The 561,027-nt window shown below is 36.2% G+C and overlaps 4 protein-coding genes and 9 non-coding genes across 14 annotated transcripts in view; 6 read left to right on the top strand and 7 right to left on the bottom strand.

Moving 5' to 3' along the window:
• Positions 1 to 141,207: 141,207 nt before the first annotated feature.
• Positions 141,208 to 172,009, bottom strand: LOC150077102 (32 kDa beta-galactoside-binding lectin-like). Its single transcript, XM_090385670.1, has 9 exons — positions 171,867 to 172,009; positions 166,270 to 166,358; positions 155,317 to 155,524; positions 153,976 to 154,104; positions 152,376 to 152,464; positions 150,100 to 150,421; positions 148,562 to 148,636; positions 145,541 to 145,629; positions 141,208 to 141,656 (listed from the first exon to the last, which is right to left on the bottom strand). The coding sequence occupies exons 1-9, from the start codon at positions 171,930 to 171,932 to the stop codon at positions 141,338 to 141,340; spliced, it is 1,386 nt and encodes a 461-aa protein (XP_090241796.1). The 5' UTR covers positions 171,933 to 172,009; the 3' UTR covers positions 141,208 to 141,337.
• A 24,625-nt stretch (positions 172,010 to 196,634) lies between these two features.
• LOC150077103 (tRNA (guanosine(18)-2'-O)-methyltransferase TARBP1) lies at positions 196,635 to 306,985 on the top strand. The gene is made up of 24 exons (XM_090385785.1): positions 196,635 to 197,843; positions 211,129 to 211,192; positions 212,397 to 212,560; positions 215,889 to 215,941; positions 217,203 to 217,303; positions 224,350 to 224,485; positions 229,686 to 229,699; positions 240,947 to 241,195; positions 247,485 to 247,591; positions 250,089 to 250,223; positions 253,183 to 253,367; positions 254,669 to 254,870; positions 258,000 to 258,167; positions 263,655 to 263,827; positions 265,537 to 265,605; positions 269,342 to 269,573; positions 277,039 to 277,191; positions 278,546 to 278,817; positions 284,691 to 284,772; positions 288,607 to 288,781; positions 294,799 to 294,981; positions 300,619 to 300,743; positions 305,695 to 305,831; positions 306,823 to 306,985. The coding sequence occupies exons 1-24, from the start codon at positions 196,635 to 196,637 to the stop codon at positions 306,983 to 306,985; spliced, it is 4,551 nt and encodes a 1,516-aa protein (XP_090241911.1).
• An 18,510-nt stretch (positions 306,986 to 325,495) lies between these two features.
• On the top strand, positions 325,496 to 436,401 carry CCT4 (chaperonin containing TCP1 subunit 4). Its single transcript, XM_090386891.1, has 14 exons — positions 325,496 to 325,721; positions 338,754 to 338,806; positions 357,117 to 357,206; positions 365,679 to 365,787; positions 369,752 to 369,894; positions 383,636 to 383,757; positions 386,320 to 386,455; positions 394,702 to 394,841; positions 400,323 to 400,419; positions 406,685 to 406,792; positions 416,597 to 416,727; positions 430,056 to 430,290; positions 432,191 to 432,304; positions 436,054 to 436,401. Exons 1-14 carry the CDS (start codon positions 325,607 to 325,609, stop codon positions 436,069 to 436,071), a joined length of 1,611 nt encoding a protein of 536 aa, XP_090243017.1. The 5' UTR covers positions 325,496 to 325,606; the 3' UTR covers positions 436,072 to 436,401.
• Positions 436,402 to 457,437: 21,036 nt separating this feature from the next.
• The window catches only part of LOC150077105 (regulator of G protein signaling 7-like), a 154,381-nt gene continuing 50,791 nt past the window's right edge, over positions 457,438 to 561,027 (bottom strand). The window contains exons 2-16 of one of the 2 annotated variants that reach the window (XM_090386691.1): positions 492,099 to 492,195; positions 488,681 to 488,731; positions 481,657 to 481,763; positions 475,537 to 475,588; positions 475,148 to 475,289; positions 474,941 to 475,022; positions 473,821 to 473,895; positions 471,227 to 471,316; positions 470,780 to 470,841; positions 468,353 to 468,466; positions 467,458 to 467,583; positions 466,522 to 466,596; positions 465,585 to 465,696; positions 461,993 to 462,085; positions 457,438 to 458,025 (exon numbers count right to left, since the gene is read on the bottom strand). In XM_090386691.1, coding sequence (XP_090242817.1) covers positions 457,978 to 458,025; positions 461,993 to 462,085; positions 465,585 to 465,696; positions 466,522 to 466,596; positions 467,458 to 467,583; positions 468,353 to 468,466; positions 470,780 to 470,841; positions 471,227 to 471,316; positions 473,821 to 473,895; positions 474,941 to 475,022; positions 475,148 to 475,289; positions 475,537 to 475,588; positions 481,657 to 481,763; positions 488,681 to 488,731; positions 492,099 to 492,195 — 1,326 coding nt within the window. In that variant the 3' untranslated portion in view covers positions 457,438 to 457,977. The remainder of the gene's footprint in view (positions 458,026 to 461,992; positions 462,086 to 465,584; positions 465,697 to 466,521; positions 466,597 to 467,457; positions 467,584 to 468,352; positions 468,467 to 470,779; positions 470,842 to 471,226; positions 471,317 to 473,820; positions 473,896 to 474,940; positions 475,023 to 475,147; positions 475,290 to 475,536; positions 475,589 to 481,656; positions 481,764 to 488,680; positions 488,732 to 492,098; positions 492,196 to 561,027) is intronic. The other variant, XM_090386692.1, reaches the window with a different exon arrangement.
• TRNAG-GCC (transfer RNA glycine (anticodon GCC)) lies at positions 482,576 to 482,646 on the bottom strand. The gene has a single exon. It is a non-coding gene; the product is annotated as a tRNA-Gly (tRNA).
• Positions 483,012 to 483,082, top strand: TRNAG-GCC (transfer RNA glycine (anticodon GCC)). The gene has a single exon. It is a non-coding gene; the product is annotated as a tRNA-Gly (tRNA).
• On the bottom strand, positions 514,024 to 514,094 carry TRNAG-GCC (transfer RNA glycine (anticodon GCC)). Its single transcript has one exon. It is a non-coding gene; the product is annotated as a tRNA-Gly (tRNA).
• Positions 518,426 to 518,496, bottom strand: TRNAG-GCC (transfer RNA glycine (anticodon GCC)). Its single transcript has one exon. It is a non-coding gene; the product is annotated as a tRNA-Gly (tRNA).
• Positions 522,809 to 522,879, bottom strand: TRNAG-GCC (transfer RNA glycine (anticodon GCC)). Its single transcript has one exon. It is a non-coding gene; the product is annotated as a tRNA-Gly (tRNA).
• Positions 527,300 to 527,370, top strand: TRNAG-GCC (transfer RNA glycine (anticodon GCC)). The gene has a single exon. It is a non-coding gene; the product is annotated as a tRNA-Gly (tRNA).
• TRNAG-GCC (transfer RNA glycine (anticodon GCC)) lies at positions 535,274 to 535,344 on the top strand. Its single transcript has one exon. It is a non-coding gene; the product is annotated as a tRNA-Gly (tRNA).
• TRNAG-GCC (transfer RNA glycine (anticodon GCC)) lies at positions 536,527 to 536,597 on the top strand. Its single transcript has one exon. It is a non-coding gene; the product is annotated as a tRNA-Gly (tRNA).
• Positions 538,869 to 538,950, bottom strand: TRNAS-UGA (transfer RNA serine (anticodon UGA)). Its single transcript has one exon. It is a non-coding gene; the product is annotated as a tRNA-Ser (tRNA).

Below are 561,027 nucleotides of genomic sequence, written 5' to 3' on the forward strand. Positions count from 1 at the left end.
TTAATTTTTTTGGTTGGTGCAGCAAAAGCCTGTAGTTTCCTTACACTACATTATTAATACTTAATTGTAATAATTATTTTAAACAAATTTTACATTTAAATAACATGGCTGCAAATAGATATTTTTAAGTTAATGGAAAAATTTTTCCTATTAAATACATATAGAGAAGGATTTTGCAATTGTGTTAGTTTGCACATCTTTATTTAAAGATGTGCAAACTAACAATGTTAGTTTCAAAATTTGTGTTAACTATGTTTATGGTAGTCTTAAAGTTAGTACTTTTCTTCCATTGTTTACAATGGCAGTGAAATATGCTCGCAAGCTCTGCAAAAACTCTTGTAAATTGTTGACTGATTTCCAGTCAACTATTCATTAATAATTCCCAGATATAGACTGGAACTTGTGATTTGGCCAGTTGCACACTAGCAAGGCTTTTGTGGATGATTGTTTTCTACAGCAGTATGTTGGAGAGGCAACAAGAGTGAGTAACACTCTTGATCTGATTATCAGCAGTATTATTCATGCATTAAGAATTTACAGATAAAGGAACCACTAGGTAGCAATGATCACAGTGATGTGGGATTTACTTAAAGATGTAACTACCATCAGGGGTAAAGGAAAGGGTTTTTGCTTTCGTAAAGGATGACTACAGTGGTCTCAGAGATTTTTTAAGTTCTATACAGTGGGACCAACTGATGATGTTACCAACCGCAAATTCTAAATCACAAACATTCATGGAACCAACCTTGGAAGCTACTAGGCTTTTTGTTCCAACTAAGAAATACTGCTCTAGGTTCAGGCCCAAATGGATGTCAGATGAACTAATGAGACTCATGGCAGAGAAGAAAAATGCATAGGATGCACATAAATTGTCAGGCAACACAGAAGTCTATGGTAGATTTAAGCTATAAATATATCTATGCAGTATTAAAGACAGACTTATGGTAGATATACAAGTCTGTAATCAAATCACAAAGAAGGTTATGCAAGCGAAGGCAGATTATGAAAAATCTTTGGTAAAGGATACAAAAAAAACAGCAAAGACTTCTTTACTTATATAAATTCTAAAAGGAAGGAGATGAATCAGATTGGTCCATTTGGTATTGGTGGTTTGACTGTAGATGATTCTCAGATAGCTGCCAAACTAAATGAATATTTTGCATCTACATTCACACACGAGGAGTTATTCAAGGAGGAGAGGGCCAGATGACTCTAACAGGGAGTTAAATGATTTTGTAATAATTGAGAACAAAGTGGAGGAGAAATTGTTGAAGTTAAACATAAGAAAGGCACCTGGGGTGGATGGGATCTATCAAATTATATTAAAGGAGGGAGGCAGCAAAAGAAGTAAGCAAACCTTTAGCCATAATTATGAGAGCAACCTTGGACTCGGGAGAAGTCCCCACAGACTGGAGATGTGCAAATATATCTCCAATTCACAAAGGGGGATCAAAGGGTGACACAAGAAATTACAGACCTGTTAGTTTGACTTCTGTTCCAGGGAAAATAATGGAGTCACTGGTTAAAGAAGCATTGCAGATCATTTAGACAAGACTGCAGCAATACTTCAGATATAGCATGGGTTTGTCAAGGGGAAGTCTTGTGTGACCAATTTGATTGGATACTATGATGTGGTCACAAAGGGACTGGATGCAAAAAATAATTTTGATATCATATACTTGGAGTTTAGGAAAACTTTTGATACTATTGCACATGGAAGACTACTGTACAAATTGGAGCAGTATGGCATTAAGGATAAGTTGCTACAATGAATAAAATGATGGTTGAGTGGAAGAAGATAGAGTGGTGGTCAATGGGTACTGCTCTATGTGGACTAACGTTATTAGTCGTGTCCCTCAGGGTTTGGTGTTGGGCTCATTATTGTTTTGTATATTTATCAATGATACTCATGAATGTATATCAAGCTTAATGTCAAAATTTGCAGATGATACAAAGGTTTACAGGATTGTAACAACAATAATGACAGTATACTGCTGCAACAGGATCTGGAAAAGTTGGGTAGCTGGGCTGAGAAGTGGCAACTGAAGTTTAATATTGACAAATGCAAAGTACTGCATATGAGTAGCAGTAAGCTAGATAATCTTGTAATAACTGAGAGTAAAGTGAAGGAGAAATTGTTGAAGATAAACATAAGAAAGGCACCTGGGGTGGATGGAATCTATCCAGGTAAATATTAAAGGAGGCAGCAAAGGAAGTAAGCAAACCCTTAGCCATAATTATAACAGATTCCTTGGACTCAGAGGAGGTACCCATGGACTGGAGATGTGCAAATATGACCCCAGTCACAAAGGATGATCAAAGGACAACACAGATAATTACAGATTTGTTAGTTTAACTTCTGTTCCAGGGAAATTAATGGAGGCACTGGTTAAAGAAGCATTGCAAGATCATCTAGACAAGACTTCAGTTATAGCTCGGACACAACATGGTTTTGTTAAGGGGAAGTCTTGTCTAACCAATTTGATTGGATACTATAATGTGGTCACAAAGGAACTGGAGGCAAAGAATAATTTTGAAATCATATATTTAGACCTTAGGAAGGCTTTTGATACTGTTGCACATGGAAGACTGCGGCAAAAATTGGAGCAATCTGCCATTGGAGGCAAATTGTTGCTATGGATTAAGGAGTGATTTAGTGGGAGAAGACAGAGTGGTAATCAATGGACAGTGCTCTTCGTGGACTAATGTTATTAGTGCAGTCGCCCAGGTTTCGGTGTTTTTTTCTATTTATTAATGATATCAATGATGGTATATCAGGCTTAATGTCCAAGTTTGCAGACGATGCAAAGTTTGGCAGGGTTATTAATGACACTAATGACAGTACGCTGCTGCAACAGGATCTAGAAAAGTTGAGCAGGTGGGCTGAGAGGTGGCAACTGAAGTTTAACATTGAAAAATGTAAAGTACTGCATATAGGAAGCAGTAACCTCAGAGCAACGTATCAACTGTGTGGTACTACACTGACAGTGGTATAGAGTGAAAAGGACCTGGGGTATTTGTGCAGGCAGATATGAAGTTTTCTGAGTAGTGCAAACAGTTTGCAAGAGTAGCTCATGGTGTCTTGTCAATGATATACAGGAATTTTTCTAGCAGGGATAAGGAGGTGATTATCCCCTTGCCACACCTTATACAAGGGGATGTATACAGGTCTGTAGGCCTCATTTTAAGAAGGATGTAGAGCTGTTGGAACAAGTACAGAGAAGGGCAACAAAATTAGTGAATGGAACAAAGGGTTGCTCTTATGAAGAAATGCTTAAGTTTTGCAAATTATCGTGTTTGGAGAATAGGCACCTGAGGTGATCTAATTGAGTTGTATAAAGCCTTGAATGGTTTGGGCATGCTCAATGCTGATGGGATTCTTCCTCTTGCTCAGAATAAATGCCTGAGAGGACATAATTTTAAATTGAGGAAAGACAGTTGTAAGTTAGATGTGTGGAAGTTTGCCTTTAGCCATTGGGTGGTTGATTGCTGGAACAAACTTCTATCTGTTGTTGTAGAAGTTGATAACTTAAATAGATTCAAGGCAGAACTAGACAAACATTTGGAGTGAGTGGATGGTGCAATCAGAAGGTTGTGTTTTTTTTTTTTTTTTTTTTGGCTGATGCTATATGAGCTTTCTTTCTTGCATCATGTGCCTTTACTAATGCTAAAGTGTGTGAAAGTGTGAAATGTACCAACTATGTGGTATTACACTCAGAGTAGTGGAGAATGAAAGAGACCTTGGGGTAATTGTGCAGTCAGACATGACGTTTTCTAAGCAGTGCAGACCGGCTGCTAGAGTAGGTCATGGGGTCTTGTCAGTGATATACAGGAATTTTGCAAGCAGGGATAAGGAGGTGATTATCCCCTTGTATATGGCAATGGTCAAGCCACACCTTGAGTACTGCGTACAAGTCTGGAAGCCTCATTTTAGAAAGGATGTAGAGTTACTAGAATGAGTACAGAGAAGGGCAGCAAGACTGGTGAAGGGAACAAAGGGGGGATCTTATGAAGAAAGGCTTAAGTTCTGCAAATTGCAGCTTCTGGAGACTAGGCACCTGCGAGGTGATCTGATTGAGGTGTATAAGGCCTTGAATGGATTGAGCAGGCTTAATGCTGAGGGTATTCTTCCTTTTGCTCAGATTACAAACCTGAGCGGGCATAGATTCAAATTGAGGAAAGACAGTTGTAGAATAGATGTGCTGAAATTTGCCTTTAGCCTGTGGGTAGTTGATTGCTGGAATAAACTTCCATCTGTCGTTGTGGAAGTTGATAGCTTAAATAAATTCAGGGCAGAACTAGACAAACATTTGGAATGAATGGATCAGTGAAATGGGAAGGTTTTTTTTTTTTTTGTCTAATGCTGTATAAGCTTTCTCTCTTGTATCATATGCCTCTACTAATGCCAATTCAGTAATAAGCTATTCCTACAAAAATATATAATTAGATATTATCAAGAATAAGAAGTTACAATTTTCCCAAAATTTTCTAGGAAAATATCTAACTGCTTAAAGACTACTAAGTATACTTAGATTTTTTTTCTGTATAAGTACCTTTGTATTTCTTCAGTTCATTTTCTTTTGAAATTTAATCTGAACATAACTGATGATTGAACTCCTTAAGTGTTGTCTAAAGCAGGGGTTTTCAAACTTTTTCTGACCACAGACTCCTCTTCCAAATCTAAATCTTCTGTGGAATCCTATTATCTTAAAAGCAGTTATTATTAATAGAAAATTAAAAAAAATTAACACATATACAAATTTAATGAAAAAAAATCAATGGTAAAAATTTAATGGAACATTCTTAGAACCACTGGGATTTCCTGTATTTCACTGAGTTTCTGTATCTTGGTCTTTAGGCTTCAGATATCTGATTCCTTCAGTGAGAAACTTCAGGATTGTCTCTGGGTGCCTTATCATTTGAGTGAACTGTTCTGCTGCTAGGTGCTTGTGTGTATGTGCAAGTGAGCTTCTTGTACCAGTAGTTGTGGATGTTATCTGTTCCCGGGTTCACCAGTTGTGGGAGTTCCTGATTGACTCTTTTACTTCTTCCTCCTGAATCTCCGATTCTCTTATAACTTGTACATCCTTGGTTTTCTTCTGTTCTAGTTCTATCCAGGTGGCTTGGATGTTATGTCTGTCTTCACAGCATGTTGCTCCAGAACTCCTCAACTTTCTTCTGCTTGGGAGGTAAATTTTTGTCTTTCCCATCTTGTCCGAGACCCCTTTAGAAGACTCTTTGGTCCTCGGCGAAGATTTGGTTGTTTATTTTCCTCTGGGAGCTCTCTTTGTATCGGCATAGTCTCTTGGGATTTTTCTTCTTCTTCAATTTCAGAATCATCCGAAATTGTCATCACTCTTTGCACAATTTCATCGTTGTCTAAAATTTTGCATCCAACGTCCATTTTGTCCATATCCAGCCAATCATTTACTTCCTCCATTGAAATATTTTTTAAAACAGAAATTCGAACATAACTAAAAAATTTCAGTTTCTTTTGGAATGGTTTCTGTATCAGTTGAATATATTTCTGGCCCCAACTTATTCCAGCTTCTTTGTATTGTTTGAACTGGAACATCATTCCAGGCATCAACAACATTGAAAATTGCATCTTTTATTATCTAGCTTTTCTAAAACTCTATTAAATCAATTTATTTTCTGCCAAACAAGTTTTTGAATGAAAATTTTGCAATAATGACTTTTCATACTCTCAATCATGTCTTGGTCCATTGGTTGATGGACCAATGAGAGATGTTGTGTTTGCTGGCAGAAAGTAGCATGATATTTTGCCATCATCACTTTTTAAATGATATACATGTATGGAATGAGTAGATGTATATTAGCATTAGCATTAGTAGAGGCATATGATGCAAGAAAGCAAGCTTATGCAGCATCAGCCAAAAAAAAAAAAAAACCCTTCCACTTCACCCCTCTGTTCGTTCGAAGTACCTGTCAGCTGAGCCTTAAATTTATTTAGGCTATCAACTTCCACAACAAGGGAAGGAAGTCTGTTCCACCAACCAACTACCCACTGGCTAAAGGCAAATTTCCGCACATCTATCCTACATCTGTCTTTCCTCAATTTGGATATTGTGGTAAACCTTTTGATGCAAAATGTGATCTTAAACATGGTACAAATATTTTATGAAACCAATCATGAAATATATCTTGGCTCATCCATACATTGTTTTGCAAGAAATATTTAACTGGCAAAGCATTTAAATCAATATTTTTAAATGATCTAGGCTGTTTTAGTTTTCCTATAACAACCAAAGGCAATTTATGACTACTGCTGGCATTAGCACATACTGTTATAGTGATGCAATCTTTTATCCCGGTGCCATACATTCAGTCATTGAGGCCAGGATCTTTTGAGGTAGTGCCTTCCAGTTAAAGCCAGTCTCATCGCAGTTCTTTATTTGATCTTTAACCAAATTTGATCAGCTATTTCCTTCTGTAGTTTTTCATGATAAACAGAAATTGCTGCACTATCTGCACTTAGCTTTTCACCCTGGATTGACAACTGTTGAATACCATGGCGAAACTTAAATTTGTCCAACCATCCAATGCTAGCCTTGAATGAAGGATCTCTGCCTAGTTTTTGATTGATTTCAATGTCTTTTTCGATTATTATAGGTCCTGATCATTATAGGTTCGATTATTATAATTATAATTCTATAATTATATATTTTTTAGCCTTATCCTTATTTCTACCTTGTCCATATTGTAAAAGAATGTGCTATTTTTTTTTTTTTTTTTTCTTTTTTGGCTTTATTTAACTTTTCTTCTACTGTTATGGACAAGTATAGAAATGCAGTTCCTGATACATGGTTAGGTATAGTACCCTGATGAAATACCTAACTATGTATCAATATTTACTTCTTCTGACATCAGACATTGCATTTTTGCCTTCCCTGTATTTGACCTATAACTAAATTTGCCCACACATATCTGATGATGGCTTTACCACCTTTATTTTATTTTACTTTAATTTTTTTAATCATTTGGTATTAATAATTTTACTTTACAGTTCCTTCACCTCCAAATTGGCTTTGCAATTCAGCCCATAATTTTCTTAATTCATCATAACTTTTAGGATATTAACATTCTTTCGCCTTTTCAAATCTACATTACTTCTTTTTTCTACTATCCTTACCCTTCTAGTCCTTGGCACTTTGTGTAATTTTAATCTCCATCTATGCACACTTTATCAGACTTATTTATTCTTACATGTTTATATACTTTTTCATCCTTTACTTCTACTTTACATGTTTTGGTACATTTGTCATACCTTGCTTATTCATTTTTTGTTTTTTATTTTAATTTTCCATCAACTATAACTTTGACCTTAAATTACATTTTATATATATATATAGGAACAGTATAAGTTTAAAAATAAATTATCAAATTTAGATACATGTGTATATATTAATGGCTTGTAAAAACTTTAAAACTGCTGACACATGGTTGTTGCCTGATAAAATCTGATTGAGTGTATAAGGCTCAGTCGCATGAATAAAAAGGGTAAAATATATATTGCGAATATGGGTAAAATTAATGCAATCGATTAAAATATGCTTTATATATAAAATGGTGTCACAAGACTTGCACATAGGAGGGTCATCTGCCCTCAGCAAGGAATGCTCTTCAACCATGTTCTAGTCATCACAGCTCTGTGCAGAGGTGCATTGTCCTGCTGGAAGAGTCCATTGGTCTGTGGGTGCATGATGACCATGAAGGGATGCCGATGGTCTGCAAGGATGGACACATAATCTGAATCATTCTGAGATACATCTAGATGTACCAGAGGTCCCAATGTGCGCCAGTTGAACATGCCCCAGACCATTACTGACTGTCCACCTGCCCAAACAGTTCCTTATTGACATGACGGGTGCATAGCTTTGTGCAGTTTCCGCCAGATACATACCTTCCCATCTGCTCGAAATAACTTGAAACAGGACTCATCAGACCAGGAGAACCATTTACAATCATCCAAGGTCCAGTGCCGATGTTCTTTCACCAAGTTGAGGTGTAGAGTCCTGTGTCATGGTGTTAGCAATGGGACTCTGGTTGGTTGGTGGATCTCATAAATTATTGCTGCTCACGATCGCCTTATGGTCTTCTTGGTGGAGAAGTTTCTGGCACCTCCCTTTTGAAGTCAGCCATGATTTGTGCCACTGTCGCTCTCCAGTTGGCTGAAACAATTGATGCTGCCAAACGGGGATAGTGCAATTTCTGTACCAACTCCGCGATAGAGTGACCCATGCATCGGGCACCCACTGTCATCCCTCTTTCAAAGTCAGTTAACTCACAATGTTTATCCATACTGACATCGAATTACCATCTACGTGAATGCAGTGATGCAGTGTACCTATATACCTGCCAAGTGTTGTGTTTGTCCACTAGTGAGAGGGGTGACAGCATCACATTGCTCAGATATCCCATGAATTCTCTCTTTTCAGTGTAGATCTAGAATTTCACCTTAACATTAGAATTCATCATTGTAGTTTGCATTTAAACATAAAATGCATATTGTTTTAAATGCAAGCTTATTTTAACATGAAATACATACCATAACATTTTATGCCAAGTTTTGAGTCCCCTAGTATTTTGAGACCATTCCATACTAATTAATTTCAACTTTTTTAAAATTAAGGATTTATATTATTATTATTATTAAATTACAGGTTCAAGTGGATAATTGTGAGTTTCTGGAATTCGAACGCAGAGATAAGACCCTTCCAGATGAAGTTGATTATATGGCAATTACAGGTGACGTGATTGTAAACAGTATCCATGTTTTCAAACGAAAAATAGTAAGATTTTTTAATTTCATTCCTTTTTTTTTTTTTTTTTTTGCTTGTAACTTACTCATAACAATAATGGGTTTACCAAATTGTACTTGGGCATTAGTAGAGGAATACGATGCAAGAAAGCAAGCTTATACAGCATCAGCCAAAAAAAATAAAAAACTTCCTATTTCATCCATCCATTTGCTCTAAAAGGTTTTGTCCGGCTCTTCTTTGAATTTATTTAAGCTGCCAACTACCAGAATGACAGATGGAAGTTTGTTCCAGAAATCAACAACTGCTAGCTAAATGCCTTTCTTGATGAGAGCATCCCTTTGTTCTTCCTCACCAATCTTGTTGTCCTTCTCTGTACTAGTTCTAACAACTCTACATCCTTCCTAAAATGAGGCCTCCAGACCTGTATGCAGTACCTAAAGTGTCGCCTGACCATTGCCTTATACAAGGAAATAATCACCTCTTTTTCCCTACTAGCAAAATTTTCTGTTTATCGTTGAAAAAAACCCCATTACTTGCTCTGGCAGTCTGTCTGCACTGCTCAGAAAACTTCATATCTGACTGCACGATTGCCCCAAGGTCTTTTTCATTCTCTACCAACATTAGTGTAGTACCACACATTTGGTAAGTTTCACTGGTGTTACTGCTACCCATATGCAGTACTTTACATTTGTCAATGTTAAACTTCAGTTGTCACCTCTCAGCCCATCTACTCAACTTTTCTAGATCCTGTTTCAGCAGTGCACTGTCATTAACAACCCTGCTGACCTTCGTATTGTCTGCAAACTTGGACATTAAGCCTGATATACCATCATCAATATCATTTTCTAGATACTGTTGCAGTAGCATACTGTCATTACTACCATTAACAACCCTGCCAACCTTTGTATCATCTGCAAACTTCAACATTAAGCCTGATATACTTTCATCGATATCATTAATAAATAAAGAAAACAACAATGGGCCCAACGCTGAACCCAGGAGGACAACACCAATGGCATTAGTCCATGAAGAGCAGTGTCTATTGATAACCACTCTGTCTTCTTCAACTAAACCATCTTTTTATCCATTGTAGCAACTTGCCCCTAATGCCATACTGCTTCAATTTGTACAATAATCTTCCATGTGCAACAGTATTAAAAGCTTTACTGAAATCCAATTATATGATATCAAAATTATTTTTTGTATCCAGTTCCTTTGTGACCACATCATAGTATCCAATCAAATTGGTCAGACAAGACTTCTCCTTAACAAACCCATGCCATGTCTGAAATATTACTGCAGTCTTGTCTAGATAATCCTGCAATGTTTCTTTAATCAGGACTCCATTATTTTTCCTGGAACAGAAGTTAAACTAACAGGTCTGTAATTACACCTGTAGCCCTTTGATCCCGCTTTGTGAATTGGGGATACATTTGCACATCTTCAGTCTGTGGGGACCTCCCCTGAGTCTAAGGATGCTCTCATAATTATGGCTAAGGGTGTGCTTACTTCCTTTGCCGCCTCCTTTATTATAACTGGATAGATCCCACAACCCCAGGTGCCTTTCTTATGTTTAACTTCAGTAATTTCTCCTCCACTCTGCTCTCAGTTATTACAAAATCATTTAGCTCCCTGTTAAAGTTTAATAAGCTTTTGTCCTCCATTTCCCCACAGAATTCCTCATGTGTGAATGTAGATATAAATACACGTTCAGTTTGTTAACTATCTGAGCAGGATCATCAACAATGGAACCATCGATATCAAGTGGACCAACCTGATTGATCCCCTTCGTTCTGGAGTTTATATAAGCAAAGAAGTCTTTGCCATTTTTCTTTGCATTCTTTGCCAAAGATTTCTTGTAAGCTGCCTTTGCTTGCCTAACCTCCTTTGTGACTTGATTACACTGTAGCTTGTATCTACCATAGCATCTGTGTTGCCTGATAATTTATATGCGTCCCATGCATTTTTCTTCTCTGTCATGAGTCTCATTAGTTCATCTGACATCCATTTAGGCCTTAAGCATGAACAGTATTTCTTAGTTGGTGCAAAAAGCCTAGTGGCTTCCGAAATTAATTCCTTGAATGTGAGGAATTAATCTTGGAAGGAATTATACTTTTCAAGTTTAAAATTGTTTAGCTGTTTATATCCTACTATCTTAATTTTGAATATATATCTCTTGAGTCTTTCTATAAATTTGTTTTAAGTTGAAATTATTATTTTATAACAGTCTGTATTAATGCCGAATAATGCTATAGCATTTCTTTATATATTTTTATTATCTGAATTTACTTTTAATTTAAAAAGATATAGGTATATATATATATATGTGCAAGTATTTTAATTTAAAAAGATTCAAGTATAGGTAATTTAATTTAAAAGATTCAGGTTTCACACCTTAGTTAATGCAATTCATTATGTATTCTGTACACTTAATCTCTGTTAGGTGCTTATATACAAGAGAAATTATTATTTTAATCAACAGTTCTATTTTTAAGCAAGGAAATTTAAGAAGACCCATGCTTTCCAAAGTAACTAAAACAAAACTTGAATTTGAGGAGAGTATAATCTAAATCTATTTCATTACTGAATGGATTGGGATTGTTAATTTTTTTTATTTTTTTTTAGGAGCATTGGCAACTAAGGCCATATTGCTCCGGGAATATGCGGTGGTCATTCCCTGACCTTTCCGCATCCTCCATATTTGGTGGTGATGGCCTCGAACCCCAGTCTAATCAAGAAGCGTGTGCTACGCACTGCTGCTCCTTCCCACCTGGCTATGGAGGCGCCTGTTAATTTATGCAGTCATGCCTGAGGGGTGGGGGAGTCTTATAACAAACTACCCCAACCAAGTGGAACTTTTAACTTTTCAACTTTCTAGTTGAAAGTAAAAGTTTCAAATGAAACTGCACCAATTTCAAAATTTCAAATGAAACTGCACCAACAACTTTGAGTATTGCTATCATTAGGTATCAATAAAAGAAATTCTCCAAATCTACTTTTAGTCATGGTTTCACAATTCTTTGGCTGTAGGTGGCATAGAATTTGCATGTGAAATTGTCTAAAAAACTAGAAGTGTCAATAAATGAAAGAAACTGTTACTTTTAAATAGCTTCAAATAAATTTGTCAGATTTTGAATGGAAAAATGAAAACATCAACAGAATTTGGCTCATATCAAATTTCAAAGTGTGGAAGCCAGGCTTTCTATCTTCCACATAAGGCATGAGTCTACAGTGAGGGGCAATTGTCACATTTGTCAAGAGCATATTTCACCAGAGCACTAAAGTTCATAAAAAAATGAAGGGAATAAATGTACAATTAACTGGCAAAAGAGAGTGGGCAGTGTTAAGAATTGAATATGGCCACAGTGATAGCTCAGTGACAAAGTTCAGCAGAAGTAAATAATGTATGACTCTCAAGCTGTTTTCCATCAAACTGTTTTTAGAGGGGCAGAGTGTTTTTTTTTTTTTTTATATTGTTGTTGGAAGTAATAATCTAACAGAGCATTTTAATGTTGCTTTAACTTTTGCAGAATTTTAATATAGCTATTTCCTTTTACAAATACTTCTACAATTTTTTTTTGTTTGCTGATGATTGAATCAAAACTTCTTCAGTGGCAATGAGCCTGCACATTTTTGTTATTTTGATTGCATTTTAATTTCTGTCAGAAAGAAATTAAATCAACTGTCATCTGTAACAGTAGTATATTTCTCATCTTTTCAAGGAAAATGTCATAATGTGCCTTACTGAGACTATGAAAGCATTTTTTCATTCAGGGTTTAGTTCTATACTTCATCATTCTTTGGAACTCTTTTTGCTAATTAATTTTCAGATAATCTGAAAAGATATCACTCATGACAGTTTGTTTGTTATTTGGTTTTTAGGAGCATTAGCAACTAAGGCCATATTGCTCCGGGATATGCGGTGGTCATTCCCTGACCTTTCCGCATCCTCCGTATTTGGTGGTGACGGGCTCGAACCCCGGTCTAATCAAGAAGCGTGTGCTATGCACTGCTGCTCCTTCCCACCTGGCTACGGAGGCGCCTACTAATGACAGTGCTTTCCTGCATTCTACTAGGCCATCATTTTGCATGATCATCCAGAACATGGTTCATCTTCAACAGTGAATCTATCAGAAAGATATTCTTGGTACCATCTACAAACTGCTTTCCAATGAGGCTCTTTTCCTGTTTCCATTTGTGCCAATACATATTAGCACAAATACATTGCCAAAATTCAGCTGCATTTTTTTCTTGTGGGAAAACAGTTTGAGAGTTGTACATTATTTACTTCTGCTCAACTTTGTCACTGAGCTATCACTGTGGCCCTATTCAATTCTTAACTGAGAGAGAAAGCATCATTGTCACCACCTTTGATAGCATTTACATACAGGAACTGTACAATGGTATCCTTGGAGCTTGAGTGCATAGTTGCTTTTTGGAGGGGGGGGGGGTTAATACCTTTCGTTATAACTTCAGTGACCATATTTTCTTGGAGAAAATAAAGAAAATGAAGGACAAACCTGAGAAAATAAAGGACAAACCTGAAAAAATAAAGGGCAAATCTGAAATAGGTTCATAAGGATAAAAAAATAAATAGTTTATTTTTATTACTTTGTTTTGCAAAGGAAAGTTCAAGAGCAAAAGTAAGAAAAACTTTACAAAAATATTTAACAAAATGCATATTTTTCACATGAATGTACTTTTTTTTAAAATATCACGCTCATCTTTTAAAATGTCATAAAACTGTATACAACTCATATCAAAATTGCATTTAGTATAAATGCGGGCTTCCACTGTTTCAACTTTTAGTTGTGTTTTTTCACTGGTCCACTTATTGTTTATTACTGAAAATCTTCTCTCAGTAGGAGCATTTGATCCTGGGAGACATAGGCAAAATTCTATGATTTTTAAGAGATATTTGTTTATCAATAAAATATCTAAATATTTCAACCCATTTATGATGGCAGGTAATTTTCTCATTTTGTTGCACTCTTCAAGTTTTTCCTTAGTAACATAATTTTTAACACAACAAACGTCATTGAATAAATCGCCATCGTAAATATTCAGTTTTATTTGAAATAAAAGAAACACTGTCCTCAACCTTCGTCCACAATGGAATTTCTCACAAAACGATTCATTCAAATACAGGCAATCCCCGTATAACATGGTACTTCTACAATGCGGTTTCTCTCTAACACAATTGATAAATTGCAGCAATCCTTGCACAACATGATACTTATATAACATGGTTTTGCTTTAACACAGTTAGAGAATTTTGGTAAACCTCACATAACAGGGTATTTTTGAGTTTTTGTACAGAGAAAACCCCTGCTATTGGACGTAATTTTTCAACATTTCCACTCCTTTTGAATCCCTGCTGTTGACTGTTGACTGTTGACAAAAAAAAATTATTGAGAAATTCCTGTATTTATTTTGTTGGAAAATCCTTATGTTACATTCTATGCTATTGAACTTGTGCTTGTTGAACTTGTGGAAAAATCTAGATTTCAAAGTATTATTACTATTGGGTAGCACACCAGGCCATCCAAAAGATTTAAGTCATCCAAATATTGAAGTTATGTTCCTACCACCACAGTTGTACTAAGTTAATACAACTTCTTTCATTCAGTCATTAGATCAAGGCATTATATCCACCTTTAAAACTCATTACATCCAGAAAATCATTACAATGGATTTTGGAAAAAATTTATTCCGAATCTATTGAAGTAAATGGAGGCATGGAAACATTTCTCAGTTGTGGACTGTATCAGAATCATAGCTTTATCGCTGAAAGAATAAAACTGTCAACATTAAATGCATGTGGAAAAATGTATGGTCTGAGTCAGTTCATTCAGGAAATATGGTCAAACCAGCAGAAAAAGGAATGGATGCATAGTAGAACTTGCCATGTCGGTAGGAGGGAAAGGTTTTGATGATATGGCTACTGAAGCCCTCATGGGTAGCACAGTTCATAGAATTGCCCTCCTCTCCACACCAAGTGGAAAAGACCTGAGTTTGAATCCCATCGATGACGGCAGGAATTTTTATGGTCTTTTTCACAATGTGGCTGAGTTAGTTAGTTGGTCTCAGGCGAGGGTAACATGATTTTTTTCTCCTGGAAACACAGGTTTTTTGTCCAGCAAAACAGAAAACCTCAGGAGACACGCAATTTATAGACAGTACACACACATAGTAACATGGCCTTAGTCCCCTATGCTCCTAAAAAATAAAAAAAGATATGATTACTGAAGATGTTCAAGAATTACTGGTAGAAAAAGAGGCTGGCGAAGCGGCTTTGGTGGAAATAGCATCGGGTAAAACCAAATCAATTCAGAGGATGATAGCATAGATGAAAATTCTGAACTTTCAAATTTTACACTAAAAAGCATACGAGAAGGCATAAAGTTAGCCGAGCAATTAGAATCTTATTTTTTGAATGCAGATTCTTGAATTAAAGGAGCCCAAAGTTTAAAAGGGAGTTTCAAAAATGCTTAGTTCCATACGATGAAATTCACAAAGATTTATCAAGCAAAAGCAAACAAACCCAGATTACTGAGTTTTTTAAAGAGAGTAGAAGACACACGAAATCTAGAATGGCATATTTTTGTTAGTTTTTGGAACATAACCCCCCTTTTATGTACTTTTTCTTAGTCCCGTATAACGTGGTTTTGCACAATGCAACATTTTATAGGAATCTAACTACTGTGTTATACGACGGTTACCTGTACTTCCATTTTTAGGAAGGCACTGCCTTTCTAAAAATGGAAGTATTTGAATGGATCGTTTTGGATACTTTTAACAGTGATTAGAATAGTCAGTGCAGGTTTGGTAAAATGATTGAACTGATACCTTAAATAATTTTACATCACTGTTGTTTTGTTTTGCTTCTAATTCTGAAATGATTTCCTTCATATTCATTGGTAAAAATTATTGATGTTTTCGTTCACTTGACTTTAATTTCAATTTATTTAAATTGACAAAAGTTTCACACATAGAAATACCTTGAGATTCAATGTTTATAGTGTTTATAAAAAGTTGAAACTTGACTGTGAATGAAAAATAACCATGACTCAGCTAACAGACCATTATAAAAGTTTTTGAGAACTGTGAGACATCTTTCTTGTTCCAAAAAAAAAAATTTAGTGGCTTAAAAAGTTTCAAAATCCTTTCTAAAGCCGGTAGAAGTGTCAACAATCTAGTTTTGCTGTAACCTAGTAGTTTTTTATATTGAACATGTACATCATCACATATTTCTTTAAAATTTTCAATTCTAATTGTGTAGATGTAAAAGTATAAATAAATTATGTTAAAATTTTAGAACAGGGTTCTCTTCCAAAATGGTGGCGAGAAGGCAGTGAATGACATGCCTAACCCATGGTGCCTCCATAGCCAGGTGGGCAGGAGCAGCAGTGTGTAGCACACGCTTCTCGATTAGACCGGGGTTCGAGCCCATGACCACCAAATACGGAGGATGCAGGAAGGTCAGGGAATGACCACCGCATATCCCCAGAGCAATATGGCCTTAGTTGCTAATGCTCCTAAAAACCAAATAACAATAACAATAACAAAGCCTAACCCACTGTGGTTAGTGTTAGTCAGAGTGTTTTTCTCTTCCCTTGCTGCTGTTTTGAAATCTGGAACTTGTTTTCCTATTTTAAAACAGCACCTCCATGGGCAGGAGCAGCAGTGAGTAGCACACACTTCTTGATTAGACTGGGGTTCAAGCCCATGACCACCAAATACGGAGGATGCGTAAAGGTCAGGGAATGACCACCGCATATCCCCGGAGCAATATGGCCTTAGTTGCTAATGCTCCTAAAAAAAAAATAAAAAAAAAAATAACCTATTTTAAAACCGCGAGAAGGGGGGGGAACACCCTAAGACTGAGGCAGTCTGGAGGGGGGGACACTAATCAAACAATCAGCCACTAATACAAATACAACTACAAATTCACTAATACAACTTCATTATCAATATCAACTTCATCAGCCTTTTTTGTGCGAAGCATACTCGCTACATCGGGCCTTCCCCAAAACACTTGCTTAATAGCAAAAAACATTACACATTTGAAGTGAGCCATGCTGTTATAAGAAGCAAGTATTAGAAAAGGATTTTGTGCAATCAGACCATGTATTAAGTGGTTCCATTTGTACAATAAAAGTTAAATGACTAAACAAAAATAAAGGACAAAAGTGGATTTTTGAAAAATAATAAATCTAAAGGACAGCTTCCTGAAATAAAGGACTGTCCTTTATAATAAAGGATGTATGGTCATTGTAGTTATAACTGTTAAACAAAAATTTTGAGCCCCCTTCTCCCATCTTTATCAGATTCTGGATGCTTTGCATCTAATATCATGCAAAAGAGATGCAAAGCATCTGGATACTTTGGCCCTCTTTACATATACTTAAAATATAAATTTTACATATACTTAAAATAAAAAATTTAAACTTAAAATTGCCCAACCATAATAAAAAATAAATATATTTTCCAAATTCACTTTATAAGTATAATGATTACATTTTAAGATGATTTCTATAAATTCAAGAAAGGTATGCATAAAGTATTCAATAAAAGCTTTCAAAAATTTAAAAATCAGTAAATTAATTCTCTTTTCTGGTGATATATTCTCAGGCTACCCTCAATATGCAAATGACTGGAAACTGTGTTCCAGCTGGATGTTATATCTAATGGTACCAGATATATTTTGATTCTATTGGGCACTTAATTGCTTATTTGTATCTTTATGGACTGCATGTTGACTAGTTTTTATTTGTTAACATAATAAGAGCAGCAGGAATGACATTTGAATCTGGAAAGTATGAAGAGACCAGACATATCTCAACACTTCGCTGTAGTTTTCTCACTTAGCTGAGTTATTCAATTGCCACACACTTACCACTGTTTTCTAATAGCAACTTGAATATATAAATGAAAATTAATGGAACATATTCATTAAATATTCTTTTATTATGTATTTAGTTAAATGCAATTCACTTTTGCAGCAAGTTCCATCAGAAAGTTATCTCGTCTTTCCAGGAAGCTTGAGAATTGGGGACATGGTCAATGCTAATCTCACCGTACCACCAGATTGTTGTAGGTGAGTCTCTTGACCTTAATTTTTTTTTATCATATGTCATATAACAAAAGATAATGTCATTGTACTGTAAGTGATACCTTAACTAATTAATTAATAATCACAGAGCCATGCTCCATGATTATTGATTGATTAATGAATGCTGCTATGAATATTAATGATATGTATGTATGCACATGTGCACACCACAAACTTGTAGGCTGTTCATAATGTTTTAGGCTGTTTTTTATATGTCCTTTATATTTTATTGATACCCTGCATCAATAAAAACTTGTGTGGCTGCTGGAAACTTAATGGCATTCTTACTCCAAATTAAAATGATTATATAAAGCCAGTTTCTCATTAATTATTTTTTAACCGATCAACATAATTAGCACTCTATAAATGAAATATCATAGCAGTGTTAATTGTTTTTATATTAAACTTAAATTTAATAACCCAGCTGAAATTCAGAGAAGCTTATAATGTGATTACATATGGATATTCTCATTAAAGTTCTATTTCCAATCAATAATACTAAACGGATTGTAAAATTAAAATACTGTCTTTATAAATGCAATGGTTGGTTTTTAAAAATAACTGAATAACAGATTCCTTTCTATCTTTAAAAATATGTAATGTGCTTGTGATTAGCTATTTATATTATATAAATAGCTGATCACAAACAGCTACTTATAAGACAGTTTATTTTCCATGAAATACAAAGGTTATCTTAAAAGTGATGCACAAGAGTGGTTAATTTAAAGTTAATTTATTTTATAATGTGATTTACTTAAAAATCTTCAATGTAGTCTCCTTCACACCTTCTGACTGCTTCCCAAAGTTCAGGTAATTTTTGAATGCAATTTAACTGTCTTCTGAAGTTAAGCTGTCTGATGCACAATGGGTCATGGCTGTATTCAGTGCTTCTAAAGACAGAAACCTTTGTCTGTGGAATGGTTCCTTGAATTTGGGGAATAGATCATAATCACAAGGACTCATATTAGGACTATAGGGGGTGAGGAAGTGCTTCACACATGTAATTGGAAAAAAAAAAAACAAGCTGTACAGACTATGTGATATGAAAGCTTTCATTGTCATAGAGTATGTACACTAGATTCCATTGTCTGCTTCTGACAAATTTTAAGGTGTAATTTCTGATGAATTGTTGCATAGTAGCATCCAGTTATTGATCTTCCAAGTAACACATGATCAGCATCATTAATGCCCTTATAATTGTAGACCACAGTGGCCATATTTTTTCACCTTTGATAGTTGCTGATGACATTTAGAGTGGTATGGCAAAGATGGATACTTCCAATGAGCTGATTGTGACTTCAATTCAGGTTTGAAGTTGAGTGTCCATGTTTTGTCAATGGCAAAGTATATTTTAGAAACACTTCATCCTCTTGTTATTAACATGCACATAACTGCATTTGAAATCTGTTTATGCTTTGTTCATTGTTTATCTGACAGCAAATGTGGGACTCAATTAGGTGGTAACTTTTTGTTTTTGTAACACTTCAGCTAAAATTTGGTGATCAGATGATTTCGGTATTGCAGATTCTTTGGCTATTTCTTCAGTTGTCATACATCTATCTTTCTCCAAAATTGTGTAATAATGACTGCCAACACATTGTCCATAGATATCCTTGGTTTACCTGAGTGTTGCTTGTCTTCAACACTGGTCTGACCTTGAGGAAACCTGACACATGAAATTGCACTACACTCTCTGCAATCTACTTTTAACTCACCACACACTTCCCACAACAATTCATAAATTTGTGTCAGTGTTTAGCTATGTAAAGGTTCAATTTTGATAAAAGATCTTTGATCTGAAACTGTAATCTGACCTGAAGCAATGCCACAATCCATTTTTGAAAGCCTTTACACAAACATTCAATGCAGGAAGTCTGTTTCAGGCACACAAATGTTGAGATTAAACTTCAAATTATTATCCTGATGAATGTCAGTCATGCAGATGTATTGAGTATGGAGCATGTGCACAGTACTTTTGGGATAACCCTCATATATGTGAATGCAAAATTCTGTAACAGTCTTATTTTTAAAAAATTGTATTTAGCTAAATAAGTTATGGTCTTAGAAATACCATATTTTCCAGATGATAAGACACACCCATGTTTTGAAGGCAAATTTTGCAAAAAAATATTTTATTGCAGGTATTTTGAGCAGATTCACATTTATCTACTAAACAAAATGTTGATGTAAAAAAAGATCTTTTGCTTTTATCATCATACTGTCACAGTCATTATTAATGATGGAAAGTCCACGTGGGTGTACTGATCATGCTGTCTCTAGTCTTTAGACCATAGAGTGCAGGGAAGTTTTGGCAACATTTTCCGTAGCAGAAAAGTGCATTTATGGTCCAGAAAATATGATATTTTTTTATATTATTTTGCAATAGAAGTAAAATATGTTAATAAGTCGCAATGCTAATGTAAAACTTTGTTAAACTTGCCTTAGTAACAACAGTAGCAGTCATTATATCAATGACTGCTGCTGCTGTTGTAGAAAAGGGAAAGGAATTTTTGTACAATGCGTAAAAATAAAAAAAGTATCTATTAAATAAATTACAGCATGGCAATGAATCAGTAGCATATCTAGAAATCTCAAATGGTAGGAAAGAAGAGTTCCAAAATATAATTTGATTACAAATTTAAAAAACTAATAAGAAAATTAATATGAAAATTAAATATAAATTAATATATGATTAAATGGAAAGATTAGTTTACAAATTAAAAAGCTAATAAAAACAATCTGCACCACTGAGAGAATAAGTGCCCCATGATTATAATGTCCAGAATGCTAATTAAAACAATATTATAAAAAAAAAAAAAAAATATGCTTGCACACGCACACACACACAATTAAATGTGCCTGATTTAGCCCACATAACAAGATATTGCCTCTTTAAAGGTTATTTTGGTTCTGTTCAATAGAGATTAATCAAATTTTTAACAGAGACATTGTGGTAAAAAGTTACCTTTGGAAAGTACTGCAAGTTATTCTTCTATGAACAGAATAGTTTTCAATATTAATGAATGAAAATTGACTTTTCAAGATGACCAAATTTATGATGAACTCTTAGTAAATTAACATAAGCTCTCTAGACCCTTTGGTTAAAAGTGAATTGTCCTTGTCCTTTATAACTAATCTACACCTATCCTTCTTAAGTTTAATTACATGTTTTCTAGTTTGTGCACCTGTGAAAGATAAAATATATCTTCCCCCCCTCTCTCTCTCTCTGCAACTGTTTTTAGTAATAGAATACTTTGGAATGGAAACAAATTTATACAGATTTGGCAGAACACCAAATCTGTATAAATTTGTTTATTTATTTACATCCAGAACATAACAGGTTGTTGCCCTATAACAATATGCAGTATTATATTATATATAATATAATATTTATTGTCTATGATAAATAATTCAAATAAAGCTATATAATTATAAAATGATAAAAAGGAACTCATAAGTGAACACAAAACTACACATTAGTAGTAGTAGTAGTGGCATGTGATGCAAGAAAGCAAGTGTATGAGCTTATGCAGCATCAGCCAAAAAAAAAAAAAAAAAAAAAATCACACCATTCCCTCCAAATGCCTGTCCAGTTCCTCCTTAAATTTATTCAACCTATCAACTTCCACAAAGACAGATGGAAGTTTGTTCCAGCTGTTAACCACCCGCTGGCTAAAGGTAAATTTCCGCACATCTATTCTACATCTGTCCTTTCTTAATTGGAATTTATGCCCCCTTAGGTTCGTAATCTGAACAAGTGGAAGGATCCCATCAGAATTCAGCGTGCTCAACCCATTCAAGTCCTCTTAAGCAACTTCTGTTTAACTGACTTGCCAGATTAACTGATGCTCTCTTGCACTAAACTAACCCCAGGGGCTCACATCTGGTGAGTATGGGCTTGGCACACTCAGGGTCCTGAGCTGAATATCATCATTCTTCTCTTTCTTGGTGATTCCCTTCTCTCTCTCTCTCTCTCTCTCTCTCTCTCTCTCTCTCTCTCTCTCTCTCTCTCTCTCTCTCTCTCTCCCTCAGGGTAACTCAGAAATTTTTTTTTTTGCCTGGTGCAGCAAAAGCCTCAGGCTTCTTTGCACCATGCACCATATGGCTGATAATGATAATAACATTGCAAGGTTTCTCTCGAAAATTGAGCTTACAATAACAGCTGGTTGAAGATAAAAATCTGTAATTTTCTCTACCTTCCCGAATATAGACAAATTTTTACTTGGCATGGTTTTTGAAATTATTTTTAAATATTCTTTTAGTGGCATGGTGTGCAGGTGTATCAAGAACTGTAAATTGGTGAAATAATGAGCACTTAAACCTACATGGAGTGTAATTTCCCTTTAATTCCTTAAAGCACTACTTGTTCAGTGAACTATTGTAATACTGTCCTTATGATGTCATCAGCCTCACATACTATGCGAGGTTGATGGTATTGTCAGTTTATGAAATTATTTTTCCAGAGCTATTGCATGTGAGGTAGTGTAATACCAATGCAAATTGTTGTAAAGGCAAATTTTTATTCTGTTCTGATCATAAAGATCATTATATTAAAGCTATTAAGCTTGGAATTATGTACAGTGGTACCTCGCTATACGTCCTTAATCCATTCCAGATCCTTGGACTTATACCAAACAGGACGTATACCAAACGAATTTTTCCCATAAGAAATAAAGGGAAAATGATTAATCCGTTCCCATGAAAAAAAAAAAATCCTATTGCTATTGGCATATTATACAATGTCCCTGATCTTTGTTTGGTAATCGATTTCACCCCCTTCGCAACGCTAGCAGATTTAATAACGTCTTTGTTTTTCACAATCGTAGATACCGTCGTTCTCGGCATATGGTATGCAGCAGCCAAGTCCCGGATACGCGTGCCACCTTCATACTTATCAACAATCTCTTTTTTCACCTCTGTGGTGATCCTGCCCCATTTTCTTCGTTGCTTGGCTCTTCTCATTAACTTTCTTAGAACTCATGGTTAATGAATTTACAAAACATTTACGCGAAAAAACACAAAATCACATGAAAATTCACGGAGAGTTATAGCGCGGGCTGTTCACTGAATGGTAGAAACTGTCGTACTGACGCTCGTGGGCAGTTGTGGCAGAGATTCCAGATCTTACCCCTCTCCAAAAACCGAATTCAGTCGATCCAGGATGTAAGCGCACACCGTGCGCACATACGTCCTCGGTCGGTTTTATTCGGAAAGCCGAGTGAGGACGGGTGCGGGTACTTTGCTAGTGTCTGTCCTCGGTCGGCTTTTATTCGGTTTTTGGAGAGGGGGGTAAGATCTGGCATCTGAGTCATGGCTTTGTCTTGAGAGAGGTAAACATGGGTAGCGCGCAGTGTAGTGACTCATTTTGAAGCACACGAGTCGTATTCCAAACAAATGTTGTATACCAAACAAAAATTTTCGCGTCAAAACAGGACGTATATCAAGTTGGACTTATTCCAAAACGGACGTATACCGAGGTACCACTGTATTTGTTCATAAATTAAGTTTTAATTGCATTTAGACTGTCTGTAGTTATTTAATTAAAAAAAAAAAAAAAAAAAAGGTTACTTGAAAAGACTATTCTCTTTCTGGATAATGGCCACCGCAGCCAGGTGGTCAAAGCATTTCAGTTGATCATGGTTAAAGCCTACATGACTACTAAATACAGTGATGTTCTAGTTTTCTCTCTCTCTCTCACACTCATGAACTCATCTAACCCTACATGTAATATGCCAACCGGGCTAGCCAGGTGGGTAAAGTGCCTGCCTGGCAATCCAAAGGTCGTGGGTTCGAATCCCACCTCGGGCTTGGATCAGAGTAAAATGCAGAAACTTTGGGAGGTGCATTATGGCCACAGAAGCCAATGCGCCAACAACTAATAATATATATATATATATATATATGTGTGTAATACTGGAGTATAAACAAAAAATTTATTTATGATTCTCCTCCACAACCCATTTGTGAGGAACTTAAAGAAGGGGACACAAAGGCCATGTTTTTATCAATGGATCCAACCTGTAGATCAAGAAGTTCTAGAATGTTTAAGGAAACAATATAGGCTAAAGTTTTTGAGTTTTTTTGGAAAAAAAACAGAAAACACAAATATAGGCCTTAAAGAGTTGTTAAAAGTCATCAACATCAAAGGTGCATTTACAACATAGCATGAAATATTGTACAATATTTCCAAGTTCAACATTTACTAAATCTTGACAAAATTTTGGCTCAAGGCTGACAAAGTTAATGAAAGTTTCAAACTACAAGGAGATAATTTTATAGTTTATTAACAAATTGAAGGGTCAGAAGATTTACAAGAAGAAGAAATACAACAATGGATTTTCTGTGACGATTTGTTGGCAAATGAAGGTATGGATGATGCAAAAATATACAAGCCACACAGAAACAGATTGGCCTAAATAAAGTATGAAGAATAAGAGAGTAGATCAAATCCAGAGCTAAAAATTGCTTATGTAACAGCCAAATATACCCTAGATGCAGCTTTACATTATGTTGAACAACAGTCAACAGTGTGATATTTATAAAAAAGTGTAGAGACTATGGAGTGAAATTTTGTTTCATCATTCTAAATCAGGGCTTTTCAATTCCTTCATGGTGATGGGCTACTTTTGGTATTAATGAAATGGTTGTGGCCACCAAAGAATATTACATTTGTTAGGGAATTGACATTAAAAGATTTAAGCCATAAAATCAATGCCTTTATTAGATAGTCTGTCATACATAATTACAATTCAACTTATTTAAATAAAATAAGTTGAATTGTATAACTTAATAAAATAAAATTTATTTAAAATTAATGTGACACTTGTGATTCCACTTCTTCGGTTATAGAATGAAAATCTGGATTATATGATGAACATCCAGCTTAAGGGCACAAAAGGTGATATAGTTGTACACGTTGGCACTAATGATATTAAGAGTAGGAGACCAGCGGAATTACTTAACAAGTATGGGTCACTGTTGAAAAAAATCCGTGAAGTAGGGTTGAATTTGAAAGTGTCTGCAATTCTGCCCAGACACGATAGGAGGGAGTATATGATGAGAGCATTGTCGATCAATTCGGCCCTGGAAAGATTGTGCAAGGCTCAAGGGGTAGAATTTTTTTCAGCCTGGACTGTACTTCTTAAAAGGAAAGATTGCTTCTACAGGGATGGGATACACTTAAATAGAAAGGGTGCAAGAATATTTGCTGATGCTATCGAGGCAGTGTTAGGTGGGTCGGAAAACTGCTAGCTTGGGGGGAGACAAAGACTAATAGATTAACAGTAGCCACTGGCAGAGGAGAAAGAGATTCTTGCACTGCTTCTATTGGAATGAGCAGAAGCCTGAAAAACAAGATGCAGGATATTTCAGAGACTGCTGGGAATCATTGGGGTACAAGTAAACACATGGGTTGTGTTAGGGTGGCTAAGAGGAAGAGCAGGTGCATGTATACTTGCGTGTACACCAATGCTAGGAGTCTAGTAAATAAATTTGATGAATTTGAGGTATTGCTCAAAACATCAAAGGCAGATATTGTTGGGATATCAGAGACGTGGTATCACACAGATATAAGGAATGCAGAACTCGAATCTGGGGAGTACAACGTCTACAGAAAGGATAGGAAGGGAGGAGGGGTTATGCTATTAGTTAAAAAACACATAAAATCCAAGGAAGTGAAGCCAGTCGACATCGATGGACAGGGCAGTGTCGAGTCAGTTTGGTGTGACATAAGCATTGGGAGATCAAAATTGAGAGTAGGAGTGTGCTATAGGCCTAATGACTCTGATGAGTATAATAAGATACTGTACAGGGAAATAGAGTGGGCCAGTAAATCAGAGAGTCTTATAATGGGGGATTTTAATTTCCCAGATATTGACTGGAATTTGTGGGTTGGTCACTCACACACTAGCAAGGCTTTTGTGGATTTATTGGATGATTGTTTTCTACACCAGCATGTTCGGGAGGCAACTAGAGGGAGTAATACTCTTGTTCTGATTATCAGTAGTGATTCTTCATGCATTAAGAATCTGCAGATAAAGGAACCACTAGGTGGCAGTGATCACAGTGTGCTGAAGTGGGATTTACTCAAGGAGGTAACGGGAAGGGTTTTTGCTTTCGTAAAGGTGACTATGATGGTCTGAGACAGTATTTAAATTCTATACAGTGGGACCAACTAATGATGTTACCGACAGCAAATTCAAAATGGGAAGCATTCAAGGAACTAATCTTGGAAGCTACCAGGCTTTTCATACCAACCAAGAAATATTGTTCAAGGTTCAGGCCTAAATGGTTGTCAGATGAACTAATGAGACATATGGCGAAGAAGAAAAATGCATGGGATACATACAAATTAATGGGTGACATGGAAGCCTATGATAGATATAAGTTGGTCTGTAACCAAGTCACAAAGGAGATTAGGCAGGCAAAGGCAGATTATGAGAAATCCTTGGCAAAGGATGCAAAGTAAAACAGAAAAGAGTTCTTTACCTATTTAAACTCAAGTAGGAAAGGGATGAATCAGATTGGTCCACTGGATTTTGATGGTTCAACACTTGAGGATCCTGCTCAGGTGCTTAACAATCTAAACAAGTATTTTGCATCTACATTCACACATGAGGAGTTATTCAGGAAGGGGAATGTCGTAGGTGAAGTAAACATTGGCAGTGAGCTAGATGATTTTCTAATAACTGAGAGGAAAGTGGAGGAGAAATTGTTGAGGATAAACATAAAAAAGGCACCCGGGGTGGACGGGTTCTATCCAGTTATATTAAAGGAGGCAGCAAAGGAAGTAAGCAAACCCCTAGCCATAATTATGAGAGCTTCTTTGGACTCAGGGGAGGTACCCATAGACTGGAGATGTGCAAATGTAACCCCAATTCACAAAGGAGGATCAAAGGCTGACACAAGTAATTATAGACCTGTTAGTTTAACTTCGGTTCCAGGAAAATTAATGGAGGCCCTGGTTAAAGAAGCACTGCAGGATCATCTGGACAAGACTTCAGTTATAGCTCAGACACAGCATGGTTTTGTTAAGGGCAGGTCTTGTCTGACCAATTTGATTGGATACTATGATGTAGTCACAAAAGAACTGAATGCAAGGAATAACTTTGATATTATATATTTGGATCTTAGAAAGGCTTTTGATACTGTTGCGCATGGAAGACTGCTGCACAAATTGGAGAAGTGTAGCATTGGAGGCAAATTGCTGCTATGGATAAAGGGATGGTTGAGTGGCAGAAGACAGAGAGTGGTAATCAATGGACACTGCTCAACGTGGACTAATGTTATTAGTGGAGTTCCTCAGGGTTCAGTGTTGGGTCCATTGTTGTTTTCTGTATTTATAAATGATATTGATGATGGTATATCAAGCTTAATGTCCAAGTTTGCAGACGATACAAAGGTTGGCAGGGTTGTTAAGGACACTACTGATGCTGTGCTGCTGCAACAGGATCTGGAAAGGTTGAGCAGATGGGCTGAGAGGTGGCAAATGAAGTTTAACATTGACAAATGTAAAGTACTACATATGGGAAACAGTAACCCCAGATCAACGTATCAATTCTGTGGTACTACGCTGACAGTGGTAGAGAATGAAAAGGACCTGGGGGTAATTGTGCAGGCAGATATGAAGTTCTCTCAGCAGTGCAGACGAGCTGCAAGAGTAGCTCATGGTGTCTTGTCAATGATATACAGGAATTTTTCTAACAGGGATAGGGATGTGATTATTCCCTTGTATAAGGCATTGGTCAGGCCACACCTTGAGTACTGTACACAGGTCGGGAGGCCTCATTTCAAGAAGGATGTAGAGCTGCTGGAACGAGTACAGAGAAGGGCAACAAGATTAGTGAATGGAACAAAGGGGTGCTCTTATGAAGAAAGGCTTAAGTTTTGCAAATTACAGAGTCTGGAGACTAGACATTGGCGAGGTGATCTGATAGAGGTGTATAAGGCTTTGAATGGCTTGAGCATGCTCAATGCTGATGGGATTCTTCCTCTTGCTCAGAATAATCACCTGAGAGGGCATAAATTCAAATTGAGGAAGGACGGATGTCGGATAGATGTGCGGAAATTTGCCTTTAGCCAGCGGGCAGTTGGTTTGTGGAATAGACTTCCATCACTTGTTGTTGAAGTTGATAGCCTAAACAAATTTAAGGCTCAGCTGGACAGGTATTTTGAACGAACGGAGGGGTGAAATGGGAGTAGTGGTTGTGTTTTTTTTTTTTTTTTTTGGCTGATGCTGAATAAGCTTGCTTTCTTGCATCATATGCCTCTACTAATGCTAATGCTAATTAGAGATGCATCTGTAAGTATGCTTCTATTTTTACTTTATGAACTTCATGCTAGAAAATAATGATTCACAGAGGTATATTGACTCAAAGCAAGGATTTACCCTTAGCACTACACTTATTAACAAAGGAAACCTATTCTTGCCAAGCAGATTCCAGAGGTCATTATCTTTTTTTATATGATTGTAAAGTAGTATCATTTTGAAGGTTAACAATTTCTAGTTGAGTTGAGTTGATTTCAGTTATAATTGGAAATAAGTTTTCAATTATTACTGAAATCTCAGAAATATCTACTGCATTAAAGGAATTTACTGCATATTTCACAACTGGTTTCAGTTTTCTTGAAATCCCCAAAACACCATCTGAATTCTTGCTTTAGCCTTTCAAGATGTTCCACAAAGATCGAATATCAAAACTCTTTTCAGTGACAGTTTCAATAATAAACTTTTTCAAATAAGGAAAGTATAAAAGACTTTTTTTCTCATGTCAGTTTCCTACAAGTTTAGTTTACCTTTGAAGGCACTGATTAAGCTAATCAGTTCGGCCATATTCTTGTATTTTCACCGAAATTCACCATTTAATACATTATGTTTCAGTTTCATATCTATTAAAAATGATAAATCTAGTAACCAAGTGTAGTCATTAAATTGTTGGTATTCATCATTTCTGGATTCGAGAAATACTTGAATTTCGGGAAGTAACTTGCGAAATCTTTTCAGAATCTTTCCTCTACTTAATCATCAGACTTCAGTGTGTAATATCAAGTCCAGATACTCAAATTCAACTCCTCTCAAGAAAGATTTAAAAAGCCTATGTTGCAAGCTTAATGAATGGATGGAATTTATCATTTTTGTTACCACATTCTTCACACAAGATGGCAAATCTTTCACATGCTTAAAATGAATCACTTTTGCACAGAGTATTTCTTGGTGGATAGTACAGTGGTATGTAATTAATACTGGAAATAATGTTTCTTTCTTACACAGACTAATGAAGCCATTCTTGGTACCTACCATTGCAGGTGCACCATCAGTAATCATTGACACTAGTTTATGGAGAAGAATTTGGTTTTTGGAAACATAATCTTTAAATGCTTGATAAATATCTTCTCCTCTAGTTTTTCCTTTCGATAAAAGATTTGTTAGAAGGGGTCTTAGATATTTTCGCTGTAAACCTTTTTTTCTGCAAACATTTTTGCCGTAAGGCAATCCTACTGTAAAAGATAAAATAGCAAAAAATAAAAGAGGGACATTAAAAAGGACATAAGGAAACATGAAAAATTAATAACAAAATTAAAAAGCCTATTGCAAAAAATGAAAATACAAAATATTTGAATACATTTAAAATGTGTGTAGATTCCTGTCAATACTGTGCAAATAACTGATTTTATTTTGTGGATCGTACCTAAGCATTTGTCTTCGAAGTCTTTCATTCATAGTATTATATATTTTTTTGCTTGTTGATTCGCCTCCTCATTCAGCATCGCACTTTTTCTTTTTCACTAAAATTTCTTCCTTTGTTAAGAGAGGTATCAGTTTCCAAATACCAGGATGCATATTTGTAACTGAGCTTTGTATTGCATTGTGAAAGCCTCCTACACTGTTGTTTATTCTTGCCATATTGTCATATGTTTGTTGATAGATGTTCCAAAGTTCTATGGGAAATGTGGGTTCAACTCTGCACCTTCGAGGCCCTAGGCCTCTTTCTCCTCCAATGTAGTGTGTTTAAAAATAAGAAACCAACCTGTGGGGCAAATCATCATCATCTGTCAGCTCGATAAAGCCATCAATAATGTCGCTAACTGGAAGAAATGCTAACACTGTAATGCTTTTAATTTTCATGTTAAATTCGGCATCTGTTTGATAGCGCAACTTTTGTCCGATATCAATGATTTTTCAGTAAATGTTTTTTGCCATATGAAACAAACAGCCAGTTATAGTTGTATTCGGGTATATGTTAGAGAAAGTGACAATACTTCCTTTCTCAAAGTCAATCATTAAGGATTCAGGATCTAATGTCGAACTAAGTTATTTACAGTATAAAAAAATCTGCTGTAAGTCTCTTCAGATTTCCCTGGATGTAAAACGAGCAGACGAGGGATGCTGCTATTTCTTATCATTATATGTAATGCATATAACTGGTAGTTTTTTTTTTTTTTGTTAGTTGTTGGCACATTGGCTTCTGTGGCCATAATGCACCTCCCAAGGTTTTTGTATTTTCTACTCTGATCCAAGCCCGAGACAGGATTCGAACCCACGACCTTCGGGTTGCCAGGCAGGCACTTTACCCACCCGACTAGCCCAGTCGGCTAACTGGTAGTTAATATCTGGACTACATTTAAATGTTCCATCACATGCCCAGTCCTTATATTTCACCAAATCATCTAAGCCAGATTCTGTGCCAAATACCAAAATTCTGTCTAAATCATGTTCTCCACTATCAAACAACAAAAAATTTTCACCATTTTCAAGAAACTTATACTCATCAGGAATCACGTAACCATTTCTTTTTTTGGGGATAGGAGGAGCTGGATTCTTCTTTTGCCTCCAACTTCTAATATTGCGTGATAAATTTGGTAAAGACGGCATTAGAGAACAAGCTGTTGTATCTAAATTAGCTAAAGAATCGATAATTAATGCTCTCGAAGACTGTCGTGAATTTGTAGCCACCTCTTTTATATTTGCCATAGCTTGGTAAACTTTTGGTTTTGATGGGTGGGAAGGATGACTGTGCTCACCAAAGGATTTGCAAGCTGATATGTTATCATTTTCTAGTATAGTATGCAATCTGGCTTTATACTCTCTTATTTCACACTTCCAGTAAGCTTTATCACCGTATTTTCTATCAAGTTGATATACGTAGTTGTTATCATCCACTATTTTAAGACCACCACATCTACTCGTCACTGTATAGACCATTATGAGGGCTAAGATTTATATAATATAAAAATGGGGGTACTGCGAGAACTTCATCAATGGAGAAATTAAACCAAACTGTCAACTAGCTTGAATTCATTAAGTCTGCCGAAGGCGGTTGATTCATCAATGGAGAAATGAAACCAAACTGACGCCCAGTTATTTTATCTTCTATGGAAAGATTGCCTTACAGTGAAAATGTTGGCGGCAAAGATGTTTATGGTGAAAATGTTGGCGGCAAAGATGTTTACTGCAAAAATACTGAACACTGTTAGAAGGTCCTCTTCACTGAATTATATGAAACCAATCAGACTATGACTTCTATTTGCACTGTATCTGATATGTATATGGACTCATCAAATTGTAATGAATATCAGGTACAGTTGCAAAGGTCACCCATTAACTATGACTTTTTTGGAAATTCTCTCTGTCCTCCTTTTTATAGTGTTAGCAGATAGTTTCAAATCTTTAATTGATGAAACAATAGCCATCGTATTGCTGGAACCTTCGAATAGAATAGCCATCGTATTGCTGGAACCTTCGAATAGAATAGCCATCGTATTGCTGGAACCTTTGAAAAGGGAATCTGCAGCAGAGAACATCGCTTCCTTATCTAGTTCTCCATTCTCAAATGGCTCTTTTCTTTTCACAAGAACTTGAACAATTTTAAAAGATCATTACATTTGAAGACTTTTTAATAGACTTATTTAAAAATGACTGCTGAATTGAAATTTCAGACTTTAGCACAAGAACATTGATTTTCCTTATAGGAGAGTTGTGTGGATAGTCTGTGTCAAAGTTTTTGTGATTTGTTTTAAAACAAATACTGCTACACAATTATGACATAATAAACAAATACACTTTCCATTACCTATGATAAAGCAAAATTGTTCTTCCCATTCACTTTTGAAATTATATGATTTTTCCCTTTTTCTTTTTTGTTAAGTTGTTGTTGGGTCCACCTAAAAATAAGATATAAAAAATTATATCTTATTTTTAGGACTAGGGACTAATACTTTTTTCATTTTATTTTAACATATAAAACTGTTAAATTTTCACAAAAATGTTCAATTATATTGAACAAAAATAAAATAAAATCTAGAAAGAAATTCAGAGATAAGATATGGGAAATCAGAAGGTGGGAGGTTGCATTATAGTTTAACAAATGATAATAGAATGCAGACTGATGCTAATAAAAAAAGAATATACCAAATTTCTTCTTATAAAATCAGTGGGATTTTGAATTCATACTTAAAAGAAACAGATTATGAAGAATGTTACAAAACAGTTCGGAGTAGAATTAAGACAATAAATAGAAGACTATAAAGAAGTAACAGAGAGTGATCTAAATTAAATCTTTGAGGGAGGGCATAGTAATAGCAACAGATGCTCACTACAAGTAATTTCTCAATTTACATTCTGAAAGCATGTAGTTCATTGCAGTAGATAGTGGAAATAGAGTTCTTGCTGCAAACTTCATTAGTCACTCTTGCATGAGATACTATTTGAAGATTACATAGTAGTGTTTTTTTTTTTTTTTTTTTTTTCATAGAAGCATAATTATTTGCTCTCATCACCTTTTAGTGTGACACAGATTAAAGTGTTTCAGTTTTATATAATATGGCTGACATCTGATGGAAATCAGCGGGGATCAGCAGTAATCAGCTGTTTTGAGCTAATTAAGATATTAGATTCATTTTACAATTCCAAGAGCAATTTTATCTTCAATACAAGTAGGATATAAATGAGTTTAGTAAACTGTTTCTTTCTTTCTTTGTGTACTCTTATTTTGAAATATGAGTATTTTTCATGCAGGCACCAAGATGCCTGCAGGCATACAGTTGGAAATCCCTGATATAAACAGATGAAATTACTGGTTTTATATAAATGAATGTACATGTTTTAAGTGAAAATATAATTCAAAGTAAAATAATATAATTCAAAATAAAATAAACTATTTTATGATTCCCAAGCCTTAACCTATTTTTTTAATTAACTTACTAAGTGCCAGTCCTGATCATATCAGATAAGAGGGCATCTATTGTACATGAAGTGTTTTATAAAATCACAAAACAAAATAGAATTATAGTTTAAAAATTTAATAAAAAATATAAAAGTCAATGACAAGATGTTAGCTTAAACATTTTAAAATTCTATATTAAGATATATTGAACATAAATAATAACAAGGACTCTTTAAAAACTATAGTATAAAGAGAAAGAAGAGGGAGGAAAAAACATAATAGAAATTTCAGTACAGTTAAATACATTTGAGATTATTTTATAAAATTAGGATAGTTCATGAAAAGTTCAGTTTGTATTTGTCTAAGAGATTCAACAGTTGTGTAGTGGGCAATGTTTACCAAAATCAGTTCTAAAATTTAATTCAAACAGGTGAGTGTTATCAGTTATTTTGTTAGATGTTCTGAAATAAATCTCTGTTAAGAGGATAAAGTTGTTACACTGACAACTGGAATAAACATTGCCTGATAACTGACAATCCAGATGAAGTTTCAGGAGTTCTAATTGTCTTCAGATTATATATTACTATTTTTGGTGATTTAAATTAATTATAGACATTTTTTTTTAAATTCCTGACATCAAATCATTATTTAGTTTAGCTAAGTTAATCAAATGCATTATCACATCAAGGTTTTGTGATTTACTGATTATAAGTTTTGCAGTTACCTTTGTTTCATTAAAGCAATCATAAGTACATTGTAATTTGGCCGAAGTTGAAGACTGACTTATTTAACAAGTCTTTACAAAAATCCCTGAATTCTTTTAGGAAGGTAGTGATTTGAACTGTTTGTATTATTCAATACTGTTCATTCAAGTCTAACTGATCTTTGGGGAGAATAGGGTGAAAGCACTGTTATTGGGACTTGTTTCATCTTCCTTTTCTAATTGTGATGATCCCTTCTCATTTTTCTGATCTTGAATTATAAGTTTATTTTGGTTCTTGTTACTACAACCTGGGCACTTGTATTATGATTTAGATAACTGCTATAAATTTTAAAATATTTCATGCCTGAACATAAGTAAAATGAAAAATGACACAAATACTGTCTTTTTTCTTGTTATTGGTTGGTGAACTGTTAACAGTTGATAACCAAGTTTTAAAATCTTGTGTAGACAGTCAGAAAGTCATGAGAAATTATTAATAAAGTGGCAGGTTTGTTTATTTGGATTTTAGTAATGCATTTGACTCAGTCAAATGCATTGCTGAAATCCAAATAAACAATATTGAAATTATTTCCTATGTCCAGTTCATGAGTGACTTTCAAAGTTGTTAAATCAGGTTTGATTAACTTGATTTCCCTTTTAAAAAATATGCTGCATTTCCTTCAGAATTATGTTTATATCTGAATGATCCTTATTGCACTTTTGATCATTGCTTCGATGATTTTCCCTACCACCGAAGTCACACTGACTGGACAGTAGTTACCCATTTCATTCTTAGACCTACCTTTATGTGTTGGTGATACACTGGCATTTCTCTAATTCAGGAGGATTCCTCTTGAGTTCAGTCATGCCCTCATAATTAACCTTGATGACTCAATGCACTCTCTTGCTGCTTACCTCAAAATTACTGTGTATATACCATCAACTCCAGGAGCCTTAGTCACATTCAGGCTCAAAAATGTTTACATTAATTAATCATTTGAAATTTCAAGTTCTCTAATTTCATGTTTCTCATTCCCAACATCACTCACAGTGTTTCTCCTCACCATGAAGGGCCTCTCATCTGTAAATACTGATGCAATATATTTGGCTCAGTTCTTTTACAATATCAGATGGGTTGTCTATGATGTTCTGCACCCAACACACACAAACACACACACACACACACACACACACACACACACTTTTTCTTTGTATTCACATACATGAGAAACTCCTTGTTCACTTTCTTTGCTCTCTTAGCCTTTTCTGATTTCTGCAACTTTAAAGGACTTATTTAGCATTATTAATCATAACTTTAATGTATTTGTACTCTGTGTGGTATCTCCCCAGTTGAGAGAAGCCATGCAGTACTTTAAGGTGTCATAATCTCCTTTCCTGAAATTAAATTCCATTTCTTGCCTTTAACTCAGCAGTAGTATTGCATTGCCTGATAGGCCCTATGGGAAAATATTTAATCCTGATGAGTCACTGGTTCCAGATTAATACCTGTCTTTTTGTACCTTCTTAATAGTATCTTTATTCTTGTATGTGCTATTTTTTTTGTTTGTTTATATAGGGGCTCACATCTGGTGAGTATGGACTTGGCACACCCAGAGTCTTGAGCTGGATATCATTATTCTTCTCTTTCTTGGTGATTCCTTTCTACTTTTCTCTCTCTCTCTCTCTCTCTCTCTCTCTCTCTCTCTCTCTCTCAGGGTAATAGGGAAATTTTTTTTTGGCCGGTGCGGCATAAGCCTCAGGCTTCCTTGCACCATATGGCTATTAATAATAATAATAATAATAATAATAATAATAATAATATTGTTGCTAATTTTTTGTAAGCTGAGTGGGCCTCTGAGGCTACACAATATCATTTACATTACTTCATTGTGTCTGGCCTAGTAGAGTTCAACTGTGTTCGCTACTTTTCACCACCTTTTATGGTTTTAATATTCTAGCATGTTTTCCAATAACCAAAACATGGATATTAATTCATGGAAAATAAGAGAAATTCCATTAGAGTTTGTGGCTGTGAACAGTAAATCAGTTAATCCCAGTGTATTTGCATTCCATGAAGGTGTCACTCTAGTGTCCTACATTACCAGAAAAGGCCAGAATGTTATCCTGGAATATAGTAGTTGCAATAAAATTGATTCTTCAAATAGGATGGGGGGTGAAGCACAGGTTGTCACATTTTACAGTTCTATGAAAGGTGGGAGGGAAGACTCACATAGTTGGACAAGTTGTGTGTTATGTATGACATCAACTGGAATACTATACATTGATCCGTGGTAATTTTTTCTTCCCTAATGAATTTAGCAAATATCAATTTTCAAGTGACTTCTTGGCAACAATACACATATAGATGGTAGTATGCAAAGAAGGCTATCATAAGAAAAATAAAAACATTCACAATAAAAAAAATGGGCATACAAATAATGTATTGCTATATTAGTTTTGCATTTCAGTCATGTAGAATTTCCATGTAGTGAATGTAACAGGGGCCTTGGGTAAAAAAGGATATTAATGATTCCATGTTTATAATATTTATTACATTTACACAGAACAGAAATTATAATATAAATTATAAATTTATATTAATTTCTTTTCATTATTTTTTTCACTGAAATATGTTAATTTAAAAGTTTTTTTGTAAATTTTGTTTTGATTTGTTGTCTTGGGAGTAATGCTGAAGTTTTGCAATTAATGCCTCTGCAAACTTAAATTTGAAATTGATTAATTGTTTCATGTTTCTGTTTTATGTTACCAGCATTTTTCTGAAAATTTAAATAAAATAAATAAAATTTCTATTCATTAAAATTAATGAGTATTTTTAGCAGAAGAAAACACAATATTTAAAAAATTTTCAATTATTATTAAAAAAACAATGAAATAAAACTAATATGCACTGAAATCCTACTAGTAAATGGTCAAGCACAATTCAAAAAACTGAATACTTTTTTTTTAAATATTAAAGTTAAATTCTGGGGCCTGTCAGGCTATGTGATACTTCTTGTGTTATAAAGCAAGGTGACAGTACTACCAGGTTAGCAACTGCTACCTCTCTCCTCATCAACAAACTTAGAACTCTGTGATCACTTGCTGCTAATGGCTCTTGTACTGTCAGCTTTATTATGTAAACTGTTTTGTGGGTGATGATAAGGTTTAGAATATTCTTATCCCTAGTACTTTCTCCACCATGCTGATAAAAATAACAGTCATCTAGTTTTAATGAATTTTGTTCCACAAGATTCAATTTCCCTTCCACTTGCAACAATCAATTTAGGACAGTATCTGACCAGTCAGGATATCCACTCAGACTTGTCAGACAGGATTGCCCTTTTTTTTTCAACATCTCATTGAGACCATGTGAGAGGGAGGGATTTACTTGCTATTAGGTAGGTGTACCTAATGAAATAGCCACTTGGTTTGTATAACCTTGCTTACATTTGGAAAATGCAGTTTTTCAAATTTGGAATTGCATAGTTTTTTGAATTTTGAATTTTTCACATTTTTCCATACCATTCATTTTGTGATAAAAAAAATTCATTGCCATTAATAGTTGTGGAGGGAATTAAATTATTTCTTTTAAGAGATAATCTCTTTAAAGAGATAATTTAATCATCTCTTTTCATGTTTAATTTAGGATCATTGATCCATTAATATTATTGAGATATTCAATAATATGTATTAAGTAATATTATTCATGTAGCCCAACTCATTATAAGCTATTAGTGATATTATGAATAGATGACAGAAATGGTCACATATTTCATTTTGATGCACCAGTGGAGAAACAAGCCTATGAATAAAGTAACATTTCTTCCTGTTGGAAATGTTCTTTCTTTGATTAATAATCATTTTAATGTTAAAAACTTTTAGTCTTGCAGATATTAGCCATAATATTTCTTTTAAGTATGAATTAAAGGCTTTGGCAGTTATTCAGTTTTTTAGATGTTCAGGCAACCTCTTATTAGTATTATATTCCATCATACAGTTTATTATGCTGTTTGTAGTTCAATGGTTATCCTACATCATGGTGATAACATGCTCATAAGTTCTTCAATAATTTGTGGAAGATTATATACACATATTAATGATATTGATATCAAAAACAATATTTTTACTTATGATCACATCATATGTAAAATAATGTGCTGTGTCATTGACAGAGTAATGTCAACTGGAATGATTTTTATTTTGGATTATAATTTGTATATGTATGTATCTGTGTAAGTCTTCCTCCATATATTTAATTTCAATTTTTTCATTGCAGATTCTCTGTAAATTTGATAGATAAATTGGGAAAAAGTGCTGATTATGGCTATCACTTTAACCCTCGCTTCAGTGAAAATGTTCTTGTACAAAACTCAAAACAATTTGGTGTATGGTCTGAGGAAATTCGAACAGAACTTGCTCCTTTTTCTTTAGAAGAAGCATATGCTTTACAAATTGCAGTAACAAATAATGCTTACAAAGTTTGGGTTAATAAAAAAGAACTTACTACTTTTAATTATGAAATTCCTGAACTTTTAGGAAATGTGCTGATGGTTGATGGTATGATTACTGTTTCCCATGTTTCATTAGACAATCCTAATGTAAGTATAATTTTGTATTATTAAAGAAAATCTAAAACATCAGATATTACAGCTTTTAAGAAAACCTGTTAACTAATTATCCCTTCCTTTAGCCTAATGTAGATGGAAGGAGAATAACAACTGTGGACTAGAAGTTTGGTTTGTACAAACTTTAATATTCAGCTCAGGAGGAAGGCAAACGACTTTTAACCAGCATACCCATTTTCTCCAATCTTGAAGCCAGTAAGGTTATAAATATCTTTACACACACACACATACTGATTTTGGCACATTATTAGTATTAATAGTGGCAAATGATGTAAGAAAACAAGGTTACACGGCATTAGCCAAAAAAAATTCCCAATTCATCTATTCACTCCTCCAATAGTTTGTCTTGTTCTTCCTTGAATTTATTCAAACTATCCACTTCCACAACAATGGATGAAGCATGTTCCAGAAATCAATCACCTGTTGACTGAAGGCAAACTTCCACACATATGTTCTACACCCATCCTTCTTCAATTTGAATTTATGCCCCCTCATGTGCATAGTCTGAGCAGGAGGGGGGAATCCTATCAGCACTAAGTTTGCTCAAGCCATTCAAAGCCTCAATAAGAATCACTTTGCAGGTGTCTAGTCTCCAGATGCTGCAATTTGCAGAACTGAAGCCTTTCATGGTAAGAATACCCCTTTGTTCCTCTCACCAGTCTCATTACTATTCTCTGTACTCATTCCAGCATCCTTCCTAAAATGAGGCCGCCAGACCTGTATGCAGTACTCAAGATGTGGCCTGACCATTGCCTTATGCAATGGGATGATCACCTCCTTATCCCAGCTAGCAGAATTCTTGTATAATAGCCTTGTATTTTGTTAGTTCATTGCAATGCACTAACAAAGCTCAAACCAACTAATCACACACACACACACACACACACACACACACACACACACACACACACACACACACACACACACACACACACACACACACACACACACACACACACAGTAACTCTACTCCACTATTTCATGGAAAATCTTGCATTAGCTGAATTTATGCTAGTTGCAAAATGTTATAACTGGAGGTAGATTTTTATTCAGAAACCTCAAAAATTTACATTATTATCATAGAAAATAGGCTTGAGCAGCAGATTATAATAGAAGTACTATAATAAACATATATAAATAGAAGTTCAAGTCTAAATTAAATTTACCATCTAAATAATAAAAAGATTGGTTAAAATTTAGAATACGGGGCTCAGTCTCATGGATCTTTGCAAAAAGAACTGATTGGCAGGTCTAGTTCCACCCAGTGATTGCTCTCATAGACTGCTAATCACCGCAGTTTTCTGTTAGACTGAATGCTGTTTTTGTAATGACTACAGATGACAGAAATACAATGTACAAGCTGGTGAATTATAGTTTTTTTTAATAGACTAATATTCATCTAATGAAAAAAGGTTATGTTAATTTGCATCACTAATTCGGGATCGATTCAAGCAAAAAATGGTGTCCATAATCTTTAGTTTGTGGTATTATATTGGCCACAGTAAGATTGAACCTATCTTAAATTAGTGGCGCATACTACATGACTTTTTTCACTAGCTGAATATGAAAGTACATGTTACAGACACCCCTTTTCATTTGAATCTGTCCAAATTAGTGGCATAAACTAATGTAACCTTTTTTCATTGACCAAATATTAATCTATTAAAAAACCACAGTTCACCGGCCTGTACACTGTGTTTTAACCACAGTGATTAGCATCCTATGAGAGCAATTGGTGGGTGGAGCTAGACCTACCAATCAGTTCTTGTCATAAAGATCCATGGGACTGCACCCCGTATACTAAAGTTTAACCAAAAGATTTAACAATGTAGTAGTAATGGCATGTGATGCAAGAAAGCAAGTGTATGAGCTTATGCATAATCAGCCAAAAAAACATTAACATCCAAAACATTACATCCAAAGATTCTGTTTAAAGCCTACACTGTGAACATGTTTGGAAACAAGTTAGTTATTGCATACATTTTGGGCACATTAGATTTTTATTTATTTAATTAATTGAATTTTTTCTTCTCCTGTGATTAAAAGAAGTGAAAAGTATATAACTAATTATCACATTAATTACTAATTAATGACTGATCAACAGTATACAAAAGTTTTCACTCCACTATACATACCTCCCAACATAATATTCACTTCACATTTTGTAATACTTTATAATCAACAGTACTGAAATGCAACATGTATTTCAGAATTTTTGATTTAAAAAAATTAAACACACTATACTGTCAGTACCTTCATAATACTCTTTATTTATTTTTCCTGGATTTTAATAATAATTGAAATATACCATGTATTTAACATTTCTGCTGTGATTAATATAATATGTAATTATTAATAATTTATGATTTATATATTTAATAAACTGAAAGCAATAAAACAAACAAAAAAGCAGGAAAATGCATGGAATTCATATAAATTAATGGGTAACATGGAAGCCTATGATAGATATAAGCTGGTCTGTAACCAAGTCACAAAGGAGATTAGGCAGGCAAAGGCAGATTATGAGAAATCCTTGGCAAAGGATGCAAATAAAAACAACAAAGAGTTCTTTACCTATGTAAACTCTAGAAAGAAAGGGATGAATCAGATTGGTCCACTGGACATTGATGGTTCAACTGTTGATGATCCTGCTAAGGTGGCTAAAAAACTAAATAAGTATTTTGCATCTACATTCACCCATGAGGAGTTATTCAGGGAGGGGAATGCCAGAGGTGAGTTAAACTCTGGCAGCGAGCTGGATGATTTTGTAATAACTGAGAGGAAAGTGGAGGAGAAATTGTTGAAAATAAACATTAAAAAGGCACCCGGGGTGGACAGGATCTATCCAGTTATATTAAAGGGGGCAGCAAAGGAAGTAAGCAAATCCTCAGCCATATTTGCGAGAGCTTCTTTGGACTCAGGGAGGTACCCATGGACTGGAGATGTGCAAATGTGACCCCAATTCACAAAGGAGGATCAGAGGGCAACACAAGTAATTATAGACCTATTAGTTTAACTTCTGTTCCAGGAAAATTAATGGAGGCACTGGTTAAAGAAGCACTGCAGGATCACCTAGACAAGACTTCAGTTATAGCTTGGACAGAGCATGGTTTTGTTAAGGGAAAGTCTTGCCTGACCAATTTGATTGGATACTATGATGTGGTCACAAAGGAATTGGATGCAGGGAATAACTTTGATATCATATATTTGGATCTTAGAAGGCTTTTGATACTGTTGCACATGGAAGACTGCTGCACAAATTGGAGCAGTGTGGCATTGGAGGCAAATTGCTGCTATGGATAAAGGGATGGTTGAGTGGGAGAAGACAGAGAGTGGTAATCAATGGACACTGCTCATCGTGGACTAATGTTATTAGTGGAGTCCCTCAGGGTTCAGTATTGGGTCCATTGTTGTTTTCTATATTTATAAATGATATTGATGATGGTATATCAAGCTTAATGTCCAAGTTTGCAGACGATACGAAGGTTGGCAGGGTTGTTAAGGACACTAGTGACAGTACGCTGCTGCAACAGGATCTAGAAAAGTTGAGCAGATGGGCTGAGAGGTGGCAAATGAAGTTTAACATTGACAAATGTAAAGTACTACATATGGGAAGCAGCAACCCCAGAGTGATGTATCAACTCTGTGGTACTACACTGACAGTAGTAGAGTGTGAAAAGGACCTGGGGGTAATTGTGCAAGCAGATATGAAATTTTCTGAGCAGTGCAGACGGTCTGCAAGAGTAGCTCATAGTGTCTTGTCAATGATATACAGGAATTTTTCTAGCAGGGATAAAGAGGTGATTATCCCCTTATATAAGGCAATGGTCAGGCCACACCTTGAGTTCTGTATACAGGTCTGGAGGCCTAATTTTAAGAAGGATGTAGAGCTGTTGGAACGAGTACAGAGAAGGGCAACAAGATTAGTGAATGGAACAAGGGTTGCTCTTATGAAGAAAGGCTTAAATTTTACAAATTACAGTGTCTGGAGACTAGGCACCTGCGAGGTGATCTGATTGAGGTGTATAAAGCCTTGAATGGTTTGAGCATGCTCAATGCTGATGGAATTCTTTCTCTTGCTTAGAATAATCATTTGAGAGATCATAAATTCAAATTGAGGAAAGATAGATGTAGGATAGACATGCAGAAGTTTGCCTTTAGCCAGCAGGTGGTTGGTTGGTGGAACAGACTTCCATCCTTTGTTGTGGAAGTTGATAGCCAAAATAAATTAAGGCTGAGCTGGACAGGTACTTGGAACAAATGGAGGGGTGAAATGGGAGCGTATTATGTATTTTATATTTTTTTTGGCTGATGCTGCATAAGCTTACTTTCTTGCATCATATGCCTCTACTAATGCTAATGAACATGTTATCATATTCCTTATTGCAATTTCTCTCTCTCTCTCTTTTTTTTTTTTTTTTTTTACTGTTTATGTTTATAGCTGCTTAATAGCCCTGAATAAGCCATGGTTTTATTAAGCATTTTAAGTATTAATTAAGCATTGTGATTGGCAAATGCTATAATAGATGAGTCACAAAGTCAAGCTGTGCATATGGCTTAAATCTCCACCAGTGTACAATGAGCCAATGGAATTAATAAAAAATAATTTTTATTTTAAAATAAATATTTGATATTTTATTTTTATTTCTTTTTAACTTCCAGAATGCTGTTTCCAGAATGGCACATTCTGGCAGGAAAAAAGCCCTGGTTGTAATTAAACTGAACAGCTAAGTTTAGAGAATATAAAACCCTAGAATTTTATTAAATGTTCTGTAAGTTAAAATCTTAGTAATTAATTTATAAGGAAATAACTGTTTACTTTTCATTTCTATTAATCACAGAAAATGAAAAAAAATTAATTACTTTAAGGGAAAAAGAAATCAAACACACCTGAAATTTAATGCACTATACGCATTAACTAACTTGCTTAAATATTTAATTTTCTTATTGAAAAAAGAAAAACTTAAATAAATTAAGTTTGGAAATCAGTAAAGAAATTATGATATATTGGTATACTGCACACAGAATTCAAAAAATCCAAAAACCTTTTTCCATAAATAAAAAACAAAGTTGGTCATGGATAATGCAACTCCTATTGCCCCCAAATTGAGGTGCAGCCACCGTTGCTCCCAAATTGAGGTGCAACCACCATTGGTTTAATTTAGGATGGAAAACCTTTCATCCTTTTTATTTAATAAGTTAAATTAGATTATTCAGATAAATTTAGGGCAATTCAGAAGTTTTACAATACTAGTATCTGTATATACTAATATTTTAAAATTTTTAAAATTTTATGATACTGGTATAATATACATTCCAAATTCATAAAGAAATATTTAATAACTTAAATGTAACTTTGTTATTCATTGTCAGATTAATTAGTTAGAATTTATAAAAAAATATTTATATTTTAAATGTCTTTTTTCTGCATGTGACAATTTTTTTTTTTATCACAGTGTTGTTTTGCTCCAATTTGGGATGATCTAAAGTTAACTGTGAATGGAGTTAAACGGGAATGGTACAATGAAGTAAGTAACCCTTACTCTTCTTTCCTTCTCTTACTTTTTGAAGTTTAAGCTTTTGTATTCAAACAATGTATAAATTAATACAGTACTAGCTAGCTAAATGCTGATTAACTTCAGAAAACTGTACAACCTTTAACTATACATTAACGTAAATAAATTTTAAAATGTCACCAGTAACATATTTAAAAAAAAATGTAACTATGTAACAACCATGTGGTAAAAGAAATGGAATCATCAAGAAATGGAAAAAATGTCATCTGCTAATTTTATAGAGAAATTACTGAAGATATAATAAAAATGTTAATATTAATAAATGTATTAACTAATAAATTTAATGCATATTCACATAATTTTCTCAAGAAAAAAAAATGTGAATATGGACTTAATAATATATTACTTGTTTGTTTTGTTTGTTTGTTATTTGGTTTTTAGGAGCATTAGCAACTAAGGCCATATTGCTCCGGGATATGCGGTGGTCATTCCCTGACCTTTCCGCAACCTCCGTATTTGGTGGTAATATATTAGTATTAGTAATGGCCGCAAGGTGCAAGAAAGCCTATGGCTTATGCTGCACCAGCCAAAAAACAAAAAAAAAAAAAAAAAAAAAAATCCGAACAAAACAATGATAAAAAAATAATAATAATTAATAAAAAAAAGGAAATTAAACCTATCATCCTATGCGCTTCCCTTACCCGAAAGTACCATCCAGATGACCCTTGAATTTCCCCAAACTGTCGGCCTCTACCACCCATGAAGGCAACTTATTCCAGTAATTTATAACTCGCTGGCTAAAATAAAACTTCCTGCAGTCCAATCTAAACATTTCCCCCCGTAACTTGAATTTATGTCCCCTAGTTCTAGCATCACCTGTAATCTTGAAAATTTCGTCCTCATTCATTTTACTGATGCCTCTCAGGGCCTTAAACACCTCAATCAAATCTCCTCTAAGGTGTCTAGTTTCCAAACTCTGCAACCCATATATTCGAAGTCTTTCTTCATAAGGACGCCCTTTTGCCGATCTCACTAGGCGAGTTACGTGTCTTTGCACCCTTTCAAGAAGCTCGATGTCTTTCTTTAGGTGCGGTCTCCATACTTGAACACAGTATTCCAAGTGTGGCCTAACATAAGCCTTATATAATGGGATTATCACATCCCTATCTCTACTTGCAAAAGTTCGATAAATCATCGATAGGACACCATGGGCCTTCCTTGCAACCTGTTTACAATGCTCAGAGTTACTTAGCCATCAAACTGAAAGTGGGCAATAAAAAATACAGAATGGAAGACAAGATTAGTCTTCCATCACTCATGCCCTCAATTTAACAAAGACACTTGCATAGCATCTGTGAGGCACCCCTCTTTGTTTTAATTATAAAAAAAAATTAAAAATGGTGATCTTTTAATTATGGTTTGACCATCTCAAATAAAAAAAAATCAAATGAAAATAAATGAAATAAACCAGTAATAATAAGAAAGATTTTATCATATTATTTTAGAATTTTCAAGGTAACTCATCCCCCAAACTGAAATACAGATGCTTGTGTGACGTCTGATAAATGTGTCATGGACTCTGTATTTTTTGTCAGCTGTTCACAATTAGCCAGAAGAAGTAAAGTGCTGTAGCAAGATTAAACATCCATCACTGGTGTTTCACAGATGTCATGTGGATGTTGGTGGGCAAAGATACATGAGATTCTTTTACAAATTTAAAAAAAAACTTTAAAAATTTAAAAGAGTAATATCTGTCAGATGCCATACCAAAGTAATATCTGTCAGATGCCATACCAAAGTAATATCTGTCAGATGCCATGACAGAGTAATATCTGTCAGATGCCATAGCAGACAGGCTGCCCTGGCAGCCTGTCTGCATTGCTGAGAAAACTTCATATCTGACTGCACAATTACTCCCAGGTCTTTTTCATTTTCTACCACCTTAAGTGTAGTACTACATAGTTGGTACATTTCTCTGGGGTTACTTCTACCCATATGCAGTACTTTGCATTTGTCAAGGTTAAACTTCAGTTGCCACTTCTTAGCCATTCTGCCCAAATTTTCTAGATCCTGTTGCAGTAGCACCCTGCCATTACTGTCATTAACAACCCTGCCAACCTTTGTATCATCTGCAAACTTCGACATTAAGCCTGATATCCTTCATCAATATCATTGATAAATTTACAAAACAACAGTGGACCCAACACCGAACCCTGTGGGACTCCACTAATAACATTAGTCCATGAAGAGCAACACCCATTGATTACCACCCTCTGTCTTCTCCCACTGAAAAACCTTTTATCCATTATAGCAACTTACCCTTAATACCATTCTGCTCCAATTTGTACAATAGAGTTCCATGCCCAACAGTGTCAAAAGCTTTCCTGAAATCCAAATATATGATATCAAAATTATTTTTTGCATCCAGTTCCTTTGTAACCACATCATAATATACTATCAAATTTGTCAGACAAGACTTTCCCTTAACAAACCCATGCTGTGTCTGAATTATTGCTGCAGTCTTGTCTAGATGATCCTGCAATGCATCTTTAACCAGCGACTCCATTATTTTATCCGGAACAGAAGTTAAACTAATTGGTCTGTGATTACTTGTGTCACCCTTCGATCCCCCTTTGTGAATTGGGGATACATTTGCACATCTCCAGTACGTGGGGACCTCCCCAGAGTCCAAGGGTGCTCTATAATTATGGCTAAGGGTTTACTTAGTTGCTTTGCTGCCTCCTTTAATATAACTGGATAGATCCCATCCACCCCAGGTGCCTTTCTTATGTATAACTTCAAAAATTTCTCCTCCACTTTGCTCTCAGTTATTACAAAATCATTAAGCACCCTGCTACAATTTGATAACCTTCTGCCATTTTCAAACCTTAATAACTCCTCATGTGTGAATGTAGATGCAAAATACTCATTCAGTTTATCAGCTATCTCAGTAGGATTATCAACAGTCGAACCATCGATATCAAGTGGACCAATCAGATTCATCCCCTTCCTTTTAGAATTTATATAAGTAAAGAAATCCTTGCTGTTTTTCTTAGCATCCTTTGCCAAAGATTTCTCGTAATCTGCTTCGCCTGCCTAACCTCCTTTGTGACCTGATTACAAACTAGCTTGTATCTGCCATAGGCTTCTGAGTCGCTTGATAATTTATATGCATCCCATGCATTTTTCTTTTCTGTCACGAGTCTCATTAGTTCATATGATAACCATTTAGGCCTAAACTTTGAATGATATTTCTTAATAGTTATGAAACTTTTAGTAGCTTCCACGATTAATTCCTTGAATTCTTCCCACTTAGAATTTACTGTTGGTAACATCGTAAGTTGATCCCACTGTACAGAATTTAAAAACTGTGTGAGACCACTGTACTCACCTTTACGGAAGCAAAAACCCTTTCCTTTACCCCTGATGGTAATTGTATCTTTATGTAAATCTCACATCAGTACACTGTGATCACTGCCACTTAGTGGTTCCTTTATCTGCAAATTCTTAATACATGAATGATCACTGCTGATAACCAGATCAAGAGTATTACCCTTTCTGGTTGCCTCTCGAACATGCTGCTGCTGAAAACAATCATCCAATAAATCCACAAAAGTCTTACTAGTGTGAGAGTGACCAACCCACAAGTTCCAGTCAATATCTGGGAAGTTAAAATCTCCCATTATAAGACATTCTGATTTACTAGCCCACTCTATTTCTCTGTACAATTGTTCATTGTACTCATTCGAGTGATTAGGCTTATAACACACTCCTACTCTTATTTTTGCTTTCGCAGTGTTTATGTCACACCAAACTGACTCAATAGTGCACTGTTCATCTATATAAACTGGATGCACTTCTTTTGATTTTATGTTTTTCTTAATTAACAGCATGACACCTCCTCCCTTCCTATCCTGTCTATCCTTTCTGTACACATTGTTCTCCCCAAATTCCAATTTTGCATTCCTAATATCAGTGTGACACTACGTCTCTGATATCCCAACAATATCCGCCTTTGATGCCTTGACCAACACTTCAAATTCATCAAATTTATTTACTATACTTCTAGCATTGTATTGTGATTTTAAATGTTTCTCACCAACCACATATTAAATTAAAATAAGACACGGAAACTAGAATTCTAAAAAACTATGTGTTTACTACTATATTAACAATTAAAATAACTTTACAACTAAAAAGGATAAAATATTTAAAATATATATACAGTAAACCCCCGCTATTCGCGGGGGTTATGTTCCTGAGAAATGTCGCGAATACCGAAAACGTGAATACTGAGTTATGGCTCCCATAGTAATAAAGGGGTTCCGCTCCAAAGTATGAAATATATAAGAAAAACTAGTCTAAAATTTTGTCTATGTATTATATGTACCTTCATAATATGACTATGTACATAGACAGTACATAGTGAAATGCAAGCATATGGCATCGAAATGAAAATAAGAAACAATTTAATATTAAATGTAATATTTATTAGAAATTTCAAACCAGTGCCTTTGCTAGCTAAAAAACTTATCCCGCCAGTGCTATCACCAGTTTCGCTAAAGTGTTGATAAAGGAGTTTTGCATTTTCACGAATGATGAGTGAACTTAATGGAATTTTATTTTGAGTTCGGTCTTCTATCCACAGATTTAAAGCGTTTTCCATTTTTTCTAATTTAACATCACGAGTTACAGAGCAAATTTTTGAAGCAATTAGTGCGTTTTCACGGACACTACAGCGGATTTTTTCTTCCGATTTTTTGATTGATCGTACCGTTGACTCATTGATTTTATAATGTTTTGTCACTGAGGAGACACTTTCACCATTAGAAATTTTGTCTTAATAACTCAATTTTATTCGCTAATGTCATCACCTTCTTTGATATTTTCACATTTCTCTTGTTATTCGTAGCCATATTTTTGTACGGGTTAGAAAGAACTCGTCCACAATAAAGTCACTTTCGTCCGTTAACACAGTCGAAAAAGTCTGTTTTACACTGCAAAATGGTAGATTTATCACTTTTGTAAGCATATCAATTTATAAATTGATAAATTTATTCAATTTATAAGCATATAAATTAAAAGTAAACGACAAAAACTTCCATTACAAGCGCATAACGCATACTGAACAAGGATTAGTGAAAAACATCCACGCTCGCGATTTTGTCACCCCTCTCCCCCACCCACTGAGCGCTGTTTTGACCGGGAAAGATAATTTTAGCCACGCCCATGTTTTTTTATGGCAGATAATATTCACGACGCTTTAAAATTCACATTTTTTTTAGGTTTCATTTTATATTAAATCAGCGATTGCGAATACGCGAAACCGCGAATACAGATACCGGGAATAGCGGGGGTTTACTGTATACATCAATAAAATACATCAAAATATACCGGGTTAAGAGTGATAAAACCGACCGTTGCTTTCGAAGGCTCCTGCCTTCTTCTTCAGTGGTAGCTTCCTTGTATCTTTTGTAGTTGTAAAGTTATTTTAATTGTTAATATAGTAGTAAACACATAGGCACCTCCATAGCCAGGTGGGAAGGAGCAGCAGTTCGTTGATTAGACTGGGGTTCGAGCCCATTACCACTAAATATGGAGGATGCGGAAAGGTCAGGGAATGTCCACCGCATATCCCGGAGCTGTTGTTGTTGTTGTTGTTGTTATTTGGTTTTTAGGAGCATTAGCAACTAAGGCCATATTGCTCCGGGATATGCGGTGGTCATTCCCTGAATGACCTTTCCGCATCCTCCGTATTTGGTGGTGACGGGCTCGAACCCCGGTCTAATCAAGAAGCGTGTGCTACGCACTGCTGCTCCTTCCCACCTGGCTACGGAGGCGCCCTTATCCCGGAGCAATATGGCCTTAGTTGCTAATGCTCCTTAAAAAAATAAAAATAAAATAAAAATAACAAAAAAAAGTAAACAGAGTTTTTTTAGAATTCTAGTTTCCGTGTCTTATTTTAATACGTGGTTGGTGAGAAACATTTAAAATCACAATATGAATTTACCCACCCCAGAGGCCTGTTTGAAGACTTCTAGCAATGGTATACATACAAGCTTACATGCACCTATTCCTAGTTACCCTGACACATCCCATATACCCACCTGTTTCATGATGACTGCCACCAGTCCCTGAAACCCCCAGCACCCCTCGCTCCAGGTTGCTATGTATTCTAATAGAAGTGGTGCAAGAATCACCTTCATCTCTGCCTGCGGATACTTTTAACCTTTTAGTCTGTGAATCCCCCCAAGCTAGCAGTTTTCCAACCCACCTAACACTGCCTCAATAGCATCAGCAAATATTCTTGCACCCTTTCTATTTAAGTGTATCCCATCCCTGTAGAAGCAGTCTCTCCTGTTAACGAGCACAGACCACGCTGAAAAAAATTCTACCCTTTGAGCCTTGCACATTCCCTCCAGGGCCGTATTGATTGACAAGACTCTCATCATGTACTCCCTCCTATCGTGTCTGGGCAGAATTGCAGACACGTTCAAATTTAACCCTAACTCACGACTTTTTTGTGACATTGACCTGTACTTGTTAAGTAAATCTGCAGATCTCCTACTCTTAATGTCATTGGTGCCAACATGTAGAATAATATCACCTTTTGTGCCCTTAAAAGATGATATATGCTTTACAACGTCATCAACTTTTGCCCCTGGCAGACATACCCTGGTCCTGTTCCATTGGCACCTCCGTAGCCAGGTGGGCAGGAGCAGCAGTGTATAGCACACACTTCTTGATTAGACCGGGGTTCGAGCCCACGATCACCAAATACGGAGGATGCGGAAAGGTCAGGGAATGACCACCGCATATCCTCGGAGCAATATGGCTTTAGTTGCTAATGCTCCTAAAAAACAAATAACAACAAATAACATCCTGTTCCATCTATCCTTTTTACACAATATATTCCCCATCTCCCTGACAATAGAGTCGCCAACAATAACTAGTTCCTTTGGGACCAGCGCATTCTGCCTTGGAGATTGCCGCTGTGTTGCCTGATGCCCAGGAGTGAGCTCTGGTGTTGAGTTGGGCCCTCATATTAATTTCTTTGAGGGCATCTGCCCTACACCTCAAGCTCTCATAGATGCCCAGTAGAACGCTGAGTTGATGCTTAATTTCTAGACACTCTCTGCACGTGGCACACACACAAAGATATCCTCCTTGGCTAGATCATGTTCTGTTCCAGAGAGTTCAGCAAACATTTCACAAGTTGCACATTTTTTTAGGCTGTGATGCGTTGGAGAATCGCCCCCCTTAGTTCTCCCCCGAGTCACAGCACTCCTGCCACTTTGTGCCCGTTGCTTTGCTGCTCTACTCTTGGGCATGATATTTTAAATTAATAAAATCAATAAATTTAATTAATTAATTGTCAATACTACACTATCTAATAGAATCCTAAATGCAGTGATGTGTATTACACTATATAATTATATGTTAGAGCTACCTAGTTACCACAATTAAAAATTTGAATTCCCTACTACTCTATACAAAAACAATGGCTGCAAGATTCGAACGAAATAACGGTTTTACGTATATTAAGTAGTAACCTACAAAAACTCTTTATCTAAATTAAAAATAAAAATACCCACCATAACTATAACTATAAGACTACGTATAAAGTACAATATAAAATAACAATTAGGTAAATGAAAAGGCAAACACATCGCGTTTTCGGAGCCTGTAATTCACAGCTGTAATTTTTAAAGAGTCAGCGTCTTCTCAATATCTAGATAATTTGTACAAAAATGGATACAGTTGAAATGTCCTTCAAAATGTGTATATACATTCTTTTTGCAGGCAATTCATACACAAAAATTGTATATATTCTTGCATGCTCCATAAAGCCTGCACATGAAAATTGTATATACTTGTATATGTGAATACTACATAGAGCCTGCACATTAAAAATGTGTATACATATGTGTGTATTACTGTTAGTATTGTAATAGTTAAATGATACAAGGAAGCAAGCTTTTTCTGCATCTGCCAACAAAAAAAATTATTTATACTTTTCCCTTTGCCAAGAAGTGCCTGTCTAATTCTGCTTTGAATGTTATTGGACTGTCCACCTTGAGCACTGTTGCAGGCAATTCATTCCAACAATCTGCAACATACTGTCCAAAGGTAAACTTCATGAGATTCAGCTTTCTGTTATTCCCCAAAATTTTGTTTGTGCCCTCTCGTACCTCTCTCTTCTACGAGTGAAAATGTACTTCCCTCATTCATTTTGTAGCTTTGTAGGCTGCACTTTCTAAGCTGTCTTTTGTATGGACATTGATTAGGACCCCTCAGCAATATAGCTGCCCTTCTCTGAACCTTTTTCTAGAAGTTTTATGTCTTTCTTGAAGTGTGGCACCCAGACCTGAACACAATATTTTAAATGCAATCTTGCCATCATCTTATACAAAAGAACAATGACAGTATTTTTACTACTTGTCAAGTAGCAAAAAAACTTGTATATCATAGACAAACTGCCATGTGCCTTCCTAGATGCCTGTCTACACTGCATGGAAAATTTCATGTCTGACTGAATCAAAACTACTAAATCTTGTTTATTCTGAACCACTTTTAACTCCCCCCAGCATGTAACTCCTAGATAGTGACCAGGCAAAGAGCAAGATTTAAGATCTCATTGATCATAAAGGTATTCAAATTTTGGGGGGGAGAGAAAGAGAGGACAGACAGAGAGAGAGAGAGAGAGAGAGAGAGAGAGAGAAAAAGAGAGAGAGAGAGAGAGAGAGAGAGAATACCAAAATGTCAAGAAAGTTTAAACTATACAGTCATCTGGAGTCTATACACTACTTTAAGCTATACAGTCATCTAGAAAAAAATGGCAAAAAGGAAGATAGCAAAGTACATCAATAAGATAACTACAATTAAAAAAATATTGTTACTCTGCAACATTTACCTGTATGAAGAGCATCATGCTCTGGGACCTATACTTGATCCTTTGATCACATGCAAACTCCTCTCAGTGGTTGGGACGCTATTATTATTTTTTATCATTATTAATCAGATGGTGCAAGGAAGCTTGAGGCTTTTGCTGCACCCACCAGCCAAAAAAAAAAAAAATTTCTGAATTACCCTGAGAGAGAGAGAGTCAGAAGTAAAAGGGGAATCATCAAGAAAGAGAAGAATGATGATATCCAGCTCAGGACCCTGGGTGTGCCAGGCCCATACTCACCAGATGTGAGCCCCTGAGGTTAAGGCAAGTAAGAAAAGGGAGAAGACATCATTAAAAGAATAAGTGACCCCTGATCGAGCAATGCAAGAGACTGAGAAAACCTGTCCTATCCTTTAAAGATCAATTCCTATATATTAATGTACATGGGTTTTATAGCATGAGTTTAAAAAATAATAAAAAACACAATTTCACATTTTTTACATAATAAATTTATATTCTGTCACTGAAAAATTGCATCCATAATGTATCTATATCGCCATATTTCTATTTATTGTCTTGTTCCGCAACAGAATATAAATTTATAATGTAAAACAAAGTTTTCTTTTTTTTTTTATAACTCAGGCTATAAAACCACTATACATTAATACAAGAGAACATATCTTTAAAAGATAGAATAGGTTTTCTCAGTCTCTCTTATTGACCAATAAGGGGTCAATTACTCTCTGTGATATCTTCTCCCCTTTTTTTTACTTGCTTGGACATCCTGACCATCAATAGGAGTCTGCATGTGATCAAGGGATTGGTATAGGTCTAGGAACATTCTTTCTGAAGGTAAATATCATGGAGTAACTGTTTTTTAATTGTAGTTATATCTTAATGGAATTAACCTGCAAAGGTAACAACTCATATAAAGTCATGATTAGGGAAAGATACACCAAGATTTTATATAAAATGAATAATAACTTATAATAATTATATATATAACATCAGTCATATATATTTTAAGAAAAGTTCTTTGGTATTTTACTGCTGATAAGAAATCTGAACTACTTTTTTTTTAATGGAAAGTTTGAAAATTACTTGAAATTTGTTCTATATCAGAATTTTTTTACAAATTAAAAAAAATTAAAATGTTGGTGGAGGCATTTCTGGTTATTTTGTGTTTTTACAAATTTTACAAATAGGGTATTTTATATAAAAATATCAAAAGAAATAAGAAAGGCTATGTCCTCCTATCAAATGCAGATGGCTGAAAACTGGATTTCTCATAAAAATCAAAAGAAGTTAATCACTAGACTGGATTAAACTTGCACCATTTGAATTCCTTGGGCAGTTAGTTTTGGTGGCTATTCTTCTTTTTAGCAACCAGCAGAAGTCAGCCCTCATACTGACATTCCATTCCCTCCCATACCTTTTTTCCATTTCTTTTATAGCCTAATGAAATCATTCCTCCACCACCCTCGTTAATCTAAACTAAATTTTCTCGGAAGTAGTTGAGTTGAAAATGAAAGAAGTGAAACTTAACCCTCATATTGCAGCCTAAATTTCTTCAGTGTGTCAATCACAAATCTTCTAATAATGAGGGTGTTTTATTGTTTCCCAAAAATTTGTAAACTATACTTTTAAAGACAATTGGTGGACATTATAATTACTTGTCTCTTTCAGTTGAGTTCATGGATTCTTCAAATACAGAGTCTAGCAGCAGCTCGTGGATTTGAAGTCCAATAAACATTTCTGCTTTGATTTTTTTTTCCTATGTAAGCAATGGGATTTTGTAAAAACATACTATTGAAACAATTTCCTTCTTTATTAGGGCTTGGACAAACTGTTTCATTAAACCTTGCTTTATATACAGAGGAGTATTTTGTTTTAATCTACTAGTGGCTCGTCTTTAATGTTCTTTGAACCTGGTGTGAGAGAATGTCTTGGTGGTCACATTTTCCTTTCCCAATGTTCATTTCTTGCTGAACTATCCCACTCATACAGAAAGCAAGGCATTTTTGCATAACCAAGTTGTTGGCCAAGTAGCAGATTAGCATTAGCATTAGTAGAGGCATATGATGCAAGAAAGCAAGCTTATGCAGCATCAGCCAAAAAAAAAAAAAAAAAACCCGCTCCCATTTCACCCCTCTGTTCATTTCAAATACCTATCCAGCTCAGCCTTAAATTTATATAGGCTATCAACTTCCACAACAAAGGATGAAGTCTGTTCCACCAACCAACTACCAGCTGGCTAAAGGCAAACTTCCGCACATTTATCCTATAACTGTCTTTCCTCAATTTGAATTTATGCCCTCTCAGGTGATTATTCTGAGCAAGAGGAAGAATCCCATCAGCATTGAGCATGCTCAAACCAATCAAGTCTTTATACACCTCAATCAGATGACCTCCCAGGTGCCTAGTCTCCAGACACTGTAATTTTCCAAACTTAAGCCTTTCTATGTAAGAGCAACCCTTTGTTCCATTCACTAATCTTGTTGCCCTCTTCTGTACTCATTCCAACAGCTCTATATCCTTCTTAAAATGAGGCCTCCAGACTTGTATACAGTACTCAAGGTGTGGCCTGACCATCGCCTTATACAAGGGGATAATCACTTCCTTATTCCTGTATATCATTGACAAGACGCCATGAGCTATGCTTGCAAACCGTTTGCACTGCTCAGAAAACTTTATATCTGCCTGCACAATTACCCCCAGGTCCTTTTCATTCTCTACTACTGTCAGTGTAGTACCAAGAGTTGATATGTTACTCTGGGGTTACTGTTTCCCATATGTAGTACTTTACATTTGTGAATGTTAAACTTCATTTGCCACCTCTCAGCCCATCTGCTCAACTTTTCTATATCCTGTTGCAGCAGCAGCAGCATACTGTCATTAGTGTCCTTAACAATCCTGCCGACTTCATATCATCTGCAAAGTTGGACATTAAGCTTGATATACCATCATCAATATCATTTATAAATACAGAAAACAACAATGAACCCAACACTGAACCCTGAGGGACTCCACTAATAACATTAGTCCACGATGAGCAGTGTCCATTGATTAACACTCTGTTTTCTCCCACTCAACCATCCCTTTATCCATAGCAGCAATTTGCCTCCAATGTCACACTGCTCCAATTTGTGCAGCAGTCTTCCATGTGCAACAGTATCAAAAGCCTTTCTAAGATCCAAATATATAATATTAAAGTTATTCCCTGCATCCTGTTCCTCTGTGACCCATCATAGTATCCAATCAAATTGGTCAGGCAAGACTTTCCCTTAACAAAATCATGCTGTGTCTGAGCTACAGCTGAAGTCGTGTCTAGATGATCCTGTAGTGCTTCTTTAACCAGTGCCTCCATTAATTTTCCTGGAACAGAAGTTAAACTAACAGGTCTATAATTACTTGTGTCGCCCTTTGATCCTCCTTTGTGAATTGGAGTCACATTTGCACATCTCCAGTCCATGGGTACCTCCCCTGAGCCCCTGATTAATAACTTTAAGATCTCCATACACTAGCCAACTATGATTCTTGTACTGAATTTTTTCAAAAGAAGCTTAATATTTTTGGAGTTTTCTTTTTGTTTGCTGAATGGGCTGCAGGAATGGATGCATACTTGTTTCCATTGTGAAGACTTTGCTTCAATGAGTTACTAAATAACCTCCACTCTGTTGACTGGCAGAAAATTCCACAAAAAGTTCAGATTGCAGGAATATTGTTGTAATATATCATTGAGCCTTCTTTGGAAATATAGGAAACTAGTCCTTTTTATGAAAAGTCTATATCATGAAAAAATTTCCTGATGCCAGCAGATTCTTGGATTTCACTACAGAGCTTTAGGGTCGGTGACTCTAAAGCACTGCAGCTCCTTTGGGCAGATATTTAAATTTCTTACAAGATCATCAGGTTCACTCTGTATAAGCAGCTGTGGTCCAGAGTTGTGAATTTCTTCATCACAATAAATTTATATCTTCCTCTGAACCCTGAGGAAGGGTTCTCAACCACAAATTTCAGATTTGGAATCTTAATGCATATGTTCAAGAAGAACTGGCAGCAGTAGTACCAGTGGTTCAGGTCCATGGAGTACACTACTCTTACAGCTGAAATAATATTGTTGAGGTGCACTTGTTTTTCATTTTATAACCTGTAACATTTATGGAATAAAAGTAGCAGTTTTTAATATGATTCCGAGGTTTCCTCCTCTATGAAAATAGCTAATGTAATGGTTTTCTTGTAACCACATTTCTATAATTGCAAGCCCAGCGCACACTTTAGTGGGGGTGGAGAAACTTTTATCTTGGTCACCTAATTTGATATCAAAACACGTTGATATGCATTTTTCACAAATGTTATATCCTATCTTTGTTTGACCACAACATAGTTACCACAAATGTAACAAAATATATTTGGATTGTTCACATAGCCATTAGTTGTCAGTATCAAAGGCACAGAATATGAAAAATATAACTAATATCTGCTTCACATTGGAAACAGATATTAGTTAGCATAACTGCACCAGAATAACAACTGAATGCAGAAGAAGAAACAGTTCACTGATATATATATATAACTAACTGACTTAAAGGTCTGGACATGTCTGGGCATATCTGCATATGTCATTCACAAAGGGAGTAATACACATATCCAGGATCGTACTTCCCAGGGCCCAAGGTGCTAAGCTCTTTCATGGCCCCCTTTAAAGATATCAGAGTCCAAAAAAAACTTGTATATATAAATATAATCTGAAAAAAAAACAATTATTTTTACTGATCTGTTTAAACACAAATATTGCAATACTGTGAAATATAAAGAACAGTACTGAACTAAATTCTGTGTCACAACAGCCCGTGAGGGTATGATGACCAGCCATATGGCTCTTTGGCAGGTCATCACATGGTTGGTGAATCGACTTCCATCGTCGTGTTTCTCGCTTTCGTGATCAGTGTCCACTGCCCTTTCATAAGTAGCTCCTCATTTCACATCACAATGCTAGATGAATACCATAAATTTGACCCTCCACCAGAATTGAACCTGGGCCACCTGCACCAAAGATGTGAGTACTGAGCTATGGGGGGAACCCAACAACAATAAAGTATAATACACAAATAAGTATGACGAATTAGTGTAATTACTAATTTTGCTTTAAAAATTTGAGATTACAGAGGTCATGCGAGGGCCCCCTCTATGGTGAGGCCCAAGGCTGGCACCTCATGTGCCAGTTCATAAGTACGGCCCTGCACATATCACATATATGTGAAATATGCATAATATGTGTATAGAATGTGTATCCAAGAAAACAATTCATGCTGCTTATAAAATAGTTATACATGACAGGTAAAAATGGTCTGGATTTTTACAATTAGCCTTAAAAGTACACTCAGAAACACCATTAATTTTGGAATCATCAAGATCTTTGGAATCATCAAGATCTAATTAATAATTTATCAGCTCCCATTCAATGAGTAAGAGTGATAATAAATTTAGGAACCTAAAAGTAAGACTAAGAATATATAAAAAAATACATAGAAAACCGAAGAAAATTAACTTGATTTGGTACACAAATAATCTTTTTTCTCATTCACAGGCTTTCTCTCCACATCATCACAGAGGATGTGGTCACACCTTCATTCTTTTTAAAACTACTTGACATTTGATTCCCTCCTGGATAAATTCTTTTATAAAGGTATATTTTTTCAGGAGTGTTGTTGGCTGATCTAAGGTAGAGGTGTAGGTGCCTTCTCCTGCCATGCACATGAAAAGTGGCCTAAAATACATATTTACAGATATGATATTCACTTGGCTCATGGCTTTTATTGCTTTAGTGCTTACTTTAAGTACTTCAGCCCACCACTTAATTTTTGAAATTGTTTAATTTAATAAAAAAATTAATAGCACCAGTTATTTAATGATGACTATTGTATTTTTATTTTTCTCTTTATAGAAAGTTCCATTTAGCTGTTCATTTGATCTCTTTCAAGCTGGTGAAATTTTCTTTTTAACTGGGATTGTTGGTCAAAATCCATCTCAGTAAGTATGTTATTATCATTTAGTAACGTTTACAATTGTGAATGTGTTAAATTGTACAATTCTTCAATTAGGAAAGCAAAATAATGCCACACTTCTTACTTATATCTCAGAATTACGGATATTATACAATGCTATTGAATAATATTAGTAAACAAATTGATACAAGGAAGGCCAAGCTTATTGCAGATCAGCTTAAAAACAGTCATCTGTTTATTCCTTTGGAAAGAGAATTTTTTTTTATATTCTCTACAACTATCTTTTCTTAATTTCAGTGCATGCCCTCAGTTTTTTCAGATGCAATATTTATCAGGAACACATTCCTTGCAGTTGGTGTTGAGATTACTGTACCAAGTTAAATTTAGAGAGAAACTTCTTTTTTTTTTATGAAATACAAAAGGTATTAGAACTTATAATACTTAGTACTCTGCATGGGTTAAAGGCTGAGAAAACAGAAGATACTTCCTGATATGAATTTCTGTAGATTCTAATTTTCAAGAAATATCAATGAAAGAAGATTGTTCTAGAGAACAGGTGTTGAAGATATAAATGAGAAAAAGTTGGTTCTGTGAATTTGGAGCTGGGCACTGAATGGATGCTGAATGGGGCGTAGGAGTCAAGGAATTTTGGGAGTACCATCCCAGATGTGGGAACAAATATTCCATAGTAGGATGGATTTGAGATTTGTAGTGAGTAGTTCTTTAAAAGAAAAGCAATGCTAGAGTAGCTGTTTAGAAGAAAGGTAACGATGCAAACACAAAAGAAAAGCCAATTTTTTTGATGCAGAGGAAGCAGCATTTGTGATGTGCTTATGCCAAGAGAGATTAGAAGTTAGGCTAATCTCTGATAGAGATATGTGATCTTGTTTAGAAATCTGAGTGTCACCAATGATAAGATTAGAAGCAGTAGACTCTTTTTTTGTGGGAAATAAGACAGGACTCAATTTTAGAAGAATTGAAGTTAACTAAGTTTTCATTGTTATTTCACTGGAAAATTATGTGTAGATCAGCACTTAAGAAAATTCTTGAAATTGGTGGTGAATCTTCAAGAAGTTAAGTTATTTATAATGGGGGATTTTAATTTCCCAGATATTGACTGGAATTTGGGGGCTGGTCACTCACACAGTAGCAAGGCTTTTGTGGATTTATTGGATGATTGTTTTCTACATCAGCATGTTCGGGAGGCAACTAGAGGGAGTAATACTCTTGATTTGATTATCAGTAGTGATTCTTCATGCATTAAGAATCTGCAGATAAATGAACCACTTGGTGGCAGTGATCACAGTGTGCTGAAGTGGGAGTTACTCAAAGAGGTAACTACCATTAGGGGTAAAGGGAAGGGGTATTGCTTTCGTAAAGGCGACTACAATGGACTGAGACAGTATTTAAATTCTATACAGTGGGATCAACTGATGATATTGCCAACAGCAAATTCAAAATGGGAAGCATTCAAAGAACTTATCGTGGAAGCTACTAGGCTTTACATACCAACTAAGAAATATTGTTCAAGGTTTAGGCCTAAATGGTTGTCAGATGAACTAATGAGGCATATGGCAGAGAAGAAAAATGCATGGGATACATACAAATTAACACGTGACACGGACGCCTATGATAGATACAAGTTGATCTGTAACCAAGTTACAAAGGAGGTTAGGCAGGCGAAGGCAGATTACGAGAGATCCTTGGCAAGGGATGCGAAGAAAAACAGCAAAGAGTTCTTTACTTATGTAAACTCTAGAAGGAAGGGGATGAATCAGATTGGTCCACTTGAGATCGATGGGTCAACTGTTGATGACCCTGCTCGGGTAGCTAACAAACTAAATGAATATTTTGCATCGACATTCACACATGAGGAGTTATTCAGCGAGGGGAATGCCAGAGGTGTATTCAACTCTAGCAGTAAGCTAGAGAATCTTGTAATAACTGAGAGCAAAGTGGAGGAGAAATTGTTGAAGATAAACACAAGAAAGGCACCTGGGGTGGATGGGATCTATCCAGTTATATTAAAGGAGGCAGCAAAGGAGGTAAGCAAACCCTTAGCCATAATTATGAGAGCTTCCTTGGACTCAGGGGAGGTACCCATTGACTGGAGATGTGCAAATGTGACCCCAATTCACAAAGGGGGATCAAAGGCTGACACAAGTAATTATAGACCTGTGAGTTTAACTTCTGTTCCCGGAAAATTAATGGAGGCACTGGTGAAAGAAGCACTGCAGGATCATCTAGACAAGACTTCAGTTATAGCTAGGACACAGCATGGTTTTGTTAAGGGGAAGTCTTGCCTGACCAATTTGATTGGATACTATGATGCAGTCACAAAAGAACTGGATGCAGGGAATAACTTTGATATTATATACTTGGATCTTAGAAAGGCTTTTGATACTGTTGCACATGGAAGACTGCTGCACAAATTGGAGCAGTGTGGCATTGGAGGCAAGTTGCTGCTATGGATAAAGGGGTGGTTGAGGGGGAGAAGACAGAGAGTGGTAATCAATGGACACTGCTCATCGTGGACTAATGTTATTAGTGGAGTCCCTCAGGGTTCAGTATTGGGGCCTTTATTGTTTTCTGTATTTATAAATGATATTGATGATGGTATATCAGGCTTAATGTCCAAGTTTGCAGACGATACGAAGGTTGGCAGGGTTGTCAAGGACACTACTGACACTATGCTGCTGCAACAGGATTTGGAAAGGTTGAGCAGATGGGCTTCGAGGTGGCAAATGAAGTTTAACATTGACAAATGTAAAGTACTACATATGGGAAACAGCAACCCCAGAGCAACGTATCAACTCTGTGGTACTACACTGACAGTGGTAGAGAATGAAAGGGACCTGGGGGTGGTGGTGCAGGCAGATATGAAGTTCTCTGAGCAGTGCAGACGAGCTGCAAGAGTAGCTCATGGTGTATTGTCAATGATATATAGGAATTTTTCTAGCAGGGATAAGGAGGTGATTATTCCCTTGTATAAGGCAATGGTCAGGCCACACCTAGAGTACTGTATACAGGCCTGGAGGCCTCATTTCAGGAAGGATGTAGAGCTGCTGGAACGAGTACAGAGAAGGGCAACTAGATTGGTGAATGGGACAAAGGGGTTCTCTTACGAAGAAAGGCTTAAGTTTTGCAAATTACAGTGTCTGGAAACTAGGCACCAGCGGGGTGATCTGATAGAGGTGTACAAAGCCTTGAATGGTTTGAGCATGCTCAATGCTGATGGGATTCTTCCTCTAGCTCAGAAAAATCACCTGAGAGGGCATAAATTCAAATTGAGGAAAGACAGATGTAGGATAGATGTGCGGAAATTTGCCTTTAGCCAGCGGGTGGTTGGTGGGTGGAACAGACTTCCATCCCTTGTCGTGGAAGTTGATAGCCTAAATAAGTTTAAGGCTCAGCTGGACAGGTATTTCGAACGAACAGAGGGGTGAAGTGGAAGTGGTTATTTTTATTTATTTATGTTACTTTTTTTTTTTTTTTTTTTTTGGCTGATGCTGCATAAGCTTGCTTTCTTGCATCAAATGCCTCTACTAATGCTAATGCTAATGCTAATTTGTGCACGATAAGGTTTCTCAAAGTGAAAGGTGAAATGTAGTATGCTATCATCGGCAAAACTATGGATAGGATTTCCAGTTAACTGAAGAAAGTCATTAATATACAAGAGGAAAAGGGTGGGGGAAATAGTCGTTCATCAGCATTCCATACATTAGGAGTTTATTAAGAAGACCAGTATGCCAAACAAAGTCAAAAGCCTTAGAAATATCATGAGCAATTGCTTGAGTTTCACCAGACTCACCCATTGAATTTGTCCAAATATGAGTAACAGATGCAAACGTATCACTGATGGTTCAACACTCATGGAATCCACATTGGCGATCATTGATAAGATGGAAGGCTTCAAGGTACAAGGGGAAGAGGGTTCAAAAAAATATTTGTAACCAGAAGTTGTGATAGAAAGTTGAAAACTACCTTGAAATCTCTATAGTAACCACACTAATTTTGGTTTCAGTCTGACAGTTTTTTTTTTTTTTGATTTGATAATTAATTTTTTTCTACAGCACTGAATGAACTGTCACAATGGATAAAGTGACTGTCGGAACAAACTTCTAGAAGATTTTGCAGAAATGGGTAGTTCAATAAATTTAAGATGGAATGAGAAATTATTGGAGTGGTACGGCAGTGTGTGTGTGTGTGTGTGGGGCTGATGCTGAATAAGGTTGCTTTATAGCATCATTTGCCACTACTAATACTAGTTCTGTGATCTAATAAACTAAAAAATAGCAACACACACTTCAGATCATAGTATGTACTGTACTTTATTTATTTCTTCCTGGATAACATTTGAAAAGTAACACATTCACGTTTTTACTGTGATTAGTATAATAAGAAAATAGTAATAACTGATGATATATTTAGTAAACTGATATCAAAAAAGAGCTCCTCAAGTTTTATATGCACAAGCTGAGAATTGAGAACATTCCTTTTCTGTGCATCTACCATATCGCCTGTTCATTCATTCCTCTAACAAGTACATAGCAACAAACATAGTATCCAGTGCTTCAGCTACAATATACAGTATATGGATAGCCTGTTGATATATAAATGAAAAAAAGAAATAATAACTGCTGAAATTTTATTGGTCCAATTTTGATGAAATTTAGACAATCTTTCAATCTTGACAATCTTTTCAAAAGGGCCAAATATAAAATTTAATGAAAATCTGTCTCCTGGGAAATGATTTGTTATGTGTAGTTGGATAGCCATATGGACAGAAATGGTGAAGACAACAGTCACTTTGCATATATGCTAATGTGCATAAAAAGGTAATGAAACAGATTGTAATAACTCTAGAGGAATATTATTAATGAACACAACAAAAAAAAAGGTTTTATGAAATATTAATGCTACACAAACTGATTCCATGTGCAAAAGAAATAATTAGGAATTATCAGCATGGTTTCAGAAGAAACCAGTTAATAACTGACCAAATATTTTCAGTACATCAACCTGGGGAAAATGAGTTTGAATTTTTGAAAGATGTGCATCTTATGTTTACAGCTAAGTATATGACAGCACGAAAAAGGAAGAACTGTGGATAACAAAGGAAGAATTTTGTATATTAAAGAAGCTGATTAATAAGCCACTAAAACAAGGTGACGAACTTTCATCACTTTGGTTTAATATTCATTAGAAAAATAAAACAAACTGGCAAAGGGGATGACATCTGTGTTACTAGTGAAAAGTCAAGATCTTAAACTAAATACACAAATATGGAAAAAAAGATGCTCACATCATAGGACTCAAAATCACCACTCAGAAAACAAAATATATGACCATGTCCTGACAATAACCTAATGATTATCAAAATATTAAAATAAATAATATATAATATGAAAGGTAATAAATTTTAAATATCTAAGGCACATACTGAACAGTAAAAACTCCTACTTCTCCTTTTCTTAAAAAATTATTAACAGTGAAAGGATAATTATAAAGAAATCTAAAATTAAAAATACATAAAATATATATTAAAATATAAAAATATATTATGCTCACAGTGCTGAAGCTTGGACATGATGCTGAAGCTATGGTGCTGAAATTTGTACACTTCCTGAACAAAATTAAAATAAACTTAAAACATTCAAAAAAAAGATCTTAAGTAAAATTTTTGTCACAGAAGGATGAAGAAACTGGTTAATGGAATAAATTGCATAACAAAGACTTGATAGAAAAATATGAACAGGAAAACACTGCAGAGATAATTAGAAGGAAATGGGCTGAACCAGTAGCGTAGCTACCCTTTTTTGGGCCCGGAGGCAAAGAACATGTTCGGGCTCCTACTTAATTAATGAAAATTGCAAAAACAGGAGACAGCCAGCCAAAGACGCCAGGCCCCTAAAGGCCCCGGAGGCAATTTTCTTGCCTGCCTACATGGTAGCTACACCACTGGGCTGAACATGTTGCAAATAGAAAGAGGAAGACTCATGCCTTCCTCCCTCTATATATTTAGAGTAGCTCCCATTTGTCCCCACTTGCCATGATGACAAGATGGTGGAAAAGCTGACATGTGGAGAGAGAGAGTGAGAGGATGGACATAACTGGATGGATCTGGATTATGGGGCACAATGGAGATCAACTATTGAGCTGATCAAAGGTCCCTAGACCATAGTAATGTGAAGTAAGTAAGTAAGTAAATAAATTGTTCTTTTGACAATAACTTACATTCAAATTTTCAAGAAAATCTATTTTATTTGGTACACCATTTTTAGCATGCATACTTCATGACATTAAAAAACATTTACAATATGTAGGATTGCAGAGTTATATTTCAGTCTAGTAATTGAAAAATAAAATAAAATTATACGACTAATATAATATTTGAACAGCATGTTGCACAGGTTATCTTTATCTGAATACTTAAAATAAAAGAACTTCATCTATGTAAAGTTTAGAATTTATATATACTAATAGTCTAAATCATACCTTTTATAGATGTTTTCTTTTTCACTTTTTTAAAAGACCAAAACACTGAAACACCAAAGAACCAAACTGAAAAAATTAGTTTGTCCGTTTGATCTTTTGGTGTGTTTTGTGATGGTATAACAGCCAGATTAGAATCACCAAAGAACCAAAAGGAAAATCATCCATGAAACAGAAACATATGATATTTAGATTCTATTAGTAATAAATAGATTCTAAATTTCATAAGTGAAGTGCTTTTATTTTACTTATTAGGAAAATTAGGAAAATTTGCATGCTTTATTATGTTCAGTCTCAATTGTGGAGAGATCATCTCATACTGAAGACTGAGGGCCAAGTGTTTAACTCGAAGGCTTGTATTTATGTTTAAATTAAAGTCAAGTACTGTTGTCCACAGTTCTGCTGAAGTTGCTAATATTTTTTTGAAGGCTCACTGAATTTAAGGCAAAGGCCTCATGCCATAAAACATTGTACAGTTAGGATATAGCCTCACATTCACTGTTTTTAAATTGTATAGTATCATTATTATCATGGAAGGCAAATCTACATTCATTTAAAAATCTGAGACTGCCAGGACAACTGTTTTGAACTTCTCATCAGCTGGCAGGTAGTCTTCTCTTTTATGAAACATATGCCAACTGTGCCTAAGTGATCTAAAAAAAAACCAAATTACATTTACCCTACATGTATAGTACTATAGGATTGGGACAAAAGGGTTAAACAGTAGAAAATTAACTCTCGTGATATTCACCTTTACTACTGTTGTTCAGAGTAATAAGCTGCCTCCCAAAGTAGTTGAGGTGGAGAGTTTGACAAAGTTAAAAGCAGAATTAGATATTTACTTTTTAGTAACAGGACAATTGTGTTTGATTGAGGATGTTTATTTCTTTCTCTTTTTTTTTTTTTTTTTTTCTTTTTGCTGATGAAGAATAAGTTTACTTCCTTGCATCATTTGGCCTGATTAATACTAATACTAATTGCAGGGTTATATGTAACCCTGCAATTTCAATGTAACAATTAAATGCAGTTTCAATGTAACAATTAAAATCAAATAAAATTCATATGCTTTACTGTATTGAGTTTTGATAACAGAGAGATCTTTGATCTCAGTAGGAGTAAAGATCTCCACATGACTGAAACTGATTGTAGTAAAGAGTATGATTTTATTTAAAAACTTTTAACTGTCTGTAAACACAAGATCACTTCTACAGCTAAACACTATTTTCTGTGACTTGTAGTAATTCATATTCACTATCATCAGTGAAATATTTGTTTTTTTTCCCCAGAACTTTGGGGAGCAGTTTCAGCATTTCAATGTAATGGAGTTTATGACAAATTTCATCTGCAGTAGAAAAGTCCTTCAAAGTAGAATTGCCAGTGTTGTGGTGGATAACTTTATCTATTAGCGCTTCTATACTTGCATCAAAGGTTACCTCTTCATTTCCAATTACCTGTCGAACCTTTTCTGTGGCTCTATTACAGATCATCTTGTAGCTGTTATAGGCTTCAGTACTTTTTATTGCTCTGTAGCCTTTCCATGCCACCTTTTTCTGCTCAAGTAATGTGGCAACTTCACTATTCATCCAACTTGAAACTCTCCTCGTGGAGTGTTTTTTTAATGGTAAATACGCATTCAAGGCATCTGTGATTAATGTTTTAAAAGCATACCACAGTTCAATTGTATTCATTCTCTGCGCAATATCTACCCAGTTAATAGAGGCCATTTAACCCTTTAAAGCCTTATATACAGTTTTTCTCCAAAAGTATATGTTTCACAGGGTGAACATATACTTTTGGAGCAAAATCAGGACAAAATGTGTTCCAGAGAAGAAAATCATGGACAAAACTGGGACACTGCTACTGTTTAAAAGAAGGAAATCTGTGACAATGTTAGTGTTTGTGTATTTTTAATTATATGCATGTAAACTGCACATAGCTGTTCATTAAAAGTGCATTTTTGTGTTTTCATTGACATGGCTGAAAATAAAAATTATTTTATTATTATAGTTAAGTTAATCCTTTTCCAGTGGATTTTTAAATAATAAATACTTTTTAATGAAAAATATTTGCTCTGAGGGTAGCTAGAGAAAAGTTTGCAGACTGCCAGGTGCCCACAAGCTGCTGTATGGTTTAGCTGGTTTACTGTCTGGTTGTATAATAGATAGCACTGCTATTTGAGTTTTAATATAGCATAATAATTTATTTATTCCATATTTATTGTTTGCATAATATTCTACATTTTTGTATAATTCTATTAAATAAGTAGCTCAGAAACCATAAATCCCTTATGAAGTTAGTGTTAATTAATCTCTATGAAACAGAAAAATAGACCAATAAAAATTTACAGTTGAAATAAAAATATTTTTAACCAGGGCATATACTAAACTTGCCAGGACAACATTCTAAAATCCAGGACCCTGGCTAAATCTGGATGTATGGTCACCCTTCTTGTACACTTCAATTAGTCACCATGCAGATAGATGCCAAGTTTCTAGAGACTGCAATTTACCAAACCCTAGCCATATGACTTGATCTAATGGCTGGATCGTTGAGGTGTTTGGTGTGAAAACTCGGTTAACATAAAGAGGTAAAAGTGTCTGTACGGTTAAAAAACATTAGCAGAACATTTCATGTTCAGCCACTTCACAATCAAATTCCATTATCCATTCATTAAATATGTGTTACATCATTCATGCTTATGTATAACTGCAATATGTAACATGACATCCAGTCAGATTTGCTCCTTTGAAACAAACGAAATTTTGCAGATTTTGCTTATGATGAGTGATTTCCTTTTACTGCTGTCTTCCATATTATTGCAGTGTTTGCTTACCCTACCTTCACCCCCCCGCGCACTCATCATCTTGGAAATATCAAGACTTGGAAGGTAACATATCATGGAATAGTCCTGTTTTTATTCAGAATTTATTCAGAATTATAAATATCCAATAAATAATAATCATTTGTGATATATAGTATTAGTATATCTGAACTGTTTTAAAACCATTCATTAACAGTGGCTACATTTGGCTTTGCATGATCTCTCTTACCCCTCTCCATCTGTGATTGGCTAACTATAGGCTTGAAGTCAATAACTACCTCCAAAACAATTAAAAACTGTATTATTCAAGTTACATCTGTTTTGAGCAGAGAAGTGCTATCTTTTGACAGTTTTTCCTTTGGATTTTGATGGATTAATGGATTAACTGAAATGGTCTAAGTAGGTGTCATTGTTGTTGTTGTTTTGGTTTTTAGGAGCATTAGCAACTAAGGCTATATTGCTCTGGGAATATGCGGTGGTCATTCCATGACATTTCCGCATCCTCCGTATTTGGTGGTGACGGGCTCGAACCCCGGTCTAATCAAGAAGCGTGTGCTACGCACTGCTGCTCCTTCCCACCTGGCTACGGAGGCGCCTCAAGTAGGTGTCAAATTCATGAACAGTCTGTGCAGTTTTTTTGTTTTCGAAGTGCAGAAACCTAATGCAAATATCCAATCTAAGGCATATGAATAAAATTAAAGATGTCTACCAGAAAATTGCCGTTTTAAATGTCATTATGACAAAAATAATTTTAGGATAATTACAGTATACTGTATTTATTGACTGACAATCTTATTTGCTTGTTTATCTCCACATTGTAGCTTGATGAACAATGAGTTTTATCAGCTTTTCCTTCTGAGAAATATCAAAAATGGTAACACCACTCACTGACTGCTTCTGCAGGTGGGGCTATATATTGTAGAACCAATAAAAGTCACAGGTTCTAGAAAAATCAATTCTATCTAAAACTTTTTTCAAATTTACAGGTAAGTTAAAAAGTGACTCATCAAATCCTTATGTTGGGTTTAGTTTGTTGTCACTTGTAATGAATACATCTGCAAATAAGATCCACAAAAAGTACAAGAAAATTGGAAACCACAAACAAGGAACTTGTAATCAGGGAGAGTTTTCTATATTTTGGGTGATTCAGATCCATTTCTTGTAAACAATAGAAAGCTCATGGAAGGGGAGGCAAGTATTTCCCATCACTGATGTAGAGGCCAATTTAATCACCAGTCAAGTTACAGTTCAAAAGCCTAGCATTAACATTTTAATAAATACAATATTTTATCATTCATACCAGGTAGTTCATACTATACTAGTCTTATAGTGCTTAGTCAACTGTACGGAGGCCACATCAGTTACTGCTAGCAATGCAATTGTTCTCAAGGAGAGCCCCAATGTTCTGATGTAGAGGTTAATTTAGTTTTAACAACAGCACTGAAAGAATACTCGGGAAATGTATCACTGGACCCTCAGAACAATGTCACCTATAGTCCTAGAACAGCCATGTTTACTAGCATGCATCCCCTAAACAGGAGAAGCATGATGCAATACTATATATCATACATCCCATAAACAGGAGAAGCATGATATAATACCATATGAATTGCATTGAAGGTATTTGTTTTTTATACACAATCTGTAAATGAAATCATCACTATTAAAACACAGTGGTTCTTGTGGATGCCATACTGGAACAAAGAAGGCCATTTTAGTAGTGCAGTGTGTGCCTCATAAGTGATAATAAAAACCATTACCTGAGATTGTCATGGTTTGCTATAGAAGAGAAGTTCAGAATATCAGCAGAAATTTTATATAATCAAGTTGTAGACTCAAAAACTTTAAGAAGTTTCCAACATGATGGACAGCAGAAAAACAGTATGAGTCAATGCCACTGATGACATTTTCTTATTATTAAGAAGTGATAAATTTTCTAATAGCTAAAAGAAACAAACATAGTGCTTATCCACAAAGGCAGAAGAACTTACTCTGTTAAATTCTTCCCATTTTCATAACAACCATTATATCTGTTGCTAGAATCAGTATATCTAGTATATCTGAATTGTGAAGAAAACAGTAGAATGAATTTGGTATGCTAGTTCAGCTGCTATTTATTGTTTACTTATGATTTCTTCACAGTGCAAAAGCAGTGAATCAATGCTTTTTTCACGGGTCCTCAAGAGAAGTCATCCTGGGAAATATTCAGGTTCCAGTGAGCAACCATGGCCTGGAAAAAACTGGTGGAGAATAACCATATCCCAGGGAGCAGACAGATCAGTACATTATAAAAAGAATGGAATCCACTTATCTACAAGAACCCTTGGACCTAATTTTTTTTTTTTTTTTTTGACAGGGAAACATGTAATATGTGGGCAGTGTGTTTGTATTATTATTTAAATATTTTGATTAAAATATTTAAATAATTTAATAATAATTTATTAATATTTAATTAAAATACAGTCGGACCTCTATATAACGAAATTGATCGTTCGCTTGAAAAAATTTGTTAAGCAGAAATTATGTTATAAAGAAATATGACTTTTTCAGCAATGAAAAATACTGTAGCATTTTTCATTGTTGAAAAGGTCATATTGTTCAACATTCAGAAATATAGTAAAAGATGGAAAATAAATTAGAAATAAGTGAGAATGAATAAATTTTCTAACATTTTAAAACAATTAATTTATTAATACATACATATTAAGAAATGACTACTTATACGATGCACAAATATATTAGTACACTTTTAAGAATTATTTTGTAAAATATTTGGTTATTTTTTGTTGTACACTGGATTTTACTGTACCTTGTTCATAATAAATTTTGCATTTGTTTAAAATTCAAATATATTTTCTGGCACATTTTCTTCACACTAAAGGCCTTGATGCAAAGTTTCAAATGTGCCAACATTTCATGTTTGGAAGGTTTAATATTACCCTCATTTTCATCTAATTCATCGTTAATATTGTCACTAGTTCTTTGAATACTCTCCAAAATGTTGGAGTCACTCGAATATTCAGCTATGACATCATTATCAACTCCTAAAAATTCACAAGAACAACTTCTCCACTGATCAAACCACTCACTTGGAGTTCTTCCCAAGATTGCTCAATATCTTGTAGTAGTTCATTTCTTTCATTGCTGTTAATTGGCATTTTAGCAAAACTTGCTTTTGCAAAACAATTCTTAATCGTTGTTTCTGTCACATCTTGACTCTACATTTTATACCACTCTGATATGCACATCCACAAATCTATAACAGAATCTATAGATTAGTTGGTTTATATTCTTAGTATAATTATTTTCAGTATATACTTTTGGTAGTGCATTTTCAAATTCTTGATAATGCCTTGGTCCGTTGGCTGCAGTTTATACAAGATATTCAGAGGGAAGAAAACAAACTTCACACTTGTAAGTTTCAAAATTACCGAGTGAAGGTGGGCAGGGCAGTTGTCGACAATCTTTGCAATTTTTCTGTTTTCGTTTGTCATCTTTCTATCGAAATTTAAAATCCTCTGTTCAAAAATTTCACTTGTCATCCAAGCTTTTTTGTTGTAGTTGTAGTCCAACTCTAACAACTTTACTCCTTTGAAACATCAGGGTTGTTTACTTTTGCCTATTACCAACAGCTTCAGGTTTTCATTACCAGCCATATTTACAACCAAGAGTGTAATTCTCTCCTTACTATTTTTACCACCTAAACATTTATCACCTTTAAAAGTCAGTGTCTTGTTTGGCAAACATTTAAAAAATAGACGTTTCATCAACGTTGAAGTGAATATGTCTTTGGGCTCGTAATTCTCCATAATTTTTTTCAAAACTGTTTATTTCCAATGGGTACAGTTTTCTTCCATTACAACTCCATTTTCACCAGAAATAACTTTTTTGAGCATGCCATGGCACTTCTTAAATTTATCCGGTCAACCAGAACTGGCTTGGAATGTTTTATGCACTAGAAAAGATACATAATCTATAGACTTTTCTTTTATTAATGGCCCTGATATCAGCAAGTTTTGGTCTTGAATCAATTTCACCCACTTAAAGATAGCTTCATCTACATCTTCATACAGGCATAATTTTGCATACTTCCACTGGGTCCCGTTTCCTCAAGCAGTTTGAGAATCGAAACACAGTTTTTCAGAATGATTGACACACCACTGGCAGGGATACCAAATTTTATAACAGTTTTTTTTTTTTTAACTCCCCAATCTACACTACTAAGCACTTCCACTCTTTCCGCTACACTTAAGGATTTCCTCCTAGACATTGTAAGGTTACTTGCACAGCAGCTAAAACAAAACCGATTTAGGGACCACTTGTAACTACCATTTAAACAAAGATGTGAAATTTAGTGAAAGTGTGGATTACTCATTCTGACAAAGAACAGATGAATTTCAGGGAAAGGAAAATCACTTTCTCCTAATTCTCTAATAGGGTGCTTACAGTAGAAAATAGGTTGACCTAGCCAATGTCCATGTCAGGAATATGCCTTAATTTTTGCCAGTGTCTGTGGACACATATATTGCAGTTGATCAGTGTGAAAGTTCATTAAAGAGAGGTCTGACTGTACTTTATATTGATAAGGTTTACTTATTCAGATCACTTTGTAACATGTATTGCCTCTCAAACTTTTATTTTCAGATTTACAGTTGACTTAACAAGTGATGACTCATCAGATCCTTCTCATGTTGGGCTTCAGTTTGTCGCCTCTTGGAATGGTCCTGCTATTGAACTGCATACATCTGCAAATAGGATCCACAAAAGGCATAAGAAAATTTCCTCTTTTCCATTTACTGCTGGAAGACGTTTTGATATGGAAATTGTGTCTATGCCTAATCACTATATAATCAGTATTAATAACATTCAACATCACACTCTACCACATCGTTTCAGTAATGGCATACTACATCATTTGAATATCAGAGGTGATATATTTATCCAACGTCTTTTGCTTATGAATTGTACAGGACAAATGAATTATGGGGAGCAAACAAGTTCTGAAGAGGACAGTTCTGGGGAACAACCTGAACAGCAAACAGGCCCTTGGGAGCAACCTGGACAGCAAACAGGCTCTTGGAAACAACCAGGTTCAGGACATGAACCATATCCTGGAAAGCACCCAGGTTCAGGACGTGAACCATATCCCGGAAAACACCCAGGTCCAGGGCAACAGCCAGGTGCAGGGCAGCAGCCGGGTCCAGGGCAACAGTGGAGTCCAGGGCAAGAGCCAGGTTCAGGGCAACAGTGGAGTCCAGGGCAAGAGCCAGGTTCTGGGCAACAGTGGGGTGCAGGGCAACAGCCAAGTCCAGGGCAACAGCCATGTGCAGGACAGCAGCCGGATCCAGGGCAGCAGCCGGGTCCAGGGCAACAGCCAGGTGCAGGGAAGCAGCCGGGTCCGGGGCAACAGCCGGGTCCGGGGCAACAGCCAGATGCAGGGAAGCAGCCGGGTCCGGGGCAACAGCCGGGTCCGGGGCAACAGCCGGGTCCAGGGCAACAACCGGGTGCAGGGCAGCAGCAGCCGGGTCCAGGGCAACAGCCAGGTGCAGGGCAACAACCGGGTGCAGGGCAGCAACCGGGTGCAGGGCAGCAGCCAAGTGCAGGGCAACAACCGGGTGCAGGGCAGCAGCAGCCGGGTCCAGGGCAACAGCCAGGTGCAGGGCAACAACCGGGTGCAGGGCAGCAACCGGGTGCAGGGCAGCAGCCAAGTGCAGGGCAACAGCCAGGTCCAGGACAACAGCCAGGTCCGGGACAACAGCCAGGTCCAGGACAACAGCCAGGTCCAGGGCAACAACCGGGTGCAGGGCAGCAACCGGGTGCAGGGCAGCAGCCAAGTGCAGGGCAACAGCCAGGTCCAGGACAACAGCCAGGTCCAGGGCAACAACCGGGTGCAGGGCAGCAGCAGCCGAGTCCAGGGCAACAGTGGAGTCCAGGGCAAGAGCCAGGTTCAGGGCAGCAACTGGGTGGAGGGCAACAGCCAGGTGCAGAGAAGCAGCCGGGTCCGGGGCAACAGCCAAGTGCAGGGCAGCAGCCAGGTGCAGGGCAACAGCCGAGTCCAGGGCAGCAACCGGGTCCAGAGCAGCAGCCAGGTCCAGGACAACGGCCAGGTGCAGGGCAGCAGCCAGGTCCAGGGCAACAGCCAGGTCCATGGCAGCAGCCGGGTGCAGGGCAACAGCCAAGTCCAAGGGATCAGCCATGCCCAGGACAACAGCCAAGTCCTGGGCAACAGCCAGATACAGGGCAGCAGCCAGGTCCAGGGCAACAGCCGGGTCCAGGTCCAGGGCAACAGCCGAGTCCAGGTCCCTGCCAACGGCCCGATACAGGCCAGCAGCCAAGTCCTCGGCAACGGCGGGATTCAGGCCAGCCGCCAGGTCCAGGGGAGCAGCCAGGCCCAGGACAACAGCCAAGTCCTGGGCAACAGCCGGATACAGGCCAGCAGCCAGGTCTCTGCCAACGGCCGGATACAGGTCAGCAGCCAGGGCCAGGGCGACAGCCGGGTCCGGAGGAACAGCCGGGTCCAGGGCAACAGCCGGATACAGGACAACAGCCGGGTACAGGAGGATTACCATCTTCTGGTGGACAACCAGGTCCTGGGGGGACATGTCCAGGGTGGCAGAAATGCCCTGGGTGGATACCATGTCCTGGGGGTTCTACATGTCCCATATGTCACACATAAATATAAATAAATAAAAATGGCTTATATTTTATGATATGACAGCTTAAATTTGAGTCAATAAAAAATAAAGGAATTAGATGCAATAAAGATTAAGACTTAAAATCTAACAAACAAGGTTTTTGCTCTTGTAATTTCTTACTATCCTTTATTATGAGTATGTTTTAAGATACATGCAGATTTCTAGAGAACTGTATCATGACTATGGAAATGCTGTTTTTTTATTTCAATTTTGTTTATTTCAATAAATCTGAGTATATTTTCCATATAAAATTTATACAACAAAATACGAGATATGCTGCATGTCTTCTATTGTCCAGTTATGAACTGGAAGAATGTATAAAATACTTTAATAAAATAAAGCATTTCAAAAATATAAAATTATAAATTATATTTACAATTAATTAACCACAACTTCCAGTTTCACATATTCACATTACTTAGTTACTCCAAAGTAGATGTTTTCAAATACAAAGCACTACCAGTTTCAGCTACTAGTGTTTACATTTTAAAGTGAGTTGGAGTGCTTTGCACCAAGACAACTTATTTCTTAAATGTATGTATGTTTGTATAAATGTATGTATGTTTAAATTCTAAATATTATGAAAATAGCACTCATGTAAATGCTTAATCTAACATTTTAGAACTAATCGTCAGTCTTGTTCGTGCAACTGAGACTACTGATTATTGCTTTGTGTTTCATATGCCATTGCATTATGTTTAATATGGTTTAATTGTGTTTAAAGGTGCCTCCGTAGCCAGGTGGGCAGGAGCAGCAGTGCGTAGCACACGCTTCTTGATTAGACCGGAGTTCAAGCCCATGACCACCAAATATGGTAGATGCGGAAAGGTCAGGGAATGACCACTGCATATCACCGGAGCGATATGGCCTTAGTTGCTAATGCTCCTAAAAACCAAATAACAACAACAACAATTGTGTTTGATGTTTGCGGAGCAATCAGGAATGGAACATGATATTGCCAAGGGGATTGTCTTTGTGTGTGTGCAATGTAAGGAGTGCAAGAAAATCAGGTGCCAACTCGGCATTGTCATGGGCTTATATGAGAGCTTGAAGGACAGAGTGGATGCCCTCGAAGGATTTAAATTGAGGGGCTGGTCATTCTCTCAGCTGCCCACATCAATGCCAAAGCTTGCACTTGAACATCACGCAACACAGCGGCAACTCCAAAGGCAGAATGCACTGGTCCCAAAGGAACTAGTTGTTGTTGTAGGTGACCCCATTGTCAGGGAAACGGGGAACATATTGTTCAAAAAGGATAGATGGAACAGGACCAGGGTATGTCTGCCAGGGGCAAAGGTTGATGATGTTATAGGGCAGATATCATCCTTTAAGGGCACAAAGGGTGATATTGTTGTACACGTTGCCACTAATGATATTAAGAGTAGGAGACCAGCAGAATTACTTAACAAGTACAAGACAATGCTGAAAAAAAACCATGAGTTAGGGTTGACAAGCAAAGAGTTCTTTACTTATGTAAATCTAGAAGGAAGGGAATGAATCAGATTGGTCCACTTGATATCGATGGTTCAACAGTTGAGGATCCTGCTCAGGTGGCTAACAAACTAAACGAGTATTTTGCATCTACATTCACATATGAGGAGTTATTCAGGAAGGGGAATGCCAGAGGTGAAGTAAACTCTGGCAGTGAGCTAGATGATTGTGTAATAACTGAGAGGAAAGTGGAGGAGAAATTGTTGAGGATAAACATAAAAAAGTCACCCGGGGTGGATGGAATCTATCCAGTTATATTAAAGGAGGCAGCAAAGCAAGTAAGCAAACCCCTAGCCATAATTATGAGAGCTTCTTTGGACTCAGGGGAGGTATCCATAGACTGGAGATGAGCAAATGTAACCCCAATTCACAAAGGAAGATCAAAGGCTGACACAAGTAATTATAGACCTGTTAGTTTAACTTCTGTTCCAGGAAAATTAATGGAGGCACTGGTTAAAGAAGCACTGCAGGATCATCTGGACAAGAATTCAGTATAGCTCAGACACAGCATGGTTTTGTTAAGGGAAGGTCTTGCCTGACCAATTTGATTGGATACTGGGATGTAGTCACAAAGGAACTGGATGCAGGGAATAACTTTAATATTATATATTTGGATCTTAGAAAGGCTTTTGATACTGTTGCACATGGAAGACTGCTGCACAAATTAGAGCAGTGTGGCATTGGAGGCAAATTGCTGCTAGGGATAAAGGGATGGTTGAGTGGCAGAAGACAGAGAGTGATAATTAATGGACACTGCTCAACGTGGACTAATGTTATTAGTGGAGTTCCTCAGGGTTCAGTGTTGGGTCCTTGTTGTTTTCTGTATTTATAAATGGTATTGATGATGGTATATCAAGCTTAATGTCCAAGTTTGCAGACGATACAAAGGTTGGCAGGGTTGTTAAGGACACTACTGATGTTATGCTGCTGCAACAGGATCTGGAAAGGTTGAGCAGATGGGCTGAGAGGTGGCAAATGAAGTTTAACATTGACAAATGTAAAGTACTACATATGGGAAACAGTAACCCCAGAGCAACGTATCAAGTCTGCGGTACTACACCAACAGTAGTAGAGAATGAAAAGGACCTGGGGGTAATTGTGCAGGCAGATATGAAGTTCTCTGAGCAGTGCACATGAGCTGCAAGAGCAGCTCTTGGTGTCTTGTCAATGGTATACAGGTATTTTTCTAGCAGGGATAGGGAGGTGATTATTCCCTTGTATAAGGCAATGGTCAGGCCACACCTTGAATACTGTATACAGGTCTGGAGGCCTCATTTTAAGATGGATGTTGAGCTGTTGGAATGAATACATAGAAGGACAACAAGATTAGTGAATGGAACAAAGGGTTGCTTTTACGAAGAAAGGCTTAAGTTTTGCAAATTACAGTGTATGGAGACTAGGCACCTGCAAGGTGATCTGATAGAGGTGTATAAAGCGTTGAATGGTTTGAGCATGCTCAATGCGGATGGGATTCATCCCCTTGCTCAGAATAATCGCCTGAGAGGGCATAAATTCAAACTGAGGAAAGACGATTGTAGTATAGATGTGCAGAAGTTTGCCTTTAACCAGCGGGTTTGTTGATTTCTGGAACACACTTCCATCTGTCATTGTAGAAGTTGATAGCTTAAATAGATTCAAGGCAGAACATGACAAACATTTGGAGCAAGTGGATGGGTGAAATAAGGGGTTGTTTTTTTTTTTTTTTTTTTTTTTTTTGGCTGATGCTATATAAGCTTGCTTTCTTGCATCATGTGCCTTTGCTAATGTGGCATTGTGTTTTCTACTGATAACAAATGTTATCAATGGAAAATTCACCACCAGCAATGGGATTTGAAGAAACACAGCCTGCCTGAATTTTTGTTGTAAGGGCCTTATCCGAAGGGATCCAATGAGAGAAAGTTAATTTAATCACTAGACAAAATAATAAAAAAAAAATTATAGGCTCATTATCATCATCTATGTTAACAATTTATTCCATTCCTCGAAAGCAGGAGCCAGTAAATGATAAATTGAAGTGCATAAAAATATAATTACACGTTATATATTTAAAAACCCAACATTCCACCAAAAATTAACATCAAAGTTTTTGTAGGTATTATAAAATTTGTTTGTATATTAATATTAAATATTGTGCACAATGTTGATGACTAAACACCATCAAAGTCTAATCCTGGGAATAATGCTTGTATTCTGTGATTGGCTTTGTTTTGGGTACACTTTTAATATACATTATTGGTGGTCTTAGAGTACTACTGCTTATCAGATAACAAGACTGTTGCAGTTTAAAAAATATATACACAGGGTGTCTCAAAAATATTGGTACAAATGTTTAGGGGAGGTAGGTAACATCTAAAGTATTATGAATCGCATAGGAACCCATAACCGGAAACGTACCGTAAGTTGATAGACTGTGCTGTTCATCAGTTCGCGAGAGGGAAAATTTCTGGTTTACTCATTCAAGCAGTAGTAACCGCACAGTGAGCATGCATTGATATATGAACTGGGAGCTGGCAGACATGCACCTAGTATATGGATTAGCAGAGGGCAATGGACAAGCCACTCAACGAATTTATGGAGAACACTTCCCAGACGGACATGTACCAGACCACCATTTGTTTGCGCATGTGCATCAAAATTTGTGTGATTATGAGTCATTTAGAGGTAACGGGAGTAGTGTGGGCAGACCACATTCGATGCGAACTCCTGCCATGGATGAAAGTGTGTTGAATGCCATCCAGAATAATCCTACTACCAGCACATGTGGCATTGCCTCTGCCTTAGGAGTATCTCGTTGCAATGTACAGCGTGTCTGGCACGATGATTCCTTATACCCCTTTCATCTGCAAAGGGTTCAGTTACTGCTCCTCCAAGATCTTCGTGCACGTGTGGCTTTTGCACAGTGGTTTCTCCAAGAAAGTGTTCAAGACTTGAATTTTCCAGCCTATGTTTTGTTCACAGATGAGGCTTATTACACTTGGGAATGCCTATTCAATCGGCACAATGCTCATGTGTGGGTTCACGACAACTCACACGATTTGCGCCCCCACGTGGCACAACATCGCTTCGCAATAAATGTGTAGGCAGGTATGGTCCCGATAAATATCGGATCTTTCTTGAACAAGTTCTACCAGGGTTACTTGATGATGTTCCAGCAAATGTGAGACGCAACGTTTGGTTCAACATGACGGGGCACCTGCCTATTATGGAAGATGTGTTTGTGACCATTTGAACAGGCGTTTTGGGCGTTGATGGATTGGCCGTGGTGGACCCGTTGTCTGGACCCCACGCTCACCTGATTTATCGAGCCTTGATTTCTTTCTGTGGGGGGGCCTCAAATCTATTGTGTATGAATCACCTGGGAGACGGAAATGGATCTCATGGCAAGACTCGTCTGCACTGCTGCTACTGTCAAAGAAACTCCAAGTGTGTTCGACAGTGTCCGCCAATCCATTCTGCGTCAGTATCACGCATGCATCGTGTCTCATGGTGGAACCTTCGAGCATCTGTTGTAACATCATGAAATGCATCCATCTCGTACTCCATTGTTAATATTATGTCAAATAAATGTTTGCCACTAATTACTGTCTTGTGTCATTTCTGCTTCTTGTGCCTCTGCTACTACTTTCCCGTGACGTTTCTGGTTATGGGTTCCTATGCGATTCACATGCCTTTAGATGTTACCTACCTCCCCTAAACATTTGTACCAATATTTTTGAGACATCCTGTATATAATTTTTTATTGTACTTGATATTCATTATAAATACAAAATAACTGATGAATTTAAAAATTGCACATTTTTTACGTGTTTCTTAGTTTATCCCAGAAAATTAATGGTGCATAAAGTGTATGCCCCCCCCTCCCCAATTCACCAGTGAAAGTTTCTTTTTTGTCTCAACTGCATGGGTGGAGAAAGCCATTCCATATAATTATGACCAACACTGATTAACTTGACTAGAATTTTGATTAATATTGTATATATTAACTAGATATCCAACTAAAGAATGCATCAGGGTTTAACAATGCATGCTAAAAGCTGAAAGAGAGATACAACAACAGGAGGGGAGGAGAGTTATTCTTCTTGGTTAAAAAACATATGTTCTACAACAATACAACCAATTAACATGTGTTTCCAGTGTAATGATAAGTCTGATGTGACATAAACACTGGAAAAATAAAATTGTGAGTGGGAATATGTTATAGGCATAATGAATGATGTACAGACAAATAATGAACTAGTAAATCAGAATGTTTCCTCTTGGGGGATTTTAGCTATCTGGATATTGTCTCTCCACACTCCATAGCAGAACATTTCTGAATTTATCGCATGACTGTTTTCTATTTTTTTCTACCTTCCTAAATAGATTACTGCAATAGTTTTTGAAATGATTTTCTTATAGAAATTGGGGGTTCAGAATCTGTCAGGTGTCCAGCCACCATTTTTGCAACTATTTTGAATTTGCTTTAAGAATGCCATGGTACTGGACAAGTGCCAATGCTGTGTTTGTTTAAAGTTTCAGGTTACCTGTTTTTCCTCTAGCCTAGTTGTTTTTGAAAGATTTATTATTGTTTTCACAACATGAAACCCAGTATTCTCTCAAAACGGCTCATACAATGTGGGAAGTAATATACATAATTTAAAATATTGCATAAGCCTGAAAATGGAAGTATCTAATAGTATAGAATATACAAAGTTTTTTTAATAATATTTATAAATAGATAATAAGCAGAAATATATGTCATGCAATTTGAAATAGCACACAAATTAACAGTCTTTTAAATTGGAAAATGGTCAGACTAAGAGACCCATGCTTCTATTTTATGTCTAATATGTTTTTTTTTTTTGTAATTTTTTAGCAAAATTATTATTTTTTAAATAAAAAAGGTGTAAAACACATGGCTTGTAAAAATTAATTTTTTTTTTAAATTTAAAAAGTTATATGCAATAAGCACTGCGATCCATTAATAAAAAAATGAAATATTGGTACTGTTCAAGCAGAATTCAAAAGTCCCAAAATGTTTTTTAAAGAAAGTATTTACCTGCATGGTACCTCACCACCACTTTTTGCTACAAAGGGAAGTGTAACCACTGCCAGGTTAACCCTGCGGTGGGGGTGGTACCCTCTAATTGTTACTAAACAGTGGCTTGATACCTGACAGGCATAAAATTTACTTTTAATTTCCTGAAAAAATTATGGGTTTTTTAAATTCTGCTTGAAATTAAATTCTGTTTTTTAAATTCTGCTAAAAAATTATGGGTTTTTTAAATTCATCTTTTCTTAATGGATTGCAATATTTATTGTGTTTTTTAGTTTTATTAAAAAGATTAAGTATTAAAACAGGTGTGTTCTTACGCCTTTTATTTTCAAAACAAAAGAATATTAATTCTGCTGAAAATTAAAGAAAAACATTATACACAATAGAATATAAAGATGAAATTGTTTCTTCCATTTTTCATTCCAACTTTAAAAACCATTACTTGTGCAAAACTTTAAACGTGCACATATGCATATATTTCCACTTCTTATTTATAAAATGGATAATTTTAAAAACATTTTTAAAATAGTTTTAAAATTTTAAAAATCATATAACATTTTAGAAAGTATTATTTACATCCATTTTCCAATATTTTTAAAATTTATTTAAAATTTGTCACACTGTAATCAAATTCTCCTGAGTGATATTGCCTTTTGTGTTTTCTTCTTTATTATTCAAAATAATAATGAAAAACATTATACACATAAAATATAATATTAATGAATCATTTGAACATGCCTCTTGTAAGACCATTGATATCTACAGAATACCTGGGATAGTTCTTTACCATACAGTTTATTTTACTATCCTTTATACTCACAGCAGTAAAAACTTTGCCTACACAATGAGTTACACTGTTATTGCACTACTACCAAAAAAAATAGTAATGAATCTTTAAAAACATCTCTTGTAAGACTTTTAATGTCTATAGAACTGTTGATGTTTATATGTTAATTTCCTGGGACAGTTCTTTACCACAGACAGCCAATTCTACAAATCTTTATGCTCACAGCAGGAAAAACTTTGCCTGCACAATGAGATGCACTGGTATTGAACTACTTCCAAACAAATGACTTTGCTAAAAGGTTAACTCTGCTATTTATTAATTTCTGGAAAACAATCATAAGTTACATAGAATCTGCTGTACCTTGAGTTTCTATCTAATTTGATTATTATTTGTATAATTAGTATGCTATAATGCTTTAAGTATACTCATACTGTGATTAAGTGATCATCCAAAAGTAATATCTATTTTTTTCAAATATATAAATAATAATAATCATAAAGGATAAAATAAAACACAGGCTCTTAACTTACATTAGAAAAACATCTAGCCATCTGAATAAAATGACTGAAGCAAACATGAAATCATAACAAATAAGATACAAAATCCTCTCTCTCTCACACACACACACACACACACACACACACACACACACACACACACACACATAGGGCAACTCGGGAATTTTTTTTGGCTGGTGCAGCATAAGCCTTAGGCTTCGTTGCACCATATGACTAATAATAATAATAACCTCCAACGCAGAAAGTTGTTATTGCACAAAAAATGCCTCAGAATAAATCACATGTTCCTAAATGATTATTTCACATAAAACATCATTATATCACTTCAAGACAGTTCTAAAGCTATACCGAAAATAATGCAAATAGCCAGCAACAAACACAAGAAGTATTTTGTAGCATAACTAGTGACTTATGCTATCATCAGCAAAAAACACTAACAAGTATGGTGGAGCTGCACCTGTTGGGTGAAAAAAAATATACATGACAGAAAGCAATTCAAAAGATATACCTAGTAGAAATTTGTCTATATTTTGGTATAGAAAATCATAGATTTTTATGGCCAACCAACAATTAACATAGATTCATTTTTTTGACATGGACCTCACAGGTGTACTGCTGTAGGATTAAGAGGCAACAAGCAATACTCTTTATCAGCACTGACTCGTCATGTATTAATAATCTTCAATTAAAGAAACTAGTAGATGGTAGTGATCATAGTCTATTGATGTGGGACTTATTAGTAGCAGTGGCAAATGATGCAAGCTTACTCATCATCAGCAAAAAAAAAAAAATCACATCACTTGTCCATCCCCTCTAATAATAGCTGTAGAAGAGGTTTCTGAGGTCAGCCATGGTACATAGTATTGTGGCCCAGCTCCTTGTGGTGTAGATAGACAATGGGTAGGCTTTCCAGGTGATCATCGTCCTGGTGAGAAATTGGCCAGACAACTAAACAATACACACGCTGCACAAACATAACATTACACACATGTCTGGCCTTTTACAGAGTTCTGTATACAATATACCAAGGTGGAGTTGAATTGATATTAGCATTAGTAGAGGCATATGATGCAGGAAAGCAAGCTTATGCAGCATCAGCCAAAAAAAGAAAAGAAAAAAACCCCTCCATTCATTCCAAATGCCTGTCCAGCTCAGCCTTAAATTTATTTAGGCTATCAATTTCCACAGCAAAAGATAGCAGTCTGTTCCACCAATCAACTACCTGCTGGCTAAAGGCAAATTTCCACACAATCTGTTCTAAAACTGTCATTCCTCAATTTGAATCTGTGCTCCCTCAGGTGCTTAATCTGAGCAAGAGGAAGAATCCCATCAGCATTCAGCTTGCTCAACCCATTCAAGGCCTTATACACCTCAATCAGATCACTTCGCAGGTGCCCAGTTTCCAGGCACTGCAATTTGCAGAACTTAAACCTTTCTTGGTAAGTGCACCCATTTGTTCCTCTCGCCAATCTTGTTGCCCTTCTTTGTACTTGTTCTAGCAACTCTACATTCTTCCTAAAATGAGGTCTCCAGACCTGTACACAGTACTCTTGGTGTGGCCTGACCATTACCTTGTATTACAGATAATCACCTCCCTGTCCCTGCTAGCAAAATTCCTATATATCATTGACAAGACTCCAAGACCTGTTCTGGCAGCCTGTCTGTACTGCTCAGTGAACTTCATATTTGACTGTGCAATTACCCCCAGGTCTTTTTCTTTGAGTGTAGTACCACACAGTTGGTATGTTTCTCTTCGGTTATTGCTACCCATATGCAGTACTTTGCATTTGTCAATGTTAAACTTCAGTTGCCACTTTTCAGCCCATTTGCCCAACTTCTCTAGATCCAGTTGGAGTAACATACTGTCTTTACTGTCGTTAACAACCCTGCCAACCTTTGTATCATCTGCAAACTTGGACATTAAACCTGACATACCTTCATCAATATCATTGATGTTCTTGGTACTCCCCTACATAAGACACTATATGTCCCCTCAAATAACTGAGCTAATCCTTCCGTAAACTTATTCAAATTAGCCACTCCCAGAACACAGGTAAGACATAAATTTGGTCCAACAGTCACTTATTCTCTGGCTGAAAGCAAATTTTCATGCATCTATCCTGTAATGATCCTTCTCAGTTTATATTTAATCCCCTTTATGTGTGCTGTCTGAGCAAGAGTAAGGATGCCAACAACATTTGGTTTACTCAATCTTTTCAGAGCCATATAGAATTCAATCAGATCACCTCATAGATGCCTAGTTTCCAGATGCTGCAATTTGAAGAGCTGAAGACTTTCTTGATAAAGCAGGACTGTGCAAATAGGGGTGCATTGGATGTTCCACATCAGTTCCCCCAATTAGGAGGCCTAATTGAGGGGGCCATCAAAGTCTCAACATAAATAAATGAGGCCCCTTAACATTGTTTGCATCTGGACCCCAAATATCTTTGCATGGCCCTGGATAAGAGTACCCTTTTGTATCCTTGACTAATCCAGTTGCCCTTCTCTGTATCTATTCCAACTGATCTACATCTTTCCTAAAATGAAGCTTTCAGACCTGTTTGAAAACTCAAGATGTTGCTTAACCTCTACCTTATACAAATGGATAATCACCTCCTTGTCCCTGACAAAATTCCTGTATATCATTGACAAATCCCCACATGCTATTGCCACTGCTCAGATCATTGTTAGATTGTACAATTACAGCCAGGTCTTTTTAATATTCCACTGGCTTGAGTATGGTACCACCCAGCTGGTATTCTGGGATTACCACAACACATATTTCAGTACTTTGCATTTTTCAATTTTAAACCTAATTGATCTAATTAGGTTTAATCTAATTAGATTAAGGCATTAATTCCTTTGCCTGATAGCCCGATTCCTTCAATAATATTGCTAATAAATATCGAAAACAATAAGGGGCCCAGCACTGGACCCTGAGGAATTTCACTAATAACATTAGTCCAGTTAGAGCACTGCCATTTATAATCACCCTCCATCTTCTACCACTCAACCATCCCTTTATCCATAGCAGTAACTTGCCCCCACTGCTCCAATTTGTACTGCAGTCTTTCATGGGTAACAGTATCAAATGCTTTTCTGATATCTCAGTATGCAGGAGCGGATTAAGGTCGGTTGAGGCCCCGGGCGCAGAAGAAAATATTGGGCCCCTTAAAAAACAGAGAGAGACAAGGAAAATAAAAATACATGTTAACCATTTTTTTAAATAAATAAAAAATATTATGTACTATTAATGTTTTAGTTCCAATAAAATTTGAATATAATATATGTATAATATAATTAATAATAGCATAATAATAATCACAAAGTTTTGAACTAATATGTTCAACTAATTTGTTGGGGTTTTGTGTGGGCCCTTCAGAAGTCGGGGCCCAGGGCGCGCGCCCGCCGTTAAATCTGCCTCTGTCAGTATGCGATTTCTGAATTATTTTTCATTTTCTTGGCAGGGGTTTATATCTTGCCTCTTCCTTACCCTCTATTAAGTTTTGTTATGATTCTTAAAGGAGTAAAATTATTCAAGGGTATTTTCTTCTGAGCAAAACTGTCCTTTAAATCCTTTTCCTTTATAATCTTACATACAGTTTAATTTCTGCTGTGCTGGGACCTTCCTTTTACATCCTTTACTCCCCTCCTTTCCTAGTCATTTCTCATTTTGTTTTCTTCTTTTTCTCCTTCTTCCTTCCATTTTTCCATCCCTCCCTTATTTAATTTTCCCTTTCTTTCTTAATATTTCTTTATGTATAAATTTATTATTATTATTACTAAACATATAGTGCAAGGAAGCCTGAGGCTTATGCTGCACCAGCCAAAAAAAAATTCTGAATTACCCTGAGAGAAAGAGAATCAGAAGTAGAAGGGAATCACCAAGAAAGAGAAGAATAGTGATATCCAGCTCAGGATGCTGGGTGTGCCAAGTAACTAGGGGGCTTTGCGCCCTGCTCGCTGCACTCGCTTCTTTTGATAAAATAAAACACAGAAGCTTTCGACACTGTGTGTGTGTCTCTTGCTCAGCTATGAATACCTAAATACATTACTATATCTATATAATATCATATAGTAATTTTTATTTAAGAGTTGTCTATGGTGTATCTACACCGATATTATATAGATATAATAAAATATTATGCTTTATTGCGTTTAGTTTATTTAAATAAATACGTTACATGTGGAAATCAAGAATGGTACCTTGTGGTCATGTTAGATAAACACAGTGCATGATCACGCTTAAACAGAAGTTTGTTTTACCACAGTAAAATAAGCGTCTATTACATATTTTTGTATTTGTTACATATCACCACATAACCTGCATCCCTCTTCTCCCATTGGCTGAATAAATATCATTAGGAGGAAAATTATTTTAATGTATTTTAATAAGTAATATATATATTTCTTTATTTTTATATTTTTCATGTTTCCAGGATATTCTGCACCTGCTCATTCCCTGTTTCTATTATGTCTATTTCCCTTGACGTTTAACTTCTCCTTTCTTACCAAATTCCATATCCTCATTGTCAGACTATCTACTCTTTTACAGGTTCACTAGTAACACCTTATTCATAAGCCATTCCTATCTTTTCCTTGTACCTTATTTCTCAGCTTTAGTTACACAGAACTAGGCATCCTAGTTATACCTTTACTTACCCAGACCCCAGTGTTGATAAGTTCCTAACTTTGTACATACACTGGTGTTCAAAGAAAGTGCATCACCTCTTAAAATTGTAATAGTCGTCCGAATAACATAAATATATGGCAATATTTCTTACAGATTGCATCAGATAAGATTGACACGCTTAGGTGATGATGTAATATTGCATCGGCTGTTACTTTCGGTTATATAATGCTTTACATGAGGAAGGATGTTCTTCCCATTATATTGCTTGTAGAGTGTCTTGTAATCAGTCAACAGCAAGTAGATTTCTTTCCAAACTCAAGAATACTGGTTCTGCTGATAGGAAAAAAGGAACCAGATGCAAATGAGTTATTGTTATTTGGTTTTTAGGAGCATTATGTATGGTGTCTACAGCAACTAAGGCCATATTGCTCCGGGAATATGCGGGGTTCATTCCCTGACCTTTCAGCATCCTCCGTATTTGGTGCAAATGAGTCTCTATGCCAAAACAGGACTGCGTTTTGAAGTGCTTATGCCTTAAAAATTGTAAAGCTTCTTCATCTGAGCTGAAAAGAGAATGGGAAGAACACACAGGAGTGGTAGTAAGTGCAGTAACAGTCAGAAGATGCCTCTTCAAAAATGAACTTGTAGCCTGTCGTCCTAAGAAGAAGTCCCTCCTCACACAAAAAATGAAAAATGCCCGATTAATTTGATGTAAGGAGCATGTGAAATGGACCCCCGAGCAGTGTAAGTCAGTTATTTTCTCAGATGAAAAGAAATTCAACCTGCATGGTTCTGATGGGAGATAAACAATTCGCTGTAGACATAGTGAAAAATACCATCCAGACTGTATGGTGTCTACAGTGAAATTCCCTACCATCCAAATGATATGGGGGTGCATTTCGTATCGTGGAGTAGGTCACCTGCAGTTTATAAAAGGTTCCATAAATGCCAATGGATATCTGGCTATATTGGAAAGCAAATTGCTGCCAACCATTAGAGGCCATTTCAACCTGCCAAGTAACTGCATTTTTTAGGAGAACTCTGCTCCTTGTCATTGAGCAAAAAGTGTAGCACTTCTGTAGTTACTTTAGCTTCATTTCTGCATTAGAGGTTCAACAGTATGTGTTTACATTTGTTACAGGTGAAAAAAATGGTTGGAAGAATTGTCCATTACAACTCTTAGCTGGCCAGGAAACAGCCTGAACCTGAATCCTGTAGAGAACTGTTGGCATCGTGTGGAATCTGCAGTTGCCAGAAAGAAACCAAAGACACTCTGTGAACTTCAGGAAGCCATAATTTGTGTTTGGAACCACTAACTATCAGTTGATTATCTTCAGATATTGATCTTGTCAATGCCTCGATGGTGTGCTGCTGCTGTCATTAGGGCCAAAAACGGTTCAACTAAATATTAGTTTGCACCTAGTGAACTTTTCATTTTGTTTTCCATTTAACTGAAGCAAATTGAGGGCTTCTGATAACATTTCAGCTCTAATTGTTGTGTTTACAAAAACTGTTGCATAAAGGTTGCAAATGCTCATTTTGGAACATTTTGATAGCACCTGTCAAATATTACTTAGCTTTGCCTTAACTATTAATAAATATCTTTTGTTTATATTTCTATTTGTGATGATAATCATTAATGTAACATACCATTACAAAAAAGGATTATAAATGTGAAATTCCTAGGTGATGCACTTTCTTTGAACACCAATGTAGTTTATAAGTTTTTATACTAGTTTTCATCTATCCTAATCCTTTGTAACTAGCTAATTTTTGAATTATTTTATTTTATTGGATTCTTAAAGTTTTAATGTGTTAGCCTTTAATTTATACTAATAGAATTTCAATAAAATTTCTTTCTTTTCTCCGTCTAGTTATGTCTTGAAATGGAGCCCAAAGAAGTTCTGAAATACTGACTATTGTGTCCTTGAATTAATTTAGCCTGATGAATTTGTCTTGGTGTAACTTGTAAATTTCATTCAATTTTATTAATATTCATTAAATACATATTTTTCATCTACATTCACACCTGAAGAAGTTTTTAGGAATGGAGATACCAGTAGTATATGTAATTCTAATTGGGAATTAAACAATTTTATGATAACTGAAAGGAAGTAGAAAGAGAAATGTGTTGAAACTAAAAGTAAACAAGGCACCTGTGGCTGAAAGAATCTATCCAGTAATATTAAAAGAAGCAGCAGTAGAGGTAAGCTAACAATTAGCCATAATTATGAGAATATCCTTGGATTTCGGTGGAGGGGGGGGAGTGTTCCTATAGACTGGAGATGCCCAAATCTCTCTCTCTCTCTCTCTCTCTCTCTCTCTCTCTCTCTCTCTCTCTCTCCCCTCCCCCTCCCATACACAAAAAGGGATCAATAGGCAAATTGAATAATCACAGACCTGTAAGCTTGGCTTCTGTGCCAAGGAAAGTAATGTAGGAAACTTGATAGTAAAGCAGTTATCAGTGATCACAGCATGGATTTCTTATGGGAGAAATCTGTCTGTCCAATCTGATTAGCTATTATGAGGTAATCACAAAAGGCTGGATTAAAAAATATAATTTTTTTGCATGAAATATATTTAGATTTCATTAGGACTTTTGATAATAAGGTTCTACATAAATGCCTGTGATAAAACTTGGAGCAGTGTGGTATTGGGTCAAGTTACTGCTATGGGTAAAGGGATGGCTGAGTTTCAGGAGACAAGAGAGGGATTATTAATGACCACTGCTCTTCACAGAATAATGGTACCTCAGGGTTCTGTGTTTGCCCCTTACTGTTTTTAATATTTATTAATGGTACTGATGTACAAAATATCAACATTGGTGGCATAGGAAGTCCAGAGGACTTAGACAAGAAGGAGCAAGGGAGTAGTGGGAGTTGCCAGATAACACTACTCCCATGTAGTGTTATCTGGTAACCTACTCGGAAAAACTGAACAGCTATCAGTTTCATTTATCTGCAACTTTTGATTTTACATCAGTTACTTCAAAGTGAATGGTTTCCTTAGAAATTCCAAACACACAAGGAAAGTCTGGCATAAAAAAAGTTATCACTGGAAGGATAATAAAAAACACTAATCTCAAATATAAGAGAATTATATGTTAGATTAGTGTTTACTTGAAAGTTTATTCAAAATAATAATCTACAGCCAGGGTATACTGCCAATTTGTTAACAATGGGCTCACTTGAGAATTTCAACACATCATCCACAGTTAATCAGCTAAAATAGTCTAATAAATTTTATCAAACTAATTTTTTAATAAGAAGCTCAGAGAATCATCAAAAATTTAAACCAAAGGATTTTTGCAAGCCCTCCCAGCACCCACCTGTCTACAACTTATAATTGAAATTTAATTGCACAGCTTTTATCATTTTTTTTGTCTTTTTCATTAAAATCTTTTGTCTTTAAAAGTCATTAATGTATTTTCCATTAAAAGACAAAAAATAACATTTGAAACAGCCAAAAGTTGTTTTATTGTTAATTTTGTATCTATACTTTACAGTTATGTATTTTCATTATTTTATTAGTTGGTGTGTGTTATGTAAAGGCAACTAAGGATGAAATGTCACTATTTTGCCTGTAACATTGTGTATGCATGCTGGGCAAAACAAAAAACCTGAGTTTTGGGAAATAAAACATGTGACTCTCGTCTGAGACCAATTAACTTAGCTATATTTAAAAAAAAAAAAAAAAGCTCATAAAATTCCTTCCTTCAAGATAGGATTTGAACCAAGGCCTTTTCCAGTTATGCTGATTTATACTGTCTAGCTATTATTTTATATAATAAAATAACTGCTAGAAAAAATATAAAAATAAATGGCATAAAAAAAAGTTTAGCTCACTTGAAGATTTCAAGTAAGCCAAATGTAATACTTTAAGTAAATGTTCAATAACCCAAAATATCTGATAATTGAGCACTGCACACAACCCTATAGATGCCAGATTATTGAATTTCTATAGCATAAACAAGTTGGAATAAATTTTTCCATCACCCTAAAAATCACCTTCTCTGCTTTTCCTGGAACTGAATTCACTGCAGATTGCAGAATAGTCCAGCACTGAAGCAACATTATTCTCAGTGGAATGAACAGTCAATGCTCCTGTGCCATATTTGTTGGAAGACAGGTCTTTATTAGTTTCATTCTTGAAAAGCTCCTTTCAGCACATTCAGTAGTGAAAAGAATAATCATAGTTATTCTTAATAGAATAAAAATATTTGGATACACTTCACTGAGGTTTCATTAAACAATAAATCAAAACGCCTTTTGTGTCAAAAAATATTTGGAGCAATTACTGTACTAAATACCTGTAATTATTCAAACAGTCCGTATCAATCAATATTACAGTCATCACCAAAAGATAAGAAATCTCTTTAAATCTTGGCAACATTTTAAGAAGTCTTCTGTCAGACATTTTAAAGCATTTTTTTTCCTGTTTGTAATTCAAAAATAAAACCAGATTTATCAACAAATCTATTTAGTGAGTTAAACTGCATTTCTAAATTTTTGAAAATCTTTATATTACAAAAAATTTTCAACAGCCTTGCATATGGTTGATTATTTCATTCACACTAGTTCCAAGCATCAGTAACAACTCCTTGTATATGACATACCCATCATATAAATGATGTCATGTGTTGCACATTGCTTCTTATTACTGCCAAGGTTGCAATGGCTTCATAGTCCATACAGAGGTTAGATTTTCCTTGTTCTGATGCACCCATACACTTAGCTCAATATCAAACTGTACCATCCCCACAGACATATCTCAGATGCTTGTGAATTTTCTCCATTCTTTTCTTTCCTTTCTGCCATTAAAAACTCTTTTGCAGCTCTTTGTTTATGTTGAGTTTATTCACTTCATTTTTAAAATAGACTACTTATTACTATTATTATTAGCCATATAGTACAAGAAAGCCTGAGGCTTATGCTGCACCAGCCAAAAAAAAAAAAAAAAAATTCCTGAGTTACCCCCCTGTGTGTGTGTGAGAGAGAGAGAGAGAAGTAGAAAGGCATCACCAAGAAAGAGAAGAATGATGATATCCAGCCCAGGACCCTGGGTTTGCCAAGCCCATACTCACCAGATGTGAGCCCCCGGGGTTAAATTTTAGCACTATCTGTTAAAATTTTTAAAATTCTATAATCCAAAGTGTAAGGGGACAAATGAGTACTATTACAAAGAAGTTTTTAACTTTTTAAAATAAAATTTCACTGGGAAAATAATAATAAGAAAAATTTTTGAGTGACTCTTATATAATCAAACATTTTCAGAGCAAGCCGTATCTCCCACACAAATTGAAACCAACATCTCTTTCTTTGCAAATCTGTTTACAAAACAAAAAAACCTCAGGCATGCATCACATTCGATTCAGATGCTAACGGTTTTTTGAGTCTCTGTTGAAAATATAGGCAAGAAAATTTGCACCTTAACCTTCTTTTGCTCATACCCTCAACCTAGCAAAGATGCTTGCATAGCATTTGTGAGATATTCCTTTTTGTTTAATTGTAAAAAATTAATTTTCACCTTTTTTACTGAATTGGAAACAGATCTATTAATTATGATTTGCTAAACTCAATTAAAAAAATTGACAAGCATAAATGAGAGAAACCAATAACAATAATAATAATAGTTTTTATCGTATTTTTTTGGAATTTTCAAAGTCACTGATCCCCAGACTGAAACACAAATACTCATGATGTTTGGCAGACACAATGTGATTTTTATCAGCTCTGCATTTAGCCAGTGAAACCAAAGCTCTATGGAAAGATTAGATACATATTGCTGATGTCTCACAGAGCCATTTGGGAATGGGAATTGCCTAGAAGAAAGACCTGCTTTTGTTTGCCTGGGAACTGTTAAATGCCAAACAAAAAATTGTCTCATAATTCATAGAATATTAAAATGAAAACAGAAAAATACTGTATACCAATAATATTAATGTTACTAATTTTTAAAAAAAAATGGACAGAGGTACATGGGAGAATTTAATTTCATTTACAAATTTAAAAAAAAAAAAAAAGAAAAATAAAAAAAAAGTAGCATCTGTCAGGCACCATACTAGCAGCAGAAAGTTGTGCACACCAAAACAATTGATTTCTGAACAGAACTGCTAAAATTGTGCATCTATTTCATGTTTTCTAAGGCTGCACTGCTTATTGCTGTACAAGCACAAGACCATTATTTCTTGATATGCGCTTGAGAAACATACATACGTGCCTCAGAAGTTGGACTAAACAAGTCATGGATTGGAAACCATTGCTCTAAAGGAACAGATTGAACTTCTTGGCTAAAAATTCCAAAGATATGTCTCTCAGATATTCTACTAGATGTTTAAAATAATGAAATTGCAAAAGACACTTCGAGAAATTGATAGACATATCAAAAGAATTGTGATAATAACTAGATTTAAACAATATTTTATTTCTATAAAGGCAATGACATTTTCCCTCAACATGTACTGCATTGAGCAATTTCATACACTGTCTTTCTGCCCAAGACTAAATTAACTAATTACATATTTTGACGTTACTGGGTAGAACGAGAATTCGCACCAAGTACACACATGTACCATTGAAACCAAGATATTTTATTCTGTTATAGTGCATACGATGGGGAAATCTGGCATGTAATGCTCCATTCATGGTGATAATATATCCTTCATGTTGACAAATTATTTGCATGTCAAATCTCACATTAGGAGAAAAAGGAAAATCACAAATGCGGATTTCATCATCCCATCTGCCATCATCACGGGTATTGAACACTATCGCTCCTTCATCTTTCCACCGAGGACTGTAGTGAAATGGTATATCTGAAGATGGACTGTTATCCACTTGCAAATGAATTGAAAACCTGAAAACAAAGTATTTTTTTTTATAAATATTGAACTATGTTGTAGCAATGAATTCTGCTTATTTACAAAAAATCCTATTTAATCATTATTGTTCTCATTAAATTAAACAACAGATCATTTGTAGTTGCTGCTTTTATATGCCAATTAATGGATTTTGCCAATTAATCAATTAAAGGCCTCTGTAGCCCAGTGGGCAGGAGCGGGAGTGCAGTAGCACACGTTCTTTGAGTAGACCGGGGTTCAAGCCCCTGACTACTGAATACGGTCGATCTGCCAACCCGCACTGGACCAGCGGGGCAGATTATGGTCCATTTTCCCTCAACATGAATTGTTGAGGAGGCTTTTTTTTTTTTTTTTTTTTTTAATGGATTTCAGTACATTTACACTATTCTATACAATAAGAAAGTGCAAAAATAATATTTTTTCAAGCCTTCTTCCCATTGTTTCTCAACTTATTTAAATTACTGTCATAACAAAAGGAACTTCTCATTTATATTTATAAGTTAACACTCATGGAATAATTTGACAATTCATATTGTGGTTAAATACTTGCCAAGGGCACGGGGGGGCTCACATCTGGTGAGTATGGGCTTGGCATACCAGGGTCCTTAGCTGGATATCATCATTCTTCTCTTTCTTGGTGATTCCCTTCTCTCTCTCTCTCTCTCTCTCTCTCTCTCTCTCTCTCTCAGGGTACAGCATAAGCCTCAGGCTTCCTTGTACTATATGGTGTAATAATAATAATGGAGGATTCACATACAGCAGTCCCCTCCCTCACCTAGAACAGCAGCAAAATTTGGGAATGCCAATTTTCTAGAAAAAGAAACTGAATGCCTGCTTCAGGATAGCCTTGTGTCTATTATTATTATTTTTTTTTTTTGTGTGTATATTTTTATTAGCCAGATATAAAAACATACATATATGAATATCCTCAGATTGGCATAACAAAGAGGAATTGAAAGTAGAATGCTCCCCAAAAACATTTTAATGACAAATACAAGACAAGACACATAACTCACAATTTGAGCTAATACAAAGAAATTAAGCCTTTGATCTGATTACAATATGAGTTATTGACTGACAAAAATAATATAAATACCATATCAAAAAACAAACTTTAATATTAATTTCAGACTAATCATACTTTTTTAATTGTACTTGATACAATATATGGGCATATTACTGTTGTTTGTTTGTTATTTGGTTTTTAGGAGTATTAGCAACTAAGGCCATATTGCTCCGGGATATGCGGTGGTCATTCCCTGACCTTGAACATCCTCCGTATTTGGTGGTGACGGGCTCGAACCCCGGTCTAATCAAGAAGCGTGTGCTACACACTGCTGCTCCTTCTCACCTGGCTATGGAGGCGCCTAGGGCATATTGCAACATGCACTTTCTAGGTGGTAGATTACTTTCATCATCTGGTGAAATACTATCGCTTTGCTTATTGGAGGCTTGAAGTGGTAAAACCCATGTTTAGTCTCCAGAGCAAACCTCCAACAACTCCAGTCTCTTCCATTATGCACTATGAGTGATGTCTTTTAATATAATGATGGGCATCATGGTAAGATCCAATATTCCTTACATTTCAAGGATACTGCTCTAAAACAGTTTTCAGCCAGCTGTTAAATAGTCCAAGAGAATATTTAACAACCAATTGGTAAGTCTAAGGGGCATCCAGATCAGCTAGTGTATATTCTCATTGCCTCTGCCCTGCCATCTAGTCACCGGAAGGAGTCTGGGTAGTATGTCTGTGGGAAGCATTGTCAAGGACACATTATGTCAAGCAGTTGGGCATCTTCTTGCTGGGTGTTTGCTAGATCCAAAAATTTCATCAATACATACATATGTCCCTCTCCATTTTAACTTAATCTATCATGAATGCATCATGAATAGTCACACTAACAGAACAAAGATATCTGCAAAAAAGCTCTTAAACCTCCTCATTCATCAATACATACATATGTCACCCTCCATTTTAACTTTAATCTATCATGCATGCATCATGAATAGTCACACTAACAGAACAAACGTATCTGCAAAAAGCTCTTAAAAGCTTCCTCATTCATTTCACAAATATATATGTGGTCTCATTTCCAATCTCACTGATATCCATTTCTACCTACATTCTGCCAAGCCCAACTTTTCCTGATAAAATCACAATCATGCCTCAACTGTTACTCATCTTAAGTTTCCCTAATAATTTGCTCCATGATTCCTTTCATTTGAAAGGTGGCTTTCTAACTTGGAATCTCCTCTGGTTTAAAATCTCTCCACTCCATTGTCTGAAATTTATCTGCTTCTATTCTTTTTCATCTTCTCCCAGTTCTACTAACTACCTGGAACTCTTTGACTTTCTTTATTTGAAACCTGACTTTCTCCAGTCTAATTTTCCTTTGTGATTTTAATGTTCACAAAGGAAAATTAGACTGGAGAAAGTCGGGTTATTTATTGCACATTTATTGGAAAACCAAGGTTTAGATAAAAGATGAGATTTTAAGATGGAATGTGGAATCTTTTATTTTACATTCCATCTTAAAAACCAAGGTTTAGATAAAATCTCATATTTTATCTAAACATTGGTTTTCCGATAAATGTGCTAAAGTTTCAATATAAGAATGTTGCATATCACAATTGGTTTGTATCCAAAACTCTAGCTTCATTTTTTGCCTATATTAAATGCTGGCAACAATTATAAAACAGTTATTAATCAATCCAATCTTGATTTTGAACAGTCTAAGAGTAGAAAACTTGCTTTTTGTCCAAATGAATGAGTTGAAGCACTCTAGTCTCTTGCCAAAGCTATTGGCCACAACTTCTGTCCATCTATACACCCGCTTCTGTTAAAATCTGATGGTTCTATTGCATCCTTAGCTAAAGATAAAACCAACAATCATAATAAATCATCTCCTACCATATCCAGTACACTCTACTCAGTGCCTCTTGTGGTCTACAGATTGAAGGATGTTACAAGAATTTTGAAAAATTTTGATGCCAAGATAGCTTCACATCCTGATGACATTTTTCCACTCATTCTCAAAACCTAGCTTGCCCCTGTTCTGCATTGCTATTTTAGAATTTCTAATTCCCCCAGTGTTTTTTTTTTTTTCTGCTGGAAAATTTGCTCATATCAAACCAGTTCCTAAAAAAGACAACAAATCCCTCCCATCCAATTATTACCCTTACCTCTACTCTAGAGGCCTCCATAGCCAAGTGGTCAGGGGCAGAAGTGCAGTAGCACACACTCTTTGAGTAGACAGGGGTTCAAGGCCCTGACTGCTAAATATGGCCGATCTGCCAACCTGCACTGGACCAGCTTGGCATAATATGGTCCATTTCCCTCAACATGAATTGTTGAGGAGGCTTCCATCCTGCAGTAGATTGATAATGGCTGATGCTTCCTTTTTTTGCTTTATCTCTACTCTTTCCAAAGTAATGGAGAAATCCATTAACCACCAACTCTTAAAATATCTTGAAACCTTCCATCTGATCAATGATTGCCAATATGGATTCTGTCAGTGTCAATCACTGTTGATATATTGACTTACATTACCCACCTATGAACAAATTCAATGGAAAAGTTTGGTGAAACTCAAGCAGTTGCCCCTGAAATTGCTAAGGCTTTTGATCACTTTTAGCATGAGGTTCTAAACAGGCTCCTACCTTAAGGATTTACAACTGTTTTTTGCAACTGTGTATCCAGTTTTCTCTCTGACTGCTCAGTGCAGGTTATGGTAGATGGTTTTCTGTCTTCTAAATTCTCCACTAATGATGGTGTTCCTCAAGGTTCTGTTCTTTCTCCCACTCTTTTGCTCTTGTACGTTAATGACTTTCTTCCACTGACTGGAAATCCTACCCATAGTTTTGCTGACAATAGTACACTGCATGCCACCTTCCAATTTGAGAAACCTTAGGTAAAGGTAAACTGCAACCATTTTTAATCCAGTGCAGGATGGAAGACTCCTCAACAATTCATGTTGAGGGAAACGGATCAATCTGCCACACTGGTCCAGTGTGGGTTGGCAGATTGATCATATTTAGCAGTCAGAGGCTTGAACCTCGGTCTACTCAAAGAGTGTGTGCTGCTGTACTTCCGCTCCTGACCACTTGACTACAGAGGCCCTTGAGAAACTTTACCTATCACCAATTCCTTAAATACCTTAACTGCTAAATATGGTTGATCTGTCAACCTCCAGGTAATTCTCCAAAGCAGCAAAGGTTTTATAGTATTTTATGGGCTTATTTCTCACAAAAACGAGTCTACTGTTTCTATGCTCATCTTCAATGACACTCAGATTTTTAGATAACATTATATCTCTCTTAGGGATTACCCTGACTTTTAATTTCTCTTGCATAAGCATATCACAAATATTCCTTCCTCTGCATCAAAAAAAATTGGGTTTTCTGTTTTTCTCTTGTCATTACTAAACAACTACTCACTCTGTGCAAATCTCAGATCTGCCTACCTTGAAATATTGTTCTCACATCTCGGGTGGTACCCCCAAACCTCTCTTAAGCTTCTAGACTCCATTCAAAAAAGGGCAGCCAGGTTAATTTATGACCCATCTCTCACAAATTCTCTCCACTCTCTATCTCATAGACTCTTTCTACTGCATGCCTTTCCTATATATACTTCCATGGGCACTGTTCTTCTGAACTGGCATCTGTAATTCCCTCACTCTCTTCCAAACCAGTCCAAACATATGCTGCAACCAGTCAACATCCATTCACCAAACTCCAAACTCACAGAACTGACTTTTCCTTGTTTATCCTGTCTACTTCTGTTTTCTGTAACAATCTTCCTTCACATGTATTTCCCAATACAATGCACAGAAATTCAAATCTAATGTCATCAAGTATTTTCTGTCTTCTCAGCCTTCAATCCATGCATAGTACAAAGTACTACAGATTTTAATAACTTTTGTGTTTAAGGTGTCCATTAAAAAAAGTATCTTACCAAAGGTCATGGGATACTTCTGATTTCAAGAAATTGAAACTACATAATGCGCAAATATTTTGGACTATAAGGATGTTCAGTGCTTAGAGAGTAAATTCATTTTAAATATGCTGAACAATGAGTAAACTGAAAAACCTAACAGAATTTCAGAAGGGAATGATAGTTTGATGTTGTGAAGAAAATGTCTGTGTATATTATTTTGGATTTAAATATTCCCCAGTAGCTATTCTCTTGACAACATACTAAAGAAATGGAAGTCACTGATAGGAGCTCACACACCTTGAGACAGCTAGTTGCCTTGTCCTGCCATCAGAATCCTAGAGAATTTGAATTTAGAGCTGCATGTTCCCAAAGGAGGATTGTGTTCCCATGACATGTAGAATGCTGCATATCATGAATTTTCACAGAAGAGTTGCTGCCTATAAGCCTTTGATAGCAAAAACAAATGCACACCTCATTTATTATGGTGCAAAGCACAGCAAACTTGGATTACATGTCAATGGAAATTGATACAGAATCCAACAATGTTTTCTATCTAAGTGTGTTTTCTCAGCTGTGAAGTTGGGAGGTCATGATCTGGAGATTCTTTTTGTGTTGTGGACTAAATCCACTGGTGACAATGCAATGAGCCATGAATAAGAGGAGAGATGAGCCAATAGTAAGCCAACATGCTGTTATTTCTCTAAATAAACGTTTTGTTCATAACTACAAAGTGTCCTATGACTTTTATCCCACTGACTACAAAGTGCCCCATTCAACACTCCTGGGCATAGCTGTCAACTTCCAAGTATCAGCTGGAATTCACTTCCGTTCCTCCAGAAAGCAGTCACCTGAGCTGATCTGCTAAAAGGCCACATTGACTGTAGTTGTAATATGGTGCTTCAGTTCATTCCACAGCCATTCAGTGGGGTTGAGTTTTGGTTTGTTTGTAATTTGGTTTTTAGGAGCATTAGCAACTAAGGCCATATTTCTCCGGGATATGCGGTGGTCATTCCCTGACCTTTCTGCATCCTCCGTATTTGGTGGTGACGGGCTCAAACCCCGGTCTAATCAAGAAGCGTGTGCTACGCACTGCTGCTCCTTCCCACCTGGCTACAGAGGTGCTGTTGAGTTCTGGACTCTGAGGTAGCCAGCCTAGCTTTTCAATGTCATTGTCCACAAATCAGTCCTGTATGTCATGAACATTCTCATAATGATACTGACAGGGCCCATTTCTGTACTTCTGTCAGTGTAGGTTGTGCAGAGGTTCCCAAATTGTGGGGCATGCCCCCTAGGGGCATACATTTTTTTTTGGAGCAAATGCTGTTTGTATGAAACAATTTTTTAACAAAATATGGACAAACATTTTATTTTTAAATCCTGTGCTTGGTTGACACAGTTTAGTTAAATGTATTAAAGTATATAATATATTAATTCAAAGCTACGTTTTATGTCATATCTATTTATTTTCACTTGTTCTGGAAGTGGGGGCATGCCCCAAGTATCCAAGTCAGTTGTGGGCTTCATAGTTTCAGGCACTACCATCTATGTAACAAATCTGAACCTGCTAAAATAGGCTCATGTCATCAGACTGTCTCCACCAAGCTGCATGGTCAAGATGATACACTCTGAAAATATGCACCTCCAGACTATATTCACAGCCAAACATTTCATTGGAACAAAACACTGTATAGCAAGATTCATCAATCTTCTACTACTATTCAAGTCTATGAATATCAGGTTCAGGAAAAACACTACTCCAAACTTTGTTTCATACATTAGTAACCATAATACTGGGTGTATATACAGCTGTCATACCAATGACTCCAAGGCTATATACAGTTCTTTATCAATGACTGTTATGTTGATGAATATTCTTTTGGTCTCTTGCATGTGCTCCATGACGTTTTCCATAGATGACATGTGCAAAGCATAAATTATCCTCTTTTATGGCTCACAACTGGCGAGTATGGACTTGGCAGACCCAGGGTCCTGAGCTGGGTATCATCATTCTTCTCTTTCTTGGTGATTCCTTTCTACTTCTGACTCTCTCTCTCTCTCTCTCTCTCTCTGGGCAATTCAGAAATTTTTTTTGGTTGGTTCAGTATAAGATTCAGGCTTCCTTGCACCATATGGCTAATAATAATAATAATAATAATACATTCCATGAGTTTGTGAGGACATCCAGACCCTTCTTTTTTTCTTTAAGTATCACCTACATTTGTCTTTTCCATCTCTGAATTACATCTGCCACAGTAGCTTTTGGGAACCTCCCAAAAGCTACTGTAGCAGATGTAATTCAGAGATGTTGCATTTTTCATTTACAGAAAGGATTCTGTGCTGCATTTTGCATATATAGAAAGGATTCCGTGTTGCATTTTGCATGTATAGAAAGATTTTTGATGCACCAACTAACCTCCATCCCATGTTGAAATTCTGAAAGTTCTGATTCACAACCAATACTAGCTTCTAACATATTGCTGCTTCACAGGGAAATGTGAAGATTTATATCAGCATGTCTGAGCCGATACACATGTATGAGACACATTTGGCATGATACATACTATTCATGAAAGGGTGTCTAAATACCTTTGGTAATAATGTCAAGTCCCCTTCTGTCTGATATGCACCACAATGGAATCTCTTGTTAAAAGAAAATTAATTCAACATAGAGATCTGGTTTAATGTCCAACTCTCACTGTTCAATTATAAATTTTCATTTTTAAATTATCTCTTCTTGTTATCTCTTCATTTGATTTTAAAAAAAATCTAAACTACATATCAAGGTAAATTTACGCACATTTTACTGTTTGCAAGAACGACTTTCCAATTTACAGATAACTATTACAATGTCTGCAGTGAAAAATCTTGATATTTGTATTCTTAAATCTCATTGCTACCACAGTGGATATTATAGCTATCCTGACACACCATGTGGATGTGGGTTCAAACTGTGTCTCAACAGTATTGAAATGGGCTTTCTTTTATGCTATAGCAGAGTTTTGTATGACTCATACTAACTGCAGTCGAATACACCAACCATGTAATGACCAAAACTTTATTAAAATAAAATAAAATAGGATAAAATTTGATGTAAAAATAAAGTACACTGACAACTGTTGTTAACAGCAATAAAAATATTGATAGAATTAAAATACGCACAAAATATTACAAATTAAAATCGATAAAAAACACCATAGCTTTCATAGGCAACCGCCTCTGTTATCAAGAGTGGAACTTTACTGCCATGACACATCCTTAAATAACATCAGCAGGATCATGTCTCATGGCAAATTTTACTGTAGAAGAATGGGAATTATCCTCTACATGTGCATGGAGACTGAAAATGGCTACCTCAGGAGTGTGCCAGGTGGAACCATTCCTCCCTGACAAGAATAGGTTTCATAGAGGGGTGAATACAAACTCCCCTATCTCTGTTGATGGTGTTATGTTCCGAAGAACAAATCCGCAAGCTCTCAAGCCATTTCTGGTTCCAATACCTATGCAAATGATCAATGACAGTATTGCCTGAAGAAATTTGGTGGTCCTCCTCCCATAAGTGTTCAGCCACAGCAGATTTCTCATAGGTCTGCAGTCTCTATTGCTTTAATATGTTTCTCTATACAATCTTTAAACCTGCATTCTGTCTCTCAAACATAACACTTCCAGCAATCTGGACATTTGATATCATATATAATTACATTTGTGCCCTCAATAGGTATAGGATCTTTTACATTTGACACAACTGTGGGCATTCTCCATCCTGGCTGCTGCACACAGCATGTCTGACAAGTCCATAATACTCTTGACATCTGCTCTATTAAGCCCAGATAGTAGGGAATGTATGAGGTAGCAGAGGGTGAGAATGCCTCTCTTCACCTATGTTCAACTTCTCAAATATGTTTGTCCAAAACCTTCTGGGGTAGCCACATTTTCAGCGATCCACTGTAATACGTTTAATCTCCTCCAATCTATCCTTGGAAGTGCTGCAGTGTGACCCAGCCCTTTCCAATAGGGCCCAAATTACACTATTTTTATGATTGTTGGCTTATACCATGCTGTAATGTGTATATTGTCCCCAGTACCTAGATTTTCCATTACACTCTCATTTTTACTCTGGGGTCATCCCTACAAACCAACACATCAAGGAAAGGAAAAGTACCATCTATTTCCACCTCCGTGGTAAACTGAATGACAGGGAGTATCATCTTAAGGTAAAGGACTTCCTTCAGTATGCAAAATATATCAAGGTACTATGTATCAGCAGGTTCAGGGCATGGCTACAGGCTCTCCAATTAGTGCTACTATTGCCAACATAGCCATGGAAGAGCTGGAGTCTATACTTTTCAATGAGTCTGGCTCTGCCTCCCCCATGTGTGCATGGAAACACCATGTCAACGATACATTTGTCATTATATGGAAAAGAGGAGAGTATGATGTTTCTCAACTTCCTCAATGGTGTCTCCCTTTTCATTAAGTTTATTTTGGAGGTGGAAATAGATGGTACTCTCCCTTTCCTCAATGTGTTGGTTTGTAGAGATGTCCCCAGAGTAAAAACGCGCAGGAAACCTATGTGCCTGGGACAATATACCCATTACAGCACATCACAAGCCAACAATCATAAAAATTGTGTAACTGGGGCCCTATTGCATAGGTTGGGTCCCACTTCCAAGGATAAATTGGAGGAGATTAAAAGTGCCACAGCAGAACTCCAAAAATGCAGCAGAAGATGTTGGACAAACATATTTGAGAAGTCGAACACAGGTGAAGAGAGCCGTTCTCACTTACTGCTACTGCATATATTCCCTACTATCCGGACTTAACACAACAGATCCCAAGAATATTACAGACTTGTCAGACATGCTGTGTGCAGCTATCGGGGTAGAGAATGCACAGTCGTGTCAAAGATAAAAAAAAAAAAAAAAAAAAAAAAAAAAAAATCGATCAAATGTCCAGATTGTGGGGAATGTTATATTTTAATTTTATGTATTTTAATTCTGTCTATATTTTTATTGCTTTTAACTCTACAGTTGCCAGTGTATTTTATTTTTACGTCACATTTTATCCTGTTTTATTTTGTTTTATTTTAATAAAATTTTGAAAACATTATATGGTTGGTGTATTCCATTGAAGTTAGTATGAGTCATAACTTTCCCAACATCTGAGGTCTATTTAAAGAAAGAGTTCTGTATGCTATTTTCATACTGGAAACTCAAGTTTTTCATGCCATAAAGCATGAAAAACTTGAGTTTCCAGACCAATCATAAAACACACCCAATTAATACAATACAACATACTGACACTTAATGGCTCTAGTTTCTGCAGCAAAAATTAAAAAAAAAAAAAAAAAAAAGGAAAGGGAAAGAAAGGAAAGAAAAAAAACCAAACAGTTAACTTTGAACTAGCAAAATTTAATTTAATTTATTAAAATTTAATTTTAATACTAGCAAAATTTATATTTAAGCAAATAATGAGTAACTTACGGTGTTCGATTTCCACAAGCAAATCCAGTAATCAAAATAACACTTCCAATTCCAAAATCTCCGATAAAGCAAGATTCAATTGGGGTGCGCTATAGAGAGAGAGAGAGAGAGAGAGAGAGAGAGAGAGAGAGAAATTAAGAAGGGCATTATTTGAAACTGATTTTCATTTTAATGTTAAATCTAATATTTCTCTAATACACATACATATATATGCACACACATATGTACACACACTTACACATACATATATATATACACATACACTGATGTATATGTAATGCACATACACAGGACAATTCAAAAATGAAGGTTGAATATTTTCTTTATGAAAATACCAATAAAAGGGCTAGAGGCATTTTTGTATTTAAAGCACCATTATCAGCGTGATGCTGTGCACTTATCATTCTGACAATATTTTGTGAGTCCAGTGTTATTTGGTTAATTGTATCTTCATGGGTAGCAGAGTATTTATGATCACTGTCCTACCATACCATATGGAAAAGCTTGTGTTCTAGTTCTATGAAGATATTAGGAATTTTTATTGAATTTTTTTTCATTCTTTGGCCAAGTCAGTATGTCTTGGGCGAAGTGTACGTAGTTTTTCTGTCTGAAAAATCATGTAAACTGACTATTAGATATGTGAAATTTACAGATTACATTGGTGTCTTGGTTTGTATTGGCTAAAAAAAAAAAACAAGCAAGTAAATACACACACCAAAAATAAAGCAAAAATTAACTGTGTGTTTTTGCTCTTAGTGGCATTGAGTGAGATGAAGTATATTTCTATATTTTATCCTTTGCTTATGCTTTCTGATCCAATCAGGGACATAAAGACTTTTTAAGTTCCTGGGTGTAAAAAAGAAATACCACCCCTCTGAATTTAATAAAAAGGTTCTTGTAATACTGTATTAATTTTTCTATCAACCCACTCTACATGGAAAGTTCTATTCAGTGGTCAACTAGAAAATTTTACAGACTGCTCATTAATGAACTGATTTATTTTTAATAATCAAGTATGTGTATAATACTACCAATGTGTGACAAACCGGAATGGTGTTCCAGTATGCTCCGGTCCATCTGAGCTCTACCTCTATTGATACTATACATTCTTCTACCACTGACAGCTGGCACATTGAGGCAGTCACTTCCAAGCTTCCATCTCTATCATGGCCATTTAAATCAACAAGGATTGTGTGGCCTACACACATGTTAGCTTTATGGATAGCAAAATTTACTTTCATAATAAACTTTTGGCAATAAAAGGGTGCATTTTTAACCATAAACAGCTGAGCAAAGAATTGGTACCCCTTTAGGTGCAGATGTCTAAGTGACTCTAGGGTGTGCAATTTTAAAAATCAGCAAACAATAATTCAAAATTGCTCATTTTTGAATCCGTCTTCATTTTAAATTTATTATCAACACAATTGATAAAATACATTGTTTATATTAATAAATCAGTCAACTATTGAGTGCCAGGCACTCAGGATGAAGGGTCCATAGTCACGAATGGTCTCTAGTGTAGTATCTCAAATAGAGAGCTTTATGGTAACTGAAAAAAGTTTCTGGTATCCTGGCTTGGCCTAAAACTGAGGAACTAAAGAAAACGTTGTCTATTTAAGTCTTTCCAGTTGTTGTGAATGACAAGGGTGGGAGAAGGGACTCTGACTTCTTCCTGGAGAAGTGATTAAAGTCTTGGGGAAGAAGCAACTTGCAGGTGAGGGCCGTGGAAGACTCTGCACAGGCACCTCCCCACCTCCAGCTCTCTGAGTACCTCCTTGCTCGGACAACTCCAGCTTTGAAAATTGTTAAAAAATACTTCTCGTCACAAAATTTATAAATGACCTTAATAGAATTATTAACTAACTATTTAGCAACCTTTTAGTCACCAAAAGGAGAGTTACTTAGTACAAAGAAGCATGCTATCAAAGTGCAATAAAAAATTGGTTTTTTTTTTAGTTTTAACACAAAAAGTAAATAATAGATTTCTATCAAATAGTTTTCCCTTGATAAGCATTGAATAATGCATAGCTAATGTGATTTTTAAATTTTTAGCTCTATTAGCGATGGAAATAGAGGGAGAGGACATGAAAATTACTCACCTTTTCTGTCTGGCACCACCATTTTTAATTTTAAAAATATTTTAAAATTATATTTTAATCCTACTTGTTGAGCTCTTCCAGCAGTATATAATAAGCAATAGGTTGTCAACAACATTTTTCTCCCTCCATATTTTATCCCCCCCATTTCTCAGACAAGTTTTTGTCAACAACAATCAATATGGCATTACGTTGGCCCAAATGATGTAGAAACCCATGCAAAATTTCAAGTCAATAGGTTGTGTGGTTCCAGAGATACAATGCTGTGACAGATGGACAGACAGATAGACAACTGAGTGACATTATAAGGGTCCTTCATTAAACCATGGACCCTAAAAATGTACATTTTTAATATTTTAAAAATATTAAAGGAAGCCCAGAGAATGTAAAGTTGAAGCCACTGTGCATGCTTCAACCACTCGATGCCAGCTAGAGCTTAGTAACATTGAAGTGTAATTATTGGTGGCACTGCCATCCATCATAAAGCTAGCATGCTTCGGTAATTGGTTACAACAATTGGGCTTAACTTGAAGCTGCATACTTTCCTGTTTCCATGGTAACCAGAGATTTCTGAAATTTTCAACTGAGAAATCAAAAAAAACACCTTTGTTGACAACTATTGGGAGTTTTTTTGTGTGGACTGAGTAGATTAAAAAGCAACCAAGCCAACACAGCATGGGGACCTGCAAAATATTTTATTAAGTGGATTTTTAACATAAAAAAATGGAGAAATCCTAAAAAAAACCACACATATGCACACACTCCATTATATCATTGCATGGTCATGTTTCTCTGGACACACTTCCTGTTTTTATTCTCCTGTAACTGGATGAGTCAACCTATATTGTGTTTTTCAATAGACATCTTTTGCCATTGTAAAAGCAATATATGAAGAGAAAATCTATTTGTGAGTTCCAGTTATGTGAAACAGTTATTAGCAAATTTCATGGACTTGAATAAATGCAACATATTTACTTATTTGGGAATTAGCATTTAAATTCAAGGCAGATTAATTAATATGTTTTTCTTATAAGTTATATCAAAGGCTACTAGTAAAACTGATAGCCTGAGACTTTCATATTTTTAACCAGTGGCGGGTCATGACTCTGATGTTTGGGGGTGCTACGTCTTAAAGTTACATTAAACTGCCTTGGTTATAAGACATGTAGACATACACATTAATAATAATACGCAAGTTAAAAATACTACATACAAAATATTAACGAGACATTTACCATTAACAGACTTGAACTTTTTTTTAAAAACAAAATCCATTCTTCAGTTTTTATTTGTTGAAAACAGATTAATAATTTTTTCATTCAAGTTTGGTGCACTGTTGACCAAGCTTTTCTCTATTGAAAGCATTGAATGAGCATTTAGCCTTTCCTGATTCATAGCGCTCCTTAAAAATGTTTTTATTCTTTTTAATGTCAAATGGCAGCGTTCCGGCTCTGAAGTAGTCATCGGAACGGTCAAAAGAACTTTTATGAGTTTTGTAAGTTCACCAAGAACTTCAGCTAGATTATTTTCTTAGATAAATTTCAGCAAGTCAGTTAATTTGCACTAATTGTGTACATTATGTCTGCTATAGAAAACTTGTAATTCTGTAAGAAGTTTTCTCTTTCAATCATGGGATATGCCTCAGTAGTCTCCCATACCTCTTCCATGGGCATTTTTGTATGAAAAATAACAAAGTTCTCCTTGTTAAACAATTTAGCAACAGTTAATTGCTTTGTAAAAGAATATCTCTCACCCATGTCAACACTTATATAGTCACGTACTTCCTTCGCTCCAATCAGGAGTGTTTTTGAAGGATTTTCACAGTACTTGAATTCCTGATTTTTAGAATGCCATTCTTAAAGTTTCCTATATATTCATTTTATTTTAACTGCCTCAATTTCTTGAGATTGCATTTGATTATAAACAATTCCACGTGAGGCATTATCTGGTGGAAAAGTTCTAACCAGAACTCGAATTTTTCATTACTCAAGATGTGCAAAATTTCCAGTTGCTTCTGAAATTGTCTTATCTGGGTTTGCTGTCGCTTGTAGTTCCTCCATGTACTTTTTTAAGGATTCAAAATTTTCATAAATGCTGTTCGTGGTGCATATATTGAAGTTCCAACTTGTAGGGGAAGGTCGAGCAACACGGCTGTCCATATGCTTTCTGAGAACAGAGAGACGCTATGGTGATCTCGAGAAAAATGTTGGTATCGACATGAGGTTTGAAAAGAATATTTTTGAATCTCAAGTACTACTTGCTGCATTTCTCATCATCAGATTCAGTTGGTGTGCATAGCAGTGAATAAAATGTGCATTTTTGTACACATCTTTTATTTTAGCCTGAAAGGCCCTTTCTTGCCTTTCATCACACTTGCACCATCAAATGTCTGAGCAACAAGTTTTTGAGTATTTCCTTCGAGGATCAGGTCTAACTGATCTAGAAAGCACTTCGATATTCCGTCTGCCATTTGGTTTTCCGGAGTGAAAAAACCCCAAAAACGCTCAAAAATGTCTCCATTCAGTTCATATCTCAGAACAATTACCATTTGTATATGTTCTGTATATTGTATCATCAGCCAAGACAGCTATGAATGAAGCTGCTTTAATTTCTCTTTTTATTTCATTCTGACATATTTGCAGCAAACAGTCAAGAATATTATTCAGAATAGTTTTTGAAATGCCTTTAAATGCTGCATTACTTTCTAAATAGTTCTTTAAATTGGAATCTACTGTACAAGTGAAATTTATTAATTGTCTGAATACTCCTGGATTTTTAGAATTGTCTTTTTCATTATTTCCACATAAAGTAATTTCAAACTGTTCACAAAATTTAATGCGGTCGATTATTTTAGATAATACCTCACGATTCTTGGTAACTTTTCTGTTATGTTTGCAGATCAAAAGTCATTAGGCCTCACTAAGCTGTTCTTTAATATTTATGCTTCTTAAAGCAATAGTGAAATCACATTATCAATATGTTTCTTTGAACTCTCATGTTTTAGAATTTTTTCTTTCATTCTGTTTATGTTTGTAGAGCCACTTTTTGTCCACATTAAGTCATCTCCGAACAGTAGAACAAACAGTAAAACATCTCCGAGCAGTAAAACATGTTCGGAGATGACATTAAGTCATCTCCGAACATGGAAAACAAAGCAATGCATTTTTAACTTCGCAACCACAAAGCCAACTTTTCTTTTGGCACCATTAAGTTTTAAAACCGCAAATATATTTCTTATTATTACTTATTCCACGCTGAGAAAATTTGAATCTTTGGTGTGGGGCAGCCTTCATTTTTAATCGCATTTTTTTTTTTTTTTTTTTTTTTGGAGAGATAATTGTGAAAAACTAAGTTGCTGAAGTTTATTCACTGTCACATGATTTACTTCATGGGGGAAGCATGGAGGCCATGATCAAATCAAATTTCACAAAATCGTGTGTCGTAGAAATAATGTGTTACTTACACATCACCTCATAATATAACTTCAACTTACCAAGTTCAAGCTCAATTTGCAATTAAGCTGTAATCACATAATTACACTGTTGAATGTTGACTTAACACTGATATTATTTAGTTACTTAATGGGAATTTGGGCAAATAACAAAAAGACACCGACATTGTGGCTACACACCCATCATGGTCAACAATGAAATCTGCACTGCGTGCTTTACAGTGACTTTGATTCATTTCACCTAATAAAAAATATATATTGGCAAGTTGCCGATATATATTTTTTATTAGGTCCTGTTAATAAAAATATTCATTGCATTGCATTGTTCTTCACAAAATTTCAAATAACTCCGTTCACTGTATATCTAGATTTAAATGGCTGGAGATGCTGCAGTACCGCAGTACCTATGGACGAGCTGCCCCTGTTTTTAACCTCTTCATTCTATATTTAAATACTCTAACTCTGGCTTGTATCCTATTAAAGTTAATGGACTATTAGCCTTACTCCCTTTTGAAATCAAATATATTTCTTAGTGATCGGCTATTATGTTATCTCTAAAGATGATACTCTTAGCATTCATGAGAGATGTCAGCATGGACCCTTGGGAAAACATTGGACCCATCTTTCCTCTTCAGTTCTCAAGAGACAGGGTGACTAACTACCCTCCACTCTCTTAATGCTGCTATAAGTTCTCATTTTTTGTGGAATAAAGTTTTGCTTTTAAATCTCACAGTTATGCCACAATTGTACTGATAGCCTTAGACCCTTATATTTTTATCTCCTTCATTTCATATTTAAGTACTCTAACCCTGATATTATTTGTGTTCTTGTATGAAAAGTTAATGATCCATTAACCTTAGTTGCATTTGAAATCAAATGCATTCCTTAGTGGTCAGCTATTATTTTATTGCCTTATGTGTAAGTGAGGTTTTATTTGTTTTCATACTACTTTTACTACTTTTGCTAATATTGAGGAAAAATTTAATTTTTCCCAAATATTTGCTCAGTGTCAGTAGCAGCAGTAGAAGTAGTAGCAGGTATAGCAATAAAAGATTTATTATAGCCAATACAAACACATAACACTGGTCAATATGGAAAATAAGACTCGGGAATTCAATAAATTCCTGATTCTTATTCCAAATACTTTGATGTACTATTAAAAAAATTCTCTACACTAAAAAATATTTATTAATTTTTAAGTGCTATTAATCAGACTTCTGGACATTTTATTTCCCCTTAGGGTGTGGGTTTCAGCTCACATATTTATATACAAATTTGCTTTAGTAGTAGCCCTCAGTTTCTTTATGTTTCAGACAATTCAGGTACCCTGTATACTTTCCTATTGTAGGTTTGCACATGTTGATTTCTCAAGTCTTCAGGAAGGAACACAATTTGGCCACAGTTGCCATTATGCCACAGTTAAGTACTCTGTGTAACCAAACACACAAGCTTAAAAAATATTCTAAAATTTGATTAACAACCTGAGAAAGAAATTACAATTCTGAGATGATACTTACTTGATGATATACTTCAGCAATAGTTTCACTTAAGTCAAGTGGAGTGCTGTTTTCTAGTTGTGGAGCCAACATATTCTGCATGGGGAAAATAAAATTAAGTTGGACTTTTGCTTTTAAAATAATTATTTTCAAAACCTCACACATAATGCAATTTAAACAGTGATGTATTACCTCAAGTTTAGGCACTGGTGTAAAGTTTTTTTTTTTTTTAAATATAACTTTCTCATTTTGTACTCCACCCCAATCTTGAGGCTCTGTGCAGCTGCACTGCAGAATGATAAGCCACTGAATCCACGTGATTTAATTCCATGGAACAGTTCATTATGCTTTGTTATAGTCTGCCTCTTCTCTCATCTGCAAATTGTGAGTAGCACTGTTGCAAGGGCAATGTAGGATCTCATACAGCAGTGACAAATATTTCTGAACACACCTTGGTTTTTTGCATTTTTGGTGATTCAGGCAATTAGGTACTCTGTGTAACCAAATACATTTGTACACTGAGTGGACAAAAATCATGGGATACCTACCTAGCAATGGGTAGGCCCACCTTTTGCCCGGATAAGGGCAGTCACATGGTGAGGCATTGAGTACATTAGTTCATGAAAGTGTTCCATGGGTATTTCCCTCGATGCTTGCTCCACCGCTATTCATAATTCCGTTGCATCCCTGGATGGAGGATCCAAAGCTCGAACGGACCTTTCTACAGCATCCCAAAGATGCTCCACAGGGTTCATGTCTGGTGAATGTGAAGGCCATTCCATGGTGGTAAAATCTGCAGAATTCTTGTCAAACCATGTTCTAGTCACCACGACTCTGTGGGGAGATGCATTGTCCTGATGGAAGAGTCTTGTCCTATGGGTGCATGTGAGCATGAAGGGATGCAGATGGTCTGCAAGGATGGACATGTAACCTGGACAATTCAGAGATGCATCTAGATGTACCAGAGATTCCAACGTGTGCCAGTTGAACACACCCCCGACCATTACTAACTGTCCACCTACCTAAATACACCTCCACCAAGACCATCAGCCGATCATTAGCTCTCATAACCTATTGCAGCTAATGATCGGCTGATGGTCTTGGTGGAGGTGTTTCTGTCACTTCCTTCATTGAAGTTGGAGGTGATTTGTGAAACTGTTGCTCTCTGGTTGGCCGAAACAATGTGAGATAGACGTCAACGGCCACATTCATCCACCACCTTTCTCTGCCCACAGCACTGTCCACTATGAGATGTTATTCTGGAACTGGCATAGTCCCAATACACTCTTGATACTGTCGAACAGGGATAGTGCAATTTCTGTATCACCTCTGCAATAGAGTGACCCATGCGTCGGGCACCCACTATCATCCCTCTTTCAAAGTTGGTTAATTCATGACGTTTATCCATACTGACATCGAATTACCATCTATGTGAATGCGGTGTACCTGCCAAGTGGTGAGTTCATCCACTGGTGAGAGGAGTGACAGCATCACGTTGCCCAGGACCCAGGTATCCCATGAATTCTGTCCTTTCAGTACACTGTAACTCTGCATGCTGATTTATGTCTTCAATTTGTTTGTTTTTTAATACTGCACACATCAAACAGTATGAAAAAAAGTATAAACAAAAAGTTCCCAGATTGAATTTTAAAAATTCATTTAAAAATTTCATTCTTCATTTCATTAAAACTCATTTTAAAAACTTCATTTTTCCTGAACAGTTCATGATACTATCCTCTGAAGTAGCCCCTCAAGACTTGGTATACCGAAAGTTTGCCAATTCTTCTTGTGGCCACATCAAGACTTAAGTTCTAGATGCAAACAAGAAAACATTGACCCTACCCACTTCATAAAAAATTCCAGCATCACTGTATTACTGTAACTGATTCACTATACAAAAAGATCCCATTGATACTAATCATTTTTCAGCCCATTGAGTTGGTGGACACAGCTGCTTCCAGGCTTCAACCTTAACATGAATCAGGCTCCACTATTATTATTATTATTAATATTAATATTAGCCATAGAGTGCAAGGAAGTCTGAGGCTTATGCTGCATCAGCCAAAAAAAAAAAAAAAAAATTCTGAATTACTCCGAGAGAGAGAGAGAGAGAGAGAGAGAGAGAGAGAGAGAGAGAGAGAGAGAGAGAGAGAGAGAGAGAGAGAGAGAGAGAGAGAGAGAGAGAGAGAGAGAGAGAGAGAGAAGGGAATCACCAAGAAAAAGAAGAATAATGATATCCAGCTCAGGACCCTGGGTGTGCCAAGCCCATACTTGCCAGATGTCAGCCCCTGGGTTTGAACTAGTATTGGAAACATTTCTTAATATATTTGCTGCAACTTATATTTATGAGGGTTCTTTATGTGTGCCTCGGGGCACTTGAACAAATAGGTAGTGCTTTTTAGTAAATAGATTTCACCTGTGAAGGATCATCACTCCAAGTAATGCTAACATCTGTTGTTTGTAGTGTTCTAACATCAACAGATTCATTTGAATGAGAGGCAGAATTCTCCAAGAGATCATCACCTGAACAGAATTCTATTTCAGTATCAGATGACATATTATAAAGAGATGATTCAATGTCATGCCTTAATATATTGTCCATCTCTATTCCTTTTCAGTCCTAATGTCACAGGCTGTGGATCTATAATAACAACCCTTTAGGGTACTTTACACAAAATTTTATCAGTAGACACACATACACTAAGGATGATGTTTTGTTTTCACAAAGTAAAGAATTAAAATTCAGCAAGCATAATCTTCAAAAACTCTTACCTTTCTTCTTGTGGAAAATAATAAAATAGATACAATAACTTCAATATAGGCAAAGAAAAAATACTACATTAGATAAATAAGTTCAACATAAGCAAAGAATATATGAAACTGTGAACCAAGTATATAGTTTTTATAGCATGTACTAGACCAGAGGTTCCCAAAGTTTCTCGGTTCATTGTGCCCTTAGTGTCCCAGTAATTTTTTCACGGCACCCCTAGGCCAAAAGAAATACTTAACACAGCGGTTTTTGACCATTTAATAATCTGATTCTGTGTGTGTGTGTGTGTGTGTGTGTGTGTGTGTGTGTGTGTGTGTGTGTGTGTGTGTGTGTGTGTGTGTGTGTGTGTGTGTGTGTGTGTGTATAAAATATTAAAAAAATATATGTTATATGATAGTTATAATAATACAAGGTGTCTCAAAAATATTGGTACAAACGTTTAGGGGAGGTAGGTAACATCTAAAGGAATGTGAATCGCATAGGAACCCATAACCGGAAACATCACCGTAAGTCGGCACACGGCGCTGTTTATCAGTTTGCGAGAGGGAAAATTTCTCGTTTACTCATTCAAGCAGTAGTTGCCACACGAAGAGCATGCATCGATATACGAACTGTGAAGCTGGCAGACATGCACCTAGAGTATGGATTAGCAGAGGGCCCACACGGTGTGTACCCCCATGTGGCACAACATCGCTTCGCAATAAATGTGTGGGCAAGTATGGTCGGTGACTGCTTAGTCGGCCCATACCTATTACCATCCCGCATAAACTCCGCTAAATATCGGATCTTTCTTGAACAAGTTCTACCAGGGTTACTTGATGATGTTCCAGCAAATGTGAGATGCAATATTTGGTTTCAACATGACTGCTTAGTCGGCCCATACCCGTTACCATCCCACATAAACTCCGCTAAATATCGGATCTTTCTTGAACAAGTTCTACCAGGGTTACTTGATGATGTTCCAGCAAATGTGAGATGCAACATTTGTTTCAACATGACAGGGCGCCTGCCCATTATGGAAGATGTGTTCGTGACCATTTGAACAGGCATTTTGGGCATTGATGGATTGGCTGTGGTGGACCCGTTGCCTGGTCCCCATCTGATTTATCGAGCCTTGATTTCTTTCTGTGGGGGGGGCCCTCAAATCTATTGTGTATGAATCGCCTGTGGAGACAGAAATGGATCTTGTGGCGAGACTCGTCTGTGCTGCTGCTACTGTCAAAGAAACTCCAGGTGTGTTCGACCATGTCCGCCAATCCATGCTGCATCAGTGTCATGCATGCATCACGTCTCATGGTGGAATCTTCAAGCATCTGTTGTAACATCATGAAATGCATCCATCTCGTACTCCATTGTTAATATTATATAATGCTAAATAAATGTTTGCCACTAATGTTTGTCTTGTGTCATTTCTGCTTCTTGTGCCTCTGCTACTACTTTCCCGTGACGTTTCCAGTTATGGGTTCCTATACGATTCACATTCCTTTAGATGTTACCTACCTCCCCTAAACATTTGTACCAATATTTTTGAGACACCCTGTATAATTATAAACAAAATTTAAATTCATAATGCAAATTATATATACTTATATAATAATTTTATTCTTTATATAGGGGTACTAAATAAACATCAATTATAGATCACCACAAAATTAAAAAGATGTATTACAGTGTACGCCTTTTTATAATGAAACGAATATATAAATTTCGAAAAAAAAAAAAAATAATAATACTAAGTTTTAGTAACTGAATCCAAAATTACATGGCACCCCTGGAATGTTGTTGCGGCACCCTGGTTGAAAACCTCTGTACTAGACAGTGCAATTGATGCTAAGGTAGATCCCAGCCATAATGCAAAAGCCCCGTGGTTCAATCTGTGTGTATTATGCCTATAAATTGCATATCCTCTGGTCAGTTTGCCTATTTTGCTGGATGAAAAACTTGAGTTTCAGGGGGGACATTGCTATCTATGCTTGATTGACTCACTCAGCCACAGTGTGTAAAAGTCCATAAAGTTTCCTTGAATCATTGAAAGGATTCAAATTCAGGCCCATACAGGGTGGAAAGGGTCTGGGCTCAAATCCCATGAACAACACAAGGTACTTTTATGGGCTTTTTTTCACTCTATGGCTGAGTTAGTTGGTCTCAGGTGAAGACAGCAAGGCTCCCCCCCCCCTCAGAAACTTGAGTTTGTTGTTCAGCAAAACAGGCAAACTGACCAGAGAACACATTCAGTTTACAGACATAATCATAATATGCACACAGGTGGATGAAGTAATTCTTTAGTGGCCATAATATCACATTTTCTTTTTTTTATACATGAGGCTTGTGAAAGCTACCAATGTGGAATGTACAAGCCCCACTAACATAAAATTTCTGGGTTCGTCACTGCTGCCCTCTTCTTTAACGAAGTTTTGAGCCTAGGGACTACCCTAGAGACATTTTAGTGGATGTCAGTTTCCCATAGAGAAATGGAAAAGGTATCTTGATGATACCTTTACCGTGGTCCAGAAGGGGAGAGAGGATGATGCACTCCATTGGCTTAATAGCTTCTCCCAATTTATACAATTTACCTCAGAGGTGGAAACAGATTTGATTTGATTTGATTTTTAATGGCGCATTGGCAGCTAAGGCCAAGGTGGAAACAGAAGGTACCCTTCCTTTCTTGGATGTACTGGTCTCTGGGGTAGGCCCTAGGCTCAAAACTTCTGTGTTTAATAAACCTATGTGCAGAGGCCAGTACACCCATTATAGTTCAGCACAAGCTGGGCAGCATAAGAATAGTGTAGTGAAAGCTCTACTAGATAGAGCAGGGTCACACTGCACCACCTCTGAGGACAAAGAATGTGAAATTAGACGAGTCACAGCAGACCTTAGAAAATGTGGTACCCCCAGAGGATCATAGATAGATTTAGTAGAGGAATTGAGTCTAACCGTCAGGAACCGTTTGTTCCTGTGGCTACCGCATACATTCCTTAGTATCCGGGCATTACTGAGCATCTCGCTAGAGTTTTGCGGGGTTATAAAACACGCTGTGTGCAGCTTCCCAGGTGGAGGTTGCACACAATGTTGTCTCAGGTAAAAGACCCAATAGCAAAGGACCTGAGTAGTGGAGTAGTATACAGGATAAAATGCCCGGATTGTGGGGAATGTTATGTGGGCGAGACAAAACGACGGCTCAAGGATCGTCTGGGGGAGCATGCAAATGCTATAAAAACCGCTGATTACAATAAGTCTGCTGTGGCCGAACATTTTTGGGAGAAGCAGCATCAAATTTCCCCAGAGGATGCGGTTATCGTGGATTGAGCGCATGGGTTCTGGAACCGTAAATGGCTCGAGAGCCTACGAATCTGTTCATCCGACCACAATATTATGAATAGGGACAGAGGTATGCGTATGCATCCTCTGTTTGAAACTATCATCCTAAGTACGGATGTACAGTTTTGCTTAACACGTTCCCCAGCTATTTCCGCTTCCAGTTCAGACCATGCGCCGACTGCACCACGTGTATAGGTACCGTGAGCCTGTTATATATGGACGTGCTGCAGGAAGTTTTGTTACTGCTGAGGAAGGAAGCCGATGCTTCCGAAAGCTCCAGAGACTTTTATTGTTTTTATCGCTTTTAATCCGGTTTATTTTAGTGTATTTTATCTGAAGGATTTTATCACAGTTTTAATGTTTTTACATGTATTTAATTTAATTTAATATAATAGCAGTTTTTGTAAATATTTATTTTATTTTATTTTGATATGCAAATATTTTAGTTACAGTAAATACTTATTCTTATGGTTGGTGTGTGAGCTGATTTAATGCTAAAATTGTCTTCACACATCGTCTTAACATATTTCAATTGTTTTGCAAATGTCCAAGTCTGATTCATACAATTTATGATCTAGTGTGAGCTCTTCATTGTCAACGTAGAGCTTAACATATTTCATCTCTGTTTCCTTATTGCAAAATGGAACGTGCAATATTACCAACTCGCACTTGTAATCATTAAGATCCTGAGCCAAGTCATAGTTTCGATAGCGATTATGCATGGATTCTGTCATTTCTTGCAGCGCTGTATGTGTAATTTGTGACAAAGCATGACAGAGTAACATGCTATTCGATCAGCTATAATCTAATACTATTCAATTCTGCTATAATCAAATGGGCTGCTATAATCAAATGGGCTCTTCCAAACGTTGATTCGGTAGAGTAAGCAGCGGGCGTGAGAATAAATTACATCGTTCATGATTTCCGTTCTAGCTGTATGAAATTTAGTAGGTGTCAAAGATGTTTACACATAAAGAATCTTTCGTGCGTAAGGGGTACACATGCGATTTCTTTTTCTTTTTTTTTTTTTTTTTTGAGCGGTAACCCATCGGATCGTCGCCTAGGCCAATTAATGTTAGGGATTCTCGGGGAGGATGGGGCAAGGATTGAGAACAAAATATTTTTATAATTCTTAATTTTGCATGTACTATATTTGTGACTGAAAGTTCAAACTGCGTACAGTATATGTAATAGTGAAGAGGACAACCAATGACACGTTCGACTTCATTTTCATTACGCGAAAACTAAGAAGTACGTTAATACATATGTGGGATTACTTACGTCACCACTGTCCAATGTGACATCCAAAACGGTGAGTTTTCCTTCCAAGCGCAGCAAGCAGATTTCATCCATGGAATTTTTGTGAGGAAACGGGAAATAATCATAACCATTTATCCTGAAATTAAAACCTTCCAGACTTACGATAATACGTATATTTAATGCAGAGTCCCCGAGGATGGGTATGTAGATAGTACACTCATCCATTCCAAAGTTGTCCTCTTGACTTACAAGGCATCCAATTATCTTATTCATAACTTCAAACTCACAACGAAGACAGAATTCTGCGTTTTCATCCACTGAACTTTTTAATTTGACAGAGAACCTGAAAAAAAAAACAAAAAAACAATAATATTAATTAATAATTCAAAACTCATTTTTCGCAATGTTTTTTCATATATTGCATATCTATTTGGGGTGGGGAGAGCAGTATTTTTCTTTATACAGAATGAGAGACTGGATTAATTGCTGACATTTATATACTACAGTTCTTAGACCAAACAAAAAAAAAAGCAATGATATGCTATATTTAGCTTGAAAATTACACGTGGCATTTATTTGTCAGCTTAATCTCCAAAAACATTTATACACATGTCCCATCGCTTTGTCAAATTGTGGAGAGTCACTGCTTATAAAATGTCAGATGTTGTCATCACCAGTGATGTACATACTTTGAAACCTCTGCATCATCAGAAATACATCAGGACTACTGGCAGTAAAACATGGGTTCATTACTTTCAAATACAATCAAGATGCGCTTTGATGCAACAGAAGCATCTTTGTTCAATCGCAACATAGACATTTAAGACTGCAGTGTTAGCATAGGTTTGGGCGACTTTTGTGGCACTCTCATTAAAAAAATAATAAATAAATTATGTTAACGGCTCCCAAGCGTACCTGACACTCACCAGCCATAAAATTAGAACCTTTTGCAAGTGGAGTCAACAGATAATTAAGTGTACAGTATGCAAATGTAAACTGTCAAATACTATGATCACAGCTTCTTAGTCGATCCAGTCATGGGAAAGATAGATGAGCTTTCTGGTTTTGAGAGCGGTGTTATTGTTGGAGAACGTTTAGCCAGGGCTGTAGTGGAAGGTATAGGCCGTATATCCTCTGGATTTTTTTATGTGAATAGCGTATACCTTTTGGTTTTTGAAAGACTTGAAAAAAAATTATTAAAACCTTCAACATTATAACATTCGTAGAGTATACCTTCTGCTAATTTTAAGACTACAGCACTGTGTTTAGCACGAACTAAATGTGCTCCAACACTATCTCTGGCTTTTCAAACGGCAGAGATAGCTGGAGAGGGGGGGGGGGGCTCAGCCATTCTCCGTGACTCCTTTTGCTTTGAAGAACAATAGCCAATTTGGCAGTTGTATACTTTGCAAATATGCTTACAACTCTTATACCATAATTTCGAAAACAAAAGAAATCAAGAAATCATTGGCGTGTCAAAACGTAACCATCTCAAAAGTATACAACGTGTCGAAGACGAAATGAAAATGCTGTTCTAAAAGGGAGAAATGCAGCAGAAAGTTGGCCCTCAAATAACGAGACAGCAGGGATTTAAAGCGAATTGTGCACCAGAATAGACGGTCCAATATGCAGGAAATCACTGAAAAATTTAGTTTAGACAAAGAAAGACCCATTTCCAACCGAACACGAGAAGTTTAGTTAGGAATTCAACGGAATACAGCAGAATTTGAAGAATCTAGAATTTAATAATCTTATGCCTATACAAAAGTCACTTTGTGCTATAAAAAATCAAAAGGTTCGACTGTAAATCGAACAGTGGAAAAGATTGTCTGACGAACCTTGATTTGCACCAATGGTAGGGTGAAAGTGTGGCATGAACTTCGTGAATCCATACAGCCGGACTGTCTCATATTCATCATTCAAACGGCTAGAGTTGGTATCATGGTGCACATTGTATTCTCTTGTATGGACTGGGTTTGACATAGCCCTATGGCAGCTTTGGCCAGTGCTTCTTGTAATGGTTCCTGTCTCCTGAAACTGCTTCTATAGTGTATAGTGTTTATTGTTCAACAGCACTAGAGGTTCCCCCCCCTACAAACTGCAAGATATTCTCTTTGTCGCAATACGAACTCTGTAAATGCCAGAAATAGTATGAATTTCAGTGTATGTTTGTGTAGTGTAGTGTTGGGTTATTGTTGTTCCTCCGGCATTTAGCCGCAAGAGCCCCTAGTACGACTTCGCGTTTCCGTCCACCGCCTCATGGAGGCAGCCAGGTTCAGTAGGAAACACTCTGGTGGAGTTGAACCCTGTTCTGCACCTGAGCATACCAGGGAGGGGCCCCAGAAAAACACTGGAAAGGAAAGATGTGAAATGGGGTGACGGTGAAGTGGGAGAGAACAGCGCAAGAAGGTGAGGGTGATCGATAGGAAGGCAATCCACCTAGAATTAGGCAGTCAATAGGCACCTCTGTTTGGCAGCCCATCCTTCATACTATCAAGAGGAGTAGAAAGACTATCAAGAGCAGTAGAAAGTTTTGTGGTGGTAGAGCCCACTAGGTGAATTGAGAGGATGGAGGTGGGGATAGGAGGAGTGTTCAGGGGAGTAAAGTACAGGGCCAGGGCACCCTATTTTGGAGGAGAATGCACTGCGAGTTGTAGCTTGTGTATATTCCAACACCGACCAGGCCAGCTGTAGCGGGTGTCAGCTTATTCTATGCTGCACCCTAGAGGAGTAGAAAGACTATCAAGAGCAGTAGAAAGTTTTGTGGTGGTAGAGCCCACTAGGTGAATTGAGAGGATGGAGGTGGGGATAGGAGGAGTGTTCAGGGGAGTAAAGTACAGGGCCAGGGCACCCTATTTTGGAGGAGAATGCACTGCGAGTTGTAGCTTGTGTATATTCCAACACCGACCAGGCCAGCTGTAGCGGGTGTCAGCTTATTCTATGCTGCACCCTAAATGGGCATAGCATAAGCAGGCAGGGGTTTTTTTCAGATGGTTACTCCCTGTGTAGTCCAGTTGGGTGGGGGGTCTGCCAGAACAGCACACACAACCAGTCATCCATCTCAAATGTACATCTGTCGTGGTAATAATTACACAGGTCAAACACATTTTTTTTTTTTTTTTTACAAGGCTACTAACTGCACAAACACCCACCTACACATTTACCATGTTCCTTTCATCTTCATATATTCAAACAAGGACCCTAAAGGGGGACTACTCGTTTTTTTTTTTTTTTTTTTAGAAGCAATTAATGGCACATTCACTCAGTCATCGCACAGTTTACACATATGCCCATACCTTCGACGTCCAGAACAAGCATTCTTGACATCGTTCAACTGGTAGAAACGATTCATGAAAATTCATCCACTAAGAGTTGAATTATTACATACGAGCAAAACGCAATAATTCTCTAATTTATATTAGCCTAATTTTAATGAAATTTGGGGTAGCTCAAAAGATCTTTCTAACTGATAGCTGAAGTGCCTAATTTAGTGCACACTGACAAAGGTTTGATTATTCGGGAAATGGCTAAAGACCCAGGCATTTTTTATGTCAACAAGAGTTGATGTCTCCTTCACTTTTTCTTTAAACAATATGATAAGTTTTTTTATAAATTTTGTTATAACGGAAATTACATGAGCTAATTCAGAGAACAGTATAACACCTACCTCCCTTCTTGGGGCATTTTGGCTCGAATAGTAAGGATGTCGCCGAACACCAGATTTCCAGGAATCGAAAAGGTCAATGGGCAAGCCTGCAGAATAAAATTTGTTTAATAATGACTTCTGCATTTATTATTATTATTAGCCACATGGTGCAATGAAGCCTGAGGCCTATGCTGCACCAGCCAAAAAAAAAAAAAAAAATTCCCAAGTTACCCTGAGAGAGAGAGAGAGAGAGAGAGAGAGAGAGAGAGAGAGAGAGAGAGAGAGAGAGAGAGAGGAATCACCAAGAAAGAGAAGAATGATGATATCCAGCTCAGGACCCTGGGTTTGCTAAGCCATTACTCATTTTGCACACTAATGTAGATTAAAAAAAAAAAAAAAAATTGGCTAAAGTACACAGTGCGTTACATTTCAGGCACGTTAGCAAATAGTAATAATTCAATAATTTATTTAAAACAAAAAAAACATAATAATAAATGCGAATGAGCGACGACTTTTTTTGAGCGAACCAAAAATAGTTTCTTTTCTGCGCGTCCATCATTCATTCCTCCAACCAGCGCATAGCTACAATTTAGCATTAGCAAGGGTACATGACGCAAGAAAGCAAGCTTATATAGCATCAGCCAAAAAAAAAAAAAACAAAAAAAAAAAAGAACATACCCCCTTCTCATTTCACTCATCCACCCACTCCAAATGTTTGTCTAGTTCTGCCTTAAATCTGTTTAACCTATCAACTTCTACAACGACAGATGGAAGTTTGTTCCAGCAATCAGCCACATGCTGGCTAAAGGAAAACTTCCGCACATCTATCCTACGACTGTCGTTCCTCAATTTGAATTTCTGAGCAAGAGGAAGAATCCTATCAGCATTGAGCATGCTCAAACCATTCAAGGCTTTATACACCTCAATTAGATCACGTCTCAGGTGCCTAGTCTCCAGACACTGTAATTTGCAAAATTTAAGCCTTTCTTCTGAAGTGCAACCCTTTGTTCCATTCACTAATCTTGTTGTCCTTCTATGTATTCATTCCAACAGCTCAACATCCATCTTAAAATGAGGCCTCCAGACCTGTACACAGTACTGTAGGTGTGGCCTGACCATTGCCTTATACAAGGGGATAATCACCTCCTTATCCCTGCTAGAAAAGTTCCTATATATCATTGACAAGACACCATGGGCTACTCTTGCAGACCATCTGCACTGCTCAGAAAACTTCATACCTACCTGCACAATCACCCCAGGTCCTTTTCACTCTCTACCACTGTCAGTGTAGTACTACAAAGTTGATACTTTACTCTGAGGTTACTGCTTCCCGTATGCAGTACTTTACATTTGTCAATATTAAACTTCAGTTGCCACCTCTCAGCCCATCTGCTCAACTTTTCTAGATCCTGTTGCAGCAGCGTACTGTCATTAGTATCATTAAAAACCCTGCCAACCTTCGCATCGTCTGCAAACTTGGACATTAAACCTGATATACCATCATCAACGAATACAGAAAACAACAATGGACCCAACACTGAACCCTGGGGGTCTTCACACAAAAGTAATCTTCAGTGTTTCAGCTACATTATACGGTATATGAATAGCCTATGCATATAAAAAAAAAGAAAGAAAATAGTTGCGGAATTTCTATTGGTAGGCTCGATAAATCATTCCAAAAGGGCCAAATATGAAAATGTTTGAAATCTATCGACTGAGAGTTCAGTTATTACATGCAGTCGAACAAACAAGGAAATAATAATTGCTAGATTTCTACTGACCCCATTTTAATTAAAATTGAGCTAGCCCTACATAGCATTCTAAAAGATCTAGGTATTAAATTTCAAGAAAATTCGTCCACTCAGAGTCATCGAGTTATTACATAAGATAGACGGACTAAAAAGTAATAATTCTCTGCTTTATATTGGCCTGATTTTAATTAAATTTGGGGATCGTTCTAAACGAGCCAAATATAAAATGTCATAAATCTTCATCCATTCAGTGAGAATCTAGTCGTTATATGTAGACGGGCATGTTGAACAGAAGAAGCGCTTTGTGGATAATGCTAACGCGCCTAAAAATGTAGTAATGGCAACAGTTACTGATACCTAAAAGTCGGGAAGCCTGAATCTCTTGTGGCAATTCGCTAAGGGTCTTGATATGCTCACCCATGGATACAAACGAAAAATATTTTTGTTCTTTCTTCGGGAAGCATTCTTTCGATCCTGACTGCGACGAAGGATCTAAGATTTATTACCACTTTTTATTATATTGGATATTATCAATATTTTTGAGCTTTGATACAGAATGGAACTTACGTATTTCATTAGCAAGTTGGGAATGTGTACAGCATGGATTGTAACGCTTCCCCATAGCATTAGATTGTGAACTCGATCAAGAGGAACCTCATCGGTAACACCATATTTCATGGAGCAGTCACTATTCACGTCGGCCTGCCAAGAGAACGAAATGGGTTGGAATGATTACAGCAGTTAAGCAAGGCACTGTTCATTTATTATTATTATTATTTATTATAAAGAGAAGAATCCATTACAATTATGCAGTTCTTAAAGAATAATATAACCATCCAGACAATTAGGATTTTAAGTGGCACATTGCTGCTGTTATTTGGTTTTTAGGAGCATTAGCAACTAAGGCCATATTGCTCCGAGGATATGCGGTGGTCATTCCCTGACCTTTCCGCATCTTCTGTCTTTGGTGGTCATGGGCTCGAACCCCGTTCTAATCAAGAATCGTGTGCTACGCACTGCTGCTCCTGCCCACCTGGCTACGGAGGCGTTGGCACATTGCTAGTGCAGTTTCCATGAAAAGAAGAGTACAGTTCAATAGGCATGGTACTTAATTGTAGGGCTCAGCAGAAACAGTTGTAATAATTCATCCTAGTTTATTAATGTACACTGCCTGGCTACTTTATTATGACAGCAAAGTGTCCCGAAACAACCTATGCAAAAAATGTACAAATTGAAAAGGACACGTGGTGTGTGAAACGTGTAGGAAGGCCATGTGACCCAATTAGTGCACAAATCAATTCAGCACCATCTCACAGACTTCCAAAGAGTCGCTGGTTGTCGCTGCGCATTTAGCAGGTGCTAATTTGTCGAGTTTTCAAAGCCAGTGTCATTCAAATCTTCAACAATTGTAAAAACGCTAAATAAGCGTTAATTAGCAGATGCATCTGCTGCCTAAAATGCCCTACATCTACACGGAGCCATGATTTTGGACAGAAATGAGATGCGTTGGTAGCAGAAAAGCAAAATGAAGGTAGGACTGGAGATAAGTCACGTCATTGACCAGCCCTGATTTATACTTTATAGCACCTATGGAAGGGTGCACGAGGTACTGAAGCCATTGTATTGGGTGCACACTTGTGGGTACTGTGAACACGAGAATCGGGTACTCTTGGCAATATTGCGTGATAACCTATAGACAGGAGCACCTTTCAAGATTACACGACCATCCAGGCATCCAAATATGTGAAGGCAGCGTGCAGAAGACTTTAATCATCTGCAGTGTCCAGCCCAAATCTTGGGTCTCATCGTCATTAAGCATATGTGGAATTGAGGATGGTGTTGTTGCATGAAATAATATTCCTCGGGCCAATTTTCAACACTTGTTGACTCCATGTCACGAAGTATTAAGCACTGTGGGCGACGTTGTTACTCATGGCGATAGTAAAATGGACAGGCAGTATTTAACACACTATAATGAAAGGTGGTCCACCCAGTACCGGACTAAGGTACTTTCGCGCCATGGGCAGAAAGCTTTTTCGGCACTTCCTTTACTAAGGATACGTATATATTTTTCATGATTTGTAAAATTAAAGAATGGCCCCGGGCAAGGGCACTGGTTCTACCTTTAGAGACGATACAACGACATGTTGAAGGACGACTTGGATCTGACTGGATGTTTCACGTGATGTTAATTCGATTCGGGTTTGAAAAAGACCTTTAAGCTTCATCAGTTGATAAAACAGTCATTGATGCTAATAAAAAAGTCATCAATTGATACTTATTCGATGTATAAAGATATAACTTTCGACACATCCGAAATAAGCGTCAATCAGTTGAAACAAATGCACCCTGATAAAGGAATTTGTTGGAGATCTTTAAAGGACTAAAATTCGTATGAAATTGTCGGAACTATGTTAAATAAAGTAGATATGTAAGAATAATAGGGGAAAATTCACCTGATATCCTTCTTCTGTAATAGTAACCTCTACGAGAAATGGCTCACAAGGTAGAAAAGGAGAAGGACCGATTCTTTCTTTTATGCCCCATTTTCCATTGATCCTACTGTTCATAGATATATTTGGAGGCTTAAATTGAACTCCAAACTGGAATGCAATGTCCGCAATTCTCGAATCTGTGCTCTGCAAACTGAGAATAAACCTGTAGGGAAAAAAGTATAAAAATACAGGACGCGAATTGACAGTTATTATTAATATTGGATTGGTAAAAATATAAACCGAGTTGGTAGAATCAAATCAGATGCCAGGTTTTGTAGGGAATATCTTTCAGGTTCTCCAGGGTTTGCCATCAATCCATAAATTTTCTTGTTCTGATAATCACTCCCTTTTCGAACTCTATGCGCTGTTTACGGTGACAAACAGATCGCTTGAAGAGGGCAATTAGGTTAATTTCTTCCTCACTAACTTATTTTTAAAACATGTTCCTGCATGTTATGCTTCTGCGACATATATGGGCTGAATTCTATTATGATTCCTACAGATATTTATACCTGTTCTTATCTGCACAAACCCAGTCTGATCAATTACTATCTTTGGAAGGGTGCCCAAATAATTTTGAAAAGAACAGTGCACTCCATCTTCGTTGTAGTTCTCGTTCCATCTTCATCACCTCCTTCAGCATTGAATCAACGAACATATTCCTCAAACGAAGAATTTTGTTGTCTTGAAGCCGATCATATATCAGCCATTCATATCACTCAACTGTTCATATATCAGTTATATATGACTATATCAGCCATTTATATATATTTTTTTTTTTTTTTTTTGTGGTCACTAAAAGTGACCACAAAAAAAAAAACAATTCAGCATCCTTTTTTGCTGTTATATATTGAATATGTCTTGCAAGAATTCGATACCATTCGTTTGCCCAAAAGGACAAATCCATATAGACTGGCACTGCTCGAGAAACAATGATATTTATGACAGGTGACAATCATCAATCCCAATGTTTCCAAGGACTATGGAAGACCAATAGTTTCTTCCTCTTGATCTTAAAACTTCTGATGGTTAATAGGAGACCAATATGTTGTAATGTAGTCAACCTGGAAGATACTTGTCTGGACAGAACTGCTGCAGAATGGGATGTAGATGATCACTCAAGATGGTAACATAGCTGCACTAGTGAGCTGGCTGTCTAAATAAAACTTAGTGAGTTACCAACACTGTTTGCTCCTACAATCACAGCAATCGATTAATTTTTCCGAAGATAATTAAAAGGGAAATCACGGACACCTTTTTCGATGACCCTGTATTTTAATTATGATAACTTTCTGTCTTTCATCCACTTCACCTCTGATTCAGCTCCTTGTGACAACTTAATGAATTTGGCCGGCTTTGTCACTGATACTCCTACCAATCGGGCACCAAGGATTACACCACGTTCGAAGTCACTGCGGTCTGTTCGTGTAGTCTACTACTGGAATTAGCAGGGCCTCTCAGGTGCTTCTTTTTATTGATGAAGATTGCTGCGAAGCGACTTGCAGTGGCACCAGTTAGTCACATGTCTTTTTTTTTTTTTAATGCGCTTCAGCGACTTATGTCATATTCCTCCATATATATTATGTTATAAATTGCGTCTATTCTGTGGTCGATTTTCTGAGAGAAAAAGCCATACTACCCTTCCAGAGACCGATTAACTCAGCTTGTGGGCCTTTTTCAAGGCCCATAAAAATTCCGGTCGTCGTTGACCTGATTACAACTCTGGTCTTTTCCACCGAGTGTGGGGAAGACAGTGATTACACCAACTGTGGTACCCATGAGGGATGTGTGTGTTTTTTATTTTTCTTAAGTGGAAAGCAAAGAGAAATAACATGCTACTGCTTATTCAGCAAGTGGGAATCTCCTACATGTTTGCTACAATTTTAACCTGGATCCGTTTATTTTTTAATCTTTCCTGGTGCTTATGTCTTTTTCTTCATTCGTGCCTAACACAAGATACATTAGTCCTCGTAGATGATCCTGTTGGTAGAATCGCCCTCCTCCTCACACCAGGTGAAAAAGATGAGTTCAAATCCATTCAATGAAGCAAAGAATTTTCGTGGGTCTTTTTCAAAACGTGGCTCAATTAGACGGTGTCAGGCGAGTGTAACATGGTTTTTCGACTAGCAAACAGCAAATCAACCACAGAACACACGCAATTTACAGATATATGTCCTCGTGGTTAGCACAGTTGGTAGAATCGTCGTCCTCTCCACTCCTTGTGGAAAAGACCTGAGTTCGAGCCCCTTCGATGAGGTGAAGAATTTTTATGGGCCTTTTTCACAACGTGGCTGAGTTAGTCGACTCAGGAAAGGGCAGCATGGTTTTTTCTCCCGGAAACTTTGCTTTTTCGTCCACCAAATGGAAAATCGACCATAGAATACACGCAATACACGGAGCAACAATAAAATAAAAAAAACTAAAAGAAATTAAAATGGCACATCCTTGTTACTTAACGACTAAGATAAGAACTGTGGTTTATTTTTGATTACTTGAGCTTCTTCTGAGTGGTACGTGTGTACATTTCTAATAAGATATGAAATACTTACGAAGTAGGCTTGGAGTGTACAGTTCCATGGATAAAAATCTTCAATCCATTTCTCACTCCATTGGGTAAATATATTGAAATAGGTACCCTCTAAGGAAATACAGATAAATTATAAATATTTTACAAAAGGAATTAAGATATGGGTATCTTAAATAATGCTACCTAACAAAAACATAAATGATACTCAGTCATCCCAATGTTTATAGTCGTCCCCATTAAATACCATGTTTGGATGGTTATTTAGAATTTGCACTTAGGAAACCAAGTCTATGAGATGTCACAATAGTATATTCTATGACCTGGTTGCAGGTTTTTCAATTGCAACCAAATCTGGTTGCAATTCATTGCTCCCAAAAGTCGCGTTATCAAAGAGGCATTATCGGGGACACCGTAATTGGTCTTCTCATGAGGTTGATGAGTTACATGATACTTATTTGGCATTAAAAATGCATATAACAGAGCTATAATTGTCCAGAAGAGAGAAACTTGGAAATAGTTTGTTAGAGAATCTGGTAATTACAACCCTCGTGGGAGTTATTTGGTACTGTTAATATGGATATTACTGGAGCTATAGGATGGTAGGATTCTATTGAAACTATATTAAAGTTATTTCCAATAGATGATCCAACGCAGAATATACAACATCAGTCGGAAGTGAGAAAGGAAATTCAGGAATATGGAACTCAAAGGTCTATGCAATTTTTTACGATGGAAGAACTGACAAGTGTAGAATAGTTAATGACCAGTATTAAATTAATAGAAAATGCGTTTATAATTAGATTCCATAAGCTATTATCACAGATGCTTTTGTATATGAAAGGTCTTTTTGAAGGATTCTTCCATGAAGATTGATTGCACTTCTTAAGCTTAATAGAAAACTTGGGAAACCTTTAACAGAACAAACGTAGTACCGCCCTTCTTGCCAATTTGGGAAAAGTGCTTGAAAGGCTGATAGCGTTACGGGTAACAGAACTTTTGGAAGGTCATGATATGCTGTCCTCAAAGCAGTATAATTTCCTTCTGGAAGATCTTGTGAAGATGTTTTAGCTGACTTTCGTACATATATTGAAAATTCAACATCAAGGTATGAGCTTGCAGTTTTTATGGATTTTGAAGGGGCATTTGACTATGATGGGAGTCCGCCCTTGAATAATTACAGCTTGCAGAGTGCCCTATGGAATCGTACAAACGTTTTGTAAGTTACTTTTCTGGAAGATATGTTACAGTAAAATCAAAATACTTATACGTAATGAAGCAAGTAGTGTGTGTGTTTAGTATCAAACGGCACCAGGGGTTCCCTCCATCTCCACTTAAAGAAGCAGGTATCGAGAGGCTGTCCTCAGGAGTAGGTGTTGAATCCCCTGATTTGGAATCTTGTCCTGGAAAGCTGGTTAGTTAAGTCTTTTTAGTCCACCATAGCTGAGTGGTCAGGTGCGAGGGTGTGCAAGTATTGTGCCTGGAGCTAAAGTCAGTGACTATTAAATACGGTGCTGTTTCCTCTATCCTATCTTGTGAACTCCTCTGGTCGTCCCCGAGTATAAACAGAAAATGTATTATTCATTATTGTTTATTTTACGTGAAACATCCTTGATAACCTCAACCGCGTACATCTGATCGGTCCTATTTTTTTATGCGTCACGGAAGTGACGTCTCCGCGGCTTCCGCTAGAGGTGCTTCACACTCTCCCACCACTAGTCTGTGCTGAGCACTCACTAGTGGTGTGATTAGAGTGTGTGACGCATTTTTCGCAACCGGTATGATATCCTTAGGTGATTAGCGAAATCAAAGCCAACTCAAATTACCCATTTGAGTGTAGCCATTTGTTGAATAGTATTATTGCAACAATACAAGAATTTGTCATATGACAAATACTTGCATTGTTGCAATCAAAATACAGATCAAAATACCGAAAAGAAACGGGAATGATGTTTCCCATAAAATTATTACTGCGCGTGCTCGGCCCAAGCGCCATTTTTTTATTTTAATTTAATTAATTTTTTTTTTTTTTTTTTTGCAAATTGTAGGGTTGTCTTTTGCAGACGACCTCTGTCATTGTAGCCGGAGGTCTCGTGCTCATTTGGAACAGAATCCAAACAGTGTTTTGGACAACTTATGTTCTTTGGATACAGAAAAACAAAGTAAAAAGTTACACTCAGACAGCCACAAATAAAATAGCGCGGTATTCAATTACCTTTAGTTGCACAGGCTAAATATCTGGGGGTCATGACAGATTACAAATTATCGTTTTCTCTACACTTAACATACAGCAGCAAAGTTTGAAATTTTTCCAGATCTTTAATTAGGATTTCAATCGGACTGGTCTCTTTCATATAAGACATTATCTTTATACTACGTGGCTGCGTTTCTTCCAATGATATTGTTTGCAGCTGGGGCATGGAATCATATTAATCATACCAAGCAAAGATTGGGCAGTTTCAGACAAAATTAAATTCCGTGCAACATTACTCAGTACTATGACAATAAAGTGTTCTATGTCTAACTGCCCGAGGGGGTTCCCCCATCTCCGCATTCTGTGTATCACAGATCTCTGTGAAGGTAGCCAACAACCCCTAACTGTGACAGTCCTATTAGACTCAATTAAACTGGACCTGACCTCTCGAGACAATGGCCGTTGATAAGGTAAGCAAGACCCAAGAAACACCGGGAGGAGGCAAAATAACACTAAATTCCAGCATCCTGAATGTACTTCTTGTCTAGAATAATGGATCCATTACCTGGCAGTGGCTGTTGGCATTGACGACCTGAACGGGGCGCTCTAGCCCAGTTCACTTTTAACCCCCCCATCCCTTGGGCAGGGGCTGTTTCTCTCCCCTCCTCCTCCCCTCTTTGGTGGGGCTTGTGCCCACTGACCAGTTTGAGGTTGTCTTCCCTATCATCCCTATATTTCTACAGAGCCTGCCAGAGTACTTCAGCGATCCGTCTACTGTCTGACCTGCCTCCAAGGGGAGGGGGATCCCACAAGGAGCCGAACAGATACATGGTCAGAAGAACAACAAAACACACATTACACTATGAGTGCGGAGGGACCGTTAGACAAGGAACACTACTATGAGATTGCGCAGTTGTAGAAGACCACCACAGGTGGTGCCTTACCTTAAACACGATGCCCCTAGTACTATGAGAGTGTGCAAAACTGTTTTCACCGGCCCTGCAGGTATTATCAGGAGCTGTCTGTTCCATTGGATCTGATGCTTGTATATCGAGGATTATGTTATTGTACAAAGAGGAAAATTAATATTACAATGTTAGATGCGGACGTTCACCTAAATTCTGGTATAGATCGAGAAAGAAAAGATGGAATGGAATTATAAACTAGTCACAAACACGATGAGATGCTATATCATCAGCAAGGGTAACTTATAAGTTTATTCCGGATATGACATTTAGATTTATAAATTAAAAGAAAATTAGATTGCACATTCTGGATCATCTTTAAGACTGCGGGTGCTAGTAAATAAGTGAAGCCTCCTTTTTTCATTAAAAGAGGGGACTCCTTAAGAGGGTAACGAAGAAACGTAGCAGGCATACGTTTCGATCCCACCAAGTGGTGCACCTTGCACAAACGCAGTTTCCACAGCTTGTCTCAGTAAGTTCGTATAGTAAAGAAAACTATTGCAAGTCTATAAAGTTTAAAGAAAATACAGGAAGTAGATTAAGTCTACTTTCTTTTTCTGTATATGATAAGTGTTGACATATTGGGTCTCCAATTATCTTCTTTTCCATTAAGCATCCTGCGTGTCATTTAAACAAACTAACTGCACTTTAACATCTTGCATACGAATTAAAATAAACTTAATAAAAAGAATTTAATGGCTTGCAGACTTACCGGATTGCGGTAATGGTAACCGTTCACATATTCAAAATCGGCCAAAACGTTTCGGAACCCTGCCATATTTGGCGTAAACAGGCGAATGCTTCGAGGAAAAATAATCTCGAAGTGTTCGAGAACATGCGAAGTTTGTTGTTACAGTGCTAGTTTATTTTGACTCGTGCACAGAATATTGTGAGCATTGTTTAACAGCTTGATTGCTATGGCGTGGCCAAGGATGTGTGTTTATACGTAGAAAAGACAGAATATTTTAAGGAATAAAGTTAGTTAAACTTAGGGTTGAAATTTGTTGTTTGTTGCTAACCCATGGATCATTGTGAAGAACTGGCTTAGCTGCAACCACTGGTTCGTAGTAATTGTACGATCTGTTCCCCAACCACTGAATGGAGATAGGCCAGCTCTTTACTTCTTGTAGAAAAGGTCCATTGGGGAAGCACCATAAACATAAGGAAGGCACCTGGGGTGGATGGAATCTATCCAATTATATTAAGACAGGCAGCTTTTTATTATTATAAAAGATTTCTTTATATAAATTTGAGAGAAATAAATTCAGACATAGCATGGGTTTGTTAAGGGGAAATCTCGTCTGAGAAATTTGATTGGATACTGATGTAGTCACAAAGGAACAGGATGCAAAAAAATAATTTTGATATCATATACTTGGATTTCAGGAAAGCTTTTGAAACTGTTGCACATGGAAGACTACTGTAAAAAATTGGAGTAGTATGGCATGAAGGGCAAGTTGCAGCTATGGATAAAGGGATGGTTGAGTTGGAGAAGACAGTTCTCTTCTCCAACTCAATGGACACTGCTCTTCGTGGCGTTATTAGTAGAGTCACCCAGCGATCGGTGTTCGGACCATTGTTGTTTTGTATATTTCTGATACTGGAAGATATACGAGAGTGGTTCAATAAAGAATCGCCCTGACCTAGCTGCAGAGGTCCTAGCCTCTTGATTCTTGGCACAGACTTTAGTTCTTCTCTACATAGCCACCATGCAGATTTACAGATTTTTCCCATCGATGGATGAGGCTACGGCTATCGTTTTTGTAGAAGTGGTGAGGTTGGTCTTTGAACCATAACTTTTGCAGAAATGAGTGTTTCGTCGTCAGGGAAGTGGGTCCCCAGAAGAAATGATTTGAGGGAAGGAAACAAGAAGTCCGATGGTACAAGATCGGGTGAGTAGGCTGGATGGGGCAGTATTTCATACCCACAAGCAGCCGCTTATGTTCTTGCAATTTCAGAAGTGTGAACTGGAGCATTGTTTTGAAGCATTCTTTGGACAGCATGCCATGGCTACATATTCTGATTTTCTCCCGTAATTTTGTGAGTAAGTTGGCATAATAGGCACCTGTAACTGTTCTACCTTTTGGCAGGTAAAATCAGTCAAGATTACGCCTTTATCGTCCCAAAACATTGTCAGCAAGACTTTTCCTGTAAACGCTTGGACCCTTGCATTTGGGGGGGGGGGGGAATGAAGTCGCCATTTCATGGATTGCTTTTTACTTTCAGGGTCGAAATGGCGTATCCAACTTTCATCCTGAGGGATTAGACAAGAGAAAAAAAAAAGTCTTTCTCATTTTGTTGGCACAGGGCTAACAACTTGTGATTTCTGTTGTCGATCAGCCTTCTGGAAACCAGTCAATAATCGGGGAATCTATCTTGCACTCAATTTCCGTAAAGGGAGTTGGTCATGAGGGACTGTTTCAACAGAGCTCACACTAATCTTCACCTCCTGGGACAATTCACGTACAGATATCCGGTGATCTTCCATAATTAACGACTGTTTTTCTGATCGTGCTCATCAATGGCTGAATGGATACAACCTGGAATGGGCTCAAATTCTACCGATGTCCGACCACACCTAAACTGTCTATGCCAGTGCTTCACAATGTCATAGGATAGAGCTTCATCCTTATACACAGCAGTCATCTCCTCGTGGATTTCTTTAGGGGATTTCCCCTTCAAGAACAGATACCGGATTACAACTCTGGCTTCAACTTTGTCCATGATGCTACTTCGTCACATGTTCAGCTCTGTAAAAGAAAAACAAATTAAGACACATGGCTGAAATTTTATATCTTTAGTACAGAGATGTGTATGTTACTACCCACAAAATATCATGACTCTGCGATATGTGGAAGTAGGTGAGGGCGATTCTTTATTGAACCACCCTCGTGTATCAGGCTTAATGTCCAAGTTTGCAGATGATATAAAGGTTGGCAGATGTTAACGACAGTAAGCTACCGCAACAAGGTCTAGAAAAGTTGGGCAGATGGGCTGTGGAGTGGCAACTGAAGTTTAACATTGACAAATACAAAGTAGCGCAAATGGGTAACAGTAACCCCGGAGTAATGTAACAACTGTGCAGTACTACACTCAGGGTAGTGGAGAATGAAAAAGACCTTGGAGTAATTGTGCAGTCAGATGTGAAGTTTCCTGAACAGTGCAGACAGGCTGCCAGAGCAGCTCATTGGGTCTTCTCGATATACAGAAATTTTGCTAGCAGGGATTGGGAGATGATTGTCCCTTTGTATAAAGCAATGGTCAGACCACATCTTGAATACTGCATACATATCTGCAGGCCTCATTTTAGATTATAATGATTTAGAGCTGATGGAACGAGTAGGGCAACAAGATTGGTGAGGGGAACAAAGGTGTGTTCTTACAAGAAAGGTTTAAGTTCTGCAAATTGCTGTGTCTGGATACTAAACCTGCACGATAATCTGATTGGAGGCGTTTAAGGCTTTGAACGGTTTGAGCAAGCGCAATGATAATGGGATTATTCGTCTTGCTCAGATTACACACTTGAGGGGGTATAAATTCAAATTGAGAAAACAGTTGTAAAATAGGTGTGGAAATTTGCCTTTTAGCCAGAAGGTGGTCGATTGCTGGAACAAGCTTCCCTGTCGATGGGAAAGTTGATAGCTTAAATAATTTCAAGGAAGAACCGGGCAAACGTTTGGTGAAAAGAGAATTTTTTTTTTTTTTTTTTTTTTTTGGATGCTGCATAAGCTTGCTTTCTTACATCATGCCACAGCTAATGCAAAGTAAGTTTCAACCTAGTTTAGTTTAAATATGCATATACGTGGGGAATTAGTCTTAAGAACAAAGCCAGTGGCATAGCTACCATGTAGGCAGGCAAGGCAATTGCCTCCGGGGCCTTTAAGGGCCCAGAGTTTTTGGCTGTCTCCTGTTTTTGAAATTTTAATTAAGTAGGGGCCCGAACATGTTCTTTGCCTCCGGGCCCGAAGAAGGGTAGCTATGTTACTGAACAAAAGTTCTTCCCTATGGATCTTTGCGACAAGGGGTAATCACAACTTTATGTTAGAGCGAATGCTGTTTTGCTATCTAGTTCTGTGCCTAATTTAGTTTTCCAATTTAAAACAGGCGGCAAAGGTGCTAGTTTAAAATTGGAAAGTGATTTTCCTCCCAGGACTACATCCTCAATCAGTGCAAAGCAGTGGGCAGAGCTAGACCTGCCCATCACTTGCTGTCACAAAGATCCATGGGTAATAAGCCTTGTTATTATTATTAGCCATATATGGTGCAAGGAAGCCTGAGGCTTATGCTACACCAGCCAAAAAAAAAAAAAATTTCTGAATTACCCCAAGAGAGAGAGAGTAGAAGGGAATCACCAAGAAAAAGAAGAATGATGAACGATGATATCCAGCTCAGGACCCTGGGTGTGCCAAGCCCATACTCACCAGATGTGAGCCCCTGGGGGAAAGACTAACCAAATTTATCAAGTAGTAGTAGTGGCATGTGATGCAAGAAAGCATGTGTATGAGCTTATGCAGCATCAGCCAAAAAAATTCAACCTATCAACTTCCACAACGACAGATGGAAGTTTCTTCCAGCAATTAACCACCCGCTGGCTAAAGGCAAATTTCCGCACATCTATTCTACATCTGTCTTTTCTTAATTTGAATTTATGCTCTCTTAGGTTCGTAATCTGAACAAGTGGAAGGATCCCATCAGAATTCAGCGTGCTCAATCCATCGAAGGCCTTATACATCTCAATCAGATCACCGCGCAGGTGCCTAGACTCCAGCCACTGCAATTTGCAGAACTTAAGCCTCTCTTGGTAAGAGGATCCCTTCATTCCCCTCACCAATCTTGTTGCCCTTCTCTGCACACGCTCAAGTAAATCTACATCCTTCCTAAAATGAGGCCTCCAGACCTGTACGCAGTACTCAAGGCGTGGCCTGACCATTGCCTTATACAGAGGGACAATCACCTTTTTTCTGCTAGCAAAATTCCTATATATATCATTGACAAAACCCCATGACTTGCCCTGGCAGCCTGTCAGCATTGCTCAGAAAACTTCATATCTGCCTGCACAATTACTCCCAGGTCTTTTTCATTTTCTACCACCTTAAATGGTAGAAGTACTCTGGGGTTACTTCTAGCCATATGCATTACTTTGCATTTGTCAAGGTTAAACCTCAGTTGCCACTTCTTAGCCCATCTGCCCAAATTATCTAGATCCTGTTGCAGTAGCACACTGCCATTACTGTCATTAACAACCCTGCCGACCTTTGTATCATCTGCAAACTTCGACATTAAGCCTGATATACCTTCATCAATATCATTGATAAAGATACTAAACAACAGTGGACCTAACACCGAACCCTGTGGGACTCCACTAATAACATTAGTCCAAGAAGAGCAGCACCCATTGATTACCACCCTCTGTCTTCTCCCACTCAACCATCCTTTTATCCATTGTAGCAACTTACCCTTTATACCATTCTGCTCTAATTTGTACAATAGTCTTTCAGGCGCAACAGTGACAAAAGCTTTCCTGAAATCCAAATATATGATATCAAAATTATTTTTTGCATCCAGTTCCTTTGTAACCACATCATAATATCCTATCAAATTTGTCGGACAAGACTTCCACTTAACAAACCCATGCTGTGTCTGAATTATTGCTGCAGTCTTGTCTAGATGATCCTGCAATGCATCTTTAACCAGTGACTCCATTATTTTACCCGGAACAGAAGTTAAACTAACTGGTCTGTAATTACTCGTGTCACCCTTCGATCCCCCTTTGTGAATTGGGAATACATTTGCACATCTCCAGCTGGTGGGGACCTCCCCTGAGTCCAAGGATGCTCTCATAATTATGGCTAAGAGTTTGCTTAGTTGCTTTGCCGCATCCTTTAATATAACTGGATAGATCCCGTCTACCCCAGGTGCTTTTCTTATGTTTAACTTCAACATTTCTCCTCCACTTTGCTCTTGGTTATTACAAAATCATTAAGTATCCTGCTACAATTCGATAACCTTGTGGCATTTTCAAACCTTAATAACTCCTCATGTGTGAATGAGGATGCAAAATACTCATTCAGTTTGTTTGCTATCTGAGCAGAATCATCAACAGTCGAACCATCGATGTCAAGTGGACCAATCAGATTTATCCCCTTCATTTTAGAGTTTATATAAGTAAAGAAATCCTTGCTGTTTTTCTTAGCATCTTTTGCCAAGGATTTCTCGTAATCTGCCTTCGCCTGCCTAACCTCCTTTGTGACCTGATTACAGACTAGCTTATATCTCAGACGCCATAGGCTTCTGAGTCGCTTGATAATTTATATGCATCCCATGTATTTTCCTTCTCTGTCACGAGTCTCATCAGTTCATTTGATAACCATTTAGGCCTAAACCTTGAACAATATTTCTTAATAGGTATGAAACTTTTAGTAGCATCCACGATTAATTCCTTGAATGCTTCCCACTTAGAATTTACTGTTGGTAACATGGTCAGTTTATCCCACTGTACAGAATTAAAAAAAAAAAAAAAAACACAAAACTGAGACCACTGTACTCACCTTTACGGAAGCAAAAACCCTTTCCTTTACCCCTGATGGTAATTAAATCTTTAAGTAAATCCCACATCAGTACACTGATCACTGCCACCTAGTGGTTCCTTTAGCTGCAAATTCTTAATACACGAATGATCACTGCTGATAACCAGATCAAGAGTATTACTCTCTCTCTGGTTGCCTCTCGAACATGCTGCTGCAGAAAACAATCATCCAATAAATCCACAAAAGTCTGACTAGTGTGTGAGTGACCAACCACAAGTTCCAGTCAATATCTGGGAAGTTAAAATCCCCCATTATATGAAGTATATCAAGTTCTTTTAGAACGGAAGCACGTTTGTTGGATTGGCCAATTCTTAGGTTTAATCTTACAAACACTGGCTATCCTGCTGGGTTGAAGTTTACATTATGGTGCTAACCCATGGATCTTTGTGACAAGGAGTGAAGGAAGATTATTCCCAATTTTAAACCAGCGCCAAGGGAGGGGGGGGGTCAGGAAATGAAGTTACGCACAGGAATAAATCGTCCAATCACTACGAGCCAGTGGGCTGAGCTAAGAGCTCTTCACTTGTCTCAAAGACCCATGGGTATGCACCATAAAGTAATTTTCAACAGCCTGTCGAACTGACTAATCGAATTCCTGCAACAGCTTAGAGGTATCAATACCTCTAAGTGCATAAGCATCATTTCATGTTAAAGAGAAAACCAAGTTTGCTAAGAATGTGTCACATCGTTTATTTGCAGTGCGTAATAAAAAACCAAGTTTGCTAAGAATGTGTCACATCGTTTATTTGCAGTGCGTAACAACTTTTTATGCATTTGTAACCAAATTTAGGTACAACACATTAAATGCTTTAGAACACATTTCGATTTTAAAATGCCAATATTAATTAGTAGCGACAAAAGTTTTTTTGCAATATATAAATAGGTATAAAACATTACAATACTGTCTTTACGCGTCCTCCAGGTCATTTATTTTCCACAATACTTAAATCAGGAAGAATACCTATTCGTTTAATTTAAGGTTTATTAAAAAAAACCCTATTGCATTCATCATTCGAAAGAAGGTCGAAGTGATACAGTCACTATGCACATGCGCCGGTTGGTTTAATTGTACCTCACGTTTAGTTGTTGACTTAGAATACGTTCTGTAACATTTAATCATCGGTTTATAAATAAAAATAAACAAATCAATAATAAACAATATAAATTGGGGATAAATACCTAAAGGTTATTTACTTTTATTTTTTTTGCAGTGTTATTGTGGCATGGTTCAATGCCACTTCATAGCCAGACGCCACTTATTAACGTTTCGAGATTTGAAATGCGTTCCCATGAAGTTGGAAGAATTTAATTACATTTTTTAAATACTGATTAATGAAATACCGGTTAGATGAAACCAACTGGAACGACAAATCACGTATAGAGAATTTAAAGACAATCATTAGAATTTCTTTGGCCAAATAGCAAAGTTTAAATTTCTAAATCTAATTTCAAAGTCTAAATATTTCCGCACCTCAGGCAGAAAGGATTTTAGGCGCCCTCATTTCTTGTCTCATTTTTCTTCCGTTTTTGGCGCCCCAGGAAAGGGCCTTACCAGCCCCTGCCTTAAATCCAGCACTGTCTAACACATGCAAACTATGCGTGGTGTTCGCATTGTTATACACGATCAAATGGTTTCGAACTAATTGGCAGTAACTTAACATTTTGGAAAAAATATTTGAGGTTTAACCATCGAAATACTTGAGCAATTGGAAACTAGAAAGGCTTCCGGTAGGTTGTATTCCAATTCAAGCACCACTAGGGACGTAGCATGAGGAAGGGGGATGGTTCTAAAGATTCATTCCCCCTTAACTCAAGACGACAGTGGGGTAGACTAATTAATAGGCCACCCCCTTAACCATTTAATAGTTAAACACCCTCTGCCTTTTTCAAAGGCCTGGTCATTTAGCTCAATAAAAATATACACACTATTATCTGGATCTTTGAATTCTGTATTTATACTTTATCATAAAAAGGAGACTTGCTACAGTTTTGTTGGGATAATTAAATGAAAAATTACCTCGTGCTGCTTGAGTCGCTCTGTAGAGGGACTTATAGTAATTTAAGAAAATTCAGTGGTTAATTATAAAGGCTTTATTAGAATACTCAAAAGCATGTAACACAATAGGAAATTAAAACAAGTCATTAGGGCAGTGGTAAAGTTGGTAAAACAATGTAAAATCTAACGGGAGGTTAGATTAACATGAACTGACAATGCATTGTATGCTTTAAGTTCTTAGGCAACAAGAATACGCTTAACGGTAACGCTACCATCAACTTTTACATGGTCAACTCTTCCAGGATCCATGCGGTGAGGAAATTCCGAGTTCAATACTCCATTGACTCCAATCTTGTAGGCATCAGGCTTAGACTGAATCTGCAAATCAAAACGCTCACCAGGAACGAAAGGCGATTCAGAGAGTCTGGTTTCTTCGCCCCAGTTGCCATTTTCGCGGGAGTTATGCACTATTACTCTTCCTTCATCGAAACGGGGATTGTAGTGGAGTGCTATGTCAGCATCATCAACCTTGTCGGTCTGCAGATTCACTTTCATTCTGAAAAATAATTAAGCAAAGATTAACGGTTTTTAACCGAACTGTTTGTTAGTAAGGATATACAGTAGTTAATTCTTTATAGCACAATTCTTCACATATCAAGGACAAGTGTTGTATTTGAATTGTGCACAGTCTTGCTGCCCAACTGCAGTGTTAAAATACTGCAAGTAACATTTACATATTTTTAATGGATACTGTTTTAGGAAAGGCATTAAAGTAAGGGCTTTACACATCTAAAAGTTTCTTTACTACTGCTGAATTACTTGAATAGTAGTCTTGTTTTGCTTTAGATTAAACACAGAAGCAACTAAAATGCTTGTATCATCATATATTACATAATGTTTAAATCTATTACATATAAATATAAACTGCGTTTATTCTATGGTTGGTTTGCCTGTTTTAGTGGATAAAACCAAGAGCTCAAGAAAAACATCGTCCTAATCTCGCCTCAAACCAAAATTCCATCACTTGATAAAATACATCTTTTCGCTTTCATTTAATTCGAACCCAGGCCTTTTCCATAAGATACGAAAATTACCATCCTTAGCCACGAGGGTTCATAAAAGAAAGCTCTCTAGACATCATCCAAGGGCTCTTAGATAGAGCCTCTATTTGTTAAAGACCAAAATGCGTCATTTTGGTCTTTTGAAGTCATTCAGAAAAGTGTTAAAAGGGCTTTAACAGAACTTCCAGAAAGGTTTCTGTGCTTGGAAGCAACGTATGGAACTATTATTATTAGCCATATGATGCAAGGAAGCCTGAGGCTTATGCTGCACCAGCCAAAAGAAATTCGAGAGAGAGAGAGAGAAGGATGATGATATCCAGCTCAGGACCCTGGGTTTGCCAAGCCCATACCCACCAGATGTGAGCCACTGAGGTGTGTGTACAAACCAGAAGCAATTATTTGAAGCGAGTAACATGTAAGATACGAATTATTTCAACAGTCTCGTTATTTAATGGCCACACCTTGTATTGCTATGCGAGCCAAAGTTTCCAGAGTGGGGCAATAAAATTAAATTTAGACTTACGTTAGTTGCATATTGGTATTGTCTCCTACAAAGTTCATATATCGATCCTAGCGCTTCTACTGTTAAGAGAAGCTCTGGAACACCTGTTTCGTGATGCTGTCCAATACGTCCTGCGATTCAAAGTTTAACTGCTTTGGAAACGCGAATACAATTCTGTTCTTCTATAATCATTAAACGCTTGTTTGATGATTATAGAAGAACCATTTCATCATTTGCATCATTTTCTCAACTTGAGCTGATTTCTCAAGTTGAGAAAATGATGCAAATTTGAAGTTCCTTAACGTCTGCCATCTTACTCGGCTACAGAAATTGTAAGACACTCGCTGACGCGAAAACTCGTCATTACTAACTTACAATGAATTAGTTCAATAACGGCGCACTGATGTACATTTGGTTAGCGCTGCACGCAGCCAGTCCGGAAACTGGCTTTTTACCAAGTATTTCTGTCTCTATGAAGAAAAAAAAAAAAAAAGCGGCTAGTGAAATTCAACTTACTCCACCTTGAGCGTGTAAAGTGTTCAGTAAACATGTCAAACTCCAAAGTTTGAGTAAAGCTTCTTTAAATTAAATAATATTGCATAATCGCTCAGATGATCTTCTGCCAATGCAGATCTGAGAAATTTCTTAATCCGTTTCAAAGAAAAGCACTGTTAATTCTATACTAGTGCTTATGGGCAAGTCCAGCAAAGCTCTGCACAGAAACTTCATTTTCGGAATGAAGTATAATTTATTAGGTAATTAACCTTTCTGTTGAATATCCTGGTCTTTGGTAAAACAGCAGTTTAATTCTCTGAGCAGTGCAGACATGCTACCAGAACATCTAATGGAGTTTTGTCAATGATAACAAACTTTGCTAGCAAGGATAGGGAGGTGATTATCCATTTGTATCTAAGGCCATTGTTAGCCTGCATCTTGAAGTAAAATAAAAGAAGTTCTGTTTATACTCCGGGACGACCAAACGGTCAGAGGAGTTCACAAGATAGACAGAATACAAGAAACAGCACCGTACTCAGCAGTCACGGGCTTGAACCCCGGTCATTCAAGGCACGTATACTTATGCACCCACGAGCCTGACCACTAGGCTACGGCGGAGTACTGTATACAGCTCTGGAGGCCTCACTTTAAGGATTTAGATCAGCTGGAACGGGTGAAGAGCAGGGCCACCAGACTGATGAAGGGAACAAGAGTGCTCGTACCTAGAAAGGGCTTCAGTTCTGCAAATTGCATCTCGAGACTAGGCACCTGTGAAGAGATCTAACTGGGGTGTTTAAAGTCTAACGGATTGAGTAAGCTGAATGTTATTGGTATTCTTCCATTTGATGAGACTACAAACATGAGGGAGCATAAATTTAAGTTGAAGGATGGTTTCAGGATAAGTTTGTGGAAGTTTGCCTTCGGCCAGTGATGTTTGATCATTGGAACAGGCTTCTATATGTCGTTATGGGAGTGGATGGGTTGAATAAATTCAAGGGAGAACTAGACATCTTAGAAGATTACTGATGAGTGAACTTCGTAGGTTTTTTTCTTTTTGACTGGTGCTATATAAAAAAACTTGCTTTCTTGCGTCATATGCCATTACTACTATGAAAATTAGTAGTACCCGTTTCAAGTCAGGAGAAAGATTCTTCCATTAAAGAAATAACTGAATACCATTGGGTGATATATTAAGTTTATGATGAGTCGAAAAATATTTACTTCCATAAATGAACTGGTTTATAACACCGGCCGAGTTAGTAACTACCAACTAATGATCAACTTTGTCTGGAGTCTTCGGCCGTTGGAATCTGCCTAACGCTCATTAGGAACAGATATTCGACTTCCACAAAGTGGTTGCAACGCCATTTATGCCACAAATACCCATTTCTTTAATTTATTTCAGGAAAAAGTTGCATATACTGAAGAAATAGTATTCGATTAGACTATCCAGATTGTATTATTACTATATTACACCATTGCAATATTACTATAGCATAATATTATAGTTTCAAAATTGAAAAAAGGTTTTTTAATGAATGACAGTAGAAAAAAAAATACATTTATTATAGAGTGAAGTTTGGAATATTTAAAGATATTTTTTGTATATTTAGTTTTCTTTCGTAAATTTGTTGACAACATTCCTTATGTCTGGCACTATGACAACACTTAAATCAAGTGTCCATCAATCAACACTTAAATCAAGTTGACCATGAAATTCCAACAAAAATAAAGATTCATTTATCTACACGAAAAACTGTCTTGGTGTGGAATAATTGGGAATTTTGATAGAAAACTGTTAAGTGGCTACATCTTTTGACCTAGTTTGAACTTATAACGGGAAAGAGGAGAGATATAATGAAAGTTAAAATGAGTTGTCAACTATTGAAAGTTGTAATTTATGGATCGTTCAACGCAGTGTTAATATATCAGCTATGCCCAATTCTTTCGGAATTTGATCAAGAAGATATTTGGCATGTAGATAATGAATTTTTTTAGCACTTTACGTGTTTCTCATACAGTAAAAAACAAGTCTACGAAGATTTCTCTTATCGATACCTAGAATTTAAGATTAGAACAAAGGTTCAAACTGAAGATTGGTCAGAGATTAACGTTCATAATTTAATCCTAGAAAAAAAAAAAAAAAAACTTATTGCATATCCATTATGTGAAATTTTCCCCCAACAGTAATTTGATCGAGTGTGCTGAAAAGACTAGGTTTAGATTGTTCAGTGGCAAATTAGGAGAAAAATCCCATTTTTCAAACGTATCCAATGTTCAAGTTTGGTTTGCGTTAACCAGAGTATTAGACAATGACTTTGCAGTTTCCTTATGAAATTAAATAATATCAAAATAAACTTCTCTAATGATATTAAAACTCACCGATTTGGATTCCCATGCACGATTCCTGTAATTGTCACAACCCCGCCATCTTTTAGGCCATCAAATATACGATTTACAATTGGATTTGGCTGAGGAAAGGAAAAAAAAAAAAAAGTTATATTGTAAGTATTACAACTTAAAGTCTTAAATTTATTCGATTTAGTAGGAACGGAATAAAGAATCGTTTTAAGAAAAAAAAACTAAAAAAGAAAAGAACTTTTAATGTCTTAACTGAGTGGGCAATACCTTTAGCAACTAAACTTTATCAAAGCACAAATCAAAATTCGTTTCGATTTCAATCATGGAGACTTTCTGCTCTCACTGGCATTTGTCAATGAACATAAGCCCAAGCCTTAGTACCTCCAAGAATAGTACAAAACTCATGATCCAAACCGATGGCAGTTAAAGCATACTACTTTAACCACAATCCTATTCTATTTTAAAAGTCGGTAAACTTTAATGATTTAAGTTTTTCAAAGAAAAACAATTCTAATGAAGAAATATATTGGGTTTATATATATAGTTTAAGGCTTTATTACAAAAATCTAGTTGATTCCATCAGTCACCGAGTAGTTTCTTCCATATGAAACAGACTTCATAACCCTAGAATCAAGATTCTATATGCGTATGAAACCATCTAATACGATATTTATTATGACAAAATCACTAGGGCAGAGTGGACCAACAATAATTGCTTTATTTTGAGAGCCTCCTCGACCATGAGTCCCGGAACAACAAGGCCACAACACCTCAGTAAATTTAGTCTTGTCCAAAACAAGTTGGAAAGTTCATTTGAATAGACGACGTTATTTCCCAGGGTAAAACTATATGAATCCATTTGTACTACCTGGATCAGCGACTCCAGTGAACTTTTTTTCCTGAATTAAAAAAAATATATATTGTGAACGTAGAAGTAAATCCTAGAACAAAAGGCAACGTTGATTGGAATTGAAGGGAATCCATTTCGTGCCCTGCACTTTGGATTTTTGGGGACCACTCAGGGTTTCTTTGGGGGGGGGGGTGGATTCTGACCTAGAAAAGTCTTACGCACACGCGAGAGAGAAGAATATGGTAAAGAATGGAGTGTGACAAGGGGTCTGGTATATCAAGTAGCGAGTCAGGCTAGTCTCCTCACATTAAGAGCTCTTTTTGTAGAGCTAAGAAAAATAGTTGGAGATAAATACCTCAAGAAAGTTGGAAAGTGGAAAAACAATGAGAAGAGGATGAGGAATTACCGGATAAAGATAAAAATGCCTAGTTTCGAGGACAAGAGATAAAGACAATTGTAACGCTTCATATTTTGTGACTCCAATAATATCACGCGGGATGCCATTATTTCCATTATTGGAACTGTAGGATATTTTTAAAGCAAGGACCATACAAATCTTCATTAAAAATCAAGTACTGAAGGAGGAAGGTCCGAGATTGTCAAGTCATACATGAGTGGGACAATCTTATGCTGTAGTTGTAGAAAAACTAGAATACTAAGGAAGAAAGAACCCGAGGATTAGATTCATTCGCTGTTGATTAAATCGAAATAAGATAAGATCACATCCAGAGAGGCAGCGCAGTAAGAAATTAGCCCACGTTTAAAATTAAGACGATGAGAAAAATAAGCGACAGAAGGACAATAATTGAAACTTGACTCGGGTGATTTCAGAGATAGGACACAACTAAAAGGTGGTGGATGAAAGTTGTAATCTATGATTCTGATCAGGATATAGATTTCCTGATGGAGCAATTATGAGGAGAATTTTCAGGACGTTGGATATACTTTCAAAGATGGTAAGAGAGCAGATGAAAGTATGTTCAGTTAAAAAAAATATATATATACAGAAAACCGAGGGCAGCGTAACAAAAAATTAGTTTTCAGAAGTATCCTCTGGGATTAGAATTACTGATACAGTATTGTGTCTGTAATACTGTATGTATGGTATTGTAAATGTACGGCGAGGTTGCCCAAATTTGTCAGGGACCGCCTGGTCAAAAAAAAAAAAAAAAAAAACTCCAATTAGAGAAGCACATTGGCTTGTAATCTGTGCGTATCTCGCGAGCTGTTTAGACATCAAAACTGATTAATAACTATTAGCAGAGTAGACGCAGGATGTGGGTACTGTTCTGATTACTGGTGGGATTCTGCTCTACCTTCAACTCCCAATTATTGCTATTCACCTAGATGCATATCCTTTGTTGAGTTGTGCTGCCAAGAGCTTCGACTATATTCTGATTTAGTGATCATATATATTTGGACTGCTGATGATGGGTGGACTTAAATTTGGTTTATCTGGACCTGCTAACAGTTTGCAGTCTGCCAAGATGTACCTCATGTGGAGAGCACATCTTTGGTGAACCCATCACTTCTTTTGGACTTCATTGAATTAAAACGTAGATTCTTCTTTCTGGTAGCATCTTCATTAAACACTGAACTTCATCGATGTGCACTTTATATAATTGAGGGATTGATGGCGTTAGTGAGCTTCTTATCTAATGGGGTTGGTTGTAATTCCCAAGTGTCTTTTACTGGGCTGTACCTACTGGATCTGTGTTTTAAATATATGTATAAGTGGATTCATATATCCATGCCTCTAACTACTGTATTGTAAATATGGCGGGGATGCTCGATTTTTGTAGGGAACCGCCTAGTATCATAAAAAAACATGTACTCTAGAACTTTTTAAACCAATTTGAATCTAGCTCTAATAATATAATTTGCAGGATTTTAACGCTCCAATTTAAATGAATGGTATCTGAAAATCAAGGCGAGTATTCCAATACATTAAAATTGTTTAAGGAACATTAATTCTCAGATTTTAAAAGGTCTTGAAGTTAAAGAGGAATCAGTATTATCTACTATCTCTTGAGATAGACATATTATAATAAAGTTTAGAAGAAACTTTGCAGGATCTCCCGAGTCAAATCTAAACTTAACTAAATGAGTTAAAGTTCTTTACATTTCTTTATAATAAAGTACGCAGAGAAACGGATAAAAATCAGAAACTGGTATCAAATATGAATACCAACCTCATTATACGATTCCAAGAAAGCTTCAGTGAAGTCAATTGGAGCATCTTGCTTCATTTGAGGAGGAAGGCGAGTCTGCAATGAGAAGTGCTATATTCATATCTTTATGAAAGAAGTATCAAGCATATAAAATACAATACAAGAATATTCTCTTATTGAAAAAGGTGAATATATTATTGTTAGAATATTCAGATAAGATAATTTCCTTACGGAGTCGATATTAAGATGTGCCCATTAATTATTTGAATATATACATTGGAGAAGGGGATAAACAAAATGGTAATTTCCTACACGTTTAATCTTCTGTGTTAACTTTCATATTTAACGAATTCACTCCACTCTTTGAATAAGTATTCATATACAATGCCAACAGAACCATAAGTTTATTTCTATTGTACAATGCTAGACAGCAACCTTTACTCAACGAGCATCTTAATTATCAGTAAACTTACCAAAAGAACATAATCTCAACAGCATGGAATCCGATTTTGATTAAAATTAACCTTTTTTATTTATGCACTGGATAAGGACGCGTACATCAAAAAAAGACTGCTCAAACAATGGAAGAAAATGTCCCCCCCCCTTGAAATTTTTAAATATTTTCAAAAAAAAAGAGAGTACCTTTCCGATTCTGATATTCCAAAGATTCTTCTGTCTCTATCGTCAAAAATCTGCTCAGATCTCCTTTATCAAAAAAAAATCTCCACTAAGACTACCATGTACAGATGTCCCGTCCCCATTTGCAACAACAGCATCTGGTGGGAAAAGCAGAACTAAGATTTTGAAGAAACAAAAACAGAGTCAACTGTGGCTTAAAACAGTAACGTCACGAACTAACGCCTCAAGCTTTGTAATAATATATGCAGGTAAATGCCTTAGGATTTCATGGAGTCTGGTTCACCGCCTTCGCTCTCAACAAGTTCTGAGTAGTGTACTGGACAAGATACAGTACTGGGAAACATATCTTGAGGTATACTGTTAGTATCAACCTTGGACTTGCCGCACTGGCAACAAACCAGTGTTTTTTTTCTGGAAAGCTTCGACTTCATTATCAGATTACAAAACCAAAAACACTGCACATCTGCTATAGTCCTCAAATCCCAACTTCATTAACCGCTAAGGTGTATGGAAAGGCATTGTCACTTGTGCTTCTCGCGACGTTGCTTAAACAACCAAACAATTAGAAATATTGACTTCTCAGATAAGATAAGAACTTCGTTTTCTCATATCGTCATCTCTTCAGTTACTGTGAAATGGCTAACCGGGCTGCCAGCTTTACTCCAGAAAAAGTATTCTGGTTTAGTTAATTCTGGATCAAATATTCAGCTATATACAGATAGCTGAATATCTGAACCAGACCAATACAGGAAGCGAAACCTGGATCGTATGGTAGATTTCTTGTAGTGACTGGACACGTTCACAACAGATTTAGAGATATACACAAGGACAAAAAAAAAATAAAAGCGTACAATAAGGATGTCCAGATTCTTTGAGAAATACTAATATCTTTATTAAGACAAAATTAAAAACATACTTACTGGAGGACAATCAACAACAACGTTTTCAACATTGACATCACCTTCTACTTGGAGAATACATGCTATCCTCATGTTCATTCGATGAGCAAACAAGGTGTATTTGTTACCATTAACCCAAGTTTGGAACCCGTCTTTAGTCGCTGCTATCTCTAGCACAAAGCTATCTCCAGGACTGATTGGCATACCTCCATCTCTCTCTTCTGAAGCCCATTCTTCCGCACTGCGTGCATTACGAATAATAACTCCATCTGCAAAGCGAGGGTTGAAGTGGAAGACTATATCTGCTGTTGGTTCTTCGGCACACTGCAGATTTACAGAAAATCTAAACAATTAAACAACAGTTTATAAAAAATATATCAAAGAGAAGGTAAGAGCTGAAGAAATTTGTTTGAATACATGAACAATGAATTATTTTATTCTCATTATCCCTATATTTTTAAATTTTATTTTTGCATGTATTTTAAAATCTTTTTTGCATATCAAAAGCTTAAAATTATTTTTTATTGACAAAATCGACCGATTTATAAGGCAATAGCTTTCTTTCCCTTTTTTCACTTAGAAGTAGTATGATACTGATGAAAATTTTGAAGCGTACAGACCCTCCGCCTCACCACGTAAGGAGGGAGGATCTACGCGCTCTAATGGAAAAATTTCCATTGTGGAAAGTTGGATAGGAAAGGAAATCCCACATCGTTTCAAGACCTAAATGTAGAAGAACCGTGGCCTTTAGGCTGATATAGAGCTTCTAGCCAAACTCATTTCATAACAATAATTGGGACTATTGTCCCAAGTTCAGATGGTAAAGTCGGTAAGAATTTCATTTTTAAAGAGAGATATTCAAAGTTTCAAGAGTGCATATAAGAGAAAAAAAAAATTCTATTATACATGTAGGTATACGCACACTATGGGTTTAAAAAAAAGAAATTTATCCAGATGTAATTGTGAAATAAAGATTTTCTTTACTACCTTAATCTCTCTAGCAACCACACAAATTTCTGTTTCGATCTGACAATTTTTTTCTTTGCAGCACTGAACGAAGTCTACTGTCAGTCCCAATGAATAAAGCGGAATGCAGATCAGTGATTAGGTTCCACCGTCTGCAAAATTAAACACCCAAAACAATTCACGAAGAAATGGTCGCTGTTTCTGGAGAAGGCTATCCAACTTAGTGTTGTCGCACATTGGTATAACAATTCAAACGTGGAAGAACCTCAATGCACGATGAAGAAATCCCAGAACACCCAGCAACTACTGTAACAGAAGTGTTGCAAAATTGAGGCATTAATCCTGGGAGATTTCTGTATTAGCAATCTGCCAAGACAAGTATTAAAGAACTAGCTGCAGAGCTATAAATTAAATTAGTGTAAGGTCTGTGGAGAACATCATACATCAACAGTTACAAAAGTGTGTGCTAAATGGAGTTCCCAGACTTTTGACCCCTTAACAGAAGGAAAGGGCCACAATGTGCGAAACGTTGTCGATGTGGCAGGAAAAGCAAGGAGTTCCTGCCCCCACGGATAGTCACTATGGACGAAACTAAACGAAATATCAAAATCAACGGAAGCATGCAGATCACCACTCCCAAAAAGGAAACTGTAACCAAGTGTTGGGAAAGGTGATGCCATCAGAATGGTGTAATGCTAACAGATTAGCTGAAAAACAGCTGTATTGTGAAGGCAAAGTATTATTACAACCTTATCATAAAGGTACGTACTGCTATAAAAAGGGGGGGGGAAAGACGGAGACAACTGTCAAGAGGTATGCGCCTTCTCCACATGTCCCTGCACATTTCTCGTGTGCTGTGAGGTGGGCCCACTAATGCGGGTTTGAAATATTGCCGCATTCTGCTTATTTCATGAATCCTCTGATTTCCTCTTTTCTGCCCCGAATTTTTCTTCGTGGAATGCATTGCTTCTGATGAAGTAGTTTTTGTTGCAGAGTCGTGGTTTGAAGGACAGTCTGAGAACCCCTACAAAAAACTTATCTATGGAAGAGCATTGAAAGATGGCAAAAATGTACTTAATTTTGTATGGCAACATACATACATAGGAGAAACATGTGTGTGTGTAATTTCTCCCGTGCGTGTAATAAGAGGTTTACATTAAAATCAACTAAACTAATGATCCATTCCTGAGAACCTCATTGCAACTACCACTTTTAAAATCTTTCAAATCAAAACTGCAGACAGGAACGTTGAAACTCAAATCCAACTGAGTGCAACCTAACTTAACTTTAATCAAGTTTTATTAACAATCGTATGCAGTAATATTACCTACCTTTTAGCTCCTCCTGGAACACTGCCTTGAACTGTGAACATATCGCCAATTTTTGTTTTTCCAGGGATGCGAAGTTGAAGTGGATTTGGCTATAAAATAAGACGTTGAGAATAAGCTAGAAAGATAAGTTTAACTATATACATTATAATTACAACTTTCAGTTTTACAAAGTAAGGATGCTGTAAAGCCAAAAAGGTTTATTCTACTGTCTTCGTGAAACGTGATGGTTGGCATCACGTTTCACCAATGTCTGGGATTCCGTAAGCCTGAAAATTCCATAAACCATCGCCGGAGCTAGCTGGATCTGGAATGTCTTCCTGTAATTATAGGCTTACATAGGAAAATTCAAAAGACTCAACCCATAGTATACTTCAATTTTACTTTTAAGTATTATAATTAAAATAGATTGCAATAATCGTTGCAAATGTGTCCCTTCCGAAATGTAGACTTTCACTCTTTTCTTTGGTGACACTTTTGAAAGTGCAACCATCGTTGATATTCGATTCCATTATAAAAATATGCTGTGCTTATGAAAATAAAGCGCTACCACCCTCGATGTGAACGAAAGACAACATACAAACGACTGTTGCGCATCTGCGGACGATTAGTTGCTACTACTGTAGTAATCAGAAACAAATTTCTTCAAATTGTCAATGATAGGTTAACTCTTACAATTTGGATTGCATGAGCTTTGAATCACCCTGTATTAGAGTTGATAATCAAGTTTGTGACACCAGGAAAATTACAATTAGTCTCAATTATACAATTTTAATCTCAATGATATTACAGTTATTCAACCCTCACTAGATGAGAAGCGATTAGTTGAGAAACCAGTCTTTGAAAGCCAAGAAAGATCTACATCTAAAGAATCTACCCAACAGTTTTATACGATGCAAAAATCTTCGCCTAACTAAAATAAAGTTTGTTAATCAACGCAAATCCTGAGATAACCTGAACAAAAATTCGAGACACCTCACGATCACACTCCAAGATACTTTCCAGTGTAATAATATCGGAGGTCTACTGGATACTTGTGTGAGAAGGAAGGAATGTGTTTTTCTATTTGTTTGGTGTTTTTTTATTTATTTATTTTTTTTTTTGTTCGTGCAGCAAAGCCTATGGCTTCCTTGAACTATACGGCGAATAGTGTTACTATATTCCCCAATGTTTAGGAACAGTTCCAAGAGGTACTACTTCTCCCTCCCCCAACCAGCTCTCAAGTACATTCGTTCTTATAAATGATTCTTGCTGTTATGTGATAGACTTCGTTCAACTAAGTCCCTCCATGCAATTAGTCCCCTTTAATGCCTAGATGTTGATGTTTGCGACAGAGGCTGGCTCCAGAAGCTAAATGGATTACTGCCCGATGAGATATATAAAATATCGCAACTACGAGTTAATGTATTCATAACGATTTCTCAACGTTTCTTGGCATTACAAAAATGCCAAGTGATTCATGTTACGCTCTGCTCTGTTTATCAAATATCACTGCTATCACAACGAAACTGCCTTCTGCCACCTATCTAAGAACATATTCCAGTAGTTGCAAAGAATTGGGAACCAAAAAAAAATAATAAAATAATAAACAAGTATTACATACCACTCCAGAACTCGGAATGTGAATTGCGTGAATGACAACATCGTCATGGATGGCAAGGTTACGAACTTCGGACAATGGCGCACCATCTCTGTGGCCATAATTAATGAAATGGTCGCCATTTACTTCCACCTGAAATCAAAACACGTATATTGTGTAAAAATGGTAACCGGATTTCAGTGCAAAATCAGCATGTCAATATTCTTGATATACTCTAGGATAAATTAGATTTTACAGATTTATGAAAATGATTTGGAATCAACCTAAATGAATCTGTTCTTTCGTATGCGAAAATTAATTTTGTAAAAATTAAAAAATGAAAGCAATTAACTTCTCAGATCAGTGCATATATCCGTAACTATTCAATGTTCTTCGAGCAAGATTCTGTGATATACTTCACAAATTTGGCAGAGCCAAACTTACGCCTAGACCAAGGTCGGGTTAGTGAGGGGGTGGGTAATAATTAGCTTTAATAATTATTCGAAAAGCTGTTTCTGTGTTAAGTACAGAAACAGAACAAACATGCGGTTTTCCTATGCTTATCTCCTGCCCCCAAAACATGAAGGCTTATTTACCCGTGGCCTAGATAGTCTAAGACTAATGGAAACCCTTGACCCAGGTTATGTTACATTCATTTGATTAATTTTGTAATTGGGTTGGTGAGAACAGTTACTCTAGACCACAGTAGAAACTATTATGGTGATTACAGTGCTCGAATTGGGTCGGAATGCTGTTCTTTTTGTCTACTTTAAAAATTAAGTTCAAGGTTGTTAAATTTCCAAAAACGTTTTATAAAAGATTCAGCAATCATTGTCGATTACGCGTTCAAGGATATCTCTAATCGTATCAACGAATGAATCAAAATGTCCCTGAAATACCAATTCGCACATATACTATCCGCAAATATGGGATGAAAATCCTTATCTAATGATTGTTAGCTTTGAATGTATACATTCGATACTGAAGATTGTCAAAACTTCTCTCGAACACCTACTTAAAGAACTTAAGCAAAATGAAAAAAAAAACTGTTTACAATTTATATAAGAGATTTTTTCCCTGAAAGAACTTGTCTTACCTCACTTGGTTAGAGTCATTTATCAGGCATTAGAAAAGTTTAGTTAATGTGGTATTAGTACCGATGATGTCAGCATTACAGGAGTACGAAATTCTTGACCGTAATTTACTTAAATTTATTGAAACTTTCCACGTTAAAAAATGTTCAAGAAACAGCCAAATCATTAAAGCAACTTTCTGATATTGCAGTTAAACATGGAAACAAAATTTACAATCCGCAGGCGAAAAAGTTGGAAAATCGACATCCATATTTCTACAATAGTCACTTACCGAATAGCCATCATCTGTAACTATTATGGTGATTACGAATGGTTTGGCTGCAAGGAAAGGTGAATCACCTTCTCTTTCTTCTAGTCCCCATTCGTCGGCTATTCTGCTGTTCCGGACTACAACTGGTGGATCATAAAACCTTGGGTTGAAATGAAGTGCTACATCGGCTGTGCTACTGTCCAAACCAGTCTGGAGATTAACAGCAAACCTTTGAAGAGAGAAAGACAAAAAAGGTACTTGACAGCGAATCAGACAATTTATTGGAAACGTTCATACAGACATTAAAGTTTGCCAAGTAATACTGCTCAGATAATTTCAGCAATTAAAACAAACACTCACAGTAACTGCAATTTTAGTACAATAGTGAATTAGGGAAAGTGTTAAATTTTTCCTCTCAGTACGGGAGTTGCAATGTTATATAAGAGATTTTTTCCCTGAAAGAACTTGTCTTACCTCACTTGGTTAGAGTCATTTATCAGACATTAGAAAAGCATAGTTAATGTTTAAAAAATCAAATTGGAATGATTCAATGTTTAAGGATGCAAGATTTCAGTCCTAGTTTCGAAATGGTGTCTAGTTTACGATTGCTCGATTTTGTAATGGGAATGCGACCTTTATAAACTGACTAGTAATGCCACTTGCGGTAATTTTGAACTTCACACATTTGATAACTATATTTTGTTATTATATATTGATATTAAATAGACCGACCTCTCAAATGTTTTTTTGTAATGACCATAAGTATAAATTTCAATCACTTTTTGATTCATTGTTGCATTGAAGTAAACAGTAATGCTTTTTCTTTACTTTGTCGAAGGAAAAAAAAGTCTACATGAGTGCAAAACACTAAACGTGGCATATTTTTGACAAATTAAATATTGTAATCCTTCTAAAGAATTGAGGTTATTCAATAACCTTGACTTATTCTTTCCTTTTCAGATTCTTAATGTATGAAGATACTAATGATAATCAAATCAAGACCATAGCTTTCTCTCCAACTGTAACATGGTGTAGAAAACAGCCACCCAGTAAATCCACACAAGGCTTGCTATGGTGCGGTAACCAACCCACAGAAATCCAGTCAATATCTGGAAAGTTAAAATTCGTCATAAGTCATTCTGATTTACTGGCTCACTGTCGTTACGCTTGTTTGTTATATTCATCACAGTCATTTGGCTCATAACACATTCCTACTCATTTTTGTTTTCGCGGTGCTTATGTCACAGCCCATGTATTTGCTAGACATGACTCCATTTGCACTGCCTTAGATTTTATGCTGCTTAAAAAGCCATATTCCTACCTACTTCCTGTCCCTCCTTTCTGTACACATTGTATTCTCCATATTCAAATTCTGCATCTCGTATGTCTGAATGACACCATGTCTCTGATATCCCCACAATGTTCTCATTTGATGACTTCAACAGTACTTCAAAATTTACTATGGCCTAACATTAGTGTACACGCAGATATGCACCTGTGTTTAATCTAAGTAACCTTGACACAGCCCATGTATTTGCTTCTTCCACGTGTACCCCCAAGCACGCCTTGAAATCCTCGACACCTTGCTTTCCAAGCTGCCGCATGTTCCAATAGAAGCAATGTAAGACTTTCACCTCTCCCTGCAGCTGCTGTTATAATCTTTACTCTGTAAATCCCCCTCACAACGAGCTAGCAGTTTTCCGATCCGCCTAACATTGCCTCGATATCATTAGAATATTCTTGCATCCCCTTCTATTTAAGGGTGTCCCATCCCTGTAAAAATCAGCCTCTTCTCTTAACGTATACTAACACTTTCTAACATCAGAGAAAAGTATAGGCAGTAATTTAAGCTCCTCTTGTTGAGACTAAGTTTCAATGTAATACTCGTAAAACAGGCCAGACGCTATGAAAATATTCGTTAAGAAATATTTAATTGCTTCGCGCATCATGTTTCAGGTAAGAAGTTATGATACTTCTGTGGTTTAACGTTAAAACACGTACTACTAACATCGAAAACTATTTTTCATGCACCCATCCATCCGAAACCACCTTTCTTCCTTATCTCGCGAAATAGTAAAACAAGTTGCAAAACCCGTTTGGATTGGCTGATGCAGTTAATAACTTAGATGATATAATACTCAGTCAATATCAAATTTACAGAGTAATACTTTAAATCACATTTTAAAAGCAGTTTTCAGTTTGAAAAAATTCTGTAAAACGAGAGTTCAATTTATACGAACACTTATCTTAAATAGCTTTTTTTCTTTTTGAAAACTCCAAACACGAGAAGTATTAGAATTTATAGTACAGTGCATGAGGTGAAGGTTGACGAGATGAAAGAAGATACCTGTTGACTTGAACTTCTGTAAATTGCGATTTTCAAGAAATATGTATGAAGGAAGCTTGTTTCAGAAAACTGAAGTCTGAATGAATAAACGAGGAAGAAAAATTGGTTCTGTGAGTTAAGTTGGATAGTAAAAGGATGTTGACTGATTGCGATACGTCTTCGGATTGCTTTGTAAGAGATCGAGAATTATAGACACCAATTTAAAAGAATAGTGACCGTGAAAGTATCTATAGAAAAAGGCATGCAGCACAAACGGAACGTCTATGAGACAGAGAGGAGAGACTGTTAGAGATGAACCATTAGTTAACCTAACTGTCCTCTTTTAAGGAAAAGAGGGCAGTTAGGTTAACAAGAGGAAAAGAGTGGGAGAAAGAACAGAACTTCGGGAAAAAAAAAACGCTGGAAACCATAAGATAGAAGCTTATTAGGAAGACCTTTATGCCAAATGCGATCAAAAGCGTTTGAAATGTCAAGAGCAACTGCTTGCGTTTCATTCAATTTGTTCATGGATGGGCAATATAAGCCAAAATATCACCAGTGGATAGACATTGACTGAATCCATACTGGCGATCGTTGATCAGACGGAAGGTTTCTAGGTAGTTTAAGAGTTGGTGGTTAATTGATTTCTCCATTACTTTAGAAAGAATAGAAGTAATTGCAATGGGACGATAATTGGATGGGAGGGATTTGTCACCCTTTTTAGGAACTGGCTGGATATGAGCAAATTTCCAAGCAGAAGGAAAACACCTTTGGAATAAGAAAGTGAAAAAAGGCGGCAAAGAACAGGAGTAAGTTCAGGAGCACAAGTTTTGAGAACAAGTGGAGAAATACCATTGGGACCTGGAGCTTTCTTAGCATCAAGATTCGTAAAAATCCTTCTGACATCCTTTTCACGGAAGACCCCAGGAGGCATTGAATGGAGCGTGTTGGGAATGATGGGAGGTGTTTTACCAATATCATTAATACACGAGTTGGAAGAAAAATGGGGTGTAGCAGGTCAGCTTTATCCTTGGCTGAAGTGACAACAGAACCATCTGGTTTGGACAGAGGTGGGAGCAGAGATGGGCAAAAGTTGCGGCCAATAGCTTTGGCAAGAGACCAAAATGCTCGACTACCATTAGGGCAAGAAGCAAGTTTTCTACTCTTAGCCTGTTCAAAATCTCGTTTAGACTGATTAATAATCGCTTTACAATTGTTGCGAGCTTTGGTGTAGGCAGAAAATGAAACTGAACATTTGAAAACAAGCCAATTACGATATGCAACGTTCCTCTCTTGAACAGCCTTAACACATTTATTAGAAAACCAATGTTTAGATAAAGGACGAGATTTTAGGGTGGAGTGAAATAAAGCAGTGCTTCTCAAACTCTGTTGTGAAGGACCATTTTTTTTATTATTATTATTTCCAAGCCGTCGCGGACCGGTACTTTTGTAAAATACAAATCTTGCGGACCGGTAACGGACGAATCATCCCTTACCGGTCTGAGAGATTTGTATTTTCCGCAGCCAATTTCCAATTCGTCGCGGACCACGCTTCGAGTAGCACTGAAATAAAGGATTCCATCCCTATAACAATCTCACTGACACGATCTGAGAAAACGTTAACACCGAAAGTTCTGAAACAGTAATCCGACCAAGGAAAAGAAAATCTCGCAGATCATCCCATTTTGCATTCTTGTAATGCCAAAAAAAGTGGTTGGGAATAGCCATGACAAAAAGAGACCATCGCCAAGTTGTGACTTGGAGGTGCCTAGAGGGTCACTCATCTCGACCATGCACTTAGAAGAGTTGTTTGATCAAGCGTGTTGGCTTCGTAGTTAGGATTGTCTGGTATTCTGGTAGGTAAATGAACAATCTGTGCGAGATCATTAGCAATTGCAAAATGGCCTCAGAATCTCGACCAGTTGGGTCTGTGTGACCAGAAGACAGCTGGAGTTGTGAATATTAAAATCACGAGGGAAAACTACCTCACTAGAAAAAAGTCAAATTTCAAAGAGAGGAAGCAAGTCTGAGTTCCAAGAGATTAGTGGAGTTGGGAGATCGATAGAGGCAACAAATGAATTTGACAGAATGTGGTAGAGAGATTAAGCCAGAAAAGATCTAAAAGATTAAATTACTAATTCTCTGACAAGGAATATCAGAATGGATATACTGTATGCACAAATACCACCTTTGAAGCAAAAGGAATCGCACAGCAAATAGTTCGGACAACTGAGATGAGCAGTGGTTGATTCAACCGATAACTGGAATTCTGCCCGAAAAAGCACATAGGATTTGGCAGTTTAAGTAGAAATGGAAATCATTGAGATTAGAACTGAGACCACGTATCGAGGATTCAGTGTCAAACAATGTTAACAACAAATAATTTTCTTTAGTTTTACTTCATACAAATAACAGTGTATATCATGTCATAGAACTGACCTCTAGTACTTCAGAAGTTAGCTTAGGTTGTAAGTACATTTTCGATAAACCAAGAAAAATGTCAAAGATTTTTTTGTTAATTACAAAAAAACCAACTACAAAATAATTTTGTAGTTAACGTTGTTTGACACTAAACCCTGGATATATCTGTGAAATGACCGAGGAAGTGTTTGAGAGGTTTAAATCTTTTCGCAGCTAAATTTGTTCCATTGGTTTGACAATTCATGATGTATTTAGTAGTAAGAATATGGCAAGAATGTAACCAGCTCTTTCACATAAAGTGGCCTCGACAATCCGGTCACTATCTGGCAGAATACAGGCAGCGAGATTATAGACTAGCTGATCCGGAAGCAACCTCCTAGAGAGTTACCAATAGGTTTGGTCCGGTGGACTATCTAGCGGCCGACCTGCAAATACTGTTTTAGAGCTGTACCCTCGAAATGTAAGGAAGATTGTATCTCTCCATGTCCGTCGTAACCTCAAAAGACATCAATCATACTGCATGATTGACGAGATGGGGGCAGGTTTGCTAGAGCTTTGCTCTGGAGGCTACCATGGGTTCTATCAATTCAAGCATAGTGGTGGTATTGCACCGGTTGATGAGTCATCTACCATCTAGAATATAAAATAATAAATAAAATAATGTAATCTACCATCCAGCTGCAAAATAGAAATGATTTAATAAAAGGGTTTGCTTATGTAAATTGCCTTTAACTACTAAAAATAAATGGTTAGTTTTTATTTTATTGTGCACTATCCATCATTATTTCATGATGAAATAATGATGAATAGTGCTCTTGAGACTAACATGAAGAGAATGTTTATAAGCACTAATACTGTAAAGTGTTGGACCACTGGCAGCAATTTATATAAGCAATATTATTGAAAATAAGTTGAAGTTTTTACTGTATGTAATTTAGACACTTATTATCTATTCAGATAGAGCCTGGACCGCTCAATATGAACTCGACATGACGAAGGGAATTTGTCTTCACGATTCTATGCTGCTGAAGTACATCCCTTAAGCCTAGTCTTCTGGGCAGCAGTAGATCAACCTCAAAAATAACCCGTTCATTCCAAAAATGATATCTGGTTAGGATAACAGTTGGCATGGCTGGTCGAAGAGAAAGTGACGATTCGTCCTATTTGTAATGTTCGAGTCAATGGCAGATTAATATCTCCGAGGCATCAATACTCAATCGTTGCTTAGGTAACATGCCAAAAGGTGCATGGACCAAATGAATTGAGCTAATGAACTCTTACATCGATATTACACGCAAAGATGATTACTATTTCAAATTTCTCAGAATAAGAAAAAAAATGATTTAAGTTTTGTTTTCAATAATAGTGTATACAGCACAACTTAAAGTTATGGATTGGGTGGAGTTTTCACAAGTGTCAATTGGGTGATCCAGCACTGGCTCAAGTAGTCCCTATCATGGCATTACGTTAAGTATAAGCAGTCGCAGACATTCCCAGCAAACCATTTCGGCTCAACAATGGAAGAGGAGCAACCTATAGCATACTACGATGTGGTACACGAGTTTGTTACGTTAGCTCTAATGCATTGCCATAGTAGTCAAAACATATCCGTTTGTTACAGCTTAGCATTTTACTTTCCTTCTAAGTCGTGTATCAATGATCTTGGTCAATCAACTCCTACCATACCAAACAGTACAATGAAAATTTCAAGTGGTATCCATACAGAAGGATGTTAGAATTCTGAACAATCATGATACGAAGAGGGCCATAGGTTGTGGTAGCATTTCTCCACTTGTTTTTATCTGTGCTCTTGAGCTTGCTTTATTTTGAAATTTTCCACGTGATCAATGATCGTTAGTATGGGTTCCGTCAATGTCGATCTATTAGTGATGAATTAGCTTACATTACTGATAATTGGCCAAATTCAATGGAAAAGTTCGTTGAAACTCAATTAGTTGTCCTCGACATTAAGGCTTCGATCGTGTTTGGCATAAAGGTCTAAATAAGACTCCATCTTATGGATTAGTTTATTTTTTGCAATTGGGTAGCCAGTTTTCTAACCACTCACTACTAGTAATGGTTTTAACTTTAACCAATGGTGTTCTGTTAAGTTCAGCTCTTGCTTTCACTCTTTCCTCTTGTGTATTATTACTATTTCTCACTTGAGACGGCCTTTGCCGTACAAGAAGTACCACATTTTAATTTTAGGAAAGTGTACACATTTCGTACAGAATCCAAAGCGCAAAAAAAAAAATCCTCAACCTGCTTATTAGTAAATATACCTACTTGGACGGTTCGTTTTTCAGCCACGCCTCCACAATGCTTTTCTAAGCAGTGAAGATATATCAAAGAAAATTCCAAATGTATGGGATTCATTGAATAAGACATGTATTTGAAGGCTGCCGTTGTGATTTAAATCTATTCAGAGCCAGCGGCTGTCTGGGCGCTTCTCCAGGGATAATATTCAAGACAGCGTTGGTCCTGCTGTCATTCCAACCTTTTAGCATCCAGAAACCCACGGGGGTGGTTGGATCGGTTGTAGAAACAGACGCTGCAGTCATTAGGAGAAATGACCACAGTTTGTTCGCTTTCCAACTCAGTGGTGGGAAAGACATTTGGAATGCATCACCACAAGAACTTCATGGAGGACTTGAGTTCGTATCAGATTGGCTACCACTTATATAGTTTAGAAGTTATTTTACATGAGAATCTGAGTTGTGGTCTATTATTTGACGATAAATTCATCAAGGCGCTTTTGCTAATGTCTAATTAAATAAAAAGCATCCAAAACCAGAGCAAATGTTATATTAAATCGAGATAAAAACATTGTGCCTGAAAAGTCAGGGGAATGAACATTGCCTGGTGAGTATCATCAACCACGATGCCATGACAAGAACTACAAGTGAATACTTTCGACACGTGCACAACTTAAACCTATCTGTTCAGAGCCCGAAGGTATGCCAGTAAAACTGTCCACTACTGACGAGTATCACGGGTCCATTACTGAAGCTTAATACAGAACCAGAGTTCCGATATAGCGCGTAGACATCTGCAATGCATCGTCAGAAGACAGCACTTGTCTTTATCATATTACCTCAGTCATCCGGCCACACTTTGCGATTAAGTTGAATATTAAAATTGAACAATATTTAAGAGGATGAATTTCAGGAATGGCAACGAAGAGGTGCCATTTTCAACTTGTGCGCGCACAATAAGCAAACTTATTCTCTCTTAAGAGGTATAAAGAAACATACAAAAATATCTCAACCCTTACGGGAGAGGGAACTCTTGTAGATTATGTCAATGAATTCACGCACTGCCAATTACTGTAGCATGCTAAACGAATGCTTTAAATTATTTAACTTTCGAAATTGTGTGGAATGTTAGAAATCCACTGCAGTAGCATCGAATAAAATGAAGTCGGTCGTTACCCCACTCAGTAAAGCCACGTTTTCCAGATGGCAACGAATACTGGGAACGCTGTCTGGCAGTTTTCAACTGCTGATGTGGCATCTGTGGCTAACAGCCAAATTTAGCCTTGACTCACCGCCAGTTAGCCGGACGCACGGGAAGTAGGGAGTAATCACGTGCGTGGGATGTAGCATTCGAACGTATGGACAGCCGACAAGGCTTTTGTTCGTATACGAGTCGCTTTTGCTGGCTTTACTGCAACAAAAGATGACTGGTTATAGGAAAGCGTACAGCTGTATTATCTAATATAGACTCCTCCGTCAAGGACACCACGTGATATTACATTCCTGAACGTGTTTCGAGTAACGCCTACAAGTTAACTTCGCATTAATAAGTTATGACAACGCGAAAATAGGCGAAAGATCTTCAGAAAGAGACATTCTTCGAATTTCGACACGTCTTTGCTTTCACTTAAATATGAAGTCTGTTTTCGTAATTCTAACTCTTCATCGTAATTGGGTGTTATACTTGTCATTAAAGAAGCCACTCTCCTGACTTTACTGAAAATGTGGAAAATCGGCCCATCGCAGCATGAAATCCCTTCCATTCTCCTATATAGAGGAAGTTGGAAGAGATTGAAAAAAGTGAAATGGAAAAATAAATAAATTTAAGAGACGCACTGTACTGGGAATTTAAAGAGTATTGAGCAGGCTGAAGATAACTAAAACCGTCATGCTTTTTAAAGTTCGATCAAGAAGTTCTTTAGTTATAGTTTATTCTAAGAGTTGGTTGGAAAAATGCTCCCTGGACAGTTTTTTACCATTAAAGATGTTTTTAGAGCAATGGTTATAATGAGAATCTTTTCTCTTGTTCTTACAAGAAGTTCAGCTCGAAATATGTATATATATAAGTCACTATTGATTCGATCCCTAGAATAAATACCTGCACTCCTTGCAGGTATTTCCTGCACTAACTACTTTCAGAAGGACTCAGCAGATAATGGCCAAATGGGATGCAAGGAACCAGGCTTTCTGCACTTACAAAAAACCTCCTGTCACTCATCCTTCCCCGTTATCAAATGTAAATTTGATAACGGGGAAGGATACTTTTACCAATTCCCTCCAGGGAATTGGTAAAAGTATTCTTATAGACTATTTCAATTTCGTGCAAAATTTGCACGAAATTGAAATTTATTAAATATTACAACCTTTGTATTTAAAGGAAGTGTTCTGTTGAGGCACGTCCATGTTTGTCAAGGATTCCTCAGGGACAAGCGCGAGTTAATTTTCCTTCTCCCGGCATTCCTTGATGTTTTCAAAAAACTGGATACCTTTAATCTCTGTAATCATTTCATCTTTTCCCGTGGATCACAAGTTCTTAAACAAGTATTATAAACAACGTCTCGCTAATGTTGAGTGCAAGGGATAAACTAACCCTCCCTCCTCAGTTAAACGCTTTTGCACCCTGGTTATAGTACATTCACTACGAACTTAATTATCCTCAACTATAGAAGATAGAGTGAACTTAAATCATTCGATCATGAGGCTATTAAAAATTTAAACAACGAGCACAAGTGACCAAGAACTTCGCACTGCAAAAAAAAAAAAGCATATCAAGTATTAAAAATATACATAATTACGTCATACTGTATATTTTTAAATACTTTATCATGCTTCATGAAAACACGGTCTTCATTTGCAATTAGTTAGTTCAGTACAGAGTGAAGAAAATCGTCAAAGTTCCTTGGACCATCGTTTAGCGCTCGATTACTAAATGCTGTTCGTAATTCAGTAATTCGTAGCAAATATTGAAATGAGTCTAGATATACAGAGAGAGAGAGACACACACACACACAGTTACTATGGCCTACTTACTATTTCAGCTTTAATAAAACCTTAAAATATACTTAGTACAAAGGTAAAGGCTATTGACAGCATTAATTTCTTTTTTTTTTTGCGAATATTTGGAGATTATTTTGGATAAGCAGTCAGACCATAAAATGACATATTTGTAGATTACGTATTAACTACAAATGAGCTTGAGAATTAAAAGAAATTAAATTCCCAGTCATTGACGTATTTTATAGTTGGTTTCGTGATGTCAAAGAAATGGAGATTTTTCACTGCACAGAAAAGTTGAATGCTCAGGATTCGCATAGGAGATTAATCAGCAAATTTAATACTTTCAGAACCAAGAAAAGAATAATTTTCGCCTGGTTTGGTATGAGAACGCTCCCTGTACACAAAAGAAGCTTGTACTAGGTAAGTATCAAATATATTTCATATCTTCTTGTAGAAGACAGCTAGATTAGAAACTTGATAATACACTACAATCGCATCTGTGTCAAAGGATAACCCGTCGACATTGCACCATAGAATTTCGGGACTGCAAGTGAATACTCTACTTAATCACTCGGTGAAATTTCAGTGAATTGTATCCGTAAATCGTGTAATGCATATGAGTTTGTTTGTCGATCCGAAAAGAAAAAGTTGGGGAAATTCCAAAAAATCTCCAAGGTTGGGTTAAGAGTTTGTGTTAAAGAAACACATTTGCTTTAATATTCTGCCAGAACTATAGGTAGGTTAGATTTGAAGTTGACTTATAGAAAACTCGTTTACCATTAAATTAATTTCCAAGGAGACTATAAAATGCAGACTACTTTATGAAATGTAAGCATATGATTAATATTAAAAAAACTGGCCACTAACTGAGGTTGGAGCAATTTCCAAGAGCAATTAGGGCGAATTTACTTTCAGTGCACGTTAAGTTCAGAAAGTATAAGTGGGCAGGAATATTTATATAAACTAGAATCTCACCTGTCTGGATCTTCGGTTACTGTACCATGAATGTAAATCTTCTGCCCACTCTTTAATCCACCAGGGACAGGAACGTTAATTGGCACTCTCTGGGAAAATAAATAAAATCTCTTATCAGACAGATTAATTTGAGAGTATTTCACATGCGACTTCAGAAATCTTAACTACAAGCATTATACAACGTAAGATGATGGATGAATTCATAGAAATATACTTATAACAATGACCACTCATATCACATGAATATTAAGATAGTTCATTAAATTTAATAACTAAACTCCTATACATTAAGGTGACGTTTCGGGAACATTGCTAGTACCCATCATCAGATCATATATTGGCTGTTTCAGCCCTATGTTTGCCGGTGTCTCGATGCCTACGGTGCATTCTGAATGCAATAGACAGCGAAACAGGAATATTAGATTTATCACCCTAATTATGTTCTTAATATGGGAATGAAGAGACTCGCGTAAATTATGCTTAATTAACGAAACTTGAGGTTTATTGAAGGAAAACTCAAACTAAATCGATAACTAAGTAAATACTGCACTTAGTTCACTTATAAAGAGATGATTATGCGATTTATTGTTAGTTGTACATAAAGAATTGGTAATAAATTAGTCCTTTGAAGTCTTGCGATTCACTTACCTAGGACATCCAATAGGTTTTATGTAAAGTACCGACCTAAATCAGATCGTACTGGCCACTCGTTCTTGGCCAGATATTACAAACCATAACTATTACGGCTCGGAGGTTTATCTGGGTGCTGCTCCACGACAATGCAAACTTCCAACAGTCGTCGACACCCAGACTCAAATGGGGCCGTGTAGGTGGGAAGTGCTGCAACACCCATTCTACAGACTTCACCGTAGCCCTAATACTACAAATTTGACTCTGAAGAAAGCACTCAAGTCTCACTTGAAGGATAACGGAAGGAGAGACAATCGCACTATAAGAAACAGCACTTTCTGGTCCTGTATTTGAGGCCATAAATCTACTGCTTTCTAAATGCAGTAGCCTTGGATTATCAGCGATTTTTCTTATTTCACAGCCTTTAAACAAAATGGTATTGCCAAAAAAAAATTACTCTGCCATTATTTAAAAGATGACTCTCACGACAGCCTGCTTCAAAACAATGATTTCTAGTGATAATTCCATTTAGAGAAGGGCTCTCCGATGAGGAACCGGCAAATCCCGGAGAGGCTACGATAAATCTCTACCTTCCAGCGAGATTCGTCTCTTAAAGAAAGGTAAAAACCGCACTGCCAAAAAGTTACAAAGGTGGGTTACTTGTAATAATTCAAAGTTTGGAATTATTATGAATAACCTAATTGATGAAATGAAGGCAATTAAGAACTTGTGGGATTACTTTCAGAAAAGTACACCAATCTACTAAGACAGAAACGGAATCAACACTCAACGTCAACAAGGAGACCACACTCACACAGAAGAAAGATGGGTGAAGAAGACTCCATGGCATATACTACAATAACCTCCATCAAGACTGCATAGATAAGATCACTTCCAAAGCTTGGCTCACGAACGGATGCCTGGTGAATGCTGTTAAGTCAGGATAAACATTCTTAGAACCCTTGATAAGAAATATTTTCAATGGATTTTACTAAGAATTTCGTACTACGTATGAAAGAGTCATTTCCAATTGGAAATTAACTTAATTTGCAGAAATTTCTATTAATTATTTAATTAACCGAATTCAAGTACAGGAATGGCACTCCTATTTTTACACCAAGTATCATAAAAGTTCGTTTAAGAACGTATGGTTGAAGATTGTATCTAGAATTCAAACGTTAATTTATTTATTTACTGCCCGTTAGAATCAGTGGTTTAGTAAACTTATAGTAATATTTTAGTACAACCAATTTCGATTTGCCATTACAATTTGCACTAGACTCGAAAGAATATCGTTTAACTTCTATGCAAAACTAAATTTTAATAGTGACTCTTGGGTATGGTGAACACTCATTTCTTCTTAATGAAAAAGGAACACAGAGCTGGATGGGAGTGTACTGTCCGGCTATTTAAATTTACATAAGAATTATAATAGGTGTCTGGCGACCTAAAGTTACGGGCTACTCTTTACCTTTATTATGTTTAAAAATGGCTGCGTTTGTAAATAAGTGCCCTTTCACCAACTCAATGATCTTCTGCAAATTTTGGTGGGGGGAAGCACGTTCGGTTTCTGGAAATCACAAATCCTAGGTGCATTACTTTTAATAATGAATCCTTCAAAATAATTCTTAGATGTTTGCAGAAAACGTTTTCATTTATTTATAGGGCTGAAATTTAGTATCCAGTACCCCTCGTGACGAACAGGTTGTGTGAAAGACGTAAACTGAGAAAAATAGTTTTAATTAGATAGGAAAAAAAACTTATAAGAGGGGCCATGTTTTTAATCGACTTTCATTTTTGTTTAGTGACAAAAAAGGTTAGGGGTACCGGTTACTAAAGTTTTACTACTTATATTATCATACCACTGCCGTGTTCGTAAAAAGGAATTCGATTACGTGTTGAGCTCCAGAACAATCTGATCTCTTCAGTTGTGTGGTAGCATCAGTATTTGTAAAGATGCTATGTTTGTTTTTTTTAATTAGTTGCACAAAGTTCTTTTTTAAATCATCTTCACCATAAAGGCGAGAAATCGAGAAAATCTAAGCCGAGTTTTAATAGGTCATCAAAATTCTTTGAAGCTAAAGTAATTACCAATCGGTTAGGTTCAAACTTATCTCGACTATTTGGGATCCTGAATATATGGAACTGTGCTCTACAGGAATAGGTGGTTGAAAGTGTCTAGGACTATAGATTCCATTGTCAAACATAATACCTCAACTAGGCATACTTCCCCCATACCCTTGTCGAATCAATATCATTTCCCCTATAGTTGCTTCTCCCCAAAAACTATTTAAAAAAAAATATTAATGGCACTGGAACTTCTCTCATATCAGTTCAATGTTTGAGCCATGCGTTCATGATTCGATTTGGATGTTATGCGGATTAACCTCACAGAATAACACAAGGGATGGGGAGGACCCTATTCGTTCTGCCTGAGATTGGCAGACTATAGCCTCTATTGAAGAGGACTTTCAAAGTTCCTCCAGTCAGACAGGAATCGGTTCCAGACATCTCCAATCGAGAGGCAGACTGTGTGGATACATACGCTAACGTTAATAAAAACTTGCAAGATGGAAACGACCAACCAGCAGATAGAGCCACATGTCGCCACCCATAAGTGGCCATGTTTGTTATGCTGTAACCCAAGCTGTTAGAAGTTTTGCCAATGGATCCTTTGGGTAGCACGAGAAGGAAGACAAGTTGAGACTAGTAACGTCCGTTTACAGTTTAACTGATATGAACATTGCTTCATTAACTTTAATTTCATTGAGCGTATAAACCGAAAACAGTATACTACCAAGCAAACATGGTTAAAAACCAAGATTTATATAATCAGAAAAATTATAATAGCGGGATCCCGACAGGAATAAATTTAAACGCCAAGCGTCAAGAAACTGATTGATACTAGGTTTAGCAGTAGTCCTCATTACCATGAAGTAATCCTTATTAGCATTATCTTGCATTTTTATTAGCAGGGATAATTTTTCAGCTTCAATAAATACTAAATGTAATCTAATGCAAGATTTAGGGAAACATCGTTGGGATTTCGATAGTCCCTTAAATATGAATTTGTTCATAAAGTTCAACTGAAAATGAAAGTCTGGTTATTTCGGATTACCTAAATTAGCCAGTAAAGGAAAGAAATACCAGATAAACACTAGATGTCACGTGATTTAAGCAGTACCTTCTATGACTAAGAAAAGTGACGAAGGTCATAATGAAACGAGTCACTATTTGATGCATGGTGACGTAGACAATTGAAATGCGCAAGTCTCGAACCCCATTTTTTTTTTTTTTTCCATTAAAGCCAGTTTGTGGGACTTCGACATCGTTTTCTATGATGGATCAGAAATTTATTCGCCAGCATTTGGGTAGCTTTCGGCCGCATACTTCTCTTTTTCAGTTCAAATGTTGTAGTTTCACAAGGTATTTTCATCTAACCCAGCTTTATTTATTTTAATACGATAACATTTAAGCGACGCCCCGTTTGGCACAAAGTATAACTCTCATATGGGTTAATCTAAACACACAGGATCATCTGAGCATATATCCGGTAGCAAGTGACCGAAATCTATTACTTCGTATTCATTTCACTCTAATTTCCGTAAAGTTCAAACTACAACTGGGGTTTGAAGTTAGCACACCCATCACATCTTGATAAACCGGTTTGTTTCTACAACACTTCTAAGTATATGTCAAGAACACTCACGGGAGGACAAATCTGGGATTACAAACATGAGTAATACAGGAGCCTCGTCACTGTATGCAGAAAAAAAGAAAATGGGTGTTACTGTACACAAGGGAAGAAACTTCAAGTTTTGGAGGGAGGAAATATCTACGAAGGATGAGCAGGAAACCGAATAATCAGACTTGTCTTAAGAAATCGCATTTTCCATTGCGGAAACTGGGCTAACATTTCTTGGAATATTTTACACAGTTAACATATCGGTAACTGCCAGGCACTGACCAGGTGCTAGCCAGGAAGAACATAAGGGTGGAAAAGGAAGTGAAGTTACGTCAAAACACGGAAAATATTGAAAATGGCTGTACGAAGATTCCATTTGAACTCGAGATTGCAGTAATAAGCTTCTTTCAGAATTCCAATAAATTCCATTAAGATACCGCAAGACTAATGTTGCATTCGTTGAACAGAATAAAAGCTTCTTTAGTCCGTTATACGTAAAATCATTCTGGGAAATGATTACTAGTATAATAATATAGTCCAATATCCATTCCATGCGAACGAATAAAAAAAAAGAAAAGAAACAGCGGTTATCTTAATCCAAAATACGCAAAACAACTTGTTATTGTGGCGAAATGAGCTTCATGATACAGACGTAATTTAACATAAATTTTAAAGACGTGCTGTTATTTGTTTGTCTTCCCCTTACCACTCCTATAATTAGTCAGATTGGAAGCTTAGCAGAAGATTTGAATTTCCTATAGCGTACACCGAATATGCCTGCTGCACCTGCAAAATTTTTGGGATTATATCATCTAGTATTTCCTGCGAATGTCAGTTTTGAGTTACTCAAATAGGAGGAAACAAACCGCACCTACTACCATTGAAACGCTGGGTTTACAGCAATTAAAACCACATGAGTGGGGAGAGGTGATTCAAACATAATACAAACAACGATAACATAGAATTTAGTCTACTTACTTAAATAAAATAAAAACGAATAAACTTTAATGATTAATTCGCGCATTTCCATGATTTCCCCCTTTTTTAAAATCAATTCCATGATTACCCATTCACTTAAGCAACGAAATTTCGCATGTAAAGATGCAGAGTTCTTTCAAAGAGAACTAAGAATGCAAAATTAAAGCTAACCTAAATGAACTAAAAAAGGGATTAAACACTACGATTAGAAATCCAAAGCAGGGAAAAGTTGACCCACAAGAAACCAAACTTTCATTTTTTTGTCATCTAAAACCTTATTATTATTATCGACAATTCCACTTACAGGATGGTAGTAATGGTAACCACTCTGGTGCTCCACATCCCTTAAAATTTGTCGAAGGTTCTCCATCTGATTAATACCACACTAAGCACACGCGCCGATAGCAAACTTATTTCTGTCACTCACGTCAGACTAACTCCTCTGACTCCCTGAGAGGGAATTTTTAACCTTTCATCCTGCGCCATCTAGCGGAAAGTTGATATGTGCACTTGTGACAGACTATGCGAACGTTGCTTGGCAGGCTTTTAATGATATATATCCTTAAATAAATAATTATCATAAAGTACGATTATTCTCGTTTTGGTACGGTGAGTGGGCCCTTTGTTTTCACAATGTCCTTTTTTGTTAGTAATTCAACTGTCAGCCACATCATGCACGATATTATCATCGTCTAGTCGTTTAAAGAGCAACAGATAAGAATACAGAAACGACATTATATCTTCTTGCTAAGCTTCAGTACTAATTCATTATGAAAGAGAAAAATTATTTATATTGTATCTGTGAATTCAAATAAGCGCATATAGGGAACTGCAAGCATATCATTTATAGATAAAAATATTATTTCACTCACTTCAGATTTATCTTTTAAAAAAAATAAAAAAAAAAATGTTATCTGCTTTCTTCGTCTGCTTTGTATGTCACAAATATCAATTACGAATATGAATCATCCATCAAATCTATTATAAAATGTATTATTCTCAAACGAGGATTAAAATAATCATCCTTTTAATATAATATGTTTAATTTGTATTATATGTATTAGAGAAGAAGAATGACATAATGAATAAACTGCCTGTGCAAAAAAAAAAAAAAAAAAAAAATTAATCAAAACTTCCAAAAAATAACAGATCTGTGACTATGACTATATTTTCTATGATTACAAAAATGTGTAGTGGGGTTATAAATATATTACTGCGTGCCCTGGTATTGTGCTGTATTCTAGTTAATGTTTAAATAAAGAATTAAAAATATTGTGTTCGTCACTACAAGTTATATTTATTCAAGAATTGTTTATTAGAAACTTATTAAATAAAAAGCTAATCGCTCTGCAACCAGAGGTGTTAGTTTTTGTACGTGCATAATATTTTGGAATATTACTGCAGATTCAAATTACTACTAAGTAACGTAATAAAACTGAAGAGACTAGTCAGGAGTAAAGAATGACTTCTGCCGTTCTTCTAAAGATCACCATATATCATATTCAGCAATTTAATATTTAAAATAAAAAGAAAAACATAGACTAATTTTAAAAATAGAAAGTTAAACTTATAAAATAAAAATAGTGATTTTACATGCACACAAATTGTATTGTGTAATTAATCTGTTAGTTGTTATTAATATTTTAATGAATTTTACTCTTTATTATTTTTATTAATTGCATAGAAATTTTTTAAAAAATGCGCATGTAATTAATTATTAAAGGAATTACGATTTAGATCTGATTTTTTTTTTTTTTTTTTTTGTGTTTCACGCAATGGTCGAATTGAGTACGCTGAATTCTGATGGGATCCTTCCACTTGTTCAGATTACGAACCTAAGGGGGCATAAATTCAAATTAAGAAAAGACAGATGTAGAATAGATGTGCGGAAATTTGCCTTTAGCCAGCGGTTGGTTAATTGCTGGAACAAACTTCCATCTGTCGTTGTGGAAGTTGATAGGTTGAATAAATTTAAGGAGGAACTGGACAGGCATTTGGAGGGAATGGTGTGATTTTTTTTTTTTTTTTGGCTGATGCTGCATAAGCTCATACATTTGCTTTCTTGCATCACATGCCACTACTACTAGTTGGGTGGTCTCAGGACAAAAAGTGGTGTGGATTTTTCCAAATTTCCGATAAACTGTTCAGAGAATACGCGTTATTGGTGGGGGGGGGAACCAGAACCACGACATTCAGATCACGGCAACTGTGTAAATTTTGTGCCTAGAATTCGAGCAGCCATCTTTTTGTCACGTTTTTCTGTTTTATCGAACCGCACTTCACTCTCCTTAGGCAACAACTGAGAGTGTCGCTTGTACTTGAAAAGTGTATCGATGGATAATCTCCATCTAGTGGAGATTAACCATCGATATGGATAGCAGAGTTGGTAGGCTCGCCGTCCTCTCCACACCGAGTGGAAAAGACCTGAGTTCGAATCCCGTTGATGATGGGAAGAATTTTTAAAGGTCTTTTTCACAACTTGGTTGAGTTAGTTGGTTCTCAGGCGTGGGCAGATGTTTTTTTCTCCCGGAAACTCGGGTTTTTCGTCCAACAAACAGAAAATCGACCTCAGAATACATGTAATTTACAAATAACATCGGCAACTAAGATATCGTCTTAGTTGCCAATGCCCCTGAAACCCAACAACGTTGTGCTTCCACGTAATTTTTGCGAAAATATTAATCTTGAAAAAAAAAAAAAAAAACGCGAACATATTTTGACATCTCATATTATTCTATTGTTCAAATCAATCTTATTTTGTAAGTCATACCTACTAGCCAAAGGAATTTTTATGAATAAAGCGTTTTTGTGATTTACACTCCACGATTTTTATGTTCAGTTTAGTCGAACCACCTAAAAAAGTGTGTGAACTATTACGAAATGTGTAATAGTTCCTTTTGAGCTCGTTTCATCTAGAGAATATCGCAACAGCTGAATATTTGAACCAAACACATTAGATGTGACTTGAACGGGAAGCTTGTGCTAGTCTGAAAAAAAAAAAACAGATTTATTTTACTTAAGCCCGAGCTACTATTTATTTTTTTATTTATTTTGTAAACCGTATACAGAGCATGACAGCCACTCCTCTTAACAGCAAACGAGATTTTTTTTTTAAATGCTCAATGTGATTCGCTGTTAGACAACGTTACATTTTCGTGTGGTGAATAGCCAAGCGTATGCTACTATACCAATAGGTATGGGAATATTCATGGCAGATAGTATGCATCCAGTTTTCTCGAAATAGAAAACGAATTTGTGGGATCTTGCCCACAACAATAAGTTTGTGGGCAAGATCCCACAAATTGTTTTGAGCTCCTTATCAAAAAGGAAAGAAAGACAGAAAAGAAAAAAAAAAAAAAAACATTCTAATAATTTCGTTTTCAATTTGTTTTATTTTTCCTCGATACTTATAGGCTGATGTTAATTAGTCTTATCCGAATTTTCAGTTTACTGGAGGAAAAACAGCAGAAAAAAAAATTTAAGTTTATGCGAAACCAAAGAACTTTAATAACGAATACATGAAAGTGAAGAGAAAACCCATTTCCCTAAACAACAGTAATTCATATTGAAATCGTGATGGCCAATTTATAGGATGATGTATGACCTCTTACCATTGCTGCATAGGTTCCCGGTCATGTTATTCCGAGAATCTAAAGGGTTCTTGACCATCCCTAGTCAAGGCTGTAACGAATGCTCCACTTTGATTAGTCTTCAACAATAAATCTTCCCGTGTACATTCATTGAAGTTAAGGTCGGGAGAGCAAAATGGCCAGTCAACGTGCATAGAAACCACCACGTTCATCGTTTTATCAACTAGTCGTGCCCTAATATGACAGGAATTAATATGGTAGTAGATTGTCATCCATGTCCTTGAATTTCTGTGGCTAATGGAAGGATCATTTGTCTCAGGATTTTATCTCTTTCACTTTTGAATTGTTAGCAGTTGGTTCTTGACGTGAGTGAAAAAGGAAGCAATTTCGTTGATGTCTCCTCCAAACTATCAGTCCAATCCAATCCACTAAACAGATGCTATTCTTGCACAAGGAAAATGTTGTTTCTGCTTCTAAGTTCGCTCCAGATAAGTAGGAGTTAAGGATCAGGTTTCAAAGTAAACTTAGACTCGTCCACAAAGACAGCTACAATGGGGCAAAAGGGCACAATCGCTTCTGGACCTCGTTCTCCGGACGATCTCTAAGAATTATATGTCGCCACTTTTGCATTTAGAGTCCCCTCTCTGAAATTGTGAACCTTTCTATGCCACCGCTCGACCATTATGAGAACCTTTGCTCCGTTTATCAGTGACTCAACTACGATGTTATTGAATTCACTTCCCGTAGGTCTTTTCCTTATATGCACTCAGTAAAATGCACACATTGGTTAGCAGGTTTAAAGTTCTCTTTGGCAAAGAAATTCCGTTTAGTCTGAGTTCATTGGACCCTTCCGTAAGCCACAAAAGAACTGCTTCCCCGGGGAGATGTACACATTGCAAACGCATATCGCTCAGTCGTCTTTTTCGCTCTATGAATAATACAGTCGATATAATAATCGACTGTATTATTCATAGAGCGTGAAAAAGGTGAAAAAGGCCTGGGTTCGAATCCTGTCAGTGATGTGAAGAATTTCATGGGCTTTTTTCACAACATAGCTGAGTTGGTTTTTCGACCAGAAAACAGGAAAATCGACCATAGAATACACATAATTACAGGCACAATATACTAATGCCTCATAGCTTTAGTTACTTTGGCGATTAACATGCATATTAGTCGTTGTTTCAAGGAACAATCCAGCCAAATAGTGGCCATCCTTTGGTGAAGCTGATGGTGAACAGCCTTGACCTTGTATTTTGTATATTGTTGGGGCTTCTTGTAATTGAGTTCGGGGAATGTTTCAATCCATGGATTCAGGCGAATCATGTCTAGTTAACAGTGCTTCTCAAACTATCTGTAGTGAAGGACCAGTTTCTTTTATTGCAGAGCTATTTCGCATTATACTTACGCTAAACAATATTAGGCCATGTATTCCCTAGTATTGTTTAGAGCAGTGTATATCCTTTATCTTGCACTGTTGGGCTCATGTTTTTTTTTTTTTTTTTTTTTTGTAAGCGATCATCCTGAGAGTCCTCGTTCATGAGTTTACCTTCCTCCTTCACCAAAGCGAAGAAACTTAAATTTATCATGCTTTCATTATGCTAAGTTTTAAATTAAGGTTTCATTTTATTTTGTGGCAATCACAGCAAATGCCAAGAACAGGTTCGCATTCTCCCCCTACACACATATGTTGTAGGGTGTGAAGGGGGGGGGGGATGGAAAGGAAACAAGCTTATTCCTTCCTCTCCCAACCCCGAATCTGCCCACTTCCATTTTTATAATTAACTTTGAGCTAAAAGACAAGTAAAAGAAAATCGTAACTCTTAAGGCGTTACATCAGTTCATTACCAAAAAAGCATTTGTAAAAATCTAACCAAGCACGAGAGTGGTTATTAATCAGAACCAACATTCGGTCACCACACCTATAATTCAAAAGTGGTTTCATCGCAGAAGAAAGCAACTTTTTGTCATTTATCGAAAAGTTAATAAAGAAAACTGAGATAAATGTTGCGATAACCTGTAACAGAGTCTTACGTGAGTTTGCAATAAAGTGCTTTCCTTTACTGTTTACTTCTACTACTTGACGTATTGTGAAACCAGGAAGGCCATGATTTAATACAAAAAGCATGTGCTTACCACGAGTTGGGACGTAAGACTAATGAGTCAGTACTTCCTGATATACTTTTTTTTAATTTGATTCATTGTTAATTGTGTTTACAAAGCGTCACTCCTCAATACTATATCACATGAAGCTGTAGTGAATGGTCCAATAATTTTAAATTAAAATGAGCAGAGGTGTCATACAAAAATTTCCTCCGGAAATGTATCATCCGGAGGAAATTTTTGAGAGAACTGTGTCAACGTATCTAGTATTTATGAAGAATGGACTAATAAAAGTGTCTAGTTTCAGTCTTGTATGTGTGTGTGTTTTTTTCCTTCCTAGAATTTCTGGTTTTTCATCCCTCAGAACAACCTACTACATACACTCAATTTACAGACTTTAGTTACTTCGGAAAACTTCTGAAAAAAAAAAAAAAAAAAAAAGCCAACAGACTTCTCGGTACTGTTCTACCAGTGCCGGACCAAGGTATTTTGGCACCCCGGGCAGTAGGATTTTTCGGCGCCCCCTTTACTAGGGATATGTATATGTATATATATATTTTTTTTTCATGATTTGCCCTGAAAAAATGGCGCCCCGGGCAAGGGCCTGCTAGCCCGTACCTTAATCCGGCACTAAGTTTAACTTTATCTGAACACTTCTACTATATTTCTCTTAAATTTCCAATGCCTCTTTTGAAGAAGATCTGATTATTGTCGAAAGCAAGAGTTAACGAAGTTTCAGTGACTCTGATTATTTTGAATTAGTGTATCCGTGACGAATATTTCTCTAAAACTGTTTCAAAAAAAAAAAAAAAAAAAGGAAAGATTAATGTCGAAATAATTACAGAAACCTCTTCCTTCGCTGCTAGCTAAGGTATCAGTGGGACGAACTGGGGTAATAAAATATATTTAAAAAATTGATTGAAAATGCAGTTTGATAATTTTTTTACATAATGACTATATCATTCTTTAAAAAACGGAACAGTTAAAAAATAAGAAATTTGAAAATTGGTCGGAAAATTTTACTGTAATTTTTTTTTTTTTTCATCTCAGTTTTACTGTTAAATAAAACCTGGACTCAGGTCAAAATTTTGTTCAATCTTTGAGTTATTCAAAGTTCAAAGAGCGTTCCGAACAGATGGACATAAGCAAATTATTATATAGATACGCAGATGTTAATACAATTAAAAAATTTATTTTTTATATGCTACTAGACAGATCTTCATTATTAGCTCTTGAATAATGAAGGCGAAAGAAATTATTTCTAAATTAATCCGGATGTTTTTAATATAGATGCTGTACATGAAAATAAAAAGTTAAAAAAAAAAAAAAAAGTTGCAGTAACTGGGACTTGAGTACTAGTTGAGAACGCTCAGTTTGTTTTCTTCTCCTTTAAAAAAATAATATAAAATATTATTTTATATTATTTTTTAAATTTTATTCAATATCATTTATTTAATTTTATTCAAGAAAGAAATGATTTTGTACCTCTAAATATGAGGTAAACAGTTTATATTTTATTATATTTAGTTTTATATTAATATTTTATTTTTATTATATATATTTTATTATATTTATATAAATTTATTAGATAAACATTTGGTTTTCGATTTCAGAAGCTGGAATCTCATTATCCAGTGGAAAAACTATAAATTCTGCTAGATAGTCTAACAGCCAATGTGATCTCTAACAACCATAGCAAATCAACCGTTTGGACTTCAGAAGAATCTACAGATCAAAAGTGATTTGGTACCAAAATCTACCAAATGATGTTTATGAAATTTCAGTCATTCACGGAAAACTTTAATTTTCTGTGCCCAAAAGTTACAGAATAGTTAACTGCATTAATAGAGGGCAAAACGTAGAACAAATATACCTCGCTTAACGACGTCATTATTATAATGACACTTGAAAATTACCACCAATATTTAGTTTGCGACATTCCTTACTTCATTAAAGCGAAACCTTCAAAATATTTTCTAGAAATATTAAGAAGCTCGCCACCAAATACAGTCCTCCAAGTTAATTAAAAATAAATCATCAGCCAACATTTCGGCCAGTAGGAATTGCACAGGTAAGGTACGTCTATTAGCGTTCGGTACCAAAGAAATGCACTACCTCAGATAACTCTGGGGATGGGGTCCTCCAAAAACGTATCCCATATGAAGGTTCAGAGTTGTGCCAATTAGCATTTTAACCGTGAAGACTGCTCTTTTTCTCCATGATTAGTTGCGGAAAGCGTGTGACATCCACAGCATGAGCCATCTAGGCTGCGGTCACTTGTTGGACGTGCGAGGCGAAATTTCCCTATCGCCCACTTCAAGAGGTGAAGACTTTTTTTCGTTGTGGTAAGGGCAACAGAAGTTCAAATTTCTGAGCCATATAGAATTCATAGGAATATATTGGTATCCACTGACAAGAGAAGGGCATCTTACATGGAGGAATCAATTTTTTGCTCTCCAGCGGAGACGAGCAAATCTTGTGAGAAGTTGTTCGACAAGTTGATGGAACAAGAACTTGGAATGGAAAATGACTCTAAGGGCAGAATGAGATGAAACAAACTTTATGTGTGTTTCGCCGATTGAAGAGATGACATGGGGTTTGTTTTCAAGGGAATGTTATTTTTGCAGCTTTTTTGGATTTATGGATAGGTTGAAGAGATGCAGATGTTCTACAGGATCAACAAACTTTTTGTCTATAAGCCCCTGAGTGTTGAGAGGAACATCATCAGGATGTTCCCTTGTTCAGGAGACCAATGTGCTCAATGACTTGAATCCTATGGTGATTCAAGTAAATAGAGCACATCTGTCTACCGAAGAACTCCTTGAACTTGAAAACTATAGAATGTAAGACGAAGTTGAAATATTCTAACGCTGCAGTCCCAAAAACTGATAACGACCAAGGACATGTCTGAAGCTTTGTCCCATTTAGAAGCAGCAAGGGCTGTCTTTGCTGAGAAAGGTGTAAACTTTCTCGGGGATACAAAAAAGCATACGAATGTTACCAGCTATTGTACAAATGGAAGAAGAACAAAACAGAAAAAGCTTTATTATTTGTGCCTGACTTAAGACAAAAAAGTTTTTTTTTTTTTTTTTGTTTATTCTACAGTTTTACCTTTCTTCTGTGATGTAGGCCTAATGGGGATGGTTCCACGTTAATTAAATACTGATCCACGAAGTTTCGTCCTTCAATTATTATGCTGTTGACTTTAAACTTTTTTACTTTTTTTTTTCTTCAAGAAACTCATCTGTCATTGTGACATGGGGTATATGGAAAATTGTCCTTAACGATTCGTTTTTGAAGAACCTAACCATGTTGTTAAGTTGGGTGTACCTGGACTGTATAAAGGAACTGATGTGTTTAGCTCCTTTTCTGTGTCATTCCTGAAGTTTTATTAGTACTGTATATTTTTTGTGCTTTATCCTTTTTGTTTTATTATAGAAAAATATCGTTTAAAAATACTCATGTGTTGTGTTTATAAAATTCTTCTCTGCACTTGCTTTGGTCTATGAAAACAAAGTTCCAGGACTGATGTTTTCTCACAAGGTGGCAGAATTGGCTCGGGTTTCATTGCTGGACGTGTTTTCTAACCAACCTGTCAGCAGTGTTTTGAGAAAGTACTGTGTTTCAATAGTGGCATCGGCTTACTGCTCGTTACCCTTCGGATGTCATTTGCGCCCAGCGTTGGCAGTCAAATCTGCGAGTCTTTTCCTCGTATTCTTCTGTTTATTTTGCTTCTGATCTGAATCTTGATATGACTTCTGTCCCTAAAACAACGCAAAATATAACATTATACAGTATACATGTCTGCATGTCCCTCAATGTTTACAACTCTCCCCCCCCCCTCATATTTTGTAATCTATGACTGTTATTCCTGAGCCTGACACTTGCGAAACATTTCTACAATATTTTAAGTTTTTATTATTCTCTTATTATTTTTTTATTCTTTTTTATTGTTTTATTATTTACTGTAGCGAAATCTATGGTTCTATGGTTTATAAATTTAATACTAATTCGGATCCTCAGCCCTCAATAAAAGCAGTTAAGATTTTATTTTAAAAATGACGTCTTAGGGATAAAAAATGTGCCTAAATAAATTTGCTATTAATAACTAAAAGCTTTAGTGAAAATGTTAGTAAATTTAAGAAATTTAATTTAAATTTCATTATTGAAATCTTTTTATAAAAATAAAATTATAGTGAACATTAGTTTTGTTATCAAAATTGCTTTTGTAAAGTTTTTTTTTTTTTTTTTTGTTTTTTGCACATTTCAATAAAAAAAAATAACCAGAATTATTTTAAAAAGTCCATTTTTCACTCATATATTCACAACCGCCAGCTTAATGCATTTCATGATACGCTGTATTATGGAATGTAGTGTAATAAATATATTACACTGCATGTGTTTTTATAAATATCGAGTTGCCTTAATCTAAGTGCTGTTTGTTTAAAGTGCAAGCCCGAGGTAATTCGTTGAGACTTGCTTCAAAATTTGAGACGATTGTTTGCTTTCAGCTACCTACACAAGTATAGTTTTTAATCAAAAAATGGCATGTGGACATTCAGTGAATGTCCACATGCCATTTTTTGATTAAAAATTTTAGATAGGAGATAACAATGACCATTGGTTGATGAAACGAAAAGAAATGAAACTGGAAACTTTCGAAATTGAATGAGGAAATATCTAAAGCAGGGCAAAGAAAATAAAGTAAAATTGTTTAGTACTGTAGGAGAGCAATGGGATGAAAGGTTATATTCAGGAGGTACAATTCATTAAAAATGTTGACTTGAATATACATCTGCTAACTCGTGATGGAAAAGCCAGAGGAAATCCATCTGTCTCTCATCATTAACAGTCATAAAGCCACACGCTACTGACTGCATTCCTGACCTGAAACCACTCATTTGACCTACTTATGAGCCTTTCCACCCTGCTCTCTCTCTCTCTCTCTCTCTCTCTCTCTCTCTCTCTCTCTCTCTCTCTCTCTCCTCACTGTCCCTCTCCCCAAGGCGTGAATGTATACATATTTCTACAATGACATCATGTGTTTTTCTGCCTTTGTTTTTGTTGAATTATTTCTAAATGTTATCACAATTAAAAATAATGAAGCTCTAGCCACTATTCAATTCGAGAACTCTTTCTAAATGATTAATGCGTTAAAAATGTATTAAAGATGTACATATTACTCAGCATTCACTTTTAATACTTGATTTGGGTAATTGCCGACGGTTACCCAAACATAATGTACTTGAGTTGGCAATAATTTCATTTAAATGCGTAGCTTAAAGCAAACTAAAGTTGCTAAAAAAAAATGTTAGCTTGATATTGTAAAGCAATTCATCATGAGTTGACTCAGTCTTGCACTTCATATAAACAGCATTGCTCCCTAAGGAGAATGAGACTTTGCCTTTTCATGTTTATTGATGTTTTATAGTTCTTGCTTGTCCGAAACCTTTCCTATAAATTTATTTGAATCCAAACACAGCGTTCTACAAGGGTACCAAACATCTACAGAATATGGTATGGCGTCATTATCTCTTTTTCAAAGAGATCTCATTGAGAAAACAAGGCACCAGAAGGCTATCCTTACGTATCCAAAGACAGGAATGTCAAATTCAGAATTATTTGTGGGTCTCATCTAAAAAAAAAAAAAAATGGAGGCTTGAACCTGTTGATGCGGATCCTGAGGCCGGCTCAGGATCCGCAGTAGCGGGTCTCAAGGACTCTAGACTGCACTAGGTGCACATGGTTTGCCTACAGCTCATACATACTACTGTAGCACTACTAAAATACGTTTTTGCTTATTTATTAGCTTACAGAAAAAGGAAAAACAAGTTCTTGACTTGCAAGACTTTTGAAGATTCCTATAATTTATGAATTTTTATTCATATTTTATAAAATTAGTATATTCTCTTTAAGTACCAATATATATCTTTATTTTCATATTGGTATAGCATTGTGAATTCATAAAAGCTGACAAATCTTATAATGAACAACAAATTTTCAAGAATTATATACTATGTGTGACGTCCCTATTTCGAAGGAACCTATATTATCAAAAATTATCGGGACACCAATAGGGCAACCACATGATATTATCTATTATGTTAGTGATGCCGAGGGTGTGATAGCAGCGCATGAATATAAAATGAACTGTGGAATGCATATTGCTAAGTTTCAAGCGAAATGCCACGCCAAGGATTAAACGCAGTGGCGTATCATCCTAAGATGCAGGTGGTGTAGCTGCGCTGGGGCTATGAGCTCATGGGACCCAAAAGGAAAACAGATAAGATTGCGTGGGGCAATAAAGACTTGTTGCTACACGTCCCTAGCTCGATATGATACAGTACTGATTTGAGTTCGAATCGGACAGGTGGTTGAACACGGCAATATAGAACTTAATACTAGACGAATTTCGGAGGCTTTGAAGTTATCACGGATGGCTGTAGGGAAAATTACATTGAAATAGAATTCAGGCGGAACGAGGTTGGCTTCTACTTCAAAGTACTGTACTTTCTTTCAGCAAACACACTCACACACTTGCTCATCAGTCTTCCCAAACTTTGAAACATTGTTTAAAATCGTGTTTCTTTATCACACGTAGGGCTGCTTTGACGTTTTCTTTGATGCCACCCATTGCAGCGAAACGACGACCCCGAAGCCTCATTTTCAGTTTAGAGAAGTGCAGAAGTCAGACAGTGCAAGGTAAGGGAAGTAGGGGGGCTGCTGCATGGCTGTCGTCGTTTTCACAGCCATGGTGCAGGATCCAGCCGTCCTTCCGTTTTTAAGGTCGTCTTCGCCACACATTCTCACACAAACGTGTCAAAACCTCAGCGTAGTAAGGTTTCTCCCCCTTGTCCCAAATTTGTGGTGCACTATGCCCTCATTGTCGAAAATACCGATCAGCATGACGTTGACGTTGGATCTTGTTGCATGCCAACTTTTTGTTGCCCACTTGTTGGGCCGGAATATTTTTGTTTGTCATTCCGATTATTCCACCTTGGTCTCGGGGTCGTAGGCGAATACCCAGCTCTCATCCCCAGTGACCACTTTTCTTAGGAAGCTCGGATCCTGCGTAAATGTTTTGAACAAATCACCTGCGACGGATTTCCTGTAGTCCATTTGATTTTCTGACAGCAAGCGTGGAACAAACTTTGCATACACGCTACGCATCCCTAAATATTGCGTCAGGATTGTGTGTATTGAGCCTATAGACAGTTCAACTTCATGAGCAATCTCAACAACAGTTATTCGTCATTTCGCACGAGTTCCTTCACTTCGTGATATTTTCGCCATTTTGTGATATCGAAGGACGTCTACTGCGAGTTTCATCTTCCAGTGTTCCCTCTCCGTTTTTAAACCGAATAAGCCACTCATAAATTCTTGTTTTCTTCAAAGCATCAGCTCCATAAACTTGGAGATGACATGTCTTAGACTCAGAGATGCTTGCAGCGTCTCTGTAGCATTTCTCCCAAGTTTTAAAGAACTTGATATCAGTCCTTTGTTCAAAACTGCAACATTCCGTAATTAATCAGCTTTGGCACACGAGTGAAGTGTCGAGCCAGTTCCCACTTGGCATGTGTGCACACCAAGTTCAACGTAAACACCCCACGAAACCTTACGGCTGTAGCTCAAGCCATTTAAATACCAGCGTGCGATCCGGGAATTTTTTGAATGTACAGTGGAGCTTCGACTTACGTTGACATCGACATCCGATATTCTCAAGAACCGATATACCTTCCATACGATCTCCTATTTTAAGGACCGATGATATTTGCAGGTACCGATGACTTTCCGATATAGCGGAACGATACATGGGTGGAAATTTTCATCTTTCATCATCGCTTTCATCACTCGTACGGTCGTTCTCAACAAATTAGCGTCTTTGTTATCGTTCAAACGTTATTGTTCAACTTGTGGCGAGCGGAACATCACTCGTACGATTGTTTCAGATCTATGATGATCTGAAACTTAAGGCTCCATCAACCAGTGACAGTGTTGTGCGCTTTGAAGACCTTAAAACCAACAGAGGCTGGTTCGAGCGCTTCAGTAAAAGGGCGAATATCAAAAGTGTTGAAAGGCATGGGGGCGCATCCAGTGCTGATAAAAAAAAAGCAGATGAAATTGAATTCCAAGAGTTTGTTGATCAGGAGGGTTATCTTCCCCAGCAGGTTTTTAACATTGGCGAAACTGACCTCTTCTGGAAGCGAATGCTCAGAACGTACATCACTAAGGATGAGGCTAGTTTACCTGGGCATAAGTCTATGAAATATAGGCTCACTCTCCTGTTGGGTGCCAATGCCTCTTGAGATTTTAAGCTGAAGCCTTTGCTTGTGTGTCACTCTAACACCCCCAGAGTACTTAAATAAAAAAAGGTCGATAAAGGTATGCTGGGAGTGTTTCGGCGCAGGAACAAGAGGGCCTGGGTTACAGGATACCATATGTCTTCAGTGAAAGGGGGCTTGGAATTTTCTGCCCTTGGAGTTTTCTGGCCTTTCTGTCTTTTGTCTTTTGCTTGACTTTGGACAATTTCTTTGCAAAGAAACTGTCCAAAGTCAAGCAAAAGACAAAAGACACATGACGCTTGATGTAGTCCTACCGCCACTACTCCACCACTGATTTCATCAACTCTGCACTTCAAGTCTAAGGTAAATGCTAATTTATTGTTTTTTTTTTTTTTATTTTAAGATGTTTTAACTATTTATTAAATAATCTTTATAAAACTAATTTTTTATGTAAAAATGAAGTATAACATGTAAGAAATACCTATTTTATGTGTTGTTGAGGAACGAATTACAGGAAATCAATGTATTATTGGTTTCAACTTACAATATTTTCAACCTACAATGGGTTTTGTGGAACGAATTACCATCGGATGTTGGGACCCTACTGTACTACATATTTCTCTGTTCCGATCTTTAATAAAATACAACAGTTCTCAAGCTATTTTGTTTTCTTTTCACTAGCCAAAAATATAAGTTCGTATATATGGCCTTTTAGTTCGATATGATACTTGTAGATATACGATAATTTTCTTCGTTGGTACTTTATACATTATTGCAATCATCGTGCTTATTTTCTTCAAACTTAAGGACCATAAGAACGATGACTTGAGCACGGCATAAATTTCTTGTACCATTATATAAAATATACATTTTTCTATGCTTTTTTTTTTAATAGAGTAAATGGCACTTAAATCACCACACTTCACTGTACTTAAGTATGAGAGAGCGAGATTGCTTTCTTTTTCAGCTACATTTAATTTATAGCATTATCAATTAAATTTATATAAATTTATAATTATAATGAAATTATTTAAATTGAATTAATTAATTTAATTTAATTTATAGCATTATTGTAATATTTTTCCCGAACCACCTGCAACCATTGAATGAGTCATGATCCACAGGTTATTCTGATCTAGAAAATGGCAGCTATATTGATGAACTTTTCGGCATTTGTCATTTTTAAACGCAGAAACTATGTACACAGGTTGATCATTTAATCAGCAAATGGACATTCCTAAATTTTAAACTTCGTTGCTGCGTTCTGCCGGCGCTCTCCTTTACAAACTGTATTCATTTTTGCGATTGATGAACCAACTTGCAGGAGTACTCCCGGAAGCCACATCTTTCATAAATGCTTGACAAATTTTTTGAGAGTGGTCGTTATGGCTACAGATTCTTAATCTTTAATACTCCTGTGCCATTTAAAAGCTGTAATTTTCTCCAAACATTTGTCTCCTCAAACTTCTGACATTTCTTTCAGTCTCTGACTCCTCATTCCATGTCGAACTCAATAGCAAACAACAAAACGTTGCTCAGTATTCAAATCTCTCATTATAAACTCCTGCCATCTATTGACAGTTGCCGAAACTTGAGTTGTTGTACTGTTACACTGACATACCGCAAATTACACGATCAGCCTGTGTAAATACAAAAATTCGCTAACTTGTTCGCACTAATGAAAGAATGGCTAACACAATGGTAGAAGAGCAATGGAGATAGATAAAAGATCATGCCCCTCAAATATTTTCCAATGAAACCAAACATCAAATACAAAACTGTGCAGAATACTGGCAACAGAATTAGTTCATTAATCTGTGATAATAATATAACGGAAAAAAATGACTGTTTGATTTTCAGTATCGTTAAACAATCGATTTCTTGACAGCAGTGGAATCAAGTCATATCACAAAATGTCGTTCACCAATCGTGAACGACATTTTGTGATATGACTTGATTCCATTTGTGTCTTCCAAAAATCCAGCTTGCATAAAGCTCATACAGTGAATAGACTACTATCAACTAAAACGCTTCCTGGGACTTCAAGTACAAGTGGATCTCTCATGTAACTCCATTAACTGTACTGATTTTGGAACTTCAGAGAAACACTTGTGGCATAACTTGATGGCCGTTACCCAACCCTCAGATGATGACTTAAACCCAAGATCTGAGACAGTATTATCTGAATTACAAGATTTCGGATCAAGATTTTTGGGTGCAGAAGAAACTCCCTTGTGCACTCCACGTAGACCTCTTTGGAAATGTGATATGCGATATCTTATATTATATTTAATATTTTCTTAGTACTTGTGTGACGAAGTTGTGTCCGTTTCACCATAAACATAACATTTAGGTATACTGTATTCATAAAATTTAACCGTCTATCATCTTCAGACATTTTAGTACACATGTATATTATCTGTTGCAGTATCATGATAACACCTCAGCATGCATTAACAAATGGCCCTCGTTGGCAGCACAGTGACTATAATCATCGTACTCTCACACTGTGCGAAAAAAAGCTTAGATTTGTGTCCTGTCAATGACGCAAGCAATTTTTGTGAGCATGTTTCACAACGTAGTTGAGTTAGTCGCTTTAAGATGAGGCTTTCTTGGTTTTTATCCCGGCTATTCGGGGTTTAAATCAAGAAAACAACAAACCTATCGAAGAATACGTGCATTGGATAGATAACATATTGACGCCTCACCGCCATACTTTCTTTGGTGCTTAAGACATACACCTAAAGTAACCTATTCACAAACAAATATAAAGTCAAACATTTATTTCAAGATATTTTAGTTTTTTTTGGTGACACAGTAATAATACCGTAATTTAGGGCAGCCATACCTGCATATGTTAGTTTTATTAGTTCTATTACCTCTCGTGTTTGGGGTTTACATAAAAAAAAAAAAAAATTAAAGAAATCTTTGCTGTTTTTCTTGGCATTCTTTGCGAGAAACTTCTCGTAATCTGTCTTGGCTTGCATAAACTCCTTTGTGATTTGATTGCAGGCTAGTTTATATCTATCATAGATGTCTGTGTTACCTGATAATTTATATGCATCCCATGATGTTTCTTCTCTGCCACGTGTCTCAATAGTTCATCTGACGTCGATATACACTGAGTGATCACTGAATTATCACCACCCCTATGAAAACTGAATGCGACCCGTTGACCACGTGAGGTACGAGAGTGCGCAGTTAGTCGACCTACGTAGCATAGATAAGGTGTCAGTGGTTCAATAGGTAGTAAAATTCCGAGCGTGATGGATAAAAGGAAGGATTTATTGGAATTTGAAAAATGACAGATTGTGGGTGCACGACAAGCTGGTGCCTCGATTTCCCAAACGGCTGAACGGGTGGGGTGTTCGAGAGCCGCCATATTTAAAGTGTACCAGGACTGGCGTCAAAATGGTCAAACAACGATCCGACGGTAAAACTGCAAAGGTCAGCAGCGAAAGGTTGATGTTAGAAGTGAGTGCCGGGTCTGACAACTCGTATAAGCGAACAGGTGCAGCACTGTTGAAGAGTTGCCTACCCAATACAACATGGGCCAACCTGGAACAATATCTGGCATTACCATGCGTCGCACTCTCGCACGTTTGGGTTATACCAACGGACGACCCCTACGGCATCCTCTCCTAATCAAGGTTCATCGGCGTAAAAGACTCGCCTGGTGGAAAGAGCATGGAACTCTTTTTCCAGTCTTCTAACGTCCAACTCTTTTGCAAAGAGTTGGACGTTAGAAGACTGAAAGAAGGTGTGCTCGTCAGAGGAGTCACGTTATTTACTCCACACAAAAAGCGCAGGCCGGGGAGGCAGTTGTATGGTGTGGGGCATGTTTCACTGGCAGGAACTTGGACCCCTGGTGCATGTGGAACAACATATCACTGGTCTCCACTATCGTCAACTGCTTGCTGACTGTGAAAAAAAAAACAGTGTAACATAGCGGTGTGCACCCCGCTATGTTACACTGTTTCCCGAATGGCAATGGTGTCTTCCAAGATGACAATGCGCCGAGCCATCGGGCACTTGTTGTGTAGGAATAGTTTGAGGAACACAATTCTGACTTCCAGCATATTGATTGGCATCCGAACTCCCCCCCCCCCTTCCCGATATCAATCCCATAGAGCACTTGTGGGACACTATGAAAAGGCATATCAAGCGTCTGGATACACCAATCACCTCAATACCTGCGTTATTGACCCCATTACACACAGCTTGGTTGGCCATACCTCCAGAACGCTTCCGACATCTTGCTGAATCAATGCCACGTCGGATAGCTGCTGTACTAAGGACCTACGAAGTATTAGGTAGGTTGTCATAATTCGGTGATCACTCAGTGTAGGTGTAAGTCTTCAACGGTAGTTCTTAGTTCATATGAAAGTCTAGTATCTTCTATGATTACCTCACTGAATTCTTCCCATTTAGAATTGCTTGTTGGTAATTACATTAATTGGTCCTATTGAATAGAATTTACAAGCTGTCTGAGGCCAGTGTAGTCTCCTTTATGAAAGCAAACCCCCCCCCCCCCTTACCCGTTATGGTAGTTACATTTTTAAGCAAATTCCACATTAGTATACTGTGATCACTGCAACCTAGTGGTTCTTTTGTCAGCATATTCTTATGCACGAAGAATCGCTGCTGATAATCAGATTAAGAATATTGCTCCGTTTTGTTATCTCTATAAAACGTTGTTGTAGAAAACGTCATCCCATAAATTCATAAAAGTCTTGTAGTGTGTGAGCCATCAACCCATAAATTCCAATCAATAACTGGAAAGTTAAAAGCCCCCATTATAAGACGTTCTGATTTTCTGGCCCACTATTTGTCTGTACAGTTGTTCGTTGTACTCATCACAGTTATTCGGCCTATAACACACTCCTACTCTCATTTTTGTTTTCCCAGTGTTTTTGTCACACCAAACTGACTCAACTTGAACTAGCCACCCATGTTAACTGGATGCACTGGATTTTATGTGCTTCTTAACTAAGAGCATGATCCCTCCCCCCCCTTCGGTTCCGTCTGTTTTTTGTGTATGCATTGTACTCCCCATATTCAAATTCTGCGTTCCTTAAATCCGTGTGACACACTTCTCTGAAATTCCAACAATGTCTCCATCTGATGTCTTGACCATTACTTAAAATTCACCATTTTTATTTACTATACTCCTATCATTGGTGTACATGCAAGTATACATGCACCTGTTCTTACTCCTAGTTACCCTAATACAGTCCATGCGTTTCCTTTTTCCATACCGACCCGCAGCAGGCCTTGAAATCCCTAGTACCTTGCTTTCTGGGCTGTTGCATGTTCCAACAGAATCAGTGGAAGAATCATTTTCACTTATGTGATGCTGTACAATATAAAAAGATATTAGAAACTTAGGCGTAAAAGTTGCTAATGGTATTTATTTTTAAGTTGGACATAAGGCCGAATTCTTGGAGTCTATCTTTTGAGGGAGCAGAAAGACCGCAGTGATCGAGCAATCAATGCAGATATGCTTCTCTATTCTGGAATATAAAAATAAGATACTTTTTCCTTTTGGCAACTTAACAACTGAATATAAAACAGAAGATTAAATGAATAGCAAAGTAATATACATTTAATGTAAGATTATGAAGCATCTCAGCGAACATTTTTCTATCTTATTATATTGGATTATAGGATAGAGGCCGCCCACCGCTGATGAGAAACTAGTATGCTTTGAAGCAACTGTCCTGTCGGTGTGGCGGAGTTGAACTAGCGTTCCATGTTCTACATAACTTTAGTCACATGCATGTCTTGGCAGTATCTCAGATTTTTAAATGCATAATAGGTTGGCCTATTGTTTGATGCTATGAAATTTACACCAGTGAGCCAAAACATTATGACCAGCGAGTCGTTAAGCAAATCGAAGCAACTGCAGGTGAACTACAGCACGTGGGCGTGTCGTGACACGGTATAAAAACCATCTGATACTGAGCTCTGTTAATCAGTGTTACTCTTGTTCTTCAGATGGGAAGGCAGCGGACTTAAGCGAGTTTGACAATGGAAAAATTGTAATGGCCAGACAACTGGATCAGAGCATATCCGAAACGGTATGGCTGGTAAGATGCTCACGGTCAGCCCTACGGCTGATCGATCGAAAGTGCTCCGAGGACGGAGAACCCACGAACCGCCGACGTGGTGTTGGACGACCCCGGCTCATCGATACTCGAGGTGAGCGAAGGCTCTCCCGGATGGTACGTGGCAATAGATGGGCGACAGTGGCGCAACTCGCCAATAATTGGAATGCTGGTGACGGGAGTAATTTGTCACAACACAGAGTACACCGAACCCTGCTGAAAATGGGGCTGCGTAACCGCAAGCTGCTCCGAGTGCCCATGCTGACCACGGTTCACCGGCGACAGCGACTACAATGGGCAAACGAGCATCGAAACTGGACCTTATTGATTGGAAGAAAATCGTCCGGTTCAATGAATGACGTTTCCTGTTGTACCATGTGGACGGCCGCGTACGTGTGCGTCGTTTACCTGGGTAAGTGATTTGCTTTGGGCGATGTTCTGCTGGGATACCTTAGTTCAGTCATCCATATGCCGGGCACTCTGACATCTACCACCTATCTAAACATCATTGCTGACCAAGTACACCCTTTCATAGCAACGGTCTTCCCCTTTGGCGGTGCCATCTTTCAGCAGGATAATGTGCCATGCCACACCTCCCGGATTGTTCGAGACTGGTTCGCGGAACATAAGGAAGACTTCCAGGTATTGCTCTGCCCCCCAAATTCCCCAGACATCAATCCCATCGAGCATCTGTGGTTTGTGTTAGAACAGCAACTCCTATTTGCGGCGTCTCAACCACAGACCTTACAGGAGTCAAAGGATTTGCTGTTTATGTGTTGGAACCAGATACCACAAGACAGATTTAGAAATTTTTTTAGCGTCCATGCTCACCGGGTACGAGCTGTTTTGGCTGCACGTGGAGGACCAACAAACATATTAGGTAGGTGGTCATAATGTTTTAGCTCATCAGTGTATATTAAATAAATACAGCCACTTCTCTATACATAAGGGTTGCGTTCCGCGGAACTCTACGTGAGTCGGAATTTCCCTAAATGCTTATGAAGCACTGGCAAAATTGATTGAATTAAAAATGAAATGTTCGACGAACATGTAAATAGAATTACACTGGTCTGCAAAATTTAAGGGCCAGTCAGGTTTTCACCTGTAGCTTCTCATAGGAGTGGCATAGATATGGGAAAAACATACCAAAGGAACCTCGTGAGGTACAGGAATGATGAAGGAAACAATACCGACACAACAAGGGAAACAAAACGGTACTTTATTCAAAAACGGCACGATAGCACTGGCTGCCATGATACAGATGCATCACTGCCAAAGATGGAACAAAGGGAAGAGGTGGTCCACAGTAGGAGATATGGCCACCCCTAATGTTGATACAGGCGTTGCACCGCCTGGCATACTTAGAACAATGTTGTTGATAAGTTCTTGCGGTAACATCATCCTTTTCTCTGTTTGTGCCATCTTCAGCTGGTGAACATTTTCTGGTGGGTGTAGACTTGCCGCTAGGCGTCTACTCAGAGCGTCCCATATCTGTTCGATAGGATTTAGATCGGTGGAACGGCCAGTCCATACGAACAATGTCCTCACGTTCCAAAAGCATATCAACAGCTGCAGTGCGATGGGATGTGGGGTTATCATCCATAAACACGAACTCGGGGCCAATGACACTTCAGAACAGACGCACATTGGGAAAGGTTACCTCAGCACAGTAGCGTGCATCGGTTAGAGTACCGCCTTCCAGTTTCTGGAGTTGTGTAGGTCCATCCAAGATAACGCCTCCCCAGACTAGAACACTTCGACCGCCATATCGATCCCTTTCAGTGATGTTTGCGGGGTGATAGCGTGTGCCCACCTCTCACTAGCTGACGTCCAGAATCGCTGCTGAGACTTAATCAACTCTCATCAATAAAAAGTGCTTAAGTAAAGATTTTGTGGTTGTAACCTTTAGAAATAATGCTGTTCCTTAAGTTTTGCGTGCCAGTGGTGTATTTATTCAATTGTTTTATCTCATAGCAGGAAAAATTACAAAATTACAGAAAAAGAGAGGAGACAGGCATAACGTCAGCAAGTTTTACCTTTATTATTATTATTATTATTACTAGCCATATAGTACAAGGAAGCCTGAGGCTTATGCTGCACTAGCTAGAAAAAAATGTCCAAGTTACCGAGAGAGAGAGAGAGAGAGAGAGAAGTAGAAGGGAATCACCAAGAAGAGAAGAATGATGGTATCCAGCTCAGGACCCTGGGTGTGCCAAGCCCATACTCACCAGATGTGAGCCCCTGGGGTTCGAGCATCGTTGCCAGAATTAACTCTCCAGTTGTTGAAGGCTGTGGAAATTTACTCTCCGAAGTTGAAGGCTGTGGAAATTTACTCTCCGAAGTTGAAGGCTGTGGAAATTTAGAAGGAGTTTTATCCAACACATCACAAAATTTCTCTGTAGCTGCAGAATCGGCACTGGGGACTTCACCGCATACTTTAATGTTTTGGAAACCACCGCGATGCTTGAACCTATTAAACTACCCGTTGCTTGAACCTATTAAACTACCCGTTGCTTACCACGATCGTGACTTGGGGTTCGCTGTACTTATCCTTAATATCTTCATAAATACTTCTTGCTTTTGCTTGAAAGGCCATTGGACTCAGGGGCACTTTGTTCTGAAGCTGATTTTCCATCCAGATTATTATAGCTTTCCCATCTTCAATATGCACCTGAATGCTGTTTTGTGATCATTGTTGATCTTAAATGCTTTGATCCTTTGACATGTTTTTTTATACGCGCACTGTCCCTTAAAATAGTATTCACTTTTGAAGCAGCGAGACCTAATTCCATGCAATAGATGACAAACTTTGTTCTGCATTGTACTTCTTAATTAATCATCTTCATTTCTAAATCACTTTTGTTTTGCTTCCTAGCACTGCCAACACTTGCACTTTCCGTTGGTCCCTTTCAGAGAATATTCTGAAATTTTTTTTTTTTTTTATAATTGAAGATTTCAGTGAATAGGAACTCATTTCATCATAATATTGTAACAGAAAAATCCAGAGAATTTCAGTTATCGGTAAGTGCAAAATAAGATCGAGTCTATTACCGGTTTATAATATATTGCGCTGACAGAAAAGCCCAATAAACTGAAAAATGCAAATTATTTTTATTGTTTTATGGTAGTGACCTCCAGAAATGTGTTTTAGAAAAATATCACAAAGGCGTTCAAAATTGATTCTTATAATGAAACTTATAATAATGATGAAAGGTAGTGCAATTTTCATTATAAAAATGACCTTTTAGAGAGATAAATAGCTCAGTTATATAGCGAAAATTTCGATTTCCGAGGTATTGGAAGGAATTACCAAAAAAAAAAAAAAAAAAAAACCCAATGTGTTATTCGGTTCACATTGCGATATTTTCACGATACCTCCATTTATTCCTACGGAATGCAAAATATGCTTCCATTTTTTAAAGTTTTAAAGTTTTTTTAAAGTTTTAGTTAAGTAAGTCGAATTTCTGTAATTCAGGGAATGGGTGTAAATGTCACACTGGGGCCACTTGGAATATGCATTCATCTGCCTCAAGTGAATTATTCGTGAATTCCGTTTGTTCTCTGGTCGATTTATCTGTCTACTGGATAAAAAACTCGAGAGACCGGGGGATGGGGAGGGAACCTTACTATCTATGCCTGAGACTGACTAACCCCGCCACGGTATGAAAACAAAGCCCATAAAAGTTTCTCGCGTCACTGACTGGATTCGAATCCCGATGTTTTCTTCCCAGTTTGGGTGGGTCGGTGACAATACCATTGTACGCTAACGATGCTAAGAGATTTTAAAAGATATTAGCGACTAAGACTGAACTGTGGATACCGGTATTTGTTTCTAAGTTTGGAGGAAATAAAACACTCTCTGTGATCAGCCTAATGCAGTAATGCACTTTAAACCTACCTGTATTTTTTGTCTCTTATTATAACTTCCACAAATTTTTCACAATCTCAATACAATTTAAATGATTTGCATAATAATTTTGAGTAAACTGGCAATTTTTGTTTAATTATAATGCTGTGCTATGTGAGGGCAGGATCCCTCTGAGGTATTTAGTTTCAAGCCCTGCAGCCTGCACATTGGAATTACTTCCTCATACATGTACATAATTTTGCTAATTTCATCAAGCGCATTGTTTCAAAGAGCTTGGTGTCTTTTTTTTTTTTTTTGGGAGGGGGTGGGCTCCTTTTTGGGACACGATACTCAAAGTGTGGTGTCGCCATTTCGCCCTCGTGGGTAGTACAGTTGGTATAATGGCTCACATCTGGTGAGTATGGGCTTGGCAAACCCACGGTCCTGAGCTGGGTATCATCATTCTTCTCTTTCTTGGTGATCCCTTTTTACTTCTCTCTCGCTCTCAGGGTAACTTGGGCATTTTTTTTTTTTTTTGGCTGGTGCAGCATAAGCCTCAGGCTTCCGTGTACCCTGTAGCTAATAATAATAATAATAATCACCGTCCTCCCTACACCTGGTGGAAAAGACATGAGTTTGAGCCCTGTCAGTGACGCGAGGAATTTTTATGGTCTTTTTCACACGCTGTTGAGTTATTCGATCCCAGGGGGGGTAGCATTTTTTTTTTCTCTCTCGAGTGTTTTGTCCAGCAAACAGCAATTCGATCACAGAACACACGCAATTTACAGACACGTTAATTATGATGCAATATGGTCTAAATTGCTGATACACCACGACAACCAACCAATCCACTTGTGGGTACATCCATACTTATTTATCTATTAATAATTCCCCCCCCCCCCACATATTCTTACATCGTGTCAAAATTTTGGGATCAGTTTTTTATTATTAAGATTTACAGAATATCTTTTTTTTTTCCTTTTTTTTTAAACTTCAAAAGGACAGGGAATTTTACTAGCTGATTGTGACAGGTCATAGGTGGAACTTGTGATGGAGACTGTGTGATTACTTCAACCACGTGTTTTGTGTTATTCTATAGCATTTTATATATAATTTTATTTATTTATTTTCTATGAGTTGAATACAATGGAGAGTAAAGCGTTATGCCAGTCTGTGTTTGTAGAACTTTTATTCAAAGACGAAAGTTTGGCGAAACTGATAAATATGATTACCATAACTTTAGATAATATTGGTGTAATAGATCGTGATCTACCTAAAGAAAATGATTTAATGATAGTCAGGACTTGTGTACTTGTGTGTAAAGATTTATTAAGGACAAGAGCAGGAAACTGCAGTGTTTTCGATCACAAAAGTACATCTGATAAATCTGAAGAATGTGGTGAATCTCAAAAACCTGTGTTAGTCCCAGGAGATTTTTTATCATTATATTCCGTTTTAATGGAAGTTGTGGAAAGGCTCTGTTTGCCCACTTTGGAGTGTTTAAACCATCTTGCTTTTATCGGAGATGATACGGAGAGTGAGAATACCCTCCGAATTTTATGGGATATCTTTAAATATTCGTTTGAAATATTGGAACAAATAGATAAAAAGGGCTGTGTGAAGCTTATTTCCCAGTTGAAAAATGCATGCTGCATTCAGTTGGATCAAATAAGTAGCAAGCGCGAAATATCGTGTAAAAATTATTATCAGTTTATTCTGCACTCACTGAATAGATTTTTGGAAATACTAATGCCTTTCCATTTTGATGCTGAGTTTTTAACATGGGTTGATACAATCTGTGATAAAGTCCAAAACATTTTATATTTATGTGACATGGATGTAACTGCATATATACTAGTTCATATAATTCCAAAATTAATGCTTGTTTCAGAATCCCAAGTAACAATTGTTGAACGTTTATGGAACAGTGTGGCTAATTTTTGTAAAGAAAACTCATTTGATAATCAGGGCATGCCATCAACAGTTTATTTAATATTATGCTCTATATGTGACTACAGCCTTTGTTCAGATGGCATTGAGGTGTATTCATTTTATAGTGATGACAGTTTTTGGAAGGCAATTCTTTGTGGTTTGACTCATACAGTTCCACTAACTCGTAAAAGGGCAATGTTCATTTTAAAGAGGATTATAAGTTGGTGTGACCAACAAAATGTTGAATTAAATACCATTCATTGTCATAACGAAAATATGCCCTTATTTATGTGGCAGTCTGTTCTTGCATCAGAACTTAAGAAAATGTGGGAAAATGTCATCGGACTTCTAGAGACATTGGAAGAGAAACAGGTAGATGCAGCATCACAGATTTCACTTCCTGATACTAATGTTTTAATTACAGTATAATGCATAATACTTAATTGCATGATGAAATATGACTGTGTATCTCACATGCTTATTTTAATAGTTTTTTTTTGTTTGTTTAGTTATTATTGTGTTATGAATTGTTTGTTGGGATTGTAGAATTATTACAAATGATCAAATCCTGCCATATATGTATTCACTGGGATAAATATTAGTCACAGTGAATGTATTAATTGGAGGCAGAGATGGATTTATATAAATTTCTAATCTTTGACCCTAATAAGACATTTATATATTTTATGAAGCGCCCCAGACACGAAAGGCATTAGAACCTTTTGCATTTGGGGTATTATAATACTTAGTACTGTGCATGGATTGAACGTTGAGAAGACAGAAGATACTTGTTGATATTAGACTTGAATTTCTGTATATTGTAATTTTTAGGAAGTACATGTGGAGGTAGTTTGTTCCAAAGTAGAAGCAGTAGAAGGAAGAAATGAGAGAAAGGAAAAATTAGTTCTGTGGGTATTGAGTTGGGCAGTGAATGAATGTTGACTGGTTGAAGCATGTATTTGGACTGATTTGGAAGAGTGGTGGAATTAGATTCTGGTTGAGAAGAATAATGCCCATGGAAGTATCTATAGAAAAGGCATGCAGCAGAAACAATGTCTATGAGATGGAGACTTTGTAAGAGACAGGTCACTAATTAATCTGACTGCCCCTCTTTTGAATAAAGCCTAGGAGCTTGAGAGAGGTTTTAGGGGCATCACTCTAGTTGTGGGAACAATATTAAATGGTGAGGCAGATTTGGGATTTGTACAGTCTTTGTTGCAGAGAAAGCAATAATTATGATGTACTTGTGCCACAAGATTAGAAGTCAGTAACTTTCAATAGAGTTATTATTAGGCATATGGTGCAGGGAAGCCTGAGGCTTATGCTGCACCAGCCAAAAAAAAAAATTTTTCAATTACCCAGAGAGAGAGAGAGAGAGAGAGAGAGAGAGAGAGAGAGAGAGAGTAGAAGGGAGTCACCAAGAAAGAGAAGAATGATGATATCCAGCTCAGGGCCCTGAGTGTGCCAAGCCCATACTCTCACCAGATGTGAACCCCTGGGATAAATATGTGGTCTTATCTAAAAATCTGTGTATTTGAAAATAAGCATGTTTGCATTTATGCCCATCATTTGGCAATAAATATCATTTTGGTGCTTAGTTTATTTAGAAAATCTTTCTATTGGAAACTTCTAAGAACAATTTATGCTTATAAAAGTTCCAACATGGATTATAAGAGACAAACAAAATAACACCAAGTGAAGCATATTGTTTTGCAGTCTTCTTATTTCTGACTGCTCACTCTGGGTGATAATAGATGTAGATGATTCTGTCTTCTAACTTTTCAACTAATCCTGGTGTTACCCAAGGTTCTTTTCTTTCTCACATTCTTTTCCTTATGTGGCTTAATGACTTACTGACTGCAAATCCTATTCTTAATTTTTCTGATGGTAGAACACATTTCACCTTCCAGTTTGAGAAATCTTATCCTGCACAAACAACTTCTTGAATATCTGCCACCAGTCCCTAAATTGTTGATCTCCAGTGAATTCCTGAGTGGGGAAAAGAAAATTTTAGTTAGCATTAGTAGAGGCATATGATGCAAGAAAGCAAACTTATACAGCATCATCCAGAAAAAATACAAAAAAACTGCCCATTTCACCCACCTATTCATTCCAAAAATTTATCTAGTTCTGCCTTGAATTTATTTAAGCTGTAAACTTCCACAATGCCAGATGGAAGCTTGTTCCAGTCATCAACCACCTGCTAGCTAAAGGCAAATTTATGCAAATCTATTCTAGAACTGTCTTTTCTCAGTTTGAATTTGTGCCTCCTCAGTTGCATAATCTGAGCAAGAGGAAGAATCCCATCAGCATTGAGCTTTCTGAAACCATTCAAGGGCTCATATACCTCAAAAGATTAACTTTAATCATGCTAAAACTCAGTCCTGTCTTATTTCTTGTGAAAAAAAAGTCTACTGCTTCATTCTCATCTTCAATGAAGCTCGGTTTCTAGACAAGATCACAGTATCTCTACTGGGGATTACCCTGATTTCTAATCTGTCTTGGCATAAGCACATCACAAATATTGCTTCTTCTGCTTCTAAAAACAAACTGGTTTTTCTTTTTTGCTCTCAATATTACTTTTCTTTTAAATAGGTATTGACTGTGCAAATCTGAAATCTGCCCTCCCATGCAATATTGTTCCCACATTGGAATGGTAAAAAGAGGGTACTCAGGTTAATTAATAACCTAATTCTTACAAAATCTCTGTCTAGGCATTCAGTTTCCACTACATGCATTTTCTGTTGACTTCCACAGGCTGTTTTTCTGAACTGGTTTCTAATTCCAGTGCTGTCTTCTAGGCCAATCCAAACATATGGCTCCACATCCATTCACTGCCCAACCCCTAACTAATAGGAATAACTTTTCCTCATTTATACTTTCTACTTCTGTTATTTTAACAGAACAGGCTTCCTTGCACCATATGGCTAATAATAATAATAATAATGTTATTGAAAGTTACCCTGACTTCTAATCTTGTGTTGCGGCAAAAGCTTCTTTCACAGGTATTTCTCAAAAATTACAATCTGCACAAATTCATGTAATGTCAACATGCATTTTCTGTCTGTCTTCTCATCCTTCAATTCATGCAAACTACTATGCACTACTATACGTTCTAATACATTTTGTGTTTGAAGTTGCAATAAAAAATGTTTTGGCTGATATGTGTGTGTGCATGCGCTCAGTGATGACTGAATTGTGACCACCCCATTCGTAATGAACTATGCTGTACAACTAGTAATATAAAAAGTCAAACAGCTTTATATGCTAGAGCAGTGGTAATATGCATCTGGTCATGCAAGTCAGACTGATAATGTAGCAGTTATGGGATGTAGTAAAGATATCACTGAGTCTCAAAAGTGCATGATTATGGGAGGTTGCATGTCGGGTGCTTCCATATCGAAAATGGCACATCTTGTTGGTTGCTCACAGCCCACTGTGGTTAAGATGTACGAAGAATGGTGTTGAATGGGGTAAACCACTGCTTGCTGACACAACTGTAAAGGATTACACAAGGTGATGTTTGTGGTGAGCAAAGGATGCAGTAGCACACTGTATGGGCTGTGTGACAGTTTACATCACAATACAATATGGGAATGCAAGGACAGTATCCCAAATGATGATGTGCTGCACACTCAGATGTATGGAGTTCTGCGGCAGACGACCTGAGAGACACCGTTTTCCTCACTGTTGATCATTGTTGACAGCGAATGCTGTGGTTTCAGCAATGTGCTAGTTGGACACTGGAAGACTGGAAATGAGTGTGCTGGTTGGATGAGTCCAAATACCTGTTGAAACATGCCAACAGACACCTTTGTGGGTGGTGCAAGAAGTAAGAGTCTGTGGACCCATTATGCATGGTGCCCCAAACACTATCACTGCATTCTCCCCTGGACTGCAAAAAATTGCAGCTAGGCCTGCACCACAACTGAAGAATAACAGTAAGTTGAGGTGCCCAGAGAGTGCAGTGCAGAAAGTAAATCGAACAAATGAAATGAAAACCAGAAAAATGAATGAGAGAGTGTGTGTGTGTGTGTGTGTGTGTGTGTGTGTGTGTGTGTGTGTGTGTGTGAAAAAAAAGAACACAAACGTAAATGTTACAGTTAAGTACACACTAATGCTAGTTTTAATCTCTTATATTATTACTTATTTAACATAATTATTGTGCATTAGTATTTAATTTACATTGCATCCTCCCTGGTATGTGAGAAAAAAGATGAGTGAAAAAAAAATATCCCATCCCCAGAGTGGGAAAGGCAGTTTTACCTTCCTACCGGATTCGACACTTACATGGACCTGACAACGATCTCCATCACGGAGACATACTGCAGCTCTGCTGCTGACATGCCATTTGGCGATCTGAATCAGGCAATCTGAATCAGGCAAAGGGAAAGAGATGGGTCTCTGGCTCTTCCCCTCCCTGCTGCCCCCATATTTCGCCTAGTGGAGCTCATCCCCGCTGACCTTTTTGGGGATGCCTACTCTATTGTCCCCATCCTTCCTGTTTCCCTCCCACTTTAACTAAACTGACCAAGTATGCCCCTAACAATGCTGCTAAATTCTAATTGACGTCTAAATTCAGCTGCTTTGTCTTATACCTCTTTCGGCCTTTCCAAATTCTAGCTACATAGTACCTGACCTGCCTCCTTGTGGCAAAGTATGGGCAACGGTGGATCCCAATGGTTAAATGGTCAGAGAAACAACAGAACATAACACTACACAACAAACCACTCCCCCACACACTTTTTAAATCTCTGGTCTCCACAGAGTTCTGTGTCACCCAAACAGAGTATACAGTGTTGAGATGGGGGGAACCCCTGGTACCATCAGATAACTAACACATTTTACACGTGTATGATGCCCACTCTCCAAGCATGTGGCAGTGGTTGCTTAATATGGGGCATGTTTTGCTGGCAAGAACTAGGACCCCTACTGCATGTGGACCAACATTTCACTGGTGAGTTCTACTGGCAGTTCTTAGGAGACTGTGCAACCTGTCATGTTGCATTTTTTTCTGGACAGAAACAGGATCTGCCACGTCATTGGGCCTGCACTGTGCACGAGTGGCTTGAGGAACACAGTGAATATATCACCCACCTTGATTGGCCTCCAAATTTGCTTGACCTTAATCCAATTGTGTGGGATGTTTTGGAATGGGAAATGAGGTGTATGGACATGTAACCGTCATCTATTCTGTTACTGTGGAAAGCATTGCAGGTGGCATGGCTGCAGATTCCTATGGACGTCTTCATACATCTAGTGGAGTCAGTGCCTAGGTGAATAGTGGCTGTTATCTGTGCAAACAGTGACCCAACACAATATTAGGTAGGTGGTCATAATTCAGTGATCACTGTGTGTAAACCACAAAAGTAGAAATATGTGGACAAACAACTGTTTTGATATATCAACCATTCTTATTCCAGTTACAAAATATAATTGACTATCATAAAATAATTTTTGTGACACATCACATGATATCACTAAAATTAACAATTATCATAGACATGCATCAGAATATTAACTGCCATGAGACATGGGAAACTATCTGATTATCTATCCACAAGAAACTAGCAGATAATTAGGCTGCTTTATTAAACTCCCCTTTTTTTATGTTTCTTTTATTGTATTCTAGAGGAACAACTATTGTATATGATAGTTTTGAAAAATATAGCAGTGCAGGTATAATAAAGCATACTATTTTGAATTTATAAAAAAAAAAACTTCATATAACTAAGAGAAAGTTTTTTAAAATTTATAAAAATGTATATACTTCTTGAACACTGAGGTAAATCCTATAAATACTCATATTATAGTTGCATTCATACAGATTTTTACATTGGACAATTTAAAAAATAATAATAGTGTTACCCAAGTATTAACTTTTGTCCGCATCAGAGAAGACCATCAAACAGTTTAATTGATGTTTGATGGCTTGCTCTCTGAGACAGAAATTATGCCTCTTATTGACCATCAGTTATTGTCTCACACTGCAATTACATTGGTTTTCTTTGTAAGTTAACAGTTATATTTATATTACCTTGCAACATCACAAACTGATATCAAATGGAGATATAAATGACATAAATTTAAACATACACTATGAAATGCATGATATGTCTTGTGGCCAGAATCCCCATGTATCAATTTGTTATTATTAGTGTTCTTTAATTAAATAAAAGTACAATAATTTAATTTAATATTAATTAAATTATTGTACTTTTCAGAAAAAATTATTATTCTCTTCAGTAATTTAGTCTTCATCTTTGGTACTCAGGTGGTCAGATAAGGTTTTTAGGAACCATTTCACAATCTCGAAATCAGTTTTATATACCAACCTGAATACAACACAGTAATATGAGTTCATTATAGCAAGGAATGTTCATATCTATTACCAGCTTATCACTGAATAGACTAACTCTTAACTATATCCAGTTGTTAACTAGTACAGGAAATCAAACAGAAAGCAGAAATTGAGTAATGTGTCACTCCACACCTTTTGAAGGTTACTTGATTTAGAAAACTCCTTTCTAAACTTCTTTTTAGAAAGAACCTTAATTAGTATTATTAGTGGTAGATGATTCAAGAAAGCAATCTTATATAGCATCAACCAAAATAAAAATAAAAAAAACCCTAAAAACTTCTGATTTCACCTGTCTGTTCCCTCCAATAGTTTGTCTAGTTCTTCCTTGAATTTATTTAAGCTATCCACTTCCACAACAACAGATGGAAATTTGTTCAAGCAATCAACTACCTGCTGGCTGAAGGCAAACTTCCACGCATCTATTCTGCGACCATCCTTCCTCAACTTAAATTTGTGTCATTAAGATATACCTGATATACCTTCATCTATATCATTGATAAAAATAGAAAACAATGGGCCCAACATTAAACCCTGGGGAACTCCACTAATAATATTACTCCACCAAGTGCAGTGTCCATTGATTACCACTCTCTGTCTTCTCCCATTCAACCATCTCTTTACCCATAGTGGCAACTTGCCCTGAATGCCATACTGCTCCAATTTGTACAGTAGTCTTGCATGTGCAACAGGTTCAAAAGCTTTCCTCAAATCCAAGTACAGTCGAACTTGGTTATAACGAGCACGGAAATAACGAGATCACGGCTGTAATGAGCAAAAGGCCATAATGATTTTAATTTATGCGTATTCCCATACAATCGTTCACTGTTATAACGAGTGTACTACATGGATATACTGAACAAATTTTGGTAACTATGCAGACATTCTTAATTGTTCGGGGTTGAAAAAACCCAATTGTTGGAATAGACAAAAATGAAAAGGGCGACTTAGCTTCCATAACCACCCTCGTCGCATCGGATTAGCAATCGGTTTATGTACGACCTTGTCCTTTCGGGGGCCAGGGACTATACCATAGTGCAGTGGCATTCCACTTGTCGCATTACCCTATTTACAGATTGTCTTGTATTCACTGAACCATAAATTTGTTTTGGGACTTCTAAGAATTTTGGAAATGGGACTTCTAAGAACGTTGTATGCATTTCTGGACTTCTAAGAACGTTGTATGCGTTTCGGGACTTCTAAGAACGTTGTAGGCATTTCGGGACTTCTGATAACTTTATCATTTTAAAGTAAAATCAGTTAGAAACGACGCCTTCCTTCAGAATCATGTCTACTAACAAAAGAAAGTGTTTTTCGATTCGCAGAAATTCAAAATTATTCATGAGTTAGAACGTGGTGCAAAAAATGTTGAACTGTGTAAAAGGTTTTCTTTGTCCTCTTCAAGTGTATCAACATTGTGGAAGAATAAAGATATTTACATACTGGCACTGGAAAAGAACATAACCGAAAAAAAAAAAAAAAAATTAGAAAGTGCGAGGTTACAAACGATGAAGCATTGCTTCAATGGTTCACCACACAAAGAAGTGCTGAATTTTCAATAGGCGGTCCGATCTTGAAGGCTCAAGCGGAAAAATTTGATAAACAATTAGGACGCGACGATTTTGTGTGTAACAATAGTTGGCTGAATCGATTTAAAAACCTACATAACACTGTTTATGCAAAAATTAGTGAAGAATCTCGATCTGCAGATCCAGTAATGGCAAATGAATGGATTGACCGTATTTATGCAGAAATCAGGAAAGATTTCAATGGCGAAGACATCTACAACAGTTGTACTACTGCAACAAGATCCAGAAAATTTGGGTAGATGGGCTGAGAAGTGGCAACTGAAGTTTAACATTGACAAATGCAAAGTACTACATATGGGTAGAAGTAACCCTATAGGAACATACCAACAGTGTGATACTACACTTAGGGTGGTAGAAAATGAAAAAGACCAGGACGTGATTGTGCAGTCAGATATGAAGTTTACTGAACAATGCAGACAGGCTGCCAGAGCAGGTCATGGGGTATTGTCAATGACATTCAGGAATTTTGCTAGCAGGAAAAAGGAGGTGATTATCCCTTTGTATAAGGCAATTGTCATTGCCATGCCTTTAGTACTGCGTAAAGGTCTGGAGGCCTCATTTTAGGAAGGGTATAGAGTTGCTTGAGTATGTGCAGAGAAGGGCCACAAGGTTGGTGAGGGGAACGAAGGGGTTCTCTTACCAAGAAAGGCTTAACATTGTTCTGCAAATTTCAGCGGCTGGATACTAGGCACCTGCAATGTGATCTGATTGAGGTGTATAAGGCCTTGAATGGGTTGAGCATGCTGAATTCTGATGAGATTCTTCCACTTGCTCAGATTATGAACCTATGGGGGCATAAATTCGAATTGAGGAAAGACAGTTGTAGAATAGATGTGCAGAAATTTGCCTTTAGCCAGCGGGTGGTTAATTGCTGGAACAAACTTCCATCTGTCGTTGTGGAAGTTGATAGCTTAAATAAATTCAAGGAGGAACTGGACAAACTTATAGAGGGAATGGTTGTGTGGATTTGTTTTTTTTTATGGGGGGGGGCTGCTGATGCTACATAAGCTCATACGCTTGCTTCCATCACGTGCCTCTATTAGTACTTTAGCATTAGCATTAGTAGAGGCATTTGATGCAAGAAAGCAAGCTTATGCAGCATCAGCCAAAAAAAAAAAAAAAAAAAAAAAAAGTAACATAAATAAATAAAAATAACCACTTCCACTTCACCCCTCTGTTCGTTCGAAATACCTGTCCAGCTGAGCCTTAAACTTATTTAGGCTATCAACTTCCACGACAAGGGATGGAAGTCTGTTCCACCCACCAACCACCCGCTGGCTAAAGGCAAATTTCCGCACATCTATCCTACATCTGTCTTTCCTCAATTTGAATTTATGCCCTCTCAGGTGATTTTTCTGAGCTAGAGGAAGAATCCCATCAGCATTGAGCATGCTCAAACCATTCAAGGCTTTGTACACCTCTATCAGATCACCCCGCTGGTGCCTAGTTTCCAGACACTGTAATTTGCAAAACTTAAGCCTTTCTTCGTAAGAGAACCCCTTTGTCCCATTCACCAATCTAGTTGCCCTTCTCTGTACTCGTTCCAGCAACTTTACATCCTTCCTGAAATGAGGCCTCCAGGCCTGTATACAGTACTCTAGGTGTGGCCTGACCATTGCCTTATACAAGGGAATAATCACCTCCTTATCCCTGCTAGAAAAATTCCTATATATCATTGACAATACACCATGAGCTACTCTTGCAGCTCGTCTGCACTGCTCAGAGAACTTCATATCTGCCTGCACCACCACCCCCAGGTCCCTTTACTTACTACAACAACACCGATGAAATTACTTTTTTATAATTTGACATCTGACAATACATTTAAATTAAAAGGGGGAAAATGTGTTGTTGGAAAAAAAATCAAAGGCTCGCTTGACAGTGCTCATATGCACAAATATGACAGGAACTGATAAAAAAAAAAAAACTGTTTGTTATCGGAAAATCGTTAAAATCTCAGTGTTTCAAAAACGTAAGGAAACTTCCTGTGGGTTACACTGAAAACAAGAAAGCTTGGATGACTTCGGATATTTTTCGAAATATGTAAATGATTGGAATAAGGAGCTATTCAATAATAAGAAAAATATTTTGTTAGTTGATATCTGCCCTGCACATCCCCAGATTCAAAATTTGTCCAACATTAAGCTAGTGTTTCTGCTTCCCAATGCAGCATCAATTTTACAACCAGTGGACATAGGTGTTAATCAACAGTTTTAAAGGATTTTATAAAAGATTTCTAGTTCTACATCTGATCAGTCAAAGAGAACAGAAACTTACCAAGTCTGTATCGGTATTGGATGCTATAAATTTATTGAATGATGCTGGAACAATGTTACTTCGACAACCATATCGAATTGCTTCAAGAAATCGAAATTAAATTCAAATGAAAATTTCAGTTGTAGATGAAGATGATGGAAATTAAGAAAACAACTTACCATTATCCGAATGGTTGCTGTGTAACAACATTGTAGGTTGTTTATTACAGATAACATCTATGAATTTGTACGAGTCAATGACAACTTATTAACTTTTTTTTTTTTTTTTTTTTTTTTATGAGAACCCCAAACACGAGAGGTATTATAACCTATAGTACTTAGTACCGTGCTTGGGTTGGAGGTTGAGAAGACGAAAGAAGATATTTGTTGATATTGGACTTGAACTTCTGTAGATTGTAATTTTCAGGAAATACGTATGAAGGAAGGTTGTTCCAGAAAACGGCAGTTGAATGAATAAATGAGGAAGATGAAAAGTTGGTTCTGTGGGTTTGAAGTTGGACAGTAAATGGATGTTGGCTGGTGGCGGCACGTGTTCGGACTGTTTTGAAAGAGAGAGCGGGAATTATAGAAGCCAATTCAGAAGAACAGTGCCCATGGAAGTATCTGTAGAAGAGGCATGCAGCAGAAACAGTGCGTCTATGAGAAAGCGAGTGGAGAGACTCTGTTAGAGATGAATCATTAATTAACCTAACTGCCCTCTTCTGAATGGAATCAAGAAGCCTGAGAGAGGTTTTGGGGGCACCACCCCAGATGTGGGAACAATATTCCATGGCAGGGCGGATTTGCGATTTATACAGAGTGAGCAGCTGTTTGGAAGAAAAGTAACGCCGAGAGCGAAAGAGAAAACCAAGTTTTTTAGATGCAGAGGAAGCAATATTTGTAATATGCTTGTGCCAAGAGAGATTAGAAGTCAGGGTAATCCCCAAAAGAGATATATCATTTTGCCTAGAAATCGGAGTGTCACTAAAGATAAGCATAGGAGCAGAAGAATCCTTTTTGCGAGATATAAGACAAGATTGAGTTTTAGAAGGGTTGAAATCAACTAAGTTGTCTTTGCCCCACTGGAGAATTACCTGAAGATCGGCATTTAAGGAATTGGCAGCAGATTTTCGAGAACTTGAAGCTGATTGAGCTGGACAAGGTTTCTCAAAATGGAAAGTTGAATGCAATGTGCTATCATCGGCAAAACTATGGATAGGATTTCCAGTCAATGGAAGAAGGTCATTGATATACAAGAGGAAAAGAGTGGGGGAAAGAACTGAACCTTGGGGGACACCGGCATTAGTGGAGAAGTTAGAAGACAGAGAGCCATCTACCATCACCCTCAGTGAGCGATCAGAGAGAAAACTGGATAACCAGTGGAAGTGGTTTTTTTTTTTTTTTGGCTGATGCTGCATAAGCTTGCTTTCTTGCATCAAATGCCTCTACTAAAAAGCTATACATAAAATAACCAATTACTAAAAACAGTTGGCAAACCATAAGATGGAAGCTTGTTTAGAAGACCTTTATGCCAAACACGATCAAAAGCCTTTGAGATGTCAAGAGCAACTACTTGTGTTTCACCGAACCTTTCCATTGAATTAGTCCATAAATGGGTAACATAAGCCAGAATATCACCAGTGGATCGACACTGACGGAATCCATACTGGCGATCGTTGATCAGACGGAAGGTTTCTAGGTAGTTTAACTAGTGGTCTTCTTACAGAGAGTGACATTGTAAATGCTGTGCTCAACAACAAAGATGATAACAACGATGGTAAAGATGATGATATAATGACAATTGAAAGTGAATCAAAATCAGTGCTGACGATCTCATAACCTCAAGGTGCAATAGACAATTTTTTTGAAGGAACTGAGGCAAGTAATGAGACTTTTAACATGTTGTGTTTTAAGGGGAAACTTATCAAAGTGAAATCTTTAAAACAAACATCAATTTTAAGATTCATAAATAAAGACTAATTGAAATTGTGTTTATTATTAAATAGTATTGTATTGTTTTTAATTACAGAGAAATAAATTGCGTTTAGTATTAAGTGTATGGTTTTAAAATTACAGACAAATAAATTGTGTTTATTATTAAGTGTATTGTAATTATACAAGCATATTAATATCTATCTTTTGAATCTATCTGTTTTATCAAGTTATTGAGAATTTAAAAAAAAATAGGCAGTAGATTTAACTCATCACTGATATGAAGTGTTCATTGTTTAAAGGTCCCAAGGGTTCCCCCATTTCTGCTATCATGGATATAGCGAGTAACGGTTATAACAAGGAAATTTTGTTGGCCCCTTGATGCTCGTTATAACCAAGTTTGACTGTATATGATATTAAAATTATTTTTTGCATCCAGTTCCTTTGTGAACACATCATAGTATCCTATCAAATTGGTCAGAAAAGACTTCCCCTTAACAAACCCATGCTGTGTCTGAACTATAACTGCAGTCTTGTCAAGATATTCTGCAGTGCTTCATTAACCGATGACTCCATTATTTTCCCTGGAACAGAAGTTAAACTAACAGGTCTTTAATTACTCATGTCATCCTTTGATTCCCCCTTTGTGAATTGGGGATACATTTGCACATCTCCAGTCCATGGGGACCTCCCCTGAGTCCATTAATTAACTAACTTTTAATGAGTTCTTTAGTTTGTTAAAAAGAAATCAAATGGTGGAATGTTAGGTGAATAAAGTGTTTAGAAAGATATTCAGGATAAAATACCGGCCATCAAACATTGTTTTTCTTTATAAGTTATATGTGTGTGTTTTTAACTTATAGAGCATTATAAGGATGAACCATATTTCATCACCTTGCTTTTAGAAATACTGGATCATGATCACCAATTTCAACCAGTTCTGTAGAAAGTTCAGCTCTTGTTTCTAATTTGCTGTCTAAATCTTGGTAACGTGTAAAATATCAGATATGATGGCTTGGAAACTACCATATGATAATTCCAACTTGAGAGATTTTCTTTAGTTTAATGATTGGTTTGAATAATGCTTCTAATGCAGGAGAAAGGACACATGCAGTAAATTTTTAAATTTTTGACAAGGAAGGTGTCCCTTGCATCACCTTTGTTGATATTTTACCTATATTTGAAGCCCTTGTACCATTCAGATATCTTATTTGCTAAAGCTTTTTCACTGTATAAAATAAAAAGGATTTCTTATTTTATACAGTTTTAGTTTTGTCTTCACATATTTTTAAAAAATTCTGCACTGTATTTTTTTTTGTCTGCATTGTATATTCAGAGTATATTCACTACATTATTCCATAATATTCTGAGTTTTGATATTTGTGTATACTCAAAACTAAAAGTTGAAATACACTAACACAAGCAAACTCATATAAAGGATATTGAAAGTTGATGGAAGTTAAATTTTTTTATTAACACTCTTGATTTTTAATATTTTGCTTGCCTGTGTGTTTTATTTATTTATTTTTTTTTTTTTTATATTTATTATTTATAAATGTATCATTATTTTTTAGGTTCATGTAATAAAACCTATGCTAATGAAGTTTGATTCCTTATTGAAGGACACATACAACAATGGTAAGTTCTTTCAATATACACAATAATACCAAGATTATTAAGATAATAATGGGAATAGGGCATTCCATGCCATATTTATTTGTACATAATATGCCAAGTGGCACCTGCTTTAATCAGTTGTGTTACTGGGAAATAAGGAAAATGATTCAGGTGCCACAAGTTCACAGCCCTATTTACCTAAAATACTACAGGGGGGGTTAGAAACTACTACTCTCATATTCTTCTGTAATTTTAGTGCTAAGATCATTGAATGATTCATGATTAGCAAGAAAAGTTTTCTGTTTTGATGCTGCCTTTGGCTTTACAAGACAGTAAGATACTATATGTGTGTGTGATGGAAACAATATCACTGTATCCTCCATGCATGATTGAGACATCATGACAAATACGAACACTTATCTTGGAATCTCCACCTCTATCCTCAAGTCAGTTGATTCACCACCATTCACAGTTTGGTAATGAAAAGTTCTTTCAGGAGAGTACAATATAGCCAAACCTCAGGCAAATGTTATCCTGTGGAGTTCATGGCCAGGAACAGGATAAAATACATTACCAGATAGGCATTTGTATTTTTTTGAAGTATATCTCATTGCTTGGGTTGTTTTATTGCTAGATCAGAGCAACATGAATCTCAATGATTTTTAAACCATATAAAGTGTACAAGTTATTATAATTATTTTGTTTGTGGGGTGCTTCAAAAGTCCTTACTCATAAGGATATGAATGTTTGTTTTTCTTATTACAGGTAACTGAGTTATTTATATTTGTTTGAGTTTGAGCCTTCTAGCCTTGGCTGTCTAGAAAATAAAGAGAAATTTATTTATGATCATGTGTTTACACAGCTTCATTAGATGAAAGATCATGTACAGAACAATTCCAGAGTTATGGTTTATTGTACAGCCCATGGGGAAAGAATTTTAGGACTTTGAAAACAGTGAATAGCAACACCTGCTTGACAATAATGCATAATGTTTAGAACATTGCTACTTGGTGTGTAGCTTAAAGCAAGGTGCCGTAATACATTTCCCCCACGAGTAAGGACTTTTGAGGTACCCAGTGCAGATGTGAATCAGTTCTCAAAACAAAATTCCAATTAATGATATCCGTATTTCTAATATACCTTGGAAATTGAAGAAAATCAGAACCATTATGGCATTCAGCAATCTATTATGCACTCTTAATATGTTAATCTCTATATTTTATAGAAACATCACAGGATAGAAAAGTTTATCTTCATACATCCTGGTTATTGATGCTTTTTCGAAGAATGTTCATGCATGAAAGCAAGTTTGTTGTGAAATGGGCTGTGTCTGAGGTTTTAAAATTGGATTTAAACACTGTTCCCATTTTTATTCAAAATACAGATAAGGTAAGAGAGCTGCTGCTTTACAAAGATAAGGATTATATAGTATTTTACATTTTTTTTTTTTTTTTTAATTTTGCATAGTTTAAGGCTTTCTGCACTAATATTTTATTAGTCTAAATAGTATTTTATATTGAAGAATTTATAATAAATGAAACATTTTCTTACTATGATTTCAAAATACATTTTCCACATAGCAGTTTTATAGAAATTGAATGAAGTATTTATATCATTCTATTGTTTGGTTCTCTCATTTAAAATTAATTTTTTTATCATGAGTAAAATTTAAAATTCTTCTTTGAATGTAGCTAAAGGTTAAATAAGTGTACCTCCAGATCATTATATTAATTACATTTTGCAGTTCATGTAGAGAAAAAATACGTAAACACTTTATAAAGTGCTTTAGACATCTAATTTTCCTGCCAGATGCAATTAAAGTTTGTAGTATTAATAAATATTAATAGTATTAAGCAGTCCACCATTATTTTTACTGTCTTCCCCATAGAGGAAGACAATAAAAAGCTCTAACAATAAAAAGTCCACCATTATTTTTACTGTCTTCCCCATAGAGGAAGACAATAAAAAGCTCTAACAATAAAAATAATATGACTAGTTAAAATGTAGTGTTCAAAAATTATTTATTTTTGGGTTTACATTAGCTAATATATAAAACAGCATGACAAAACAGTTTAAGAACTCCAATGCAGTATTTTTCCTCCAGGAAGAAAGTATTCATAAAACTATCCATCCAGATTTTTTTACTTTAGTGTACCTACTTTGAATTCCTTTGTTTATCCCTTTGTGGATGGCAGAGATGCAATATCTGCAGAAATCTCTTCCTGCTAAACACATTCTTGAAAAATCGAATTCTGTTTATCTACTTCAGACCAGTATTTCTTTATATCAGTTTATTTTAGTCCTATGTTGATAATAACTCCAAAAAAAAAAAAAAAAAACTCCTTTAATTTATATTTAGTGAACTTGAAACCCAATTACGCCATGTGGAACAGTTGGAAACTATCTTATATGTAAGAGTTTCTTTTTTTTTTTTTCCCACTCAATTTCTTCAGAAAGGTCAAACAATTTCTAAATTTCACCATTAGAAAGGTCTTCACAAGATCTTGACTGCATGTTTAAATAGATAGTTTATAGATAGTTCAGCTAGTTTATATGAAATGTAAATAGATAGTAGTACAGTAATTGGGCCGGCACAACAGGACAACAAATTTTCATAATCAGAAACACTGATGGGTGCACTGAGTGGGATATCAGACCACAAAAGGTTAATGGGATAATGAAAATCTGGTTGCTTTGTAACTTGTATATATATTCTTACTGGTATTGGCAATAAAGTCTCTCTCTCTCTCTCTCTCTCTCTCTCTCTCTCTCTCTCTCTCTCTCTCTCTCTCTCTCTCTCTCTCTCTCTCTCTCTCTCACACACACACTGGGTGAAATATGTTGATGCAATACACACTTTACAGGGTCAGGCTTATTTGCTGTCACAAATGTAAAATCCATTGTTAAACTGTTGCACTTATATATTGACTGCAGTAAAACAATTACGATAAAGTTATGAACTCCTCTAGTTTGCTAGGGTCATATCAGAGTATAAACAGAAATTTATTTTATTATTACGGAAAGCCAACAGTTGAAAATGAAGGAGGTGCTAGTCAGACTCAAAAGAATAAAATTACAAATTATATTTTTAATGGTACAAAACACAGCTCTCTTAAGTAATTTGACCTTGTTTCTCTATTTGCATAGGCTATTACTTGAATCTCAAATATTGGATTTCGACTTGGGCTAATTCCTATATATTTAAGTATAATTCCATGAAGAAAATTTTAAAGTAATTTTTAGAAACATTAAATGCAAATAAAACATGTGCACATTATTTTTATTGGTAAAAAATAAGATCAGTTACATTTTTAAATTTTAAAATTAATTTAGAAACCATGGTGCAGTACTTTTATATAATATATGTCTTCTGTAGAAGATGGCTGTTATGTGTAGGTATGTGAAATAGGTCTTTAATATCATGGTATTGGTTCTGAAGATAACAAGGAATGTGTTGAACAAATATTTTTAATGTTCTTTATAAACTGAAAATATCTTTGAACACATATAATAAAGTAATCAAGTAGTTTAAAGGGTGTCACAAAAGTCTTGGAGGGATTTTATATGGTGATAACTTGTTTTTATGGATCAAATGTGAAAGGTTTTCAGAACTTGAAAATATATTTATTGTTACAAATTATGTATGAAAACTTTTGTCACTTAGATGTCCTCCACTTTGCTGCAGATATTTTTCTGCTCTGATGCTGATATTTTTCTGCTCTGATGCTGATATTTTTATAACTGGCACCGCTATGATAACACACGTTTTGCCCACAGATAGTGGTTTTCAATGTTTTTTGATGTGAAAACATCTTTGGCGGTATTAACTAAAATTTTTGGACTGAAGCAAGACCAGTTGGTACGAAAAATGCAAGACGGAAATGAAGCTAATGACACTTAACTCGGTCACTAATGTTGATTCCGTAGAGTAAGTAGTGGGCATGAACATAAAATGTTATATCGTTCATAACTTTGGTTCTAGCTGTTTGATTTTAAAAATTTAAATGGTTTTGATTTAAACATTTCCTAAGGATGTTTTCATATAAAATAAAACATCTTTTGTGTGTACAGGATACACATGCTTGTTTTTTTTGTTTTTTTTTGTTAGTGCAAACCACTGACAATGACTTGGTAAGAAGAATCATTTTTCAACAAGATGGAGCCACTCCGTTACCTAATACAAGTGAGAGATTGTCTAAATTAACAATTCCCAGGTGGTTGGTTTGGTTGTAGCCTCCTCATTCTTGTCATCCAGACTGTCTCCACTCAGTTTTTGTGTGGGAGGTTTCATTATAGAGATGTCATTGCCACAATCCACCAATGAACTAATGGAAAGAATTGTTATCGGTTATCCAGTTAACTCCAGGTACCCTCCATAAAGTCTGGAAGGGAAGTGAATTTTGTTAAGATGTTTGCCACATCACCTATGCCTATAATTCAGAATTTATAACTGATGTATTACTCTTCATTGTGTAAAAATAATATATTTCTCCTTTTATATAAAACATAATATATTTTTCACAAAGCTTCATTTTTAATTTTGTTTTAATATTAAGAATAATTTCATTTTAATTTCAGCATTCTTCTGGTATTCTGAGATTGTTTCAAGCTTGTATAATTTCCCCATTCCTCACAATTTTCACTTTTAGAATATTGTTTCTGCACATTCTCATTCCCTTATCTTTTAAATGTAAAATGTTTTCCCCCTTTTTTTTAGGAGATGCTCTCTTTACTATTTGAAGTTCTGAATAATCCTTCACTTTTTGCAAGGTAAATTTCAATTTCCAATTCCTTTTCTGTGCTTGTAATTAACATATTTTAAGTTATGCTAAACCATTGAAAGCCAAGTTTTACTAGCTTTAAACAAGCTAGTATAACTTTGTACATATAATTAATTCTATATGTATAAAGAAATAATTAAATCTTTTTTATTATTATAAAGTCACATTTTAAAAAAAAATTTTAAACTGTTCGTAATTTTTTCATTACAAGATTTTTAATATTATTCTCATATATTCTAAACTATACCTATCTCACACTAATTGTCTTTTTTACTTCTTACTAATAAAAATTCAACTCTTCCATTAAATATATACATTATTTCAAAAACTGCATACATGATTTCAGTGTAATCGAAGCTTACTTAATTTTGAATAAGCTTACATTTTAGGCACCTCCGTAGCCAGGTGGACAGGAGCAGCAGTGCGTAGCACATGCTTCTTGATTAGACCGGGGTTCGAGCCCATGCCCACCAAATACGGAGGATGCGGAAAGGTCAGAGAATGACCACCGCATATCCCCAGAGCAATATGGCCTTAGTTGCTAATGCTCCTAAAAACCAAATAACAAAATAACAAGCTTACATTTTAATTCATATAGTTTAAAAAGTAAGCTTGAAAAAAGCTTAAAATTTACGATTGGATATAAAATACAGTGTAATAGATCTGTCTACATATTTTGTTTCATAATTTTGTCATATTAATATATTAGGTAATAAAAGTTAAAGGTTAAAAATATACTAAAGGATAATTATAATTGTTTAAAAATTTCAAAATTATTAAATTTTAATAGTAAATTTTACTATTAAATTAAATAGTAAACTAGTAAATTTTAATAGTAGCATATTATCCATTTTGTATTATGAGAAGTTCTAATCCTTTTAAGTATGTTTAAACATATAAATTAACCTAGCAGTGGTTGCACCTGGTTTGATTATCCGCTCAGTGAAATTGTTGCACATTAATTGCTGGTTCAAGATTATCATATATATATATATGTATATATATATATATATATATATCTCTCTCTCTCTCTCTCTCTCTCTCTCTCTCTCTCTCTCTCTCTCTCTGCCTTTCTAACTACACATAGACTCTTACTTGAGTAGTTTTGCAAGTCATAAGTTGTTTATTAGAATAATTTGGGTCTTTCAGTTTTATGAGTTTTTGATGTGCTATCTTCACCCCTTCTGGGTGAAGATAGCATATAATATGAATCATTTTTAGATATGAATTTAGCATATTTAAAATTTCAGGACAACTTCTGAATCACCAGACAACTGTGTGGCTCTTGGTACAAACCTTGTAAAGTTTATGAAATCTTGTTGTTCTTTTTTATCCAGTAGGAATGGTCAGGGTAAGAGTATAATATACAGTATATTAATTAATATATAAAAAACTCATTTTTTAAATGTTTTTCTATAATAATATTTGTATATTACACTTAAGACCATAATGCCAGTTGTAACCATAAAGTAACGAGAAATATACCCTTTCATGTATATAGCAACTTAAAGAATGAAAAAAAGTTTGGGGGGATTAGAATGTGAATAAGTGGAATGAATAAACTGCACTAACATATTTGGTGGGGGATAAAGTCCCTTTATCCTCCCACGAAATATATTAGTTGTTTGTAGTGAAAGTAATGACTGACAAGTGTGACTGGAGAAATGTTACTAAAGAAAACTACTCTAAGGTATCTGTATTAGCACCATCATTTTCATAGCAGAGGATTAAACTCTGCATGTGCTTTGCGATTCAATGCAGCATTGTTAGCATTATAGCACGAAAAGCATTCTGCAGGGCAATATACCAAGTTTTTTTTTTTTATGATCTTTCATATGCATGGGAACTCCAAGTTCCTGTGATGTTGACTCTTTCTTGAAGCAATTTCTTGGTGAACATTCCACGGATGCAATTATGCTTGCATAATCGGACTGCTCTAGCAGTGATGGTCTTCCTGCTCTTGGTCTGTTCCTTTATGGAACCAGCTTCAATTAGATTCTTTTCCTAGTGTAATATTGTCATCTGTGGTGGTGCATCATATTCATCAAATTTGCATGACATTAGTCAGGATATCTTTCAACATTGTATGCCTATATGCTCATTACCATCCTTTTTCACTGCAGTATACAAATTAGTCAGTCATTGTTTATGTGATTATAACTACCTTTAATAAAAGATAAAACTGTATCAGTGAACCTGAAAGTGAAACTACTGTAATACAGAAACTGCAATTGTTAAACATCAGTGTATTACAATTTTTTGGGGCAGGGGTAAAGGGATTTTTTTCACTCATCCTGTACTTTACTAATGATGCTGCCCAATGTTTCAAATATTTGTTTCTTTTGAGCATTCTTTGGAACATCCACTACCTTCTTTGTAATGTCATTATTGTTCAAGAATCTTTTTCATATTGATTTTTTAACTTAAGAATGAAAAAGTTTTTGGGAGATTAGAATCTAGTAAATAAGTGGAATGAACAAACTGCATGATTTCCTGTTTTACTAAAAGAATTCCAAAAAAAAAAAAAACCTGAGGGTGGGAAGACAGTCTTTTAGAAAATTCATTTTAAGTTAGTGTATTGCCATGATAAAGAATCCATACAGAATTCTTTTCGTTTTTGGAATTTCCATTAAATACACCTGATTAATGAGTCAGCCATCATGGAAGAATTCAGAATAAATGTTATTGTTAATATCCAAGAAACAAATCAGCTATGACGTAGCCGAGTTTGTTTGTTTGTTATTTGGTTTTTAGGAGCATTAGCAACTAAGGCCATATTGCTCCAGAGATATGCGGTGGTCATTCCCTGACCTTTCCGCATCCTCTGTATTTGGTGGTCACGGGCTCAAACCCCGGTCTAATTAAGAAGCATGGGCTATGCACTGTTGCTCCTGCCCACCTGGCTACGGAGGTGCCTCGTAGCTGAGTGATCAGGAACGAAAGTGCAGTGGCATGTGCTCTTTGAGTGGACCGGGGTTCAAGCCCATGACTATTAAATGCAATAGACATTTGCATTGATGTTGGGTGGAAGGAAACACCAAAATAAAACCAAGAGCATCAGACCTGGCCATCCAGCTTGTAAAAATTCAGCTGGGTATATCAACATGGAGGAACAACAAGTGTTGCATCCATGCTGCTGACACTTAACTGGGACAAACAGCGTAGATATATATATATATATTTTTTTTTTTTATTATCCAATAAACAAATCAATATTAATACAAACTGAAAATCATCATGTGTTGGAAAAATTTATGAACTAGGCAAGCATACTCCATTGCATGGAAATGAATCAGTTTATTATTGCTGAAGTTGGTACGGCATTAACAGGATAGCAGTTGCACAGATCAGTTAATTAATGACTATTACATGTTTTACTGAGCACTGTTCCTTTCTGTCAAGCCCTTTCTTTCTTGTATCCCCCTCCCCACCTTGTGGTATCTACTGTGGATAATGCTTTTATGCTACTAAAATCCCATTTGTGGATTGCCACATATAGATTACCAGATCTGATGTATCAATTCTTTTGTGCCTTAACTCATATAATTTGACTTTCTGAACAGGAATCTCTCGCTGGTTGATGTATATTTTATTGCAGTTATTTAATTGTACTGGTACGTGCAATAAGAAGGAGGGAGGTAATTCAGAAGTTGTTTCACAGATCTGGCTGAAATATATGTGCTTATTGCTCATGGTATTTGACAATTGTGACTATTTTTACACTATGAAACTTGTGTTATTGCTTTGGTAATGGTTCTGGTTAGCAGTCTATATGAATATTGCTTATAAATGAAAGTATTTCTGATGTAAGACAGGTCTGTCTGAACGGCAGGTTCCTTACAAATCTTGAAAGTGCTGGGATTTTAAAACTTCAATTTTCATGCAATTCTGTCAGTTTTCTCTATACAGTTTGGTATGGACACATTTTTCTTTAATAACAAAAAAACTTTAAATGGTATGGATTGATTGGATTGCATGTTAGTTTTGAAGATACTTCTGTACCTTCTGTTCAGCTGATTGTAGACTTTTATAGTGCTTTCTATGCCTTTATCTCAGAACAAAATAATAGTTTGCCACATATTGTGCTTAGAAATTTTAGTTTGTAGGCTTCTGCTGAATCTGTTTCTTGATCTGTAGAGTGGATCATGAATATCTCTTCTGGTATTCAGTATTAACTCCATTGAAGTAAAGGGTGAATAATGCGGTTCCCTTGCTGATGTCAATTCTATATATATATATCCAGAGAAGTTACAAACATAATTTGTTTTTACCAAACCTGGAATGAGTTGTTTTCTTTTTGAGAGTTATCCATCAAGATTAATTCCAATTACTTCGACTATTTTGCACCATAGTAAAATCTTTTATTGTTCAGTTATCAAGGCCCCAGTAAAGATGCTGTAACACGTTGCTGAAAAGATTTTATCATGGTGTGAATAATTAGAATTAATCTTGTTGGATAACTCCTACAAAGAAGACTTATTCAAAGTCATTATTGATGTAAATTATGTTTGCACCTTTCTAAAAAATCTGCCATGCTCTTCCTGCTTAAAGTATTAATAAAATAAAATGCCGGAAATAAAAGCATACTAACAGGTTGTGCAAGGAATTAATTTCTTTTATGCCATTATACCATAACAATTTTTGGTGGATATAGATATTGTTTGAATCCTTAATTGCTGGACAGGCTGTGTCGGTGTAGGCATAATAAATGTGTTCATTCCTCATATTATCAGAGGATCTACAAGCCATGATAAAAATTTTAAAAATTTTTTAAAATTTTTATGCTCCTGAATGACTATATAAGGTCAGAGGAGCTCACACGATAGAAGGAATACAAGAAATTACTGTATTTAGTAATCATGTAGCCTTGAACCAGTTGCTCCAGTTTATGTACTTCTGTACCCTTGTGCTGTCCCACTGAGCTACAGCAGCACTGACTAAATAACTTGTTTAGAATATAATGTTCCAAACAAGTTATCATGTTTGTGGGTTCAAGTGGGACGGAGGACAAATGAAAACTGATAGGAAACTTGGAAGACCTTTTGTGAGTGGCAAAGATGATCCAGGAAAATATTGCCAAGTAACTAACAGGTTTTCTTTCAAGGTTCGTACATGCTAACCCCGAATCACTTAAAAATATAGAAATTTCAATTGCATACTAACAATTTAAGTACTGACCAGGTTGTGGGGAGGGGGGGGCAAGTTTAGAAATATTCATAAATGGACATGCCATTAATGAACATTTCCAAACTTTCTCTTATTTATTTATTTATTTTTAAAATCACAAACTGTTAAGTAACTTAACTATTTTGGGAAAATGAAATAATAATGTTTTATTTACTCTAACGGTAATGTAACTAGTGACAGTGATTACGAACACTCTCTCTTTCCATGCCATATGGAAAGGGCCTAATTTTTCATGCTGTAGCCAACTTAGTCAGTCTTTGGTGAGGGTTGCATAGTTTTTGTTCCACAGAAACTCTGGTTTCTCAACCATCAAAACAGACAAACTGAGTATTGAACACACACACAAGTACTATTGTAGAATACTGTGGTTAAGATCACTCTCCTTTATACCATGTGAAAAAATCAGAGTCAAATCCCATCAAGATCAGAGGAATTTTTTTTCACACTATGGTCAACTTATTCAGTCTTGAATTTTTTTTCTGAAAACTCAGCTCATCCAGAACTGGTAAACCACATGTAGAATACATGCCATTTACAGACAAAATACAGTGGTACCTCGACATACGAGTTTAATTCGTTCCGTAACCTTGCTCTTATGTCAAATTGCTCGTATCTCAAAGCAATTTTCCCCATTGAAATTAATTGAAATGCCATTAATCCGTTCCAGCTCCCAAAAAACCACCTCAGTTGTTTTTGTTAAGTGTTTTTGAATAAGAAAAATGTACTGTATTTACAAGAAGAAACATTTATTTATAAATAACAAATACATATTCTATAGAAACATAATAAAAGAAAAGGTGAAGTGCTTACGGAAGCGTATAATTTTCGTCATCGGTCTTCACTTTTTTGTCACGCTTTGCTCATTTTCACCTGCAGATTGTTTAAAAAACTGTCCAAGGAGGTTTGTTTCTTCCTCCCTTTCAGGATATTGCGGAAATGTGTTAGGCAAGTTTCGCTGAACAACTCCGATGCACGACCAGTTGCAACTTTTTCGGGGTGATTTTTATCCACGAACTCTACAACATTCTCCCACATTCCCAAGATATCCTTTATATTTCTTGTAGAGATAACCTTCTCCATCTCTGGCTCCTCTTCAAAACTAATTTTTCGTTGAACCACCATATGCTGCTGCGAATGTAGATCGTGTAACTCCTCGGTTGTCAACTCCTGAGTCTGTTCCTCGACAGGTTCGTTCACATCTCTCTCATCCACCTCCAGACCCATGGATTTTCCCAGAGAAACAATCTCCTCTACCACTGACACTTCGGGTTCCAATCCTTCAAAAGCCCTTTCAGCTACAGCCTCAGGCCACAGCTTCTTCCATGCAGATATTAAGGTCCTCGTTGTAACACCCAGCCAGGCCTGATCAATAATTCTTAGGCATATCATGATGTTAAAGTGGTCCTTCCAGAACTCTCGAAGGGTAAGGTTTGTGTTCTCCGTCACTTCAAAGCAGCGCCGAAAAATGTGCTTGGTGTACAACTTCTTAAAATTAGAAATCACCTGCTGATCCATGGGCTGCAGGATAGGAGTGGTGTTGGGTGGTAGGTAGAGAACCTTTATGAACTTGAACTCTTCGAGTAAATCATCTTCGAGATTTGTTGGGTGAGCAGGGACATTGTCGAGGACGAGAAGGACTTGCATGGGTAGGTTGTTTTCCTGTAGATATTTTTTAACAGAAGGGCCAAACACCAGGTTTATCCACTCCACAAAGAATTTCCTGGTGACCCACGCCTTTGGATTTGCCCTCCACATAACTTGTAGTTTTTCTTTTAAAATCTTATGTGACTTAAAGGCTCTGGGATTTTCCGAATGGTATACTAGCAGAGGCTTGATTTTGCAGTCGCCACTCGCATTGGCGCAAAGTGCTAGAGTTAATCTATCCTTCATGGGTTTGTGACCTGGCATCGTCTTCTCCTCTGCCGTTATGTAAGTCCTATTCGGCATCCTTTTCCAGAAAAGCCCTGTCTCGTCACAGTTGAAGACTTGCTGAGGGATGTATCCTCTGGCTTCTATCAGTTCGGAAAACGTTTTGATGTAAACCTCAGCTGCCTTCACATCCGAACTTGCTGCCTCACCATGCCTGACGACGGAGTGAATGCTGGTCCTTTTCCTAAAGTTGTCAAACCAGCCCCGACTGGCTTTAAACGAGTCTTCCGATTCCTCGTTTGTGGAAGTGTGTGGGATCTGCTTCAGCAAATCACCGTAAATCGCTCGTGCCTTCTCACATATGATACTTTGTGTTAAGAATCCTCCTTGAAGCTGCTTCTCTGTCACCCACACCATCAGTAGTTTCTCCATTTTCTCATGGAGAGAGGTCTGGAGCTTAGAAATTATTGTAACGCCCTTGGCTGGCATTATACCCTTTATCAACTTCTTCTGTTTAAGCACAGTACATATCATTGATGTGCTACGCCCATACCTCCTCGCCAAGTCAATTACTCGCACACCTTGCTCATGTTTTTCTATGGTTTCACACTTTAATTCAATAGACATCATCTTCTTCTTCGGACCCATGGTTATAAAAATAAATTTGATAATGTTTTGTAAATGTACAAAAAGCAAAAAACGCGAACCCAACTTATCAAAAATGCTACGAAAACGAGGGAAACAAGCACACAGACTGAGGTCTAGTCTGAGGTGGGAGAAACTGTTAGACGCTGCACACGACCCCAACATGCGCCCCGCATGTTGGAGTCATGTGCAGCGGTGTAGTGTGCGATTCCTCGTATCTCAAATCTTGCTCTCATCTCAAAGCAAAATATCGCTCGCTCGGCCGCTCGTATCTCAAAACACTCGTATATTAGGGCACTCGTATATCGAGGTACCACTGTACAGTGATTCCTTACAACCTTAGTTGCTTTTGTGCAAAAAACAAGGTTAATGTTTACAAGCAGGTACCCCCTCTGAGCAGGTCCTAGTAAATGCTTGATTGTTAATGTTCCATCAATATAAAAGATAGCTTGTGTCATGATTATTTTTAGGTTTTCTGCTTTTTATTTTTTTATTTTTGGTTCAAATCATTAAATTATATTTTTGAGAGAGAGAGAGAGAGATCCTTCTCTGAACTTTATTTTTCTGACGTGCAATCCATTTTAATATAAGACTAAGTACTATATAAATTTTGGCAACTGATTATTGTCAATGCATCCATATTTTGTTAAATTAAACTTTATATGTAATTTATTTTGCCTCTTCCATTTTATATAGCCCAGTTTTTCAGGAATATTTTGCATTTTGTTCATGGTCAGTCATGGAATGGAGTTTCCCTTTTGTACATCAGTTATGGACTTGCACAGATGCCAGTTACTCCATCATGGGATATTTCTACATTAGAAGAAATAAGGTTAGGAAGTTTTCCCAGCAAATAATTTGTTTTGTGCATGAAGAGCATAATGTTTTTATATACTTGCATATCTGTATATAGTAAAATTTTTGTTTAATGTTTGTTTTCAGGAGACATGCTGAATCTGTTATTCATATATAATGTTATATTACGCCTTTGAATTTTAATGTATATTGTATATTCACCTTCTTGGTGATGTTATGCAATTAAAAATAATACTAGTAATTTTTGGTCAACTTATGGATAACATAAATGTTAAAGACAGAAAAACATAATGCAGAGTATTGTTATTTTCTCAAACTATATTCATCTCATTTCGTTATTGATTATCATTTTCCTATTCAACTGTTATTTTACTCTGAAACCTGGCTATTTTTGTATGCCCATCATTCAGCATACACACTTGAAGCAAATTCTAGTCTAATTGCTGAGCACATCTATAGGTCAAAATATTTGCATATTTCATGGTCACACACAGTTTACTGCAATTAGAGGGTTGTTCCATAACTTTTGATAGGATTGTGTAAATGAAAGTATTTTAGATGTCTGGGCATTATTGAGATAAAGTCTAATCAACACCAAATTTTCAGCATATGTATTTTGGTTCTTGGGAAAGTTTTAAATCCAGTTCCAATTTCTCTTCGAGAAATTCTTGGATAGTAAGCAGGATGTATAGGAACATTGTCATAATGCAATTGCCGGTTCCCTGAAGCCCACTTTTCCAGCCATTTTTCTGAACAGCTTCGTGTAATCATTGTAGAACTGTTTTGTAGTATTCCTGGTTCACTGTTTGACTATGCAGGACAAATTCAAAATGAATAATGTCCCATGAGTCAAATACAATAAGCGTGAATTTACATTTGATCAAGATTTTCTTGCTTTTATGGGTCTTCCATTGAAGAAACTGGGTCCTTTTTTCTCTGTCATAACCATACATCAATGACTTGTCACCAACAATAATGGAAGAAATAAAGTGAGGGTCATCAGCACAGTTTAAACTTGGCTAAAATGCATCATATTCCCAAATCTTGTGTTAAAATTGATTATATATCCTATAATAAATACCATTTTTAACAACAACAACATCAATCATTCTTGGTCAGATCACAAGCACAAGTGATCAAATCATTTGTTTTTGAAGAGCAGTTGTGGTGGGGGGGGGAGCCTCTTCAATGGACAAGCAGCCCTCTTTAAATTTTGTATACCACTGAAAAGTCTTCAAATGGCATCTTTTCTGAAAGCTGTTCTTAACATTACATGGGTTTCTGTTGCACTTTCCCTAATTTTAAGCAGAAGTTGATGCAAAGTTTCTGCTGAGTAAAATCACTCATTTTAAAATGCAACAAAGCACAAACATCTTCTATTCAGTGTATGCTAATTCAGATTGACTGCAGTTGGATTAGCTGTTTTAACAAAAAATTTGAAATTTACCATGATGCTGCGATTTCAAGATATGAAGTCAGTCCCTGAACTTTTCGATCATACCACATAGATAAAATTTATATTAGAGATCCTATACTAATTTTTAAATAGTTAAGTTAACCCATTTATAATCTACACTTTTTTCCTTCTTAAGAAGAATAGATACATAAATCCCATTTCATGGCCGTTGTTGAGTATGATATGGACAATTTTTTTAATAATAAAATGCACATGAAATGTAATGTAGCATATACATTATCTAACTTGTTTGTAATTATTAGGGTGCTATGATATTATCCAATTATTTTATTATAATAAGTTAATATTGGCTAAGGTATTTTTTTCTTATTATATTAACTTATATTGCTGTTCTTTTCCTTCATGATTGAATTCTATATAAATAAATGTCTAATTAAAAAATTATCAGTATGATAAAATCAAAAATGTTTCTAACTATAGTATTTCAGATTAGAACAAGGTAAAATTGGAAATGTAAAAGCATGTTAACTGTTACTATTTTTTCTTTTCTTTCAGAATTATTACTACACTTTCCAAAATTAAAGGAACAAATCGTTTATACAGTTAGCTTGACAAAACTAACCAGTAAGTTTTTATTCCTTTAATTTTGGAAACCACTGTATTTTACTGTTACATATAACTGTTATATATTCCATTATTTTGTTATTAAAAAAACTAATATTTGATTTGCACCATAAAAGCAAAGATATTAATTATGCATTAGTATTGAAGTTTTAAATATATGAATACTGATAAATGTTTTTTGTGTTGAAAGTGCATCTTGCTTTTTTTTTATTATACTTGTCAAGATAGGTATATGGTAACATAATCCTCAGAGCACTTAAGTCTACATACCTGATAATCTAAAACAAGAGCTGAACCACATTAGATCATATTGAGCTATAACAAATACCCTACAAAGATGATTAGCAAAACTATTAATAGAACAGTTTTTATACAATTCCTCCTCCCCAAGTGAGACAAACTTCTCAGATTGAACCCAGTTCATATTTCCCTTTGATCTTTGAGATAAGGGAACCATTATTATATTGACAAAATAAAATAATAGTGTTCAGTTTAAAGGTGACAAAAACTTAAAACAGATGAGAGATTTGATCTACAACCTTTACTACAACTGAGGGAAATATTAAATGGACAAATGCTCAGATGCTCTGAACTCAGATTGGCAAACACATCCAATACACAAAATATGGTAACATCCTCCAGAGTGGTGTTGCACATAATATCTTCTCTGAGAGCCATGCTTTCTTTATTCGTGACCCCGGAATTCTGAATGTAACACAGCAGCAAAAGGGACGGGCAGTTTTAAGGCATTCCACATCCAAAAGAATTGTGAAAAATTGGCAAATAGAAACATCAGCAGAGTTACCATCCCTCCCTTCTTTGATAGCTCTCTACTATAATGGTTAAGATAGATCATGCAATAGCTGTTTAGCCACCCAACAAGAACCTTAGGTTAACATTATCCATTACAGTGGCTTTTCTCAACCGGTGGTACTTGGAAAAAGATTTGGTAGTATGTGAATAACGGACGGGTGAATTTTTTAAATTAAGAAATTATGAAAAATCATGAAAATGTGAAAATAGATTTCAAGAAACTAATTACTATCAAACAAACTCAAGTGTCAGATTAAGTCAATTATATAGGGTGGCCACTGAAAGACTGAAGGGTTTGAAAAAGTCATAACTTGTTCATTTTTAATCTTTTTTATTTTCTTTTTTTACAGGTTATAGAGCATCCCTTGGAGATTAAAATGTGGCCACTGAAAGACTGACCACCCTTTCAGAATCTTCTGAAGCGATGTTCTGGCAATGCCTAGTTGAGCAGAGCGACGACGGGTAGAGGCAGATGGATCCTCAAGGACACTCTGTCGTACAGTTTCCATCGCTGCATCAGTGCGCACAGTGCACCTAGAACCTCTTCCAGGAAGATCGCCGACTGATCCAGTTCTTTCAAAACGGGTGATTAGGTTCTGAATCACGTTATTGCTAGGAGGACTTTAAAATGTTGCTGGTATTTTCTCTGAATTTCAATAATTGATCTTTCACTGGAATAGAAAAACCCAACGAGTTTTACTCGTTGGTGGACATCATACATAGCCATTTTAATCTCCAAGGGATGCTCTATAACCTGTAAAAAAATAAAATAAAAAATATTAAAAATGAACAAGTTATGACTTTTTCAAACCCTTCAGTCTTTCAGTGGCCACCCTGAACGAGTTTATTCGTTGACATGAAAAAAAAAAAACTGAAACTATGTACAAGGAATTAATGGATCCTTTAAAATTAGAGAAAATTGGCAGAAAGAGAGAAAATAAACGGCTTTTTCCCATGTACCCAAGGGTGTATTTGTTCAGATTCTTCTGATTTATTGCATTTAATTGTTATTGATGATAATTAAGTCACCATGTTAATCAAGTATTTTACATTTTTATTTTGTATTGTTTTATTTAATATTTGTTATTTAGTTTATTCAATTTTTGTATTAAAAATAAAATAAAAATATGTATAATTTATAACTTAGCCTTATTATGCGAATATCCTTGACTTTTCTTCCTATAAATTTGTATAATACAAATACATATTTTAATGAGTGGTACTGAAATTTTTCCAATTTTTGTTTTGGTAATACAAGTAGTAAAAAAGATTGAGAACCACTGCGTTACAGTATTCAAGAATGTCATCAGCCTTTTAAGATAGAAGGGGAAGTGTACATAACATTATAGACAGAGAGGAGAATAATTCACATGACCTTCCTCTATGCCCTCTCTGATACTCAGAATGGTTTGTAGCAAAGAACTGGTTGACTTTTAGACAGTTCCCAGTATCCAGTCAAGAGTAAACCCCCTTCTGACCTCTTTTTGTGGCATGTTGTGATTAAAGGATATTGTATTATATAAATTTCTAAATAAGTTTTAATTATTTATCCACAGATGAAAAGAACCATAGTCTACTCATTCCCTGTCTTGAAACAAAAGATTGAGTATGTTTGTTTTCTTTTGGCATGATTCAACACTCAAAAAAGATTAAATATTTTACCAAACACTTCAAAGAATGATTTTTTTTTTTTTTTTGTAAGGAATCAGTATTTGTACGATTGCATCAATATTTTATTGTAACCTTACTCTGATGGGTGCAGTTTTTTGAGATTATTTGTCCTGTTCTAGGCAGAGTTTGAAAAATATGCTGAATTAAGTGTTTTTGTTCAAATTGTGCTTTTAAAAATGAATGTGCATTGCATGTGTTCTAATCCACGTGTGCATTGCACACATGGATTAGGCAGCAAACTCAAGTAAAGGACATTCTTATCAAAACTAATATGGTCTTGGGCAGGACACATAGCTCGATGGACTAAGAAATGACAGAAAGACAGATGGACTAAGAAAATAACAGAATGGTACCCAAGAGGAGCTAGAAGAAAACCTGGAAGACAAAAGCAGAGATGGATAGATGAAATTCATGAGTTTGTGGGTAGTAAATGGATGGCCAGTGCTCAAAACAGAAGGAACTGGAAAGTTGCTGGAGAGGCCTTCATCCTGCAGTGGATTGAAAATGGATGATGATGATGATGATGATGATGATGTGCATTGCATAAAATATGCATTTCCAAAAATCCTCTAGTAATGAATGTTTTAGTTATTTTCTGAAATCTTTCAGATAAGTATGAAACGGAAAAATTATTCTGCATATAACTATTGAAAACTATAGTTTGTATTGTATTTTCTTATGATTTTCTTAGAAAAGATGTTTCAGGTAATTATATTAATAATGTCTTCCAGTTTTTTATTTTTTGCACATCAGTTACCTTTGGTCATAGTACATCAGTTCGTATGTCTCTTACAAGCATTTCTGTCCACAGGCTAATTTATATGTTGTTTGGACTGGAAAACCCAGAAAAATTCATTGGAATAATCCCTCTCACTCTATCTGAGCTTGACTAATTATAGCATCAATTCAACAGGCCTTTAGAATCTCCCCCACTCTTCACTGAGAGGCTTTGAACCAAGACTACTCTAAACAAGGGACAGTTGGTGAATCTAGTATATTTATTTTAAAAATAATTAGTGGGTACAACAATTCTTAAATGAAATCTGTAGTTTAACATGTCTTAAAATTGTTATTCCTGATTTATTGTTTTCTGTATTTATGCTAATACACTTTTTCACCCTCCCCATCAGAGAACTCTTGCTGCATTCTTCTAGAACTCAAGAGCCACTTTTGAGAGGAGCAATTCAGTGCTATATTTTAAAGGCAGTGCTATGCTTAATAGATGTGGTTTGTGTTATTTTTATTGTTGCTATTTTGCTATTATTTATCATTGTTACCTTATTATTTATCATTGTTATCATTACCTTAAAAATTTTTTCGTGCAAAATTTAATATACTAAACTGTAGTTAATATATAGTTTGAATTAATGGTTTATTATTACATGCAGGTTACTTTATTTTTGTATTTAGTTAAGTATTATAAAGTTACAGCTTAATATTCAGAAGGCCTTCATTATCAATAATTTGGTGGGAACTTCATAACTTTATTTCGGTAGCTTAAATTTAACTTCTCTAGTGGTTAAAGTTTTATCAGCAGTTTCATTTATGTAATATTTTATTAATTTAAATTCTGTAAATTTAAATTTTGTAATCTTTCTAAACTTCAAATTTTACCTTATTAATGGTTGCTACAAGATCCACTTACAATACAAAGTCCAAGGATATCAAAGCCCAGATGGAAATACTTGCTGCCATTTCCAGTGTGAGTCATGAGTTTGACCTTTGTATAGCAGTGGCATGTATTGTAAGGTTGGACCAGTGGACAAACTTAGCTCAACTGACGATAATTTTCTTTGCAACTGCTATAAGTAGTGTACCAATCTCAAATTAGAACTTGATGCATTTTGAGAAGAATTTGAGTCACTGAGGAAACGAGTACTTACCCTAGAAACAAATGTAACTGGGAACTCATCAGGGACTCGTGTATCTCGTGACCTCTCAAGTGATGCACCCCCAGTTTGGGTCCCAGATAAGAATAGTCATTCAAGTGCATACTGCTCGTCGCCTCCGTAGCCAGGTGGGCAGGAGCAGCAGTGCATAGCACACGCTTCTTGATTAGACCAGGGTTTGAGCCCGTGACCACCAAATATGGAGGATGCGGAAAGGTCAGGTAATGACCACTGCATATCCCCGGAGCAATATGGCCTTAGTTGCTAATGCTCCTAAAAACCAAATAACAACAACAACATACTGCTCTGATTGAAGGTAATGTAGTTTTATTGGGAGATTCTATTGTAAGGGAAATGGGTAATATTTTTTGTAATAAAGATAGGTGGACCAGAACCATAGTGTGTTTGCTGGGATCGGCAGTTGATGATGTTATCAACAGATTGTCAGATTTTAAGGGAGGTAAAGAGAGCATTATTATTCACATGGGGACTAACGATATTAAATGAACATGACCTGATCAAATGTTAGATAAATATAGGACCATGCTGAAAAAATTCCGTGAGGTAGGTCAGAATATATGTGTCTGCAATTCTGCCCACACACAATAGTTGAAATTATTTGCTGAAAGCCTTGTGGATTAACTCAATACTTGAGGGAATCTGCAGTACTCTGGGGAGGGGGATTTTTATCAACATGACCCACACTTGTAGATAGAAGGAATCTGTTTTGTAGAGATGGTATTCATTTGAACAAAGGTGGTGCAAGGATTTTTGCTAGTGTCATTGAGGATACCTTAAGGGTTCAGGGAATCTGTTAGGTAGGGGGAGGAGGGTACTATAGATCTTTTATCTGATGATGTAAGTCAAGTAATGCTTGCACTCACCTTGTTTGATTCTTGTTTGTTGCCACAACAGCCAACATTGACAAGATGTTCTGAGGATAGCAACATTTTAAATGAGTTGAGAAAGATAGAGAAACAAGCCTTAAATAACTTCAAGGGGTGTGTCAGGATGTGTCTTAACTGTGTCTACAGTAATGTCAGGTGTGTTGTTAATATAATAGCTGAATTTGAACTCCTGGTTAGGACAACTAATACTGACATAATAGGGCTAACAGAAACATGGTGATACTTGGAAATTGGAGATAACGAGTTCCACTTATGTATAATGTATTTAGGAAAGATAGAAGGGGCAGCATAGAATCTGTGTAGTGAGTTAGTTGGAAGCAAGGGTATAAAGAGAGTGAGAGTAATCTATAGACTGGGAAATTACGAAGAGTATGACCAGAGTCTTTACATGCAGATTGAATGGGCAAGCAAATGCAAATGTCTTATTATGGGCTTCAATCTGCCCAGATTGATTGGAATAAGTGGGAGGGAAACTTACCTTGAGGAACATTTTTTTAAAAATAAACTAGATTATTATTTGTACCAGCAATGTCAGAGATAATACTAGGGGTGAAAATATGCTTGACCTCATCATTACTCACAAATTTGCTGACATCACAGGGCTTAAAATATAGGAATCATTGGCAGGTAGCGATCACATAGTCGTCAGTAAGAAAGATGTTGCAGTAGTTGAAGTAAAGGCACAAGTTTTAATTTCAGAAGAGGGAACGGGACTTTGACAGTTTAAGGTGCTATATGGCATCTATTATTCGAGAAGATTGTAGAGTGAGGGTAGTTGATTGCTGGAACAGACTTCTATCTGTTGTTGTGGAAGTTGATAGCTTAAATAAATTTAAGGCTGAACTAGACAAACATTTGGAGTGACCGGATGAGTGAAACGGGAAGGTTTTTTTTTTGCTAATGCTGTAAAAGCTTGCTTTCTTGCATCATATGCCTTAACTAATGCTGATACTAAAAGTATAAAGATCTCATCTGAAAAAAAGACATTAAGCTTCTTGAAAGGGTCCAAAGACAGGAACTCGAATGGTGAGATCAGTAAAGGTATGACTGTATGAGGAGAGAGAGTCTGATTATGTGGGCTACAGAGCTTGGCAACCAGGCACCTCATAAGTTACTGGATTGCGATAAAATTAATGAAGATGGAATTTCCACTGTTACAGAGAATTCCAGAAATTGGGGACATAAATTCAAATTACAGGGGAAGAAATTTAGACTTGATTGTTGGAACAGGTTGCCCTCGCAGGTGGTTGAGGCTGACAGTTTGAATAAATTCAAAGGTCAACTGGATATTTACCTATGTGAGGAGGGAAACAAATAATTTGTAATTTCTTATATACTCTTTTTACTTGGCCAGTGTAGCAAAAGCCTGTGGCTTCCTTGCACTATATGGCTGTCACTATTACATAGAAAAGTTTTATGATGTTGAATGTCTAGTGTCATTCAACATTGCATGCATATAGAAAGTATCCTGTCCATAGCCCAGCATTTTTTTTTTTGCCAGATATTGGTTCTATAAAACTATCATAGGACTTCTGAAGGTATGAAGGTCTGCTATTAAAAATGTACAAAAAAAAAAGTACAATAATAAAAAGCTCTGGAGAAAATTTACTGACTTCAAAAGTTGTCAAAAAATTGCATGCAGTAGTTGTATTGTGTGTTGGAAAATGATTTGAAACAAATGCAGTATCTTGAAAATAAAGAAATTTCTTCAAATAAAGTTTACTCTAGTTCTAAAATGTTGGCTTTCTTGCATGAACAGAAATCAACATTGTTCATCATTGTGATAAAGCAAACCACACTATACTTTTGACCAGAGAACTCTAGATTTGGTGTGATTTCCATTATGCAACAGCCAAACATGTAGCAATTGATTCACATTAAAACTGATCAGTATGGCAGGAATGTCAACACCATTACATCAATAGTTGCCATGTCTCAAGGGGGAAAATGCAATATGCGAATGGATGTGATAAACTATCTACAAACATTCTATGCCTCCAAAACATAGTCTAGATTATTAATAAGCCAGATTATGGTGAATTACAAACTGGAAGTGGATAAAATATTACAATAAAGAATCTGTGCCAGAAATGCATATGAAATAGAACTTTTTTAAAGTGGCATACCTGCAGATTTTACTATACATCAAGTACTAGTTTGTGAGCACATACACTGCAAATGCTAGTAAACATGAGCTATTTATGCACTGATCTAAGGAGCATTTTGAATACAAATTGACACCAAACAAGTGAGAGAAGCTAAGTATGGAAACTCTTAATTGAGAATATTCCTAATTCTTGGAGAAATTTTTTCCCATCCCTCTATTGCACTTAAGAGGATGGGTCTGATGACACACAAATCAGATAGCTTGCAAAATGGGGTTACCATAGAGGAGAAGCAATGCTTATTACAGTTGATACTTAATTTTAAATAATAGCAAGAACCTTTTAACTTTTATAGACATCTGTAGCTGTTGGTGTATTTTAAGGACAAGAGTTAAGTAAACTTAACTACATTATAACTCTTATACATTTTCTATAACCTAGGTGTCTCAATAATAAAACAATTTCATCAAGGTAAAGGTACTAAAGCATTCATATATTGTAAGAATGAGGTAAATACAGTATGATTGAAAAGTCTCTCTGCAGTAGCTGTTGGCAAACATTTTACTTAATATTTATTGCTGTTTTTAATTTATTGATACTTTTGGAATTTCTGAGTTGAGAAAATGGTGGATATATTTTTCAGCATGTAGTCTGAATGCAGTATTTGTAAATATTATGTAAAATGTTTGCCAATAAAGTGAATGTTATATGTCTAGTACTACTGCGGAGAGCCTTTCTTATCATCCTGTACAATGTGCAGCTTGTGAAATATTTGCTTGCGGACTTTCTGGAACAGGACATTATCTAGCCAAGGAGGAGAAGGATGTCTTTATGTGTGCTAGGTGCAGGGAGTGTCAAAAAATTAGGCACCAACCGAATGTTCTGATGGGCATCTATGAGAGTTTGAAGAGTAGGGTAGATGCCCTCAAAGGAATTAAAATGGGGTCCATCAAGCCCTCAGCTGCCCAACTCAATGCCAGAGCTCACTCTTGTGCAGAGCTGCAATGTTCAGGGCAGAATGCACTGGTCCCACAGGAGCTAGTTATTGTTGGTGACTCTATTGTCAGGGAGACAGGAAACATATTGTGAAAAAAGAATAGATGGAATAGGACCAGGGTATGTCTGCCAGGGGGAAAAGGTTTATGACATAGAGCAGATATCATCTTTTAAGGGCTGGAAATATTGTTGTACATGTTGGCACTAATGACATTAAGAGTAGCAGATCTGCAGACTTAACAATTACAATGCAATGTTGAAAAAAAGTAGCGAATTAGGGTTAAATTTGACAGTGCCTGCAATTCTGCCCAGACACAATGGGAGGGACTATATCATGAGAGCCTTGTCAATCAATTTGGCCCTGGAGAGATTGGATTGTGTAAGGTTATTTATTAGTTTTTTTTTAAACATATTTAACACAACTGACGCCTGCACTATTCTACTAGTAGCATTTCCTATACTTTTTTTTTCCTATACTCCTTATACATATCCTAAGGGTCATTACTAACAGATTCTATTCATTACTAACAGACAAGGGTCATTACTAACAGATTAGAAAGAATACTTGATGAGAATCAACCGAAAGAGCAAGCTGGTTTTAGGACAGGATTCTCAACTATGGATCACCTTCACATAATGTCACAGGTAATGGAGAAAGCAAATGAATATAAAACAACATTATGCCTGGCATTTGTGGATTATGAAAAGGCATTTGACTCCATACAGCATAAGGCAATGTTTTGGGCACTGAAAAGACAATAATGCATAGATACTCCATATATTATGATTTTGAAGAAAATATGTGAGAATGCTACCTCCTTTATTAGACTAGACAAAGACAGTAGGAAATTTAAAATCGAGAAAGGAGTTCGACAAGGAGACACAATATCTCCGAAGCTGTTTACTGCTGCCCTTGAGGAAGCTGTCTGAAGATTAGACTGGTCGCAGAAAGGAGTCAATGTGAACGGAGAGTACCTAAACCATTTACGATTTTCAGATGACATTGTTTTCATAAGCCACAATCCCAAAGAATTAGAGGAAAATCTTAATCAGTTATGCACAGTTAGTAAGGATTTTGGGCTAAAGGTGAATATGGCTCAAACAAAAGTAATGATGAACAAGTATGCCACAGAAAGGGAAATAATGATTGAAGGAGCAGTAATTGAAAAGGTGGAGTCATATACTTATCTGGGACAAGTTATTAGCTGTAATAATGATAAATGGCTGGAAGTCAAGAGAAGAATAAATTTTGGATGGATAGCATTCAGGAAATATAGTCACATACTGAAGAGCAATTATCCCAGTTTGTCTGAAACGTAAAATAATTAACCAATGTGTACTCCCCACCATGACTTATGGAAGTGAAACTTGGGCACTCACCAAAAGAATGGAAGAGAAGCTGAGAACTACACAGCGAAGAATGGAACGAATTATATTGGGAATCAGACTGTTAGATAAGAAGAGAAACACATGGATTAGGCAGCAAACTCAAGTAAAAGGACATTCTTATCAAAACTAAAGAACTAAAATGGTCTTGGGCAGGACACATATCTTGAAGACATGATGACAGATGGACTAAAAAAATAACAGAATGGTACCCAAGAGGAGCTAGAAGAAAACCTGGAAGACAAAGGCGGAGATGGATAGATGAAATTCATGAGTTTGTGGGTAGTAAATGGATGGCCAATGCTCAAAACAGAAGGAACTGGAAAGTTGCTCAAGAGACCTTCATCCTGCAGTGGATTTAAAATGGTTGATGATGATTACATATATATATATATATATATGTATATATATATTTTTTTTGTTAGTTGTTGGTGCATTGGCTTCTATGGCCATAATGCACCTCCCAAAGTTTCTGCATTTTACTCTGATCCAAGCCAGAGGCAGGATTCAAACCCACGACCTTTGGATTGCCAGGCAGGCACTTTACCCACCTGGCTAGCCCGGTCGGCATATTACATGTAGGGTTAGATGAGTTCATGAGAGAGAGAGAGAGAACTAGAACATCACTGAATTTAGTAGTCATGTAGGCTTTAACCATGATCAACTGAAATGCTTTGACCACCTAGCTACGGTGGCCATTATCCAGAAAGAGAATAGCCTTTTCAAGTAAGCTTTTTTTTTTTTTTTTTCCTGCAGTGGATTGAAAATGGCTGATGATGATGATGACATATCGTAAAAATATGAACTACAGAAGAGAAAATAAAACATGATTAAGTTTTTTCTCTTTTTCTTACCTTTAACCCATCCATGGGACTTTATTATAGGATCACCATTAAAAAAAAGTTGATTGCACATTAAAAAAAGAAGATGGATAATAATGTGCTTTCAAAAACATCAAGAACCATACTTGATCACTGAATTAACCATTTATACTATGGCATATTGAAGTTCACATTTTTGTCAGTGTTTTTTTTTTTTTTTTTTTTTTTTTTTTTTTTTTCATGCATTGAACTGTCGTATGAAAAATTGTTATGCTGAATTGACATGGACCTGAGATATTTTCCCGAAATCACTTGCAGTGTGACTACCAAGTATATGAGGTCAAAATAATTTTGACATGTACTTGGATTTCAGGAAAGCTTTTGATACTGTTGCACATAAGACTGCTGTGCAAACTGGAGCAGTGTGATGTTAAGGGCAAATTACTGCTATGGATAAAGGGATGATTAAGGGGAAGAAGACAGAGAGTGGTTATCAATGGTTACTGCACTTCATGGATTAATGTTATTAGTGGAGTTCCCCAGGGTTCATTGCTGGGCCTATTGTTGTTTTCAATATTTATCAGCAATATTGGTGAAGGTAAAGGTATATGAGGCTTAATGTCTAAGTTTGAAGATGATACAAAGGTTGGCAGGGTAGTTAATGACAGTCATCTGAGTGAGTTACTGCAACGAGATCTAGGAATATTGGATCGATAGGCTGAGAAATGGCAGTTGAAGTTTAACATTGACAAATGCATGCTACTTCATATAGGTAGCATTAATCCCAGAGTAACTTGTCAACTGTGTAGTACTACACTCAGGGCAGTGGAAAATGAAAAAGATCTGGGGGTAATTGTGCAGTCTAACCTAAAATTCTCTGAGCAGTGCAGACATACTGCAGGGACAGCTCACAGGGTTTTGTCAATGATATACAGAAACTTGCTGGCAGGGATCAGGAGGTGATTATCCCTTTGTATAAGGCCATGGTTAGGCCTCACCTTGAGTGTCTGGAGGCCTCACTTTAGGAAGGATGTAGATCTGCTGGAATGGGTGCAAAGAAGCGTAACTAGACTGGTGAAGGAAACAGAAGGATGCTCTTACGTAGAAAGGCTTCAGTTCTGCAAATTGCAGCATCTCGAGATTAAGCACCCGTGGGGAGGTCTGATTGAGGTGTTTAATGCCTTGAATGGATTGGGTAAGCTGAATGTTAATGGCATTCTTCCACTTGCTGAGACTACACACAAGAGAGGGTATAAATTCAAGTTAAGTAAGGATGGTTGCAGGGTCGATGTGTGGAGGTTTGCCTTTAACCAGCAGGTAGTTGATATTGTTTGAACAGGCTTCAGTCTGTTGTTGTGGAAGTGGATAGGTTGAATAAATTCAAGGAAGAGTTAGACAAATTCTTAGAGGGTATGGTTGGATGAACTGTGTAGGTTTTTTTTTTTGCTGATGCTGTATAAGCTTGCTTTCTTGCATCATTTGCGATTACTACTACAACTACAGCCTAAGTGTTTAAAACAGCAGTACTTCTGAAGTGCTGCCAAGGCATTACTGTTTTGGTAAAAGAGCTGTACCAACAAGGCATTTTCTTATTTGAATGTTGACCTTTGCTTGCTGGCTACTTTGCTACTGTGGTTGCACTTTTTTTTTTTTTTAAACGAGTAACATTAGTCATGTCATGAGTCATGATACTAGGATGCACTCTGCAGTGCCAAGCACATCGCAGTGTCCCTCTTATTTATTTATTTTTTTTTTGTCTTTCATTTCTACTTCCAAATTTTATCGTGGGTAATTCATGGTATGCCACCCACAGGTAATGTACTTGTAGTTATAACCTTGTTGGTTATAGCTGAAAGTGCAACTGTTACCAAAATTGTTGTACACATATGAACAGATACACATATATATATATTTATTATTTTTTTTAAATTTTATTTCCACAGAGGCTGTTTACATATGAAGACTTGTCCAAGTTGTTCATATTGTTTAAAAGCACTGAAAGCATCTCCAGAAACAGTATACAGTGGAATGATGTAGTCACGTGGCTGTCTTCAGAAATGCTGCATAAGCAGCAATATTTAAATATTAAATCTGCAGGGATGTTTTGCATGCAGTCTCTGAATAATCTTTTAGAAGTTTCAAGAACAAATGAATTTCAGCAAGGTAAAGTTACTAAAGCTTTCACTTATCCTAAAATGAGAAAATAATTTGATTTGAATTATAATTGTGTGACTATAATTAAAATAAATAAAATATCAGCAAATTTAGCTCCAGCATGTATCTTTTGTGCTCACAACCTTCAACCCACTCATGGTGCTAGAGTAATATAGACTCAAATACCTTTTGTGTTTTGGGTAAAAAAAAAACAAAAAAACTTACCAATTCATGATGGCTGTCAGTATCATTTTCATCTTTTGCAGTAGGATGGTACTTTGTTCTTCAATAGTGAAGCTTAGAGTTTGGCAGTCCCTAGCTCACTGTTAAATGGCAAATAATTAATTTATGAGTAGTGCAACCTGAACAGTATATTATTTTGACACAAAAAATGGAAAAACAACTGTTGATTACTTACCCTTCTCTCATTAGCTGTAATGAATAGACAGCTTATTTTTGAGTCATGCCTTATATGTGTATGGTATCCTGTTCAGTATAAATAAAAATATAAAAAGAACAATATAGGTGATACTCTTTTCTTAGTCTACATATGATATAGGCCATTTTTGGCTGAACTTTGCAAGTATTTGCAGGGTGATCATTTTAAAAGAGTGCTAGAGACAGGAAACGTACAAGTAACATTCTTTATTCTGTGATTGGTGTTGATATCTGTTGACAACCTGTAAAACTGTGAATTCACATGCATCATGCAAGGGCACCTCCATAGCCAGGTGGGCAGGAGCAGCAGTGCGTAGCACATGCTCCTTGATTAGATTGGGGTTCGAGCCCATGACCACCAAATACAGAGGATGTGGAAAGGTCAGGGAATGACCACCGCATATCCCTGGAGCAATATGGCCTTAGTTGCTAATGCTCCTAAAAAAAAAAAAAAATTTCTTTTTATCTGAAATAAATCTGAATGTTCTGAAAATGCCATCTGTACATTTCTGGTCTAGTTTATATGATCTGCAACAATGTTCAGGTAGTCCACAGCCATCAGGCCCTGTGTCTGTAACAGATCAATTAGATATAATAATAATATGTCATTACTTTAGTTGCTTTGGTGCTTACTCAGAATAGCACAACCCATCCTCTTTTGTGTTAAGCACAAATATGAAATCTTGTTGAATTTATAGTATCCTAATGCTGTGACTGATTTCAATATTGGTGAGAAAGAAGAAACATTGTTTTTCCTTTCTCCTTTTCTTGTATTGTGTTAACCTTGCAGTGATGGTTTTTGCCACCATCACAAGGTTAACACATAAGTAATTAATCACGTAAGAAAAGCAATAGAAACTAAGAATTATTTAATATGATTTCTGAGAAATAACTTTGTGTATGCATTTTTATAGATTAATTCAGTTATTATAATTTTGTTAGTCATTAATATATAGTTATTAATAATGTAATTATTATAATATAATTTAGGTATTATATTAGTTATTAATAAAAATCACTAATGAATTTGTTTAATGTTCTACAGTTCATGCAATTTCTCACATTACAGGGTGAAAAGTTTAAATATATATGAGTATATTCTTTAATATATTGGCAAATTTTCTTGATTAAAGCAACTTCAGTTATACTGTAAGATATATGTCATGCACTTTCCTTATTTATTTTTTTTTAATGTTTTCCTTGCACTTATAATACTTTACTTTAAAGATAATTATTTCTTTTCTCTTTTATTCAGATGAAAATACCTTTATAGAAAAACATGAGATCTTAAGACTAGCCAGAATGATATGGCTGTTAGCAGATGCCAGACTTGTGTGCCAATCTCATAACTGTCATCATAGCAATTCATCATGCCTCAAATGGAATCAGTTACTCTCACCTGTTGTTAACATCTTAGCTACCTATTTTTCTCGTCCATATATGCCAAAACAAAAGTTTCATCATGCACTGCAGGTTTTTATATCAATACTGGTTGAAGGGAAAGGTAATGATAAGAGTTAGTATCATAATTATTCCTACATAAATTTCTTTTATTATTTGTATTTTGACACTGCAGATATCTAATTTTGCTTCTACAGTTTTACAGAATTTGAAATATGAAAATAAGTGTTTTTTTTCCCTTTTAATTACTGATAAGAATTAATTTCAAGTTCCACTCTAGAAGAAACAGTTATTTTCCCATATTTTACCAGATGAGTTTATTTTTTGTTGAAAACAGAGAATCTATTACTGATTTGATTTCTAACTAATATACTAAAAATAGCTGAATCAAAAAAATTATCATTCATGCTATTCAAAAACAAGTGGACATTGGCATTAGCAGTGGCAAAAGATGCAAGAAAGCAAGCTTATGCAGCATCAGCAAAAAAAAAAAAAAAAAAACACGATACCTCAAATACTACACAATTCCTTTGAGGGCATCCACCCTCAAAGGAATTGAATCAGGAGCCTATCAATCTCTCAGCTGCCCACATCAACACCAGAGCTTGCACTTGATCACAGCAGCATCCCCCAAGGCAGGAGTTAGTTGTTGTTCATGATTCTATTTTCAGGGAAACAAGAAATATATGGTGCAAAAATGACAAGCGGAATTGGATCGGGGTATGTCTGCCAGGGTCAAAACTGATGATGTTATAGAGCAGATCTAATCTTTTAAGGACACAGAAGATAATATTGTTGTACCTGTTGGCATTAATGACATTAACAGTAGGAGATCTGCAGACTTACTTAAAAGTACAGGGCAATGTTAAAAAAAAGTTGCAAGTTAGGGTTAAATTCAAAAGTGTCTACATTTCTGCTAAGATATGACAAGAGGGAGTATAGGATGAGAGCCTTGTCAATCAGTTTGCTCCTGGCGAGATTGTGCAAAGATCATTAGGTAGAATATTTCTCAGCATGGTCTGTGCTTGTAAACAGGAGAGACTGCTTCTACAGGGATGGGAAACACTTAAATAGAAAGAGTGCAAGAATATTTGCTGATGCTATTGAGGCAGGGTTAGGGGGGGTCAGAACACTGCTTGCTAGCTTGGAGGAAATATACAGACTAATAATTTAACTAGAGCCAAAGGCAGAGGTGAAAGTGATTCTTGCACTGCTTCTATTGGAATGAGCAGCAGCCTTGAAAGCAAGCTGTTGGGGATTTCAAGAATTGTTGGTAGTCATCATGAAACAAGTAAACACCTGTTCTTACTTTAAGTTATCCTAACACAGCACATGGATTAGCTTGTTTATACTTGCATAAACACCAGTGCTAGGATTATAGCAAATAAATTTAATGAATTTGAGGTGCCGGTCAAGACATTAAATGCAGACACTGTTGGGATTTCAGAGATGTGATGTTACTCAAATATAAGGGATGCAGGATTTGAATATGAGGAGTACAATGTATACAGAAAGGACAGAGATGATAGGGACGCATAGAGCTCCTAGTTAAGAAGTGCATTAAATCTAAGGCAGTGCATCCAGTTGACACATAGATGGACAGTGCAGTGTTGAGTCAGTTTGGTGTAATATATCCACTGGGAAAGTAAAAATGAGAGTAGGAGTGTTTTACGGGCCTAGTGACTCAGAAGAGTACAACAAACAGATGTACAGAGAAATAGTGGGCCAGTAAATTAGAATGGCTTACAATGGAGATTTTAACTTCCCAGATATTGACTGGAAATTGTGGATTGATCACTCGCACACTAGCAAGACTTTTGTTGATTTATTGGATGATTATTTTCTACAGCAGCATGTTCGAGGAGCAACCAGAAGAAGTAATACTCTTGATCTGATTATCAGCAATGATTATTTATTCATTAAGAATATGCAGATAAAGGAACCACTAAGTGACAGTGATCACGGTTTACTGATGTGGGATTTAGTTAAAGATGTAACTACCATCAGGATGAAGGGAAGGGTTTTTGCTTTTGTAAATAAAGATGACTACAGTGATCTCAGACAGTTTTTAAATTATATACAGTGGAATCAACTGATGATGTTAACAACAGCAAATTCTGAATGGGAAGTATTCAAGGAATTAATATTGGAAGTCACTAGGCTTTTCATACCAACTAAAATACTGTTCAAGATTTAGGCCTAAATGTCAGATGAATTAATGAGGCTCATGGTAGAGAAGAAAAATGCATGGGATGCATATAAATTATCAAGTGACACAGAAGCCTATGTTAGATATAAGCTAGTCTGTAATCAAGTCACAAAGGAGATTAGGCAAGCGAAGTGTGATTACAAGAAATTTTTGGCAAAGGATGCAAAGAAAAACAGCAGAGACTTCTTTACTTATGTAAACTCTAGAAGGAAGGAGATGAATCAGATTGTCCCACTTGATATCAATTGTTCAACCATTGATCCTACTCAGGTTGCTGACAAACTCAGAGTATTTTGCATCTACATTCACACATGAGGAATAGGGAAGGATGATGACAGAAGTTTTATGTTAGGGATCATAGGAAGTAAGCAAACCCTTATCCATAATTATGAGAGCATGCTTGGATTCAGGGGAGGTCCCTGAGTACTGGAGATGTGCAAATGTGTCCAACAAGTAATTATAGATCTGCTAGTTTAACTTCTGTTTCAGGGAAAATAGTGGAGTTACTGGTTAAATAAGTAATGCAGGAATATCTAGACAAAGACACAATTTTACTTCAAACACAGCATGGGTTTGTTAAGGGGAAATCTCGTTTAACCAATTTGATTGGCTACTACGATGCGGTCACATAGGAACTGGATTCAAAAAATCATTCTGATATTATATACTTGCTTTTCCGGAAAGCTTTTGATACGGTTGCACATAAAAGACCTGTACAAATTGGAGCAGTGTGGCATTAAGGGCAAGTTGCTGCTAAAGGGATGGTTGAGTGGGAGAAGACAGAGAATAATAATCAGTGGACATTGCTCTTCATGGACTAATGTGGAATACCCCAGGGTTCAGTGTTTGGACCATTGTTGTTTTTTATATATATCAATGATATTGATGAAGGTATAATAGGCTTAATGTAATGCCCAATTTGCAGATGATAGGGAGGTTGGCAGGGTTGTTAATGTCAGTATGCTGCTACAACAGGATCTAGAAAAGTTAGGCTGAGAAATGGCAATTAAATAGCATTGATAAATGCAAAGTACTTCATATGGGTAGCATTAACCCCATCAACTGTGTGGTAGAGTAATGTATACCAACCGTATGGTACTGCACTTGGCATAATGGAAATGAAAAAGACCTGGTGGTAGTTGTACAGTCAGATATGAAGTTGTCTGAACAATGCAGAGAGAATTCTAGGACAGCTCATATTGTCGATGATATACAGGAATTTTGCTAGCAGGGATAAAGAGGTGATTATCCTATTGTATAAGACAATGGTCAGGCCACATCTTGCATACAGGTTTGGAAGCTTCATTTTAGGAAATATTTGGTGCTGCTGAAACAAGTACAGAGAAGGGCAACAAGACTGGTGAGTGGAACAGAGGGGTGCTCTTACCAAGAAAGGCTTCAGTTCTGCAAAATGCAGCGTCTGGAGACTAGGCACCTGCAAAGTGATCTGAATAAGGTGTTTCGGGCTTTAAATGGATTGAGCAAGCTCAATGCTGATGGAATTTTTCCTCTTGCTCAGATCATACATATGATGAGGCACAAATTCAGTGTGAGGAAGGATGGTTGTAGAATTGATGTGTGGAAGTTTACCTTTAGCCAATGGGTGGTTGATTGTTGGAACAAACTTTCATCTGTTATTTTGGAAATTGATAGCTTACATAAATCAAGGAAGAACTAGACAGACTATTGAAGAGAATGAATAGATGAAATTACCCTCATAGTATGTCCAAATTGGACATACTATGAGGGTAATTTAATTGATTGACAATGAAAATTAATAAGATTAACAAAATTTACTTGATCAATTGACAACACTACGCCAAGCTAACAGACTCCTAAATGTAGTGATACTTATTATGCTATCAAGTTTTACATTTATCTTACACTATCAAGTTTTATATTTAAATTACGCTATCAAGTTCGAGATATATTCTGTGCTGTGCCGTACGATATACTGTTCTATAACAATGGTGGCAAATTTCGAACAGAAAGGTTCTACATATACAGCCACTTATGGAGACTTACGTAGGATTGCATTCCACAGAACTCTACGTAAGTCGAATTTTACATAAGTTAGAATTTCCCTAAATGCTTATTAATTGAAATGCTTCAAACTATGCACGCTGAATTTGATTGAAGCAAAAAATAAATGTTCGACGAACATGTAAATAGAATTATTTATTCAATTTTTTTATCTTATGTGCAGGAAAAATTACAAAAGTTTGCAAAAATTTCAAAATTATAAAATTACAAAAGAGAGGAGACAAGCATAAGTTCAGCAAGTTTTACCTTTCAAGCATCGTGGTCAGAATTCACTCTCCAGCTGATAAACATGCCGCTGCAGAAATTGAGGACTGTGGAGATTTAGAAAGGGTTTTTTCCAACACATCACAAAATTTCTCTGCTGCTGCAGAATTGGCACTGGTGACTTCACTGCATACTTTAATGTTTTGGAAACCAGCGTGATGCTTGAACCTATTAAACCACCCATTGCTTGCCACAAACTTTGCTTGGGGTTCGTCGTACCTATCGTTAATATCTTCACAAATACTTCTTGCTTTTGCTTGAATGGCCATTGGACTCAGGGGCACTTGCTTGTGAATCTGATTTTCCATCCATATTATTAATAACTTTTCCATCTTCAATATAGCACCTGAACGTTGTTTTGTGATCACTGTTGATCTAAATGCGTTGATCCTTTAACATGTTCTTTTATATGTGCACTGGTCCCTTTCCCTTCACCATTGTAATAGTTAAATAGGAATAGAGAGAAAATTCTGAAAATTTATTTATGTTTTTTATATGATTTGAAGATTTCAGTGAAGGGGAACTCATTTCACCACCGTAATGTAAAAACCCACAGAATTACAGTTATCAGTATTATTGCAAATTCAGTAAGATTGAGTTTACTACCCATTTATTATAGATTATGCTAACAGAAAAGCCCAATAAACCCAAAAATGCAAATTGTATTTATTGTTTTATGGTAGTGACCTCCAGAAATGTGTTTCAGAAAAATATCACAAAGGCGTTCAAAATTGAATCTTATAACAGAACATATGATAACAAGGAAAGTGTAGTGCAATTTCCATTATAAAAATGATCCTTAGAGAGATAAACAGTTTAGTTATATAGTGAAATTTTCAACTTCCAAGGCCTTGGAACGAATTGCCAAAAAAAAAAAAAAAAAAATGTGTTATTGGGTTCACATTACGATATTTTCACGATACCTCAATTTATTCCTACAGATGCAAAATGCGTTTCCACGATTTTTTAAAATTTTCACTGGCAGGCAGAAATTTACCTAAAGTCGAATTTCTGTATGTCGAGTATTATGTAAGCCAGGGAGGCCTGTATTAAGTAGTAACCTGCAAAATTTCTAGCTAAATTCAAAATAAACTAAGGTGTGTGACTAGGACTATAAAGCTACTTATAGAAAATAAATTAATATGACAATTAAATCAATAAAACGGCAAAAGTTTATCAAAAACATCCTTTTGCTGGAGCTAAAAATTCTTTTCCCACATATAGTTAACCTCACTCTACGTTTGATGAAGGTATATCAGGCTTAATGTCGAAGTTTTCAGATGATACAAAGGTTGGCAGGGTTTTTAATGATGGTAATGACAGTATGCTACTATAACAGGATCTAGAAATGTTGGATAGATGGGCTGAGAAGTGGCAACATAAGTTTAACATTGACAAATGCAAAGTACTGCAAATGGGTAGCAGTAACCCCAAAGAAATGTACCAACTGTGTTGTACTACACCCGGAGTAGTACAACACAGTTGGTAATACTCCGGATCTTTTTCAGTGGAGACTGAAAAAGATCTGTGGGTAATTGTGCAGTCATTGACTCTCCTTTGTTGTGCATGTTTTTTTCTAATATCATGATAATTTAGTACATAATTTTTCTGTTAATTCCTGTTTATCTAGATTTTTTTAATGCTAGCTAATGATTATATAAGAAAATTTATCCTTTAAGACCATAACATGTTTAATTGAAAGTCTTAATTTTTAGTGTTTCTTCAGATAACAAAATGACCAAAATAGTTTATTTAATTTGTAAAATAGAGTGAAGTGATTAGTTATTGTATTAATATAGTGTTAAGCCTATTTTATAATACCCGACTGTTCATACACAGTATAACTTTCATACCATTTTACCTTTGTTCATTTTAGGAAAAAATGCACCTATCCAGACTGAAGATGTCGTTTATGTGTTTTTGCCATTTTTGCAAGATATATTTTCATATATAACTCATCACAGAGTAGAAGAAATCACCAAGGTGAGCATTTCTTTTTTGTAGGGTTAGTATTACTATTAATATTGGTCACATTATGCAAGAAAACCTGGCTCTTCCTACTCTAGCCTGGGGGGGGGGTGTCTATATATTTTCTCTCATAAGTCCCAGTTGAGCTGGCCTTTGAATTTCCCCTGTCTATCAGTTTTTATTTCTCAAGGTAACTTATCCCAATGTTAACAACCAATTTGTTTACTTCCTACTATCCAGATTATATGGGTTTTTTTTACCCAAAAAATTTGAATTTATGCCTCCTGATCTAGTATTATTTTATACTATGAAAATTTTACTTTTATTCATTTTACAATTACCTCTCAAAGTCCTAGAACTTGAATCAGATCCCCTCTGAGGGAAGACAAACAGTGCATCTATCTTTCATATTCAAAGTCTCTCCTCCGTATGAAGAGAGACTTTGAATATGGGAGGGAGGAAAGTACCTATAGTTTAGAGAGCTTGATTTTTAACCTTTTTAAGAAAGTGTTTTTTTTTTTTTTTTTTTTTTTTCACATATGGCCTCCATACCTGGACACAGTATTCCAAATACATTCTCACTATTGTCTTACATAGTTGAATTATAACTTCTCTTCTATCTACAAGGGAAGGGAAATTATAATCTTTCCTCTTTCGATAAATCATCAGTCGGTCACCATGTGCCTCCACTGCTATCTGTCTGCCTTGATCATAAATCCTTGTCTTTCTGTGCTGTTTTTAATTTAACCTCTCCAAGTGTATATGTTATTTTGGAATTATTATCCAAATGTAAACAACTTGCATTTTTCAGCAAAAATTACTTCCACTTATCTGACCTTCTCTGAAGCCTAATCAAATAACCTTGAAAGAGCAGTGCCTGGTGCTTGTTACCACTCTACTGCTCTTCACATCATCACACTCTCTATCCATTAAGTAAAGTTATTTAAGAAAATCAGAAACAGGAATGGCCCTAGCAATTATCCAAGTTATTGTTACATTTTAACCTAATAATTAACAATCAGATAAATTGTAGAATTCTTAAAGTACCGATTTAAATTGACTCAAATTAATAGCATAGCTTAACCTCTCACCGGCTTGGAATCTCATGCACCTGAGATTACCACATGTATCAAAGAGCATCACGGGAACATTGAGTCTTTTAAATGTACGCGTTCACTCCCTCCCACTATCGCCAACTGAAGACATTAACAACGAAAGCCAATTCGTTACGGCTCTTGGGCCTCCTCAGTTTAACTTTCCTAGCTTTATCATTTCAACTTTTAATTCATGACAACCAAAGATGAAGATATGCACTTCTATTTCCTTGAGCATATTTTAAACTCCGTTTCCAAAATTTAAACGTATCCATATTAATTCCAATTTTTAAACTCAACTACCATTTTATCCTAACTCAACACGTCAATTGCAGATTATATAAAAAGGTGAGTACCGCAAATTAAGCTATGCTATTAATTTGAGCCTAATAATTAACTTAAATCAGAAGAATCATAAAGATCAGGAAAGGGTTTTTTTTTGAAAGGGTATGAGGTGTGAAAGATATTTAATTTAAAGAACTAAATTTTAACTTACTGCTTTAAAAGCGTAAATGATACTCTATACTTTTTATAGTGGTTGATTTTTATACTAATTTTTGTACTAGCTATCCAAAGTGTATTTTGGAAAGAAATAAATTTCTTTCCAAAATATGCTTTTTTTTATTTCTTTCCAAAGTGTATTTCTTTCCAAAGTACATTATTTATGAAATAAATCTATGATTTGAACAATTTACTCTTGAGCTTGTGAGGTTGTTGTAAATTACATAATATGAAAAACAGCTACCTGGAGATGGGAGGAGGAACCTCATAGTTGTGAACTGAGATTAGTTGACTACTGAACACAAAAAAAAAAAAAAAAAAAAATCAACTTGAAAAGTTTCTGAGGCCATCAGACAGATTTTTGTTCTCAGCTTCCTATAATATTTAGAGCTCTATGGAAATATAAATTGTGAAAAGTACATTGTTCTTTACATTGTACATTATTTATTAGTATTTTACTCTGCAAATATGTGTACATGTGTGCACACAACTATACCCACTCTCATTCTGTAGTATCACTGTATTATCTTGGTATATTCCCAGCATTTTTTTCTTAGCAGAATTTCACTGGCTGACAGTTTTTGCAGTAATGTAAATTAATAAGGAATTTATTCATAAATTGTTAAGAAATAAAAGTAAAATACCAGGTTTTAGTTGTTCTTTATGTCTTTAGAAGAATATTTCCTTGAATGATGCGTTTCTGAAATTGTCTGAGCTGTTTGTTTAATTTTCTTTTCTAAAATTTTTTATATATTACAGCTTAATACTGTTGTTATATATTACAACTTAATACTGTTATTTCAGTATTAAACTTTCGTTGGTAAATTTTATTTTCTAATACTATAGTAAATATATTTTTTTAAAAATTTGAAATACAAATTGAAACTTGTGAATTTATGAAAAAAAATATTTCTTAGTTCCAGGAAATTGAAGTTTTAAAATTATACCTGCAAGTCTTCTATGTGCTATCAGAAGAGGAACAAATGATGCAAAGTTTGATTACCATTCTTCCTTCATTAATTGATTACTGTGATGGAATATTAACTGCAAAGGTATGGTTATAATTATAACCATGTAGTTTTATCTGTATAAAGAAACAGAGGGTGGTGTTGTACATATGTTTCTAAACAAATGTACCTTAATGGGATTGTGGAAACAGAAGCACATTGTTAGTGCTCAGTTTTACTTTTATTTATTTTTTTTATTTTTTAAAAGAATAAAGTGTATTCACAACATAAAGTCATTGTCAGCAATTTTTTTTTTTTTTTTTTTAAACTTGCTGTAATTTCACCAACAGCATTCTTCGGGTTTATAAGTGTGCCAGCAGTACAAAGATTTTAATCATTGTTCTATTGATAAAAATCTTAAAATGGTGATTTTTGTCACTAATACTGACATTACTGTATCATCAGTTTTATTCTTTTTAGGTGCATTTCCAAACGCATGAAGTGCCTATTGCCTTCACTGTCTGTCTGCATGTAATAGCTCGACTCCCATTGTATTTGCATGAAGTTTTGTATCTGATCTTTTAGAATGATTTTTCAAGCTTTCCCAAATTTTGTTAAAATTAGACAAGTAGAAAACTGCCATTTTCTCTGAAAAGGACACCAAATTTTCAACAAATGTTCAATTAGTCTCTGTTAAGGGTTTAGGTCCAATTCTGATTCAGTAGCCCTACTTCCTGACAGAAATCTATATAGTTTTATTGGTTCCTGGAAAGAATTTAGGTCTAATATCCATTCCAAAGATGCCTGCCTCAACAGAACTGTATATAAACGAAATTACATTTCAGATAATGTTTCAACATTAATCAGGAAATTGGATCAACCTTCCCAGGAAACAACCTTCATCTTATGTTTTGTTGATTCCTGGGAAGGTTTTATGCCTAATTCTCATTCATGGAGGCCCTACCTTTCCCACCAGAAATGTTCTTATAAATTAAAAACAGTAGCTATGATCCTTTTCAAAATATTAGAACTTCTTCTGGACCTTAACTTGTCAACATGAAATTTATATAAAAATTTATATAAAATTTCATGTTGATAGGTTAACCAATTTCTCTTGTGCACTTTATGAAGTACTGCTATGCAAATCCTACCATACTGAATTTTTGGTAAACAGCTCATGTAAAGGACCAAACAAAAAAGCCTTTATAGTTGTTTACTCCTCATTTCAGATTGGTCATTTATTATAACAATAATAACCACCACACTAACAATAATCTTGGACATTGATAAAATTACTTGAGACAACTGACTGAACTTTATTAAAATAAATATACAAAATAAGTAAAGAGTGAATACAAACAAATATCCTAAAAGTGTGAAAAATATATACAGGATGAACATATGCAAGAATAAAATAAGTTAATTATAGAACATAAGTGAGTAAATATCTTTCAAAGTAGACACCTTTTTGTTAACTAATTAGTGCATGGCACAGTACAATATAAATAGCAGATCCTTAGTTGATTTTTTTTAGCAACGTTATGTCCTGGTTTCACTGTCACTTGACAAATTTGCTATTTATATTACATTGTGTGCTATGAAATATTTAGATGAAAAAAGATGCCCTGACTTAAAAGCTACTCACTTATGTTCTGTGATTTTAACTTATTTTATCCTATATAGAAGGCCTTTTTTTAATATTAATGAAATACTTAGATTTCTCTGTATTTATATCTTATATGAATAATGTGTTACCTATAAGAAATAAATGATATTAGATTAATGACAAAAAATCTGTAAGGTTTAAACATAATGATTATTCTTAAATTGAATTTATGGTGTTAATCAAGAGGATTAACTAAGCTTAACCCTTTTTATTAGCACCGTGGTTCTAACTTTATACTAATATTACCATTTTAATAATTAATTTCAAAAATGTGTTATTTAACTAGAATGACTAATGAATACCTAATTTATTTAACATAACTCATCTGTAAACTTGTAACTGTTTAGAACGAAATTGATATTAAAAATGTGGGAATAAAAAAATTTGCGAAATGTTTAAAAAAATTCTTAAATATTCATTCTGGTTTTCATTGTTAAAAAATGTGAAAAACAGCATTATGTTGGAAATTCAACTGAAATTTTTTGATTAGTGATTGCATCATTAATGGATTACTTTGTGGACTATGTAAAACACCTTATTGTTAAAGGAGATTACTGAATATAAAAAGAATCTCATTGTAATGTGAAGTTATGAGACTTCACTTTACTCAATGTCTAAACCTACAATAATTCAGCATTCAGCTGATTTATGCATTTTAATGTCATATAAATAATTAACTTTTAATGATTCATATGACAGTGGCTTTACTAACTATGTGGATGTCTATCAACACATGATAGACATCCACATAGTTAGTATTCAGAATATATTAAAATATGTATTCAGAGGGGAAATGATATGAATTTTGTATGTTGTAGAATTTGGAGATCCAGAAATCCTTGAGTGATTGAGATATACTCCTTGATATAAATTCATTTTCAGTCATGGCTTTTAACTTTCTGAATGTTCAATTTTCTGATCAGTGGATAGCTAGAGGTGGGCCAGTTTTTTAGCTACTGAGAATTACCATAGTTAACTTTATGGACTATGTAAATGTAGAATTGCAGTGACTCCTGAAATAGTAATCTAAGGATGGGAAACTTGGCTGCTAGCTTATCATTTGTAGGATTATGAAAGGAGTCCATTTTGAACTGCAATAATTCACAAAAAAAAAAAAAAAAAAAAAAAAAGGTGTATAAACTTCAAAGTTCCTGTTGTTTTTATCAGTAAAAGTTAACTACCAAAAATCCATAGAGCTGTTTCTTAGGTACCCTGTATAGCAGCATATTTTTATATGTGTAATATAAATAAATAAACTCATACACAATAAATATATGTTTTTTTTACAATATGCATACATAATTTTGTAGTATTGGAGCATTTTATGAATACATGTCAAGTAACATGTTATACATTTTATTTTAATATATCATTTTTGCCTCTGTTTCATTGATTTAGAAGGAGATCAGTTCATTTCACCTAGTGTGGGCATGGAGGCTGATGGCAGTTGTTTGTCATCTACTTAAAAGGATTTCTGCTGATTATATAAATTCTGAAATTAAAAGAAAAATACAGGCAACTCTGGCTAGTTTAATTAAGAATAAAAGAGTGACAGGACCACTTAATAAACCAGATGCTCTAGTGTAAGTAAGGAAACGTTTTTAGCTTAAATACTTTTAATTTATGCTACTTTTAATTTGTTAATTAAAAAGAGTATACATTCATACCATACATATATCATTTTTATCAAAAATATATAAAAAAAACTGATTATAAAAAAAAAAAAAAAAAACACAAAAAATTTATTATTATTATTTTTTTAATACTACAGCTATTTCACATTGTAATTCTTCCTCCTCTAATTGAAATTTTCCATTTCTTTTGTTTTCTCACTTCTCTTAGTTTTATATAGATAGCAGTGTCTGTAATTGAGAGTAAAAATTTCACTTCTTTGAACAATTCAGTCCCCATTTTGTTGGATTGTGGTCCTTTAGATTCTAAAATTATGTAATAGCACAGCTGTTATTAGTACTACAATTTGTACTTAAACTTTTACTGCTAAAAATTTTATCCTGAACTCAAAACAATTAATATATTACTTATATCAATGTGAAAAAAATAACTTTAAGTTGGATTCCAAAATTGTTACTATGTTAACTTGTCACAAAACTAGACCAGACCTTTTAAAACCAAAAAATATGTATTCAGAGGTGAACTCAAATAATGAGTTCACTTCTGTGCACATATTGTTTGGAATTTACTCTTTTAAACATAAAAGAGAGTAAACTCCAAACAATGCACGTATGCATAATCTATTAATAAAAAAATAATAATAAATAAATAAATAAAAATAAATGCATGGAAACATAAAAATAATGAGTCATGTTATAAATCATACATGCATAAATTATTAGATTAATACAAATTTAAACAGTACCAGACTCATTACTAAAAATATATTAATGTAAGTATTATTTACTTAATTAATATATATATATATATATATATATATAATTAATACAATTAGCAAAAAAGGTATGCCTAAATATTTCATAAATTACTTTTATCTGGCTTGGAATCTATTACTGTATTAAAGATTACTTGTGAACTGGTAAGGACCAAATCTCTGCAAACTAAAAAATATCTAACTGAAAAGGTGAACTTTAAATAATCTTACAAATGAGGATAAATCCTGGATGATGCACATGTGAATAATATTTCAATAATAAAATGATAAAATTTATGGCAAATATAAAAAATAAAAGAAATTAAAGGTCATACCCCCTATTAGCCTCTTTTTTTATATTAATGCGCACTATAAAATCACTAAGATTTTTAAACAGCTTAACAGAAGATGAATAGAAAAACTTGTTTTTGAACTGTCATTTTGTTTATTGTATTAACATAAAATCTAATTTTATGCATTTGCTGCTCTTGCTTTTAGCGATCAGATCAGCAAAGTGGAATGGGGACACTTCACTTCTGAAGCAGTTGCAGATATTTGGAAGTGTATAGAGTATTACTTGGTAACTGCAAAGAATGCAGAATTAGAAGCTGTAAGTATGGAAGCTGTTCAGGCACTGGAAACTGGTTCTCTTCAAGCTGTACAACCAATTATTTGCTGTCTGAAACACTTACTACCAAAGGTTTGTATACTTCACATCATCAGGTAATTCTGCTATGGATACATTTTAGCCGTTTGTAGTTTTTGACATTTTTTTCTGAAATTTTTTATTTTTGTTTATGTAATGAATTTGCTATTTTAAAAATCATATTACAGTAATAGTCATGTCACATTTTTTTCTAAAAAATTTGATATATTGTGCTTTTATTTATTTATGTATTTTTTTGAAGATAATGTTATTGTTCAACAGGTCCAACTTTGAAAAAAAACTAAAAAAGGAATAGTTTGGACCTAAACTCATAAATATTAATTTTCTATCTTACCCAATTAATGACTATCAGAGGGAAAACAAGGATTTTTTTTTTATAGCTTATAAGTTAATACAATAAACTCTTAGTAATTCAGACTGTTAGTAGTAGGGATAGTCCAAATTAGCAAAAATGTCCAAATTATAGAATATAATTATATGTAAATATTTTCAAGCACAGTTCATAAAAATAAGCAAATGTAGTAGTAGTAGCAGAAGCATGTTATGCAAGAAAGCAAGCTTACAAGCTTATGTAGCATCAGCCAAAAAAAAAAAAAAAAAAGTCCATTTCACACATCCATTCCCTTTAAATGTTTGCTCAGTTTTCCTTGAATTTATTTAAGCTATCAACTTCCACAACAGCAGATGGAAGATTGTTCCAGCAATCAACTACCTGCTGGCTAAAGGCAAATTTCCAAACATCTGTTCTATAACTGTCCTTCTTCAATTTGAAGTTATTGTCCCCTCAGATTCTTAATCTGAGCAAGAGGAAGAATCCCATCAGAATTGAGCCTATTCACCTTATACACCTCAATCAGATCACCTTGCAGGTGTGTGTGGTCTCCAGATGCTGCAATTTGCAGAACTTAAGCCATTCTTGGTAAGAGCAGCATATATTCACAGTCCAGCACAATATGTTAATTTAGATTTTATAAGGACATAGATATGATAAAAGAAAAAGAAAGTTTTATGGAAATATTTTTATTCAAAACAATATCAAAAAAACAGATAGAACACAAATAATACATTTTTTAAACAAGAAACTGTAACTTTAATTGATGAAGATGGGCTCTCCTCAATCTTATTGTCTTTTTTTTTCCTTTTTTTTTTTTTTTTTTAATTAGAAAGTTTCTGTGTAAATATTGTATTGCTATTTCATATATCATTCTGAATTTCTTATAGAATAAAAATATTTTTTTAATTCCTTGTCAGAATTAGAAAATTTAATAAGTGTGTCAAAGTAGTCTTCATATAATTTAACCTTTTATTTTTTTTTTTTACTTTATTTTTCTTTTTATTTACTTCCTGCTTCATCTACAGCATTTCTCCCCCTTTGAAATGTTATTGATATCCACTTCATTTTCCCATTCTTCTATCCACATTCTCCCATCTCACCAATTAATATCCTTTTTTTACTACTATTGTGTAGCACATTTTTATATTTGTCATCTTTAATTATATATAAATCAATAGCAGTATCATCATTTAACTTTTTCTGTGCACTTTGTATTGCACTCAGCTTTATATCATTCCAACTTGCAGCCCAGTTTTAAATAGCCCTTTTTATGCTTTTCATTTTTAATATTGACAGTTGTCTGTTCTTCTCTTGTGTCATGTTCACTATCAGGGTTATTAAAAAAAAAAAAAAAACTCCTCCATTATTTTCTTTGTTATACTTGTTGATAGATGGATGCAACAAAAAAATTGGAACCATATCAATAAATTCTCATTAAAAAATAAATCCCCATTTGGCATGAATAAAATGCATGCATAAACAAAAAAAAAAAAAAAAAATAAGGCAATCTGAATTATAGAGGGTCCAAATTAGTGAGACTTTACAGTATTCATATTCATGGTGCATATATTAGTATCTCTTGCATTTCATGAATTTGCCACTTGCATTGTATCTACTTCCACTGTATGTATTCCTTTCATCAACTTATCTGTCATCTCATGTCAAACTGCATATGTGATGTCTTCTTTGGATTATTGGCAAGTTAAACACACATTTTTATACATATACTATAGAACTTCATAAATCAGGTATCTTTGGGGACATCACACGTTTCAGATTTTCAAAAATTCTGGTGTTTTGAAGGTTATGCATATAGTCAAAATATTAAGGGTAATTTGTTATTTTTATTAGATAATACAGTATATATAGTAGGTTTATTAGATAATACTCTGATCCCTATAATCTCCATAGAAGAATGTTTGCCAGCATTAAGCCAAAATGTTAACATGTGCTGCCAGATTTGTCCAATGGGTAATATACTTCCTAAGAAATAAAAAGTTGCAGGTTTGAATGCCACTTCCATTATGGGTGTTACGATTGTCCAGTATTTTTTAATATGAAGGATAAATAGTGTAGTATGACTGCAGCAATCAAATAACCTTAAAAATTAAACGTATTACTGTATTATTAGGTACTATTCTGTGAACTACTGTTATATGTCTCACAAAATGAATGATTTTATGCATTGGATACATACAACAGCAGCAACCTACAACCTAGGAAGTGTGTAAAACAGAAAGAAATTGGTGTTTGGAAATTATTAACAGAACATAATGCATAAATCCTAATATCATTTAAATTTATTCTTTAAGTTCAGCCAGTCTATTTTCACTCTGCTTTATACAAAACTACCATTGAAGAAATATTCAGAAGGATTTTTGAATTCTGGAGTTTCTACTATAATTTACATTACTAATTTTAACTATCTTTAGACAGTAAAGACAGGCAACTCATCTAGAATTTAACCTCCCTTTTCCATTACATTTAGTATTTTCACCTAATTGACAACCTAATGAAGTTACTTCATGGAACACCTTATGTGCATGCTCTGCACTTGAATGTTAACTATTAAAATGAAAATTATTGTATAGGCATGTATAAACCTCTGTTTATACATAGCATTGAGCAAATTAAATGTGCTACTAAATACATTGATCTCATACTGTGGAGGCACTTCAGTATTGCACTACATACATACTTTTAGTAAAAAGCATTGCTTCAGTAAAAAAGTTTATTTAATTGTTGATTGCATGAAATTAACTATTAAACAAGATTTTCTATTAAATTATTGAAGTAAACTCCCCCCCCCCTTTTTTTTTCTGAATCAGATGCTTAATTCAAATGAGGATCTGTGTGTGGAATTTTTGAACAAAAGTTGGAAAAGTTGTTTGGAGCTTCGCAAAAGTGACCTGTTTAAACCTACCTTGAAAACTTTCATTCACATGGCTTTTCAACCATCAGTTATGGAATCACAATTTTGTAAGCATGTTATAAAGGTTAGTATTCTAACTTATCATTTTCAATATAATAGTAATTGTATATAAAATGGCTGTTATTACTTGTACATATACAGAACTATCTGACTGCATCCTCTGATAAAATAGTTTATGATTAGGATCCTTTCTGGGTCAGTTATCTTCTGATCAGCAGGGACTGATCATGAAGGTACAAGAGAAATTTTGAAAAATGGCAGTGTCAATAATATGATAATAGACAGTTAACAGGTTGTTATTCTGTCTGTGTTCCTTTTTATTTTGTGGTTTTTACATAATCTTCACTCTGCATCATCCTGCAAACAGAATTTACTATTAATATTAGCCATACGTGCAAGAAAGCCCCAGACTTTTGTTGCACCAGCCAAAAAATAAATAGATGATGATGATAATAATAATAATAAATAAAACAATTGAATATATAAAATAGAAAAAGAAAAGAAATAACCTATGTGTGTCCCTCCTTATGAACTTTGAATTTTACCAATCATCAGCCTCAACTACTCAGAGAGGTAACTTATTCCAGTAATTAACAACTTGCTTGCTTAAAAAAAAATCCTTCAAACCAATCTAAATTTCTTTGCCCTGTAATTTGAATTAATCTGAGAAGGGAAAGTAAAATACCTTTGATCATTTTACTTTCCCTTCTCAGAGCATTGGACCTTAGTCAAGTCTCCTCTAAGGTGCCTAGTTACCAAGCTCTGTAGCCCACATATTTGAAGTTTTTCCTCATGTGGGTGCCCTTTTGGATATACAGATATACCCAAAATACTAATACAGAAATATACAAAATACTAATACACAAAACACAGGTATACAGACTATATACAAATATACACAAAATACTAATACAGACTATATAGGCGCCTCCGTAGCCAGGTGGGAAGGAGCAGCAGTGCGTAGCACACGCTTCTTGATTAGACCGGGGTTCGAGCCCGTCACCACCAAATACGGAGTATGCGGAAAGGTCAGGGAATGACCACCGCACCGGAGCAATATGGCCTTAGTTGCTAATGCTCCTAAAAACCAAATAACAACAACAACAGACTATATACAGATATACACAAAATACTGATACAGAAATATGCAAAATACAGGTATACACAAAATATATTACCGATTATAAATAGAAAAATTGAATGGTATATTGTCAGGGGTTAGCACTATTCAATACATCTAAAGAAAAATATCCATTTTTTTTTTTTTTTTATTTTTTTTTTAATGTTTGTTTTACCAGTTGTAGCTAGATTAGGATAGGCTTCTAGTTAGCCATAGATAATATTAAATTTAACAGCTTAGCCTTAAAAGACAGACAGTCAAATAAATGAAATAAGATATATACAATTATATACAGTTATACAATATATATACAATTATTAGATATATACAGTCATCTGTTTGATTAGGTTGTTCAGGTGAATGTCCAGCTGCAGGGCCCTGATTTTGAGAAGTACTGTGAGAAAATGGAACAAATCTTTGACCATGTAAGGCTTCATACACTTTAAATAGTGCATCTGGGCTTACATAGTCAAACATATCCTGTATACATGACGGCTATATCTTCATACACCTAAGACAGAGTAGGAGTCGACCAGGCTAGTCGGGTAGGTAAAGTGCCTGCCTGGCAACCCAAAGGTCGTGGGTTCGAATCCCGCCTCGGGCTTGGATCGGAGTAGAAAATGCAAAAACTTTGGGAGGTTCATTATGGCCACAGAAGCCGATGTGCCAACAACTAACAAAAAAAAAAAAAAAAAACAGAGTAGGAAAAAGATTGAAGTGAATACATCTAAAGCAAACTTCATAGAATTGTGACCTTTGAAAAACCCATCATACTTCTTTAATCTGTGTCATTCTCTAAAGGTAAATAAAATCACAAACATATCTTACTTCATACTTTTGGATCATTCCAGTGCTTCTGTGGTTCTCAGAAAACGATTAAAAATATTTTCTCCACCTGAATTTTTACATAGGAAATAAGTTGAATAGATAAAAAGTTACTCCTGTTTTCTTGATTTTCCTAATAATGTTAAGAGTTCGAAAAAAAATATATGGCTAGAAAAAGAATCAAGTTTCCATTTGGGTACCTCTGGATGATATTTCTGTGCCCTTGAGAATTTATCTCACATGCAGGGACTGCATTTGAGAACATTTAAATAGAAAATACTAATTTTTGTCTTGGTGCTGCCTGCTATTTTAGTGGCTGTATAACAAGGTTATCGCATTTTTATAGTTTCTGACAAATATCTGGGTTTTTTTTGTTGATGCTTGCATTTTCTGCATAAGTCCCACATACAGCAACTTCAGCACCTGATCCTTGATGGATCTTGAAATTTTAGAGTTATTATAGATTAATATATATTTAAAATATATAAATAACTCTACATTTACACACTGTATATTATTATACATAATACCGTGCAATTGTATCCTGCATTAAGATAAAAATAACACACAGTATATTGATAAGTATTTTATTGTGTAGAGCAGCAAATATAAAAAAGTTCACATGAATGAGTGAAATTTCACAGATAAGCTTCTTAACGGTACAATCTTTTTGTAGATAAATGTGTTTTAACTACCACAATCCCCCGAGCTACTTGTTTTTCTTTTAGGCAGCATATGGGTGAATAAATGAAAATTGTTATTTTGATGTTGTTTACAAACATGACAGTCCAAAAGCTGAACATGTTACATCAGCCTCTAAGTAATTCATTACCAATCATCAACAAGTTTCTAATGTTTTTCATGAATAGCAGTAAATGATCCCATTACTTTCTGACAAATTTCCCCATGTGATTGGAATATAGAAACAAACTTTTATAGCTCTGAGGTGATATCTGTACTTGCATTATCAAATCTGACCTTCACCTTGGGCAGATGGCCAAACCTAGAACATAATCTAAGGTTTTTTGCCAGATTTCACTATTTTTCTAAACACAGTTAAAAAAGGTGATACCAGATAATAGGTTGCAGTATTCAGGAGGTTCAACTGTAATTAGAAGTGTAGTGACAGTTATTTACTCAAACTCGTATCATTAATGGCATTTTTTTAGAGCCATTATGTGATGATTATGTAAACTTGTTTATATTGGTCATGGATTTCTGCAGTTTGCAGTTTTAAAGAAATGCATATGAAGGAGGACTGTTGAAGAGGATAGAACAACCAAAACTGTGATTGCATGTTGGCCGGTTGTAGCATATGTTCTGATTTATAAGAAAGGGACAGAATTACAATGCCAAATCAGTAGATGAGTGTCTATTGATATATCTGTAGAAAAAAAGCATCCTGCAGAAACTGTACTTTTGTTTGATATGGAGTGTAAGTCTGTCAGAAAAGCAATCATATATTAACCTGACCACTCTTTGTTAGATGAGGTTGAGAATTTGGGGAGAGGGAGGGAGGGAGGGAGGGAGAGAGAGGGGGAGAGAGAGAGAGAGAGAGAGAGAGAGAGAGAGAGAGAGAGAGAGAGAGAGAGAGAGATGTCAACACTAATCCGTGGGGGATATTTCAATTGATATAAAGTGGCTATTTAGAAGAAAATTCATGCTGGAAACAAAAAAAAAAAAAAAAAAAAAAATCTAGTTTTTTGGATATAGAAAGGTGATATTAATGCCAAAAGTCCATTATGCTGAGATTCTAGCTAATCCAGAAATTGCACAGATTGAATTCCCTCTCCCCCGCTCATTGAATAGCAATTTGCTGTTCCATGGTTGGTTAGTTGTTTGGAGGCTTAATGGTGCATTGTGGCTCTGCCAAACCGTTGTATGCAATTTTCTGAGTAACATTACTAGTATCAGCTGGACTGTTTTTTGTAATAACTATGTAAAATTTGTACATCATATTCTTGCATGGCCTCTCATTGTATACTCTCTAGAACAAAATCCTTTCCCCCCATCACTTCCAGTTGGTGATAATTTTACTAATTATTTCAGCTGGTCACTGTCTTCATCTTTGTAATAGTTCAGTTATAAATAATTGATCAGCTGTCATTAAGTATTATAAGTAGATGGATCTATCTCTTCACATCATCATATCATGTATAAAGAACTCAGAATTTTCCATAACTGTTACTCAAGTTTGCATTACATTTGGCCTGACATCTTATTAAAATGCCTTAGAATGAAAGAGACATGAATGATCTCGTTTTCCTGAATTATCTTGTTTGACATGAATGATCTTGTTTCTTGTTTCCTGTCTCTATGAACTTGGCAAACTTGCAGTCTACTCTAATCTCCCATTTTTGTTTCTGGCCTATTTAGAATGCCTGCATATAAGTGCCTCTAAGCACATGTACATTATTCCATATGACAATGGTTTTATTTTCTGAATCCTTGCAGTACATATCAAATGATCTGTCTTTTTTTAATCTTTCCTCTGGAAATTCACTTTTAACTCCTTTGATATTATTGCAGATGTTACTTGTGTATATCATTCACACATCACTGTACCTGTTTAACTCTTCTCCTAAGGTTACCTTATTTAAAAACTTGTAATTTTGTTAAATGAAAGGAAGCTGATATGATCTATGTAATAGTAAGAGATAATAATTAAAATCACAGTAGTACTACATGAGATAGATTTTATTATAAACATTGAAGTGTTACCTCCTCAGTATACATTTAAAATGTTTTGACAGTTTGAGCTTATGCTGAAATTTCTTCAGGCCTAAAGGGGGTTACAAAACAAAGAAATTAACCATAAAAATAATACAAGTTGTATTATTTTTATGTTTATTAGCTTTCTGTTTAGCCCATTGTTCTCATTATCTATTCTTCCCCCACTTTCTAGGGAAATATTTCCTAGCATCCAGGGTTTTCCAAAATCCCCTATCACCAATGTTTTTATGCATAGTGCATCCCTCTCTTGCCTATAGTTTGGTATGCAGAGTATATTGGCAACTTTTCACCCATTGGATTTCTGAGCATATAGGATTAAGTTTGCACATTTTTAAAAAGGAACATCCACCTTCTCACCGTCAACCAAGTGTGACATAGTTCCAGTTAGCAGCAGTTCCATTTCTGATAGGTAAGTTTTAAAGTTTATAAATTTTGCTAGCTTCAAACTTCAATTATTCACCATTAATGCATTTTAAACTGTTTTATAGTTGATTTCTTTGCTCTGTAACCTTTTATAGATCTGAAGATTAGTTAGCACAACCTTGAAATGTCACCAAAAAGTTTTAGGTATATGTTGAGGTGGTAATATTTCCATAAATATCATAAAATAAATCTCATATGATATACAATGGTGTGCTTTTCATTATTATCTGTGATTGTAGTTTTATGTTATCTTGCTTGCATGGGGATTTTGTTGATGATGATTTGATTCTTCTATTTTATAAATACATTTTATTTTCAAATAACTATAATCTATATATTTTAAGGAAATTGTATATATTTTTTTAAATGTTTAGTTGCTGAATTGCTTGTTTTATATTCATGATTAATTGCATTAAATATAGATGATTGCTTTATGTATATATCTCTTAGTATTCTAAAGAGCTTCATGAATTAGGAGAAACCAGCACAGGTATTTTTAATATGCTGGTAGAACATTGTTTGTCAATATGGAGAAGGGAACTTCACTTCAAGTCCATCCTGAATCATATCAGTCTTTTATGTGATGCCCTGATATTTGGACCAGTATACAGAAAAGACCAAAGGTAATAATATGCTTATATTTTTATTCACTGTTGAAGTAAAAGTGTTTTGTATTTTCACATATAGAAGAGCCATACTGCAATTATTTCGAAATTATCATTGCATTCCTGATTTTTCATGCTGCTAGTTTGAGGTAATCTGCATCAGCATGATCTGAAGATCTTGGATTTTGTTTTAATGCATTTCATCATTCCCATAACTACATGCACTCTGTGTAAAATAAAAATATACAGTAATGTTGTAAATAGAGATCACAGGTTAAAACAGAAACATTTTTAATTTATCTTATCAGTAAATGCATGGCAATTGGCATTTAATGTGCAAATAAGATGAGATAGGAGATGGTCTATGAATCAGTCCTTATAATGGCACTGTGAATCTCCAAGTCTGGATCATTCTCTGAAATAGCCTCTGTTAACTTGGTGATCTTAACAATGGTCTTAGACAGCAACCTTAGCAGGACATTCTTGGGTAGATCTTCATATTGTCAGCTTGATCTTCTACAACACATGCTCAGTGAACTTTTACAAATGATATGCATTTCCCTGTGAATGGCCTGTGAATCAGTCCTATTGATGGCACTTTGAAGCTCAGGCTGGATCATTCTCTGAAACAGCCTCTGTTAACTTGGTGATCTTAAGAATGATTTCAGACAAAAACCTTATCAAGACTTTCTTGGGTAGATTTTCATGTTGTCAGCTCATTCTCCTACATGCATGCCCAGTGAACTCCTTCAAATCTTTGATATGCATTTCCTGTGGGATTTGATATTATTAAACAAAAAATGATTAAGAAATACGATGGTCATATGTTATAGTCTGCATCTTCTGTATCTTCTTCCCATAGGGTAGAAAATACAGAAGGATTACTTGGCTTGAGAAGAAGAATTACTTATTTTCTTATCATTCTTCATCTGTGTTGCACTAGGATTTGATCCCACCTAGTCAGCCAGGAGTGACAGAAAGCTATGTAAACTTTTGTTCTTAAATTTAATTTTTCTTAGCAAGAGGAAGAAGGTAGGGAAGATGTAGACTGTAACATAAGACTGTTATATCATTTAATTATTTTTCTTGTTTCATCCATAGTTATTCCTAAATTCCAAATTTTTTTAATTAAATGTAAGCTCAATAGAGCAATTATTATTTTGTTTTGCATTAAACTTTTTTGTTGTTGTTTTTGTCTTTTATGCAGAGAAGTGTTATTCAAAATACATAAATATATTCAAAGTTAAAAAAAAATCATGTGTGGATACCCATGATATTTTGTAGTCAAAGTGTAAACTTTTTGGATGTTCATTGTGGAATCACTTTCACAAAATGGTGCACCACAAAAAATTAAAACAAATGAAAGAATTGTTTTGGAAACAGTGAAAGCAATATTATTTGTAACAGTGTTTACAAAAACATTGTGAAAGGTAAAATTGTAATATGCTTGAGTACTCTACATTTCCAAGTGATTATTAGTACAAGCAGTGAGCAGAGGCTGTTGTTCTTTCCTATAACAAAGGTCAAGCCAGCACAAGTTCAACCCATGCTATTATCATAGCTTAATGTAGTCAAAGTGTCATAGCTAATAAAAAAAAAAAAATTCTCATGCTGCTTTTGGTTTTCAGTAAATTTACATATAAATGCCTTTAAATTTTGAAAAATATGTTATTTTTTGTATTATTAATTAATTTATTTATTAGTGTTGGTTTTTTTTTTTTTTGCAGGGTAATACGTGATACAGAAGCTTTTGTTATTTCTCAAGGAAACACCCTGTCAATTAATGAACAGTATAGGTAATCAGTCTTAATATCAATCTTAATTTTTATATTGATTATACTGATGAAAAAGCATGCTGGCATCATATTTAAAAATGGAAAATCTTGATTTTGTGTAAAAAGACTATAGCACTGTGTGTCAGAAAATGTGCCTCTTCCATTATTAGATGCGACCACAGTGAACTAAAATGCAGTATTAACATTAATATGGCTGTTGATAACTTTTCCCAAGTTGGTTTATAAATCTGGTTCATATGATTCACTAATGTTATCTGAGTCACCACAAATATAAAATGGAATAGTTGGAGGCATAGTCAGTACAAAACGTTCGTGTTGGGTAGAGAGGTTATTTTTGATTGAACATACGCATAAAATCTTTGGAACCAAACATATCCTCTTGACTTCTTTGTTTCCGAATTTTTTTAGTGAGATGATCTACTCAAAAATTATTCACAAGAATGAATTAGCTTTTAACAGTTGTCTTTTGAAAAATTCTATAGAAAATTTTGGAAAAACATGTTTGGTTGTTATTTGGTTTTTAGGAGCATTAACAACTAAGGCCATATTGCTCCGGGGATATGCAGCGGTCATTCCCTGACCTTTCCGCATCCTCCGTATTTGGTGGTCACAGGCTCGAACCCTGGTCTAATCAAGAAGCGTGTGCTATGCACTGCTGCTCCTGCCCACCTAGTTACAGAGGTGCCAGATAAACATAAGTAGTTGCTCTAGGCATTGGATCAGGTTTGCCATGAAAGTCTAAAAACATTTCCTCTTGATTGTCTTCTGGCCTTTCGCACTTGAGGAAACCAGTTTCCTCCCAGATGCTTATCAGATGTGTTGATAAATGCTATATTCAGGCTTCTTAAGTTAGAGATGATAATTTTCTGTTTTTGAAATCAAGGAATTTTGTTAATGAATAAGTCTTAGAAAAATTATACTGCTAATTTAAAAAATTACCATTAAGCTTTAAGCCAGTGGTGCTTGTCCAAGGCTGGTCCCTTTTTAAAATAACAGTTCTGCATTAATTGTTGGTTCATGGTTAGTGGCTGAAACTTTTGATGCAGCCAAAATTTTATTTGAGCAGTCTAAGAAATAAACAATTATTGATTACTCAGAATTATATGCAACCATTTTTGTTACTATTTTTGTCTTCCACTTCATCTTGCTATTTTCGGTTTCAGCATAATGTAAACAAATGTTTCTTGCCTGGTGATGTGTCTGCTACAGAAATGGAATATTTTATTTGTTTTTTGTTTAATTATTGTATAAAATGTGCCTCAATTGCTGTTATTGTCGAAATAAAATGGTTCCTTGTCTCAATTATTATTATTTTTATTTATTTATTTATTTATTTGACAAAACATTAATATATATACATATGCCTCAATTGCTTTTTTTTTTTTTTTTGTGCACAACAGTTTTCTGTACTGGAAAATGCAAGTGACTAATACTTCTATGTTTATATTTTATAGTCTTAACTTTTTTATCAGAAAAAATAAAAGTTTTACAATAAATATTCTTGTTGACACTGACGAAAAAATAGGAAATATTTTTAAAACAGTAAAATAAAGTCTACCCATATAGAAAAAGAGAATAACAGAAAAAGAAGAGAAATGCCAAAAAACAGTTAAACTGGTTTTTGGCATTTCTCATAAAAAACATTTTTAAAATTTCAAATTTTTCATTAAAAATAAAATTCTTGCAGTCCATCAAGAAAAGTTCAAATATTGATGTACTTTAAACAGAATTCATAAAACCAAAATCTTTTTCCGGAAATAAAAACCACAGTTGAGCACTTGTCAGATGCCCAACTTTGGTGCTGTTCAACTGCTTTTGTCATGCTCAAGAGCACAACTTCTATCAGATTAATACTAGTAAATGCAAGTAAGGTTCTACATTTGGAGTACAATGAGTTGTAAGTATTAACTTGGGTGGAAGTGCACTGAACATTGTTAAGCGCTCAGAAAATTGGTTGGAAGATTGACTCAGATATTTTTATTATTATCCTTTAATGTGTTTTTTTTTTTTTTTTCTCTATGTGTCAGGCAAAATTGTTATTTCTACTGCAAGGTTTGCCAACAAGTAAATATGCAGTTTATATGTTAATAATGATAACATATTACACTGAAGCTCTTTGTTGCTTTTATGGCATTAAATTATTGAAGGCATTATTTATATTCCATTATAGAAAGTGAAAAATAGCAATCCATTGATAATAAGGCAGCGGGACTCATGTAGTTAAGTTCAACTTGTGGTTGCATTACATTTTAGGTAGTGTTTTGAAGATGCTGAATAGCTAAAGATTGTCATTACTCTAATTATATATAAGGAGTATGGTTTCCACTCAGACTTTTATTAATTAGCACTGTACAACACCAGTTTTAAACTTGGTAAAAATTAAATTTATGTCAGCATAGGTGTGTGGAAATGATATGATTTTTTTCCTTTTCTTTCTTCTTGCATTTAAATCTTGAAATATGAGAAAATCAGTACAAATCTTTAAATTTGTTATATAAATTTTAATCACAATTACAGTTCTTACAATTTATGAAAAGCTGCTTGGTATTCTATGAAGCTTAATCCCATGTAAATTTGAGAATCAGTTATTAGTTTATTACGTGCTGGAATTCTGATTGCCCTAAAGAGTAAAAAGAGTTGATCCTGGACTCAACTACTTTGCAGCCCAATCTTTGAGGTTTGTTTTCAAGTCTGAGAGAAAAAGAGTGCATGGTTAACTTCCTTTTACTCTTTTGTGTAACCAAGATTCCACTATGGAGTTAAATGCTTTCACTTCATAGAATACATATTAACTTTTCATAAATTTTAATAACAGCCCTTTCACTGAAAATTTTAGATACAGCTCTTAAATATACTTTAATGTTTATTAGTTTAGTTTTCAGTTGTGTGAAGTGTAGTCACTGAAATTTATTTTAATATTTGTAATTAATGAATGTACAATAATATTGTACACATTAATTGCATTGTGCTGCAAAACCAAAACACAATTATCATAAAAAATTACTATTTGTCTTTTACAAAGTATTGTGATACTTTCTAAAATATATGCTTTATTAAATGAATCTGTAATTCGTACACAGCTTATTATGAGCATGGATAATGTTATCACTTTTATGAAATCGCGATCAGATGTATACTAATACATAGAAAAAAAACATTTATCGTAATCAGCACTTCAGTTTGTTATCACTTTTTTGCCTTATTGCAGTTTAAGTGATTACATAATATTCTGATTTGGTCTTAAATTCTGACACATTGCACGTGTAGTTACTGCCATTGCTTAGAAAGAAATTACTGTATCTGTACTCCTAACAAGCTGTTTACTGCAAATCATTAACCCTTTTCTAATTCTTGATTTTAATATTTTATTTATTTGCTTTTAATAGTTTGTACGGATTTCTAGAAACAATATGACAGTTTAATTTTTATTGAAAACTTTCTCAAAGAAATAGTGGACAATCAAATTAAAGTATTTTATGTTGCTTGATTTTAATTTCTTTCTGTCCCCTTTCACAATTTTTTATATACACATTTCTGCTCTATATCAATAAAAAATGCAAAAAAAGCTGCATTCTTGTTTCTTAATTATTGTTATCAGTTAGGCTGAGTCCAGAAATGAATGCAGCAATAAGCAGTGTCCACTGTATTACATTTTTTTACTTTCTTCTTGTATTGAAAATTTTATTGAATGTTATACTGATTGCCTATTTGTCTATATGATTGTTTTTTTTTCTAGTGAATATATGAGTGATCAGATGGTGCGAATTCAAACTATCTGTTTTCTGATAACATTAAAAGCAGATAGTGACTCAGTTCAAGAACTTGTTTCCCAACTTGTATTACTCTTAATACAGAAGGATAAAGATTTCACTTCGACAAGGACTCGGCATTTTGGTAACTCACTTATCCACAGAGTTAAAAATAGAATTTGGCAGTCACTGATGATTTTAGAACCTTTCCTGGACGAAGTATTATTTTTTATTATTCTGTGATATTATAATTTTTCTATTGTACATTAAATATACGGTATATAAAATAAAAATAAGTTTATCTGAAAAAATTATAATAAATGGTTGTCATTTTTTTTCACTAAAGATTAAGAAAATAATTGGTAATTTTTTATAATGTTTTATACACTGTTGCAAAAGTGAATATTTAAATCTGTATATGATAAAAAGAAATTTAAAACAAATTTTTTTTTTATTCTGAAAATTTCTCCCTAATATATTAAATATTAATGCCTTCATATTCATAATGGACTTTTGGTCTCAGTTACATATAAGAATTGCATGTGCTGAGTGTGATCTAAATATTGTAGCACAAGACTGATGTGACTTTTTTTTGCATGCTGTTCTATCACTAAGACATGTGAAAAAAAGTCTCAGATAACTGATTTGTATTTTCAGTTTAAGTAGAAGTTTATTAGTCATTAGTAAATTCATCCCTCCTTCCTTCATCATTGAACTTTTCGGTTTGTTCTTAAATGTGACATTGTGATTAAATATAAAATTAATACAAAATAAAATGATAGGGCGTTAGAATGGAAAGTGTTAAACATAAATGCAAATTCACACATATCAATTAGCCACATAATGCAGATTCAGTTTTAAGCATTACCATCATCCAGTCTGTTATAGCCAGTGAGTGTACAAATTAGTCCTTCTGTTTGGTATTTTCTTCTATGCTATTTGCTGTTATATCTTTAGTCCTATCTATAATTTATTTTTTTTTTTTGTTATTTTGGTTTTTTTTTAGGAGCATTAGCAACTAAGGCCATATTGCTCCGGGGGTATGCGGTGGTCATTCCCTGACCTTTCCGCATTCTCCGTATTTGGTGGTCACGGGCTCGAACCCCAGTCTAATCAAGAAGCATGTACTAAGCACTGCTGCTCCTGCCCACCTGGCTATGGAGGCGCCCCTAGCTATAATAAGCTCTGTTTCCTCTAATGCTTACTTGATGCCACCATTAACCCTCCTTCCTCCTAGTCTGCCTCTGGGCCCAGCACCTTTCATTTTTGTTTCAAATGCTTGTTGAGCTAATCTTTCTTTTCCATACTTTTATATTCCAATGCCAATATGGCTTCTTTAAGTTTCTTATCTGCCTTACTCACCTTTAAATGGATATTTTTATCCCAAGATGTCTTCTTAGTTCATTTTTAAATGACAATTTACTAATTCTTGCCATAGCAGTTTGCCATCAAGTGTTCCCTCATAATAAATATTCATGCAGTGTTATTCATTGCTATATTGAGCTCATCCAAGGTGGAAAATCTCACTCCCCGTCCATTTTGATTTGTTTCCAAGGCTGATTTATTCCTTGGAAACAAATCAAAATCTGGGGAAGTGAGATCGGGACTGTAGACTCAGTGGACCTTGTTTTAATGGGTCTGCCTAGCTGCTTCTTTCAGTGTGGGTCTCAAAAATTTCCTTAGAAATGAGACAATATTGACTGTCTGAATACTTGAAGAATACTTGAAGAATACTTGAAGAAGTGTATGCGATAAAGGCTGTTTGTTTGGTTCCTGTCAAAATTTTTGGGTTTCAATGAGAGTAAGGATGCCAGTATTTCAGGTTCAGAACACCATAACCCTACTCATGAATTGCATTGATTTTTTTTATAAAAGAAGGAAACAACTCTTTTCCATCTGAATGACAGGAAAGATGTAATTCAGCAGTGACTGTCTTTTTTCATCTTCAGATGCAGTGTTGGTGGTCAGCAAGATGCAATGTTTTTAGTTTCACAAATATTCTGTTATATTGTATAAACTGTACTCTGGCTGATGTCAACAACACATGCAATCTCATCACATCGCAAGTCTGTCTTTGTTCTTGCGAAAGTTTTTGGATTTTTCCTCTAACTCTACCAGTTATGGCATGAGTTCAAGGTTTTGCTTCCCTTAGTGGATTCACCCATGAGAAAATTATATCGCTAGTGAGAGATAATAGTTCTGTAGAGGAGTGGTAAGCAAACCTCTTATAAGATTTGCAGATCTTATGTGCAGGTTTAGCACATTGTTTAATTTTCCTCAATTGTTAATGTTCTACTTCTCTTTGCTACTCTTTTGCACACTTGTTGCTCATACCCTGCAATGAAGAAAGTGATATTATTGAGATTGTAATGTTTATTCCCTAATGTCCAACAAATAAAATAAAAAGATGATTCATACTATTTATATTTTAGAATATGTTGGGGGTGTGAAGAACTTATGTTTCACATATTGATGCATTTGATTTTTAGTTATAAATACATGTTCAGGTTTATTCAAAGGAAAATAAAGTTTATAAAAATTGCAGTTGTTTATAAAAATGCAGAAATGTGTACAACTTTGAAATTATTCCAACACAGGCATTGGAATAATTTGAAAATTGCACACATTTCTTCATTCCTGTCATGGGGGACACACTAAATTTTTCTTCCATATATTACTGGACTGTTTACATAGCCTCAGTGTTCGCTGTTCATCATAAATTTGTTAATAGAGATTACCTGCCATATGATGAGAGACCAGGGACTTTCATCAAATGACAAGTCACACATCAAGAGCTGCATGACTGTGCCTTGAATTTTAAATAAATAGTAGATTCACTTTTTTGGTGATGCTACTGATATTAAAAACAGTATTAATAATTTAGATTAGGGTACCTCTTTCTGCCTTGTCCAGTATTCAAAAATGTCATGCAAGCTGATCAGGCTGATAGAAAAGCTCACGTAAAATAAAGAAAACATAGGTGAAATGCTACTGCAATCACAAGCATGTCAGGCCTTCTAAGTACCTGGATGCAAACAGTAAAATGCTGCCTCACTACATGAAAAGCCCCCAGTAATATTACTATTTTGCTACCCATAAGGGTGGAGTGTGGATGTAGTGGTTTCCAGGCTTTCATATTCACATAGCTGATGCTGCATTTTTTTTATTGAATCTATTTGCAATAAAGAGTTAAAATAAAAGTGCTGTCAAGTTAAATCTATCTTGTCATATAGGAAAAAAAAATATTGTCATGGTTTTAGATTTGCATTTTCACTAGTAATTTAGCAATTATTTTGTATATGCTGGTTCAATATTCCTACTAAATTTTCACCAGCACTGACAAAAACAACCACTTTAATTAAGAATGTCCAATAATGTAGCATACTGTTGATGAAGTTGTAAAGGAAATTTTTTTAAGTCTATGGGAGGAGGGATAATAGATACAAGCAGGCACAGCCGAACAAAACATATTTCCACTTGTTCAATATTTAAACATAAACTGGGGACAGAATCTGAACAGAGTAAGTATTTTACCAAATAAGATGGCAGACATGATTTCAAGTGAATAGAAACAATAAATAATGCATTTAAAAATTGAATTATGCAGTTTCATATGGTGCCAACACTGACAACCCTTTCACATAGTGAATTTCCATTCATTTCACTACCTGAGTTTTATAGGAAACAGTGGACCCTTTCAGACAGTCCATTGTGAGTGGAGCCTATCAGCCATTGTTTCCTATTACAGCTCACTTGGAGTGGTGTGGAATGAATGGAAGTTGATCTGGCTGAAAGAGCTATAAATGGAGAAATATTTAAATATTTCTCTATACTATCAGAATATAAAGAGTGAAAAATTTTTATGACTTATAGGATTTCAATATCAAACTGTAGTGCACAACAATACATTGTCTTTCACTGTTTCCTACAGTAGAAAGTTTTTTAACCAGTGGCAAGTTTAACATTTTTGGAGCCATAAGTGGGAATTCTTTTAAGCAAGTTAATTATAAATTTCATGTCTCTAGCACTCTTTTACCCAAAGTTATTTATGTATTCATGGGTTCTCACAAGGGGCCCAAAACCAAAAGGGTTTGGAGGGGAGCCCATTGTTGTTAGCATTAGCACTAGTTGAGGCATATGATGCAAGAAAGCAAGCTTATACAGCATCAGCCAAAAAAAAAAAAAAAAAACCTTCCCATTTCACCCATCTGGGTACTCCAAGTGTTTGTCTAATTCAGCCTTAAATTTATTTAAGCTATCAACTTCCACAATAGATTGAAGTCTCTTCAAGCAGTCAACTACCACTGGCTAAAGGCAAACTTCTACTCATCTACTCTACAACTGTCTTTCCTCAATTTGAATCTATGCCCCCTCAGGTCCTTAGTCAGAGCAAACAGGAGTATCCCATCAGCATTGAGCCTGCTCAAACCATCCAAGGCCTTATACACTTTAATCAGATCATTTCGCAGGTGCCTAGTCTCCAGATGCTGCAACTTGCAGAACTTAAGCCTTTCTTGGTAAGATTACCCCTTTATTCCTCTCACCAATCTTGTTGCCCTTCTCTGTACTCATTCTGGCAATTCCAATTCTACATCCTTCCTAAAATGAGGCCCCCAGACCTGTACGCGGTACTCAAGGTGTGGTCTGACTGTTGCCTTATACAAAGGGATAATCACCTCCTTGTCTCTGCTAGCAAAATTCTTATATATCATTGACAAGACTCCATGACCTGCTCTGGCAGCCTGTCTGCACTACTCGGAGAACTTCATATCTGACTGCACAATTACTTCCAGGTATTTTTTATTTTCTATACCATAAGTGTAGTACCACACAGTTGGTCCATTTCTCTGGGCCTACTGCTACCCATATGCAGTTGATAGCTTAAGTACTTTGCATTTTAGGCACCTCCGTAGCCAGGTGGGTAGGAGCAGCAGTGCGTAGCACACGCTTCTTGATTAGACCGGGGTTCGAGCCCGTGACCACCAAATACAGAGGATGCGGAAAGGTCAGGAAATGACCACCGCATATCCCCGGAGCAATATAGCCTTAGTTGCTAATGCTCCTAAAAACTAAATAACAAACAAACAACTTTGCATTTGTCAATGTTAACTACATTTGCCACTTCTCCACCCATCTGCCTAACTTTTCTAGATTCTGTTGCAGTAGCATACTGTCTTTACTGTCATTAACAACCCTGCCAACCTTTGTATCATCTGCAAACTTGGACATTAAGCCTGATCTACCTTCATTGATATCATTGGTAAATACACAAAACAACAATGGGTCCAGCACTGAACCCTAGAGGTGCTCCATTGATAACATTAGTCCACTTGAAGCAGTGTCCATTTATTACCACTCTCTGCCATCTCCCACTCATCCATCCCTTTATCCATTGTAGGAACTTGCCGTTAATGCCATACCACTCCAATTTGTACAGCAGTCTTCCAATAAAGTTATTTTTTTGCATCCAGTTCCTTTATGACCACATCGTAGTATCCAATCAAATTGGTCATACAAGACCTTCCCTTAACAAACCCATGCTATGTCTGAACTATTACTGCAGTCTTGTCTAGATGATCCTGCAACACTTCTTTAACCAGTGACTCCGTTATTTTCCCCAGAACAGAAGTCACACTGTTAGGTCTATAAATTATTTGTCACCCTTTGAACCCCCTTTGTGAATTGGGGATACAATCCCTGTTAGAGTTTAGTAAATGTAGTGTGAATGTAGATGCAAAATACTCATTCAGTTTGTCAGCTATCTGAGCATTATCACCAACAGTCGAACTACTAATATCAAGTGTACAAATCTGATTCATCCCCTTCTTTCTAGAATTTACATAAGTAAAGAAATCTTTGTTGTTTTTCTTTGCACATCTCCAGTCCATGGGGACCTCCCCTAAATCTAAGGATGCTCTCATAATTATGGCTAAGGGTTTGCTTACTTCCCTCAACTGCCTCCTTTAAATATAACTGGAGAGATTCCATCCTCCTCAGGTGCCTTTTTTTTTTGTTTAACTTCAACAATTTCTCCTCCACTTTGCTCTCCGTTATTACAAAATCATTTAGTTCCCTGTTAGAGTTTAGTAAACTTATGTCCTCCCCCTACAGAATTTCTCATGTGTGAATGTAGATGCAAAATACTCGTTCAGTTTGTCAGCTATCTGAGCAGTATCACCAACAGTCGAACTACTAATATCAAGTGTACTAATCTGATTCATCCCCTTCCTTCTAGAATTTACATACGAAAAGAAGTCTTTGTTGTTTTTCTGTGCATCCTTTGCCAAGGATTTCTATATTTGTTTTCTATATTTATCAGTGATATTGATGAAGGTATGTCAGGCTTAATGTCCAAGTTTGCAGACAATATGAAGGTTGGCAGGGTTATTAATGACAATAATAACAGTATGCTACTGCAACAGGATCTAGAAACATTGGGCAGGCGGAGGAGTGGCAACTGAAATTTAACATTGACAAATGCAAAATACTGCATATGGGTAGCAGTAACTCCAGGGTAACATACCAACTGTGCAGTACTACACTCAGAGTAGTGGAGAACGAAAAAAACCTAGGAATAATTGTACAGTCAAATTTGAAGTTTTCTGAGCGGTGCAGATAGGGTGCCAAAGCAGCTCATGGAGTGTTGTCAATGGTATACAAGAATTTTGTTAGCAGAGATAAGGAGATGATTATCCCTTTGTATAAAGCAATGGTCAGGCCTCATTTTAGGAAGGATGTAGAATTGCTAGAACGAGTGCAGAGAAGGGCAACAAGATTGGTGAGAGGAACAAAGGGGTACTCTTACCAAGAAAGGCTTAAGTTCTGCAAATTGCATCATTTGGAGACTAGGCACCCACGAGGTGATCTGATTGTGGTGTATAAGGCCTTGAATGGTTTGAGCTAGCTCAGTGTTGATGGGATTCTTCCTTTTGCTTAGATTATATACCTGAGGGGGCAAAAATTCAAATTGCGGAAAGACAGTTGTAGAATAGATGTGTGGAAATTTGCCTTTTGCTAATGGGTTGTTGATTGCTGGAACAAACATTCATCTGTCGTTGTGGAAGTTGATAGCTTAAATAAATTCAAAGAACTGAATTTAAAGTTTGGAGTGAATGGATGGGTGAAATGTCAGGGTTTTTTTTTTTTGGCTAAGCTTACTTTCTTGCATATATGCCTATACTAATGCTAAAAATGATCACCTTGTATAATGGAATAGTGATATTAGCTTGGAAAGTAATGAGTTATTCCTGAATGAACTTCAAGTGCAAAATAGCAATTTTTTTATACTTACTAATTGGGAGGGGGGAACGAAAGTGATCCTTACTTAGTCAAATAGATTAAGGAATCTGTTATGTATGCAAATTTTTAAACAGATGATAGATAAATCATGAATGGTGAAAAAAGAAAAAGAAAGATGACTGTAAAACTGAATAAAAGCAGTAGTAGCTTGCTATAGAATGAGTTAATTAAAAATATAACAGAAAAATAAAGGGACTTAAAAATTTTATTTCATGCACAGTTCATGAAATCAATTTTATGTTTATTTAACCATCAGAAACGTCAAATATTTACATGTTTATAAAGAATAACTTGAGCTAAATGGAGAGGTTCTATTGCATATTTTTATGGATAAATTGCTATAAGCTATAACTGACAGAATACAAGCTGCTGTTTTTCTTATTAGAAGTCTTGCAAAGAGCTACTTTTGAATATATATTTACAACTCATGGAAGAAAACCAGCAACCATCTGTAAGATATCTTCAAGAGTGGTTGGCCATTAAGATACTCTTCGAGCATCCAAGTCTCATGGAGAATTTGTTTGATGTTGTTACTAAGGTAAATATAACTACTTGTATCATGTTCAATATCAATAAATATTATCACTCTTTCTCCTCCACTTAAAATAATCACTTTCAAAAGTTTGGACTTTTCAGAAAGTATACAGATGTTCAGAAGGTTAAGCAGTAAAACAAATTTATATCAGTTTATATCAGTTTACATAATTTTTAAATGTATAAAACAGGTGGCCATATCAAATTACCTTGAAATTTACCTTTTTATTTTACTCTTGGAGACTGTCAACTTGTATAAATGTTTTTGAGAATTTCAGTCAAATGTTTGATGTTAAAGGTGATAAAGTTTAGATGATTTTTGTGGTAGTAGGGAAAGTGGAAGTTGGCCAAACCCAAGTAGACATAACATAGTTAAAATGTTGGCTCCAGTATTGTAAGCAGGTTATAGATATGATTCTAAGAAACAGATAACAGATCACTGGCCTTAGGGAGGCAGTCCATTCTGGCACAGGATGGCCAATATATTACCATAACTGTGAGATGCCACAGAAACTGCTATATTTTTACTTGGTTTGGAACTTTTACAAACCAGTTATCAATGAAGCATCATCATCTGGGGTTGACTGAGTTATCATAATATCCATATAATGTAATGAAAAGGGAGATGACAGAGATAGAGAAAAGCAGCGATTTTTTGTTGTGAGCAAGCATGTAAATTGCCACTTTAGAGTGAAATTTTCTTAATGAATTGTTGGTGTTGGGATGTGTAGGTGCTTTTGTACTGGACTTATTTTAATAGACACTAATGCCATTTCACATATCCCTTGACTAGTGAACCTAAAGTATCTGAAGAGTGAAAATATGGCATGTTTATATTGGCTACCCAACCTGCCAATTTTAGCCAAAGAGATCATGCTTGTACAGTACAGTACAGCTCATATTGCTCTTCCTGTCATTCATCTCAATGAATTGAAGGCTACTCTTATCTGTAGATGAGAATTTGAGTGTCATTAATTTGATACCTCATGTTCTTAGCTGAAGAAGAGTTTATCCTTAAAGGAGATAGTACATCATTAACATAATTTTTCTGATCGACTTTAACACCATCTAAATTTGTACACTGCTGACAGTTTGCAACACGTTTTAAGTTCTGTACATATAATATTTTCATAAAATTTAGATATATCATTTTTATCTCTACTGCATGAACACTAAAGTGAGTTTAAATGCATAACTGAAAAGAAAATAATTATAGATTGAAGTAGAAACTTCATTACTGAGATAGACCAATGCAAGAGATATAAAAAAAATAACAAAGAATTGCATACTGGTCATGTCTTCTTTATAAATGAAATTTGTACTCTTGTAGAGTCAAAATATGTTTCTTTCATTTATAGGGTGCAGAAAAACGCCTTGGTAGCATTGTATCCTTTCTTTCTATAATTGCGCATCTGAGTTCTTTGGTTCATGGAAATAAAGTAGAATCACAGATTGAGGAATGGATCTATCTAGTTTTGCCATGGTGTATGGTTCAGCATTTTAATACCAGAGTTTATGCTCAAATGACATTATCTAAATTACTAAAGGTCTGTGAAGAGAAAGGTTATCAGGAAGTCTTATATAAATTTCAACCAATTTCCATATGTTTAACATCTACTACTGAGAGTGGGTAAGCATTTCCAGTAATTAAATATCTCTTTTAAACATAATTGTATTTTGATCTTGAAATATTGCTATCATGTCGATAAATAATGATTTAGATTTTCAGACATATGATATTTTTGGGAGGGGAAACTTAAATATTTCTTTTTGAAAATATAAAATGTTCTGTCCAATAATATTAAAGCCTATTAACCCATTTTTGGTTGGATGTCAGTTTTTTATCTTCATTTTTTTTTTTTCCCCACTATTGTTTGCTGACTTTTGCTCAAAGCTCTGTTGAATAAAGTGCATTGAAATTCTGAGGGGGAGAGTGGGTGGCATTGTGTCAAACACCAAAATAAAAATTTTTTAAACAGCTGTATTTTTCACAATAATTCTACAAACTTTTGTAACCACGCTCATATGTGATTATTAACAAAATCACCCTATTAACATACAGTCAAATAATTCCTGTCACATAGATGTTCAGATTTGCTGCTGCCTTTTCTACAGATATTTCTGTCAGTATGGTCTTCTTAAGTGGATATCTTTAATTTAACCTCTCTCTTTCAAATAAGCCCAAACACAAGCATTGGTGTTCAAATAGATGTTATTTGTGATTCAACTCCAGACTAACTAAAGTGAACGTTCTTCTTCATTTATTTCTTCTACTTGTGCTCTTTAAATGGCATTCCTAATATATTTCCTGAATTTCAACTTACAGAAATGCAAATCCAGTAATTTGCAAACATGTTTCTTCTGTCATCTCAACTCCAGAGCATTATAATCTACAAGTTCCATTCTAGTACACACAGAAAATATCTGTTTTGTTTATATTAAACTTATTGTCATTTTGAAATGTAAAGTTATATAATTTTTCTTTTACAAGGGACATTTGAAAAGTACATAGCCTGAATATAAAGGCCATGTACTTTTCAAAGGGTTTATTTGAGGAGTCTGATAATATGTTACTTTTTAACATCTTCCCTTTTGGAGTTAATACTCTTTGACTATTGTGTTGATTCCAGCTGTGAAGGAAGTTTTGCCTTGAGCTCCTAGGAATGCATCTATTGCAGCAATGACATCGATGTTGATGGGAAAATGTCAGTCAGGTATCTTTTAAAATTAGGAAATAGGCAATTAAAGCACATCTGAGGAATTGATCTATCTAGGCCTGAATATAAAGGGCTTATTTGAGGAGTCTGATAATAACACAGAAGAAAAATGCATGGGATGCATATAAATTATCAAGCGACTCAGAAGCCTATGGCAGATATAAGCTAGTCTGTAATCAGGTCACAAAGGAGGTTAGCAGGCGAAGGCAGATTACGAGAAATCCTTGGCAAAAGATGCTAAGAAAAACAGCAAGGATTTATTTACTTATAGAAACTCTAAAAGGAAGGGGATGAATATGATTGGTCCACTTGACATCGATGGTTCGACTGTTGATGATCCTGCTCAGATAGCAAACAAACTGAATGAGTATTTTGCATCTACATTCACACATGAGGAATTATTAAGATTTGAAAATGGCAGAAGGTTATCAAATTGTAGCAGGATACTTAATGATTTTGTAATAACTGAGAGCAAAGTGGAGGAGAAATTGTTGAAGTTAAACATAAGAAAAGCACCTGGGATGGATGGGATCTATCCAGTTATATAAAAGGCGGCAGCAAAGCAACTAAGCAAACCCTTAGCCATAATTATGAGAGCATCCTTGCACTCAGGGGAGATTCCCACGGACTGGAGATGTACAGATGTATCCCCAATTCACAAAGGGGGATCGAAGGGTGACACGAGTAATTGCAGACCAGTTAGTTTAACTTCTGTTCCAGGTAAAATAATGGAGTCACTGGTTAAAGAGGCATTGCAGGATCATCTAGACTGCAGCAATAATTCAGATACAGCATGGGTTTGTTAAGAGAAAGTCTTGTCTGACAAATTTGATAGGATATTATGATGTGGTTACTAAGGAACTGGATGCAAAAAATAATTTTGATATCATATATTTGGATTTCAGGAAAGCTTTTGACACTGTTGCGCATGGAAGACTATTGTACAAATTGGAGCAGAATGGTATTAAGGGTAAGTTGCTACAATGGATAAAAGGATGGTTAAGTGGGAGAAGACAGAGGGTGGTAATCAGTGGGTGCTGCTCTTCGTGGACTAATGTTATTAGTGGAGTCCCACAGGGTTCGGTGTTGGGTCCACTGTTGTTTTGTATATTTATCAATGATATTGATGAAGGTATATCAGGCTTAATGTCGAAATTTGCAGATGATACAAAGGTTGGCAGTATGCTATTGCAACAGGATCTAGATAATTTGGGCAGATGGCTAAGAAGTGGCAACTGAAGTTTAACCTTGACAAATGCAAAGTACTGCATATGGGTAGAAGTAACCCCAGAGAAACGTACCAACTGTGTGGTACTACACTTAAGGTGGTAGAAAATGAAAAATACCTGGGAGTAATTGTGCAGTCAGATATGAAGTTTTCTGAGCAATGCAGACAGGCTGCCAGGGCAGATCATGGGGTTTTGTCAATGATATATAGGAATTTTGCTAGCAGGGAAAAGGAGGTGATTGTCCCTCTGTATAAGACAATGGTCAGGCCACACCTTGAGTACTGTATACAGGTCTGGAGGCCTCATTTTAGGAAGGATGTAGATTTGCTTGAGCGTGTACAGAGAAGGGCAACAAGATTGGTGAGGGAACAAAGAGATCCTCTTACCAAGAGAGGCTTAAGTTCTGCAAATTGTAGTGGCTGGAGACTAGGCACCTGCGCGGTGATCTGATTGAGGTGTATAAGGCCTTGAATGGGTTGAGCACGCTGAATTCTGATGGGATCCTTCCACTTGTTCAGATTACGAACCTAAGGGGCCATAAATTCAAATTAAGAAAGGACAGATGTAGAATAGATGTGCAGAAATTTGCCTTCAGCCAGCGGGTGGTTAATTGCTGGAACAAACTTCCATCTTTCGTTGTGGAAGTTGATAGGTTGAATAAATTTAAGGAGGAACTGGACAGGCATTTGGAGGGAATGGTGTAATTTTTTTTTTTTTTTTTTTGGCTTATGCTGCATAAGCTCATACACTTGCTTTCTTGCATCACATGCCACTACTACTACTATGTTACTTTTTAACATCTTCCCTTTTGGAGTCAATTCTCTTTTACCACCGATGTTACAATGTGTTGATTACAGTTGTGAAGGAAGTTTTCCCTTGGGCTCCTAGGAATGCATCTATTTGCAGCAATGATATCGATGTTGGTGGGAAAATGTCAGTCGGGTATTTTTTCAAATTAGGAAATAGGCAGTTAAAGTCCAATGGTGCTAGATTTGATGAATATGGGGGATGGTTCAAGATTTAAAAGCTGCATTCATGCAGTACAGCTCTAGCACTGACAGACACATGAGCAGATGCATTGTCCTAGTGCCATCTGCCTTTGATGCATACACACAAGTGTCTCAAATGGTGTGTACAACATGTCCCTGTGACTGTCTGCCTGTTCTGAAGATAATCTACTAACAACACTCCATCAGCATCCCAAAAAAACCAATGCCATCACTTCACCAATAGAAGGAATCAACATGAATTTCTTTGAGGCGGGGAGAGAAGATCTGTATTTCCAATGTTTGGATATTTCTTTGTTTTTGGCTGAAAGTGATGGGCCCACATCTCATCCATGGCCACAAACTGAAATTTGCTGAATCTGCTTGAAAAGAATGCAAACGTTTGCTTGACTTGGCAACTCTTGTGCACTTTTAATTTGTCATCAACGAATTTGGGATCCATTTTGCAGACACCTTTTCATAGCAAGAACCCGTTATTATGGAGTACACATGTTCAGATGAGATGCCTTATATGCTGGCAATGTACCAAACTGTTCCTCATTGATCACTTGTCACCAGATCATGCACACTGTTGACAACGTCTGGATTGATGGATGTTACAGTTCTTCCAGAGCATGGGTCATCTTCCAGGATCCTCCCCCCCCTTTTAAAATTCTGCTGCCCACCTCTTAACCATGGAATTGGAAGGGTAATCCTCCCGGTGTTGTAACCATATCCTCATGAATTCTCTTTAGTGTTTTAACCCCTTTTTTTCTCAAATATTGGATGACTATGTGGTGACTGATTCTGTCAAATCTTTCCCCATTCGTGCAACTTTGTTGACTTTAGGAACTGTAATTAAAATATAACGTTATTAAAATTGCACAAAACTTGGCAGGTTACTATTTGAAGTGATATACATTAAATAAGAAAATTTTAACACTGTACCACTACCCATTCATACTTAGACCACAAACTTTTCAAACACCCCTCATAGGTGCTTCATAATTTATAGAATATATAGTAACTTTGTATACATTGTACCTTTAAAATCATGCTGTTTTTAAATTTGAATATCCTAAGATATGCAAAAGAGGAATAACTTTTTTTTTTTTTTCCAAAATTTATTCCTCGGCTTTAGTAAATATTTTTTGTTGTCATTTTTTTAAGATTATAGTATATAATACAGGAAATTGCTATCAAGTGAGAGACAGATTGCGAAACACTCTGAGGTGAAGGGCTATTATTTAAGTACAAATATAATAGAATGATAAGGGAAAAACTGAAAATATAAGGAACTGTTGCAGTAAGTAAACATAGTGGATTCTTTAAAGATAAAAATAATCATCCCTCCAGAAAAGTAACATAGGTTAAGGAGATATGTGAACAATCTTCAAAATGCTGTGGAAAGTTACCTTGAAGAGCAGTTTAATGCTGCGTGGTGAAGGTTAGCCTAAAGAAATAATTGAATTGGAATGTTTGGAAACCATACCACATACAATTTTTATATCTAGAAGACTAGAATCAGAAACAGGAATTCTGTGAATGCTTTCTCTACTATCTGAATGACTATTCAGAATTTCTTTAAAATGTTATTTGGTCAAAGGAAGCTTTTCAAATAGGTAGTCTCATCAGCAGAATCACATTTGGGATCCAAATGATTCAAAGTGACCTTTTTGAGAAATATCTGGTACAAGCTAACATTTGTATTAGTGTTATTAATATTAGTATACTATTAATAACAAATTAGGCAAGAAAATGATGCAAAAAAGCAAGCAAACATCAGCAAAAAATAATAATAATAATAAATCCCCATCCCCACATCACCTGTTCATCCCTTCCTATAGATTATCTAGCCGGGTGGGTAAAGTGCCTGCCTGGCAACCCAAAGGTCGTGAGTTCGATTCCCGCCTCGTCTTGGATCAAAGTACTACAAAAACCTTGGGAGGTGCATTATGGCCACAGAAGCCTATGCGCCAACAACTACCAAAAAAAAAAAATAGATTATCTAGTGCTTACTTGAATTTATTCAGACTACCCACTTCCATAACAACAGATCTAAGCTTTTTCCAGCAATCAACTTTTTGTTCACTGAAGGCAAATATCTGCTCATCTATCCTGCAACAATCCTTTCTCTCTTTGAATTTATGTGCCCCTCATGTTTGGCCCGAGCAAGAGGAAGAATGCCATCAGCATTGAAGTTATTCAATCTATTCAAAGTCTTAAATACCTCAATCAGACCTTGCAGTCTCCAAATGCTGCAACCTTGTAGAACTGTTAACTTCTATCTCATTTTCTTTTGTTCTCAGCAGAATGCTACAATACATATAAATAATAGTATAGTAATAATAGTAATTGTGTTTGTTCAACTGTAAAAAGATGTGTAATAAATGATGGAGAATAAACTTTAAAATGAAAAATGAAGATACTCTTCTTACCTCTCATAAAATTTAAGATCAAAGAAAATATTAACTCTACTTTCTGTATATTTCAGGTACCTATAATGTTTTGTTACTTAGCATAATATGATATGTTGTAATTAATTTCTTTTTCAATTGTCATTTTTTCCAGAAATATTTCTAGAAATAGGCAGAAGCTGCTGGAAGATTTCTATTTCTTTTCTTTTAATCCTTGTGCTCATTACAGCTTAGAGGTAATGGTAAACCTTAACAGATCTTATTATCTATTATTTTATATTACTGATATTATATCTTCTCTTTGTGCTATTTTGTTCTTTTTTACCTTCAGCAAAAAGTGTATCAGTAAATTTTTATGTACTCTCAATCAGCTTAATATCATTTAAAATCTCATTGGAAGTGACTGCAAGATATTTTCATCTTTCAGTATGCATCTTGAATAATATTAAAACCACTAACACCTTTACAAAGATACTAGTTCAAAGTTCGCAAGTGGAATTATTTTATTTAATTTTTATTATAAATGATTGCTATATTAGGAGCTGTAATTTCTTCTTCTAATCATCATTATGCATAACAATACATGAGGAATACTGTACTGTATATAGATATATATATTGTGTTCTTACTGAAGACTATAAAAATGATATTTGGTAAAGTTTACCGTATTAGGTACCTGTCAGTTGTGCAACGTTAATGCTATTGCACATAGGGCAATTAGGCATTATACGTGCATGAAATTATATTTGTCAATTTTATTTAATGGTATCTATCTGTAGGGAATTAGGTGTATTAGGACCAAACTAACAAGTTAGTAAAAGTAAACTAACTTTTGCCTGGAAGGTCTATGTAAAATTATATTAATGAAAATAACAATAAAAATGATAATAAACAATGAAAATTGTAAATAACATTCTCTCACTTGGTCATTGGTCTGCTACTTCGTCAAGGGCTTTGAGCAGACCGATAGCTAATGTCTGTCTATTGGTCTGATCCAATCGTTCGGATGTAGATAATTTTTTAATTTATCGCGAAGCTTCCTAACATGGGAAAGATATTTTTGTTTATTCGAATATCAAGATTTTAAGGCAAGCTTAACGATATTATGCGATGCGTCCAGTATTAGTTGTTTTATGCCCGAAATTTTTTGATTTAAATTAACCCTGGCAAATTTCGGAACAATGTTGTTTTGAAGGCAATATTTTAGAAAAGAAATATGGTAACTTTTGGCTGAGTATCTTAGTGTTGATTTAATGTAATTTTGCACCAAGCAGTTCAAAAAATCCCCCATAATTGTGTGTATCGATAGGATACAAAATACTACACCAACCAACAATAGTAATATCAAAAAATACTTTATTTCTGTCCCGTTATGTTGAACAGTGGCACAAACAACTTAATAGATTCTTTAAAGATACCGAATTTAAAATTGTGGCCATGCCAATATGGAAATTACACACTATACTGAACAATTGCTCAGTTCTTTCCACATTCGCAACACAAATTAATGACCTGGTATACAACATTTCTTGTGGTGATTGTGACTCGTCTTACCAAGGTTCGACGTGTTTTTCTCTGAATATTCGTGTAAATCAACATGAAGCCTCAGTTCATGCTTCTTGGTCAGCAGCGTCAGAATTAGCCTTTCATGCCCTTATCGAAAAACATACTTTTTTATTTAACGAGGCCAAAATACTTAATGTCTAGTGTAATTATACGCGACTATTAATTGCAGAAACCGTAGAAATTAAATTACACGAGAATTCTGTTAATGTTCGTCGGCCATATTTGATCTCCAATGCGTGGACCTGCATGCGCGAAGACAAATAATCACTATTTAAGTTTCATGTTCAACTCTATTTGGTAATTTTCATTCCTGTGATCACGACATATGGTCGAAAAACGTTATCAGCTTCAGGAAGGAAAATCATTTTGAATATTTTTGTTAGATTCTTTTTAATATTTTTAATTGTGTTAAATTGGTTTTTAATTAATTTTTACTCTAATGTAAGTTTTTAAATTTTTTCGTTTTAATTTCTGGAGAGTATCATACGGAATTGTTCTATGTACTATATTGAGGTAAACTCCTCTTATTATTTTACAAAAACATAAATACATTTTCAGAATCTTCTCTTCATTCCTATTGTGTTGTGTTTAGTTTGGGTGATTCCCACGTTCGACTGCCATTTCTTGTAAACACAAAGGCGAATCGTGCATAAGCGAATTCAGTTCATGTTATATATGACATCGTTCTCCTATTTATAAATCACATATAATCGAATTTGTGCAGTGTAAACATGTGTTACATGAGGACTGTGTTACATTGTATAATTCTAAAATGAAAACGCATGCTTAAAAAAAATTGCAATTTTTAATTCCCTTCATACAATGAAATAATTACCACTTTGTCTCTACTAGCAAAATTCCTGTATGGCATATATAAAACAACATGGGTTGTGTTAGCAACCTGTGTACACTGTTGAAAGAACCTCATGTCAGATTGTGTAATTACTTCCTCCTGATTCTTTTTTTGTTGTCAATGCCTTAAGCTTGTTATTTCCTAAGTACATTACAAGCCTCCAGTACCTTCAGAGTCAGTGCAAGCAACAAGACCTTGACCTATAGGAAAACTGCCTGCGGCAATTTACCCCAGAGTTACACTACCAAATGTCATACATTTGGGAGTCAAACTTTGCTGTAAATGTTTTAGTTGTTTAAACATTTTAGTTGTAAATACAGTTGCAACTAAAACATTTAAATTACATTTATAAATATACTATACTATACTACAATGTATTATACTCATTAAGTACTATTTATAATACAATGAAATACTTTTTTTTAAAAAATATTCAACACTAGTTTTAAATATAGAAATAACACCAATTGGACTGTACCATGAACCATCAATTCCCAGTGCTGATTATTTTAACTTTTGAATTACTGCTCCAATTAACTCCTCCAAGCTACACTACAAAACAATCTATAAAATATACTATAATGGTATTTACCACACTCAAGTTATATAGTTTTTATAATTCCACAAAAACTAATAAGAAAATGCTTATTCTGTGATGGCAAGCAGACCAAGCTGATACAAGAATTTTAATTTAACTTTTGAATTGGTTGTCCATTTAAAATAATAAACACATGTACATGATCAGAATGATAAAAACTGCAACAACACCACAAATTTAAAACAAGTAATCAGAATCATTAATCAACCCAGCAATCAACACATACCCACACAAAAACTCGAGTGTGGTACCAGACAATATTTTTTATTATTTAAACCATCTCATTGATGAAAATCAGTTTTTTCCTTAATTCAGTTCATTCCCCTTTTCTGTACAAACCTTGATTTGTTTCTGTATGAGGATAAAATGGCATATTAATAAATGAATGCTTTTAACAAATAAATATTTTTTTTATTCTCAGGATTAAAGAAATTAGCATGAATTCATTGTTATGTTATTAATTAATTAATAATGTTCTGTACAACTTAATATAAAAGCTATTTCTAGACTTAAACAACTACAAAGTTTTATCAAGCTAATGTTGAAATGAAGTAATACAATTTTTTTTAATGAAGTAATACAATTTACTTGGTAGTAATTTCATGCAATGAAAAGATATTACTGGCTGTACACATAGTGCTGTGGAAACGATTCATTCATGACTGCTCTAGCTTATTTAAAAAACAGAATATCACATTATATAAGTCCTCTGTGACAGTATAGTAGTTTGGCTTTGTTAGTCATTTAGAGAATTCTGTGTCTGAGTACAGTTATATTCTAGAGGGATTTCTAAACTCTCCTTTAATCAGAGCTGTAGTTAACTGATCTCAGAAGGAGGGAATGGAATTTTTCCCCCCTGTGAATTATTCCAGGTTTTTCAGCCCACACAATATGCAAATCAGCTCATGAAAACACACTTGTACAGAAAAAATAAACAATGGCGCAATATGACCTAAATTTCTGAAGTCCCCAAAATCCAACAACTAACATAGAAGGATTGGATTTATTGTAAAAAAATGCTTTTAGTGCATTAGTTTTTTTTTTCTTTTCCAGACAATTTTCTATGAGTTGCCTCGTCTGTCCAGCTTAACTGATGAGGAATGGATACTGCCATCTTGTTTTGATGCTGTGCATAGTGGAAATAAGTTATGTACTTATATACCTATATATAATAGTGATATGGCATTGAAACATTCAGATCCAGCTACCTGGGTTCTAAGAGCATCAAGTAAGAAAACAAAATTTATCATATTTTTAGATTGAAATTTGTTTTAAATATTATCATTCTTTTTAATTGTTAAACATCTTCTAACTATTGGTGAAATGTATTTCATCAAGGAAAACAAATTTCATGGTTAATATTCTATAAGAATTACTTCAGACCTTTATTCCACTCTTTAGTTTAGAACCAAAATTATAAATAATAGAATTTCCAAAATAATCTTTAGTATGAACTAATACATAAAATAGAAATAATGTTCATTACAAATCAGTGCACAGACTACTGTCCATCATTTGACAAGAAACATAAAATTACTTATAGATGATAACCTTCTTAGAGGTTACCAGAAAGATATAATAGAAGCTCTGTAGCCCATATATCTGTTTCATCAAGCAAAGTAAATTAGTGGCAAGATCACCAAAATGCTTTTTTGCTGATCTTGCCAGGTACATTGTCCATCTTCAGACCTTTTGAAGCACCTTAGTGTCTTAGTATTATATTAATAGTGACAAATGATGTAAGGAAGCAAGCTTATACAGCATCAGCCAGAAAAAAATTTCTGCATCACCTGTCCATCTTTAATCATTTGTCTAATCCTGCCTTACATTTATTCGAACTATCCACCTCCACAATGTCAAATGGAAGTTTTTATTCCACCAATCAATTACTCCGTAGTTGAAAACAAATTTTCACAAATCTATCCTGCAACCATCCTTTCCAAATTTAAATTTTATGTCTGCTTGTGTGTGATGTCTGAGTAAGAGTAAGGATACCATTAGCATTTAGTTTACCCAATCCATTCAAACCCTTAAACACTTCAGTCAGGTCTCCTCAGGTTCCATGAGCTTAGGTTCCTTGTGCTGTTATTTGCATAACTGAAGTCTTTCTTGGCAAGAGTACCCTTTGTGTGTCCATGACTAATCTTCTTCTCTTCTCTACACATCTTTGCACCCATTCCAGCAGATCTGTATTATTCCAAAAATGAGACCTGTCTGCAGTACTCAAGATGCAGCCTAATAAAATTACTTGGATTATCTTACATCACAAGATAATACCTTGTCTCTGCTGGAAAAATTCCTATATATCATTGACAAAACCCCACAAGTTACACTAGCACCCTGTCTGCACTGCTCAAAGAGCTTCGTGTCAGACTAAAATTATGTTATGTTTTTTTTTTGTTCTCGACTACTTTGAGTGTGGTTCCACCTAATTGGTATATTATTCTGGGATTACTGCTACCCATCTGCAGTAATTTGCAGTTACCAGTATTAAATCTCAATTGCCACATCTAAGCCTATCTACCTAATTGGGTCAGATCTTGTTGCTGTAGCATATCTTGATTCCTGTCATTATCCACACTGCCAACTTTTGTAATATCAGCAAACTCAGGCATTTATCCCAATATGCCTTCATCAGTATCATTAATAAATCTTGAAACAGCAGTGGGCTGAGCACCGAACCCTGAGATACTTTACTAATAACATTAGTCCAAGAAGAGCAGTGTCCATTAATAATTACTCTGTCTGTTATGTTACACTACTCCAATTTGTATAACAGTATTTCACTCTGAAAAGTATCAGAAACTTTACTGAAAACTAAGCATATGATGTCCAAATTGTTTTTTGTATCCCAATTCCTATGTCATAGTGGCCAATTAGATTAGTCAGGCATGATCTCTCCTTAACAAATGTGTTCTGTAATTTTCATATAACTATATGATGTTCCTGCATTACTTCTTTATCCCATTGACCCAGTGGTGGGATTGAGCCGGTTTGCACAAACCTGTTCCTAGAATTTCTTGAGTTTGCCAAACCAGTCCCTAAAGGATGTTTCACAATGAAAATTTTATTAAAATAAAATATTAATAAACTATGGTTTTTATTTTTTATCTTGAAAAGGGGGAGTAAAGTGATAGAGAACCAATTTTTGAAATTTTTGATTCCACCACAGCATTAACCCCATTATTTTTCCCGGAATGGAAGCCCCGTTTACAGATGTATTATTACTCACTCACCCCTTTGATCCTCTTTTGTGATTAGGTGAGGCATTTACACATCTCCAATCTGTAGGGACCTACCCTAAAGAGGATGCTCTTATAATGATAGCTAAAGGTTTGCTTATCTCTTTTGATATTGCTTTTAATATAGAGTATAGAGTATTTTCAGGTCTCACGGCACCAGGGATTTACCCCATCTCCGTGTATGTTCTTTGTATCGAGGACAGTACTCTGTCAAAACCAGAGATTTAATGTGTGTGGATCATGTTGTGTAATATGTTGTGCCCATTGTTCTTCTGGCTTGTTGGCCACCAGGCCCCTAATGGGACCCGACCTTACCATACTCTGCCACGGGGAGGCCAGCCAGGTGTATCCATTTATTCATTTGTTTCTCTGGCAGATCCTTCCACCTACTTTTCAGAGATTATATATAATTGGATAGATTCCATCAGCTCCAGATGCCTTATTCACTTTTAGCTGCAATGATTTATCTTCTCCTTCCACTTAGTTCAGGCCTGGCCAACCCAAATCACTCTACAAGGCCACCTTTGATGAACTCAATTTTCCACGGGCCATACATAAAATAAAACAATCTTTTAAAAATAAGAAATCAAATGCCATAAAAATTTTTATTTTATTCATTCATTTTTATTATATATCTATATCAATGAGATATTTGCTTTTCTTTGCGATCAGTCAATTTTTTTAAATCTACTTCAATATTGGTAGTTCTTGTGTATACTCAACCGCTGGCATGACCACCAGGTCAGTGGAGTTTACAATAAATCAATCTATACAAATGTTAATCATATTTAGCAGTCATGGGCTTGAACCCTGGTCCACTCAAAGAGTGCATGCTACTGCACTCATGCTCCTGACCACTCGGCTACGTCACATCTTAATTGATTTTCCAGATTTGCATCTGTTATTGAAGCTCAATTTATTTTTAATAAATTTCATTTTTGAAAAGAAAGTTACACAAATGTGGATCCAAAGGTGCTGACAATTTTTTTGTGCAAAAAATCTTAATTTGGGAAACCTTTCCACTGTCACATGTGTTTTAAAAGTTGATTTTGATATTGTGGCGTAAATGTGTTTTAATTCATTGTGGCACTGTAAATCAATTACTTCCATCTGCAGAATTTCCGGTTGAAGGAAGGGAAGGAAAGGTGGGGAAATGGTACATACGTGCTATAAAATTGTGTTATGTTATATAATTACATTATAAAATCACATTCATACTGTTAATAAGTGCGAGACTTAATAAGTCGCACACTAGTAAGACTGAATGTTTCGTCACCACAAAGAGTTTTTAACATTTCATATGTTTCTGTTTGCAGATTTTCCCAGTTTAAAACAAAATTTGATATTTGTTCATTATTCTAGTGCAAAATCGTGACACAGAACATTATACAAAAATGACTTCAAATAACCTTAAAATAACTGTTATGCAAAATCTACATCAAGGCACTTACTTTCCTTCAGGCTCAGAAAAATTTTCTCATATCCTCTCTAATTTCCATATTGCTGATTTTTCCATACTTCACATTCACTAGCTTAGTTCCTCCATATCATGAAGAACTTTTGACAGTAAGTGTGGATACAAATTCCCCATTCAGCTCATCAGCTATATCAACTGGGTCATTGATGGCATAGGCACCTTCAGAGCCAGGTGGGAAGGAGCAGCAGTGCGTAGCACACGCTTCTTGATTAGACTGGGGTTCGAGCCCGTCACCACCAAATACGGAGGATGCGGAAAGGTCAGGGAATGACCACTCCATATCCCGGAGCAATATGGCCTTAGTTGCTAATGCTCCTAAAAACCAAATAACAAATCATTGATGGCTTTCTCACATTTGTTATATAAGGGATTAATCAGATTTTCTCTCTTCTTCATATGTAAATATGAAGAAGAAGAGAGCAAAGAGTTTTTTACATATAAAACTTCTCACCTTTTTCCCTTTGCTCTTTTATCCAGTGATTTCTCAAACTTGGCCTTTTCAGCTAACATTCCTGTGGTATTTTTACAAACCAAGATATGAAGTGCAACAATAAAGTTCCCAGACTGGTGCAATAAAAAGAACACAAAGTGAAGGAACTCAAAGGTTTTATTTTTATTCAAAGTAATCACCACCTGATTAAATGCACTTAATACACCATTCAGTGAAGGCATCCAAAGAGATGATGTTCGTTCAGTGGTTATGTTTTCTCTGTGTTCTCCACATCCTGAAATCTCTTTCCTTTGAGGGCAGTTTTCACTTTGGGAAAGAGGAAAAAATCCACTAGTGCTCAATTGGTAGAGTTGGGTGGATGGTTGATCTGCACAAACTTCAATAGCCTTTGAAGCACCTGTACATAAAATGCAGCATTGACTTTCTCCCCTTTGGGTACAAATTCCTATTGAATCAAACCCTGTTTGTCAAAAAACGTGATCAGCATTGTCATGATCCTGGACTTCTGTAAACAAAACTTTTTGGACCTTAGTGTTGATTTGAAGTTTACTGCATGCTCAAACACTTTTTCTCATTGTCATATTGAAATGAAATGTTCATCTCCAGTTCCAGTAGAGTTGAGGAAATATGAAATCTTCTCATGATGGCACTCTTCATTGCTTCTGCTCATCTGCAAGGCAGGGCATCACAAATTTTGCACCCACCTTCCTTTTACCTAACTCTTCATGCAGAATTTGACAAATCATCTCCTTATTCATTCATACTCAGCTCATCAGCCATAATTCTGAGGATCAAATTATGATCTCTTGCAACAATTTCCTGAATTTCTGCAACTCTGTCCTTGTTTCGAGAATTTGACAGGTTCCCACTTCTTAGGTAACCATGATCATTCTCGCATCTGTCTTTGAACTACTTACACCATTCAAACACCCCCCTGCATGACTTAATGTTTCTTCACCATGAACAGTTTTTAAACACTTATTTTTCTGTTCCAGATTTTCCTAGTTTAAATTTGATATTGATTTGTTGCTGTATTGCAAAATCATAACATGGAACATTAATGCTGCTAATGGAGCTGGTTGTTGGTAGCAGCTTGCCAGCCTACTGGACAGTCTCTGTACTACCATCTGTTGGAGGAGGTTTGAACTACAATGTACCACTTCCATTTATTTTCAAATTCATTGAACATGACTGCAACAGCACCATTCTGGGAACTTTATTGCCACACCTCACATAACTATTATATGCTTTAGTGCTGTTCACTGCTCTATAACTGTTCCGTATTATCTTTTTTTTTTATACTGAACTAACCAATTCCTTAGTCAATCATTTTAGTATCATTTTTGTGCCTGTATTTTCTTAGTGGTGTATATACATTTCTTGTTTCAGTTACTGTAGCTTTTAAAGTTATTGCATAATTCAACTTTATTCTTACTTTCATTCTATCTTCCTAGTTGATAGAAGCCATGTAGCATCTTAGACAGTCATTGTGACTGTCTAAGATGCTACATGTGTATCATATTTCATGTCTAAGACGGTGCATTATCACTCCCTGTTAAAGGTTCCAATGCTGTCCACTTTACAAATTGTTATGATCACAGGTGATGATCAGGTCTAGAATATTTTTGCTCCTTATCATACCTTGTTCCTGTTTTTTATTTGTTTTTTTAAATCACAACTCATTCCTTCTCAGTACATAATGCTGTCAGATGCACTTCTACAAGTATTTTGTTCAACCAGTAAGAACCACTTGAAGATCTGCAAATGTGCTTCACCTTTGGATAGCTGTACTACTGGCTATCCAAAGATGGTATTTTATAGTTGTTGAGGGAGGGAGAGGAACAGTGAGATTTGCAGAAGTAGCATTGTCTTAAAGAGAACGTCTGTTGTTTCCCCAAAAGTTTGAAAATCCTGATCTAGATATCATATTATAATGGATTGAAATACAATATTTAAGTAGCTTTAATAATGGAATAGTAGTAGTAGTAATTACATCATAATGGTGAAATTGTATTGAAATACTAAATGATACTTTGTAATTAATTAACTCCCAATTTAAATTATTTAATGACCAGATGCTGTAGATGAAGAAGAATCAAGAAAGAGATTTAGCAACTTTCAGAAGAAAATTACACCATGGAAACAGATGTTACCTGACCTCGAAACTTTTCAAGATTTTCAACCACCCAAAAAATATCAAACATCAGAGGGATTAATAGTAGTAGCTTCACTCATTGATCGAGCTCCGAATTTAGGGGGTACTGTATCAAGAATCATGAAAGTAATGGTCACTTCAATTTACAAAATTGAAATGTATAGTTTGTAGTTATTTTTAATGGCATGATGTTACTAAAATAAAACAAGTATAGTAAAGAAATTTTATTTATTCATTTCTTCACAATTATTATATTTAATTAATTCCTTTTCTTTACTCAAGACAATATTATCATATTCATAGGACATAAGAACACAAGGAAAAGAAATTTATGAGTTTTTTAATTATTCATCATAATTTAAATTACATCTAGTGTGAAAGTTAACTGAAAACACTTTTTAATATTAATATCAATGTTTTCTTGGTCATATGAAGCTGTCTAAAAAAAAAATTGAACGACATCTTAATTAGGTGTTAGTTTATTTCATACAATCAAGTTTTTATTTCTTATTTTGTTAATTAAAATAATGGATATTTAATTTAAAGAAATAAGAATTTGAAACAAAAACTTTATTAAACATGCAATTAAATGCCTTTCACTTAGTATATTTGTTACAAACCTTTATTGTTTAAAATAAACATTTATTCCAACTTTTTTTACATATGCTGACTGTGGTATACAGATTCCCTCCCTATCTTTTCCCCATCTTCATGTACAATAAGTTCTAAATATTATATTGGCTATGTTTCTGGATTCTCTGTGGAATCCTATTGCCAGGTTCGAAAGATGGGGATAAAATCAGAAACAGAAATAAATTCCATTTCTGTATGCCAGAAATATAGCTGGTGTGCATTTGTGCTGGAAGTTGGGGGTCTGTGTTTTTCTCTAGTATAACAATGATTAACTGTAGTTACTACATGAATTTAACAAATTAGAGTGGAACAAATGTGGAGCCTATTCTGAAGATATTCTCTATACAGGCTGACCTCGATTAACGCAATTAATTCGCCCCGCGAGCGCATCCCGCAAAACGGAAATGCGTTAATCGACTATAATAATCAATAGGAAAAATTATAATTGGACCTTGACTTTCTGGAATGTCCATAAAGAATTTTAAAAGTACCTTTTAAATAACTTTTTAACTGTATACAATGTAAAAGATAATGAAAATAATTACGGAATTAAATATTTATTGCATAAAACAGCGGGCCCAAACTGAGCGCCGTGGAATATTTTAAATTTCCGAGGGAAGCACAGTGATACTCGACATCTGTCGGACACCGTGCAGACTATTAGCTCGAAGTAGTTCACAGTTTCAACATTTCTTATTAAGTTGTTTGGACCTAACTACTTAATAAACGGAACTGTTGGGTATTTCTTTTGGTCTAGGTGTGCTGTGAAAAAATTACTGAGACACTAAGGGCGCTGTGAACCAAGAAAGTTTGGGAACCTCTGACATAAAATACGCAATGAAGAAATGACTGTTGCGGAAATATTTGAACAGTGTTGACTTTCTCTTTTCATCAATCAATTTCCGATAGCCCGCAACAATCTTCTCTGGGCCCTGGCGAAACAAAATGTTTGAGGTTCTCTGTGATACGAAAGATTTCATCTAGTTCTTTTACCGTTATCTCATTCGCGATAACGTTTTCATCTGGCTCATTTAAAAATTTGAATTTTTAAATGGAAGTCTGCATTGACTTTATTAGCAAGAGACAAACAAGTAACACGTCTTCTTCCGATGGTTGATGGTACACACTGAGGCGGGCAGCAGGCAAACGTTTTTGTTTATTGCCCATTCGACATGCAGTAAGCTTAACTTGCGATTCAAATCTTTTTTAACTATTTCATAAAAAAAAAAAAAAAAGATCCTGTTAACTGGAAATTTGCATCGTGAAAAGTGTATAATTTTTTCAAATAGCGGTAACTGAAAAACGCGTTGATCGAACTCGCATTATGGGAGGCCTGGCTGTACTTAAGGATGTTTATAAGATGTGGAATTTAATTAATATTTCATTCAGAATCAGTAAAACTAATAAGAGTTAAACATTTACTTTGATTTTCAGTTAGCCAATTGTATGTAAGTTAATGAAAAGTGTTCCATGGCATCGAAAAGTCTCCTTGGGGAACTCCAGCTTGTTCACATAGTGGTGTTACTGTTTGCTATCAAAATTTTTTAAGGGCTTTGTTAATCTGATATTCAGACTTATTAAAAACAGGATAAATTACTAAATTTAAAAAAAAAGTGTCTGCATATGCAACATGTGGAATTATGTAGACATTAGTGCATTTGAGAACACTGCACAAAATATCCACATTTATCTGGTTCCACAGTAAGGATGGAACTCAGTTTTAACATGCTTTTATTGTACACAGACACTTCAAAAAAAAGAGGGGGGGAATCCATTTTAAAACCTTCCATATGATTAGCAATCACTGATATGAATTCTGTCGGTGTCATTCCACTGGCAATATCTTGATTTATGTTACTCATCTTTAGAAAAATTTCAAGGAAAAGTTCAGAGAAACTCAAGTAGTTGCTCTTAGTCACATTTGGCATAAAGGTCTTCTAAGCAGGCTTCCATCTTTTCTCAGACAACTTAAGAAGGGCAACAAGATTGGTGAGGAGAATGAAGGGATCCTCTTACTAAGACTAAGAGAGGCTTAAGTTCTGCAAATTGAAGCACCTGGAGACTAGGCACCTCCAAGGTGATCTGACCAAGATGTATAAGGCCTTGAATGGGTTGAGCACGCTGAATTCTGATGAGATTCTTCCACTTGCTCGGATTACAAACCTAAGGGGGCATAAATTCAAATTGAGGAAAGACAGTTGTAGAATAGATGTGCGGAAATTTGCCTTTAGCCAGCGGGTTGTTAATTGCTGGAACAAACTTCCATCTGTTGTTGTGGAAGTTGATAGCTTAAATAAATTCAAGGAGGAATTGGACAAACATTTAGAGGGAATGGTTGTGTGAATTTTTTTTTTTTTTTTTTTTTGGCTGATGCTACATAAGCTCATATTCTTGATTTCTTGCATCACATGCCTCTATTACTATTACCTCACTGCTTGTGATGATAAGTGGTCTTCTAACTTGTCACCGAATGCTGGAGTTTCCCAAGGTTCTGTTCTTTAACACTCCCTTTTCTCTTCTTTATATTAGTCACCTTATTCTACTGAATGGAAATACCATCCATATTTTTCTGAAGAAAGTACACTACATTTTGCTTTCCAAGTTGACACATTCTGTTCTGCAAAAACAACCACTTCAGATATCCACTTCCAGTTCCTTCAGTACTGATCTCACTTAAATCTGTTGTGGGAGAGAACTAAACTTTAGGTTCAGTGTTTCTAAAGCTAATCTTATTATTTTAAAAAAAGAAGTGTGCCCGTCTTCAACAGTACTCAGATTTCTAAACAAGATAACATTTTGTTGCTGGGAATAATCCTAACTTTTCTTGGCATAGGTATATCACAAGTGTTGCTTCATCCGCTCAAAAAAAATTATTTTCTCTTTCATTCTTGGTGTTACCTTACTTCTGAACACCTCTTAACTTTGTTAGAAATACCTAACTGTTATCTGACTTTGTACAAATCACCAATCCAAACTACTGTCAAATGTTTTATCCACATCTGGGTTAGTGACCTCAAACCTCTCATATGCTCCTGGATGCTGTCCAAAAAAAAAAATTATTCAAGTTAATTAATGATCCTTCAGTTGCAATTTCACTATGCTTTCTATCACACAGACTCCCTAGTCTGCTGTATTCCTTCTCTAGAACCATTTCCACGTGCACTGTTGAATTAGCATCTCTTATTGCAGTCTTTGGAATAAAGTGGCCCTAAAGAACTTGCAAGTAATGATTGGCATTCACTATGTCATTGTGAAGACTGATCCAACAAGTTCAGGTGCATTACACTGTACTTTTTTTCTGGATGCAAGAGTGCCTGTGATCTGTTTGGACATTCTCTGCAAACCTTACTGGAAGCTCACTGCTCTTCAATAACATTGCCAGCTTGATAAAAATTTCTCACAAAAAGCTTACTACTCAGCAGTATGTCATTTAGTTCACAGCTGATTTTGAAATTGTCTGTTAGCATCAGGCCCAGGTTTTGGAACCCATTGTTATCAAGTGGCCTCAACAGTGATGCGATTGATATACCTCCCTCCCCCTTCCCCCAACATGAGTATACTTGTTCGGTGGTAGTAGGAGGCAGAAACTGTTTATATATTATTTTTTTTATTTAAAAAATGTAAACATTTAATGATATATACATAAGTTTTTAAATTATAGACTTTTTTTTTTTTTTTTGCCAGCAAGTTTCAACTGCCTTTTGCTTTTTGTATATAATATGAATTATATACAAAAATTTTCTGGAATTTTAAAAATTTATTGAGTGAACGGTTGGGCTTACTAACGTAATCACCTTCAAAGTACCTTCTTTCTGCACATGCACACGCATCAGCCTTCCCGAGCTTGGAAACATTCTTTAAAATTTTTTAAAGACATACATAGGGCTGATTTGGTCTTTTCCTTGATATCATCCAGTGTAGCAAAACAACATCCCAAAGTCCCATTTTCAGTTTAGGGAACAGCCAGAAGCCAGCTGGTGCAAAGTCAGGGGGCAGTAGGGAGGGTGCTGCATCATCATTATTCTCCTAGTCACAAATTAATGGTGAATTATGCCCTCATCATGGGAAAAAAACAATCAGCATGACTTTGACATTGGATTTTGCTGTACGAGACTTCTTGGGCTGTGAGAACAATTTTGTATGCCATTCGGATAATTTCACCTTGGTCTCAGAGTCTTGGGAAACTCAGGTCCTGTATAAATTTTTCAGTTCATTTGATTGTCTGATAGCAAGCATGGAACAAACTTTGCACACATGCATCCCTAAATTTTGTGCCAGGACTGTGTACTGGGGCCTCTACAGACAGTCCAACTTCACAAGCAATCTCAACAGCAGTCATTTGCCTATCATTTCACATAAGTTCCTTCACTTTCATGATGTTTTTGTCATTTCGTGATATCAAAGGATGTCCACCATGAGGTTCATCTTCCAGGGTTTCCAGTTTGTTTTTAAAACAATTAAACCACTCATAAACTGCTGTTTTCTTCAAAGCAGCATCTCCATAAACTTTCTATAATGCTTGCAGCATCTCTGCAGCACTTTTCCCAAATTCAAAGAAGAACTTGATGTTAGCATGCTGTTCAAACTGTGACATTCCTCAACCATCAGCTCTAACACACAAGTGGAGTGGTCGAGCCAATTTCCACTCGGTATGCATGTGCACCAAACGCCAATGTCAGTGCCCCACAAAACCTTATGGCTGTAGTGCAAACTGCAAATACCAGCCTGCAATTGTGGGAACATGTACTATGCATACACTGTGATTTTAATACTTAAGTTGGAAACATTCTCTTAATTATAAGTTACCTTTAAGAAGCAACACTCTTAAACAAATAACATCACTGAAAGGCTACTCTGTTATTTGTTCGCAATATGAAAAACATCATGAAAGAGAGGAAGTAAAGACAGCATAGCTCTCTTTAATTTTAGTTAGTTTATTGTTTATATTAATTTATCCTTTTGATTTTATTACCACACTGGAAATAAAAAATTTTTTAATTATATGGGTGAAAGCCCAATTTTAATTCAAATATCATAAATTATATTTGTGATTGTTTTTTTTTTCTTTCCCACATTTATTTTTTAAAACTCGCTTTTTTAATAACAGGATTGTGTCGCACATGTGAAATATTCGGAGTTACTGAATACGTAATAAGTTGTCTGCAATATACAGAAGATAAGCAGTTTCAAAATCTAAGTGTTACAGCAGATAGATGGATACAGCTTAAAGAGGTATTTTGTGTATGTTAATTAGAATTTAGATTAATCATATCATATATAATTAAATTTAAATTAATCTTGTATATTTCCCCTGTAATGTTTTGTTCATTTACATTGCCAAACAGTTTATTAATCATGTATGTTTCTGGTTATATGTTCAAATGAATAAGATCATAAATTAATTTTCATTAATAATTATATGACATCATGAGAAATTGAAATTTGTTCCATTATAGTTCCATTTGAATGACTTCAAATAGTGAATAATAGTGATGACTACATTTTAAATGAGGAAATACAGAGTCTGCATGATATTCAAATTTTAAAATTGATTTGTGGCTGTGCTCCTGGATTTATGCTGGATTTTGTTTTCAGACCAAGAAGTTCAGTAATTTCATTGCTCCAATCCTGCTAAATCCACTCCTCTCCCCCTCCCCCAGAGGATTCAATATGAATCCAGAAATATAGCCAGCAAGCCACTTTGAGAATTTTGTTGCTAATAATGCTGTCTCCTAAAATGTATGGTGGCAAAATAAGATGAAAAAGTAGGAATGTTATGTTATTTGTGAATAATGTTTCAATTCATTTAAATTAAAATATCATATTAAAAACAGTGGAAAGTAGGAGTTTTACATGTAAAAGTTATCTACTTTTCACTTAATTACACAAGCATGGGTTTATGAACCTTGAAAATTATCCACCTACTTGTGAAATAAACTGTATAAGCATAGACTAAGAAGTTTGGGGCTAAAGACCTCAAATTATGGAAAAATTCATTAAACGAACAAGTTAGTGCATTGCATCATGTTAGTATGTAGTGAACCACCGAAGTAGGTGAAATGTGGTGAAACCAAGGTAGTACAATATCAAGGCAACTCGTGAAGGCATTCACAATATGAGATATAACAAAAACGATGCCATTTCACCTACTTCGGTGGCGCCTCCGTAGCCAGGTGGGCAGGAGCAGCAGTGCGTAGCACACGCTTCTTGATTAGACCAGGGTTCGAGCCCGTGATCACCAAATACGGAGGATGCGGAAAGTTCAGAGAATGACCACCGCATATCCCCGGAGCAATATGGCCTTAGTTGCTAATGCTCCTAAAAACCAAATAACAAACAAACCTACTTCGGTGGTTCATCCTGTACTAACATGATGCAATGCACCAACTTGTTCATTTACTGTATAAACATTTATTGGAAAAATTATATCTCGGATTGTCTCTCAGTTTCAGTATAATTCATTTAACAGTGAGAAATGAAATTGCGTATAAAAAAAAAATGTTTTACAGTGCATACATAAATAGGATAGAACTGTTTTTGAAAGTTACAGTGAAATATTTTTTTCAACTTTTAACTAAACTGAAATTGTAAATTTTTTTGTCAAATAGTTTTTGTCAAATAATAGTTTAAATAAATTCTTTTACTCTATGTCAAGAATTGTGTATTATTCTTCTTTTTTAAATTTCATAAAATGTCTAAATCAAATTACTAAAATTGGCCATATATTCTTTGTTATGCATCAGTACTATATTTTTGGTGGTTCGTTGAGATGATGCTTGGCGCATATTTTACTGCCACAGAATAAAACTTAATATGCTAACTTAATTTGATATTTTTAATTTCCCTTGTAAATGTGTAGTGCTTTTCTTGAATTTTTATTTAATATTTTTTTTCCTCTATAAATAGCTAAATATAGTATGATTTGCGGTGGCCTAGCATTAATGTCAGTATGAAAATGTATTTAAATATTGGGAGAAAGACTTTACATGGATATTCTATCATAATATTACATTATGAAAATTAAAAGACACTTTACACCACATATTAAAGCTGGAAAATAAATATATTCTCTCCAACAGATATGATATGATCAATTCCTTATATCAACTTCTGTTGTAACAACTTTTCCAAGTCTGCTATGGGGATTCCATTTTCAAGTCTGAAATAATGGGAAAGCTTTTTAGTTTAGCTGGTTTCAAAGACAGCCTGGCTTATAGCTTAACAATGGGCTCGCACTTTTGCCGACTTATTGATGTGAAACATCCTTTGAGAGGGGGGAACTACCAAGTAAATCTGATTGATCATAGAAGTGACATCATACGCAGCATCTGCCAGAGGCATTTCCCACATCACACCACTAGAATACTAGTAGTAGGATTAGAGCGCATGATGCATTTTTTGTGACTACTACAATATCTCGAGTTCTAACTTTTTGAATTTTTGAATAGTATGATTGCAAGTATTTGTCATAGACTGCAACAATGCAAAGATTTGTCAACAATTTCTTTTTTTGTCTCGCATTTTCGAGCTGTTTTGCAAACAGCTGCATATGTTGTTTCAACTAAAAGATTGGGTACCTCAACTGATGCTGTTTTCAGAGACATTTAGATACTTTACAATCGCAAGTATACATCTCTTATTGTACTTATAAATCCATTATATCTTGTCTTCCAGAAATTATGGAAATTTGTGAATGATCAATAAAATATTTACAATACAAAAGCTCTTTTATTTCGTAATTAATATATACAAAAAATAAAATATCTAAAAGAAATGCGAAGGATGTTTCACATAAAACCATCTACTGTGCATGCTCGGCAGATGAGCGACTTTATTCTTTTTTTTACCACAGGAAATATGATGGATACATTTTTTTCACGATAAAATTTTAATATTGTAAATAAAAAACATGAAATATTTCCCATATCACAAATAACATAACTATCACAAAACATTCCGCAATATAAAAATATTACATAAAAAATCTATTCTAGAAAAGGTACACAAAAATCACAGATTACACGAAAAAAAAAATTATTACACAAATATTCAAGAAAAATTTATTCTAAAAATTGCCATCTGCAATTTACTTTTTTATGAATTGCTTTCTTAATTGAAAAGGGAATTTCACTTGATTTTAAAGATAAACTGTCTTTAACAAAATCTCTAAAATCATTAGTTTTTATTTCATATTTTATCCAGAAAACTTAAATTTCTTATTTGTTTTTCACCGCTTTGCCACCGATATGAAAGTTCTTTCATATTCCATGATTTCCAGTAGCATACATTTAAAATTTCTTTCAATGGCATCATTATTTTCTTTATTTAATATAAAATCACTCTGTTGCATTAATAACTTTAAGGATAAAACAATGCATTTAATAACTTGTCACAAGGTAATTTTTTAGTGTTCTTACTTTCGATTTTTACTCCTTCAAATTCTTTCCACTTCAACATGCTCTCAAATTTAGCTTCATAATTTCCTTCAGAATTTTTCAAATTAGAAATAGCATTGATAGTTTGAATAATTAATTTATCTGCTTTTGCCATAGTGATTCTGTAAAGCTTCTGAAAGGTAAGAGAGCTCCTGCAGGATGTCGACATCCTGCACTAATGATCGACCTGCAGGATGTCGATCATTAGTGCTAAATTGTTAAGAAACTCCAGATTAAAAGTCGGTTTAATAATCCAGAATATTTAACTTCTGATTCAAAATGTTTGCACAAAGCGGGATAATTCCTACAACCCGCAATTGCTGTCTTCAAGGTACATCGTAGCCCGAACACACAACCAATCTTTATAGTTTCCCCATCAAGTTCTTTAGCAATCATCCTTAATTTGCACCGGTTTTTTGGAGATTGGAGATATAATGCATACAGGTTTGTTTGTTTTTTTTTAATTATTGCCTGTATACCATTATATTTTAGAACATTTTCTGCACAGTGAAAGCCTCAATGAAGTTTCAAAATCTGCCAACATTTCATATTCATAAAGTTTATGTAATATCTTAGTTGCCTCAATCAGTTCTTTGAATACTGTGCAAAATGTCAGAATTCAGTAGCTGAATATCCATGAAGATGGAGAAACTTGCTGGAAGGCACGGATCACTCACTTCTCCAAAAAAACGTACGCCCGTTTGTCGGAGTAAAGGGGAAACTACAACACAGGTTCACCGGAGGCTATTATCCATGTCTTGAATCTTAATCCTCTGGATATGGAAAGCATATTGACTAGTGCGACTTCTGGGCATGTGACTGCATAGGTTTTATGGACACCACTAACATTGTGAAACTATAATCCCTTTCATCCTTAAATCGCGCTTTCTAATTACCTAAATTGCCTAAAGGTGAGAACAATGCATACAAAGCTGTCTCTCATTATCCGACCATTATATTGAAATTTTCTTCGTTCAACAAAAACTATTTTAAATGTAATTACCAGGGGGAATTCAAAAAAATTTGTTATAAAGAATTTCATTAAACAGAGGACCGACTGTAATTAAATCAAATATGAAGTAATTTTAAAATATATAACTGGTCGATTGTGGCATTAAAATGCTGGGGATGGGGCCCGCTCCCCCTACTGTAGTTTCGACTCTGGATACTCAATAATTGCATTCAGAATTTCATTTGTAAAATAAATGATCATCTCAACAATGGTCTCCAAATTTTCAAAAAAAAAAAAATAAATAACAACAGTGGGCTCCCGCGAGCCCTCTATAGTTCACCACCGGTCTTCACATCTTTTTGATTAGGAAAGATGGTCTCTTAATATTAACAAAATAAAAAAAGAAACAAAAATAATTATGATAATGATTTAATATTTTATTATTAGATTATAAAAGAGATAATGATTTATAAAGAGATAATAAAGTGATGAATGACATTCACACTATAATTAGTAAGTAACTTATAATAACAATTTTAGTGTAATTTTTTTTAATAAAATGTACTCATTGACTATTTTCTGGTATTGTGTATATATATGTCCCATATCAATACTGATTTTTATTCCCAATTATAAATACATAATTGTACCAGAGGGAAACTGACATGTGAACAAAATTGAATGTATTGCCTTGAGATACTTAAGTTGTGTTCCAAATTACCAAGTATATGCCACCAAATATATATATTTATACCAGATCGTGTACCAGATTTCTAAATGAAATGTTAATTTTTAGGTCAAGCCCCAGCATTTAAAAGAATATTTACTAGAAATGAAAAGAATTAACTATACCTTGATTGGTGTAGAACAGACTGAAGAAAGCGTTAGCTTAATGTCGTATAAATTTCCAAAAAAATCCCTGTTACTTCTTGGGTAAGTTTAAGATTTAAATATTCTAATAAGTCATTTGCTAACTCTCTATAGATTAAATTTACATGAAAGTATATGCCACCAAATATATATATATTTATGCCACCCATATAAAAGTTTGTTTTACTTGTTATCACGGGTATATTATCCGACAAGATTGCAAAAAGATTATTTTATTAAGAGATGGCTGCTACCAATTTTGAAAGCAAATTTTTTGCCTTGGTTCTATCAAGATGAGAAGCTACCAGTTCACAGAAAGCTACATAACTTAGATTTGCATGTCTTTCTGTACATTAAAATAATTTTCCTCCTAATGATATTTATTCATCCAATGGGAGAAGAAGGATACGGTTTATATGTAATATAAGCTTATTTTACTGTGGTAAAACAAGCTTCTCTTTAAGCATGATCACGCACTATGTTTATCTAACACGACCATGCGATACCATTCTTGATTTCCATATGTAAAGTATTTATTTAAATAAACTAAATGCAACAAGGCATAACATTTTAAGATTCTATATCTATATAATATCGGTGTAGATACACCATAGACAACTTTTTAAAGAAAAACTGTGATCGTAGTGTGAAAGGCTCCACTGATGAAAAGCCAACTAGCTTTGAAATGGTCCATCTGGGTAGTGGCGCCCACCACCCAGATTCAAGATAAGAATATTGATTATTACAGTTGGCTTGCATACAGGTTTGGTTGCGACCAAGCCAACTCATTACATCCATGAATCAACATATTAGAGGAATGAAGATATGAAAAGGACTATCAAGGTAAAATGAACAGAAAGGTAAAGGATAGAAATAGTATTCTCCTTGTCCTTGCTTACTTTAATAAGTTTGGAAAAGAAAAGAAAGTGAATTTTTTTTTTTTTTTTTTACTGGAATGCTTTGTGGTTGTGATCATGCAATAATCTGATAGATTGGTTGCATTTTTCATAATTTTATTTCTTATTTTTAAGTTTTAAATTTTCTGTATTCTTAGGAATGAAAAAGAAGGTGTGCCTGCTGAACTTATACATCTCTTGGATGTCTGCATAGAAATTCCTCAGAAAGGAATAATAAGATCACTCAATGTTCATGTCAGTGGTGCTATTCTTATTTGGGAATATGCCCGTCAACATACATTACTGGAAAACCCTTCTTGATTTCTGCATAATCATATCAAATATGCTCAAGCTCTGTTAATGTATTCAGAATTATATTTTAGTAAAAGAAGAAAATTTAAATGCCTGTCATCTGTAACATACATTTCATCCAGTATTTATTGGTTTAAGTGAACTATTATGTACATCTACTGTGTATATATATTTCTGTTCTTTAGATGTAATTTGATATGTGACAACGTTGGTATTAAAGTATTTTGAAATGAAACTTATGTTTGAAAATATCACACTTATGTAGCTAAGACTATGAGAATCAAGCCTTGAATATCATTTTAAAATAATTCATGAATCTTGTAATAACTGAGAGTAAAGTGGAGGAGAAATTGTTGAAGATAAATACAAGAAAGGCACCTGGGGTGGATGGGATCTATCCAGTTATATTAAAGGAAGCAGCAAAGGAAGTAAGCAAACCCTTAGCCATAATTATGAGAGCTTCCTTGGACTCAGGGGAAGTACCCATGGACTGGAGATGTGCAAATGTGACCCCAATTCACAAAGGAGGATCAAAGGGCAACACAAGTAATTATAGACCTGTTAGTTTAACTTCTGTTCCTGGAAAATTAATGGAGGCACTGGTTAAAGAAGCACTGCAGGATCATCTAGACAAGACTTCAGTTATAGCTCAGACACAGCATGGTTTTGTTAAGGGGAAGTCTTGCCTGACCAATTTGATTGGATACTATGATGCAGTCACAAAAGAACTGGATGCAGGGAATAACTTTGATATTATATACTTGGATCTTAGAAAGGCTTTTGATACTGTTGTACATGGAAGACTGCTGCACAAATTAGAGCAGTGTGGCATTGGAGGCAAATTGCTGCTATGGATAAAGGGGTGGTTGAGGGGGAGAAGACAGAGTGATAATCAGTGGACACTGCCCATCGTGGACTAATGTTATTAGTGGAGTCCCTCAGGGTTCAGTATTGGGTCCATTATTGTTTTCTGTATTTATAAATGATATTGATGATGGTATATCAAGCTTAATGTCCAAGTTTGCAGACGATACGAAGGTTGGCAGGGTTGTCAAGGACACTACTGACACTATGCTACTTGCAACAGGATCTGGAAAGGTTGAGCAGATGGGCTGAGAGGTGGCAAATCAAGTTTAACATTGACAAATGTAAAGTACTACATATGGGAAACAGCAACCCCAGAGCAACGTATCAACTCTGTGGTACTACACTGACAGTGGTAGAGAATGAAAGGGACCTGGGGGTGGTTGTGCAGCAGATATGAAGTTTTCTGAGCAGTGCAGACGGGCTGCAAGAGTAGCTCATGGTGTATTGTTGATGATATATAGGAATTTTTCTAGCAGGGATAAGGAGGTGATTATTCCCTTGTATAAGGCAATGGTCAGACTGCACCTAGAGTACTGTATACAGGTCTGGAAGCCTCATTTCAAGAAGGATGTAGAGATGCTGGAACGAGTACAGAGAAGGGCAACAAGATTAGTGAATGGAACAAAGGGGTGCTCTTACGAAGAAAGGCTTACATTTTGCAAATTACAGTGTCTGGAGACTAGGCACCGGCGAGGTGATCTGATAGAGGTGTATAAAGCCTTGAATGGTTTGAGCATGCTCAATGCTGATGGGATTCTTCCTCTTGCTCAGAATAATCACCTGAGAGGGCATAAATTCAAATTGAGGAAAGACAGATGTAGGATAGACGTGAGGAAATTTGCCTTTAGCCAGCGGGTGGTTGGTTGGTGGAATAGACTTCCATCCCTTGTCGTGGAAGTTGATAGCCTAAATAAGTTTAAGGCTCAGCTGGACAGGTATTTCGAACGAACAGAGGGGTGAAGTGGTTATTTTTTATTTATTTATTTATTATTTATTTTTTTTTTTTTTGACTGATGCTGCATAAGCTTGCTTTCTTGCATCAAATGCCTCTGCTAATGCTAATGAAGAAATATAATACTATTAAATTGTATTATATTTCTTCATTAATTCATACCTTTGCTTTGAAATATCAAATTTGCCTAATTTTCACATAATTATTAAATCACTTTTTGATATCATGTCTTCCTCATCGCTAATTCTCACAGAATATTAATTTATTTCAGAAGATTGGCCATTTACTTCAGACTATTACTGTTTGATTTGGGTTTTGGCAACTGAACCTCATCTTTAATTCTTCCTATCAAAAATATTGTATGTTGATTTAAGTTAATATTAAATTGAGCTGTGCATTTATCATTTTGAAACTTTTTAAGTGCCCACAGATTGAACTCCTTTATCCAGAATTCCCAAAGTCATGTTACCAGTGAGTTATTTAAGTTATTTTGGGAATTCTTAAATAACTCTGCTTATCAGTGAGTTATTTAAGAATTCCCAAAGACTTAAGACATATCATTACACCTATTCCTTATTCCCCAGGGAATAAGGAATAGGTGTAATGCTATATGTCATGTTTTTGTGACATGCCCTTGTCCTCTAGTCCCACTTTGAATGCTGGGGCAGATCATCACATATCAGGTACTCCTGGTAATGTTACACGTTTGCCCTATAGACAGCGCTACTTTCAAGATGTAAATGCATCAGATATGAAAGAGTGGTTTGAGAAACATGAAAGTGACTTCAAATATCTGCCATGGCAAGCACAATCTTTGGATCTGCTCCATGAGCATTGCTCTTGTGGGTAGCACAATTGGTACAGTGTCCTTCCCACACTAGGTGTGAAAGATCTGAGTTTAAGCCCTGTCGATGTTGTGAGGAATTTTTGTGGGCCTTTTTTGCAACGTAGTTGAGTTGTCTCAGGCAAGGGTAGAATGGATTTTTCTCCCTGAAACTCCAGTTTTTTGCTCAACAAACAAAATTGACCACAGAACATGCAGTTTACAGACAACATACACCGATGAGCCAAAAAATTATGACAACCTACCTAATATGATGTTGGTCCTCCCCGTGCAGCCAAAACAGCTCGTACCCAGCAAGGCATGGATGCTACAAGATTTCTAAATGTGTCTTGTGGCATCTGGTACCAACACGTAACCAGCAGGTCCATGGTTGAGACACTGCAAATCAGCATTGCTGTTCCAACACAAACCACAGATGCTCGATGGGATTGTTGTCTAGGGAATTTGGAGGCCAGGGCAATACCTGGACGTCTTCCTCGTGTTCCACGAACCAGTGAAAACTGCTGAACTACTGAAAGACTACACCACCATACAGGAAGACTGTTGCCATGAAAGGGTGTACTTGGTCAGCAATGATGTTTAGGTCGGTGGTAGACGTCATAGTGCCTGGCACATGGTCACTGAACCCATGGTATCCCAGCAGAACATTGCCCAAAGCATGACACTGCCGCCGCCGGTTTGTTTTCGTCCCACAGGGCATCCAGCTGCCATCACTTCCCCAAGTAAACAATGAACACGTACCCGGCCATGTGGATGGCCGGGTACGGGTAGAGCCTTCGCTTACCTCAAGCATTGATGAGCGTGGTCGCTGGTGGTTTGTGGGTTTCCCCTCCTCGGACCACTTTTGGTGGGGGCTGACCGTGAGCATCCCACCAGCCATGCCCTTTCAGATATGCTCTGACCCAGTCGTCTGACCGTTACAATTTGACCTTTTTCAAACTTGCTTAAGTCCGCTGCTTTTCCCATCTGAAGAATAAGAGTAATACTTCTTAACAGAGCTCAGTATCAGGTGTTTTTATACTGTGTCCCAACCTGCGTACGTGCTGTGGCTCACCTGCAGTTGCTTCTATTTGCTCACTGATTATAATGTTTTGGCTCATTGGTGTATACGGAGCAATATGGCCTTAGTTACTAATGCTCCTAAAACCCAATGCAACAACAACCATGAGCATACAAGGAACTGAGGACAGTTTTGTTGCACGAATGGTCCAATATTCATGTCACTTTTCAGCACCTAGTCGGTCTCAGTCAAGGGTTGCATGATTTTTTTCTCCCCAAAACAGGTTTTTTGTTCAGCGAACAGAAATGAAATAGGAAATTAACATTGCTTCATTTTTCACTGTTACCAACAGTCATTTTGGGATATGAAATATACCGTCCCTATTCCCTTATTTAAAAAACGGAAAGGTGACAATCGGACAGTGCATAAGAGGAAAGCAGTGACAATTTCTTGCTTCATTCAGTTTTTCCCAAATTCATTCATTCAGATATTCCCAAAGTTACCTCGATAAAGTATTCACTGTATTTGAAGAGCTAAATGTAATTATTAAAACTGGATTTTACTAGTAAATCCTAGTATTTAACATGAACTATTAAATAATAGAATTTACTGTATCAAGAGTGATAAAAATCCAAAATAAATTGGAATGCATTGCTATTTCATGCTTATTTTGGTCTGGAGATCCGTATGGATCCCTAGACTGAAATAAGCTTGCTAACTCCTTTAAACTACTAGTCCTTTTGCAGGGAGGACTGATGAGATTTTGTACCACCATTTCGAGTACTCTAGCCACATGGAGTGAGCTTCCATGGTCTTCTTGTGCTTTGCTGGAGGGTCATGGTGCCATCATGCTTCCATTTCATGATAACATTACCCACAGTAGATTTTGGGTGGTGTATAGTGTCAATAATTGCACGAATCAGTCAGCCATGCTCTGTCTTTGTGCCATGTTGATAACAAAAGCCAAACCAAAATATTATATTAGAGTCACCTGGTTCCTAACTATACCCATGTGTATTGTGTCTGTAAATTGTGTGTGTTCTCGGCTCAATTTGCCTGTTTTTGTTAGACAAAAATCCCAGTTTCTGAGTTTTTTTTTTTTTTTTTTTTTTTTGTCCAACTATGTACTATCTATGCCTGAGACCGATTAACTTAGCCATGCAGTGAAAAAAGTCCCTCACATCATTGACGGGATTCGAACCCATCCTTTTCCACCCAATATGGGAAGGGCAGTGACGATACCACTGCGCTACCCACACTGACACGATGTTGAGAACAACTAACTTGTGCCTCATATCTTTTTTGTGTATAAGTCTGAACAGTGGTGAAACTATAAATTCTGGGCGTATCCCCACCCCGTGAGACTTCCAAACGTCCACTTACGTGACCAACAACCATACTAAATCAACCATTGAGCTTCATGTTTTCCTAGTGTGGTAGACCTGACGGCATGGTAGTTTAACCACTGAATGTCTAATGAATTAGACCCAATCTTCGAAAAAATACTCCGGAGGAATCTCTGAAGAAATGATAAATAACAATGAATAGGCAATCATTAATTTTATTCAATGCAGACAAATATGTTAAGGGTTCAAATCAGTCCTTTAAAATTTGAAAATTAACATTTCTACAGACCTTATATTGTAAATGACAACTTCCAAAAGCTTTTTGCCGTCATTTAAATATGTCACGTGGGTTTTTAATCGAACATTTCATATATTGGTCATCCTCTGTTACAAATAGTCCTAGTAGATTGCTGAATGGCTCCAAGGTGAGCTTTAACAATCATTCCTAATCGATTACCTCCTCAGGTGGTTCACCACTGTGGGAAGGTTAAAGAGTCGGAGTTATGGTTGATTTGATATGGTTCTGCATTGTGTTTTCATTCCATGTGAAGCAAGCTCTCACTTCATTTTATCTATTAGCACCAATATACTTAGATTCTTATGTTTTACCAAATTCATAAATATGATTTCAACCTTTTGTTTCATTTTTCTGACAGAAACAGAAGTGTTGTTCAAGAACATTATATGATTTAAGGCTATTCAGCATGTTAGGCCATATTGCACCGTATATGGTATGTTTGTAAATTGCATGTTGCTTGTGGTCAAATTGCTGCTTGCTGGACAAAAAAAAACCCAAGTTTCCAAGAGAAAAACCATGCTACTTTTGTCTGAGACCGACTAACTGAGCCATATTGTGATAAAGTCCCATAAAAATTCCTCATGTCATTGGTGGGATTCAAACTAAGGTCTTCTCCATCCAGTATTGGGAGGAGAGTGATTATACAAACTATACTACCCACGAGGGCAATATAGTCCAAGGACATACTGCTTTTCGGTAGGTGATGAAGAAACAATAAAGTGCTGAGTGTGATGTCACAATTGAATCGAGACAGACATTTGGAGTGTTTGTTGTGGCCTCTGGAACAAATGCAGCAGGTGATAAGAAACCCTTTGTAGATCATTTGGCGATCAATGAAGAAAGGTAACCTGAATGCTTTGGATTTCACACCGGAACATATGAGATCATGATAGTGTGGAGGACAATCTCATTGTTGGACCAGTCAAGCTACAAGAGTCCACTTATTAGTGGACTCTTGTAGTTAGTGGAGTCCCACAGGGTTCGGTGTTGAGTCCACTGTTGTTTTGTATATTTATCAATGATATTGATGAAGGTATATCAGGCTTAGTGTCAAAGTTTGCAGATGATACAAAGGTTGGCAGGGTTGTTAATGACAGTAATGGCAGTGTGCTACTGCAACTGGATCTAGAAAATTTGGGCAGACGGGCTGAGAAGTGGCAACTGAAGTTTAACATTGACAAATGCAAAGTATGGGTAGAAGTAACCCCAGAGAAACGTACCGACTGTGTGGTACTACATTTAAAGTGGTAGAAAATGAAAAAGACCTGGGAGTAATTGTGCAGTCAGATATGACGTTTTCTGAGCAATGCAGACAGGCTGTCAGGGCAGGTCATGGGGTTTTGTCAATGATATACAGTACTTTTGCTAGCAGAGAAAAGGAGGTGATTGTCCCTCTGTATAAGGCAGTGGTCAGGCCACGCCTTGAGTACTGCGTACAGGTCTGGAGGCCTCATTTTAGGAAGGATGTAGATTTGCTTGAGTGTGTACAGAGAAGGGCAACAAGATTGATGAGGGGAATGAAGGGATCATCTTATCAAGAGGCTTAAGTTCTGCAAATTGCAATGGCTGGAAACTAGGCACCTGTGAGGTGAACTGATTGAGGTGTATAAGGCCTTGAATAGGTTGAGCATGCTAAATTCTGATGGGATTCTTCCACTTGTTCAGATTACGAACCTAAAGGGTATAAATTCAAATTGAGGAAAGACAGATGTTGAATAGATGTGCGGAAATTTGCTTTTAGCCAGCAGGTGGTTAATTGCTGAAACAAACTTCCATCTGTCGTTGTGGAAGTTGAATAAATTTAAGGAGCACCTGGACAAACGTTTAGAGGGAATTGTTTTGTAATTTTTTTTTGGCTGATGCTGCATAAGCTCATACACTTGCTTTCTTGCATCACATGCCACTACTACTACTTGCGACAGTCCACTTGGACAGAAAGCAGAAGGAATTGGGAACATCTCGTGAAGATGACAAATGCATAAGAACTGCAGATAATGTTATGAAACTAGGCAGCAAGTCATGGGCTATCAAGAGGAAATTCAGAAAATCCTATCTGATGATTGTGGATCGCTATTCAACTCATTAAAGGTGAAGAGGATTAAAGATTGTCCGAAAGGACAAGTAATTATGAAACTTGCAACAAACGAGGATGTTAAAGAGATTGAAACCAATATATGGTTAGGATGTGGGAGCCTTTGTTACTAGAGTTACAAGGCCTACACCAAGAATTATCGTACGAGTTTAATCTTGAAAAGGGAATTCAGGAGCAAGAACTGTTGAGTGAGTTGTATGAGCGGAACATCTGAGTTTGGGATTCAGAAGGATGAATTTCTCAAGGAGTGTAAGGTTTCCTTTTCAAAGTTTGGTTGAGAGCCGGAAATGGATAATAGCTCTAAGATATAGGTGGCGGAAAATGTTGGAGCATTCTGACCTTATGTAATTTGGTTACTGCGCGTATAGGTTTAAAAGATATTATCTCACGATGTGCTGCTGTTGTCTACTGTAGAGACATAGAGCTTAATGATATTACTCAGAAGATCAAATCTGTTCGCACTGTGCAAGAGGTAGTAATTCCTGTGCCAACTATTCGTATAGAAATGCAAATCCAACTTGTCTGAATTGTTTAGCTGCTAAACGTGGGCAATACATTCCGTACGAAGTATCTTCTGTCCATTTCAGAAGGCTCTGCAGTTTGTTATGGACAACACATTGTATTAGTCTTTCTTGAAAATGGATTCAGCTCAGTATGGATGATTCGTACGGGAATCTTGTCTTTTTCGGCTTCCTTCTCTATTCTCTTTCCCTATTTTGCTTTTAAACTAGCTGTTTTCTAGTTTCTACTCCTCTCGCCTTCTTTCCTTACTATTATAGTGTTTCTAGATTTGTATGCTGAGTAAATGGGCACGTGCTTACCTGTACTAGACAGTAGATCTCTGACCGACTCCACGTGCCAGGGATGGTAACTAGTCTGTTCAAGCTTGCTGAAGTGGAGTAGGTGAAATGATCAGTCATACATGAACAACAACCCAACTTCACAGTACGATACATATACGCCACTACGCTGATTAACCTTTATCTGTATGGTATCTACACAATAATTGGTTAAGGATATAGTTTGGTTGGGGCCACATGTACACCAATAAATAAATAAATAAATAATAAAATAAAAGTCCTTCATAACCAAATAATTCAGTTATTGCTGCCAATCTGTAAGTACAAGGTTTCAAGTAAGCCATATCCTTCAAGACTTACTAGCAGATAAGAAGGCCAAACCATCAGTCACGATACAGAATATCTGAAAAGCTTCACCTTCTTTTTATTTTGTTTGAAGTCCCAGGTTGAATTTATTAAAATCATAATTATTTATTTAAACTTTAATGACTTGACATTTTTTATATAAAGTTAAAAGTTTTCACATCATTACCTGTTTACTTGATATAAATCTGTTATGATGTTATATCTTTTAGTACATCTTGTTCTATTGACATAATGGCCAATGCATTAATTCATTCTTGGCCAATTGTTGCTCGTGAATGCGTTTTAATCATTTTGAGTCTTGAAAAACTCTCTCCAGACGCAACCGTATTGGCAATGTCAGTAATATCCGAAGAGAAATTGTGATGTTGGGATTCAAATAAATTAATAATTAAATTAACAAATAAATGTAAATAATTCTAAGCAACCATTTTTTTCTTTTCTTTTAAAACATGTTGCAAAAATTGGATTTCTTGATCTCTTTGTAACTGATGTCGCTGCTACCGTCTTCGCCAGTGGTAATTCCTTCAAGGTGCTGACATTTCGTTTCTGTTGCACTTTCAAATAAATTCATGAAGTTTTCTGATTTTAGAATAAAATAAGCCAAAGATATTTAATTGATCTGAACAAATCTTTCTTGTAAGCTAACGATAGCTACATCGATCATTACATTAAAAAATTCATTTCTAACCTTTTGGTTGGATCAATAGGGCGTTCACCCAATGAATTTTCGCAGGGAAATTCGCCCTTTTTTCTAGAAACTCGCACTTCTGGTACTTCCAACTCAGTTGCAATGTCTATAGCTTTATCCATGCACAATTTAAATCTTGATGTTCTAAATTCTTTTAGTTGGCTGAGAGCACCTCTTATAAATATAATTGCAGTGTTCATATCAATTGTACTACTTTGCATGGCTTCATAATACTCAGTGTTTCCTACCAAACAACTACAATTATAATAAATTTAAAAGAAGTAATTTCTGTTAACAAACCTTGTATTTCAGTCTCCAATTTTGCATCTTTTCCTTTGCCTGTTCCTTGATTTCATTTAATGCAGTCCACAGAGTAGTAACATACTACTCCGTGTATGTTACTCTTACCTTCGGAGCAAAGCAAACTGTTTTAAATGTCAATCTGCATTATTGTGGGTTTTTGTTACATTAAAACTAGGTTTAAATAAAAATAGGCAAAAATTACTTTCTTTTAACATCTGATTATAAAATAAATAAATTTCCTGCAATATAAATAAGGCAATATTGATTTTTTGTTTGTGTAATTATTAAGAAACAACCAATTTTTTATATTTAAAAAAAATTAAAATATCATCAGAATTCAGTTCCCCAACATTCTCGGGCCCCGGGCAACCTCCCGATCTGCCCATTCCTAGGTACGACAGTAGTTGTCATCCAGTACTTCATTGCTGAATAGCATTATTATTGTGGTTACCAAATGCGTATAACAGATCAATAAGAGTGCTAGAGATATTAATATTGGCAAATGGTGTAATGAAGCAAGTATACAGCATCAAATATCTTGGCAAAAGAAGTATGGATTTATGAAGAAAGTGTAGGTTGTATAGGCAATTTTACTCCTGCGGTATGCCTTCGAAAAAGTCAATTGAGAAGACTATGAGGTAGCATAGCTAACAAATATTTTTTTCAAGTTCCCGTTTTTCTAAAATACCTAAACATTGAAGGTATGTTCCAGATTTCATTGGACAGTGCGTAACGAAATTTATTATCAAGTTTTAAAAGATTTAACGGAAAATTATGTTATTTTCAGGAAATTGGCGTTTTGCTGGTCGACCAGTATTAAAAGATTTTTATAACACAACAGTAGACCTTAAGCAGTCGAAAATAATTATCTTTTCCACTGACGATTTTCTTATGCACCTTGCCAAAGCTAAGCATAATATTTAAATAGAAATTTCACTGTTGTACTATTTTAAGCATTTCTATATTGTCAGCGAGTGGTACACAAAGGGTATTTTACTGATGTTTATAAATACATGATATTTTCGACACAGCTGAAGCCAGAAAAGTTTACATATTTATTGTGATTGTAAATAAACTGCAGCCATTATCAATCCACTGCAGGATGGAAGCCTCCTCAACGGTTCACATTGAGGGAAATGGACCATAATCTTTCACGCTGGTCCAGTGTGGGCTGGTAGATCGACCGTATTTAGCAGTCAGGAGCTAGAACCTCGAAGAGCATGTGCTATTGCACTCCCGCTCCTGACCACTCGGCTACGGAGGCTGCGAATGTAAATATACTGAATTAATTTTTAAGGGACAGCTAGGTTTCTGACACCACAATTCACAATGGCCATGCTTTTTCTTTTCTTTTTTTTTTTTTGTCAGCGTATGGGCTGGAATCCACAACTTTTTTATTTCTGGTTGTGCACAGTATCCACTGTGCACAACCAGAACTACAGTCATCCTAAATTTGACGGCAAAAAAGATGGAATGTATGTAGAAATCATTGTTTGGAACTATACTGCAACCATTTTTCCCTCGTGGGTAGCACAGTTGGTAGAATTGCCGTCCTCCCACCCGAGTGGAAAAGACCCGAGTTTGAGCCCGTCAATGACATGAGTTAATTTAATGGGACTTTTTTCACAACATGGTTGAGTTAGTCAGTCTCAAGCGAGTGTAGAATGGTTCCCCCCCCTAGAAACTCAGGTTTTTCACTCAGCAAACAGAAAATCGACCACATAACACACGCAATTTACAGACAGTATACACGGAGCTATGTGGCCTTAGTTGCTAATGCTCCTAAAATCCCACTAAAATAACAGGAGTAGCAACAATATGAGGAAAAGGATTTTTTATCCACTGTTTGTCAAAATGAATTTCGAAAACAGTGCTATCCATGCAGTGAAGACAGTATTTGGCAACAATATAAATGGGCGCTTTTTATCACGTTTCAATTCAAATTATTATATTAGGGCCACCCGTAATTTCTAACATATACCCGCGTATGTATTTTGTCTGTAAATTGCGTGTTTTTTCTGGTAGATTTGCCTGTTTTGCTGGACAAAAAAAACACGTTTCTGGGGGGAAAAACCAAGCTATCTACACATGAGACCGATTAACTCAGCCACGGAGTGAAAAAAAGGCCATTAAAGTTCCTCACGTCATAGACGGGATTCGAACCCGGGCCTTTTTCACATGGTATGAAGAGAACAGTGATGATACCATTGTGCTACCAGCACAGACAGTATAGTTATGATAAATATGAGCTGGTACATAAGGTTTTCTTCACGTTGAAACAGCGTCATAATTTTTGGTAAATAGCACTTATCAAATTTTTTTCAACGGCAACAAGCTATACCCGTGCCAGAAATAATTACACATCCCACCGAGACAAACACATGAAAATAAGAGTAAGAGAGAGAGTTTTATTTTTTGGTTTTTAGGAGCATTAGCAACTAAGGCCATATTGTTCTGGAGATATGCGGTGGCATTCCCTAACCTTTCCGCATCCTCTGTATTTGGTGGTCACGGGCTGGAACACCGGTTTAATCAAGACGCGTGTGCTACACACTGCTGCTCCTGTCCACCTAGCTACGGAGGCGCCACACAGAGAGAGAGAGATGTGCATTATCAGGGAGAAGTTTAATTAAGGATATTTGAAATCGATTGTCAGTTATTGCCTTTCAGAAGGAAAGTGTTTAGAGGCAAACCACCAAGTATGAAGCACATGAAGGAATACATGTAAATTTGTATTAATCGATAATTAATCAGGCACGCCTGATTAATTACCAGACCCCCTACTGCATAGGGGTCTGGAAGTCTCATTTTAGGAAGGATGTAGAGTTGCTTGAGCGAGTACAGAGAAGGGCAACAAGATTGGTGAGGGGAGCAAAGGGTACTTTTACCAAGAAAGGCTCACGTTCTTCAAATTGCAGCGGCTGTAGACTAGGCACCTGCCCGGTGATTTGATTGAGGCGTATAAGGCCTTAAATGGGTTGATCAGGCCTTAAATGCGAAAATATACCTTTAGCCAAAGGATAGTTGATGGATGGAAAAAACTTTCATCTGTTGTGGAAGTTGATAGCTTAAATAAATTCAAGGAGGAACTGGACAAACCTTTAGAGGGAATGGATGTGTGAAACGGTTTTTTTTTTTTTTTTTTGGAAGGGGGGAAGGCTGATTCTCCATAAGCTTGCTTTCTTGCAACACATACCTCGATTAGCATTAGCATAGGTACATGATACAAGAAAACAAGCTTATATAGCATCAGCCGAAAAAAAAAATAAAAAACCTTTTTTCACCCATCCACTCGTTAAATGTTTGTCAAGTTTTGCCTTGAATCTATTTAAGCTATCAACTTCCACAACAAGGGATGGAAGTCTGTTCCACCAACCAACTACCCGCTAGCTAAAGGCAAATTTCCGCACATCTATCCTACATCTGTCTTTCCTCGATCTGAATTTATGCCCTCTCAGGTGACTATTCTGAGCAAGAGGAAGTATCCCATCGGCATTGAGCATGCTCAAACCATTCAAGGCTTTATACACCTCAATCAGATCACGTCGCAGGTGCCTAGGCTCCAGACACTGTAATTTGCAAAACGTAAACCTTTCTTCGTAAGAGCAACCCTTTGTTCCATTCACTAATCTTGTTGCCCTTTTATGTACTCGTTCCAACAGCTCTACATCCTTCTTAAATTGAGGCCTCCAGACCTGTATACAGTATTGGAGGTGTGGCCTGACCATTGCCTTATACAAGGGGATAATCACCTCCTTATCCCCGCTAAAAACAATTCCTGTATATCATTGACAAGACACCATGAGTTACATTCTGCACTGCTCAGAAAACTTAATATCTGCCTGCACAATTGCCCCCAGGTCCTTTTCATTCTCTACTAGTGCCAGTGTAGTACCACAGAATTGATACGTTACTCTGGGGTTACTGCTTTCAATATGTAGTACTTTACATTTGCCACCCTCACCCATCTGCTCAACGTTTCTAGATCCTGTTGCAGCAGCGTACTGTCATTAGTGTCCTTTACAACCCTGCCAACCTTCGTTGCCAACTTGGACATTAATCCTGATATACCATCATCAATATCATTTATAAATACAAAAAAACGACAATGGACCCAACACTGAACCTTGAGGGACTCTGCTAATAACAGTCCACGAAGAGCAGTGTCCATTGATTACCACTCTGTCTTCTCCCACTCAACCATCCCTTTATCCATAACAGCAATTTTCCTCCAATGCCACATTTCTGCAATTTGTGCAGCAGTCTTCCATGTGCAACAGTATCAAAGGCCTTTCTGAGATCCAAATATATGATATCAAAATTATTCTTTAATTTCCCTGGAACAGAAGTTAAACTAATAGGTCTGTAATTACCTGTGTCTCCCTTTGATCCTTCTTTGTGGATTGGGGTCACATTTGCACATCTCCAGTCCATGGGTACCTCCCCTGAATCCAAGGAAGCTCTCATAATTATGTTTGCTTACTTCCTTTGCCGCCTCCTTTAATATAACTGGATAGATTCCATCCACCCAAGATACCTTTCTTATGTTTATCTTCAACAATTTCTCCTCCACATTACTTTCAGTTATTACAAGATTATCAAGCTTACTGCCAGAGTTTAATACACCTCTGGCATTCGCCTCCCTGATTAACTCCTCATGTGTGAATATAAATGCAAAGTATTCATTTAGTTTTATTAGCTACCTGAGCAGGATCGTCAAAAGTTGACCACCTATATGAATTTGACTAATCTGACTTAAGTAAAGACCGCTTTTCTGTTTTTCTTTGCATCCTTTACCAAAGACTTTTCATAATCTGCCTTCGCTTGCATAACTTTCTTTGTGACTTGATTACAGACTAGCTGATATCTACCATAGGCTTCTGTGTCGCCTGACAATTTATGTGCATCCTATGCATTTTCCTTCTCTGGCATGAGTCTTATTAGTTCATCTGACATCCATTTGGGCTTGAACCGAGAGCAGTATTTCTTAGTTGGAACAAAAAGCCTAGTAGCTTCCAGGATTGCTCCCTTGAATGTGTGCGATTTAGAATTTGCTGTTGGTAACATCATCAGTTGGTCCTACTGTAGAACTTAAAAAATCTCTGAAACCACTGTAGTCGCCTTTACGAAAGCAAAAACCCTTCCCTTTACCCCTGATGGTAGTTACATCTTTAAGTAAATCCCACATCACTGCTACCTAGTAGTTCCTTTATCCATAAATTCTTAATGCATGAATAATCACTGCTGATAATCAGATCAAGAGTATTACTAGCTCTACTTGCCTCCTGAACATGCTGCTATAGAAAACAACCAACCATCCAATAAATCCACGCTAGTGTGTGAGTGACCAACCCACAAATTCCAGTCGATCTCAGGGAAATTAAAATCCCCCATTATAAGACACTCTGATTTACTGGCCAACTCTATTTCTCTGCAAAATTTCTCATTATACTCATCAGATTCATTAGGCCTATAACACACATCTGCTCTCATTTTTCTTTTCCCAGTGCTTATGTCACCAAACAAACTCAACATTACATTGTCCACCAACATCAATTGGATGCACTTCCTTAGATTTTATTTCTTAACTAACAGCATAACCCCTCCTCCCTTCCTGTCCATCCTTTCTGTACACATTGTACTCCCCAAAATCCAATTCTGCACTGCTTATGTCTGTGCGACACTACGTCTCTGATATCCCAACAATATCTGCCTTTGATGTCTTGACTACCACTTCAAGCTCATCGAATTTATTAACTATACTCCTAGCATTGGTGTACATGCAAAAGTATACATGCACCAGTTTCTATTCTTAGTTACCCTAACACAGCCCATGTATTTACTTGTTCCACTGTGACTCCCAGCAGTTCCTGGAAAGTCCCATTGCCTTGCTTTCCAGGCTGCTGCTCAACTGCATTTCAATAGAAGCTGTGCAAGAATCACTTTCACCTCTTCCAGCGGCTACTGTTAATCTATTAGTCCGTGTATACCCCCCAAGCTAGCAGTTTTCCGACCCACCTAACGCTGCTTCGATAGCATCGCAAATATTCTTGCACCCTTTCTATTTAAGTGTATCCCATCCCTGTAGAAGCAGTCTCTCCTGTTAACAAGCCCAGACCAGGCTGAGAAAAATTCTACCCCTTGAGCCTTGCACAACTGATCGACAAAGCTGCCATCATATACTCACTCCTATCGTGTCTGGGCACAGTTGCAGACACTTTCAAATTCAGCCCTAACTCACGGCTTTTTTTCAGCATGCTTGTTAAATAATTCCGCCGGTCTCCTACTCTTAATATTATTAGTACCAACGTATACAACAATATCACCGGTTGTGCCCTTAAAAGATTATATCTGCTCTACAAAGTCATCAACTTTTGCCCCTGGCAGACATACCCTGGTCCTGTTTCATCGATCCTTTTTTGCACAATATGTTCCCCGTTTCCTTGATAATAGGGTCACCTACATCAACTAGTTCCTTTGGGACCAGCGCATTCTGCTTTGGGCGTTACCGCTGTGTTGGTGTTGAAGTCGAAGCTCTGGCATTGATGTGGGGAGCTGAGAGCTTGATGGTCCCCTCAATTTAAATCCTTCGAGTGCATCCATCCTGTCCTTCAAGCTCTCATAGAAGCTTACAACAATGCCGAGTTGGCGCCTGATTTCTTCATCTTGTTATTTGGTTTTTAGGAGCATTAGCAACTAAGGCCATATTGCTCCGGGGATATGCGGTGGTCATTCCCTGACCTTTCCGCATTCTCCGTATTTGGTGGTCACGGGCTCGAACCCCGGTCTAATCAAGAAACGTGTGCTACGCACTTCTGCTCCTGACCACCTGGCTACGGAGGCGCCCTGATTTCCTCACACTCCTTACATCACGCGCACACAAAGACATTCCCCTTGGCATTGTCATGTCCCGTTCCTGATTGTTCACAAACATCAAAAAAAGCAGTGCATTTGAATAGACTGTGATTCAGAGGACAACTGCCCCTCCCCCCTCAGTTCTCCCCTGAGCCACAGCACTTCAATTAGTTTGAGCCTTTTGCTTTTCTGCTCTGGTCTGAGTCATGATTTCTATTCAAGTTCAATAAAATTCCAATAAAAAATATAACCCTAAACTTATATCCGAATGCAGTTATAACACTATATATATGTATTTCTGTATGTAATATTATCTCCGAGTTTCGTTATATTACTTTCTTATCCTCTGTCAACTTATATGTATTAATTTATATTACGTTTGTAAAAACTAAGTCACTATATTTATTTAGTAAAAAAGTACAATTCAATTGACAATGAAATTTAATAAGATTAAATAAATTTTCATGATTAATTGATACTACTATACTCGCTACATAGTTTTCCGTTAAACCTTACGCTATCTAGTTCGGTGCACACGTTGTATCGTATAACAATGGCGACAAGTTACGAACAGTAAATCTACGGACATGAGGAATTATTTACTTTCCAAATCTCGCTATCTAAATTTAAAATAAACCAAGGAGCTTGACTAGGTCTATAACTACTTATAGAAAATAATTTAATCAAACCATTAAGCAGTTAATATAATTAGAAACTTAAGCTTCGCGGGAATTGCAAAACTTGTCCAACACGGGATTTGATACCCTTACCGATACTAAGTAATAACCTACAAAATCTCTATCTAAGTTCAAATTAAACTAAAGTACTGTTACTAGGAATATAAAGCAACTCTAGAAAATAAATTAATATGCCAATTTAAGTCAATAAAAATCAAAAACCTCTCTATTAGCTGGAGCCGTAAAAACTTCGCCTGTTCACTTGTACTCTCGCACAACATTGGATGCGAGAGTACACGTGAACTTACTTCTTCTTCTACTACTACTATTGTATTTTGATCAATCATTTATTATTATTATTATATTATTATTATCATATAGTGCAAGGAAGCCTGAGGTATATGCTGCACCAGCCAAAAAAAAAAAAAAAAACAAATTCCCGAGTTACCCTGAGAGAGAGAAGTAGAAGGGAATTACCAAGAAAGAGAAGAATGATGATATCCAGCTCAGGACCCTGGGTGTGCCAAGCTCATACTCACCCCCTGTGGTTATTATTAGCTATATTATCCCAGGGGCTCACATCTGGTGAGCTTGGGCTTAGCACACCCAGGATCCTGAGCTGGATATCATCACCCTTCTCTTTCTTGGTGATTCCCTTCTACTCTCTCTCTCTCTCTCTCTCTCTCTCTCTCAGGGTAACTCGGGAATTTTTTTTTTTTTTTTTTTCAGCTGGTGCAGCATAAGCCTCAGGCTTCCTTGCACCATATAGCTAATAATAATAATATGGTGCAAAGAAACTTGAGGCTTATGCTGCACCAGCCAAAAAAAAAAAAAAAAAAAAAAAAAAATTTCCGAGTTACCCTGAGAGAGAGAGAAGTAGAGGGGAATCATCAAGAAAGAGAAGAATGATGATATCCAGCTCAGGACCCTCGATGTGCCAAGCCCATACTCATCAGATGATGAGTATGAGCCCCGGGGTTACGGGGTTACACCGATATATTGAGTGAAAGGGAATGCAGCGTGAAAACGATGCCAATATCGTGCCAAAATTTGGCGACGTATCTTTGGAAAGTCTTCTTGCATAGGTTTATCTTCATTTCTTATTTTTCAAACAGTTATATATATATATATATATTTTTTTTTTTTTTTTTTTTCACTTCGGGAGATGAGGTACTACCAAGAACAGCGCGGGTTGGCCACCCATGCTTTAAAGTAATGTAATTTTTCAAAAATCTTGTTTTTGACGTGACAGGAATATGTATAAGTAATTATAGTAATGCGAGAGACGAAATGCATTTTAAAAGGGGTTTTATTTTACCTGAGAATAAAATAAATGTTTTAATCTGTGTAGGGAATAGAGAGAATTTTTTGTTTCATTCTTTTGTTATAGCATAGAGGGATAGCCAATAATTTTGGTATGCATCTGCGCCGTAGGGTGTTAACTAGCATGGTCTGTTGTTTGTGCCCAACGTGGTTTAGCCGGAGTATATTGCGTTTCAGTATCTGTTCACTTTGTAGTGTTTATTAAAATTTGAGTGCATAATGACCCCAAGTAGTTTAGGTAAATCGGTACCGACTAGTAAAAATGGAAACAAAGGCTATCAAGACAAGGAAAAGCCAACTTATATTCGTAATAGCAATATTACGGCAGGCAAAGGTAAGTTTTGCATTTTTAGGGTTAGTGACTTTATAGTGTTCCACCCATTCTGGTACAAATGTGTTCGGACATCTGTGTTTTTAATTTCACACAAGTTCTTCGGCTGTTCCTATTTGCATATGATTATTATTGCCCAGGAAAGATTTTGATTACAATTAAGAAGATGTTAAAATCTCAGAAATTGAACTCTCAAATAAGAATTTATATACCGATGAATTTAATCATGTGTCTTTAAACAGACGCATTTTTCGTAGGGCGGTACCATCAAGAATAGCCAACAACTTTATATATATCACCACGATAAATGTATTTATCTTGGTATATGAAGTGTTGGAACAGTTCATAGTTTGATACGCATGTATGTTTTTTTAGCATCCGGTAGTACCCCCTCATTTGAATCAGTAAGACTTTGTATAAGGGAAGCTGCATTATTCTCCCCTTATTTATTTATTATTTTTTTAAAGGCGGTATTCTTTTAATAAAAGGCAATGAAATTGAAAAATTTGAAGTGCTTCTCCTAAGGGCTGTCGAGTGAACGGGTAAGTCGGGTTTAGTTGCCCCGTTTTTCTTGGAATTGAGGAATTTTAGGATAATGTAAAATGGGGAAAGGGTTATCAAATATTCAGATTTATTCAGATCAAATATCAAATATTCAGATTTTTGTAGTTCCCTTAAATTGCCCTTGTCTTTGTGTACCTACTTGCTTATATGAATACTGAGATAGTGATAACATTTTTCAGCTTGGACAATATGCAGATAGGCTTGTGATACCCTTCTACAAATATAATACACAGTAATCTATATGAACTTGCACCTGACCAATGTAGTCAGTGCAGGGCTGGCTTTAGGGTAAGGCAAGTAGGCACTGGCCTGAGTGCCATCGCTGCTCCCTCCTCTCAAAAACAAAGTTCACAAGAAAAATTGTGTATTTCATGTGTTTATGTTAAAAACAAACAATATTAAATTCATAATTTACATAATTATAATTTACTTTTTGTAAGTAAAAAATGTAAAATTAATCATTCAAAAAAAATGAAAATCTTTGCATCGGCGGGAGGGCCGGGTCATCAGGCAATGAGGCCTAGGGGTGCCCTATACCCCTGAGCTGGGAATCTCTAATCTCTAGGATAAAAGATGTATCACATAATGTTCTGTAATCAACCAACTTATTTGAATATGTATATATATAGTCAGCTTCTGGTGAAATAGTAGTAGTCTAGGATAAAAGATGTATCACATAATGTTCTGTAATCAACCAACTTATTTGAATATGTATATATATAGTCAGCTTCTGGTGAAATAGTAGTAGTAGTAGTAGTAGTAGTGGCATGTGATGCAAGAAAGCAAATGTATGAGCTTATGCAGCATCAGCCAAAAAAAAAAAAAAAAAAAATCACACCATTCCCTCCAAATGCCTGTCCAGTTCCTCCTTAAATTTATTCAACCTATCAACTTCCACAACGACAGATGGAAGTTTGTTCCAGCAATTAACCACCCGCTGGCTAAAGGCAAATTTCCGCACATCTATTCTACATCTGTCTTTTCTTAATTTGAATTTATGCCCCCTTAGGTTCGTAATCTGAACAAGTGGAAGGATCCCATCAGAATTCAGCGTGCTCAATCCATTCAAGGCCTTATATACCTCAATCAGATCACCGCGCAGGTGCCTAGTCTCCAGCCACTGCAATTTGCAGAACTTAAGCCTCTCTTGGTAAGAGGATCCCTTCATTCCCCTCACCAATCTTGTTGCCCTTCTCTGTACCCGCTCAAGTAAATCTACATCCTTCCTAAAATGAGGTCTCCAGACCTGTACGCAGTACTCAAGGCGTGGCCTGACCATTGCCTTATACAGAGGGATAACACCTCCTTTTCCCTGCTAGCAAAATTCCTATATATCATTGACAAAATCCCATGACCTGCCCTGGCAGCCTGTCTGCATTGCTCAGAGAACTTCATATCTGACTGCACAATTACTCCCAGGTCTTTTTCATTTTCTACCACCTTAAGTGTAGTACCACACAGTTGGTACGTTTCTCTAGGGTTACTTCTACCCATATGCAGTACTTTGCATTTGTCAAGGTTAAACTTCAGTTGCCACTTCTTTGCCCATCTGCCCAAATTATCTAGATCCTGTTGCAGTAGCACACTGCCATTACTGTCATTAACAACCCTGCCAACCTTTGTATCATCTGCAAACTTCGACATTAAGCCTGATATACCTTCATCAATATCATTGATAAATATACAAAACAACAGTGGACCTAACACCGAACCCTGTGGGACTCCACTAATAACATTAGTCCAAGAAGAGCAGCACCCATTGATTACCACCCTCTGTCTTCTCGCACTTAACCATCCTTTTATCCATTGTAGCAACTTACCCTTAATACCATTCTGCTCCAATTTGTACAATAGTCTTCCATGCACAACAGTGTCAAAAGCTTTCCTGAAATCCAAATATATGATATCAAAATTGTTTTTTGCATCCAGTTCCTTTGTAACCACATCATAATATCCTATCAAATTTGTCAGACAAGACTTTCCCTTAACAAACCCATGCTGTGTCTGAATTATTGCTGCAGTGTTGTCTAGATGATCCTGCAATGCATCTTTAACCAGCGACTCCATTATTTTACCCGGAACAGAAGTTAAACTAACTGGTCTGTAATTACTCGTGTCACCCTTCGATCCCCCTTTGTGAATTGGGGATACATTTGCACATCTCCAGTCCGTGGGAACCTCCCCTGAGTCCAAGGATGCTCTCATAATTATGGCTAAGGGTTTGCTTAGTTGCCTTGCCGCCTCCTTTAATATAACTGGATAGATCCCATCCACCCCAGGTGCTTTTCTTACGTTTAACTTCAACAATTTCTCTTCCACTTTACTCTCAGTTATTACAAGATCATTAAGCACCCTGCTACAATTTGATAACCTTCTGCCATTTTCAAACCTTAATAATTCCTCACGTGTGAATGTAGATGCAAAATACTCATTCAGTTTGTTTGCTATCTGAGCAGGATCATCAACAGTCGACCCATCGATGTCAAGTGGACCAATCAGATTCATCCCCTTCCTTTTAGAGTTTATATAAGTAAAGAAATCCTTGCTGTTTTTCTTAGCATCTTTTGCCAAGGATTTCTCGTAATCTGCCTTCGCCTGCCGAACCTCCTTTGTGACCTGATTACAGATTAACTTATATCTGCCATAGGCTTCTGAGTTGAAATGGATCCTCTGTAGGTGAACAGGGATAAATAAGGATACGAATGAGTAATTAAATATGATATGATGCCTACATAAAGCAGAATTATATTTATCTGATACTTTAAACACAGTACATTGTTAAATTTAATTACAGTTAATTTGCATATTTTCCCTACTTTACATAGAGGGTAATTCAAAAAGACATATACTGTTACAGATAATTTGTGTAGAAATTAAAATTGACATTTACTATTGTTGGCACATACTCAGATGAACAAAGCATATATGAATCTGTGGATCCCGTAGGCCTACAATACAAGTCTCACAAATAATGCATCTGGTGTTGACTTCACAGTCCACTTCTTTCCAGACCTTTGCCAGTATGTCCATGTATGGTAACCGATGGCTCTGTGCACACAGACCGAGAAAAATGTCACCTGGTGAGCTAGTGACATTTGAAAATGCACAAGGTATGGAGCTAGTTGGGGGGGAATGGCAGAAGTGTCACATGTCGTGAAGTAGCATGCTATTCAGATATTCTCACACATCCATGTGAAGCTGATGAGACACACTACTCTGTCTTGCTGGAAGATAATCAGCAGAATCATCATGAAGTTCAAAGATTCTGCCGAGTCAGCAAGCATATCTAGGTAAATCAATCAAAATCCATTTATTGCTTGTTGTTATGCAGCTATACATGAAGCAGGTTTTTACAACAAAATGTCTCAAGTACACAGTAAAACAGTAGCCTACTGTGATGCAGCCAGGCAAAAAAAAAAAAAAAAAAAAACACAATGGAAAGGGAGAATAGGAGCTGTTACAAAGTCAATATAATATACAAAGAAATCTTAAAAGATATATAACACTGATAAAAATGATTAATGTATCACATATAATGTTCTGTATACTTCACAATAAACAGAAAATAACAACAGTAAACATCAACTGTAATAGAAAATGGGGTTCTCTCTGTCCCTCTCAACAAAACATAGGCCATATTGTGATAACCTTAAAACAAAGCATTAATATTTATTTAAAAATTGAGCAATAAAAAAATTGTTAACATTTGGCTTATTTACATGTGCAAGGGAGATAAATGCAAAGCATGAGAAATACAAAACAATTTTATAGAACTAGTTGAGAGAAGGCAACATTTAAATCAATTTTTCAGTATTGATTGCAGTAGTAGTTGTCATGATAATATAAAGAGAGGTTTAAGCACTCGTATGGAACAAAATGAGAGAGCTAAAAGGACCATTTTAGGATTTTAGACAAAAATCTTTCATTTACAGGCTGAAGGTGGGTCATAATATACATTCATTTAGAAAAAAAAAAATCACTAATTCTGACAAAATCTTGAGGAAAGTTGACATCAATTAAAAAATTAGAAATGTACTTAGCCTGAAAACTGCAGTTCGAGATTTGATTTTTTGAACAAATTAAAAATGTTGAACTGGAATTTTTCAGAAACCAGAGCATTGCTGGTTCATTGATGATTAATGATTGTTAGAAATCCATAATGTTCCCATCAAATTCTTTTTCCATAAAAAAAAAAAAAAAATGGCTATAATCTCCTGATGTAGAATAGTACAAAGCATTCTATTTAGAGAGAGTCTTGTTCATTCTCACTGAATTTTTGGTGAACCAAGCCTGAACATTGTAGTATTTTGACTTTCTCACTTAGAGAAAATGGCCTCTCACTGAAAGCAAGCTGTGCTGCTATGCCATTATCTTCTGCTTTCTGTTGAATATTGCAGCAATATGTGCATTTGTTGTTCTGTTTTAATACCTGAACCAACTTCAATTTGTGAGCTTTCAAAAGTAAATGTGCTTCTGGAGGTATGCCAGATTGTTGATGGAAGCATATTCAATTCACTGCTGCATCCACAAGTAGACTTTTTCAGGCATTACTGAAATGACTTCTTACATGTTTCTTCAGTGGCATGAGGATAGCTCATGCTCTTTCCCCTTGCATATGTTTTGTTTTTAAACTGTTTGCATCAATTATAAATTTAATGATGTTTTTGTAGAATGTGTGAAGTGTTTTTTTTTTTTTGTAGTCATTTCACACTAGCTCTTGAATTTATCTTTGCAAACTGGATGACACAATTCTTTTTTCCATGGAGAAGCTATTTTAATAACATGTTTCCCCAGCAGATGTGATGGAAATTATATTTTGTGCACTGATTAAAAAAAAAAATGCACTTTATCCTTTTTTTTTTTTTTTTTTTTCCGCCAGTGTAGCAAAAGCCTGTCTGCCTTGCACTATAGGACTAATACTATTTAAGAATTACCATATGCATGGTTTTGCATATATATCACAGTAATAAAAAAGGGCAGAGGTGACATAATCTGAAAATTTTTTGCACCACTAATATGAAAGAACAGATTAATCCAAGGCACTTTAATGGAACCATAAAAATGTGTTAGTTTTTTCCCTGTGGTAATGAATGGTGTGTGTGTGTGTGTTCAGCATGGTGTCAATAATTTCATTAATAAAGGTAACATCATTATTGTGTTAATACTACATTTTTTCCCTTTTTTTTATGAAGACCCCAAACACGAGAGGTATTAGAACTTGGTAGTACTTGGTACCTTCCATCGGTTGTAGGTTGAGAAGATACTTGTTGACATTAGAATTTTTGTAGGTTGCAATTTTCAGGAAATATGTATGAAGGGAGGTTGTTCCAGAAAACGGAAGTTGAAGGAATAAATGAGAAAGAAGAAAAGTTGGTTCTGTGAGTTTGAAGTTGGACAGTAAAAGGATGCTGACTGGCTGCAGCATGTGTTTGGATTTGGAAGAGAGCGGGAATTATAGAAGCTGATTCAGAAGAACAGTGCCCATGGTAGTATCAATAGAAAAGGCATACAGCAAAAATAGAATGTCTATGAGTCAGAGTGGACAGACTTTGTTAGAGATGAGTCATTAATTAACCTAACTGCTCTCCTTTGAATGGAATCAAGAAGCCCGAGAGAGGTTTTAGGGGCATTTTCCCAGTTTTGGGAACAACATTCCATGGTAGGATGGATCTGCAATTTGTACAGTGTGCAACTGTTTGGAAGAAAGTAATGCAGAGGAAGTAATGTTTGTGATGTAAATATAAATACCTAATATAAATAAATAAATAGAAGTCAGGTAATTCCTAATATAAATAAATAATATAAATATAATCGTATACTGAGGAGCAATATACCCATTTGTCTGAAACGTAAAATAATGAACTAATGTATACTCCCCACCATGACTTATGGAAGTGAAACTTGGGCACTCACCAAAAGAATGGAAGAGAAGCTGAAAACTACACAGTGAAGAATGGAACAAATTATATTAGGAATCAGACTGTTGGATAAGAAGAGAAACATGTGGATTAGGCAGGACACATAGCTTGAAGATATGATGACAGATGGACTAAGAAAATAATAGAATGGTACCCAAGGGGAGCTAAAAGAAAACCTGGAAGACAACAATGGAGATGGACAGATGAAATTCAAGGGTTTGTGGGCAGTAAATGGATGGCCATTGTACAAAATACAAGGAACTGGAAAGTTGCTGGAGAGTCCTGCATCCTGCAGTGAATTGAGAATGGCTGATGATGAATTCCTAATAGAGATGTGTGATCTTGTAGAACAACTCTTTATTATATACACAAGGCACATACAACACTTTTCACAGATACAAGCCAGGGGTTTATGTGAAAGAAATCTAAGTGCCATCAGAGATAAGCATAGGAGCAGAAGAAGCTTTTTTGCTAGATATGACAGGACTGAGTTTTAGAAGGATCGAAATCAACTTAGTTATTTCCGCCTCGTTGGAGAATTACCTGGAGATCGGCATTGGGAAATCAGAGCAGGGGCGGTCAACTTAATTTGTGATGAGATCTACTTTTTTCCTTCAAAATGTGCCGCAATCTACCATCCCAAAAATTTCATTGCACAAGGTTAAAAAAGTTAATCAACACATATTGAAAAATTTTGTTTATAAATTTTAAAATTCAATACAATTCAGAATTCTTGTTTTAAATTCATACGTATTTAAAATTTTAATTTATGTGAAGTTTGTGTCTTCGTATCATCTGCCAAGCTTTCAAAATCGGGGATATACTACGATAAGGCCAACTGTAAAGAATCTTCTGTATGCAAGTCTGTAAGAGCACAGCGATTCTTCATCTTTGTTTGTTTCAAATATGAAAAGGCCAATTCATACAGATATGTGGAACCAAAACGGGAATTTAAAAGTTCACTGCAATTTTTTACATTTGGGTATTTTTCTCCGCAAACATTTCCAGAAGTCTTCTTCTGATGATCTGGCTTTTAGGAAGATATCGTTTCGCAATGTAATAATTTCATTTTCAAGTAATATTTTCTCTGTGTGAAAAATCGCAGGGATTTTTTTTCTGCAATTTGTTTCGTATCTAAGTCGACATTAAATGGATAAGAAATATATTGAACAATGTCTTCAGTTGTTTTAAAATCACTGATTCTGGTTTCAAAATCGTTCACTACATTCTCAATTTCAGAAACATATTTCTCACTATAAAATTCAAAAACAGGATATTTTTGCAAATGACCTTGCATATTTGCAAAAATGGTCAAATTTTTTTTCTTTGAGATCCTTAGCCATTGCCAAAAATTGATATTTATATGCAGAAATACTACTAATCATGTCACCCACATTTTTATTTTTTCCTTGTAATTCCAAATTCAGATCACTTAATTTACTGGTAAAATCTGACAAAAAAGCCAGATCACACAACCACTCCGTATCTTGTAGCTGCTGATAATCATTTCCCCTTTGATCAACAAATTTTTTAATTTCATTCAGCAAATTTCAAAATCTCTGTAGAAACTTACTCCGACTCAGCCACCTCACATCTGTGTGTATTATCATATCTGGTTCTTTTTCATTGAGTTGCATTTCGAAAAGTCCTCTGATGGAAGTCACGATTTTGAAAGCGATGTCCATAACACTTTTAGTATTTAATCTTTTGCTGGGTAACACTTTTTGGTGGATGATACAGTGGTAACTCAGAAAATCTGGGAATTCATCATCCTTTTGGCACAATGCGATGAATCCGTTAAGATGCCCCGTCATTGCTTTAGCTCCATCTGTTGTTACTGATACGAGATTAAATAGTGGTAATTTAATTTAATTTTTTCAATAAAATGTTTGAATGAGTTAAAGATATCAAGACCTCTAGTTCTTTCTTTTAACGAAACCGTACCCAGCAGTTCTCTTCTAGTGGCAGAATCATCGAAAAACATACCAACAAAAACGAGCAGTTGAGCTGTACACGGATGTCTGTAAATTCATCCAGTTGTAAATAAAAGGACACACAATTAGCAATATCAGCACGCAATTGTTCGCTCACATTTTTACTCATTTTTTCGATGCGTCGCATCACAGTATTTCGAGATAATTGCAGATCTTGAAGGGCACTTTTAATTTCATTTTTTTCTTAAAATTTTCAAAAAGAGAATCTGTTATTTCTAAAAATGCGTCTTTGATGAATTGACCATCAGAAAATGATTTCCATTTTTTTTGCAAGATGACTCACTTTAAATGATGCTACAGTTACTGCTTTAGATTGTAAATTAGGTGTCATGAAGAAATTTTGTTGTGCGAATAATCTGGATTTAAGTTATAATTTATTTTTTCTAAGGTCACTATTCGGCGGAAAATCTGATTGGTATTTACCGTGGAGTGCATTGAAGTGCCTTTCTAAATTTCCTTTTTTGGGTATAGCCACGGAAGCATTGCAGATCAAACAGCAACGTTTTTCTTTCACCACTACAAAAAAGTATTCTAGTTCCCACTCTTGATGAAAATGATACATTTTACTCTTTTTCGTAGTATTCATTTTAAATCAAAAGGTATTAAATTAGCATATAAGTACTGCCCAGTTATTAAATCAGCAAAAGTAATGCTTACCGATTAAAACACTAAGTTGTGCGAACTGGAAAAATATTCTGTCTGAACAGCTAACGTAGGATAATTGATGAAGAGGATTCCCGAATGAGGAAGTTGTTTCCAAAACAACCGGCCAAACACACCACCGTTTATTGCTCTGTTTGGTTATATCCTTATAAGGATCAGTTTTGAATGCCTTTGTGATATTTCTCTAAAGCTATTTCTGGAGGTCATGACCATAAAACAATAAAAACAATTTGTACTTTTCTGTTAGTGCAATTTAATTATAAATGGGTAGTAAACTCAATCTTATTGCATTTGCAATAATACCAACACCTGGAATTCTGTGGTATTTTACGTTATCATTGTGAAATGTGTTTCTCCTTCAATGAAATCTTCACTCATGCAAAAAAATAAATTTTCAAAATCTGCTCTTCATTCCTATTTTTGAAGCTTCATAAAAAAAAAAAAAAAAAAAAACGTGCAGATAGCGAAACCCTCTGCGCAATATAAAATTTTGGTAGTATACCTGACTGCGCAAATCGAGGGATGACTGTTTATTTAAAATTCGTTGTGATCGACCAAAATTAAAGCCGCAATCGACTCTTTGGCCACCCCTGTCATAGGGGATATTCGGGGGCTGAAGCTGTTTGTGCAGGGCAAGGTTTCTCAAACTGGAAGGTGGAATGCAATGTGCTGTGGATAGGATTTCAGCAAAAAGTGTGGGATCCAGTCAGTTGGGGGTCATTAATATACAAGAGAAAAAGAGTGAGAGAAAGAACTGAATGTTGGGGAACACCTGCATGCATTAGTGGAGAAGTTAGAGGTCAGAGAGACCTTCTACCATCACCTGAACTGAGAAGTCAGATAGAAAACTGGATACCCACTTACAAAAAACAGTTGACAAACCTTAAGATGATGGAAGCTTAATTAGGAGACCTTTATACAAAACACGATCAAAAGCCTTTGAAATGTTAAGATTAAATGCTTCAGTTTTGCCAAAACTTTTGCATTGAATTTTTCCATAGATGGGTAACATAAGCCAGTATATCACCAGTGGATTGACACTGACTGAATCCATACTGGCATTCATTGATCAGGTGGAAGGTTTCAAGATAGTTTAGGAGTTGACAGTTAATAGTGGAAACATTTAAGAAGTGCAATGGAATGATAATTGGATGGAAGGGATTTGTCACTCTTTTTAGCAACTGGCTGGTATGAACAAATTTCCAGTCAGAAGGAAAAACCAATGGAATAAGAAAGTGTAGAAAGGAATCAGAGAATAGGAGTGAACAGAGATTTTGAGAACAAATGGAGGAGTACCATCAGGACCTGGAACTTTCTTGATATCATGACTGTTCAAAATTCTTCTCATCTTTTTGATGGAAGACCAAAGGAGGCATTCATTGGATGCCTCCAATGAATGGGAATGGTAGGATGTTGGCTACCAAGGTCATCAATACAAAAATTAAAAGAAATGTAGGATGCTAGCAGGTCGGCTTTACCTTTAGCTGAGGTGGGAATAGAGATGAGCAAATTTTGCGGCCAATAGGTTTGGCAAGAGACCAAAATGCACGAATACAATTTGGACAAGAAGCAAGTTTGCTGCTCTTAGCCTGTTCAAAATCTAGTTTGGACCAATTAATAACTGCTTTACAATTGTTGCAAGCTTTTGTGTAGGCAGAAAATGAACCTGGAGATTTGGATACAAGCAACTTTCTGTATGCAACATTCTTATCTTGAACAGTCTTAGCACATTTATTGGAAAAGCATGGTTTAGATAAAGGATGATATTTTAAGGTGGAGTGTGGAATAAAGGATTTCATTCCTACAAAAATTATATCACTTACACGATCTGAGCAAATGCGACATGAGATTTGAAATAGTAATCCAACCAAGGAAAAGAAGAAAAGAAATCTCGCAGATCATCTCATTTTGCATTCGTGTAATGTGAGACAATATGAGGTTGGAAATGTCTATGAGAGAAAGACTCCATTGGAGAAGAGACCATCACTGAGTTGTGATCTGAGGTGCCTAGAGGACCACTCACTTTGACTTTGAGGGTTGTTTGTGAGTAAAAGATCAAGCGTGTTGGCTGTGTGGTTGGGATTATCTGGTATTCTGACAGTTAAATGAACAAACTATGGAAAGTCATTAGTAATTGCAAAAGCCTCAGCATCTTGACCAGCTGAGTTTGTGTGAGTAGAAAACTGAACCCAGCTGGAGTTATGAACATTCAAATCAGCAAGGAAAAGTATCTCACTGTTAGGAAAATGGACTGGAGAAAGTAAAGTTTCAATGAGAGGAAGTCAAATAGTTCTAAGTGATTAGTGGAGTTGGGAAAATGATAGAGGCAACAGATGAATTTGACAGAATGGGGCAGAGAGATTTTAAGCCACAGAAGATTGAAAAGATGATATTCCAAATTACTAAGTCTCTGATAAGGAATATTACAGCAGGCATATGCACAAGTGTCACCTTTGAAGTGAAAGGAATCATACAGCGAATAATTTGGACAACTGAGATGAGCAGTGATTGAATCAACCAATACTGGGATTCTGTTAGAAAAAGTATGTGGGATTTGGCAGACTTTAATTGGAAATGGACATTATTGAGATTGGAACCGAGACCACATATATTTGTTTGGGAAGTTTAGTTCTTTTTGCAGATAAGTTTGTTCTATTAGTTTGACTATCCATGTTTATTCAGTAGTAAGAAAAGGTAGGGAGAACATGTATGAAGTAATGAAATTTTGGATATGGTGTACAGATGGCAAGAATATACCCAGCTCCTTGATGTAACATGGCCTTGAAAATGCCCCCCCCCCCCCGATACACCCTATTGGATTCCCTCCAGTCACTAACTGGCAGAGTTGAGGTGGTGAGATTATACGCTAGCTAATCCAAAAACCTCCTAGAGAGTTACCAGTAGGTCTGGTGGACTATCTAGCGGCCGGCCTGCAAATACTGTTTTTGAGCTTTATCTTCGAAATGTAAGGAAGATTGGATCTCACCATTATATCCATCATAACCTCAAAAGACATCAATCATACTGCATGATAGAAGAGATGGGGATTGCTACAGCTTTTCTTGACTAAACATGGGTTCCACCACTTCAGGCCTCCAATAAGCAAAGTTGTGGTATTGTACCAATTGATAAGAGTTATCTACCCTTTAGCATTACCTGGTAACACAGAGGGGGGGGGATCCTCCATGTACTCAGTAAACTCTGAACATATTCTTCCTCTCTGAAAGCTAATAATTGATGTAATTTCAGATGGCCTTGTTTAACATTTCTCTCTCTCATCCCATTTATCATGTTCATAATACTCAAGATATGTTTAGTGTAATGAAATTTTTTAAAAATTTTTCATTCTTTTTGATAGCATGCAGAAAGGTTGAAGTTTTATTCTAGTTTAGTTTGCTTCATTATTAAAAAAAACTTATTCTTTGTCTCAAGTTCCCACTTTCTTCTTAAATCCTTTCAGTAATAATATTCAAGTGTGGTAATGTCATTTTGATGAATGTGCAGCATTAAAAGCTAAATTCTAAACTTGCTGTACATGACAGCCTTAATGTTAAAAGCATAGTTTAAAGTACAATAACATAAAATTTGGGGAGATAAAATGAGTAGATAAGGTAATAACTAGGAATTTTAAGTCATTCGTTATAATTTGTTTTTCAGTTAAAACCTAATTTTTAAAAGTATAGTAAAAGTTAAGAACAAAGCTTTGAGATACAATATAAAATTTCAGAGAAGCACATGCATTTCTGTGGCATGTGCTTCTTTGTTGTTATTGAAATATGTTATTAAAAAGGTGTAAGTTGAGCTTGACAATTTTTATTTTTGTTTGTGTTACAAAAATGTTCATTAGTAATTATCAAGAGTTGTAATTCCCCTTCCCCTTCTTTCTCTCCTGATAGCTGTTGCAGATGCTATTAGAACTAGCTTAGGACCAAGAGGTATGGATAAAATGGTAAGGCTATTTGCACTGGTATCAGTTAGATCTCTTAATTTAAGGTCAGTTGTTTTGTTTTATTATCATTTATGAAAGAAGCCTCAAAATGAAAACATGAAAATGCTATTATTTGCATTTTACTGTTACACTTTTTATTTAATTAAGAGCCACTTTCTTTTTCAAAACATACATCACATTGAGATGGCCTGGCTTTATGATGTTAGTTGTAGTTACATATTATAAAATGCCCTTACAGTATTTCATGGAATCACTTCCAAAATTTAGCATTACTTTAGTTTCTTTTCTGGTTTGTTTTTGTTTTGAGAATGTATTGTGCTTTATGTTTATTATAATTAAGTATTTGTAAAATAATAAGAGGAGTTTACCTCAGTATAGTACGTAGAATACTTCCGTATGATACTCTCCAGAAATTAAAAGGAAAAAATCGAAAAACTTACATTAGAGTAGCAAATAATTTAAAAATAATTAAAACTCAATTTAACACAATTAAAAATCAATTTAGCGCATTCGTTTTTTTTTTTCTTTTCGTGTAATTTTTTCCAGAATTTCCTTGTAATTTAATTTCTGTGGAGTCACGTATAATTACGTTGGACACTAAATATTTTGGCCTCGTTAAATAAAAAAATGTTTCTCATTAACAGCGTGAAAGGCTAATTCTGATGCTGCCGAACAAGAAGCACGAACTGAGGTCGCATGTTGATTAACACGAATATTCAGAGGAAAATGCGTAGAACCCTGATAAGACGAGTTGCAATCACCGCAAGAAATGTTGTAAATTGATTTTTAATTATTTGTTACTCTAATGTAAGTTTTTCGATTTTTTTGTTTTAATTTCTGGAGAATATCATACGGAAGTATTCTACGTAATATATTGAGGTAAACTCCTCTTATTATTTTACAAATATTGATATCAACGTAGAACATACTGAGCATTACAGCTCTGGTTCATACTATCTAATTCATTTTCGATACACATAATTATGGAGGATTTTTTGAACAGCTTTGTGCAAAATTACGTTAAATTAACACTAAGATACTCGGCCCAAAGTTACCATATTTCATTTTTAAAATATTGCCTTCAAAACAACATCGTTCAAAAGTTTGCTAGGGTCAATTTAAATTAAAAAAATTTCGGGCATAAAACAACTAGCACTTGCCACATCGCGTAATATCGTTAAACTTGCCTTAAAATCTCGATATTCTAATATCAAGAATACCTTTCCCAGGTTAGGAAGCTTCGCGATAAATTAAAAAATTATCTAATCCTAACGATTTTGAAGACCTCCACAGATTTGCGATGGGAAGCAGGCCTCAGATATAAAAAACAGACTCCTTAACAAATTACAAACATTATCGGGAGAGTCAAGACACGTTCATACGAATTCTAACACATTGTAGCGGGCTTGCGACCAAATGCATACAAGTTGGGTGATGACCCCCCCCCCCCCGCATACACAACGTGCTACCACAGAATACTTCAGCTGGTTCGCGAACACCCCCTCGCCCAGCATTCAACGAACCGACATATCAACAGGTTACAAATCTTTCCTTATATACGCTATCGCAGGACCAGATTTCACTTTTATCCAAAGGATTAAATTATAATTTACCACCTCGAAAACTATCTAAAAAACAGTGCGTAATTGATATTGAATTTGGACTTCATAATGTTCCACAAAAAGATTTATTTATTCAACAAGTTAACCAAGTGGTGAATAACATAAAAGAAATGCGACTTCCTAATGCCAGTTCAGCTTTACGTGAACTTCGGGAAAATAAAGACATTATTATACAGAAGGCAGATAAACGAGATACAGTAGTAATACTCGATAAACCTGATTATATTAATAAGTTAAAATCAGTTGTTTCAAATACCCCCACTTATCTAGAAGTAGACCCGGCACTATTTACCAATTTAGTCAATCAATACAATAAAACGTTAACCACGTATTGAAAAAAACACTACATTACTATAGCTCAGTTAAAGGAATTGAAAGCCAGTACGTACAATATTCTTGCACTTTTCGGTCAGGTAAAATTACACAAGACTGGATTCTCTATTTGGCCTATTGTTTCCTACAGAAACTCAGCATTTTCATCCTTAGCCATACATGTATATAGCATTATAAAACCATTTAGACAGGCGATACAATTTGGGAATAAGAACTACGATACATTATTTAATAATCTTAAGGACTGTAGACTTGGCGACAATGACAGTTTATTCTCACTAGATGTTACCTCATTATATACGAATGTAAACATTGAATATACATTAGATATTATTTGGGATATGTTAAATAATAACTCGATACCAATTAATCATATGAAGCTTCCTATTAAGGAAATTTTTAACTTAATTAAACTGTTAGTTGAGGCCAACAATATCACCTTTCGAGACAAAGTGTACAAACAAATTTTTGGTTTGCCAATGGAATTGAGCCTGAGCGGCTTAATATCGGAGATCTATCTCTCAACGATTGAGCATATACATTTGACGCCTTTTCGACCCCATATCACATACTATGGGAGGTATTTAGATGATGTTCTAGTTACTACTGATAGTAGTACTATCCAAGACATTTTACATTCATTTAATAATATTCATTCTAGACTCAAATTTACATTGGAAAGGGAGGATACGGATACAAAGTCATTAAATTTTCTAAATTTCATGCTTACTCGGGACTCGAATAAAATCCAATTTAACATCTATCGAAAACCCACAAACACCGGTATGCTTCTACATTATAACAGCTATCACCCATTCACCTATAAAAGATCGATTATCTTTAATCAATTTCTAAATGCCTACAAATATTCAACAACGGAATCTGCTCTGGACTCAGAAATACAAATATTAACCAGCAAATTCTTAAACAGGGGTTATCCCCTTGCTGCAATAAACCGAATTAGGGTACAAGCTAAGGATAGGATACAAAATACTACACCAACCAACAATAGTAATATCAAAAAATACTTTATTTCTGTCCCATAAGTGGCACAAACAGCTTAACAGATTCTTTAAAGAAACCGAATTTAAAATTATAGCCAGACCAGTACGGAAATTACACACTATACTGAACAATTGCTCAGTCCTTTCCTCGTCCGCAGCACAAATTAATGACCTGGTATACAACATTTCTTGCAGTGATTGCGACGTCTTATCAGGATTCGACGTGTTTTCCTTTGAATATTCGTGCTGATCAACATGTGACCTCAGTTCGTGCTTCTCGTTCAGCAGCGTCAGAATTAGCCTTTCACACCGTTAACGAAAAACATACTTTTTTATTTAACGAGGCCAAAATACTTAGTGTCCAATGTAATTATGCGCGAATATTAATTGCAGAAACAGAAATTAAATTACATGGAAATTCTGTTAATGTTCGTCGGCCTTATCTCATCTCCAATTCGTGGGCTTTTACACGTGAAGACAAATAATCCCTATTTAAGTTTCATACTCACCCCTATTTGGTAATTTTCATTCCTGTGATCACGACATACTGTCGAAAAGCATTGTCAGCTTCAGGAAGGAAAATCGTTTTGCAATTTTTTTGTTAATTGTGTTAAATTGAGTTTTATTGTGTTAAATTGATTTTTAAAATTTTAAATTATTTGTTACTCTAATGTAAGTTTTTTGTTTTAATTTCTGGAGAGTATCATACGGAAGTATTCTCCGTACTACATTGAGGTGAACTCCTCTTATTATTTTACAAATATTGATATCAACGTAGAATGTATTGAGCTTTACAGCTCTGGTTCATACTATATAATTAAGTATAAACTAAATTTCTAACAGAAATTAGTAGGTATCTTATTATTGTTTGTTGTTTGCCTGTTATTTGTGTATGTTGCCTGTTACATTGTTTTTATTTAATTGAAAGCAGTTTTCTTGCTATAGAAAAAATAGTATGCATAAAATTAGACCTCCTACATTTGTGTAGGATTTAAATGCCGTGCAATTCCAAAAATGTCCATTATAAAGAAAAACATCATTAATAATTTATACATTTCTTTTTAATAAGTGTTAACAAGTAATAAGTGCAGGTTAGTACTATAGCTTGATGAATGCTATGCAACTTGGAAATTTTGAATATAATATACGAGTCAGTCTATAAGTAATGCCTCTCTTTGGCCATAAAAATACAAAGACAACAGATATAAAGTTAATTTATATAATTTATTAAAAACACTGGGAAGCATATTTACATTATTCTGCATATCCACCTTGTTTATCAATTACAATTTTTCCAACTCATATGCACTAAGGTAAAAGGATGGACCCTGCCTGTCGCTGTCTTTTTCAGCTCCTCAACACGGAAAAAGTATTTTTCACAAAGATATCTTTTCATATGTCCAAACAGAAAAAAAATTCAGACAGCCAAGTCTGGCAAGTGCAGGATGAGGTAAAACCGATGTTGCAAATCAGTACCAAAAGTTTTGAGTACCAATTTGCAGCATATTTCCTATAATCTAATATATCTAAAATGGTTAACACACCTTTCTTTGAACACCCTAATTTAGCTAAGAAATGGAAGACCAAAGTCTGTGCAGACTTTGGTCTTCCACTCCTTGGCTGGTCACAAATGTCAATGATTTCTTTAAAATGTACAAGCCATTTATGAACATTGCTTATATTAATAGTGCTTTGTAGGTATACTTTCCTAATTTTTCACAAATCTGGACAGCCGAGTTTTCTCCTGACTTGAAAAGGAACTCTATCACAGCAGAAATGCACATCAGTTTGATGTTCATAACTTGAGATCTGTAATAGACAACCTTTTATTTTTACCATATCTTTTGCATATTAATATCTATAGTAGCAATGATTCTAAGTTACAAAAAATTGAATTTTGTTGATCAAGAGGCATTACTTATAGACCAACCCCATATACATATAATTTCAATATTAATTAAACGTTGTTATAAAAGAAAGTGGGTATCATAAAAGTCACTTCAAATTATGAAGGTAAATAAAAGTAAGGTTTGAATTAATTTGCTCGAAAAATCCATATTCATTATAACTGGATTATGTGCAGTAGAGTTCCTGTTATCCGAAATAGTTGGAACTGAAGGTATTTCAGATAGTTGATTTCTTTTCAAACAATTGATTTTAAATCATAAATAAGTCATTGTAAATAGTCTAAATATTTTCTTGAATATATTATAACCTTTCTCTTAATTGTCAATCTCCATTCAGTTGTGTTTTTTAATATATTTTTATTTTTGCATTATAGTTAACTGAATAATGTTATTTTCTTTTGCTTTATGTAGTAAGTGGGTTTCCTGTTTTGCATACTCCTGAAATAAAATGCACTGTACGTAATGCATATAAAAGGGAAGGAGGAAAATTTAATGAGAAAATTACAGTAATTTGCATTTATTATTTATGCATTATGTACTGTATGTGCTTATATAGCTTGAAAATAATCGATAATCTTTTGCTACTTGAAAGATGTTGGCTTTTTTTTTTTTTTTTTTTCCGTGGCATGTGATGCAAGAAAGCAAGCGTATGAGCTTATGTCATCAGCCAAAAAATATTCACAACCATTCCCTTTAAATGTTTGTCCAGTTCCTCCTTAAATTTATTTAACCTATCAACTTCCACAACGATAGATCGAAGTTTGTTCCAGCAATTAACCACCTGCTGGCTAAAGGCAAATTCCCGCACATTTATTCTACAGCTGTCTTTCCTCAATTTGAATTTAGCATTAGCATTAGTAGAGGCATATGATGCAAGAAAGCAAGCTTATGCAGCATCAGCCAAAAAAAAAAAAAAAAAAACCCTTCCACTTCACCTCTCTTTTCGTTCGAAATACCTATCCAGCTGAGCCTTAAATTTACTTAGGCTATCAACTTCCACAACAAAGGGATGGAAGTCTGTTCCACCAACCAACTACCCGCTGGCTAAAGGCAAATTTCCGCACATCTATCTTACATCTGTCTTTCTTCAATTTGAATTTATGCCCTCTCAGGTGATTATTCTGAGCAAGAGGCAGTATCCCATCAGCATTGAGCATGCTCAAACCATTCACGGCTTTGTACACCTCTATCAGATCACCTCACCGGTGCCTAGTCTCCAGACACTGTAATTTGCAAAACTTAAGCCTTTCTTCGTAAGAGCAACCCTTCATTCCGTTCACTAACCTTGTAACCCTTCTCTGTACTTGTTCCAGCAGCTCTGCATACTTCTTGAAATGAGGCCTCCGGACCTGTATACAGTACTCAAGGTGCGGCCTTATACAAGGGAATAATCACCTCCCTATCCCTGCTAGAAAAATTCCTGTATATCATTGATAAGACACCATGAGCTACTCTTGCAGCCCGTCTGCACTGGTCAGAGAACTTCATATCTGCCTGCACCATTACCCCCAGATCCTTTTCATTCTCTACCACTGTCAGTGTAGTACCAGAGTTGATACATTGCTCTGGGGTTGCTGTTTCCCATATGTAGTACTTTACATTTGTCAATTTTAAACTTCATTTGCCACCTCTCAGCCCATCTGCTCAACCTTTCCAGATCCTGTTGCAGCAGCATAACATCAGTAGCATCCTTAACAACCCTGCCAACCTTTGTATCGTCTGCAAACTTGGACATTAAGCTTGATATACCATCATCAATATTATTTATAAATACAGAAAACAACAATGGACCCAACACTGAACCCTGAGGGAATCCACTAATAACATTAGTCCACGATGAGCAGTGTCCATTAATTACCACTCTCTGTCTTCTGCCACTCAACCATCCCTTTATCCATAGCAACAATTTGCCACCAATGCCACACTGCTCCAATTTGTGCAGCAGTCTTCCATGTGCAACAGTATCAAAAGCCTTTCTAAGATCCAAATATATAATATCAAAGTTATTTCCTGCATCCAATTCTTTTGTGACTACATCATAGTATCCAATCAAATTGGTCAGGCAAGACCTTCCCTTAACAAAACCATGCTGTGTCTGAGCTATAACTGAAGTCTTGTCAAGATGATCCTGCATTGCTTCTTTAACCAGTGCTTCCATTAATTTTCCTGGAACAGAAGTTAAACTCACAGGTCTATAATTACTTGTGTCAGCCTTTGATCCTCCTTTGTGAATTGGGGTTACATTTGCACATCTCCAGTCTGTGGGTACCTCCCCTGAGTCCAAAGAAACTCTCATAATTATGGCTAAGGGTTCGCTTATTTCCTTTGCTGCCTCCTTTAATATAACTGGATAGATACCATGCACCCCAGGTGCCTTTCTTGTATTTATCTTCAACAATTTCTCCTCCACTTTACTCTCAATTATTACAAGATCATCTAGCTCACTGCCAGTATTTACTTCATCAATGGCATTCCCCTTCCTGAATAACTCAACTCCTCATGTGTAATCTAGATGCAAAATATTGATTTAGTTTGTTAGCTACCTGAGCAGGATCATGAACAGTTGAACCATCGATATCAAGTAGACCAATCTGATTCATCCCCTTCCTTCTAGAGTTTACATAAGTAAAGAAGTCTTTGCTGTTTTTCTTTGCATCCCTTGCCAAAGATTTCTCGTAATCTGCCTTCGCCTGCCTAACCTCCTTTGTAACTTGGTTACAGGTCAACTTATATCTATCATGTATCCCATGCATTTTTCTTCTCTGCCATATGTCTCATTAGTTCATCTGACATCCATTTATGCCTGAACCTTGAACAATATTTCTTAGTTGGTATGTAAAGCTAGTAGCTTCCAAGATAAGTTCTTTGAATGCTTCCCATTTTGAGTTTGCTGTTGGTAACATCATCATCATCAGTTGGTCCTACTGTATAGAATTTAAATACTGTCTCAGACTATCGTAGTCACCTTTACAAAAGCAATAACCCTTCTATTTCCCACTCTGGCCCACTATTTCCCTGTACAGTTTCTTATTATACTCACCTTTACCCCTGATGGTAGTTACCTCCTTGAGTAAATCCCACTTCAGCACACTGTGATCACTGCCACCTAGTGGTTCCTGTTTCTGCAGATTCTTAATGCATGAAGAATCACTACTGATAATCAAATCAAGAGTATTGGGCCCTCTAGTTGCCTCCCGAATATGCTGATTTAGAAAACAATCATCCAATAAATCCACAAAAGCCTTGCTAGTGTGTGAGTGACCAACCCACAAATTCCAGTCAATATCTGGGAAATTAAAATCCCCCATTATAAGACTCTGATTTACTGGCCCACTCAATTTCCCTGTACAGTTTCTTATTATACTCATCAGATTCATTAGGCCTATAGCACACTCCTACTCTCAGTTTTGATCTCCCAATGCTTATGTCACACGAAACTGAATTGACACTGCACTGTCCAGTGATGTTGACTGGCTTCACTTCCTTGGATTTTGTGTTTCTTAACTAATAGCATAACCCCTCCTCCCTTCCTATCCTGTTTATCTTTTCTGTAGAAGTTGTACTCCCCAAATTCCAGTTCTGCATTACTTATATCTGTGTGACACCATGTCTCTGATATCCCAACAATATCCGCCTTTGATGCTTTGAGCAATACCTCAAATTCATCAAATTTATTTACCAAACTCCTAGCATTGGTGTACACGCAAGTATACATGCACCTGTTCTTTTTTCTTAGCTACCCTAACACAACCCATGTGTTTACTTGTACCCCAATGACTCCCAGCAGTCTCTGAAATATCCTGCATCTTATTTTCAAAGCTGCTGCTCATTCCAATAGAAGCAGTGTAAGAATCACTTTCACCTCTGCCAGTGGCTACTGTTAAACTATTAGTCCTTGTATCCCCCCAATCTAGTAGTTTTCCAACCCACCTAACACTACCTTGATAGCATCAGCAAACATTCTTGCACCCTTTCTATTTAAGTGTATCCCATCCCTGTAGAAGCAGTCTCTCCTGTTTACAAGTACAAATTTATGCCATCTTAGGTTCATAATCTGAACAAGTGATTCTGTATTTTCATCAGACATGCCAGTTGGTTCTTATTTAATCTTTGCAGTTCAGCCCATACAGCAGTTGGAAGGGAGTAATTTATGTAATGATGAAATTTTTAGCTCTTTTTTATTTTTTTTTATTTTTAACAATGATGTTTTTATGTATTATATCAGTTTGGCTGATATTAAACAGAAGTGACATGGTTGAAATTTTACACTTTTTGATTCACTCATTTTTTTCTATAAGTGGAATCATAATTTTAGTATATTCATGATAGTTATGTTCCTCAGAGTTAAATATTAAACCTGTGAATTATTTTGAGTGAAATTAATTTTGAAAATTTTTTTGGATAACAAGAAACTTGTTGTATATAGATTTGAATATGTAATTGAATTATTATATTAAGGATCAATGGAATTATGAAAAGCACAATAAATATTTTCTCTGAATAAATGAAACATATTTTGTGTTGATAAAGAAAATGGGAGCTTTAAATTGAACCTGGAAATTTTGCAGTATTAATTATCAGTGTCATAAATAAAACAGAACAAGAAGAAAGCTCCAAGCCATTTGATTATTCACGTTAAATTTTCTGTTAATTGTGCTGCCTATTAGAATAACGAATAAAAGTAATCTGTAATAATATAACTTAATGCAAGTAATCATTTCATCATTAAAAAAAACTTTCACGTTTGGGAATAATGCTTTAATTCAGTTATATTGGAAATTTTGGAGTTTTAATGTCATCGGTGTTACAAACAGAGGACTTATTAATAAAATCAGGTTAGTTGGGAGTGGGGGAGGATTCCCCTTTTTCTGTGGTTAAGAAGTGGGCAACAGAATTTAAATGAGGGAGGGAATGCCTGGGAAATGACTCGCACACTGTGAGTCATCTTCCAGGCTCTCCCTCCATCACTCCAGAAGTTGCTGACAATGTGCATGATCTGGTGATGAGTGATCAATGGCAGGCAGTTCAGTACATTGCCAACGTATGAGCCGCCTCATCTGAATGTGTGTGTACTACATAATAACGGGGGTTCTCACTATGAAAAAGGTGTCCGCAAAATGGATCCCAGAGTTTTTGACAGAGGATCAAAAATGCACAAGAGTTGTCAAGTAAAGCAAACATTTGCATTCTTTTCAAACAGCAAATTTGCTTACAAGGTTTGTAACCATGGATGAGACATAGGTCCATCACTTTCAGCCAGAGACAAAGGAGCAGTTCAAACACTGGAAATGCAGATCTTCTCCCCCTCCAAAGAAAGCCACATCGATTCCTTTTGCTGGCAAGGTGATAGCATTTGTTATTTGGGATGTTGCTAATGGATTAGCTTCACAACAAACAAACAGGCACAGGGACATATTATGCAGACCTTGTAAGGCATTTGTATGACAGCATCAAAGATAAATGCTGAAGGAAACTCAGCAAAAGTCTTGTTCCACCAGGACAAGTCTGTTATTGCCATGGCTTCAATGGACAAGTGTAATTTTGAAATCTTGGTCCATCCTCCATAGTCATCAGATCTAGCATTTGCACTTCAATCGCAGAAATTGAAGAATTTCTGTTGAATTCAGATCCAGAATTTGATAACTAAATCAGGTAATACATAAAGAGATGTTATTTTGTCCAAAAAGTAATGACAGATTTATTTACAGTTTTTTTTTTTTTTTAAATTCTGGTGTGATTTTTTTATAATTTTACATTAGTTTGAAGTATTTATGCACATAATGGCCTCCGTAGCCGAGTGCAGTAGCACACGCTTCTTGAGTAGACTGGGGTTCAAGCCCCTGACTGCTAAATACGGTCAATCTGCCAACCTGCACTGGACCAGCATGGCAAATTATGGTCCATTTTTACCTCCTCAACATGAATTGTTGAGGAGGCTTCCATCCTGCAGTGGGTTGATAATGGCTGCAGTTTACTTTACTTTTTTTTTTATATATTTATATGTAAATGATTTAAAATATTTAATACTTTAAATCATTTGTGTACAAAGCTTTAATTTTTACAAAAATTTCAAAATTCCCTGGGGGAAAAACCAATCCACAAAGTAACCTGCATTGAAAATTTATTGCCGCAGACTTACTCACTGCTGAAAGTTATAGAAGGATTAACTAAATATGTAGCATGCTAAAATACAAAATTCTGTAAACTGTTCTTGATGTCCAATTTATTATGGTGGCAATCACTGTGAAATTTTCCCTATTATCATTCTCCCGTTTCAGATTGGAAACAGCTTACAATAATAAACACTTCCTAATCTATAAAGCAATCACATACAAAGAAAAATTGGCTTTTGGGTCAGTTGAGAAAACAAACATGTCATACAACTTTGGACTATACAAAGAAATGAGTGAAGCATTTCTTCTGAGAGAATTTGGTACAAATTTGTCCTCCATTAAAGTGAGATCATGCATCTCTGAAATGTGACACCCATGTAGCGATGCTGTCCCAGCAATGCACAGCTTCACTGCCCATCAAAATATTTTATTGCTGCTGATGCATATGCAAGAATATCCCCAAAAAGCAGGCAGGGTCTCAGTGAGCTCCGAGAGTGTTTGTATATGGAAAAGTTTAAAAAAAAAAAAAAAAAATGCTGAGCTAGATTTCTATCTCACAACTATTTCACAAGTACAGTAAGCCCTCGACTTATGCAATTAATTTGTTCCAGCAATTTCTGTGCAACTTGAAAAACCGCATACGTTGAATAGTGGTTAAATGCGATCTATTTTTAATTGTATATTTGTTCGAAATGAAAATTCAAGTAAATCAACTTCTATTTATGAAAGCTTTGTGGAAATAAAACTATTCAATATCCTATCGAGTATATACCCGTATATAAATATAAAAACATATCTAATTTAGCTGAAAATACCCATTCTATACTAATCGCTTAATATGTTCTCAGACTCTGGAGATTTTGATGGTGTCTTGAAGTACTTGTCCAGTGATGTCTGCACTGTAGCTCTTTTTTTCTCGTAAATCAGTTTGTAGCATGCAATTGCATCATGCACTGCTCCAATCACTTTTTCAAACTGTTCGGTGTCTGGATCCTGAGCTTTTAAGCCAGCTAGTCCTTTGTCGATCATTTTAAAGCATTTTGCCATTTCCTTAGTATCAAATCATTTTGATGGTTCAACTTCTTGTATGTCCTCCGAAACCTTGTCTTCATTTTTATGATCATCAAGCTCCATTAAACTTTCATTGCTTAATTCCTTTCTATGACTTTGCAACAATTCAATAAAGTCATTTCCTCTAAATTTAATTCCAATGTTCTGGTCATTTCCACAAGCTCTCTAATTACATCTTCATTTTCCTCACTTCCCGAAGCATCTTGAACAAACTGGGAGATGAGTTTCTTCCAGACAGCATTCATAGTTGATACTGTAATTTCACTCCAGGCAGCATTGATGTTTTTAATAGTTTCATAAATGTTGAATTCTTTCCAGAACTGCTTCAATGATCTGGTATTCTGTCCTTCAGTGGCCCTTACTGCCTGTCTAAATGTTGTTCGTAGCTGTCACTTTTTGAATGTCTGTATTAGACCCTGATCCATGGGTTGAAAGAGGGGAGTTGTATTTGCAGGCAAAAATATAACATGTTTTCATGAGAGTTGTACATAGTTGTTGAATGACCTGGTGCATTATCAACCAGCAGTAATATCTTAAACGGTAGGTTGTTTTCTTGGCAATATTTTTTAACTTCTTGCACAAAATGATGGAGAAACCAGTCCCAAAAAATTTCTTGCAAACCCCCCTGCTTTTCGATTGGACTTCGACACAACAGGTAGTGATGCCTTTGAAATATTTTTGAAGGCCCTTGGATTTTCGCTATGGTGAACTAACAGTGGTTTCATTTTGCAACCTCCAGCAGCATTTCCACCAAAAAGAAGAGTTAATCTGTACTTTGATACTTTAAATCCTGGCATAGTTTTTTCTTCTTGCGATATGTATGAACAATCTGGCATTTTTTCCAATATGAACCAGTCATCCACATTGAAGACCTTTTGTGGTAGGTAATCCTCGTTTTTGATGATTTCTGCCAGTCTTGGGGAACTCCATAGCTGCTACTATGTCTACACTAGCAGCCTCACCTGTAACTTGATGTTGTGTAGTTTAGCATAGTCCTTAAATCTTAGAAACCATCCATGGCTTGCAATGAATGTTTCACCAGCAACATTCACACCACGTTTACACTTTAGTTCTTCAAAAAGACTCAAGGCTTTTTCTTGTTGTTTCATGTCTTCTATCCAAATCATCAACAATTTTTTTCATTTCTTCTATTAAAAGCCTCTTCTTTTGGATATGATCGTAGATTGCATTGGCACAGAACTTTTTACCTGTTGCATAATCCAAACTATCTTTTATAATGGTTCTAACAGTCGATTCATTCATTTCGTAAACGCGTGCAGTGTCCACAAATTTCTTATCGTTTTCATGTTGTTTAATGATTTTGACTTTAGCCTCCATAGTTAAAATGCGCCTCTTCTTATCACTATGATTACTATTCTCACCATTTTTTCTTTTCACAGACATATTTAGGGTTTATATTTATTTTGTTTACAAGTATAAGCTCACAAGATACAACTACACTTAAGTGGCTAAGGTGAAAACAAGGCGCCGCTGCCACTATAAATTCACATTAGCAGACTAACACAATCTGTTATATTTAAAGTGGCACTTAATGGATGTTGTAAGTAGAAGTAGCGCAACCATGTATCTATGAATCCACGTAAATCGAGGACTTACTGTATTAAGATATTTATAAAAGGTTAAACAAGGGTTTGAAAATAGAATCTTTACTTTTATAAATTAGGCATATAAAAATTGTCACCTGTGTAGATTTAATCCTAATAATCTAGAAGTTATTTCTCGAGTTATGTGCCTCCTCAAACATTATGTACACAACCATCAGAAACATTTCTGTAGCTTAGTTTCCTGAAGAAGTTATTTTTATATATATATGTTTATCAAATTGGAGATTAAGCAAACTTTAAAAATGGCATTTTTTTGTGTGCTTTGTATTAAACTTTAAAGCATAGAATGTGATATAGGAAATGCTTTTCTCAGCTCCATTATTCATGCAACAATCAGTTGCAAGACTGATAATTATAAGGTATTGCCACTGTTGAAAACTTTCCAAAGTTTTGCATTCTAAATCTTTAAAAAAAAAAAAAAAAGTGGCAGGTCACCAAGCAGGTAGAACACAACTTTCTTTTTAATTTTTTGGGAAATGCTTTGGGGTTTTTTAAATCATCAAATCTTAAATATTGCCAATATTTCATCTTTTCTTAGTGGATTGCAGTACTTATTGTATATGTCTTTTTTTAAGTTTTAATAAAAAATTAAAAATTTGATAACATGCTGTAAACCTTTTATTTTCAAAAAACAAAAAAAAAAAAAATTGCTGAACATTGCAAAGAAATATTTTAGACATAAAATAGAAACGTCAATCTTTTATTCTCTTAAAAAAACATTATATATATTGATAGTATTAGTTACTTCCATTTTCAGGTTTCTTTCAAATTTGGTGTGTGAAATTTGAAAGTGTATAGCAGCCATCTGGAGAGAATAATGGAAACCCATTATTTTCATGTATTGATGGATTGCATTTATTCTGTGAAAACAATAATAACTCTCAAAAACAACTAGGGTAAGACTGTAGATGATTATTGAACTGGTGGGAGAAAACAAGTAACCTGAAATTTTAAAAGTGTCAGTGCCTGTCTGGTGTCATTCTACCTTTCAAGCAAAAAAGGAAGCTTGTTTTATTGGTTTGTTTATTTGGTTTTTTTTTTAGGAGCATTAGCAGCTAAGGCCATATTGCTCCGAGGATATGCAGTGGTCATTCCCTGACCTTTCCGCATCCTCCGTATTTGGTAGTCACGGGCTCGAATCCCGGTCTAATCAAGAAGTGTGTGCTACGCACTGCTGCTCCTGCCCACCTGGCTACGGAGGCGGCAAAAAAAAAAGAAAAAAAAAAAGCCAAATAGTTGCAAAGAGGGTGGTGAGTCCTTGCACACAATTTCTGCATGAACTAAAAAAAAATATTCACTTCAGAAACTATTGCAGTAAAAAGTCTGATTATATTTAGGTAGGTATAAAAAATTTAAGATTTTTGATCATTGATAATAGTTAAATGTGGGAACATCATTTTCGAGGGCGACCTGTCAGGTTACCTGCTGAGTTAATTTAAAGTTGTGACTGGCAGCTTTTTTTTTATTTTATCAAAATTTTTCTTATTTTTTTTTATCCCTTTCAGGGGTATGTATGTAAATTTACATTTCGCATGTGTGCTCTGGGAAGTACATACGAGGTGGTTATAAAATAAGTTTCCTCGTTAAGGAAACCCTAGTGTCAAAACAGTTAGAGATAGCACTGTGAAAATCGGTGGGTATGTCGTTCAGGGTATGGGGAAGCGATTTGTAGAAGAAAAAAAATTAGTTCCAATTTCCACCACCAGGGGAGAAATTGTCACTGTAAACATGAGATGGAATACTTAACTTAGGATTAGATTTTAATATCAGAAATGACATCCTGAAAATGGAGGACTGCGTGCGACACAGTTTCGTATAGCATCTTATCAGGGATGTTGGCTACATGCTGTTTAATGCTTACTTTCAAATCAACAAGCATCTATATGCCGTCACAGTAAACTGTGTCGTTCAGGTATCTCCATAGCCAGAAATCACAGGGATTGAGATCTGCTGATTGGGCTGGCCAGAACTGCAGAACGTCTCTAGAAATGATGCGATCATTTCTGAACATTGAAAGGATCAGTTCTTCACTCGTCGGCGCCTCCGTAGCCAGGTGGGCAGGAGCGGCAGTGCGTAGCACACTCTTCTTGATTAGACCGGGGTTCGAGCCCGTGACCACCAAATACAGAGGATGCAAAAGGTCAGGGAATGACCACCGCATATCCCTGGAGCAATATGGCCTTAGTTGCTAATGCTCCTAAAAAAAAACAAAAAAAACAACCTTCACTTGTCCGTGGGTAGAGGTACCATCAGGCATGAACACTACGGTCTCCAAGCATTGCATTTCTTGCAGAGCAGAAATAATGTGATTTCTTAGAAGAGACAGTACTGTGCACTAGATACCGCACACCTTACGGGGGGGGGGCCTTGAGGAATATACTTTTCAAAGAAAAACGGTCCGATTATAAACTGCTGTGAATCCACACCATGCTGTAATGCATGGACTTTGTAGTGGTCTTTCATGCACAGCAGATGGATGAGAAGTTCTCCATATTCGGCAGTTTTGTGCATTTAGAGTTCCATTAAAGAGTGAAATGTGCCTCATCAGACCACAAGATCATTCGAGCCCATGTATTGTCAAGTTCCATACGCGCCAGAAATTGTAGAGCCAAGTCTATTTGTCATTGCTGATCACAAGATTTTAGTTCTTGCACTACGTGAATCTTGTACGGGAACCAGTGTAAAACCAGTGTGTGTGGGGGGGGGGGGTGGCTTGAGGAATAGACTTTTCAAAGAAAAACGGTCCAATTATAAACTCTGCTGTGAATCCACACCATGCTGTAATGCATGGACTTTGTAGTGGTCTTTCATGCACAGCAGATGGACGAGAAGTTCTCCATATTCGGCAGTTTTGTGCATTTAGAGCCCCATGAAAGAGTGAAATGTGCCTCATCAGACCACAAGATCATTCGAGCCCATGTATTGTTAAGTTCCATACGCGCCAGAAATCGTAGAGCCAAGTCTATTTGTCGTTGCTGATCACAAGATTTTAGTTCTTGCACTACATGAATCTTGTACGGGAACCAGTGTAAAATTATTTTAAGCGCCATATGTACAGTAGACCAAGGAAGGTTCAAGTCTCTTGACACACCTCTGGCACTACTGACTGGAATTTTTTTGCATTCTGACCATTGCAACTGCCACTTCATCCACTACCGTCGTTCTGATATGTGTCATCCCCTGCCTGGAATTATACCTAACTCCCCGGTCACTTCAAATTTCTTTATTAGTTTTCGAAGCCCCGCTGATATCAAAGGTCCTTTATGCAAACCTTTAAGTTTCTGACATTCATATAGTGCTGCATTAGCGTTATTATTATTCTGGTAGAACAGTTTTACTAAAAGAGCACATTCCTTTTTTGTAAGAGCCATAATGGTTATTGATGGTGGCATTGACCTTTCTGCTTTTATCTAACAGGACGTCAGTTGCGTAAGCAGCATGTCTTGAAGTAAATGACAACTTTTACATATGTGCAGTGCCGTTTTTCCCCTGGTGGTGGAAATTTGAACTTTTTTTTTTTTTTTTTTTTTTTTTTTCTCTTCTACAAATCACTTCCCCATACCCTAAATGATATACTCACCGATTTTCACAATGCTAACTCTAACTATTTTACATTAGGGTCTCCTGAATAGGGAAACTTATTTTATAAACTTAAATTTCATGAAGAAATTCTCTCTTTAGTTCTGCTGCTATGAAATTTACTATGAGGGGGCACTCACAAACCACAGTGTGGTAAACTCTCATTATTATTGTTATTATTATTAGCCACATGGTGCAAGGAAGTCTGAGGCTTATGCTGCACCGAAAAAAAAAAAAAAAAAAAAATTCCTGAGTTACCCTGAGAGAGAGAGAGAGAGAGAGAGTCAGAAGTAGAAAGGAATCATCAAGAAAGAGAATGATGGTACCCAGCTCAGGACCCTGGGTGTGCCAAGTCCATACTCACCAGATGTGAGCCCCTGGAGTGAATGTAAGAGGTAAACTTAAGGCTTAGAATGTGCATTCTGCTGTAATTGCATAGCGGTAACATTGCTTTGCTGCTGTCAGAATATTGCATAATTTTTTACAATATTTGAATGTCTGTGCACTTTACCAATAGAGCTTTACAGTATTAGCTTTCAAAAATCTGCATGTGTTAAGTCCCAGTGTTTCCAGATTTATGAGGCTCTGTTGTACTTTGTTATTTGAGTTTGTTCCCTAATTTTTTAACTACATATATGGTAAATGCAAACATCTGTAACTGTTTAACAGGTTATAAGTGTAATTCAGTGGAGTATACTACATGACTTAATTGGAATAGCTCCCTTTCCCACAAATGCCTAATTTCTTGGTCCTAAACTTTTATTGCATGTAATATAGATCACAGTATAGTTTTAAGGTGTGTTGCAGTAAAAAGTGTATGTTGTTTATCTGGCAGTATAGTATACTGCCAGATAAACAACCAGCCAGATATTTTCATTACCAGTCCTTGATTCTCTTATATCAGTGTACCAGAAGTTTCAGCACTAACTGCATATTTACCTCCACAAGTGAAGGGGAATATTACTATGTTTAAAATTTTAAGGATTAAAAGTTTAATGTTATTTAATAAAAGTTGATTCTTCTTGCAGGTGTATTTTATTTTATTGTTTTTTATAGATTCAAGCAGCTAATGGTGATGTCACTATAACAAATGATGGGGCTACAATACTAAAACAAATGCAAGTTCTACATCCTTCAGCTAAAATGGTAGTGTATATAATTTAATGATTCTATTATTTCCCTTCATTTGTAGTACACATGATGACTTTTAAAACATTTATTTCCTATATTTTAGAGAGAGAGAGCATTCGATGTGCCATAATTTTCAAATGTTGAGAAACAACATTCTGAAAATTTTTAAATAATGTTTGAAAAGAAAATCTGGAATTCATAGTTAAAAATGAACAATTTTGGGCTGAGCTGTAAATTGCACTAATCTCAAAAGTTTTTTATTATTATTATTATTATTATTATTAGCTATATGGTACAAGCAAGCCTGAGGCTTGTGCTGCACCAGCCAAAAAAAAAAAAAAAAAAAATCCTGAGTTACCCTGAGAGAGAGAGAGAGGGAGAGAGAGAGAGAGAGAAGGGAATCACCATGAGAGAGAAGAATGATGATATCCAGCTCAGGACCCTGGGTGTGCCAAGCCCATACTCACCAGATGTGAGCCCCTGGGGTTTATTCTACACATGTAAACTAACTATAACCAAGCTATAAACAAAAACAAACTTTGATGTTAATAGCCCAGGTTTCAATCAATGTGCTGTGATAGAATCAGACAGTTTTGTTAATTTTGTGCCTTTACTTCTGCAGCACTTGTTTATTGACCAATTAAAAATGATCCCCTATATGCATTACTGCACAGCACTTGGGGTTCTTTTTAAATAATATGAGTAATGGCATATCATTTGAGATTACCTAGTGCCATTTGACTCTTATGTGCATTAGAAGCAGAAAATATGTTAATTATTAAGCATCAGTGATTTTAACTCATGAGATCTTTCCTTTTTGGGAATGACCTCAGAAAACCCATGCAGTCAAAAATGCCTGCCCAGAATGAGACATAAAGACTCATATACTCTTGGTGTAATGTAAATTTACATTACACCTATGCCTGCTTAAGGGTAAAGGCTACTTTACTGAGCAAAAATAGACCAGGCCATTTCCATGAAAGAGTACAAATTTTGGTGAATTTTGGAGACGTTGGCAAAGTGTGCCTTATTGGTCAATTAAAAGTGTAAACAGACAGCTAATACATATTTTTTTAAAAAAAAACCTTTTAAGAATTTAAATGCATAACAAAATATTTAAAAAATATATATATGCAGGAAATAGTCCGAAATATTTGGAAATAACAATTCATTATGATTATTTGTACCCGAACATTGTTTGTGTTAGGGCCAAGTCGGGCCTGTGCAGACCTCTGGTACCAACAGCTCTCCTACTCACAAAGATGGCTGAAAGAATGAAATAAGTAACTACAGACTTATCACTTTGATCCCTTGCTAGGGAAAATTATGGAATCTTAACAGTATTTGTTCACTCTGATCCTAAAGGAGTACGTTAGTACTGGGACAGTGTAGGCGTTTGTGACTTTGACTATGTTCCCTCCATTTAGCTTTGTAGCATTCTGTAGTAAAAACAGGCTTCTGAGTGATGGTATTTCTTGGTCAGGTGGGCTTTGATCTCCTCATCTTTTAGATGTTCATCTTGCATCATCCTCAGGTACTTGTTGGTCTTTTTTGTCATGGCTTTGATCTGTTTACCAGTCTTCATCTCATAGTTTTGTCTGAGTGGTTTTCACTAGGGCTCACAATACCGGTCAAAATCTTAATACCGGTATTTCAGTGTTTTTAATTTATGAAACCGGGATACCGGTATTCCAAAAAAAAACATTTTTCGCAATAAATTTTGATGACAATTAGGTGCAATAAAGTAAGGAAAAACGAGTAATTACTTGAATTCACAATTTAAATCAAACTTTTATTACAATAATAAATCTTCTAGCAAAAATTATTAAACATACAGTTATTCTAAAAACAAAAAAATAAGCATCCATTCTCCCTGTCCGAATAAAGTGAGCTCTTAAGAAACTCAATATTATAGTTTTAATTTGGATCTAATTTTGGTACATATTTAATTAGCGGAAGAAAACGTCGTTTTGGATTCTGTGCTGGTTGGTGCTTTGTACTGGGATAGTCATAGACGAGTTGCAGTTTAACTCCCCCCCCCCCCTTATTCCCTCATCTTCAAAAAATCTTATTTCCCTTTTACCAAAAATAAAAAATATTTCCTTTTTGACTTTTTATGGCACTATATCCATATTAGCGAAAAAAGAGGGATTGACATTTAAGCTTGGTGAAGAAACCAAATCTAAGTTTGGGGGGGTTATTTATTTATTTATTAATTTTTATTTCCCTCTACTTTAGTATCGCCATCAGTGGCCATTGTTATGATTTTCGTACAGCAGCTCCCCACAAGCTACCTGACTGCATTAAAAAATTTCCAGGAGCTGAGGGATATACCCCCCTCCCCACGAGTATATATATTATATATTGTATTAATATATTAATTTGTAATAATAAAAGCTTATATATTGTATATATATTATATGTGAGCTGTCAGTTTCTCAAGAGCAATGATACAAATATAAAGCAAAAGTCATTTATCATACAAATCTACTTACAATATATAACTGGTGTTCATTTACATCTAATCTATTCATTTTTCTCATTTAATCTGTTAATACATGCTATCATTTTCATAAAATTTCTCTCAATTAACAATCTCAATTCTCTTCACAACAGCAGTCCATAAGTTGCTAACTTAATGCTAACAATTCCATGTAATACAGTCGATTCCGGTTATTTGGGACACATCGGGACTAGTGCATTTTGGCCCGATTAAGCGGCTGCCCCAATTATCCGAAGTTTCACGTAAATAGTTAAAAATACAATGTATCATCCCCCCCTTTACAATTAGTTCACTGTACAATCAAATCACGTTACGCAACGAACCCACCATAGTAAAGTACCGTTCACTATATGATGATGTGTAGTAAGCGTCGGTCATTGTGATCACGTTCGTGAATTGAATTTTAATTCAATTAAACAGTGATTCTAATTAGCGAAAATAGGATATTAAGCACAAATTTACTCTTTATTACCTTACCAATTAAAAAATTAAATGATACGTGAAATTCGGAAGAATATACGTGAAAATCGAAATAATTAATACGCACTGTAATATGTACATACTGACTAAACTAGTTGACATTTCTGTTCACTGATATTTGTGGGTGGGGGTTAAAATTTAAAACAGTAAAAAGATAAGCAATCAATAACAAAAAACACGGCGCACACAAATTGCAAGTAACGCAATATGCGCCGCAAGTGAGAACGGAGTAACGAGTTACAAAGCTTTAAAAATAGGAATGAAGAGAAGATTCTGAAAATTATTTTTTTTATATGATTGAAGATTCCATGGAAGTGTAAACACATTTCACCATAATAACCTACAGAATTTCAGCTGTCGGTATTATTGCAAATTCAATAAGATCGAGTTTACTATCCGTTTATGATAGATTGCACTAACAGAAAAGCCTAATAAACAGGTGACTGCTAATTGTTTTTATTGTTTTATGGTTGTGACCTCCAGAAATCCGACCGAACTACATGGTACGGTCGGAGGCAATCGCAAGGTAATCTCCAGCACTGAGGTCTCCTTCCCCGATTAAACGGCATTTTGTCTCAATTAAGCGAAGTAAACCCTGGCTATTTTCTCGATTGGTTTCTGTTTTTTAAGATTTGCCCCGATTAACCGGTGGCCCAAATAACCGGAATGCACTGTATCTCTTAATTTAGCAATATCAATTTTCCTTACAACTTCAACCAATAAACCAACTCAATACTAAACATTTCCCTATTTTTCGTGTTTCTTCAACTTCAACCTTACTCTAAAATAATTTCCCACTTTATCTAAGTACCATTTCCAAAACAACACAGTTCAGAGGACTTAATTTCCTTCTTTTTCATGGTGGGATTCCTTTGTGCAGGTTCCTTCAACCGAGTGTGGTGATGTCTCTCTCTCTCTCTCTCTCTCTCTCTCTCTCTCTCTCTCTCTCTCTCTCTCTCTCTCTCTCTCTCTCTCTCTCTCTCTCTCCTTAGTTGAACTCTGCATCTCTGCTGTATAGCTCTTCCAGTACTGTCTTATTTCGGGATTTCGAGAACAGTTCTCTGTCAATACTGAAGGAAATTACCACAGCAGTAGTAGAAATCAGAGCACTATTGGCTTGTTATCCAACTTCCGGATTAACTTCTAGCACAGGAACATGCCTGGCAGAACTCTTCGCTATACAGCTGGACACACAGAGTAGTAAGTAACATACTTCTCTGTGGCTGGACACTCCCAGAACTGGACGCAAACTGAAGCCAGGACTACCACTGGAAGTCTGCAACCCATCCAAACAACTACAAACCCCTCTTTTGGTGCTAGCACCTTGTTTATTTCTTTCTCATTTATTTATTGAATTGATTGCAAGTTACAATCGTCCCTTGTGCTACTTTTTTTATATGCAAGCTTATGTGCAAACCCCACTGGGGTTTGCACACATTTACGTATCTCCCCCTATCTAATTTAAGCCTGACCCAATCACGGTGTTATTCTTTAAACTCACTCTTCTTCCTTTGGTGGGAAAAACAGAATATTTTTCCCACACAATGAAACGCTTTCATCTTTTACCTCTAGATCATCTGTTCACAATACCTTTGAACTGCTCCATACTGACACCCTTTCCCAAAATGCACTAAGTGTCACATCCTCAAGTAGCAGTGTAATAAAGGGATTAAACTATTGTTCAGAAGCTTGTAATTTTAACCCTTCTGCACCTGCCATACCCTTGTTCACCATATTCCTTAATTGCCCTACCAGGCCTACTGCCACTAATGGAAATATTTCCGTAATGATGTTTTCGTTATTCCTTAAGTGCTTTACTTCCACACACACACACTATACTTACTAAGAGAAATATATTTGTAAGATTTTATGTCTTAGTTTCATGACGTTTTCAGGTTTCCGTTGCATTTGTACTGTGTATAACAATCCCTCATTTGCAAATTCAGCAGTATTAATGATTTGTTGTTGTCAATTTTATAACCTTTATGTGAATAAATCATGGATAATTATTTTTTAAATTAGTACCGAAAAACCGGTATTTTTGTATGAATACCGGGATTTGAATACTGGAAAAAATGACCGGGATCCTGGAATCTCGGTATTGTATGCCCTAGTTTTCACTGGTGCAGTCTGTGGGTCTTGCATATGTTTACTCCGAATTCCATCCTGATGTCAGTGTTGGACTCTTCAGTGATCCAGAATAGCTGTTGGAGTTGCTTCTCTGTTGTCATGTACAGCTTGATTTCATCCATGTACATCAGGTGGGAGAAGGTGTATTTATTGATTTATTTTATTTATATTTATTGATAAAGTGATAGCTGTATTTACTTTTCATTTGTATTAATCACAGAAAAAGAAAAAAAAATTAACACTACTGTGTACATTACCTAACTAATAATCACTAATATAACTTATGGTTAAGTTTAGAGTGTGTAAAAATATAGTTTTATAATGATCTGTAAAGCTATAATCTTAGTAATTGATTGATAAGGAGATAGTTGTATTTACTTTTAATTTCTATTAATCACAGAAAAAGAAGGAAAAAAATGAACGCTACTGTTACTGTGTTCATTACCTAACTAGTGATTGCAAATATAACTTAAAATTTTAATGCTGCTGTAGCTGAGTGGTCATGTACGAGGGGTGCATAACTACACCTTCTTTGAGTGGCTGGGATGCAAGCCCGTGACTGCTAAATACAGTGCTGTTTCTTTATTCTTTCTATCTTGTGAACTCCACTGACCCTGTGGTCCTCTTGTAGTGTAAACAGAAAATTTATTTATTTTGTTTATTGAAAGTTACAAGTATTTAAAATACATTTCATAAATAATAAAAAAAAAAAAAAAAAATCAAAAACATCTTTTGCAGGAAATAGTAATAAGAGTATAAGTAAGATTTTTGCAATTGTGCAAAATATCAAATTGTTCCTTGGTTTTCATACAAGTTTTAGGTGCGTTATCATATATGCATAATGCACTTATTGCCTTCACCATGTCCATCTGTCCATCCATCTATAACAGTGTTCTCCCTAGGACCTATCAAATGGTCGCACTGCCCGGTGAATTTAACTGATCACCCGGCTTAAATTTAAGGAATTCTCCTGATACCATATGGTACTGCTCACTGATCTCGATCAGTATTAATTTGAACATACTATGCGATCGAGATCAGTGTGACAGGAGCATATAATGTTAAATTATGCATTTAATTTTTGCTCTGGATCGCTTAAGTCACATTTATAAATAACAGAAAATTTTATAATATTGCGAAGTATTACACTTCCCCACCTGGCTGCTTCATAATGTCACCCGGCTGGCAAAATTTTCTGGGAGTTGTTACTCTATAAGTAACTCCCAGATACTCTATAAGTAACAACTCAGCTCAGTGGATGGACTTTCATGAAATTGTTTATTGTATATTTTTAAAATCCTTTAAACAGATTTGTCGAGCTATTCCAAATTTTTTAATTTTATTATGAGGGCTGTTTTAGGTGCGTTCTCTTTAATGTTAGAAAAAAAAAAAAATTGCAAGTGAGAGCTGTAGGTCAGATTAGGAACACATTTGACATTAATGATGGCTAAGTACTCAGTGACAGTATGAACAGTGTGAGTTCTCACATTGTTGTGATGCAACATCCACCCACCTATGTGCAGTTGTGGTTGTTTGTGGCAAATGTGATCCCACAAAGTGTGCAGTGCAGTTCTGTAGTAAGGGCCCGTAACAGTCATATGACGTGGTACAATATGCTGATAAACCATTCCTTGAATGTCAAAAAAAGAGATGACCATAAGCTTTCCTGCAGAAGCCACAACTTTTCCTTTTTTCAATGTTGCCGATGATGTAGCTTTCCAAACAGCATTGCTGCTTATTTTTTGGGTTGAAATGATGAAGCCATGTCTCATCTGCCATTATCACCTTGTGCAGAACCTCACTATTTTTAGTAACCATCTGTTGCAGCTCCTGATAAACCTCCATACAAACTTCCTGTTGCTCAGGGGTGATGAGTAGTCTTGGAACAAAGTGTGCACAAATGCATCATTGCCAGTTGCCTTACTTTTATGTGATGATCTCTCACGATTACAGAATCAGTGTTTATGGTTTCTGTAGTGACAACAGTGGTTGGAGCCTCAGGACCTCCAATTTTTGTTATCAAGTCGTGTCCATCTTTAAACATTCTAGACCACCTGCTAGCTGTGCTATTTGGAAGTGTAGATTCACTGTAAGCCTCTTAACATTTTATATGCTTCAGGTGAGGTTTTCTTGAGATGAACAGGCGAGTTAACCGCACAGTTCTATGTGATGCAGCTTGGTTTGGCCTTAAATTCTGCAGCTCAGCTAGAAATAGCAGTATGGTTTGTGAAAACAGCCCTCACATATGTTTTTAATTTTTTCTTCATGAAGAAGGCATTCTCTTGAGAAGGGGATTCACTGGGAAGTTATTCTTGTTCCAACTATTTAATTACTCTACATGGTTACAGTTTGCATAATATAGGGCCACAGCTTTTCAAGCCAGCCTACTGCACATTATAGAGATTATTGAAATGCCATTTGCTTTAGATGCTATTGTCTTGTGGTTTCTTATAAGATGAGGTCCCAGCATATAAAATATTTCTTTATTTTATTTACTTATACTCATAAAAGGATAAAGGGTTATTTCTTTATCCTTGTTTTATTTCACAAATCCAACAGTTTTTGAAAGCACAAGCTACAGAGGAGACAGGTTTGTCTCAGCAAGCTTTGATTTGCTTCTAAAAAGTTCTTCTGATTTCAACAAAGTATAGTGTAAAATGAGCAGAAATATGCATATTGATTCTTCTAACATTCTGTTAGAAATGAGGAATATCAAATCTGAAAACATAAGTCATATTTTACATTAATGGTCATCTTAGTTGGTGTGACATTTCTGAAATCATCCCTAAATATTAATCATAGATGCTAGGACTTGTATTATTGCTTGTAATATGGCTTTCTGCTGTTCATTGACTTATTTATTTATTTTTTTTCCGTATTATCTACTTTTGGAGGGGGGGGGAACTACTCGAAGATGATCATGTATTTGCCATTCACCACATTCCATTGAACTCAGATATTTGAGATATTTTAAACAGGACGGCATTCTGTTGCACTTTATTTTTTATTTGAAAAAAACTATTTGTGTACATGATCTCTCTCTCTCTCTCAAGTAATCCCACATTCACCAGACCTAACCTACAATTTTGAAATATGGGGAATGGATTTGAAATCATTTGATTTGATTTCAAGTAAATTTTAACAGTCATCAATCATATGTATGGAGAAGAATTACACTTGATGGAATTTGAGTGCATGATTTTTCTGCATAGTATTCATGAGCTTTAAGATTGAAACTATCATATTGGCATTATCATTACTTCTAAATAAAGATTATACTGCTGCATTAAAATTCTTTATTATTATTTTTTTTTGAAGCACTCCTGTTTGTGTATTTCAGCTTTTGATTTCATATTCTGCTTTTCATTCATTAGCTTGTGGAATTATCCAAAGCACAGGATGTTGAAGCTGGTGATGGAACAACTTCAGTTGTTGTTATTGCTGGAAGTCTTCTTGATGCTGCCTCCAAACTTATCTCTAAAGGTAATTTATTACAATCTTAATTCCCATTTTAAGGTTATAGTGTCATAGAAGACATTTTTAGTTTATGACAAAATGTTTCAATTATAGACATTTAGTAATAAAGAAATGCATTTAAGTATTGAATTTAAGCTTAATTTTAAAACAACTATATTAATTGCATAATTTAATGATAGTATAATTATGCATTGCATAATTATTTGAAGAAAATAATTTAAAATTATTTTACAAAGCATCGATTTAAAGATCGTATGGGGGAGCATATCAGTGCAATAAAGACCACGCATTATGGGAGGTCTGCTGTGACAGAGCATTTTTGGGATGAGAACCATCAAATCTCTCCTGACGAAGCTGTTGTCGTTGACCGGGCACACAGATTTTGGGACAGCAAGTGACTCAAGCTTGCAAATTTGCTCCTCTGAGAGTAACACTATTAATAGAGACAGGGGAATCTGCATTCATCCCCTCTTCGATACTGTGGTTCTTGGACAGGATGAACGGTTCTGCCTGGCACGCTCCTGAGCCATTTCTGGTTCCAGTGCACATATGGAGAATACTGCCCATGCTCCTGTAGAAACACATGCTGTGAACCATTAGCCTGCTGATATTTAAGGATGTACTGTACACTAAGCTTCACTGTTGAAAAAGGAGGCGAATGCTTCTGAAAGCTTCAGTATTTTATCACTTTTATCCAGTGTTTTATCTACATTGTTTTATTTTATTTTATTTTATATTTTTATTGTACAGACAGGTATCTTATTTTATCATTTATCCGGTGTAATTGTACTACTCATTTTACTTATTTTATTTCATTTTATTATTATTATCTTACAACTCTAATTTATTTTATTTTATTTAATAAAAGTTTATAACGGTTGGTGTAGGATTGTGCAGTCATTGTGAACAATTTAAAATTATGTAAGATTGGTTTAACTAATGCCTTAACTAATCTGCATTTTCCTAAATACTGCGCATTATTTTATTTGATAGACAAGCTCTCAAAATCTCTCTTTATTTGATAGTTGATTGTGACCAACTTCCTCTTTTTAATTGATTTTTCTATTAAATATAAACTACAGTATATTATATATTATACCCTACATATTTAATTTCAAAAGTAACACTACGGTCTTATTATTCAATATGGAACAAACTTCCTTATATGTGAGTTACCCTGTGAGAAGCACCACTTTTAAACAAATAACATTACTGGAAAACTTCTGTTATTTATTTAAAATATAAGACAGTCATTAGATAATGGGTAACGCTAATTCTCTTATTAGATAATGGGTAACACTAATTCTCTCATTAGATAATGGGTAACATAAATTATGAAGCAGTTCTGTGTGATGTTATTTGTTTAAACATAGGTTATAATGTTATTTTATGTTAAAAATCAAATTCTGATTATTTTAATGGCACTGGAGCTTATCACTCATTTGTATTGTCTATGTAGAAATGTGTGCATGGGCCAATTTGTATATTTTGCAGACTTAAAAAGGATCTGAGAGAGTGTTTTCTGAGCTGCAAAACCCAGAATAACTCAGAAAACTATTCCTTCACTTGAGGTTGGCTAACTGCAGCCTCAGTGGAGAGGACTTTTTTGTTGTATTAAAGTTGTAGTTCTTTGTTCCCAATTTGTGTGATGCACTAATAAAGACCATCCATTTGATGAGGGACCAGTAAATCGTGAAATAGGCTGCCATTGTGATTTTGTTTTGTAGTGCTTCCTAGCATAACTTGAATTCTGCCTTGCATTAAATGATCAGTGTTACCTTTGACAGTTGAAATTCTGCTGGCTGCTAAAATAATAGGACACAGTAGTCTTTGACTTAATAATTTATGTGAGACTAAGTTTTTCACAGTTGTATGGTTTTAGGCACATCAGTGACTCAGACCATGTTGCAGTATTCTCTGTCTGTAGAAGTGTGTATTCGTAAGCATATATGCATATTGCGTGGCCAGAAAACTCCAGAATAATATCATTCGTGGGGACCTGCTCCCTCTGCCTTACATTGGCCAACTACAGCCCTGATTGAAAAAGCCTTTAGAAATTCCTCCAGTGCACGATGGAACTTGAACTCAGACCTCTCCAAATGAATGAAAAATGGTGAAATCACTGTACTGTTATAGAGGGTGTTTTCACAGCTTAAACCTGATATTTGGAAGCTATGTCCTGAAAAGCAAGTACAACTATTCTATTATGCCACACACTTACGCAGTTTGTTAACATATTTTTATTAAAAAATATTATATCCATTTGGTATACAGGTTGCTATGTAATAGTACAAATAAATCAGTCCTTGTGAATTCTCAGCCTTCCATTCACTGTCTACCACATTACATTTCCTATTTTCTGTTATATCTCCAACTCTAATCAGATTATGCCCTCTTTCCTCTAACGCTTGCTTGGCACCATCAATCCCCCATCCTCTTGATCTGTCTCTAGGCCTATTCACATTCATTTTTTGCTTCACATGTTTGGCTAGTTAATATCCTTTTTCCAATTCTTTCTACTTGCCTGTGCCATCTTAAGTTTACTTTGCTTACGTTTTATTTAATATATTTACCCTAAGATTTTTCTTGTTTCTTTATTGTGGTCATTTTATTACTTCCCTTTGTTAGAGCCATTTATTTTTCTTAAAACTCTCATTTAGAAAGTTTCTAATTTTTGATCCCTTTATTTCTGACTCAACTCAGCTTCGTAAATTAAACTATACTTAACTGTTAAAAGCAGATAATTTTGTATTTTGTGTAATTTTCCTTTTGCTCCAGATGAATTTGTTTAATTGACATTCTACAATATATGCTTTACTTAGTCTGTTCTTTATTTCCATATTTAATTTTACATTATCATTAAAAGGAAGGATCTGCTGTATGCCAATCCCCCCACACCTAAGTTAGGCTTGTGGGTAGCTATTTTGGTCATGATCTGCTATCCATTCTCACATTCTTGTGGTATAATGCAAATTCTGAACAAATGAGGATGGTATGCCAATATGGCACTAAGCCAACCACACTGGGTAACTTGTATGCTGATTGAAACATTTCACTTCCAGTATTATGGTTCTGTGGGGTTTTTTTTTTTTTTTTCTTGTACTTGTTCATCAGCGAAAGAAAGTAAAAATTCTCATAAATAGTGAAGCAGCATATTTCATCTGTAAGTGGCATATATTTAACTTTAATACATAAGCATATTTTCATTTTTGAAGGTTGTTTTGTTTCAAATAATATATTTCTTAATATGCAGATTGTTTTGAAATCTTCCATTATGTGCTGTTAACTCTTATCTCTGTTTTCAACTAATAGCAAACAGTTTTAACAGATGGTAGTGAAAATAGCATTAATTTGGAAGAGAAGATCTATAGTCTGTCAGCCATTGTTATTCTGTTTGAGCCAAAAACTTAAAAGGAATTTTCTGAATTGAAGAAACTGAAGCAAATGATAAATAAATGGATAGAGAATATTGTGGCATTAAAAAAATTTAAGAACAAGTTTTATTATTACTGATTTGATTTGTGACAATTTCTCTCTGATGTTGGACATTCAAGTCAAAGAATAAATCACTTCAGAGCTGATTCTAGACAAAAAAATTACTGCCTTGAGGCCACACACATTTGGCAAACTCTGGCTGAAAGTTCCAAAAAAAAAAAAAAATTGTGGGTAAAAAATGAACCTATGTAGATTTGCTGATTGCTGCTGTTCTCATTGTAGACATAATTTATGCTGTGGAGATGAGGGAAACCCCTGGTGCCATCAGACAACTAACACACTTGTAGACATAATTTTTTGCATTTACTTTATTAATTTTTGTTATGTTAATATTGATTGTTTCAGTATTTCATACTGAAAGTTTTAGAAATTTAAACATACTTAATTTAACACTTTCAGGTGAAAGTGTTAAATTGAATATCACAAAATATTAAATGAACAAATAACAGTATTTTTTATTTTATTTTCAATTTAGGGATCCATCCCACCATTGTTTCTGAATCATTTCAAAAGGCTGCAAAAAAAGCACTTGAAATTCTCACAGAAATGGCAGTTCCTGTTGATCTTTGTGATAGAGAGTCTCTTTTGAAGATAGCTGGGACTTCTTTAAATTCCAAAGTGAGCAAGACTTTTTCAGATATATCTCAATTAATATATTTTCTCTCTTATTTATTATTATTATTTTATTATTATTTTTTTCAGAATATCAAAATATTCTTGTATGTAATTTAACTGTTTGGTTAATTCTTCATTTTAATGAGCCAAGGTCTTTTTGGGGAGAGAGCATAAATTTTAAGGTAGATATTTTTAGACATGTTTGCATAAAATGCCCATTGGCTCCGTCATTTCTACCTGTCTTTTTGTCCATCTGCATGTAATAACCCTACTTCCAGTGAATAGACTTTAATGACATTATATATTTAATTCTGTTAGAAGATTTCGTTAAAATTAGACTAATACACTGCTTTACCAAATTAACAAAAAGTTTTTCATGAATATCTTATTGTGATCAGTGTTGCTGAAGGCAAATATTTGATATAATAGGCATCCTGTCATGCAAATTCCAAGTAGCTAATAGAAATCTGTCTATCACCTTACAGAGCCACACATTATGCAAATAATTCATGCCTATAAAAACATGGGTTGTGACCACATCACTTGATTCCAGTTTTTTGGCTTGCTCAGTGGGATAGCCACATCTCCAGTAGTACTTAGGATGGTAAGTCATTGTTGTTTAGATCAGTGTTTCTCAAAGGGTGTGCCGCAAAATTTTCCAAGTGTGCCGCGTAATCTTAAAAAAAAAAACTAGCGTCGTTTTTATTTTAACATCATTGTCCGAATATTTTATTTTGGTTGTAAGAATTGTTTGCATAACACAAATATAATATAAGTATAAATAAAAAAAATTGTTAATATTATTTTTCGTTCTATTTATTTAATTTAGGAATTTCTTCTATGACTACGTAGGTGTGCCGCGAAATTTTTCTTCTTTGGAAAATGTGCCACGAGAGTAAAAAGATTGAGAAACACTGGTTTAGATGATTCTTTGAGATGGTGGATCATTGGACGACTTGAAACCGGGCAGGCAGAGGTGGCACATTGGCTTAATGTGTCATGAAGCATCATCTTGGCACTATGGAAGCAGTTTCAGGGACTGGACCTATTACAAGAAGAGCTGGCCATGGTTGCCCAAGGACTATGTAAACCAGAACAGACTGCTATCTATCTGGCTCTAGCAGCAAGGCAGAACCCTATGATGTCCTGTCATCAGCTGTCTCTTGAGGTTGCTGCAGCCACTGGTGAAAACATATCCAGCCAGACTACATTAAGAAGACTCGATTCAAATGGACTGACTCTACTCGAGGAAGCCAGTGGTTTGTATCCTATTAACCCCAAACCACCACAGAGCTTGTTGAAACTGGTGCCATGAACATGTGACTTGGAACCCTGACAAATAGAATACAGTTCTGTTCTGCGATGAGGCCTGTTTTAGCTTACAAATAAGATTTTAGATGTTATTTCATCTGGAGACAACTAGGAATGCAGTACCATCCCTCCAACATCAGAGAACGAGACAGTGGATTCGGTGTTATCATGCAGGGTAGACTAATGATCAGTGGCTGCACCTCTCTTCATGTTTTCGATAAGGGTACCGTATTTGCACAGAGGTACCGAGAACAGATCCTCGAACCCTATGTGCGAATTTTTAGGGGTGCTGCTGGCCCAGATTTTCTTTTCATGCACGACAGCACCACTGCATGTAGAGCTCAAGTGGTAGAGGAATATCTTGAAACTGAAAATATCCAACAACTGCCGTGGCCAGCAAAAGATTACCAGACTTAAATCCAATTGAACATGCGTGGGACACCTTTGGGCGTCGCATTGCATGCCGACAGCCAACTCCGAGCTCACTTGGTGAGCTGAGATCTGTGCTGATGGAAGAATTGGATTTATTACCACAGAATCTTATAGAAGCCCTTATATCGAGCATGATTCACTGCTGTCAGGCCTGTTTAGCCATCGGAGGGGATCATATGCCATAACCATATTTTCGAGACTCTTATATAGATTTCTGTAATGTGATCTTTTTAGTAATTCTAATAATTAGTAATTCCTTTTAGTAATTCCTGTAAATGTCCCTTATACCTGTCTTCAGTTTCTCACTGTCTCCTCATTTCATTGTTATTCTATAGTTACATCACCGTACCAAATTTTTCCCCACTTCATTGCAAGGTGCACAAGTTACACCATGTTTTCTACATGTTCTGTTAATTTTGTTGAGCAGTGTAAAACTCTGGAAATCGTCATTTCCTCTCTCTCTTTTTTTTTTTTTTTTTTTTTTTTCATATCACATAGACTCTCCATATTAGTATTCTACACTGAGTGATCACTGAATTATGACCACCTCAATGAAAACTTAATGCAACCCGTTGACCAAGTGAGGTACGAGATTGCAGAGTTAGTCGACCTATGCAGCATAGATAAGGTGTCAATGGTTTGGTAGGTAGTAAAATTCCAAGCGTGATGGGTAAAAGGAACAATTTATCGGACTTTGATAAAGGACAGATTGTGTGTGCTCGACGAGCTGGTGCCTCAATTTCCCGAGCGGCTGAACTGGTGGGGTGTTTGAGAGCTGCCATAGTTAAAAGTGCACCAGGACTGGCATCAAAATGGTCAAACAACGACCCGATGGCAAAACTGCAAAGGTTAGCGAAAGGTTGATGTTAGAGGTGAGTCCCGGGTCTGACAACTCGTATAAGCGAACAGGTGCAGCACTGTTGAAGAGTTTACTACCCAATACAACATGGGCCAACCTGGTACAATATCTGGCATGACCATGCATCGCATGTTTGGGTTATACCAGCAAACGATCCCTACGACATCCTTTCCTAACCAAGGTTTGTCGGCATAAAAGACTCGCCTGGTGCAAAGAGCATGCAAGTTGGATGTTAGAAGACTGGAAGAAGGTGTGCCGGTCGGATGAGTCACGTTATTTACTCCACACCGTGGATGGTCGTGTATGGATTTGGCGTCAACAATATGAGGCTCTTCATCCATCATGTATGGTATCAAAAGTGCAGGCTGGTTAAGGTGGTTGTATGGTGTGGGGCATGTTTCACTGGCAGGAACTTGTACCCCTGGTGCATGTGGAACAACGTATCAGTGGTCTCCACTATCGTCAACTGCTTGCTGACTGTGTACACCCTGCTATGTTACACTTTTTTCCCGATGGCGATGGTGTCTTCCAAGATGACAGTGCACTGAGCCATTGGGCACTTGTACAGGTATGTGGTTTGAGGAATACAGTTCTGACTTCCAGCATATCGATTGGCCTCTGAACTCCCCCGATATCAATCCTACAGAGCATTGTGGGACACTGGAAAGGCACATCAGGCATCTGGATATGCCAATCACCTCTATACCTGCATTGCTACCCGCATTACACACAGTTTTGTTGGCCCTACATTCCAAACACTTCTGGCATCTTGTTGAATCAATGCCACGTTGGATAGCTGCTGTACTGAGGGCAAAAGGAAGACCTACGAAGTATTGGGTAAAAGTAAAGTAAAGTGCAGCCATTATCAACCCACTGCAGGATGGAAGCCTCCACAACAATTCATGCTGAGGGAAATGGACCATAATCTGCCACGCTGGTCCAGTGCGGGTTGGCAGATCGACCGTATTCAGCAGTCAGGGGCTTGAACCCCACTCTACTCAAAGAGCGTGTGCTACTGCACTCCCGCTCCTGCCCACTCGGCTACGGAGGCCCCAAGTATTAGGTATGTGGTCATAATTCAGTGATCACTCAGTGTATATTGTAGCTGAAGCAGTAGATTGAAATGTTTTCGATCCACACATAGAAGTTGCTGTTTTTTGAAGTGTTTTTTTTTTTTTTTTTTTTTGTTATTGTTTTCATAATTTATAAATCATGAATTATTCAAAGGCCAACCGGATAGTTACCTGTGTGAGAAGGGAAGCGTATAATTTGTATTTTCTTATCTACTTGGGAGGTTTTTTTTTTTTCTTTTTTGCCAGTGCAACAAAAGCGTATGGCTTCCTTGCACTGTATGTCGAATACTATTATTATTTGCTTATTATATTAATCAGAGCAGAAATGTGTTATATTTCAATTTTTATTAAAATCGAGGAAGCAAGTTTTGATAGCTTACTATGATGTGCTTTTATTTGTTTAATTTGTTAAATCGCAGTGTGTGAAATATGTTGCATTTCAATTTTCATTAAAATTCAAAAGTAATTAAGTAAAGTACATCACAAAAAGATGAGTATTATGTTGGTATAGTGAAAGCAAATTACTTTTATATATTAGTTAATTAGTAATTAACTGACAACAGTTTAATTAGTTAATTACTTTCATTTCTATTAATTTCAGAAAGTGAAAACTCAGTTTAAAAAATCAAATGCACTGCGAACATTGCCACTAAAGTCATGCTTCTTATACTTGTCTTGTCTTTTATAAGACTTGTCTGTCTTTTACTATTTGTAAAATTTGATATTTATTCATTATTTATAAATATCCATTCATATTTAGTATGGCCATCATGGTGACAGGAGTTTACAATTTCATTGTGCCTTTTATTGTTGCTGATAGTTGCATTAGCACAAAAGTTAACAGTGATTGTCCATTTTGTCTTTTTTATTAACAAACAGTGTTATTTAATTATTCACATCACCAGTACCTTACAGATTATATGCTATTATAATAATGTTCTTGTTTATACTCCAGCACGACCACCAGGTCAGTGGAGTCTACAATAAATCATCAATACAAACATTAATCATATTTAGCAATCACGGGCTTGAACTCTGCTCCACTCAAAGAGCACATGCTGTTATACTCTTTCTCCTGACCACTCAGCTACATCTGTGTTTGAAAGGAAACTTTTTCATTATTGCCCATTACTATATATATAATCACCTTTTAACTTTTTAAATTAGCATATAGTAAAATTACATCCTACATTTGAGTAGTACTTACAAAAATTATTAATTCATTAAAGTTACAGTTTGCTTCTTTAGTTTTAAATGATTAGCCAATAAATCAATATCTAGCTTGTTAGCCAAGTGCATTTTAAAAGCTGGCAATTTAAATACCTAGTTTTAGCAAATTTAGTTTTGAATAATTTATGTACCTTATAGGAATAAAAATTTATAAGGCATAGAAATCTAGTCTTAAATATTTTACATTATTATTTTGTTCAGCAGACAGGTCTGGTAATTTCTTCTTCTTGAGAAAAATTAAAAAATGTTAACACAAATGCTGATAATGTCTAGGTTGATATGATGCCCCCATTTTAAAACAAAAATTTAACCATACGTTTTCAAACTTTTTTGATATTATGAAGTGGAAATGACCACCATTTTATACATTTTCAGTGTGAATTTAATATCCAAAAATATTCTCAAATTCTCAGATTTCTTTTAATCATTCCTGATTTTCTGGATTTATTTATTTATTTAAAAAAATTTTTTTTGTTTGTTTTCTTAAACTGTACCTGTTCAGGTCAAAAGCCTGCACTCATATCAGTTACCTTTGTTCACCTACCCTAATGATTAGGCTTCCCCTCATTTTATATCAAGGGAAATTAATCAGTAGTAATTACTTAATTGTTATCAGTAATTGATAGAAAATAATATATTGTTTAAAAGCCCTTATTAGGTGTTTTGGTTTAACTTTTAAGTTATAATAGGAATATAAGGGTTTTCGGTATTTTTTAATGGACCTTGCATGCTCTGAAACTATTGTTCACTCAGTTCTAATGCATTATTTAAAATTAACATCTGCATTTTATTATGGCATTAAAAGATGAGTACTATAAAAAATTCTGATTATTCCATTTCTCATTAGCTCAGTAATATTCTGTACTTGAGGAAACTTTTAACCACCTTGAGGTTTTTAACCACCAATAGTGTTTTCAGATGTAATTTAGCAAAATAGTTGAGAAAAAAAATATTTAAATATGACTTCATATGTTTTCCAACTAAATACTTATTTGTGCATTAGCATCTTATTTTACCAATTTCAGTTGAGTAGAAACAAAATAAATTTGCAGTTAATGTAGAATTACCATTTATACAGGAATATTCAATTTCATTAACACTGTTATTAATTCTAAAATTTGACATAATAGCATTGCTTTGTTTTTATTTTACTGTGAAGGACCTTGATTAACTTAATTTTAAGACTGCAGGTGTGCATTCATATGAAAAATATTTTAGAACTTAATATATTTGTTTGTTTATAACAAATTTTCTTTTAAATTTTCCAACAAATTGTTGCAAATATTGTGTATTGTATGCACTATGCAATCACAGCAGATGCAAGAGTTCCAAAAGTCATAAGACATTTGCAGTTGTGAACAGAACATTTATTTATTAACATCAATTTATATTGATTTGGCCCAATGTTGGCCATAAAGATTACTTCAGTGCATTGTGGAAAATTTTCTACTGATGTATGCCAGAAAGCTGGTTATATTGTACTTTTCTTTTAATGTGTATTCATTAGTTCCACTAACAAAGAGGGCTGTATTGGTTTGCGCAAATTCTGTATTCTTTTTCATTCCAATGATGTTCATTTGGAATGAATTGGAATTTGTGATCATAGCTCAGTGTTAGTGAATGCAATGTTCTGCTGTTATTCTTTTAAAACATGTTCATAATCCTTGCTTTTGATATGGAGTATTGTTGTTTTGGAAGGTGTAACAGCAGCTTTCATAAAATTTTCACAATGTAGGGCATGTAAAATTTGCCTAGAACAGTGATTCCCAACCTGTAGACCTGCAGTGATTCCCATCCTGTAGATACATCAGAATGAATCTGTGCATTGCCATTTTGATCTTTATTTAGCCACAACAAAATATGCAATGTGAATTAAAAAAATACAAATTCATTTAAAAGTGTTACTGAATTCATAGTAGCTTTTTGTCATTGTATATTTTCTCATTCAGTGGCTACTAAAAGCATCAACTATCACATGGAGTGCTGCAAAATATATTAAGTTCTAAAACCTTTTTCATATGAATGCACTCATCTGCGGTCTTTGAAAAGTGACACCCCCATATCAGTCACTGCTACATGGAGTGCTGCAAAATTTGACATTAAGGGTCCTCGTACTCATAGCCAGATTTTAATGTTTTTAGCCTTAGGTAGTTTTATTCTGAAAAGTAAGAAGAGGAGTAAAATATTTCTTATAATTAATTATACTGTATTAACACACTGACTGCAAATTACATCTTTTGATGTAATGCAAGTATGAGAAAAATCACTTTGGTTCTTTTTAACTAAACAAACAGCACAGCTGTTAGGGGTGAGTGAGTCGCACGTTGCATTAGATGCTCGCGCCAGATATCTTTAAGATCTGAGCAGTTGATCAGCGCATGCACGTATCAATGTGTATGACTTTTGTCTCATGCTTATTTTGTTACACTGACTTGTTTTGTAGAGAGCTAAACGTGCATTCTCCTGTTCAAAACAGCTGTACTCACAAATATATGTGAGAGTTACATGTAAAGAGAGCAGTAGTAAATAGTGGAATAAGTTTGTGGTGTGACATTTTAAAAAAGAGTGGGAATTTTAAAATAAGGTTGATGAGCTGTATTTTCAATTTTTCATATTCTGATTCTAGAATAATTTATTATGTTAACTGTGTTTGACATGATTTAAAATGTCTGACGGATATATGCGAAAACATGAATCTGGTTATGAAAGAAGAAAAAGAAAGCTTTCAGTAAATGAAAAATTCAATGCTGAAATATATAAATGTTCCAAACCACTCCTGCAATAAGCCCACTCTTTCTTAATCTGAAGATTTCAGTGATGGCATTCAGTGAAGATTTCAGTGGTGACCTACCTCTAGACCTACTGATGAAGGAACAAATAAAGATCAAGTTGATATAGAATTAGAATCAGACTATTCCGTAGTGTCAACATCGACAACTGATGTAATTGCAAATAAGGATGAATCAGAGCCTGTGAATGACAAAAGTACCCAAAAAAACATTTGTTACTGTTTCACTATCAGATTTCAGTACTGATCCAGCTAAACGGAAAATAAACACTGATCTCATTCATCCCATTGCTCAAAATGTGCCGTCTCAGAATTTAGAGTGCAATTTGAAATCGTCTAAAAAATTTAATGAAAAAGTAAGATACAAGAAAAGGATTGTTTTATAGGAAAATGGGAAATGGCGAGGTCGTTAAAAGAGACTGACTAATATTCTCAGAATCTACTGGAAAAGTGTATTCTTGTGTGTGTATGTTATTTAAAGACGGACTTAATGAGATACATAATCAATTTCAAACTGGATTCGATGACTGGAAAAATGCACATGCAAGAATACGCATGAAAAATCAAAAGAACATTTCACTTCTATATCTAATAATTGCAGTTCGAAAAGTCTACCCAGATTGACACAAAATTGCAAATCGAGAAGGAAAAAGCAACTAAATACTGGACTGAAGTTTTAAGAAGAGTAGTTTCAATAGTAAAATTTTTAGCAGAAAGAAGTATAGCTTTTTGTGGTGATAATGAGCAACACAATAATCCTAATGATGATAACTTCCTCAGGCGTATTGATATTCTATCTGAGTTTGATCCTTTTCTAAAAGAAAAGGATCAAACTTCCTGGATTTCCACATATAAGAAAATGTGGAAATCCAGGAAGTGGAAATGTTTTGTACCTGTCTTCAACCACATATGAAAAATTTATCAATTTATTAGGATCAAAGTGTTGGCACACATCACATCTGAAATTAAAGAAGCCAAATATTATGGCATCTAGCATAGATTGAACTGATATAATTCATACAGATCAGTTGTCGGTCATTATTCGTTATGTATCAAAAGATGGCGAAGTACATGAGCATTTCTTGATGTTTATTCCCATTGAAAAGCATGATGCAAAATATCTTTTTGACACAGTAGCATCTGTTCTTGATAAACATGGAATAGATGCAGCAAATTGCAGATCTCATTCATATGACAATGCGGCTGTATTCTGGAGTCCAAGCCAGATTCAAGGAAGTCAACAAACTAGCAGTAGGGATCACATCTGCAGAAAGCTGTTTGGCTGCCATTAATATTTTTGGCATTTTACAGTCGCTCTACACATTCTTCGCAGCCTCACCACAAAGATGGTCTAAATTGAGTACAATGGAGAATACAATCTCAGCCAAAAATCTATTAGACACAAGACAGTCATCATGTTACGATGCTGTGGGATCATTGAAAAAAAAAATTGCAGTAAAATTTGTGCAGCACTCGTTGATATCTCAGAATGCAAAGAACAAAAACTGATAGCGGTTCATGTAGCAAAAGCTTTGATAAATAAACTGAACAGGTTAGAAATAGCATTAATGACTGTCATTTGGGAATATTTTCTAAAAAACAGATAGAGAGAATAAAGCCATTCAAGAACCTGGAATTGTGTTATGCATAATTGTGAAATTATATGATGATCTTCTGGATTATTTGATTGATGTTCGAGACGAAGACAAATTTTATGATTTTGAAAATATGGCGAAAGAATTCGTTCCAAATTCTGATTACAGACAATATGAAGACCGAAAGCGGAAAATAAAGAAACCATTTGATAAAACACCAGGGAAATTAGTACCAGCAGAACTAAGTGCAAAAGATATGTTTTGAATTAAAGTTTTTTACCGTATTGTAGACATACTAGTTACAAATATGACAAAACGACGTGCATTGCATGATACCTCCAGTTTTCTTATAGATAAATCTATGTCAAAAGAATTCAAACCAAAGTCACAGCATTAGTCAACACCTACTTGTACAACTTAGAAGTAGACTTCGTTGATGAACTCCTATTGTTTTCAGCACTATACAAGGACAAAACATCTGTGGCAGGATTAATAAAGGCACAAATAAAAGATAAACTGATTACTAGTTTCCCAAACGTACACATAGCTTTAAGAATTTATCTATCCATAATTGGATCGAATGCTAAAGGAGAGCTCTCATTTTCAAAACTTAAGCAGATCAAGAACTGTGTACACTCAACTATGAGCCAAGATTGCTTATTGTCATTGGCACTTCTACGTATCGAGAATGATAATACTCGTCATATGGAATTCAAGGACGTTATTAAAGATTTTGCTACAATGAGAAGCTGAAGCAAGAAACTTTTGTAATCTTAAGAAATGTTATAAGTAATCTAGATATTGACGATATTGTAGATTTTGTTTCTTTTTAATTTCAAGTATAATGTTGAAGTTTTATAGTCGCATTATTTTTAAGTCTGAGAACCTTTTCCTCCCTATTTTTTTACTTTTTTCTCTCTTCCTTCATAGGCCCTAGGCACAGTGCTTAATGGGAAATCTGGTCCTACTCGTACTCAAAAAGATTGGGAACCATTGGTCTAGAACAGCGGTTCCCAACCTTTTTTGACTCGCGAACCTCTTCTTACTTCTTCAACCCCCTTCACACACCACTCTCTTCTTTGTGCCAAAATTCCATATAAAATATGGAATTTTGATTCTGTGCCAAAATTGCATAAAAATATGGAATATAATAATATTCCATTTATATAATATGTTATATTATATAGATTCCATCTATATAATATATGGAGTTTTGGCATGAAAGAAATATTAATACGGCCAGGTGGGTAAAGTGCCTGCCTAGCAACCCAAAGGTCGTGGGTTCGAATCCCGCCTCGGGTTTGGATCAGAGTAAAATGCAAAAACTTTGGGAGGTTCATTGTGGCCACAGAAGTCGATGCGGCAACCACTAACAAAGAAAAATATAGTGTGGTGTTCAACCTTTTTTTAATAGCGGCACCCCTAAGTAATTTATTTTGTTTTGTGGCACCCCTACTCAATTTTCTGCCTGTTCTATCCGATTCTGTGTGTGTGTGTGTGTGTGTGTGTGTGTGTGTGTGTGTGTGTGTGTGTGTGTGTGTGTGTGTGTGTGTGTGTGTGTGTGTGTGTGTGTGTATAAAATATTTAAAAAAATATATGTTATATCATAGTTATTACAATAATATAATTATAAAAATTACATTTCATAATACAAATTATATATATACAGTATATAATTGTATTCTTTATATAGATGTACTCAGTAAACATCAATTATAGATCACCACAAAACTAAAAAGATACTGTGCACCTTTTTATAATGAAATAAGCAAATAAATTTTAAAAAAAAATAAGTTTAAGTAACTTAAACCCAAATTACGTGTCACCCCTGGAATGTTGTTGCAGCACCCCAGTTGAAAACCACTGTATTAATATATATAGATAAATGTAATACAGAAGCCATTTTCTTGAGATGGCCATTGTGAATGATAGGCCTAACCGATTGGGATGAAAGTTGTCTCAAATTGAAGATATCTATTCCTAGGTGTGTGCAGAAAATGGGAAAATATAAAAATTCCAATCTATATATTAATACAGAAGCCATGTTCGGAGGATCGAAGTAAGCAATCATTAAGCAAAGTTAAGTTTCTTACCAGTAGATGGCACCACCACGAATGTTTATTATTATTATTATTATTTTGCCATATGGTGCAAGGAAGCCTGAGGCTTATGCTACACCAGCCAAAAAAAAAAAAAAAAAAATTCTCGAGTAACTCTAAGAGAGAGAGAGAGAGAGTGAGGAAGTAGAAAGGAATCACCAAAAAAGAGAAGAATGATGATAACCAGCTCAGGACCCTGGGTGTGCCAAGCCCATATTCATCAGATGTTGAGCCCCTGGGGATAAAGGTGTTTCCTTAATGGTTATACAGTACAAAACTATTATTTTTTTTTTATCTTTAAAGTTTTAAAAGTGCTTTTTTAAACAATAAATATTAAAAATAAGTGCTGTCATCAAGGTAAATAATAAATAGAGTTAATTTTGGAAGGGGAAATAAAGCCTTATGGCGAATGATGATTTAGTCATTCAAAGGAATGTACCAATATCTTTAGAAAATCTTCATTACTCTTCACACCATCAAAACTTTACCTCCAGCTCAGCTAACTATTTGCAACTCTATGAAACCATGATACAGACTGCTAATGAAGACCTAATTAAATATTATCAGGGAGATAACTATAGCAGTACAATGCAATGATATGTCAGTTAATGCTTTTTTTTTTTAATAGATGGTCCTGATGGCACAGGCAAGACCTATGTTAATCAGAAATATTAGAAATGTGTTTAACTGATTGGGCTGAAAGTGGTCTCAAATTGAAGATATTTCTTCCTAGGTGTGCAGAAAAAAGGAAAAATATGAAAGGCAAATAGCTCCTCAAACTAAGTGTCTATCTTCCCTTCCCTACCTTTCTCACTGGAAACACTTCAGTGCTTTCAACTGCTATTCTTTATGATTCATTCCGGTTAAGGTCACTCCTTTCTCTGGGAAACATAGAACTAAAATTATATCTATTATTCATTAAATTAATTATTTTCCACTATATAAAGTCTATTCTTATCCTACAATTTATCCTAATAATTCTGTCCTTTTCATTTCAAAATCTTGTTGCCAAAATTTCCTACTTAAATCTAAGTAGGAAATCACAGAAAAACATCACAGAAATTTTAATGTGAATCCCCTCGAATAGTTTTGCAAACCTCCAGAGGTTTGCGAACTGCTGGTTTGGAACATAAATGTAAGACAGCATTTGATTTTATGCTCTACAACCAGTAAACCCAACCATATCAGGAAAAACATCTAGACCAATGGTTTTCAACCTTTTTTTAATAACGGCAACCCTAAGTAATTTATTTTATTTTGCAGCACCCCTACTCAATTTTCTCAATATATATAATATTAAAAAATATATGTTATTTATTACAATAATATAATTATAAAAATTACATTTCATAATACAAATTTTATATATATATATATATATATACAGTATATAATTTTATTCTTTGTATAGAGGTACTAAGTAAACATCAATTATAGATCACCAAAAATTAAAAAGATACTGTACACCGTTTTATAATGAAATAAACATAAATTAAAAAATATTAAGTTTAAGTAACTTAAACCCAAATTACATGCCACCCCTGGAATGTTGTTGCGGCGCTTAAGGTGCCGCGGCACCCTGGTTGAAAACCACTGATCTAGACCATGAAACCACCTTTTCCTCATTATACTTGAAAAAACAACACACTCACTTCATACTGAAACTTATCCATCAGATTGATAGAGCATGTAGTGTGATTCATCACTCTACAGAAATAATATTCATTCATCTGAGAATTTGTTTTATGCAGTTTTCTGCATGTTGTGGAAACTGAAAGTTTGTCTGTGGCCACCCCTCACTATCTCCATACTCAGATTCTTTAGGGTTTGATGACAAGATGAGGTATGTTGACACATTAACACCTGTCATTCAGTGTCTCACACCTACCAGGTTGTGGTAACGTCAACTCTGGATTTCCATTTATTCAATACATTGCCAAACTGTCAACTCAAAAATATTTAAATCCTGAACTATGGCATACACGCATTTTTCTCCATTGCATCCGTCCAACTGGTATTGTTCATTTGAAATTAATTCTGGTCTTATCCATTACTCACTTTGATCACTTTTATAAGCAAAACTTTTCATATTTCATAGGCCCACACAATTTACTACAATCAGAAGAGTATCCCAGGAGTTTTAGTGATAGTGTACACTTTATGTTTAAAGATTATATAAAGTTATAAAATTTTTAACAAAACTGAAGCACCCATTTATAGGAGAATTACTGTTTTTCTTGCCATATTCAGGTGTTTAAAGATATATTTGTATGATTTATAAACATCTATGATGTTAGTGATCCAACATATCCTTTCTGACTTTTAATTCTTTTTTTTTTTTAACAATATCTTCTTAGGTGGTGTCTCAGTATTCAAGCCTGCTATCACCAATGGCAGTAGATGCGGTATTAAGAATTGTTGACTATGCAAATGATACAAATGTTGATCTCAGAGATATCAGAGTTATTAAAAAATTAGGGTAAGCTTTAGTTGCTTTTTTTTTTTTGTAAACATTGATATGTAGTTTACTTTTTTACTAATATGTTAAATATATAATCTGCAGACTGAAATAAATCCTTTGCTTTCAGTTCAGTTTTGCATGAAGTATTACTTCAAGACTGAGTATAAAAAAGTTATTCATTAGTTCCAATAACAAAATTGTATAAATTTAGGTGTAAAATATTAATTTTTGCAATTCTGAGAGCTTAATTACATTTACTACTATACAAATGAATATTAGAGATGGGGAGAGAGAGCAAGCAGTATTTGGAGAGAACATAGTCTCACTGGTCATTAAAGAGAACTAAGTGGAGGTTTAAATACTGTACAGTGGCCATACACAGGTCACTGAAATCAGCTGCGTCTACTGGTAGATAAGTGTAAAAATGAATAAAAATTGACATTGCTAAAACAGTAAATTCATTCTATAAATGAACTTATTGTTAGCACTATGACAGTTTTTAATAATTACAAGCATAATTATAAGTGGTTAGAAAAATGTTTGAAGTGCAATTGGAGAATGCTAATGAAGTATTGAATTATAAAGGAATTAATAGTCAAAACTCGAAGGATATTTAACATGATAGGAAAGGCAAGAGGTTCCTGTACATATTTGAAGTTTTTACATCATCCAATATTAAACTGTGCCTTCTGGAACAAATTTGTTAGTTCTAGAGGGTATTCAGTCTGTTTAAAATTTTCCACTACAGATATCACAAGTAACAGCATCTTGCACTACACCTGAGGCGATTAATGTAGGAATGCAGTAGCACATTTGAATTGTTTGTTTGTTTGTTATTTGGTTTTTAGGAGCATTAGCAACTAAGGCCATATTGCTCCAGGGATATGCGGTGGTCAATCCCTGACCGTTCCGTATTTGGTGGTCACGGGCTTGAACCCTGGTCTGATCAAGAAGCGTGTGCTATGCACTGCTGCTCTTGCCCACCTGGCTATGGAGGGTGCCATTTGAATTGACTGTGGTTTGAGCTCGCATGATTGCCAAATACAGTTAATGTTGTGTTCATTGTCAGAATGATTAATTGCAAACTCCTCTGACCTGTGTAGTGTGCCGGGATATAGATAGCATAGGATTGTAGAGAGGAGGGATGCAACCAACAATGGCAAAGCTCACACTATTCTCTGTCCCAGTCAATAGGTCACTTTAACTGACAGGACCTATTAGGAGCAATTGCCTCGTTCTTATCAGCAAATAACTGTGCACTATGATTGCCACACACCTAGGAAAGACATTAACCATAATTGTCCCAGACAACAAAAAGTAATTTAAAAAGATTATTTTTATTTGTCTTCCTTTGTAATCATTCCAAATTTTGTATACCAAAATATACATTTGTTCAGCTAAATTAGAAATTTTTGGTTTTTTTTTTTTTTTTTGTAATCTGCTTACAGCAGTTATCTTCCATTAAATCTTTTTGTTACAAACACAGTGTAATATTATTTCATTCTGCATGCAGTTCAGTTTCTACATGGTAAGTGCTCATTCTTTCTTTGCATATATTACATTTTTGAGTAGTTTTTATTAGTGGTATTATAGACCATTAGATGTAAGGAAACTTGGTTTTTGTTTCATCAGCCAAAAAAAAAAAAAAAAACTATATATATAACCCACATCCTTTTTATCATACTTTTCCCTTTGCCACAAAGCACTTATCCAGTTGCCCCTTAAACTTTTGACCCTCAACTTTAACCATCCACAATGGCAGTTTATTCCAGTGATCAACAACGTTCTGACTAAATGTACACCTTCTGAGGTCCACTATCTTAGATTATGGCGCGTGATATTGTGTCACAAGTTTAGCAAACTTTTACATAGGTTTCATCATTTATTGAAATGATGTTGATATTAAACAAGTACCAGATTTAGATTTATGCATAGTACATATGGTAATCTAAGATGTAATAGTGTTAATTAAATTCAGACAAAATTTTAATACAAAATTGTTTTTTGTTAATATTGGGTTCAAGATTAGTAATTACCAACTGCAAATATTTCTTCTACTTTTAAAAAATGTTATTGAAGAGAACTAAGAACTGTAATAATTTATGAAATTAATAAATATTAGCAGTCATTTCGTATAGAAAAATGAAGCAGTGTTCTTATTGTACAGGCTGAGCCAAAAGAAGCATAGTGTTTTTAACTATATAAAAATTTACAGGCAAAATGGGGCAAGCATTTCCCTCATCATCCTCAAAGAAAAAGGATCTTTCACATTACTCCCTTTTTGAAATTTGTCCAGACCATAATGCTTGGATGGTGCTATGTGTTCATCATGTCTTTTGAGAAGTATGCTGAACTCAAACAACCACACTGTAAAAATAAAGTTCTAGGATGGATGCATTTTTGTAGTCTGTCTGTGTGTTCATTTTGCATCTGTCAGGTCTTGGGAATTACCTTTAAAAAAAAAAAAAAAAAAAAATTTTTTTTTACTTGTTGCAAAATCAAATCACTACCACACTTTTGGTTCACCCTGTATGTATGCACAAGTTTCCATATTGAAATTACTTTTTTCACCCCTTACAGTGGCACGGTAGAGGATACAGAACTAATAGATGGGTTTGTGTTCACACAGAAGTCATCAGGCACAGGTGGACCACATCGTGTTGAAAAAGCAAGGATAGGGCTCATTCAGTTTTGTATTTCACCTCCAAAGACTGATGTAAGTTTCTAAAATAAACATTTATAAGGATTTCTTATTTGCATCCAGAAATTCATCCATGACAGTAAAGTGGGCACTCATTTGTTTGGAAATATTTGGGTTCCAATCTCCATTTGAGAGTGGAGGAATTTTTAAAATATCTTAGGTCATTGCTATAGATACTCATTCTCAAGTGGAGAAGGAGGAAAATTTATTCCTTTGAGTTATTCTGTTTTTGACTTTCAAAACATGCAAATTGGCCCATAACTCTATAAAGTTGGCACATCACAACCATAATTAGTGAATTAAAGAATTCCCAAAACAACATTTTGAGCATTCCTGGTCAATTAGAAAAACTGCTGGTTATGGTGGTCATCAGTTTTTCTAGCTGATCCTAACCAGCATCTTGGGGGGGGGGGGGGGTACATGAGCTTTGTTTTGTATTAGTGAAGTGATGTGATGTAAGGAAGCCAGGCTTGAGAGAGAGAGAGAGAGAGAGAGAGAGAGAAGCTTGTTCTATCCATTTTTCTGTCCAGCCCTTCCTTAAATTTACATAAGCTCTCCACTTATAACTTTTCTTATTTCTAGTCTGACAATCTTTTTTTATTTTAGCTGTGTCCTCTGGCTTGCACCATCTGTAGATGAAAAAAGATATTTCCATTATTTAATTTACTGAAGTTCTTAGTGAAGACACAAAAATATTTGGTTTCAAGGCTTTGCAAACCACAAAACTGAAACACTCTCTCTCTCTCTCTCTCTCTCTCTCTCTCTCTCTCTCTCTCTCTCTCACTCACTCACTCACTCACTCACTCACTCACTCATATATAAATATACACATACACACTTAAACACTAATACTAACTTTCAGTAGTAATGTGGTTGCAGTTACGTGGCTTTAATGCTATTGTAGGAATAATCAATTAAACATTATACACACAATAATGTAAATAGCAATAAGAGCTTAATAGATGGTACTCACCTCAATCGATCTGCTTAGTTACGTGGAGTTGAAGTGGAAATAAAGTTTTGAATAATTACGGAATTGATAAAGACTGTAATTAGAATTTGCTCAAGGAAGTAGAAGTTCACTACCTCATCCCTGGTTGTCATTTGAAAAAATATTAATATGATACAAGTGAAGCCAATAGTCACAACGAGCGACTTTCGTGTTAAACGTCTTCGGTTGGCAATGATAGAAGAAAAGGAAGAAATCGTGTATTTAAAGAATTCCTATGTTCCCATAGTGCATTTCGAGACATGTGGGAATCTTATGTGCGTAAGATTTCAGACCGTAAGATTGCCAACCGAAGACGTTTAACATGAAAGTTGCTCGTTGTGACTATTGGCTTCACTTGTTTCATATTAATATTTTTTCAAATGACAACCAGGGACGAGGTAGTGCACTTCTACTTCCTTGAGCAAATTTTAATTACAGGCTTTAACAATTCCGTATTTATTCAATTTAACTTATTTTAAACTTCATTTCCACTTCAACTCCATGTAACTAAGCAGATCAATTGAGGTGAGTACCGTCTATTAAGCGCTTATTGCTATTTACATTATTAAGTCAGTTGTACAGCAGTACATTAAGAAGCTCTATAAATCATCTAAGTGTCAAAAAAAACCACATTAATAGTATTAGGGCATGATTCTATTTAATTTTTGGGTTTGCGATTTGTGGTGTTATTTTTATTTTGGGAGGTGAGGCATTACAGGTATTAAGGCCTAACAGACTGACTGGCAATTTGTGTGTTAGCAGTTGTCAGTTTGCTTATTGTTCTGTGTTGAACAATTAACATGAAATTAAGTAAAGGAATTTATGAATATAATTTTTAAATGAAAAAGAAAGATTAGAGGAAATAGGAAGATTATTAAAGAATAGATCTAGAGAAGGCGTAGGGAAAGGTTGGATATTAGGAATAAAATTAGGGAAAAAATTACATTCATTCACAAAATAGACCAGATAGCACCCCAGCCACCTATAAATTTGGATCCTAAGATTGCCAATTCTTACCGATTCACATGCTTCTTATACCAACCACCATCCATAGTGATTGCAGGTAACTACCTATGTATTTTATACTGATGCATACCCGTTGGACTTTGGGTCCCAATCCCAGTTTTCTGTAAATTACAATCTAAAATTAAATTTTCAGTTACTTTATATTTGGATACCGAAATATGATAATTGAAGCAAGTAAAACTGTTATTGGGACTACAGAAATGAGTATGCATGAGACATTCATTTAATATGGCTATTTGTCCACTCAGATCCCCTGAGGAAATAGTGGAGAGATTGCCATGTGAATGAATGTAATTTTTTCGTAATTTTATTCCTGATATCTACCCTTTCTCTACTCCTTCTCTAGATTTATTCTTTAATAATGTTCCTATTTCCTCTGACCTTTATTTTTCATTTAAAAATTATATTCATATATTCCTTTACTAAATTTCATGTTACTTGTTCGATATAGAGCAATGGGCAAACTGACAACTGCTGCAACACAAATTGTCAGTCAGTTTGTTAGGCCTTAATACCTGTAATGCCTTCCCCCGCCATCCCCCAAATTAAAAATTACACCACAAATCGCAAATCCACAAATTAAATAGAATCATGCCCTAATATATATATATATATATATATATAATTAAATAAATTATAATTTTAGAGAATAGTACATTAAGTAACCAGTTTTTGAATAATAGTAGCTATTTTATATGTAATGCATAGTAGGTTTAGTAAAGGTTAATACGAACGAATTATAAATAATAACATAGAAAAAATATATAATTTGAAAAAATAAATAAAAGATAATCATAAACCATGGTACATGTTATCTTATCAAGAAGCCACAATGTGACCATGGATTATGGAAGCACAAAGTATTTTGATTAGCCATATTAATTAAATTGATGTAAATCTAACAGGTAAGATGTACACCAATTTACTTGAAAAAGCTATCAAAATTAAAATAAAACAATCATCAAGTTTTTTTTTTTTTTTTTTTTGGAATGTCTGGTTAATCGAAATACTTTGTGCTTCCATAAACCACAGTCACATTGTTGCTTCTTGATAAGGTAGCACATACCTTAGTTTATGGTTATCCTTTATTTATTTATTTATTTATTATATATTTTTTATATGTTATTAATTATAATTCATTTGCATTAAACTTTACTGAACCCACTGTGCATTACATATAAAATAGCCACTATTATTTAAAAAATGGTTACTCAACACACTGTTTCTCTAAAATTATAATTTATTTAATTTTGCTACCCCTTCTTGACTATAGCTGCTTAGCACTGCCTGGAATGCATGTCTTATACATTCTAAGTATTCTTCATATTTTCATAAACTTTCCATGTGTTAGCTATATCTTTGTTCTCCTTTTCTTTCCCCTAATCAGAAATTCTTAGAAAGCCCTCCTAAGCCTTTGCCCACCTCACCCCACAGTTCTTTACATTGCAGTTGGTGCACTTGTGAATATGTAAAACTATAACTTTTCACCCTTCTGAACCCATATAATTCTAAAATTCTAATTCCTATTTTACCACAACAGCTAAAACAGTAATTTTTATATATACAGGAATTTCTTTATCAGTTAAATATGATTCCATTTCTCCTTTCATTTCCAGTTGCTTTTCACTGCAGTTTTTCTAGCTGACCCACATCTTTGATGTGATCTAATCAGAACTTTATGGAATAATTACCTCTTTGTTCTTGCTAGAAAAATTCATGTCAGATTACACGTTTACTCCCAGTATTTTCTTTCTTAACTGTCTTAAGATTTGAAGTATTCAAAGAAGGTAAGCATTTCTGTATTAATCAAGAGGTTTTTTTTAAAGTTAGGTACTGTATTAATACCGTAGGGAGTTCCACAGTTCTCATTTAAAATGTTAAGAATCTTCTCGTTTCATTTTAATGGACATGTTTGCAAATAGTCAGTTAATGCCCTAATTTAGTTAACATAAAGAAAAATAACAGTTGTGCTCTGGACAAATTCAAGTGGTTCTCATATGTAATGACAAATCTCACTAATTTTCCATTTTAGGTGCCATAAGTAGAGTTGTACAACTTGATGTATATAAGATTACATGCTGTACATTGAAATACATGCCATGTTGTTTTGTTTGCAGTTTAGTACTTGTAAACCATGTGGAAAAGGGTGACAGTTCTCTATTTTGAGGCTATCCCTTATTTAGTAACTCTGTGCAAACTGCTTTTCTTAATTATAACTACATAAACTAGTCACATGGTGTATGACAAGTTTACAATAATTCAAACATATTTCAAATCATTTTTTTTACTTTACTTTAGTGTGTAGTTACCTGTAATTTTCCTTTCAGGTAGCTTCCATGGTTAATTCCCTTTCATAAATAGAAACTTATTTATGCATACAAAATAAATTTAATACCATATGACCAAGGTGAAATTTCACATGTTATTGAACATACATTTTTCCAGCTGTACTCACTGGACGTCTTCTACTTCTTAAAGTGATGCCAAACTGGTTATTACTGGCTTACACAGAAACATTGTATGTGACCACTGCTTTTTAGAGCCGACGTGATGTCCAAGAAGGCATCACTTAGGCAGATCAGACCTTGCTGTAGGATTGTTAGTCCTGTTTTGTTGGGCTGGGGTTCCTGACCTTATGCTTTTTACTGTCTATGTAGGTTTGTGACATAATAAGTTTGTCATTTGAGAAAGTGGGGGTGTTAAAACTTGTCTCTGACATGAGGCTAAAGGTCGCTCTTCTGATTGAATCTTTTATTTTCTTTTATGTTATGTTTAAGTTGATCCAAAGATGTGAGATCTCTGCTTGTTAGATAAAACTGCTGATACGGTTTTGTTATTATGAGCAGATGAACTCTAGTTGCATATGTGCGAAAGCACGGGGGCAACCAGCTTACTTGCTCACTTAAATGTAAATGTTTGTGACCAGCTTAGGTGGCTGTAATTGGCAAGAGCAGTTGCATTAAGTTTCAAAATTTACTAAATACAAAATAAGAGATAGCCCAAAATTAACAAAATAAGAGATAGCCCTGGAAAAGAAAAATGCTAGTCATATTTTTCTATTGATTATAAGTATTAGATGGAAAATGATATCCTCCCCCCCAAAAAAGATACTCTCTTTTTTAGTGGGTATCTACAATTAGACATAATAAATAATGCTTGTTTTAGCATACAGCTCCTTTGCTTAAATGTGTGACCAGCTTAGGTGACTGTAACTGGCAAGAGCAGTTGCATTAAGTTTCAAAATTTACTGAATAAGAGAGATAGCCCTGGAAAAGAAAAATGCCAGTCATATTCAGTCATATTTTTGCATGGATTCTAAGTATTAAATGGAAAATAATACACCCCCCCCCCCAAAAAAAAAAAGACTACTATCTTTTTTAGTGGGTATCTACATTAGACATAAAAAATAATGCTTGTTTTAACACACAGCTCCTTTGCTTATATACATCAAGCTGCCCAACTGTAATAATGATTGGAGAAAAAACGAAACTTAGTGCTCTTTGTTATTACATGTGAGAAATTAATTGAATTACTGCACACCACATTATCAATTTTCTGTAACTTTTTTTAATAAAAGATTATACGTATCTCATTATAAATTCAATATGTATAATATGTATTAACAATGAGTTGTCACTGGTGAGAGACCAGCAAGTCTTGAAACAGCCATCACGGCCATACCTTGAGTTTCAAATGATTAGCAGATTCACTCTTTTGGTAATGCTCTTCATTTTAAATGATGTTGGCAACTTGTAGCTAACACTGTCCTCTCTAAAATGAGCATAAGCTCAAGCCTTGTGACTAAAAGGACCAGAGAGTACCCAATACCAAAAATAGAACACAGTGATGCACATTGACATCAAATTATTTCAATGCTTGTAGAATACAACCCTGAAGCCTTTACTACTTTGCTGTTGAGTCAGACCATCCCATTAAATTATTTTCAGTTGAGTAGTGATGTAACTCATCTTACCAGCTAAGCCATTTGGTTCCAAATTCTAAATAACACTATATTTTGATATCTTGTTCTTCGTGGATTTATTTCTTGGTACAGTTTCTTCAAGAAACATTTCATAAATTGATCCCTGAACATTACATCATTGAATTTTGCTGAAACCTAATTAGAGGATCAGTACAGTAAACGCCCTTTATAGCATTTTTGAAGGGACAGGCTTAAGTTGGAAAGCACTGTGAGTTTCTATCCTCACTCTCCCTTTTGGAGGCTGTTTTTCATTTTTCATCAGTATTTTGATAGATAACATTGTTTTCTTCAACTTACATGCAGTCCATTGCCTCGCTGTGTTTATAAATCAGTGGTTTATACATAAATTGAAAAACCACATATAATGTAGTACACTTTCTTTTTTGGTGCCTTTAACCTTTCTTGCATTCTTTTTAAAATAATGAAGATTTTTAAAAAGATTTTATTAAATGAAACTAAACAGATTTTGAGCAGTATTAGGTATGAACATGATAAATTAGTATTGACAAAATAATATCTGTTATTAATGAAATTATTGAGGCCATGTTGAAAACAAGCACGTATAAAAGACACTAATTACTGTACTAGCAAGGAAAACCTGAATAACATTAAATTAAAAAAAAAAAAAGATTAGGTAACAATGTGAATGTGGTTGTAAATGGCTAGATATTGAGCTGTAAAGAGTGGCCACTCTCGATGGAAATTCCCATCTCTGAAGAAGTCCAAATCCATTCCTTCAGCTGGCAAGGATGTTATCAGTCTCTTGAGATTTTGTGGGTTTAGTGGATTATTTAGAAAAATATTATTATTTTCTAAATATATACCATAAATATGTCAAATATTACTGCATGACAAGTGTGGCAATATGAAGGCTAAGCAGCTCACAGGTGGGTTATCTTTTATCAAAACACTGCTGGCACACTGATCAGCAGTTACACTGGGAACAGATTGTGCAATTGAACTTCATCTTATTTAGCACCATAAAACTTCAGTGAGGATAGGACTAAAGATTTGCAGAATTTATGGCAGAAACATATCAATAATGAGGGAGATTTTGTAGAAAATAATAGGTATTTAGTTTGCTTACATGTTTCTTTCATAGTTAAGCAAAAAAACTTTCTGTCACATTTCATACTTAGGCATCTCACTGTAATTGCAAATGTGAAATGCCAGTAATATACTGGATTGAGTTGTTTTCTTATAGCAGTACAACCTGTAATTTCTTGCTTCCTGTTTTTGTTCTTCAAAAGATGTTTTGTCATAATGGTAAATAGATGTTTCTTCATAGTTTCTGTAAAAACATACACATGCCTAATTTTGAAGGCAGTTAAGTTGCATCAGTATGCAGAAAAATATGTTGATTTTAGAGTAACTGATGGGTAGCTTTTAAATGGAAGAATCCATAGTCAGTGAATGCCCTAAGTGTTTTCTTCATAGTTTTACAATTTCTCTGTGCTCTATCTATCATTTTGCATTTTTTCATGGATTGGCAAAATTAGTACACATGGTTTGGTAGGCTTCACAGATCTGTGAACATGTAAGATGAAGATTGAAAACAATAGCTGATGGTGAGCAATTATACAGTTATGATCAAATGGAACTTTCTTACAATATGCTTAAGTGCAAAAATAGGGCGACTATTTTTCTGCAACAAGCAGACATTCATGAATTGAAACAGTTATGCATGGGTAAAATATGCAGTCTGTAAATGTCTGCAGTCTTGTTCAAATATGTAAATATAAAATCCTTGTCATTTACAGAAGCATAACAGATGCCCAGATGATAGTTTTATGAAGATTTTGCAGTATTAGTTACAAGCCATTTGCATTCATGAAATCTGGAGGGAAAGGCTTGCTCCTTCTGCATTGGTGTCTTGCACATCCCCCTCCTTTCTATAGAAATGCCCTCAGGACATAACTATAGCACTGGGCATTGACTGTAACTACACAGCTTTAAAACTGTTCTCCATTGATATGCATCTTGAAAAGAAAAAAACTTGGTTTGACATTTTAAAATGTATGGAAATAATAAAATTATTATCTAATTCTCATACATTTGAGATCTAAAATATAATATCATTGTGGAATATGTTTAAAGGCACGAAAATAAATGTAACTTATCTTAAATATAGGTCTTTTGCTGGTTTACAAAATATAGTTGGGGAGCATTTTGCAGCCTAGTAGTATTTTTGTCATAATATTTTCAGTTATTGCTTAGATTGGTTGAAGATAGTTAAACAAAAATTTTGTTGTTATCACACAGATGGAAAACCAGATTATTGTTTCTGATTATACACAAATGGATAGAGTTCTCCGAGAAGAACGTGCATATATACTGAACATCATAAAACAAATTAAAAAAGCAGGCTGTAATGTTCTTCTGATTCAAAAATCCATTCTCAGGTAATTTTAAAATTGAAATTTACATTTTTTGTTTTTGTCATAATATTAAATAATGATTATTAACAGCATGATTCAGCATGTTTAGTTTATTTGGAGATAAGTTTTAAGTTCCTAATATGTATAAGTTGATCTCTTAAGAATATTTTCTGTTTGTAAATTTTGTTTGCAATATTTCATTGAAAAATTTCATGAATTTTTTTGACTATTTTTTAAAAATAGAACAGATAACTGAATTCCTGCAAATTTAATATCAATAAAAACAGATTAAACAAACATTTCCAGTGACGTGAATATGGATACTTATATTTCTCCAGAATTATCAGAATTTCTACAGGTGACTGTTACCTGTAGAGATTTTGTCTATTTAGCTGGTTGGTCGAACTGTTACTCCACTCCCAAGTTTGATGGTGGTGGTGGTGGGGAGGGCTAAATGTAATACATCAGCATTTTAGTTTAGTACTATAGAAATATAATAATGGCTTTATTTCAAGTGTTGAGAACTTTTAGAGGTGTACAGAGTTGTAAGGGTAACCACCCATATGGATTTGGGTCTGATGCGGGATGGTCTCATTTTTGTATCACATTTCATCCATATCAAAGCTAAAACATACTCTGCTCTATGGGCTTCTAGGCAGGAGTTGTTGAGTTTAGAACCCAATATATCATTAAATGTTGCAGATTTGATCTTCAGTGCCTGTTTGTCACCTATAAGCCTTGAATCAAGTGTTGCCTTGAATATTCGATCATGAGATGGCTGAATGGGGTGGCTGGAAAATTTTTCAGCATCTGACAAGCTTGCTACATTGAACCTCAACGTCACCGCCTGGAAACTAAGAATAATCACAAGAATTTGCTCATGCACATCCAGCTTCTCACTAGGCAATTAGGTGTGGCAAAGGTAGGATACATAATTTCTCACTCAAGATCCAATGTGAGGGTCTCTGCTGGCCCAAGCCATACCACTGTACTCCTCACTCAACATGTATTTTTTTGTAGATTTTTCCAGCAAAGCTTGACATATATAATACTTTGAAGATTGATCCTGAAAAGCTTTGTGAAGATACCATATCAGGCAAGAAGATTCTTTTTCTTCTTCTTACTTGGCGCATCCGTAGCCAGATGGGAAGGAGCAGCAGTGCGTAGCACACGTTTCTTGATTAGAACGGAGTTCGAGCCCGTCACCACCAAATACGGAGGATGCGGAAAGGTCAAGGGAATGACCACCGCATATTCCCGGAGCAATATGGCCTTAGTTGCTAATGCTCCTAAAAAAACTAAATAACAATCTTCTTCTTACCCAGTTATGAAGAAAGGCCTACTCCAAATTTATGATCTCCTGAAATGACTGTTCTGTATTTTGACACACCCAGCTGCACATGTTTACAAAATAGCTATGTCCACTAACATGGGCTAGGAGAAAGAAGCAAATAGTTGAATTAACAAAGAATTCTATATTAAGAATGTTTTTCCATATCTAGGTTAAAGTGATGAAAAGGATACAGTCCATTGAAGAGGCCTCTGGAGTCAAGAACTCTGTTATTCGTCTATGATGCTACTAAAACACTGGCTCAAATCAATAAAATGCCTTTATTAAACAAAAATACACATACTGACTGTATAAATTGTATATTAAAATGAAATCAGATGGTATGTAACAAGGATAAAATGTGATAAAATATAAAATTAAAATCACCAAAAATATTTAAAATTACTAAAAACCACTAAAACAGGAGCTTTCGGCAGCAGCGGCCACCTTCATCAGCAATAATGGTTGCAGGTTATCCGACAATCTATATATGTACACATATACTGGAAATGGAAAGAACCACTTTAAACCGTTTATCTCTTCCTAGGATAAGGGCTTCAAAGATTGGATCAATGCGACAACCCTTATCCCTATTAAGACATAGCGTCCAGACAAATATATCCTTAAACTCTAGCCATTTCTGGTTCCAAAAGCCATGCGTTCTATCCACGATAGTGTCTTCTTTAGATCTAATGCCATGCCCAGTTTCCCAGGCAGGTTCAGCTACGGCTGAGCCTGCAATAGTATCTTTGATTGTGGACACTACTGTGGGCAGTCTCTGACCCGGGCAGCTGCACACAGCATATCTTACACAAATGTAAAATACGGGAAATGGGTTCTGAAAGGCCCGAATAGTAGGGAATGTATGTGGTGGCAACTGGTGTAAAAGCATCCCTGCGACTGCTACTCATATCTCTTAATAAACACCCTTCAATAATGCTTTGGGGATAACCACTTTACTAGGTCAGCCGTAACCCTTTTAGTCTCATCGCCTCTCTCCTCAGATGAAAAACAGTGGGACCCCACCCTTCCCATTAAGGCCTTAACCACACTATTTTTTTGTGGCAACCGGCCTGTGCAGTTTTAAAGTGAGTATTGGCCACGACACAGGTTCTGTGTAAACCTTAGTTTTCCAGTGTCGGCCTTCTCTGTACACACACACACACACACACACACACCTAGGAACGGAAGGCCCCTCCCTGCTCAACTTCTGAGATAAACTGAATATAAGTACTTCTTTAGTACTTCTGTTTCGTATATCCCCTTTGTATTACCGTGAACGTGCCATCAACATACCTCTTTCACACCTGTAATGGGGGTAGACTAGAGCTCCCCAACATCCTGTCTTTGAACTCTTCCATGACTAAATTGGCTATAATTGCACTAATAGGTGAACCCATGGCTGCTCTGCAGACCTGCTGGTACATAACATTTTCAAACAACATGCTGGTACACAGCATTTTGCAAACAACTGCACAAAGAAGAGCATTAGGGGAATTAAAACAGGTGATAGTATTGTGGTACTATGTGCGGACAAGGGTAGATCCATGGTAGTGTTGAACAAAGATGATTATCAGGAAAAGGCCCTTAGTTTATTTGATAGGTCTATGTATAGGATCATTCTTAGGAACCACTTGGGCTGGCTGGAACAGCGAGTTAATAAATTAGTCCAGAGTTGGTTCAAGGCAGGAAAAATATCCAAGGAGGTTGCGTTCGTCAGGCTGTCATTTGCCTAGATTTTATGGTCTGCCTAAAGTGCACAAGGCTGGGGTACCTCTTAGGCCCATTGTGTCGTTTGTGGGCAGTCCGCATGCACTGTCCAGGTTTTTGGCTGAACTTGTATCCCACCATAGTGGGGTACTCGGATTACACTATTAAAAACAGCAGGGAGTTTGTGCAGTTTGTTCATGCTCAGGAGGTAGAAGAGGGTGAGATTATGGCATCCTTCGATGTTGTTTCTTTGTTCACATGTATGCTCGTTGAACATGGCTTGGATTGTGTGTGGAAGGCTTTGAGTAGGGATGGTACTTTGAAGGATAAGACAGCCCTAAGTGGTGAAGACATTTGTGAAAGTGTTAGTTTATGCTTATCTAGTACCACCATGTTGTTTCAAAGTGTTATGTACCAGCAGGTCTGCGGAGTGGCCATGGGTTCCCCTATTAGTGCAATTATAGCCAATTTAATCATAGAAGAGTTCGAAGACAGGATGTTGGGGGAGCTCTAGTCCATCCCCATTACAGGTATGTTGATGACACATTCACGGTAATAAAAGGGGATATACGTAACAAATACTTAATTGGTTGAATAACAGTTCACCCTATATTCAGTTTACCTCAGAGGTTGAGTAGTGGGGGCCCTTCCATTCCTAGATGTGTGTGTACAGAGAAGGCCGACACTGGAAAACTATGGTTTACAGAAAACCTGTGTCATGGCCAATACTCACTTTAAACTGCTCAGGCTGGTTGCCACAAAAAAATAGTGTGGTTAAGGCCTTAATGGGAAGGGTGGGGTCCCACTGCTCTTCATCTGAGGAGAGGGCCGATGAGACTAAAAGGTTACGGCTGACCTAGTAATGTGTGGTTACCCCCAGAGCATTATTGAAGGGTGTTTAAGAGATATGAGTAGTAGCAGTCACAGGGATGCTCTTACACCTGTTTCCACCACATACATTCCCTACTATTCGGGCATTTCAGAACCCATTTCCCGTATTTTACGTTTGTGTAAGATACACTGTGTGCAGCTGCCGGGTCGGAGACTGCACACAGTAGTGTCTGCAATCAAAGATCCTATTGCGGGTGATGATGCTAGTGGGGTCGTATATGAAATTGAATATCCGGATTGTGGGGGAAACGAAACGTAGGCTTCATGATGAGCTGGGGAAGTCGATAGGGCCCTCAAGACAGTCAATTATGTGGGTTCAGCCGTAGCTGAACATGTCTGGGAAACTGGGCATGCTGTTACAGCTAAAGAAGCCGTGATCGTGAATAGAGCACATGGCTTTTGGAACTGAAAATGTCTAGAGAGTTTAAGGATACGTTCGTCTGGATGCTATAGTCTTAATAGGGATAAGGGCTGTCGCATCGATCCACACTTTGAAGCCCTTATCCTAGGGAGAGACGAATGGTTTTGAGTGGTTCATCCCATTTTCAGTTCCAACCATGAGAAGTGGACCGTGCGCAGGTGCCATAGTTCGTGTCGCGTACCTGCTGGGGCGTATATGTGTATATAGATTGTTGAATAACCTGCAATCATTATTGCTGAAGGTGGCCGCTGCTGCCGAAAGCTCCTGTTTTAGTGGTTTTTAGTAAGTTTAAATATCTTTTTAGCACTTTTAATTTTATGTTTTCTCTCATTTTATACTTGTTATATACCATCTTATTTCATTTTAATTTTATTTTAATATACAGTCAGTATGTGTATTAATAAAGGCATTTTATCGATTTGAGTCAATGTTTTAGTAGCATCATAGATGAATCAAAAGGATATAGCACTGAAGTATAAAGTTCCAACACAGAAAATATGAATAAAAATATATCTTTTAAAGCATTCACTCATTCAAAGTTCTTTTGCCTCATCTATTTAAATCTTATGAAAAGAATTGTGTAAAATTAAAATTGCAATGTAATTTTTAATAGTTAAATTATTTCAACTCTGTTTTTATAAAATATACCTACCTAAGATTTTTGTTTCAAAAATTATGATCCCTGTGAATAAAATTTGGCATTGTTTGTATTTCATGGTTATTTAATTTCTTTTAAAGACTAATACAGAGTATTATTTGGTTGTATGTGTAATCGCAGTTGCGATATTGAAAATAGTAAGGGCAAGTCATGGTTAGTGCACAGTCCATTGTGAATGGACTGTGTGCTAACAATGAACATGAATTGTTGTGCAAGAAAATTCTGGTTGTCCATAATTCCATATATATAATACAAATCCTGTCACAGCCATGGCCAGGGATTATGCTACTATCAAATGTACATATGCACATTTAATAGTAGCATACTTATTTAATTTACAGAGGTTGTACTACTGTTATGCTAAACTTCTGTGAACAGAACTTTAACATTTGTTATTATTTGATAGCTCTTTAATTTCTTTTAAAGGCTAATGAAGAATATTTTTTGGATGCATGTGCAAATGCATTTTTAATATTAAAAATATACCTGTTTCAGAGATGCAGTTAGTGATCTTGCCCTACACTACTTAGCTAAAACAAAGATCATGGTGGTAAAAGACATTGAGAGAGAGGACATTGAGTTTGTGTGTAAAGTAAGTACTAAATTAGCTAATATTAATTTTTAAACTTAACATGTCTTAACAGGGCTTATCATGAGCTTAACTTCCTAGAAAACTTTAAGAATTCTTTGAGCTTTGATGTATTAAATCAAAATGTTTTTGTGCCTTTAATTTAAAAATATTTATTATTGAAATGTACCTCTAAACTTGCTTTTTCAATTACATTTATGTTTAATTTTTTTTTTTCAAATATGGACCTACTTAGTGTACCTGTATATAGTCTTTAAAGGCACTTAAGTTGCTGTGCTCATTTTTATTAGTGTACAGCATATGGCAAGCATGTGATCTGCTGTGTTGCCTTTGTCATAATTTTGGGCATTAGCAGCATCTGTTTTTCTGTGATTTTTGCTTTTGTATTATATATTTTTTTTATTTATGGTAACTCCAAACTAAAAATGGTATTGAGACCTCCAGTAGTGTGTGTGGGTTTAAAATATTGGAGGAAACTAGTAGACATGAGACTTAAGTTTCTGTGGATTGTAATTTTCAAGAAATACATAAGAAAAAAGTTATACATGTATATTGTCCATTTTTTAAAAATTTTAGGTTAATTCACTTAATTATTTGCTGTTGAAGAAGATGGAACAGCTTACCTGAGAATTGATTTAGATTCATTATTGTCAGAAGCGGTTCGAAGGATATTTTCAATCTTCTACAGTAGAAGATTGGGTTAGTATTAGTGTTTTAGTATTAGTGATGGCCACATGGTGAAAGGTGCATTACTAATAGCCACATGGTGCATGACAGACTGCTTAATGACTTATGCTGCACCAGCCAAAAAAAAATAATAAAAAGAAGAAAATTAAAAAAATAAATAAATAAAAATTAATAAGAGAAAAGGAAATGGACAACCTATGCGTATCCAGCTGACCTTTGAATTTCTCCAGACTGTCAGCCTCTACCACCTACGTAGGTAACTTATTCCAGTAATTTATAACTCTCTGGCTAAAATAAAATCTCCTGCAATCCAGTCTAAACAACTCCCCCCTGTTACTTGAAATTATGCCCCCTAGTTTTAGAATCATTTATGACCGTGAAAATTTTGTCCTTATTCATTCTGCTTATGTCTCTCTCTAGTGATTGTTCGATAAATCATCGATAGGGCACCATGGGCCCTCCAACCAGTTTACAATGCTCGGAGAACTTCATATCTGACCTTATCATAATACACAAATCCCTTTCCTCCACTACCAGCTTTAGTTCAACTCTGCCAAATGTATAAGTTATTTTAGGGTTACTGTTCCCCAGGTGCAATACCTTAAACTTTGTTGGATTAAAACATAGCTGCCATTTTTCTGACCATCTCTGAAGTCTATCATTGTGAAGAAACTGCTTGGCGGCAATCATTAACTACTCTACCAATCTTTACATCATCTGCAAATTTAGACCTTGCCCTCTATCCCTTCATCAATGTCATTTATGAAAATCAAAAACAACAGTGGTCCTAATACTGATTCTTGGGGAACCCCACTTCTTACATCAACCCAATCTGAGGAATAGCCATTGATCACTACCCTTTGCCTCCTGCCCTGAAGCCACCCTGCTATCCATCTAAGGATTTTCCCCTGTGATTCCAAACTGTTCCAGCTTATAAAGTAATTGCTCATGTGGGACTGAGTCAAATGCTTTGCTGAAATCCAAATAAACAACGTTGAAATTATACCCTAAGTCCAGCTCTTGAGTGGTCTGTCAAAATAGCTAACCAGATTAGTTAAACATTATTTTCCCGTTACAAAACCATGCCGAGTATCCTTCATAATTCCATTTCTATCTAAGTGATCCTGAATTCCCTTGATCATAGTCTCTGTGATTTCTCTACTATTGAAATTAAACTAACCGGCCGGTAATTTCCCACTTCACTCTTAGAACTGCCCTTATGTATTGGAGATACATTGGCACTTTTCCAAACCAATGGAATCACTCCTGAGTCCAGTGATGCTCTCATAATTACCTCAATGGTTCAGTGCACTCGCTTGCCATCTCTCTTAAGATTATAGGGTAAATTCTATCAACCCAGGAGCTTTACTGGCTTGTAGGTTCAAGTTTTATCATTAAATAAATGTGTGAAATTTCAACGTCATTAATTACAGTTTTTTCAACTTCACTCCCAGAATTTCTCATTGGTGCAAAATGAGCTAAGTTAACTAGTGTTTGGGGGTTAGATGGAATTTAAGTTATCTCACAAATTGAAAGTACACACATTGTTTTGTTTAGCCTCAAAGTAATGCAGAATGTTAGCATGCATATCACTGCTTGTCCTTTGAAGGTGGTATTCTGAAAAGCTGTTGTTGCACTTTGCTTGTCTGCTTCCTTATTTCATTAGGATGGCATCTTTGGCTACAGGAGTTTGGAGGATTAATATTTTATGTTCCTGGTTGTGTATTCTGCATCAAGTGTTTTAAATTGGTACTGATGGAAATGTTTTTAAAGGTCTTCATTTTTTAAGGTATGGATGTCATTATGTAATTTTATTATTTTTTTATATAATTCTGTTCTCTTAATGGCTTAAACAGATTTGCATACTGGCATGTTTGCTGTTTTTTTTACCTGCCTTTATATGCTAGTATTCTAATTCATATTTTATTGTGACTAATTGATGTTATTGTGAATTTTTCCCTCACTAGCCTTTTTTGTTCTCAGGAATAGCCTCACTTTTTTGTTCATTGAACAAAAAAAAAAAAAATACCATATAAATAAGTCAGATAAATTTTAAAATGCAGTTTAATAAGCAAATACAGTAAATCCCCGCTATTCGCGGGGGTTACGTTCCTGAGAAATACCGCGAATACTGAGTTATGGCTCCCATAGTAATAAAGGGGTTCCGCTCCAAAGTATGAAATATATAAGAAAAACTAGTCTAAAATTTTGTCTATGTATGTATTATATGTACCTTCATAATATGACTATGTACATAGACAGTACATAGTGAAATGCAAGCATATGGCATCGAAATGAAAATAAGAAACAATTTAATATTAGATGTAATATTTATTAGAAATTTCAAACCAGCGTCTTTGCTAGCTAAAAAACTTATCCCGCCAGTGCTATCACCAGTTTCGCTAAAGTGTTGATAAAGGAGTTTTGCCTTTTCACGAATGATGAGTGAACTTAACGGAATTTTATTTTGAGTTCAGTCTTCTATCCACAGATTTAAAGCCTTTTCCATTTTTTCTAAAACCTTCAAAAGGGAGCAGTCAAAACTGTGCTGAATTATGAGCAAAATGAAAGAAAAAAGAATACAAACTAAAGTTAAAATTACAAGCTCAATAACTTCTAGAAGTCAGCTGATTGTGACACATCACAGTGGATTTTACAGAAAACCATAATGATGAGAAAAGTCTATACAAAACGGTGAGTCAAAGATTTGAATAATCATTTTTAGCATTTTCATTAAAGGATAACAACTGATAATAGATGAAAACCTAGCATGCAATTTCTTCAGAATTTAACATCACAAGTTACAGAGCAAATATCACAAGTAATTTAACATCACAAGTTACAGAGCAAATATTTGAAGCAATTAGCACGTTTTCACGGACACTACGGCGGATTTTTTCTTCCGATTTCTTGATTGATCGTACCGAGGAGACATTTTCACCATTAAAAATTTTGTCTAATAACTCAATTTTATTCGCTAATGTCATCACCTTCTTTGATCTTTTCACATTTCCCTTGTTATTCGTAGCCATATTTTTGTACGGGTTAGAAAGAACTTGTCCAAATAAAGTCACTTTCTTCCGTTAACACACTCGAAAAAGTCTGTTTTATACTGCAAAACGGTAGATTTATCACTTTTGTAAGCATATCAATTTATAAATTGATAAATTTATTCAATTTATAAGCATATGAATTAAAAGCAAATGACGAAACCTTCCACGACAAGCGCATAACACATATACTGAGCAAAGATTAGCGAGAAACATCCACGCCACGATTTTGTCACCTCTCCCCCCACCCCACTGAGCGTTGTTTTGACCGGGAAAGATAATTTTAGCCATGCTCATGTTTTTTTTTTATGGCAGAAAATATTCAGGGCGCTTTAAAATTCACATTTTTTTTTGGTTTCATTTTATATTAAATCAGCGACCGCGAATAGTGGGGGTTTACTGTACTTTAAAATACAATTAAGTATGCTTAATTTTTCCATAGACATAAATTACTTCTTTTTCACTGTTATTGATTTGAAGATCCTTCTTTCAATTTAATCAATGTAAGACAAATCTACATCAAAAGTTTTTCAGATTGTGATTTATAAAAATTATAGTGCAGAGCTATTCAATTTAAATTTCCACTTCTTTGAGTAATTAAAAAGATACTTTCCCCTAGTTTTGAAAATAGTTTGTAAGCTTTTTAGTTCCTTTTAAATTCCACAGTTATCCCAAAAATTAAGTGTTCTTTAAATTGATGGGCCATAAACCATTTCCTGTTTGAAATCTTTTTATTTACCAATTGAAGAACTGCTCTTCATCTTGATTTTTGAGGCATCTCTGTCTGCGTAAAGAATAGATATTATTCCACAAAGGATTCTGTAGATGCTTTTTTGACTTCCTTTTTCATGTGTATAGAAAATGTTTTTAAGAAAGCCTGAAAGTACATACAAATAGTTTTATAGGATTAAAAAAAAAACTTAAGGCTTGTTTTATTTATTTTTTTCATTTATACTTTTTATTCGTGCTTTCTGTTGTATTAGTTGCACATACTTGTGATGAAAGTCACTCCTAGAACAGTGATAACCACTAAACCTTATTTTGCAGCTATAAATCTCATAACTTTTGCATTGTATGGTGTTCATCAATATGGGAATAATGTTCAATGTAACAATATGTGAACATCGTTTTATTGTAAAAAATAACATAATTATTAAGAGTAATTGCGATTTTACTTTACACCTCTGTAGAATACCTGTAAAATGAGTTAGTTAAAAGTATTTACAGATTAAATGCAATTATTGACAGACTGCTTAATGCAGTGCATGTGACGTAGTGCAAGGAGCACCTGGATGATATTGAGGTGAAATTATATTCTCCGGCAGGTGTATATAAGCAACCCATACACGCTTTTCTGTTAGAGGAAGTTTTCAGAATTTATGTTTTGGGGTGGAGGATTACTTTAATAGCTAAATGCTGTTGCAATTTCCTAGACCAGTGCTTTTAAAACTATCTGTGGTGAAGGACCAGTTTCTTTTATTTCCAATCCGTTGCGGACCGATATTTTTGTAAAATGCACATTGTCGGGGACTGGTAACAGACGAATCGTCACAGATCGGTAACGTCTGTGATGAATTTCCAATTCATTGTGGACCAGTAACAAATGGTTCGCAGACTGGCACTCTTTCATGGCCCATACTTTGAGTAGCACTGTCCCAGACCACCATATATGTTGGAGAATCCACATCCTGACAGATGTTCGGCCATGTCAGTTAACTAGAAATATGCAACCAGAGCAATAGAATGTCACCCACTGTTTGTTTCTTGTACAAAGTATAGGAATTTCAGAAAAAATGATTATAGTACAGCAAATGTAGATTTCAGAAGGGGGCCTATGGGAGAAGTGTGAAATATGAAAATCGTATGACTTATTTTTACGGCAGATACTATGTAAACTTTTATTCTCTGTGCCATTGTACCACATAGTGTACTAATACAATGAATTTGAAATGAATGTACCTTGACTCAGCTGAACCACCGAAGAAAAATTCACGTGTAAGTGATATATGGGCTGCTTCTATCTGGGGATGCAACACAGCCTTATGGGTTTTTGCAAGTGATTTGAGGCATAACAGATATTTCAGAAACTTTTTGGCTTTTATCGTGCATTTTATTTATAATTATTTTATTTTTTTATTTAGTCAGATCTTGGCTCAGCTGAATCCCCGAATAAAAATGCATGTGTAAGTGATATGTGGGCTGCTTATATCTGGGGAAGCAACACAGCCTCGTGGGTTTTTGCATGTGATTTGAGGCATAACAGATATTTCAGAAACTTTTTGGCTTTTATCGTGCATTTTATTTATAATTATTTTATTTTTTTATTTAGTCAGATCTTGGCTCAGCTGAATCCCCGAATAAAAATGCATGTGTAAGTGATATGTGGGCTGCTTATATCTGGGGAAGCAACACAGCCTCGTGGGTTTTTGCATGTGATTTGAGGCATAACAGATATTTCATAAACTTTTTGACTTTTATCTTGTATTTTATTTATTATTATTTTGTCATTATTTTATTTTATTTATTTATAGAGTTTAGCATGTCGACCTGTAGCAAGTTTGGATCATTTTGTTCCAGAATCACTAGGCAGTGCCGAATTGGTAGAAGAAGTCCAGACAGGTGATACTAAATTCATTAAGGTATGTATGATGATATATTTATTTATTTTTATAGATAGAATTTATAAAAGTGTATATTCTTTTAAACTACATGTGATTATACATAAATTCACTTTATTATGAAATAAGAAGTAAATACATACATAAATGATCGCCTAGTACAAGCTTTCATATGATTTTAAAAAATAAAAAGTTGTTTATTCAGTTAAAATTACAATAGAAACTAGCAGAGCAGAGGGGGAAAATGCACACTGCAAACTTCTTTTGAGGGATTTCAACTGACAAAAAAAGTTTAGTTAACATTGAAAAAATTCCACCTATTAGATAGAATTATTGACTCTAAATTAAACACAAAGCCTGAAATATCAAAACTCTTGTTAAAACCTTCAAAAGGGAACAGTCAAAACTGTACTGAATTACGAGCAAAATGAAAGAAAAAAGAATACAAACTAAAGTTAAAATTACAAGCTCAATAAATTCTAGAAGTCAGCTGATTGGGACACATCACAGTGGATTTGACAGAAAACCATAATGATGAGAAAAGTCTATACAAAACGGTGAGTCAAAGGTTTGAATAATCATTTTTAGCATTTTCATTAAAGGATAACAACTGATAATAGATGAAAACTTAGCATGCAATTTCTTCAGAATAACCATAACCTTATAGTGCTCCAAGAAATACGATATCATTTACTGCTCTGAAATAAGGTGCCCGAACCATGGTAAAATATTAAAATAGGTATGTGATTGAATCTCTCTCTCTCTCTCTCTCTCTCTCTCTCTCTCTCTCTCTCTCTCTCTCTCTCTCTCTATTTATAGGGAAAATAATGAGTTTCAAAACAAATGGATTATTGATTTTGATTTCATGGTAGATGTAACTATGAATTTAAACTAAATATGCATCTTCAAGGTAAAGATCAACTTGTGAATGTTACAAGGGTCACTGATAAAAGTTGTCAGCTCAATACAATATGAGGTACTACTGAAATGTTCCCAAATTTTGAATGTTGTACGGGAACTATGTCTAGTACCGACTTGTGGTACTGGATAGATTGCATGTAGTTTGCAATTGTTGTGATGGCTGATGTGAGCGAGCAATACGCTTGCATCAAGTTTTGTTTCCTTCTTAATGATACAGCAGCAGAAACCCATAAGCAGTTGAAACAAGTTTTTGGTGACAATGCTTTAGGCCAGACGCAGACCTGCTACTGGTTTAACCATTTTAAAAATGGTTGCATGTTGGTTGACAACAGCAATTGCTCTGTGGGCATCCACCATCGAGCAGAGCACCACCCCGAAAAATGTCACGAAAGTTTAGATGGCAATCCGTGAAGACCGCAGGCGGACCATCCACAACATTTATGGCATTGTAGAACTATTGTACTGCACATGTCAGCGTATTTTTTCAGACGAGTTGAACATGAGAAGGATTGCGGCCTAGTTCGTGCCACGGTTGCTGAGTGAAGACCAAAAGCAGCATCGCATGGAAGTTATCAGAGATCTTCAAGAATGGGCCAGGAGTGATCAAAACTTCCTTTCTACGGTCATCATTGGTGACTAGAGTTGGGTCAAGGTATGAGTATGACCCAGAAACCAAACAACAATCATTCCAGTGGAAGAGCCCGACAAGTGAGGAGCAACGTGGAGTCCATGCTGATATGTGTTTTTGGACATCGACAGGATTATCCATAAGGAATTTGTCCCTCCTGGCCAGACCGTCAGCGCAAAGTTCTACTCCAACTTCCTGAGGCAGTTTAAAGGAAGCGCCGATAGGAGGAAACGTCCAGAGAAGTAGTGCTCAAAGAACTGGGTCCTTTGTTGTGACAGTGCACCGGCCCACACATCCCTTGCTGTGGTGCAGTTTTTGGCATCCAGTAACATGACAATCGCCCCCCCACCCCTTCCCTTTATTCGCCAGTCTTAACCCCCTTCAATTTTTTCCTCTTCCCAACAATGAAAATCAAGCTGAAGAGTCGAAGATTTGACAGCGAGGATATCCCAACCAAATCGCAGGAAGTGCTGACCACTATGACGAAGAACTTTCAGGATGCATTCAAATCACGGGAGAAGTTATAGTATTGGTGTTTACACTCTCAAGGTTGACTGGTGGCGAATAAGGCCCAGGTGAGTCTAATATATTTTATAAATACATTTTGGAAACTTTTGGGTAGCACATCGTATTTATATCTCAGTCATAAAGAAACTTCATAGGTTTTTTCCTCCACTCAATATACAGGCAGTTCTCGCTTTACTAGTTTTTGCTTTACGTGTTCGTGGGTTTATGAGGTCCCCCCCCCCCCCAAGTATGAAGTATCAACAAAATCGAAAATATGAACATTAATTGCAAAAAATGAATGTTAAACATTCCTAAATCCTGCATTTCAAACCATGCACCTAACTATACAATACAGTGTACTCCGCTTTACGATATTAATCCGTTACCATCATATCGCGAAAATGTTGTAATGTGAACCCAACACACATTGTTTTTTGGTAGTTCATTCCACGACCTCGGAAGTTCAAATTTTCGCTATATAACTCCCTAAAAGGTCATTTTTATAGTGTAAATTGTATTAGTTACCAATTCAAATCATTAAACACACTACACTTTCATCATTATCATTTGTTATAAGAACCAATTTTGAACGGCTTTGTGGTATTTTTCTAAAGCACATTTCTGGACGTCGCGACCATAAAACAGTAAAAACAATTTGCACTTTCCAGTTTATTGGGCTTTTCTGTTACTGCAAGCAATTATAAATGGGTAGTAAACTTGATGTTATTGCATCTGTGAAAAGACCGATAGCTGGAATTGTGTGGATTTTTACGTTATTATGGTGAAATGTGTTTGCCCTTTACTGAAATTTTCAATGATCCCAGGGGGCTCACATCTGGTAGGTATGGGCTTGGCATACCCAGGGTCCTGAGCTGGATATCATCATACTTCTCTTTCTTGGTGATTCCCTCTCTCTCTCTCTCTCTCTCTCTCTCAGGGTAACTTGGGAATTTTTTTTTTTTTTTTTGGCTGGTGCAGCTTTCCGTTCCTTTTTTTTTAAACTTTGTAAACTTGTTACTCCGTGCAAATTGTGTTAGTTGCAATTTGTGCATTTCGTTAAAAAAAGCTTATGCATGCTATTGAAATTTATAAAGAAAAGAGAAGATTATCTTGGAAACAAATGCCTCTTGAAGCATTTCCGAAGAAGACGACTCCTTGTGCAATAAACCGAGTGCTGAGTCAATAATGAGTGATCAGTGAGTGTGCCTTTAGTTGATGATGATGATGAAGAATAAACATTCTTTAACATTTGTAAGTCATAAATAATTTCTCTATTATTATAATTTGCTTGATTTTACATGCTACGTTTTCATTTCTTTGGATAAATCAATCATTGTTGATAATGTAACCCCTATTTTTAACCTTTGTCTATGAGAAATAAATTCTCACTTTACGAGTTTTCGCTTTACGAGCATACACTAGGAACGAATTAACTCATAAAGTCAAGAACTACCTGTATATTATCCTAAATTACTTTTCACCCTCCATGTTGAGGGGGAAAAAGTAGATAAGAAAAAAAGCCTTTGTTCTTGTTTTTTGAAAAAGCTATATACAGCTTTCTTGATGATAACATTAGGCCAGATGCAGACCTATTACTAGTTTAACCATTTTAAGCTATCAACTTCCACAATGACAGATGGAAATTTGTTCCAGTAATCAACTACCTGCTGGCTAAAGGTAAATTTCTGTACATTTATTCTACAACTGTCTTTCCTCCATTTGAATTTATGCTCCCTTAGGTTCATAATATGAGCAAGAGAAAGAATCCCGTTAGCACTGAGCCTCCTCAGCCCATTCAAAACCTTATACACCTCAATCAGATCACCTTGCAGGTGCCTAGTCTGCAGATGCTGCAATTTGCAGAACTAAATCTTATTCTTGGTAAGGGCACCACACCCCTTCATTTCCCCACCAATCTTGTTGCCCTTCTCTGTATTCGTTCTAGCAACTCCACATCCTTCCTAAAATGAGGCCTCCAGACTGGTACACGGTACTCAAGGTGTGGTCTGACCATTGCCTTATACAAAGGGATAATCACCTCCTTATCCCTACTAGCAAAATTCCTGTATATCATTGACAAGACCCCCATGATGTGCACTGGCTGCCTGTCTGCACTGCTCAAAAAACTTCATATCTGATTGCACAATTACCCCCAGACCTTTTTCATTCTCTACCACCCTGAGTGTAGTTCCACACAGTAGTACATTTCTCTGGGGTTACTTCTACCCATATGCAGTACCTTTGCGTTTGTCAATGTTAAACTTCAGTTGCCACTTCTGAGCCCATCTGCCCAACTTTTCTAGATTCTCTTGCAGTAGCATGCAATCATTAACAACCCTGCCAACCTTTGTTATCATCTGTAAACTTGACATTAAGCGTGATATACCTTCTTCAGTATCATTGATAAATATACAAAACAACAATGGGCCCAACTGTGGGCACTCCACTAATAACATTAGCCCACAAAGAGGAGTGTCCATTGATTACCACTCTCTGTCATCTTCCACTCAACCACCCTTTTATCCATTATAGCAACTTGCCCTTAATGCCACAGTGCTCCAATTTGTACAATAGTCTTCCATGTGCAACAGTATCAAAAATCTGAAATCTAAGTATATGATATCAAAATTATTTTTTGCATCCAGTTCCTTTGTAACATCACTATAGTTAGTATCCAATAAAATTGGTCAGACAAGACTTTCCGTAACAAATCCATCTGTATCTGAATTATTACTGCAGTCTTGTTTAGATGATCCTGCAATGCTTCTTTAACCAGTGACTCCATTATTTTCCCTAGAACAGAAATTAAACTAACAGGTCTGTAATTACTTGTGTTACCCTTTGATCACCCCTCTGTGAGTTCAGTATACATTTGCACATCTCTAGTCCTTGGGTACCTCTTTTGCATCTCCTTTAATGTAACTGGATAGATCCCATCAACCCCGGTGCCTTTCTTATGTTTAACTTCCACAATATCACCTCCACTTTGCTCTCAGTTATTACAAAATCATTAAGCTCCCTGTTAGAGTTTAATAAGCTTCTGTCTTCCACTTCCCTGCAGAATTCCTCATCTGTGAATGTAGATGCAAAATACTCGTTCAGCTTGTCAGCTATCTGAGCAGGATCATCAAAAAGTCAAACCATTGATATCAAGTGGACCAACCCGGTTCATCCCCTTCCTTCTAGAGTTTTTTTATAAGTAAAGAAATCTTTGCTGTTTTTCTTTGCATCCTTTGCCAAAGATTTCTTGTAATCGGCCTTCGCTTGTGTAACCTCCTTTGTGACTTGATTACGGACTAGCTTATATCTGCCATAGGCTTGTGTGTTGCCTGATAATTTATATACATCCCATGCATTTGTCTTCTCTACCATGAGTCTCATTAGTTCATCTGACATCCATTTAGGTCTAAACCTTGAACAGTATTTCAAGTGATAATGTTTTTCATCATCACTTGAAAATTGATACTCGTGCAGGTGTTTCAGATTTCTGAGGAAAAAGTCTTTGGGAGCTCAGTGCAGCTGTAGGTTGGTTCGTTTAACACTTTCGATGCTAACTTTTCCAATGACCTTTTTTACACGGAGATGAGTCAATCTGAATTGAAAAGGGCAATTTTTGGGCTTTCTTCTCACTATTGACTGAATTGATCAGCCTCCAATGATGGTTTCTTGATAGAAATATTTGGTATTTCTTTTGTCAAATTGGGGAGGGAAGCCCTAAAAGTTGTGTGGTTCTCCCCCAATAGGATTAAAAATCCAAAGCCACATATTTGCACAAGGAAGTAGTGAATATGTCCTAGAATCCAGTCTCTCAGAGCAGCAATTGCTTTATAACATTTTCATACAGGAGCACTGTCAAGAAGAAGAAAGTCACCTCATGTTACTTCCTCTCTTCTTTGTTTCACTCTTAAATTTTTGGGAATGGCAGAATGGACATCTCAAGTGATTTTTTTATGCGGCATGTAGTCTAATCAAAATAATTCCTTCCGTGTTGTAAAAATTGGTGACCATAGTTCTTCCTGGCAGAAGGTTGTCTTAAATTTTTTTGGATAGTGGTGACCTGTGATGTTTTTGTTGCATGGGCTCCTGTTACAGTTCTTGAAAGAAACACTTGTGGATCTGCATCGTGCACTCCCAAATTTGAATCCTGCACAATTTCTGTGTGCATATTCTTTGCACCTTGTTAGAATTGATCTTTAATATGGAAAAGTGTTTGTGGTTTCGAGGGGTCAGTACTGACACCTTGAAACTTACATTTTCAAGAATTGGAGTTGTCGCTTCCATTAGTTGCTCCAAGCATGCATCATCTTCCATTGATTCTTGACTCCATTTAAACTGCATAACCAAAGTTTTATCTGCTGTTCAGAAGGGGCAGCATCACTATATACATCTCTTCATGCATTGATGAATAACTTTTGGAGCATTCCCTTTTATCAAAAATCTGGTTGCCTGATGCTCCAATTTTTTCGTATCTGTTTTCCTTTGGATTGGCTAATTTAAATCTCTTCTGTTCTTTTGTACTTCACTACTGAGTTGGGCCTGTGCAAATAAGATAAATGTTTATTAGAGTGCAATAAAACTGCAGATTTTTATTTATCAGGCATATTTATTAGGAAAGGCGATAACTTATTGAACGTTCCCCTCTAATTTTATCATGTTTGGAATTTCATAAACAAAATATATAATCTCATAAACAAAGTCAAACTTTATGGCCATCACAACTGAGGTCTAAAAATCATAAATTCTTCAGAAAACTTTGAATTCAGAGTAACTAATTTGGCAAAATACCTTCTGTGGTTTGTTTTTATCCAAAAAATTCACAAGCGAATCTTTAAAGTTAAGCAATCACAAGAATTATGTTCGTCATTCAGCATTTTTTGGGAAACAGGCTGGAAATAGTTTAAAATGGTGCACTCGTAATTCTGTGTTTTATCCTGATACTATATTAAATGATAAGAAATATCTTTAGTATAGCAGCCTTGTTATTCAAAAAAAATATATAATAAATAAATAAAATAAAATATATATATATACACAGAGAATTCTGGTTATTTGGGCCACCAGTTAATCGGGGCAGCCTTTTTATTTGGGATAAATCTTAAAGAACAAAACCTAATTGAGAAAATAGCCAGTTTTCTTCGTTTATTTGGGACAACATGCCGTTTAATTGGGGCAGGAGACTGCAGCACTCGAGATCCCCCCCCCCCCCCAGTTGTCTCTGAGCAGACTACGTGGTCCTCCGGTTGGAGGCAGTTGTAAGCTTATAGTTAGGCACCAGTTAACATGATCACTGGTTAGAATCAGCCACTTTATAGAATCAAATTTCAAAAAATCAAATCATTAAAATGTGCTACACTTTCATTGCTATCAATTTTGAATGCCTTTGGTATTTTTTCTAAAGTGCATATCTGGAGGTCACAACCATAAAACAATAAAAACAATTTGCAGTTTCTGGTTTATTGGGCTTTTCTGTTAGTGCAATCTATTATAAATGGGTAGTAAACTCGGTCTTATTGCATTTGCTATAATACCGATTGCTGGAATTCTGTGGGGTTTTTATGTTATTATGGTGAAATGCGTTTCCCCTTTGTCTTTTATCATATAAAAAACAAATAAATTTTTAGAATCTTCTCTTCATTCCTACTTTTTAAACTTCATGAACTTGTTACTACATATCTCACTTGTGAATATCGTTTTAGTTGCAATTTGTGCATGCCGTGTTCTTTGTTATTGATTGCTTATCTTTTTTACTGTTTTAAATTTTACACCCCAAAAAAATGTCAGTGAACAGAAATATCAATTAATTAGTATGTACATATTACAGTGTTAATTAAGCTATGTATGTAAGCATAAATTTATTTTTATTTTGCTAACTGGAAAATATTCTTCCGATTTTCATGTATCATTTAATTTTATTAATTGGTAAGGTAATAAAAATGTAAATTCGTGCTTTATATTTTACTTTTATAGGCTGTAGATAATGTTCCTCCTATTTTCGCTTATTAGAATCGCCGTTTAATAGAAGTAAAATTCAGTTCATAAACGTGATCATAATGACCAGTGCTTACTGCATATCATATAGTAAACTGTAATTTATTATGGAGCATCCTTCGTAACATGATATGATCATACAGTGAGCCAATCGCAAAGCATAGGTCCACTGTATTTTTAACTGTTTACGTGAAACCACATTAATGGGGCAGCCGCTTAATCCGGCCAATGTGTCCCAAATAACCAGAATTATTATTTATTTGTTTATTTTTCCAACTATTTCACTTCCAACATATACTGAGAGAAATTGAAGCCAAAACCAAAACTTTGCAGGATATAATATATAAACAGGTGCATGGTGTTCTTTGTACCTGCATGGGGCAATATGATTTTTTTTTATGGCTACTGTTCCAGTTAAAAAGTCAAAGTAATTAACGATGCAGATCAAAACTGAAGACTATCCTGGAAGCACATTAACACTACTAGAGAATCGAGAAAAATTCCATATAGATTTCAGGACTTTAGAAAAACCTATTTTTATTTGAATTTTTATTAGTTTACTGTGCACTTTAAATCTTTACTTGTAAATCTATAAATGAAATACATTGATTTACACTGTTATTTACATTTGAAAGAAGTCTAATCAGATCATCTTGATGAATTTTAATGAACTGTGTCTCAAAAGAAAAGTATCCTGAGCTATACCAACAAGTGCTTTTCATGAGCTCATTTTTGGCAGCATGTACATAGATAAACAAGTATTTTTACTGATAACCATCGTGGAGGTTCTCTTTGATTTGCAACTACATTGGTTGACTGGGATAGAATTCTTTCCTTTGCAAAAAGCAGAACCAAATGTCCTATTAAATATGGCAATTATAAAGAAATGGTTGTTTTTATAATCATAAAATTGACTGTAAATTAAACTTATCTCAAAAGTGTACTGTATTCTGTTATTCAGTTTAATTCTTAGATACAGAAAAACTTCAAATAAAATTGTAGTGAAAACTAAAGTTTGTTTATATATTTCTGATTTAAAATAAAAAATTCAGCTGAAAAAAAACTTCAGCTTTTTTTCCTTCTTTACAGAATATACACATTCTGTAAAGAAGGAAAAAAAAGCTGAAGTTTTTTATGTGTATCCTGCGAAAAAATGCTGACTGAAGTTTATGGCTCTTTGTCTCAAAAGTTTGAGCACTCCTGATTTAAGGCTTTTGTTTCACAACAACAGGCTTTATGTGAATCACATTTAAAAACTAATTTTAAAAAATTTTACCTTGACTGGTTGCAAAGTTCCAACATAGACTCTCATCAGCTTTGGGACCAGTTGGAGCATTGTATTATTGTACTGTATTGCATTGTTCTGCATCTAATGATTTTGTCACAGAAGTGAAAATTTCTGAGGCTGTAGTTGTTGGCAAGGGCATCCTAAATAATTATTTGCAAGAAACATTTTTTTTTTTTTTTTATCATCACTGAGCCAGTGTCCAAAAAATTTTTGGAGGGCAGAGCATATCCCACAATGGGGATAATCAATATTTTTAATTCTATTATTTTAATATTAATAATAATTATTATTATACTATTGATAATTTTCATTATTAGAACACTACTAAATCATAATATCAATTATTTTACCCATATTTATATTTGTTTTATTATTTATTTTTTCATACAAATACATTTTTGGATAAGTTAATACTACTGAAAATTGTATTTTCTCATTTTGTTTTTGTAGCAAATATTTTGAAATATATTAGCAAGTTTTTCTATCTTTATAGGTTACAGGAGTTGCTAATCCTGGCAAAACAGTAACAATAGTTTTGCGTGGTTCCAATAAACTGGTTCTTGAAGAAGCAGAACGTTCATTACACGATGCCCTTTGTGTTATCCGTTGTCTTGTAAAAAAGAGGTAATTAACTGAATGAAATATAATCTATAACTGACAGTAATATTTATTTGAGCTTTGCTAAAACTAAAGTTCAGAAAATTCAGTACTATTTGAAGTGAATTACTCAGCATTATGTTGTCACAGAAATAATGAACAGGCTATTAAACTAGGAGGGAAGACCCAAATTCCTAAGCTGGGGCTTGTGGAGAATAGATTTTGGGTCTGGATTCATTCCTTGCCTTGTGATGTAACCTTTTTAGCAGGGAGAAAGCTGTATGGTTACTGAATGAATGCGGATGGATACTAAAATAAGACTAAACTGAAAAGGTTGGATAAAGTGTATGCCAAAGCTTTATCACTGTTTGGACAGAGCAGGTTTGTCCCTGCTGTAATTGTCCAGGTCATCAAGATCCTCACTGCTTATTAGGGAAACAGAACTCAAACACAGTGTTAAATATGCTTCTAAACATCATCATGATAAGTACAATGAAAGTTAGATGATTAATGGGAAAGAAGTGTAATTATGAGAAGAACTAGACTGGTGTAATGTAATTGGATGAATGCCAAGGAGTTACAGCTGAATAATGATTGTGCATTAACTTATTCTGGAAATAAGATGCAGTGCAAAATAGGTGTAGCAATAGCTTTTGGAACCAGTTTAGAAAAAAGTTTAATTGGGTGTGGACCACTATCCAGTAGAGTTCTGTGGATGTGAAGTTTATGATGGATAGTTTGAAATTTGTCTGTGCTTATGACACAGATGAAGGTCCCTCCCAAAAAAATACTTTAATATCTTTCTAAGATATTAAAGTATTTTAGTATCTTAGAAATACAATACAGTCAGTTCAATACAATCATTTCTGCTAATAACGTACATGTGTTCCTAAAAAGTCTCCATGTTATGGTATTTCGTCCATTAAAAAGAACAGAGATTATGGAGAAAATAGGGATAGGGCAGAGCACTCAAAAAATGTTCAGTCTGGTAAATAAAACACTAAAAAAAGTTAGAAACCCAATAAAATTGCTAACACAGGTTTGTAATATTTATTTATTTATAAATAAATAAATAAATATTACAGTAAATATAGCACTTTACCTTGACAAGATATGTTTTGCTTGATTGATATTTTTGTTCACTGACATTTTCTTTCTTTCCCCTTTTTTTTTTTTTTATTATAAAATTTAAAACAATAAAAAAGAAAAGGCAATCAATAGTGATGAACACAGGATGCGCAAATGGGACAGGTTTACGAAGCTTAAAAAATGGGAATGAAGAGAAGATTTTGAAAATTTCTTTGTTTTTTTATATGATTGAAGATTTCATTTAAGGGGAAACACATTTCATCATAATAACGTAAAAACCCATAGAATTCCAGCTATCAGTATTATTGCATATACAATAAGATCAAGTTACTACCTGTTTATAATTGAATTGTACTAACAGGAACATCCAGTAAACCGGGAGCTACAAATTGTTTTTATTGTTTTGTGGTAGTGGCCTCCAGAAATGTGCTCTTCTATTCATGCTATCCTATCCCACCTCACGAAATTTCTGTTCAAACAGAAAAACATGCACTCCCAAAAACATGAGTCAGCCTACAATATCACCTTGTGATATTGTCTTGTGAATACAGCAAATGGCAACAGTGTCTCTGGCCAATACTACTACAGTAAATGGGAAATATAGCTCTCACACATTTTTACTAAGCTTCATAAGCTTGTATGTATTGCTGAAAAGCTCACTACGTTTAGCTTGGTGCTGAGTTTTGCGTTCACCTGGTGTTATTCACAGATGAAATTGCACATGAGCCAATGCAAAAATCGTGTCATACCCATTGTTCCCTAACATATCAGTTGCATTGGAGCAATTTGTGTTGTGAAAATGTGCATTATAGCAGAACTGACTGTATACATTAATGATAAAGGAAAATATTGGTTGGAAATTTAAATAACAGGATGAGAAATGATAATCAGAGCTTAAAGAGATATTTTAAGAAAATTTGGTATAAAACATAAACCTAACTATAATGAAAAAAATAAAATGCTACTAGAATTGTGTGCAAGCCATGCATTCTTAATTACAATATTTAGCTTAAAGTTTACATGGAAGAAGCATGATGGAAAAAGTGAAAAATATAATCAACACTTAGAAAACAATTATAAACAATCTGTACAGAGTGAACAGCTGTTTGGAAGAAAAGTAATGCAGAGGAAGCAGTATTTGTAATGTGCTTGTGCCAAAAGGGATTAGAAGTCAGGATAATAACTAAAAGAGATATATCATTTTGCCTAGAAATCGGAGTAACACCAAAGATAAGTATAGGAGCAGAAGAATCCTTTTTGCAAGATATAAGACAAGACTGAGTTTTAGAAGGATTGAAATCAACTAAGTTGTCTTTGCCCCACTGGAGATCGGCATTTAAGGAATTGGCAGTGGATATTCTAGAAGTTGAAGCTGATTGAGCACGGCAAGATTTCTCAAAATGGAGAATGGAATGCAATGTGCTATCATCGGCAAAACTGTGGATAGGATTTCCAGTCAATGGAAGATCATTAATATACAAGAGGAAAAGAGTGGAGGGAAAGAACTGAACCTTAGGGGACACCAGCATTAGTGGAGAAGTTAGAAGACAGAGCCATCTACCATCACCTTCAGTGAGCGGTCAGGAAGAAAACTGGATTACCAATTACAAAAAACAGTTAGCAAACCATAAGATGGAAGCTTGTTTAGAAGACCCCTTATGCCAAACACAATCGAAAGCCTTTGAGATGTTAAGAGCAACTGTTTGTGTTTCACCGAACTTTTCCATTGAATTTGTCCATAAATGGGTAACATAAGCCGGATTATCACCAGTGGATTGACACCGATGGAATCCATACTGGCGAGCATTGATCAGACGGAAGGTGTCTAGGTAGTTTAAGAGTTGGCGATTAATTGATTTCTCCATTACTTTAGAAAGAGTAGAAGTAATTGCAATGGGACGATAATTGGATGAGAGGGATTTGTCACCCTTTTTAGGAACTGCCTGATATGAGCAAATTTCCAAGCAGAAGGAAAAACACCTTTGGAATAAGAAAGTGAAAAAAGGTGGCAAAGAACAGCAGTAAGTTCAGGAGCACAGGGTTTGAGAAAAAGTGGAGAAATTCTATCAGGACCTGGAGCTTTCTTAGCATCAAGATTCGTCACAATCCTTCTGAAATTATTTTGATGGAAAACCACAAAAGGCATTGAATGGAGTGTGTTGGGAATGGTGGGAGGTGTTTTACCAAGATCATTATTGCATGAGTTGGAAGAAAATTGGGATGCTAGCAGGTCAGCTTTATCCTTGGCTGAAGTGACAACAGAACTATCTAGTTTTGACAGAGGTGGATGCAGAGATGGGCAAAAGTTGCGGACAATAGCTTTGGCAAGAGACCAGAATGCTCGGCTAGGTTAGGGCAAGAAGCAAGTTTTCTACTCTTAGGCTGCTCAAAGTCTAGTTTTCACTGATTAATACCTGCTTTACAATTGTTGCAAGCTTTGGTGTAGGCAGAAAATGAAACTGAAGAATTGGAAACAAGCCAATTACGATATGTAACGTTCTTCTCTTGAACAGCCTTAGCACATTTATTGGAAAACCAAGGTTTAGATAAAGGATGAGATTTTAAAGTGGAGTGTGGAATGAAGGATTCCATTCCTACAAGAATAATTTCACTGACACGATCTGAGCAAATGTTGACATCAGATGTTTTCAAACAGTAATCCGACCAAGGAAAAGAAATCGTGCAGGTCATCCCATTTTTCATTCTTGTATTGCCAAACAACATGAGGTTGGGAATAGCCACGAGATAAAGGCTCCATTGGGGAAGAGACAATCACCAAGTTGTGATCTGAGGTGCCTAAAGGATCACTCACTTCGACCATGTACTTAGAAGGGTTGTTTGTGAGAAAAAAGATCAAGCGTGTTGGCTGTATGGTTAGGATTGTCCAGTATTCTTGTAGGTAAATGAACAATCTGTGCAAGGTCATTAGTAATTGCAAAAGCCTCAGCATCTCGACCAGCTGGGTCAGTGTTGCTAGAAAACAGAAGCCAGCTGGAGTTGTGAACATGAAAATCACCAAGGAAAAATTACCTTACCATTAGGAAAGTTGGACTGTAGAAAGTCAAGTTGCAAAGAGAGGAAGTCAAAGAGCTCCAAGTGATTAGTTGAGTTGAGAGAACGGTAGAGATAACAGATGAATTTGACACAATGAGGTAGAGAGATTTTAAGCCAGAGAAGATCGAAACGAAAAAAGGAGATTCCAAATTACCAAGTCTCTGACAAAGAATATCGGAACGGACATGTGCACTAGTACCACCTTTGAGGCAAAAGGAATCATACAGCAAATAATTTGGGCAATCTGAGATGAGCAGTGATTGAATCAACCGATTACTTAGATTCTGTCAGAAAAAGTACATGGGGTTTGGCAGACTGTAAGTGGAAAGGAACATCATTGAGATTAGAACTGAGACCATATATTTGTGAAATGAACTAGGAAGTGTTTGGGAGGTTTAGATCTTTTCGCAGATAAGCTTACTCTGTTAGTTTGACAATTCATGGTATATTCAATAGTAAGGAAAAGTGTGTGGGGGGGACGTGCTGTATGAAGTAATGAAATTTTTGTATATGCCGTACAGATGGTAAGAATATATCCAGATCCTTGACATAACGAGGCCTCAACAATGCCCCCCCCCCCCGCACACACTACTCGGACTCCTTCCAGTCACTATCTGGCAGAGTAGAGGTAGCAAGATTATACACTAACTGATCTAGAAGCCTCCTGGAAAGTTACCAATAGGTTCAGTCCAGTGTACTAACTAGCGACCGGCCTGCAAACACCATTTTAGAGCTGTACCCTCAATGTAAGGAAGATTGGAACTTGCCATGGTGTTCATCATAACCTCAAAAGTCATCAGTCATACTGCATGATGGAAGAGATGGGGAAGGGTAGGTCAGAACTTAGCTCTTGAGACTAAACATGGGTTTCACCACTTCAAGCCTCCAATAAGCAAAGTTGTGGTATTGCATCGGTTGATGAGTCATCTACCACCTAGTATTGCCTGGTAACAGAGAGAGGTGGCATTCCTCCATGTGGTGTGGGTGCTACACCTCGACCCCTGCTTGCGTTGGTTCACACTTGGGTGGTCACCCACAGTATGCTTGTGCATTTAGGTTATACCCATGATTGCTAACAGTTCCACCATCATGAAAGTGCAAGCAGAGGATTCCACCATCATGAAAGTGCAAGCAGACCATCCGGTCTTTGCCGAAATTGGGTCAGGTCCACTTGACTTGAATGTCACCTGAATATCAGTTTCATCAGCATTTTAGACTCCCAGGTAGCAAGTACTGCTTGCCTGACATATCTGAGAGAATGTCTGTGACAACCTCAAGGGCCACTCGCTGTCTCATAGACTTACTATTTCTGCTGCATGCAGAAACTTCCATGGGCACTGTTTTTCTGAATTGACTTCTATAATTCCCGCTCTCTCTTTCAGAACAGTCCGAACACATGAAGCCACCAGCCAACATCCATTTACTGTTCAACTTCAAACTCACAGAACCAACTTTTCATCATCCTTGTTTATTCATTCAACTGCCATTTTCTGGAACAACCTTCCTTCATACATATTTCCTGAAAATTAGTCTAGAGAAGTTCAAGTCTAATGTCAACAGATATCTTCTTTCGTCTTCTCTGCCTCCAACCCAAGCACGGTACTAAGTCCTATAGGTTCTAATACCTCTCATGTTTGGGGTTTTTATTTAAAAAAAAAACGAATTTCCTGATTTGAGATTGAGGCATGTCCATCTTGTGTTGAATCAATCAGTGCCAAAAATAAGAGTATAAAAAGTGTTAGAAATGTCCAAAAAGCTCCCAGATGTCTCTGTAACCATTAACCCGGCAACTGTTGCATATATCCAAAAAGTACTAAGGTGGCTGTTAAATGTAAATAAAAAATTATCTGACATCAGTTGCCAATTTTAATATTCCTGAATTATTTTAATTCCTTTCATTCTGCATCATTGATTGTTTCGTTAATGAAGGAAGTTTGATCATAAATAAAATAACACATTTTCAGTAAACCTAATGCAATCATTAAAATATGGATTTGAAATTAGCAGGGTCTTTCTGTCCTATTCTCTCAGCACACTTGTTACATGCTTTAGAAGCAGCTTGAATTGTTGATGCATGCTAGCTTATGTAAACAGTTTTATTGTCAATAATGAAGATTGTGGGAATTTTGTTTTCACAAGTGAAAATGAAAAGTGCTGTCATAAACAACTCAAGAGCCAATACCAGAAGAATGTTAGTTTCACTTTCACAAGTGCGTAGCTGCCATTCTTAGCAGTGGGCTCACATTTCCATAGCAACAAATTATGCCATGCACAAAGAAGGGAGGCAAGTTCACACTGGCACAAATGTGCCTACCCCAAGTGTGTTATTTAAAAAAAATAAAATTTATTTTGTACCAATAAAAGGTTTTAAAAATATAGCACATTTTGGAGAACAATGCACTCCTTAGTGTAATAGTGTTAAGGTGAATACACTCCCATTGCAGGTTTGAATATAGGAATCCTTTTGCTCAAAATTGAATGGCATTTCTGATGGTAACATGACTTTAGATGAATGTGAAAAATTTAAAAGAACTAGAGGAAGCTGTAAAAGAAGTATGTAGGAGGATGGGGGAAGGTCTATAAAGACAAATTCATTATGCAGTCATGTATGCATGAAGAAATATAAGAAATTTTAATTTCAACTAATACTGGTAAATTATTCCCTGGAACAAAAAAGAAAAGAAAAAAAAAAAAACTTAAGAAAACTTAATTCTGGGAATGTTATAGAAAATAAGTATGAGGAAGTAACATACTGAAATAAGAAACAGTATTTCCAAAGCATTTTTCGAATAAATTAACTCAAAAAAAAAAAAAAGAAAAATTGTTTTGCATTTAGGTATTTAAAAATCTGTGTATCAAAAATGCTGAAAGCTGGAGGGAAAATAGTATCATGCTTTCAGCATTTCAGTCACATTTCAGCATTACATTACATCAGGTTACTCAGAGGTCATTTTCGGAAGGGAAAGTTCCAGAAGAAAGGAGTAAGGCATTAATTCGTGCCAAAAAAATACCGTGCTACATGAAACCATGTAGGAGGCTTGAAGTGGTGGAACCCACGTTTAGTCTCTAGAGCTAAGTTCCGGTCAATCCTTCCCTATCTCTTCCATCATGCAGTATGATTGATGACTTTTGAGGTTATGATGAACGTCGTGGCGAGATCCAATATTCCTTACATTTCGAGGGTACAGCTCTAAAACGGTTTTCGCAGGCCGGCCGCCAGTTAGTACACCGGACCGGACTTATTGGTAACTCTCTAGGAGGCTTCCGGATCAGCTAGTATATAATCTTGCTACCTCTACTCTGCCAGATAGTGACTGGAGGGAGTCCGAGTAGTGTGTATGCGGGGAGCATTGTCGAGGCCACGTTATGTCAAGGATCTGGGTATATTCTTACCACACGTACACCATATCCAAAAATTTCATTACTTCATACAGCATGTCCCACCCACTTTTTCTCACTATTGAATACACCATGAATTGTCAAACTAATAGAGCAAGCTTATCTGCGAAAAGATCTAAACCTCCCAAGGACTTCCTAATTCATTTCACAAATATACGTGGTCTCAATTCTAATCTCAACGATGTCCATTTCCACTTGCAGTCTGCCAAACCTCATGTACTTTTTTTGACAGAATCTCAGTTATCGGTTGATTCAACTACTGCTCATCTCAGATGCCCAAATTATTCGCTGTATGATTCCTTTCGCCTCAAAGGTGGTACTTGTGCATATGTCCGTTCTGATATTCCCTGTCAGAGACTTGGCAATTTGGAATCTCCTCTCTTTGATCTTCTCTGGCTTAAAATCTCTCTACCTCATTGTGTCAAATTCATCTGTTGTCTCTACCGTTCTCCCAACTCGACTAATCACTTGGAGCTCTTTGACTTCCTCTCGTTGCAACTTGACTTTCTCCAGTCCAACTCTCCTAACAGTGAGGTAATTTTCCTTGGTGATTTTAATGTTCATAACCCCAGCTGGCTTCCATTTTCTAGTCACACCGACCCAGCAGGTCGAGATGCTGAGGCTTTTGCAATTACTAATGACCTAGCACAGATTGTTCATTTACCTACAAGAATACCGGACAATCCTAATCATACAGCCAACACGCTTGATCTTTTTCTCACAAACAACCCTTCTAAGTACACGGTCGAAGTGAGAGCTCCTTTAGGCACTTCAGATCACAACTTGGTGATTGTCTCTTCTCCAATGGAACCTTTATCTCATGGCTATTCCCAACCTCGTGTTGTTTGGCATTACAAGAATGCAAAATGGGATGACCTGCGAGACTTCTTTTCTTCTTTTCCTTGGTCGGATTACTGTTTCAAAAGTTCTGATGTCAACGTTTACTCAGATCGTGTCAGTGAAATTATTCTTGCAGGAATGGAATTCTTTATCTCACACTCCACTTTAAAATCTCGTCCTTTATCTAAACCTTGGTTTTCCAATAAATGTGCTAAGGCTGTCCAAGAGAAGAATGTTGCATATCGTAATTGGCTTGTTTCTAATTCTCAGTTTCATTTTCTGCCTACACCAAAGCTCGCAACAATTGTAAAGCAGTTATTAATCAGTCCAAACTAGAGTTTGAACAGGCTAAGAGTAGAAAACTTGCTTCTTGCCCTAATGGTAGCCGAGAATTCTGGTCTCTTGCCAAAGCTATTGGCCGCAACTTTTGCCCATCTCTGCTCCCACCTCTGTCCAAACCACATGGTTCTGTTGTCACTTCAGCCAAGGATAAAGCTGACCTGCTAGCATCCCATTTTTCTTCCAGCTCATGTATTAATGATCTTGGTAAAACACCTCCCACCATTCCCAACACACTCCATTCAATGCCTCCTGTGGTCTTCCAGAAGGATTTTGATGAATCTCAATGCTAAGAAAGCTCCAGGTCCTGATGGTATTTCTCCACTTGTTCTCAAAACCTGTGCTCCTGAACTTACTCCTATTCTTTGCCGCCTTTTTTCACTTTCTTATTCTAAAGGTGTTTTTCCTTCTGCTTGGAAATTTGCTCATATCCAGCCAGTTCCTAAAAAGGGTGACAAATCCCTCCCATCCAATTATCGTCCCATTGCAATTACTTCTACTCTTTCTAAAGTAAAGGAGAAATCAATTAACCGCCAACTCTTAAACTACCTAGAAACCTTCCGTCTGATCAACGATCACCAGTATGGATTCCGTCAGTGTCGATCCACTGGTGATATTCTGGCTTATGTTATCCATTTATGGACTAATTCAATGGAAAGGTTCGGTGAAACACAAGTAGTTGCTCTTGACATCTCAAAGGCTTTTGATCGTGTTTGGCATAAAGGTCTTCTAAACAAGCTTCCATCTTATGGTTTGCCAACTGTTTTTAGTAATTGGTTATCCAGTTTTCTCTCTGATCGCTCACTGAGGGTGATGGTTGATGGCTCTCTGTCTTCTAACTTCTCCACTAATGCCGGTGTCCCCCAACTTTCAGTTCTTTCCGCCACTCTTTTCCTCTTGTATATCAATGACCTTCTTCCATTGACTGGAAATACTATCCATAGTTTTGCCGATGATAGCACATTGCATTCAACTTTACATTTTGAGAAACCTTGTCCTGCTCAATCAGCTTCAACTTCTCGAAAATCTGCTACCAATTCCTTAAATGCCGATCTTCAGTTAATTCTCCAGTGGGGCAAAGACAACTTAGTTGATTTCAACCATTCTAAAACTCAGTCTTGTCTTATATCTCGCAAAAAGGATTCTTCTGCTCCTATGCTTATCCAATTTCTAGGCAAAAGGATATATCTCTTTTGGGGATTACCCTGACTTCTAATCTCTCTTGGCACAAGCACATTACAAATATTGCTTCCTCTGCATCAAAAAAACTTGGTTTTCTCTTTCGCTCTCGGTGTTACTTTTCTTCCAAACAGCTGCTCACTCTGTATAAATCGCAAATCTGCCCTGCCATGGAATATTGTTCCCACATCTGGGGTGGTGCCCCCAAAACCTCTCTCAGGCTTCTTGATTCCATTCAGAAGAGGGCAGTTAGGTTAATTAATGATCCATCTCTAACAGAGTCTCTCCACTCGCTATCTCATAGATGCACTGTTTCTGCTGCATGCCTCTTCTACAGATACTTCCATGGGCACTGTTCTTCTGAATTAGCTTCTGTAATTCCCGCTCTCTCTTTCAAAACAGTCCGAACACGTGCCGCCACCAGCCAACATCCATTTACTGTCCAACTTCAAACCCACAGAACCAACTTTTCATCTTCCTCATTTATTCATTCAACTGCCGTTCTCTGGAACAACCTTAATTCATACGTATTTCCTGAAAATTACAATCTACAGAAGTTCAAGTCCAATGTTAGCAAATATCTTGTTTCGTCTTCTCAATCTCCAACCCAAGCACGGTACTAAGTACTATAGGTTCTAATACCTCTCGTGTTTGGGGTTCACATAAAAAAATAAAAAAAAAAAAACCACACTGATCGAGGTATTATTAGTATGTATTTTAATGCAATGCGTTCCGACAATTTGATTATGTGGGTCGAGTTGCAAAAATATATAAGTGTTTGTTTACTATAAATTGATGCACACGAAGTTCTTGCAAAAAAATAAATTAAAATGATAAAAATTAAAAATAGTAGTAAGTACAGTACAAAAGATTTTTTATTGCAGTATGTATATACCAAAAGAATATAAGTGAAGTATGTACTGTATTTTTACTTTGAAAAATAACTGATCAGCTTAGTTTGCACAGTTCTTTTCTTCTTTTTATCTGCATACATCTCTTTATAACATCGGTCATTTTGCAACGCCTGCCTTACTTTCATACCTCATTCGATGTTTGGATCTAGAAGAACTCTCAGCGCCATTACATTTCTTCTTTCTACCCATATTTGCGTATAAAGACGTAATGTTTTTAAAAAAATAATCTTTAATAAAAATACGCAGCGAAAAATATTTTTACAGCTTACGCACTGTGAGCGATCTCACCGCTCGGAATCTAGACTGTTTACTAAAATTAACTCAAAAATGAATGCTAGTAGAGTCTGTATATAATGGGAGCTGTGACAACAGTCAGTGTGCCCTTGAATCCATAACACATTGGCCTACATGCTGGCATTATAATACATACATACATATCAAATGTATTGGTGCATAATTTTTTTCAATTTGTAAAACGTGTTACAGCGAAACCGTGCTGTTCGAAACTGCGCTATGCGAGGTATTCCTGTACTGATTTTCACTCCCTAGTGTATCAGGTTTAAAATCTTTGCAAGTGTCTTCAGAAAGAGGATTAGAATTATTGTTGAATGTATAGGTAGGTTTTAGGTCAAACAGGGAATACCCAAAACAGATAATCACACCAAGATTATATTTTAGGATTTGTTGATCTTAAAAAACATACAGTAAAGTACCTGGAAACTTTTTTATCACTTAGAATTCTATATGCCACTGCTCTTAACTTTTCACATTGGGTATACAGGAACACAGTCAGATCTCAGATTACTCTCATTTTTTTAAAATCACAATGTTATATTTCTGCAGTCTTTTGATTTTTAGATGACATTGAATGTATTTTGAATAAGATAATTTATTCTTTACTGATATGTGTTAACCTTTTATTATGATTTATATCTGAATTGCACATTTGTTAATAAGTAGGAGAAATTTTTGAAATTGCCATGTACTGTTGTCAGCTGCTTAAACAGAACCAAAAGAGATTGTGATATGAAATTACATTCAAATTAGATGTTGATGTTAGACAAAATCATGTTTTTTGTAGTTATGATTAAAGGTACACTTAAGGAAGCTTAAAGTAGCAATACAGTATTAATATTAAATATAAGTAATTATCCATTTTTAATAGTTTCAACATATTTCATGAGAAGGGGTTGTGTGTTTTTTTTTTTTTTTTTTTTGGCTGATGCTGTATTAGCTTGCTTTCTTGCATCATGTGCCCTTGCTAATGCTAATTCTTTGTTCCAAGAATCAAACACCCGCTGGCGGAAGGAAAACTTCTATATATAGATCTATCCTACAACCATCCTTCCTCAATTTGAATTTATGCCCTCAACTGAGTAGTCTGAGCGAGAGGAAGAATGCCATCAGCATTGATCCTGCTCAATACATTCAAGACCTTAAACACCTCAGTCAGATTACTTTGCAGGTGCCCAGTCTCCAGATGCTGCAATTTGCAGAACTTCAGCCTTTCTTGGTACGACCACCCTTTTGTTTCCTCACCAATCCCACTGCTCTTCTCTACACCTGTTAAAACAGATCTACATCCTTCCTAAAATAAGGCCTCCAGACTTGTATGCAGTTTAACTCCGAGGGGCTCATGACACACCCAGGGTCCTGAGCTGGATATCATCATTCTTCTCTTTCTTGGTGATTCCCTTCTACTTCGTGCTCTCTCTCTCTCTCTCTCTCTCTCTCTCTCTCTCAGGGTAACTCAGGATTTTTTTTTTTTTTTTGGCTGGTGCAGCATAAGCCTCAAGCTTCCTTGCACCATATAGATAATAATAATAAACAAGATGGGGCCTAACTATTGCCTTGTACAATGGGATAATCATGTCCCTTTCTCTGCTAGCAGAGTTCTTGTATATCATTGATAAAACCCAATAAGCAGTTTTGGCAGACTCCATTGCCCAGAGAACTCCATATATGACTACACAATTATCGCTAGGTCTTTTTTCATTTTCCACTATCCTGAATGTATTAACCACACAGATTTGGTAAGTTAACCTGAGATTAATGCTACCCATGTTCAGTATCTTGCACTTGTCAATATTAAACTTCAACTGGCATTTCTTAGCACATCTGCCTAATTTTTTCTAGACCTTGTTGCAAAAGCTTACATTGACCCCGGGGGCTCACATCTGGTGAGCATAGGCTTGGCACACCCAGGGTTCTGAGCTGGATATCATCATTCTTCTCTTTCTTGGTGATTCCCTTCTACTTTTTTCTCTCTCTCTCTCTCTCAGGATTACTCGGGAACTTTTTTTTTTTTCCTGATGCAGCATAAGCCTCAGGCTTCCTTGCATCATATGGATATTAATAATAATAATAATATTCAGTGATACATTCATATTATTGCTAATGTTGGTGCTCATTTTAAATTAAATATTCATGTGAAGATTTAGTTCACTTTCCACGCTATAGCAATGCTGCTTATTATTGAAAAATGAAAAAAATAATAATAAATGTTTTTTATTATTTTTTTTATTACCACACTTATTTTAGAGCACTTATTGCTGGTGGAGGCGCTCCTGAAATTGAATTATCCCTGCGTTTATCTGAATATGCACGTACGCTTACAGGTATGGAAGCTTATTGTTTCCGGGCTTTTGCTGAAGCTTTGGAGATCATTCCTTTAACACTAGCAGAAAATGCTGGATTGAATCCCATCTCTACAGTGACAGAACTTCGGAATCGTCATGCCAAAGGAGAAAAAACTTCTGGCATTAACGTTCGAAAGGCAAGTACATGTGTATATTGATTAACAAATTTTTTTTTTAATCTAACATTCAAATTATCTAAATTATTTTAAATAAAAACTGGACATTTGTATGAGTGGTTTTGGCAGTTTACTTGCTTTGGTAATGAATGTTATGAAGAATTTCAAAAAAAAATTCTACACAGCAGTAATTTACAACCTCATTGAATACATTACTGCAAAGTGATACATAAGAAAAATGGTCCATTATTTTCTGCAGTTTGTGCTCATTTTAAAAAGTTGGGTGTGAATCCATGCCCTGTAGTTATGTTTGACTATGTATTAAGTAGGATTCTCACCTGGTTGCTTCAACTTTGAATTGTAACAGTAATTAGAAAAATTACTGTTAAATATTTATTTATTATTTATTTTTTTTTTAAGGAATTGCTTTTTACCAGCTGTATGCTTAAGTAAAATTTGCTAGATTTCTGTGAGACGTAATCACTTGATAATTATGCCATTTGTTTACTGCTTGTCTCCCCTTTCTGTAAATGAACTCTACACTCTTGTATGCTTGAACAGTAATTGGTTTAATTTTAAAATGCCAGTGACAGTGGTCTTTTCAAAAAACACTTATTTTAATGCTGCGTAAAACATTAAAAGAAGTGCTTTGTACATAACAATTTAAATTTCATTTAAATTTATATATTTTAATACTAATTCCAGTTTCAGTACCAAAATAGTAAGTATTAAAAATGTGCTTTCTTCACTAGTTAACATGTGTACTTTAATTTCAGATTGGATGAATCCACAATATATATCTACACTCTCCTGTCAGATTTGTTTATTGATTTTTATTATTACTTCCTTCTTTTTAAATTATTATTTCTATATGTGGTATGTATGTATAACTTTTATTAATGAATATATGAATGAATGAGTATCACATAGTGTGCAGTATATGCTCTAGTCCAGGTAAAATAGTATTATTAAAACTACCCTTAAATTATCCTTGTCTGAGAAGGGGTATGTGATTATTGTAAGTTTGAGACAGTGTCCTAGTGGGATCAATATTTTTGACTTGGTCTTTACCAAAAAGTTAATGCAGAAAGCAGTCATCTAGATGGTCCAAGAACAGGCTGCAACTAGACAAATGCCCTATCTACAAGTGCCAGGCTCTGTCTGGATAGTTAAGGCCCAAAATTCATAAAGAATATGAATTTATATAGCACTTGCTATTTGTACACTGAAACTTTTTTGACTTTATCCAATTTAATAGAATTTTGTAATTTAATAAATGATTTTTATAACTGTATGGTAAATTTCATCCATGTTATAAATCCATTTATATTGGTGAAGTTTTTCTTGTGTTCATTGCTACCCTGGTCAGCAGTAATGAAAAATTAATTTGTTATGCATTGTGAACTCTGAACTGCAAGCAATTGCAAAATGAACTTGCCTACTAAATTGCACTTAAAGAATGTATCTAATATCAGAATAGATGAAAGATGGGGCCCATCATATTAAGGGTTAAAATAATGATAATACTCCTTAATATATGTTATGGGAGGGGGTTGACTTTTATCAGTGATTTCATTTATGTGATTGTAAATCTGTTAATGTCTTTGGACTTTGTCAAGGAAAGTGTATATAGAACATATATGGCTCTTCTATAAAATAATATAAAAATATACAGAAAATATAATTGGTTAACAAGGTAAGCCAGTGGATATAATGTTTTAGAATTACATTGGTAATTCAAAATTTATGCTGTTGTGTACTATAGAAACTGAATTTCCTCCAGTTACTGCATATAATATTAGTTGAGATCCAATTTTTAACTAATTTCTATTTAAGACCCCTTATATGTAAAATGTGATAGGTTTTATCACAACCATGTCATGTACACATAGGGAAAAAATGCATTTTGTTGTTATTTCAGGGTGCTGTGACTAATATACTAGAAGAAAATGTAATTCAGCCTCTTCTTGTATCAACTAGTGCAGTAAGTTTAGCTGCCGAGACTGTTCAGAGTATCTTAAAGATTGATGACATTGTAAGTTTTGTCTTTCTATCTGCTATCGTGATGTATGTGTGTTTGTATGTATGTGCATTTTGTTTATTTGTAATGAAAAATGAATGTCTGGTTTCCGTGAAATTGCTGGCAATATATGGCATTTGTAGGAATAGATTTTAGACAGAATTATTTTCCCAGCTGCAAACAATCGGGTAATGGACAATTATTATGTTTTCCAAGATGCATTATTTACGTTGATACCGAGTGAATTATTGGGTAGCCAATAGGTAACAGATGAAATAAAACAGTGAACTGAAATATCAAAAATTGACTTTCTTACTGGAATATGCAAAAATATGGAGCACCCACTACCTTTCAGCTTTATGCTATAGAAAAATATATTTGCACATCTGTTTTAGTATTATGTATATTATCAGCACTCCTGCTTATTGATTATGGAAGATATTAGCACATTTTGAACATAGCTTTTTATTGTGAGCTAAGGTAATAGAATATTAACATTAATAATGTTTTATGATGCTTGTTTCTCACATGAATTCTTTGCAAAGAATTAGCTAAGGTTTTACAGAAAGGTTCCCAGTTTTTCAGACTTTTTTTCTCTCCATTTTTCAGCAGTGAAGGATGCCAGAACTTTCTCAATAATATCAGTATGACATTCACCATTTAGATTGCTTTCATAGAACACATTGTTTTCGCCCCAATGCCGTAGGAACTGTTTACCTTTCTAAACTACTTAGGAATATATCATAAAATATAAGTTATTTTAAATAAAGTCAGTATTTCATTATTAACCATTAGAAATACACATATGGCCCTGGCAGCTCTCCATTTTTCAGCAGTGAAGGATGCCAGAACTTTCTCAATAATATCAGTATGACATTCACCATTTAGATTGCTTTCATAGAACACATTGTTTTTGCCCCAATGCCGTAGGAACTGTTTACCTTTCTAAACTACTTAGGAATATATCATAAAATATAAGTTATTTTAAATAAAGTCAGTATTTCATTATTAACCATTAGAAATACACATATGGCCCTGGCAGCCTATATGTTGTTAAACTCCGACACAACAACCACTCAGCCTTAGAAACGAGTTATGAAATTGAACAATCAATTTGCCTCATGATTTGCACTACACAAATGCTATGTTTACTTATAAAAATATGATTTGTGGCTCTAAATTACTTATGATCAATTTGTTTTCCAAGTCTTTGGCATTAATCAAATTACCCTGAATGTTGAAAAAAGCCTCATTTTTGTGTGCAGCTTTCTGTGTCTCCTGCAGTGAGCTCACGGTGAACATTTGATGATATGACACGTTTGAAAATTGCATGATATCACCTTCAAGCCAGTTGACAATTACTAGCTGTTCGGGGTTGCTTGACTCAGCAGTTAACATTGTAAAATATCTCTCACATCTGTGAGAGAACATGTTTTACAATGCTAACCCTGTCCTCCCCAATTGCCCAATGATCTGGTGTGTATTGTTTTGCACTGAATATTTTTAACAAATAATTAATTTTTTTGCCAGTTATTGCATTATTTCTGGTAATTTTTACTGCAGTGAGTACTGTTTATATGTGTATGTCACAAAGATATAACATTATGATCACATGTGCTCAAAAAAGGATTTTCAAAATTTTTAGATTTTCCTTCAAGCTTTTGAGAATATTTTATAATTTTTGCTTGCTGGATAGAAAATGCTGAGTTACAAACTTATGTTCATTGTTTTCTTAACTACATAAGTGAAAGAATTAATATTATCCATAGTTATATTGGCAATAGATTTTTTTAATGTATATTCCTTTGGTGCAAAGCTGAATGGTACTAGGTGCTTCATAATTGTACATACTATTGTACAAGGAGTATTGAAATGAACTTTTCAACATAGTCACCTCTAAGGGCTATACAACCAGATGCAGTGTTCCCCTGTATTTCAAAGTCCACTTAGGTAGAATCTGCCATCATTTGAAAAAAGAAAAAAATTAAATTAAAAAGAAAGAAAAAAAGTGAATTTTTTTTTTTTTTTTTTTTTTCAGTACACGAAACAGGTAGATTTGAGAGGAGGATATATACATTTCACGAACAATAGTATCCAAAGAAACACTGTTAGTTGCAATAAAGGCTTTCAGTTCATAAATCTAATATGTTAGGGCTACTATTTTTGGCTTGTATGACAGTCTCAACTCTACTGAGCATAGTTTTCTATCAGCTTCTGGTAGAAAAGTAGGTGTCTGCTGGAATTTACCTCTGTTCCTTCTACGGAGGAACTGTTAGAGGGTTTGAAAGAATGCCATTTTAGCATTCTCTAATCCAATGCCCCAGATGCTTCACAGGTGTTCAGTGGGGTTTGAGGGCCAGGCTCTGAGCCATCCTCTCTAACTTTTCAGTATCACTATCCACAAATTAGTCCTGTTTTTCCCCTGTTGTGTGATGTGTTTTCATGCTGATAGTGAGAAGGCCTTTTTCCACAGTACTTCACAGTGTAAAAAAAGGGTAAAGTGCAGCCATTATCAACCCACTGCAGGATGGAAGCCTACTCAACAATTCATGCTGAGGGAAAATGGACCATAATCTGCCACGCTGGTCCAGTGCGGGTTGGCAGATCGACCGTATTCAGCAGTCAGGGGCTTGAACCCTGGTCTACTCAAAGAGCGTGTACTACTGCACTCCCGCTCCTGACCACTTGGCTATGGAGTCACAGTGTATGTAACATTTTAATATTTTCATGTTAACACACCTGAAAATATTAAAAATTTTTATTTTTAATATTTTCTAAAATAAAAATCAAAAGATTTTTTATTTTATGATATTAAAAGGATATGATTTTCTTTAATATAGCATGCAAATGTTATAGAATGTTTGTAGTTTTTTGCAATATTATGTAATTATTAATCCAATAAAGTAATCAAGTAATAAAAATGAAATTCAAGCTTAAAAAGAAAGACAGCCAAAAAGCAGAAGGTGCTAAAGTTAAATGAATTTAATGTAAGAAAAAGAGAGGGAGGGGGAAGAAACATAATATGAGTGCTATATAGGTATAGCATGATTAAATTTTGAATAGAAAAAAAGCCAGTGGGCAATGTCAGATATAGTCAAATTTAAAAGATATGCTCTGCTATCTATATCAGTGGTTCCCAAACTTTATTTCAATTCTAATTTACACATTAAACACCAGTGATATTTATTATTAGAACCCTTTCAGGGCTGTAACCAACCCAACATTAGACAGCTTAACAGTAAATAAGATTGTTTTCATTTGTATGTGGACTTAACTAGGTAATAAAATTACTTGGGAAAGCAAATGATGGATAGATACTTCACAGGCCTGTGAACACACAGTTGTAGTAAAACTTCTGAGCCATGATGGGTGAAATATGATTAAAGCATAAACCAAGAATATCAGTTAACCATGGTCCTGAAAGTAGGGTCTCAAAAACTACTTCAAATAAACAAATTGGTGAACAGAAAAGCTGTGAGCAAACTGCATAAGATTAGGTAATGTATTTTACAGCCTGTGTCTATATAGGATATGCTAAAAGGGAGCAGCATTTCAAGTGTGATTTATATTGATAACTAGAGTTTAAAAAATTGGTGACACATTTCTTTGATGACTTTTATTATGAAATTTATAAATTCTACAGTTGAGTTACCAGCATTAGGTATCTAATATTCCTTAGGAACAGAGCAATTGAAAAATACTTAAGGATCATTACTCTTAGATCAATTGCCTTGTATTAATTCCCAGTTCTGTTTATATTACAGATCACAACAGTGCGATAAAGAACAGGAACCTAACTGGTACTTCCTCTCTGAAAGCATATGTGGAGGAAAAATGTGGAATATAATACTATCTGCAAGCACTTAGGAACAACAAGAAATCACTCTAAATACTTATTTATAATAAACAAAATCAAAACATTGCCAAGAATGAAAATTTTCTTCGAGCAGTCTTGTGGGTATCTTCCATGCTGCCTTCTATAAAAAGTGATAGGTGTTACATCTGACTTATTTGAAAAGCTTGATATTTCATTACTTGTTAACTAGCAGTGGGGCTGCACCATTGCAATGATGATATTTTACATACTTAACCATCATTCAATCTTCTGAATAAGTTATACAATAAAAATTTGCTGATGCACCTTGTTTAATGTACTTTTTTTTTACAATGCTTATTAATTTTAAATAAAAAATAAATTTTTAGAATTAGTTTCTTTTCTAGGTGATTATGTTTATAGCACTTACATTAGCTGCAGTGAGATAATTAAAGCAGCCAATGTAATTAAATTAACTGTAAATACACTAAAAGTGAAGTTTGCTTTAGTGGTTTAAAATTTACAAGTCATCTATCCTTTAAACACATTTCTGCTGCAGTGAACAATGCACTGTGCTAACATCTGAAAGACTGCTAATGCAAAGAACATGCATGTATGGTAGTATACTTTGGCATTATAAATGGAGTACAATAGTTTTAGAAGTTCTGAAATTTAATTGACTATGAACGGGCATAATCATTGGTACTGCTATTGTGGACACAGCATAGGTGGTGGACTGTTTGCAATATTTGTAACTGCTGCAAACTAGCAATACAACATGCAGTAGTCAAAGTGGTATGGTGCAGCAATGGAAAAACTTTTTTTCCCTGCTTGCCAAATATAAGCTAAAACAAAAATATAACACCTTTTCTTGAGCCATGAAAGAAGGGGTGGGGAGGCCAAAATTAGTAAATAGGTATAGAAAAGGTCAAACAATACTTAAGTTTCTACTTAGAACTTTGTTGCTGTATAATTGTGTAAAATATGAGATGACCTCAAAGCTTCATAGGATGTCTTCTACTCCATACTCTCCAAATAATATCGACTAAAAAATGGTTAAAAACAACTTAAAATTTAAATGTGTGCTCCTCACTCTTTGCTTGTGGATGACCCGACATCCCAGGGATCACAGCCATAGGCCCAACCCCGGACATACAAACCCCCACTCCACGAAACTCCAAGTGATTGAAGACATTATGTCAAATATATTATGGCATAAAAGTAAACTTTAAAAGAAAATTTTGATAAAAACTCAGCGATGGAATTAAACCAATTTATAAAAATTGGTATTTAACTTTAGTTGAAGTTTTTCAGACCATTTGTGCAAGCAATCTAAGTCATTTTGAAGCAAAATGACCTGGCTCTGGTAACTAACCACACTTCCCAGCTATAAATAATCAGCAAACTTTAACTTCCCATGCACTCCCTCATCAGTGTCATTAAGGAAGATAAGAAACAGAAATGGATCCAGTGCTGATCCCCAAGGGATTAGTATTCACTACCCTCATCCACCATGAAGAATGTCCATTTATGATAACCCTCTGTCTGCTTACCCTTGATCCCTTAATGGATCTTACAAGAAATCTCAGTTTGCTCTATTTTAAATAATTGTCCCTCACTGGAAACCTCATCAAAAGCTTTACTAAATTCAAGGTAAATAATGTCAGAGTTATTTCTTGCATTGAAGTGTTTTGCAACTTCGTTGTAATAATTAACTTGATTGGCTAGGCAGGACTTCCCCTTCACAAACCCATGCTGTGATCCATTAAGAATACCATTTCTAAGTGGCCCTATATTGTATCTATAAATGAAACTCACTGGGTTGTAGTTACCCATCATGTCTTTCGTACCTCTTTTGTTGATTGGGAGGTATCACTTTTCCAGTCCAGGGGGATATGTCCTGGAGTCTAATGGTAACCTAATTAACATCCCCAATGGTGATGTATACTGAAAGGACAATTCATGAGATACCTGGTTCCTGGGCAGTGTGATGCTGTCAACCCTCTTACTAGTGGGCAAACCCACCGCTTGGCAGGTAAATAGGTACACTGCATTTACGTAGACGATAATTTGATGTCAGTATGGATAAATGTGAGTTAACTGACTTTGAAAGAGGGATAGTGGGTACCAAATGCATGTGTCACTATTGCGGAGGTGGCACAGAAATTGCACCATCTCATTTGACAGTATCAAGAGTGTGTTGGGAATATGCCATTTCTGGAATAACATCTCATCGTGGAGAGCGCTGTGGGCTAACGTGGCCAGCAATGTCTGTCTCGCATTGTTTCAGCCAACTGGAGAGTGACAGTGGCACAAATCACTGCCTACATCGAGGGAGGTGCCAGAAAAGTCTCCACCAAGGCTAGGCAATCATTAGCTGCAATAGGTAATGGGAGCCGCCGACCCACTAGAGTCCCATTGATAACACCACAACATAGGACTCTACGCCTCAACTTGGCGAAAGAACATCGGCACTGGGCCTTGGATGATTGGAGATGGGTCTCCTGGTTTAAAGAGTCCCATTTCCAGTTATTTCGAGTGGACAGGAGAAACTGCACAAAGGCAGAAATATTTGGCAGAAACCGCATGAAGCTATGTACTCATCACGTCAACAAGGCACTGTTTGGACTGTTTGATGGTCAGTCTGTAATGATCTGTTGCGTGTTCAACTGGCACACGGGACCTGTGGTACGTCTAGACATCTCTGAATGGGACAGGTTACGTGTCCATCCTTGCAGACCATCTGCATCCCTTCATGGTCATCGTGTATCCACAGGGCAATGGACTCTTCCAGCAGGACAGTGCGTTCTCCACAGCCATGGTGACTAGAACATGGTTCGAAGAGCATTCTGCAGATTTTACCACCATGGAATGGCCTCCCCATTCATTGGACATGAACCCTGTAGAGCATCTTTGGGATGCTGTGAAAAGGTCCATTCAAGCTTTGGATCCTCCACCTAGGAATGCAACGGAATTATGGACAACGGTGCAGCAAGCATGGATGGAAACTCCTCTGGGACGCTTTCATGAACTGGTGGACTCAATGCCTCGCCGTGTGACTGCCTTTATCTAGGTGAAAGGCGGGCCTGCCTGTTATTAGGTAGGTATCACATGATTTTTTTGTCCACTCAGTGTACTTGCATGCAGTCTTTTCTTATATAACAGATTATATATACCATTCATGCCCTTGCCGCTATTCAGTTTCAGTACTGATCCACAGAGGAGGTGCAAAAAGGTAATGGACAACTATAGACCATGAGGTTTTTTAGTCATCTCATTATTATGATTCGTGGAAATGGGGGCATATTTCTTTTCAAAGTTATAATCGAATCTTAAAATAATACTTTTCTACAAAAAATTGGATAGAATTCCATCAAGTGATACTGATGGAATCCTATTTCACAACCTCAAACACATTATGTGAAGTAACATGTTCCAGCAAACAGAATTACATAATTGTAATTACATATTTTGTATCTTGAAAATGCCATGTTTAGAAATGCTCATAATTCACTCTTGCACCATGCAGTTGCATATGTATATGCGTGGTGGATATTATGATACCAACTATTCAGCTGCAAGTTTTGTAGAGCATGGTCTTTTTACATCATTACACAGATTGAATAAAAAAAAAGATGTATGGAAGCTATAAATGGCCTGAGGAAGTGTATTATCTAGTATTCATATTAGGAGTTGCAAATGATGCAAGGGCGCCTCCGTAGCCAGGTGAGCAGGAGCAGCAGTGCGTAGCACATGCTTCTTGATTAGACTGGGGTTTGAGTCCGTGACCACTGAATACAGAGGATGCAGAAAGGTCAGGGAATGGCCATCGCATATCCCCGGGGCAATATGGCCTTAGTTGCTAATGCTCCTAAAAAAAAAAAAAAAAAAAAATGATGCAAGAAAGCAAGCTTATAAAGCATCAGCAAAAAATCTCCACATCACCTGTCCACCCCTTCCCCCAGTAGTTTGTCTAGTTCCTTTTTTTTTTTTTTTTTTTTTGAATTTATTCATACTGGCTACTTCTACAACAGGTGGAAGTTGGTTCCAACAATCAACCACCCACTGACTGAAGGCAAAATTAATTTGAATTTATACCTCATGTCTAGTTTGAGCAAGAGGAAGAATCCCATTTGCAAATGCCTAGGCTCCAGATGCTGCAATTTTCAGAACTGAAGCCTTTCTTTGTAAGGCTACTCCTTTTTTCCTGTCATCAGTCTCATTACCCTTCTCTGCATCCATTCCAGCAGATCTATATCCTTCCTAAATTAAGGCCTCCAGACCTGTATGCAGTCTTACGATTACCTTGTAAAATGGGATAATCACCTTATCCTTGCTGGCAAAATTCCTGTATATCATTGACAAACCCCCATGAGCTGCCCTGGCAACCTGTTTGCACCACTCAGAGAACTTCATATCTGAATGCACAATTACCCCAGGTCTGGCAGGATTGGATAATGACATAATCAGGATATTCTACTACAACAAAATCTGGAAAAATTCCACTCCCATTTTCCCATAGTAATACACGATATATTCATTTGGAATTACTGTTACTCACGTACCTAGCATTTGTCAACATTAAACTTCAAATGCCATCTCTCTCGCCCATCTGTCTAATTTTTCTATATCTTGTTATAGCAGTTTACCTTGATTACTGTCATTAACCACCCTGCCAACCTTTGTATCATCTGCAAACTTACACATTAAGCCTGATATACCTTCATTAATAAATATAGAAAACGAATGGGCACCGCAGTGAAATGTGGTGACTCCACTGATAACAATAGTCTAAGAAGAGTAGTGTCCATTAATAACTACAGGCAATCCCTGTATAACAAGGCACTTCAACATGGAGAACAATTGATTGTGTTGAATGTATTGATAAATTGTGGCAATCCTCGCACAACACTGTTAGAGAACTGCAGCAAATCTTGCATAACAGTATTTTTGAGCTTTTGTGCAGGTTCTCAGCTATTATATTGGATGTAATTTTTCAACATTTCCTTTCTTTTTTGTGAATCCTCGTTAGTTGTCATGCAAAAAAAAAATTTTTTTTGGAAAATCCTGTGTTAGGTTCTGTGCTACTGAACTTAAGATTGGGAAAAAATGGTGCCTTCAAAGCATGCAGTTTGTGACTTAAGGTTATTATGGTTTTTATTGGAACATTTATAAATTATTCTGGGTATGTATTACTAAACTTTGTTCTTAAGAACTGTATTGGAATAATTTCTTTGTTGTGAATTAAATTCCAGTCTGAAATTATGCCTAAGAAATTAAAAAAAAAACACCACCCTAGCCATAAAGAAAAATGAACCGAAAATTAGAACTGCTGTTGCTGCAGGATCTTTCATTTCCGCAAATATCACAGTTCGTCCCCGAGCACCAATAATTGAGAAAATGGATGAAGCACTCAGTATTTCGATTGGCGATAGCAGTAAAAAACGGAACCCATTATATGGCAATGTAATTAAACAAGCACTAAAATTTATAACCATTTAAAAGAAAATGGAGAATCTTCTGTTAATCCAGAGTGTGTTGCTAGTAATGGTGAGTTTCAGTGATTTAAAAACCACTTCTCATTACATAACATAAGGATTCAAGGGGAAAATGCATTGGCTGATAATGAAGCTGCCGAGAAGTATGCAGAGGTATTTCAAAAAATTATTGAAGGGCACGGATACACATCACATTAAAATGTGATGGAAGCATTTTTCAGTTGTGGACTATCGGAATCAGCTTTATTGCTCAAAGAAGTGAAACCATCAACATTAAATGCATGTTGGAAAAATGTTTGGCCAGTCAGTTTATTCAAGAAATATGGTCGAACTGGCAGAAAACAGAATCAGTGCGATAGTAGAACTTGCTAAGTCGGTAGGAGGCGAAGGTTTTGATGATATGACTACTGAAGATGTTCAAGAATTACTGGTAAAAAAAGAGGCTGGCGAAGCGAATTTGGTGGAAATGGCATCGGAAGTAAATCAACTCAGAGGATGATAGTGCCCGTGAAAATTCCGAAGTTCAAATTTTACACTGAAAAGGATACAGGAAGGCATAAACTTAGCCAAGCAATTATATCTTATTTTTTGAATGCATATCTTTTGACTGAAAGGAGCACAAAGTTCAAAAGGGAGCTTCAAAAATGCTTTGCTCCATACCATGAAATTTACAAAGATCTGTCAAGCAAATGGACAAACCGATTACTGATTTCTTTTAAGAGAGCAGAAAATACATGAAATCTAGATGCTGCAGAAAAAAGTTCAGAAGGAGAAGATATTCTGCAGTAGAGAAAACGTTATATCCAATAGTTAAATACACAATTAAAAAAATTGTGTATTTTTGTTAGCTTTTGGTTTGACTGTGGTTAGCAGCAATGAAGAAGAAAATTACATGAACACACATATGAAGTATACTTATCACAGTTTGTAAGATGTTTGTTCAGTTATTTTTAATAAAATTAAGTTTCCAGTAGTTATAAAAAATGGCATATTTTTCTTAGCTTTTGGAACGTAACTCCCCCCCACCCCTTTTGTACTGGTTCTTAGTCCCATATAACACGGTTTCGTGCCACACGAAATTTTATAGGAACCTAACTACCATGTTGTGCGTGGGTTACCTGTACTGCCTTCTCTCACCCAACCTTCCTTTTATTCCTAGCAATAACGCCTTTAATGCCACATTGCTCCAATTTGTACAGTAGCTGTTTTATGTGCAACAGCATCAAAAGCTTTCTGAAATCCAAGTGTGTAATAAGAAAATAATTTTTTGCATCCTTATCCCTTTATTTCTGCATCATTGTATCACTTGTTAACAAATCTATGCTTGTGACTGCAGTATAACTGCATTCCTGTCTGGATGGTCCTGCATTACTTTAACCAATGATTCCATTATTTTCCCTGGAACAGAAGTTTAGGTAACAGGTCTGTGTTTACTCATGTCACCTTTGTGATCCTTGCTCTATAAATAAATGTTCTCAGAATAATTTTGTTTATTCCATTATCTTTGTGTTTATATCCTCTTTTTGTACAAAATTATTTACAGCCATTTCTGTTAATGTCAGTGGCACTCTGCCCATAAAAGTATGCTGGGTACCTAAAGTGCCAAATCCAAAAGGGAAAAAAAATGAAGTTAATGGCAAAAATACACAAAATAATTGGGTTTAGGGGATGGTGATATTGAGTGCATGGATTGCTTAGAATGCCATTGCTGACTGCTAGTCTAGGGCTGTCCCTGATACTTTGATTCTGTTAATTGTTAATGTAATCCCTGATACTTTGATTTTATTACCTTGCGATTGTATCGAGAAGCAGGATATGATGTGTTTTGGCCTCATATGTAAGATACTAGGTAATGCCCCTTGTTTCTGAAAACAGGATTGTTACTGGCTTGTTATATTTTTGGTTTCATTTTGTGAAATAAAAAGTGTTTTTGGGTTTTGTACCTTCAATAAATTTCTGTTATATTGCTAAACAACAAGAGGCTGATACTGGCCATGGAGGATTTATGCGTGAGCTCCATTAGGGAATGCGTAGCTATCTAGACTCCTAGAGGACCACGAACATTAAGTTTCCATTGCCTTAAGTTGTAACAAGTATGGCTTATTTTTTCATTTTTGCTGTAAGATATTTTATATTCAATTCAGTAAAATTGTTTGCGGTATTAATATTTCATTTTTTTATGTAGTTTCCTTGACCATTGTAGAAGTTTATATTGTGACAGTGATATAGACCAAAAGTTAAAGTTGCTTGTTTGTTCTGGAGTGGGAGTTTGGCACATTGGCTGCTTTGGTCATAGTGCACCAGCTCATGATTCAAGACCTAATGCAAATTGTAGTGTGTGTGTGTGTGTGTGTGTGAGAGAGAGCTACTTGCTCAGATTATCCATAATGTTCCATAAATTATCCATTGTTCTAGACAGCTAGGATGAGAGTACTGCAGCTCAAGTAGGAGCCTCATATCAGTTACATGAATTAAGGAATTTAATCATGTAAATTCACATGATATAATTAGTTGGGGCAGTTTGTTGTTTAGACAGCATTGCAGATTATGACTGAATTGCACATTTGTTGTAATAGTAGCTTATCATTATTCAGCCTATCCCTTCCATAACAGGTGGAAGCCTGTTACAATGATCAACCACCTGCTGGCTGAAGGCAAACTTCTGCACATCTATACTTCATCCATCCTTCCTAAACTTGAATCTATGCCCCCTCACGTGTGTAGTCACAGAAAGTGGAAGAATACCATTTAATATTCCTACTCAATCCATTCAGTACTTTAAACACCTCAATGAGATCTTCCCGCAAGTGCCTGTTGAGATGCTGCAATTTGTAGAAAAGGCTTTTCTAGGTAAGAACACCCTTCTGTTTTGTTCACCAATCTGGTTGCCCTTCTCTGCACCTGTTCCATCAGATCTACATCACTTCCTAAAATGAGGCCTCCAGACCTGTATACAGTACTCAAGATGTGACCTAACCATGGCCTTATACAAAGAGATGATCACCTTATCCCTGCTAGCAAAGTTTCTATATGTCATTGACAAACTCCCCATGAGCCATCCTGGCAGCATGTCTGCACTGCTCAGAGGATTTCATGTTTGACTGCACAGTTACCCCCCCAGGTTTTTCTTTCTCCACTACCCTGAGTAGTACCACACAGTTGATAAGTTACGCTGAGGTTACTGCTACCCATGTGCAGTATCTTGCATTTGTCAATGTTAAACTTCAACTGCCATTTTTTAGCATGTTGACCCAATTTTCCTAGATTTTGTTGCAGTAGCTCACCCTGATAACTTGTTAACCACTCTGCCAACCTTTGTATCATCTGTAAACTTAGACATTTAGCCTAATATACCTTGATCGATATCATTAATAAATATTAAAAACAGCAATGGACCCAGCACTGAACCCTGGGGAACTCCACTAATAACATTAGTCCACAAAGAGCAGTGCCCACTTATAACCACTCTGTCTTCTTCCACTTAACTTCCTTTATCTGTAACTGTGACTTGTCCTTAATGCCACATTTCTCCAGTTTGTAGAGCTGTATTTTATGTGCAACAGTATCAAAAGGGCTCACATCTGGTGAGTATGGGCTTGGCACACCCAGGGTCCTGAGCTGGATATCACTATTCTTCTCTTTCATGGTGATTCCCTTCTATTTCTCTCTCTCTCTCTCTCAGGGATAACTCAGATTTTTTTTTTTTTTTTTGGCTGGCGCAGCAAAAGCCTCAGGCTTCCTTGCGCCATATGGCTAATAATAATAATAAAAGCCTGAAATCTAAGTACTGTATATGTTGTCAAGATTATTTTATGCATCCAGTTCCTTGGTCACTGCATCATAATAACCTATCAGATTGGTTAGATAAGACTGTCCCTTGAGAAACCATGTCATTGCAGTATAATTGCATGCCTGGCTAAATGGTCCTGCTTTACTTATTTAACCAGTGATTCCATTATTTTCCCTGGGACATTAAGCTAACTGGTCTGTAATTACTCATGTTGCCATTTGACCCCCCCCCCTTATGAATTTTGTACATATTTGCACTTCTTCAGTCTATAGGGACCTTCCCTGAATCCAAGGATTCTCTCATGATTATGGCTAAGGGTTTGCTTATCACCTTTGCTGCCTCTTAATGTAATTGGATAGATTCCATCTGCCCCAGGGGCCTTTTTTGTTTCCATCCCCAACAATTTCTCCACCACTTTCAGTTATCACAGTCATTTAGCTCCTTGTTAGAGTTTGATAAACTTCTGGCTTCCCTAAACAATTCCACGTGTAAATGTAGATGCAAAATACCTATTCAATTTGTCCACAACCTGAGCAGGGTCATCAACAGTTAACCCATAGACATCAAGTGGCATCGTGGGATACAACCCCTCCTTCTATTGTTAATATAAGCATAAAGTCTGGATCTTTGCAAAGTGTTAAGTGTTTCTTTGCATTCTTTGTCAGTGAATTCTCATTATCTGCATTAGCTTACCGACTTTATTACAGGCTAATTTATATCCACCATAGACTTCTGTATCCACCTGATCATTTATGTGCATCCCATGTACATTTTTCCTCTGCTACATGTCTCATAGTTCATCTGACATTCATTTAGGGCTAAGCCTTGAACAGTATTTCTTTGTTGGTATGAAAAGCCTAGTAGCTTCTTTGATTGCTTTCCTGAATACTTCCCATTTACAATTTGCTGTTGGTAACATAATCACAAATTTAAACACTGTCAGACCTCTAGTCACCCTTATGAAAGTAAAAGCCCATTTTTTTACCCTTGACAGTAGTTATGTGTTTAATTGAATTCCACATTAGTACACTCTTATTGCTGCTACCCAGTGTCTTACCTGCAGATAATACATGAAGAATCACTGCTGATAACAAAAAGTATTGCTTCCTGTTTTTGCCTCTTCAACATGCTGCTGTAGAAAGCAGTCATCCAAGAAATCCACGTCTTGCTGATATTTGAGTGATGAACCCACAAATTCCAGTCAACATCTGGGGAGTTAAAATCCCCCATTATGAGACATTCTGATTTTCTAGCCCCCTCTATTTCCCCGTATAGATGCTTGGTATACTCATAAAAAAATATATATATATATATGTCATTAGGGTTCCCCCGTAAATGATTACATCCAGCCATTTATTTATTTGTAAATTGCGTGTGTTCTCTGGTTCGTCTGTTTGTGGGAGGAAAAAACCCAAATTTCTGGGGGGGGGGGAGAAAACCTTGCTGTCTACACCTGAAACCGACTAACTCAGCCACCGAGTGAAAAAAAGCCCACTAAAGTTCCTCGCGTCATCGACGGGATTCGGACCCGGGCCTTTTCACGTGGGGTGGGGAGAATGGAGACGATACCACTGTGCTACCCGTGCAGACTGATATATACTCATCAGTCATTAGGCATATAACTCACTCCTACTTTCAAATTTTGGTGTGATATAAATGACACCAAACTGACTCAACATAACACTTGCCACCCAAGTCAACTGGATGCACTACCTTAAATTTAATATTCTTAACGAAGAGTATAACCCCTCCACCTCTCCTGTCTTATCTGTATACATTGCACACTTAGGTCTGAGTGACACCACATCTCTGCTATTCCCATCATATCTGCTTTCGACATTGTAGGAGTTGTTCATCGATTGATTTTCTGATGTCTGAAAACCTGGAATAATGCACAAGGAAAATCCTACTACATCTGAGATTAGTTAACTGCAGCTCCAATTGAAGAGGATTTTAAAATTTTCTGCAGCTGTGGATGGGTTCAAACCCAGACCCTTCCAAAGAAATGAGAAGTGACAAAATGAACTGCTGTATACGAATTTTTTTATGAGCCCTTTTTCACAACTTGGCTAAGTTATTCGGTCTCAGGTGAAGGGAGCATGGTTCATTGGAAACTCGGGTTTTTCATCCAACAAACAGCAAATCGACCACAGGACAAGCAATTTACAAATAAATACGGTGCAATATGGTCGAAGTTACCAATGCGCCTAAAATCATGCATTTTTGATTAATGATTTTTGACAGTGCACTTTAATTTGGGAATGTGATTAAACAAAATTTTGAGAACTGGAGAATAATATGCAACTTATTTAATTGCGCATATGCTTTGGTTGGGTTGCTGGATGCAATTTCCAAGTGATAAAACCATGCACCCTCACTTGAAACCCAACTCACGTGGACAGCACATAAAAATTCTTCGACCCCAGGCTCTCCAGCCTGGGTAGTTATAACCATTGTGCTACCGCGATGGTGAGAATGATCTAACATGAACCGTGCAAACCACCAGAATCGACGTCAGGATTGCTGCTGTCATATACCACTAAAGAAGGAGAAAACAGTGTTAACTGGATTCTCTTATATTTTGACAGCGTAGTGTAGTTATGTGGAGTTCATAAAGTATTTGTTTCGTATACTAGTAATAGAAAATGTGTTATTCTAACATTTTCAAATTAGATTTTTTCTCAGTTTGTTACTGATTTATAGAAAAATTTGTTAGAAGCAACAGTCAACACGATTTGATAAAAGGAAGGATAATCGGTTGTTAGCTGCATTTTCCAGTATTTTAGTAGGGCGGTATACAGCCATATGTTATCTCAGCATGAATTGGTTCATAGTTCTATACATCTTTGATTGATTAAATTAATTTAACATTTTGGTGCAGTTACTGTGAAGTTGCACAACGAGACACTTCTAAAATTACAAGAACATTTGCCTAGGGGCTCACATCTGGTATGGGTTTGGCACAACCGGGGTCCTGAGCTGGATATCATCATCCTTCTCTGTCTTGGTGATTCCCCCCCCCTCTCTCTCTCTCTCTCTCTCTCTCTCTCTGGGTAATTCAGAAATTTTTTTTGGCTGGTGCAGCATAAGCCTCAGGCTTCCCCGCACCACATGGCTAATAATAATAATATTACAAGACTTAAAAATTGAAATTGATGAGCATGATGTAAAAATCTCATAGGGTTCTTGCGCATGTGCATTCCATTATAATTTGAAATTCTGTAAAATAAATTCACAAGAAAAGCAGGATGTCTGCTAGTTCAAGCCCGATGTCCAATGATCTTGTGGGACATCAGTAATTTATGAAGTATAAACAAACTATGTCAAAGTGGATTTCTTTATGGTAATGTAGTTTAAAAACCTGTTTTCACTGAACCCTAAAACTTTCCCATCAATAAAAATAAGGTTTCACAATACATCACAACCCACAACAGCAAATTCCCTGATAAAGTCATTTGCTTGATCGTATTACAGCGAGAAGGGATCCTTCGTTTGTTGTAACCTGTACGAAAAAGAGCCAAGGACGAGAAGTAGACAAATGGGTGTTTCACAAAAAACGACAGTGAAAGTAACATTGTTAGTGCACCCCGTCTTGCCTCTTCTTCATAGTTGGCAAGATAAATAGATTGAGTCTGATTGTCACTTAAGTCCCTTTATCTTCTGCCTGCTACGAGTCACAAAAACGATATATAACCGGTGGAACAATCTTTTAATGTTTTCTTGTGCGAGTTTTTTCTAAACTTTGTAATTTTCCAAAGAAGAATAAATATATAAAGAAAGCCTTTGCATCTAGGATGGTGCAGTTTTGGTTCGAAATCGATTAAAAATATTTTTACAGTCATATTTCTCCGTTATTGTATTCATCCCGATTCCAGTATCTAATGATGTCTTTAATTACCTTTTCAGCTTAAGGTAAATTTTTTATTTTATTTTATTTGTTTAAATTATTTAGGCTGAGGGTTTTCTCTTTAACATTAACATTTTCTAGGATTTATATTAGCAGTTAAGCAAGTAAACTGAATATATTAACCCCCAGGGGCTCACATTTGGTATGGACTTAGCACTCCCAAGGTCCTGAGCTGGATATCATCATTCTTCTCTTTCTTGGTAATTCCCTTCTCTCTCTCTCTCTCTCTCTCTCTCTCTCTCTCTCTCACTCAGGGTAAGTCGGAATTTTTTTTTTTTAGCTGGTGCAGCATAAGCCTCAGGCTTCCTTGCACTATATGGCTAGTAATATTAATAATAATATTAATATTACTAATAATATTAAAATTACCCCATATTTGCTGCATTGTTCTTTACTTTCAATATTTGGCCTGTCTTTTCAGTTTTCTTTATAGCAATCATAATTAGGCTTGCGTTATATACCAAATTTATTCAAATATCTAGCTGGTTTTATAAGAGGATTTGAGGGAGTATATACACTATTCTACCAAAAATATTCAGGTATCATCATGTTTGAAAAAAAAAAAAACAACACAAATTTTAATGAAAAAAAAATCAGGTTCATCCTCTCCTTTGGTTCCTATGACAGCATCAATCCGTTATGGAACACTAATGCAGTCATCAATTTAGCAGCAGAATGAATGTGGGGAGAGGGGGTACTGGCTGCGCCCTGAGTCAGTTTACATGGTCAGTTGTGGATATAAATGCAGCAGAACAACCTTTCTAGTATCAGTTAAGCGTACAAACCGTAGCAAGAATGGGGGAAAGGAGTGATCTAACGGACTTCGAACGTGGCATGGTAGTAGGTGCAAGATGTGCTTGACAAAGCATCTCCGGGGTTTGAGTTTTTCCTAAAGATGTTCGATTGGATTTAGATCTGGACTTTGGGAGTTAGAAATTCCTGTCCAGGAGAGTTTCTGGACTTCGTTTTCCTCTACCAGGTTTCTAAACTACTAGCTAGAGAACAGCATGATTGTGCTGGAATATTTTTATTTCATAGAATTACTGAAGTGGGTACCACAGAATTGCCCAAATTGTAAGTGTCCGACTCAGCAAAGATGGTGTTTGGCACCACAACCAGTGGCAAGTCCAAAACACAAGGAACTGCTCCCTTTCCTAACTTCATTGTTGGCACATACACTATGCTACCACTTTATTAGGTACAGCCCTGTTGTGCATACAAATGGTTTGTCCCACAACGTTGCAAGTCACATGGCCGGTTGTGGATATAAATGCAGCAGAACAACCTTTCTAGTATCAGTTAAGCGTACAAACCGTAGCAAGAATGGGGGAAAGGAGTGATCTAACGGACTTCGAACGTGGCATGGTAGTAGATGCAAGATGTGCTGGACAAAGCATCTCTGAAACGGCAGTTCTCCTAAACTTTTCAAGCGCCACAGTTTCAAGGGTGTATCGAGAATGGTGCAATGAACGCAAAACATCCTCTCAATGGCACTCTTGTGGAAGAAAATCGCTTGTTGATGAGAGAGCTCAGAGGAGGACGGCTAGAATCGTGCAAGCAAACAGACGGGACACATGTCGCAAATCACGTCAGAATACAACCTTGGTGCGCAGAACAAAATATCGCAACGGACCACTAGTCGCACTTTGTCGCGAATGGGCTACAACAGCCGACGGCCACATCGCGTACCTTTGTTATCAATGAAGAACAAGAGAGCACGCCTCCTGTGGGCACAGCAACACCAGCACTGGACTATCGGGGATTGGAAAACAGTTGCTTGGTCTGACGAGTCGACGTTCTTGGTGCATCATGTTGATGGATGGCTCAGAATTTGGCGAACAACATGAATCCATATACCCGTCATGGCTGACAACTACTGTGCAAGGTGGTGGGAGCAGTGTTATGGTGTGGGGAATTTTTCTTGGCACACGTTGGGTCCATTGATACCCATAGATTCACGTCTGAATGCCACATCGTTGCTGACCAAGTGCATCCGTTCATGTTGACAATTTATCCTCAGTCAGATGGTTACTTCCAGCAGGATAATGTGCCAGTGCACAAAGCTCGAATCACTATGGAATGGTTCCAGGAATATGACAATGATTTTTCTTTGCTGTAGTGGCCCGCTCAGTCTCTGGATCTCAGTCCTATTGAACATCTTTAGGATGAGCTGGAAAGGGTCTGTTCACTGCAGGCCTACACCTCCATCAAATCTCAAGGAACTGCATGGTACTCTCTTCCTGCACGTTTTCAGCATCTTTTTCAATCCATGCCTAGACGAATTCAGGCTGTTTTGAAGGCTAAAGGAGGCTCGTCACGCTACTAAGTAGGTGTACCTAATAAAGTGGCAGCACAGTGTACGTTGTGGTATATAATGTTCTGTAGGCATTCTCTACACCCACTTGCCCATCTTATCAGAAAAATAATGCGAATTATAGCTCCAGAGAACGTTTCTACTGTTCCACGTTCCAGAAGGATGGGCTAAGCATTAGTTGAAAAATTTGAGCATCAGCAGTAGTGCCTTGACAACTCATGCCGTGTAACGTCTAATCATGCCGATGCACTTATAGATATCCCTGTCTGCGCGCGTAGCACAGTGGTAACGTCACCGTCCTCCCCACACAGGGTGAAAAAGGCCCGGGTTCGAATCCCGTCGATGACGTGAGGAACTTTAATGAGCTTTTTTCACTCCGTGGCTGAGTTAGTCGGTCTCAGGCGTAGATAGCAAGGTTCCCTCCCCACAAACTGGGGTTTTTCGTCCAGCAATACAGACAAATCGACCATAGAACACACGCAATTTACAGACATAAAGACACAGCACGGCAGATGAATTTAATTATTCGGGTGGCCTAAAAATAATAGATTAGTTTGGTTTATAGACATCCCTGTTAGCAGCTGGAATTGCACTGTAACATTTTCCAATACATTTCTCAACTCCCTTTCACTTTCTTTTGGAGATCGTGAAAAAACGTGTGCCTGTTTCACGTATCGACTGGTTGCTACAATCTGTGGGTTAACTGATTAAGTGCTTTGAAATTTCCTAAATGTCTTTCTGCCACTAATTCTGCTTTTCTTTGATATTGCCTACACACTTAAACCTGTTGGTGCTTTGCGTACATCCGTTTAGTACATAGGACATAGTCAACTGTCCTATGTATGTATAACCAAATAAAAAAAAAAGGTGGGGGATGACTCCCTTATATTGCCTCGATAACGTAACAAGCATCTGAGCTTCTAAAGGCGAGTAGAATCAAAATTTTGATAAAAAATATCTTTGCTTTTCTATACTGGTCACTCGAACTCCATTAAACATAAGCTGCAGCACTGTCAGTGTCGGCCACAGTGAAAAGACCAAAGTATGCCAAGTTTTTCCAGATTAATGCGCAGATCAAATTTTTGAAGGCGAAACTTGCTTTCTTTGAAAATATATCTGAGGGTGTTGATGGCAGCTTGAACTGAGTTAAACTTTGTTGGTAGATTTTAGTCATTGGCATATGAGCTAATATCAGTTCTGTGATTCTCAAGGGAGTTTATAATAAATGTAAAAACAATGCCAGAAAGTACATCTTGCTAGAAAGAACTAGGATCCCTGGTGCGTAAGTACCAACGTTTCAGTAGTGAGGTCTACCAGCAGCTCTTAGGAAACCATGTGCACCATGCCATGTTGCATTTTTCCCGGACAGAATTAGGAAATTCTATTTAATGAATAAGAATATATATATATATATATATATTTTTTTTTTTTTTTCAAAGAGATCCTCCACTAGTTTTTTGGGATCTCGCTCCCCGTATTAGTTTTGAGGCGAGCGTGATATTCTACCCCTCCACTTTTCACCCCTAATTCACCGTAACATTTTATCTGATTCCTCTCTGCCCCGTTCTTGAGTTACTTAATCTATGAATGACCCCAAAACATATGAAGCAAAAATAGGAGTTAATTAAGAACATAATTGTACATATCACCCTGTTGAGATGGATGTGACAAAGTGCTGGCTACGTCAACCATATTTCAGTGGAATATAGCTGAACGCGATGATGACAAGCAAAGAGAAATTAATAATTCAAAATTATTAACGGCCGATGCGAAGCAGTCGATAAATCAACCGTAAGTCATACGAAGTTATCACATTTTGAATCTTCGCTTCATAACGAATCGATTGTGATCGCTAAGCAGAACAAATAGTCCAAGTGAAATTACCATTAAAGCAATATGGAATCGATCAAAAGTACATTTTAAAAGATTAATGTAATTATTTCCCATTAAAAGTGCGCCCTACCATCCATCAATTAAGAAAGCACAGAACAACGTAAACCAACCGTATAAAATCAGAATATCTTTTTTTATCAGGTGAATTACGCCTAACTTTTCCAGAATGATTATGTACGTAATTCGCTTACTTAATTTGAGGAATTATACACCCAACAACAAAAACGTATGCAATTTGTTCAATTGTCCAAAGTGCCTTGATGTGTGTGGCTCAATTACTAGCGAAGTTACATTAAATTAAAACGTTACCAGAATAATTGGTGATTTTTTACCTGAAAATTATCATACACTTGCAGGATAGATGCTGTTTAATTAAAGTCAAATGCATTAAAAAATTATCAATGAAATTAAATTTCAAAAATTCTAGTTATGTATTGTAGGTCATATGTAGTTTTGGTTGTCTGTTCCATGGGATCATAAACCGGTTATTTATTTTTTATTTTTTATTTATTTTTCTTTCTTTCTTTTCAGAAAACGGGAAAAAATTCGAGTTTCATCTACCATTGAGTTTGTAATCAGATTAAATAATTATACGAAATTGTTGTTTACTATGGTAAACCACAGTTTCAGCACTACAAGCAGCTTTAAATTGTATCAATTTTCTTCTTTCATATTTTTGTTACCCTCAATAACTTGCAACTCCTATATTGAATTAATAGTTTAGCTATTACAACCGTGGAGAGAATGGTCCATCATTGTATTCTTGTTTTTCTTTCTGATAGTCGATTCCGAGTTTTCATACGTCTGCCGATAACGAAACTGAGTTTTGAATCCAGTTGAGTTCTTCAGGCCAGCCACAAATAATTTGTACAGTTGGCCATAATCAATTGACCATTGACAGAAAAGGTACTTAGAGTTTTTTAAAGAATACTGTTGAAAATTTAATGGTGCTTCGATTTTTATTAGTAATGGGAATCGAACAATCCCTAAAAAAAAAAAAAAAGAACAAAACCATACTGCTCCGCGCATACTGTGTTCGATTTTCTGTTTGCTGGACAAAAAACTCGACTTTCCGGGAGAAAAAACCATGCTACCATCGCCTGAGACCAAATAACTCAGCCACGTTATGAAAAACTCTTAAAAATTTCTCACTTCATCAACGGTATTCGAACTTAGGTCTTTTCCATGGGATGTGGGAGGACGGTTATTGTGCCCACGAGGACACAATTATAATTGGCAGAAATATATTACTTGTAAGTCTTAACTTACAAGTAATTTCCGTTATTTTGGTTGACTTCCCTTATTAATAATGTGGAGTTAACCTTATTAATAAGAGAAGTCAACCAAGATGATAATTTTTATCATCATGAAAATAATTTTTTTCTCTCTGATCTCCTCCTCCCCTCAAAGATATCAGAGAGGTAAAAATATCGTAGGCAGAATGTCAATATATGCAAAACACTAAATTATTTGACCCATAGAGGGCGGTAGTACGCCAGCTGATGTTAGCGCACTAGCCCTAGCAACGTTCGCGAGAAATGTTTGTTTTAGCAACAGCCAATAATTGCACCAGAGGTCATGTTAATTGTGCATACATCGCATTAGAGTAATGGCTTTTAAGTATTTATTAACTTTGTTTCCGTATTCTACACATTAAAACAATAAAATAACCTTGCTGATCCGAAAATAAACATTTTCTAAATGGAATTATAGGCCTAAAATAACTACACATAATGCAACTGAATCTGGTGTTTGTATTTAAAAAGATCTTTATGATTGGCTAAGGAAAAGAAAGACATTGCAGCCTTTATTGATATAGAAATTTAAAATTTTCTTATTCCAACACTAATTAATTTCACATTGGAAAACTTAAATGTATGAAAGTTTTATAATGGAATGTCATTAATTAAGTTTAAAATATTTGTAGTCGGATTTGTTTCTGATCTAGTAGATCATAAATCCGATATTCTCGAGACATGGCACATACTAGATTTTCGAATGTGTTTTTGTTTTTTTGTTTGTTGCCTAAGCTGTTTGTGTATTTGTGTGTTTAAAAAAAAAATCAGCTTCATTTAGTGCAGATGGTTAAAATCATCGTGATTATTATTTGTAAAATAAATACATACAAGAGCCATTTTTTTTTAAAATAAAGAACTCGCTATTTATTTTTATAATATCTTACAGGTGGACTTGGTCACAGGTGTAACACTAAAGAGTGTGATATCATACATTGCTAGGCAGTAACGTATCTGCCAGAAAATAGAAAAATTTTCGGAGACAGAAGATTGAAAAGAAACTATTTCAAATAGATATAGCTATGGGGATGGTTATTTATTACCATAGACTTTGAAATCATTAAAATCAATATAATGTTTTACCCTCTTGATGTCCCTATATAGAGAAAGGACTTCTGCAGTTACGGACCCTATAAACTTACCCTAAAGCAGCACCGTGAAATGAATTATCTGTTTGACGTATATTCTTTATACATTTGATATTTGGCGACAGACAAGGAAAAGTCGCTCTACAACTACGCAATAGTACGGACGGTTGCAGTCGGAAATGCCCACATCTAGCACAACTTTTCTCTTTTTCAAGAAATGGTGCTAAAGTTATAGCAATCCTTCGTCGCTTGGCAATGTAGCCAAAGAGGGTACTAAAGAAGGTATTGGGGATAGGGTATATATACACACACACAAACATCACAAATCGGCCATTAGATCTCGAAAGTAAGTCTTTATCAGAGAGACTTATGGGGTTTCCTTGAGGACAACTGGGCCCGAAATTTTCGGAACGATGTACAATTAGCAGATGGGAAATAAATACACTAACTTCTTAACCTGTACAGTACGCATATTACAGGCATATAAAAAAAAGCAAATTGGATAATATTAGAGCAGTATTCTCCATTCGAAATATTGAATCGGTATGATGTTTCAATATCTAGTCTACTTACAGTTTCTACCAACCTTTTTTTTTTGACGTTTACTTGCTATGGATCGAATTTCTAAGGCGTCCTATGGTAATAATAATAATTCCCCAGTAAAGAAAGATTATAAAATGATTTATTTTATAATATTTCTAACTACTAAAAGAAATCGGGGAGGGAGAACTGAGGCATTCAAAATAATTAAAACACGACAGGAATATTAACAAACATAACAGGAAGAAATATTTACATTCTTCATAGCATTCTCCTTTTTTTTTTAAATACTTTGAAGCTAAATTTATGTCTCGACTGCTGATAATGAACGAAGTTACTTCTGTAAATATTTATTGCTTCAAAACGATGGAAAAGTAATAATCCAATGTGCTTAGCGCCAACATAAAAAGTCACTGAGTGAAATACTCTGGATGCCAGAGATCACCAAATATTTTTACACACTTTGAAGCCAAAATATCACATTTCTGGATATGTAAGCTAGCTTAATTAAATTTCTTTGCGGTTCTAAACCTCGTACATAAGAATATAGTCGCTGATTTCGTTTATCTCTATATAATAATCATCACATCGAACTTTTGATAGAGGAGACTGCTAAAATTGCTTTTGTACACTTTCTACACTTAAGGATGAAATTTATTTCATTTGGAAACAAACTACCCAAGTATTTGAGTAGACTAACACCAGGCACATAATTACGAGACAGGGGAGCAATCTGTCCAACCACGCCCTTCTTATTTCGCTCCTATTTTTTTTTACTCTCCAGAACTCCATATTCTAAGGAACTATCCTTAACTCCATATTTATATTTCGGAAGCACAGCCAACACCACTATCTCAACCCTATATTCGTCCAATTTTCCTTGAACACATTCTGCTCGAACACTTAATTATCCTTGATAATTTAGATGTAGCCCAATCATCTGTAACCTCCGTGTTGGGTAATAATGCTATTTTCCCTTAAATTTCTTTTTTTTTTTAAAAATGGGACATTTTTAAAAAAAATATTTCTAATTCCGAATCATCAGCACCGGGGGGGGGGGTTACGATGCTGGAATAACCATCATGGTCGTTTTGTTCTTTGATTATAATAAAAAACTGTTACGTGTACAAAAAACAAGTTTGGCATATTTCAGGTACATTTAAAAAAACTGAAAAATTTTGATGAAACCTTTTTGGGACTTTGTGATTTTTTTTTCCTACTAGAAATAAAAATCTACAATACGTTAAAAGAGAAAAATTATTAGCAAGAGTCAACTTAAACGGATGGCAAGTTAAAGAAAAATATCTGGATTGTGGCAAATAAAACAAATATTCAAAGTTAACCCAAGGTATGATTTCCCTCTAAAAGATCTTTCTTTTGGAGCCATCGGTGTATGAAGTCTTAGATGAAGAGACCCGTAGCTGACTTTTTGCTTAATTCTGGTAGATGCTCGTAGGGGCACGGCAGTGACTTGAGGTAAGGAAGCGTACGTCAACAAACGCAGTTTCACAGACATGATGTGAAGTCTTAGTAGAATTGCAAGTATCACTCAGGATCCAATGCTGAGACTCGGTAACTTTGGTATGAACAGTTTGCTCTGTGAAAAAATAAATAATTTCCCTTCATCAGCAATCGAATGCATTTAAATTTTTAATAAGCTGCTCTTGATTTAAAAAGACAAATATTTACAGAAAGGTCAAGGAAAAGGAATGACAATATTTATTCAAATTTTTTGACTCTTTTAGCGGCAGATTAAGAAATTTTGAATGCTAATTTGAATAAAGCAGTATCCATTATTCGTGTTATTCTATGACTAATTAAGATTTTTGCTTGCTCTTCCTTAATATGTTAAAGCAAAATAATCCAAGTAAAAATTAAGATTTAATGTTTTACTAAAAGTTGAAATTTATTTCAGTGTACGTATGATATTACTAAACAGAAAAAAAAAAACATAATTCGGGACGATGGATTCGATCTGGTAGGCACTTTGAATCACAGAACAAGTTAAGCAGCATACTGTAGAAACATCAGTAATCGCCACTGCCAAAGAAATTCGATTTCAGCAGCCTGTTCTTCGACTTGAACAGGCTGCTGTGCATTTCATGTGTAGTGGTATTAGCCATACAAAGCTTTTATTACATCAGCCTTTGCCAACCTAACCTTTCCTGGTACCTTTCTAACTGTTCAACTCGTAGCTGTTATAAGTGTCAATATTTTTCAATGTTCAGTAACTTTTCCATGGCATGTTTTTCCTCTATTAGGCTGGCCAGCTCTGCATTCGTCCACCTCGGCATCCTCCTCGTACTGTACTTTTTAAATGGTAGATACACTTAGTGATCAGAATTATGACTACCTACCTAATATGGCCATCGTTCACACAGATAAGAGTTACTATTAGTTTAGCATTAACTCCACTAGATGTCTGAAGACGTCCGGGATTCTGCAGCTAGGCTGCCTGCAAGACTTTCCACAGTGTCGGAATAAATGACAGTTGCGTGTCCATACAGCTCACTCCCAGTTCCAAAACATCTCACATGTATTCAATTGTATTGAGATCAGGCGAATTTGAAGGCCAATCAAGATGGGCGATATCTTCACTGTATTCCTCGAACCACTTCTGCATAGGGTGGGACCGATGACACGGCATATTATCGTCTTGGGAGAGCCCATTTCTGTTCGGGAAAAATGCAACATGGCATGGTTTTTACTGGTGAGGTCTCATGGCAGCTCCCCTAAGAGCTGCCATTGAGACCTCACCAGTAAAACGTTGGTACATACGCACCAGGGAGTCCTAGTTCTTTCTAGCAAAACATGACCCATATTAAGCAACCACCGCTACTTGCCTGGACAGTAGACACCATGCACGTTGAGTCCATTGTCTTGTGTTGCTTGCGCCACACGCGAAGACGTTTGTCGGCATGTTGCACCAGGTATTTGAAGTCACCCGACAAGCACACTCGTTTCCATCCCTCCAGTGGCAAACCAGCTTGTTGACACTACAGCATTCGCTGTCAACAATTATCAGCAGTGAGGAGAGGGTGCCTCTTGGGTCGTATGTCATACGTTTGCGGCGCATCGTCATTTGGGATATTGTTCTTGGGTTCCCCATATTGTTTTGCAATTGTCGCACAGTCACATGCCGGTGAGCTCATGCATACAACGCTCTGCACCCTTCCTTCACCACGAACATCCAACTTGTGTAATATCTTACAGTTCTATCAGTGGGAGGTGGTTTGACTCATTCGACACCATTCTTTGTACACCTTAACCATAGTGAGCCGTGAGCAATCGAAAAGACATGCCGTTTCCGATATGGAAGCACTGGACACAAAAGCTCCTACAATCATGCCCTTTTGAAACTCCATGAAATCTTTACTACGTCCCATAACTGCTACTTTATCACTTTGACTTGTACGACCAGATGCAAATTACCACTGCTCTAGCGTACAAAGCTGTTCGGCTTTTTATATTGAGAGCTATGCGGCATAGTTCATTTGGATGGGAGGTTATAATTCAGTATCACTGAGTGCATGCCTTCATGACTTTTGTGACTATTTACTTTAAAGATATTCCATAATTCTAATATACTCACCATTCCTCTGCTATCTGTCCAGTTGATAAAGGCCATGTAGCATCTTAACAGTTAACTCGAAAAAGGTGAAACAATCAACTCACAAAATAACGCAGTAATCATCAAAGCTGGCCTGCGATTTGCCGTTAAAAACAAGACAGGCCAGGACGTTTGATTGACACCGTCATTTTCTTTCAGGAAAATAAGCGACATCACACGCCATAACACACTAACAACCATCCAGAAACTGCACTGGGAATTTTCACGTTTTTGGAAGGCTAAAACATGATCCGGCAGGACATCGATTCCACACGGACGATGAAGTCAATGGAGCCATCAGCAACCAATAGACTTATGAGTAGGGAAAAGATCTGTTGTACAGAAGGGATAAAATGCATTAATTCTGGTGAAGATTTTTATTTAAACCAGCAACATATGCAACAAACGTGAAGTCTATACACTAGTTCTCATTTTTTCTGACTTTGGATAGCACTATAATGTGGAAGCTTCTAATTTAAACAAATGAACTTATCAACCAGAACACGTTTATATGTCTTAGGAAAACGAGTTCACCTAGTAGAAGCAATGAAATATAGAACAGATGAAGCAGAAACGGTTTACGTCTTAAGCATTAGAGATGGCAGATTTAAGACGTCATTACAGAAGACATGGTAAAACGATGTATGAAGAAAGTTAAGCTAGAATGGGTGAAGAGGACAGCAACTTTGCTACAAGCCAAGGAAGTTAGGGGGAAAAATTAACCAGGTCATTGCTGAAGTGACAGCTGATATGTTGCTTAGGGTTTGGAAGGAAATTCCGTTTAGTAGGATATCTGACGAATCCCTTCTGGCACCCGCATTAAAAACTTGTAAAATTATAAGCATTTCCATTAAAACTGAAAGTATGAAAGACTAAATTACAGTTGTACAGGGTCATTATAAAGTTCTTATACAGTTTTAAAATTTCATAGCTTCCGTTCTATACATGATAAAATCAATCTGTAAAAAGGGTAAGGGAAAGAATTTATTACAGTTTTACATACATTTATTCTTGGGATTGTTAATTCTCAATATGTCCATTACGTATACAAACGGAGATACGATTCTGAAGTTCTACAAATCCGTTTTGTAGTTGATTTTCAGTAATACCCTGAATCACATTAGTTATCATAGTCCGAAAAGCGTCTAAAGAGCGAGGTTTTGTTGAATAAACAATAGTCTTAACAAGTACCCATAGAAAAAAATCCAATGGGCTCAAATCTATGAACGTGGTGGCCAAGATATCGTTCCACCTCTTCCAATCCATCTGTTAGGAAATTTTTCATTCAGAAATTGCCTAATACTGAGAGCAAAGAGACAAGGTGAACCATCTTGCTGAAACACTGTATCACCTATAAGTCCTAAACGTGTTAGTTCAGGAATAAAGTAATTCTGCAGCATTTCCAAATAACTCTCACTATTAACAACCCATCCTTGGCCTTCCAGATCGTGGTTTATCATTAACCGAACCTGTTTCTTTAAACTTTTTCATCCAGTCAGTTATAGAATTCTTGTGTGGTGCATTTTTGTTGTAATAGGTTCTAAATCTTGATTACAGACTTTAACTCAGCCAACCACAGCACACAATTTACTTTCTCTTCTATTGAAGCCATTTAGATAAGCCTAATTCTGAAAAAAATAATAAATAAATAATAATAATAAAATAAACAAATCGCTCTTCGTAAATACTAAGCTTCACTAAATTACATTTCTAATGTTTTTATAGATTTATTTTATTATGTATAAAACGGAAGTTATGAAAATTTAAAACTGCACAAGGACTTCATAATAACCCTATATTTGTAAAGCCATTTTTTGAACTACCGAAGTCAATCTACGAATCAATCTACCTCTCTCTATAACAAATTATAATAAATATAAATTCTATTTCGATGATGCAGTTGTTTCCATATTCCTCAGCTTCGTTGGCACTCAGTTCCTTCGTTAACACTTACCTTTTTTTTCGTTCCATTCAAGTATTCTTTATACATATCCGATCTTAGATAACGGGCGTAACTATCACTTTTCATCAACTGGTAGAGATGCGCCTACACAAAAACAGTGTAAATGAATTACCCAAGGAAGGTTTAATATTAATATAAAAAACATTATAGAAAATAAAACCTGAAAATATTACCGATTACATAATATTCGTTCTAGCATGACAATTCTTAGTACGCAGTCTCAGTACTAAGATAAATATAAATATTTACACAAATATTTTATTTATATAAATTATAATAAATATATAAATTAGTGACATAAAAATATTTATCAGCTTTTATAAATAAATAATTATTTACCAACATAAAAGAGAGAATTTTTTATGTGAATTTGAATATAAAGAGTTTATCGTCTGTAAGTATGCAGCGCATGAATATCATTCAGTAACAAACAGTGATCTGTCAAATTTTATGCCGTCTACAAAGTGCAAACAGTAATCTGTCAAAAATATTAAATAAATTTTGTTAAATAAATATTAATTTAAGTTAAATAAATATTAGTAAATACGTATTTATTAAATAAATATTAAATAAATATCGGATAAATTTTGAATAAACATAAATATGATTATTAAGGCTAGGTTAAATAGAAATTAATCCTCCGCGTTTGATGTAGTGCGAATTTTCGACTCCTGTGAAATCTCACTCGAATAATCCAGAGGTTTAACCTACAAAGGAACCGAATTGGAAGCTTGTGGTTTCAATGTTATGGAAAAATGAAAGTAGAAGTAAATACTAACCGAATCCTAGCCTGGAAATGTCAAAGAGACCGAAATACAGACCATGGATTATATACAATAAAAATGTAAGATAAAAATGCTCCCTGTTGGGGAATATGCAAGTAGTAGCACCATACGGTATAGAAATTTTAATGAAAATTAAATTATTACAAGCGAGTTATTACGTGCGGACGGATGGATGATGAAATAACAGCTGTCGCATCTCTGTTAGTCCGATTATAATGAAATTTGGGGTGGTTTGACATATCCTTTTAAAAGGCCCAAACGTAAAATTTCATGAAAATCCGTTCACTGGGTGTTGAGTTGCTACATGCGGACGGACATGATGAAGACAATGGGCGCATTACACATGTATACTAAGGCGCCTAAAAATAAAACCGTATAATAAACATTATTAATAGTAAAACAAAATAATAAACAATGATTATATAATAATAGAACGAAATACAAAAGTATAATCGAACTGACAAGTGATGCATCATACGTACATTTTAGAGCAAGAAGTTTAATGGTAAACAGAAAAAAATTACTGAACAAAGCTTCTCCAAGAAAATATTTACATGGAAGTATTTTAGGTTCACGGGACATTTTTCTGCTATTTACATTGAAATACTTTCACTATTTATAAAGAGATATTTATGCTATGTACAAAGAACAAACAAAGTACTTTACATAGTTGAATTTTACAAAAGAGCATCAATAAAGAATCACTGTGGCTAAAGTCACAGAGCAACGATGAACGATAGTTCCAGTTAAAGCCAGTCGAGCGATCTTCAGGTCTACAAGAGTCTGTGACTTAAATTGAATTAAATCTGTGAATTAAACTGAATTTTGAAATATACATTCGTCTTAGAATTTTGAACATTAAAGTCAGGAGATCATCAACTGGCTGTTCAAGGTCATTCACCAGCTGCTTCACTTGTTGTGAAGAGTTATGGATGGGAGATGTTCATAAATATCAAAAAATAAATACAAACTGTACAAATTAAACAAAGAAGCTCCCATTTACTTCTAATTGAAGAGATAAAAATTCAAGTAATCACCCAACCATGTCTGCTATTTGAAATTGTCCTCACGAGGGAGAGATCTCTCTACACTCCCCAGAAACGCGACTTATACATCAGTCACTTCCGAAGGTAGCAATTTCGCGTGCAGTATTCGATTTAACCTGTGACGGACAGGACATTACTACGAATCATACGGCAATCGAAAATATCGATCTTGCAGCAGTCAATAAGTAGCGAGACAGATGGAGAACGGAGAAAAATTCAGCCGCTACGGAATCGCTGGCTGACGGTCAAAGATTGATAGGTAGTTTTACCTTTCTGCTTCATTCCTACTCAAACATATTTCATCTGCTACACTCACTCTCTCAGATAGTGATAGTAGAGAGAAATGAATGCAATGAACACTGTGATTCAGTAACTTTTCCATTATTTGATTACAATGTAAATGTATAGCTTACCTATACCTTTGATAAGGCAGTATACTTTATCATATACCAGTGGAATGTGGGCTATTTTCGTTTTAATTAAGTTGCACATTAAAATGATCGATGAATTACATTACCCGTTGGATTAGGATTTCCTGTGTAGCATTTCCAAAATACTCCAAGACATCACGATATAATTAAGACATTTCACATTAAGACACACAAATACGGTCTGCAGAATTGCTGCGCAAGCAGCTGCTGAATCCCATAAACGCACGTCTGCAAGGAACAAATTAAAGGAGCCCCCAATTACCACTAACCCGACAACAGCAACAAGAAACAAGTTACGTTCTAAATGTTGTGGTATCTTTGGTAATTTGCTCTAAAAGATAACAATGGCTTTGGAACTGCTCGATTCAAACCTTAGAAAGGTTATCGATTGTTAAATTCTGACTGTTCTCTTTCTACAGATGAAAGTTAATTACTAGCAGCAGAAAAGGTAATCTATAGGTGAGGAAGAGCCCAGTTTTTCTTCCTTTTTTTCGTAAAGATTTCTTAAGGATTTTAGCATGACAGTAGATTATTTGAGGGAACAAGAAGCGGTCCGAGGGGAGATAAATCAGGGAATGAAGGGAGTGCGTGCTTTGTCCCCATAATCCCTCGCTTTTATCAATTCGTTGGTTTCAGTCGCACATTTCTCCAACTTAAAGAAAAATTTAACGTTCGTCCTTTGTTGCATCACTTAGCACATTGACAACGCCTTGAACAACACAACAGTTCTAATGTGGCTGCGTACGAATGACTTACGATACGCAAATTACCTTATAAAGTGAAGGAGTCCTAGGTCAGCTGCCAGGGAACGGTGCATCATAATAGTACGTGCTTTAGTATGCTTACACCAGACTTATTCAAAGTTATTGATGGGATTCAACTGAACCATAATAACCAATAAATTGAATTTTGAAATATCAATTAGAAATACGTACACTGCTTTGCCAAAACATTAAATAATATAGCGAGTTGGTTAGCCTCGATAACAGCAAGGCTGGCCCTTGTGATTCTACACGCATGCGTAGGTGTTTGTGGTGATGCAAGTCCATACCACATATTTGGTGTGATCTCTTCAAACGGTTCACCTTTGTGCAGTGGCACATATTAGCTGCTCTCGTATATCTAATATTTTGGAAAGGCAACGAAATTAGCTTCCAGAAATAATTAAGATGATGACTGATAATTTTCTTGACAAAGAGTTCCCCCCTCGTATTTTTCCAAGCTATTAATTCTTCGATTTCTTTAAGCGCATGAAATATCTTAGATGCTATTCTTTCATTCTTAACTGTACTAGCAATAGTAAAATGAAAGTATAACTTACTGCAGCTTCCTCGAAGGTCCACCTATCGGGGTTTTCCATGTTTCTTTTAGTAATTTCATAACTCTTGGAGTCCACATTCACCGGAGTATTAGCATCAGAAGCCAAGTATTCGCTAGAAGAGAAATTAAAGCATCTATTAGGATGTCTTTTCTGAAGACTTACATTTGCTATAACTATTGCTCCGTGAGTATTGTCTTAATTTTCGTGTTCTGAGATTGATTTCCTGTTTGCTGGATGAAAAATCCGAGTTTCTGGGAAGAAAAAAAAAACTATGCTACCCTTGCCTGAGACCAACTAACTCAGCCACGTTGGGAAAAGAGCCCATAAAAATTCCTTCCATCATCGACGAGACTCGAACTCAGGTCTTTTCTACCGGACAATCGGAAGTCTTCTTTCAGTTATCCGGCAGCCTATCAGTGTATATGCCCTCCCATATGAATAATTGAGATAAAATCGTTTTAGGACTTCGATCCATTAAATATAAATGACGAACAGAAGCTGGGAACAAACACAGAATTCAAAATGATGACTGGTTGTCATTTTGAATTCTGTTTTTCCTCACTTTTCGCTAATTCGAATCCAATACCAGTTGCCTGGCAAAGGAACTATAGAAGAAAGAACTGTTCTCAGTGAAAAACAGAAAACTACACAATATCCTTCTTCGCCCCTTCCTTTTACTCAACAGTACATCCTTGAAAGCCCTTTATTAATCACATGTAACGGGTTAGTTTGTACAAATAATTGTACTTCGACGGCCACATTGTTTGAGAACATCCTCTACCAAATTTCGTTAAAGTACATGCAGCCAGAAAGATACTGCAATTACCTCATCGAGGGAAAAAGTTTATTTCTGACATTTACAGATGCATGAAGATCTGTTTATCTTTATCCATCTAACCTATGTAAGAAATGTGAAGGTTTTTGCATGCACACTTACTTCCAGATTTCTTGTACTTTGATTGGAACGTCTTTAGACAGTACTTGCTTTAATTCTTGAACAGCGTCCCAGAATCTGAAATAAAGGATACAAAAAAAGTTGATGATCTTTAATACTCATATATAAGTATGGAGTATCAGAAAATACAAATAACTATTAACTTGTGGGTATTTGGAGTTCAACTGTCAATGGGTTAGATTGCTTCAAGATAAGGTCCGAGGCAACTGAAGCCAAGAGGTGTCAGCATGCTGTGTCTGCATATCGATCAGTGGTTTATTTTCGCGATGAAAAACCATTGAACTCTTGTCGGAGACCGACTAATTCAGTTACGGTGTGAGAAAAGTTCTTAAAAGTTCACGTAGTTCGAGCCCAGGCTTTTTCCATAGGGCGTGGAAAGACAGAGATCATATCTACTGTTCTAGCAAAGAGAACAATTGTAAATGGATTCATGGATATGTTTGGTCTACGTTAGAAAAAAGGTAGAATTCAGGCGCCATTTTAGATGGACAGTGCCCATGAAAATATCAGACAAAAAGGCATAGTAGAGAGTGCTGTGGAATAAAGTGTAGGAATAAAGTGTGGAATAACGCATTCAGAACTCGCTGGCTGGATTTCACATCAAGCGAGCGATCTTATTAAACGTATTGAAGTATTAAATATTAAAAGTGTTAAAATTTTAAAAATATTGATGGTATTTTAAAAGCATTGAAAATATTTTAAAAACATTGAAGTATTTTAAAAGTATTGAAGTAAAAGTATTAAAAAGTTACAATTAATTTCAATGTAAATTGGATGGTTTTAAAAGTATTAAAGGAATTTGGGAATACCTAGGAAATTATTCAAAAATGCTAGAATGAGTTTATGTCTGAAATATTTATAAAATATTTATATACTAAAAATTATTCCTCGAGTACAGACATTACAAAATCAACTCACTTAAGATTCTCGGCACTAAACTCCTTCTCAAGGAACTTATAAAACTGCTCCCTGCCTGCAGGGTCATGGAGAAGCTCTTGTAAGGAAAAGGCCCAACGTCTAACTCTTCGTGCTGGCACATCCTTCCTGCAAATATGGGAGAAGAAAAAAAAAATATTTAAAAGCATTATATGGCTTCAAATTGCTCAAAATTATTCCCCTTTTCCAGCGGATCCCTTTCAATTTAAATTAACACGCTCTTTTTAGAATAAGCGCCGATATTTAAAGGAATATAACTTAAAAGTCATATCCTAAGTCTTTAGGAACCTGGGGAGTGCCCTGGTTGAGGTGTTTAAGGCTTTGAATGGATTGCGTAAGCTAAATGCTGATGGAATCCTTCCTCTTGTTCAGACTATACCGAGTAAGGATGGTTGCAGTATAGACGTGCAGAAATTTGCCTCCAGTATTTTGGAACAGACTCCCATCTGATGTTACAGAGGTTGGTAGTTTGAGTAGATTCAAGGAGGACCTTGACAAACTTTTAGAATGCATGGACAGATGATATGGGTAGTGTTAACTCTTTCTTTTTTTTTTTGGCTGGTGCTGTATAAGTTTGCTTTCTTCCATTATTTGCCATTATTAATACTGAAAACGTTGGTCCGATACGACTGAAAAATATTTATTAACTCCATTGATCTCGACTTGAACTGAAATCGGAACTCTATAGAGTATAGGTGTTTTAGTATTCGGGTTTTTATTGGGATTCTCCTACTGGACTTCATTATTTTCCCAAACAGGCAAATCAAACTTAGAATAAACGCAATTTACATACGTGGTACACTGATGCCTTATAGTCTCAGATGCCTTGGCAATAAATTAAACTACCGAACTGAAAAACACAGAATTCGATACTTACGTCTGTTTTTCGAGTTCCCAAAATTCTACACTATCCGATATCCACGGATTGGAAGGCTCTGGAACTGTAAGAAACGGATCGTATTCTTGATACTGTTCAAAATATCCGCTATACCTAGAAACAAAAAAACATAATTAAAACACAAATTCTATTATAAATATAGATTTCACGCTAACTTAAAAAGCAAAACGATATTTTTTGAGATACTTTGAGAAAATCTTTTAGATATTTTGAACAGACCACAAGTGACATCAACGTAAACTTTAAATGAATATCCATGAACCTTAGATAACGTATTTAATTTGTTCTCAATGTTCAAAAATACTCTTCTTCTACAAAAAAGTCTCTACGATAGGGTGACCAGATGTCCTGGTAATGTTCCTTTTTAATGTTTTGTCTCGGTACCTTGAAAGTTTCTTTTTGGCAAGCATAAATGTATGTTTTTGTTTTGAACGGGTTATGAACCTGTTCAAAACAAACGAAAGCTGCTGTATTGTGGTTGGTAGAGAACTGCGAAGCCGAATTTCCTTTTCCAGCATATCCCAGACATTCTCAATGGAATTGACATCTGAGAATCTTGAGAATGTTACCTAAACCATTCAGATACAATTTTTTCACGGTGAATGGTTGCGTTGTCGTCCTGAAAGAATCCATCTCAATCCAGGTGAATATGAAGCATTGCAAGGCGAAGTTGGTCCGATACGACTGAAAAATATTCATTGGAGGTCGGTAGCACGACTACTAATCCCAGATTCATTGACTCCAGCTGCATAGTTCAGTTGGAAAGGGGTCTTTCCTTGTCTAATTTGAATTATTCAATCATTTATTTCACCCTGGACCTTCTATTCTGATGCAAAACTGGCCTTAAGTTGGTTGCCATTTCCCATCCAGGAACAAAAACTGCTTTAACATATAGAATGCGTAAAATAAAGATGTAAATAATCATCATAATCACATAAATGAAATTAAGAATTTATTTAATTAATAATTAAGCGAAGAAATTATCCGTATATTATAATATTAATTAAATTATAAAATAAAATAATTATATATGAAGTATCCTTTTTGTGGCCAGTAAAACATAAACTTCTGATAGCAAAAAACTTTGCCTTCATAACGAGTTGCTCTGGTACTACACTACTTTACAATGTCTGTTTCACAATTGCAACCAATTGAGTTAGATAATAAAAATCGTAGTTCAGTTATCCTGAATCTTTTAACTGTTTTGCCCTTCGCAATAATCTAGTTTCAGATATAAATAAAACCTCTCTATCCTGGGATTCTCAGCAGCTGCCCAGTTAATCCGCATCTTTCTTGATTAAACGACCAATCTCCAGTCGGTTGCTTTGAGTACTGCACTATGGAAAGGTGCCATCTGCTCCACTCCAATCGCATAATTTTTCTGCAGCCACAGAGCATCATTCTACAGCATTCTTCACAAATACGAAGCTGTTTTTTTTCTCTCTTCTTTTTTGGGTTATGTAGCTCATTTCTTCTCTTTATTACCCAAAGCAAAGAAAGATCTTCCTTATTGTACCATCGCAGTTGTAATCGTGTGGAAACCAAATATGTTTACAGATATTTTATTTCCAAAGTGCCAGCTACATTCTCAGGAGAATTGTTGGAGCATTTTAAGCTCGTCTTAGGTGAAATGAATATAGGCACTTGGGGAAATCTTTCCCTATAATAAATTATTCATCCTTCCATTTAACAACATTAATTCGAAGTACTGCTTCCTTTTAACCATTACCTCCACCTTCATGTATAATTCATAGTACTCCTGCGAAAACGGAGCTATTATTTCACTAGTAAGAAGTTTTAATCTTGCTGCAGATGGAGTCAGAGAGGCAGTCTCGAATATTTTGTCCCCAACTACGCCATTATGTCAACGATATGGTTGTCCACTATTTTAAAAGAAACGCTGTAAGCGAGAGAACATTATTTACTATTATGACACCAACTTAAGCAAAGAAACGGGATAATAAACGAAACTTGAAACGTATTTCCTTCAGTAGTGTTAAGTCCATGATGGTAATCTTTTATTTGGTATTTTTCACTTTGATAAAATTCATTTCTAATTTTCACGACTAATTTTTATATATAACAACAATGTCTTCTCGAATATAATCTCAAATAATTAAAATATATTAAGTATTAAAGAATATACGAGGGGGGGTTATCATTTAATTCGCGAACTGGTGCGAGATCTTATCTTAATTGTCATCATCTGAACCTTCTGCGGATTTTTTGGCCAACAAACAAACTTTGTTTGTTTGTTGGCCAATAGTTATTACATGTAGACGGGCAGACGGACACACATGGTGACAGACAATTTTCTGATTGTGCCTTGGCAAATTAAAGATATTGGAGAAAACAATGAAATCAGAACAGTTTAGGGAAGATTAGGAGAAAACAGAGTTTACTCACGATTCTGCCACTTTGGATATTTTCACATTCCTTCTGTCTATCCTACTCTTCAGCGTGTCAATCTGAAAAAATCGTTACAGAAGTCGATATCAAAATATTTAAGCATTGCTTATTACAATGAATTAATAAAGATGAATGAAAAACGCATTTAAATAAGAAAAAAAAAGCTGTGACGTCACAATTTCGTTTCATATTCAAAAACCAGGGTCGAAATGCAAAAGAAAGAGATTTCGCAGGAAAATAAAATTATTTTTGCTTGATGAGGAGAACCGCAAGAGAGAGGAGAACCTTAGAGAGAGAGAGAGTGCCCCGAAGGAGGCTAAGATCTCCGAGATTTCTCTCTCTATCTATCCCCAGATGGCCTGCCACGGGCTATGCTGAATTTTACTTTTCTTAACCATGGATATAATGGAAAATGTTGCATTGTGTGATTATTAGAGAACTGACCTCTTTTTTCAAGGATTCCACCGGGTTATTGAGATCCGCTTCGGAAACGCTCGGGCTTATTCGACCTCCTGATACTGAGCACTGCAGATGCTAGAAGTAGTAATAAATGGATGGTATAAGCTACAAAGTATCTAGAGCCAAAAAAAGAGGAAAGAAATTGTTATAATAGTTGTTACACATGTTTACAAAAGCGTAGGACTAGCAGAAGACATTGCAAATTAACCTGATTTAATCGACACAACTTTTTTTGTGTGTGTTTATTTTTGTAGTGCACGAGGTGTGCCATTTTTAATGAATATACGACATTAGGTTTAATGATCTTTGAAGAAACGCACCGGAAGAAGGAAACCTCTAGAAGAAAAATAGACGAGCAACCAGAGGGCTATCAGTTATGTGAATTGAGGTGAAAGGGGAACAACCAGACAGCCTCACGAGACCATCCGCAAGCACTTTGGGCCGTTCTGTCTCGGATAGTAGTCTTTATGTGAGTGATGGCAAGCTATTTTTCTCACGTTCTGGCACGCAAAGAAAACGGTTTCGATCCGAAGTACGTCATAAATCCTTATTTAACGCAAACAGCACGTTCCATTCTGTTGAGACCGTCACGAGGGGCTTGGAAATGGGAGGAAAAAAGACGCAGCGGGAAAACAAATTTTATAGCTCGAAGATTCGGAAGGTTTTCCGCAGTTAGTCCGCCTGGATGCGTGGGCACGTTTATCACGGACTTATTTAGTGGACTTCTTGTAGGCAAAGAAGAAATAATGTCCGTTTCAGCTGTTTAGGTAAACAGATTCATCATACAATTTGGATTCTGCTTATTGTCACATTGTACCACTCTTACTGATGTGCATAATACACGCAGCCCCCACAATATTAGAGTACTGTCTTCTTCACTGCAGCGACAATTAGGCCTCACTATATTCAAGAAAACAAATGACTGTTCATCTCTAGAATCATCATGGAGAATTTCAGTAGTCTTCCCCATACGCAAATATAGACTAAAACTGCAATTAGATCTACGGAAAACACGAAAAAATATGAAAAAATAAAATACAAATCGCTGTATAACTCATAACCTCAATGTTGTCTTCAGGGGTCAACCATTGAAATAATTGGAAAGACAGCAATATATAGGCCTCTGTTTCTGACATTAAATATATGCTCGATACACCGTGGTAGTGGTGTGGAAATTTGAAATTGTTGGTTAAAGGGATTAGTCCTAAAGTCCCGATAATGGTGAACGCTGACCCAACAGAGGCGGAAAGCAAAAAGAAAAAGTTACTAAGAGATAAATGGAGAAATATAAAGAATAGTATAAGTAACTTACAGAAACCGACGAAGTATGTGGCCAAAAGAAACCCTGAAGACGTATGATGGTTAATATAGGTTGTATACTGTAGCGACCTCGTGTGTCGAAAGTTGGAGTCACTAAATTACAAAAGTGTGTGTTGAAGAAATCGAATTAAGTATGAGAGGACGAACAGTCCAGGATAGGTAAGAAAATTAATTTCCTGGAAAAGTAGCGGATAATAGGTGCTAAACTTTGTGGAGGCAAAAAAAAAAATAAAATAAAATAAAATGATAAAGCAGAAAAATAGCATCTCGTTATTGCGTTCGGTTAACTAATGGCTCAAGACAATTAAAAATATAAGGTAGTTGGAAAGCAAAAAGGAACATGAAATACGATGGAAGTAGATGGGCTCTGGCAGTTTGGGATTGCAAATCCTGTTCCTTTAGTTAGGACTTTGAAAATAGTTCTGGGAGTGTACATAACATATTTAAAACTTGGTGGGTACACGTTTTGTAAGTCACCAAAGAGTCTGGTTGTACAAAATGCACATGTACAAGCCTGTTAGCTGTTGAGGGAAGTTAGTGTTTAATTTTAATGATATTACAGATATTAAATTGGTAGTTCTTATTTTTGGGGATATGGAGGGCTTTATTAAAGTGAAAGTATTGTCTGTAAATTGCGTGTGTTCTGTGGTAAATTTTCTGTTTGCTGGACGAAAAACACGAGTTTCCGGGAGGGAAAACCATACTACCCTCGCCTGAGACCGACTAACTCAGCCGAGTTGTGAAAATGGCCCATCCAAATTCCTCACGTTATCGACGGGACTCGAACTCAATATTTTGAATTGGGTTTAGCAAATCATAGTTAATAGATCATTTTCAAGTCACTAAAAAAAAAAAAACCTAACAATTATTTTTTATAATTAAAACAAAAAAAAAAAAAAAAGGGGAGGGATCCCACAGACGCCACGCGAGTGGCATTTGTGTGCAATTCCTTTTTAGAATTTAGGGTGCGAGTTAAAACTGAGGGTGTTAAAATTGAGAGGGAGAGTCAGGGAAGATTCAATAAATTTCAACATTATGGGATTAGTGGTCCGGTATTCGATTGGCTTCAACTTTTCTTCCACTATCGAGGAAGAAATATTTGAAGAAGTATTCGGTTGAGAGAGAGAAATCGAATCCTTTCCTATCCAGGGAAGGTGTCCTCGAGAATTTTATTAATGTTCTAAAGAAAATCTTATTTTCTTTTCATTTAACCGAATAAAACAGCAACTATATATAATAGAAAAATTCTGTAATCTTACTTTGGAACTCTTAATTGGTTTATTCATTCTGCAGGCCTTTTTAATGTCAATTTCTGTCGTATTTACACATCCAGGCTGAAAGTAGAAAACCAAAAGACAAAAAAAATTAAGTCGTCTGCCCAGCTACAAATGACATTTTACATATTGTTGCACCCGCGCGCGCGCGCTGTTTAAACAATGACTGCGCTTTATGGCATTTCGTTCTGCAAATAACAAAGGTGACGCGCGCGCATTGTGAAATTGTCAAATGGAGATAAACCAAATTATCCTGCTTTTAAGCAGACGAAGAAATTTCTGCTTCAACCATCTGTATACAATGGATGTATCGCATTTCGAATATCGGGTCAATAGTTTATTCTTTAAGAGATAGTTTAATTGTGCTTGTTGTTTTGTCTTCCGCAAGTAATTACTCATTTGTCAGGGATGAAAATTCTGAATTGTAAAATTAAAATGAAATGCTGAAGTGGACACTTTAGTGTTATCAGGATAATCAATTGTAGGTGTCAGAATAAATGAGTGGGCGCGATTAGCGTGTCTCTTTCCTTCCGGCTTGAATACACTGCACTGTAAAGCACTGTTCTTGCTGTTGGTCAATATAAAATTCGAAATATTCTCATTGGTAGAAATTCATGCATCAGAGGGCGTTGATGCTGATACGTCTGCTGCTATATCCAAAATGGCGAAGGTACATTGCATTAAAGGGATGAAAAATTCAGATTATTATTTTCTGTGTAGGCTGAAAGATTATTATATGTGCAGGCTGAAAAAGCCAGAATAACTCACGAAGAATCGTATGCCCTTCGCCTGAAATCGGCTGACACTGCCTCGATTGAAGAGTTTTTTTAGAAATTCCTACGGCCATCGATCAACAGGTCATAGATCGAATCCAGGCCTCTCCAAACGAGTGGCAGACCTCCAGTGGGTTATTCCGCCATTTTAGGGGATCAATTTCAATGATCACCCATTTAATAACCGAAAAATTGCTTAATACAAGAAAATCTCGATTCAGTGGCCTCCGATTTAGCGTCAGAATTTAACAATTTTCCTTTATTGAGTAATATAAGCTTAACTATTTTTTCGAAAGGATTGCGATTAATGAACCCTCATTGTTGATACTTACCACGGGCCTATGTACATCCCAGAAAGCTCTTTCTTGACTGTCTAGCACTTTCCTTTCTAGTTTATCCCTCTTTTTGTCAACCCTGAAAAGAAATTTGGAGTTAGGACAATGTGGTTAACTGCATTAAAATTCACAATAGTTTTAAATTGGTGTAGCGAGAAACGTGCGCCTTTTAATGGCTGTTAATAGAATTTTCACTATTCTTACTTGGCTTGGGCTTCTGCTTGCATGAAAATAAACTCCCACTTCCTAGAAAACATCTTCTGTAATCTGGCTAGGTTCTCCGCTTCATAGTCGGCCAGTTCCAAGCGAGTCTTATTTTGCATCGTCCTTTTGCAAAGGTACACCGCTGATGAAAGAAAGAGAAACTAATTACAGAACTGAAGGATTACACTCGGACAGTCTGATTAAAAGCTGGATCAATGAGAGGAAATGTCAAAGAATGCTAACGTGTTGAAAAGTAAATGGTAAGGACCAACAGGCACTCTTTAATTTGTATCGAAAGATATCTCGCTACTCGAAATAAAAATAATTTTTGAATTAGGCAAAAAAAAAAAAAAGGGGAAACTTTGTCAGATAAAACACGTGACACTTACCGTAATCTGTGTTCTCCGGTTCCCAGCAATTGGAAGGCCAAAAGTATGGAGTCTGAAAGGATAATTGAGTACTTTATTAAAGTGATCGAAAATAAAACAGAACTTTAAATTCTGGATTGAAATGATAAGAAACGCATATTTTTTATCAACATCATCGAGACAGTTGCCAGTTTAACCATGGTAACGTAGTGTAATATCAGTTGGCCTAGACAGTTGTCACTCTCGTGTAACCATGGTAACGTACTGTAATATGCAATTGGCCTGAACAATTGCCACTTTAAAGTAACCATGGTAACGTACTGTAATATGCAATTGGCCTCAACAATTGTCACTTTCAAGTAACCATGATAACGTGATGTAATATGCAATTGGCCTAGACAGTTGTCACTTTCAAGTAACCATGGTAACGTATTGTAATATGCAATTGGCCTCAACAATTGTCACTTTCAAGTAACCATGGTAACGTGGTGTAATATCAATTGGCCTAGACAGTTGTCACTTTCAAGTAACCATGGTAACGTAGTGTAACATGAAATTGGCCTAGACGGTCAATGTCATGTAACCATGGTAACATAATGTAGTATGCAATTGAGTTAGTCTTCAATTTCATGCAACCGTGGTAATGTAGCGTGTTGTGCAATTCGGCTAGACATTCAGACAAGTGTTGTGCAATTTGGAAAGATAAGTACTTCAAGTCAGAGTTGAATCCGGAACATGATGGCGCTAATTTTCATCGCTTAATTAGAGTCATCTGTTGTTAATTTACAACAACAGATTACGCTGAAATTAGGCTTTTTAGAAAGGTGTTTCTTTTAAGTCGCCTTTTGAAGGAAGGGAAAAGAAAGTTACTCTTTTAACCCTTCCAGGCTCAACGAATACTTTATTGTGTTGTGTGGCGCGTTTCCACTACGTGATCAGTATCTAACGACACTTAATCCTCTGGAGAGAGTGGGAAATCTCTTTGTCTCTTCCCTCTTTCCACTCCGAGTATACCTTCTGCACATACTACAAGATCTCTGCTGGCATTTTGTGAAAACCTGAAGCATGAACCCTTCAGTGTGCCGCTACCAGACACCCCATGTAAATACTCCGGTCATGTAATGGACGGTACGTGAGTGTGCAAGTAAAGTTCCCCCGAGACAGCATCTTTGAAACCTGTTCATAGTCTTGCCACGTGTTGGTGTAGATAAAAAGACCATTTTACAGTTCTCCACGTAATCGAGTAAGGAGAACTCTAATAGAAATGTCACCATGGATTGGATCACAAATGAATAACACCAGTCGTTAGACTGGAGTGTTACTGAACTCCCTCTTGTTCTTTCTTTCTTTCCTTCCCCTCCTGGCCCCGATGTGGATCGTCACATGAATGGTACGTATTCTGTCAAGCCAAACTCTAAGAATCTTTTCTGGATTTTGTATATTTTTTGCTGTCTGGTTGGTTTTTACCAGAACTCCATCTTGGGTTTATCGTGATTAAGCGGTCACGTGATATACTGTCGAGTTTAGGGTTTGGTATTCTAATTTTGAACTTTTATGATGGGCCCACTCGTTAAAAGCGTTTTTCTTTTTTTGATTATTATAATTATATACCAACCTGAACATAATCCCACGAATCTTTAAGGGTTTATCAGTACTCGTGCTAGACTCAGTAACGGCAAACTCTACCTACCGTACTCAACAGAATAATAATAATAAGTTAAGGCCAATCGAAACATCCAGTTTATAAATATGTACAGCACATACACAAGTTAATACACTGCCCTACGATTAATATACAGACACTTGCATATGAGAAAATAACCTTCATTTCCTTCATTTACAGGAAAACTAATAACGGTTGCTGAAACCTTTAGCCTGGATAGCCTCAAGTCTCCGTAGAACACTCTCCATCAGTTTTTTTTGTAAATGTCCTCCAATATTTTCTGGCATTCAGCCTTCCAAGAGGCCACCAGTTCAGCTGTGTCTTTTGGGTGGTCTCTCCTTATACGCACCCAGTGATGCAGTTCATCCCAAAGATTCTCTATTGAAGTCAGAGCACTCTGCTGGCCAGTCCAACTTTTCGACGCTTATGTCTTAAACCAGTCCGTCACAACGCGAGCATCATGTATCAAAAGAGCAACATCCCATGCTGCCCTTCTGATAAAAGTATGGGCTTTCCTCGACGTATTGCTACAATGAAGGGGATGCATTATTCTCCAGGACGTTCAAACAGACTTCAACATCATGGTTTTGTCGAAAACAACCAATGGTCCCAAGCCAAACCATGAAAAACAACCCCAGACGCATGCTGCCTCCACTAATGAGGGGTCATGCATTGTCCGATGATGGGTATTAACAAGTCCCGAACCAGCCTGCACCCAACTCTGATGTCTGAGTATGAGAGCAAAGGTCACCCCAGTCTTCCACTACACAAGGACTCCGGACTCAGGTTAAAAACTTGGCACCAGCAGCATGGTCTGATGATAGGTATCGGCACGATCCTGAAGCAGCCTGCACACTAACCCTGATGTTAAGAGTATGGGAGCAAAGATCACACCAGGCTTCTAAGGATCTAGGATAAAAACTTGGCACTATCTTATTGGCTAATGGAGTTAATCCCTCTCCTATAAATTAACTGCTGGCAGTGCCTCCTGCCTGTATGAACATCCAGTTTCTGGGAGCATCGACAAAAAGAATCTGTCAGCAGGTAAGAATTTAATCTCTGCAATTATCTTAGATTTCCTGTTTTCTGTTGTAACGGCAATTCAAAAACTTAAAAAAAGTAAATACTTTAGAACCAGAATTTGCACATTGTAATTGTATTATTGGTAATTGTAATTGTATTATTGGCATTTGTAATATTCTAAAATATTCACATTTGTAACTCTTTCTATTTTCTGTTTCCCCAACAGCTTGGTCTGATGATGGGTATCGGTAAGATACTTGAAACGTCACCTTAATGTATTATCAAGATGATACAGCCCAACAGTTGGCTTTTCTCCAGCCATCCTCCACACCCAGGCATAATCAGTTGGGTTTCCATCTCTCTGGATTGGTGCATTCTTTAAAGTTTTCCCCAAATCAGAATGGAATCGTTGCCTTCTGGAAGAATAAGGGCTCTTAGCCACTCTAGCTGTGGGCTAAAAGTTGGTTGATTGGTTAGTTGAGAAATTATTGGAGCAAGCGCTGCCGAGGCTAAAGTGGAGAAAACTTTTGTGATATTAATTCTAATTATTTAATCTTTGTTTCTGGTTGCAGACTGGAATTTTAATTACCGTAAATAAAGTTTTGTAGTATTATTTTAAGAGATTCATAAAGATGAACCCAGCCCTTGGACAAAAATGCCACTTGTTGAGAAATTGGAAACAACTGAAGCAAGAAGCGTACAGAAAAATCTTAAAAATCTACAAGAAAATTTCCCGAAAAGACAAATCTTATATTGAGCCACTTACACCAGCATAACTGATAACTATATAAACTTCAACTTGTTCAAATATCATAGCATAATTTTTCATATTCAATGACGCTAATTTTGATTTGGATTGCCTTATGGACTGAAGGAAGTTCTGAGATTGAAGGAGAGACAAATGCATCCAAATCGCGTTATTGTGCGATGTGCTGTAATTGTCAACTGCATCATAATCAACAAAACATGGTGGAACAATTCCTTTTTGTCCAACTTCGAAGAAATAGTTTTTATACCCCGTATATAGTTTCAACAAGATGATGCAGCTTACAATGGATTTATTTCGTCAAGAGTGGTCCGACTCTTTTTACCACCAAATTAAGCAGAGTTCAATGAACTCATGTTCAGGTGCCGCCCTACCTTACACATATACCAATGCCCTCATGGGTAGCACAGTCGAAAGATGAATTCAAGTCCTGTCGATGACGGGAGAAATTTTTATGGGCCTTTTTCACAACGTGTCTGAGTTAGTCGATCTCAGGCGAGGGCAGCATGGTTTTTCCTCCCGGAAACTCTCTGCTTCCAGCAAACAGAAAATGTACCATAGAACATAGAAAGGCAATTTAGCTAATGCTCCTAAAACCCAACAACAACAACAACCAAATATCTATTTATTTTTTTCCATCACGAATAAAAGTCATTCAGACGATGAGAATTAATCTAATCATTGAAACTTAAATTCATAAAATTTTAAGAATTTTTTCTTCAAGTGAGATAAACTCTTGCGTGTCATGTCTAGCTGAATAAACCCAAATATTTGCTTTCCGGTTAGAGTTTATAGCGTCTAGAATTTATTTAAACGAGATATTCAAGGATCTCTCGTAGGGACCTTCTTCAGTGCAACTTTTCAGTCATTTTCTCTGGTATTTAAAGACATTTCAGATCGTCTCAGAATCTGCAGCGCTCTAATCACGTGACCCATTACAGGACACGCACAAATACCCCAGTTCCCAGAAGAACCAAGTGTGGTTTGCTGCATTTCCGTCGCCCTCACTACCACTAAATCCTTCCAAGCTATATTTCCGAGACTGGCATTTACTTGGATCGATAGAGTTCATGTAATTGATGCTAAAACTCCTCGGAGACATTCACGAAAATTGTTAAAACGTGGTACTTCCTGAATGTTCTTAGAAACTTTAACTGCCCAAGTCCCCCTCCTGTCCAAAGCGCATTACTTAGAACCAACTAGGATTTCAATCACTATTTATCTTTCACCGACCGTTGTCTATTCTTTTTTTTTCTTTCTTTCTGTTTTTCCGTACTGCTGGCACGTGCACAAGAGTCGGCAATGCCAAATAGAAACAGGGGTTTAACCAGGTCTGTAGGGACGGTAGACGCTTACATGTTGCTAATCAAAGTTGGTCCGAAGGCAGCTTTATCCACAAAAGGCAGAATCATTTAAGAAGCTTTGAAGTCTTGATCGGTACTTTGCGATTAGTGGGCTTACGGATGAAAGGAACGCAAGTCGGATGAAAATTCTGTTTGATTGAGTAATCCAAGAAAAAAGAATACTTCCTTTGCTCTTCTGTGTTTTGAAGTTTATTAGTAACTGTCTACGTTCTTGATTAAGGAGTTTTTGACTTAATAAGGCAAAAACGCTTTTAGAGAATTGGAAATCCTTTAGTTGATTAAATACAAGACTATCCTCTGGGAGTTAACTTTCAAATTCGATGTTCTCCCATGTCGTACCAACCGTCTTTATTGGTAAAGTTATTTAGGTGTTTTTTTGTCTCCAATCGGTTTCAATTCATTTAATTCCATTCTTCCGGCTAACCCCATTATTAAAATACGTTTCTTGGAAGTAACCGTAAAAACAAGAAGAAGAATCCATTACTGCTAGAAGCAGAGTTACTAGTTCCTAACAGCGTTGGACTTCCCAAGTGTCACAGCACGTGTGACGTAGCAAAGAATGGACGCAAACGAGGCCAAGAGAAGGATCCAAAAGTAGGTCGACCTCCCACAGAGGATCAACGTTATTCAACTCGACAACGAACATCTATAATACGCCCAAGACACAAATTAATCCCTAAGCGTTGATACATAACAGCCTTCGTTGTATTAACATTGCAGAACAGACACAATTTTCCCTAAAAATCTAAGATTATTAGAATGAGCCTGGTATTTCTTAGGGAAAAAAATAATCGATTATGTTTTTAAGGATGTTGGATTATAGAAAAGTTTGTCCAAAGACAGCGAGGATTTCTTTTAGATTCGATACATTTTTCCACGATGGTGTCTTAGCTGCTATAATTCCTTACGACTAGTTTAATTAAGGAGGCGTGTTATTTAGGAGAGATACATGATTAATTCACTGGGATTTCTAAAATATATTCAGCTTAATTGTTAATTTAGCTTTCACTAATTAAATCTTTGACAATTAACAGAAATGTAGCGGATGCTTTAATTGATTCAATAAAACCCATTTCCATTAGCATGTAATCACATACTCCACGATCGAGCTTAATAAACACGAACTCTGCTAATTCCTAACTGTTTAATTAATGGAGATAATTTAAACTAAATTTTCTGAAATGTAGGAGAATATTCTAAGAAAATTTCTCACTTTTTAAAGTATCGCTGGAGGTTGAGTACAAGTTAAGACTTCTTTGATTGAACAAAGAAGATATTTTTATTAAAGTATTTTATGATATAGCAAGTTTATGCCAATCACCTACCTGGAACCTGTAGAAGGTGCCATCGGCCTTCACGGTGAGGATGTGATCCTCAATGGGAAAGAAATAGCCCTGGACTGCCATTAGATGTGACAGGTGCAGTGCCTCCGCTGAAAAAGAAACGAATTTAAAATTCATTTGAAGCTAGATATTCTAAAGTTCTTTAGGCAGTTAGAGAAAGTCTGAAATATACTTGGATTATAAGTGGATTATATTCTTATATTAAGAATTTAAATTCCTTTTTTATGCAGCTTCTCAATAACCTAGTATGCATAGTAATTTAGGATTAAAATCCATTCCCAAAATAAATAAACTGTCCTTTAGAACACACACAGACAACTGAATTGGAACGTTAGGCGCCAACTCGGCGTTCTGATGGGCGTTTATGAGTTTAAAGAGAAGAGTAGGGTAGATGCCCTCGAAGGAATTAAAATTGGGAGCCCAGCCAAGGTCTCAGCAGCCCAACTCAACGCCAGAGCTCACTCTTGTGCATCAGGCAACACAACGGCAATCTTCAAGGAAGAATGCGCTATTCCCAAAGGAGGTGATTATTATTGCTGATAAGGAAGGCACCCAAAATTGAATTTTCTGACCTTGAGTGAGGGAGACGACTGTAGAAAACGGTAATTTCCCACCTTGTGCACCCTCTATAGAAGTGTATTAATGTTTACAATTTACAAAGAGATATATTTGACTCCTCGTGGTCTTAGTTGCTTGGACCTTTATTCTAAAACAACCGAAACATAATCCCCAGTAAAAGCAGTATAATGAAAGGGGCCATATCAATGCATTTGCAGATCCTTTTTGAGCCTTCGGAATTCAAATTCCAGAAAATTTCAATTTTCCATGGAACGTTTTTTTCTTGTATGTAATATACATTTATTTGAATGTTGGAGAAAATAAAAAAAAATAAAAAACATTTTGCATCGGCCGGGAATCGAACCCGGGCCGCCCGCGTGGCAGGCGAGCATTCTACCACTGAACCACCGATGCTATGTGCTTTTTGAAAGATTCCTCCTTTGTAAACAGAAACTCCAGTAGTAAATGTATATAATTATACACTATAAATAAATGTATTTATAATGTATAATTATATATAATAAAAAGCTCTTATAAATGTATTTTCTTATTTTAAAAACTATTAAAAAAATGCTATTTTACTTCTATCTCTAATTTAAGTAGACTTTAAATCTCAAGTCTTGTCTGCAGAAACATCCAATTATAGTATAGCACCAATGGACCCGAACCACCGGAGGCTACTTTGGAGAGTTCTGCTCCACTTCTTTATGGACAAGAGAAACCAGTTTCAGTGTCTATCTGAAAGCTACAAAAGAGAAAACTTTTGTAACTTTGGTGTAGCATCGGTGGTTCAGTGGTAGAATGCTCGCCTGCCACGCGGGCGGCCCGGGTTCGATTCCCGGCCGATGCAAAATTTTACATATTATTTTTTTTTATTTCTACAACTTCAAATTTTTAACTTTTATATGTTAAAATGGGCTTTCAATATTACTGTAGTGATTCAAATTAGTGTAAAGCGTGATGGCTTTCTCTTGTTTTTCGGCGAGTGTACCAACTGTGCTACCCACAAGGGCAGGGGGGTCTTGTCTAACCGATCTGATAGATTACTGTGATTCAGTGACCAAGGAACTGAATGCAAAAAATAATTTTGACATCACATATATAAAAGCACAAATTGGAGCAGTGTGGCATTAAGGGCAAGTTGCTGCTATGGATAAAGGGATGGTTAAGTGGAAGAACACAGAGAATGGTTATCAATGGGCACTGCTCTTCGTGGACTAATGTTATCGGTGGAGTTCTCCAGGATTCAGTGCTGTACTCATTGTTGTTTTCAATATTTATTAATGACATTGATGAAGGTATATCAGGCTTAATGTTTGCAGATGATACAAAGGTTGGCAGGGTGAGTAATGACGGTATGATACTGCAATAAGGTTTAGGAAAATTAGGCCAATTGGCTGAGCAATGGCAGTTGAAGTTTAACATTGAGAAATGCGAGGTACTGCATATTGGTAGCAGTAATCTCAGAGTTACTTAACAGCTGTGTGGAACTACACTTAAAGTAGTTGAAAATGAAAAGAACCTGAGGTAAGAGTGCAGTTAGACATGAATTCTCTGAGCAGTGCAGACGCGCTGCCAGGACAGCTCATGGGGTTTTCTGAATGATATACAGAAACTTTGCTAGCATGGATAAGGAGGTGAGTGTCCCTTTATATAGGCCATGGTTAGACCGCATTTTGAATATTGTATAGAGATATGGAGGCGTCACTTCAGGAAGGATGTAGATCTGCTGGAACGAGTGCAGAGAAGGGCAACCAGATTGGTGAAGGAAACAAAAGGATGCTCATATTTAGAAAGGCTTCACTTCTGCAAACTGCAGCGTCTGGATACTAAGCACCTGCGGGGTGATTTCATTGAGGTGTTTAAAGCCCTGAATGGATTGAGCAAGTTGAATGTGAATGGCATTCTTCCTCTTGCTGCGACTACACGAGGAAGCACAAATTTAAGTTGAGGAAGGATAGTTGCAGGAAAAATGGCCGAGGTTTGTCTTCAGCCAGCGAGTGGTTGATTACTGGAATAGTCTTCCATTGCGGAAGTGGATAGTTTGAATAAATTCAAGGAAAAACTGACAAGTTCTTGGAAGGTAAGAATGGGTGAAGTGTGTGATTTTTTAATGTAAGTTTGCTTTCTTGCATAATTTGCCATTCCTACTATTACTACTTTATTCGTTACAGGTCACTGAAGTACGTCGGATAACAAGTGTTCTCACCTGACTGCTTTTGTTTGTACAATATTCTTGTTTTAGATATGATGATTACTGTCGCCCCCGAATAGCCTGATTAAGTCATTCATTTGCTCAATTTTCCTTCCAAACGACTCCAGAGAGCATCATAAGGTATGATTACGAACTGCTGGGCTTCTAAATTCCTAGCACATTTCCCAGAAGAATAACGGTCTTCTTTCTCCACTGATGTCAGCGAATATTTTCTGTTCTCTTTCGCAGTTGAATGTGACACACACAAGTTTGCGTTTTTCCACCTGACCGTGCTGGATTTTTTCCATTACGCTTCCTCCAAGTGACGCGATTATTTCCTTCCGTTTCTTGTGCTGACATCTGATTATTCGTCCCTTGACTGACGTTCCAAGTTCACGCAAGAACAGAAGCGCCACGCATCGGGAAGACAAGCTGACATTTGTGATTTCATAGAAACTGTTGCAGTAATTGCGCACGAAATTTGTCCACGCGAGTGTGCAAATAGAAGGCTACTGACAGTGAGTGAAGAGCTCGTGGTGTTCCTAAGCGCCCTGTCGTTAGAATTGTAATTCGCTCAGAAACCGCAACAGCCAATATTCAACGATAATGGTCCAAGTTGGCCTTGACCCGGTGAAGGTGACTGGCAAGGCTACTGCAATCGACAAAGGTTATTAAGTAACAAGAAAGATTTAACGAATACATGTGTACGATGGTGAATCAAATACGTAAATAAGGTAAAATTGACTCTGCAGTAAGTTTAAAATTTTGTTTATATACTCCCATCTGTATACTCCAACTACTGACGAGCTTTTTCATTTCATCAGAGAGGGACTGGGCGTTTACAATGTACACTGAAGCAATGAAGGCTATCAGGCACTACTATATGAAGTCTTTAAATTGTGCGTATTCCACACTTACTGAACAAATAATTAGAAACCTTTATTCAATATCTAGTAGAGCTACCTTTTCCCGATTTTTTTTTTTTTTTTAACGAAAACCCCAAACACGAGAGGTATTAGAACCTATAGTACTTAGTACCCTGCTTGGGTTGGAGGTTGAGAAGACGAAAGAAGACATTTGTTGACATTGGACTTGAACTTCTGTAGACTGTAATTTTCAGGAAAGACATACGAAGGAAGGTTGTTCCAGAAAACGGCAGTTGAACGAATAAACGAGGAAGATGAAAAGTTGATTCTGTGAGTTTGAAGTTGGACAGTAAATGGATGATGGCTGGTGGTGGCACATGTTCGGACTGTTTTGAAAGAGAGAGCGGGAATTATAGAAGACAATTCAGAAGAACAGTGCCCATGGAAGTATCTGTAGAAGAGGCATGCAGTAGAAACAGTGCGTCTATGAGAAAGCGAGTGGAGAGACTCTGTTAGAGATGAATCATTAATTAACCTAACTGCCCTCTTCTGAATGGAATCAAGAAGCCTGAGAGAGGTTCTGGGGACACCACCCCAGATGTGGGAACAATATTCCATGGCAGGGCGGATTTGCGATTTATACAGAGTGAGCAGCTGTTTGGAAGAAAAGTAACGCCGAGAGTGAAAGAGAAAACCAAGTTTTTTAGATGCAGAGGAAGCAATATTTGTAATGTGCTTGTGCCAAGAGAGAGAGATTAGAAGTCAGGGTAATCCCCAAAAGAGATATATCCTTTTGCCTAGAAATCAGAGTGTCACCAAAGATAAGCATAGGAGCAGAAGAATCTTTTTGCGAGATATAAGACAAGACTGAGTTTTAGAAGGATTGAAATCAACTAAGTTGTCTTTGCCCCACTGGAGAATTACCTGGAGATCGGCATTTAAGGAATTGGTAGCGGATATTCGAGAAGTTGAAGCTGATTGAACAGGGTAAGGTTTCTCAAATTGGAAAGTGGAATGCAATGTGCTATCATCCGCAAAGCTATGGATTTGATTTCCAGTCAATGGAAGAAGGTATTTAATATACAAGAGGAAAAGAATGGGGGAAAGAACTGAACCTTGGTGGACACCAGCATTAGTGTAGAAGTTAGAAGACAAAGAGCCATCTACCATCATCCTCAGTGGGCGATCAGAGAGAAAACTGGATAACCAATTAAAAAACAGATGGAAGCTGTTTAGAAGACCTTGTTTAGTTTGAGAACAAGTGGAGAAATACCATCAGGACCTGGAGCTTTCTTAGCATCAAGATTATAGCCTATACACGTCGTAGCAGATTCCACTAGGTGAGGGAGTCTAGCTACAAATTTGGCAATTATTCTATCAGGACATTTATCACCTGTTGTATTGTGGTCGGTAGAGAACTGTGAAGTCGAACTGTCCTTTCCAAGCATATCCCAGACATTCTCGACTAGATTCACACCTGAAGAATTAAGTGGCTTGCCAGGACAAATGTTTCCAGGAACATTCAGATATACAATTTCTGCATGATAGATAGTTTTGTTGTCTTGAAGGAATCCATCGCAATCCGGGTAAAATTAAGATTTTCAGAGTGAATTTGGTTTGATACGACAGAAAGATATCCACTGGATATAACGCGGCTATTTAACGGTATGAGCGGAACCATTAACAAAAGAAGATATTCCATACCATGATACCAGCTCCAGCCGTTTGGGTGGTGGACACAAGACAGCGGCGATTTGCATTTGCCTACCGCACGTTTAATTATCTGTTGACGCCAATTGCAAAAGGTTTCTAATTTTTTAGCCAGTGAGCGTATGATCAGAGTGCGTATTCTGTGGGATAAAAGACCCGAATCTCTTGGAAAAGAGTACTAATATCCCTCAAGCGAAACCACCTAATCGATCGCTGTGTGGAAAAAACACCCCATAAGAGTTATGAAGGTTGCGCCTTTATATTGCAGCGCAGGCATCGAAATTATTTTAAAATTTAGTGCATTTCTTTATTTAGTTTTTTTTCTTGGGGTAGTTTTGGGCCCTCCAGTGACAGAGACCGGCTTTAAGGCTTGGGCTTAGACTCCCAATAGCTGCGCTTTATTCACGAGTTGACCAAAAAGGTGATTCCTTTTTGGTCAATAGCATCGCCAAAAAGGTGAATCCTATTTATTTTAAAATCAACTGGAAGAGCAGCTGTTTTGAGACTTAGTGGTCACTTGTTTGCCTACATGTGGACGCTTAGTAAACTTATGCAGATTGGTGAATAACCTTTCAACCCCTTCAGATATTAATAACTCGAATGATACGCTACTGTACAGTAGTGGAGTGATCACAAAGATAGGACGCAATTTTTAAAGTAACCTTCCACTGCCAATATTGACAACTTTATATCGCAGAAAGTATGATTACTCGCTAAAATGCGTGGTAATAAGCACAGAAGGGCACTTATATCCGTGGAAAATGAAAATTCACGTTATTCATCGAACCCACCCACTCTCCCACTAAAGTCTGTTTAAATATCAAAGTGACAAACGTTTCATTACTCATGATTAATTCTGTGAAATACCAGTAAACTTCAGGAGAGAATAATTTGCTTTAACCTCGCATTGCAAGAGTGACACGCCCTTTCTTTGTGAATAGCTCATTTACAACAAGTGCTTCGAGGAAAGAGCCTATTTGGGAAAAGCGAAATGCTTTGTTTGTTTAAGTTTCATTAGGACATTTTGATTTGATACGCTATTTATGTGAACCTCGGTAACCCATAGTAACCATAAGCTCTGTTACATACACAAAAGCTCGAATGAATAGAAGAACAGAAGAATCGATATGTCAAGAGCGTCATAATGATTAAAGTCCAACGCACTTCTCTTTTGTGCTGCGTGAAGATTCGTGGATGAGGTAACTGCATTATGGTCATTACGATCATTCTTCACTTGCAAGTTATTTCTTTGTATAGGGGAATTCAGCTAAACGATGTCAGATTCTATTCACGCATATTTGATACACTTACAAGGGTGTTTTTGTAGGATATTAGGCGCATCAGTGACTTAGACCATATTGCTGGATGAAAAATCCGACTTTCCGGGAGAAAACACCATGCACCTCTCGCTCGAGACCAACTAACTCATCCACATTATGAAAAGGACTCATAAAATTATCACGTCATTGAGGGGATTCGAACTTGGGTATTTTACACCCGCTGTGGGAAGGACTTTGATTATATCCACTGTACTACTCGCGAGTACACAAGTTCAGGTGAGGTTTATTAAGCTTTGATTGGAGGGATTTGTTTTGGATAATTCTGTTTTCACACTCAAGGGAAATAAATGAAGGTACTGAAATTTATGTGCGTTTATCGTTTCATTATAAAAACTTACTTTGGTCTTCCACATCCATGTTTTTCATCATCCAAGCAATTAGGTCCGAACCTGAGATAAAATAAACACAACGTATAATTAATTATTTTATAATAGGAGTGCTGTTACAGTATTTAACTAGCAGTCTATTAATAAATATAGAATTATGCTTGTCAATAAATATAATCGATACATCTTTATTGCGATTTGCCTTGGTATTGCACTACCTCAAAGAATCGAGTAATCTTAATTAGATTGAAATGAGCCAGAGAAGTGCTGTTTATTTGAATACCGAGGGTTCTCCATCTTCACAATGAGTTGCAGTATTCTACTACTTCAAAGAGCGTCCTCTGTTGGAACAGGGCATCGAGAACCAGCCAGGCACTGGCCCCTCTCTCTCCTACTCCTCTCTTATTATTAAAATTAAATCAAACTAATGCTTATTATAAAGGTACATCATTCATGATTCTTTTACCACTTTCAGCAGTTTAAAATAAAGACCGGGTTCTGTTGGATGGCTACGTACTTATATTTAGCAATGTTAAAAGCAAAAGTCAATGAATGTCAAAAGAATTGCTTTCGAAGTTTATTATACACACACCGCTAGGCTGACAGAGAGGGGAGAAGTCCATCTAGAAAATATGTAGAAACAACACGCGATCCTGTACTATCATGATAACGAAACACATGAAAATAAGGTCTCAAGGGGTTAAAACAAATGCTCCGATACTGCCTATCGATTTCCATCACGTTTACACAGAGGCAGAGAGAAGTGAAGATGCTGTGCAAAGAGAGATAGTCGAAGCTCAGAGGAGAGTTTACGATTCCCTCTCAGTTCTCTCGCTCTTCTGACCCTACCCGTCTCCTATACCTTCCGTTTTCATTGATGGCTAATCGTAACTGACAAAGTGTACGCAGTTAGGAAGCAAGAACGGATGACATATGACCCCTTCGAGTATACATTAAAAGTTCGCACGGAAACTTTCCAATAAGTTTTAGCACAGAAGATGCAGCTCGATAACTATGTCGTTGAAGGGTACAAAGAGTAATTTTTCTTTCCCTAACAACAGAGGCAATCAATAGAAAGTTGGAAGCCCTAAAGAATAGCTCATATCTCTTCGAATTGGTCGATTGATTCTGTCAGCAAATGAAATATCATAATCAATTATAAAAAGTATTATTGTTAATTACTGTTGCTATTTGGGGCTTCCCACTCCAAAATTCGTCTTATCCATCCAATTGAGTTATATGCTGGTATTATTCGATTTTTTGACCTCTGTCTACATTTGAAATCACACCAGACTTAAACCAGATTAAAATTAGAAATTATAACAAAACTTAAATGAGTTTAAATGGAACAAAAACCAATGTTTTCTTTAACGATTTTTTTTGTCTTACCTGTGGCACTCTGGAGAAAATACGATAAAAGCTGATATTTATTTAGATAAACGGTACGTGCAGAAAATAACCGAGCTATCTGAATTCCAAAGAGGTCATATTGTGGGTGCACGGTTAGCAGGGTTACTAAAACCGCTAAATGTTTAATGTATCCAGAGAAAGTGTATCGAAACCGATTGAAAGAGACCGCCGGACATTGAAAAGGGTTGTACCCCGAAAACATAAAACCAAAAATAACTGCAGAACTTAATGTGAGTCTCAGCAATTGAGTTTCTATCATAACAGTTCGGCGAGAACTTCATAAAAGTGAAATTTATGGCAGAGCTGCTATTGGAAAGTCACTCGGTACTGATGGTAATGCTAGAAAGAGGAAGGATGCAGTGGTGTAAGCCATTTTTGCTAGTTTTCTGCCAAAATATCATAGAAGTGAGCACATGATGAGAGTCTAGTGAATCAGTTCAGATCCAGAGAGATTGTGCAAGGCTCACAGAATAGAATTTTTCTCAGCATGGCCTGTGCTTGATACATGAGAAAATGTTTTTACAGGAATGGAATACAATTAAATAGAAGGGGCGCAAGAATATTTGTTGATGCCATCGAGGCAGTGTTAGGCGAATAGGAAAACCCTTGAAGGGGTGATACACAGGCTAATAGTTTAACAGTAGTTACTACTTGTTTCCCACAACCAAATCCACTCTCGAAGAACGATGATTTGATGGTGAGAGAACATTAAAAGAATTATGACAAAGGACTGGGTGGCAGTCAGCCCAAATGCGTTTATAAACGTTTCCAACAAGTTTCTACGAGAGATTTCAGTGTGTAGCTGGTTCAGGCGATAAATTTGGAAAATATTAAAAAATATATTTCATTCTAACATCTGTTTTTTTTTAATTAACTTAATCGTGCTACTTAATTATCAAACATTATAAATAATGACCATTGAGTTATCTCGGTAATTTTTAAAGAAAAGAAATTTTTTATTTTTAGTTTCTTAATTTTACTTTCGCATTTTCACTTCACGTTTATGATCCGAATTTTTTTATTTTTTTAGAACTTACATTTAAAGTGAAGGCAGGCACGTGAACAAAAATTCAAACGAAAGCCGAGAAGTCATTAGCATTGATCAAAAACAGCAGCAAACATTCGAACAGAACGAAGTACTTTGGAGGTTGTGAAATACTTGAGTTTACCGTGCAAATTGATCCATCCCTCACCCACAGATTCCAACAGCGCTTTTAGTCCTTAAGTTAATTAAACAGCAAACATTAAGGGATAATTGATAAGGGCTGTGGGGTAAAAAAAAAAAGTCTAGTCAAGTAGCAACGAAATTTTCGATTATTTTAGATGGCAAATTAAAATTTAAGAGTAAAATGATCATATATAGAACCATAATTCTTTAATTCGCAACTTTATTGAACCATGCAGAGATTGCAAAGTCACTTTTAGCATCAACGGAACCAATTTTACAGAGATATCGCACTCCCCACCAAATTCTATGAATAGCATTGAATAGAACTGGAAAAATAACCACCATGACCTTTAACAAGGCTTCAGCATTTATTGCTTATGCTTACGATTTTGCACTATCGGAATGATGCGGTCTTCAGTGATCGATTGAATGTTTCCGCTTATCTTATACAAGACGCATGAAAAGGTTGTAAATGGTACTTTGGGTCACCCGTTGTTATCAGAAAAAAAAAGTCAAACACGCTTGGAGTTGTTCCAGTCTCCAATGTCTGAATGCATTTTTCATAAATGCAAGATTCGATTATCTCGCTTATAACTGCGTATTCGTTTTTCTTTTTTGTTTCATTTTCAACTCGCAAAGCTATCTTATCTATCAAAGCAGTAGACATCATTAATTTTTCAGTATTTTGCGTATATTTTCTCCAAAAGGCCCATTTGAAATCATTCAGAATGTTTTTAATTACAGCATAAACATATTGAGTACACTAGTTCCATCTGGAGATTGCTTTATGTGTTGAGCCCGTTAACCACTAACTATAAACACCACTAACCAGAATCTAGCGATGCTACTTACCTGTGAAAACACTGGGAATCTTTGACATAAAACTTTTCACCGTTTTCACAGGAACTCCATGCTGTTCGTCTTGCATTTTCTGAACTATTTTTTCCATCTATAAAAAAATAAAGAGAAATTTAATTCAGTCATTCATCGAAACTATAATATCAAAAACTACTGAAGGCCTAAAATCATAAAAAAAATGAAATTTCCATGAAAGCATTTTATGATTACAGAAAATTCCTCAAGGTCTCCTTTTATGTACAATAAGAAATATTCTACGCATTAAAATCAAAAAATGCATAGAATATCCTGTTTATCTCAATATCCTTTTCATTCTTGAATATTACGTTCATCCTCAGGTCAGAATATTCAATACCTGCTTATAAGAACATCTTTCAAATACGCTGGTGTCCAAAAGTTAAGTTATCACCATTTTTTTATTATACACAACTGCGTACATTTTTACATGAAGTTTAACTTCGTTTTGTCATTAATATGCAGATATTCAGAGACGAGTAAAGCTTCCTTTTCAAGATCTACTAGAACGAAATTACGTAATTTAACATGATTAAAATGTAACTCCAAAATACGATTTTAAGTTTCCAGTACATGCAAATTATGCGGGCTATAAAAGTGCGCACTACAACAGCATCACTAATATTTAGTTCGAATATCCCTCCCCCACGACTGGAGAATTTTAACAGTCGGATTTATTCATTTAGGATGTTTGATACCCCCTAATCGAATAAAATATTGACGTTTTCTATACAGCTGGTTGGGTTCATTCCCCGGTTCTATCACTATAGCTAATACTATCATATTATTAATGAAAATTGGAAAGAACAACGACCTTAGCTCAGAACTCAAGGGAGACTCCACTACCGTTGACATCATTATCCTCTTTAGGCTACTTTTAAATCTGATAATTTCTTATCTAAAGTTTTCTTACTACACAAGAAAGTGTTTAATGTTGAATGAGATTAGATAAACAGCCTTCTTCCCCTGAAAAGTAGATTATTGCGTGAGAGATACATGTTAAATTGACCAGCTTGGGTCATCTCTAATGATTCCACCGCTACCATGAAGTGGATCAGTGAGGTACATTCCTTTCTACGGCAGAAAAATCACTCTTGTTGTAATCTTTATATCGAGGCAACAAGACTGATTGTTCTGATGGCCCACGCCTAACTGGATATATAGTGTCCTTCTAACATTAATATACAAACATGTGAGAAACCAGCATTGAGCCTGCTCAAACCATTCAAGGCCATATACAGCTCAATCGGTACCTAGTCCCCCCAGACGCTGCATTTGAAGAACTTAAGCCTTTCTTCGTAAGAGTACCCCTTTGTTCCCCCTCACCAGTCTTGTTGCTCTTCTGTGTACTCGTGCTAGCAACTCTACATCCTTCCTAAAATGAGGTCTGCAGACCTGTACGCAGTACTCAAAGTGTGGCCTGACATTGCCTTATACAAGGAGATAATCACCACCTTATCCCTACTAGCAAAATCCCTATATATCATTGATAAGATCTGCTCTGGCAGGCTGTATGTACTGCTTAGAAAACTTCATATCTGACTGCACAATTACCCCGTGGTCTTTTTCATTCTACACGACTCTGAGTGTAGTACCACACAGTTGGTACGTTTATCTTGGGTTACTGCTACCCATATGCAGTACTTTGCATTTGTCAATGGTAAATTTCAGTTGCCACTTCTCAGCCCATCTGCCCAACTTTTCTAGATCCTATTCCAGTAGCATTCTGTCATTAACAACCCTGCCAACCTTTGTATCATCTGCAAACTTCAACATTAAGCCTGATATACCTTCATCAATATCATTGATAAATATACAAACAACAACGGGCCCAACACCAAATCCTGGAGGATCCACTAATAACGTTAATCCACGATGAGCAGTGTCCATTGATTACCACTCTCTGTCTTCTGCCATTCATCTATCCCCTTGTCCATAGTAGCAACTTGCCTTTAATGCCATACTGCTACAATTCGTACAGTAGTTTTCCATGTGCAACAGTATCAAAAACTTTCCTGAAATCCAAATATATGATATCAGAATTATTTTTTTTATCCAGTTACTTTGTGACCATATCATAGTATTCAATCAAATTGCTCAGACAAGACCGCCCCTTAACAAACTCATGCTGTGTCTGAATCATTACTGCAATATTGTCTAGATGATCCTGCAATGCTTCTTTAACCAGGGACTCCATTATTATCCCCGAAACAGAAGTTAAACTAACAGGTATGTAATTACTCGTGTCACCCTTTTATCACCCCTCTGTGAATTGGAGATACATTTGCACATATCCAGTCCGTGGGAACCTCCCCTGAGTCCAAGGATGCTCTCATAATTATGGCTAAGGATTTGCTTGCTTCCTTTGCTGGCTGCTTTGATATAACTGGATAGATCTCATTCACACCAGGTGCATTTCTTCAGTTTGTCAGCTATCTGAGCTGGACCATCAACAGTCAAACCATCGATATCAAGTGGACCAATCTGTTTCACCCCCTTCCTTCTAGAGTTTATATAAGTAAAGACGTCTTTGCTGTTTTTCTTTGTATCCTCTGCCAAAGATTTCTCGTAATCTGTCTTCGCCTGCCTAACCTCATTTGTGACTTGATTATAGACTAGTTTATATCTACCACAGGCTTTTGTGTTGCCTGATAATTTATATGTATCCCATGCATTTTTATTCTCTGCCACTAGTGTCATTAGTTCATTTAATATCCATTTGGGCCTAAGGCTTGAACAGTATCCCATGGTAAGAAAAGCCTAGTAGCTTCGGATATTAATTCCTTGAATGCTTCCCATTTAGAATTTGCTGTTGCATCATCAGTAGGTCCCATTGTATAGAATTTAAAAACTGCTTCAGACCACTGTAGTCTCCTTTACGAAAGCAAAAACCCTTTCCTTTACCCCTGATGGTAGTTTCATCTTTAAGTAAATCCCATATCAATACACTGTGATCACTGTCACCCAGTGGTTCCTTTATCTGCAAATTCTTAATGCAGGAATAATCACTGCCGATAATCAGATCAAGAGTATTACTCTCTCTGGTTGCCTCTCGATCACGTTGCTGTAGAAAACAATCATCCAATAAATCCCCAAAAGTCTTGCTAGCGTGCGAGTGACCAACTCACAAGTTCCAATCAATATCTGGGAAGTTAAAATCCCCCATTATAAGACATTCTGATTTACTGGCCCACTCTATTTCTCTGCACAATTGTTCGTTGTACTCATCAGAGTCACACACTCTCACTCTCCTACTCTCCTACATATAACACACTCCTACTCTCATTTTCCCTTTCCTAGTGTTCATGTCACACTAAACTGACTCAACATTGCACTGTCCACCCATGTCAACTGGATGCACTTCCTTAGATTTTGTGTTTCTTAACTAACAGCATAACCTCTCCTCCCTTCCTGTCCTGTCTATCCTTTTTGTACACATTGTACGCCCCAAATTCCAATTCTGCATTCTTTATATCTGTGTGACACCAAGTCTCTGATATCTCAACAATATCAGCCTTTGATGTCTTGACCAACACTTCAAATTCATCAAATTTATTAACTATGCTCATAGTATTGGTGTACATGCAAGTATACATGCACCTGTTCTTACTCTTAGTTACCTTAACACATCCCATATTTACTTGTTCCATGATGACTCCCAGAAGTTCCTGTGTATTCTTAATAGAAAACGTACTGATACATTAGATACATTCTCTTAATCCGGCCCTGCTCTTTTTATAATATCGCCATGGCTAAATAACATTAACTATTTCATCATTTTGAACCTAGAACTCTATTTAGTTCGTTTTAAAAATAATGTGACTCTATACCTTCCATTTTTGATTGCATAAAATTAATTTTATTGCTAGATGGCATAGAAAATCCAGTAGCAAGCATTTTAAAACTTCCTGGGGTGGTATACCTAATGATTAAGCAATTTTTTAGAGAAGCACATTTCAGTAAATATTTAGCAAAAACATCTGAACTTATTTACATTCGTAGCTATTTATAACGACTATCTTCTCCTTCCATCCGTTTTTGCACCAGCAGGATTTAAAATGCTTGTAATTCTCACAGCAGAACAAACTTGCCTTCTTAACGAGTTGCCCTGGCATTGCATCACGTTGAATAGATGTTGTAGTAGGGTTTTAGGAGCATCACCAACTAAGACCATATAGCTCCATGTATACTGTCTGTAAATTGCGTGTTCTGTGGTCGATTTTCTGTTTGCTGAACGAGGATAGCATAGTTTTTTCTCCCGAATTTTCTGAGAGGAAGAACCATGCTACCCTCGCCTGAGACCGACTAACCCAGCCAAGTTGTGAAAGAAGGCCAATTAAATAGAGGGCTTTGAAAGCTGCTTTCGTATACAGCATGGCAGCTCACATTGAACAACTTCTTTTGCCTGTATGTCGCCACAAACATCTGTGTAATGAAGAACCCGTTAGTCCTGACTCACCAATTAGCAGACTCATCTCTTAAACAAATGACTAATTAAACTGGAAGAAGAAATTCCATCTATTTAGAAAACACACTACAAAGTATTTTAAGATTTTTATTCAGCATTGAAAAATTTACAGCAAAAATATTAAAATGATTAAATCTTAATAACTATACTGATTTTTCATCAAAATATTCTCCATGAGTTTTTGTCACTGCCTTAGATAGACGTGGCATGCCAGCAATTAATCATATAAGTGTCTTCGCTAACATTATTCCAAGCGATCTGCACGGTTTCTCAAAAATTTTGTCAGCACGGGCAGACTTCATGGACTTGACGGTCTAGATGAACCCATAAAAGCTTTGTTGGGTTTAGTTCAGGCAACTGGGGTGGCCACCCCGGAATATACAATACCTCCTCCTGTTATTTAGTTGCTAGAAAGTCCTTGGACAGCTTAGAGCTGTGCTTCGAGTCAATGTCTTATAATATAATATTTCTTCCACAAAGTTCAAGATCAGAGGATATTGTATTATGTTCAAGAATGTTTTTATAGCTTTCTTTTCTTAAAATTTCCTCAATTCTGACGATGTCAGCCACTCCAGAAAAACAGAAACAACCCCAGATAATGATGGAATAACCACCGTGCTTGACTGCAGACAATAAACACTGTGGCACAATTTTTCCTTCAGTTGATCTTCTCGCACAAAATCTCCGCTTGGATCCAAAAATTTCAAATTTTGATTCATCCGTCCACAGTACACTATTCCACTCTTCAGTTTTCCAATGGTGATGGCTCTTAGCCCAAGCCAACCATTTCTTTCGATTTGCCGGTTTTAATAAGGGTTTTCGGACCGCTACATGACCATGAAGTCCTGCTTGTTTAAGACGAAGTTTAACAGTGGACATAGACACGGGAGTTTCTATGTTCCTATTGAACTCAGCTCTGAATTCAGGTGCAGTACGTCGCCGATTGCGTTTAGAAATCAGTGTTATGGTCTTATCTTGTGCTCATACATAGAACTTACACCAAACACTCTTTCGGAATGACAGGTATTCGATTTTATAAGTTACAGCTCTTACTCCTCAATTTATATTATTGCAAAACACCCTAGAATCATCTACAACATCCGTCCAGGAAACTTCTACAATGTCCTAGCACATTTAGAAATCTTCTACATCGTTCTGAAATATTCTAGAAACTTCTTAAATATTTCCTTAAACATTATTTAAGTTTTTTGATTTTTATAGATAATAGAGAATCTTTTAATAAAAATTTAGCAAAAAAAGGTTGGTCCCATTTTAATAGAAACTTTGAAAATGAAGAAAAATGAAACGTGTACCACCAAACTTTTAGGTGGGGCTGTACGTGAAAGTGAAATCCAAGAAACTGAAACATGTTATTCTTACAGACAGAAACAATAAGCCGATTCTCAGTATCCTACATAGCACATCACCCCAATTCTAAAACTGGTACAATTCCAAACATTGGATGATCTGGATTATAGGGACAAAAAAGATTCTCGTGTCGGATTCAGTGTTATCTTGTATTTGTGTGTTGATAAACGCGTATACAAAGATGACATCCTCAGTAAACGACTAGTGCTGTTCCAATTCAAAAATCACAAGAGAACTGTGCAATTCCATTCTTTTATATAAGTATGATAGCAAATCCCTGCTCCAAAATGGTTTACGAAGAAATAGGCTTACAATGTTTGAGGAACAAAATTGGAATCTTACTGAAAGCAGATGTTGCTTGCTGTAACCATAAAACATGAAAGAAGGCTGTGCATTGAGACCGAACTTGTAAACCGATTTACTCTACCAATTGCAGCACAAGGGAAGAACATAAAACCCCAGATGACGCCAGGGATGTTTTATAGGTCGAACGACGATGAAAACAGCCGATTTTCCAGTTGATATTGTACAAACTAATCCGTTTTTTAAATAATTTATTTTTGTGGAAGATTGATATTTAAAAAAAAACTTCCAGATTTGAAAATATATTTTCTTTTATGTGTTTAGTAGCTTGTTAGTGAGGATGGAATACTACGTAGCTAGGTTGAAAATGCCAACTGAATTTTATACTTTTAAAAGCAGCAGAGATCTCTTGGTCCCTATCGTCATTGCGCTCAGGGGCGGATCTAGGTTCTTGGAAACCCAGGGCTAGCGTTCTTAGTGGGTCCCTTTTAGGTATTAGTATAATGTGCATGACACAATCAGTTAAATCAATATGGTCACTTCCTGAATAATATAATCGGTCAATTAAGAGGAGCGATTAGCCCCTCTCTCTTTAATGTTATTTTTGTTACTTTTATTACTGGGTCTGTACTCAATATTTTAGGAACATATTTTAGAACGTTGTTATAGGCTATGAAAAGTGGGAGCTTGGTTCCACCAGGGTCGTGTCAGAGCAACTGCAATATCCACTACCAATAACATTCTATTCATGAAAACCTCGCAATTTGTAGAGGATTTTGGTTAAAAAGCTGCTTCAAGGACGAAATAATCGTTATTCATTTAAAAATTCGAATGTCAAGAGTGTCTGAATGTACTGTAGGTGTCGTAGTTTTAGGATCATAAGGGACTAAGGCCATATTGCATCGTGTATACTGTCTGTAAATTGCGAGTGTTCTGTGGTCGATATTCTGGATGAAAAACCACAGTTTCTGGGAGATAAAACCAATCTACCCTCGCCTGAGATCGACTAACTCAGCCACCTATTAAATTTCCTCTCGTCATTGATGGGACTAGGACTCAGGACTTTTCCACCCGGTGTGGGGAGGACGGCGATTCTACCAAACAGTGCTGCCCACAAGGGTGTATATACTGTCAATAATAAATAAATAACGTTTTGCAAATTAATAATAATACCCTAATACAAAAAAAAAATAGTATTTGTAGCCCCTGGACTCGAGGGGGCCAAGCCCTATTGACCGTGCAAATCAACCTTATACGTCTCTTTCCAGTTGTAATTTAATACATGCATATCTAGAATATGATTCACTTTTAGGGGGCCCTGTATTTTCGCCACTATTCGTGATCTTGAGGAGATGGAGCGAACAACTCGCAACGAAACCAAGTCCAATTGAGTTTATTCTCCTCTTATGAAAATAGCAAATACAGTAAATGTTTTCCTTTTTCGTTTGAAGATAGGTATAATATGGTTTGCAAAGAAAAAAAGTTTGTTTTTTTCGTTGCTCGCCACGTTAATTTCCTGTACAATATCGTGGACGAAGTTTCGATCGATAATTACGGCAGTGCCAAACGAGGACATCCGGAAACGTTTTTAGCAGAAATGACTTTTTTTTCTGTCCAATATTTTTGATGCACTCTCTGTTGCAAAAGGGATTAAACTTTGCATAAGAAATTCTTCAGTTAATCGAGGAACCCTCTGGCTATCCTACAGGTGTTCAGGATTGCGGCTTTCTCTGGTTACATGGGAGGACTATTGCTGTTAAGTTCTTATGGAGGCTCTTTGGCACCATGTCGACTGTTGAGGCACTGATCGGGATGGCCATTACTTGTTGTATATGCCACATCTATTTCATCTCCTGTCTTAAGTCTGTGTACTTCTGATCTTTTGCTCATAAATTTTCTGGAGGTTGCTGGTGTTGGGAACCGCGTTGTTGATCAGGTAGGTAGCATTTTCTTCTTAACAAATAAAACTTTGTTCGTGAACAAGTTCTTGTGATCGAAGTGATCTTTTGGGATGGTGATATTGCAAAGATAGCTGTCTTAACTGAAAATGTAAAAGAATACCACTTTTAACAGGTTTTAAGTGCTTTATTACCTTCACACAACACAGGTTCCCTACACATCGTGTCGATAAATGAATACCTTAGATCTTTCTACAGAAATAACATCATTCGACCTCTTAATAGGCATGAAAATATCGTCAGGAAACTCACCAAAGGCCACGAAACAGTTAATATTCTGAATTAAACAAGTTCTTCTGACCGAAGTTATCTTTTGGGACGGTGATATTCTCATGAATTGCCTTTGCCGTTAGTCCCTTTCCCCTCTAAATATCGAATGACTGCATGGTGACTGATTTTGTCCATCTTCCCTCATTCAAAAAACTTTGTTGACTTCAGGAACTCTCATTAAAAAGAGACTTTATTGAAACTGCATGAAACTTGGTGGGTTACTATTTGAAGTGTTATACATTAAGTACAGAAATTTTTAACACTGTAGCACTACCCTTTCATACTGTCCACGAACTTTTCAAACTCCCCTCGTAGAATGGTTGGTTTTGTTAGAAGCCATGAGTCCATATCCGACAAATCACTGATCGTAGTCTACTCGTCATTGATAATACCCATTCTAGATTATGCATCGGGTGTCTGGAAACCACAAAGTCCCAACTCCTCTGTTTCACAAATAAAATCACATACCACACCAAAGATTATAAAGACATATGCGATGTCTTCAAACTCAACCTTGCTGCAACAGAAGAATTCGCTTGTTTATCATTGTATTAAAATAATCTTGTTCTAAATTCCATATTTGTAATAATTTAACATTTATCTTGTATCTGCGTGAATATGGGGGATGGTCCTATTATTCACTATATATCTTTATATATGTAAATGGTTTTGGTGGCTCATTACTGGGATTCGTCTGTGCATCACCACTTACATAAACAAATAAACAGTTATCTAATTGGAGAAAAATTTGTAGAAAATAGAAGGAATCATTCGGCGTATTGAGCAAATATTATCAGAACCTCGCTGTCGCTAATAAAATTCATAGCCTTTAGAGAAGAAAAGGATCAATAACTTCTTCAGTGTTCTTATAAAATTCTAATGAACACTTCTGGCTCGTTTAAACCAGATTAACAGTCCTAGCAGAACCTTCAAAGCTACTTTCCTTTGAAGGAAATCCTGTTAGCCAGATGCCAGCAGAGTGTGAAGCTAGCGAACATAATTAGCATAGTTCTGCAAGCAGGCAACCCTCCTTCGCTGCAGACATTATCGTTTTACTTAGACTCACTTTGGCATCTCCTCACACGGCGAAAATCCTTCTAATCTACAAGCCAAGCACGAGAACATCCCGGGGAAGAGCTGAAGTCGATCAGAGAATGAGCAAAAGAGGCTGCAACATTTGACCTTTAGCCCCGTTAGTTAGTTGAATAGCTTTGTGAAATTCTCTACTACCTTTAATTACCTTTCTTGTCTGAAAGCGGCTGCATCGAAAGGTATCGAGTGCGATTTGGAAACGAGGTCATTTTCCACTTTAGCGTTGACTTGCGAGACCAGTTGATTACCTGTTTACTATGGATGCTGTCTGCTTATGGAAGAGATCCGATTGTAGATACGAAACGTAGATGCTTTAATTGGCTTGTTATGATAAGCAGAACTTTGTTGTAATTTACCAACGTTATCCTGCTTATTCTGAATAGGATACTCAGGTAACAAAGAGGATAACTGATCTGATTGTAGAGAACTTTTAGCAAATAGTTTGTTTCTGATAGGAATTCGTATCTATCAAGGTATGTGTAAAGAGAGAGGAAGTGTGGGATTATAAAATTCAAGGAGACTTTAATGAGATTAAATTTCCTGACTGCAATATTTGACTCTTCAAATCACAACTTGGTAATGGTCTCTTCTCCAGTGCAGACTTGTTCTCCTGGGCATTCTCAACCTCGTGTTGTTTGGTATTACAAGAATGCAAAATGAGATGATCTGCGAGATTTATTTTCTTCTTTCTCTTGGTCGGTTTACCATACCAAACAAATTCTAATGCCTCCTTTTCCAACACAAGGACATTAGAAGAATTAGAACAGTCTTGATGCCAAGTCTCCTAGTCCTGATTGCATTTCATTTGTTCTCAAAACCTGTGCTCCAGAGCTTGCTCCTGTTTTGTTTCTCCTTTTTACATTTTCTTATTCCAATGTTTTTCCTTCTGCAACGAGATGTGTTCATATTCATCCAGTTCCTAAAAAAGGGTGACAAATCCCTCCAATTATCGTCCCATTGCACTTGCCTCTGCTCTTTAAAAAGTAATGAAGAAACCCCTCAACCTTTAACTATTATAAGATCATGAAACTTTCGATCTAATCAATTACTGACAATATGAATTCAATGAGTGTCAATCCACTGGTGTTATCTTTGGCTTGTATTACTCCTTAGAGAAATTCTATGGAAAACTTCAGTGAAATTTAAACTCTGGTTCTTAACATTTCAAAGGTTATTGATCATCTCTGGCATGAAGATCTTCTTAAAAAAAGCTTTCATCACAGGGTCTGCCTTCTGTTTTTTCTTTTTTTTTTATTCCAGGCAGGTGGCGAATTTTCTTTCTGAACGAGTGATAGTAGATAGCTCCATGCCTTCCAACTTCTGAAATAATATTGGTGTTCCCCATGTTTCAGTCCTTTCTTCCACTTTTTTTCATTCTTGCAGTTCAATATTAATTTCAACTTCTCGAATACCTACCATCAATTCCTGAAATTCCGATATCCAAGTAATTCTCCAACGAATGAAAAATTACTCAACTTCAACCCTTCTTCAACCCAACCCAATCTTGTTTTATTCTCGCAAAAATAGAGTGCTGCTTCGGTAACATTGAAATTTCTAGACCATATCACATATCTTTATTGAGGATTACTCTTATTTCTAATCTTTAATGGCATAAACACATCCCAAAAGATCACTTCGATCGCAAGAACTTAGTATTTCTATATTCAGATGGAGAGCGCTGTTTCTTTGAATACTAAGCTACATGTATTTTATAAATGATGAAGCTTTTTAAGCTCTGTCACATGCAAATTTACCCTTCCTATCTTTCCTGTGTCGTATGCAAATTACTTCCATCCTTTCAAAATCTTTCACTCTCAATTATTTAATCTGTGCTGAAGCATCTTAAGAGGCTTCAGCACAGATTACGCAAGAGGGCAGCAAGAATTCTCATCTCCAAAAGTTAAAACGATGGATGCGTCCATCAGTGGATGCGTGTTTTTGAGGCTGACATTGCGTTACTTAATAAAAGTCCGCCAATGTCATAAAAATAGTTCGAGTTGGTCCCTGGGTCTGGCGAATCGCCATTAGAACCAACAGACTGTTTCGTTCTCATTTTGCTAGAGGACGAAGTCGACGTAGACTATCATTAGTGCCATCATGGCAGACCACTTCCTGGTATTAAATTCCATTTGTGTTTTCTTACTAATCCAATCCACCCAGTCCCTCGCGACTGGATAAGATTGCAGTCTCCGTGGAGATAATAAAACTTTTCATAATAACCAATCGGACAGCGGAAGGAAGCCAGCGACTGTACCTAAGGATGTACCACAAATCACGTTGTGCTTAGAGTTCCGAAACTGAAACATCTGAAATGGCAGCCCTTGAAGACGTATGGTAACTTAATACATCTTAAAGAATAAAGAAGGAAAAAAATACAAGGCCTTGTAGAAGCCTATATGGGCTTACGAAGGACATCTTATCTATTTAGCTTGGTTGGATACTGCTTGGTCGTAAATACTTCAATTTTTTTAACAATCGAACTCAAAGATTATTTAATATAAGAATAAAGATTATCCATTTGTACAAAACAGACCAGCAGCGAAGTTCAACAAGAGAAGAGAATATTGGAAGAATTGAATAATTTATTTCCGACATCAGTCTTTATTTTTCAAATCAAGATGGGAGCGTGGTTGTTTATTGAAATAAGAAAAGTCTTTCCATTCAAGAATTATATTAGTTTTTCTGTGAATATTTAATACTTTCAAAGACGAGTCCTAATAACTTGATATCATTTTCTCTAAGTTCACTTCGAAGCTTTCAAATTTTATTAAAAACTATCTTGCGTGCGTGTGGACGATTGTTTTTATTTTCCAGACAGCTCGTTTATTAAACAGAAGAAGGACAAATGCTGATATGGAGACACACGTGTTTCTTGTCTGTCTTTTACAGCTAATGTGACAGAAATTATTTAATTTTTTTAGGGGATGCTATTGAGTTGTTTCGGGATGAATTGCAAAATGAAGCGAACAGAAATGTTGGCTAACTTTCATTGGATTGTTGTTGAATATGAGTAGAGAAAGAGACTTGGCATGTGGAGGAAAGAGAGAGAGAGCGAGGAGCGGAAAGAGAGGAAGAGATAGCAAGAAGAAGAGAAAAAAGAAAGGCAGGACAATATAATGATAATGACAAGTGGTTTTCTTTTCAGGAATGGTTCTATAGGTAGTGTGTAAAGTTTCCCAAAGAGTGGGCAGCCTTGATGTATCTCTCTGGAGTACGGCAAGGTGCGGGTGGGTGGTCATTCAGTTTCAAGCAGAATTTGGCTTCTTTGCAAAGCAGATGGATTGTTTGGATGATGATGATGATGTAGGGTTCATATAATTACGCTTTCAGAGTTTCGAAAAGGTATTCCTGTTGGCTATTTTCAGTGGAGATGAGATAGGCAGAGTACCATAGTACCATTTAACAACAGAAAGCAAACATTGAAAAGAGAAGAATAGAGGCAGACAGATAGATAGAAGTGGAGACAGAGAAAGAGACAGCAAGAGAAAGGGGGAAAAGAGAGAAAGAAGGAAACAGAAAGAGAGAAAGAAGGAAACAGAAAGAAAGAAAGAAAGAGCACCTTATAATAACAGAAAGTAAACATTGAAAAAAACAAAGAGAGAGAGAAGAACAGAGACAGATAAATGGGTAGTTTTTAATTTCAGTTATTTTTGTTCCTTTTTTAATTCGTGGATTTATTTTTTTCTCTGTATTGTAAGGATATACTAATGGGATTTGTAGGGACAATCGAAAATACCTCGGTGGTTCAACAGATGTCGGTCTGATAAATCACACTGATGAAGGCGTTGAATAATCTTTAATTTTGGAGTTAAAACTTCTAAGTAAAATCTTTTAAGGGTTCTGTCAATTTATCAATAAAACAAAAAAAAGAAAAAGAGCTTATACTATAGTGATGTGATGATATGGAGATAAAATAAAATAAAAATAAAGTAACCTGGAGAGGTAAAAGAAAATTTTGGATCCAAAAATAACCCTCAACCTTTTTGTCGAGGAGAGGAGGGAAGAGTTCGAGTAACAATTGTGGCAGTCATAATCTTTAATATAGATGCCATTAAGTTCTGCACACTATCAGACTCCATCTGGAACATGGAGTTTGTCGGCAGAGGTGATCTGTGGTGACATCAAAGTCGTTGACTTTCAGTCACCATCTGATGCCTTAGCAGACATCACAAAGTGGTAGCAAAGTGGATATAATCACAGTCCTCCCCGGATGGAAAAGAATTCGGTTTGAATCCCATCAGTTACTTAATTATTGAATTTTTAAAATTGCCCGTTTCCCTTTCTCATCCTGTACAGTAAATAAAAGATTGGGTTTCTAACTTTTGGATAACCCCTTAAGTTCGAGGCTTCAAATATAGTAATTCTCATATTACCTATTTGTTTATAGACAAAAAAACCCAGAAGAACTGTAATATGATGAACAATTTACCACCGCCACAATGGGAATGGGGTGGTAGCATTATAAATGGGAACTACGAGAGGGCATTAATGTCAAGAGGCACTGCAGCGATGCCTCATTAAGATTAAGTCCCACATAAAGAATTCCAGGTTGGAAGCGAACAAAGTGTTCATTGGATGACCCACGCGAGTGTACTTTGGGAGGCGAGAATATTTCATTTTCTTCCGCAGTTGCTAGAAAAGGAAATGCAATCGACCATTTGGTCTCAGTTATTGTCCTTGAAGATATGATGTTAACGCGTAAAAGTTTCTTTGAGATACGATTCGCTCTCCTATTTCTATTGCTTGGGGAATTCTTAGAACTCCTTTGTTATTGGCGAGAGATAAAACTGTATCCATTAATGACTCTCATTAGAAGTTTGTATTCTGTATTTAAGTGATTTTGTTGAAAAATGGAAGACATTCGCTGTTACTCCAGTTATACAAACAAAACATTAATGCAAGAAGATTATTTACATCAAAAGAAGATCACAAAGTTATTCCGAAAGTCCCTCTTTCTGTTTATCTGTCTTAGGGAGCGAGTCGAGGTTTTATCTCCTTAAGTGTTCTGCTTTGAACTTCGTCCCACAGAGAATTGATTCCAATAGAACTTCTTTTCCATTTCCAACCGTATTCAGTTGGTCACCGCTCTAAAGTAGGAGGAACAGAGAATAAGAATAAAACCGCGTGACAGAAGAAATTGGACATTTTCTGCGATGCAAGAGAAAATGTCAATGATACCAGCGAACTGAGATGGTTTTATTTACTTCAATTTCGCCCACACGTTCACTGTGAGTCCACATGCCATACAAACAACGAAGACATTTGAACAAGGCTGGAATTTCTTTCTTTCTTTCTCTCTGTCTCTCTCTCTCTCTTTTGGAAAAGGTGTTCTTGGGGTTCAAGAAAATTTTTCTTTATGTTTTGAAACAAAAGGTGTCTAGATGAATTTGCATTTATCATCTAAAAAACTAAAAATATATTTATCAAATTTAAGAATCCCAACTTACATCTTGGAACTCAAATAATTCTATTCTTATTAGGTTTTAGCGTATATGCAATAATTTGCTTATTGTCTTCACCATGTCCGTCCGTCCGTCCGTTCCCATGTAGCAACTTGATTCCTAGCTGATATTTTAATAGAATTTTACATTTGGGCATTTTAAAAAAGGATTTGTTGATCAATCCTAAGTTTCATTAAAATCGGAACAATGAAAATCCGACAATTATTTTTTTTTTTCCGGTCCTCCTGTACTAGACTCCCAGTGGTGAATTTTCATGAATGGTTATATTTCAGACTTTTAGAAAGATTTTTAAAACCATGCCAAATTTCATTAAAATCGGACCAGTAGAATCCGGCAATTATGAAGCACTGGATATTATGTTTATTGCCATACACTGGTTGGAGGAATAAATGGGTAAGCAATGGAATCGTCCTTATAAGATAGGGACGATGCCATCTATGCTTCTGAGGACTTGCTGTGTAAAAAAGTCGTGTCGTCGGTTATTAGCTATCTACGACAGTCTGTTTATTTGACTAAATTTTCGTAGCTCATGCATAGATGAACCAATGTTTAAGGTTTGTTGCTTTGGAGTTAGTTGAGTTGGAGAAGAAATTGTAGCATAAAGAATGACCAGATAACATTTTGAGGCGAAATCGCAGATCTGCTTGATGTTGTTTTGCTTAAAATGGTTACATCCTGAGGTATGCACAGAGGTGTTCACAATGTTTTGAGTAATTTACCATTTAGTTCCTAAAGAACCGGCATCTAAGAAATTGCTCTGAACCCATTCAAGTTTCTTTGAATGAGTTATCCTGAAACAAATAGCCAATATGAGGTAAAACCAAAGCTTTGCCAGTCCACCCCTGTAACAAACATGAAAATATGGACAGGCTGACATTTGAGGTTAGAGCACGATCTTTAAACAAGTTGGTATGCAGAGGGCAAAGGGAGAAACCCTATGGGTAGCCACTACATGGAGAAACTGGATTCTTTCGATAGGTATCCTAATAATAAGGTAAATTAGTTTAATGTAAACTCCAGTGACCTTACGTGAGAGTCTTGGTCACTTAAGGTCAGAGAAGTTTACAAGAATATGACTATATGAATCCCACGAGGAAGGTAACTGTTAATATAGTTAAGAAGCGGATCTTGGGTCCTGGGTTTTAATGACTTAAATTTTCTTTTTTAATTTGAATCAAAACTGACATTTCTCTCTCTTTTCTTCCATTAAACTTCGCCAACTTCCCAAATACCCCACAGAACGAATCGTCTTATAAATGAGAAATACATACATTCACATAAAGAGTGGTAGATCGGAATGTAAATGCAGGCAGCGGACCATAAAACAAAGAGGGGCCATCTGCAGCGAACATTAAGGATAATCAGTACTTTATCACAAACAACTCCACAGATTGTAGCGCAAGAAATAAGGGAATGGCCATGAAATTAAGTGTGGTGCAATCCCGCCCTGGAAGCATAATATCACCATAAATGTATCATCCAGATAACACAGAAGCGAAATTGATTCTTTTAACGACTGCGGTCCACCTTTATTGCCATTTTCCAATGTACGAACACATAAAAGCCAGCCCAACTTATGCAATTAGACAGATGTTTAAGCTTCGAAACCCTTCTTTATTTCCTTAGAATTCAAGAAGCACAGACCGCGGTAATAAATGCCTTTTACTTAAAAGTTCCACCCAGAAATAGCCTTCCAATGCCCTGTAACGAAAGAAACAAAAACTATCATGAGACAATGGCAAGGATTTATTCCAATACTCGGAAATGTTGTAAATCCTAATGACTGGGGAACAGATTTAGGGTACTTAGGGAAGCGTTCAGCTCTACTCCTGGTTAATGTACATTATTAAGTAAGATTAATGAATATGTTGTGGATAATGTAAACATAATGCACCAGCTCTAAAGGCAGTTCCTTCATCTCCACACGATACAGAATGGTTATGGAAAATTCACCAGACAATACGCGAATCAATAGCTAAGCATCGATTGTTAAACTTCAATCATCAGCGAGTCCACAGTGTGTCCACAGTTCACTAACGACACTTTGATTGGCTGAGTTATTGGACTTTCAAATGAAGTCCTCGACTCGTGTGTCGCTATTGTAGCTGGATTGCAACACGTAGTCGCATTAATGGTTCCAGGTTGTATGCTACAAGAATATTGCAGTTAAAACTTTAAAAAAAACATGCAAACACAAAAAAAAGTATTTATTCTGCGCAGCAAACTTTATGGGAGTATCACGTGAACCGTTAACATGAAGTTGCACTTAGTAGATCACTTCCTGTAAATTTTTCATTCAAATCAGCCTTAAAACATTCTATGAGGAAAAATTCTGCGGATAAATACGGTAATTAGAAATTCAACATAATATTGTCCATCCTTCTGTTAAAATTGCAGTCTGCAATCGAATATCTGACGAAATCATGTTTGTTCTTGAATGACTTTAAAAACTTAATATTGATATGGGAATTTGCTTGAATATTCACCCACTATTTAGATTAGCAGTACTGCAGCACTGAAGAAGGACTGTTATTATCAATCCGAAACGTTTGAAGAACGTTTCGGATTGATATGGTTGTCGATCAGTTTTATTTTATCAGTTTCTTGGGATTCGTTTTTTCTGTTTTGACAGACGCGACTGGTTGATCAATGTGGGTATTGACTGACCTCCGTTAACGTTGATCCAGTGGATATGAAGACATTTGAAACCTATTCCTCTATATCCACCTTGTAGAGGATATACTGAACAATCTGTTTTGAATAATAAATAGAAATAAAGCAGAACTGTTCCCCTGGAATTCGCCACACCCAGGAACGGCCATCAGACTGGTAGAGTGCGAACCTCGACTCGTCTATAGGGGTAAACTTTTGTGGCCCAGGCAGCTAAATAGATTCGCAATAGAACTTGACATTTCTCTTTCAGATATGACCCTAAGTACTGATGAAACTAGTCTTCCCGTGCCTACTGTAACTAATAGTTATCGCTTCATTCATGATTTCATTATAACTAGTTGGAATCCTGATCTTAATAAACAAATAATAAAAATAATAACCTAGCAGCAATAAGCTTCACAAGAACATTTCCATGGAACTCCAGAAAGCCGCGATCCTGAAGACCTGTTGGATAGTTAGAGTTCCTCAACCAACAATAATAATAGTAACCGGATACAACCAACCATCCCATGCACTTGGTACCAGTACCCTTCGTGGAACAGAAAAAATCCCATAAAGGAGAAGGAGTTCATAAAAAAATATACAAATGATTGAGTCCATTTTAAAATATAAAAGAGCAACTGTATTCATTCTCGATAGATAATGATTCCTTTGCCTGACTGTTGGAAAAATAAAAACGAATTCCATCTTACAATGCACTTAACAATCTGGAAAGAATTCTCTATCGACTGAGCTGTTGATAAATATCCACTACACGCTGTTAATGAAAACAGGAGTTGCTATACGTTGCGAAAGCCAGTTGGTGTTTTCTTAAATGAAGCGAGTACTTTTTTTCCTTTAGAATTCTTGGGTTTTTTTTAAATGAGACCAAAAAAAATAAACTTAAAGCATTTTGGTGAGTTTTAATTGAGATTTCGGAAGTTGGCAATTAAAATTAATTGGAATTTGAATAAATTAGCGTTAGCAGAGCCAAGTGAATTCTCCAGGGATTGATTAGCTGCAGACGGAAAGCAATTAGACCGCGTACCCGATTCAACAAGGTTTTCAATTTAAAAGAAAAAAATTACTGAGCTCACAGTAACTGCTTGAACGCCCAAAATATGTCTGCCCATGCGTACTTCAAAAAAAAGGTACGTTAAGAAATGAAAGCAGTTTTATCTTAACACTTAAGGAATGCAGGATTGGAGTTTAGCCAACTTTCTTGATGACCTGGATGGCCAAACGATGTCGGTATGACCGAAACAGATGTCGCCACTCGTTTTCTTCTGATCGCTTTGTTTTTCTTCCCGACAAAGTCATTGGAAGCAATCCACTTTCTTTCTTTCTTCCTCATATCTTCCAACGGATGAAACGTGAGCAGCTTAAGTTTACAGTTTGAATACGTGGACGCCACCTGCTGGAGGGTATATAGATTTCCCGAGGCTGGAAAGCAATCTTCGAAATGCAACTGGAGGAAAAATTTAAATGCAACGTTCCAAGCCAATCAATAAGATAACGTCACTTGTCAAAGAAGTTTTGCCGGTTTCTTTCCTGTCATCTCTGTTTGTGTGCGCGTGACACTAAAAGATCGTTGTGTCATTGCAACCTTACGAGGCTTTCTTTGTTCCTTCACACCTGAAAAGTTCGGAATAAGTTCGAAACTTGAAGCGCTTATGCCACCTGGGAAAGACCTTATGTCGGAGAAGTATGCGAACGTATTACGTACACCGTCAGGAAGGAACTCATGGGACACCTCCAGTGATTGCAGGAAATTGTGAGTGGCTTAAGAAATATGCAAATATATTGGATTAAAGAAGCGATCAGCTGTTAGCCCAGAATTCATTTAGAATTGTGCAACTTTAATTAGCCACGTAGTACCAGGAAGGAATAGACCTTTGTTGAACCCCTAAAAATAATAAATAAATAAAATACATAAATAAAAGTAAACAATAAATGAAAGTCTGGAGATGACAGACCCTGGTGTCGCCTGTGTACTGCAGCCTACACGATTTCGATGACTGGCATTGTGTAAAGTACACCGATCGTTACACCTTCCATAATACAGCAGGATTATGAAAGCGTTGATTAACAGAATAATATTGGAACACCAAGTGCCTGGACAGAATATCGATCTCGACCCAATTGTAGATTTTTGGATGAACTGGAACCAAAATTCGGTGGAGTTCAGGAATATTTTAAAACAGGAGAGGATCATAATACAGTACAACCAGCTTTTCACCAAAAATTAGTAGAAAGTCTTCTGCATTAAAGCAGTCATTACGATTGAAGGTGGGCCGACACACTTAATGTCTATGAATGAATACGTTTTGTTCATAACTACATGTATTCCATGACCTTTGGTAGGCCACTGTAAATTTTCTATTCCTAACTCGTAAATCTTCCTATTATCATTCCTAAATGCCCTATACGACCTTGCTTTTCAAGTGAAGAGGGCTCTTGAAGTTCGGGTGAGAACCATGCCTGATCCAGTGGCAGATATGAACTTCTGTGATTGTTCCTATTTCATTTTAAGGCGACGATGTTAATGATCTTAGCAGGCGAGAGTATTAGCGGTTTTTAATTATATTCTTCAGATAGGTGTAAAGTCAGAAATGGGGTCCACCAAGGATCATTTCTTGGACCACAGTTGTTTCTGATTTTCATAAACGACATTGACGAAGGGAAAGAGGGCATGATGTCAAAATTTGCAGACGATATAAAGATTGGAACAGTCGTTAATGATCGGTTCCAAGCAGCGCTCCTTCAGGATGACTTGAACAGGCCTCAAGAATGGTCACAAAAGTGGCAGCTATGTGTTAATGCAGCAAAATGCAAGGTCTTTCTTGGGGAACAGCAACTCCAAAATAGCTTGCACGCTTCGTGGGAGTTGAATTAAAAACAGTAGAAGAAGAAAGGTATCTGGAAGTTACTATAGAGGCAGACATGAAGTTTTCTGAGCAGTTTAAACAGGAGGCTAGGAAAGCCCATGGGGTCCTATCGATGATTTATCAAACATTATCATGTAGAGATAGGGAAATCATAATTCCACTGCATAAGACGATTCTAAGACCGCATTACTGTGTCCAAGTATAGAGACCTCGTCTGCAAAAAGACATTGAGCTTTTTGAAAGGATCCGAAGACGGGCTACTCGCATGGTGAGATAGGCAAATGGTACGAAGAAAGACTTCAATAATGAGGGCTACAGAGCTTGCAACCAAGCACCTTACAGAGAACCTGATTGAGATTTTACAATGCTCTGAGAGGGGTTAGTAAAATCAATGAAGACGAAATTTTCACTGTTATAAAGACCTCCAAAACTGCAGCCATAAATTTAAATTACAGGGAAAGAGGTTTAAACTAGAGTGTAGAAAGTTTTCTTTCAGCCAACCAGTTGTTGATTATTGGAATAACTTGACTCCACAAGGTACTTAAGGCTGACAGTTTGAAGAAATTCAAAGGATGGTTACCTACGTGAGCAGGGAAGCCATAATTTGAATTTTCTTATTTATTTCACTTTACTTCTTTTGCTGGCCGGTACAGCAAATGCATGTTTCTTCTTTGCATTATATGACAAATATTTACATGAATACTTATACTTAACAAGAAAATGCATTTATGATCGAATCCTATGAAATCTAAGGAAAACGTTTCATAAAAAATATAAAATTTCTCGAAGTAATGTTAAATGAATTTATGGCATTGAAAGAAAATCGAAAATTAATATTTATCTCCCGTATTTTGAAAATTTGTGATGGTATTATCTGTTGAGCATTTCTCTATCTGACCGTGGACTTATTTTACAATTTTTTTGGTAAATGTAAGAAATAAGACACTACTATTGCAAGGATTGTTCAGTACAATAGGTTCCGTACATCAGACATATCGCAATCTGCAGACTGAAGGATCCAGATTGAAGGAGGTAGTGCCTAAGAACAGCTCTCAGGAGTATTGCAACGAAAGCCATATTGCTCCGCGTTTGCTTTCTGTAAATTGCATGTGTTCTGTGGTTGATTTTCTGTTTACTGGATGAAAAACTCGATTGTCTAGGAGATAAAACCATTCTACCCTCGCTTCAGACCGAATAAATCAGCCATGTTGGGAAAAAGGCCCATAAAAGTTCCTCTTATCTTCAACGACACTCGAACTCAGATCTTTTCCACCCAGAGTGATCATAGATAACTCAAACTTTTATGGTATCTTTGAAAAACAAGGTTAAGCCATCTTTACTAATCTGATCACTACAGTACTACTGGAAACCGAATAGTTAACGTTTTTATTTTTAAGTAAATTACTTGGATAATGATAAAAAAAAAAGAAAGATAAGTTTTCTTGCATCGGCCGGGAATCGAACCCGGGTCGCCCGCGTGGCAGGCGAGCATTCTACCACTGAACCACCGATGCTACACCGGCTTTACCACGATTATACTGTAAATATAAGTGGAATTATCATGGCCTGGAACTGGTTTTTGTGTCTATAGTCCACGTGTCTTCTAGACACGTGTCCACTTGCTTCTCCGTAAAGAACTGGAGCAGAACTCTCCAAAGTAGCCTCCGGTGGTTCGGGTTCGTTGGGCTATACTTAATTATTGGAAGTTTCTCAACACAAAACTTGAGATTAAAGTCAACTTTTGACATAAACCGGTATGTGAAGAAAAACCAGTACAGTTCAGAGATGACAAATATGAAATAAATTAGTCAAAATAATTTAAGTTATACAACTTTTGTATCAGAGAACTAAGAATTAAGAAACAAATATTAATTTTTCAATCTATTGGTAGTTTTGATATGCAGAAAATGGTCTTCAAGTTTTTGAAGACCATTTGACCTTGAAGAACCAAAAACTTGAAGACCATTTTCTTTTCTTCGGTTTCTTTTTGAATCTTCGGAAGAATAATCGGTTTTCTTATATGAGCGCCAGTAAACCATTAGGTTTTGTTGAAAATTAGGGTAGATAGGGCACGAATCATTTGCCTTTAAAATACAAATACTTTAAATAATACTTTATTAAATGTAAACTTACAAAACGTACATCAGAATTAGTAATTTCCTTTTAATTTAAACTTTTTTTGCGTCAAAGTTTCATTTATGCAAAATAATCAAATTAAAGGATAAAGTTGTCCAAATGATATTTGAAAAGTAAACTGTCTTTTAACTCTTCTCTTTATTCGCAAAAAGCCGTCCACTGCCTTAAACCAATGCCATGTGCACACGTAATTTAAAAGACTAAATACAAAATATCTGAATTATTGACTTAGATAAATAAATCGACCTTAAATCAATTATCTGGCTTATCATAAATTGAATTATAATTACAGCTTGTCTTAGGCAGCATAACAGCATTATTTACAAGTTTACAAGCCTCTTTCGTCTAGGTTTCGTTCTTGCAAAGTGGTATAATACAGTCTCACAATCAATGTCATTAGCCGTGAATCTTTCAATGGACAACAGAGCAAGTCCTTTCTTCTGCCATAGTTGATCTCAAATATGACTTAACAAGCTTAAGTCTTCTGAAAGAACGTTCAGCTGCAGCAGTGCTAATGGGCAATGTCATGTAAATTCTATACGTTGTTGAAAGATTAGGGTAGATAGGGCACGAATCATTTGCAATTAAGAACTTCAGTACATTGTTTATGGTCAGTTCATTGTCACTTGAATATTTGCTGCCCAACGTTTCTCTACAAAGATTTTTAAATGCCAAAAACTCTTGCACGAGTTCATCTTTACAATCAATGTCTTGTGGGTATTCATCTGCCAAAAACTCAATTCTACATAAATTATCATCTTCTTCAAAATATTTGGGGTCAAGACCTTTAAACTTTGTAGCTATATCTTTAAACTTTCAAATCTACTCTTAGTACTGTTTATAACGGAATCTAGTGATACCATAAAAGTTTCACAAATAAATTTCCTTCGATCTTTATTCGTCTGTCATCTTGAGCATATTAGGGTTACCCGCAATTGATGACATAAACCCGTATGTCTGTAAATTGTGTGGTTCTTGGTCGATTTGCCTGTTTTGCTGGACAAAAAACCCCCAAATTCTGTGGATAAAAAACCTTGCTATCTACGCCTGAGACCCACTAACTTAAAGTGAAAAAAAGCCCATTAAAGTTCCTCGCGTCATCCGAACCCGGGCCTTTTCCACCCAGTGTAGGGAGGACGGTGACGGTACCACTGTGCTACCGCGCAGACAGGGAAATTGTGCAGGCTTAAGATAGTAGTTTACCGTTGCCTTCCGGGCCTGGTTTGTAGTGGGGATATAGGCCAACTTATATGTTGTATAGCCCTCGCGGCAGCACAGTTGATAGACTCGCCTTCCTTCCCACACTGGGTACCTGCTCGACCTTTATGCAATCTACAAGGGGCTCTGCTATCGACTTCAAAAAGGTATTCCTCCAACGATCCTGGATATAGAACTCTCACTAATTACGGATGTAAAGCGGGAGAAATCTTGTGGTCTCAATGAACTCAATATGTGACAGACCAGATAGAATACTTCCACCGTAGTTGTGGTAACCCGAAGTTTTTTTTCTAAGGTAACCTCTGCGACCACTAAAAAGAACGCCCAATGGTTCTCCCTCAGCCTCGAATCTTCCTTTCTCATTACCGGGCACGGTTCTCTAAAGGAGAAACTGCATACGCCGGGACTCATTGACACTCTCTATTGCTTTAAACACTTGCTTTTGGAGTGTGTACATTACCATGACATCAGAAACCGTCTCCAAAACAAGATCCAGGAGACTGGGTACTGTTCTTCACAGAGATACGAGGCGGAGATGAACTCACGTTAGGAGCCGCCCCTTACAAAAACATGTCTACAACACACACCGGGTGGAAGAGACCCAAGTTCGAATCTCGTCGACGAAGTAAGGAATTTTTGTGGGCCTTTTTCACAAAGTGGCTGAGTTAGTTGCTCTCAAGAGAACGTAGGGTGGATAAAAAACCCGTTTTTTTCCTGGAAACTTGGGTTTCTCATCCCTCAAACAGACAAACCGACTACAGAACACACGCAATTTACAGACAGTATATACGTCGCAATATGGCCTAAGTCACTAATGCATCTAAAGCCCTACAACTATTTCTATAAAACATAATAAACTGGTGTGATCAAGATTCTATCCAGTGGTAGTCTCACACGCACATATCACTGCGCACGATTGATTTCAAGTATTTTTTCCTTTTAATTTTATCCTTTTTATTAAAGCCAGTTTAATCTAGAAATGTGCTTTTAAATGTTTAAAAAACTTTTTAAATTTTCAAACAGAATTCACCCTTCTTTTTGGTTTAAGTGAACTCGGATGTTAACATTGATTTCCTCTTCAAAATTTCTCTTTAGCTTATTTTTACGTGGACATTTTATCTCCACTAAAGGAACTTCTTTTCCCCTTTATTAGATGTAATAGTGTTTGTATTGTCCGATTAAACCTCTTGCGTGTCTGGCTTTCCTTTGAGAATGACACGCAGAACCGGTGGCAGACAGTAAACTTCGTTTATTTTTAATGATATCCCGAGGAAAAAAACGTACCTATAAAAGCTTCAAGCCATTGAAGTTGTAAGCTACTTGAATGATTTAAAACCTAATGTAATTGTCCTTTCAAAATTGCTCGAGTTGTGTTTGAACACGTCTTGATATTTTTAAAGGTTAATAACTTACACAATCCATAGTCAAGAAAGTAAGGTCAAGGCAAGAGAGAGATCCAATTAGCCCGTAAACATTAATGAACCAAGGTTCCATGATTGTTTACAATTTACTTCAATGATTTTTACAGATCAACGAACAACTGTCATTGAGTCCTGCTAACCTTATGCATCTCTTTGAGTTTAATCTTTCGGAAAACATTAGCCGTGGCATTTAATAAAAAATAAATGGGTTAGCCTTTATTGAAAACTGTAGAAAGAACTGAAAAGGTAAGAAATGTGGCATCCATGATTAAGTCAGAAATAATTATTTCTGTTAAACACACGAGTAACAAAGGCCACGCATGAGAATTCAACTCTGGTTTATCAATAAGATTAATCGTTGTTCCCTAAATAAAATGAAAAACAATGACTATTGGGTATTTGACTGTACTCAGAACTTTAGAATATCTCTTAATAACGCCTTCATTTGGAGTAATCACGCACCCGAGGCTTCTAACAGGATACATAATACTAGAATAAGTTAAAATTATTAAAATCCTTGCCAAGGAGCACCACTCGTCTTCCTGTTAATGTTTCCTCAGCTTGATTACACTGTCTTAGTAATGACTTCACTGGGGAACTTAGAAATTGCAAGCGTTAACTTCTCGTGCACCTTTTGTGTTCGATGTGAGAAGAGATGAACACATTACTCCTTACTTTACGATGCCCAGAACAGAAGAAAGTGCTTTCTTCGCTCTCTTATATTTTCTGTCTTAACAGAGAATATTTCCCTTTATTTATATCGATTTTAATCTTTGCAATTTGTTCGCTGGACTCATCTAAATGACTTGTGTATTCCCTCTTGTATATATATTGCTTTTTAAATTTATTTGCTGGTAATAATTTACACAGACGCCTGTTAAGACTACAATTTAGCAGTCAGGGGCTCGAACCCCGGTCTACTCAAAGAGTATATGCTACTGCACTTTCACCCTTGACCACTCGGCCACTATGTGGTATAAAAAATGATCGCGTGGGTAGCACAGTTGGCACGATATCCGTCCTCCCACACTGAATTTTTATAGGCAACGAAAAAAAAAAACAGAATGCTTTGCATCGGCCGGGAATCGAACCCGGGCCGCCCGCGTGGCAGGCGAGCATTCTACCACTGAACCACCGATGCTGTAGAAGAAAAAGGCTTGATTTTCCTCTAAAGATAAGTGGAATTATCGTGACCTAAAACTAGTTTTTATGTCAATATTTCACTTGTCTTTTTACCACATGTCCACTTGCTTCTCCATAAAGAAGCAAGTGGACATGTGGTAAAAAGTTGAGTTCTGCTCTACCACATGTGGTAAACATGTGGTAGAGCAGAACTCAACAAAGTAGCCTCCGGTGGTTCGGGTTCATTGCGCGGCTCTTAATTATTGGAAGTTTCTTTAGACAAAATTTGAGATGAAAGTCAACTTTGGCTTGAAGAGGTAATGTTAAAAAGAACCAGCAGAGTTCAGAGATGATAAAAATGAAATAAATTAGTTAAAATAATTTAAGTTAAAAAAAAACTCTTATATTAGAGAAATAAAATTAAACTAAAAGCAAATATTAGTTTGTCAATCTGTTGGTAGTTTCGAGAGTTCGCTAACGATCGTTAATATAAAGGTTTTTCCCACACCACACGGAGGAATGGCACACCGCTGTGTTACCAGGCGACACTAGTTGGTATATGACTCTCATCAACCGGTGCAATACCACCACTTTGCATATTAGAGGCTGGAAGTGGTGGAACCAATGTTCAGTTTCCAGAGTTAAGCACCGCTCAACACTTCCCCATCTCTTCCATCATGCAGTATGATTGATGACTTTTGAGGTCATGATGAACACCATGACGAGATCCAATCTTTCTTACATTTCGAGGGTACAACTCTAAAACAGTGTTCGCAGGTCGGTCGGTAGTTAGTACACCGGACCTAGCCTATTGGTAACTCTATAGGAGGCTTCCGAATTAGCTAGTGTATAATCTTGCTACTTCTATTCTGCCAGATAGTGACTGGCTTCCGTTTTATAGTCACACAGACCCAGCTGGTCGAGTTGCTGAGGCTTTTGCAATTACTAATGACCTTGCACGATTGTTCATTTACCTGATAGAATACCGGCAACTCGCTCGATCTTTTTCTCACAAACAACCCTTCTAAGTATACGGTTCAAGGGAGAGGTCTTTTAGGCCTCTCCCTTGATTGTCTCTTCTCCAATGGAGCCTTTATCTCATGGCTATTCCTAACCTCGTGTTGTATGGCATTACAAGAATGCAAAATGGGATGACCTGCGAGATTTATTTTCTTCTTTTCCTTAGTCGGATTACTGTTTCAAAAGTTCTGATGTCAACGTTTGCTCAGATCGTGTCAGTGAAATTATTCTTGCAGGAATGGAATCCTTTATCTCACACTCCACTTTAAAATCTCGTTCTTTATCTAAATCTTGGTTTTCCAATAAATGTGCTAAGGCTGTTCAAGAGAAGAATGTTGCATATCGTAATTGGCTTGTTTCCAATTCTCCAGTTGTTTCGTTTTCTGCCTACACCAAAGCTGGCAACAATTGTAAAGCAGTTATTAATCAGTCCAAAGTAGAATTTGAACAGGCTAAGAGTAGAAAACTTGCTTCTTATCCTAATGGTAGCCGAGAATTCTCGTCTCTTGCCAAAGCTATTGGCCGCAACTTTTGCCGGCGCCTCCGTAGCCAGGTGGGAAGGAGCAGCAGTGCGTAGCACACGCTTCTTGATTAGACCGGGGTTCGAGGCCGTGACCACCAAATACGGAGGATGCGGAAAGGTCAGGGAATGACCACCGCATATCCCCCGAGCAATATGGCCTTAGTTGCTAATGCTCCTAAAAACCAAATAATAAACAGCAACTTTTGCCCATCTCTGCTCCCGCTTCTGTTAAAACCATATGGTTCTATTGTCATTCAGCCAAGTATAAAGCTAACCTAATAGCATCCCATTTTCATTCCAAATCATCACACGCTCCATTCACTGCCTCTTGTGGTCTTCCGTCAAAAAGGATGTCAGGATTTTAACGGATCTTGATGCTAAGAAAGCTCCAGGTCCTGATGGTATTTCTCCGCTTTTTCTCAAAACCTGTGCTCCTGAACTTACTCCTGTTCTTTGCCGCCTTTTTTTCACTTTTTTATGCCAAAGGTGTTTTTCCTTCTGTTTGGAAATTTGCTCATATCTGGCCAGTTCCTAAAAAGGGTGACAAATCCCTCCCGTCCAATTATCGTCCCATTGCAATTACTTCTACTCTTTCTAAAGTAATGGAGAAATCAATTAACCCTCACATCTTAAACTACGTAGAAACCTTCCGTCTGATCAACGATCGCCAGAATGGATTCAGTCAGTGTCGATCCACTGGTGATATTCTGGCTTATGTTACCCATTTATGGACAATTTCAATGGAAAAAATCTGGTGAAACACAAGCAGTTGCTCTTGACATCTCAAAGGCTTTCGATTGTATTTGGCATAAAGGTCTTTTAAACAAACTTCCATCTTATGGTTTCCCAACTGTTTTTTGTAATCCAGTTTTCTCTCCGACTGCTCACGGAGGGTGATGATAGATGGTTCTCTGTCTTCTAACTTCTCCACTAATGCTAGTGTCCCCCCAAGATTCAGTTCTTCCCCCTTTCCTCTTATATATTAATGATCTTCCTCCATTGACCGGAAATCCTATCCATAATTTTGCTGATGATAGAACATTGCATTCCACTTTCCAGTTTGAGAAACCTGCTCATTCTGCTTCAACTTTTCGAATATCCGCTACCAATTCCTTAAATGCCGATCTCCAAGTAATCTTCCAGTGGGCAAAGACAATTCAGTTGATTTCAATCGTATCTTGCCATATGTCTCGCATATGTCTCGCAAAAAGGATTATTCTGTTATATCTCTCTATGATATATCTCTTTTGGGGATTACCCTGACTTCTAATCCCTCTTGGCACAAGCACATTACAAATATTACTTCATCTGCATCTGAAAAACTTGGTTTTGTCTTTCGCTGTCGGCGTTACTTTTCTTCCAAAAAGCTGTTCATTCTTTACAAATCGCAAATCCGCTCTGCCATGAAATATTGTTCCCACGTCTGGGGCGGTGCCCCCAAAACCTCTCTGAGGCTTCTAGATTCCATTCAGAAGAGGGCAGTTAGGTTAATCAATGACTCCTCTCTAACAGAGTCTCTCCACTCGCTGTCTTATAGACGTACTGTTTCTGCTGCATGCCTCTAACATAAGCCAGATTGACAAATGGATCGACACTGACTGAATCCATACTGGCGACCGTTTCTACAGATAAGTATCTGTAGAAACGATCCATGATAGAAACTTCCATGGGCACTGTTCTTCTGAATTGGCTCCTATAATTCTCGCAACCGGTCAACATCCATTTACTGTCCAACTTCAAACTCACATAACCAACTTTTCATCTTCCTTGTTTATTCATTCAACTGCCGTTTTCTGGAACAACCTTCCTTCACGTATTTCCTGAAAATTACAGTCTACAGAAATTCAAGTCCAGTGTCAACAAATATCTTCTCAACCTCCAACCCATGCACGGTACAAAGTACTCTAATATAGGTTCTAATAACTTCGTGTTTGGGGTTTTCATTAAAAAAAATAAAATTTTAAGTAGGGGGAGGGGAAATACTTAGTATTTTGCATCGGCCGGGAACCGAACCCGGGCCGTTTACTTCTATGATTAAGTCAGATATAATTTGCGTTAAATACACGAATATATTAAAACAAAGGCTGTGATAATTCAAATGTGAATATCAATAAGATTAATTGTAGTTCCCTACCTTAAATGAAAAATAATGACTACTGAATATTTGACTGTACGCAGAAATTTAGAACATCTCTTAATAATGTCTTCATTTGGATTAATCACGCACCCGAGGCTTCTAATAGGATACTAGAATAATTTAAAATTATTTAATGTTTCTTCAGCTTCGTTACGCTGTCTTAGTAATGACTTAGAAATTGCAAGCGTTAACTTCTCGTGCACCTTTTGTATTAGATGTGAGAAGAGAGAACACATTACTCCTTACTTTATGATGCCCAGAACAGAAGAAAGTGTGCTTTCTTCGCTCTCTTATATTTTCTATCTTAACAGAGAAAATTTCCATTTATTTATATCGATTTTAATCTTTGCAATTTGTTCGCTGGACTCATCTAAATGACTTGTGTATTCCCTCTTGTATATACTGTATATTGCTTATTAAATTTATTTGCTGGTAATAATTTACACAGACGCCTGTGAAGACTACAATTTAGCAGTCAGGGGCTCGAACCCCGGTCTACTCAAAGAGTATATGCTACTGCACTTTCGCCCTTGACCACTCGGCCACTATGTGGTAGAAAAAATGATCTCGTGGGTAGCACAGTTGGCACGATATCCGTCCTCCCACACTGAATTTTTTTAGGCAACGAAAAAAAAAAAAAACAGTACGTTTTGCTTCGGCCGGGAATCGAACCCGGGCCGCCCGCGTGGCAGGCGAGCATTCTACCACTGAACCACCGATTCTGTGAAAGAAATGGCTTGATTTTCCTCTAAAGATAAGTGGAATTATCGTGACCTAAAACTAGTTTTTATGTCTATATTTCACGTCTTTTTACCACATGTCCACTTGCTTCTCCATAAAGAAGTGGAGCAGAACTCAACAAAGTAGGCTCCGCTGGTTCGGGTTCATTGCGTTGCTCTTAATTATTGGAAGTTTCTTTAGACAAAATTTGAGATGAAAGTCAACTTTGGCTTGAAGAGGTAATGTGAAAAAGAACCAGCAGAGTTCAGAGATGATAAATATGAAATAAATTAGTTAAAATAATTTAAGTTAAAAAAACTCTTATATTATAGAAATAAAATAAAACTAAAAGCAAATATTAGTTTGTCAATCTGTTGGTAGTTTCGAGAGTTCGCTAACGATCGTTAATATAAAAGTTTTTCCCACACCACACGGAGGAATGGCACACCGCTGTGTTACCATGCGATACTAGTTGGTATATGACTCTCATCAACCGGTGCAATACCACCACTTTGCTTATTAGAGGCTGGAAGTGGTGGAACCAATGTTCAGTTTCCAGAGTTAAGCACCGCTCAACACTTCCCCATCTCTTCCATCATGCAGTATGATTGATGACTTTTGAGGTCATGATGAACACCATGACGAGATCCAATCTTTCTTACATTTCGAGGGTACAACTCTAAAACAGTGTTCGCAGGTCGGTCGGTAGTTAGTACACCGGACCTAGCCTATTGGTAACTCTATAGGAGGCTTCCGAATTAGCTAGTGTATAATCTTGCTACTTCTACTCTGCCAGATAGTGACTGGCTTCCGTTTTATAGTCACACAGACCCACCTGGTCGAGATGCTGAGGCTTTTGCAATTACTAATGACCTTGCACGATTGTTCATTTACCTGATAGAATACCGGCAACTCACTCGATCTTTTTCTCACAAACAACCCTTCTAAGTACACAATCGAAGTGTGTGGTGCTTTAGGCACCTCAGATCACAACTGGGTGATTGTCTCTTCTCCAATGGAGCCAGCCATTATCTCATGGCTATTCGCAACCACGTATTGTTTGGAATTACAAGAATGCAAAATGGGATGACCTGCGCAACTTCTTTTCTTCTTTTCCTTGGTCGGATTACTGTTTCAAAACTTCTGATGTCAACGTTTGCTCAGATCGTGTCAGTGAAATTATTCTTGCAGGAATGGAATCCTTTATCCCACACTCCACTTTAAAATCTCGTCCTTTATCTAAACCTTGGTTTTCCAATAAATGTGCTAAGGCTGTTCAAGAGAAGAATGTTGCATATCGTAATTGGCTTGTTTCCAATTCTTCAATTTCATTTTCTGCCTACACCAAAGCTCGCAACAATTGTAAAGCAGTTATTAATCAGTCCAAACTAGAGTTTGAACAGGCTAAGAGTAGAAAACTTGCTTCTTGTCCTAATGGTAGCCGAGCATTCTGGTCTCTTGCCAAAGCTATTGGCCGCAACTTTTGCCGGCGCCTCCGTAGCCAAGTGGGCAGGAGCAGCAGTGCGTGGCACACGCTTCGTGATTAGACCGGGGTTCGAGGCCGTGACCACCAAATACGGAGGATGCGGAAAGGTCAGGGAATGACCACCGCATATCCCTGGAGCAATATGGCCTTAGTTGCTAATGTTCCTAAAAAACAAATAACAAACAGCAACTTTTGTTCATCTCTGCCTCCGCTTCTGTTAACCATATGGTTCTATTGTCACTTCAGCCAAGTATAAAGCTAACCTAATAGCATCCCATTTTCATTCCAAATATCACACGCTCCATTCAATGCCTCTTGTGGTCTTCCGTCAAAAAGAATGTCAGGATTTTGACGGATCTTGATGCTAAGAAAGCTCCAGGTTCTGATGGTATTTCTCCACGTGCTCTCAAAACCTGTGCTCCTGAACTAACTCCTGTTCTTTGCCGCCTTTTTTCACTTTCTTATTCCAAAGGTGTTTTTCCTTATTCTTGGAAATTTGCTCATATCCAGCCAGTTCCTAAAAAGGGTGACAAATCCCTCCCGTCCAATTATCGTTCCATTGCAATCACTTCTACTCTTTCTAAAGTAATGGAGAAATTATTTAAATGCAAACTCTTAAACTACGTAGAAACCTTCCGTCGGATCAACGATCGCCAGTATGGATTCCGTCTGTGTCGATCCACTGGTGATATTGTAGCTTATGTTACCCATTTATGGACTAATTCAATGGAAAAAATCTGGTGAAACACAAGCAGTTGCTCTTGACATCTCAAAGGCTTTCGATTGTGTTTGGCATAAAGGTCTTTTAAACAAGCTTCCATCTTATGGTTTCCCAACTGTTTTTTGTAATTGGTTATTCAGTTTTCTCTCCAACCGCTCACTGAGGGTGATGATAGATGGTTCTCTGCCTTCTAACTTCTCCACTAATGCTAGTGTCCCCCCAAGATTAAGTTCTTCCCCTTTCCTCTTATATATTAATGATCTTCCTCCATTGACCGGAAATCCTATCCATAATTTTGCTGATGATAGAACATTGCATTCCACTTTCCAGTTTGAGAAACCTGCTCATTCTGCTTCAACTTTTCGAATATCCGCTACCAATTCCTTAAATGCTGATCTCCATGTAATCTTCCAGTGGGCAAAGACAATTCAGTTGATTTCAATCCTACTAAACTCAGTCTTGCCTTATGTCTCGCAAAAAGAATTCTTCTGTTATATTGGGGATTTGGGGATCTCTTTTGGGGATTACCCTGACTTCTAATCCCTCTTGGAACAAGCACATTACAAATATTGCTTCCTCTGCACCTAAAAAACTTGGTTTTGTCTTTCGCTGTCGGCGTTACTTTTCTTCCAAACAGCTGCTCACTCTGTACAAATTACAAATCCGCTCTGCCATGGAATATTGTTCTCACATCTGGGGCGGTGTCCCCAAAACCTCTCTGAGGCTTCTAGATTCCATTCAGAAGAGGGCAGTTAGGTTAATTAATGATTCATCTCTAACAGAGTCTCTCCACTCGCTGTCTCATAGACGTACTGTTTCTGCTGCATGCCTCTAACATAAGCCAGATTCACAAGTGAATCGACTCTGACTGAATCCATACTGGCAATCGTTTCTACAGATACTTCCATGGGCATTGTTCTTCTGAATTGGTTTCTATAATTCTCGCAACCGGTCAACATCCTTTTACTGTCATCTTCAAACTCACATAACCAACTTTTCATCTTCCTTGTTTATTCATTCAACTGCCGTTTTCTGGAACAACCTTCCTTCACACGTATTTCCTGAAAATTACAGTCTACAGAAGTTCAAGTCCAATGTCAACAAATATCTTCTCAACCTCCAACTCATGCACGGTACTAAGTACTGTAATATAGGTTCTAATACCTCTCGTGTTTGGGGTTCACATAAAAAAAAAATTTAAGTAGGGAGGAGGGGAAATACTTAGTATTTTGCATCGGCCGGGAACCGAACCCGGGCCGTCTACTTCTATGATTAAGTCAGATATAATTTGCGTTAAATACACGAATATATTAAAACAAAGGCTGTGATAATTCAAATGTGAATATCAATAAGATTAATTGTAGTTCCCTACCTAAAATGAAAAATAATGACTACTGAATATTTGACTGTACGCAGAAATTTAGAACATCTCTTAATAATGTCTTCATTTGGATTAATCACGCACCCGAGGCTTCTAATAGGATACTAGAATAATTTAAAATTATTTAATGTTTCTTCAGCTTCGTTACGCTGTCTTAGTAATGACTTAGAAATTGCAAGCGTTAACTTCTCGTGCACCTTTTGTGTTAGATGTGAGAAGAGATGAACACAATACTCCTTATTTTATGATACCCAGAACAGAAGAAAGTGCTTTCTTCGATCTTTTATATTTTCTGTCCTAACAGAGAAAATTCGCCTTTATTTATATATAAATTTTAATCTTTGCAATTTGTTCGGTGGATTCATCTAAATGATTTCTATATTCGTTTTGTATATAAATTGCTTTTTAAATTTATTTTCTTCTTAAATACCGATTTAAATAACTGTTTCTACTGCCTGTTGTGTTTTGCTTTTGTGCTATTTAAGCCATCTCTTCATTCGCATAAAGTGGAAGAATTCGTTTATAATTTTCCACAGTCTAAAATTTATTTACCGAAATATAAATGGGTTAGATGGGTTTGGTAAAATTTTTACTGCCTTTCACTGTAATTCTGTGCATATATTCCTCTAAGAAATGAACCTTCTTACCAAATAAAAGTACGTAGTCCAATTTCGAAGACGTTTGGTTACTGCTCCAGTTCTTTATGCAAGTGGACACGTGGCTAGAAGATACGTGGAATATAAAGAGAGAGAAACCAGTTTCAGCGTCATGATAATTCCATTTATCTTTACAGTACAATGAAGCTTTAAGGAAACGTTTTTCAATTCAAGCATCGCATCGGTGGTTCAGTGGTAGAATGCTCGCCTGCCACGCGGGCGGCCCGGGTTCGATTCCCGGCCGATGCAGAATTATTTTATTTCCCCCAACTACAAATTTTATTTTTATCATGACAAAAGAAATTTACTCAAAAATAATTCAACATTATATTTTAGCCAGTGTATTGTAAAGCGTGATGATCAACCTTGTTCTTCGATGGTACCATAAACGTTTTTAGTTATTCGAGTTATCTCTGATCACTATTAAAGTGTGAAACTCCAGTTAGTTATACTAATGCATTAAGTATACTTATTTAGTGAATTAACATAAAAGTCGTAAAAGCTAAATAATTTAATTTCTTCGGTGGAGGGCGTTTGGCTTATTATTTAGCCACAATTCAGATATTCGAAAAATGTGGACTTCTGATGAACTTCTTGATAATCATTATTTCGTGTCCCATTTCAAACTTCTTCCATCAATTACGCGTGACTGTTTTTAGGCAGCGCTTCCTTCAACCTGGATCATTGTCTGCAGTTTTCTATACGATTGACTTATGGAACCTGCTACCATACTGTAGAATCTCTGCAATAGTGATGTGTCCTATTTGTTACATTTCCAGCAAAAAGTTGTAAAATTTTTGATCTGATCTCCAGTCTATAAGAGGTAAATTGAAGTTTCCCATAAATAATTGCTCGCCGAATCAAGTTGTCTAAAAAGATTTTCGTCATAGTTATATAAAGAGTTCTTCTTCTTAAAGCCTGTAATACACTCAACTTCCACCTGAAATACCCAGTCAGATAGAGCAATGCTCAAAAGATAACTGGTTGTAACATGTCGGTGCAAAATATCACCACAAATAGGTGGGCTCTGGTCTACCTACTGCAGTAGTGTCCAAACGTTTCTCGTTCAGGGGCCATATTCAAAAAAAATTCAAAGTTCTTTAGTGTGTTATATTTTCCATATCTTGTTGCTTGTAAAAGTAAAATTTAAAATATTTGATTAAATACAATACACAAATACATTTACTGAACAAAAGATTTAATGAGAAATTTTTTTTGATAATTAACAAAATTTTAAATGCTGTTTTAGTTCACTTTCCGGGATTGTTGGACAGCGCTGTGAATCAACTGTAAGCGCCCCATTCGAGAATTAGGAGGGCCTGATTTTCTTTTACCCCGACAAATAATCATCTGTTGTTTCGGGGAAGTGCGTTACCCACACTTTTCCCATAAATTTTCCCCTGAATATCCCAATGACACCGTCATTTTGGACAGTTTCAAAAAAATCGATAACGAGAGAAGGAAAACGAGGACCACGAAGGTATTAATCCTTCTAAACATGAATTGTTGTTCATTTGGTGAAAATGAAGTTAGAAAATTGTCAATTAGGTTTCACTTAAATGAATGAGATGCAATTCGTGGATTTCGGGAATACCTAATTGAAAAGATGGTTTCGGAAAAATTGAAGCATTTGATGGACGCTCTGAGTACTAATTTCATCGAGTTGTAAGACACAAAGTCTTACAAGTTAAATTTAAATATAATTTAAGAAAGAACGCTAGATAGTGATATTGTAAACCACAAAAGAAAACACTTAAAGTCACTAATATTGTTTAAGATAATGGGTCTCGCGCTAATGGAATTAATTTAAGAGAAGGTTAAATTTAATGTACAAGCAAATATACCTTGAAGAAAAACATTAGAAACAGATATACGATCAGTGCCCACACCGGAAATAGCAAGCGAAGATAGCAAGACGGAACAGTGGGGGGTCAACTGATAGTATGGCAAGGGACGGTTTGGTCCAGAGATGACAATAGGGGTACCAGCGGGGGCGCTCTTGTTTACTGCAAACAGAGCAGGTGTGGTCATTTTATAATAAGGCGAGACGAATCAAGAAAATGGACGCAGATGATTTCCGGATGGGTACCGAGCTCCAGAAAATTCTGGTCATTTCCAGAATATTCGAGAATTCTCTAGAAACGGAAGTTATCTCTACACCGGAAGGGGACGATGATGGTCAGATAGAAATGATTGGTCGAGGAAAGGAGGGGCGTTACTAGGTTTTGGGAAATAAAAGGGGAAGAGCGCGTGCAAAAGGGTGTGGAAAATGTGATAAGATGTTTTAGATATGTGATGAAGTTTTTCGGAGATGATTTTTCGAGATGTGATAAAGTTTTTTTGGAGATAATAAAGTTTTTCGGAAGATGATAAAGTTTTCTTCGAGAGTGATTTTTTGGAAAGATAGGCCCAGGAAACAGTCCCCGGAAGCGATCCACCAGTAGAACCAGTTATGGTGAGTTCACTAAATTCTGATAGTTTTAATAAAGTGTAGATGAATTACAGAAAGGGGAACTTTCTCGAGATGAAACAGAGAAGTCCGAAAGCGTCCACCGAGAGATATATTTGAAAGGAGGACAGCGAGAAGAACACCATACCGTCCTGTGGAAATAAAGTGATGGGAAGCGACCCCTACTGAATGATCCGGCGCAGCAAAGAAGGATACGACACCAGGATGATCGGCAAAGCGAAAAGTGTCCCTGGCAGAGTTTAGCATTCCAGATGAACGTTCCCAAACCAATGGAGGACCCGATGCAGAGTAGAAAGTCACTGGCCACACGTTGTATTAGCGGTAAGATCCAAATCCCCAGAAGTAAGTGGTTAAACAACGAAGTTACCTCTATGTAATTGCAAAGGACTGCAGGGAAGATAGATAAATATTAAGGGAGATTTAGGGAAGCATACAGTTAAGAGTTAAGTTAAGGTATAGATAAGTAAGGAAATATCATAGAAATAGTTTAATGAAGGATGGTTTACAGTTATGATTTATTTACTGATTAATTAATGGAGGAAAAGTAATAATTTTGGACGGGTTAGTCTATAGAGCAGGTACAGTTGTATGTTACTTATATAATGTCACTGATGTAGAGAAATTAGTCGCTAAATGCTGGAGTTTACTTGAGGGAATGAAGAAATAAATAATCCCATGTATATTTCATTAACATGTAACTTTAAAGTGCTGGGGAGAGAATAGAATAGAATAGAATAGTTTGTAGAGTGGACTAAATTCCAGAAGAAGAATTGTATCAACCATGAAGAAGAATGTAGGATTGTGCTAGATAGGTATGAAAAAAGGAAGATATAAATAAATAAATAATAAATGTCAATTGTAATTAAGAAAGAGTTAAATTAAACTGATTGTACGAGATGTTAGTGGGCCTATAGTAAGAAGAAGATGATGGATGAGAGAGCCTAATGACCAGGAACGTGATCCATGCCCTGTACCTATATATGAAGTGAATAATGTGTAATGATTTGTCTTATCTTTTATTTGTAAGTATGTATAATAAACTGATTGTATTTTACTTAATGCAAATAGTGTTTGGTCATTTCTGAACACACAGCAAAGCCCAAAGGAGGAGTGCTCTAATATAGAAACTCCCACAGAACCGGAATTCTTCTGTGAGATAACAAGTCAGATGCAAGTGGGGAATTTTAAGAATATAAGTAATATAAATATATATAAGATTAAAACGCCACCCCCACAATTGGCGACCCAGCCAGGGATAAATAGAGATAGATTGTTTCATCAGTCAACCCCACCCCACAGAGTGAATGCGAACGAGGTGATGGACGCTCTGAGTACGACTCCAAATTCATCGAGTGAATGTGAACGAGGATTTTCACAAATGAATCTGATCGCCAGCCCAACCAGAGCTTCGTTGATGACAAAACTGTTTCTTAAAATTGTAGGCCCACCGCTGACCCATTTCGATCCAGCAAAATATGTTGATTCTTGGCTGCTTCGGAAATGTCATTCAGCAAGAGACACACGAAGAGGAAGAAAAGAAGTTAGCAAGGGTGTCGGATGGCAACTTAATAAAAATTCGGAATATTCTACAAAAATTTTGTTATGAAATAATTTTTACTTATGTTATTTTGTTTTACTTATTATTTTTAGGGTCCGTAGTCTAACGAAGGACTCTTATAATGTCACTCGGTTGTCCGTCTGTCACAGCATTGTGTCTCTGGAACCACTCAACCTATTGACTTGAAATCAGAGTTATTTTATTATCTATTTATAATGTATAATATATAATTACACGTTATAAATACATTTGTGTACATTTATTACTGCAGTTTATGTATACAGAAGAGGGAACATTTCAGATCATTGCATTGCATCGGTGGTTCAGTGGTAGAATGCTCGCCTGTCAAGCGGGCCTGTTAAACGTTTAATGGAAAATCAAATTTTCTACAATTAACTTCAAATCAAATGATAATGTTCAAAGGAAAGGATATGGCCCCTTTCGTTTTAAATGTGACAGTAACACGTGAAAATTCATTTACCAATCAAAAGGAAAACACGGCTCAATTAATACAATATTTGACTACAAATCAAAGAATCATACGACAGAAAGCAAGCCCATCTCTCTCTCTCTCTGGCGAAATATTTTTCTGACTACATTTTTGTCAAAAACTTATTAAGAACTGAAAAGGTAAGAAATGTGGCATCTACGAGTATCTATGATTAAGTCAGAAATAATTATTTGTGTTCAAGAAACAAACAAAGGCCACCATAATTTAACTCCGGTTTATCAATAAGATTAATTGCAGTTTCCTACCTTAAATGAAAAATAATGACTATTGAGTATTTGACTGCACGCAGAACTTTAGAATGTCTCTTAATAACATCTTCATTTGGAGACGAAGGATAAGTTAAGATCAGTTACTACAACAAGTTAAAATTATCAAAAACTTTGCCATGGGGCATCACACTCGTAAACGGCTTGTCTTCCTGTTAATGTTTCCTCATCTTCATTACGCTGTCTTAGTAATGACTTCACAGGGGAACTTAGAAATTGCAAGCATTAACTTCTCATGAATCTTTTGAGAAGAGATGAACACATTACTCCTTATTTTATGATTTCCAGAACAGAAGAAAGTGCTCTCTTCGATCTTTTATATTTTCTGTCCTAACTGAGAAAATTCGCCTTTATTTATATATAAATTTTAATCTTTGCAATTTGTTCGGTGGATTCATCTAAATGATTTGTATATTCGTTTTGTATATAAATTGCTTTTTAAATTTATTTTCTTGTTAAATACCGATTTAAATGCTGTTTCTACTGTCTGTTGTGTTTTTCTTCTGTGCTATTTAAGCCTGTAAGATCTGAAATCTTACAAAAATTAATTTTTTTTAATAAAGACTTTGAAAGTTAGTTGGTTTTTATTAATTAAGAAATAGGAATTCTTGTTGCTAGTGAATAAGAAAGTAATATCGTCTGAGTTCAATAATAACAATTTTTCAGCATGGAATATAAATTCAATGAGTAGTAAGTAATAAAAGCAGAGCCATTAGCCATCAACTTCCGGTATAAGCAGGGAAACTACGGCAAAGCAGCATGGTTCCCAAACAACAACAGGCAAATTAAGCTTTATGCAGGGTCGAAATAGTAGGGACAGTTTACTTCAAACAGTCTCCAACAGGAAGTGAGTTCTTAAAGAGCACACAAGTTTCCAAAGATAGATGCTGTGGTCACTAATGTCATTTTTTGTGGTTTTGGAACGCTTTGGAGACAAGCCGTTATATGAGAGGAAAGAGTTGTTTTCTGGATGTTCGGCAAACATCAAAGGGCACACCGGATGGCAGCAGATCCAGCAGGTTGTAAAAAGGGGAGTATTGATCACGTGCTACTGGGGAATAAGAGTTTCCCAACAAATGGAATGAAAAAAAAAATCTGAAAGTAGATATAGGATTGGAAGGAGTCACTGAGAATAGGTGTGGCGAAATCTGGAGTAAGATGAAGGAAAAAGGCAGTGAAAGGATGGAAAAGGGACACAAAGTTGAGATTTTTGTGGTGTGAGTGAAAATGGTTTAGGGCACAAAGTTTGGATTTTGGCGGTGTGAGTGAAAATGGTTTAAGGGCACAAAGTTGAGATTTTTTTGTGGGGTGAGTGAACATGGTTTAAGAGACACAAAGTTGAGATTTTGGCGGTGTGAGTTAAAATGGTTTAGGAGGACACAAAGTTGAGATTTTTGTGGGTGTGAGTGAAAATGGTTTAAGGGCAAAAGTTGAGATTTTTGTCGGTGTGAGTGAAAATGGTTTAAGAGACAGAGTTGAGGTTTTAGTCGGTGTTTGTGAAGATGAGTTAGTCAAAGACACAAAGTTGAGAAGGAGAGTTTTTCTTTGAGTGAAGGAGTGGGTAGAGAGGGAGAGAGATGATTTTAAGAAAGTAAGTCGGGCAGTCCAGATGTGTAAAGAAGTGTACAAAAGTATAGGACAGTGTAGTACTGTAGCGTAGTGTAGTGTACTAGGAATCGAGTAGTAAGAAAAAATGAACGGGAAAGGAAGTGTCGATAGCAAGTGCCTGTGACAAGTAAGTGGACGAGGAGAAAGGGGAACATAGTCAATGTTAGCTCTTTGGAAAGTCTAGGAGTTGGGAAGAAATAGTGAAAGAGTGAAAGCCAAAACGAGTCTCTCACAAGAAAAAGGTAAATCAAATCTGCCGTTAAAGATCAAGATTCCTGAAATCTTGGAAGGCAAAGTGCTGAACCGGATGGAATCGGAACACCGACCGACATGAGAGTAGCCATTCTGGAACAGAAGAAGTGCATCAAGCAGGCTGAATAAATGAAGCCGAAATCTACCTGGCAGCCCTACTACCCGTGCCAAATTCTTCGATGATAGTAAGAGGCCGCCCCAGACAGTGAAGATAAGCGGTACCTAACCGGAAAGACGAAAGGTGACGCCCCGCAGAGTTCTACAAGTGGCTAGATTGTAGTAGTACCTTCACACACACAAAGAACTGTAGGAACCCTGAAATTTGATTAGCAGGACTTTTAAAAAAAATACTGTGAGATATGTACTAGAAATACCTAATTGTAAAGATAGTTTAGAGAAGAATCAGGAAGGAAAGACATTAACAAAAGGGGAAATTTATTATATATATATGATATTTTGGAAGGGAATAGTAAAGGATCGATATTTGTTATTTTGGTTTTAATATACTAGGATTAAACATATGTAGAAAGGAATAGAATGGAATTGATACTTCTTGTTAATGGTATTTAATTGACGCGGTATTAAATATATGTAGGAAGGAATAGGGTGGAATTGATGTTTCTTATGAATGTATTTAGATGATGCAGTATTAAACATATGTAGAAAGGGATAGAATGGAATTGATATTTCTTACTGATGGTATTTAAATGATGCAGGATTAAATATACCTAGAAAGGAAGGGATTGATATCAGCTAGTAATGATTTTAACTGATGTGTGATTATGATATATATATATATACACATGTAGGTGAGACTAAATCATGTATGAGTTAATTATTTTGGTTTTAATACACTCATGTAAATATGTATAATAAACTGAATTTTATATACAACATTGTGTGTTTTTTTTTTTTTTTTTTTTTTTGTTGTTGTTCTGAGCACAAGATTATCCGAAGGGAATTAAATACACCTAAGAGCTTTTCCCCTTGAACTTAGAATTTTCTGTGAAGTTAATAGTCAGATGCGCAAGCGGGGAGTTATTGTAAAGGGGAACTAATCACAAGGGGATAGATAAAAATATATATAGAAAAAGATATACAAATATAAAACATATGTAATAAAAAAGCTTCTTCTAAAATCCCCACCCCCACAAGCCATTTCTTCTCTAAAATGGAAGAATTCGTTTATAATTTTCCAGTCTAAAATTTATTTACCGAAATATAAATGGGTTAGATAAAATTTTTACTGTCTTTCACTGTAATTCTGTGCATATATTCCTCTAAGAAATGAACCTTCTTACCAAATAAAAGTGCGTAGTCCAATTTCGAAGACATTTGATTACTGCTCCAGTTCTTTATGCAAGTGGACACGTGGCTAGAAGATACGAGGAATATAAAGAGAGAGAAACCAGTTTCAGCGTCACGATAGTTCCACTTATCTTTACAGTACAATGAAGCTTTAAGGAAACGTTTTGAATTCACGCATCGCATCGGTGGTTCAGTGGTAGAATGCTCGCCTGCCACGCGGGCGGCCCGGGTTCGATTCCCGGCCGATGCATAAATTTTTTTTTTTTTCCTTTCACCCCAAATTCAAGTAAATGTATCTTAAATACAAAGGAAAACGTTTAACGGAAAATCAAATTTTCTACAATTAACTTCAAATCAATTGATACTGTATAAAGGAAAGGATATGGCCCCTTTCGTTTTAAATGTGACAGTAACACGTGAAAAATCGTTTACCAATCAAAAGGAAAACACGGCTCAGTTTAGAAGAAATAATTATTTGCGTTAAATACACAAATAACAAAGGCCAATATAATTTAACTGTGGTTTATCAATAAGATTAATTGTAGTTTCCTACCTTAACTGAAAAATAATGACTATTGAGTATTTGACTGCACGCAGAACTTTAAAATGTCTCTTAATAACATCTTCATTTGGAGATGAAGGATAAGTTAAGAACAGTTACTACAACAAGTTAAAATTATCAAAAATCTTGCCACGAGGCACAACTCGTAAACATCTTCCTGTTAATGTTTCCTCATCTTGATTATGCTGTCTTAGTAATGACTTCACTGGGGAACTTAGAAATTGCAAGCATTAACTTCTCATGGATCTTTTGAGAAGAGATAAACACATTACTCCTTATTTTATGATTTCCAAAACAAAAGAAAGTGCTTTCTTCGATCTTTTATATTTTCTGTCCTAACAGAGAAAATTCGCCTTTATTTATATCAATTTTAATCTTTGCTATTTGTTCGGTCGACTCATCTAAATGATTTCTATATTCGTTTTGTATATAAATTGCTTTTTAAATTTATTTTCTTGTTAAATACCGATTTAAATAACTGTTTCTACTGCCTGTTGTGTTTTTCTTCTCTGCTATTTAAACCATTTCTTCATTTGCATAAAATGGAAGAATTCGTTTATAATTTTCCACAGTCTACAATTTATTTAGCGAAATATAAATGGGTTAGATAGGTTTTCTTAAAATTTTTACTGTCTTTCACTGTAATTCTGTGCATATATTCCTCTAAGAAATTAACCTTCTTACCAAATAAAAGAACGTAGTCCAATTTCGAAGACATTTGATTACTGCTCCAGTTCTTAATGCAAGTGGACACGTGGCTAAAAGATACGTGGAATATAAAGAGAGAGAAACCAGTTTCAGCGTCATGATAATTCCCCTTATCTTTACAGTACAATGAAGCTTTAAGGAAACGTTTTCAGTTCACGCATCGCATCGGTGGTTCAGTGGTAGAATGCTCGCCTGCCACGCGGGCGGCCCGGGTTCGATTCCCGGCCGATGCAAAAAAAATTTTTTTTTTTTTTTGTTCTTTGTTCCCATAAATAATTGCACACCTAATTAAGTTGACTAAAAAGATTTCAATCATGGATGTTAAAGCCTTTAATACACTCCATCTATCATCCTTTCCATTATGACCAACCATTTCACAGCGCACACATTCAACTTCCACCCGAAATACCCAGTCAGATAGAGCAATGCTCAACAGATAAATGGTTGTAACGAGTCGGTGCAAAATATTGTGGATAAAAATTAATTTCAGTTTTCTTTCGAATGCCACAAATTCATTTGACTTCCAGAAATTTTCTATGAAACGTTTCCCTTGGATTTTATAGGTAAACTGCAGCCATTATCAACCCACTGCAGGATGAAAGACTCCTCGACGGTTTATGTTGAGGGAAATAGACCATAATCTATCAAGCTGGTCCAGTGCGGGTTGGCAGATCGACCGTATTTAGCAGCCAGGGGCTTGAACCCCAATCAACTCAAAGAGTGTGTGCTATTGCTCCAGCACCTGACCACTCGTCTACAGGATTTAATCATGAATGCGTTTTCTTGGTAAGTATAAGTATTAGTATAAATATTTTCCATATAGTGCAAAGAAGCCGCAGGCATTTGCTGTATCAGGCAAAAAAAAAAGTAAATAAGAAAATTGAAATTACTCGTATGACTTCCCTCCTTATGTAGGTAACTATCCTTTGAATTTCTGCAAACTGTCAGTCTTAACTACCTGTGGATGCAACTTAATCCAATAATCAACAACTCGCTGGCTGAAAGAAAACTTTCTACACTCTAGTTTAAACCTTTTTCCTGTAATTTATGACACCCAGTCCTGGAAGTCTTTATAACAGTGAAACTTCCGTCTTCATTCATTTTGCTAACTCCTCTCAGAGTATTATAAAACTCAATCAGGTCCCTGTATAAGGTTCAAACTAACAATACAACCTTTTAACGGTTGTATTATTAGTTTGAACTTTATGCTATATGATCCACTTCAGTCGTTCTTGAACAATTTTCTGAACTTTAATGGACTTATTCGTAGAGAAGTACCTAGCGCATTAATTTTTCACGGCGTTCTTTTTTTTATGACCTCACGTGAAGCTGTTATTATGGCACTATACACATTACTCAAAATAATGGCTTCGGAAGGACAGAAACTCCACGAGAACTCCTTTGATGTCCCGCAATGGGCTCATTTTCTTTTTTGATTCATGCTGCCTTGAATATTTTTGATTGGTTAACTACGTTTTTTAATCAATGTAGTTAACCAATTAATAGAACCAAATCTCTAGAATCTGATCAATTTCAGGTGGAAGTTGAGTCTGTGTGGTGTGAGGTGGCTGGTCATAATGGAAAAGACGATAGCTGGAATGTATTACAGGCCTTAACTATAATGTATAAATCTTTTTACACAACTTGATTAGGCGATCAATTCTTTATGGGTGACTTTAATTTACCTCTTGTAGACTGAAGATCGTGAACCAGCAATACCAAGTGGAATCAGATTTTTGAACCAGCTGGGTAACTTTCTCATTCTAGCATTCCAGAAGAGACAAAAGGAGGAGTCAAATATCCTTCACTTGATCTCATCAAGTCTCCGGAAGATATGAACTGCAGAAAATGATCACAGTGTTAAAATAAGACGGTGTTCAAAGAAATATTGGTGGACAAAGGAAAGTGTGAGGGGTTACAGTTTTATTTGGAGGGAAGAATTATACTGTATTGAGATGTTCCTTTGGTTCTGTTAACTGAAGATGGTTCTAATAATTGTTCAATTTTTGTTTGGTTCTATTAACATGGTGTAGAACACGAATGCACTATGAGAAATTTTTAAGGAATTTATCCTGGAACGGTAAATGTATTGTGTTTATAATTGTTTTTGTTCTTCCTTGTTTTCTTAATGAGAAACCATGCGGACTTCGTCTGAGATCTACTAACTCAGCTACATTATGAAAAATGACCCTAAAATTTCCTCATCATTGAAGAAATTTGAACTTGGCCTTTTCCACCCGATGTTGGAGGAGGTGAGGGTGTAACACTGTGCTACTCACGAGGATTCAGTGTGAGTGTACCAAGTTGTTATTAATGCAAACGATGCTTCCTTGCATCATTTAGCCATTATAAATAAACTTTCTGTTTATAATCCGTGACGACCACACATTCGGAGGAGTTCACAAGACAGAGAGAATACAATGAACATCACCGTATAAAGTACGTGTACATATGCACCTTCATGCCTGACCACTCAGGCTACGACAGCCTTAAAATATTTTGTTCACAGTCAGCAGGATTCGAACCTGCGCGGGTATAACCAAATGAATTTCAAGTCCATCGCCTTAACCACTCGGCCACAACTGCACGTTAATGTTAATACGTGTATATCTAATATATACATAATAATAGTTTGAGCAATATGGCAACAGCTTAAATGCACAAATGTAAAGACAGAGAAACACAGTAAACTTTTGTCATTTGATCGACCGTAAGGTAGACTGAAATTCCTGGTTTGCCGATGTACGCGAACTAGATGTGCGGTTTCCTGTAAACCATATTGGCTAATATGACACGCAGCCAATTATGATCGAAGTGACAACCTAAATCCATTAAAACAGTGCTAATTGGCAACTCAGGTGACATATTGACTCATGTAAACGTCACACGGAGCTTGTTAGCCGCTATTAAGCACTTATTTAAAATTCCATGTCCGGTACATGGGTCTGTTGATTGAATGTAATGGCCAAGCGAATTGCCAGTCAGCCGGCATTGGCATAATAGAATTACAGCTAGAGAGGACTCATTCAATTACCTCTTGCGTCCAGTTTGTACAATGAAGTAGAGCGTCACTTGCGGGAGATGAGATTGATGATAGTTTTAAGAAGAGCTGTACTAATAGAATTAGTTCTTGAAAAGCAGCACACAATGGTATTTGGAATCAGGCACCATATGAACAGCAGCAATTTACTCTGATTCGCCATTGTTCGGTGACGTCACAACAACAGAATACGAAGCGAACAAATCACGTCTTGTTATCATAAACACACAGATTCGATAAAGCATGGCAAGCTCTGTCTTATTTGTACACCGAAGTCCAGCACAATTAACGAATCATCCTGATGGCTCACTTCTAGCAAAATCAAAGTTGCGATGTATCATTCCACTGCCTGTAAACATGGTCAGGACGATTCAGAATTGTTGGTTCATTCAGCTATTCATTTAAAAGATTTGTCTGCATGTTTTGTTGATATGCCAAGACAGCAATCTAATAATAATATATATAATCTAAATACCGAGGAATAGATAGTTATTAGAAACCAGTTAACCTTTGTTTATTGTACTGTTGGAGTTGTTAGTGATCAGTATACTCAAAACAATTCCAGTTGATATACCAAGCAAAATGTACTGAGATTTCTAATAGCACGTAAAAGGCTGTCACGTGATACGGCTTATCTGGCTTTTTATTCTTTTAGGCTTTGCTGCTAATACGAATCGCTAAGTAGAAAAGATTATCTGCGGTGTTGTCTGGGGAAACAGCAAAGCCCAAGTACTTAGCGATATGATCAAAAAGCATTTCTGTGTGGAAAAGGAAAGATGGGGATGTACGAAAAGGATTTTCTTGGATGTCGAGACTTCTTGAATAGCTGGAGTTACCTTCAGAAGAATCCGCACACCGATTTTTTTCTCTCCCCTTAACGATCGATAATGGTTTTCCCTAATGGATGCATATAAAAGATGAAAATTGCTAATAATTAAGGTATATCCAACAGTAAGAGTCTTCGCGTAGTTACCTGAGCCGGAGGTATTGAGTAATAACCTTAGGACAGATATTACAAAAAAGAGAAGAAAAAGATTGTCTTAGATTATACTTAATAGACGGGGATTGTGAAGTGGAATGCAGAAAAATGTTTCATGAAAATTTTTCATATAAAAGCTCCAGCGAATGTTGAATTAACTTCATAGCCGGTTTCTACTCTCTGACTGTAGAATTAACAGTGATTGGTCACCGTTCCTTGAAAGAAACAATCCAAAATTCTCAATTCTTTATCATTTAGATTTTTTATTTGTAAAAGTTCAATCTGGTGGGAAAACCCATTTAAAGCGATTGCATTTGAAAATGACCTTGGAAATGGCACAAGAGATTTTAGAGGTTAACCAACCTGTACCTGATTGCTAGGTAATTAGATCACAGAGGAAAAAAAGCTCTTCTTAAGGTCAAAGCGTCTAAAGCTGTGATGAATCCAGCGTGCTGTCTCTATAAATTGCGTATATTGCATTATGTGGCCAGTTTTATGCTTTGTTGGAAGGAAAACCTGAGTTTCCAGTGAGGAAAACTCGCCGCAACCCTACCCAGAGTGCGACTAACTCGGCCATGATGTCAAAAAACCCATAAACATTCCTCGCATTTGTACTATTCTATTCAGGCCTTTTCTCCAAGTTGTGAAAGGACCAATCACAACACTGGGTTACCTGCACGGATCATTATAGCGCACAATTTTTTCTCCCTGGAAACTTTGAATTTTAATCTCATAAGACATGAAAACCAACAACAAATACGCAATTCACAGATAAAGGTACACGGACGCCTCATTTCACTAGTTGCTTAGGATCAAACTGTAAATAAGCCAACTCTTCTCCTGATAGCATTATTGATTACATAAATACATCCAGAGATTAAGTTCTAAAGTCTAATAAAATTTTAATTCCTAATTGCCTTCCATCAGGATCATAATTCACCTCGGGTGCGCATGTAGCAATTCTAAAGGATAATAATTATTGGGATTTAAATTTTATAGGGTTATTAATCTCGGCCATAGCCACACAGCAAGGAACCTGCTTCAGTGTGCTTTACGAAGGCGCCACTTGCAAAGTGTTGTGTTCAATTTATTTTATTAGAGCAGAACAAACACCAAAGCACGTTTTTCTTCTGGCGCTCATAAATACACACACAGGAAGTAATTTAAAAAGTGTTTTGTGCTTAATTATAAACACTTATTTTCAATGTTTTTTTTTTGTTCGGTAACATTTTAAACAAAAGAATGTTCAAATTAACAGTCGCTTTAAATTCTTAATTTTAGAGCAGAAAAAAATAGGTTAATTATGCTTGCTTGCTTCACGAAAACATAAAAAGATATCTAAAAGGACTTCTGCATTTATTAATCCTTTAATTTAACAGAGAAGGCAATTGTGTTTAACCCAGTTGGCATTCCAATGTTTTTCCTGAATTTTAGTTTCACCTGTAATTAGTGTTTACTTTTTTACGCATGCACTAAACACTCTATTCTTCTTCATAATCATTTTTACCATAAATCTAAACCTGCGTACGATGGAGGCCAATATTTCAGAAAATGTTCACCTATTCGTATCCCCACCCTCCAAAAACACCCAGAAAAGTCTAGAGGTATTTCTAAATAAATAGTGTAAATTATCGAGTTGTACAGCCTAGAAATAACGTCTTTTCCGATAACAGAAATGACGTAATGTTCCAAAGTATTGAGCATACCAGAGGAAGACACTAATATCATGTCAGAACTTAAGAACAAGAGCTTTCTGAGGCACTGCTATTCATTTCCTTTAATTTTTATGTGCAAGAACTACGGTAGTGCTGCTCATGGTGAGGCGCTGCATCTGAGGGATCATTTATCACCACACTGTCAACCTGTAAGAGCCCATCCCGTCACTTTTCTCTCTGATCGTCTGTTTCTTCGCCTTCCGTACTGCATATGCACGTTCTGCTTCGCCACTTTTCCTTTTATAAACGGCTTAGGCTAATGCCACTTCTAACTGACTCGCGAAATTTGTCCTCCCCTAAGATCTGTGCCCGCAGAAAGGAATTAATCTATATCTGATGTTGGGCCAGATGAAAAGTCACGGTTTTACAGCTACAGCGAATCCGTTTAATCCAGTGGTGCTTTCGCAACCACAATACTCAAGTTTTCTTTTATTGGCACAGGGTGGAAGCCTCATCCTCAAGGGGGGTAGAACGATTAACGTTTCTAGCACATATGTAGACAATCTAAGAACGAAATTTTCTCCGCAGTTTTTAAAAGTCAATCCTGAAAGAAAGCCATTGATATCTTCATTGGCAAACCGAAACAAATTATTAAAAAAATAAAAATCCAAATTACCCGAACAGTACCCAAATCAGCATAATTGGCAATATGCCAAAAACGTTACAGGTATCGTATAAATAGGCTTATAAGCTTATTAATCCAGTCATATCATATCTTATATTCTAATATATAGTCCAATATTCACTGCATTCAAAATAGCGTTTCTGATTCACTCATATACGTATAATCATCTGTTGCTTAACATGATAAAATCTATAATTTTAAACAACAGTCTCGCACGCCTAAGCACTGCAGTGGCCAAATTTTGAAACTCTTAAAAGCTGAAATTTCATTATAAATATAACTTTATGAGCTTCTGCGCAGTTAAAGTCATTTTTTTTAAATTTATATTGTATGTCTAAAAACCTCGATAACAAGAAGAATGTTAAAACATTCTTCTTGTTATCGAGGCTTGTGGATATTTAATTTATCTTTCTGTGGCTTGTGGATATTTAATTTATCTTTCTAGTGCAAAATCCATCATAAAGCAGAATACAATGCTTAAGATAGGTTTCCTCTGTGAAATTAATAGAATAGCAGCGCCATTTGTTACGGTGGTGTTTTCTGGAACTATGGTAAAAATGGAAGTACTGTAGTAGTAGTAGTAGTAATGGCAAATGATTCAAGAAAGCAAGCTTATATAGCATCAGCCAAAAGAGTTCACCCATTCGTACCTTCCAAGAATTTGTCTCTCTCTTCTAACTTAAGGTTTAAGATATATATGTTATATAATCTGGATTATATATTCAACTCTACGTAGGTACAGTTGAATATATAAAGATTGAATGAAAGGAACGTGTATTCTGCTGGAGTTTGGGAACAAAGACGAATTTTTATGCCTTTTCCTAATTCCCTCAAGACATGGGACGTGCTGCCAAAGGTAGAAGAAGCCAAAATCAGAAAACTACTGAAGCAAAACCTAGGTGAAGTGAAGATTGCTAACTTCCTGGGGATTCATTAGAAATTCAACGAAGTTGGCAGCATGCCACCAGACTGTAGATCTTTGGACAGGTGTGTATAAAAAGAAAATGGACTGAGGGACAATTTATTAACTTTAGGAGAGAAAAATTTATTAATTTTGTAGAAGTAGAATATATTTCGTATGCTTAGGGGCGAGAAAATGGTGGACATTGTTTTTTTTATTAAAATTACAAAATACAGGTAGAAAAACAAAATTAACAACTAAATATCCGACAGAAGCTCATTCCAGAAAGGATAAATCTTCTAGAGATACACAATTACCTTGAGGTAGAGCGTATTAATTAAATACATATTTCATTGAGAAATCTGTGGGAACAACAACAACAAAAAAGTGTCATTTATGCCTGCTTATTATCGAATTGCAAAGTTTATCTAAAGCTATCGAGGAGTTAAAATTACCTTTCTCAAATCATTCGGGATACCACGGAACATTTTGTTGAAGATTCCTCATGCGGCAGAATCGATTTTGCCGTTCCTTAAACACTGCAGTGGATTAATTTCCTGTTTACAGAAGATGAAAACAGACAACTAAAAGTCAAGATTATGAAAACCCCTCAGGATTTTAATAACGAATAAAAGAAAATGGTTAGTTGGTTGTCTATGCAGCCAAGGCCATGAGAAATCGGTATGTTGTTGTTGTTGTTGTTTTTGGTTTTTAAGAGCATCGGCGACTAAGACCATATTGCTCGGTGTGTATTGTTTGTAAATTGCGTGTGTTCTGCTGTCTATTTTATGTTTGCTGGACGAAAAACAGGAGTTTCCGGGAGAAAAAAACCCTGCTGCTCTTGCCTGAGCCCGACTAACTCAGCAACGTTGGGGAAAAGGCCCATAAAATTCTTCATATCATCGACGGGACTTGAAGAATGCCCATGAACATTTTTTGCACTCCGAAAAGAAATGTTTTTGAACTTTGGACGGCGACTGGAATTGAACCAAGGCCTTTTTCTTACAGTATGCGATTGCAAAGATAGGATCCAATGAACTATACCCAAAAGCAAGATATGATAGGCTAGTTCCAGAGAGGGTACATTTATTTGCTATGGTAAGATTAGCGCCATTACATTGATTTAGAAATACTCAATATACTGTAATGTAAAATTAAGGATTTCTTTCCGCTTTACTGCAGATAACCTTGAATACGTTTTTCAAGCTGTTCATCCAATGGTGCGAATGTGAGTGATTGGCGTTCAAGCCCGTAACTGCTAAATACGGTGCTGTTTCTTGTATTCTTTCGATCTTGTAAACTCCCCTGACAATGTGGTCGTCCCGGAGTATAACAAGGACATTTATTTATTTATTTAAAATTTATTACATAGGATGGATTTCTCTTTTGAAATGCTCTGAAATTTCTACTTCGAGCACAAAATGAATGTGGAACGTAGTTTTAGAAAAGTGAATCGGATGGAATGGAATGGTTTCAGCAGTGCCCAAAGGGTTTGTACTCATATCAAGACGTACTGTGTGGATGTTGTTGCTAAAATAAATACGGTCCTGAATAAAGAAGAACCCCTTGATTGATACTTAGTCCAGAACTTCTTGATTGATACTTAGTCTAGAACCTGTTGATGGAAACTTAGTATTTGCAAACAGCGCGAAGTCTAGTATTCTATTTAATATTTTTTAGAGATTTCCATTTCAAAACTTTAAAATAAACTGCTTTTCAAAGAAAATCCAAAATCGTATTTATGCATTACATTAGGTCAATGAGAAGAGACCCAAAATTCACAATCACTCAACGATATGAAAAATAATAACCTTAAGGAAATTCAGAGTTGATCTTGTTTATTTCTCATATAAGGATGTTCATCCTTTCTGGAACTACCTTAAAGTGAACAATAGCTGCTCCAGTATTTCACGATCACTTTAAATAAAAGACTCAACTCTAATGAAGAAGTATGGCATTTATTTAAAATGTCTACAGTTTAAATAAATGCAATGTATTGCTCCACTTGAACATTGCTCATAAAGTGATTTAAGGTTTTCTGACCATTTTTTTGGGCTCACTTACTGTGCTATTTTTGTGTGTTAACTCAGAGTATCTTCTCCAGATGTCGTGTACACCTTACGGGCTACTTGTGTAAAATTTGTGCCTCGTCTGCACTCTTAAGTAACCATACCCGAGTCCCCGTGTGGAGCAGTTGGTATAATCACTGCCCCTCCCCACACCGGGTGGAAAAGATCTGAGTTCGAATCCCGTCAATGACGAGAGGAATTTTTATGGGCCTATTTCGCAACGTGGCCGAGTTAGTCGGTCTCAGGCGAGGGTAGCGTATCTTTCCGTTTGGAAGCTCGGGTTTTTCACCCAACAACAGAGCAAATGGATGACAAAATACACGCAATTTACAGACATATACGTTGCGATATGGCCTAAGTTGCTGATGTGCCTTAAACCCTACAAACAATCATGCTCGAATAAATGTAATTGGAGTAGTCCACCTACATTTATCTTTTTGTAACTTTTCACTATTTTACAGAACGCTTGCTAGGTATCCAGACCACAAAATAGCCGACAGTTGGATGTTATTTGGTTACCAGTCCAATCTCTATATGTTTCCATGAAAGCTGAAGTTTCAGAGATAATCATACCGGTGAATTTGGAGCCAACTACCACTTAACGTGCAAAATTATATTAAATCTTTGGTCTTGCCATTCACGAACTGAAACGCACACGTGCAGCATCCGTACGTATGTGCCCACCTGCTTTATATCGCATGGTATAAAGAAATGATGCAGTTACTGAAGGAACGCTCCAATATCTTGAAAAGGGCAAGTGTACCTAATAAAGTAGTCATTCAGTGTACTTGCTCAGTTGTTACCGCGATTATCCATTTATGTAGGTTGATATTGTGTTAATTAGACCCATAGAAAAACAGAAACAGACATTGGTTCCACTCAAGTAGAACCAATCTTCATCATTGGACAAAACACGGGCCAAAATAAAATCGGAAACCATGACAATAAAGCAGTCCTTTTATCAAATTCTTTTAAGTTCATGCGTGAATACGATAGGAATGGAGTTCGAACTGCCAGCCCTTCGAATTTTTCTACTGTATCTACTTTCTACCTTCAAACAACAAACTTCCAGACTACTAATTTATAACGAATGACGTAATACTTACGGACTGAATTTTTAAACAAGTATCTCCTAAAACATTAAACTCTCAATTTCCAAATAGTACAATAGTACTTGGTTAATCACTTCAATTCCTTCAGCCTCCGCTTTGGTGGTACGTGGAGCTAAATTAAATTCTATATTTTTCTTTTGTCAAGTAAGATAATCATAAGAGGCTCAAGTAATTTTCTCTCTCTCTTTCATTCTAGTTTTCGATAGTTAGCTACTGAAAACTAGTTTTATCGTTCACGCTGAGAACAGACAGGGCTGTAGCGAACTCCTCCTTGGTGACAGACTGTGATTTGTGAGGCAGAATAAGATGACTGCGGTAGTCTCCTGGAGGAAAAGGAGAAGGGAGGGGAAAAGATGAAGGGGGTGATAAGCTAGACAGATTAGATAGAAGACTCTTCCCGACCTAAATGTAATGCAAGTGTGAAGGTCGGAATTTATTGCCACATCTTACACAAGAACACGTGCTGCTACGTAAGCCCTGCCCTGTCAGTGTAGATGTCAGCGAAGATTCCTTCACTGAGAGCACTCCCACTGCAGTCAGGGTGACTTGGGAGCCTGCTACTGGCGCTGTTCGTAGACGCATTTTCTTTAAACTTCGCTTATGCAGAAAGTCCTTATGGAAAATAAATGAGGAAGCCAATATCGCTTGAGGACGTATATAAAATTTTATGGGCAAAGTTAAATTCGTTGCCACTTAAGTGGCAATGTCAGAAATATTTGTGTGATTGGTCCATCACGAGATTATTTCTAGTTGACTGCTTCCATGGTGTCATATGCAATAGACAGACTCGATGAGCTATCACCCCCCGGTAATACGTATGATTGGCTGTCTCCAGTCAAGTGCTATCGTCCATTCTGTTTCAATAATTCGATTTCATAAGCTTCATTAAAGATAAAAAATTAATTCGATTTATTTCTCAGTTAATATGCAAGCAAGATATCGGGTTTTTCATCCAGCAACGCATGCAAACCGATTGTAAGATGCCCATAAGGAGTAAGGAAGTTCTGATTTCTTTATGTAATCTGAGAAGGAGTTTGAGTACATGTAGTTAGTCAAGTATGTGATGTTTGGTTCAATATTTAACAATTGGAAAGATGTTAATTGGTAACTTGAAGAGACATTTAGAGCATGAACAGTTTTATCAAAATACTTTATAGAAAAGATTAGGAATGCTTAATTTTTAATACGATGCCATCAGTAGAATGTTTTGTACTTTATTTATTGTGAAGAGTGTACCAAACAAAAGTTGGGTTTTCTGTGGAGAGTGAAAAGACAGCGAGCAGTCTTAAGTTAATGAAATTAGCCTTTTACAAAGTTTATTAATTCGAGGAATTACATCCTGATTTTTCCTATAAATCATAACCTTCATCGAAAGGAGATCTTGATTTATTTGAACTGCTCTGACTTTTAGCTGTGGAGTTATTTGAATAACCGGGTCTACCATTTTGAAATTTGTATCCTTGCAAAGTTGCAAAGTCCATCGTTCAATCCGCCATATTTAAACAAGATTGAAATATGATTTATTATGGACTTATGCAGAATTGGTAGGGCAGCATGCGCTGTCCTACCAATTTATTACTGAAAGCAACGTTCTGATATCCGCATTCCCCTTCTCTGAAGTGCATAAAAGAAACACAAAGGGATTTTAATTTATTTTAGAGATTTTATATTTATTTCATATATAATGATGTAATTCTGTATTTAGGAATATATATATACACTGAATGGACAGAAATCATGGGACACCTACCTATCATCTGTCACCAGGATAAGGGCAGTCACATGGCCAGGCATTGTGTCCACTAGTTCGTGAAAGCGTTCCACGGGTATTTCCATCCATGCTTGCTGCACCGCTGTCCATAATTCCATCACGTTCCTTTGTGTAGGATCCAAAAGCTCGAACGGACCTTTCTACAGCATCCCAAAGGTGCTCCACACAGTTCATGTCCCGTGGACGAGGAGGCCATTCCGTGGTGGTAAAATCTGCGGAATGCTCTTCGAACCATATTCTAGTCACAACGGCTTTGTGGGGAAGCGCATTGTCCTGCTGGAAGAGTCCATTGCCATGACCATGAAGGGATGTACATGGTCTGCAAGGATGGACACGTAACCTGGACCGTTCAGAGATGCGTCTAGACGTGCCAGAGGTCCCAGCGTGTGACAGTAGAACACGCCCCAAACCATTTCCGATCGTCCACCTGCCTGAACAGTTTCTTGTTGACATGACGGGTACATAGCTTCGTGTGATTTCCACCAGATATGCAGCCTCCAGTCCACTCGAAATAACTGGAAATGGGACTCATCGGACCAGGAGACCAGTCTCCAATTATCCAAAGGTCCAGTGCCGATGTTCTTTCGCCCAGTTGAGGCGTAGAGTCCTGTGTCATGGTGTTAGCAATGGGACTTTGGTGTGTCGGCTGCTCCCATAACCTATTGCAGTTATTGATCGCCCGATGATCTTGGTGGAGGCGTTTCTGGCACCCCCTTCGTTGAAGTCGGCGGTGATTTGTGCTACTGTCGCTCTCTGGTTGGCTGAAACAATGCGAGACAGACGTCTACGGTCCCGTTCATCCAACACCTTTCTACGCCCACAGCGCTGTCCACGATCAGATGTTATTCCGGAAATGGCGTATTCCCAATACACTCTTGATACTGTGGAACGGGGATAGTGCAATTTCTGTACCACCTCCGCGATAGAGTGACCCATGCGATAGGCATCCACTATCATCCCTCTTTCAAAGCGTTGGTTAACTCACGACGTTTATCTGTACTGACATCGAATTACGGAGCAATATGGCCTTAGTTGCTAATGCTCCTAAAATCCAAATAACAACAACAACAACATCGAATTACCGTCTATGTGAATACAGTGACCCTATATACCTGCCAAACGGTGGATTCGTCCAGTGGCGTGAGGGGTGACAGTGTTGCGTTTCCCAGGAACCAGGTATCCCATGAATTCTGACCTTTCAGTTTAATTTGTGCCCACATTGTGTTTTATTCATTTGTTATTCAGGTTTTATTTTATATATATTTTTAGTTTTATTTTGTAATAAATTTTAATCTTTGCCTAAAATTGTCAACAGTGTGTTCATTTTATATTTTTACAGTTCTTAGGTTGCGGTCGATTGTTTAAGTGGCTTTTAATTTGATATTTGCAATTTTAGTCTTATATTGTCCTCGCGGGTTACCACAGTGGTTATAATCACCCTTAGTTCGAATTTTTAAGCCACTTTAAGAAGAAAGCCATTATAACTATGGACCTTTTTTCGCGAAGTGGCACAATTAGGCAATCTCAGAGGAGGGCGGCGTGATTTTTTTATTTGGAAAACTCTAGTTTTTCTTCCAGCAAAAAGCAAATTGACCGAAAAATACTAGCAATTACAAACAAATATATGTTGGCGCCTCATAGTCTTAGTTGCTTTGAAATATAAAACACACACACCTAGTCTTATACAGTATTGCATTTGTGCGTAGTGGTTGCCATTCATCGCTGTAGAAGGATTGGTAACAAGTGTGGCTTAACTACAACACACACATAAATTTCAACTGGAAATCTGTTTTCTGGTGCTTGTTTCACTTACCAGTGAGAATATTCTTCTCTTATTCATTTTACTTATCCTCCTAGGATCTTGTATAATTCATTCAAATTCGACCCCTATCTAGTTGCTAAGCTCTGCGAACAACATCTTTTAAGAGGTTCCCCACTGAAATAATGCTTGATGATTATCACGAATCTGGCTGCCCTCTTTTGCACCTTCTCCAGAAGTTCTTTAGATATGGCTCCATACCTGGATACAATAATCGTTTTAAAGACACTATAATGGCCTCTATCACTTTACTTTCAAATTCTGATAAATCATGGATAGAACACCATGCGATCTTCTTGCCGCTTGCTTACACTGCACGTTGAACTTCATGTTTTTTTGTGGCCTAATCCCCAAGTCTTTCTCATCCAGTACCTCCTTTAAGTCGTGTTACCCTAATCTGTAAACTACTCCTGGATTTCTGTTCCCCAAGTGCAATACTTTGCATTTGGTAGCATTTTCTTAAACTGTAAATTTTCATACTTGTAGTTCGAGCCTTATGAAGCCTTGTTCTGATCTTAACTACCCTCCCATCCTTTAAGCCAACAGAAAGCTTTGATAGCTTTCCCTATATCCCTCAATAATGTCATTTAGGAAGATTAGCAGCAAGAGAGGTCCAAGCACTAATCCCTGAGAGACTCCACTTACTACTCCAATCTACTCTTTCAACCAACCTGTAATTACTGATGGGTCTTTCCTGTTATCCGACCTTCTCTAATTTCTACAATACCGGTAAAGATCTGTATCAGAAACCTAACTAAAATACAAATATATACTGTAATTGCAAAGTTTTTCTCACTTCCAGCGTCTTTATAACCACGTCATAGTAATTTATCATATTAGTAAGGCAAGATCTTTCCTTCACCATGCTGAGACAGATTTAGGGTATCATTCTCTCGTCGAGATAGTCCTGTATTGTGCCTTTAGCCATAGATTCCATAATCTTTGGTTAAAGACGCAATACGGGATTATTCCATTGGACCAAGAAGATGACAGCACTTCAGTCCAATGGAGGAATCCCTGAATCTTATGATCTCATCGACACTACTAATAAAATACGGTCATATTAGGACCATTCGAAAACCAACTCTTTTGCCCATGTGCAATATTAGCATTAGCATTAGCATTAGCATTAGTAGAGGCATTTGATGCAAGAAAGCAAGCTTATGCAGCATCAGCCAAAAAAAAAAAAAAAAAAACCACTTCCACTTCACCCCTCTGTTCGTTCAAAATACCTGTCCAGCTGAGCCTTAAACTTATTTAGGCTATCAACCTCCACGACAAGGGATGGAAGTCTGTTCCACCAACCAACCACCCGCTGGCTAAAGGCAAATTTCCGCACGTCTATCCTACATCTGTCTTTCCTCAATTTGAATTTATGCCCTCTCAGGTGATTTTTCTGAGCTAGAGGAAGAATCCCATCAGCATTGAGCATGCTCAAACCATTCAAGGCTTTATACACCTCTATCAGATCACCTCGCTGGTGCCTAGTCTCCAGACACTGTAATTTGCAAAACTTAAGCCTTTCTTCGTAAGAGCACCCCTTTGTTCCATTCACTAATCTTGTTGCCCTTCTCTGTACTCGTTCCAGCAGCTCTACATCCTTGAAATGAGGCCTCCAGACCTGTATACAGTACTCTAGGTGTGGCCTGACCATTGCCTTATACAAGGGAATAATCACTTCCTTATCCCTGCTGGAAAAATTCCTGTATATCATTGACAATACTCCATGAGCTACTCTTGCAGCCCGTCTGCACTGCTCAGAGAACTTCATATCTGCCTGCACAACCACCCCCAAGTCCCTTTCATTCTCTACCACTGTCAGTGTAGTACCACAGAGTTGATACGTTGCTCTGGGGTTGCTGTTTCCCATGTGTAGTACTTTACATTTGTCAATGTTAAACTTCATTTGCCACCTCTCAGCCCATCTGCTCAACCTTTCCAGATCCTGTTGCAATAGCATAGTGTCAGTAGTGTCCTTGACAACCCTGCCAACCTTTGTATCGTCTGCAAACTTGGACATTAAGCTTGATATACCATCATCAATATCATTTATAAATACAGAAAACAATAATGGACCCAACACTGAGCCCTGAGGGACTCCACTAATAACATTAGTCCACGATGAGCAGTGTCCATTGATTACCACTCTCTGTCTTCTCCCCCTCAACCACCCCTTTATCCATAGCAGCAATTTGCCTCCAATGTCACACTGCTCCAATTTGTGTAGCAGTCTTCCATGTGCAACAGTATCAAAAGCCTTTCTAAGATCCAAGTATATAATATCAAAGCTATTCCCTGCATCCAGTTCTTTTGTGACTGCATCATAGTATCCAATCAAATTGGTCAGGCAAGACTTCCCCTTAACAAAACCATGCTGTGCCCGAGCTATAACTGAAGTCTTGTCTACATGATCCTGCAGTGCTTCTTTAACCAGTGCCTCCATTAATTTTCCTGGAACAGAAGTTAAGCTCACAGGTCTATAATTACTTGTGTCAGCCTTTGATCCTCCTTTGTGAATTGGGGTCACATTTGCACATTTCCAGTCTATGGGTACCTCCCCTGAGTCCAAGGAAGCTCTCATAATTATGGCTAAGGGTTTGCTTACTTCCTTTGCTGCCTCCTTTAATATAACTGGATAGATCCCATCCACCCCGGGTGCCTTTCTTGTGTTTATCTTCAACAGTTTCTCCTCCACTTTACTCCCAGTTATTTCAAGATTCTGTAGCTTACTGCTAGAGTTGAATACACCTCTGGCATTCCTCTCGCTAAATAACTCCTCATATGTGAATGTCGATGCAAAATATTCATTTAGTTTGTTAGCTACCTGAGCAGGATCATCAACAGTTGACCCATCAATATCAAGTGGACCAATCTGATTCATCCCCTTCCTTCTAGAGTTTACATAAGTAAAGAACTCTTTGCTGTTTTTCTTTGCATCCCTTGCCAAGGATTTCTCGTAATTTGCCTTCGCCTGCCTAACCTCCTTTGTAACTTGGTTGCATATCAACTTGTATCTATCATGGGCTTTTGTGTCATGTGTTAATTTGTAAGTATCCCATGCATTTTTCTTCTCTGCCATATGCCTCATTAGTTCATCTGACAGCCATTTTGGCCTAAACCTTGAACAATATTTCTTAGTTGGTATGTAAAGCCTAGTAGCTTCCAAGATAAGTTCTTTGAATGCTTCCCATTTTGAATTTTCTGTTGGTAACATCATCAGTTGGTCCCACTGTATAGAATTTAAATACTGTCTCAGTCCATCGTACTCGCCTTTACGAAAGCAATAACCCTTCCCTTTACCCCTAATGGTAGTTACCTCTTTGAGTAAATCCCACCTCAGCACACTGTGATCACTGCCACCTAGTGGTTCATTTATCTGCAGATTCTTAATGCATGAAGAATCACTGCTGATAATCAAATCAAGAGTATTACTCCCTCTAGTTGCTTCCCGAACATGCTGATGTAGAAAACAATCATCCAATAAATCCACAAAAGCCTTGCTAGTGTGCGAGTGACCAACCCACAAATTCCAGTCAATATCTGGGAAATTAAAATCCCCCATTATAAGACTCTCTGATTTACTGGCCCACTCTATTTCCCTGTACAGTTCCTTATTATACTCATCAGAGTCATTAGGAGTATAGCACACTCCTACTCTCAATTTTGATCTCCCAATGCTTATGTCACACCAAACTGACTCAACACTGCACTGTCCAGCGATGTCGACTGGCTTCACTTCCTTGGTTTTTATGTGTTTCTTAACTAATAGCATAACCCCTCCCCCCTTCCTATCCTGTCTATCCTTTCTGTAGACGTTGTACTCCCCAAATTGCAGTTCTGCATCCCTTATATCTGTGTGACACCACGTCTCTGATATCCCAACAATATCTGCCTTTGATGTTTTGAGCAATACCTCAAATTTATTTACTAAACTCCTAGCATTGGTGTACACGCAGGTATACATGCACCTGTTTCTATTCTTAGCTACCCTAACACAACCCATGTGTTTACTTGTACCGCAATGACTCCCAGCAGTCTCTGAAATCTTGTTTCTTGTTTTTTTGCATCTTGTTTTTCAGGCTTCTGCTCATTCTAATAGAAGCAGTGCAAGAATCTCTTTCACCTCTGCCAGTGGCTACTGTCAAGGCAGTGACCACAGCTTTGGTTGTGGACAATGAGAGCCTTAAGGTACGCGCTAGGGATCTGGGGGAGGTGCTTCTCAGATAAAAGAAATGTTAGATTGCCAGATTGAACTTCATAAGAAGTCTTATGCAGAAGTAGTGCGGCAGGATCTCAAGTTGGTTGATCCTGTTGTCAACCAGAATAAATCAAGATCCAAACAGAGGACTGACAGTGAAAGTGGGGAGAGATCCTTATCAGTTCCTAGAGGTGTGCCTAATCCTCAGAATCTAATTATTTTTAGGCCTACCGAGGACTCTTCCTTGAGTTCGAGTCAGGATATAAAGCAGAAGGTGACACAAGTCATTAAGCGTGACCACAAGGATATGAAGGTAAAAGGCATTCGTCTCCTTAGGAATAGGGAAATCCTTGTGAAGACCACAAATTCGGTGGATGGTAATAGGATCTATTCTGCTTTTGCTTTGAAAGAGATAGGCCGTACAATGGAGAAACCTCGGTTATCTGATCCAACAATAGTAGCAGTAGTAGTAGTAGTAGTAGTAGTAGTGGCATGTGATGCAAGAAAGCAAATGTATGAGCTTATGCAGCATCAGCCAAAAAAAAAAAAAAAAAAATCACACCATTCCCTCCAAACGCCTGTCCAGTTCCTCAAATTTATTCAACCTATCAACTTCCACAACGACAGATGGAAGTTTGTTCCAGCAATTAACCACCCGCTGGCTAAAGGCAAATTTCCGCACATCTATTCTACATCTGTCTTTTCTTAATTTGAATTTATGCCCCCTTAGGTTCGTAATCTGAACAAGTGGAAGGATCCCATCAGAATTCAGCGTGCTCAACCCATTCAAGGCCTTATATACCTCAATCAGATCACCGCGCAGGTGCCTAGTCTCCAGCCACTGCAATTTGCAGAACTTAAGCCTCTCTTGGTAAGAGAATCCCTTCATTCCCCTCACCAATCTTGTTGCCCTTCTCTGTACACGCTCAAGTAAATCTACATCCTTCCTAAAATGAGGCCTCCAGACCTGTACGCAGTACTCAAGGCGTGGCCTGACCATTGTCTTATACAGAGGGACAATCACCTCCTTTTCCCTGCTAGCAAAATTCCTATATATCATTGCCAAAACCCCATGACCCGCCCTAGCAGCCTGTCTGCACTGCTCAGAAAACTTCATATCTGACTGCACAATTACTCCCAGGTCTTTTTCATTTTCTACCACCTTAAGTGTAGTACCACACAGTTGGTACGTTTCTCTGGGGTTACTTCTACCCATATGCAGTACTTTGCATTTGTCAAGGTTAAACTTCAGTTGCCACTTTTTAGCCCATCTGCCCAAATTATCCATATCCTGTTGCAGTAGCACACTGCCATTACTGTCATTAACCACTCTGCCAACCTTTGTATCACCTGCAAACTTCGACACTACGCCTGATATACCTTCATCAATATCATTGATAAATATACAAAACAACAGCGGACCCAACACCGAACCCTGTGGGACTCCACTAATAACATTAGTTCAAGAAGAGCAGCACCCATTGATTACCACTGTCTCTCTTCCCCCACTCAACCATCCTTTTATCCATTGTAGCAACTTACCCTTAATACCATTCTGCTCCAATTTGTACAATAGTCTTCCATGCGCAACAGTGTCAAAAGCTTTCCTGAAATCCAAATATATTATATCAAAATTATTTTTTGCATCCAGTTCCTTTGTAACCACATCATAATAACCTATCAAATTTGTCAGACAAGACTTTCCCTTAACAAACCCATGCTGTGTCTGAATTATTGCTGCAGTCTTGTCTAGATGATCCTGCAATGAATCTTTAACCAGTGACTCCATTATTTTACCCGGAACAGAAGTTAAACTAACTGGTCTGTAATTACTCGTGTCACCCTTCGATCCCCCTTTGTGAATTGGGGATACATTTGCACATCTCCAGTCCGTGGGAACCTCCCCTGAGTCCAAGGATGCTCTCATAATTATGGCTAAGGGTTTGCTTAGTTGCTTTGCCGTCTCCTTTAATATAACTGGATAGATCCACCCCAGGTGCTTTTCTTACGTTTAACTCAACAATTTCTCTTCCACTTTGCTCTCGGTTATTACAAAATCATTAAGTATCTTGCTACAATTTGATAACCTTCTGCCATTTTCAAAACCTTAATAATTCCTCACGTGTGAATGTAGATGCAAAATACTCATTCAGTTTGTTTGCTATCTGAGCAGGATCATCAACAGTCGAACCATCGATGTCAAGTGGACCAATCAGATTCATCCCCTTCCTTTTAGAGTTTATATAAGTAAAGAAATCCTTTACTTATATAAACAGTGTTAAATATATGGTGTCCCTCATGAATATGCTAAGGTGGAAATACTTGATGATCTTTTCGTTAAAAACTAAAAGACTATAGTTTCTCGCAGGATGAAGTTAAAGACGAGGTGACTTTCAGATTTAGTTCTGGATCGGGTGCAAAGGTGGTTTAATTGGTGGTTGGATTCAGTCCTCGCATGATGCGGTATATTTTAGATTAGCGATAGAATCTATCTAGGATATACATCACACAGATTCCGTAAGTTTACGATTGTAAGCAAGTGTTTCCGTTGTTTGGGTGTGGCCACTCGGCCAATTTTGTTCGCATAAGGCAGTTTCTTGTGGACACTGTGCAGAGGGTGGTCATGCCTACGGAGATTGTCCCCATAAAGAAGACTCTCCAAAATGTATCAACTGCAAGAGACATGGTAGAGATTACAATCATTCTGTAAGGATGCCAAGTGTCCAGAATACTTAAAAGCAGTACAACTTACGGATAGCAGAACCAAACATGATTGATAATGGTTCAAATTCAGCAACAGCGTTGGCCGATAAGAATCCATTTTAGGTAATATTTATATATAAGGGGATAAAAGTTCTTCAGATAAATGGTCAGTGCTGCAGAGTGGCAATGGGTGAGATTAGAATAACAGCATTTCATAACTTGTGGGCCCCACCCTCTACCTTTCATTCTTTGCAGGTTTGTCATTCGTTTGACAAACCTCCAAAAAGTGCCATAGTTGTTATAAATAATGATCTGCTTGTTACCAACATTACAGGTCTGCGCACGGACACTGACTGTTTAATGATTTCTACACCTTCATAGTTTTTTTACATTGCATCTGTTTACTGTCCGCCTAGTGAAGACATACAATTGACTCTCCATCGTTTGGACAATATATGTGCTAATTTCGCTTCTAAAAATCTTATAATAACAGCGGATCTAAATGCGAAATCCAACTTCTGGCACAGCGGTTTTACCGACCCTAGAGGATTAGCTCTCGAGAATTTAATTTCATCCTACAACTTAAGTGCGCAAAACTTGTCTGACAAGCCGTTCACATTCTCTACTGTGAACAGCGAATCAAACATAGATGTCACTCTTACCACGGTTAAAATAGATGAAATTCTAACTGACTGGGATGTTATTCAAACCTTGTGAATAGCGACCACGCGCTATTGTATTTGGTTTGCAGCCTCGACAGCAATATAATGATTCACAGCCACACGATCTTAAACGTTTCTCAATGAATACCATTAAATGGAACAAATTCAGAGATCACCTTCTCATTATTTTCTCTGTAGATGTTGTAGATAGTTTAAACGCTATGACGGCAATGGAATTTACAAATTTCGTCCAGACCACCTGTATTTGGCAATGGAGTACTTAACCAAAAAAAGCAGACAAGAAGAACTTCTGTTCCTTGGTGGTCTTCAGACTTAAGTAACCTGCGAAAGCAAGCTCAACAGGCTAGAAAAGATTCCACCTACATAGGCATCTTTCTGCCGAGGATGTTCAGACCTTCAGGGAAGCTTACAGTACTCTAAGAAAAACTATCAAAAGCAATTTCCAACTCAAAAGAAAGTTGTTGGAAAAATTTTGTAACGATATAGGAAATAAAGAACTGTTGGGCTTGCTTTACCGGATATTAAGGAACGAAATGGCTTGCGGAGGTGTTTATAACACAGTTAAAGTAGATGGTCAAGAGACTCAAGACTGGATGTCTACAGTGGATTCCATAATTAGCAACCTATTCCCTAAAGATATATCGGATCTAGATTCACCTGAACAAATGCAAATGCGTCATGATAATGAAAAGTGTGAAGGACCATCAGACATTGAACCCTTTTTCACTCCTGGATTTGGGCTCTGCTCAATGCAAAGCTCAATGGTAAGAAATGCATCGGTATTGACCTGATCGAGAAACACAATCATAGTTACATTTTTGAATTTTTCCACACATTCTTTTAAATTTGATGAATAAGTGTTTACTAGAAGAATATTTCCTCGTCAATGGAAAATAGCCCTACTAAAGATACTGCACAAGCTGAGAAATCAATATCAGATCCACGGACCTAGACCAATTTCGCTTTTAGCAAACCTGGGGAAATTGTTTGAGCGAATGTTAGCCCCAAGATCCAAAAAATGCTAGAAGATCATCAGTTATGTTCAGAAGCACAATACGGCTTCAGAAAGGACGGTCGACTGAAGACGCTATAAATCTTCTGACCAACTATGTCTCCAACTCATATGCTAAATACGTACTCGCTGTGTTTGTGGACTTTCAGGGCGCGTTTGACACTTTATGGAGGGAAAGTGCCCTCAGGAGCTTGAGATCCGCAGAGTGTGATGCGTATATCTACAGTGTTATGCGATTGTACTTTAGCGATAGACATATTAAGGTAGTGGTAAAACATCTTACGTACTAGGCTCAGATTTCATCAGATCGTTGCTGATGGAAACACAAAGAGAATAACTGAAGAGAAAATACAGCCTATCTTGGATGACTTGATGTCATGGGCTACAGTCAAGAAACCGAAAATATCCCCCAGTAAAACCAGTTTCATGACTTTTAAGAACCATTTAGCCACACAGACCGCCCAGAATCCGACTAAATAATACCCAAATCCCATATGTATCCCAAACTAAGTATTTGGAGATCACCTTAGATGATAAACCAGTTTTCTGCCTCATGTGTCAAAACTCAGGGACAAAATCCATTTTTTCACAGCCTCAGTTATCAAGTCTCAAGGAAAGAGTGGGGATTATCAAAGAAACCTTGAACCTTTACTATAAAACCATATTTCTGCCTATTATATCATACGCAGCAAGTGTTTAGTACCAAAAGTATCAAAGGTAAAAGTGAAACAGAAACTTGTTTCCACACAAAGATCAGTTCTTTTGACGATCAATAATATTCCAAGGACTGTTTCAAACAATGCACTCCAAATACTTGGCAGTACGATTCCTGTAGATTTATATATTGCTTTTCGGGTTTGATTTACTACCGAAAAAAAGGACAGTTCTAAGACAATGCTTGGAATTCCGACTGACCCAGCCAGCGACTTTAAAAGGAGAAAAAGGCTTTTGAAGGAATTTACTGTTGTCTGGCAAAAAAGATGGGATGAGAGCGAATTGGGCTTGTAACAAGAAAGTATATTGCGAAAGTGGAATTCTCAACAACCCCTGAGTTATTCGTGGTTTAGACCTTCTATGACAACTTCTTATCTGCTACAGGGCATGGATCCCTCCGGGCTAAGTTATTTGAGCGTGGCCTGGAGCCTGATTCGTACTGCACATGTGGGGAATATGAAACGTGGATCATGTATTTCTGAACTGTCCATTGTACTCTCAACTTAGAACGGATTTAATGTCTGCGGTTCCAAACTTATTGGAGAACAATGTAAATATCTTAGTTGAAGACCATAATAACTTTACTGCTCTGCAAACCTTCTCAAGATCAGTTTCATATGAGGACATCAGCAAAGAACTTCAGCTTCTTCTGGGAATTTGACTTCACAAATGACCAAAAGACAAAAGATTTAAGTGTAAACAGAAGATTAAGTGTAGAATATATAGAATTATATATATATATGTAATAATTGTGTGTGTACAAATAAATGAGGAAAAAAATGGAATGTCATCCGTTTGTGTCATCTCAACTGGAATTAATGTCCTGGTGGCCTCCAGGTTAAATTATTAAACACTTCACATAACGCATTAGTATCAAATAGCATATAGTAATAACACCAGCTAACAGAGCTCAAGAAATACCTGGGTCCATCGCAGTCACTCTTCCTGCAATTAAAGCCCTGACCTTGACCTTTGACCGCCAATTGGATACCAACAATTTTATGACATTATGATTACTCCTCGCTGTCAGTTACTGAACTGTCATATTTTTGATACTGTTCGGATCCTTCATGAGAACTAGGTCAAGGATAATTGACGTTTGTGTTTCTCTGATGCGGTGAAAAAAATTGCAGTCATCTAGTTGATACAAGAAACTACTCTCGCAATATGTGCAGTGAAAAGGAAAGTTCCCACAAAATTGTCTGACTGTGCGGCACGTTCCCACAAAATTGTGACTGTGCGGCACAAAATTTGGACATTTTGTGCCGCACAGCCTCACTGACGAGCAGAAGCAACGAAGGGTATCATCATGCCATTACTTC

The sequence above is a fragment of the Mastigoproctus giganteus genome, chromosome 12 (genome assembly GCF_048544385.1).
Source record: "Mastigoproctus giganteus isolate SK-2022 chromosome 12, ASM4854438v1, whole genome shotgun sequence".
NCBI lineage: Eukaryota > Metazoa > Arthropoda > Arachnida > Uropygi > Thelyphonidae > Mastigoproctus > Mastigoproctus giganteus.

Bases quoted from the DNA above. Each gene is read 5' to 3' on its own strand.
- LOC150077102 (XM_090385670.1), bottom strand. From the start codon at position 171,932: ATGGAGAACCTTCGACAAATTTTAAGGGATGTGGAGCACCAGAGTGGT. The intron at 154,105-155,316 runs GTAAGTGACTAT...TTTTGATTTCAG, and splicing joins TTACAGATGATGGCTATTCG to GTGGAAGTAAATGGCGACCA. The intron at 152,465-153,975 runs GTATGTAATACT...CTTATTTTATAG, and splicing joins ACATTCCGAGTTCTGGAGTG to CCAAATCCACTTCAACTTCG.
- LOC150077103 (XM_090385785.1), top strand. From the start codon at position 196,635: ATGGAGAGTAAAGCGTTATGCCAGTCTGTGTTTGTAGAACTTTTATTC. The intron at 215,942-217,202 runs GTAAATTTCAAT...TTAAAATTTCAG, and splicing joins AATCCTTCACTTTTTGCAAG to GACAACTTCTGAATCACCAG. The intron at 253,368-254,668 runs GTAAGTAAGGAA...TCTTGCTTTTAG, and splicing joins AATAAACCAGATGCTCTAGT to CGATCAGATCAGCAAAGTGG.
- CCT4 (XM_090386891.1), top strand. From the start codon at position 325,607: ATGACCCCAAGTAGTTTAGGTAAATCGGTACCGACTAGTAAAAATGGA. The intron at 406,793-416,596 runs GTATGTATGATG...CTATCTTTATAG, and splicing joins GTGATACTAAATTCATTAAG to GTTACAGGAGTTGCTAATCC. The intron at 430,291-432,190 runs GCAAGTACATGT...TTGTTATTTCAG, and splicing joins CTGGCATTAACGTTCGAAAG to GGTGCTGTGACTAATATACT.